This window comes from Sarcophilus harrisii, chromosome 5 (assembly GCF_902635505.1).
Source record: "Sarcophilus harrisii chromosome 5, mSarHar1.11, whole genome shotgun sequence".
NCBI classification, from domain to species: Eukaryota; Metazoa; Chordata; class Mammalia; order Dasyuromorphia; family Dasyuridae; genus Sarcophilus; species Sarcophilus harrisii.
This window is the reverse complement of record NC_045430.1, coordinates 261,894,401-262,471,116: the sequence shown is the minus strand read 5'-3', so window position 1 is coordinate 262,471,116 and position 576,716 is coordinate 261,894,401. Positions and strand designations below refer to the sequence as shown.

At 39.6% G+C, this 576,716-nt stretch overlaps 4 protein-coding genes across 7 annotated transcripts; 2 read left to right on the top strand and 2 right to left on the bottom strand.

Annotated features, from left to right (window-relative positions):
* Positions 1 to 121,883: 121,883 nt before the first annotated feature.
* OXSM (3-oxoacyl-ACP synthase, mitochondrial) lies at positions 121,884 to 127,601 on the bottom strand. 3 transcript variants are annotated; one of them, XM_003772033.4, is made up of 3 exons: positions 127,441 to 127,601; positions 124,295 to 125,307; positions 121,884 to 122,609 (listed from the first exon to the last, which is right to left on the bottom strand). In XM_003772033.4, the coding sequence occupies exons 2-3, from the start codon at positions 125,275 to 125,277 to the stop codon at positions 122,207 to 122,209; spliced, it is 1,386 nt and encodes a 461-aa protein (XP_003772081.1). In that variant the 5' UTR covers positions 125,278 to 125,307; positions 127,441 to 127,601; the 3' UTR covers positions 121,884 to 122,206. The 3 variants fall into 3 exon arrangements, with proteins under 3 accessions (XP_003772081.1, XP_031796237.1, XP_012406830.1); XM_031940377.1 differs by lacking the exon at positions 127,441 to 127,601 and adding an exon at positions 126,391 to 127,403; XM_012551376.3 differs by lacking the exon at positions 127,441 to 127,601 and adding an exon at positions 126,422 to 127,403.
* An 18,792-nt stretch (positions 127,602 to 146,393) lies between these two features.
* NGLY1 (N-glycanase 1) lies at positions 146,394 to 197,145 on the top strand. Its single transcript, XM_031940375.1, has 12 exons — positions 146,394 to 146,610; positions 163,184 to 163,298; positions 164,336 to 164,572; positions 173,566 to 173,728; positions 177,567 to 177,786; positions 185,421 to 185,542; positions 186,398 to 186,543; positions 186,869 to 186,979; positions 189,549 to 189,713; positions 191,616 to 191,801; positions 195,581 to 195,758; positions 196,141 to 197,145. The coding sequence occupies exons 1-12, from the start codon at positions 146,471 to 146,473 to the stop codon at positions 196,314 to 196,316; spliced, it is 1,959 nt and encodes a 652-aa protein (XP_031796235.1). The 5' UTR covers positions 146,394 to 146,470; the 3' UTR covers positions 196,317 to 197,145.
* A 38,492-nt stretch (positions 197,146 to 235,637) lies between these two features.
* Positions 235,638 to 318,191, top strand: TOP2B (DNA topoisomerase II beta). Its single transcript, XM_031940373.1, has 36 exons — positions 235,638 to 236,302; positions 254,198 to 254,368; positions 255,924 to 256,014; positions 257,666 to 257,729; positions 265,652 to 265,797; positions 269,127 to 269,224; positions 269,858 to 270,070; positions 270,381 to 270,554; positions 272,028 to 272,129; positions 272,211 to 272,348; positions 273,467 to 273,605; positions 274,392 to 274,549; positions 274,640 to 274,765; positions 278,446 to 278,556; positions 278,643 to 278,748; positions 278,913 to 279,022; positions 279,369 to 279,461; positions 279,553 to 279,667; positions 283,892 to 284,013; positions 284,250 to 284,398; positions 285,098 to 285,329; positions 289,426 to 289,560; positions 290,666 to 290,866; positions 294,402 to 294,597; positions 294,740 to 294,831; positions 297,615 to 297,770; positions 297,910 to 297,993; positions 300,197 to 300,394; positions 301,269 to 301,413; positions 303,289 to 303,450; positions 306,066 to 306,261; positions 307,463 to 307,542; positions 311,412 to 311,522; positions 314,944 to 315,066; positions 316,701 to 316,798; positions 317,706 to 318,191. Exons 1-36 carry the CDS (start codon positions 236,192 to 236,194, stop codon positions 317,865 to 317,867), a joined length of 4,908 nt encoding a protein of 1,635 aa, XP_031796233.1. The 5' UTR covers positions 235,638 to 236,191; the 3' UTR covers positions 317,868 to 318,191.
* Positions 318,192 to 318,232: 41 nt separating this feature from the next.
* RARB (retinoic acid receptor beta) lies at positions 318,233 to 475,788 on the bottom strand. 2 transcript variants are annotated; one of them, XM_031940374.1, is made up of 8 exons: positions 475,539 to 475,788; positions 431,734 to 431,882; positions 395,881 to 396,022; positions 343,350 to 343,510; positions 331,713 to 331,889; positions 323,878 to 324,082; positions 322,386 to 322,544; positions 318,233 to 319,691 (listed from the first exon to the last, which is right to left on the bottom strand). In XM_031940374.1, the coding sequence occupies exons 3-8, from the start codon at positions 395,990 to 395,992 to the stop codon at positions 319,495 to 319,497; spliced, it is 1,011 nt and encodes a 336-aa protein (XP_031796234.1). In that variant the 5' UTR covers positions 395,993 to 396,022; positions 431,734 to 431,882; positions 475,539 to 475,788; the 3' UTR covers positions 318,233 to 319,494. The 2 variants fall into 2 exon arrangements, with proteins under 2 accessions (XP_031796234.1, XP_003772080.2); XM_003772032.4 differs by having other exon boundaries at positions 475,171 to 475,621.
* Between the last annotated feature and the right edge of the window lie 100,928 nt (positions 475,789 to 576,716).

The window sequence follows — 576,716 nt, the reverse complement described above, 5'->3', positions numbered from 1 at the left end:
AAATGTCATCCATGATCTCATCTATCCTTTTGAAATCTCCTCTGGTGTATTTTCAAAGCCCAGTGCCAGCATGACTGTTGCTTTGTGACATCTCCAGTGTATTTTTCCTGGGTGCCATCATTCTTTCAAATAACACTTCCTCACACAGTGCATAGTACTTCCTCACATGGTTCCATCAAGATGGTAAGGACCAAATGCAGTGATCACAAAGTCTTCACTATGAAAATAGAACACTATGAAAAGCTGGCAGATCGTTCCATTTCATCTCAGTTTGTTTTCTGACTTCCTGTTTCACTCTCAATTGAACCCTTCTTGGTATGGTCTGATTTAATAGGATCTCATGTCATGCTCTTAGGTTCTTTTCATTGGGAAATGAACATTGCTTTATAGGGTCCTTCAGTATGTTTAACAAATTGAACCTGAAATCACTGTAGTCCTTGGCTTCCATGTCTCATGGTTTGGCAAGGGAAAGTTTTGCTTTCTGACCAGGATTGCTTTCAGGCTCTGGGGATGTCCTTTTAATTACTTTTTTTTTTTACAGGATTAATGATTTCATTGTTTTATGGATCTTCCCATGAGGGACTTCATTTGTCAGTCCAGGTTGGCAACTACTCTGATAATTCTTATCTTATCTTAGCACTAACTCTTAGCAACCCAACATCCCACAGACAGTAGGTAGCACTAGCCACACTTGAACCCAGATCAGATTCCAAAGTCAGCTTTCTCTACTCTGTCAGGCTGTCCTTCAAGGCTGGCTTTTAAAACTGTGCATATTTTTTGATCCAGCAGTGCCATTACTGGGCTTATATCCCAAAAAGATCTTAAAGGAAGGAAAGGGAATGTTTGTGGCAGCTCTTCTCATAGTGGCAAGAAACTGGAAACTGAATGGATGCCCATCACTTGAGAATGGCTGAATTATATCATATGGATGGAATGGATATTATTGTTCTATAAGAAATGATGAACAGCTGATTTCAGAAAAGCCTGGAAAGACTTACATTAATTTGTGCCGAAGGAGGTGAGCAGAACCAGGAAAACATTGTATGCAATAACAGCAAGATTATGTGATGATCAACTGTGATAGACTTAACTCTTCTCAGCCATTTAGCGATCTAAGGCAATTCCAATCAACTTTGGATAGAAAATGCCAAAAACATCCAGAAAGAAAACTACAGACTAAATAAGGCTCGAAGCAACTGTTTTTACCTTTTTTCTTTTGTTTTGGTTTTTTTCTCTCTCTCATGGCTTGACTCTTTTGTTCTAATTTTTTTCTTTGCCAACATGACTCACATAAAAATATGTTAAAAATGCATGTACATGTATAATTTATCTCTAGCATGGGGAGAGGGAAAATAAAGGAGAGAGAGAGAAAAGAAATTTAGAACTCAAAATCTTACAAAAAATGAATGTTGAAAACCCTCTTTACATGTAATTGGAAAAATAAAACACTATAAAATAAAAATTTAAAATAACAAAAATATATATTCTGGAAAACAAAGTGGCTTTTACATGTTATTAATCATTAGATTTACCTAAGAAACAGTGAGAGGATGAGTATTTTTTCAATTTTCTCTCTCTCTTTCTCCTTCCCCCTCCTTCGTTCTCTTTTCAGAATAGACATCTTATTTAAAAAAGATCATGTTTGAGTTGCTATAATCACATATAATCCCTTACCCTTTCTTCTAATTTGGTGCTTACTTTGACCATCCCTGTGAACTTGTTGAAAGCAAGAACTATTTTTGTCTTTCTTTGTATGTAGAGTGCTTAGCACAATGTCTGATACATAATAGGTTCTTATTAAATGCTTATTGACTAACTGACATTGCTAGCCGATCAATGATCTCACTACATAAAAACAACTGATTCCACCATGTCTAGCACCTTCTGTCTCAATTCTATGGGCAAGTGACTTATGAATAGTCTACAAGCCTTCATCCCTTTTATCTCTAAGATCTCTTTTTTTAATCCCAAACCATATTCCTTGATATTATTTTTGTCTCATTATGTCCATATTAATATTCAGCTAAAGGCAGTGATTATCGAGATGAACTCTAAATTCACTTGAAAACCTCTGTCCAATGTATACATATATTGTATTTAACTTATACTTTAACATATTTAATATGTATTGGTCAACCTGCCATCTGGGGGAAGGGGTGGGGAGGAGGGGAAAAATTGGAACAAAAGGATTTGCAACTGTCAATGCTGAAAAATTGCCCATGCATATAGCTTGTGAATAAAAAGCTATAATAATAAAAAGAAAATATCCGTTCAATTTTTCATCCTCTTGATGAATTTCTTGCTTTGGGCACAATTAAGAGTGTGCTAAAGTCAGTTCATAAGAGAACCAATTAATAAGTTTTCAGTGTGAGCATTTACCTCTCAGAAAATGGCAACTGCTACATATTAGGTCTTAATTTATTGTTCTGCTGATTACCTAGACTTTTAAAAGTTGTGATTTGGTATCTGTCAAATGAAGTAATTGTTCCTATTACCTTTACACAAGATGAAGGTGATGATGATAAAGGGAGAGAGGGCAAAATAATCATCTGGGGGAGAAGAAAGAACTAATGATTGGAGGTATCAAAAAAGACTTGTGTAGAAGGTGATTCCTGAATTAAGATTTTTAAAAAGCCTGAGATTTCCCCCAAAAAAAATAAGGAGAAAGAATATTGTATAGGTGAGGGACAAGCTATGCAAAGATGGAGATGAATTTTTAACATTTTGTGAATAGACAGCAGGATCAGGCAATGGAGTCATGAAGACCTGAGTTCAAATCTTGCCTCAGATACCTACTAGCTGTGCAATGCTAGGCAAGTCACAACCTCTCCTGATTCTCAATTTCCTCATTAATAAAATGGGAATAATAATAGCATCTACCTTATGGTGTTATTGGGAGGGGAAAAAAAGCTGACAATCAAGCATTTTATTAATCTTAAAGCAGTCTATAAAAGCTAGTTGTTATCATTATTGTTGTTTTTATGACCTTTTTATTATTAACATTGAACAAGCCAGTTTGACTAGAATGCAGAATACACAGAGAGACTGATTTTTTTTCTTTTGCTCCATGAAATAAATAGCTTTACTGGGACTAGTTCTACCTCCTGGCCCTAGCATTGTTCTCTGGGTATTTAATAATAGATGCAGAATATCACAGTCTGAAACCATGGCAATAAGTCCGCAGTAATTCATTGATGAAAGTGTAGGTGGGAAAGAAAGGAATTCAGTTTCGACACGCTTAACAAGTTGACAGTTTTCAAATGAGTAGTGGTAAAGCATTTTGCAGGATGAGCATCTTCCAAGGAGAATAATGGGGTCTCTTCAAATCAACATGAAGCATCATACAGGAATAAAAGATGATAAATACATGCACCATGGTTGGCATTTTATACAACACCTGACATACAACAAGCAGTGTTGCATAAATAATTCATAGGACGGCGATTACATATTGCTCCGGTGACATTCATCTGCATTAACTCTCAGCTCCAGTCAGCTGCTAACATGGTTTAGGACATGTGCAGCACCCCAAGATGACAAAATTGTAATGATCAATAATATATGCATTAGATAGAAAGTAGAGAATCTGTGTTTTTTTCCCTCAAGGAAAACAAAACTATTTTGGGAGACATATGGCCTGGTAAAAATGACTCCAAAGTCCCTGGGTCCCAGATAACTGTTGTTAATTGAATGGTGATCACTGTGATCAGTGCCAAATACACACCCAAAATGACAACTAGATCAAGGTGCCGATGATAATAATTCATCTGCTAAGAAATTTCCCAGTTAGCATTTCTCTAGGAAACATAAATGTGTAGGACAAGATATCAACAAGATGGAGGGTAGGGGCAAAAATTTCAGGGGATGGGAGGGATTTGGTTCTGATGCCCTGGTTTTAGGTGGCTATCACATCTGACCTTATCTCTCCGGTCCTTCAAGCAAAAGTCCTCATTATCATCTTCCTGGATTCTTGCAACATCCTCATGGAAATATACAAAGGGACAGTCTTTGAGGAAGAGAGCTCTCAGATCAACTAGGACAAATTTAACTCTACAAAATACCCAGCAAGTAGTCATCTAACCTTTTTTAAGAGTCATCTTCTCAATGGAAGGAACCTACTGCCTACTGAGGTAGCCCATTACACTTTGTGTTTGCCCCAATTATTAGGAAGTTTCCTTACAGACAACCGAAACCGTCTCTTGGCAAATTATTGCGTCTTCTGCCTAGTCAAAGAGTTTCATTATTCATAAATTCTGGTTTACCTTAGCATAGCTCCCTGATTATTCTCAGGTCAATAGAATGTAAACTTCATGAGGACAGATCCTATTTAATTTTGTTTTTATATAACCAGCACTCTGCATGATGATTGTCACAGAGCAGATGCTTTTTAAATGCTTATTGAATGGAATCAAATTAAATATTAATTAGGGCTATGTTTTCTTCTCCAATAGATTTCTTTCCTTGAGGCACTATTAATTGCCTTGTATCTGCCTATTGGGAACAGTGGGTATAATGCTTAGAGAAGCAACTTTATAGTGAGAAATACCTGAAGCAATTCTTTAGAACTGTAATTCACAGAACATGTGCTGATCTCCTTGGTAAGGGGAGTTTCCTTATTGATGATACCCTATTCCAATGATCACGGATGCCAAAGCAGGGGTGGGGGTGGTGGTAACTGCCAGCACAGACTGTGCCAAACCCTCCCTGGAGGTTGTGAAAGGGGACTCAACACATATAAAAGTAGGGAACATCCATTAAATTTGCCTCTACTCAAGACCTATTCAGATGTCTCATTGTGATATAGAAATCATCATAGATTCAGTGGAAACCATACCCTTTCAGTGTCTACACTAAGTGGAAGGGCTTTCTGTATAAGCTGGTGAGGTACATAGTAGGCAATTAATAAATACTAGCTAACTTGGACTAGATGATTGTCATCTGAGAATTAACATAGGTAAGTCTGCAGAAATCCCAGGGCTGACTACCAGGTATTGCATGTTTATATATATATCAGTTGTAAGACCTTGAACATCCATATTTTTTTCTTTTCTTTTCCTTCCTTCCTTCCTTCCTTCCTTCTTTCCTCTCTCTCTCTTTTCTTTCTTTCTCTCTCTCTCTGCCTCATTCATTCTCTCTCTCTCTCTCTCTCTCTCTCTCTCTCTCTCTCTCTCCTCACAGAAGGTCCTGCACTGAGCATCTCTTTATCTCCCTCCTTGCCCACCATTCCATACATCTTGGTTCCCAGGCAACATAGAAGCTAGAATGAGAATTTAGAAAGTTCTAAAAAGACAGATGGACCTGTACTCAAATTAGGACAGGGAGTCACTCTAATAATGGCCCCCAAGGAATTAAATTTAGGCCAGTAGTTAATTAGGAAGAGCAGAACATGACTAATGCTGATTTATTCCAATATCTTCCCAAATGTTACTAAGTAGAAGCATAGGTTAATGCATTTTTAAAACTCCAATTCTTAAACAGCATCTTGATAGTACATCTGGATTTTAAAACTGCTGTTTCATGACACAATGGGATCCTTAAGGACATGGCAGGCTGTAGAACCTTACCTTGTTTAAGGAAAGGGAATCGGTCACCTATTACAAAGGGGGCAATGTAGTTAGAAATGATTAGAATAATAAAGTTGCAGTCATGATTTAAATTCTGCCTTTGGTGCTGAATACTGACAATAGGAAACTTAATTACCCTCTGAGCCTCAGTTTCCCCATTTTAAAAATGGGAATAATAAAATCTATAGTTATAATTAAGACCCAAATGAGATCAGCGATGCTAAAAGCTTTGCAAACATTTAAGCACCCGCTAATTCAGTGATTGTTATTAATATCTCCAATGCCTACTCAGGCTCAGCCCTCCTTGATGAACATTAATAAGGAATGCAACTGAAGTGGAGAGCACAGGACAAGACGTGAGCTGAGCAGAGATTTGGTGACTGACCCTTTTGTTCCCTTTCTTCAGAGCCCATTAGCAAAACTGCTCCCCACCTTCTCTCCCTCCTTAATTCCTTGGTTCAGAAAGCTGCTCAGCCCTTTTTCCCTTATTGAGGTTACAAACAGAATGATTATGTACATGGAGTTAGTGGGAGAACAAGATGAATTATAATGCCTTTGACTCAGGGCACCATGTGCAGAAGGATAAGGCTGAGTTCTGCTTTTACATAATTTGGCTTCTGCTATTCATTTGGGGGAGGGGAAAGCCCTAAAAAAATTTTTTTTGAGAATTTTTGGTCTTGTAATGGAGAAGGAATAGCAGCCTGTACCTACCATGCCTCCTGTCACTGGATGAGGTGAGTTATGGAAACTGAAAATAAGAAAATAACAGGCAGACACTTGTTGTTCAGTATCTCTACAGCAAATATGCTTTATGGGAAGAATCATAGATTTGAGAGCTAGATAGGATTATAGAAGTCATCTGACTTCTGCTATGTACAACTGAAGAAACTGAGACTCATAGGATTTGAGGAATTTCCCAGAGGTTACTCATGTAGCAGAGGCAGAATTTGAACTCAAACCTTCTGACTGCAGATTCCTCACTATTTCCATTGGACCATAAGGACCTTTTCATGAGATAGGAAGGAGAGAAGAATGAAACTACTCGTCCTCTTCTCTATAACTCACAAGACAGCCAAGTAGTGTAGTAGACAGAGCTGGAGTGAAACCTGGGTTCAAATTTGACTCCAGATACTAGCCATGTGACAGGGTATTAACTCTGCTTGCCTCAGTTTGTTCAACCATAAAATAAGACTGATCATAGTATCACCCATTTTTCAGGGTTATTGTGAAGAGCAAATGAGATAATAATTGTAAAGTACTTACTAAGCACTTAATAAATGCTTGTTCCCCTCTAACTTCTCTTGGTCTATTGTTAGCACCACCCTTCTAGTCACTGAGGCTCTACTCCAGTAGCAGCAACTTATTGCTGTGGCAATAAGAGGTTACAGAGTAATGAGCTCCTGTTGTCCAGCTGAGTATTGTCATTGGAGTACTTACCCTTGGTGTCCAATTCCCAGCCTCTGGTCACATGAGAGGCCACATTTATTGGTTTCCACTCACTAATTTTTTACTACATTTTGCCTCTTTCCCTCCGAGAGATGATGATGATGATGATGATGATGATGAAGGAGGAAGAAGAGACAAGAAGAAAAAAGAAGAAGAGGAGGAGGAGGAAGAGGAGGAAGGAGAGGAGGAGGAGGAGGAGGAGAGGCATTTATATAGCGACAATAGGTACAAGGCACTATAATAAGTGTTTTACAAATATTATCTCATTTGATCCTCATAAGAACCCTCAAAGGTAGATGCTGTTATTGTTCCCATTTTGTGGAAATTGAAAGTAAGTGTCCAGAATCTTCCCAACTCCAGGTCCAGCACTCTGTCCAGTCTCTGCCTCTACCCCTAATTCCAGAATAGCAGAGCCACAGGCAGACAAGCAGCAATGTGGAAGAGCTTTCTCTTCCAATTCATCATGCTAAAGAGGTCATTGGTCTGCCTTCCCTTCATGTTCCATTTTCAGTAAACTTGCTAAAAATCCAGTTCATAAGGTAATTCCTCTGCCTCCCCTGGAGACTAAGATAAAAGTAGCTCTCGCTCCTTTGAAACTCAGATTGAAGTCTTGAGTCCTCCCGCCTCAGATTGGGAAGGACCAGGGCCATTTGAAGTGCAAACTTAGATGAGTTCTGTCTGAAGAAAACATTTCCAGTTGCCTTGAAGTGCTCGCTGGGAAAAGTCTCCCTGCCCCCAACCATCAGGCTCCTAAGTGAAGGTCAAAGACATGGCAGGGGCTGTGCCCAGCAGCTCGGTCAAGAGGCTGAGTCCATCTTTGAACAGCACCAGAGGGGTTTGGATTTGATGGGATACATTTCCGTTCACTCATTCATTCAAGAACCCTTCTCTGAGCACATCCTGTGGTAAAGACTGGCTGGTAGCGACATGCTTGTTCCTGCTACTTAAAACCTGCTTCTTCTGAGACTCATTCAAAAGGATCATAGAGTTTCAAAATAGGCGCAAAGCCTACAGCATGCTGGGTATCCAAGCATTATACAGAATAAAAGTGTCCTTTCTCTTTAAGGGCATCATCATTTAGTTGGGGATTGAGGGTGTGCATCAGTCCAAGGGGAGAGTCCAATGCCATGATTTCATCAGTGGAAACTTCCTCCATCATTAGCACAGCAATTCATTTGCAAATTGTATCCTCAGAAACTTACCTCTGGTCACACAACCATTATGGATCAAAGGTAGCACTTGAACACGGTAGGGAAGACTCTAAAGCCATTGTCACTGCACCACACACTCCTCTGAACACAATATAAATGAAACAACAAAGAATCAAGGTTTTTGACTAAGGGGCTATGAGCCCAGAACACAAAATTTCAGGAGATTATATTAGGAAAATATATGTGGTGGGAGGAAGTAGGTACATCACCCACAACATACCTGCAATAAGTTAGATGAAAGATCAAGGACACATGAAAAAAGAAAAGGAAATGAGCTAGTCATGAGGAAAATTTGAATCAACCAATGGACAGATAAAATGGTACAGTGGTACCTCCTCATTACTAAAAGAACACAAGAAAGTCCTCCAGCAAATAAGGGAGAGTCTCTTTTCATGGAAAAACTTCATTTTCATGGAAGTATATTATGCTTCTCTTTCTCTAAAAATCTATACAAGATGTCCCAAAAATCCTACTGTGGTTTTAAGCTCTACTAGTTAAAAGTACATTAAAATTTGGGGGATACTTTCCAGAGAGGCTCCTGCCTAATATATACTGTGTGACTCTGGGCAAGTCACTTAACTACTAAAGGCACCCAGACGATATCTAGCTTGGTAAGTTCCCTTTGGCAGGAGGTCCCCATACAAATGAAATCATGGATCTGGGACCAAAAAATATGCAAGAGTGTATCATGTTATTGTACATAAAATTCTTGCCAGAATATTTAGCTCAGTTCTGGATTCCACAGCTAAAGCACTAAGAAAACATGGAGAGATTCAGAAGGAAATCAACAAGAAAAACTACAGTATGGAAAACCAGACATATGAAAAAATCATTGTGCCTAGCATACAATAGGCACTTAATAAATTGCTAGTAATTGATTGAACTGTGGTTATTCAATAGGGAAAAGAATAAGAAGTAAACTAAACAGTGAAGTTGAAATTTTACATTCAAATTAAACCAGTTCAGTCAAGCTGCATCTTTAAATCTGTTAAATTGTCTAACTGAGGATTTAACTACGTAGTCAGACACTTAAAATATCTGAATGTTTTGTACATGGAAGTCAATTTTGATGCTATAATATCCTTCATGATGAGAAATGCTCAATGCTAGACTAGATGACTGAGGAAGATTACCGAATTCCCCAAACATATTCTCATCTATCTGGAATTTTATGAATGAGTTTAAATACCCCTTTCAATTTTATGAGTCACTAAATGTTGAATTCAAAGACCTATAGAAAAAATGTCTATAATTAATCAATCAGAATCTAACCAATCACGGTGATAGTGTGAGATAGAATTAAGAATATTATTCTTTTCTTCAAGAAGATTGAAATTAAGAAATCCACACAAGAAATAAAAGTAAAAAAAAAATGTATCACTTAACAGTCAACCTGAGGAGCCATTCCAAATTTAGAATCATGGTATCAGTGATGTTGATGTAAAGAGAACCTAGAATTAATAAGCCCATAAAATTGTAGATCCCAAGTCACAAAATAAGTAGCAAAGTCAATTTTAGATATAAATCCGCTAAAGGTTGACAATGTCTTTCTCACAACAATTCTGTGAAAAAACTAATAAGAAAGTGATTCTAGCCCTGTTTTATAGATGACAAAAACCAAGGTTCTGAGAAGGGACTTGTCCATGGTCAAATTCTTACTAAATGCCAGAGGGAGGATTTGAACAGAGGTCTCCTGACTCATTCCAAGAATAGCACTCTATCCATTACACAGCACTGTCTCTTAATTTTAGGGTGATCCCAGTCAATACTCAAAGCTTTTCCATCTTGGGAGAACCTTATGGAATTTTCATTCTACGAAAATAGTCCAGGACATTTTTCTGGGACTATCTACCATGTTTGGATGCTCTCCCTGCTTTTCTTTCCCACTGGCTTCCCTGGTTTCCTTAAAGTCTGTACTAAAATCAGATCTTATGCAGCAAGACTTTCCTATTCTTTCTTAATTCGTGTGCTTTTTCTCTCTTGTTCATTTTCTATTTATAATGTTGGATTGGATTGGATTGTAAGGTCCTTGAGGACAGGGATTGTCTTTTTTGCCTCTTGTTATATCCCCACAGGATCTGACATATAGTAAGTGCTTAATAAGGCTTTATTGACTGACTGGCTAGCACATAGTAAGTGCTTAGCTTAATAAGGATTTATTGACTGACAGGATGGCTTTCTCAACTTTCAAATCCCAACTAAAATCCAACCTTTATTGGAAGCCTTTCCCAATCTCTCTTAATTCTAGTCTTCCCCTGTTATATCCAACTTACCTTATCTATAGAATTTATATGTAACTATTTACATGTTATCTCTTCCATTACATCATGAGCTACTTGAGATCAAGAGCTTTCTTTTGCCTCTACATTTTGCACTTTGCACTTTGCACAGTACCTGGCACATAGTAAGTGCTTAATAAACTTGGGTTAATAAACACAGTATACTGACTGTGTGACCCTAGGCAAGTCATTTTATCTCTCTAGCCTTCCAGGCTAGATTATCCCTGGATTATCTCCACACTAGGAAAGAACTTCAGTGAAGGAACATCATAGTTTTCTTTCATATAGGAAAAGAATAGCAACTGGACCCATAATTTGCCTGGAATAGAAACTCTCTCCTCCAATGCAGGTTTGTGTCTTCTTGAACATTTATGGTCTTAGAGAGTTGCTAGAGTACTTGGTCAGATAGCCAATATGTAGGACTTGAACCCCTACCTCCAATCCACAATGTCAGACTTCCACTCTACATTATATAGATCAACAGATGCATATTGACTTATGTTTGCATAAATATCAAAATGCAATTGGAAGATTTCATCAAAATCATCCTCCAGTAAAGCAAGTATGACTTTCCAGATCTTTGATGTCAGCACATTTATCAATAGATCTTGTGGCATCTCTATATTCTTTGTTTTATGTTATTTTTTCCCTTTTCATTTTTCCTGAACTTCTGTGTCTTTTTTCTCTCCAAAAAGATAACATTTTCTGTTGATGAGAACAATGTCTTCATTTTCTTTTCATCCTCTCCCTTCTCACTATCCAGTTCCTTGACCAAAATAAGTGCTTTGAGGTTAATGAAGCAGCTAAAGATGGCCCAGTGGAATTAATGAAAAAATGCAAATGAAGGTAGTCTAGCTATGCCAGACCTAAAATTATATTAGAAAGCAGCAGTCATCAAAACCATTTGGTAATGGATAAGAAATAGAGTAATTGATCAGTGCAATAGGTTAGGATCACAGGACACAATAGTTAATGACTGTAGTAATCTAGCATTAAAAAAAAAAAAAAAAAACAAAGAAGCCAGCTTCTTGGATAAGAGCTCACTATTTGACAACATTTTCCGAGAAAATGGGAAAATAGCATGGCAGAAACTAGGCATTGACCCTATACTAAGATAAGATCAAAATGGGTTCATAATTTAGACACAGTGATACTATAAGCAAATTAGAAGAATAAAGAATAGTCTACCTCTCAGATCTGTGGAGAAAGAAGGAATTTGTGGCCAAAGAAGAACTAGAGTATGGTATGGAATGCAAAATGGATAATTTTGGTTATATTAAATTAAAAAGTTTTTGTACAAACAAAACCAATGCAGATAAGATTAAAAAGGAAACAATAAACTGGGGAAAAAAATTTACATCCAAGGGTTCTGATGAAGGCTTCATTTGTAAAATATATAGAAAATTGACTCAAATTTATAAGAATATAAGCCATTCTCCAACTGATAAATGGTCAAAGGATATGAACAGACAATTTTCAGATGAAGAAATTAAAACCATTTCTAGTCATATGAAAAAATGCTCTAAATCACTATTGATCAGAGAAATTCAAAGTAAGACAACTTTGAGGTATCACTACACACCTCTCAGATTGGCTAAAATGACAGGAAAAAATAATGTTAGATGTTGGAGGGGATGTGGAAAAACTGGGATACTAATACATTGTTGATGGAGTTGTGAAATGATCCAACAATTCTGGAGAGCAATCTGAAACGATGCTCAAAAAGTTATCAAATTGTGCATACCTTTTGATTTAGCAGTGTCTCTACTGGGCCTGTATCCCATAAGGGGATCGTAAAAGATCATAAAAATGGAAAAGGACCCACATATGCAAAAATGTTTGTGGCAGCCCCTTTTTGTAGTGATAAGGAACTGGAAATTGAGCGGATGCCCATCAGTTGGAGAATGGCTGAATAAATTATGGTACACGAATGTTATGAAATATTATTGTTCTGTAAAAATGATCAGCAGGAAGATTTCAGAGAGGCTGGAGAGACTTACATGAACTGATGCTGACTGAAGTGAGAAGAATGAAGAGAACATTATCCACTGCAACAAGAAGATTATGCAATGATCAATTCTGATGGACTTGGCTCTTTTCAACAATGAGGTGATTCAACCAATTCCAATAGACTTGTGATACAGAGAGCCATCTGCACCCAGAGGAAGGACTATGGGGACTAAAAGTGGATCACAACATAATATTTTCACCTTTTTTGTTGTTGTTTGCTTCCTTTTTGTATTCTTTCTCTTTTTATACTTTTTGATCTAATTTTTCTTGTGTAGCACGATAATTGTGGAAATATATATAGAATTGCACTTGTTGAATATATATTGGATTGCTTGCTGTCTGGGTGAGTACCTGAGTTCAAATCTGGCCTCAGACAATTAACGCTTCCTAGTTGTGTGACTGTGTGATCCTGGGAGTCACAACTCCAATTGCTTCAGGGCAAAAAAAAAAAAAAAAAACCCTACCATAAACAAGGCAGCCAGCAATCAGCATAGGGCTGTAGAAAATCCAGGGTTAGTGTCAAAAGACCAAGGTTTGTGCCCCACCTCCCTTGCTGCCTGGGTGACCTTAAGTACATCACTCATCTTAAAAAATGAAGCAGTTGAACTAGATAATCTCTGAGGTTCTTCCCTGAGCCATACTGACTAAGCCCTATCAGAGATTTACAAAAAGAAACTCTTATTATTCATTTTTAGAACTCTAAGGAGAGCAGTTTAACTTTTATGTCTTTGAAAAAGTATGGCCTGAGCAGTCAAGAATAAAAATATCCTTTTCATATTGACATTGGGAAGCTGTGAAGTCTGGAGGCTGAAAACACTTGGAATCTTTTGTAATAATTAGGAAAGTTTGCTTTGTTAGAACACAACGCTAGGGGTAAAAAATGATGGTGTGTGAACAATAAGGGCTGAAGCTGTTAAATGTGAAAAGAAGAATGCCTTGGTGGTGAGAAATTGCTAAGGTCAATGGCGCTATGTGGGAAATGAATGGTCCATTTGTATCACAGTAGGAGCCCTGAAGCAGGGAATAATTAGTCAAAAATATAATAATACATTGGAATTCAATGGAAATTTATGATTCTGAAGACTATAGAACAGAAGTTAGTCTTTGGGGGAATTTTGATTTAGGAGAAATAGAAGTTTACTTCTTTGATGTCTAAGTTATCACCCAAAAAGAGCAAGTTTAACTACCTTGAAGGATGTGCCCATTTGTTGCGTATTTTTCACGTTTTCTTGGGAAAGAAGAATGGCATTGGAAATGGAGATCTTGGGCTGGACTCAGGAAAACCTGAATTCATATCACCTCAGACACTAGTTTTATAACCTTAAAGAAGTCATTTTATGTCTATCAGCCTCAGTTTTCTGTCTGTAAAATGAAGAGGATTGACTCAGTGGCCTCTAAAATCCTTTCCAGCACGGAATCTACAATGATACTTTGCTTTCAGGGATGGACAACTTTGGAAACATCCTTTGTAGGCACAAGATGAGGTGCAGAACATCCTTGTCACCCTGCCTCCTACTACCCCTAAAACTAACTGCTGTATATAAAAAACTGCTAATAACTGCTATCTTGAACCTACAAAGGGAAACTTACATCCCAATCCCTTTATTCTATTACAAAAAAATTACTAATTGTTATAATAGGATGTGGCTGATTACACACTTGACTGTGTTACTTATCCATTGGTATAATGGTCCTCAGAACATTAAACATAGACTGAAAGTAATAAGATAATTTGTTTTAGGACTTTTTTCTGTCTGCTCTTCATGAAAAGAATGAGAGAATAATCATAACAGCTTAATTTTAGAGAAGATTCAACCTTCTCAGCTCCAGGCCAGATTATAAGACCATAATACTTACTTGCTGAAAGCAGAAGATTTAGAAGAAACCTGCCTTCTGATTTACAGGAAATTATTCTTCCCCTCCAATTATTCTGCTTTGAAGTACTCTCTCCTTTCTTTCAAAGTGCTACTCATTTTGACCCAGCATTCCGATTATAGATACATCAATAATCAGCCAGGTTGTCCAGTTATATATATATATATCCATTTATATATAGATATAGATATATAAAACAACTCATCCTACCCATGCAATAAGCATGTGATGCTGTTCTTATATTATATATATATATATATATATCATATATACGTGTGTGTGTAATATATATAAAATATATATTTTATATAGAAACTAGGGGAAAAAATTCAAAAGGTTAGCCTATGTTCCTGGAGTCAAGTGATCAATCATATAGGTAGTACCTACTTTGTGTCAAGAATCCTTATGGCAAGAACATGGGAAGCAAAATGGTGAATCCTGCCATTAGACTCAGAAGTCATGAGTTCCAGGAAAGGAGCTGCCAACTGGAAAAGCTTTTTTATTCTTTTAATTGAGTCTACAATTACATCACTAGCAAGACCTTAAGTGAAGAACTTTCTCTACTAATGCTGATGGCATCTGCTTTGCAACTTATATCTTTAAGAGCTATTTAGGACTCTAAAAGGTTAAAAAAAAGGCTTCTTGGGATCACATCATCAATATATGTCAGAGGTAAAACTTGTACCTGGGGCTTTCTAACTCTAAGGGCAGCTGTCCAGCCATTAAACCATGTTGCCTCTTGGGTCAAGTTCACATACATGCCAATAAATGAAGGATAAATAAGTCAACAGTATTTATCAAACATCATGCTAAGCAATAGGAATATAAATAAAGAGCAAAAACAGTTTCCACCATCAAGAAGCTTAAATTCTAACAGATAAATATAGAGTAGATGGAAAGTAACTTGCAAAAAAGGGCCCTAGTAGCTGGGGTACCTGGAATCACTTATAAAACAAAGAGGTAATTGAGCAGAGTCCTAAAGAAAAATTGAGAAGATAAGTGAGAATTGTTAGTTAAGAAAGAAAATTCCAAACGTGAAGCACAGTACCAAGGAGATGGGAGATGGAGTATCATATGTGTGAGAAATATGGCAATTATGTGTGTTCCTGTGGGTTTTCTAGATGTGGTTGGTAGGAAGGCATTAAAAAAATATCTCTAGTTTCCTTCAGCTATCCTTCTCCAAGAGAGACTTTGATTCCTATTCTAAGGAAAAGTGGGAAATTGGCACTGGTCATTTTGCTCTGTTCAGAGTTCTGATATTTAGATGATAATAATGATCTGCTTTTCTAGATATTATTAGTCTGGGAGAAATCATTGTTAGGTGAGCTTCTAATGACTATACCATAATAGGGAAGAAATGTCCCAAACAATATAGCCAAGATTCGATTCCTTTCCAACCAAGGGCTAATTACACAAAAACACATGCTTTTCCAGTGGGACCAAAATATATGAGGGGGAGGGAGAGGGAGAGAGAAGACAAGACAGAAAAGGAGAGGAGAAGGAGGGAAGGAGAGGACAGGGAAGGGGAGGAGGAGAGAAAATGAAGTGGAAGGGAGAGAGAGAAAGAGAGCACTAAGAGCACTTATAAGCACTCGTGACAAAGCCAGATTCTCTTGATTCAAATATTAATCACCTTCATTGAGCTTCAGATGAAGGAGAACTTGGGAAACAGGAGATAGTATTTTGCCTCTGTAGAGATAAGATTAGAAACCTTCATTTTCCACCAATAGCACTCTTTCGGACTGTACTCCATCATGGTCCCAGGAAACCTCATTATTGGAAAACTCATCATCTTTCACGATAGTATTGGACTTTGTGCTCGGTTGTCATTAGTACTTTCAGTGCCCTCTGATTGGAAGTCTAGAGGATGAATGAAATAACTCCTGAAGCCTTCCTTTAAAGAGTCTCAGGCCACCTCAATCTCTATTCCCCACTACCTGCACTCCTTGGCTTTAGACTCCATCATAATGCCCCAGGTGCCTTCCCTGGTCTCCTCATCTTCTTCAGCTTCCTTTTGTGATTTATGTTCCCCAGGCAGATTGAAAGTTCCTGAGGACATGGATTGACCTTTTTTTTTTTGCATTTTTAGCCCTAGTGCTAAACACAGTACCCAGCACATAGTAGTACTTAATTTAGTGTTTATTGACTGATATTTTAGCTTTGATGCCTTAACTAGCCTGTATCCTGACATGAGCAGAAGTAGGAGATTTTAAAATATAGCCCTTTAAGGGGACTGCCTTCTTTCCTGTCCTCAGTCTTCTTAATGGGCAATAGAGCCCAATCTGCTCCCCTTTTTTCTTTCTGCTCTATTCCATCGTGTCTATCAAGGGCAAAAGGGAGTCTGAAGTTACTGCAGCTGTTGGGGAGTTACCAGATGTGAATGACTAAGAAAAGTCCCTCTTCTTCAGCACCAAGAGACCAAAGAGCTCACCGGCCAGTCTCCCTTCCCATGGCTGAGGATGAGATCAGAACGTGGGGCGGAATCATTCTCACCAGCTCTCATCATTGAGGTGTTGGAAAGAGCAAAGTGCATGGTGAGATTCCCCACAGGTGTGAGGAACACTTGTTGATGACTTATTCCTTTAAATGACTGTTAATTTCAGTAAATTGCTCTTGGTTCTGACTGGCAACATGAAGCCTGAGTTTTCTTATTAACAACATACTAAATCTAAAAGGATGCAGGGAATCACCAGTGGAATAGGGACAAAATGAGCTAATTAGAGTTTCGAGAGCCTGAGAATTATAAGAAAAGCAAGGATATTAACCCCATTATAAATGCAATATAAACATCAGCAATTATATTACAAAACAGTAAAAATAATAAAAGCTCTCGTAATAACTAGCATTTATATAACATCTTCAAATGGTCAAAGCTTTTCACATCTTTTACCTCCTTTGAGCCTCACAACAATCTTGGAAGATGCTATTATTAATTCCTTTTAAAGAAAGCTGCCTGAAGGCACGCGGTAAATGGGTGTTTGAGATTTGTCTGGCTCTTTCTGGGTAAAGAGCATTTACCACCTCTCTGCAAGACCCCAGAAACAGATGAAATAGGGTCTCGGAGTTCACAGAATAAGCAAAAGATCTGGGAACAGATACAGAATTGGAAGGGCAAGCAAAACAAAAAGAGAAAGCTATTTGAAAGTAAGACTAAGATCTTATTTATTTCTGCATCACCTACAGCATCAGGAAACTCCTATGTGTACTTAGCACTTAAATGTTTGGTGAAGGATGATTTCTGTCAATAATCCTCTCAATTACAGGAAGGACTTCATTCACAGAATCATCTTGGCCAAAATGAAAAAGCTAATTAAAACCAAATGCTAAAATTCTGCTGTAAGAAAAGGAAATGTTCTCTAATGTGGAACCACTGGCGGAGCTGAAAGCTGACTGGTCAAAGGTAGCCCTGTGTCAGCCCCCACGTTTCCCCTCCTCTCTTTCCTATATGCTTCCATGGGGCTGAGCCAGGGTCCTGATGGGACCCTGGGGGGACAGAATGTGCCAGCTGGCTTGGGCTCTCCCCTTCTGCTCTGCTCCATATCTCAGGATCCAGCACACTGCCCACCCTCCTGCTAAGAAGAGACATCCCTTTGTCTGGCTGTCATGGACATCTGTACCAAAAAGGAGTGTTAAAAAATCCTATAAAGAGCCCCCAGCAGCAGTCTTTGGCAGTACTTTAATCTCTCACACAGACTGGGAGCAGGGCCTGGGGGAAATACAACAGAGTGTACAAAAGAAATAACCGGGTCAGCTTTCAGCTTCTTCCTGGAAGGTTTTGGGTCCCTGGCTCTCCACTTCCTGCTACAGTCTGCCTTTGCTCTCCATCTTCATCCTCAGGAAGAGGCTGCTCTGACTCCTGATAAATCTAAGTCCTGGGGACCTTACAGATTGCTTGCCTGATTGAAATAAAACACCCGCTGAGCCCATACTCTCAATTAGGATCCCACTATTGGTCACAGTACAGGTTCTGGATGCGGACTGAATGGCCGAGGAGGAACATTCATCCTGCTGATGCCGTAGCTTTATCAACCAATGCCATCAAAGCTCGCCTGAGGTTGCTGGGACTCATTAGATTCCCACACCATGTGTATCTAGGGACTTGATTTCAGCCACATGTCAGTGGAACAACGGACTTGATTTATTTGGTTCATTTAAAATGCAACTCACACACTCAACAATAAAGCTAAAAATGATACCAGAGTAGCAGGATCTGGAGAACCGAAAGGCCAGATTTATCTAAGAAATAATTATAATAATTGACATTCACAGAGTGCTTTAAAATTGGCAAAATAATCGATATGCATCATCCCATTTGAGTCTCACAACAATCCTGTGAAGAAACTGATCAGTGAGAGGTTAAGTGATCGCCCACAATCAAATACACAGCTGAGTGATGGAGTTAAGATTTGAACCCAGGAGAGTAGAAGTCATCCTCATGCCAAGTCTAATGTGCTATCAACAGTTTTAGGAAGGAAGGAGGGAAAGAGGAAGAGAGGGATGGAAGGAGGAAAGAAGGGAGAAAGGGAGGGAGGGAGGGAAGGAGGAAGAGAGGGAGAGAGGAAAGAAGAGAGGAAGGGAGGGAGGAAAGAAGAGAGGAAGGGAGGGAGGAAAGAAGGGAGGGAGGCAGAGAGGAAAGAAGGGAGGGAGGGAAAAATTGATTTTCCCTCTTTTATCAAATTAATTCATTGTCTATTTTATTAATTTTTTAAACAGTTTTTGATTTTTATTAACTCTGTATTTTCTTTTTTTTCCAATGTTTACATCTTTTATTTAAGAACCTCCAGTTATGTGTTTACTTGCAGGTTTTTGATCTATTGCTTTTCTAGCATTTTTATTTTAGCTGAATGTTCATTGATGTCTTATTTCTTTACTTTGTTTAGAAATTTAAATTTTCCCCTAAAGGCTGTTCTAACTGTATCCTACAAATTCTAATATGTTGTCTTATTGCTTCCATTTTCTTTGATAAAATTGTTGTTTTCATTATTTGTTCTTTGACTTATACATTCTTTAGAATTATATAATTTACCTCCCATTTTACCTGTCCTTTCTTCAAATTATCCTCATTGATCATAATTGTCATTGCATTATAGCCAGTAATGAATGTGTTTAATAACTCTGCTTTTCTGTATTTGTTAGATTCTTTGCCAGTCTTAGTATATTATTAATTTTTGTAAGGGAAACAATTCAAAGCTAATCAATTATATATTCTTTTTTTTGCCAAAAGTAGGCTTATTTAGGGGAAGAGGTTACAGACAAAATGAAAAAGTAAAATAGGCACCAGAAGTGACAAATATGAAATAGATATGGGAGAGCAATAGGGTTATCATTTAAATTATATATTCTTTATGATTCCTATTCAGCCATCACCTATCATCTGTCAGATATATCATACTTATTATTTACCAGAAACTGCATTAAGCTCTATAAGATCTAACTTTTCTAAAATTCTTTTCAGATCTTTAACTTCTTTCTGGTATATCTTTTGGTGATATTTGTCTGAAAGGGGCACATTAGGGTCCTCAATAATTATTGTTTTGCTACTTTTCTTGTAATTCAATTAGATTTCCTCTTATACATTTAGCTATTCCATTTGGTATATGTATGTATGTATGCATACATGTATGTGTGTGTATATGCAGTTATGTGGCACAGTAGATAAATGGATAGAGTACTGGGCCTGGAATCAGGAAAACACATCTTTCTGAGTTCAAATCTGTGCCTCAGATACTAACAAGCTGTGTGACTCTGGGCAAGTCACTTAAAACTGTTTTCCTCAGTATCCTCATCTGTAAAATGAGCTGGAGAAGGAAATGGCAAAACTACCCCAGTATCTCTGTCAAGAAAACCCCAAATGAGGTCACAGAGAATTGGAGACAACTGAAAATGACTGAACCATAACAAAAATAACAATCCTGCTTTATAGTCCTTCTCCACACCTGAAGTTTATTTTGTTCATGGCTATTTCCTTCCCGACTCGACCTATTTTCTAAAACCTGCTTCTTCTCTTTTTACTATTCCCACTAATTTTCCTATTGACTGTAATGCTCTACTGGACGGAGAAGGTAAGCTTAGGTAGGTCCCATCTCCTGTTGTGATTCTATTGCAGGACAATGTTTAGCTGGGGGGTGAGGGCCGCTAGGACCAGACCCTGCCTTTTTTTTGCATGTTAAAATTCTGTATTACCAAACAATATTTCAAATATTTTTATATACAAAAGCATAAAAAATATGCAGCTAAACACCATGTTTTAATAGCACTATCCTTCTCCCCTGGTGTTAAATTAGTCTGGTGATTCTGTGTATATGTTACAATGCATGGAAGCTGTTTTCGGCTATCTCTTAGGCAACAGATGCTGCATCATAACTCACAGACATCCCTAAAGTTCAGGACTGGAGAATATAATTTGGGAATGACATACTTTCAGAAGAATTAGAGATCCCTTAGTAAAGACTGTGAATAATTATCAGTAATTTTTTTATAATTTAATTTTTAATTTTTATTTTAATTTTTTTCTTTATTTAATTTTTAATTCATTAAATACAACAAGTGTTTCAAGTCAAAACCACTTACAGTCAAACCCTGCCTTTCAATAGCACTGGCCTAGAATAAGAATCAAGAAAGACCCATGTTCTCGATGGCATCTCTCACACTTATAAAATGACCATAGATAAATAAGGATTTCACCATTCTGAGGCTCCGTTTCTTTATCTGCAATATATCTAGAATACCTTTCCTGTGACATCATTCTGAAGATTAGAGCTTTAAAGCACTTGGCAAGTCTTAAAGATCTCTGGAAATGTCAGCCATGATTATTATGCTCTAAAACAACAGAGTCAGACTCAAATCCATATAGGGCCATTAATCCATATAGCCCATATATTGAATGAGCTATAAAAATGTGATGTTATCTATGTTTTATTGCATTTTTATTTATTGTGTTAAATATTTCTCAATTACATTTTAGCCCATGTTCTGACACCTCTGCTCTAAAACACACCAAAAAAGGACACAAGGATAAGGGAAGAAGGACAAATAAAACAGATAGAAAATGATACAAACAACTGAACAAAAACAGATGCTTAGGAGCCACACTATAGATAAAATGCCTACTTGTGAGTCATTCATCAGTCGATTTATCTAACTCCTGAAGTTCAAGATTTGGAATAGTCAGGGTTATAAATAAGAAAAATCGCCTCTTTGTCAGCCTGGACTGGGGCTGGAAAAGATCTTGAAGACTGCTCAGTCTAATTCCAATTCTTTCATTTGACAAATGAGGAAACTTAAAACAGAGAAGATGTCTGTGGCTACATCCATGTGGCCCCCAGAATTAGGGGGTAAACTCAGGTCTTCCTGACTCCATTAGTGGCACTTCCTCTATTATACCTCCCAGCAGTCTCCCCAAAAATAAATAGGATACTATGTCCTGATCTCAAAGAGCTCAAGGCTGAATAAGAAATCTGTAGAGTTGAGTGAATTTCTTTCGGATAGAGTCCCATCCTTAGGGATGACTGCAAGGACTGAGTGGGGTTTGTTCATTTGTTTAAGTATGTTTTTCAGTAGAAGAGAAAATCTGGAGGATCCTGAGGAAGAAGGAACTCCTTCTATGGAGAACAACACCAGGAGACATAGACTGAGGGAAATGGTGTCTGATGAAAAGGGCAACAGGGAGGTTGGTTTAGGATCAAAGTCATTTGGTCCAGTCCTTTCATTTTATAGATGAAGGAACTGGTCCCAAGAAGATTAAGGAGCTTATCCAAAATCACATAGGTAATCACATAGGCATAGAAGCAATCCTTGAACCCAGATCCTCCAACACTGGGATCAGCATCACAGTCTCCTATGTGATATCATACACATGATGATATCATAAGTGAGGGCTTGACTCCTGCATGAATTAGATTTATGAGGCAGAGTTGTTCAAAGTCATCACTCTCTCTTTTTCCATTATCAAAGTCCCATGGCAAAACAAAAGTCAAGATAATTTTCAATGGCTGCAGTGGGTGATCTTGGAGTCTTCAATGCTGATCAAGTTCTTAGTTCTCCATAGTGTCTGCTTTAGTATCTGCTTTAGCTATCTTTGTTGTCAATGGAACAAATTGTTCTTCTCTATTTCAACTAACCCTCTATTTTATTCAAGATTCAGTCCCTCATTACCTCTTTTCTTATAATGACCATCTAACTAATTTCCTTGTCTCCCAGTCTCTTCCCTCTTCAATCTATCTTCCCCATCACTGCAAAAGAAATCTTAGAGCATTATAAAATCTCGAAACTGGATGGAACTTCATAGGTCAGCTATTGAATCATACAGCCTGAATAGAAACCCCCCCATCCCTGAGCCCAGTTCCCACTATAACCTTCTTCGGACATCTCAAATTCAGTCTCAAATCCAGAATTTCCAGTGATAGGAAATTAATCTCTGAGATAGTCCAGTCTTCTTTGAAAGATTGAATTTTTTCACCCTCTCCTCCATTCTACATGAAGATAAGAACATAGGAAAGGTATTTGAAGACTGATGTAAAAAAGAGTAGTTTTTCATAAATTCTAAGTACAGCACAATCCTCTCTCTTGCTTTACTACATGTTGGAGCCACTATGTGGTTAATGGTGTGTAAACAGAGCAGCTGAAAGAAAAAAAATATTTCTTGCTCAAGGAGCTTCCCTTTTTCTTTCCTTTTTCTTAGTAATTGTATATACATATACATGTGTATGTTTGTGTGTATTTTATATTTATGTATATATACATGTATGTGTATATGTATATCCCTGCCCATTACGAGTCATAAATGTCCTTTTAAAAATGTCCCAGCTAGAGAGCCAGCCTCAGAGTCAGAAAAAATGGGTCCAAATTCTATACCATACATTCTAGGTGTGAGCCTGAGGAAGTCGCTTAAAACCATCTGCTGCTATCTCAGCACCTTTTCCTCAGGACCTTCATTCTCTGGGCTTTCCAGGCTCTCCCTCTACCACATCCTCAATAATGCCTTCTCCTTTAAGGTTCATTGAATCCACATTTGTCACCTGTATCAATTCTTTTAGCTTGTTGTCTAGAGACTTGTAAGACACTGTCCTTCCTTCCTCAATAAATTAACATCCAGCTCAATCTTCCTCTCCTCCCCAACTCCAGCCTTAATACTAGGGGATTTAAACAGGGATGTTGATATTCCCTCAAATACTCTAACCTCCCAATTTCTCACATTACTCATTTCTCATGATCTACTCTTTCACCCACCATGGTGTACAATCATACACATCTATTCATATACTTGCTATTGCCATCACCCACAAATATGTCCATATTCATGAACTCTGAAATCCCTTTATTCAACAATAATCCATTTCCCTTCCACCTCTCTCTCTGACTTGCATCTCTCAAACTGGTTCGTCATCCTCCGGATGGTCCCTAATCTTCCAGTTCTGTCCTAGGCTATCATTCTTGCACCGACTACATTCTCTCCTCTTCCCCATATTGACTCCTTGCTGAACTAGTTCAACTCTGAACTATTTGCTTCTCTCAATTCTCTTACCCTTTTATGCTATTGAAGATCTTGCCTTTCCAAATCCCAGCCTTGGATTACTCCCACCACCCATTACCATTATCCTACATATATACTGTCAAAGGAAGTCGGATAAAATCATGAAACAATGCTGATTAGGTCCATTGCATGATCTCAATCTCATTATGGCAAAACAATACTTTTGCATCTCCCCAATTAACTTTCTCTCCTTCTACTCCAGTGGCTCTCCCAAAGCTTTTTATTCTTCCTCAAGCCTCCCATAGATGCTGTTTCCCCTAGATTTTCAAGTAAGAACCTGGCCCTACAATGCACTGGAAATTGAGGCCATTGAAAAAGAGCTCCCTTTTCTCCTCTAGCTCTCATCTTAAATCCCATAAATGTCTTCTGCCATGATCTCTTTCACTCCAGAAAAAGGTGGCCTTCCTCTTAATCAAAGCCAACCCTTGCACATGTACATAATAGTGCTATTCCATCTCATATTCTCCAACAGATTGCCCCCTCCATTTTCCCTTTTCTTTCATCAGTACTCACTCCCTGCCTTCTGGCTGTTTTCCTACTACCTGCCCATGTCTTCCTCATTCTCAAAAATTCTTATTTGATCTTCCCATCCCTGCTAGCTTTCACTGTATATCTCTCCTCCCTTTTGTGGCTAAATTCCTGGAGAAGATCACCTATAATAGGAGCTTTCACTTCCTTTTCTCTTGCTTTTTTCTTAACTCTAAATTCTGGCTTCTGATCTGATGGTTTAACTAAAATTACTCTCTCCAAAATACTAATGTTCTCTTAATTGCCAAATCTAGTGACCTTTTCTTAATCTTCATTCTTCTTGAGCTCTTTTAAGTCTTTGACTTAAACATAACTTTTCTTCTCCTTGACCCTCTCTTTTAAGTTTTTCTCCTGCAGTCTATCTGATCACTCCTCAGTTTCCTTTGAAGAAGTTCCATCTCACATATGCAAACTCTGGGTATCCCACAGGGTTGGCTCTTATTCTTCTGGACGCTTACTCTTCTCCTTCCTTACTTTTTCTTCTGGTTATTTCATGAGTTCCTATGGATTTGATTATCATCTCTTTGTGGATGATCCTAAAATCTACTTATCTAGCCCTAATCTTTCTGATGATCCCCAGGGTTGAATATCCAACTGCCTATTAGAAATGGATATCCCAAAGACATCTAAAATTCAACATGTCCAAAATTGAATTCATTATATTCCCCCACCCCCAAACTATCCCTCTTTGTTGGAATACACAGGAGCCACCTGCCAGTGGCTGCTAGAGATCCAACCCAGACCTGCAGAATGGATTTCCTCTTGTGAGAAGATGATACAAGAAGACAGAGAGGCAGTTGCTGTTCTCTGACTGTGAGGCTGTTGCATTGGCTGACCTCTCTCCTCTTCCCTCCATTTCCAATTTATCTCATTCCTAGTCTACAACACCTGTGTCAGCAAATGCTGCCCTGCAGCTCCTCCAGCTGCTATGATCCACAATTGTGGAGGTTCTCAGATAATTGACCTGCCCCTTAACACCTCTTCCTAACTATCCTAGTACCATTGAGGTCACCACCATCCTTCCAATCACCTAAACCAAAGCATTATCCTCTCTTGCCCCCTCCCATATCCAATTTGTCTCCAAGGTCTGTTGATTTTATCTTTGTAACACCTCTTGAATATACCCCTTTCTCTTCTTTGACATTGCCCTCACCTTGGTATAAACTCTAATCAGCTCATTCTTAGATTATTGCAATAGCCTGCTGTTGGTTGATCCCTCTACCTCAAGTCTTCCCACTCCAATCCATCCTTTCTTCAGATGTCAAACTCATCTTCCTAAAATACAGACCTGGCCATGTCATTCCCCTATTCGATATGTTCCAGTGGCTCTCTATTACCTCGAGTATCAAATATTAAATCCTTTGTTTGGTCTTCCAAAGTCTTTTATAACCTTTCCAGTTTTCTTATCTATATATTCTGTAATCCAAAGACATTGACCTCCTTATTCCAAAACAAAATACTCCATCTTTCTAATTCTGAGCATTTTTACTATGTTTCTCATTCCTGGATCACTCTCTCTCCTCATATCTACCTCCTCACATCGCTGTCTTCCTTCAGCTTCCAAGTTAAGTCCTAGCTTCTTCAAGAAGCTTTCCCCTAGATTTCTTCAATTTTAATGTCTTTCCTTCTGATCTACTTCCAATTTGTCTGGTATTTATCTTGTTGATACATAGTTGATCACATCCATCTCATTAGACTGAAATGCTTGAGAGCCAAGGCTGCCTTTTAGCTTTCTTTTTGTCATTAGTCTTTAGCAAAGGATTGCTGGGCTAAGCCTCCTAGAATGAGTCAAAGTTAAGAAGCAGGCAGAGCAGAACCATAATGACTGTTGTCCTTCTCTTGTACTGTGAGTTAGGTGAACTGTGAAAAATCCCAGGGAGCTGAGGGGAACTTTCTAGTGAGCCTAAATTCATCCCTTGGGAAAGATAAGGTTACTCACCTACGATTAGATGTCTTTAGTATTGCATAAATCCTTGCCAGGCAGGACTCAATGGAAGGGTGACTTGCAAAGACCCCCTAGAATCCCAAAACTTTTTTCCTTACAGTGATCTTTCAACTTCATGATTGAAAAATCTAAAAAATAAAAAAAAGAAATAAAAAGAAAAAAGAAAAAAAGAAAAAAGAAATTAAAAAAAAGAAAAATCTAGATGACAATAAGTCGCAATAGAGAGTAAAAGAAATTTATCTTACCTGTTTCCAGACTTTAGGGCGATCTCTTTGTGTTTCCTTTAAAGTTTATTACTTCAATGTTATATTTGTTGTTCAGTGTCCAACTCTTAATGACTTGGGATTTTCCTGGAGTAGTGTGCCATTTTCTTCTTCAGCTCATTTTCCAGAAGAGGAGGCTGAGGTAAACAGGGTGGACAAACTTGCCCAGGCTAGAAGTGTCTGAGGCTGGATCTGAATTCAGGAAGATGAGTCTTCAGGGTTCCAAGTCCAGTGCTTTATCCACTGAGTCACTTTAGCTTTGCCAAAGTTATATTAGCCTGAGTGCTTGTATGAGAGCTGAGGGCCCACTTCCTTTTGTTATAGAGACACAAGTCAAATTCTGATTCCAAGAGCGAACACAGAATGATGACAGGAGCCAGAATATGACTGAAAAATTCCCAGGATGAAATGTGGTCCATATAAACCCAGATCTTCAGACTTTGCTGATATACCTCTCATGCCTCAGATCCATACTCTGTAGAGAACAGGAGCTCAATAAATCTTGCTTGATGACTCTCGTCTGTTTATTATTTTCTCACCACTTTGCCTAGCAGATAATGCCTCCAGAGAACTCATTTTGGTCATTTCTTTCATCCTGTCATAAGACTTCTAAGGAACTGTAAAAATTGATGAGTGATTCCCCATAGTCCTGTCAATAGTATCATGATATTCTACAAAAAAAATCAAAGAAAAATTCATTTTTATTTACTTTTAAAAGAAATGTAAGCCATTCAGCATTTTCAGAAGACAAGTTAGGAGGTCAAACAATTAGAAATTATTAAATATCTCCAGTTTTTTTTTAATGTCGAGAAGAATTTACCAAATATGTTTAATGTAATGTTTCTCCTAAACTCTTTCCTTCTTAAAAGAAAAACAGAAAAAAGAAAACAGTCTTGAAAGAAAGCTCAACCTAGCTTGGGACCTTGCCAGTGAATGGGCCTTTTTCCCAGCCTTGGCCTAATTAAGAGTTTGTTTTTCTGTGACCTAACTCACTACATCCCCACAAGGCAACAGCTTCAGGATTTCAATTCATCTTCTTGCTTCATCACAGCTGTGCTATTCCTGTCAGTGCAGCTCAGGGATTGTCAGTACTTCCATTACGATGCAAGCATCTCAAGGAGTGATAAATCTATCCAAAATGGCCCCAGTTGAAACATGGTATGACAGCTTTCAGACCAACCCTTTTCCCAGAAGTTAGTTCAGATATTGAGGCAAGCCTCTATTCATCAAAAAGTTCAGAAACTATTTTTATCTGGCAATTCTCATACTATGATCTGAAATAACAGTTTCCTAATGATGTGAGGCTTTGAAACAGTCTTCCAATATTTTTGTGCCTGAAGTGAGAACACAAAAAAGCCAAAAACAATGGAAAAAGAAGCCTGGGCCCTTTCTTTTAGGTCAAATTCCCCCAGAACTGACATAGCATGTCTGAGCCCATAACTGGGATCCTTTTAATAATAATAATAATAATAATAATAATAATATATTATATATATGTATATATAATTTAATATAATTCCCCACATCATCCCTTCCCTCTAGCCTAGTCCAGAGTAATCATTTAAGACAAGCTCATATAGCTGTAGTTCATTCACAACATTTTCATTGCTGATTGCAAAGTGTAAGGATGCTTTTTCCCTATTGAACTATGATGAAATATGATTTCCTGTTTTGATGGACTATGAAAACTCTTTCATCCTGACCACATGATTAAAATCAGAAGCAATCTAGAGTGTTTGGAGGCAAAGCATTTTTCAGGTCTCCAATCAATCCTCTGGATTCCCTCCTAATTTCCTTTTCCAACCTGCTTGGAGGAACCTATAAACAGCTTCCATGAATCAGTATGCATTGTATTTATCATACTAAGTCTTATCCTTCTATAAGGAAATATTTCATACATGAAACTCCCCTCCTGCTCCTCATGCATTTGCCCTGCTGTCTTTTATATCTGGAAGGCTCTTCCTCTTCTACCTTTTAGAATTCCTGGCTTCCTTCAAGACTCAGCTCAAAATGGACTTTTAACAGGAGGTTTTCTTAATCTATCTCTCTGTCTTCCACACCTCCAAGCTGCTGCTTTCTCTTGTAAAGAATACCATTCATCTGCTTTGGATCTTGTATAAACTTATTTATGACCTTGTATCTCTCATTAGAACGTAAGCTTTCAAGGACAAGGACTGGGGTTTTTTTCTTTTGTTCTCCAGCACTCAGGACAGTCCTTGGCACATAGCAAACTTCTTGGTTGGTTGATTGATTGAGTTAGGGTTATATTCAAGAAACCTGTCGATGTATTTCCAAACTCTATGGCTAGAGATGGCTACAAATTGATTTTTCTTTCCTCTTCTATCAGTCTGACTGGATAGGCTAAGTTGATAAAGTTAAAGTAAAGCACATAATTAAATCTCTGGCTTAAACCATTACAGCTTTTAACAAGTCACCCCTGTGCCACCCACTGATAACTAGAAGGCAATCCATTGTTCCATGATGAGATATTTCCCCTCTAGGAGCAATATTTTTCACATGGGCTTTTACAGACACTTCAATCTGGAGTTGTGTCTATTCTTGGATCTTGATAGGTCAGCTATTGATTCCAATTTCATTGGAAGTGGAAAGAATTAGAAATTCAACTTAATTAAATTCAATAAATATTTTTAACACCTGGTGAGCACTAGGGAAATGAAAGAGAGGAAGCCATTCCTGTTCTCAAAAAATTTACATTCTCATGAGGTAAGGGATAAAAGGGTAGAGAGTAAAATAAAGCATGTAAACAATTAAGACGGTGGATCTAAGGGATTTTTCTGACAGGTAAATATGGAGAGTGTAAACAGCCTTTTCCTATATCCTTGCAGCCCTATTCTTCCATTGATGAATTCTTCCTGAAGCTTCTATTTTAAGAAAGAGCCTAGATCATCCAACCTTCATTCTCCAGATTTTACCACAATGAAATTTCCTTCTCCCACCTTTTTTCAATTCCCATTTATGTGTAAACTTCATTCATTAGAATATAAGCTCATTTGGGGTGAGACTGTCTTTCCTTTTGCTTGTATTAGAATAGTATTTAATAAAATGTTTGACTTAACATGTTGACTTAAACCTTAAGAATAGAGTGCCTTGCCTAGAAAGACTTGCATGAACTGATGCTAAGTGAAGTGAGTAGAACCAAGAGACCATTGTATACAGCATCAATAAGATTATGTGATGATCAACTGTGATGGACGTGGCTTTTTCAATAATGAAATATTTCAGGCCAATTCCAATAGATATGTGATGCAGATGTTTCTGCATATAGAAAAAGGACTATGGGGGATCAATGTGGATCACAACATAGTTTTTTTCATCTTTTTGTGGTTGTTTGCTTGCTTTTTTCCTTATTTTTTTCCTCTTTGATCTGATTTTTCTTGTGCAGCTTGATAAATGTGGCAATCTATATATGGAAGAATTGCACATGTTTTACATATATTGGATTATTTGCTGTCTAAAGAAGGAAATGGAGGAAGGGAGGGGAAAAAATTTGGAACATAAGGTTTTGCAAGGGTGAATGTTGAAAACTATCTTTTCCTATATTTTGAAAATTAAAAAAAAAACTATTATTTAAAAAAGAATAGATTGCCTTGGAATGTAGAACAAGGAAGAGGGGAAGAGAGAAACACTTCTGTGCTAAGATTCAAAAGATCTAGATCTCAGAGGACATCTCGTTAAACTCACTCATTTTGTAAGAGAGAAAACTGAGGCTTAGGGAGGGGTTAAACAGGGAGGTAACAGTCCGAGATTTGGGCTACATTAGAGTGGCCATTAGATGTTGTCTAAAATGACAAGAATGATAGCTCCTCAGGCGATGTCTCATTTTGTATTGCTTTATTGGTGGTGTATGTTGTTTATTTGCTTCAATATTCTCCAAGTCAAAAGTGCACTTAAACATATTCATGCACTTTTGGGGAGAAGCAATTCCATTTTGTAAATGTCACATCATTAGAGCTCAAGAAACATAGCAAATTTTCTAAGGATGAGGTAGAGTTTCCCTGAATCCACCTCAGGCAAACTCTACCTTATATTCAGGCTAATTTATGAATAAGTAACGCAGTAATTTCTCAGATCAGGGGTTCTTAACCTCTAGCCCATGAAGGTTTTTGCTTTGTTTTGTTTTTATTACTTTGATAAGAGAGACACCACAGAGAAAGGGAAAGACAGAGAAAGACAGAAACTAAGAGAAAGTTAAAAATCCCTTTTCCAGATAATGAGCTGGTGCCGTCCCTAAGCAACATGAAAACTTAGGAGACAAAACATTCTCCATTCTCTGGGATTCATTGTTTAAGGCACCCTTAGTTCAGCAGTATGCATGCACGCAACTACCAGGATGCCCATGGGGCAAGTCTAGCACCATACTTTTTTTTGATTAAACACCATCAAAGTAGGGGCTATCAATATGACCTGGTGGTTAAATGCTATATAAAAATTTTACCTTCCAAAAGCATCTGGAGAATCTCCATTCTTATATAAGGATGCAGACTTTATTCATTTCAGATTTTGGATAGTCACCCTTAAGGCCCATGAGCAACTTTCTTTGTGGTGGCAAAGAACTAGAGAAGGGATGCTTATCAATTACGGAATGGTTGAACAAATGGTGGTATATAATTGTACTAGAATGCTACTATGCTATAACTAATGATTAAAAAAAACATGGAAAGATTTGCATGAAATTATGAATAGTGAGATAAAAAGAATCAAGAGAACATTGTATATAGGAACAACAATATTGAAGTACTTTGAATGAATAAGTTATTTTATCTATTATAAATATCCAAGTTAATTATCAAAGACATATGAAGAAAGATGCTATCTGCATCTAGAGAAAAAACTGATAAACATATATATGTATGGAATATATATGTAAAATTATATATATGGGGATATACATGTTTATTTGTGCCTAATGATAGCCATCTCTAAGGTAGAGGAAAGATAAAGAAATTTACATGATAATTTTGTTGTATGTTTGAAAGGAACAGCAAATTATGAATAGTAAATTTGCAATTCCATGTATCTTTTTATTGTACTGCATTATGGAAATGTTTGTTTTATTCCATAAATTAAAAATAAAATTTTTTAAGTGTGAAGAAGACTATTAACCAACCTGAGAGATGCATGTCATTAACACCCCACAAAAAATGTCTTTTGATTGGCTAAGTTTCTTCCATTGGTTTTGACCAGCTCTAGAGAAACTAGGGAGTTCTCCATGAAAACTGGGAATTGAGCTGAATAGAAAAACAGAACCAGTTGTGTCAGCTGACCATGAGAGGCAGTGACAAGGGGGACTCCACATGAAGAGAAAAAATATCAAGGCTCTGCAGTGCCTGGGATGCGAGTTGGCTTGCCCATATGTGCTTCCTATAGAGCATATGTGTGTCTCTACCAATATGCTCTACTTGTGGGCCCTCTCTTACTACTGACCACATTTTTATTTGGGAGAGTTCATCTTGGGTTTATAGGGAGAATGCTTTATTACTACTTCATTCTACGCCATTTTAATAAGCATCTTTGCTGGGAGTTAATTGTGTCAACCAGCTCATTTTAAAAGGGAAAGACACCTGCAAGGGCTCATGAACAATAGTTGCAGGAATTTGGGCTCACAGAGTATCTTGAACTTGGGGCAGTCACCTCCTGAGAGATTGAACCAGTGAATGAATGTTGGAGGAGAGTCCAAAGATTGACTTGAAAATGTTTGAAAGTTTGAAAGCTTCACTATCATTGTGATATGTGGGATGGTATAAGGGAGACTGAGGAGAGTGTCCATACCTATGATCTCAGTGTGAGAAGCTCTCAGTGTGGAAACTCTCTTTTATCACTGCCAAGAAACAACTCATATAACTTCTAAACTCAATGATATGTCCAGGATACTGGATATATTTATTTCTTGCTTTTATAAATCTGACCTTAACTCTATCCCTAATTCCATTTCTATCATGTAAGATTTAAACTCAGATCTTTGTGAATACAAGATCAATTCTCTTATCAACAACCACCCTTCCAGACCTTTCCACTGTGACCTTTAAAAATGTCAAGGTTCTCAAAGCCTTCTTATAAACCTTTTCCCACATATCTTTGCCCCTCTAATATAGAATGAACTTTTGCTAAATTTATAATCTGTACCCCACAATTTGGTTACTCAGCATGAATTCATGACCTCAATGGACATTGGGCAAATAACCCTTCCAAGCAAATACTTTTTTGGTTGTGGAAAGCTGAGTTATCAAATCCTTTCAGAATTCTTGCTAACTGGGATCTTCATCCAGTTCCTCTTTGTATCATCCACAGGATCTTGTACATAGCATTAAGTCAGTAAGCGTTTGTTTTGTGAACAAAAAGCTATTCTTCTATATGCTGGCATTTGACTAAATGAGCAGCATTTATCCCTGAATGCGGCTGCCTGAGCAAACTCTATTCTTTCAGTTCCTATCCAAGAAACTAGGATTTGAGGAAGGTTCTTGTCAGAAAGTATTTTGGGCAACCTCCGGCCCAGAAATGCTGCCACTGAACTGGAAGATCCAGGAGCTACAAAAATAAAACATTTGATGGACAAATAAATGCTTGTCTCCTTTGTAATGGAGGGAGCCAGGGAATAGGCAGAAAAGGTCAATGCAAGAGCAAACATAGAGCAGAAAGTATTTAGAGGGACTTGATGTTGCTAGAGAAGCTTATAACAGCTCAAGAGAGGAGAGGAGAGGAAAGGAAAGGGGGAAAAGGGAAAGGAGAGAAGACAAGAAAGGAAGGGAGGGGACAGGACAGGAATGGAGAAGGAAGGGAAAGGAGGGGAAGGAAGGGGAGGAGGAGAAATGAGGGGAAAGGAGGGGAAGAACAAGAGGGGAAGGGAAAGGAGGGGAGGGGGAAAGAGGGGAGAGGAATTCCTATGATTCAAGAATGAGAAGAGAGGCTCTATATAGCTGAATCTTTTTAACTCCAACTGAACCTGTGAGAGACAATGTTTATGTTTCTCCCCAGATCCCCTCAAAGTATGAGTATCCCTGAAGATTATTCCCCCCATGATATTATTCACTCAGAGATTAAATGTGAATCTCCTAATTGAGTGGAAATGCTTTTCTAAATGCTCTAATCCCAAATGAGTTAAAACAATCAAATGCTTTTAAGGTACACTCTTGATATGGTCTGCTTAGTGCAGTACAAATAGCATACAGAGGATGTTGGAACTATTTATCTTGGGAAAGGGATCCCAAAATTCAAGGCACCTTTCTTTCCAGAACCCCCAAAGCAAACCCAGTTAACTACAGGAAGTCCAGAGCAGAGAAGCAGATGAGACTACATGTAGGATTCTGAGAATGTCCCTTTAGTGTCTCTCAGTCTCCTTTTCCTTATCTGTAAGATGAAAAGGTTGGGCTAACCAGCCTCGAAGTTCCATTCTGCCTCTATAACCCATGATTGCATGAAAACTTTGCAACAATATCTCTGATCTTTTGTTTTCCCTTTGGATTTTCTTCTATAATTAAGACATATCAAAGCTCTCAAAATTTAATAGCTCTGAAACTTTAAAATCTCCCCAGTTTACTCTTTTCAAAGAAATTCTTTTCAAAATGTAGTATTTCCAACAGTAAAGTAGTAAAAATGCCTGTATGGGATTTTGTCTACAGAGAGTTGATTCCCCCTCCTCCAAACCTTCCTTTGTTGCATTGTAATGTCTACCTTCTAGAGTCCTAGTCTTAAATTCCTAAAGGGTTTCAGGAAGAGGACAAATTTTATCCAATCAACAATCACAAGAAGTGCTCTTGTCTATCTCTTAAAATCAAAATTGATTTATTCATGCCTTCCCTATGGTTTAAAACCTGATCTTCATTTTTCCATGGATGTTAAAGCTCATATCATCCAATCCAATCCTATCTTTTTATAAATGAGTAAATTGAGCACCAAAGAGCCCCCTTCTTTGTCTTCATTGTTTTCCCTCTTCATTGTCATCTCCTTCTTCTCTTCCTCCTTTTTCTCCTCCTTTTCTCCTCTCCTCTCCTCTCTTTTCCTCTACTCTCCACTCTCCTCTCTCTCTGTCTCTCTTTTTCCCTCCCTCTCTCTCTTCCCCCCTCTTTCTCTCCTTCTTCCCCCCTCTCTCTCCTCTTCTCTCTCCCTCTCCCTCCCCTCTTTCCCCTCTCTCTCCTCTTCTCTCTCTCTCTCTCTCTCTCTCTCTCTCTCTCTCTCTCTCTCTTTCTCTCTTTTCCCTCCCTCTCCCCCTCCCCCCTCCACCTCTTCTTTCTACTACTACTGTTCTTTCCACTAATTCCACTGCATTCATCCCTCCCTCTGCAATTCCTAACCTGGGAAAGACTATAACATCCAATAGTTTCCAGATCAGAAATATCTGGCCCAGTCCGACAGGAGGGGAATGTCAACAAGCTTTGTTTTTTTCTCTTCCTGTGATGCACAAATGAGAGAGACCCTGTCCAAGAGCTAATTAGCAGGCTCAAACCTAGCTTGAAATACCCATGGCCATTCCAGCCATATGAGCATTCCCTCCCTCATGCCCACTGTCCTCCATAAAAAATCTGTCGGCTCAACATCATGCGGTCCCTTGCCATCAACAGATGTCCCTATTTCTCGACACTCGTGCCATGATGCACACAGCAGCTGTCCAAAGAAATCACTGTTTTCTGCTTTTATGCTTTCTTAGATGTTCCCAGATAAGTCTGAAGGCAATTTGAGATGGAGGATAGACTTCTGGCCCTCAAGACAGGTTCAGGTTGCACCTCTGATGCTGGAGAGTGCATCCCAAGCAAGGCAAGGTCAACTTCTCCAAGCCTCGGGCATCTCTCCAAGGTGCTAGTTAACAGGGCAGCTGCCTCTCTGCTTTGCTAGAGCTATTTTCTCATTGGGGATATTATATTCTACACCAATGAATAAACACACACACACACACACACACACACACACACACATACGCAACTGCACAAAATCCTCAGCTTTGTTCCCCTTCTCTTCTTCACTGTTTGAAAAAGAGGAGTTTACCTATCTCTTTGCCTTTGAAGACTTGTCACTGCTTAGAGAAAGGATGTCAGACCATCTTTATTTTTATTCTTACCTTGTGGCTAAGTTTTATTCTGCAATACCTCACATAATCATTTCCATACACACTCATAATTTAGTTTGTAAGTTCTGGTGACACCTGTATTTATGGGTTTGCTGTCATTGTAAATAAAACAGATGACTCAGGGGAAAGGACAGGTGAGTTTATTATAAAAATATAATGAAACTGCATAAGAAAACTGGAGAAAGCAGGCAGACCAAATTCTACATACATACAGCTGCTATATAACTCATCAGAATAAAATTGACTGCTGCTTTTTCTCCTCCTCCTCTTCTCTTCTCTTCTCTCTCTCTCTGTGTCTGTGTGTATGTCACTCTCTGTTTTACTCTCCCCCTCTTCCTCCCTCTCTCCCTTTCTCTCTCTCTGTTTCTGTGTGTCTCTCAGACTACAGACTTCTTTCTGGCTACCATTCATATATGCATATATGTGTGTGTGTCTATATGTCTATATGTGTATATAATTATATATGTATGTGTATATATGCATATATGTAAGTATATATACACATATATGTATATGTGTGTGTGCATATGCATGTGTGTGTTGGGGTATAGTTTTCTGAATTAGAACATAAGTTCCATGAGGAAAGAAAGCTTTTCCCTTTTCATTTGTAACCTCAGGATACAAGATAGTGGATTTGAATCTAGTAAGACTTTCATAAATGCTTTTCCTTCTTTTGTTCATCTTCATTATAAGAAAACAAAGACCCTAGAGAACCCAAAATCCTGCTTTAGTTATTTGATTACCAAACAAACAAACAAAGAGCATTCAAATCCTTGGTAGGAAAAATGCAGGGGTTTTTTTCCCCTGAGGCAATTGGGGTTAAGTGACTTGCCCAGGGTCACACAGCTAGGAAGTGTTAAGTGTCTGAGACCAGATTTGAACTCGGGTCCTCCTGACTTCAGGGCTGGTACTAAAAAATATAGATTTAAAGGTTTGCAACAAGGTGCCTCTCATGTATATGTTAAAGTGATAAATGTTTTATGGTTTTTTTTGTTTTTTTGAAATGCAACTCCAGAGATATCTTTGTTCAATGTGCCTCTGGTTATCAAAAAGTCAGCATGTTTAGGGAAGATAATGTCAGAGCTGGAATCAAGAAGGGCTGGGGGTCAGAGCTCATATGTGACCATCAATCTGTAGTACTGGATTTAGTTTGAACATCATAACCTAAGAAAGCTAGCTGGAACACTGGAGTGGGGAAGGCAACAAAAATATGTATAGATGGGCTTGGAAATCAGGTCACCTGAGAATCAGCAGAAAGGAATAACTTTAACTTGTTGCAGAAAAGACTTATGGAGGATATGAGAGCTGTGTTCAGGTCTTTGATTGGTTGTCAAACAAAAAAAGAAAGAGGATTTTTCTTCTTGACATCAGAGGGCAGAACCAGAAGCAATGAGTATAAGATGCAAAGGGACAAATATAAGTCTAATGAAAATGCAGCCTAATTTCTGGTAGCCTGGTGATGCAGTGGGTAGGGGGCTAGTCCTGGAGCCAGAAAAAACATGAATTCAAATCCAGTCTCAAATACTTATTAGCTATGTGACCTTGGGTATTTCATTTGATCTCTGTTTGCCCCAGTTTCCTCAAAAATAAGAATAGTAATAGTACCTACCTCCCAGAACTGTCCATATGACCAATGGTAAAGCATACAGTAGGTACTTAATAAATGCTTGTTCCCTTCCCAACCCCAATTAAAATAATATAATTCCCTGATAACTTTTATGGCATGAGACTATTTGATTTATTGAATCAAATGCAAAAACTAGATGCAAAAAATTCATAAACACCTCCACTGAGTCACTCAACAAAGAGAGTAAATGAGGTGTAAGGTGCTTCCAGCCTTTGGGAAAAAATAAGATAGATAATATGTCTTCAAAATGGTTAAAAGAACAGGGCATCTTTTGGGACCCTTATATCAGGGCAGACCCAGTGGAGCACTGAATTAATGAGCTGCCCATTAGTGCCCAAACATCCTAAATAACTTGCCCAAGATCACACCCATGTAAGGTAATGGTGGATGGAGGATTCCCACCCATGATTTCCAGTCCAAATCCTATGTTCTTTCCTCATCATCATGCTTTCCTTTCTAGAGATTTTAAGATAAAGCAGCAAATGGCTTGAATGTGATCCTACCTAGATAGCCTCTCAAGGTCACCTTCAGCTTGGTGAGTTTATGATTTTTGCTATTCTTTGAAATATACATCTTAATGGATGCAATCAGCACCATTTCTGTGCCACTTCCAGGCACAAGAATTGCTGAATGTTGAGTCCAAAACCCTTGAAGGAATAATCTCATTTTTTCTTGAGCAGCAATTAGAAAGAACCTTTCTCACCATTGGTTTATAAATGTGCAAGCTTGTGGATGATGTTTATGAAAAAAAGACTTTTAAAATTTCTTTGCTATAATTATGATTCTCCGCTTCCTTTTGATGTATTTTGCAAACTACACCAGGGCAAGGAAGCTTCCTCTAAGCTTCCTTCTTTCCATATTTACAGAAGTGTTCTCTGTTCTTCTGTCTTCATCCTTTGATAGGAGGGAGGGAAAAAAAAGTTTAGTTTGACATGCCAGAAGGATTAAAGGGTCACTCGTTAAGAAATCATTAATATTAAAATTCCAAAGAAAATCAACATGCAAGGTTGGAAAGATTAGTAAATGACTTTAATATATTTGCTAACTGCAGAGAAACTTTCTTTCTAGGCAACCAAGAAAACAGCTCATTAAAAATTTCAGAAGACTAACTGGGATTACTTAGGAATTCTGCTCACAAGAAATAATGCGTTTGCATCTAAAACTGGAAAATTTCGAATTTTCCCGGACCTCGCCAGTTTAAATGACCAGCTCATGTGATGGATTGGTCAGAGGAATAGGACCTTAAACTATGACATCACTGGCATCAGGGTCTCCAAGATCAGGAGACATTCTTCACCAACACGTCTTGGCAGCTGCTTTGTGACTTAATCATCTTAGAGAGTTTCCTGGACCCAAGTGTTTTGCCCAGCATCACACAACCAGTATGTAACAAGGACATAGTTAGAACCCAGATCTATCCTGGCATTGTGATGTTAGCTCTTAATGCATCACACTGCCTGTCATGGTGGCTAAAATACTCCCTTTTTTCCTACAAGAAAACACCAGAAATACACCAGAAATAAAGTTCTACCTCAATCATTAACATAGTGTGTTTGTCGCCCTGGGGTAGGGCAAAGGGATAAAAAAATAGTCTCTCTTCTTGAGAAACTTATGTTTTTCTGAAAGGTACAGCAAGGATGCACATAGAAGTGAATAGATGATAATTGGGGAAAGGGGGACACTAGCAACTAGGGAGCCTGGGACAGGCTTCCGGGGAGGGGGGGGAGGAGCAGCACTCACTGGAAACTAAGGCTTCTAAGAGACTATAAAGAGGATGGAGTGCATTCCAAAAATTCAGGACAGCCTGTGGAACACAGGGAGGACATGGAATTCTCTTTTTTTTTATTTAATAGCCTTTTATTTACAGGTTATATGCATGGGTAACTTTACACCATTAACAATTGCCAAACCTCTTGTTCCAATCTTTCACCTCTTACCCCCCCACCCTCTCCCCCAGATGGCAGGATGACCAGTAGATGTTAAATATATTAAAATTTAAATTAGATACACAATAAGTATACATGACCAAACCGTTATTTTGCTGTACAAAAAGAATCAGACTCTGAAATATTGTACAATTAGCTTGTGAAGGAAATCAAAAATGCAGGTGTGCATAAATATAGGGATTGGGAATTCAATGTAATGGTTTTTAGTCATCTCCCAGAGTTCTTTTTCTGGGTATAGCTAGTTCAGTTCATTACTGCTCCATTGGAAATGATTTGGTTGATCTCGTTGCTGAGGATGGCCAGGTCCATCAGAACTGGTCATCATATAGTATTGTTGTTGAAGTATATAATGATCTCCTGGTCCTGCTCGTTTCACTCAGCATCAGTTCATGTAAGTCTCTCCAGGCCTTTCTGAAATCATCCTGTTGGTCATTTCTTACAGAACAGTAATATTCCATAATTTTCATATACCACAATTTATTCAGCCATTCTCCAACTGATGGGCATCCACTCAGTTTCCAGTTTCCAGCCACTACAAACAGGGCTGCCACAAACATTCGTGCACATACAGGTCCCTTTCCCTTCTTTATGATCTCTTTGGGATATAGGCCCAGTAGTAACACTGCTGGATCAAAGGGTATGCACAGTTTGATAACTTTTTGAGCATAGTTCCAAACTACTCTCCAGAATGGTTGGATTCGTTCACAACTCCACCAACAATACATCAATAGGACATGGAATTCTCAACTCAGGGAAGAACTAATAGGCCAGCATGCTACCATTTAAAGTTCAAGAAAAGGAGTGATATAAAAGTGGTCTGGCAAAGGTTGGAGTCAGACTATGAAAGGTTTTGAAATGGAGGAGGAGAAGGAACAAGGCTAATGGGAGATGAAGAGAAAGGGAGGTTTGGGGGAAAGTAAGAAGATAGATAGAAAAGGCAGGGAAAAGTAGAAGAAAGAGGAGGAGAAGGAGGAACAGGAGAATGAAAAGGAAGAAGAGGAGGAGGAGGAGGAGGAGGAAGAAGAGGAGAAGGAGGAGGAGGAAAAGGAGAAAAAGGAGGAGGAGATAAAGGAGGAGGAGGAGATGGTTGGAAGAGAAGGTTGGAGGAGGTTAGGAGGAGAAGGAAGAGAAGGAGGAGGAGGAAGGGGAGGAGGAGAAAGAAAAAGAGAAATAGCTAACACTAATATAGTACTTATCATGTGCCAAGTACTGTGCTAGGGAACCTGACTTTTGAGTCAGGGAAATATGTCAGATGTATCTTAAGAAAATGGACAGAAAAGGGAATACGCATTTATTAAGCATCTATGATTTGCTAGGCACTGTGCTAAATACTTTTTATATATGATCTCATTTGATCCTAACAACAATCCTGAGAGGTATCCCCATTTTACATTTAGGAAAGTCAGGTAGTTAGACGTTAAATGATTAACCCAGAGTGACACAGATGGTGGGTATCTGATTTTAATTCATTTTCTCCTCACTCCAGGAACAGTGCTTTATTCACAGCTGCTGATTTGAATAACTGAGGATGGAATGGAGAGAAGATCTAGAAATTGTCTGAAAGTCAAGAAACAATTAGAAAGCAAGTACAATAGTGCCTGATGTCATTAGGACTGAATTAGGTACTTCTATGAATGGAAAGGAAGCACAGGACTTGGAGAGATATAGTGGAGATAGAAATAAAAGATTTGGAGATGAAAGAGAGACTAAGGTTACAGCTAATTCCTAGATTATTGAGCAATTGAAGGTTGTTGGTGAAGGAGAACAGCCCCAGAGAATGAGGAAAAAACTGAAAACATGAATTATTGGGTAAACTACAGAATTCATGATTAATATTTGGGAGAGAATATAAGGAGAGAAGGTCATTCAAGTATTAATTATCAAAGTCAAGTGCACGGTGAAAGTGTGGCAGTGAGAGAAAGTATCTGGTGGATGTATTGTATAGATTTTAAGTCAATAGCACATGGAGAATACATGAAGGGAAACCTAAGGCAAGGCACTTCTTCCCACTGAGCTGATTAAAATAAGATACCGGACCTGGATCTTCTATCCATTCTGACAGAGCAGAATCAAGATCATTTTGTCTGAAATAACTAAACCAGGGAAGTTCTCAGGACCATAAGTCTCTGAGAAAAAAGAAAAATGTGCCAAAAGAGAATAACCAGAAACCCAAGTATCTAGATGTAGCCATAATTCATGGCAAGCAGACATGCTCAGGCACAACTGGGATTGCTGATAAGAAGGGAAGGGTTCTTGGCACAAGGAAAAACTGAATAGAAAGAAATCACTTGCATCTGGGGATATCAAGGGAGGCTTCATAGAGGAGGTAACATCTCAATTGACCCTGGAAGGAAGCAATGAAAGATAAAAGATGTGGGTAATAGTAATGGTGGTGGTAACAGTAATAGTAGTAGTAGTAGTAGTAGTAGTAGTAGTAGTAGTAGTAGTAGTAGTAGTAGTAGTAATAGTAGTAGCAGTAGTAGTAATAGTAGCAGCAACAGCAGCAGCAAGTAAAAGTAGTTATTGTTGTAGTATAGTGTATGCACAGTGCTTTCCATGTTATCTCCTTTGATCTTTATAGCTGTCAGTAACATATAGCAAACACTCAAGTATATATTTTCATGGGAAATTTGTGGCCATGTATCCATTTGCCATAAACTACTTCTGAGACATTGAGACACTGAGAAGTGAATACAATATGATTAATAGTGTCTCACCAGTGAAGAGCACAGTGTGACATCAACAACTGTGGTCTGGATATTGTATGCTAGGAATCCAGCCTGTGATTATATAGGCTTTCTTGGCTACTACAACACACTATTGGCATATTCAACTTCCAGCATGTGAATTGCTGTTAATCCAGGTCTCCATCACCATTAACTTGTGCAGTTGATCTTATGATCAAACAGGACATTATTTCCTACTTAAGCATGTTTACTGTTAATTTAGTTTAGTTTTGATCCATCACTTTATGTCTGTCAAAAATATTTTTAAAGTTTTGATTCTGCTTTCCCATATATGACCCAATTTATAAATATGTATTCTGTTTACCCCGATACCATTGGTAAAAATCTCCAGGATTAAGGACAGAACCCCAAAGAATGTCATTTGCTAACATCAATGTTCTCTAGGGAGGGTCTTTTCACTATTTATTATAATATATATATATATCCACTATTTAGCAATCCTTCTGTTGTATCAATCAGCTCACATTTCTCTCTCTGATCCATAAGGGATGGATAGTATTGAACGTTAACACAACATTATCTGAATTCAAATCCTGCCTCAGACATCTGCTAGCTGTGTGACACTGGACAATTCATTTATCTTTTCTGCATCTCAGTTTCCAAATTTGTAAAATTGAGGGTTGGACTCAATAACTTCTCTAAGTCTCTCCAGGCTCTAAATCTATCATTTTTTGATAGTCAAAAAATTAGCTCCATGATGATGGACTGGTTTTCATTTTGTTTGTATATGTATACATAAGGCTTAGCATAGTGCCTGGCACTTACTTAAGTGCTGGATAAATTCTTGTTAACTTGATTTTCTTTCAGAGAGCCTTTGTTAAGCACTGTGATTAAACATCATTATACTATGTACATGGAATTCTCCATATCTAGTAAGCTCCTCCATCCTCATACAGAAAGAGAAAAAGAAATTAGTTTTCCTATGCCATGACTAATTTTTAGTGAATTCTCCAGCCCTTTTAAATTCTAGTGCCTTCCCTTGGTTTACTCTTTCTTTCTATCCTACTTATAGCTTACTTTCTATACATTTATTTGCAGGTTGTCTTCCCCTTTAGATTGGAAGCTCTCAGAAGGCAGGAGCCATTTTTTTGCCTCTTTTTGCATTTCCAAGGCTTAGCACATAAATATTACTAAATATTTATTGATTGATGATCTCTCAGAATGATCAACATTTTCCTTTTAAAGTGTCAACTTAGAGAAAAAGAAGTAGCAAAATATTCTCTCTATTATTCCATTCATTTAGATAGAGAAATTAAAACCCAAAGAAACTGAGATATCAATATAGCAAACACTAAATTATATATTTTCATGGGAAGTTTTTGGCCATGTATCCATTTGCTATAAAGTTCTTTTGAGGCATTGAGACTCCCCAACTTCCCATCTGGAACCCCAAATACATTGAGTACATGAACCCTGCAGCAAGGGGCAGATGTTGAAGGCAAAAGACTCTTCAGGACCCAGGCTAGCTCCCAGTATGATTTGATGTAGCATGGTAAAGAGGACTATGTCCTAGACTTTGAGTTAGAGTAGACCTGAATTCAAATCCCAACTCAGATCCTTAGTAGCTGTGTTACTACAGAGAAGTCATTAACTTCTCTGAGCTTCTATTTTCTCATCTTTGAAATGGGTTATTGACAGCACTGGCTATATTGACATCAGTGTTGCTTAAAATTAGTAAATATGTTGTTGATTTGCACACTTTAATGCATCTATGAAAATATGTATTATAATAAAAGGATACAACCCAAGTACTTTAAGGATTACAAGGAGCGACCAATTGGAATAACAAGGAGCAAATATTTCAGAAGATTCTGGATCTCTAAAGCACTAACCACAAACAGTAAACCAGTTGTGCTGCTGACAAGATTTCAAGAGATCCATGGATGGGACAGTCACTTGGAAACAGGGTAATATGGACTCAAGTAGTACACCAGTTGTGCCTCCCAACAAGTTAAAGCATCCACAGATGGCACAAACACAACAATATAAATGCAGTTAGAAGACTTAGACATGCCCACTAATGGTATCAACAGGGGTTTCCTCTCGATGAAGCTATAGCCAGAAACAGGATTTTATTTTAGTTTGGTTTAGTTTAAAAGATAGCAAAGTGGGTGCTACTTTAATTTATGCCCATATTCATCGGACCTGCCTTAATATAGTATTTACCCCCAAAATGTTCCAGATGGTCCACGGGTTCTTTTAGCTAATTAATCTTGACAAATTCCCTGGTGCAATGGATAGGAACAGATATTCTTATCCTCATCTTACAAATGAAGAAACTGGATCAGAGCATGATTAATTAAAAGCCCAGCAATTAGAGGCGGAGTGAGTAGGTTTCCAGAGGCAATAGACTGGTTACCTAAAGAGATGAATGCCTTTGCCCAAGAAATTTATTAAACAGGGCACACCTCTTTATCATTAGCTTTTCTACACTGAAAGGGAAAACCAGTCCCTTATACTAGTGAAAATCACCCAACCCTGAAATAAAATAAGCAGAATGATTTCTATTATTTCCCAGAAGCAGATTGTCTTCCCATATCCATGACCAAGAAGATATTGACTTCTTTCTCCAAGTCCAAAATTGCTAAAAGCCTAGGACCAAGAAAATCTCAGATTTCTGGCATTATACTTCTTTCATCTAACTTTTGATACTTCTACTTTTCATTAAAATGGAAGGGTTTTTTAAAATAAATATTTTTCTCTTCAACTAACAGAATTTATTTTCTCTCACATCTTCTCCATTGAAAAGAAAAAAGAAAAACAAAGTCCTTGCAGCAAATATCCCTCCCCATCTCCATGCTCAAGAAAATACTGACTTCCTTCTCCATGCCTGAAATTGCTAAAAGTTTAGAACCAAAAAAATCCCAGATTTCTGACATTATTCCTTCTTCCATCTAACTTTTGATTACTTACTTCTTCTGCCTTTCATTAAAATAGAAGGGTTTTTTAAGCAAATATTATTTTTCTCTTCAACTAACAGCATTTATTTTCTTTCCCATCTTCTCCATTGAGAAGAAAAAAGAAAAATAGCCTTGGTAGTAAATATTCCTAGTTAAGCAAAATAAATTTCCATATAGACCATGTCCAAAAATGTGTTTCCCATTCTGCACATTCAGTTGCTCACCTCTCAGTCAGGACTAGGTCATCACCAGTTGCCTTGACTTTTATTTTGCTACTAGACTCTGATGACTCTGGGAGAGATGTAGGCTGATGACTGCACAGTTCTGTCTTACTTAAATCTAATTCATGCACAAATCAAGACATCACTCTAATGATGTCTTTGGTCCCTTTTGAAAATGAAGGACAAACAACAATCTCCATCATGAGGAGGGGATTGTGCTTCAACACTGATCCTCTTAACAGGGGTCCTCAAACTATGGCCGTGGGTCAGATGCAGCAGCTGAGGACGTTTATCCCCCTCACCCAGGGCTATGAAGTTTCTTTATTTAAAGGCCCACAAACAAAGTTTTTGTTTTTATTATAGTCCAACCCTCCAACAGTCTGAGGGACAGTGAATTGGTCCCCTATTTAAAAGTTTGAGGACCCCTGCTCTAGAATCATGGTTGATCATTACCTTGATCAGAGTTCTTACAGAAAGTTTTATAAAGAAGAGCAAAGGCTTTCTGAGCTCTATAATAACCTGATCCATGAAGTTCTTTACATAGAATCATCAGTGTTTCACATTTCAAGACCTTGATACAAAAGTAGTCAACATGAGGCATAAAGCTTGAATCCTACTCTCCTATCAGCTAGGTGGTACAATGGATAGAGCACTGAGCCTGGAGTTAGGGAGATCCGAGTTCAAATCTGGCCTCCGATACTTACTAGTTGATCAAGTCACTTAAATTGTCTTTGCCTCAGTTTCCTCAACAACAAAGTGGGGATAATAATAGCACCTACCTCCCAGGGTCGTTGCGAGGATAATGAGATAATATCGGTAAGAAGGTACTGAGCACAGGGCCTGGTGCATAGTAGGCTTCTTTCCTACCATAATCAATCATTCAATCAATAAACACATATTAAATATCAACTACATACCATCATTGGATGTACAGAGATATAAATGAAATAACCTTTACTTTGAGAAGCTTATATCTTTAAGGGAAGACAATATGTACACATATAAATATTCTCTTTGCCTCGGTTCCCTCATCTATAAAATGAGCTGGAGAAGAAAATAGCAAACCACTCTAGTATTCTTGCCAAGAATACCCCAAATGGAGTCATAAAGAGCTGGATGTAACTGAAATGACTGAACAACAATAAAAACAAAGTAATTTGAGGTGATTGGAGCTAAGAACTGGGGTGAGGAGAATCAAGAGTTCAGGTGAAAAAGGTCATATTTGAGCTAAACACTGATGCAAACTAGGAATTCTAAGAGAAGAAAAGGAAAGACTTTCCAAGCATGGGGAACAGAGTCTGATCAAAAGCGTGGAGATGGGAAACGAAGATCCAGGCCATTTAATTGAGTCAAAAAGTAAGTTTAATGAGTATATATATAATAAGGCTGGAAAGGGAGTACGAAACCAAGTTGGAGTGCTTTAAGGCTCACCTAGGGGCATCTGAATTTGGCCCTCAAGATAACAAAGAACTACTGAAATTTACTTGAGCAGAACTGTGTTCAGAGTTGGTCCAAATGCTCCTACTTCCAATCTCATCTTGCAGTCAAAGTTCTCCTAAAACAAGACATCTATTAGGCTGTACCTCACCTTAGTTTGATCCAACCTTGCTGATTTTCTTTAAAATAGCAAAGGTGATTTTTTTTATTAAGGGCTATTCGATGCAAAGAGAACAAAAGTCAATTGAGGACCACACAATAGGAAAAGGCAATTTTTGTTCCTTATCGCCATTCTGAAAAGCAAGCTCACAGAACTGAAACTCATTTTATCTTCAGGTCAACCATAATAACGAATGGATGTAATGCACTTTAACAAATGGTGATTTATACAAGGCATTTTGCTAGGTGGTGAGGTAAAATGATCAAAAACAAAATTGATATGATATCCCAGGTTTAGAACTGGAAAGGATGCTTGAGATCATCACTCTAGACCAATAACCTCTTATTTTAGAGATAGGGCTCAGAAAGGCTGTGATTTATGCAACTCAACATAGGTAAGCAAATGGCAGTACCAGCATTTGAATCCAAGTCTGCTGACTTTAAATACAAGATACTTACTCTGTACTACCTCATTGGTCAGCCTTCAAGAGCCTTACAATCCAATAGAGTGAATCTGATGTTAAGATATAATAAAATGATCAAGCAAAACTGAAACAGAGACAGCTCCTTCAGGCCAGGGCACCATCAAAGACTTTGTGAAAGATGTGTCTAAAATGGAACGTAAAGAAGAGGTCGAAGGGATCTTAGAGACCACCTACTCTAATACTCTCATTTAACAAGAGGGGAAAACTGAGACCCAAGCAAGATAAGGTAGTCCAAGATCACACAGGGAGTAAGTGATAGAACTGGGATTTAAATGAAGGTCTTTTTATTGCAAGTCCAGTGCAAAGGGTGAAAAGAGATGCATTCCAGACACTGAGAGAAAAAAAAATTATGCATAGGGAACATTGAATTTTTCTAAATAAACCAAACAATTAAATTTTTACTTAATATTAGAACTAGTTAAGGGAAAAGAAAACTGAAAGAGGAAAAAGGAGCCTGAAGGGAAGGTATTTCTAAAACATTTGCATAACATTACTATCTCCCACACTAGCCAAGAACTGCCATCTTTTCTACTGGAGTCCTTCACCCTTAGGTGGGCAAAACTGTCTTGGCAGGTCTCATGGTGGTCCAGTGATCTATTTTTAGAAGGACAACAAAAGCTGAGCTATCCTGGCTTCCACCACCATGAAGAGAGCTAGACTCTATGAGGACAATCGAAAAACAGACCATCGGTCAGTGTCAGCCTCCCTTGAACATGATCTATTAAATACCAAAGTCTAAATGTGTCACTTGGGCATAGCAGAATCCAATCCAAGGAGAAAATAACCCTTTCCTTAAACCTTGACATAGGAAACAGAAAGTTTCAAAAACCTGCAAGACATAATTATTCCACAAGTAAAATATAATTAGCTAGGGGAGCTTCTGGGGAAAAAAAACATGACAAAGGAGAAATGACTGTTAAAATCATTGCCACCTCTTGGATTATTTTCCAATTGTCTCAGAGTAAGAAACATTAACACTCATTGATCAATCAACAACCATATATCAAGCACCTGCTATGTGTCAGTAGCCATGTTGGATATTTGGGATATAAAAGCAAAGGTGAAATAGACCCTGCCCTTGGAGAATTTATATGTGTGTATGTAAGCATATCTGAATGTATATATCTAAATATATACATACATATTTGTGTAAATACAAAATAAATAAAATACAATGGGGGGGGTCCTAGGTGCTGAGAAAATCAGGAAAGCATTCACGTAGTTGAACTTTGATGGAAAAGGCATTGTAAGAGGCATAAGTGAGGAGATGATAGCTTTCAGAATGGGACAGAACCTGTACAAAGGAACAGAGACAAGGTCATGGAGGAGTAATAGTAAAAATGATCAATTTGATTGGAGCCTCAGATGCATGGAGGGGAGAAAGAGATAAAAAGCTAGACAGGATGATTTGGAGAGGGTTTAGTGAAGAAGGCTTCTGAGACAAAGCAACAAACTAAAGCTTGTTTTCCAAGCTTGTTGTCAGAAAATGTTGACTCATTTTCAGCACCTGACACAGTTGGAGTTTACTAAACATTTATTGGTTAATTGTTTTGGTCTATATGAACCAAATGAACCTCAGGACAATACTCAGCCACAGGTGTGGGTCTATGCTCCCAAGACATTCTCCTAAAGGAAGGGTAGATGCAGTTCTCAGAGGACTCAGAGCAGGGAAATGAATATCTAGTGTGTAATTTCGGCAGCATTAAGAGGACCTGTTTTACCAAAAATATCTCCCTTGCCACCTGCCACAGTGGCTGCTTCCCATCATTCCAAGCACTTGGGACAAGCTGCCTGTGGCTCTATTTGTCTCACTGATTAAGGGGGGAATTGACCCATTCATTCACTGGCTGGTACATTAGTGGGGACAAGTTTGTCTCAAGAAAACCCCCTCATCCATTGTTTTTTTTAGTTTATATTAAGGCACTGAGAGAATGGCACACAAGACAGAGAGATATATAGAAAGAAATCTGACTCACAGACTTAAACAGAAGAAATGTTTCGGGACAGTCCTGAGTTAGGATGCCCCATGCCTGGGATCACTCCATTCCTCTCCTCCCCTCCTCATCCTTACTTTCCCCCATCCCCAATCCTTTCAGATATAAGGATAAATTCAAATGTGGACAGGAGACAGAATCTGATTTTTGTATCCTGCTGGTATATGGTGAGCTGGAAAGAAGAAAGGAAAGGGGTGGGGGGCAAGGAGACCAATATGGTTGGTCTTTCCCCAATCCTGTCTCAATGCACAGCTAACCTAAGTTCTTTATTTCTTAGCAGATTCTCCAATCCTGTCTCAATGCACAGCTAACCTGTCTAAGCTCTTTATTTCTTAGCAGATACTGACTCACTCATGTAAAATCTAAGCATCTAATAACCATATAAACCACCCTCAGCCAGAACTCATTCCAGAAACACACTGTTCTTGCTTGCCAACTCAATACTCACTCTTTAATCTCGCTACCACACACTTGCTAACTCTGCTTCCAAATTATACTTACATAAGCTTATCTGGTGTCACTCACCTCTCTAAGCAAACTTCTCATCCACCAAACAAGTGACTGCAGTCCTTGGGTCATCCCTGAAGATCTGTACCTGTTTCTGCCTTGTTACTCTGGGTAATTCCTTTCTCCTTTTTGCCCTCTCAGCCCCAAAGCTGCAAGCTCCTGTCACTCTTCTCATGGAAACCCTAACTGCATTCTTTGGACAGTGTTGAGATTAAAAGATTGACAGATATCTCCCATCTCTTCCAGCAATTTTTCCTTTCAACCATCTCTTTTATCTTTAATCTATCTTTGTAACCTGATTCCCACCATGCTCTTTAGAGAAATACTCATTCTCCTCACTTGACCTTTCCAGATCTTCAAGCTACATCCCACATGCCAGATCATCATTTATATCCCACTTTCTATAGATGGGTGTCTCCTAACTCTTTTTTTTTCTTTTTCCCTTCTTTTATCTTCCTATGCCCTTTCTTAGTGATCTCATCAGTTTCCATGAATTCAACCATGTCAATATAAATGACTCCCAAATCGACATGTGAAGCCCTCGCTTGTCTCTTCAATTCCAGTCATCCACCACCAACCAGCTGTTTATAGGTCTATCTGGATTTTTATAGATAATTCAAAATCAACATGTCCAAAAAGAAACCCATTCATTATCTTCCTCCCTAAATCCATATCTCCTCCATATTTCTTCTAAGGGTACCACCATCCTTCCAATTACCCTGATTCAAAATCCCAAGTCATCCTTGACTCTGTGTCATGTTTTGTCTTTCTACTTCTACAACATCTTACATTCGGTCTCATAAACATGTATTCAGCACCTACTATATGCCAGGCACTGTATTAAACATTAAGGAAACAATTTTTAAAAAGCTAGTCCCTGCTTTCAAAGAGTTTACAACATAAAGGGGGAGACAACATACAAAAGGAGACGGAAGTGGGGGCAGAGGGATGGAACACCAAAGGGAAACTGGCTGAAGACATCTTGGTCTGTAGAGTTGAAACCAGACAAAATAATTGAGACAAGATGGAGCAATTCAAGAGTCCAGGTTTTGACCTCTCTAAAGAAAGGCATTGGTAGGAGTGCGGCATTCCACCCAATAGCCCATCAGAAGGGAGAAGAGGCTCAGGAACAAAAAAAATAAATAAATAAAGTATAAAACAACCCTTGTGCTTAAGATGCATTTAATCTATTAAGAGGATGCAACAATTACACAGACAAATGAATATTATCTATTTGGGTGAGGGGGGAAGAATAGCAATTAGTGGGACCAGAAAAGATTTTCTCTGGGAGCTGGTACTGTCTTTCCTCCCTCCTTTGAAAGAAACTAAGGGCTCTAATAAAGTTTGGATAAGGAGGGAATGCATTCCAGGTATGAAAGATAGTCTTTGCTAAGGCAGAGAGGTGAGAGATGGAGTATAGAATTTGGGAAACGGCAGGTAAGCCATTCTCGAGGGAGAAGAAGGTGAATGCAAGAAAGTAAATATAAAATCAATATGGCAAGAGAGATTAGAGCCTTTATAGTTATAAAGACTGTCTCTCTCTATTTTTGTCTCTCTCATCTCTCTATTTATATTTTTATTCTTCAACCTAGCATAATGCTTCATATACAGAAGGCAATTTAATAAATGTTTGCTGAATTGAATCCAAAACTTGGACCTCTCCTTGATTCCTGGTCTCAGATCTATCACTCCACCAGAAAACAAATCATTCTATTTCTATCATTCACACATTGAATATATGATTCTTGGCCATTTCAAGATTAGGAGAAAGTAAAATCTGAGCATTATGGAATTGAGTATTTTGGAAGACTTTTAAGCTAGTTCACAGGATGATTAGGCATCTTCTCTTTTCGTGGATTTAGTTTGTAGCAAGCCTGTATGAGTTAAGTGGAAAGTATTGCATCTGTGTGACTAGACTGAACATATTAGAGGATTTTATAGGCCTTTCAATCCTGGGACACAATGAGAAGGAGAAAATGAGTTTAATTTTTTTTTTTAATTTAGGAAAACTACTTAACTTTATGAAAACTGTAGAGATTATGTCATTCAAGGTTTTTGGGTTGCATTTTTCAATTAAATCTAGTGCAAGCAGCCTAAGTCTGCATTCTTCTTTGTTAATGGGTCTCCATAATTCTAACTAAGATTTTATTGTCATGAAATATCTCTCAGGTTCTATCACTGTGAATTTCAATTAAAAGTCAACCTTTGAGTATTTTACAATTAAAAAGTTCCAATGTAGAATGAAGGGTCAGCAATATTTGTATGGATAGGAAGTATTAATCTCTGTCTACCCATCCCTGATATGAAGGGGACTGGCCAGAGCCTGTTCAGATTTTTTGAAGAGCCATAACAACCAATAGTATTAATTATCCCAGATTGGATACACTTTTTCTAAAAGTATGGTTCTATAGAACACTCAGAAAATATCTGGAGTAGTTTTTTTTGGTAAACATCATGTGTTTTAACTATCAATATAATTTTAAAAGAATTTATTAACATCTATTGCACACAAGACATCATGCAAGGCAATTTGTATAAAAATCTGAAGCTTTGAGGAGATGGATTGAGTTAGGTGAATGGTAAATTCCCTTGACACATTGTTCATCTTGCATTTTGAGCTACCACTAACTTCCTAATATGGATTTCTATACTTGTTGCTGATCTTAATTATCATTTTAACTCCTTGAATTCCCATGGGCTTAAGAAACTTTGATACTGATTTGCGTGGCCTTTTGGTTATGTTATTATATATATAATATTTAAATATTATATAATATAATAAACATAAGTATATTAATCTCCTGAGTTGGACAATAGTCTATCTCAGTTCCTGCCCAAACGGAAGTTGTTTTTTCCCCCTTTGAGCTAGTGTTTATCTAATTACTAGTGTGTTTGGCCCTGCCCCAGCCAAAGAAGTAATATTTAGGATCTTTGAAAATAAAACATTTCCAGGCTGGTAAATACATTTGTATCATACAATTGTATGATATTGATCTGCAAATGAATGTTTGGGAAACATAAAATCAGTGACAAGTATGGAATGACTTTTTTTTATACAAATTCTTATATGATGGATATTCTATTGCTTGCCTTCTCAATGAGTAGGGAAGAGAAAGAAAATTTGGAGCTCAATTTTTTTAAATGAATGTTAAAAATAAATAAGTAGATAGACAAAAATAAAAAATTTTAAAAGAATATTTTCTATATGTGCAGGTTTGTGGATTGTATGTGGGTGTGTACCATACTCATACCCCCAAAAGTGTCCTTCTGGTGGCAATATGGTGCTGGGCCATACCCACTGTGCTTCGACTTTGGCAGTCATGCCACAAAACAGTGTTCTTAGACCCTTATTTCTTAAAACCTCACACACAACCTGAAAGAATGACTATTTCTTCTCCTAAGCCTTATGGGAGAAAACAGTCCAGGAAGATTGAGAAGCTCTTAGGAATGACATTCTAACGATACAAAGAGAGACCATTCCCTTGAGGGCAGAAAATGAAGTTGTCTAATGAGGTCAGTCTGAATGCACAAGGAACCCATGAACCAACCTAGATTTTTTTTAGCTTCACAGAAAATGGGCAAAAGATTATCCTTAACAAAGGCTGAGTACAAAAGAATGGTCCAATCCTATAAAAACTATATTTTTAAGTCAGAAATGTTAAAGTCCAAAACAAATTAATGATAGAAATGAATACAAAGGACAATGAAATGTAGTTTTTAATCTATTTAGGGACAGGAGAGGCAACCAAAGGAGATACAAGACTGCTGCTCAGAGTGGATGGAATAATTATAACTACAACAGTGTAATGATAAAATCATACGAATCATATTTTCTTTCTCTGTTTGCTATCAAAAAGACATTGTCCAACAATCTTCAGACTGGAAAGAATAGGATAGATAAAAGTAAATAGTAGGGAGATATAACTCAAAGTGAATGGGAAAATGGTGGGAAAGCACCTTGGAGAGTTTCAGTTACCAATAACAGATGGATAATATCATTGAATACTGAAAGAAGTCAGCAGATATGCAGAGCCACTATCAGTCATCTCTAGAAGGAAAAAAAAAAAATCACAGATGTACCATGGGATTGGAGAAGGGTAAATATTGTCCCAAAAAGGAAATGGAGGATGGTTTGTACTATAGTAAAGTTACCTAAATTTCTGGTTCTGAGCCCCTGTCTAGAATTCTTTCCTTTCTCCATTCCAATTGACCTCCTTGGCTTCCTTTAAATCCCAACTAAAATCTTACTTTCCACAGGAAATCTTTCTCAACCTTTCATAATTCCAGTGCCTTCCAACTGTTGATTATTTCCTATTTGTCATCTGTGTAGCTCATTTTCCTCACTAGATTCTGAATTCTTTGAGAGCAAAAATTGCATTTCACCTCTTATTGTAGTCCCAGCACTGAACACAGTTCTTGGCACATAACTGGTGCTTTTAAAAATACCTATTGAAATGTTGCAGATACCTAAACCAAAAAAGGCCAAAACAGAGAAAGAAAATTATAGACCAATTTCCCTAATGAATATTGATATAAAAATCTCAAATCAAATATTAGCAAAGAGATTACCACAACTGGTCATCAGGATAGTGTACTGTGACAAAGTAGAATTTACACTAGCAATGTGGTTCTGGTTCAATATCAGGAAAACTATCAGCATTATTGATCATGTCAACAACAATAGTAACAGAAATCATATAATTATCTCAAAAGATGCAAAAAAAGCATTTGACAAAACACAGCTCCCATTTCTATTAAAAACACCAGAGAGCACAGGAATAGTTTTCCTTAAAATGATAAGCAGCATCTATCTAAAACCATCAATAAACATTATGTGTAAATGGGAGTAAGTTAGAAGCACTTCCAATAAATTCAAGAGTGAAACAGGGACGCCATGATCACCACCATTATTCAATATAGTACCAGAAATGTTAGCTTTAGCAATAAGAGAAGAAAAAAAATGAAAGAATTAGAGTAAGCAATGAGAAAACAAAAGAATCATTCTTTGCAGATGATCCAGTGGTATACTTTGAGAAGCTTAGAGATTCAACTAAAAACTACTAGAAACAACTGACAACTTTGGCAAAGTTACAAGATATAAAATAAATCCACATAAATTTTGGCTTTTCTATATATTACCCAAAAAGTCCGGCAGCAAGAGATAGAATGAGAAATCCCATTCAAAATAATTGTAGATGATATAAGATATTTGAGAATGTACCTGCCAAAATAAATCCAGGAACTATATGAACACAATTACAAAACACTTTTCACATAAAGTTAGATCTAATCAATTGAAAGAATATCAAGTGCTCATAGGCAGGCCAAGCTACTATATTAAAAATGACAATTATCCCTAAATTAATCTACTTATTCAATGGCATACCAATCAAATTATCAAAAAATTACTTTATAGAATTAAAAAATAATAATAATAACAAAATTCATTTGAAAGAACAGAAGGTCAAAGAATATCAAGAAAATTAATGAAAAAAATGCAAAGGCAAGTGGCCTAGCCATAGTTTATAACCATATATTATAAAGCAGCAGTCATAAAAACTATGTGATGATGGCTAAGAAATAGAATAGTGGATCAGTGGAACAGATTAAGTTTACAAGACACAATAGTCAATGACTATAGTTATTTAGTGTTGCTAAACCCAAAAACTCCAGATTCTGGGATAAGAACTTACTCTTTGCCAAAAATTGCTTGGAAAATTGGAACATAGTATGGTAGAAACTAGGCATTGACCAACATCTAATACCCTATACCAAGATAAGATTGAAATGGGTTCATGATTTAGACATAAAGGGTGATACTATAAGCAAATTAGGAGAGCAAGGGATAATCTATCTGTCAAATTTGTAGAGAAGAGAGGAATTTGTGGTCAAAGAAGAACTAGAGAACATGTTGAAATACAAAAGGGGTAATTTGAAAAATTTTTGCACAAAGCCAATGCAGCCAAATTAGAGAGGAAACAGAAAGCTGGGGGGTGGGGGGGATTTTACAATCAGTGTTTCTGATAAAGATTTCATTTCTGAATATATATAAAAATTGACTCAAATTTATAAGAATACAAGCCATTCCCCAACTGATAAATGGTCAAAGGATATGAACAGATGATTTTCAGATAAGGAAATCAAAGCCATTTCTAGTTACATGAAAAAAAAATGCTCTAAATCATTATTGATTAGAAAAATTAAATTAAGACAACTCTGAGGTACTACTTCCTACTACTCAGATTGGCTAAGATGACAAGAAAAGATAATGATAAATGTTGAAGGATATGGAAAAACTGAGACACTAAGATTTGGGGAGATTATGAAATGATGCAACCATTCTAGAGAGCAATTTGGAACTATACTCAAAGGACTATAAAACTGTGCATATTCTTTAATCCAGGAGAATCACTACTGAGTCTGTATCTTAAAGATATCCATAAAGAGGAAAAAGGACCTATATGTACAAAAATGTTTGCAGCAGTCCTTTTTGTAGTGGCAAGAAACTGGAAACTAAGTGAATGCCTATTCGTTAGGGAATGACTGAATAAGTTATGCTTTATGAATGTAATGAAATATTATTGTTCTATGAAAAATGATGAGCAATCTGATTTCAGAAAAGCCTGGAAAGACTAATGCTGAGTGAAGAGAATAGAACCAAGAGAAGTTTATATACAGTAACAACATGATTATGTAATGATCAACTGTGATGGACTTGGCTCTTCTCAACAATGCAGGGATTCAAAGCAATTTCAATAGAGTTGGAGTTAAAAAAAAATGCCATTTGCATCCAAAAAGAGAACTATGGAGATTGAATATGGACTGAAGCATAGTATTTTCACTCTTTTGTTTGTTTCTTCATTTCTTCCTTTTTTCTCATCATTTTTTCCCTTTTGGTCTGATTTTTCTTGCATACCATGAAAATATCTTTTTAAAAATTGCACACGTTTACTCTGTATCAGATTGCTTGCTATCTTGGGGAGAATAAAGAAAAGAGAGGGAGGGAGAAAAATTTGGAACACAAAGTCTTGAATCTTTAAAACTATCTTTATATGCATTTGGAAAATAAAATACTATTGAAAATTGGGGAAATATATTTAGAGAGTTTGTAAGATGGAAAAATATCTGTTGTTTGGTGGAACACATAATAAATGGGTTGGTTAGTATATATCTAGAAAAGGAAGAGGTGATCATAAAGGGCCATTATAGCTTTATCATAAACAAGCCATGCCAGAACCACCTCATTTCCTTTTTTAACAAGGTTACTAGTTCGTTCCTTCTGTTCATCCAAGAGCAAAGGAGTAAAAGTAATATGTACACAGCAACAGAACAGTAGATCTCCAGACAGAGTTTGCCTACCATAAGGAGCCTCCCATATTTCAGAATAATAAGTGGATGCACTTGGCAACACAATCAAAGATGCTGCCCAGATACTACAAAAGCTTGTCTTTGAAGGCACCCAAGGACACCATCAAAGAGATCAATTTTGACAAGAAGTATCCCTCCACTAGGCATGTGTCCACTTAAGGCAGGATCTTGTCCAGTGTGAACAAGGCTGCACTGCAAATGCAATTGATTCAGAGTGCCATAAGGACACTTTTATGCTCCTCTCATCCCATTTCCAAGATATCTAAATTGGAGATATAGTGACTATGGTGAGCAAAGAAGCCAGCACAGAGAAAGCTTCTTTTTCAGGAGATCAGCAGTTCATGATTCAAAAGAAAGGGAAGTGGTGTAGTACAACAGAAGGATTCCAACTCCATCACTTATGGCTACAAACATTTATTAGTTGTATGACTCTAGACATGTCACTGAAGCTTCCCCATCTCCAAAATGAGAAGTTTGGATGCTATGAAACCCCACCTTTGGTTCTCATGAGCAATCCAATTTAATGTAAATATGTAATACACTTGAAGAATAAATGGCAAAAAGATAGAAATGCAGGTAGGTACTGGATTGTGAATGACCTTGAAGGCTTGAATGCTTGATCAAGCATTTATTTATTCAGCAAGTTTCTGGGGAGCTCCTGGGGGGGGGGGTTACACTGAGGAGTGACATGATCAGGGCAGTGAGTTAAGCAAATGACCCTGATGTCTGTGGGAGGGTGAATTAGAAAGTCAAGAAATCAATTAAGAGACTAGACAAGAAGAGATAAGGGTCTGAAACCGGCTCTTGCAACAATGAAAGGAAGAAAGCAATGAGAGAGAAATCATCAAGGGGGAATCAATAGGCTGTAGCTGCAGAACTTGGGAATCAGTGGTTGAAAAGAATCTGATATCAGCCCAGACCAGTTGGCTAAGAGGAGGGTAATGTCATGAAAAACAGAAATTAGAGGAGGAAAGCAGATTTGATAAGTCAGGTGGTGGGGTCTGAAGAGTTCAATTGGCCCAAGCCACTTAATTAAGCACAGGAACTGAATGATTTTTCCTGTTTCCCAGCATGCATTGCACATGATAGGGGTCAGGTTAAACCTGGAATTTCTTTGCCATAGAAAATTCCAAGGTGAGGAAAAACCCTTTATAAATGTGGTCAGTATCTTCTCTGCCCCCAAAAGTCTTAGGAAGTTGTAAAGGGCACTGAGAGATGGAAGATCTTGCTCGGAGTCTCACACAGAAGTTTTGTGTCAATGGAGGGCATTGAACTCTGGGCTTCAAAGGTGACTCTGTTCACAAAACAACCCTGGCTCTCCCTCAGTGAATAAGCAGCTCTGATAAATGACTGTTGGGTTGTATAGAACCTCAGTGTCCTATTCCATGAAGTGAGCTGGGTCCTCCCTGTTCTCATAGAATCGCTGTGAAGATGTAAGGACATAAATGGGAGAGTGTTTTGAACAAAACTGCAAAATGCCAAGCAAATATAGGCTGCTATTATCCCCAAATCAAATGCTTGATGCTTACCTTCAGACTGCAGTCAGCTAACTGTAAATTCTAGGATAGAATTCACAGAATCCTAGGGCAGCTAGCCCACATTTGGATGCTTCCTCCGAAGTAGGCATTAACAGAAGGCCCCCAAAAGATTGTTTAGCACTTTAAACCAGCCAAGGGAAGGATTAAAAACAAACCTACCTCCTAGTCTATATTTTCTTTTCAAGGTAAGGAAAGGAAGGGATTCCACTGTTAGCCTTTGGTACCTGCTGGGCCTTTAAGTCGGTATCCAAGTGAACTTGTCTCCCAGCTTCCTTCACCCACTGTGAGCTAAAATAGGAGAAAATGTGATGTTTTTTTTTCTCCCCTCTTCAAAGCTAGATATAAGGAAACCCTCTCCAAAAGCATTTAAGGGGCCAATTAACACGTTTAAATAATAGGGTCTGGGACCAAGGGAAAAAATCGGGTACCAGGCTGCCCCTGCATCTGTGTTACCTTTCTGAAATGCTAAGTTCCTAATAGCAGTTTCTAATCCTTTCCCTTTGATTCTTCTCTTTGGTTTAGCTGTGACTCAGAGCAGTGAGACACTGAATCAGATACCACTGGGTGTTTGGTTCTACCATGTAATTACTTTATTATTTTTCACCTCCCAGAAAAAAATATCTTTGGAAGACAGCAGCAAGACATCTTCCCTGAATGCGAATGCCAGCCAGGGATGTGATGATGGGAAGCTTTGAGTACTTTTTAGAGATTTATAGGTCTCTTGATATTTTTTCCCCAGTCCTACCTTCTGTAGCAGTTGCTGAGAAAACCAAAGAATCAAAAGAAAATTATCCTGAAAGTACATAGTGTTCATCCTAGGGTTGCATTCAACAGCATTTATTAAATTCTTCCTGTGTGAGAAGATTTTGCTAGATGGGGGAGAAGAGGAAAGGGATGCTGAGTTTAGAATCCACACATCCCTGTCCTTATAGAACGTACATTCTGTTTGCCAGGAAGCTAAGAAATTAGCACAGGTAAATGCAATAGATTCTATCACATGATAAATACAAAAGAAAATGAGGTCTAAAATTGAGGGGGAAGGTCAGTGCCAACACTAGGCAATCTAGAACACCCCTGGAGGTGGAACATTCTAGAGTATAAAGAGGAGGGACCATCTGAGAAGGCATTTGGAAGGAAGGAAGGAAGGAAGGAAGGAAGGAAGGAAGGAAGGAAGGAAGGAAGGAAGGAAGGAAGGAAGGAAGGAAAGAAGGAAAGGAGGGAGAAAAGAAGGGAAGGAGGGAGGAAGGAAGAGAGGAAAGGAGGGAGGAAAGAAGGGAAGGAAGGAGGAAGGGAGGGAGGGAAGGAAGAAGGGAGGGAGGAAGGGAAGGAGGGAAAGAGATAGAAACAGAGAGACAGTCAGAGAGAGAAAGGAAGAGACAGGGAGAAAGAGAGAGAGAGAGAGAGAGAGAGAGAGAGAGAGAGAGAGAGAGAGAGATGAGAGAGAGATGATGGGAGGAAAAAAGGAAAGAAGGGAGAAAAGGAGGAAGGAAGGAAGGAAGGAAGGAAGGAAGGAAGGAAGGAAGGAAGGAAGGAAGGAAGGAAGGAAGGAAGGAAGGAAGGAAGGAAGGAAGGAAGGAAGGAAGGAAGGAAGGAAGGAAGGAAGGAAGGAAGGAAGGGAAAAAAGAAGGAAGGGAAAAGGAAGGAAGGAAGGAAGGAAGGAAGGAAGGAAGGAAGGAAGGAAGGAAGGAAGGAAGGAAGGAAGAAAAAATACATGTCTTTTTCTTGTATCTTTTCATGTCTCTCTATAACTGCTTTGCCTAGTCCAGCCAGCCAACAATACCAGCCAAGAATTATCTTGTCCCAAAAAGTTCCTAAGTGTTGGCTTTTACAGGTAAGATAATAATATTGGCAAGCTAGGTCACCTGCTATAAAATCAGGTAATAATACAAGATTAGAGAGTCCTTAGCATTTAGTCTGATGCAAAGCCTTGAACATTGGATTAATCAGGTCAATGTAAAACTGATTTAACTGCTCTATGCACAATACATTACAAACAGAGGCAAAACAATTAGTTCTTTCACCCATGCTGGGTCATGGATGGGAATAGCTTTAATGGAGGACTGATTTGTACTGCTGAATTGTTTTACACGAAATTTATGGCAGCAAGTCCAGTCTTTTTGGCAACATGGAGAATCAGATTCGAATTACTCATGAAAATTTCTATAACCTTGGAGCATTTAGGAAGGATAAAAAACCTCTGAGGTAGCTAGTCTCTGTTTGCAATACAAGAGTGTCAGAGTGCATGAAAATGGAAACCCACACCCATATTTTCTATTAAGGAATTCATGGGAAATCTGAAAGGTAAAAAACACAAGTCCCAAGAGTGAGCTGCATATTCAACTCAAGCACTATAGCATTTATTTTATTTCCCAAAGAAATATTTCCAGTGTTTCCTTCTTTTAGAACTGAACAAATATTTTCCTGGCTACCAAATCCATTGTCATTAAATAACCTTTGGGTCAAAAAAAAAAAAATTGAATTCTCAAACCTCATGGCAATTCGGTATTCAAGGTAAATAAAAGAGACAATAGATAGAACTAGGAGATTCATGTGATGTGATGTCAGCATTCAGTCATAAGCCAATCACCTTTTAACCATTTCAGGAGGAGAGATAAGAAAGAGATTTTGAAATCCAGGGATCAATTGTGCAAGACTGACTTGGCCTGAAACTTGCAGTAGTCAAATGAGTTTTGAGAGTTGTTATTTGCTGAAAGCAACCTCCCACCTCCCTGATAGAAGACTTTTCAATTTATGGAATTTTGACTGTAATTTTGAAAAATAATTTTTGAGTGAAAAGGCACACACATTACACAAGAATGTACTAAGAATACATGAAACAGGGCACAAAGTAAGAGATGTGATTCTTCTGGGAAAGTACTAAATTTATTTTTCAAACACCCTATAATAAGACAAATGCTATATCTTAGTTCAAAATTGCTACTATTTTATTCTATTATGCCTCTGAAGTAGAAATTATCCTCAAAAACTCCAAGGCCATTTTGATTAATTGGCTAAATTCTATTGTGAGAAATGTTATGTTTAAATTTATTTGCTAAATGGATATAGTAGATATTAAATAAATAGATAAAATGGAATATTACTATGTCAAATGGATACAATGTATATAATGGAATATTATTATACCATATAGATATAATGTGCTTCCTGAAATATCACTATACCATATGGATATAATGTATTTAATGGAATATTGCCATACCTTAAGAAATAATGAACATAAAGAATACAGAAAAAATAGAGACGGCTCATAAAAACTGATGCAAAGTAAAATGAATAGAATTATGAAAATAATATATATAATGACTATAATAATATAAATGGAGAGAACAAACAAGTGAAGGAAATTGAATGATCTGATTATAATGCCCAAGCATGGCCCCAAAAAACTGATGAGAAAATGTACCTTCCTCTCTTTTTTAAAGAGGGTGTGGACCACTGGCATTTTTATGCCAATTTTTATTGGCATTGATTATTTTTAATCATGTCAGTAAGCATTTATTAAGTCCTTATTATATCTCAGGCATTGTGTTAAATACCAAGTATACAGACAAAGGTATAAATTAATCCCTGTTCTCACAGCCTAATGAGGGCCACCATATACAAACATCCAGATAAAAACAAGTTATATATGGGATAAATTGAAAATAATCAACTGAAGAAAACAAAAGAATTAAGAGGGCCCAGAAGAGGTTTCGTGTAGAAAGTAGAATTTTATCCAAGGAAACCAGGAGGTAGAGATTAAGAGAGAAAGCTTTCCAGGCATGGGGATCCACCAGAGGAGGTGCCTGGAGCTGGAAAATGGAAGATCTCATTTGAGGAATAACCAAGAGACTGATGTCATTGGATAGAAGAATTTGGTGAGGAAGAGTATAAGGAATAAGAAAATTATAAGGGAGGAAGAAACCCAGTTATGAAGGACTTAAGGCAAACTTTTTTTAAATTTGATCCTGAAGGCAATAGGGAGCCATGGGAGTTTATTGAATAGGGAAGTGATATGGTTGATCTGTATTTTTGGAACACAGGATGATTACTTTGACGGCTGAATGGAGAATGGAGACTTGAAGCAAGCTATTAAAATAGCCTTGGCTTTAGGTGATGAGAACCTGCATCCCGGGAATGATGATGTCATAGAGGAGAGAAGGGGGTGTATCCCAGAGATGCTGCACAGCTGAAATCAACAAGGATTGATAAGAGCTAAAGGGTTTGGGGGCAGGCTGGAGATGAGAGCAGAGGGTCAAACATTGCCAGTGTTGTCAGAAAGCTGATGTGTTAATTAAGTTCATTGTCTTAAAAAAAAAACCATCATGATGAGAGATAATTTTCTGAGGAAATAAAGGAATAAGCATTTATATAGCACCTACTATGTGCCAGAAACTGTGTCAAGCATAGATATTACAAATATCTCCTTTGACGCTCAAAAAAAAAAAAAAAACAACCTGTGAAATAAGTAGTATTATTAGCCTTACTTTTCAGTTGAGAAAACCCAAGCAAGCAGAAATTAAATTATACAGCTAGTAAATATCGCAGGCCAGATTTGAAACTTTCTGACTCCAGACCACCTCGCTATGTACAGGGATTTATTTGCAAATTAAGGTAATCAGATCACAGACTTAGAGCTGGAAGTCACTGTCTTATTTTAAAGATGAAGTAACTGAGGCAAACAGAGATTAAGGAATCTGCCAGGAATCATTTAACTACTAAATATCTGGGGCAACATTTGCATCCAAATCTTTCTCACTGGAGGCCTAGAACTCTCTCCGTGATCCATCTAGCTGGTAGTATGGTAAAACCAAAAAGTATCAGTGATGTTTTTTTTTTAAGATTTGGAGCAACTAGATGGTATAGTGATAGAGCACCGGCCTTGAATCAAGAGAAACTGATTTCAAATCAGGCCTCAGACACTTATATGCTGTATGATGCTGGACAAGTAATTTAAAGAGAGAGACAGACAGAAAGAGAGGAGAGAGAGAGAGAGAGAGAGAGAGAGAGAGAGAGAGAGAGAGAGAGAGAGAGAGATTTGTGTTCTTGAGATATTAATTACAAGATTATAAGATTTCGAATTGAAGGAGAATTTATTGATCATCTCATCCAAGCACATCCATGGAATTGACCATTTCTGGCAACTAGGGTATGAAACACAAAATATGTCTGGCTCAATAAGCAAGAAAGGTGGCCCAAGATACAAGAAAGATTATTCCAAAGGAGGCAGAGGCAGGCAACAAGCATTTATCTTAATAAATTGGTACATTTACAATGTACCAAGCACAGTGCTAAATGGTAGGAACACAAATCATGCAAAAACAAAGACCATCCCTCCTTTGGAGTAGTTTACTTTGTAATGGGGGAAGGCAATGCCCAAAAAGAGCTAAAACTCTAGTATTGTCCTGATGTATGAAGCATCATGGGAGAGTAGGGGGGAAAAGCCATTTGTTCTGGAGTCAGGGAACATGGGTTCAAATCCCACTTCCAATATATGTAATTTGTATGACCTCAGGAAAATCACTTCACATCCCTAGGCCTCAGTTTCCCCATTTATAAAATGAGGGAGTTGGATTCAATGGCCTCAGGTCTATAATCCCAGATCAAAGTTTTTGCAGTTGATTTCCCCAAGTACAAAAGAGAAAGGGTCCAATCTCAGCCAGTTATCTAGCAGATGTTCATCTAGCATCTTAAGGGGGACTGGACATGAGAGTTAAAGGGCTCCTTAAAACCCAGGACCGTCCCTGGGAAAACAGCTAAGAATGAAGGGGCACTAGGTAGGGAGGGCAGGGCTGGGGATGACACCCCTCGGGGACAAGAGAGGCAGCCTTCAGAGTACCAGGCAGCCAGGCTTAAACAAAGCTGTCAAGACATCAGGGAACCCTTGACAGATACTAAGAGGAAGATGGGTGGCAGCTCAGCTGGGATGGGGTCATGAGGCAAACACGTCATGGGAGGCTGACTGAGGTCATGGGTGGGGGTGAGGGGAATGATTTCTGAAGGCTAGGATAGGGACAGAATGGGGAAAGGCTTTTAACAAGTATAAGAGATCCTTGTCTGATGCTGCTATGGTTAAGGGACTAAGGCTCAGCATGGGTTCTCTCTTGAACCAGTCAGAATGAATCAGAGTACAAATAAACACTCTCCAAAACACCAAACACAATATTTCTCTCTCTCTTTTTTAAACTTGAAGTCTCAAATTTCTAATTCCTTAATCCACCTTTCCTTAAATCATCTCACTTCTCCACCTCCTTGGCCCTGTACCCCTCAAATTCCCATAGTTGAGGACACTTGACTTCCCCAGGAAGCTTGACTCTGCCCCTAGACTTTGGAACTAATCCAGCTTCCAGGAAGGGGAGATCAAAGGACCCCAGCTTTTATGGCTCAGGGATCAGTGCCTCCAGCCTTATTCCCAGAATCACATAATTTTGGGGTGTGGTCTAGGATCTTGGTGGCCATTTACCTGAAGAATCATGTCACTCTCAACAGTGTTCCCAACAAATGGTCACCCGGCCTTCAGTGAAAGCCCTCCAATGAGAAGGAAGTCACAAAGTCCAGAGGAAGCCCTTTGGAAAAGCTCCAAGGATTTGACATCAAACTGACCTCTCTCCATCTTCTGCCCATTAGTCCTGGCTCTATTCTCTCGGCCTGCACAGAACAAGCCTGATTCCTTATTCACATGACAGCACTTTAAATATTTGAAGATATGCATCATGACTCACTTCCCCAAGTCTTCTCAGGGCTAAAAATTCCACTCAATTCCTTTAACTCTGGATTTCTCACCCCAGGGTCCCCGGACCCTGAGGGCGAATTGGCAGTGGGCCCCGGGACAACACAAGTTATGCCAAGGGTAGGGAGGATTTAATGCTGTGGTGTGACTCTGGATAAATCAATCACTCGGTGGAATCCTCTTCACGGATCTGGAATAGGTTTCAAGGAGAATGGGGAAATTCCAACTTTATTTTCATTAACCTTACTGAAATTTAGCATTTCCTTCTATTATAAATGTGGACAACAAACTTTATTATGAGAAGGGATCCATAGCCTTCACCCAACTGGGAAGGGGGCCCATGACACAAAAAATGAAAGTTAAGAACTCCTGCTTCAACTAATCCATATATGACATGGACTCAAGGCCCTTTACCATTGTGGCTGCCTTCTTGTGCACCATCACAAGTTGATCGACGTCCTTACTCAGATGAAAGCCAGAACTGAACACAATGCTGTGGCTCTGGCACAGGACACCAGGACTTGGAAGCTAGGCCTCCAGATGCAGCTGCTATTCTCCCTTGGAACTTGTAGGCCCATTACTCAGGCCTAGGTCCTCACATTACTTCCTCATATCTGAGGCTCTCCCTGGTTGTCTTTCCCAGAGTTCCAGTGTTTCCACAGGGCTTAAAGTCCAGAGACTGGGGTTTAACTCCTGAATCTTGGCCTCTGTAGCTAAGTCCTGACTTCTTGCTTTCTGGTCATATCTGCCTCTTTGGGATCCTTTTTGGGGTTTCCTTGGCAGAGGCATTGGAGTGGCTTGCCATTTCCTTCTCCAGTACATTTTATAGATGAAGAAACTGAGGCAAACAGAGTTAAGGTTCACATGGATAATCAGTGTCTGGATTTAAACTCAGGTCTTTCTGACTCTACATCTGGTACCCTATATCTGAATCACCTAGGAGCCCAGGATCCGAATACTTGCCATCAGGCATTCCATCTTGTAACCTGTTTGGAGCTCACTGACCACATGCTCTTAGTGCCTTCAGCACCATGGCTAGTACACACATCTACTACCCATTCATCTTGGGACCCAGGCTTCCAATAAATCTGACACCATACCCCTGCCCAACCTGCCACCATTATAAGGCACATTATTATGCTCATTATAAAGACCTTCTCAGTCCCCTATTCAGCATCACCAAATCTGACTCATTTCTGGTTCCCAGCTATCCCCAACCTGATCCAGGCAGGGATAAGGGAGAGCGAGCTCAGGGAACAAAGAAAAACTTGATTTATTCAATTCAGCTTCATTTTGTACAAGAGATTTTTCAGTTCATTAGAACGTTCAATTCAAATGCTCGGGGTTTCTCCTGTTGGCCAGCCTGAGCATCCTTCCCTGGAAAACAAATACTGCGAGGATCTGTGCCCAATCAAGAGGATTGAGGCCTCAGGACAAACACTGAACAGGGATCATCCAATAAAACAGCATCTAAAACCCAGGGAAAATCAGAGGCAGGTGAGGCAGGCTCCAAATGCTTAAATGACACAGGGTGGGGAGGGAAGGGAGCACTGGGAGGAAGTCGTGTGATCCAAAACCCTCCTGTTCCAGAGAAGGATGCTGAAACCTGGAGAAGATGGTGACCTTCCCAGTTTCCAGTAATAAAGAGGAGAATCAAGAAAACACTGGGACCCCCCAGTCAGGGCTTGGCTTGGAATCTCATCTCAGACACATTCTGTAAAAACTGGGAAGTCGTGCAAGTTCTCTAAGCATCAGTATCCTTCTCTGTCAGATGGAGAAAATAGGCCTCCCCTCTCTCTCTCAGACCATACAGTCTTGTTGTATGTATGGTACTATTAGTATAACCAAGAAGGAAAAATGGCTTCATGTGACCATGTTCATTGTGTCACATACTTTGTCATTCTGGGATGACAGGAAAGAGAGAAGGGAATAAGGACTTAAATGGCACCTATTGTGGACCACACACTCTGTTAAGCACTTTACAAGTATTATTTCATTTCATCCTCACAACCACCCTGGGAGATGTGCATTATTATTTCCATTTTACACATGAAGAAACTGAGGCAAAGAGCAGTGAGGTAGCACAAACAGTGGATAGAGTTCTGGGCCTGAGGTCAGGTCATCTGAGTTCAAATTTGACTTCAATCCCTTCATTCTGTTTGCCTCAGTTTCCTCATCTGTAAAATGAGCTGTAGTAGGAAATGACAAACTACTCCATTATCTTTGCCAAGAAAGCTTCAAATAGGATAGTGAAGAGTCATCTGTGAATGAAAATTGACTAAACAGTAACAGCAAATTGAGGGAAGCAGATTAGGTGATTTGCCAGGGTCTGAATAGCTAGGGTCTGAGGTAGGATTTGAAGTCAGGTCTTCCTGATTCCAAACATTACTACCTACAGTGGAGCTTAAAGTCATCTTTAAAGAACCATAGGGGTCCCCAAAAAGGGAGATAGTGTGTTCCAGGCTTGGGGAACTGACAGAGCAAAGACAAAAAGAGGAGGATGGACAGCCCCCAACTCCCTCTACGGAGAGGCTGTCACTGTGTGGGGTGTATCAGTCAGACAGCAGCACGTGCCCTACCCTTACAGGCAGACTCTTCAGAATCTGTTTCCCTCCCATGGGAAGGTACTGGGGCAAGGTCAGCCAGCAGCATACTTAGGAAAATCCTCACAGGCTGGAGAATGGGGGCGTGAGACATACGTACTCCAGAATGAATGGGAGATGTACCTGTTTCCTCCAAGTGGTAAAAGTCAGAAGAAAGCACTTTGTCTTAGATCTGCCTTAGGAAAACAAGAGGAAGTCTGAGCTCTCAGTGGTCAGGACCAAGCCAAGGGGCTGAGAATGAGATCTGCACAACTGTTGGGAAGTGGTGTCTATGACTCAGTGTCCAAGGTTGACATGAGCCAACCTAGAACTAGAATAGAATAGAATAGACCAGGAAGACCCACCTTAAGAATTCAAGAATGTCCGACCTGCGGTGAGGTCTTTTTTTCCCACTACCCATTTTTATATTTCCTGCTGACTATGGGTGGCCTTAGAACATTCAAGATATAATTACCCTACCTGGAGCCTCAGATTGCTATATCTGTGCTCAGAGCACTTGGACACTCTTATGAGCTCTTTGCAATTCAGCCATGGGTCTATTGATCATGTTTAATAGCACCTCCACCAGGCTCAGAAACTCAATTAATCCATTTTTTGCTCTGTTAGATTCACTTATGGAATGCAAGAAAAGGTTAGAAATGTTTAAATTTAATTTTTATTTCATAAAAATGAATAAAAAATAAAAAATTATTTTCAAAACATATGCATATCTAGTTTTCAACATTCTCCCTTGCAAAACCTTGTCTTCCAAATTTTCCCTCCCTTCTCCCCTACCTCCTCCCCTGGACAGCAAATGATCCAATATATGTTAAACATGTGTAATTCTTGTATACATATTTCTACAATTATCATGCTGCATAAGCAAAATCAGATCAAAAAGGAAAAAATGAGAAAAAAAACAAAATGCAAGCAAACAACCACAAAAAGAAGGAAAATGTGATGTTGTGCTTCACACTCAGTTCCCATAATCCTCTCTGGGTGTGAGATGGGTCTCTCCATCACAAGACCGTTGGAAGTGGCCTGAATCAAAAGGTTACAAATCCCAATGAAAATCATATTTAGGGGCTCTCGAAGAGTTTGGGTTTTCCATTCCATTCACACCCACTCCCTGTCCTATACCTTAGTACAAGCTAGGCCTGAGGTGAACTCCTCTGAGAACCCTTCAAGACTTGGCTCCTGTCTCATCCCACTCAGTCTGGAACAAGTTTCTTGGACCCATGTCCTGGACTTTGAAGGTTTTCTTGAGTATTCTACTGGTGCACCTGACTCCAGCATCTTCTCATGGGAAGATGACACATCCTGAAGACCTGCCTACATGGTAATGCCATCTGACCTGTCTGTTCCATATTATAACACTTGGCTCTCCAACTCTAATCTCCATACCTTTGAACAAGCTGGATTCCTTGCCTTCAGAGGATGCTTACCATGATAACTTTATCATCTATTTAAAAGGAACAGCAAGTTGTACATAAAAGATTTGAATTTTCATGTATAATCATCCTTTTTTTCTATTTTACCATGATCTGGACATGCTTATTTTATTTCTTGAATTCAGAATAAAATTAGAAAGAAAAACAAAAGAACAAACTTGCCACCATAGGATCATCGATCTAGAGCTGGAAGACCTTGGAAGTGATCTAGTCCAACCTCCCTCCTTTTACAGATGGGGAAACTGAAGCCCAGAAAGACAAGACTTGCCCAAAGTCTCAAGTAGAGACAGAGCAGATTCAAACATTTCTTTTCTGTCCCAAGCCTTCCCAACAAAATCCCTCATCCAAATTCCAACCCAGATCCTCCAACTTCAAATCCCTTTTTCTTTCTCCTCTCTCACTATTGCCTCCACCTCCTTCAAAGTTTCTTTCCTTGCACTTCACATCACTTTAGCAGTATGTCCTCAAGGAAACTGAAAACCCCTTAAAGGGAAGAAAGTTTGTATTTTTGTCTTTGAACTCTTAGCATCTTCCACATCTCCATACACTAGAGATTTACAGAAAACAAAGGATTTGCTGCAGACTCGAACCTTCTAAAAAATGGAACAATCTTTAGCAAAAGGCCTTGGGGGGAGAGAGGAAGGGGCAGGGAGAGAGAGAGACACAAATGGGCAGTGACCATGTCTCAGAAACAGGATTGCTGAGGAGGCTATCACTTATGAAAGTGGGCCAGAGGGAAGGGCCTCTCCACGCCCAGACCCACCAAGTCTGAAGCTCTGAAAGTCAGTCATCCTTACCCTCAGGATTAGATTGAAGGAGGGCTCTGAGATGCAGGGACTGTCCTTTTAGTGTATCCATGAAAAAAAAAAAATTCATCCAGAAGATATCTGGAAGTTGTTCTGAAGTGAAGGGAGAATGGCCCTTCCATAACATATCACCAATGGAAACACATGGAGATGCTCGAGAGCTTATCCAGAAAAGCAACCAAGGTGAGGAAGGTCTTAAGTCCATGCCATTGGGGGATCAACTGAACAGACTAGGGAGGTTTATGCCTGGAAAAGAGGAGAGGGGTGGAAGGTAGGGTGATCTTCAGGCACTTGAAGGGCTTTTGTATGGAAACAGGAGTAGACTAATGATCTTTGGCTCCAGAAGGTCATTTTTACTGGTCAGCTGTACTTGGATGCTTAGGGAACTGTGATGACCAACAGGATGCTTTTGTCTACAGTCCCCCCTACCTACCTTGACCTGCTACCTGCCACTTTGGGGAACACTGTTACTTCTATGCAACTAAACCAATGGCTACAAGATCATAGATGCTGTCTTGGAAAAAAAATACCTTATAGGCCATCTAGGCCAAATTTTACAGTCAAGGAAACTGAGGTAAAGGAATTCAAGTGGCTTATTTCAAGTCACCCAGCTAGTTTCTGAGGAGGATTTGAACTCTCTGGAGTCAGTGCTGCTCCTATTTTACCGAGCTGGGACGAAGTTCAACAGCTGATACCAGCCAAATCCTCCACTTGAGTATTCACTTTGTTGACATCTGGACACAGCTGGGCAGCTAATCTGCTCGATTAAATCTTTGTTGCTATTCCAGCTACCACTGTTTACCTTCTGCCCCGAGAAGGCCTTTGAAATCCAAACACTTAACCACCTCTAGGGAATGTTGGAGAGAGGGTAAGCCTTGAAGCAATCTGAGAAAGAACAGTCTCTTTCCAGCAGCTGAGACTGGGTTTCCAGCAGGCCCTTAGCAGGGGAGCAGGATGGGAAACTGGGCAGCCTTCCCTCTCCTCCTAAGCCAAGCTTTCACAATATGTCTTCATTTGGGCTGAAGTGAATTCCTGGAACATTAGGTACACCCACACGGAAGTAAAAGGACAAATGTACATTCTATGACCAGGTGATCATCTCCACCTCTGCTTTCCTCCAATAGCAATGCCTTTAGAGTCAGGAACAGTTTAAATCCTTTAAAACCTACCAATGGGTTGACCCTTAAGTGACCTTGACCTCTGCAAGCCTCAGTTCCCCCATCTAAATTAAGGAGGCTGGACTTGATGGCTCTAGGATATTTATATCTCTCATCCTATAATCAGATGCAGCCGGTAACCTAATTTAATTTCCTCTTCGAAGACAGTCTTGCTTCCTCCTGAATGATTACAAGATTATTTGATCCAACTGCCTATTATATTTCCCTCTCCTGCAAACTCTGAGCCCTAAGGCAAAACTCAGTCTCCATGTAATACTGTGGGACATCAACTGGTGAGTCAAACAGGACTGGATGTGGAAAGTAATTACAAATGTCACTCAGATCTACTGGGGAGCTGTGGCCTACTTGATGCTCCCTGGACACAACATTCTCAATGTTCCATCATCCATCTCTGCATGGGCTGTCCCCGCCTTCCATGTTCATTCTACTTCCTCATCTCTACCTTTTGAAATGTCCTGCTTCCTTCAAGCCTCAGCTAACGTGCCTTCAAGAAATCTATCCTATTCTCCAGTTGTCAGTGCCCCCCAGAATATTACTTTGAATTTGTTTTGTTTTTTATCATACATGGGTATATGTTTTATATCATATCATATATATATTACATATATATATACATATATATGTGTATATATATATAATATATGTTATACTCATCAATATATATTTTTCTCACCCAGGCTGCAACAGACCTGGTCCCACCAATGGTCAGATCTTTGATCTATTCCATTCTGACCTGGATGGGTCTTCCCCCTCCTAGGCAGCTTGGTGGTCCCCTCCTCCTAAGGGTTCATCATATTGTTATAAACTTAGTGAGGATATCTGATCAGGCCAGACTGAAAGCAACTTGGAGCCCCAGATCCATAAATCCATAGAAACAAGGAGCCACAAGCGTGGGCCACCACACCTGGCTCTATTTCCTTACTCATTTATCTGCCCCCACCACCCTTCCCCACCTTGAACATCAGCTCTTTGTCAACGAGGACCTCTTTGATTTTTACCTGTGCATGTCCATCACCTTAGCAAGAAGGCCCTTGGGAAATGTTTGTTGTATCAAATTGTATCTCAGTGCAATATTGATCGTGATTCTAAATTCTCTTAGTTGGCTTTCGGCACCACCCCAATATGAAAGTCCCAGAACCAATCAGGTCCTCTCTTTTCCTCCGTACAGACTGTTCATTTCACATGATCACATCCACGTGACAGCCGCAGTAATTGAAAAATACATACATGCACACATATCTATACATGTGTGAACATATGTGTGTGATCTGCCACATAACTAGTGAGGAAAAACAGAAGTGGAAGAAATCCTTGAATGTAGGTGGATTAAGGGACCTTGGCTCCTGGCAGATTGTTTCAATCTTCACTCAATAACGTGAAGTTTGGATACTTCCAGGCTTGTCGGCTGGAATAAAAATCAGAAGTAAGCACATACTGCTATACACGGATGGGGGACGCTAAGGGGTAAGCAAAAAAAAAAAATCAGTCTACAATTCCATTTCTAATGGAATCATAAAAGGATGCAAATATCACCTGAGAGCTACAAGAGAACACAGAGGGTGGTAAATCATGGAACATACAAACCATGCTGAAGATTAAATAATGACAGCACAGATTAACTTTCAGCAGCAGTCTGATGGATGCACTTTACTAGAGCAATTTAAGTCTTCGAGGAGTGGGTCAGGAGGGAAATGGAATGAAAATAAAGGTCAAAAAAATCCAAACTAGCAGCGAGGTAAGAGGAGAAAGCAGCCCCCAGAGGAAGGGCGAGGTGATGCTCCAAAAGTGTCCTACAAAGGAAGGGGTACCTTCTCTGAAGTCAGAGGATCTGAGCACAGCCACTTACTACCTCTGTGATCTGGGGCAAGTGACTAAACTCTCTGAGCCTCAGTTCCCTCGTCAATGAGCGTGACGTGAATGGAATCTGTAAAGGAAGTGAAAAGGAGTTATCAGACAGATAAAAGAAGCAGAAAAGAGCAATCACAGGAAGAGGAAGGAGTATCTAGGACTACAAGGATGTCAGGAAGGAGGAGGATGGAGAAAAGGTCATCAGATTTAGCAACTAAGAGATCACTGGAAGATCTAGAAAAGGCAGTTTCAATGCGATAGTGGGTTGGAAACAGAAGGCCAGGGTTTAGGAGAAAGAAGAGGCAATGAAGATATTAGCAGCCAGGTGATCCCAGAGTATATAAAGTGCCAGATCTAAAAGCAGGAAGATCTGATTTGACCTCAGACATTTATTAGCTATGTGACTGTGGGTGAGTTGCCTTCTGTCTGCCTCAGTTTCCTCAACTGTAAAATGGGGATAATAATAGACACATCTGGGACATAAGTATCACCAGGGTACTAATGTTAAGGCTTAATTAGATCCTCGTATCCCTTTCAAGCCCCAGGGAGATCTGTTTGTTCAACTCTCTAATGCTCCAGCCAACCTGGAGGATGACGATGATGAATGGCAGCTCTCTTGGATCCCAAACAGAAGTAACAAACATCCCAAACAAGAGACCCAGCTAGTCCCTCTCATAACCGTCCCACCTTATAAGAATGAAGATGGAACCAGGCTATCTTGGAATAGAATGTTGTTCTCCAGAGTAAATACAAATAGGTCTTGCTTGCTTCAAGGTCAGCCTCAGAGATTTAAAAGTTTCTAGAGCACTGATGTAGCAGTCCAGATATCTCCCCTGACAGGTAGGTCTATAAGGACCAATGGTGCTCAGGGCAAATAACATGAAATATTCCCTCAAATCATCTTGGTATTTCATGATTGAAAGCAAAGCAAGAAGTAATTAAGGAAAATTTAGTTCGACAAGAAGAACTGGTTATTTCGGCAAATTCTACTCAAAGAAGTAAATGTATTCCAGTATAGCACCCTCTGAATTAGAGCGCCCTGAGACAAAGCCCTGATTGTCACCATCCCAGTTACAGCTCTTTCTCCTGAATTTATTGTATCTGTAACCTTCCTTCTACTGAAGCAGCCAAAAACAGTTTCACTCTTTTCTTTGCTCAGCATCAGAGACCATGGGCACTACTTGCTTATTACATGCAAAATGCTTGTTTTGAGCAACAAAATGAGGGCCTCACTCTGAAGATTCCATTCTGATGCTTTGGGAGTTCTGATTTAGTTCTTTTGTCTTGGAAGTTCAGAATGTGGAGGATTTCTGTATTCAAGGTCACAGTTAGCTAGTTGATGAACTATTGATAAAGCCACAGAGACAGCAGCAAGCATGGAAGTGAGAGCAATAAAGAATTCCCACCTGACTGGAGAAGGAATATGTTAGAAGAGAAATAAGTCTAGATAAGCAGGAGGAGGCTAAGTAATAGAGGTTGCCATTATCATATTATGAACCCAAGTAAACAGTCATAGACCATAAAAAAGCTATAAAAACTTGGGGATGCCCTCTTTTAATTTCTGGGTTCCCACTGAGCTCTTATTTGATGAGATTAGTTTGCAAACATTTTTTATTAAACCAGAAGATTTATTTTGCTGTCTGCAGCAGTCAAAAAGCATAGAAAAAGAAGGCTCCTGTTAATTATTCCCATGTATTCCCCCCAAATCTAAACAAGACCATGAAGGGCTATTTTTTATGTCAGAAATGCCTTTTCCTAAGGAGTACTGCAGGACTCCAATCTCTTTCCTCCTATTTAATGCTGCAATGGGACCACTCGGGAAGATTGACTGAGAGATCTTGGCTTCTGATGTGGAAGAATCAAAGTTCTCCAGCTCATTTTCACCCAACAACTATCTCCTCTCATCGTCTCTTATCATCTAATCAAGGATCTTACAACACTGTTCTGTAACATACTTAGCAAAGCTCTTCTTGCATGGAAAAACAAAATGTTAGAGCAGGGCAGCATTGGGGAGAGCCTGAATTTTTAAAATGCAGAAAGTTGGATCCCAATTCAGCCCTTTGCTTTGTGCTTGGGAGATTTCTCAAGGGCTGGTTTTTTCATGTTTCTTGAATGCAAAGAGGAGAAGTTTCTGCAGCATTTGGGGTCAGGTCAGATGCTCCTCCAAAGGCTAAGCTTGTCACCAGCAAAGTGGCCTGGTGCAGTGGCTCACTGCCCTTGGAGGGAACAAAAGCTAGTTCCAAATTCAGCCTTAGATGCTGCACAGATGAGTGATGTGGGGCAAGTCACTTAATCCCTCTCAGCCTCAGTTTACTTATTTGTAAAAACAAGACTGCTAATAGGCCTTACCTCAAAGGCTTATTGTGAGATCAAATGAATCACTATATGTAAAGTATTTACATACCTCAAACTGCTACATAGATGTTAACTCTTTATTCTCTTTGATATTAGAAAGTTAATTTAAAATGGAGCTGTGATTTGATTCACCAGCTCTGGAATTCGTTTGGATTTGTGCCAGAGAAGTCACTAAATTCTGTGCTCTTTGTCCATGAAGCTGGATGATTTTACAGTAGATCCAGTGACAGGGCCAGTCAGAAAGACCTGAGTTCAAATACAGTCTCAGATAACTCCTAGCTGTGTGAATTTGTACAAGTCACATAACTTCTGTCTCCATTTCATCTATAAAATGGGAATGATAATGGTATTAATATAATAATAATATAAAGTAATAATAATCTCTCAGAGTTGTTGTGAGGATCAAATGTAAAATGTCTGGCGGCTGTGTGATCCTGAGCAAGTCACTTAACCCTGATTGACTCACAAAAAAAATAAATAAATAAAAAATAAAGTATCCAGCACATAATAGGAGCTTCATAAATGTGTGTTTCCATCCTTAGACTGATCACTAGATTCCACTATTAAGCATACCCTCTCTTCCTTCAGAGGAAGAAAGGGAGGAAGGAAGGAAGGAAGGAAGGAAGGAAGGAAGGAAGGAAGGAAGGAAGGAAGGAAGGAAGGAAGGAGGGAGAGAGGGAAGGAGGGAGGAAGGGAAGGAAAGAGGGAGGAAAGAAGAGAAAAGGGAGGGAGGGAGGGAGGGAGGGAAGGAGGAAGGGAGGAAAACATCCAACAACAGTGTGATGGTGATAGCCTATTAAAGAAAATAAAGGTCCAAAAACTTTCAGTTTTGTGATGATTCATCCAAGTAAAAGAGAAAGTTTTAAGCAAAAAAATGAATTGATGTAATGAAATGTAAAAGGCCCATAAAGATCTAAACATCAATACTGTGACTAATGGGCAGCTGTAGCTGTATGTAATTGATATACAAGTTCTGAAGTTCTAAGCTCCCTGACGATATTATTTTTAGTCAACTGGGCATCCATAACTTTGAACTAAAAGGAACCAATAGTTATGAGCCCTCATACAGAATTTTACACCAGGATCCAAACTCTTCAATAGAAAAAGAGATCATTTTCATTCAAGTCAATAAAATTTTATTAACACCTGCACTTTTACTGGGTAGCTAGGTGACACAGTGAATAGAATGATGTGTCTAGAGTCAGGAAGACTCATCTTCCTAAGTTCAAATATGATCTCAAAACCCTTGGTAACTGTGTGAACCCATTTGCCTTAATTACCTCATCTGTAAAATGAACTGGAGAAGAAAATGGAAAACCACTCCAGTTATCTCTGCCAAGGAATCCTCAAATGGGGTCAGACACAACTGAATGACAACAAATTGTCTGCAAGATTCTAGGGAAGATAAAATTTCAATAAGGCTCAGACTTTGCTTTCATAAAGCTTATAGTTTAATAGGAGGTAATACACACAGAGACATACACACACATACAGTCAGCTATAAAATATATTACATAAGTCCTTGGAGAGGTACAAAAGAAAGTACAGTCTGAAATCTGATATAAAAAAATGAAAGGCTTCATGGAGGAAGTAGTATCTCAGTTGGGCTTTAAAAGATGGATGGAAAGTTGAGGGAAGGAGACGGCACTTCAATCATAGGGAACACCAAGATCTAAGGCACAAAGGTGGAAAAGTAGACAGGCAATTTTCAGAGAACAAGAACACAGCTGAATTTGACTATAGCATAAAATCTGCAAAGTGGTATAAAATGAAAAAAAAAGAAAAAGAAAGAAAGAAGGTGACAGACTCTACATAGCCTTGGATGCCAGGAAGAAGTTTTAGTTATACATATTTAATCTATATCAGATTATTTGTTCCCTTGAGGAGAGGGATAGTAAGAGAGAAAGGGAAGAAAATATGGAACAGAAAAGTCTTACAAAAATGAATATTGAAAACTATCTTTACATGCATTTGGGAAAATAAAATATTATTGAAAAATTTTTAAAAGGAAAGAAATGAAAAAAACTAAATAAATAATTTTAAAAAGAAAAGAAATGATATATATTTTTTTTACTTTAAAAAAAGAAGTTTTATCTATGTTCACTAGACAATAGGGAGTCACTAAATTAGTATGGCAGAAACTAGTCATTGACTCACACCTAACACCCTATACCAAGGTAAGGTCAAAATGGGTTCATGATTTAGACATAGAGAGTGATATTATAAGCAAATTAGAAAAACATAGGAAAGTTTATCTCTCAAATCTGTGGAGAAGGAAGGAATTTGTGGCCAAAGAAAAACTGGAGTACATAATAAAATACAAAATGGATACTTTTGATTATATTAAAATAAAAAGGTTTTGTACAAACAAAACCAATGCAGACACGATTAGAAGGGAAGCAATAAACTGGGGAAAACATTTATATCCAAGGATTCTCATAAAGGCCCCATTACTAAATTATAGAGAGAATTAATTCCAATTTGTAAGAATATAAATCATCAAAGCAAATGAATAGACAATTTTCAGATGAAGAAATTAAAACCATTTCTAGTTACATGAAGTTATATATATAAAATATACAGTTATATGAAAAAAATCCTCTAAATCATTATTGATCAGAGAAATGCAAATTAAGACAACTCTGAGATACCACTGCACACTTCTCAGATTGTTTAAAATGACAGGAAAAGATAATGACGAATGTTGGAGGGGATGTAGGAAAACTGGGACACTTGTTGGTGGAGTTGTGAACCAATCCAACCATTCTGGAGAGCAATTTGGAACTGTGCCCAAAGGGCTATCAAACTGTGTATCCAGCAGTGTCTCTACTGGGTCTGTATTCCAAAGAGATCATAAAAGAGAGAAAAGAATCCACATGTGCAAAAATGTTTGTGGCAGCCCTTTTAATAGTGGCAAGAAATTGGAAAGTGAGTAGATACCCATCATTTGGAGAATGGCTGAATAAATTATGGTATATGAATGTTATAGAATATTATCATTTTATAAGAAACAACCAGCAGGATGATTTCAGAGAGGCCTGGAGAGACTTACATGAACTTATGCTAAGGAAGTGAGCAGAACCAGGAGATCATTGTACACAGTGACAACAAGATTATACGATGATTAATTCTAATGGGCAAGGTGATTTCAGGCCAGTTCCAATGGTCTTGTGATAAAGAAAGCCATCTATACCCAGAGAGAGGACTATGGGAACTGGATCACAATATAGAATTTTCACTCTTTTTGTTGTTGTTTGCTTGCATTTTGCTTTCTTTATCATTTTTTTCCCTTTTTGATCTGATTTTTCTTATGCAGCATGATAATTGTAGAAATATGTATAGAAAAATTGTACATGTTTAACATATTGGATTACTTGCTATCTAGGGGAGAGAAGGGGAGGATGGGAAGGGAAAAAAATTTGGAACAAGGTTTTACAAAGGTAAATGTTGAAAATTATCCAGGCATATGTTTTAAAAATAAACAGCTTTAGGGGGCAGCTAGGTGGTGCAGTGGATAAAGCACCAGGCCTGAAGTCAGGAGGATCTGAATTCAAAATTCCTAGCTATGTGACCCTGGGCAAGTCACTTAACCCCAATTGCCTCCACAAAATACAAAAAAAAAAATCGTTTTAATTTTTTAAAAGGACAATTGAGAGCCACTGACAATTTTTGAGTACAGAAGTGACATGATCAGATCAATGCATAAGAAAAATTAGGATGATTTGGAGAGAATAAAAAGTTAAAGCAGTAACTGCTCAGAAAAGATGGTCACTATGCCCTTACCTCCAGGAAGTGGGGAGGTCCTGCCAATTCCAAACAGGTGGCAAAGGGAGTAGAGAAGGGGATGAACTCATGGGTCAGTGAAGTCCACCTCAATATCCTGCCCTATCCTTGAGGTCAGTCAGGGTACTGAGGGCCAGAATGGGAACTTGGGCCAGAGGCTAAGCAGAATCAGTTCTTTACCATATCTGATTCCAGTCATAATAGAAAGAACACTGGCTTTGGCGCCAAAAGTCTGGAATTTGGAATTCAAGGCCCAGCTCTGCCAGTAAGGAGAGATGTGACCTTTGCAAGCCTCGTCACCCCTCTGAATCTTAAAAGGAGGTCAACAGCAACTACACTAGTCAGAGAATTGTTATATAAGTTATGCAAGGCAGAGAAAAGGAGGAAAGGAGAGGAAGGAGTAGGGAAAGAGACAACCAAAAAGACAGACAGGTGGAAACAGAGAGATAGAGACAGATATTGACACAGGTAGAGATAGAGACAGAGAGAGAAAGAGACAGAAAGAGAGACAGAGAGACAGAGATAGAGACGCAGAGACAGAAAGAGAGAGAGACAGAGAGAGAGAGAGAGAGAGAGAGAGAGAGAGAGAGACAACTCCTGACAGCTATATCACTAATATCACTTTCACTGATTAGTAATAACCTAAGTCAAGCAGAAATTGCAGAATGAATGAGTTCAACTAGCTGACATCACACCCCATAAAAGTGTCATGGCTAAGTTGAATATATTTTAATAATTTGTGAAAAGATATTGAGGATTTCTTTGGCAGGCAAATGGTGTGAAGAAACTGTCCCCTAGAAAACAAAAGCAATAATAGAACTGACAAAAGAGCCAGTTTGGGCCAGGCCTACATATGAAAAACTAAACTGAGAGAATTACTCAGGAAATTTAAAGCAAAACACACAATTTTCCCTTCACATCAGCCCACCTCCCCCAGGGATATTGACAAACAGGAAGAGCTATCTTCTAGTTTTCAATCAGCTAGGGTAACTGAATAGTAACAAAACTGGAAAGAGAAGGAAGAGAAAGGAAGGGAAGGGAAAGGAAGAGAGGGGAGAGGAGGGAGGGGAAGGGAAGGAAGGGAAGAGGAGGAGAGGGAAAAGAAAGAAAGGGAAAGGAAGAGAAGGCAAGGCAAGACAAGACAAAGGGAAGGCAAGGGAAAGGGAAAGCAAAGTGGAGGGAAGGTGAAGAAAAGGGAAGATGAAGGGGAGAGGAGGAGAGGAGAGGAGTGAGAGAGAAGGGGAGGGGTAGAGAGGAGAGGGGTAGAGGTGAGGAGTGGGGAAGGGTGAGGAGAAGTAGGAAGGGGAGGGAAGGGAAGAACCAAATCTAATTTTAAAAATTAGATTTTGTAGCAGCTAGGTGGCGCAGTGGATAGAGCATCAGCCCTGAAATCAGGAGGACCTGACTTCAAAATCTGACCTCAGATACTTAATACTTCCTAGCTGTGTGACCCTGGGCAAGTCACTTAACCCCAATTGCCTCAGGGAAAAAATAGATTTCAAAATATTAGGATGTTGCATTTTAAATGTCCTATCTTGTGCCTCCACAAGAAAGTGTTTCTCCTGCATAGGAAGCTTTCCCATAAGGGATGATAAACTTGTCAGGACATAAACTTTAGAAAATGTTAGTTACAGTAATGGGAACATTAGAATGCTTTTAAAGCAGCAAAAATAGAATGGCTAAACACGGAGCCAATAGCTAAGGGGAATGGCTGCTCAGCATGATACTGGGGAGTTATATGGCAGACAGAAGACCCAGATTTTCATCTTTGCTCTGCCCCAAATTCTCCAGGTGACTTTATGCAAGTCACTCTCTGGTACTCAATAAAATTAGAGAGTTGAACTAGATAATGTATAAATTTCCTCCAAAACTAAGGCTTCCAGATTCAAACAGAAAAGTTCTACAGATTGAACTTAGATAAGGAAGCATTAGAATGGTTAAGTCAAAATAAAGAGGCAGGGAAAATTATAGGTCTAGGGAGTCTGATTCTCATCTTCGGTTAATTTGTATGGCTGGATAATTTCTCCATTTCCTCATAAAACTACATTCTCACAAAGACAAAAAGTGAGGAAATGATATTAACTCATTTTTTAGCCTGTGCTGTGGAAAAATGGGTAATAACTGACATTTAAATAGTTCTTTAGAGTTTACAAAGGATCCTGCATTCATTATCTCCTTTGTTACATACAACATCTCTTAATGATAAGTAAACATTGTTATCGATATGGAGACGGAGATGCTGGATAATTACCCAAGAATTCACTAGGTGGGACTTGAACCCAAGACAGAGTGGTATGATAGGAAGGATGCTGGGTTTGGAATAGGAGTTCCCGGAGCCAGAACAAAGCTACACTAATTAGTACTTGGGTACTAAGTGTTACATTAAATAGAGCAGAGCTTGGTGTCAGGAAACCTGAGTTCAAATATGGCCTCAGATACTTATTAATTATGTGACCATGGGAAAGCCACTTAATCCTGTCTGCCTCAGTTTCCTTGCCTGTAAAATGAATCAGATAAGGAAATGGCAAACCACTTCAGAACCTTTACCAAGAAAACCCCAAATGCAGTTACAAAAGAATAGACAAGAATAGACATGAATGAAATGACCAAAGAACAAAGACCTGAACAAGCTATCTCTCCTGTTTCAGAGAAAAGACTCGATAACTTCTAACTATCTATTATCTATTATCCTAAAAGTGCTAAGAGATCATCAGCATATTTTAGCATTCTTTGGCCTGACCCCCAAGACCCAGGATAATTCTCCATTGGATGATTCTGCTCCTATTAGCTTCACATTGCCCCTAAAGGTATCAGAAATGTCTAGAGATGGGATCAATGGTCTGAAGACACTCCAAAGGACCATAGGAAACTAGAATATACACCGGGTTTCCAAGTCAATCCTTGAATCCAGGTCCTGTCATGAAAATTTGGGCAAGTCACTTTCACTCTTTCTTCTTCAATTTCATTATTTGTAAAAAGATTAAATTAGATGGCCTTTAACATTTCTTCTTGCTTCAAATCCTATGATCTATAGAGTTCTGTGGTCTGTGTAATGGTAATGAAAAGAATGAGAACTCAAAACAAATAAAATATTTGGCCTTTCTCCCTCAGTTATTCTTCTTATAAAACAGGAATAGCAAAGTCCTCTTTTGCAGGATCATAGATTTAAGTACTATCTAGCCTAGCCAATGTGTTTTACAGATAAAGAAACTGCACCCAGAGAAAGGAAAAGACTTGAAGTCATCAATGGCAGTGAGCAATTAAGACTGAGGAGAGGCAGTTCCAAACTGGGTATTTTTACAGGACAGAGAATGCTAAGTAGAGATCTTTGTACCCCTCAAAGTCTGACACTGTTTAGAGGTTTAAAACCTAAACTTCCAGCATCAGAGAGAACCTCACCACATGTTGACGCTTTAAGCCCTGTGGAAATGCAAATGTCCTGGGATGGATGATAACATCCCTATCAGTCATTAACACCTTAATGCTGGAGCTCTTAACCTTTTTTGTGTCATGGATCCCTCTGTAAGTCAGAGAAGACTATGGGCCATCTAAGAATAATATTTGTAAATATATAATATAAAACATATACGATCACAAAGGAAATCAATCATATTGAAATGGAACTATCAAAATATTTAAAACAAACAAAAAAGGCCTTTATTGACTCCAAGAATTAATGTGAATCTAAGATCTGAGAACTCGTTTGGTAGGAGAAGGTAGAGATGTAGCAGATTAAAGGAAGGAGACATCCTTGGGAGGGAGTGGGCATTTTATTTGTAATATAATACAAATTATATGTTTGTATATAATACAAATAAAAAATAATATTTGTATTACATACAAATACAAATATATGTACATAAATACAAAATTGGTCATCTCTAAATAGGCAGAGATAAATTGTAGCTACTGCACAGTTTTGCTGACGGTCTATTTTAGCATCATTTCAATCAGATCAGATCAAAGCATTACAAGAACCTCTGATACCTTAGAACAATGAGATTTTAATTGATGAATCCTTGCCAAGATAATTAGGAAATTATACAGAATATTAAAATGTAACAACAACAAACAATTCAAACGTGATGGAACATGCAACAGAAAAAGGTAAAATATGAAGAGCAATTTGAGTATTAAAAAAACAAGGAAATGTCAATGAAAATATGTAGATTTTCATTGAAACAATTATCTTTTCTCAGCATTTGCAGGCAAGTAATTCTGAAAATGCCTTTTTTTTCTCTTCTCTTAATGGTGCTGTTCTAACCTACTTGGACATTATGAAAGTTTTCATATAATTATCCCTCTAAATGGAACCAGGTGACTCAAGGGAGCTTCATTTGCAACCTCAAAAGCAACGAGGAAATTTTTAAATGGTTATTTGAGAATCAGTAAAACTTTCCTTTTAAAAGTTGGTGTCTGATAAGAGATGACTTTTGCATTGCTGGACACAACAGAGAGGATCAATAAAAATAATTGTGTGATCCAAAAGAGACAGCTCAGGGACCAGAGTATAGAGTGGTAGACTTGGAGTCAAGAAGTTGGTTGTTCAGTCATTTCTGATTCTTCCTAACCCTTTGGCATTTTCTTGGCCAAGCTACTGGAGTGGTTTGCCATTTCCTTCTCCAGCTCACTTTACAGGTGAGGAAACTGAGGCAAACAGGGTTAAGTGACTTGCCCAGGGCCACACAGCTTTTAAATATCTGAGGCTGGATTTGAACACAGACCTTCCTGACTCTAAGCCTGGCATTTTATCCACTTCACCATCTAACTTCCCCAAGCTAGGTGGGACTGAATTCAAATCCAGCCTCAAGCACTTACTAGTGATGGAACTCTGAGAAAGTCATTTAACCACTGTCTGCTTTAGATTCTTCATCTGTAAAATAGAAATAATAGTACCTATCTCCCAGGGTTGTTGTGAGCATTAAATAAGATAATAATTATAAAGTATTTAACATAATGCCTAGCACATAATAAATACTATATAAGTGTTAGCTATTCCTATCATAGCACCTCCCCCAGGGCTGTTAAAAGAATCAAATGAAATTATATTTGTAAAATACTTATCTCAGGATCAGGCGCTGTAGGTGCTTAATAATTGCTCCCTTCCCCTTTAAGAAGAAAGGCAGTGTAGTCAGTGGAAACAGTTCTGGCTTTCCCTTTATGTAGCTTTAGGTAAGAGATTTAAACTCTCTCTCTCCCTATTCTCCCCCCATTTCCTTGTTTGTGTATTAAGGGACTAACCAGCCCTTTCCTTTTCGAGCAAAGGCACATAGTGAGTGGCCAGTGAGTCCAGTTGCTTTTAAGCATGAGCAGGATGCTCAGCCAGTGCCATCCTCACATGGACTTTGGGGCATTTCAGATTGCTGTATCTGGTTCCGGTCTGCGAACTACACAATGCGTACAGTGAGTAAGTGACTCTTTTATTGGCTATGGCAGAGCAGCCAGAGTTAGGGAAGCATTCAGAAGGCACTGGGCAACCTCATTCCTTGCTTTGGTTCAGATTCTCCCAATCTGTTGGCAATGACAAAGGCTAGAGGGGCTTTGGGGTCCTCCCCATCCAGGGCTAACATGTCGCCCAAGAATATTGGCTTTTGGTTTTTGACTCTGTGTTTGTTCCTCATTTTAAGTGAAGGAGTTAGGAGTTTATGACCTCTTAAGTTTCCATAGGTCAGGAAAACAAGACACCAGCTAATCCAGGGATGGATTTAGAGGCAACAAGTCCAGCTTTGAGCCCCCCAAATCAAGGAGCAATTGATTGCAGAGAATGCTAAAACAAGGGCTCATACAGCAAAAATGCCAAATTTGGATGTGAACGTGATGGGATCTAGCAACTCGAGCAACTGCATTAAGGCTAAGTCTGCTCTCTACAGAACCCAAAGCCCTCAAGGGACAATTATGATTGTTCAAGGGAGAGGAATGTTTGTATTTTCGTTCTGGATTCATATTTGAAGTAAATATCCCTATATGGCACAGTAGGTAGAATGCTAGGCCTGGAATCAAGGAGACTTCTTTTCCTGAGTTTAAATCCAGTCTCAGATTCTTTCTAGCTACGTGACCCTGAGCAAGTCATTTCACTCTGTTTGCCTCAGTTTCCCCATCTGTAAAATAAGATGGAGATGGAGAGGGCAAGCCATTCGAGAATCTTTAGCAAGAAAACCTTAAATGGAGTCATGAAGAGTTGGATACAACTGTTAAGGACCTCACCTAAGTGTGAAACCCAGAAAGCCTGTAAAGAGTTAAAGGGGACTGTACCATTAAGGGGTGGGTCAGTTCTCTGAAAGCTATGAATCATAACACACTTGAAGGAATTGCAAATCAGTGTTTATTGACACCAATATTGCTTGTGAATCGGGAATGAAATAAATCAGAAGCAAGAAGGAAGAGGAGGGAGGCCACAGAATGCACCTGCCTCTCAGTCTCCTTGTATCATCATCATCCTCTCACATGGAGAAATCTATTCTGCTGGTCAGAATTAGATCCCCAGCAGCCACTAGCAGGTGGCTCACATAACACACAGCAACAAAAATCCCTTTGTAAAAGAATTTTTAATTTTAACTGTTTAAATGGAATTAAGCCACTCACTGGTGAAGAATGATGGAAGAAAAAAATACTCCAAATGGACACTTGAGCCAATGACATTTGAAAAGAAGCATCCCAACCCCTTAGGGGGTACCTCTAGGGCACCAAGGAGGAGATATAGCTAGGGATGGTGAATTCAGAGTTCTTACATCTACAAAGCAAAAGAGACAAACTACATAACTTCCAGGTCCCAAAATCTCTGATTTTAGAAGGAGACAAATTTCAGAGCGATTCATTTTAATCTCTCTCATGGCCTAGGAGCAGGGCCTAACTTAAAACATAGAAAAAGACAACTATTTCAACATTGATCTGATAAGACTTATTCATTATTTATTACTATTTATAAAATTTTAATGACAGAAAATACTTTTCTACACAGCATACAGATTTTGATTTTTTGATAAGTCCTATCTCTGTCTGTGTCATAGTGAAGGCTTGAAGCCTCTGGAGCATAATAAGGTACAAGCAATGAAATTCTTCTACATTGCAAAGCACTGTGCTGAACCTGGCCCAAGGGCACATAAATGGATTATCCCTGACTTTGGCAGAAAAGTACCAAAATACAGTCTTCAACTAAAATAAAATGTAGTCGAAATTTTTTTAAATTAAAAACAATTTAGCCTAGAATCAGTCCTATGTGTTAGTAGTAGGTTATTTGGTGATTATTCAATTATTCACTGAACATCTGCAATCACTTCCATGTGTACATTCCCTTCACTGACACAGTCATGCCTCTATGACTTAGGACTTCTCTTTAAGGATTGTTGAATCACAGATTTTCAGCTAGAGCTAGAAGGGACTTAGTGGTCATTATGTCCAACCCATATATGAAAGGATTACCCACTATTGTTATAATAATCAACTATGAAAGACTTAGTAATGCCAATCAATACAATGATCCACAATTCCAAAAGACTCAAGATGAAAAATGCAATTAACCTTCAGATAAAGAAGTGACACACCCTGAATACAAATTGAAGCACATAATTTTTCTTTATTTTTCTTGTCTTTGTTTTTTGGGAGGTTTTTTTTTTTTTCTTTGCAACATGGCTATTATGGAAATATGTTTTCCATCATTTCTTATGTATAATAGGTTTTTAATTTCTTGCTTCCTCAATGAATGGAGGAAGGATGGAGGGAGGAAAATATTTGAAACTGAAAACTGAAGAAAAGAATAGCCATCAAAGCATACCCAATGAGTGGTGATCTAGGCTCTGTTTGAAGAGCTCCAATGAGAGGGAATCCACTTTCTCTTGAAGCTGCCCGTTCTATTTTAGGATACCTCTAACATTAAGAAGTTTTTACTAACATCAATCCCACCTTGTAACAACCACTCATTTGTTCTGGTTTTAAGCCATCAGGACTCAAATAGGACGACTCGAATCCCTCCCCCATGTGACAGCCCTTCATATACCTAAAGATTATTTTGTCAACAGTGAATCTTCTTCCCAGGTTCAACCTTTCCTTCAAAGTACAATGACCCCATAGCACATGGACCCAAAGATCTCCACCGTCTTGGCTGCCTTCCTCTGCACTCACTAGCTTATCAAAATCCTTTTGAATTCCGGTGCTCAGAACAGAACACATTACCAAACATGAAGTTTGATGATGGTGGAGGAAGTGATCCCATTCCTCCATATTCCTGGGAGTCTTGCCTCTTTTAATGTAGCCCAAAATCACATTAACTTTCTTCTTCCCACTGAGGCCAATTGGGTTGTTTGCTTTATCTAACCTGCTATAACTTTTGTAAATGCAGCTCTGTGCTTACATGAACCAAATATAATCTTAAAGACATTTCGGTAATTGCACTCCTTGGATCATGGTCCACTCAGGATTTTCTCTAGGAACTAGAAATCTAAAGTTAAATTGAAAGTACTTTTTTGGCGAAGAAGAGGAGAAGGGGGCAAGTAAAAGTGGATATTGGAAGGAGAGTCGGATTAGACACCAAGAGGGCAGTTATAAAGTCATTAAAAACAGCATTAGAGACACCAGAGAGAAAATCCAAGGAAGAACTCAGCAATAAACCATCATATCAGATGCTTTCATAATGCATGATGCATGAATAGATCTTCATAACAAATCAAATTATTTTACTGGGTTTTTTATCTCTTTTGTTCCTTTTAAGTAAGATAAGTCCTTTCAGAGTCATATTCCAATGATGATTCCTATCCTATCGAGTGAATCAAGTCAATTTTGCCTCTGCTGTAGAATCTCTAATTTATTTTTTTTAATTGGAATTCTTAGTGTCTTTGAAGGCAGACATCCAAGGCTATGGGTTTGCGTATTGGCTTTCTATTTTAGGTAGAATTTTCTATGAAGTACAGATCCTGTCTTCTACTCTTCTTCCTATGTCATGCCCAGCACTTAGCACAGAGCTTGGCACACAGGAGACATTTATAAAGCTTTTTATTTTCAAAACACATGCATAGAGTTTTCAGCATTCACCCTTGCAAAAACTTGTATTTCAATTATTTTTCTCCCCAGCATCCCACCATCCCCCCTAGAAGCAAGTAATCCAATACATCTTAAACATGTGCAATTCTTTTATACATATTTCCACAACTATTCTGAACAAGAAAAATCAAATCAAAAAGGGGAAAAATGAGAAAAAAAACACAAAATGCAAGCAAACAACAACAAAAAGAGTGAAAATACTACGTTGTGATCCTCATTCAACCCTCATAGCCCTCTCTCTGGGTGCAGATAGCTCTCTCCATCACAAGTCTATTAGAACCAGCCTGAATCACCTTGCTGTTGAAAAGAGCCACGTCCATCAGAATCGATCATCATATAATCTTGTTGTTGCACACAGCAGACATTTAATAAATGTCTAGTGGTTGATTGACTGATTGACATTGAAGTGGCCTAGATGTGGACAATTTCTTTCTACTCTTCCACTTTTAAATTAAAGCCTTCTTGTACTGAATCAGAAAATACTGGAAAATGTATTCTCATTATCCTTTTTGAGGTGTCCTTTATTCCTGGCTTCAGGCCCATCGTTCTTATATTGTAAAAACATGGTTCCCTTGTTTTAAATATCTGTCGAATGGATAATTATTGCTTCCTTTACCTACTATACCGTGACAGGGCAAATCCGGCTAGACAATCGGGCAGGCATAGAATTCTGTGAGTAGTCAAATTCCTCCTGCCTCCTAGCACAGAGCTCTCTCCAAAGCAAATTAAATTCCTTTCTTTTTTTCTATTTTTATTATAAATGGATGTTTATGTTTCCTTCCCTGGGGTCTAACAAAACGTAAATTAACAAAGAGCAAAGAATTTCACCTGTAGTACCATTTTTGAGATATTTTTTCAGCCTATCTCATTGCTTTAAAGAAAAGAAAAACTGACACAAGAGATGTGGGCCTCCATAAATATATGGCATATTACTTAAATGATTCTGTTTCAGAAGAGCTGAGAGATAAGTGGCAGGCTTATAATTATCTCTCTACCATCAATAAGCCTCAAATTGCTATCTACTCTCAGGGGCAGTGAAATTTGAAGATGTTTTTTGATGAATTTTCAGAAGTTGCATATTCATTAAGCTGCTACAGTACAGAATACTCGAGGTGGATGGGACCTTGAAATTCTACTTAAGTAGAAGGAACTTATCAGTTAAAATTCGTAACTAAGATGCATAAGAATCATTCTCCACCAAGCTTCTTGATCTAATGCATGGTCCCAAAGTGACCTGAACTTTGATTGTGTACTTACTGATAGCACTAGGATCAAAACATGAAGGGACCTTACAAATGAGGAAACTGAGACTCCAGTCAAGTGATTTAGCCAAGGTCACAGAAGCAGGAATCCAACTTGATTAATATTCAGCACTCTCCTCCTCCTACCCTCCTTCATCCATTTTCACCTTCCTAATTATCTCTTCCTTATTCAACTTTCTGTTTTGGGTTTACGTTGCAGCATCAGTTTTCCCAAATGAACAAAAATCAGATTAAAAAGTAAGTGATCAATGATTAACAAAATAAATAAAAATACAGTAAAACAAAGATGATGTCAATATGTGATTTTCTAAGCCAATATGCAGACCTGGGGGAAACCTTCTGTTGGACTTGGTGACTCATTTCTATTTGAGTTTGAAACCACAGTTTTAAAGGAAAGTAAGGAGAGGTACAAGCATTGATTTGAGATTGGGCCCAGTATACTGTTTGAATAGCAATTCCTAGTCTTCTTTTTTTTTTTTTAAGCATACAAGTTGAGTCACATAGTCTCTGTTCCAGTCAGCAACATAAAGCTAAACAAAGAAAAGATTAGCTTCAAAGCGACTACAAAAGGAGGAGAATTACTTGTCTGAAAGGCTTTTGAAATAATGTTGTTGAGAAACAGAGCTATGTTATTAAAAAAAACCTTTTTTAAATCCTGCAAGCTCTAAATGAATGCAAGCACAGAGTACATTCAGGGACACATTCTCTTCCCTCGCAGCCTAGTGTCCCATTCAGTCCAAAGGATTTTGGATCAAAAATGCTTCTTGAGGAGCCAACGATGCCCATCTTCACAGCAATAAGAAACTAAGGATGTTTTTTTTTTCCTGAACATTTAGTGCCTCCAAGTTGTTACAACTCAACTGGCCCCAGGGTCAGACATTATCTAAAGAAATAAAAATAGCAAAAATAAAAAGGAAAAATGGAATTACTGGGAATAAAGTTTCACATCAGCAATCCCACTAGAGCAAGAACAAGATGTGATGAAGCTGACTTGTCTAGATGGAGGAAAGTTAAAAACACAGAATCATGGATTTAGAGCTGAAAGGGATGTTACATATCACTTATTGCAGCTCTCTCATTTTACAGATGAGTAAACTGAGGCCCAAGGAAGCGGCGTGACATGACCAATGTTATGCTTGTAGTAAAGGAGAGAACTAGTATTTGAACCCAAATCTTCTGACTTCAGACCTTGAGCCTTTCATACTGCCAAATGTACTTTAATGAGTTAATGAATGTAAAATGCTTTATGGGCTTTAAAATCATATGAAGATTTGGTGTCATAAGTGTTGTTGTTGTTATTTATTCTTAATATCCAGTGAGTGGTGATGGGGAATTACATCTATTTAAAGATCAAGAAAATGTATCCAAGGCAACAGATGATTAGAAGACTGAGGCTGACTTCTAAATTGATTATATCCTCAGAAAAGAGAGTTATTGGGTTGGTTTTAGATAGCTCAACTGTCTCGAATTGACTTTATAAGTATAAGAATATTCTTTTAAAAATACTGTGAATATGTAATGGGGAATCAGCCAAATTTGAGACCAGTTTCTAAAGTTGTCTTAGATATTTTGTAATGAGTTTCTGTACATACAACATGTATATGGAGAGAGAGAGAGAGGGAGAGAGAGAGAGAGAGAGAGAGAGAGAGAGAGAGAGAGAGAGAGAACGGAGAGAGAGGAAGAAGGGAAAGAAAGGGAGAGGGAAAGAAGGAGAGAAAGAGGGATAGAGAGAGGAAGTGAGGGGGGAGGAAGGAAGGGGAAAAGAGAAAGAAGGGGGAAAGAGAGAGAGAGAGAAAGAGAGCATTTTTTCTTCCTGCTTCCTATACAGTAATGACTTGAGTTACTGAGGTAGAACTGAGTGCATATAAAAGAAATAATGTACTTTCCTCTGCCCCTCTGCTTTTTTCCTTCTGAAAAGCTAGTGAAAAAGAATTTTCTTGACTCCTTGGGGAAGAGCATTAGCTAATAGCATAACCCAATCCCATGGCCATGTGTCCGTGAACACCTGGAACCTTTGTTTCTTTTGTTATTGTTCCCCCATGATCTTAGCCAATTGAGTATCTAGAGATGGAATTATTCAGGTTACAACCTTGTAAACTCTGAAATATCAAAAGATTCATCATAGGACTGAGTAGAAACCAAAAGAAGTAGGAGTGGCTAGTGACAGAATTCTGAAATACTTAAAAATAGATGTCACCTGAAAGAGTGATGTCGTCTCAGTACAGACAGTCACCTAAGGATAGTGCCAGCTTCAAGGAGTAGAAGCCTTGAAGATCACAAACACAAAAAGAACAGATTTGTCATGTGCTCATGAACACATGGCCAGCCAAGGTCTCTAAAAGGCATAATGGAAAGCTCCATCTAAGAGGAGCTTCAAAGGACTCCATGAATGAACAAAGACCAGGAGGTACCCAGGAGTCCTCTATATTCTGCACATGTGTTCTTGAGTTCTTTTGTTCTTTAAGTCTAAGTCCATTCTCTACCAGGACATTGTTTGAAAGAGAGGAGGAAAAGTTAGGGGGAATAATTTTGTTCTCATTATATTTTCTCAGTGAATCTAATGGATTGATTAATAACGGTTGATTAATAATGGCAATCACATAGGAAAGGAACTTGGAAGCTATAATGTTAGAAACCCTAATCTCTTAGGTTTACTCCTAGAACTCTAAAAGGAGAAATTGTCAGCCATCTCCTGAGGACCCCCTTCACCATGTGAGTGGAATTGGGGAAAGTGGCTCCAGAGAGAGTCTTTCATGTATAAATAGGCAAGGTTTTCATCTTTTGGTAGCAGCTGAATTTTTTTTAAAAAAAACAGCAATGTCAGTTGTAAGGAGGAGCCACTGAATTTTTTCATTGATTTAAAAGCCCGCTGGAAACATCTTGTCATTTTCAGATTTATTGCTGCCTCATCCTGAATAACTAACTAGTCAGCAATATCTTAAAGTCATACAGTAATCTCTCTCTCTGAGACTTATTTTTCATGGTAATGAGGTAGAGAACATGTGAGGTATGACTATAAAGCAGTTACAGATTTTTTTTAAAAATTTATCCCAGTCCATTGCAGTTTGGAAGGATTTAAACATTTTTATGGCAGAAGCAGAAACACTAATAAATGCTAAAGAAAATAGGTTTTTATTTGGCACATCTGAACTCACAAAAGGGAAATTCTGTGGTTTGTCTTAATACCAGACTTGTAGACAAAGTACAAATCCTACCTCATCATATGTATCTGAATTTGTCTACCAAAGGGACTAAAATGCATTCAGTTTTCAAGAGAAGTAAGGCACATCCATCAGCAGGCATTTGGAAAATGGGTAATGTTATTTTCAGTCCTATCAGGAAGACACTGCAATAATAATACCCTTGCTAACAGAACTTAAGAAATCATTTTAGGATCATGAAATATCATGGCTACAAGGATCATAAGATGCAGACCTAGAAGGAACCTTTGGAACAAATTAGTCCAATTCCTTTATTTCATATATAAGGAAACTGAAGCTCAGAGAGGATATTGTGAGCTATCTAACAAAACCTAATGAGTACAGAGTGTTAAAAGTGGGTCACAATCCAGTTCTCCTAACTTTGAGCCTCTAATCTATACATATATTTTACACATATTCTTTGGCAGCTGGTTTTCAAAAAGGAAATAAACTCTAATACAACTAGTATTTATTGATAAGTAATCATTTTTTGTGGAGTAGTTTGGCACTTGCCTAATCCAGAAAAGAATCAGAATTTATTGAAAAGTAATCAAGTATTTAGTAAGCACTTGCTATGTGCCAGGGCAGCTAGGTCATGCCGCAGTAGGTAGAGTGCCAGGCCTGGAGACAGGAAGACTCATTTCCCTGAGCTCAAGTATGGCCTCAGATACTTGCTAGCTGTGTTAGTAAGTTATTATTGTTTGCCTCAGTTTTCTGAGCTGTAAAATGAGCCAGAAAAGGAAATAATAAATCAGTCCAGTATCTCTGCCAAGAAAACTCCAAATAGGGTTGTGAAAAATTGGATACAACTGAATAACAACATGTGCTGGACCTTGTAATAACCAGCGCCCTAGAAGTACAAAAACAAAAATGAAAGAAATAGTCCTTGTCCTCAAGAAGCTTACACTCAGTTGAGGGAAACATTATGTATATACATAAGTATAGAAAACATATGTATTCCACAAAAGAAATTGCATACCAATGGGACTCTGGACACGTGAAGGTTCTGATCAATGCTCTTTTAAAAATCTGCAATCTCAACATTATGGGAATTATGTCAACATTATGTCAACCAATATAGACTACAACCCAGTGACTTATTCTTGATTTCTGTGATTGAGTCTTATGCATGTCCTCAGGGAAATACTGCACAGAAGATTTACTTATCCAGTGTGCTTCAAGGCCTTCCTTAAGGTTTTTTCCAGATATTTCTAATTCAGAGTATTACAGTAATATAGTATTAACATAGTAATAAAATATATATTATACATAGTAACATAGTAATAAATATATAGTAATACACATAGTAATAATATAGTAAAATATATAATAACAAAAATTTTTAAAGAATAATATGTATTCTAAACTGATATTGCTCTCAAATACTATGTCTCTTTACTAGGGGAAGAGTGTGAGATTTAGGCAATGTCTATGAATTCTGGCTTCTTCAATGTGATGATTGTTTTACACTGGTTAAACATTTCTGAGAAATACTAACAATCAGAGTTTCTAGCTCCATTTTTAACAATTCCCTTTTTTCTTCAGAATCAACAAATTGTATAAATAATTCAGGTTGGCAGTGTTATGAGTATACACAGTGGTTTTTCATCTTTATCCTTTCTTATAATGTGGTTTGGATTTTTATCTTTGTTTTAACAAATCAATGATTTGATTCCACAACCAGTTGAATCTGTTAACTCCAAATCAGTAATAAGTTGTTTACTATCAATTAAAATTTGGTCAATTTCATTTTTTGTGGAGTAGTTTGACATTTGCCTAGTCCAGAAAAGAATCAGAATTCAAGAGTTGTGACAGTTTAGAACAAAGGGTTGAAGCTAATAAGAAAAAAAATAGAAATAGATTTAAAATATTACATTCAGGTATAAAATCAACTTTAATTTTACAAGATGGAGACAGCACAGTTAGACACACTTGTCAGAAAAATAGTTGGGGCCAAATATATTCCATATAACGTCGTCTCAGGACTCTAGAGTTTCTTCACAATAGTCATAGAATCATAGAATCCTCCAGCAGGAAAGGACTTTAAAGGTAACCTCTTTGAATCTTCAATAGTGCAAAAATCCATTCTATAACATTCCTGTCAAGTGATTATCTAGTCTCTTTTTGAACATTTCCATTGATGGGAAGAAAAAGGTTTTTTGATAGCATCCTTCATATGAGAAAGTCCTTCTGAGTACTATACCTTCATCCATTTCTTTTCTTTCTATCCATTGTTGCTAGCTCTATGGCTCCTTTGGAGCCATACCAAAGTCTGATTTGAACAGCCTTTTAAATTATTGTTATTATTTAGTCTTTTAGTGACATCCAACTCTCTGTGACCACATGGACCATAGCACCTCAGGTTCTTCTATCCTCTACTGTTCCTCAGTCTGCCCAAATTCATGTTCATCATTTCCATGATATTATCTGGCCATCTCATCTTCTGCTGAATCCTTTTCCTTTTGCCTTCAATTTTCCCCAACATCAGGGTCTTTTTCAATGAGTTCCATCTTTTCATTAAATGGCCAAAATATTTAAGCTTCATACATAAAGATAATGACCAAGTCATTTTTTTCTCCAGGTTAAACCTTCCCAATGGATGACATCTTTTGTTTTTTACTATTTTTTTATTATAGCTTTTTATTTATAAAACATATGCATGGGTAATTTTTCAACATTGACCCTTGCAAAACCTTCTGTTCCAAATTTTCTCCTCCTTCCCCCTACCCCCTTCCCTAGATGGCAGGTAGTCCGATACGTGTTAAATATGTTAAAGTATATGTTAAATACAATATATGTATATATATTTATACAGTTATCTTGCTGCACAAGAAAAATCAGATCAAGAACCTGAGAAAGAAAACAAAAATGCAAGCAAACACCAACAGAAAGAATGAAAATGCTATGTTGTGGTCCACACTCAGTTCCCATCGTTCTCTCTCTGGGTGTAGATGGCTCTCTCTTCATCACTGAACAAGTGGAACTGGTTTGAATCATCTCATTGTTGAAAAGAGCCCTGTTCATCAGAACTGATCATCGTATAGTCTTCTTATTACTGTGTATAACAATCCCCTGGGTCTGCTCATTTCACTTAGCATCAGTTCATGTAAGTCTCTCCAGGCCTCTCTAAAATCATCCTCCAAATCATTTCTTATAAAACAATAATATTCCATGACATTTACATACCATAATTTATTCAGCCATTCTCCAATTGATGGGCAGCCACTCAGTTTCCAGTTTCTTGCTATTAAAAAAAAAAGGGCTGCCACAAACATTTGTACACATGTGGGTCTTTTTCCCTCCTTTATGATCTCTTTGGAATATAAAATGACATCTTTTAAAATCGTCTTTTAGATGAAAAGAAAAACTTTCAGATTCATCTATTCTGCTCTTTCTTTTTCTAAAATCTGGCTAATTCATATCAAACTAGCAACAAGAAATCTACAATCTTGATTCATTCATTTAACAAATGTTGATTGTGAGTAAGATTCTGGATAGAACTAGCTCGTTCTTTCCAATTTTATTCTTATGAACAGCTCTAATTAAATAGTAGTTGAGAGTCTTTTCCCCAAAATATTCACAAGGAGCCTTCCCAGTATATGAATGAATAACTCCAATATCCTCCGGGAATGTGATTTACTTAAATGCTCACCCTTCCGCGCAAACTCAGTTTGAACTTTGGGTGATTTTTTCAGTGAAAGGGAGTGGCATTATTTTCTACCACCAGAGTAAAAAGGGAATGTGGCCCCTCAAGCTTGTTTTAGTCCAGACTAAAATTCCAAGATTAAGGGTGAATAGTTTTGCCGCTACCCAGCAATCTGAAAATTAAATTAGAAAGTGAGGGCTCTGTATTCTAATCTAGATTCAGTTTCCGATCCACCTTCCCTCAGTTTCTCTATGTGTAAAATGGGAATCATGCAGTTAATTGGCTCAGACTGGAGTCAGAAAGATATCTTTCCTGATCTCAATCAGGCTTCAGCGTGGCCAAGATGCTTAACCCTATTTGCCTTCATTTCCTCATCTGTAAAATGAGCTGCAGGAGGAAATGGCCAACCAGTTTGTCAAGAAAATCACAAAAGGGGTCACAGAGCCCCACAGGACTGAAATGACTGAACAAAAACAACAACAAAATGAGAATAAGGATCCTCCACCCACCCCAGCCCCTGCCCAGGCTGGAAGCATGAATGCTAATGAGTTATGCTGAAAATACAGAGATGGAACTATGGTTCACAGCTGTAGCTTTTCCCAAGGAAAACCCAACTCTACAGTCAAGTCAACTCCAGGGGTTTGGCGCCATCGTGTGGCCATTTCTGTTTTCTCCATTTAAAGCTGAAGAATAAAGTTTGCAAAGTTTCATCTATGTGGATTTAGGTATATTTGTATTTATTGATTTGTGTATTTATGTATGTGTGTGTGTGTATTGTGTGTTTACTTCCTTATATTTACAACAGCCACACAAGGTAGAAAATAAATTACAAATAGGAATATAAAAGACCAAACATCAGAGCGGGATGAGCCCTGCAGGCCTGCATTACCGGGATGAGGAAGCGCCCCAAAGTGCCTGGAGAGCAGGGGTCTGGGCTGGGAGACAGCAGTCCTGAGCTCCCAGTCCCCCTCAGTCCCGTGACCGTGGGTGAGCCACTCATCTCTCTGTCCAGCTGTAAAGTGACTGATTTGGATGGAAGGGCCTCTAAACTCTCTTTCAGCTCAGAGAAAGGGACACAGAAAAGGCATCTGGCCTCAGAAACCATGGACTCAAGCCACTTCCAGCCTGGGAGGCTGTTGGGCAAACCATTTCACTTCGCAAGATCTCAGTGTCTTCATCAGCAAAATGAAAAAGCTGAGCCAGACCAGGTATTTTCTAGCTCTAGTTCCTAGATATGAAACAGTGAGGTGATAGGGGAGATAAAATGCTAGTTGGAACAAATCTGAGCTCAAATGCAGTAGCTGTGTGACCCTGAGCTTAACTTAACCCTGTTTGCCTCCGTTTATTCTTCTTAATTCATAACTAACTTCATTCATAACTTAACACTTAACCCTGTTTGCCTCAGTTTATTCATCTGTAAATTGGGGGAAATAATAGCACCTACTTTGGTCTTGATATCCTCATGTTTAAAATAGGAGTGAATAGAACCCAAGGATGGTTTTAAGGATCAAATGAGATAATGTGTAAATGCTTATAAATGCTGGATATCACTATGATCTCTTTCCCTGCTAGTTCTCAAATAAGCAGACAGATCTTCTAAAGGGTTTCAAGAAGGTTTTATTAATAGTAACAACAGAGAAACATAGAGGAGCTTAAGATAATAAACACAAAAAGGTCACAAAGTGATAAATCCTTCGATCTAACTCTGATCTTCCATTAAAATATAAATAGTGCTCAGGCAAGTCTTTCTTAGCTTCTCACACCTCACTCACAACTCATATCTTTAATTCTCCCTTTGGGAAGGAAGAAAAACACAATAAGTTCCCATTCAGGATCTAGAGTCTAGAAAGCTTCATCAGTTCACATAGTGGCTAGAAAGCCGGCCTCACAGACAGGAAGACCTGGGATATCACAGCTGTGTGAGCTTGGAGAAATCACCTCACCTTGTCTGTCACCCTTTGGTGAGGGCCATCTCCAGGCATCCTGCTCTATCTCTGGCTACAGGACCCAAATGTCTCTGGAGGGGAAAGTGAGGCAGGTGATCTGACCCAGCCCTCCCTCACTTACATCCAATTTTCTTGCATGTCATGGCAAAAACCTCCCTGAGGTGATGGTCCTCATGAGAATGAAAGACAAACAATTTCCTTTGGTGGAGAGAGTTTTCTCATCTGGGAGGATCCTTTATTTATTTGTTTAGATGTTCTATTTATTTCATGTTTCACATTTTTTCCCTGGAGCTTTTGGCAATTTGAAGGGAACCATTTTAAGGAAAGTATTTTATTCAATAAGGCATCTCAAACAACGGCAGATCTCTCTCCCTTCTTGAAACACTTGACACAGGGGCTTGAATGCCGGACTTAACCTCTGACACTGGCTATGTAACCCTGGATAAGTCATTGGAATTTGTTTTCTTATCTGTAAAGTAAGGATAATAATAGTCTATCTCAGAGTTGCCATCAGGATCAGGTTAAGGGAAGTGATCTTTGCAAACCTTAGGGCTCTATATGAATGTCAGCTATCATTACCATGATTTTAGCCATAAGACATGATTTCAAGTAAAAGACTTTTTCTCAAAAATCATGTAATTTCATCTGCATTGTAAATCAAGAAGTAGGACGTCAGTACATGTAATCTAATCATATACAAAAGCTTGAATCCATCATCGCCCCTAGCAGCCACATGGAGACGTGGTTAAAATCACATCATATACTGACAGATGGAGTTTCGTGTTTAAAAAAAAAAAAAAAAAAAAAAAAAAAAAGATTTGCCCAGAAAACATGTGTGCTAGGATTAGAACAGTATAATGTCAAAGGCGCAGCTGCCTAATGGTCCCTCTCCAGGACTCCCTGAGAGAACTTAGCCACTCATGCAAGGGGAATTTATGGAATTCTGGGAGCCAGCAGACAGAAAGACTCCAGGTGAAAGACTGGCCTGCTCTGGGGAAGCCAGAGAGGGCCTGAGCTCTTTTAAACAGTCCATTTCTACAACTCTTTGGATTCTGTTTTATTTCATTTGTTTGACTTATGTAACTGCTGCCTTTCTGCTTGGCCCCTCAGGGTAGACTTACAGAGCAGGAACTTGATTAAATCTACACCATTCATAAGGCTGGGAAAGCAGCAGAAAAGCAGGAACCACCTCTCAGGGATGGCAGGTAGAAAAGTACTTTGGGAAGGTCAGCAGAATGGAATTCTGGGGGATGGAGGTAGGAAAGAATCCTCCATGAAGCAAGAGGTACACATGTCTATCCATCAAGTCAAGTCAGCAAGCATTTATTAAGCACTTACTATATGCCAGACATTATCTATACTAAGCACGAGGGAGACAGATAAAAGTAAAAATCAGTCCCTGCTTTCAGAAGCTCACAGCATAATGGGGAAGACAACAGTAAACAACTGTATACAAATAGGACATAAACAGGATAAATGAGAAATAATCTACCAAAACTAAGGAGTTCAAGAGAAGGTAATCAATGGGACTTGAAGTGAAGCTCAAAAGCATCCAAGGAGACCAGGAGGCAGGTGGGGAGAGAGCAGCTTGGAGAAGAGGCTGCAAGAGAAAGAGATAGTATCCATAATCAGAGGATGCCCTTCTGCTGGTCACTTTATCATGACCTCACCTATACACCCTCTGATTGTCAATCCCAGGAGGGAGGAATTTGGGGAATAATCTGGTGGACCCACTAGAGTACAGATGTTAAGAGAGAGACCAGGCTGAAATTCCATCTGGGATGGCAAGGTATTTAATGTCTGCAACTATAACTTGAGAATAGTCCAGTGGGAGTCCAGTGAATGAGTCAGGAAGCTCTGGGTTCAGGTCCTGCCTTCAGCACAAGCTGGCTGTGCTAAGACTAGGGAAAGTGGGAAATCTCAAAACTCTCAGCCCTGTGAAGTATCTTCCAGAAGACTATGTTACAGAGAAGTAGCCAGGCAAGTTGCATCGGCGGCCATTCCCATGTGGATGAAATTGTTGGTCCAGACCCAAGAAGAGAAAGGCTGCTCAACAGCTTCTTACCTCACAGAGACCTTGTGAGAAAGGTTCTTTATAAGACAGTGGTTCTCAAAGTATGGTCTAGAGAATCCTGGAGATCTCTGAAACCCTTTTAGAGGGTCTACAAATTCAAAAATAGTTTTTATTTCCAATATGGTAAATGTCTATAAATATAATCCAGATAAACAAAAATGCTTTAGAAAGATCCTCAATAATTTTTAATAGGATAAAGATACTGAAAACAAAAGTTTGAGAACCACTGTTAAATATAAGACATAGAGATCTAGAAGTATGAGTGCCTAATGCAGTAAAAAGGCAGCTAGAGGTGCGATGGTTCATAGAGTATTGGACTTGGGATCAGGGAGACTCATCTCCCTGAGTTCAAATCCAGCCTCAGATACTTAACTAGCTGGGTGACTCTGGGCAAGTCACTTAATCCTGTCTGCCTCAGTTTCCTTATCTGTAAAACAAGCTGGAGAAGGAAATGAAAAACCATGCCAATATCTCTAGAAGAAAACCCCAAATGGTACCATGCAGGGTCAGAAATGATTGATCAACAAGAATGCCATAAAATCAGGACTGAGTGAGAGGGTCAGGTTCAATTTCCTGATTATTTCCATTCTGTTACACAAACTAGCAACATCAACTCTAGAACTGGAAAGAACCCCCAGAATCCCATAAGGAGGAAACCACAGCCCATGATATTGGATGATTTGCTCAAGGTCCCTCAATTTTTATTGACATTGCTAAGATCTCTGCCTTGGTCTTCCCATTAAGTGAAATATTATCTCTTCTACATCACAGTTACCATGAGAAGTCATTCATTCTAACCGTCTTTGAAGGAATTAGCCATATTTCTATGAGTCTTCATGTAGAATGGGGATATGATGTGGGAAGAGGAAAAAGGCTGATTTACGCTGAAGCATGGTGAGAGACTGTGTAATGGGGTCTTACTGGATAAACTTATCTGAATTCACCGCAACACAAGATGATCTCCATTTTTTTCCACGGCTCCCAAACACCCAAGAAGGATGAGTCTGCTATGACTATTACCTAATAGGTTCAAAGGAGCAGAGAATTTAAAAGTTGGGAAGACGTTGAGTGAGAACTCTTCTAATCCAAATCCCTGTGTTCATAGATGATTAAAATGAGTTACCAAGTGGTGTAGGGAATAACTGGAGATCATGCAAGAAAGGTGGCTGAGCTAGACTTTAATCCTGAGTCATCAGAGATCATATCTCATATTTAGAACTAGAAGAGACTATCTACTCTCTTCATTGTACAAATGAGGAAACAAAGGCAGAGGGAAGTGATTCGCCTAAGGTTTTACAGGGAGTAAGAAGCAGAGTCAGAGTCCCATCCCAGTTGTCCTGCTACCAAGAATGATGGTGGCAGGAGAAGTGCATCTGTCGTTCAATGGCCAAAAAACAAAAATCTAAGCTTCCCCGGGTGCTGAGAATAACCATTTTGCAGACAAGAAGAAGGAACTGAGAGTCTGAACCAGAGACAAAGACCTAGAACAGTATCAGAAATGCCAGGTTGAGTCAAATGAGGAGCATCTGAAAGGACCATTATATATAGCAGTCTATAATCACAGAAGTCATAGAACAAGGACTGGCTTCAAGAGCAGGAATAGGTGGACAGAGGCAGGGCAGAAAAGGATAAAAAAGTTGACAACAAGCCAGTATCATAAAAGTTAAAAGGAAGGGCAGCTCTCCTGGGAGCTTAGGCTGTCCAGCACATGACAGTTTATGGTTCTCAAACTGTGTCCTTTGAATAGTGGACCAGCACTGGCTTCATTAAGGTCGAGCAACACCTGGCAGGTAGGAGTCCAAACTTTGCCCTCTCCCCATCTTAGGACCATTCTCAAGTGACAAGCTGAGATTCCCTGGAAAGCTAATCACTGAGCCTTACTATGGCAGGAATAGAACAGGAAATACTGTCTGCCTGAGAAGTCTCAGGCCCCCCTGGGAATATGGAGATTTTCTAATTTGGTGAATTGCAACAAACCAAGGCAATGAATAAGCAGTGCCCAATGAATGAGTGAACACAGTATATTGGGTGGGGGGTTCATTTTACAAATAACTAAAGAAGAAAGACACAATGAGCCTGGACCCCCTCTCAAAGCTGGGAGTTGAACTAGATGGGCTCTGAAGCCCCTTCCAGAGCATCCCATGAGCCTTTAGGAGCTAAAATATATTAAATGGTAAGTACCCTGCACTGATTGGCTAGAAATGCTATTTATGCAAAAGAATTTGAGTCCAAGATCTTCCTAGCAAGAATCAGATGGGGATCAACTGAATGCTGAGACCAAGAGAACAATCACAACATAATAGAAAGCCTCTTGTCAGAAGGCCAGGACTCAATGCTGCCTTTGTCACTTGCTACCTGTGTGATGAGGACAAAACATTCCCTGCTCTGGGACTCAGTTTCCCCAACAGAAAAATGAAGGGGGACATCTTTCAGTTCCAGATTTACGATCCTAAAACAGAGAAAAGAATGAGAGGGTAACTGCATGTGTTTGTAAAGGGTGCCCCCCACATCCATCATCCAGGGATTCAATCCGGCAGCAGTTTCTGCAGGAGCCACAACCCTCGCCTCCACTGCCAAAGTCTGGGGATTGTCACATGGCACAACATCAGAAATGAGTTTGCTTATTTCAGTGGAAATAACAAAAGAAAGTGCACTGCCATCTGTACCCTAAGGAGCAGGGACATTTGTGTCCTTGTCTGGAAAGCTCCAAAATGTGTCTTTCTATCAGAATATGAGCTCATTGAGAAAAGGCACAATCTTCCATTTCTATGTGTATCCCTAGTGCTTAGCACATACTAAACACTAATTATTTTTCATTCATTCATGGCAATAATTGCTAACATTTATGTAGAACTTGATATGTATGTTTATATATTATATTATTATTTATATTATATTATATTTTATCATTTATATATCACTATAACTTATAAATTTATATTGTTTCATGTGTTTATCCTATATATTATTTTTTATATTTACTAAATATCATTTATATGAATATTATTTTTATATAATTATATTACTTATATATGTATAAATAATTTCATTTGATCTTCACAACAACCTTGTGAGACAGGCACTATTATTATCCCCATTCTGTAGAATAAGCAAATTAAGGTTGAGAGACATGAAGGGACTTGCTAAGAGCTAACAAACATCTGAAGGATGATTTGAACTCCAGTATCCCTCCATTCCATCTCCTCATTGCCTAAGAGTCCCTGTAAAAGTCAACAAAACTTAGTTGACTTCCCTGGACTCTTCCCTCGGGGGACTATCAGCAAGCCATCAGGTGAGGCTGGACAGAATGCTTCCATAAGGAAGCTCCCAAAGGCCCAGAGAAGAGGCCAGGAGCTGATAATCATTTTCAAAGCTCTTTTCTTTGGGATATCCCTAGAGTCTCTGCTGCCCCAACACGGGCCTACCTTGAGCCCTCCAGTGAGAGCTTCCTTGTAGCGGACATCTGGCGATAGTCAGCAGAGACTGATCTTAATTAAATTCTAAAAAAAATCACTAACCTTCTGACACTTTGGTAGATCTGGGAGTTTTCCCCTGTAGACATTCACTCCAGGGATGCAGACTTGGACTCCTCCATGCCAAGGCAGCCTGGGGAGCCCCTGCCATGATTTCCCATCAGTCTTCAAAAAGGACACACACATATCCCAAGGGCCTTTCCCTAGATTTCTCTAGATATTGTGTGGATGCCACTAAAAATATGTGGGCACTAGCCAATGGACTTTCACTATAATGGAAATAGGAATAAAATAAAAAATTGTTCAGTGGAAATGCTGTGTTGGAAGGTAGAATGCCCAAATTCAAAACCTAATGAATTTTTTCCCCATAATTTTTCCTTATGTTCCTTCTGAAATCTGTGTGTAAGATACTTTATCAAACTGAAGGAAAAGGAGATAAAATTCAAGTCTGCCCATTTTGTTCTTCTATGGCAGTTCCGGGTACAATGTTTCATAAAGGGAAAGACATAGCAACTGATCACTAAAATGAGATTTGGGGATTAGCTGTAGATTTCGTGGATAACTGTTCCAAATATTCAATGAGATATGATCTTCTTTTACCTTATGGGAGCTAATTATTTCATTCCATGGCCTGAAGTGAGAAAGGAAGGGAAAGAAACTTTCCATTAGCACAGTCATAAAAATTAATGTGAGCCTCAGGCTAAAAAAGAAAAGAAGAAAAGAGGTCAAGCCCTTAAGAGAAAATCAGCAGCAGACAAATAATAATTTTATTAAATATTTTAAATAAGTTAATTTTTTCAGCTGAGGATGTGCTCTGTACATGGAAAATCACCCCAGTATTTGTAAGTGTGATAGGGACTGAGGAGGAATTTAGACAGAAAGACATTCTTGTTTAGCCTCCCTTTGAGGTTGAAGTAATATGAAAGAATAATGGAGCTAAGAGAGGAAGTGGGATGAGGGGGAAAAGAGGAGAGTAGAAGGGCGAAATTCATGCCCTTAATTTACTTTCATATCAATTATATTTTTCAAGCATGTAATTCTGTCCTCAATAGCAGACTTTAAGCTGCAAGTCTCAGCTTTATTAAAAAAAAAAAAAGTAAAAAGTAAAATCATAATAGAAATAAAAAAGACATTTCGTGAAACAATCTGTTTATGAATGCAACAACAAACAGAGAAGTAAGTAGGAAGAGGAAATTGGAGCTTTATTCCAAGGTGCTGAAATTTATAAGATGCTGACAATTTATTTTCCTTCTGTAGAGGGAGAGGACTAAACTAGGATTAGGTAAATGGATCAGTTAAAATAGGAAACTACCTCTGCATTAGGGCTAGATAATTCCCTTTCCCTGCTCTAGGCCCCATCCCAAGTGGACATCTTCCAAACAGCTCAGGCACCCAGCTCACCAGAGCAAGATCCTGGGATTTCTCCCTGAAGAAAACACAGGTTCTGCGGCCAAAAGCTTTCTCTCCAGATCACAGAATTAAAGAATTTGAGTTCTAAAGAGCCACAGTGCAACCCTTTTTGTAGTGGCTAAAAACTGGAAACTGAATGGATGTCCATCAGTTGGAGAATGGCTGAATAAATTGTGGTATATGAATATTATGGAATATTACTGTTCTGTAAGAAATGACCAACAGGAGGATTTCAGAAAGGCCTGGAGAGACTTACATGAACTGATGCTGAGTGAAATGAGCAGGACCAGGAGATCATTATATACTTCAACAACAATACTATATGATGACCAGTTCTGATGGACCTGGCCATCCTCAGCAACGAGATCAACCAAATCATTTCCAATGGAGCAGTAATGAACTGAACCAGCTATGCCCAGAAAAAGAACTCTGGGAGATGACTAAAAACCATTACATTGAATTCCCAATCCCTATATTCATGCACACCTGCATTTTTGATTTCCTTCACAAGCTAATTGTACAATATTTCAGAGTCTGATTCTTTTTGTACAGCAAAATAATGTTTTGGTCATGTATACTTATTGTGTATCTAATTTATATTTTAATATATTTAATATCTACTGGTCATCCTGCCATCTAGGGGAGGGGGTGGGGGGTAAGAGGTGAAAAATTGGAACAAGAGGTTTGGCAATTGTTAATGCTGTAAAGTTACCCATGCATATATCCTGTAAATAAAAGGCTATTAAATAAAAAAAAAAAAAAACAAAAAAAAAGATAATTTCCTGGAAAAAAAAAATAAAGAGCCACAGTGGCATCCTGTCCCATTCATACCTGAAAATATACCTAGTATGTGGTCATCCAGCCTCTGCTTGAAGACCTGCAGTGAGGGGGACCTTCGCCAAATGTTCCGGAGCTCAGTAAGCAGCCCAAATTGTCAGGCTCATCTCCCTGATGTCACATTTCAATGAGTCTCTTTGCAGTTTGTCCCACATCCCCCCAGCAATTCTCAGTTTGACATCAGAGCTGATGCTTGGCCCATAGGAGTACTTCTTAAACTTTTTCCACTCACTATCTCTTTTCATTTGAGACCCTGGGTGTATAAGTAGATAAAATAAGTATATAGGTATAGAATGTAAATCAAACATCTACAGATAATAAGCATAAAGACCTTTGAAATATTTTTAAACAATTTTTTAAATTTAAATTTAAAACAATTCTTTGGTATACATGAAATTTTCCCATTTATTAAAGACGAAAGCAAATTTGCATACTGAGATAGTTGAGCTTGTTTATTTTTACACAAAGAATTAGATCTCGGTAGAATATCTGCTGCCAAATTTTCCAAACTACCACATCTAGTTATGTGACCCCATGTGGGGTTGAGAACCCCAATTTAAGAAGCTTTGGTCTTCATGTATTTGAAGAAAGCCATTCTGTGCCTCCTGAGCCTTCTCTTCTCCAGGCTGAGCATTCCCATTTCTTTCCATAGGTCCTTTACCTTCCTCTGAAAATTCTCCAAAGTCATGCCCCAAATGGGATAACCAGAACTGAAGCTTATCCAGGCAGAGGACTGTGGGGCTGTCCTCTCTGGATCCCTGGAAGTCACGTTCCTCTAAATGCAAGCAAAGATCACATTAGCTTTGGGGGCTTGAACATGAGGTGATGTCTAAGATCCCTTGTAGGTGTCAGGGTCTAGTCTGCCCATAACACTTCTTAGCTTTGGCTTTTAACAGAGTGCACATAGCTCTAAATGCCTCTGGCCAGATTTGAGGGTGTCCCACTCTTGACAGGCAGCTCAACAATCTCGGCACGTCCATGGCCTCTCCTGGGAACAGGCCCATGGCATTTCCTTACCCATCACCTTTTAAGTTTCCTTTCAATTAGATTCCCTATCCTGGGACAAAAGAAGAAAGAAGAAAAGAAGACTTGCTTGATGCAGCATTGTACTGACTCTTCAGAACACAGAACTTTCCAAAACCTAGAGTTGATTAACATGATTAGAGACAATGGAACAGACTCTATGATGAGGTAGTGAGCTCCCTGTCACTGGGGGGGATCAAAGCAGGCAATTGATAAACTCCTATTAGAGTCCCTCTAAGAATAAATCCTGCACTTGGGAAGATCCTGAACTGGATGATATCTAAAGTTCACGTCTTAATGTGTCTCATACTTTCTCATCTCTGCTCATTCCATCCCCTCCATCTGAAATGCCTTCCCCAAGCTCACACCCCTCTTCAGAGGAAAATCCCATCTGTCATTCAAAGCATATCCCACATACTTCATCTTTCACAAAATTATCCTTGTGATGGCCAGAGACAAAAGGGATCCCTCTCCTCAAAATATCTAGAACACCATTATGCCAAGAAGGCATCATGCCCTGATTTATTATTATTATTATAACAATTTGCATCCTTGGCCTATATCTCTTACTAGTTTAATAATGATATTAACTGCCATTTATATAACACTTTCAAGTTGGCAAAGCACTTTACAGTATTTATCTTCTGAGCTTCACAACTGTGAAGTAAGTAAATAAGTGTCCCTATCTCAATTTTATAGCTGAGGAAACCAAAGTTCAGAGTGGGAAATGACTAGCTCAGTGAAACACAGCTAAAAAGTGTCATGGGCAGGATTTGAACCAGCTACTCCAGTCAAGTCCAATGCTTTTATTACCAAGGTAGGCTGCCTTCCTGCTCGACAAAAGCTGCTACAGCAGGCTCCATTGCACCTAGCAGGGGATCTTCAACACAATATATATTTACTAAATGTAGGGTGAATTAATTAATGATAAAAGAATGAAACCCAATCTTGACTCATTCTACTTCTGAGTGACTGATGAAAGAAGGCTTTGCAAAGCTCTTATTCTGTTACTAAGTGCTGGGGATACAAATCAGAAAGACATCTGTAAGACAGATGGAACAATCCCATATCTTTTGTATGCAGCAGCAAAGCAAAGTTCTTTAATGTTTTTTCACTGATAAAACATGTTTCCTACTGGACAATTTCTGATGTTGAACCACTGACAGTGAGTGCCAAGGTCATGGATGGCCATAATGTTCTTTTCTTGGTCCTCAGGAGTGCGAAATTAGAGAGAAGCAATGGCCAGGCATTTCCATGATGGATCTGGGAGTGGGGGGACAGCAGGATGATAGCCTGCAGGGTTAGAAGCAGGATTCATGGTCTGAAGATGGGAGGTGCTGTCACTTCTGGGAATCTTGGGCTTACCTATTCAACAGTGGAAGCTGGTCAGCAGTTAGTCTTGGTGGTGATCAGGAAGGTGGTCTCCTCCACAATAATCCTTCTCCTTGTCAATGGCTTCAGAACCCAGACTGGGCACAGAGCTAGTGTCTAAAGTGTATTTCTATTCCCAAGGCTCTTGGGTCCAGGGTCTTGGGTTATTTCCTTTCAGGTCTCTGGGGAAGTAGTAGTCAAGGTGATGACATGGGTAGACTTACCTGGCACATGTCACTTCCTGCCTTTCCCTCAGGGGGCCTGGCTGCTTCAGTAAAATACCTGCTAAGACTCAGATCTCATTGGAAGCTGGGAACTTGGAAGATGCTGCTCCTTGTTTCTCTTGTCTAAATTTTGAAAGATCCTAAGCCCAGCTCACACTTCAAAGGGTGAAGCAAAGCCACATGAAAACAAAATCATGTACTCTGCTGAAAAACAGAAACCACCAAGTTTCTTTTAGCTCTATTATTATCTTTCCTGCAAACTGAACTCCCAGAACCCTCCTTGCCTCAGCTAACAGCCTAGCTTTTTGCCCATAGAGAGCTGCACCCTGGTTTTAAATTACACTATTCTTATGCTTATTAAAGTATGTTTAATATCACATCTGCCCAAAAGACATCTCCCTGGTGTGTGACAATAGTACATACAGCCTAATTACAGGATAAATTCTGAGGATTTTTTTTTTCCTCTAGCAGGTTGCATAGTAACTTACCTTGGATAATCCCTAAGTCATTTGCAGAAGCCTATAATTACTTGGCATTTACAGTTGAGAGATTTCTGTGTATTTGCCAAACGAAACCTATGTAGAGGCTATAGACTATCCCTTTAGGCACAGAAAATTATTAGGGCAAGAACATATTGCTTTATTTTCACTCTGTGGGGTCTGCATCCCTGCTATTTGGTCCTCCTAATTCTATATGTTAACTTGAGTAGGCTTTCCTGCCTGTGGATATGATTGTGACAATGTAAAATTGAGGGAGACATGCTCATGGTAGAGAAAAATAAATGATATACATATATTTTTATTTATTTATTTATTATGGGAGAACTCACAGAGGGTAAGTGTTTACAAGGTGGTCAGAAAAAGGGATACAAGGACAATCTCAAGGTCTCTCTTATGAACTTTAGAATCGATTGTATGACAAGGGAAACACTGGCATGGGACCACCCAGCATGGCGTGCCCTCATCAGAGAAGGTGCTGGGCTCTATGAGCAAAGCAGAAGCGAGTTAGCCCCAAAGAAACATGAGATGCACAAAATTAGAGAAATCCCCCCAAATGTTCATAGGGACTCTTTGCATCCGACCCGTGGTAGAGCATTCCGCTCGTTATTAGTCTGATCGGCCACAGTTTGACACACTGCAAGTCCATGCTAACATAGTGAGGTCATTTTGGTGGACAAAGGGCAACAACCAACCAAACACATATGCAAATACAATGAATAAAGCATTCTTCTCAGAAGGAACTTACATGTAAATAAGGGAGATATGCTCACATATAAATGTATGCAGAACAGATATAAGGTAGTGAGGGAATAAAGTGGATAGAGGGGGTCCTAATTACTAAGTGAATCAGAAAAAGCTTCACGTAGAAAGCTGTATTTGAGCTGCATCCTGAAGGAAGAGAGGAATGGGGAGGGAATGTGGGCTTATCACAGGTGAGGCAAAGATGGAAGAGGGAGTGTTGTGTTTTGGGTTAGAGAGAAAGGCAGTTTGTCTGGATCACAGAGATAAGTGAGTCATACCCAATGAAGCTGGAAAGAGAGATTGTTGGAAGGAGGTTGTAGAAGACCTTAAAAGCTAAATGGAAGAGTTTGCAGTGCATCCTAGGGGCAAAAGGGAGATTGTTAAGTTTACTTGGATGATCAGATCTGAATTTAAGGAAAATCACTGGTAACTGAGTGGAGAATGAATTGAAGTGGAGATACAGTTGAGGGAGGGAAGCCAGTTAGGAAGTCATATTAGACACCACCTCTGTAAGGTGACCTAATCCAAAATGGCAGCTGTATGAGTAGAGAGAAGGGGTCAGAGATGAGAGATGTTGTGAAGTTAAAAATGGCAAGATTTGGCAACTGATGCAATGTGTACAAGGAGGAGGCAAATACACCAAAATATTTATAGCACAACTTTTTGTAGTAGCAAAAAAATAGAAACAAAGTAAATGGCCATTGATTGGGGAAGTGCTAACCAAATTGTGGCGCATATGGATAAAGTAGAATTGCTTTGCTACAAAAATGATAAATATAAAAATATAGTATATCAGAAAAAGATATATGAATTCATGTACAGTAAGCTAAACTAGGGGAATGATACACAAATGGACCACTACAATGTAAAAGGAAAGAACAATGACCTCAAAAATCAAAACTAAATGCTGTGTAATTACAATGACCCAACTTAGCATTGAAGAGTTATGATAATGCATCTCCATCAATCAAAAATCAATAATCAAGATCTATTAAACTCTCACTCTATTGCCAGGCACTGTGCTAGATACTAAGAATATAAATATAATGAGTGAAACATTACCTACTCATAAGTATCTTACATTTCTTGAAAGGCAGGGGATTATAAAGGTGAAACAGCATATATTGTCAGACTTGATTGATAATTTAATTAGTTTTGCCAAAGTACTTTTTTTCCTTTCTTTATATTCTTTGCTATAAGGAATAGCTCTCAGGATGACTGAGGAAAGAACATATTTAGGAAATTTAAAATGATATAAAACAAAAGATATTAAATCGTTTTTGTTCATTGAATCTCAGAATTGGAGCAGATCTCCAAGACTAATCCAATCTATACTCAACCAATACACCTTTCTAAAAATATTCTCCCCCCCAAAATGGGACTCCAACCCTCTTCTCAAAGATCTCCTATAAGAGGGAACCTAGTCCCTCCCCAAGCAATCCATTCCACTTTGAGACAACTTGGTTAAAAAGTGTTTTTTTTTCCCTTATGTGTAATACAAATTTACCTTTGAGTCCTCCAAGCAATTATGTCATATTAATCTAGGCAAATGTCATATCATTTGATGCCATACCTCATTCCTGATAGACTTTATAATATTGTGGTAAGAACTTTATTCTGTCAATATGTAAGTCAGGGTGGTTTTTCCTTAAAAGATAATGAAACCATCCTCAATGCTTGGTTGGTTTAGGAGACTACAGGCCTAAGCTATTAATAAATAATCACTTCCTGATCACCTGACTGCAAAACAGTCCAAGAAGCTCCAGACTCTCTATATTTGGTTGGTGGAAAATAATAGTCAATGCAGGCAAACCTGAACCCTCCTGAGATGTCCTCCATGTCCATTTTTGTTGAATATCCTTCTCCTACACCTACCTAGTGGCAGCTAGGTAGCCCAGTAGATTGAGCACCAGGGTTGGAATCAGGAAGTTTCATCTTCCTGAGTCTGAATCAAGTCCTCAGACACTTCCTAGCTGTCTTGGTCCTGGGCAAATCACCCAGGCAACGGTATTTGCCTCGGTTTCTTATCAGTAAAACTGGCTGGTGAAGGAAATGGCAAACCATTCCAATATCTTTGTCAAGAAAACTCCAAAAGAGATGGCAAAGAGTTGGACGTGACTGAAATATCCTAATAACTAGCTAAGTAAATTTCCTTTTGTTAACTGTTGAGCCACAGGGGTCTTATTTTATGTCAATGCAAAACCTAATCTACCAGGACTAACGCAGAATAAATGTAAAACAATAGGATTTTATAAATAGACTTGAAAGAAGGAAGCTGTAGTGGGTTGACACAGACAAAAAGGTGGAAAGATGCAGAGAAGAGAAGCTTCAGCAAGAAATGGGACAGGCCAGGAGAGTTAAGACTTGAATCAAAAAGAAGTCGTTGATGGACAATTAAACTGAAACCAACTAAGAATCATGCTTTCTCATTTTTTTAAATAGGTGAAAGTGTAAACCCAATAAGAGAATGTCCATGGAAGTTGACACATCATAGAAAAAAATTATCTTTTCCCTATCTAAGATCAGGAATTGTGTGTAATTAGGTTCCCCAGGAACTTGGTAGCTGATTCAGATAACTTTGAAGGCAAAATGAACATTTTTTAAGAAGCAAGACTAGTGTGAAATATAGTTAAAGTAAGAGGGGAGATGATCAAAGGCACAGACGAGAACTTAAGGGTCAAGGAAAGATTTTCAAGCTGAGGACTGTACAAGTCGATCTTCTGAAGATCTCTTTCAGCCATGATTAAATATTTATGGAGTACTTTGAATCTTAAAAATTTAAGAAGGAGATGTGAGCCAGCAACTAGAATAGCCACCCAGAAAACATATTTTTGAAGTTGCTCTTTCTTATAATCCAGAAACTGGCACAATATTAAAACTAAAATATCATCAATGACCTTCTGGATTCTGTTAATGAATTTAACAGAAGTAATTTTTAAGAATAGGTTTTTAGATTATCTTTAAAATCTAGATTGTAAAGCATCTTCCATCTCTTTACCCCTGACATCTTTGTGTCTCTAATAGATATCTCTTGCAGATCAATCTGCCAGCCATTCTTTGGTCCTTGTATTGCATATATCTGGGAATCTTGTGCATTAATAGTTTTCTATGGTGCCTGTGGTCTTCTGTATCGATGAGCTGCCAACGTGAAATGATTGTGTCTCCTACCCAGAGGCCAAAATTCCAAACAAACTATTTTAGTCTTCGTCATCTCCTCCTCCAATGATTTTTCTACTCAGCTGAACTGGATCACTACTTTTTTTTAATGGATTGGACCTCATCACAAGTGCAAGAAACAACATTTAGGATCCTCTGGCTGTGAGGCAGCTCCTACATTCAGCACCTCAGAGATTGTTCTATAGCCTCAAGGAGAAGGTTTCCCACCAACAGAATGGCCAATATCCAACACTGTCTGCCAAGAAAGTTCACTGAGAAAAGTCCCTGTACACTTTGGGATACTAGAATCCATGGCTCAGACTTCACGGAAGTACAAATTAAAAGCTGGAAGAACCGGGAAGTCAAAGCCATCCAGGGCCATCCTCTCATTTTTACAGATAAGGACAAAAGTCATAAAATGTGCAAAAGCAATAAGTATCAGAGGCAGGATCTGAACCTGAATCTTCTCATTCCAGAGCCACTGTTCTTTCCACTGTATTATGCTGTCTCCCCATCCTCTCAAAATATGGCCCATATTGGGAATACAAAGGCAATTTCACAGAAGAGTTAAACTAATCCTTCCATATCAATCCTTTCTTAGGGGAACATTTAAATTTGGAGGGTTGTCCTCTTTTATTTTTTAAGTATGGCATGTTTAAGGGCATGACTAAAGGAATGGTAAAGAAAGATGGGGCAAGGATATGATAGGTCACAATTGCTGGGGAAACAAGAGCATAATCAGGTCTAGGGCCATGGTTGGAGGGGGGGAAAGAATGAACAAATCAGTCCAGACTTTTCTTACAAACCAGAGCTTTATGACTTTGGTGAGAACACACCTGGGACAGTCTCACCCAAGAACTAAAGGATGCTGCAAATGGCCAAGTGTGTCACAGGTGGGAAGAGGTTGGGGGAAGGGGTCGTGTCTCAGCCTAGCCCTTCTGATGGGCTTTCTGACACAAATCAAAGGCAGGGAATTGGCCACTGTGAAGGTTGAAGAGATGGAAATTCCTAGCATGGGAGAGGTTCCAGGGATAGAATATTCCAGAAAAAGGAAAAGGATGCTGGGGGAAGGATAAGCATATCTATAGCAAGGACAATGTGTTATAGAACAACTAGGTCTGAAGAAAATGGAGTTCTTTTCAGACTATCATAAATTGCTGAGACATCATATTTAATTTGATGATAATAATAAATTTAATGATAATGTTAATACTTATTCTGCCTTCAGATAAGATAATCTATGCAAAGTGCTTTGGTTAAAGCACTAGACTTGGAGTTAGGAAAGCTGGCACTGAATTGTCCTGTGGGACCCTGGACAAGTGCCTTCACCTCCTAAGGTCCCTGCTTCCTCAGCTGAGGGGATGCTTGGATCTTCAAGGTCTCTTTCAGTTCCACATCAATGATCTTATTGTACTTCAAGCTCTATAAAAACACTAGGTATCATTATTATCCTTAATTATACACAGGGCACTGTGAAAACTGATAGGGATAGGAAAGAAGACTGGGCTTGTGATTTCACTAGTATCAGAAACTCCCAGTTAAGGAAACTCCCACCATCAATGCAGGTCAGTATCTTCTCAGCATCCTAGTAGTGGAGTTTTGTTTAGAACCCTCAGGGATTAAGTGACTTGTCCAAGTTTATACAGCAGGGATACTTAAGTAGAGGAACAAATCCTTTGGCACAGACCTAGTGAAGAATGATATGTTCCCAAAAGGTAGAAAAAATAAATGAATAGAGGAGGGGCACAATATTAGCTCATAGAGCCACAACACAGAATGATAGAGTCAGAGAGAACCTTAAACATTATCTAATCCAACATCCCCATTTTATAGGTAATAGAACTGAGATGAAAATCAATATGAAGGTATTATTCAATTATTGTTCTGTAAGAAACGACCAGCAGGATGATTTCAGAGAGGCCTGGAGAGATTTACATGAACTGATGCTGAGTGAAATGAGCAGGACCAGCAGATCATTATACACAGCAATAACAAGACTATACAATGATCAGTTCTGATGGACTTGGCTCTCGTAAACAATGAGATAATTCAAACCAGTTCCGATGATTTTGTGATGAAGACAGCCATCTACACCCAGAGAGAGGACTGTGGGAACTAAGTGTAGACCACAACATAGAATTTTCACTCTTTTTGTTGCTGTTTGCTTGTATTTTATTTTCTTTTTTTTTTCTAATTTGATTTGATTTTTCTTGTGCAGCAAGATAGTTGTATGAATATGTATGCATATATTCGATTTAACATATATTTCGCCATGTTTAACATATATTGGATTACTTGCCATCTACGGAAGGGAGTTGAGGGAAAGGGGGGGATTGGAACACAAAGTTTTGCAAGAGTTAATGTTGAAAAATTATCCATGCATATGTTTTGAAAATAAAAAGCTTTAAGAAAAATTTTGTTTTAAAGAAAAGCAGGTCTGAAATGTCTCTACACTAGAAGGCTTCAATACTGTGACAATTAGCAAGTCTCTTTGATTCTCCAAGTTTTTTCTCCTTGAAGCTAAACATCCTTAGTTCTCTCAACTGATCTCCAGGCCCTCCTCTTCTTGAATTTTTTGAATGGAAGTCAGGAATAAAAACGTTGGAAAGGGGAAAGGAGAATCATAATAGAAGAAACAAAACTAAAGATATTTTTAAGGGATTCCAAGAAAGAGAATGAAGAGTCTAGAAGCAGCAAATGGGCCCCAACAACAGAACAGGCTTTTTTGTTTACGTGAAGGAAACAGACTCAGCAGAACGAAGACATCCCAGTGTGTCCCTCACTCAGATAAGCCTATCTTGACAAAGAGAGTGTGTCTTCATTTGAGTGAGTACAATATTAGAGATGTGGCCTTGGTGGGGGAGCAGAGGTCCCAGCAGGAGGAAATGTTACATTATTGTTAACACAATATGCTACTTGGGTGTTTACACAAGGATTGCCCTGCTTTTCCCATGTGTGAAACAGAGATTAACGTGTAGTGAAAATTCTTTGAGGTAGTTCAAAGAATAATGAGCAAAAATAATTGGAAACATTTAAAAAAAAAACACCAAGTGCTAGATAAACACTAAATAATAATTACTTCTGAAAATGGAAATGGGAATTACTCTGCCAAGCTTCTTTGGTTAGAATATAACACAATTATTTGTAAATAACTGTTAATGAGACTCCTGATTAAAATTCCTAATTTTCTACTGGTTAACTTTACCAAATCAAAATTAATGGTAAATCTAGATAACTATTGCTGAGATTGCCCTAAATGGCTGAGGTTTAATCAATTCCATTTCCTTTTGGGAACAGGTGATCGGAGCCCCGGAAGAAGACCACAGAGGGAAGAGGGACAAGTTAACCGAGGAAATGGTCACCATCTTCTTCTAAAAACCCAGAAAATGTTAAAGATAGGCTGCCCGTGGGCCTCTTGCCTGATACCTCAAACACTGACCCAGATATGTTCACTAATTGTATGAGCTCGGGCAAGGTAACTCCCTGGGACTCAATCCCTCATCTATAAAGGGACGGCCCTGGATGAGTAGCCTCAGAAGGCCCTTCCAGCTGTGGGGTCTGTGATCAAGAAAAAAGACAAATAACTGTATCAGCTAAAGGAAAATACAGAATAAAACCTGTTTCTCCTTCCTAGCTCATAATGATACTCCCCCATCTCTAGTGAAGGAGAAAATCTCAGAGCCTGAGACTCTCTGAATGTAATAAAGGTCATTCTAGGCCCCAAAAAAGTCCTATGGAAGAAGTTCTTGGGGCTGGCAAGAGCCATCACGAAGTCTGCTGCTTCAGCCTTTTCCTCTTCATCCCCAACTTGATCGTTACAGTAAAATTCGCAAGCTCACCATGTTTCTTCTCTACAGGGGACTCTATCACTTTTGCCCTGGAAAACAAGTAAACTTTATTTTCAGGACTTCAGCACTCTTGGGTGACTTCATTAGTCCTCATGCATGTAATTACCTCCCCTGAGTCCACTCTGACTATTTCCTTCTGGATATCATGGGGGCTTCTAAATCCAATATGCCCAGAACAGAACTTACTCTTCTCCCCACACACAATCCTCTTCCAAATTCTGCTATTTCTTTCAACAGTAAAAATATATGCACTTATAAAAAGGATTTAAGGAGTCCCTCATTCATCCCTGAATGCTGCATATAGGGAGGTGCAAACTTTAGATACCTCAGAAAGGGTAGATGAGCATGGGCCCTGAAGTCAGGAGGACCTGAGTTCAAATCTTAACACTTACTAACTGTGTGACCCTGGACAAGTCCCTTAATTCCAAATACCTCATCAGAAAAAAATTTTTAAAGAAAGAATTAAATTGCTCTGACTTATATTGATAGAGGAGTTTCCTTACTGGGAGTTCCCAGTTACTAATTAAATAATATTAATGAAGGAGAGATTAAGAAGTAGAGATAATATTAATCACTAGCATTTTTTAGTGCTGCAAAGTACTTTACAAATATCGTCTCATGTGATCCTTACAACGACCCTGGGAGAGATTAGGTGACTTGTTCAGGGTCACACACACAGGTTTAGTGAGTAAGTGACAAAGGATTCAAACATGGGTCTTAGGTTGTGTCAGCATCACAAAGTATCTGAGACTTGTGAAGAAAGAAGGGAGTAAAGGGTGGGAAGGGAACCTGAGAAGATGGAAAGGATTGGGGCCACAGGGGACCAACAAGACAGCCAATGAGAGATGCTGATGGGGTAGCGACAAGGGAACAAATGCCCGGGTCCTAATTCAATTTATCCTCTAAAGATCTGGATAGTCTATTATTGCAAATCTCCTCCCAGCTGCCCCTCATGTCTCATCCAAGGCTAAAATTCCAGGGTCTAGCTTTGCAGTAATAGTTTTGTCAGCATAACGCTGACAGAATGAAGCAGTCGTCTGACAAAGGGGTTTCAGAAGGCACCACTTTCCTGAAGGGTTGAAGTTATTTTCATACTGGTCGACCCACTTGGCCTCTCAGAACTGTTACTCTCTTATTAACACTTCTAGGAAGTGAAGGTTCTTTCACTTGAGGCTGTAAGTTCAAAGCCTGGCTGACATGTGGAACAGCTGCATTTAAACTGAGAAACCCCCACCAGCGTCACGGCCCCTAGCACGCAGGGTCGTGAAATTCTGGGTTAGTTGGAAAGAACTTTAGAGATCCATCTTTGGGCAAATTATCCAAATAATAAAGTAGTGATGAGAGCTGGGATCTGAACTCAGCTCCTCTGACTCCAAATGCAATGCTCTTTTCAGGGCTGCACTGGAGGCAGCCCCTACCTGAGAGTCCATTGCTAAATTTTCAGTAGGAGCATATATTTACACCTAGGAAATCTGCCTAACTACAAAGGAAGACTTGATGTTATAAATCAGGCCTTGGTTTATTGTTTTGTTAAGTGTCAGACTTAGTAGAGAAAATGTTGATATTTCAGATTAAATTTAAAGCATGTCAAGGGTGAGGAGAAACTGAGCTAACCTTTGTAACGGGCTATTTACTGTTACAACTATTCCATAAGGCCACCAAAAAGCCATGAGCCATCCATGAAAGGCCCCAATATCCAGCTTGCCCACCAGGTGGCGTGCCATGTGAGCCTTCAGCTCCCTTTCTTCCCAGGCTCAAAGTTGCAGAGACCCAGCTCTCCCCTTGCTAAGACCTCCCCGACTGAGTTTTAAAAGGCCCCGTGAGGGAGGCGGGGGACATCCCTGGATGGTCAGATCCCATTCTGGGCAGGCCCAGCGGATCACTGACAAACAGGAGAGCTGCAGAATATAATGGCCAAGGGTTCCCACAGAGGAACATCTTTGATTAGAAATAGGAACGTTTAGAAGAGAGGATTTGGGAGTGAGGACAGGGGACGCAGTGGTTGTCTCCAGATATCTGAAGGCGGTCGCATGGACTTTATCAGTTGCCCTAAAAAGATAAAGGCTGGCACAGTGGTTGCCATCAGAGAGGTCAATTTAGGCCTAATGTCAGAAAAACTTCTTAACAAGGAGAGCTTCCTAAAGTGGAACGGGCTACCTCTCACCCAAAGCAGAGGTTACATGGACTTTGTTTGTATTCTCTGTATTTTTATTTGTTAGTATTTGTATTTGTGAGCAAAGGTTCTTAGTCGATTACAGATTGGAGCAGATGACTTTCCTTCTAGCTCATAGATTCTGTGATTACTCATTTCTACAATCCCCATTCATCTGATGTCTTCTGAGTTTTGACTCAAATTCCCTTGATCTCTGCAGAAAATATCATGGGTTTAGTTAGAATAGACCATGTTAAACTGTTTCATTTCTTAAAAAAGCTAAGATCATTGAATCAGCACATGATGTAAAATATAGCGCACCTTGATTTCAACAAGATATTTTATGGTCTTGAATGATCAGATGGGGAATAAGAGGGAGAGATGTGAGCAAGTTGGAGTATGATAAGGATTAGGACCCTGTTGATCAAACTTGCTTAAAGAGTATTAATTACTGCATCAATGTCATTCTAGTGTGAAATCCAAAGTCTGAAAGGATAGGATACTTGGTCCTATCCTGAAAAATCACCATTTTTGACCAATGACTTAAATAAAGACATAGGGCATGGGCATTCAAATTTGTAAATGACACATAGATTTGAGAGATGGCTAACGAGCCAAATGTCAAAACCAAGATACAAAAAGATTCTGACAGGTTGGATCAATGCATAGAATTAGGATAACATTTAACACAATTAAACAAAGTTCTCCACATAATATGAAATTTTAATTGCACAGAATGAGGGAAACTAGCTTAATAGCCTTTTGTTGAAAATCAAACCAACCAACCTTAATTTAATCTTTGGCTACCTTAACGTGTATATATAACAAAGCAAATGAGGGCAGGCGAGTCAATTTTGCTGGAGCAGAGAAGCACTGTGAGGGAGAGCCAGGAAGCAGCATATGCTAGGTAAGGAAAATCTTGACCACCATCTCCCCTCAGACCCTGATGGAGGCAGCCCAGGATCCCAAAGAAGAGCCATGGGATAGCAATGCTTTCATCCCAGTACCTTCAGTCATCATCTTGTACCAAGACAAGATGCTTCTGCAGGAGCTACATCCCTGGCCCCCAAAGATCCAGAAAAGAGTTCTTGTCACCAAAGTGCTCAGAACTGTCAGTTGGTTCAATAACAGGAAGTGAGATTATTTTTATCAGTGAAAATGACATGAAGGAAGAGCAATTACCCTTTGTTTTGTTGCTGCACCCCAAATTCCATGGGACCTCCCTTGCAACTGAAATGTCCCTTAATTCCTTCTTGTATTAGAATGCAAGTTCCTTGAGAATAGAAATGATTGCTTTTCTATTTTTATCTCCAATAGTTTGCACATAATTGGCCCTTAAGACTTCATTCATTTATTCACTCAAATAGCATCCAGACTGAGGGAGATCTAGTTCTATTACCCTTGTGCACTAGTCTGAAGAGACCTAGCACACTTTTGAGAATTATTAACAAAGTATGTCCTGAAGAGCTCAGCCAGCAGCCTTCTAGTAATGGAATTACAAAGAGAAGTTGAAAAATGTTTAGCCTAAAAAAAATTCCAGAACAAGATAGCAATCTTTACATATTTTTAGGGCCATCCTAGGGGAAAGAGCTGAGATTTTTTTCCAAGAGCTTCAGAAGACAGAATTACGATCAATGAGTAAAAGTTACATGAATGGAGATTTTGGCTCATTAGAAGGAAAAATATATATTTTAATGAGTTTATATTGCAACAAGTTCCATAACTCTGTAGCTAGCTGTGTGGGCAGACACTACATGACTATGAGTGACAGACTTATTCAATGGTGTATTATATTTAAAGTTGAACAACATACCTCTAAAATGATTTGATTATAATCCCCTACAAGAACGTAACCACATAAGGTCATGAACTAGTTCATTTTGGCTTTACACACAACCTCAACATCTGTAAAATTTTACTTTACCTTCATTCTTAACCCCTTACATGTTTCTGTAGTAATTTTACTTGTCTAGTCTCTACTGAGAGGCAGCTTGGAAGTGAATAAAGCACCAATTCCTGATAGGAAGATCCAGGTTCAAGACCTGCCCAAGTTATATACTGACAACGTAACACTGGGCATTTAGCTTTTCTGTGTTTCAGACAACTCTGAGACTGTAAGTGGCAGAATGGTTTATGAGATGCATTAGATGGGAGTTGCCTGTCCCACTGAACTCATAGGTCCAGAATTTTTTTAAAGATCCTACTATAGCCTCCAAAAGCTGTATGTATAGTGATTGAACTTTTGGAAGGAAAATATTAACTTCATGTGATTAAAAGTTCAATATTTCAAATAGAGTTCTTTTTTTGGACTATGTATAACTTTAGTATCTCAGGATGCTTAAAATGAGTTAAGAAACATGTTTTAACCAATTTAAAAAAATAACTGCCACTTAAGTAAATTTTCTCAACAATGGTAAAAATAATATTTAATTTTCTAACAAAACACATTATAAAATAACTTCCTTAAGTTGCCATATTATTCTGTTTCATTTGATGTCATCTTTCAAGGTATAAAGTTTGTGTTGAAGAGCCCATTATTAATCTCATGGAGAACATGCAACAGTTGTGGAAGAATAAAGAAAATTTAAGGAGATCAAGGAAGTTGTCTTTATTTATACAGCTATTCTATGGGAAAGGTTTGATTCTTATGCTGAGGGCTCCCGAAGACAGAATTAAAGTCACTGGGTAGAAGTCTCATGGATACAGATTTCAGCCCAAGATAAAAGAAAAATAAGCTGGAAGATGAAATACAAAAAAGATATGTGTAGGTTTTTGAAACATGGTACTAGAAAGTGTCCAAAGCAGAGACCACAAGGAGAGACTCCATACATTTATCCACATATTTATATTATTTCTTAATCCAATTGGTCATCATTAGCATCATGCATCAATGTTCATGTGCACACAAAATACACGTTATATGCTAGAAATACAAAGGGTTGCATTTGTCCCACCAAAGCCAAAGGAGTTGGTTAATCCAATGCGTCTTTTTCCTGATTTCCATTCCTGGGCTGTCAGTGGGACATAATTGAGGTCAAACTCGGGTTCCAAGCAGTCCAAGTTAAGGGTGGGTGGCAGTGTTCCATGGTAACAAGCCAGGGCAGTAAAAGCAGCTTCCGCTGCTCCAGCGGCTCCTAACAAATGTCCTGTTGCTCCCTTGGTAGAAGACATTGCAAGGGAATGAGCATGCTCTTTAAAGAGTTGTTTGACGGCCTTGTTTTCAGCAGCATCTCCTAGAGGTGTGGAAGTCGCATGGGCGTTGACATAGGATACATCTTCAGGAGAGATGCCTGCGTTTTTAATTGCAGCAGCCATACATCTAAGGAAGAAAGACATTTCATTAGGTAAATTGTCAACAATAAATGTCCTCTGTCTGGACCAGTACTTTTATTAGTGACACAAAATACCCATCTATTTAGCAATATTTTTAGGGAAGATAAATTTGGTTAGAAACTTTACTTATTTTTTTTTACTTATTTTTAATATGTATGGCAAGATTCCTTCATATTGATTTTCTAAAATCTTCCTACACATTTATTCAGAGAATTAGATTTAACAATCCTTAATGAATTATGAGTGGCAAGTACCATGGGGCATAGGGAGCTGGCCTTGGGGTCGGGTGGGCTTCATGTGTCTAAATCAGACAGGCTAGGTGACTCTGAACAAGTCATTTAGCCTCCACTCCTCTGAGCAGCTTTAAGGCTATCAGTTGAAATGCATTTCCTCATTTGCATTAGTAGCGGAAATTTACATACCATGAATTCTCTATACACCTATGAAATTAAAGATCTAGTCTGAAATATATACATATTATACATATATATGTATGCACACACATATACATACACACACATCATATGTGTAAAACACATGTATGACCTCAAGCACAATACTTTTCTCAGTTTCCTAATCTATAAATGAAGCAATTGTACTTAATGCTCTCTGAGGTCCCTTCCAGTCTATAAAACTATGTTCTAATTAAATTAAATTTGCATGTTTTCCCGGGGAAAAGTTCATGGCTTCAGGACTAGGAAGAAGGGTGAGGAGAGAAGGATTAATAATCTCCTATCAGCACTGAGCAGAGCACCCCATCTTTGTCTTCATCCAAGTGATTGATAAAATCATTAAAAACAAGTCAGGTCCAAGCACCCATCTCTGGCGTACTCCACTAGGGACCTCCTGTTCCATTGATATTGAACTATTAACAACTACTCTGAATCCTGGGAGGCATAATCTGCATGGAGATCACTGGGGGCTTCAAAGCCTTCATTTTTGGTCACTAAATAATCTGGCTCATAGATTGCAAGCTACCAAATAAGTTTTGAAAATTATCTTCACTGAAGACAGTAAAGTAATCCTCAAAAGCTGAAAAGTAAATTTACTAAGTTATAAAATTACTAATTTACTAAAAACAAAGCTATGCTAATATTTTAAAATGTCTCTGTTGCAAAGAATAAAATCTGTAGCTTTCCCCTAATATTCCAAGTATATTTTCTAATTTTTTTTAAACAATCAACCAACTATTAACAGCTAGTACCACTTGTTTAGCACCTTCTGAATTGGGGGCCCCTCAAACCCAGGCTAGGAAGGCTAAAGAGAAGAGAAAGAGTGTGATTTGAAATATAATAAAACATAATGAAATTTTTTCCATGCCCCAATCCAGCAGGCCAAAAACAACATCTCCACCAGCCTGACAACATATATAAAATTCCTAGCCTTAATATTTACTACTTCAGAGTCTCGAAGTATATTTTTCTTGAGTTACAGAATAAAAGTAGGTGGGAGACTTAATATAAAACAAGGATTCTTTTATGTAAATCACATGTTATCTATCTACTCTCACACTGAAAGAGCTCAGACCTGAAAACATGGAGCAGAAAACAAATTAGCTGTGATGGAATGGAGAGGTAAGAACAGGAGGTCCTATCCGGAGTCTTTGGGCACTAGAGGGGGTGGGCGCTAAAGTTGAGTTTAATGTTGAGGAACAAAGGTGCAAAGGTCTACCTTACAGCCCCTGCTCCTTCTGGATCGGGGGCTGTTATGTGGCCGGCGTCCCCCGAGAGTCCATAGCCCAGGATTTCCGCATATATCCTGGCGCCCCTCTGAACAGCATGTTCGTACTCTTCCAGCACCAGGATGGCTGCTCCCTCTCCCATCACAAAGCCATCCCTCTTGGGATGGAACGGGCGGCATGCCAACTTGGGATCAGAGTTTGTGCTCAGAGCACGGGCCCTGGAGAATCCGGCCAGAGACAAGGAGCTGATGCAGGCGTCTGTTCCTCCAGCCACCATCACATCCGCGTCTCCATGTGCTATAAATCTAAAAGAATCTCCCACAGCGTGCGCGCCTGTGGTGCAGGCAGTTGACACAGCATGATTGGGTCCCTGAAGGTTGTAACGGATGCTGACTTGACCAGCGGCCATGTTAACCAGGATCTTGGGGACAAAGAAGGGGCTGACTTTGTTGTAGCCTTTTGTCTGAAACATCACGGCTGTGTCAGAAATCACTTCCAGGGGAACCATCCCCATACCGATAGCCACACCAGCAACCCTGCGATCAGCTTCTGTCTGAGGGTGCCAGCCAGAATCTTGGATTGCCAATTCCGCCGCTCCAATGGCCAAGATGGTGGGATAGGACATGGTTCTAGCCTCTGATCTGGACACAAAGTTTTCTTCGTTAAAATGGCCTTCCACAGCCCCTTTGGGCACATAGGCAGCCACTCTGCAAGGGATGTTCTTATACTCTTCACCCTGCAGTGCCACAATGCCGCAGTGCCCCTGGATGAGGCGATCCCACACTAACTGAGTTCCAACCCCGAGAGGAGTGACTAATCCAATACCAGTGATCACAACTCGTCTTCGCCTTTTGGTCGGAGGCCCAGAACACAAGAACCGTGCCTTGCTTCTAATCAGCCACGGCAGTAATCTGGAGTGTGGAATGCCACCATGTGCCGCTTTCATTGCCACTGGAAAACAGCTGGGCAACATGGTGGCGATGGGAACATGAGACGCTCACTCCTGAAACAGACCAGAACAAAGCTATGAAGCAGCCGCTCTTCTGAAGCCGGGTTGCAATTATTTCTGTAATCAAGGAGCAGCTTTGGGTGAATTGCTAAAGGAACCTCACAGAGAACCTTTCTTCAAAAACCATCTATATGAGTTTAATTCATTTATAACAGTATTTCTGAAAAATTCATGCATCCTGGGCTGAAAAAGTTACTCTGGGAGGTTAAACCCAAGGTCACTAGCTAGAATGGATCAGAGGCTGGATTTGAATACAAGTCTGCAATCTATTACATGGTTATACACTACAGTATTATAGTATAGTTTACAGAGCTTTACAGGAGGAGTTCCTAACCTAGGGTCCAAGAATCATTAAAAATATCTTCATAACATTTCAATATAATTACTTTGTTACCTTATGCATGTACATGACTCTAGAAGAGAGATTGAGACCAACTTTGAGCAACTCTGTCTCACTTAAATCCAATTTATGCTCAAATCTAAAAAGATACCATTTTGCCTTGACCCCAACATAGGGACATCATCTTGGTGCTTTTCAACAATAAACAACAACTGATATACTTAAAGTCTTCTAGAATTGTACATGTTTAACATATTTGCCATCTAGGGGACGGGGTGGGAGGAAGGGATGTAGAATATAAATTGGAACACAAGGTTTTGCAAGGGCGAATATTGAAAACTATGCATGTGTTTTAATAATAATAAATTATTAAATAAGTAATTATATTATTATTATTATTAAATATATTAGTTTTTTTTTTAAGTCTTCTAAGAACAGAATCCAGGGCTTCACCAAAATGCCAATAGGGATTAACACACAAAAAAAGGTTAAAAAAAAAACCCTGCCTATGAGGAAGAGGCCTCCTTTTGGTACATAGATCTCAGGGCCCATAAGCATGCTATTTAACCTCTGATACACGAAGCAATTTTCTAAAATGACCTCTTGAGTCTTTTCTAACCCCTAAAATCCTATTGCTCTCTATAGTTTGCCAGTTTGCAAGCGTGCAAAGCAGCAAGTTGCTCAAGCCAAGAAAATCATAAAAAAGAACTGAAAAAATGGTTATGAATGGCGTTTACCAGCTTGTCAACCCTTTGAAATCTCACGCACCCAGTGTATGTCTGGCCCTGAAACATCAGAGGCTCCACCTCTTCAAGCTCCCCTCAGAGAGAGCATCTCTCCGGCAGCTCTCCGGGTGCCACTACGCATCTACTTTGCACTTCTCCTGCATTTATGTAATCCGGGAAGGCGTTTCTCATTTGTAACGACGCAGGGCACTGCCAAGAGAGGAAATCCCTCCTAGGAGAAGTTCGCCCCGTTCCGCGGCTTACAAAGCCCCCAAGGACTCTCCCGAGTCTCCCGGCTCGGCTCCACCCGGGAGGGTGAGGATGCTGCCCACAGCGCAACTAGATCCTTATGTGAAAGCGCGCGTGCGCGGCTTCAGGAGCCTCAGAGGCTGACCCTGCTCAGTGGCCCAACCCAGCAACTCTCTTTTTGCTGAAACGAACTATGCTGAAGACACTGGCAGCGTCTATTTCGTTTTGCAAAGGAGAGAGCCGCGGGGCCGCGGGGGTCTGGAGGGGCCGCGGGAGTCAGGAGGGGCCGCGGACAGCTTGTACTTCACTCCCTCCTCTGACAGGCGGGGAAACTGAGGCACCGATGAGCCCGACTCCCCCTGGCTCCCCGGCAGAAAAATCAGGGATTTAAAACCCGCTTAACCCGAGGGCTGCCCGAGGCCATTCGGGCCAAAGCCAGCTCCCCCACAGACAAAGAAGACCACGCCTGTCTGAAAAGGAACCCGGACTAAGGGCAGAGAGGTGGGAGCTGGTCGGTGACGTCACGTCACGCCACGCCCGCTTTGGGCCGGCGCCTGCGCAAAGGAAGCGAGGGCTTTCGGCGCCTGCGCAGAAGAGACAAAGGCTCCCGACGCCTGCGTGAGGAGGCGAAGGCTCTGCGTCTGCGTGGCCTAGTAGAGGGCTGCGCTGGGAGCCTCTTCCCGTGGTTAGGCCGCCTGTGTGGGGCTCGCCTTTGGGCCGAGGCGGAAGGATTCTGGGAAGCGACGATTACGGGGGCGCCTCCGTTAAGGAGAAAGGGAGAGAGGAAAGCCCTAGGGCCACTGCTCCGGGTACCTGGGTCTGGTCTGGCGCTGCAGCGCAGCCACGTCCCACCTCGTTTGGATGACGCGATACGCAACGTCCGTCCCCCTCTGCCCTTGATTGATGGAGGGCGGGGGCGGGGCTTTGCCCTCCAGTTCTCCCTTTTCCCCACCTCCTTTCTCCGGGCTCCGAGTCTGCGTCTCGGAACCGGAAGCGTCGCGTGAGCTGACGTCATACGCTCCTGTGCCAGGAGTGCGCGTGCGCGTGCTGCGGCCCAGTCAGACGCTGCCTTGTAGGCTCAGCGGATGATGGGAGTGTCCTGTGCTGCAACACTCCCCCTTTAAAAAAAAATGTATACATATATATATTTTTTTTTACTATACTAGCTGTTAAATATAATTATACTCGATAATATTCATATTATAATATCATTATAATTATCATCATATTATGATAATTATGATATAATATTAGAAGCACTAACTGGACAGTTTAGAGGACACGGAGCTCCACGTTATTTCACAAACTGAGGCCCCCAAGGTTTAGGAAGTTGCCCAAAGCTACTGAGGAGCAGCCAGAATTCGAACCCAGGCCTACGATGGCGGTTGCGTAGCAACAAGCTGTGTCTTACTACGGTCCTCCGTTAGGCCTCCAGAACTGACAAAGGCCAACAGGACCAGCCTCCTAATGCTGGTGGCTCAGGAGCCCACAGGCCTTGGCCTGTCAATGGTTTTATTGTAGTGAGTTTAAGAGCTGGAAATTGGAGTGGAGATTGCGTGCTGGGAGAAAGTCATCCAGTTTCACTTATATTTGCATCCCAAGCGATTTTGCATCTATAAAGGGGAGGCAGAATTTGAACTCCGGTCCTCCTAGTCCAAAACCGTTACATTGACCCTTTTGTTTCTTCTTCCTTTATAATCCCCAGGACTTTTGTTTCTTCTTCCTTTATAATCCCCAGGCCTTTTGTTTCTTCTTCCTTTATAATCCCCAGGCCTTTTGTTTCTTCTTCCTTTATAATCCCCAGGCCTTTTGTTTCTTCTTCCTTTATAATCCCCAGGCCTTTTGTTTCTTCTTCCTTTATAATCCCCAGGCCTTTTGTTTCTTCTTCCTTTATAATCCCCAGGCCTTTTGTTTCTTCTTCCTTTATAATCCCCAGGCCTTTTGTTTCTTCTTCCTTTATAATCCCCAGGCCTTTTGTTTCTTCTTCCTTTATAATCCCCAGGCCTTTTGTTTCTTCTTCCTTTATAATCCCCAGGCCTTTTGTTTCTTCTTCCTTTATAATCCCCAGGCCTTTTGTTTCTTCTTCCTTTATAATCCCCAGGCCTTTTGTTTCTTCTTCCTTTATAATCCCCAGGACTTTTGTTTCTTCTTCTTTTATAATCCCCAGGACTTTTGTTTCTTCTTCCTTTATAATCCCCAGGCCTTTTGTTTCTTCTTCCTTTATAATCCCCAGGACTTTTGTTTCTTCTTCCTTTATAATCCCCAGGCCTTTTGTTTCTTCTTCCTTTATAATCCCCAGGCCTTTTGTTTCTTCTTCCTTTATAATCCCCAGGCCTTTTGTTTCTTCTTCCTTTTTATTCCCCAGGCCTTTTGTTTCTTCTTCCTTTATAATCCCCAGGCCTTTTGTTTCTTCTTCCTTTATAATCCCCAGGCCTTTTGTTTCTTCTTCCTTTATAATCCCCAGGCCTTTTGTTTCTTCTTCCTTTATAATCCCCAGGCCTTTTGTTTCTTCTTCCTTTATAATCCCCAGGCCTTTTGTTTCTTCTTCCTTTATAATCCCCAGGCCTTTTGTTTCTTCTTCCTTTATAATCCCCAGGCCTTTTGTTTCTTCTTCCTTTATAATCCCCAGGACTTTTGTTTCTTCTTCCTTTATAATCCCCAGGCCTTTTGTTTCTTCTTCCTTTATAATCCCCAGGCCTTTTGTTTCTTCTTCCTTTATAATCCCCAGGCCTTTTGTTTCTTCTTCCTTTATAATCCCCAGGCCTTTTGTTTCTTCTTCCTTTATAATCCCCAGGCCTTTTGTCTCTTCTTCCTTTATAATCCCCAGGACTTTTGTCTCTTCTTCCTTTATAATCCCCAGGACTTTTGTCTCTTCTTCCTTTATAATCCCCAGGCCTTTTGTTTCTTCTTCCTTTATAATCCCCAGGACTTTTGTTTCTTCTTCCTTTATAATCCCCAGGCCTTTTGTTCTTCTTCCTTTATAATCCCCAGGCCTTTTGTTTCTTCTTCCTTTATAATCCCCAGGACTTTTGTTTCTTCTTCCTTTATAATCCCCAGGACTTTTGTTTCTTCTTCCTTTATAATCCCCAGGCCTTTTGTTTCTTCTTCCTTTATAATCCCCAGGCCTTTTGTTTCTTCTTCCTTTATAATCCCCAGGCCTTTTGTTTCTTCTTCCTTTATAATCCCCAGGCCTTTTGTTTCTTCTTCCTTTATAATCCCCAGGCCTTTTGTTTCTTCTTCCTTTATAATCCCCAGGCCTTTTGTTTCTTCTTCCTTTATAATCCCCAGGCCTTTTGTTTCTTCTTCCTTTATAATCCCCAGGCCTTTTGTTTCTTCTTCCTTTATAATCCCCAGGCCTTTTGTTTCTTCTTCCTTTATAATCCCCAGGCCTTTTGTTTCTTCTTCCTTTATAATCCCCAGGCCTTTTGTTTCTTCTTCCTTTATAATCCCCAGGCCTTTTGTTTCTTCTTCCTTTATAATCCCCAGGCCTTTTGTTTCTTCTTCCTTTATAATCCCCAGGCCTTTTGTTTCTTCTTCCTTTATAATCCCCAGGCCTTTTGTTTCTTCTTCCTTTATAATCCCCAGGACTTTTGTTTCTTCTTCCTTTATAATCCCCAGGCCTTTTGTTTCTTCTTCCTTTATAATCCCCAGGCCTTTTGTTTCTTCTTCCTTTATAATCCCCAGGCCTTTTGTTTCTTCTTCCTTTATAATCCCCAGGCCTTTTGTTTCTTCTTCCTTTATAATCCCCAGGCCTTTTGTTTCTTCTTCCTTTATAATCCCCAGGCCTTTTGTTTCTTCTTCCTTTATAATCCCCAGGCCTTTTGTTTCTTCTTCCTTTATAATCCCCAGGCCTTTTGTTTCTTCTTCCTTTATAATCCCCAGGCCTTTTGTTTCTTCTTCCTTTATAATCCCCAGGCCTTTTGTTTCTTCTTCCTTTATAATCCCCAGGCCTTTTGTTTCTTCTTCCTTTATAATCCCCAGGCCTTTTGTTTCTTCTTCCTTTATAATCCCCAGGCCTTTTGTCTCTTCTTCCTTTATAATCCCCAGGACTTTTGTCTCTTCTTCCTTTATAATCCCCAGGACTTTTGTCTCTTCTTCCTTTATAATCCCCAGGACTTTTGCCTCTTCTTCCTTTATAATCCCCAGGACTTTTGTCTCTTCTTCCTTTATAATCCCCAGGACTTTTGTCTCTTCTTCCTTTATAATCCCCAGGATTTTTGTTTCTTCTTCCTTTATAATCCCCAGGACTTTTGTTTCTTCTTCCCTTTATAATCCCCAGGACTTTTGTTTCTTCTTCCTTTATAATTCCCAGGCCTTTGTTTCTTCTTCCTTTATAATTCCCAGGCCTTTGTTTCTTCTTCCTTTATAATTCCCAGGAAGGTACACATCTGGAAACCATTACTCTCCTCCACTGGACTTGACAACAGAGAGAGAAAGTTGTAGAGCGGAGGTTTAAACCTGGGTGCTCTGATTGGTTTATGTCTTTCCTGTCTCTTCAGAGATCTCTTCAAACTCATTCTTTGAAGTTATTATTATGGATGACCATAAAAACTGCTCCTACAAAATAATAAATTGGTGCAAAAGGGACAGGTGACAAATTTAGGAAACCTTCAGAGACAGAATTTGGCCCTGGAAGATTTTCCTTCTAGAAAATGGGCTTTGATACTTGCTGTAATCCCATATTGGTGAGACCCTGTAGTCAATCTGGTAAAGAACAAATTTAATTTTATGGAACTGATCCTCAGTTCCATATCAGTAGATACAGAGGAATATCTAGAGAAGCCTTTCCAGGTTCATGGGATCTACCAAAGTTTTAATATCTTATTGTTCTAGCTCTTTTTTTGGTTCCACATTTCCTTGATAACAGGTTTTTAAGACTATTTCTCAAGCAAAGTTCTGTGGTAAAATGTTGCAATCTTTTCCCTCCTCCCCCCTCCATATGGCTTTCTCTATTCCTCTTTGAGTTGCTTGCAACTTCAGTTTTTCAGAGATGTAGTATTCCATGAATTCCATCACAAAATATTACTAGAACTATTACTAGATATTTAAAAAGTGAGCTTTTGTTTCAAGGAAAACACAATGAAACTTCCCAAGTGAAACCCAATGCTTTTTCCTCCCATTCAATTCTTTTCTGGACCTTCCTTTCCTTAGCTCTAAGTAGGACTTGGTAAAAATGCCCTGCTATGTTAGTGTAATACTGTTATCTATAATTTTAAGTTAAAATTCCTGATTATTGCATTGAATTCAGATATTTTACAACTTCTCTCCAAATATGCTACTTCTCTACTAATTACAATCAAGTTGATCTCCCTATTTCCCAAAACACATGTTCCCCAAACTTTTCTTATCATTCCTCTAACCTAAATGTACTCTGTTCTAGTTCCTTTTCTTTCCAATGAAATTGTCCAATTCCACTTATTGCAATTCCCTCTCCCTTTTCTCAATTCATAACATATACTTATATATGCTTACATATACTTATGGTACATATTTACTACCTTGTATTATTTCTTAAGTATGGGGAAAGAACTGATCAGGGAATTCCTGATGAATAGAATTCTACAATCAATCAAATTACAGGGATCTCATTTTGAGTGACCCTTTTTTGATTTATAAGGGTATTAGACTTTTGAATAGTCTCAGCTGAAGACTGGCAGAGACAAAGAAGTTGTCTCTTATGGATGGCTCTACTACCTTTTTCCTGCATATTCACTGATGTGAGAATGGAGAAAAAGGACTTCACCAATCACAATTTAATTAGTAAGGAAGACTGTCAGCTCTTAAAAGTCAGTTCTAAAGGACTGAACTCCTTCCCCACCTTCCCCCCAACAGTATTTTATTTTTCCAATTGCACATAAAGTAGTTTTCAATATTCACTTTGTAGGATTTTTAGTTCCAAATTTTTCCCCCTGCCTTTCTTTCTTCCTCCACTCCCCAAGAAATCAAGCAATCTGATATTGGTTATAACATATAATACTTTTAAACATATTTCCTTATTTGTCATGTAATGAAAGAAAAACCAGAGCAAAAGGGAAAACCATGAGAAAAAGCAAACAAAAAAGGTAAAAATTGTATGCTTTGATTCTCATTCAGTCTCCATATTTCTCTCTCTGGATACAGATGGTATTTTTCATCCCAAGTCTACAGTAATTGTCTTGGATCACTACTGCTGAGAAGAAATAAGTCTATGATAGTCAATTATCACATGATCTTGTTACTGTGTATAATGTTCTCCTGGTTCTGTTCACTTCACTCAGCATCAGTTCATGTAAGTCTCCTCAGGCCTCTCTGAAGTCATCCTGCTGGTCATTTCTTAAAGAACAATAATATTCCATAACTTATTCAGTCATTCTCCAACTGATGAGCATCCACTCAGTTTCCAGTTTCTTGCCACTACAAAAAAGGTTGCCAGGAACATTTTTGTACATGTGGGTCCATTTCCCTCCTTTGAGATCTCTTTGATACACAGGCCCAGTAGAGACACTGCTGGGTCAAAGGGTATGCATAATGTGATAGCCTTTTGGGCATAGTTCTAAATTACTCTCTAGGTGGCTGGATTAATTCACAATTCTACCAACCATGCATTAGTAAAGGACTCAAATTTTTTTTTAATTTTTTTTTCAAATATATGCAGATAGTCTTCAACATTCATCTTTGTAAAACTCTATGTTCCAAATTTTTTTGCCTCTTCTCCACTCCCTCCCATACACAGTAAGTAATCCTATTACAGCTTAAACATTTGCAGTTCTTCTAAACAAGTACTGAACTCTTAAGGAAATTCTGAGGATTGACTTGTGCCTCTTACCGAATGTATAGGTCAGAAAAGGATACTTTTTTCCTTTAACCCCGATAATCCTGCAGCAGTATCTTGGCACAGAAGAACATGGCAACAGGACATGTTTATACACAGCTTGAGAATTCAAAGATGCTCCTTTCTGAGACCAAAACTTTCATGAAAAGAATCTAGAATAAAGAGAGGTTCACACTGGCAATTGGGGTCCAGTTACTAAAGAGATGGTAGGCTTCAGAGCTGAGAACTAGAGAGGACAGACCTGGAAGGCCTTCTCATTGGTCCTTAACTAGAAGTTTTAGTTCTTTTAGGAGCATGACAATGCCTGAGCCAAAGCTCAAGTAAACCAGATACTGGAAGCAACAGAGACTATAGCCAATGGGCAGAACCAGATGCTCTGCAAGGAACCCAGTTAAGTAGTCCACTTAGCCAAGAGGCCTCAAGCAGCAGGGACACCTCCTAAGCACAGAAGAGGCCTGCAGTATCAGAGACTGAAGTGGCTATATAGCACCTTGTTTTATTTTGTCTTAATTCATTTTAAATTTAAATACAAAAAGACAAATTTTTTTTTCATGTACACACATGAAAGGATTCTATTTCTCTGGATGCAAATAATATCTTCTTTTGTAGATTCTTTTTGATTAATTTGAGTATTTACAATAATTAAAATGATTTAGTTGTTCAAAGTTATTCTTAGAACAATATTGCTGTTACAGAGTTCATTTCCTTGGTTCTGCTCATTTCACTCTTCATGAAAGTGTCTTTTCTAAAATCAAGTAGCTCATAAATTTTTATATCATAGTAGTATTCTATCACAATCATTCCATTTCACTTGAATTGTTAAATGTTCTGGCATATAATTGGACAAAATAATACTGTATAATTGCTTTAATTTCATCTTAATTAGTTTTATTACTCATTTTTAATACTAGTGATTTGGTTTTCATCTTTGTAAAATCATATTAACCAATAGATTATCTTTTTTTTCATGAAACCAATTCCTAATTTTAGTTATTAATACAATGGTTTTCTTAAACTCAATTATAGGTATGCATATGTCCAATTTTATAGACGCTTTTTATATATTCTATTTTATTTCACCTGTAAATTTTAGGTTTTCCAATTCACTGTTTAACTGGGGATTTTTAATTTGTTGTTTTTCCAGTTTTTAACATTGCATACCAAATTCATTGTTATCTTCTTTCTCCATTTTACTGATGTAAGCACATTCAGAGATATAGATTTTCTTCTGATTACTGCTTTTGCTACATTCCATAGGTTTTGGTATGTTATCTCATTATTGTCATTCTCTTTATTGAAATTATTGATTGTTTCTATAATTTGTTCTCTAACTCATTCTTTAAGATCAAGTTGTTTAGTGTCCAATTAGTTTTTAATCTATGGTTCCACGGTCCATTGCATTAATTTTAATTGCATTCTGATTGAAAATGATACACTTAATATTCTGTTTTTCTAAACTTTTTATGCCCTAATATATGGTCTTTTTTTTTTTTTCTTTTTTTGGCAAAAGCACCATGTGTCATTGAGAAAAAGCATTTTCTATTCCCATTCAGTTCTTTCTAGAAAGCTATTATATCTAGCTTTTCTAAGATTATCTTTACCTCTTTAAAGCTTTATTTTTTTATTAGATGTATCTAATTCTGAGAAGGGAAGGTTAAACCCCCCCCACACACACACACACCTACTATTTCAGTATTATATCTATTTCTACCTGTAAACTACATCACATTTCCACATTTCATCAATTTCCCCATTAAGAATATGTTATTTTGACAGGAGAGTGCTTCCAATGCACAAAAGGGAAGAAGGAGGGGAATATTTTGTGTTATTTTATATAGTTTTAGTAAATGCTTTTGCACTGAAATAACTGTGTCATATATCTGATTATCTAAACATATTACTGGGCACTTGTGAGTTATATGTTTAGAAGTATAAACTCCTAGAGCACCTAGAGGCTGAGTCACCTTCAGAGGACAAAACCTATAATTGTGAGTTAGTATGAGTTAGTTTATAGTACTACATTTATATTGTCATTTTACTTGTTATTTAATAATATATTTTTGCATATGGGTTTTCTGAAGTAATGTATTTGAGCATATTTTACAATTTGAAAATTACAAATATACAATTATTAGTGGTTATTATGTTTTCTTGTTTTTTAACAATTGTTCTCTTGTTCTCTTACAATTTTTAAGATTGTAAATTCTTAAAGGGAAAACATATCTTATTCTTATTTGCATACCCCATAGCACACATATGCTTGAACACAGTAGGTATTTGATAAATATTGCATGGTCTCTACGATCCCTTCTAATTCTAAAAGTGTACAATGCTATTATTTCTTGATTTTGTGAATGATTTCATATAAGTTCAGACTATCATGTGTTACTTAACAGTTCCTGAAGAACTTGTCCCTTCCTGCTATTTAGTGGTCTCTGATGCAGACTTTAATATTTTAAGTGGACAAAACAGAGCTTAATGAGATATATAGTAAGTACAAAATTAAATAGTGTGGCAACAAAAGTTCACATGGTAGTCTTTATAAAAAATTGTTAAGCCATATGGGCACAGGATACAAAGTAGAGTTTTTCCACTAATTTAACAATAGTGCCACCATGTGACATTAAAAATGCTATTTTCACTGGAAACTGAATGGATGTCCATCAGTTGGAGAATGGCTGAATAAATTGTGGTATATGAATATTATGGAATATTACTGTTCTGTAAGAAATGACCAACAGGATGATTTCAGAAAGGCCTGGAGAGACTTACACGAACTGATGCTGAGTGAAATAAGCAGGACCAGGAGATCATTATATACTTCAACAACAATACTATATGATGACCAGTTCTGATGGAACAGGCCATCCTCAGCAACGAGATCAACCAAATCATTTCCAATGGAGCAGTAATGAACTGAACCAGCTACGCCCAGAAAAAGAACTCTGGGAGATGACTAAAAACCATTACATTGAATTCCCAATCCCTATATTTATGCACACCTGCATTTTTGATTTCCTTCACAAGCTAATTGTACAATATTTCAGAGTCTGATTCTTTTTGTACAGCAAAATAATGTTTTGGTCATGTATACTTATTGGGTATCTAATTTATATTTTAATATATTTAACATCTACTGGTCATCCTGCCATTTGGGGGAGGGGGTGGGGGGGTAAGAGGTGAAAAATTGGAACAAGAGGTTTGGCAGTTGTTAATGCTGTAAAGTTACCCATGCATATATCCTGTAAATAAAAGGCTATTAAATAAAAAAAAAAATAAATAAATGCTATTTTCCACTAATAAATATGAAATCTAAAGAAAATTTACAAAAGATCAAAAAATATACAGATACTACAAGAAATATACAGATATTCACTTTGTAGGATTTTGAGTTCCAATTTTTTTTCTCCCTGCCTTCCTTTCCTCCTCCACTCCCCAAGAAATCAAGCAATCTGATATAGGTTATAATATATAATACTTTTAAACATTTCCTTATTTGTCATGTAATGAAAGAAAAAACAGAACAAAAGGGAAAACCATGAGAAAAAGCAAACAAAAAAGGTAAAAATTGTATGCTTTGATTCTCATTCAGTCTCCATAGTTCTCTCTCTGGATACAGATGGTATTTTTCATCCCAAGTCTACAGTAATTGTCTTGGATCACTGTATTGCTGAGAAGAGATAAGTCTATCATAGTCAATCATCACATGATCTTGTTACTGTGTATAATGTTCTCCTGGTTCTGTTCACTTCACTCAGCATCAGTTCATGTAAGTCTCCTCAGGCCTCTCTGAAATCATCTTGCTAGGTCATTTCTTAAAGAACAATAATATTCCATAACTTATTCAGCCATTTTTCAACTGATGAGCATCCACTCAGTTTCCAATTTGTTGCCACAAACATTTTTGTACACATGGGTCCATTTCCCTCCTTTGAGATCTCTTTGGGACACAGGCCTACTAGAGACATTGCTTATACTACTTAGAAATCACAAACTGAAATATTTTTGACAGCTCAAAACAATAATGATTAAAGAAAAATTAGGAAAGAAAGATTAAAATTAATATTTAGAATATTATGGCCAACTTTCCTAAGTCTTCATTGAGGCCAAAAGGGGCCTCAATGTGAAACATGAAAATGGAAAAAGAGGAACAGAAAGAGGTGAATTGAAAACAAGAAAGAACAGCTTGATTGCACAGGGAAAAGACCTCTGGATTTGGAATAGGAAGACTTTGAATCTTCAAATCCTGGTTCTGCCATTTACTATCTGAGTGGCCTCACGTAGGCCACCTTATCACTCTGGACCCAGTTTTCTCATTTGTAAAAAAAAAAAAAAGGGTCTTAGACCCCCCCCCAACTTTTAAGATTCCTTACTACTCTACACTTGTGATCACAATATCGAGACTCCTTTTCACTAAAAGTCTTAATGGATTTTCAGCTATCTTAAATGATTTAAACTAGAAGCAATTTAATGAAAATTTTAGAATGAGGAGGAATGGATTAAATAACTTACTGGACAATTCATAGATGAGTTGTTTCCATGGTTTCATAAATTCCATTTCCACAAGGCAGAGAGCTAGAAGGAAAAAGGATCCAAAGAATTGGCTCTAGCCTTCACTCGTTCATGACCTCCAGATAGCTCCAACTGTCTTCTGGACATCTCAAACTAAATGTCCCATCTCAAGCTGCAGATGTCCAAAACTGAAGTCATTTTTTCCACCAAACTTCCCTCTTTCTAATCTCCCCATTACTGTCATGGAAGGTCCTCCCTGCTATCCACACGTACATCCTAAGTGTCATCCTCAACTCTTGACTCTCTTACCACCCATATCATTTGCCAAATGTCAATTGTATCTTCAAAACATCTTTCATGTAGTTCTCTTCTCCCCTTACCCTAGTGTGGATCTTTATCACCTTGTACCCAGACTATTACAATAGCTCAGACTATTACAGTTAGACTTGCTGTCCTAACTTTTCCTATCCTACTCCATCACCTATTCAGCTATCAAATTGATCTTCCAAAGGCACAGGTCTGAATCATATCCTCTCTTTGTTCAATAAACTTCACTGTTTTCCTATTAACCTCCAATGACAAAAATGAAATGTTTGACTTCTAAAATTCTTCACTTTCTCTTCCAGTCTCCTCATTATTCTCTCTGCTCCTCCCCATTTCATCCCTGCCAAAGACTCAGTGATCCAATAATACTATCTTCCTTGCAGTTATTCACATAATAAACTCCATTCCTCAACCACATGCATTTTCCCTGTTTCCTTTGCCAGGAATCCCCTCCTCCTCATCTTTACTTCCTCGATTTTCTGGCTCAGCCTAAATCCTACCTTCCTCAAGAATATTTTCTTAATCTCCCTTAATGCTAGTTGCTTCCCTCTGTGATTATCTCCAATTATCCTGTATATGGTTTGTTTATACATGGTTATTGAGCTCTGAGAGTAGGGACTGTTTCTATCTTCCTTTGCATCCCAGTGCTTACCTCAGTGCCTGATACATTGTAAGTGCTTAATACATGCTTGTTGACTTGGATCCTCTGCAGAGGATCTGTGCAAGGATGTGAACAAAAATTACACTGGATGAGACGAGGTAGATAAATTGAAATCTGCATCTAGGGCAGGAGTGCCCACAAGATGAAATCACAAATAGGTCCACTGAAGTTTGTCTTCCATTGATACAGATTACAACTCCTCTTTGATACTGAGCATAGTTTCCAAAAATTGATGTTGTTCCAGGCCCTCCCACTGGAAGCAAGATAATTTAGTTTAATTAAGAGAGAATTCTGGATCTCATCCAATCTCTACAACAGCAAACTGGGTATAGGGACATGATAAAGATTCCCAGCTTCTCTTCTGTGTTCTGAGTCTTTTCCTTCAAGCAACCTGAAATGAAGTTGATCTCTTCCATCTTCTTTTTGGTAGCCAAAAGTGCCCAAGCAGTTTCTAAACCAGAAGTCCAGAGGTTTAAAAAAGGTTGGAGGCATTCTCACCAACCCCTCATCTCGAGCAAGATATTCATCTCCACCAATAAGGAGAAAGTCCCATATCAGTGGGCTTTGAGAAAGGAGTTGCACTGAAGAATAAATACAGTATAAAGTAACCAGCCTCTCAATACTTAGCAGGAATGGTCTTTAGAAAAGAATCAGATAGTCTAAAACAAGGCCCTAACATAAAGCTTATCCCTCTTGGTAAGATTTGCCATAACTGGAACTCTGCTAGTCCAGTTCAAGCTTCCAATGTAATATCTAGGTTATGAGGATTTTTAAGTGGACATAGCTTCCTTGGAAAATAATAACCAGAGAATTCAAAATCTTGAAATCTTGAAAGTTTAATCAAAGAACCTATTTATTATGATGATTTAAACAAGCAAACAGATAGCATTTGAAACTTTTGAAGTAGATTACATTAGTAAGAGAATTGAAACAAAATCCCTCATAAGAATAAGCTTAACAAGACATTTCAAAAAGGAAATATCATAACATTTAAATAAGCAATTTTATATTGGGAGGCCAATCAAGATCAGACAAAGGATTGAGGAGTTATGTATGGCCAAAAGTTATGGAAATATTTGGGAAAATCACGAAGGAGCAATATCCTTCAATTTTGTTGCAACACTCCCTCCAAATACAATATGTACTTCAGGCAGGTCCATTTGGGGAGATGTAAATCCTATTTGGCTGAAAAATCTCTGACACTGATGTTACATCATACATAAAGAAAACATGATTTGGGATTGGGAGAGAAATTTAAGACTGAAGTTCAAAAGAGACCAGGTAAGAGAAAAGACACACACCTTTGAATGGCTAATGGGAGCCTGAAACATAAGGAAAGATGTCTTTCCAAAATGTCCCTTGATTCCGAACCCTTGTTCCCTAAGGACTGCTAAGGGCAGACATCTGAATCATTCTTTCCTTGGTTGAACTGAGACTCCATCTTGCTTCCAAGTTGAAGAGCCTATTTATTTCTGTCTTCTGTTATCCACTCTATCTGTATATACTTCCCTGATTAATATCTGTGTTCCATATGTGTAATTATCTTTTGTCCTTTGTATATCAATCAAAGGAGTGTGCTTCTTTAAAGCAGTCCAGGAAAGTGCCTCTAATATTGAAACCCTGAACTTCTATGCATTGTGTATTAGATGACATAATTCTATCCCTACCTTTCTTGGAGATTTGAAAGTAAAGAAATGAGCGCCTGCCAAGGCTTACCTCCTGTCCCACCCAAAGGTGGAAATCACAGCATCCCTTAGGGATGTGCAGAGAGACATTCTTGATCTCATCCATCTTGCCATCAGGTCTCTCTAAGAGAGTGGTCAAGGTTAAATCTATTACATTGGTAAATGGAATTCATTAATAATCACAGTTTCATTTCAGTAACATCATAGGACAGGAAGACCTCGTTTAATGAGGTCAAACTAAACACTGCTGTCCATGGATCAGATGGTTGTGATCTCCAAAAAGGCACCCTTAGAGAGAGAAAGCAGCAGAACTCGAGTATTCCTTTGAGAGAATTCTAAAAGTGGTGGGGCATTTCTGTGGGTCATTGTGTTTGTATATCAAATATACTGTGAACTTCTAAGTATGGTGATGTCTTTTGATTCATGAATAAAATGGATTTAAGTGAGGCAGAGCAGCAAGAAGTAGTGGGCTCACTCCCTCTCCTAAAACCATCATTGTCCCATGGCAGGACAGAGTCAACATGACTGGTAATGGTTGGAGATACAGTGGGTGACCTTGGAGTTTTGATGTCTAATCAAGTTCTCCACAGTACCTGTTTCATCTGCCTTCATGGCCATTGGAACAAATTGTCCTCATCCTCCCATTCTACCAGGAGGAGTCTTTTTTTTAATTATAGCTTTTTGTTTTCAAAATATGTACATGGATAATTTTCAACATTCACTCCTACAAAACCCTATATTCTAATTTTTTTCCCTCTCTTTCCCCTCTCCCCCAGTCAGCAAGTGATCCGATATATGTTAAACATGTGAAATTCCTCTATACATATTTCCATAAATACACAAGAAAAATCAGATTAAAAAAAAAAAAGAATGCAAGTCAACAACAAAAAGAGTGAAAATATTATGTTGTGATCCACACCCCCCTAACTTACCGTAGGTTTGGGACCCTTTGGTTATCCTCAATCTGGTTTAGCCCATCTGCTGGAAAGGATTTACTGGGCTGTGGCTGCAGTGCACGCTACAGTTTCTTGGAGTCACAGATGAGAGTTAGGTGGATCAGCCAAACACCAAAGGTAGAAAGTAGCCTGACAAAGGGATCACAACACAGACACTAGCCTTCCCTGAACACATCCCACACTTACAGTTCTAAGAGACGAAGTTCAGTGACATACAGTGTTTTAACCAAGAGCTAAACAAAAGTATTTAGCACAAGTCCAAGAGAAAAGTTCAAAGGTTCTCTGGATGAACCAAAGTTCTGGAATATCTTATCTAACAAATGTAGGAGGAATCAAAAAAGTTCCATGTTTCTGGTTTTCTATCAGAACATATAGAGGGGGTTGGGAGATGGGAAAAGGCAATAAAGTTTGGCAATAAAGAAAGGAGGTGAAGATCCAAGAGCATCCTTGAAGTTGCTGAGTTTGAATGGTCCAAATTATTAATTTAAAATTCACAATCCATTTATTCTATTCAGCCTTCAAGGAGGAAATTGTATTTCCCAGATATTTGAATAAGGAGGAGATCTGAAGAAAGTTGATGTTTCTGATGTAGATGGCATAAGGAAGGATAGAATTAGGAATGGGAAAATTGGAAAGGAATAAGAAATAAAAGTCCATCTGAACAGAGCTGACACAGGTCTGGTGGAGGAAATGGCAATAAAATCAGAAGCTTGGTCTTTAGAGGAAGGAAGATTAAAGACAAAAAGTGACATCAGCACTATAATTCTGTACTTCCCTGAAAGAACTGATGCCAGTGGCAGAGACACTGAGGATGACAAATAGCTTACAATAATATAAAGGTTAAAAAATGTCATCTAAGACTAGGGATTTGTTGTGGGAACAGAGCTAAAATAAGATTCAAGTAATTTTGTGAAAGAAAAAAATGACAAGATTTGATGATAAATTGGATATAGGATGTAAAGAAAAGTAAAATGCTAGGGACAGTGAAATTCAGTTTGCTGAAATGTGGTTACTAGCTTTAGTCAAGGAACCTGAGTTTGAGTCTTCACTCTGCTATTCACTACCTCTGTGATGGGGAAACGAAAACTCAGAATTAGGTACTCCTTTTTCTAAATTTTAAATGAGGAGCTTGGAATAGAAGATCTTCCAGCTTTAAATGCTATAATCCATTCATCTAAGGAAAATTCAATTTATCGATATAAAATAATAAGGCTCTTATGTGAATACATAAAGGTTTCTGTGCTAAATAGCTGACAATATAAGAAGAAAGATGTGTACAGATAATTATAATGTATGTGCAAGAGAATCACAAGTTCATCATCATCAGAGCCCCTTCTGACCCTGAGAGATGAGCTGCTTATGGAATATTGATGTGCTGCCTGTCCTCCAACTTTCTGGTGATAAACATCTTCAAGCATGGTGAGGCTGGTCCTCAGATGACAGTCTATTGCCAATTCATACTAAAAATCTCTCTGGCCTGGGAGGATTTAGCAGAGCCTGGACTCCGTTGGCAGTCTTTGTGAGCCTATGTTTATTTCCATTTCATAGATGACAGAAAAATTAAGTAGATTCCATAGTTTCTGACAAGAGAGATGCTTAAAATTATAACAATATCAATAGGGAAGTAAAAAGGTTTGGGAGAATTGAGGGGAAGAGCAACACAAAAACAGAATATTCACCATGTTAAGCCTCTTCTCAAACTGAATTTATTGACAAATGATAAAGTGATGAGGTAGAAAGAAAGGTAATTATCATAAGTTTTTATTCATTACATGTGGCCTAGGGCCAGATTTTGAGGAGCTTGGTATTTTTGGGGGGGTTGGGTAGTGGAAGGGGATCCAGAACTGTGAGCATGGGAGAACTCTCTTTAGAGAAACCCTTTCCACTTATGCCAACCAGTAACTAATAAGTGTTGAAATTGCCTCGGGCCCTGAGAATTTAATTGATTTAGCCGTATTTACACAGTTAGTATTTGCTAGAGACTAGCTCTGAACCCAGCTTCCAGATTCCAAAGCAATCCTAACCATTCCTGGGCTTATTGGACCACAGGATCACCCAAAAAAGAGGCACAGAATAGGACATAAAAAGTTCTGAGAGAAAAACTGAAGGAGAACACATTGAGGAGAGAAGTCCTCGGAAAGGCAATCGGAAATGACTAATCAACTAGTGATTAGTGTGGTAGGCGCTCTGCGAAGAGTGTAGGGTAAAAAAGATCAAATAAAAAGAAATAATCCCTGAAGGTCTTCCCCTTCCTATTCATTCATTAATTTAGTTTTTTCAACTAGGTGAAAGAGGAGATTCTTTGCCTCAATTGCTACACAGTCTTAATTACTAAATGGGTGCTGCTGAAGACCTGAGCGTAAGAAGACCGAGGACTCCCATTGCATCCAGGGCCATTTACAAGGGTCCTGATCTCTATCCAGCCACTGGACCCCAATGACTCTGGAGGGGAAAGTGAGGCAGGTGACCCTGCACAGCCCTGCCTCTCTTACATCCAATGCATTTGCATGGCATGGCCTTCCTGAGGTCATGGTCTTCTTGAGAGCAAAGGACAAACAACAAATCCCTGTCCCCCAGAAGTTCACATCTGTCAGGGGAAATCACATATACACAAAAGAAATTTTAAAATTGTGCAAAGTCATTTGGGGAAAGCTCTTGCAGCTAGGAGGTCAGAAAAGTCTTCATGGGGGAAACCTGGATTCTTCGGAGTGGAAGTGAGCCAGAAATGTAGTGGAGGAAACTGAAAATGCAACGTGAGGTTTCAGGAGCAGCCAGTAAATCCAGTTGGGTAAGGTTGTAGAGTGTGAGCATGAGAGTGATGGGCCTGGGAGGGTGCTGTGGAAATGTGGATTCAGAGCTGGGAAGGATTCTGTAGGCTAATTTTTAGAAGTCCTCCGCATTGTTTCACAGACGAGGAAATGAAGCAGGGACAAGTGAAGTGACATGCTCCTGTGTCTGAAGGAGGATTCGGATTCAGGGTTTCGTGGCTCCCAATTCACCTAGCTGTCCCGTGGTCTATATCAAGAACGTGAAGGACTTTGAATGACAGGGGTGCTGGTAGTTTATCCTGTCAGCAACAGGGAGACCCTGGAGCTGTACGAGTGTCACTTTGTCAGCTCTGAGGATGGATTGGAAAAGACTAGAGTAGGAGGCTATTGCAATAATCCAATTGAGAAGTGAGCAGGGTTGGACTAGGGTAACAGTTGGGTAAGTGGGGAGAATTGGGAATGGAGAAGAATCAAGGGCTGAGCTTGACTGAGGGGATGAATCTGGGTGACTGGAAAGATGGCGGCATTCTTGGCAGAAATGGGAGAGTATGGAAGACGGGCTGGTTGAGGGGGAGGGGAGTTTTCTCTGGGACATGTTAGTCTGACATATCTACAGACCAGGTGCTTGTCACTGAGGCTCAGTTGTTGATGGAAGGCTGAAGCTCAGGAAAGAGAGGAGGGCTGGCCAACCAGAGGTGGGAGTCACCTGCATTGAGGGGATAACTAAACCCGTGCCAGCTGGGTTAAAGGGCATAGAGACACGGGACAGAACTAGAAACAGAAGAGGAAAAAAAAGAGTGAAAAAAATAAATTAAAATAAATAAATAAATAAACGGAAGAGAGCAGGACCTGAATGATGATCCAACAAAGCAGGCCGTGCTCCTCCCTGCATTTGATTGTGGAGACAATCCAGGCAAATCGGTGAATTCTAGAACTGGTTTTTGGAAGGGAGCAAAGTGAAGTCAGAGAGGTGAAAAACAGAGGAGGACGATCAGAAACGGGGTTAGGAGGAGCGGAGCCTCTGTGGTTGGAGAGAGCTCCTTACCACGGAACTGGATCACATCAGCAAACTATAAGGGGTGTGTGTGCGCGTGCATGTGCCATAGATGGGAGCGTGAAGGAGCTCCGTGCCTTCCCCGGACTGGCGCAGAGTCAGATCTGCATCAGGATCGGTCCGGACCCCCGTGTTAGAGGCTGAGGACCCCATCTCAGGCGTGACCAATGACGGCAGAGCCTTTTCACCAGAGCATCGGCCGGGTCGCTTCTGTCGTTTCCTGTTACGACCGGGACCACTTTGGGCTTTGTCACTGCTCGTCCTACCGGGTCAGGGGCTCAAAATGTTAGGGAGGAGAAAAAGACAGCGAGCTAAAGGCCTCACCACGAGCCTAACTAGGCTTAAACGCCGAAGTGACACTGTGGGCCCCCCCCTTTTAATTCTAGATATCCAGGGGCTGGTGGGATGGGAGAAGCCGGGAGGTTTGGCCCCTCACACTCTCTCCCGCACGCGTCCCTGGGGGTTAGAGACCTGGGGGCCAGGAAAACCTCCTGGGGGGTTCTCAGAGGAGGAGGGGGCGCCCCGAGGGGCCAGGCTGAGGAGGACCAGGGCCGGCTCAGCCGGGGCAGCGGGAGGTCTGGCTCTAAGAGGGGGAGGTTTAAATGCAGCCACAGACGCGGGTTCGCGTTCCACTCCTCCCAGGAATCCCGATCCGGCTGTCCGGGCCCCCCCAGGGGAGGGCGAGGCCGGACTCGGACGCCGTTACCGAGGGAACCCCCTCGCAGGCCCCCCGGGGGCCTAAGACAAGTGTTCTTCTGTTAGTGCCGGGGGCCACAGAAGGACTCACGGGTCCGTCCCCCGAGGAAGCCCGGGGGGCGGGGTATCCCAGGACGACCCGGGGGCAAGGGGGGGCCTTTCCCCGGACCTCGAGTCCCCCCCACACCGGGTCCCCAGCCGGGAGCCTGGCGCGCGTAGCCGCGGCTCGCTGCATCCCTCGGCGGGCCGGCGGGCGGGGCGGGCGCCTGCTCAGTGCAGGGGGCGGGGGCCGGAGGAGGAGGAAGGAGAGGAAGAGGAGCCCGAGCCAGAGCCCCAGCCGGAGCCGGAGCCGGAACCCGAGCCGAGCCCGGGCGGGATGGCTGCTGCGGCCGCCGCGGCGCTCGGCCCCTCGGCGCCCGCCCTCTCCAGGGCCGTCTCGGAGCTCTGCCAGAACTCCCGAGAAACCTTCCTGGAGGCCTCCAGGCTGCTGCTCCCCTACGCCGACAACATCCTGAGGTGAGACCCCGGCCCGGCGCCGCTGCCCAGGCTGGCCCGCACGTGGCCGGGCTGCAGGGGAGGGGGCGGGCGCGCCAAGCGCGGGGGGCGGGGAAGCGCGGGGGCGGGGGGCACTGCGGCAAACTTCCCGGGCCGGGCCTCCTGCCCTTCCGGAGGGTCCCGGGGACGCCCGGCCTCTGTGCGGGGGCAGCGCTCGGGGAGGGTCCCGGGGACGTCCGGCCTCTGTGCGGGGGCAGCGCTCGGGGAGGGTCCCGGGGACGCCCGGCCTCTGTGCGGGCCGCGCTCGGGGAGGGTCCCGGGGACGCCCGGCCTCTGTGCGGGGGCAGCGCCCGGGGCGCTCGGGGAGGGTCCCGGGGACGTCCGGCCTCTGTGCGGGGGCAGCGCTCGGGGAGGGTCCCGGGGACGCCCGGCCTCCTGTGCGGGAGCAGCGCTCGGGGCGCTCGGGGGAGGGTCCCGGGGACGCCCGGCCTCTGTGCGGGGGCCGCGCTCGGGGGAGGGGGAGGGACAGGGACTGGCGGGAGAGCTCTGGGCCCGAGCCCCACCCGGAGCTGGCCCCGGGGCTGCTGCGCCCGCGGCCCTCAGCCTCCCTCCCGGAGAAGTGAAAGTTGTCCGGAAACGTGGGGAGGCCCCTCTGGAGCTGCGCTTCCCGTTACCTGCCCGGGAGGTGCTCGGAGGGGAGCGAGGCGGCCCAGCGGACGGGCCGGCCGAGCCAGGCGCCGGGCCCCGCGGCGGGGCGGGCCGGAGAAGCCGGGCCGGCCCCTTCTGGGCGAAAGCGCGCTTGGCTTGGCTTGCAAGCCCCCCGCCCCGGAGCGCTTTCCGGGAAGCTCCCGCAGTGACCTAGATTAGCCTCCCCGGCTTCCCGGCGCTTGGGCAGCGGCTTCCGCATCAGTCCGATAAGAAGCACCATCAGCCGTCTCCGGGCTGTGGGCGGCTTCCCGGACCTCACTGGGAGGTCATCCTGGAAGAGGGCGACCTGGGGGCCGCGGTCCGCACGCAGGCTGCTTTTCCCGGGCGCCTCGGGCCATTTAAACCGTACCGAGGGCCTTCCTGGGATGCGGCCGGTCCGCACCCTTGCCCGGGCTCAGCCCCAGGGACGCCGCCCCCGAGGTGCCGCGTTGCCCCCCTTCCCCAAGCCGGGCACCGCCCAGGCTGCGTGTGACCCACGGGAAGGGGTCCTCCTGCAGACCCCGCTTACCTCCGGCCCCGAGAGACCAGCGGTAGCCAGCCGTGGCTCACCAGCTGCCCCGCCGCCACACCAGGTGTAGCCCTGGGGACTGTAAAGGGGGCAGGGGCCCAGGCCAACGGGACTCGTTTCTCCCTTCAGCCTAAGGAAGCCGGCTGCTGCTGGTCCGCAGCCCTGCTTTTGAGAAATCCCCTTCCCAGCAGCCCTGGCTTGGGGGGGGGGGTCCTCCTAATCTATGAATATGTCCATCTGTCCGGTACTGAGGTGCCCACGAGACCCCTGCACGGGCAGTAATCCCAAGCTCCCCGCCCCCTCCTCCCCCAGTATATACATATGCACGTATAATCTAGAAAGGGATCGGGACTCAGTGGGCCACGTAGGTGTGAGGAAAAGCCCTTTACCAGCTCCTTCATTTCTGGAACCAGTCCCAGACTGGCAGCACCTCGTGTGCCCGAGCGCCGAGGGACCTTTGCCCTCTGCTCAGGGCCGGGCGGATTTTGGCACGCAAGCTGTCGGTTTGCAGAAAGCCTCCGAATCCTCCCATTTTTTGTACTTTTCCTTGCTTCTGTCAGTGTCGCTGCTGGGTGAGCTCTCCGCTCCTGACAAAGAACTGCAGACTTCCAAGACAAACCGTGTAGAGAGCATCTTCTTCTCAGTCAGGATAATAATTCACAGGCGTAGTGCTTTGTGACCTGGTACTGTCTTCTGAAAGCCGGTGAAACTTAACTGGGGTCAGGGAGAATTAACAGCCTAGGGTCTACAGTATCCAGAAACTGGCACCGGCCTGTTTGTGCTATCTCATGATACATGACTGAAACGTCACTGAAGATAACTTGACCTGACTCTTCAGGCCAAAATTAATGTCTCTGAGTACATCGAGAAGCATTTCTGGACCTCCCAAAAGAGAGGTCCTTGCATTCAGGTCCCTAATAAACAGTCATTGAGCTGGAAATTAAAAGATCAACATTAAATAAAATAAATAAATCCTATAGGAGGAAATTCTGTTGAGTCAGTTCTCACTCCCTTTTCACTCAGATGCAGTCTGGGATCTGAACCAGCCAAGCATTGATTGCAATGTCTTAGAGGTGCTCAATGATTTCTTAATCGCTAAATCCAGTCTTTTCTTAATCTTCATCTTCCTGCAGATATTGATGCTGCAGGTGCTTCTTCCTCAGTTGTTACCAAGACAGGGTCTCCTCCTGGTTCTTCTTAAACTGTTGGCTCTTGACTGTAGGGTTGCAAAATTATGACTTATTATCAGTAAATGTTTGATTTATATGCCTATTTTTTATAGCTATAATCTTGCGCTCACTAAAGGGAGTGGAACCGGTTAAGAAGCCCTGGTCTAGATTATCCTTCCTAATGTTTCCTTCAGGGAGGAGACTGTTTCTGCCAATCTTGTATTTGCTTTGTTTCAGCTCCTCCAATTCCTTCCCTTAATGATCTGGCACCCCTTTGTGTCTTGTGCCTCCCCCCCAATAGAATGTAAGTTTCTTGAGGGCAGGGACTAGCTAGTATCTTTTATTTGTATCTCTGTACTTAATGCATTGCCTGATGCATGGTTAGCTACCTATTTCTCACTGGTTCCTGATCACTTTACATGACTCCCAAAGTTACAGAGTGTAGAATTTGCAATTTGGAAGGGACCCCAGAAGCAGTCTAGTCCAGCCCCGGCCTATAATAAGGAATTCTTATTGTAGCCAAGACAAGTAGTTTTCCAGCCTCTGCCTGACCTTCAGTGCCGCCCTTAGTATTTGGGGACCGCTCATCATGAGGAAGATTTTCCCGGCATAGAGCCGAAATTGGCCACTTTGCAGTCTTCACCCGCATTGCCCTCTGGAACCAAATGGAATAAGTCAATATCGTCTCTAGGGCAGTCCGCAGATAGTTGGAGGCAGCTCCAAGTTTTATTTTCTTCAAACTAAGCAGTTCTCAGTTTCTTCAGCCAGTTTTGGGCTCAGGTCCCTCAACCCTCCAAGTGTCCCCCTGCAGATGCTCCCGCTTATCCGTGTCCTTGAATCAGGTGCCAGAACTGCACAGAGATGAGATCCGCTCAGGACAGAGTCCAGAGAGACACCGTTGCTCTCTTCCTGGAAGTCGTCTCTCCCCCAGGGTCTCCCACGGTCCGGTTTGCTGCATTACTCCTGAGCTTGCAGCCCAGGGCACCCCCAGATCCCTTTGGAGCTCTCCTTCCAAGCCTCCTGTCATCTGCATGACTTCATTTACCTCAGTGATAAAGTAGGGACGGCATTCTCTTCCAATTAGCCAATGACTCCAAGCCAGTCAAACCTGATGTGGGAAACCCAGAGTCTTTGTGACTTACTTCTCCAAGGTCATACTACCTCCAGCCCTGGTCTCTGCAGAACTCCTTTCCCCCTTTTTCCCCTGCCTGATGCATCTGGATGCCCCACCAGCATCTTAAATCCAACACTTCTTTCCCTCTGTCCTCACACCTCCCCTGCCCCTTCAAAACCTCTTGGAAACTTTCCTTTATGAGTTAGTGGGGCTGCTATTCCCCTAATCATGAAGATTCAAAACCCAGGATTTCTTATTGACCTTTTATTTTCCCCTTAATCCTCACGATAATCATGACCAGGTCCTTGAAAGTATTGCTCTCCACATCTTTCCATCTTTCCTCTCCATTGCTACTACCCTGTCTCAGACCCTCATCACTACTTGTGATTACAGTCACCTGATGGGCCTTCATACTTCAGATCTCTTTATTCATACTCTGGGTAGATATTAAAATAAAATTACAAAAGCCCGATTCTGATCATATTATTTCCTTGTCCAAACACTTCCAGTGACCCACTGCTCCGTCTAGTCCACCATTTGAGTTCCTTTGAAGTCCGATTCCATTTTATCTGGATTTTCTGTCCTGATTCCTTGGAGTTCCAGACCTGCCTCTCCATTTGGTTCTAGAACGTTTTTTTCACCTGGATGCCCTGTTAGCATGGCCCAAACTCAACTTAAATCAAACTTCCTAAATCAGTTCCTCCCTCTGATTATAGAATTTGTGTCCCTGTATCCATTTTCACACATTTAAAATCTCAAGTTTATTTTCCCTCTCCCTTATTTTAGTCATTCAGTTCTCAAGATTCTGAATTGGGGGGGTGGAGTTTGGAAAAAGAGTACATTTCTGCTTATTAGTATCTTATAGTATTTATATGTATATATAAATATATATAGTATTGCTATAAAATTAGTATCACCGAGCGCCAATCTTCAAAAAACAAGCGCTCAAGGGCATGTATAGCTTCCAGATAAGTGGCTGTATAAAAACCTTCTCTGCTCAGGTCCCACTTCCTCGGTGTGACCTTTATTGATTTCTCACTAGAAATCTTTTCTACCTCCTCAAATGGTCTGAGAGCGTATTGTCTGGATTTCTTTGCCCCCATCACTTTTCACCTTGTATCATCTCTGTATATGTGTCAGGTCCTTTCTTGAAAGCAGCTTGCACCAAGCATTATATACTTGTTGAATTGAACAGGAGAATGTGTTGGTGCTGGAGGGATCTTAATTCAGGCAGTCAGGAGTCAAGTTGTTAAATAGAAGGAGTCCCTAGCATGGGAGCAGGGAGCAGGAACGGTTTCCCGGGGTTCCTGAGCTACATTGGGAAGAAAGAGGGAATGTGTAAGACAGAGAGGAGGTGGGGGCCATGGTGTGTAAAGAGCGAAGGCAGCCTGTTTGGGTGGGCCATGGAATGACAGGGGAGCCATGGGACCAGGCCTGGAGATGGTGAGCACCCTGGATCTGATTGTGTACAGTGGTTCTCAAAGTCTGGTCCAGAGCATCCTTGGAATCTCTGAAATCCTTTCAGAGAGTCTACAAATTCATAATTGGTTTTTATTTTTAATGTGATCAATATCTACAACTATAACCCACATAAACAAAAACACTTTGGACAGATCCTCAATCATTTTTAATAGGATAAAGATATTGAGAACAAAAGTTTGAGGACCACCGGTGTAGGAGCATGACTTGGGCATTGGGAAGAGCCAGTCCACAGTGGGGATTACAGGAAGGTGTGATGGAAGCCAAAGCTGAGGTGATAAGAATGCTGGGAAGGGAAAAACGCAAAGATCTGGCACCTGGTTGTCTGTGAAGGAGCAGGAGAGAAGCTACAAACCTGGAAATGAAAAAAAAAAAAAAAAAAAAAGTTTGCCTTTGGCAGAAACGGGGAAGTTTGAAAAAGGCTGAGTTTGAGAGGAAATAGATTTCAGTTTTGGACATTTTAAAGTTTCAGAGATTTCCAGTGCATACAGTTTGAATTGTCCTCTGGGATGCTAATGGCGTGGGCCTGAAGCACTGGGAGAGACTGGTTGAATGGATAAATCTGAGTGCTTCTGCTTTGAGATGATGATTAGGAAGATTCTGAAGATTTCCTGGCAGGGTAAGATACAGACACCGAGGTCCTTTCTTGAACCGAACTGCCAAGTGTTCTAGCTCTACTGCGGAGAGCACAACTGTTGAGCTGGCCATTTTGTCTAAATGCCAAATGTATGTTTGCCAAAAAATTATTTTATGGAGAACTCACACAGGGCAAGCATCCCCAAGGTGGTTAGAAAAAGCAATATAAGGACACTCTCAAGATCTTTCTCTCTTTTAATTTAATTTAATTAAAAAAATACACATTGCTTTACAAATCACATTGGGAGAGAAAAATCAAAACAAGAGGGAAAAAACATGGGAGAGAAAAAACACACAAAAAAGTAAACATAGCATGTGTTGATTTACATTAATTTTTTTTTTCTGGATGCAGATGGCATTTTTTATTCAAAGTTAATAAGATTGCCTTGGAAGGGTCTCTCAAGAACTTTAAAATTGATTGTGTAACAGGGAGATCCTGGCACAGGACCTCCCAGCGAAGGTGCTGTGGTCTGTGAGCAAAGCAGAATTGAGTTAGCCCAAAGGAAACACAAAATACACAAAATGAGAGAAGCCCTTGAATGTTCCTGGGTCCTTTGTGGCCAAGCCCTCTGAGCTCACATTGGCTGATCAGCCACAGTTGGACATGCTGTAACTCGACTCTAACGTAGGAATGACACGTTGGTCCTCAATAATGAGGTCCCTAAGAGCAGGGTTTAGGGAGAAGGGAAGGGCGCTCTTCCTTTGTCCAGCTCCCTCCTTGTGGACAGGTTCACTGCTGTTGGCAGAGTCACAATTCAAATCCAGCCCTCTGACCCAAAATACCCAGTGTTCTTTCCTTTGCCCCACATCTGGAATTCAGAAAAGAGGGCAGGACTGGACTTGTGGACCTGGGAGTTCTCCATGTGAGCGTGAGGTTGCCAAGGGAGAGAAAAGGAGACCAGACCCAGAGCCCCAGAGACAGCCCCAGTGAGAGGTTGGAATGAGGGTCACCAGATAAAAGGATTATCAGGAGAACCAGAGGAATGTGGTGTTCTGGAACTAAGGACCACAATAGAATATCTGAGGGAGATGATAGTCAGCGTGCCAGATGCTACAGAGAAATCAAGGAGAACAGGAAGCGAAAATGGCAGGTAGATTAAGGGGTGACCTTTTGAATGAATGTCAGTGGAGGAGGAAGAAGACATATTGTGAAAGTTTGAGATGATTTTTCATGATGTTTGGCAGCAAAGGAGAAAAGAGATGAGATGGTTAGAAGTTAAGGGAACTTTGTTGTTTTGTTTTTTTAAGAATTACAAAAATTTGTATCTTGGGAATACAAAGGGGGAAAAAAACCCTTCCCCTCGTGGAGCTCACAGCAAGGTGGTAAGGAATTAGTTGGAAATGACTTTTTCATGGTGTTTGGAAACAAAGGAGAAAAGAAGAGATGAGATGGTTAGAAGTCAAGAGGACTTTGTTGTTTTGTTTTTTAAGGATTAAAAAAAAATTGACCATGGGAAGAAATTATGGAGAGGAAGCTGATGAAGGTACATGAAAAAGGTACATGGTTGCTGGAACCTGGTCCTAGAGGAAGCAAAGGGAGATGGGCTCTAAAATCAGTCTTCTCAAAGAGTAAGGCTATCTTTTCTATCAAAGGGGATGATGGATGGGAGAAATGTTGAGAATGTGGGAAGTAGGTTCGTGTGTAGAGATGAATATGCCAAAAAAAAAAAAAAACTCATCAGTAAAATTCAAGAAGCAATAAATAAATAAAAGTGCAGAGAAAGACACAAGAGGTGTTTTGTTACTGTTAGCCAGTAAACATTTATTAAGGGCCTGCAAGGCGCCAGCCACTATGCCAAGCCTTAGGGATACAAAGAAAGGGGGAAAAATCCTTCCTCCTCATGGTTTAATAGAGGGAATGTGAGCAGCTGTGTACAAATCAGAATGATAAAGGGTAAATGGAAGGTACTGCTCTTCAGAGTCCTCGGGAAAGGCGTCTGGGAGAAGATGGCATTTCATCTGGGATTTGAAGGAAGCCAGGAGCCAGAGATGAAGATGAAGAGATTTTCAGCCATGAATAACAGGCAGTCCCAGCCCAGGAGGAGATGAAGGTCCACCAGGGGCCGGTGTCACCGAGCCAGGGGCTGTGCTGGGGTCCAGAAGACTGGACACTCCAGAGAGGGCCCGTATTGCAGGGGCTTCCATCACCAGATAGAGGGTCTGGTCTCCAGGGTGATGGGGAGATGGCGTGGTGGGTGGGGAGGCAGTTGGTGGAAGATGAATTGGAATGGGAAGCTGCCAGGCGATTGTAGCGATCCAGATCTGAGCTGTCAGAGCCAGAGTGAGAAAGGGAAGTGCTCAGGAGGTGCTCACAAGGCCAAGTCCAGGCCTTGGTACAGATTGGAGAAGAGGCAGAGATGGGCGGAGAAGGTGATTCCAGAATGCTTCTGGGACCCCTGAAACAGGATCTTTGAGACCAAAACCACTTTTCTATGTAACAGGTGTGTGTGCCCTTCCTTGTCGGTCTGTCCTCAGTCACATCCAACTCTCTGTGGCCCCGTTTGGGGTTTTCTTGGCAAAGGTACCAGTGTGGCCGGCCATTGCCTTCTCCGGCTCATTTTGCAGGCCAGTGAGCTGAGGCAGACAGGGTGAAGGGATTGCCTGGGGTCACACATTTAGGACAGGTTTCAGCCCAGGAAGATGAGGCTTCCATACTCTAGGACCTACACTCTGCAGTATACATGACTTTTAAAAAACAAGTTATATGTAGCAAACTGTTTCTTAAACAAGACTTGTCCTTGTACACTGAAATGTTTATCTTTATTAAATTTGTATTAATTTTTTATTAAATTTATTATGAGTAAATTAATGATAAAAACAAAATTCATAGGTTTTCTTTTTGGTCATTTATTTATATTAAAGAATTATGTGGTTAGGATGCTAGAATGGTGGTCAGTAAAGGAGCACAGATTAAGAGTTGCAAGGTGCCTTAGGGGCCTAGTCCAAACCTTCTTTCTACAGAGAAGGAAGTTGGAATCTAGAGAAAGAAGAAATTAGCCCAGTGTCCCCTGGCAAGGAAGTGGGCAAGCCAGAATTCTAGCCAAGCTTCTCTTTGATTCTCCTCTCCACCTGCCTCCTATTCCCTGCTTATTGGCATTTTTAAGAACGGAGGTGTGATGGAGAGAGACAGGAGACAGACATTAAAACCACTGAGAAAGTTGGGATCCGGGTCACAAGACAGTAACAAAGATGGAGAAAGAATGATATAGACATTAAAAAAAAAGAAAAAAAAGAAAAAAAGAAAAACCTAATTAAGAATGTTTAGCAAAAGAAATAAAAACAATTAGACACAGATAATGTTACTTTGTGGTTTTCTAAGTAAATATGGCAACAGAACCTTTTCTGTTTGAGTTTGACAACACTGCTTTGATATGATTATTCAATCACTACATTGTTCATAATTTTAAAATCTTTTCCCCCTTTAATGTTATTCATTCAAGTGTTTTCCTTTTTAATGTTATATTCATAATCTAAAAGCTTAAACTGTAGGTTGTGACCTCACATGGGGTCATGTAACTGAAGATGGGAATTGTAAAATTATGATTTATTATCAGAAAATGTGGATGTATGCAACCTATTTTATTGTACCTATATACCTGGAATTATATAAAGATTTTTTGGATGAAAAGAGATCATAAGTGGAAAAAAAAGTTTAAGAAGTCCTGATCTAAATAACTACTTTCTCTATTGTTCATCATTTTATAAAGCTCTTTCCAAGTTCTTCTTATTTATCATTTTCTGTATAGCAGTAGCATTTCATCCCATTAAGACACCACAATTTGTTAAGCCTTTCCCAATCAGTGGGGACCTATTTTTCTTTCCAACTCTCCTTGATGCCATAAATATTTCAAATACATGGAACCTTTCTTTTTATCTGACTGGAAGAGACTGAATATGAGTGAGCTCTCTTTAAGGGATTGGATGTATTGCAGCTATCTTCTAAGGGTTTTCTTCCTCACCTCTCCAACCAATCATTTCTGTCCTGGATCCTGTTCCTCAATGATTCTGCCAAGATTTAAGAAAAAGGAGCAAGAACAGTTGGAGAAGAGGACCCAAGAAGTTGATTGCTGGAGTGGAAATGGCGAGAACCTTGCATGGGAGGGGGTGACTGCTGCTGCATCTTAGCAGCTGTGCTGAAAAGCAGGAGCAGAGCTTGGAAGCCCACATTTGGGGGGAGCATTTTTCAAAGAGTTCAGGAAAAATCTAAACTTATTTAGGAGAAACTCTTAAGAATGCAACACTAAAAACACTAATAATTCCAAGTGAGGAAGAGTAGGGAAAGCTCTCTGGAGAGACTGGTAATGGATGCACTCACTGAGCATCTGATATTTTTAAAAAGCAGGACAGAAGATGGAAGCCAGGTGGGATGACCAAGCATGAAGCAAAGTCCTGGCTGAGAAGTGGGGGGCTGAAACTCCAAACAACTTAATCAAGATGGCCAAGGACAACCAGAAGGGCGGGTTTATTGAAGAAAAGAGTATCAAAGAAGGCCTTGGATAGGGGACATATTACCCATGGGACCAAAAAAAGACAAAGTTTACTGTGCTGGTTTCTCTGCCAAAAAGAGTACTTGGAATTGAAAGAATGGAACAATAAGTTAATACCCAAGATCAGTATGGAGATAGTAAGAAATTGTCTAGCTGACCTTGAGGATTTCAAGTCACCAGACTTTTCAAGGACTGAAAGAACGAACACGTGATTATTGAGCCACTGTCGGTGATTGCTGAAGTGAGGAGACTGGAAAATTGAGGTCTTGCCATAGGAAGATCAGTAGAAGAAAAAAGGGGTGTTAACCTGAAGAAGAGAAGATTTAGGAGCAGGGGATAGCTGTTTTTGAGTGTTTGACAGAAATGTGGAAGAGGAATTTGGCTTTGTTCTGTTTAACCCTAGGGAGGAGCAAGCAGCAGTGACAAATAGGCCCCTTTGGGCTTGATGGAGGGCCACGGTAGCCACCAATTTGAGCTGCCCAGAAGGGGATTGGGCCGCTCAGGAGATCCTCCTGGAGGACGTTCTCATTCCCTCTCAGTCTCCAGGGACAGCTGGGTGATGGTTTCTGTGGTCTAATTCTTAGAATCACAACCTGAAGTTAAAAAGCAATAGGAGTTAGAGCCTTAGGTAGGGATTCAAATAGATAATGTGGGGCATTATGACTTGAATGATGGAAGATAGTGGGAAAATGACAAGATTTGGAAGCAGAGAAATTGGGCTCGAATTTTCAGCTGTTTGACAGCACTCGTGTGATGCTGTCTCTAGGTCCCCATTTTTTGTTATGTGTTTAGAGGATCAGTGTTAGAGTTGAAAAGGGCCCCAAGGTCTTCAAGGTAAAGCCCCTCACCTCACAGAGGAGGATCCTGAAGAGCAGAGAAGGTAGGGGGTCTGTCCAGAGTTTCCCAGTTCTTCCAATTTCAAGTCCTTCCTCCTGTCACACTGAAATAAACAGGTTATAAACCTAGAAAGGGGTCCCTGCAGCTGCTTGTGGCTAGAAAACCACCTGTTATCATGATCTCTGTTCCATTGTGTTTTTGTTTTGTGGAGTGTTTCCCAATTACATCTGACTCAGATCAAGGCAGCCTTGTGGGTGTTTGGCCCATGCACTTTGCTCTGTTGCCCTTGATGGTTGAACTAGTTGACTTCGGGGTGGGGGGGAGCTTTGCTCCTTTTAGCTTCCTTTTAAACCCTTGCTCCTGTCCTAGAATCCTCCATCACTCAGTGGTTTTCTGCTTTGTATTTGTACACAGTAAGGACCTAATCAATGTGGTCAAATGAATGAATGCATCATAATTCCTCAGTGAACTAGAAAAAGCTTTGAATTTGCCCAAGAAGGTCATGATAATCAAAGAGTCATTAATTACAGTGAAATGCTAAATAAAAATTATATTTTAAGAAATTGAGGGAGGAAGGTGGCAAAGGTGTGGCAGGTAGCGCTCTAGGTCACACATTTTAAAATACCATTTATTTTTTCTAGAATGAAACTGTGGATATAGGTTGAATACAAGTTGGGCTTGTATATCTGGTTAGAAATGGGAAAGAGCTAAGGCTCTGGTCCCCTCCATGACTAGACTAGCAGAAGGAGCTGTTTAGCCACAGCAGGGCAGACATTTGGCTCAGGAGACAGGGCTGCCTGAGCCAAGCCCAGCTTCTTTGCCTTGGTATGGCTCGTGGTGGCCTACAGGCCAGCTGACATCCCGGGATCCTGATGATCCAGAGCCTTTGCCCCACTTGCGCCTGGCCCTTCCCAAATGTCTCCTTTTTCCCCAGCTTTCTGGTTCCTCTTTATGTATTTTCCTCCCCTTAAAAGGTGGACTCCATAAGGGCAGGATCTGTCACAGCTCCCGGCCCACAGTGAGTCCTCAATAAATACTTTTTCATCCATTCAGCCGAGTCTTGAAGCCAGTGTAATTGCCTTTTAAGAAAAAGAGCCAGTCTGTTCCTTTTGGCAGGAGGCAGATAAGATTCCTCCTACCATAACCCAAGACATGGTGATTTGGTGACAGTGCTGGTTTACAGTGAAGTAAAAGACCAATTTGGATTATACAGTAAGGAGTTTAGTTGCCAAGGAACTTGAAAGGTGGGAAGTGAGCAATAAGTCATTAACCAGGGCCTTTTGATTCAATTTATTATTTATTATTGGTCTTACCCAGGGAGCTACTGTAGTTATCTATTACTATAATATTGTATATAATATATTGTTGTTATAATATATGTTACATGACAATATAATATATAGCTATATATTACTACAATATTATGTAAATCATATAATAATACATATTATATAATATATACTTATAAAGTATATTATATATACTATATATCCTTAAGAATTGCTTCAACTCCAGGTGCTACCGTATCCCCCAGGAAATGTTCTCTGCCCCTTCTTTCTTCTATCCTATACTTAATTGTGTAGTGCTGGGCTCCCCAAGTAGAAGGCAAGCTCCTTGAGCCTCCAGAGACTGTTGACTGCTACAACAGTAGCTTTGGGTGATCTGTGGCAGGGATGACATTTTCAGAAGGAACCTAGAAAGGGCTGTTTGGGAAGTTGAAATCCTGTCAAGAAATAGAGAGCTTCAGTATATTGGTGCCATTTTCCTGCCTGCTTTTTGTAGGCAAGAACTTCAGATGTGGGAAGTTAACTGATTAAGAAGATGGTAACTGAGAACAGAGTTTAGATTTCTGCACTGGCACTTAAAACAAAAAAAGGATGGACTTTGGTTTAGAGGTAGAGAACTCTCTTGGAGGAATGTTGAAATTTATATTTGTTTAGTATTTAGTGTTACAAATCAAAAGGGTTCTCAACTGCAAAGACAGAAGGAAATAGAAACCTGCTTAGCCAGAGCCAAGAAGCTAGCTAAGAAAGTAGCTACAGAATAAAGAGAGGAATGGCCGTAGAGTGGCTTAGGAATTGGATATTGTGTCCAAGAAAGGACGAACACATAAATCTGTGGTCCCAGCTGTTTATACAAGTGTGTGCAAAGTAGGGGTGACAAACAAGGGGTACAAGAGATCCTGAGTCAGGGAGACAAGTCTCACCTAACAAATTTCATCTTAAGATTTGATGGGATGGAAATTCATGTCAAAAATATGTGACTAGAAAGGTATACTTTAGTTGAAGCAGAATAGATCCCAAGGGGCAGAGCAGAAAGGTTTTGTGAAGATAAATTTATTTGAGGAAATCCAGAAAGGATGGACTAGAGGAGTAAAGAATGACGCTGAAACCTTTAGAAGAAAACCCCACAGAGAAGGAAATGAAAATCATGTTCAGGGAGTTTATTATAGACCATCTAGATAACAGAGAATAAAGGAGCTTAGGAAGCTTTCCAAGCCTGAAATAGAAGTGTGATATAGTAGAGGTGGGAGGCTTCATCCCTTATACTTCTTGAAGTTTGGGGTAGGGCCTGAGCACAAGAGCTAATAAAGGCATGGCTTCTTGTAAAGGTGGGGATCATTTATCCTTCAGAATCAGTGAAGGGAACTGAAACTCTCTACTTTATTATGACCAAAAAGGAGAAATTGGTTCCCAAGATTGAAATGAAACAAACCTTTTTGAGGAGAGTGCCAATTCCATCTTATAATTTGTGGTAGAGAAAGAAAAGAAAATTCTTTTTTTGGTCAGATGAGTTGTCCAGGAATTATTCTGATATACACCAATCAATCACTAAGCATTGATTAAACACCTACTGTGTTGTAGTTGGCACCAGGAAATGGAAATCTACCCCCTCCTGTTGGTGAGACAGCATGTACACCTATGTGTAATCAGAGCCAATAAAAGGGGACTGTGAGCTGAGTTTGGCTGGAAGGGGGGGTTCCTGAGGAAATGGATTCTGGGAAGGGCATCTCCTGCACCCATGGGCAGTGCGAGATGGGGATTACCTAGAGGAAGACCACGGGAGTCAGGAGTGTGGCAGTGGTGGTTGGAGCCAGGTGGTAAGGGCTTTCAGCATGATGGACGTTGGAGACAGTGGGCAGAGAAGAGATCTTGTCTGCTCTTGGGTTTGGGACCAGCAGGATGGGTTGGCGTGGGGAGAGACTTCCAGTCATTCTGTCTTTGTATCCCCGGTGCCTACTATAACAGCTGGCACTTATTATAAAAGAAGGGAGCATTTCACACATTTCACACCAAGAATGTGCCTGAAGCCTCAGCTCCTCCTAGCAGGAATTTCAGGTTCATGTTTTACCCTGAAGCCATAGGGAGCAAATGAACATTGTTCAGCCAGCGGGAGTGACATAGGTCTGTGTGTTGGGAAGATTATTTGGCCGGTGAATGGGGAATGGAAGGAGAGAAACAGGATCCAGGAGGCCAGGCCAGAGGTGAAAGCCCTGAGGAGGGGAGGGCCTAGCAACCGTCCTCTTTTATCCTTGCTATTGAAAAGAGCTCCCTTGTCTTTCAAATGGTTGAATTAAACAGCCTAGGCCAGAGCCTCCTAGCAGAAGGGGATCTTTCTTGACCCGTATTTTCTCCAAACACTGTCTTTTGCCCTTACCATTCTCTGCTTTGTGGTTTCTGTTCTTTGGTTTTTTTTTTTTTTGTTTGTTTGTTGTTGTTTTTGAGGTATTTGGGGTTGTCACACAGTTAGGGAGTGTTAAGTATCTGAGGCTGGCTTTGAACTCAGGATCTCTTGACTCCAGACGGGTGCTCCATCCACTGTGCCATTGAGATCTCCCCCGCTCCCATTAGGCCATAAACTCCCTTAGGACATGGGCTGCCCTTTGTCATCTTTGTGTCCCAGGTACTCCTGAGGTGACCATCTGTTTGGATTAAGTATGGTGTGATGGAAGATAGTCTAAGGACCTAGAAAGAAAAACTGGCAAAGCTGCCCCAGAGATCTACTTGATAAAATGTTGAACTTGGAGTCAGAAATCCCTGGGTCTGTAATCCTTCCTCTGGCGCTTAAATACTACATGGCCACAGATATGTCACTTTATGTCTGAACTCAGTTTCTTCTTGTGTTAAATGGTATATTACCTCCTTTATCTCCCTCACAGTGTTATTGTGAGATTAAATAAGATAATGTCTATGAAGAATTTTACAAACCTTAAAGCATCTGCCAGACTTTTAAAAATTACTATTATTTACAAATAAGCACTATGTAGAAATTGATGAATTAAAGGACAAACCTTCTAAAAATATTTTTAAGAGCTTATAGGGAACAGAATTAGGACAAAATAAAGCTCTGTCAGATGCTGTCAAAGTCAAATTTTCTGACCCCCCCCCCCCGAACAAGAATTCAAAACAAAGGATATCATCCTACCCAGTTGCCAAGGACTTTGGCCCTGTGTCCCAAGATAGTAGAGAAGAAGAGATGGGTGACGGACTAATACAAAAGGTTACAGTTCTTTTTTAGAATGAGAGATGGGGGTAGAGAGGAGAAAGGAAGAGCTGCAGGAACATTGGTCAGATGAGTTGTCCAGTAAGTTAAAAAAAAAAAAAAAAAAAAAAGGAACTCAGGAGAAAAAGAAAAATGCGCTGATTAGATTTTGAAAAAGTTTGTAACACATTTATATGATTCTGCGAGATGGCTGAGCGAGTGTTACTAACACCAACTTTACAAGTCAAAAATGGAGGCAGTGAGAATAAGGAATTGACCTCTGTTCTAATTCAAACCTTTCTTTCTCCTGTAATACACCACCTTCCATGTGTGATTCATTTGTAGCTGTGCATGTTCATCTGTAGCTGTGGATGCTTTACTGTCCCATGTAATTCATCTGTAGCTGTGGATGCTTTACTGTCCCACGTAATTCATTTGTACTTGTGGATGCTTTACTGTCCCATGTAATTCATTTGTATCTGTGGATGCTTTACTGTCCCACATAATTCATTTGTACTTGTGGATGCTTTACTGTCCCATGTAATTCATTTGTACTTGTGGATGCTTTACTATTGGAGATGTAATGGGTCCATTGGTTTTGCTTTCCTGGTTTATTTGGTTCCAAGGCGATGTTCCCCAGGATGGTTGGGGCTAGGTGGGCAGGGGACACCTGAAATGACTAAGATAAAAATAACGTCATCAACTGAACTTAGAAAAGGAAGTCATCCATCATGCAACATGATATGGTCTTACCCAAGTCTGCCATTCCTACACAGCAAACTCTCATGTTAAAAATCCTTTTTTTTTTTTTTTTTGGTGGCTCCTAAAATACCCCCAAACATTTATAGTTAGTTATGACAGTTCTGTGCACTGATGGTCATACTGAGCTTCTATACATTTTGCCCATTGTGTTCCTTTCTCCGATCTGAATGCTAGTTTTTACTTCATTACCAATCTAGTGCGTGAGTGATGGAATCCTTACTAACCCTCCCAGAGCCCAGGTTATAGGTCATTTAGGAATGAGCATTGTAGACCCAGATAGGAATGCCTGCTTTATTTGGTTTATGCTGGAATATACTTAGGTATTAGAGACCAAAAGATGTCAATAAGTATAAGGCATTGTGTAAAATTAAGAGAAAAATTACAAGTGAAATTTTTGTTTATTTTTTCTCAGAAACCCTCATGATGAAAAGTACAGATCTATCCGGATTGGAAATGCAGCCTTTTCTACTAGACTCTTGCCTGTCAGAGGAGCAGTCGAATGCTTGTTTGAAATGGGGTTTGAAGAAGTAAGTATTTTGCACGAACTTCTCAAGTATGTCTTTTTGTTTTGTCTGTTAAGGTACGGACTCTGTCTTGCCAGACGTGTGGAGATGGGTGCTTCCCCACCACACTCATTCATGAATTGATAGATTAATTTAGCCTTTAAGCTTAAAAAAAAAAAGTGTATTATTAGCTCTAGTTTTACTGGCCTGAGTCCTCTAGGTTAAATAGACTACTGTATATATATATATATATTTTTTTTTTATTTCGAGAATGATCTTCTAGAAAAGTATATGCCCTTGACCCTTCTTGATTCCTTGCCAACTTTATTATCAGTTTCAATTTTATCATCTCAGCATAAATTTAAAGATGGAAAGGACTGCAGGAAGTCAGGCATAGAGTGGGGATTCATACCCAAGACGGCTTAACTCAAAGCCCATTGTTCTATCTGCTCTGTCACCCAGTTCCCTAGGACTTGGTGCCTTTTTTTTTCCCAAAGGAGAGGGGATTGGGTACAAAAGCCTTGATGTTTTTTAAAAAATGACTTACCTGAATAAAGTAGTCCAAAAAAACTGAGAACATTTTACTTGGTTCTGATTGTGTGTGTTTAGGACAAAATAGATCATGGTCCTTGTGAGCTACTTCTGGTTGGTTGGTACTTCTAATTGACACAAAACAGCAGGTCAAGGTGCCATAGTACACAGAACACTGACCTGGAGTCAGAAAACATGAGTTCAGATCCTTCCCCAGACACTTGTGCTGTGTGACTCTGGGCCAGTCACCTCCTCTCTGTCTACCTCAGTTTCCTCAGCTGTAAAGTGGGAATCACAATAGTACTACCTCCAGGGTTATTGTATCAAATGCAATAATAACTGTAAAATGCTTAGCACAGGGCCTGGCACAAAGTAAGTGCCATTTATGATAGTCATCATTATTATATACAGTAGGCATTTTATCCATGTTTGTGGAATTAAAGCGGCGTGTTCTGCCTTCTTGCAATCTAACAAATAGTAATCCACTCCAAAGAGAATGCAAAGGGTGAATTCCTGTCTTGTGATTTCAGGGAGAGACCCATCTTGTGTTTCCTAAGAAAGCCTCCGTTGAGCAGCTCCAAAAAATCCGTGATCTTATTGCCATAGAGAGAAGTAGCAGATTGAACGACTCCAATAAGGCCCACAGAGCAGATTCGTCTCCAAAGCCCACGAGTGACAGCCAGCCCACAGCATCCCAGCTTTCCAGTCCTGCTGCGCTAACCCAGTGCCCAGTGAACAGCCAGCTCCAGGCAACAGCTGCTCAAACGGTAATTCTGGGTTGGAAATTGCTCTTTTAAAAAACGTTTAAATACCATAATATTGACGAGTCTTTTGACAGAAGTCATTTATTTAAAAATCACTTCCCAAGTTTAGCCTCACATGGGGAACACTTTGTAGTTGCCTTTAAAATTGTGTGGCTGCCAGATTTGATATGGATGGATTGTGAAAAATGTTCTCTTTTTTGACACTTTCTTACCTTTATGTTGGTGTTTTATTATAACTATGAGATGCTAAGTTATTTATGACTGCCCTCTGTGTCTTGCTTCGTTTTTTATTTAAAATGGTAGTTCCTACCAGTGTAGGGCTTGTAAAATGATTGCAAGGAATCCAGCTTATTAAATGACTTAAATGTACTAACATTTACCAAACCCTTGGTATAGACAGAATGAATATATAGTTCACACAGGTTACTGATACGTGCCATTTTGATTAATAAAATGTTTTTTTAAAAGTATTACTGAATCGGTAATGACTTTTTATTTTATCATTTCTCACAGAATACTGATAGTATTCTTAGGAATCTGTGAATTTTTTTATATATGATAATAGCTTTTTATTTTTCAAAATACATGCAAAAATAGTTTTCAATATTCACTCTTGCCAAACCTAGTGTTCCAAATTTTTCTTCCTTCTTTCTCATCTTCCTTTCTCCCTTAGACAATAAATAATCCGATTTGGTTAAACATATTCAATTGTAAAATTTTTTGATAATCAGGAAGTATTCATCATCAAAGATTTGAGTTCATTGATTTATATGTGTGCCTGTTAACATAGATCAGTGATATACATTAGTTTTTAGCCTAAAATCAGTCAATGGATGGATAGTCCCTTCCAAGAAAGTTATAGATCTATTGATCTGGCTGTTGTCATGGTAATGATTCATTTATTTAGCAGGTCAGCATCTATTTTTCAGTAGTTCGGAATTAGCATATTCTTCTTGACTGGCCTAGCAGTTGTTACGTCTCCTATAGAATAAAGTCTTTTTTTTCTGATGATAGATATTACAAGTTATGAACTTTAGCCACCACGAGGCACAGCTATAGACACATATACTTAGAAGTAGAGTAAGATCATCTGATGCTATCCCTTGCCTCATCCAGTGTCCTTGCTGTTTAGCTGGGGATCCATCCTATTTTTACAGACTTCTCACCAGGAGATGGAGTTTTCCACGGTCACTTGTTCCTAATAGTCAGAAAATTTTTTCTTAATTTCAGACATAATTCTGTCTCTCATCAGTTTAAGCCATAGTCTCTTGTCCTTTCTTTAGCAAAAAATAGTTTTTCTCTAGTCTTTCTTTAGCAGCTCTTTTCATGAGACGTTGTTAAGTTATTAAATCTCTTTTTCAGAGTGTATAATTTCAGAACCACCAATCTTTCCCTCCTTCCCCATCAGGGTCACAGAATATGTCCATTAATCTTCATCCATTCTGAGAAGGCTATGTCTTCTTGAGAGTCAGAAGAACAAACGATCTAGTGGTTGTTTTTAGAAAAAAATTTTTTCATTTAATATAAATTTATCTTTTTTTTCCTTCCTACCTTCCTCTGAGGAAGAAAAAATATGAAACTTTATGCCAAATATATATAGTTGAGCAAAATAAATTCTCATGTTAGCCCTGACCTCAAACTATATATATATATATCCCATTCTTTACTGTGAACTTATTACCTTTTTATGAGAAAGTGGGTAGCATTTGTCTTCATTACTTCTTGGATATGTTGATAACACTCTTAAGTTTTTCAAAGTAATTTGTTGTCATAATGTTGTTGCCCTATAATTTATTCTGGTTTCGCTAATTTGATTCTGCGTCAATTCTTATAACTCCTCCAGGTTTCTCTGAAACTTTACCTTTCGTGATTTCTTACAGCATAATAGTATTTCATTATATTTACTTGTCTTTTGATATAGTTATCAGTTTTTTACATCTCTTCTTTACCAGTGGAAAGAACAATAGCCCTAGTTACTCCTACTTATGAAAGCTAATCAGACCTGTATCATTAAAATTGAGGAAAATTAGGCTGCAGAATTAAGTATTTCTTGTCTATTTAATTTCCTAATTATGTTCTCATTAAAAACAATTCTCCTAAGACTTGCTGCTTCATCCCTATATATTACTTAACAGTTTACCCTTGTTAAAGAAATTTTTAAAAAATTTTACAGAAATTCACATCATTTTTTAAAAATATGGGCCTGTTTACGTGGACTAATGTATTGTTATTATTCTGGTTTAGAGACTCTGGCTATTGAATTCATTTTCAGATAATCCTCCTTTTTTATTTCAAATATCTTGGAGCTTAGCACTGTGGTATTGATTTCAGGTTTTGCTAACCATAGACCTCTGTGCACTCAATGAAAAAATAAAAACACCGTTTTATTGTTCAACCAAATTCTGATTTCAGAAATAAAAATATGCCTTAATCTCTCTTTGTCCTTCATATGCTTTTATAGCCAGAATGATTATCTTTTGTCAGTCTTATTCCCTGGGTACTTGTGACAATTGCATTTTTTAAAATGTTGAATTGGAATGGATTCTGTAAAAGGAGATAGGGACTTGCAGGAATTTGGTTCTTAGAAAAGCCACCCATCTTGCCTCAGGAGGAGGAGAGTTCCAGCCGACATTCAGATCATGACATCCATCAAGAGATGGAGACAAATTGGGGGGTTGGGGAGTGATGAGATGGCCAAGGGAAGGACAAAGGTCAGTAATCAGGGATATAGGAAAATTCCTACCATGGAACAATATCTTCTCTCTTACTCGAAGGAATTGATATTTTTAAGAGTGAAACACAAGCAAAAAAAAAAAAAAAAAAAAAGGAACTAAGGACAAAACCCACCAAGCAATAACAAAATCTTTAGAGGATTTATTTAAATACCTCACAAGCCTCATTGCATGAAGAATGCAGAGAATAAAGAAGTGAAAGCTCTGTGAATCATAGTAGCATAGAAATAGTGGCATAATAGATAAGTAGAATAGTAGCATAGAAAAGAGGGAAGATAAATAATGAAGAGAATGCAGTAAAAAAATCCTTTTTAGAAAAGAACATGAAAAAATAAATTTTTTAAAAATTAACAAATTAAAAACAAACTGAATGAGGAGGGAAAGAATGGGGATTCTACTTTATTACTTAACTGCAAAGGGGGAAAACAATTAAATAACTAGAAAAAGTAAGAAATAAAAAGGAATTAACTAATAAGCAAAACTTCCAAATTAGAAAAAGGAGTAACAAATCAGGTAAGGATTCTTGAGAGTGAAGGGTATAGAGCTGGTGTGATTATAGTTGCCTTAAAATAGATTATTCTAAAAAACAAACAAACAAACAAAAAAAAAAAACTAAACCTAAAAACTAAATACAGAGAAGAGGTAAGAAATTCTAATGGGGAGGGGGAGAATATTAGAGAGAAATGGAGAAAAATAACAATTTAAATGTCATAATTATAAATGTGAATGATTTAACAATTCAATAAAATGAAAAAGAATAAGATTAAATAAGAAAACAAAATCTCACAATCTTTTGCTTGCAAGAAACATGTTAAAAATAAAGTTTAAAAAAACATTAAAAATCAAAGACATATACAGGATAAAAATGAGAGATTGGAAAAAATTTACCATGCATTAGGTGAATCCAATTTGAAGCCTAAAAGAGATAAATAAGGAAACTGTATCATGCTGAAAATAACCATAGATAACAAACCAATGTCATTATTAAACTTATGTTCTCCAAATGCCTTAGGATCTAAATTAATAAAAGAAGCATTACATGAGTTACAAGAAGATAACAGACAACACAAAAGTGAGAGATTTTAATACCCTCTCTCTGTTTTTAGTAAGTTTAACAGAAAGATAAATGAAAGGCAAAAGAGAAAACTGAAGAGATTTAATAGAATTGCTGTAAAAACTAGAGCTAAAAGATTTATGGCATCTTCTAAATGGAACTGCTAAAGAACATACATATTTCTCAAAATCACTGGGAACTTGAATACAAATTGGCCATGTATTAAGCTAGCCCTGACATATTCTTAGAAACATGTAAAAAGACAGAAATAGTAAATGCATTCTTTTGGATCGTAATGCAATAAAAATAGTAATCAATCCAGGGACTACAAACAAAAAACAGACCCAGATGGAGACTTTAATAATGAAAACCTAAATAATGAGCTGCTCATAGAACAAATCATGGCGGGGGTGGGGGGGATATATGTGAAGAAAAATGATAACAATGGAACAGTATATCAGAATTTCTGGGATGCGTTAAAGCAAATATCATATGCATATTAAAAATGAGAAAACCAACAGATATACAAATCAAAAATAAAAACAGAAGAGGAGATATTTTTTAAAATGAGAAGAGAAATGGATAAACTATAAACAAGAATAATTGATAAACCTTTAGCAAATCTGATTAAAAAGAAGGCAGAAAATGAGATCAACAAATCACAAATGAGCAAGTAAAATCAAAACAAAACAAGAAGAAATAAAAATTACAATTAGACTTTATTGTGCAGAGTTATACACTAAGAAAAGTGAAAACACAAATGAAATAAATAAATACTGTTAGAAATGGAAACTATCTAAACTAATCCAGGGACAGTTAGAGATTTTAAATCACCTAATATCAGAAAGAAAATAGGGCTAGCTATAAAGGGATTGCCAAAGGACAAAAAACCTCCTGGTCTTAATGAATTTACTGGAAAATTCTGCCAGACTTTGAAAGAACAATTACTGTCCATCCTACAGAAATTATTCACATCTTACCAGAATCCTTTTTATGAGACAAATATAGTTCTGATACCTAAATTAAGGAAGAATAAAACATAGGAGTACAATGCCATTAATGAACATCCGTTCAGACATTTTAAATAATAATTTAAATAATAATAATAATTTGTCCATTATAGCAGTTTATCCAAGAAATCATTCATTATGACCAACCTGGATTTTTACCAGCAGTGCAAGGAACCAGCAGCATTAGGAAAATAACTAACCTAATTAGTATTAAAAACAGAAACATCCAAAGTCATATAATCATCTCAATAAATGAATAAAAAGCCATTGAAAAAGTACAGCACTCATTTGTGCCAAAATCCCTAGAGTATAGATAGAAAGGATTATTTTTTAAAATATCATAAAAGCATGTATAATAAAAAAACAAGCATCATGTTTAGTGGGGAAACACTAGGAAGGAAGGAAGGAAACTAGCATTTATTAAATGCCTACTTTGTTCCAGCCCTGTGCTGTCTAAATGTTTTACAAATATCTTTTTGATCTTTCAACAATCCTGAGAAGTAGGTCCTGTTATTTCCATTTTGCAGTTGAGAAAACTGACTCTGACAGAATTTGAGTGAGTGGCCCAATTTCACTAGCAATTCTAGTAATTCTGTGGTGAGAGTTGAAGTCTTCCTGAGTCTGCACTCTAGCATCATGCAGCTATCTTTTCCAGTAAATAAGAGAGTAAAGAAAGGATGCTCTTTTTTCCTACTGTTATTATACATAGCTGTAGCGATGCTGGCAACAGCAATAAGAAAATTAAATTAAATTTAGTTAAAGAAATTAAAGTTGCAAAGATATGTAAAGATTATATAAAACCATCCCTATTCATTGATAATATGATATCCTTGGAAAATTCTAGGAAAATCCAGTTAATGGTTTCGGCACAATTTCAGGCTATAAGATAAACCCTCAAAAATCAGCAGCATTTCTATAAAATATAAAAAGTCCAAGAGGCAACATTGAAAGGAAATCCCTCTCCAAATGACTTCAAGATGCACAAAGCATCAAGGAATTGACCTACCAGTGTACACAGAAGATTTGTGTAGAATCAAGTACAAAGTACTCCTTAAAGACAGAAGGAGGAACACATTAATTAACTGGAGGAACATTTGGTGCTTGTGGTTGGCCTGTGACAAAGCTGCCAAAGCTAATTTACTCTTTTAATGCTACACCAGTCAAAGGGATACTTTGGAGAACTGGATAAAATAAAAACAAAATTTGTTTGGAAAAATAAAAGATCCAGAATAAATAGGGACATATTGAAGAGAGGGGGATGGAAGGAGAATAGCACTTTCAGAATTCAAATTATATTATAAAGCAGCAGTCATCACGACCATCTGGTGTTGGTTAAAAATAGCAAGGTCAGTCAGTGGAACACACTAGACAAGAGAGAATCAGAAACAGCAGAAGCCTGAAAACACAAATTACTTAGGAAAGAGCTCCCTGTTTGACCAAAAACTGCTCAGAAAGCTGGAAAATAGCCCGGCAGAAATTAGGCTTAGACCAACAGTTTACACCATATCCACCGTAGGTTTCCAGTGGAATTACGGCCTTAATGTTAAAGATGATGCTATTCAGAAAAAATGAGGAAAGAAGCAGATCATATACTTAAGGTCTTGTCATTGAGGGCCATTTCCCTGCTAATGCCCCGTCCCCTAAAACTCCCTCCTGTTCATTGTTACAAATTCAGACATATTTATATCATCTCTATTGTTTCCTCTGGTAGAAGGTAGCTTCTGTAGGGTCAAGGGAGTGTTGCTTTTTGTCTCTTTATGTCCCTTGAACCTAGCCCAGTCTGGTACCCAGGGGATGCTTAATCAATGCTTGTGGATTGTCTTATTATTAAAAAAGAAGCAGCCTTCCAAACCCCAGCTTCTTAAACTGGTTCGTAACCCCATATTGTGGGGATCAGTGAAATTAGGATTTATTACCAATAAATGTTTTATTTGTAAATCTCTTGTATACCTGGGCTCACGTAAAAATTTCTTGGGTAGGAAAAAGTTTAAGAAGCCCCATTCTGAACAAGGAATGAGTAATAAAAAAGAATTAGAAATGATGGTGCATTATTTAGATTATACTGTTGTTTAAAGCTTTGTCTTTACATATTTGATAATGGCCTTCGGCATAAATAGCCTACATGGGCTGCCCAGTGGGATGGTTTTTGTACAAGAATCTTCCAATTATTTCCTTCATTTGCCTAGCTGACAGCAGGGATCTGCTCCAGGTCCTCAGACTTGGGGCCTGGAGTTTCCTGGTGACCTTTTTGCTGACACATTCAGTGTTCTCCATGCTCCTGCTGGCCAGGGCTCTGAGATCATCCCCATTAGGAAGATCTGGCAGCGGCTCAGAGCCTGACAAGGCCAGGAGGTGCTGTCCTGAGGCTTGTTCCTCCTTCTGGGGTGAGAAAGAGAGGCCTAAGGCTTGATTGACTTGAGAAAGCGTACTCACACTCACACACACACACTGGCAATTAGTGAACAGCTGGTCTAAATTTATACTGTCGGGCAAGTGTTAGTTTCAGAACATGTGTGAATTTTTATGTGCTTTTCTTAGCAACCAGAGCAGTGTATGAGTTACTGCCATGTGTGGAGTATTTTTTTTTTAAAGAAATAATCACCATTTGAAGCTCTTGGTGTTAGAAAAGTCATAAAAGTAATTCAGCCCAGTTACAGTTTCTGTGATAAAAATCAGACTCCTTTTGTGTTAGATTTTGTGTTTGCATGTCTATGTGCATATAAGAAAGAGCAATTGTTAGGTGAGGAGGTGCAATTTACCCTGCTTATTTGTTCCCTCGTTCCAAAAGGACCAAAAGTGGCATTTAAACTCATTGAAATATATAAAAATGCTTTCTTCTTAAAACATAAATATAAAAAATGCAAATATGAAAATAAGTGGAAAACAATTCTTTTTAAAACAAATATAAATCAATAAAATACAAATATAAGTGGAAAAACTCTTCTTTTTTTAACCATAAATATAAATAGAATGTAAATATAAATAACAAATAGTGGAAAAATTATTTTCAAATATAAAAATAAATAAAAATATAAGTAGATTAAAAATATAAATATAAAATAAGTGAAAAAATTCTTCTTTCCAAATAAAAATAAATTAAGTATAATATAAATGAATATAAAATATTAATATAAAAATAAGTGGAAAAACTCTTCTTTTTAAAATCATAAGCAAAACCTAGAGCCACAGAGGTGAGAGGGACGTTGAACAGTTGGACTGAGGGCTGCCAGAGCTCAGACTAGAAAGAGAAGTCTTTATCTTTTTGGTGACAAAAAGCACTTGTGGGCACAGCCTCTGTGGGGGAGGCTAGCTTTATCCCACTGATTTGGCAGCCTTTGCCAGATGTGTGCTTTTCTCCTGGTGAGTCTTAAATACGTCTCCATCTTCCTCCTGGTAATGCAGAGTGGGCCTCCACTTAATGAGAAACAAAGACACCTCCCAGATCTAACGTTACATTTAGCATTCTAACATTGTCTCTCTCCTGCAAATATCTCTTACTACTCCAGACAATTAACTCCTGCTTCTTGTAGCTGTTGCCTTAGTACATGGTTACCAAAGCGGCTGTAATAGCCATGTAATCAGCAGTTTATTTTTATGTCTGCACTTATCTGAGCTGTGCCAATGCATGCATAAAGAAATAAACCTTGTTATTTAAATGCCATTAAAATCAGAAGCAGTGAAGTCGTTGGCAAATTGAAAAAGACAAAATTGAAAATGAAAGCACTTTTGGAAAACTCTCCTCCCCCATTCCATAAATGAGAGTTTGAGTGGAAAATTGCTGCAAGAAGAACCGCTTTAAAAAACTCATTTTAATATGAAAAAACAGCCTTGAACAATTCACGGAAAGCCTGGTTTTATTCTCCTGTAAATACTGATAAACAATTTCTTATTTGGTGAGTTAAATTCATTATTAGTTACAGTATCACAAGGCTGTGTCACAGACATGGAACCAGATACCTGCTGATTCATCGGGTCTCCAGAATCATCATAAATATATAAAAAATAGTTGTTAGTATATAATTAAGATGGTAGGGTTATAGCATGTAAACATGGTGCTGTTGGATTCAGTATCATTGTTTAAAATGAGCCCATTTCTTCTGTTTTAAATAGAACAAATTTTAGTGTTGCAGATCTTAGGAAACAATTTTTAGATAATTTAGATAAATCTAAGGTTTGTGTGTTTGTTTGTTTTCTCCTTAGACTTCTGATTCAGCCATCCTAAAAATGCTTCAGACCAAATTTGAGGATGTGCTTATCTATGAAAACCCTTCTCTCCAGAAGAAAGCTTTGTCTTGTATTCCAGGTCAAGAATTGCAAAGAAGAGCTCAAGAAAAGTTTGAAAGAGCTAAAAAATTGGATCAAGGTAGTACCTTTGACAATTTATTATATTCATAGCTGTAAAAGTAAAAAAAATTAGATTGCTTATAAAGAGTTAATATAATATATTCTATCTAAATTTTCCTAAATTTTTTGTATTTTTGAAGATCAATAATAACATAAACATAAATTTATCTGTACATTTATTTATATATACAGAAATAATATCTCTGGAAGTCTTGTCAATAATCAAAAATAATCATCATTCCTGATTTGACACATTAACAACTTAATGATCTATTTAGCATATGGCTACTGTTTACAGCTCTGTGAGTAAATCAAAAAAATGAATTTGAGCCCTAAGTAAAATTATCATTGTTTTATTCTTTCACTCCTAAAACTAATATTTTGTGTATATGTAAATAAATAAATCAGTCACTAAATTGAGAATAGAAGCATCAACACTCTTGCTTAGTTTCATGTTTGGCACGTAGCTCTTTCCCACATAATTTATGTTTTAAGGTTTATTGTATGTTGTAGGGTTGTATTGTATGTTTTGTATTGGGTTATTGAGTATAATTCTAATCCTTCCTTTTCTAATTGTTCCACTGGCTTTTTGGTCATTTTATGATATCATTTAGGGACTATTTTATTTCTTTTTTTTTTTTTTTTTTTTTTTTTTTTTTTTTTTTTTTTTTGCTTTTTCTCTGGGTATTGTAGATTTTTTTGTTCCTCCAAATTAAATTTTCATTCCCTCTGCAAAGTATTTTCTTGATAATTTTCATAGTACACCACTAAATCTGTAAATTAATGTAAGCAATATTGTCATTGTCATTGAATATTCTTCTAGTTTTTTTTTTTTTGTTGTTGTTGTTGTTTATTTCCTTAAAGAGCATTTTGTAACTGCATCATGTGTTCAGTGTTCTTTGATAGTTTGATTTCCATATATTCTATGTATTTTGTAGTTACTTTGAATTTTCCTTTCTATTATTCTCCTGTACTTAGTGGTAGCTATATAGAAATGTTATTTAATTTTGTGGGTTTATTTTGTATTTAGTACTTTAGTGGAGTTATTAATATTTTCAGTTGTTTTGTTAATTCTCTAAGATTTTCTAAGGTAAATCATCATATGTCATCAGCAAATGGAGCTTTATTTCCTCTTTGTCTATACCTCTGATATCTTTCTTTTGTCTTACTGCTATTTCTTGCATTTCTAGAACTATACCAAATAATAAAGGTGCATCCTTGCTTTATCCTTGTATTTACTGGGAAATTTGCAAGTATTTCTCCATTGTATATAACATTAGATTTTTATTTTAGATGCTTTTCATCACACTTTTTAAATGTCCCTCTAACTTCATACTTTGAAAGATTTTTTTCTTTATATAAATGAGAATCTTATGTTGTCAAATGAGTTTTCTGTATCTATATAAAGTGGCAGTAGACATTTTGTTTTTAATATGACTGAATTATTTTCATTATTTTCCTAAAGCATTCTTGCACCCATGGATAAATAATTGTAGTGTTTATGGCATAATGTGATTTAATTTTTAAATTGGCATTAATTAAGCATATTAGTCTATTGTTGTAATCTTTTCTGGTTTAGGTATGAGTACTATATTTGTCTAATAAAAGGAGTTTGATTTTTAAGAATAATTTGCATAGTATAGATGTTAATTATTTTTTTAAAATCTACATAATCCTCTTATGACTCCATCAGGCTGAGAGTTTTATTTTTTGGTAGTTTCTCTATATCTGTTTTGATTTTCTTTCTTGTTACTAGATCTTTTCATGGTTTTACTAGCACATAATTGTAGCAATTTCTGATGATACTTTTAGTTTCTATTGTGATCTTATGTATTTGATTTTACTTATTTTATCCACATTAATTAATCTTTGTTTTTTTAAAGATTTAACTTTCAATTTTTCAATTTTAGAATCTTTGCCAATTTATTTGTCTGATTTTCAGGATTTCCTCTTGGATTTCTAATTTTTAATTGCATCTTCATTAGCACTTTCTTTTGATTTTACTAAAATATGTTCTTAGGGATACAATTTTTCTGAGGATTTGTTAACTGAATCCCAGAAATTTTAGTATTTGGTCTTATCACTTTCTCAGATTTATAAATTGTTTCTCTGGTTTGTTTTTTGGCCTGGATGTTTATTTTTGGGGCAGGATGTTATTATTAAGCCTCCACTTAGGTCCGTGTCGTTTGAATGTCCTTTCGGTTACTGCTTGTATTGTGTTATCTATAAAGGAGACTTAGTATGTTTCAGAGTAGGGAGGGCAGGGGTCTGCTGTCTCTGCGGTTGGGCTGTAGTAGGGGAACAGGGAGCAGAAAGGCCCCAGTTGGAAGCTTGGCTCAGGTGGGCCTTCACTCAGAGCCTGGTTTAGTTTGCCTCCAGTATTATTGCGCACTCCAGGTGGTAATAAACTCAGAAAAGGCTCCTGTTCCTATTCCGACTTCCCACTTGTCCATGAGAATGAGAAACGGGGTCTTCATCTCCTTCCCCTGAGAATGGGCCATCTGGGCTCTGAGGACATCCGTGGCCCTTTGCAACTTTGGCCTTGACCATTTGTTTCATCAGTGTCCTACTTGTGGGGTTTCCTCGGCAGAGGCACTAGAGTGCTTAGTCTTCCTTCTCCAGCTCATTTTGCAGATCAGAAAACTGCGGTAAACAGGATGAAGTGACTTGTCTTGGGCCACAAAAATTCAGGAGCATGAGGCTTCCTCATTTGGGGTCTGACATGTGCCATGGCTGCCCCGACACACTTTAATACAATACAATACACGGGTATGTATGCACATGTATGTGTGCACACTTACATACATGTACATGTGTATCCATGTGTAGGGATTATTAACCTAGAGGTTTGTGAACTTGGCTTTTAAGAATATTTTGCTAGCTATTTCAGTATAATTGGATTTCTTTGTAATCCTATGTGTTGTATTTTATGCATATAAAAAATTTTAGGAAAGGATCCATAGGCTTCACCATGCGCTCAGTAGGGGCCCATGATCCCCCAAAAGGTTAACAGTGTCTCATGATAGACAGACACTCACACATATAAAAAGGTAACATCATATTTACATGGATTATGAGTTATTATACTTCCATATGCTATGTCTGTATACAGATATATCAAACCATACTGTTCGAGTGCTGTTAAAACTCATACTCATGAATTTGTTTGCAGATTGAAAGAGACAACACTGAAAATAAAATCACTTGGAGAAATTTATTTTTCTCCAATCCCACCTCCTTGGTTAAGGTGATTCTTAGAATATAGAATAGAGCGTTCTCTCAGTAGACTATTGTATGATATATTGGTGCATTTTAAGTTAAGTGTTTTTTAGTGCACAAAGTAATTGAAAGGTATAGGTAACAGTAACTTCTATTATTGAATTTTTCTATTGGTTTTATTAGTTAATAGTCATTGTTCTATTTGTATAAATAAGCAACTGTAAGAAGAAGAAAGAACCCATGCAATTAAGTCAGGAGATGAATTTGAATCCTGCCTCTGACATTTTTGAGCTGTACATTCATGAAGTCCCTTCACTGCTCTGAATCTCCATTTCCTTGTATTTAAAATGGAAAAATCAAATCTGAAACACCTACCCACAATATGTTTTGAGGATCCAATGGGATAATGTCTATAAATGTAAATATGAATAGCTTTGCTCCATTTAAAATTGTATAGAATGTCAGATGTTTTTGCTCTTGGTCTTAGGCCTTTGTTGTAGGCTAAATTGTGTACAACCCTTGGCACATAGTATGCATTTAATACATGCTTATTGATTGATTGTAACAATTTAGATTTTGAAGGAAATAATCACTTTTGGTAGCCTTCTCAATGAATTAATTCGGTTTTAACTTTTCAGGTGCTAATATAAATGGAGAGGATATTCTACTGATGGAACTTCTACAGTGGTTTAAAGGAGAGTTTTTTCAGTGGGTAAATCACCTTCCCTGCAGTAAATGTGGTGGCGAGACGATAAATAAAGGAAAACTGTCTCCTGATGATGATGAGCGGAGGTGGGGCGCAAGCAGAGTGGAAGAGCATTTCTGTAGCTCGTGCCACATCAGTAATCGATTCCCAAGGTGCGTACATGCTCAGTGAATAAAAGTACTTTATCCCTAGCTTTCAAGAGTGTCTGTAAGTTAATTTTCCTTAGCTGAATTCCGTTTTCCCCATTGACTCTAATTACAAAATCAGAGATGTGTTCCACTTGAAAATATTATTATCCCTAGAGATAATAGGATATTTATTTTAGTAATCCTTTTAGAATTAAATGTATACAGGAAAAACAGTAACTTTCTAATAACATGAACAATAATGCTCCATAATGCTTAAAAGCGTAAAAAAAGACTACTAAAAAACAATATTGTAGGATAGTTTTAAAGTGGGAATGGGTGCAGGCACTCCTGCCTCATTTGTTTTTTCGAAAATATCAGTTTGCATTATTAATTTAGTTGATTTCTCACATACTACTAAATTTACATCTAAGGACATTGATTTGGTCTTTTTTCCTTTGCTTTCTTCACATTAGTTGCATTTTTTAGAGATGGTTGCCTGGTAGGACCTGCAGAATTTGTTAGAGTATTCTTACAAGACAAGCTGCCTTACCTACCTAGTTAATGTCAGGAATTCCCAGGGTTTTAGCATTAATCATTCAGAGTCAGCTGGGACCCGGAGTTGTCTGACAACCATCTCTTGTTCAGTAATCAGCACAGGTGAGTAGGTGGTACCCCTGTGGGTTGTTTAATACCCAGCCTAGGAGCTTGTTACTTTAGCTGATGCCGAGGGACTGGTTAGCGCGTCAGCAGAAATGATAAAAGCTTTATCCGTGTCAGCCAGTGGCCAGAAGCTTGCCGTTGTTCATATAAGAGGAATCGGGCATTTTATTTATTTGACAGAAGCCATCATAGGGGCAGGATGGCCTCATGGGACCCTCAAACCAGGAATCTCTATTGTGAATTTTGATTTAACAGAATTCATAATTTCAGGAATTAATTTTTAAGTCAGTCTCTCTTAAGAGGGGTGCTTACTTGAGGAATGTTCTTAACTGTTGTTAAGCTATTAAAGAGCTAGCTGTGATTTTAGCTGAGATCAACACCATTATTATTATTAGAAACAAACCAGTTTTCTCTATGCAAACTCATTAGATGCTCAGTAGGTTTTGTTGATGAAGTTAGATTGCTCTTATAATGGCTCACGCTAGTTGTGTCCAGAGAGAGCTTGTTACTGGTGCTCTTGGACCCAGCACAGCCTTTTCTGAAAGGGGTTTAGTCTCAGAGGGAGGGGACAGATTGCAGGGAAATGGGGCAGCAGATGCAGAACAAGGCAGCTGGGGCTGGGGCCGTCCTTGCCAGGGGATGCAGGTGAGCCGTGCGGGAGGTGGCCCTGGAAAGCCTGGAAGGGGCGAGGAGGCCAGGTGCATCCAGGGAACAGCCCAGCCCTGCTTGGCTTGAAATATGAGAAAAATATGGAAAAAGAGACTCATGAGGACCTTGACTGGCCTGGGCCCGGGAGTTTGATCTTTATCTGGAAAGCAACAGAGTTAGTGTCATCATTGGATTTGTTACTTGGTGAAGGAGCAGGCAAATGGATGGGAACTGTCACTAGGTAATAACGGTTATTGATTTTGTAAGTGACTGATCCAGGAATGGCAGCATTTTAAACTATCACAGAGATTCTTTGTTGGGCCCATGAAAACGTCAAACTTTTCCAGTTTTAGGATAATCTTAAACCTGGGAAGACTACGCCCACCTACCCCTCTATAGGTATTTCTAAACACACACACACATAAATGGATATATATATATATATATATATATATATATATATATATATATATAGGCATCTCTGTGTGTGGATGCATATGCGTAAAAGAAAATGTTGAGTCAAATAAACATTCTCAGCAGTGCTTTGGGAAGCTCATTTTGAAAGACAAGAGAAAAGAGCCTGATTACTACAAATGCTTCATTAAGGATCTTGTGAATAAGTAGCTCCCTTTTTATCTGTGGGAGGTTTAATTTTTCATCCAGTTGAAAAGAGTGACTTCTGCTGCCCCAGAGAAGCTGCTTCTCCTGGAAAAGGGAGGGAAGCTGGCCAGGACACCGGGCCACTGGATTTGTGTGTTTGTTTCCTTGCTTTAAATTTCTCTTCCTATTATTAGGAACTTGACAAAATATCAACAGATAGTATGCAAAGAACCAAAGAAGTGGGCTGCAAATGAAACTGAATCTCTGCTAAACAGCTGGATGTGCCCAGATTAAATGTGGTTATTCCAAAGCCATTCTGAGCCTTTTAAAAATTATTTTATTTTGTTAAATATTTCCCAGTTACATGTTAAAAAAAAAAAAACACTTCCAATAGTGATTTTTAAAATTTTTGAGTTCCAGAGTCTCTCCCTGTCTCCTGTCCCTGCTGCTTCCTTGAGAAGCAGGCAATTTGATGTCTGTTACAGACAGTTCTCACTTAAATTAAGGGGATTGATCCACAGTAACATTTACATAAAGCCAGTTTGTCTGTGGATGGAGGAAGGGGAGGGAAGTTGGAAGAAGATCACAGGCTCGTGGAGGGAGGAGACTGGCCCATAATTCAAGGACATGTGGCAACCAGAGACACAGAAGCAAAAGCAGGAGGAGGGACCATGAGGCAGGAGGGTCTGGGGCCTGGCTTGGAACCAAAAGTGCAAGGAGACCAGAGACATGGGGGCTGGACACAAACACAGGTCAGGACAGTGACACATGGGGTGGAGGGGGAATGGCTGTCAATGTCTATTCTTCTGCATTTACTTGGAGAGAGTTTTTTAAAAGATTTTTAAAAAAATTTTTTTTTGGTAGAAGGGTAGGAGGCCATGGAACTGAGGGGCAAAAGTGGAGAGAGCACTATAAACATAACAAGTGCTTTTTGGGAATGCAGATTTTTTTCAGAATTCTTAAAGTTGGATTTGCATAATGCAATTTTACATAAAGCTAGAACTGTATACATGTAAAGTCATGCAAAACACATTTCCATATTAGCCATGTAGCAAAAGAAAACATATACAAAATAAAACAGTAAAAATAAAGTTTTAAAAAATTGTGGATTTTCATCATAATTTCTAGAGGTGGATTTTCATCATAATTTCTTTGGAATTGCCTTGGACTATAGTCTTGATCAGAGTAGCTAAGTCTTTCACAGTTGATCATCCTTACAATATTACTGTTATTGTTCTGCACAATATTCTCCTAATTCTATTCACTTTACATCAGTTCATAAAAGTTTTCCCAGGTTTTTCCAAAACCATCCTGCTCATCATTCTTTTCTTTAAAAAAAAATAGCTCTTTATTTTTCAAAATACCTGGAAAAATAGTTTTCAACATTCAACCTTGCAAAAGCCTTGTGTTATATATTTTTCCCTACCTTCCCACCTCCGCCTATTCCTAGAAAGTAAGTAATCCAATATATGTTAAATATATGTAATTCTTCTAAACATATTTCCACATTTATCATGCTGCACAAGAAATATCAGATCAAAAAGAAAAAAAAATGAGAGAAAAAACAAACAAACAACAACAATAAAAATGAAAAGGTAAAAAATATGTTGTGATCCACATTTAGTCCCTCCCTTTAGTCTCTTCTCTGTGTGGAGAGGGCTCTCTCCATCACAAGTCTATTGCAGTTGACTTGAGTCACCTCATTGTTGGAAAGAGCCACATCCATCAGAGTTGAACATTGCAAATAGTTTGGGTTGCCTTCCTTAACATTTGTTTCATTGATTTCTTTGGTACTTTTAACCTTTTGTTCCTCTGGTTTAATTTCGATACTACTTTCACACCCCCCCCCCCCCCCAGCCTTATAAAATAAATCTTTACTAGTTTGATTGGTATGGCACTAGGTAAGTAAATTAGACTGAATTGTCATTTTTACTAATTGGTTTAGCCTACTCAAGTGCAATGAATATTTCTCTAATTATTTAAATCTCTCATCTTTATTTGTATGAAAGTGTTTTGTAATTGTGTTCATATAATCCCTGGGTTTATCTTAGCATGTAGACTCAAGTATTTTTTAATTATCTGCAGTTATTTTAAATAAAATTTCTCTTTCCATCTCTTGCTATTTAGTATTGTTGGTAGTACATAGAAATGCTGATGATGTATGTAGGTTATTTTATAAGCTACAATTTTACTGAAGTTGTTAATTGTTTCAACCAGATTTTTACTTGATTATCTAGAGTTCTTTTAAGTATACTATCATGTTGTTTGCAAAGAGTGGTAGTTTTCTTTCTCCAGGGGCCATTTTTATTCCCAGAACTTATTTTTCATGTCTTTTTTTTTCTATTGCTAGTATTTTAAATACAATATTGAATAATATTAATGATAATAGACATTCTTGCTTCATTCCTGATCTTATTGGGAGAGCTTCAAGATTATTCTCCTTACAGATGTTTGCTTTTAGTTTTAATTAGATACTCTTTATTTCTAAGAAAAGTTCTGTTGATTCCTATGCTTTGTAATGTTTTCCATAGGAATGGATATTATATTTGTCCAAGGCTTTTTTCTGCATCTATTGATATAATCATATGATTGTTGAGGATTTTGTTGTTAATATGGTGAATTATGCTGATAGCATTCCAAATACTCAATCAGCTCTGCATTCTTGGTATAAATCCCATGGTAATAGTGATTTGTGATATATTGTAGTAATTTCCTTGTTAGTATTTTATTTTAACTCTTTGCATTAATATTCATCAAGGAAATTGGTCTATAGCTTTCTTTCTCTGCCTTTGTTCTCCTTGGTTTAGGTGTCAAAACCATATTTGTATCATAAGAATTTGGTAGGATTCCTTCTTTACCTATTTTTTTCAAATAGTTTATATAGTATTGGCGGAATTCATTTTTAAATCCATCTGGTTCCTAGGATTTTTTTGTTAGGGAGTTCACTGATGGCTTGTTAAATTTCTTTTTCTAAGATAGGTTTATTTAAATATCCTCTTTCGTGGTTATCTTTTTATGCTTCTCAAGGTTGGGATTTGAAAGTCATATTGTCTGTTCAACTCTGATTAGTCCTCTGTTTCATTTTTCCTCTGAAGTTCTACACTCAGTTTTGCTGGACAGGTTTTTCTTGGATATAATTCTAGGTCTTTTTACCTTCTGGAATATTATTCCAAGCCTTTCATTTCTTTAATGTGGCAACTGTTAAAACTTGTGTAATCCTGAGTGGCTATGATATTAAAAAAATTTTTTTTCTAGATGCTTGAACTATTTCTTTTTGTTCTGGGAACTCTGGAATTTGGCTATCATATAATGTTACTGGAAGTTTTCATCTTGGGATCTCTTTTAGATGATCAACAATAGATTATTTTGAATCTGGGCAGTTTTCTTTGATATAGTGTCTTAACATAGGATCTGGGCTCTTTCTTTAATAATTTGATCAGTTAATTCAGTTATTCTTAAACTATCTCTTCTCAGTTTCTTTTCTAGGTAAGAAAAGGTCTTTTTTCCTATAAGATATTTCACATTTTCATCTACTTTTTTCTTTTTTTTTCTACCTTGATTTATTGTTTCTTGATATTTCATGAATACATTAGCTTCCACTTGGCAAATTCTAACTTTAAGGAATTATTTTTTTCAGTGAGGTTTTTTCCCCCATTTGATCAGTTCTGTTTTAAAAGTATTAATATTCTTCAGTATTCTTTGGTGCCTCATTTACTGAACTGTTAAATGTTTTATTAATTTTCTTCTTTTGCTTTTATTTTTTTACCTAATTTTTCTTTTATTTCTCTTATTTGATTTTGAAAACCATTTTTAGCTCTTCCAGGAAATTCTTGGGCTTGTTTCCAATTCACTTTTTTTTTTCCTTTAAGGTTTTACTTCTAATATGTTCTAATTCTAATGTCTTTTGAGTTTCTGTCTTGATCTTTCTGGTCATCGTCCTAGCTTTTTGTGGCCAGCTGTGTTTTTTGCTCATTTTTCCACCCTGTTTCTTCATTTGGAACTTCATGTTAACATTGGGTTCTGTTCCCAGCACTGGCTCTGCCTCAGGCTTTTCCACACCAGGTTTTTGAGCTGGTTTGGGGGTTTGGAAGTTTTTGGTGCTTCTGGGGTGGGGTGTGGTCATTGCTCTCCCGGTCTTGACCACAGGCCTTCCTGGAGGCCTCCTGATCCCGGGATTGCAGTCGATGCTGCTCCCCCGGCCACTGTTCCTCAGGGTTCCTGATCCTGCCCCTCTGGGCCTGCAGACTCTATAACCCAAAGTGCATGTAGGCAGTGGGGTTCCCAAAGCCCATCTGGTGTGGTTGTTCAGTGCCTGTAATCTCTCTGGCTTCACAGCTCCTCAAACTGCCTCCTCTCACTGCTCCTGGTCCCACCATCGGTGTTTGCCCACGTGGACCCCAGGCCAGCCTCCTCCCCCGTGGTACAGATCCCTCCTTTTGACCTTCTCTGTGCTCTTGAAGGATGTCTCATCTCACCTTTTGCCGGCTCCGCCACTCCAGACTTTGATTTGAGGTGTTTTTTTCAAATTGTTGAGGGGAGAATGTTGAGTGGGCTCAGCCGAGTACTCTCTCTGCCCCGCCATCTTGGCCCTACCTGCCCCCCAATTATGAGCTTTTATTCTGCATAGTTTAGCTATTTTATTTCTTTTTGTTTTTAAGTATTACTCTCCTCCTCTCCCCTCCTCCCACAAATTGAAGTCCTCTCTGCAATCAAACAAATAAACATCTTGGCCATGGCTGAGAGGAAATATCCTTTTTATGTCTCTAATCTACGAACTCTGCTCCATGGGAAGGCCTCTTGCTCAGCCCTCTGTAATTGTTGCCTACGTTGTTCTCCTGGTTCTGCTCGGGACATTCTATTGTCGCCATTCAGTCACGTCCAATTCTTTATGACCCCATTTGGGGCTTTCATGGCACAGACACTGGAGGGGTTGGCCATTTCCTTCTCCAGCTCATTTTACAGATGAAGAAACTGAGGCAGCTAGGATGAGTGACTTGCCCAGAGTCACACAGCGAGGAAGTGTCTGAGGCCAGATTTGAACTCAGAGCTTCCTGATTCCAGATTCGTTGCTCTATCCATTGTGCTGCCCCTGGGCCATTCTGCATTCATTCATATACATCCTCCTAGGGTTCTCTGAATCTGGCTCTTTGTCCTTTCTTAGGGTAAAGTGATATTCCATTATATATATACCACAATTTAATTTTTTTTCAATTTTATTTTTTTTAATTAAGGGTTTTTATTTTCAAAACATATGCATGGATAACTTTTCAGCATTGACCCTTGAAAAATCTTGTGTTCCAGTTTTCCTCTCTTTTCCCCCACCCCTTTCCCAGATGACAAGTAATACAATATATTGGTCAGCAAGTCCCTAGTCTTGGGCCTTGGCTAATTCTTTCCTCCCTCAGAGGGCCGCTGCGAGTGCTTTTGTGCTCACTTGGCCCTCTTCAAGGGGCAGACATGATCTCACAGATCAGGCTCTAACAGCGGGATTGCTTCCCTGAAGAGTTTAATATGCTCTGTACCAGCCTCTTGGGGAGCTTGGGGTGGACATGTGTGACAAAGCGCCTATTCCGTTCTCCTTTTTGTCAGGAAGGTTGGGAAGTCTTCTATTAAAGATCTGTTTTTCCCATGTCGGAGGTTTTTTTCTTCAAGCTTTATTGACCTGGTTTTGTTTTTCTGCGTTACAGACATTGCCAAATTGATCCTCTCTCTAGATTTCCAGCTGACAAAAGTTTGGCTTCTTTCTTCAGGTACAACGATCCTGAGAAACTCTTGGAAACCAGACGTGGGCGATGTGGCGAATGGGCAAACTGCTTCACGCTCTGCTGCAGAGCCATGGGCTTCGAGGCACGCTACATCTGGGACTCCACCGGTAACTCTGTCCCTGAAACTGCTGGCAGACTTAACCCGCTCTAACGTTTTCTCGTGGAAATCTCATTCGTGGTTCTGTGTAGGAGACACTGCATGTGGATAGTGAGGCGCCGTTGATGTGATTTTAGAATCCACCAATCGGAGCTTTGTGTCTTCTGCTTGCTTTTTAGAATCAGCCATTCTCTTCACTCTCCTCATTTAAAAATAAAATAAAATATAAGACAATCCCCGTCCCCAAAATGACAATAAAAAGCCACTTAGTATCAGGAAGGATAGGATAAGAGAGGCACCTCCTTAATAACTCCTGCTTCTCCCCGGTTATTACAGCTAAAGTTGGGACTTATTTCTGGTGAAAAGAAACACAAATAACATCATCGTGCTTTGACATTAGCAAAAGGAATGCTTTTTTTTTTTTTTTTTTTAACTGTGTGCTAATCAAAAAACATCATTTTGACTGTGTTGCTTCCTGGTATTTGCATCCCCAGAACCTAGCAGTGTCTGGTAGAGAATAAGCACTGTATGCATGTTTTATCCATCCATCCGTCTGCCTACCTGTCTGTGCTGCAGAATAGTGGTTTCTTAAATCTGACTATATGGTTAATGAGTTATAAGGAAGGTTCTTATGAAACAGGGGAATAAAGTAAAGAACAAATTTTCCTTATTATTTCACACAAAATGCTGTTATTGTGAATATGGGTGTGTGATACACATATATTACATGATACATAACATATGTATATACCTTTGGTTGTGTATATGTAGATATATATCTAGATAGACATGTCTATATGTAATATGTATCTATAAAGAGAGAGAGATTTTTTAAATGGCTACATATTCTCTGTTGCTTGTGCAGATCATGTTTGGACAGAAGTCTATTCTCCGTCTCAGCAGCGATGGTTGCACTGTGATCCTTGTGAAAATGTTTGTGATAAACCTCTCCTTTATGAAGTAGGATGGGGGAAGAAGCTCTCCTATATCATAGCATTCTCCAAGGATGAGGTAGGGGAAATACTTTTTTCCTATTTAAGACATAATAATTAAGGTATTTTAATTACTTCATTAATTAAACAATCTACTAAATCAGCTTTCTAAATAAAAATTAATTTTTTTTGCCAAGTTCTGAAAATTTGTTTGATTTCCCAATCATTCTAAGAAATATGCTGGTTATAATGTGAAAATTAATTATCTTCTCACTATTTCCATTTAAAGAGAATAATCTTGAAAACCTGCTAAATATTACCTTGCTGTATACTCTGCTTATTCAGAAACTATTTATCAGTAGTAATGAGCATGATAAATATATACATACTCTCTTTTATTTGAGATTGTTGATGTCACTTGGAGGTATTCCTGTAAACATGAAGAAGTGGTTTCTAGGAGAACTCAGATTAAAGAAGAAGTACTTAGAGAAACAATTAATGGCCTTAATAAGCAGGTATGTGATTGTCTGCTCTTTCTATGAAGACAAAGACATTTTTATAAAGACTATAAAAAATCAATTTCTTTTAACTATGGCTATCAAGTGGAAGAATTGTTTGCCAGAACACATATATTTTTCTGTTTGTACTTTTAACTTTTTCACATGGTGGAAAATGGAATCATTTTAAAGGGAACATTTTGTACTTTAAACTCCTTCGCTTTGTCTCTTGTAATAAAAATAGAATAATGTTCAATTTGCTTCATTGAAGTGTAACCTTTATGCCTCATTTGAAGTGTGGGGTCCTCAGTGGCTGTGACTCTAAGCTTGACCAGCTTTACCTCCAGGCTGAGAGATGGACTTTGCTTGAGGATCAGTCTAAGTATCAGGAGGTTCATCATGGGGTTGACCACAGGGTGAGGAAATTTCATCCCTAGCAGCTCTTAAAGAGCAGTGATCTGCGAAAATGGAGAGAAGAGCCATGTTGATAGAATTACAGATTTTTTTATTTAAGTTTGAAACCTGACTCAAATACTATAGATTTGGGTCTTGTTTAATGTGAACTGTTACAAAATTCAGCTAATCCAAATACACAACAGAACAGTTTACTGAGAAGCTCCTCAGGGTTATTGACCTTCATTCTCAGAGGCCCAAAATATGGTATCACCATGTTCGGGTAAAGGTGCAGTGTGTCCAGTGGTGGCTGATCAGACCAGTATGAGCTCAGAAGGCTCTACCATAGGTCGGGCACAAATAATGCTCATCAACATTTGCAATGGAGAGGTCTTTAAATTTGCACATTTTGGGTTTCTTTTGAGCTCCTGCAATTGTTTCACTCATAGAACAAGTCCGTATGGAATAGAGATGGTCCTAGATCATGACCACAGACTAGAGAAATAAGGGAGAGCATTTCTGTGTTCTCCCAGGAAACAGTGACTCGATACCTTTTGCCAACTTCAAAACACTCATTTGGAGTCAAATTGGTTTTCTGTGTTTGGATCTAAGACTCCTGAAGGATATTTCAACTTACACACTATAAGATGTAGCTAATGTACCTGCTTTGTTGTGTGTGTGTGAGAGTGTGTATTTATATATATATATATATATATATATATATATATATATATATATATATATATTTATATATATATATGTGTGTTTTTATACATGTCTGTTTGTATATGTGTGTTTTATATGTATGTATTTATATAGGTTTTTATATGTGTGTGTGTATGTGTGTGTGTATATATATATATATACACACACACATACACACACACACATACACACACACATACATACACACATCTGGAAACAGAGTCCCCCCCACCCATGCAGAAAATCACGCGTGTTCTTCAAACACCGACTCTGAAATCTCTATTCCCTGTGAGAATCCTTTTATCACCTTTTGCTTCTCTGAAGTTCATCCTATTTCAGGCACTTTGTCTGAACATCACCAAATCATCTCATGGGGTTTTATTCAGAGCCTAAATTGGGCTGCTATTGGGGGAAAATAACCCTTTTAAAATTGTTCCCCTGATTGTTCAGAAGTTCTGAGAAGTTATTTCATGTGACCTTGCAATCTTTCCTATGCCCCAAGAAAGGGAAATTTAATGAAGCTTCATTCTTCTCCAAAAGAAGTCTCTCTGGTAGGTAATGAAGTTGGTGATAGGTAGTGGGAGTGGAGGAGGGGAAGCAGCTTGGTTAGAGTCTTTATCCATCTTATCTTCTGTATAAAGCTCACTTTTTCACTTTCCAAAATTCCTTCTGCATTTTTATCACCTGATAGTGTTTGTCCTGCAAGGTCACATCTTGAAGTGTTTGTAATAGAACAAATTTGCAATATCCTTCAGGAGTCCTAGCTCCAGAAGGAAAAAATTGATGGTCTTAGAAGTGTGCATTTGGAAATTAGGCAAACGGTGTCAGTCATGTTTTATTTATAGAGGATAGAAATGACTTCAGTGTGTGTTCAAAAATAGATTAGCAAAAGAAAATCAGAAAGAAGGATTTGAGTAAAATAGTGTATTAAAATGTAAGAATAGTATTTGGTTGAAAAAGTAAGTTCAAAATGCTTTCTTTGAATAAATATAAGCAAATGATTGATGCAGTTAATTTAAACAGAGTAGAAAGTAGAATTATCTCAAGTTAAACTTGGTGATTAGCATTGTTATAGCACCGCTTCCTTATGTAGCAGATGAGGAAAATGAGAGATTAAATGATTCCTATGGTGTTGAGAATCATTTTAACTGAGTTATTTAAAAGGCATTTGATTTTGCTATTTTAAAAATAATAATAAATTTTGAAATTGAAGCAAATGTTTCTGCTATCATGTTTTCCTTAACCTCTCCAGCTTCTTAGTCCTAAAGTTATTTCACATTTTAATGATTTTTTTTGGTTTGTTTTAGTGAGACAAAACTGTCTTACATACTACAAGTTTCAGCAAGGGAGTTTCCTCTTTTGGGAGTTCCTTTGGCCATTGAAAGTAAAGCCTCAGTCCCTTTTTCTAATCTTCCTTAGATTCTAGCTTCAAATAGGTCATAACCTGAAATAATTTTCAGTCTTTTCCTTTTGTTTTCTTTTACCACAGAGGCAGCTCTCCTTGTCAGAGAGCCGAAGAAAGGAGCTCCTTCACAGGATAATTGTGGAACTTGTGGAGTTCATCTCTCCCAGACCTCCTAAGGCTGGAGAGCTCGGTGGCCGGATCTCGGGCTCAGTGGCTTGGAGAGTAGCCCGAGGAGAAATGGGTTCTGAGGTATTTAATTCATTAATAGAAAGGAGCTTCTCCTCCAACATGATCCCACTCTAGGGAGTACTTCTTGGTCTTAGGATAATGGCTTTGACATTTCCCCCTATCACTTCACATTAGAAAGTAATGGTTTAAAAGAAGATGAAAATTTGGAGGGAATTAGTAGCTAATTGCTTTAGAGGAGAAATATTAATTGACAACAGTTATACTACAGAAATGATAAGAATTCTTAAAAATAAGGGTTTGAAACTCTTGCATCCTTGGTTAGAAGATTTCAGGTATTGTGATTAGAATCTGCTTATTTGTTTCTGTTCTGTTCATATTCAGGCTGCTTAGATTATCATTATAGAGAACTTATTTTGTTGTAGTTGGTTATAAAGATATAAAGAAATAGAATCCTGTTCTGCTTCCCTTTCCCCTGATTTGTTTTTTCTTTAAATAACTGATTTTATAGTCATTCATATAGGTTGAATAATAGGTATTACAGTTGTTATCTATATTGATAAATCTATAGTTTAAACCCGTCATGTACTTCATTAGATTTCACAATGCAAATCCCATCATAGTCTGCTTTTGGGAGGAAGAAAACCTTCAGAAAACAAAGTCTTGTATTGATAACTTAACAGTTGACCTTAATATAAGATAATTTATTTGAGGACTGTAATAACTTTTACCTCTTTTTATCAACTATATGACAATTTTGTGAGATAAAATAGGAAATTAATTTGTTGATGACAGTGAATCTCTAATGGTTTTAAATCTGTCATTTTGATTAGAAATTATTTTTAGTGATGAAATTGAAATAATTTTTAGGCAATTCTTTGGTTAATATTCCTGATGCTAGGTAATTTACTATGTGGATAATATATTTGTCCCAGTCCAATAAATATTATGGTTTAAATCAAATATTTGTGCAGTTGCTGTGTTTGAGGTACCTTGATGGATATTGCAGAAGATAGGGAAATATGGAAAAAAGAGCCTTTGACCTCAGAGAGTTTGTGATCTCGTTTATAAAAAAGCAAAGGGGAGTAGAGAAAGGTAGATTTACACAAAATATGGAAATACACATTTTTTAAAACCGTAATGTTATTTTCCCCATCAATCTCCATCTGTCTCCCTAATTTTTCAAAATTTATCATTACTGATTCTCTACAGTAGGACTGAGGGAGGTGGGTTATTCTAACTACATTTTGCAAATAATTTTTGCTGTAATAGAGATGACTCAGTTTTCAGTTCAATCTTAGAGCTATAAGACAAAATTCAATCAGTAACTCAAATCACTAATTGCTGTACAAGTTATAATCTAAAGAGACCTAATTTAATGCACAACTATGTTCTATTAGAAGTATGAAAATTATTTAGGTATTCATACCTTTTTCTTATAATGACAGATGTTCTTATTCTTCTAATCATGGTAGGGTAGTTGATTAAAGTAGGCTAACTATCATTATTAGCCTTTATTTTTACAGTGAAGTCAACAGAAGAAAGGAAGCTTTGTGATCCACGTGAGAAAGGAAGAAACCTTGGTCATATATAATGAGAGCTAATAAAATTTGTAGAAAGTCAATATTTTAATTGCTTTAATGTCTAGAATAAAAACATAGTTGTCATTTCAAATTGCTCTATTCATTGGGATAAAATGGGATGGGAATTGGATTTGTGATTTTATTAGTATAGGGAACTTGTGGGTGAAGAAACTACCTCTTAATAAATGGATGCTTAGTGTGAACTATAAAAAAGCTACTTAAGCTTGAGTAGCTTAAAACTACACTAAGACTTTAAGAAGCCCTGTATTGTATATGACAGTATGATAAGTCTGCCATTGAGAGGCCTTATGTGCATTCCTGGACCTCTGTCTCTTTACTTCTAATATATTTGGGAAAAATAATTCCACTTTCTTTTGTTAAGAGGAAAGAAACTGTGTTCAGACCGTCTGGAGAAGAGAAAATGGCGAAGCTTTTCCACCTCACTTACAATCCAGTGGATGATTGTTATGTCCGAGTTTCAAGTAATAATGACAAAATCTCCGGATGGGAAAGTGGTGTTTGGAAAATGGAATCTGTATTCAGAAAAGTTGAGACAGACTGGAAAATGGTAATTGTGTGCCTGGGGGCTCTCGTGTCCGGGGGCTCTGGGGGCCGGGGGGTTCTTCGTGGGTGTGTCAGTGAGACTCCTGCTCCTCCCACAGATGTGTCAGAGAAGCTGGGCCATTTCCCGTCTCTGCATGGGGTCTTCCCTCCTCCTTTGGCCGTGCCCTGCCCCTCCCCCAGGTGATTACCCTCGGGCCTCCATCCTTCTTGCTCCCTGTGGTCCCCAAAATCTGCCTCTTGGTTGTCCTTGGTTTGCCCCCAGTCTGGGTCTCTGGATTATCCCTGAATAAAGCTAAGACATCAGGCCTTGGTCTCCATTTTAGTTGGGCTCATCCATGTAAAATGAAAACGTGTTTATTTTCGGAGTTGTTTTAAAGGCGCTTTTCCAGTGGGGAGAAGAAATCTCTCTGTGACCAGGTTCCCCTGCGGACTGCTTCCAGTCACTTCAAGGACCAGGCGGGCCCTTACCCTCAGGCCCTTCTGTCCTGGCTCCACAAGCGATCCTATCTGACGGCCTGGCTTTTCATGGCTGCAATCCCCATCCCCATGATTCCCTTCCCCCTTTCTTCCTCCTCCTCCCCGCTTTTCATGGCTGCCCCTCACCTCTGGGAGTCTTCAGGCCGTGGCTTCCCCCTCCTCAGGAAGAGCCTCTCCTGATCACTTGGTCAGCCCTGATCAGTGAGCTCACCACTGACACTGGTGTGGCTTGGGGGCACAGAGGTTTTTGCACATGATCCCCCTCTAGTAATTCAAGGGCAGAGGATCCTGTGGTTCCTTTCTTATCATTCTCAACACTTAGCACATGGCCTGGCATACAGTTGGTGTTTAATAAATGTTTTTTGACTTGATGACCAAATGATGTCACTCTTCCTCAGAGAAAGTTAACCAAAGACTGATCAGTCAGTGCATGATTCATGCTTCTAGATGACAAATTGCTTCACAGCATGTTTGCCAGCTTGTGTTGGGGGTTCCCCAGGGCAGGAGATTTTTAGGTGCTTTGGGAGGTGGCGAGATGACCCCTACCTTGTCCTGCTGCTACTGAGCCACTTATACAAGAACTGCCATCGTCCTGGCAGGGCTGATTGGTGTCTTTCGTTGTCACCGACTGAATACTTGGTGGAGTTGGTGACAATGCAGGTTAACTTTCCCCTTGATCATTGCTAGTGGATTTTCAGTAAGTTTTAAAATCAGGTGAGTAGCCCATTTCCCCCAAATTTAAACTTGATCATTGTGAATAGATTTTCAGTGGGCTCTCAATAAGAAGAGTAGCCCATTTTCCTCAAATCTAACCTTGATCATTGGAAATAGATTTCCAATGGGCTTTCAAACAGATGAGTGCTCAGACCATTGACATATGCTGATCTCCATTTCTTGGATCACTTTCTTAACCTTTCATGTTATAAGATGGTTCAGCAATATGTGCAATATTACATTTACATTTAGGAATTTCTATAGTTCTGGAATTTTACTTCTAAATTATATCAACATATTTATCAGAGTTCATCATTCTTTTAAAAGATTTCTGTGGCCACTGGAATAAAACAAATCCTTAAAAAAGTCCTAGGTCATTTACATAGCTGACAAGAGTGGATATGGCCTTAAATGAAAAAGTGAATTACATCACTTAAAATTGACCTTTTCTTTCATACCCCAGTCTTTATATTTTCTTGCACATGAAAATTAGTTTGGGTTTTTTTGTTTTGGTTTGGTTTCGGTGAGCAGTGGTTATTAGCTATATTTCTATTTTAACTAGACTTTCTAGTCTTCCAATTTCAAAAAGAAACCACCCTTGTTCACTAATAACCCCTCCAGTTGCAAAGTACCTCTGAAAGTCTTTGATTGTTCTCTGAAGTAATTGCACTATTTTTCATTTTGTCAGTCCTTGGTTTGTTTTTAATTTTGACATGTTTTCCTTTGTGCTTTGATGTGACTGATCATGTTTTTATTGTGTCTTACTTAACTTAAATTGCTTGACTTCTCTTAATCCTTCGATATCTCTAATAGTTATTGATGTGTGCACTTTAAGAGCTATAACTTTTGCATATTTCCTTAGCTAATATCCATTCTTAAAAATCATAGAATATAAAAATTCAACAAAACAACACTAAAATGTGTGTATGCCAGGAAATTCAGTCAATTAACAGAACCGTGTTATAGTGACTAGCACACAATAGATGCTTAATAATTTATTGATTATGAACTAACTTAACGAGGGGAAACCTATAAAGTCTCATAGCTAAGGTCTAGTATTCTGAGTCAGCCTATTGTCAGTAGAAATGTATCACAAAAAGTTTGAATCCTGAGCCCCCAGAGCTTCTTAAAGATTCAGCCTGAGGAAAAATCCAGTGAACTAGGGAATAGCCAAGTGTTGCTGTTTCTCTAAATGTGAGCAGAGCACCTTTTTGTCAGCTACATAAACTTCAGTGTGGCCATAAAAATGGTTGGAGAATTAGCAGCAGTTGTATTATAAATACCTGCTTTTGATATCTTTAGCTCAATTTTCTGAGAAAAATATTTGCCATAATAACACAAAATCTAAATATTAAAAATCTAGAAATTAAATGAATTGAAATACTCAATATTAAAAGAATATTGACATGGCTCAAAATGTGTAGAGTAGAATCTAAAAATTCCATTTGCCCCCAACTTTTTAGTATGCTTGAATTCAGTCAACATTGAAATTTCTTCTGGGGTATGGAGAACTTTTTGATTCAGATTAGGCCCCACCCTGGAATTCCTTTCCTCTAGCTCCTTTTCCCCTGATTTTATCTGCTCCTGTGGGTTAATGATCACCTCTGTGTAGGGGGAGCCGGTGATCTCTCTATCCATCTTCCCTTCTGCAAGCCATTCGCCTGGTGGACATTTTAGATCCCAAACTCAACCTTCAGAGACTGAATTCCTTCTCTTTTCCCCGAGGCCCACCCCTGACTAAGCTTCTTTATGGCTGACAATATTCTTCTAGTCTCTCAGCAACGTCCCCACTTCTTATTCTTTTCTCACACATCCAGTCCGTTGCCAAATCTTGCTGTTTCTTTCTCATGTGTATTCCTTTATCTCCTTAGTTTACCCCCTCAGCTGCTCACCTGGTCTCAATGCTTCAGGTCTCTTGCTCTTCCCATCCCTCCCTCTGCTCTCAAAATCATTTTCCTGAAGCACACATCTAAGTGTGTTGCTTTATCAGCATGGCTCCCAGGGATGTCTAGGGAAGATATAAATTGCTGAGCTTTTTGTAGGCTAATTAAACATTATGGCCCCCTTCTACATGCTTATTCTTCCTGCTACTCACATAGCATTTCTTCCATCTCCAAGCCTTTTTCCACTGGCTGCTCCCTCTATCCAGAATGTACATTCTCCTCACCTCTACTTCGGAGAAACTTCCTGAAATGTGCGTCTCAAATATTACTGTCTGTAGGAATCTTTTCCTGTGCTCCTCTTAACTAGCTACATATGTATTTGTTCAGTGATTAAAAGTCCTACAGGGTCTGAATTCAGATTTCTATCTTTGTTGTTATTTCTCTTAATAAGGAAAAATCGAGAAATTACTTCTTGAGAGTAAGGATTTCATTGTTTGTATTTTGTAACTCCAGTGTCTGGAAAACAGTAGATACCTAATAATGCTTGCTGAACGATCATATTAATAAATTTCTAAATATGAAAAAACTAGGTTTCCCCAAACCATTTAACTGCCTGATGATCACATTATAATGCTAGTCTCCATAGTTTTGTCCCCTTCCTTCTCAAAATTCCTCATTTTACTCCATTTCATGTTTTCCTTCCTATTAGGTTTATTTAGCTCGAAAAGAAGGCTCATCATCTGGCTACATTTCTTGGAAGTTTGAGTGTGGGTCAGTTGGGCTTAAAATCGATACCATTTCCATTAGAACAAGCAGTCAAACCTTTGCTAGTGGAAAGATAGAATGGAAGCTGCATTCTGATTCAGCACAAGTAGAACTGGCAGGAGGTAAGCATTGTACTTAGAGACTTAAGCATGGAATGTGTTTACCATTTTCCTGAGAGTGTAATCATATTTAACTAGATGCTAAATATTATCAGGCCCAATGTAATTTTTTTAAAGCCACACAAAAATAGGACTCCAAATTCAAGTACAAGTGAAAAAGTCCTTTATAGTAACTGATGTCATGTGAAGTTGACTTTTTTGGCCATCTTAAAATAATTCATATTTCTCTGGGTAGGTTTTATTTTTTTGGTCGGTGGGAGGTTGTGGTTAACAGCGTACAAGTACTAAAATACCCATTCCAAAACTGCCTCTTCATGCTGTGGACTTAAATTTAAATTACCTAAGACAGAGCTTTAATTATTTTTTATTTCTTTCCACTCAACAGATAAAAGCCTTCATTCCTATCGTGATTTTTCTGATGCCACAGAAGTTATTTTGGAAGCAAAACTAAGTGGAGGGGATGGTGATGTTGCCTGGCAACATACCCAGCTGTTTAGACAAAGCTTAAATGACCGTGAAGAAAATTGTTTGGAAATAATTATAAAATTCAGTGACCTTTAAGAACTTGAACATTACAGAAATGGTGGCAATCATCAAGGACTTATCATGGTTTAAAGTCTTCTGTTGATTCATTGAATATTGGCAATTTACCACTGCTCTCTCCCTGCTGACATCATTTTTTTTCCTGGCCATCAATCCTATCACTCTTGTCAAAATAATAAATCTTTATGCCATGGACCATAGTGAAATCCTAGAATTTTTAAATCTACCTCTCTTTAATATGCTAATTAATGTGTGTTAATGGTCAGAATAAGACCTTACTACACGGGAATCATATTTTACATTAAAATTGCATATATAGTATCAGAAGTCAAATATGATGCCCTCTTAATGCTCCATTCATAGTTACGGTAAAACATGAAGGTATTAGTCTCGGAAATTTGGTGTTTCCCAACCTCTAACATTGCCTTGCATATTGCTGGTGCTTCATGTTTTTTTGGGTTGGTTAAACCTTGAATTTTTTGGTAGGTAGATAGTGGAATTGATTCTTTATGATTTTTTACCTTTTATCTTTAAAATTAACAATTGAGAAGTTATGATGCATGATAAAGTTTTTTATTGTAAATATGTAGGCATTTTAAAATAAAATGAACTATTTTGCATTATGCCTTTTAGTGGTTGTTTTAAGACAAAATTTCATAAGGCATTATGCTTGAAAAAAAAAGTAATAACTGTTTGAAAAGAATGTCTTTCAAAATTTCTTCTTTAACAAATGAATTCAAAGATCTTGCTAAAGATTCCCTAATATGTAAATATTTATGAAAAAAAAAAGTCACTTTTGACCTGAATCTTTATCCCTCTCTCTGAATAAAAATGCCTATTCTGGGTATTGGCATTCTATATCTATTTCATGATGTATGTAAAACATTTTAATGTTTTCCATGATTATTTATTATCTGCCACATATAAAACATTTTAAATTTTTCTAAAATGACTTACTCCCTGTCATCTTTGGGAGATATCAGAGAACACTGAAAGGAAAGCTGGAGGTGGAGGCAAGGCCTGATTAATCAAGCTCTCAGAGCTTTTCTCCTCTATAAAACGAGGATAATATTTAGTTAGTTTGCCTGGAAAGGTTGTTGTGAAGAAAGCATTTTACAAATCTGACAGTGTTATGTAAATGTGCATGAGAATTATTATGTGTCCCTTAAGAACCAAGAATCGTTCCAAAAGATCCTGGTTCTCTTCTTCTCCGACTTAATGGAAAATTAACATGTGTTCCTTATTTCAACATTGAAGAGCTGTGATTTTTCTTGGTGTGGATTTTCCCTGTATTGATGTAGACTCCAGTTGTCCTGGAATTGTATCAGCCAAATCAGGGACTAACCTTCTGGTGATGAGCCTTTGCAAACACATCTGTGTTGTGACAGTGACAGACGTATTGTCAAAAGCTTCTTCTCCTCCTCTCCAGCAGCGCTTTTTAAGAACTCAGAATTTCCTCCATGTCCTGAGTAAGACTGACCTTCATGAAAGGTACAGAAGGTCCCCAAGAGGGTCTTACTGGCTGTTAGTGTCTATTAGGAGTCAAATACAGGGTTTCTGCTTTTGAGGTTAATAAGAGGGTCGTCACTGAGCATCCCTTCTTGGACTTGTAGACCTCGAACTAGCACAGCATCCTCTGGGGACGAGGAGGGGGTAAATTGTTAGAGCTGGCTGGGGAATTGAAATCATCACTCACCTTTTAACCAACTGACCCTGGTGCAGCTGCGCGGGGAGAATTTTTGTTGGCAGGAAGAAGGGACCCTTGAACTCTTACAGAAAGCTACATAACAGCCGAAGGCAGCTTGACGAGGGGATATCGAAAATGAAAATGCTCTGGGGTGTTTTCCTGTGTACACACGCACACAGAATTTCCTCTTTAAACACTTCAGCCATATCTTTTTAGCATAAAGCATTTCCTTTTCCCCAGCCAGTTGTTTTTCTCTTTGGAGCCAGGCAAGAAAACTTTGCTTTTCATGCATTCAAACAAGCATCTATTTGGAGCCAGAGCTTCTGATTTCATTCCTATAGGGAACTGGCAGGGATGAAGTTCCCTCTCTGTTGAAAGGTTAAGTCACTGTCCAGGTCACTCAGCCAGTCTAGGGATGGCATTTGGACCCAGGTCTTCTTGATCCTGAAACCAGCTTTTCATATATAGTAAAAGTGTCCTTAGATTGATCCTCACACATAGAAGAAAATTATTTATGCTGCGTATGTATACACATGAGAAGTAGGGCTTTCTTGCCTGACATGAAGGAGAAACATAACGGGAATGAGAGAAGAATATTTTGTTCTAAAATTATGTGGCCAAGGTAGCAAACAGGGGGAATTCTCTGGGCGCAGACTTGGTATTCCGTACAATTGTTAGCACGAGGAACCTCATGAATGTCAGATGAGATCTCAGTATACAGAGACATCCAGAAATTGTTTGCAGGAAATTCTGGACAGGGTAATTTAAATTGCCAATTTGAAATAAAAATCAGACAAGAACTGAAAGGTGGAGGGATGCTTTGTAGGCCACCAGGTGAAGCAGAAATTACAAAGCTCTCCAACCAGTGCAGGCTTTGAGCAAGCAACATCAGGACCGGCTGTCTGAAAGCACTCATCTCTTGCATGGCTAATTTATTTATGGACACTATATTACTGTATTGTACTTTACTGCTTGAGATCAAATCCCAGCTAAGATAAGTATGTATTATTTGGGCAGTTAACAAATCTCTAATTTGGGTTATTTTCCTTTCTCTCCTAACACTAATAAGGCTAGATGGCAGAGATAATTAATAAAAGCACCATAAGACATTTAGCTGCTGGCTTGGATTGGCTGTTTGTGTGTATATTTTTGGTAATAAGAAGGTGGCTCTCAATTGCATCCCTCCCCTGAAGGAGGTACAGAAAGAAATCTGAATCCAGCAGCAGAAAATGAGGTTTAAGCATGAGTCTCAAGGCCGATCCAAGACCCTTTTCCAGGTGTGTTAGGATGTTTTCTCATCCTGCATAATTTGGAGAATTTCCTTTGGTCAGAAGGTTGCCATAGGGAGTGGCAGGGAGTCTCCCTACCGCTGGAAGGGAGAACAAAGCCTCTCCTCAGCAGCTGATGAGTTCTCCTGGGTAAGGGCTGTGTGCCTGTGACAATTTTAAAGACATGTTGCCTTTGAATTGGCACTTACTGTGGCTGTGGACTGGCACTGGGGGGAAAGACTTCTCACCTGGGCAGCCCTTTCTGGTTTTTGTTGCTTGGATTTTACAGGACTTCCACAAAGCCCAAGGATCCAAGGTCAGCAAATGTGCTTTCACAGTCTGATAATCAAGGCAGCCTGCAGCATAGATGATTTAACAGAATCATGGTGCATGAATTTGCTGATTAGATTTCCTTCCTGTCATCATCTTTGGGACTAACATGCATGCTGACCTAATGCTATATTTGAGTCGGAGCCCCTGGGTTCAGATACAACTGTTATTGTTACCCATCTTTGTGTCCTGGTCCCCTGAAGAAGCACCAGGACCCCTTCTCACAACCAGATTTTTAAATAATTTATTTTAGATTTTTTTTTAAATAATTGAAGGAAACATTCAATTTCAGTTAGAGGTTGGGGAAAATAAAGGTGAAACTTTTTGGTTTTATTTTTTACCCTTAAAGCTCATGGACAACCTGAAATCCATGGACAAACAGACCTCTTAAGGACCCATTGGCATTGAGCAAAATGAACATTAAAGTTCCCTTCAGGCAACAAAATCCCATAATATTGCTTTATTTCTAAATATGGAATTGGGAGCAAGGGGAACTACAGGATCCATGACTTTGGTGTAGGAAGCTCCTCATGCTGGGCTGAATTCTCTGTAACTGTGGGCACCCAGAATGGGCTGAGATTTTTCCAATTCTCATGGCTCATATGCCAGTCCTCTAACCTCCCCTTTTTCTTGGTTTTCAAAGCCGGTTGCTTGGTATTAAGAGAGCTAAATGTCATAATGTGACGTTTATCCTGCAGCTGCAGCTCTTTAGCACAGGGCCAGGAACCTGGACCTTTTGAAAAAGGGCTGAATTTGGAGGCTAAAAGTCTGAGATTGAGCCATAGTTTTACCCGTTACTGAGTGACCTCAGGTTAAAAAAAAAAAAACAAAAAACCAGGCTCTTTGAACCTTTTTCCAATCAAGGTAATAACATTTACACTATTGACCTTCCAGGATGGTTGTACAAATGAAATCGGGCATGTAGAGTGCTATTTAAATGCAAGCAATGGTTAAAACTCCTGGAAATTCTGCTTACTCTCTTGTTACTCTTAAATCTGGTTTGGTTTCCAGACTAACAAATTACAAGAAAGATGCTACTCATAGCAGTAAGAGATGCTAGCTCCCAACCACTCCACTCCAGAAGATCAGAGAAATTAAGGAGAAAGCGGAAGGCCCTAAAGGAACAAGGTAATCCGGGATGATTTGTGTGCCTCAATTTCTGAGGGTATTACTGCAGAATCAAACTGTTGATTTTCATAATAGGGATGATGAACCATAGAAACTGGAGCCCAGAGGCATCAGAGAAGGGACTAGATTCTTTAGTCTCCTGTAAAACATATTCAAAGGATTCTTTCAACTCTGAAGTTCTGTGCAGATCAAGAATGGATTAAATTATAAGGCAGGGGGCAATGTATATTGCATTTTAGAATTTTATCAATGCTTGGCTTTGCTTGAAAGGAGTGTCACTTGTCCCCAAAATGCTAGCTATAATAATTCACTCCATGCTGATGCTGGATAAATGAGACAATTATATTCTGATGGAGAGACAGGACTTTTAAAAACATCATACTAATAAAAATTTGGTTTTGATGTTGAAAAAAATATACATTTATGTTTATACATTGAAAAAATACAAACTTTTAGGGCTCGGTTGAGTTTTATATGATCCAGATTGGGAAGAACCAATCAGACGAAAGATTGGGCAGTACTTAATTAATCCACGAGCACTTACTGTTATGGAGAATTTATAGGAAAGAGAAAATGCCAATTTTGCCCTTAAGGAGCTTATATTCTTTTTTTTTTTTTAATTAATTATTTTTGCTGAGGCAATTGGGATTAAGTGACTTGCCCAGGCTCACACAGCTAGGAAGTGTCTGAGACCAGATTTTAACTCAGATCTTCCTGACTTCAGGGCTGGTGCTTTATCCACTGCACCACCTTGCTTCCCCTGGGAGTTTATATTCTAATGAAGGTAGAACCTTCATTACAACCATACGGTTGTTCTGCCATTTATACCTTACATTGCTTCAAACTGGAGGAAAGCCAGTAATCTGATAGAGGGAGAAATTGTTACTAGAGCCTGCTAGTAATTAGATGTATGACTTTGAGGAGGTCATTTAACCCCTGGTCGTCAGGCTTCTCATCTGGAAACTGAGAAATGAACTAACTGGTCTCTAAATCTCTGACGGTTTTAGCATCCTATTTGCCAATGAGACTTTTAATGATGTTAAATAGTCCTTTAATAAGATTGCTACTGCTTTTTCATGAAGTTAAAATCTATCAGCAAATTTATGGTTCAGGCTTCGTTTTAATCAATTTCCTTATGGATGTGATCACAATTTATTTTCTTAAATTTGTATCTTTCCTCCAGACCCACTAGATTTCCTCTGTTACAAACGTGCTGAGCTTCTGTAATTTTCTCTGAATTTCCTGGGAATTAGCATCTGTCACAATATGCTGAAATTACCACATGAATGTGGCTTAGAAGGATAGGTAGCAGTTTACTTATTAGTACCAAACTCCTTTCTTAGAACAGAAAAGCCTCCTCCTCACAAAGAATAACTGGGTATCTTTAGTGATGACTCCTGTCTGGGCTGATACCCAAGTTATTCCTAGAGACAGAAATAAAAATCCCATCCTTGAACAGATTTGCTGGTACTGGGGATGAGGAAATTTATGTGACCACAGAATTTGGATTATTACTTATTAATAGTGAGAGTTATGTATGGAGTATAATATTCATGGCATAATGGATAGAAAATGGCCTTGAAGTCAGGAAAACCTAGACTCAGGATCTGCCTCTAATACATCCTGGCCCTGAGCGAGTCACTTAGCTTTGCACTTTCTCAGAAGCCCTCCAGGACCACAAATTGCAGAGCAGGTGCTACCTGTATTAGTAGAAGGAATTTCCTCTTCTGGGAGTATCCTCTACCAAGGAAATCTCAGATTCAATCCTTATCTCTGTGTAGTGCTCCAGTTAATTCTTCATTTTCCTTCATTAGCATTCCCCCCATTAGCATTTGCCCCAGATCTTCTTTCAGTATAACAAAACAATGTTATTCCTTTTTGTTTTCATAATATCACAGAAGTATTGAAGATTTCTGTCCTGTGTTCAGTTTCATTCTGAAGTGGCTTCATTGGTTAAAAAATAGTCATTATATTTGTCATTAGAAATATGGTAGTTTTAATTTCAAGAAAGAAATACAAAAGTGTTTTCCTTCTCAACCTTGTATATGCATATATGTTCCTATAATGCCAAATCTTTGAATCCCATTGCTTCTCAGGAAATAATTACTTTTATGATTTCATTATCTGTGTGTTTCAGTTGATGCTACTGAATTGTGACTTCTATATCTTGGGAAGATGAAATTTATCTCTAAATCCTTTTAAAAGACTTTATGTAAAAGGTAACAATCTCCTTCATCTCCCACCCCCGACACCCTCTTTTCAGAAACTGAAAAATCATACATGGCATTTTTCCAATACAAAAAAATTGAAAAAGGATCTCAAGGGGTTTTTTTTGTTCTCTTTTAGGACATTCATTTGAGCTTAAGATTTGGGAACATTTTCATGCTTTTGGTCCCAGAAATGAACTAGATTCCGTTTCCTTGTATGGAAAAAAAAATGCACCAATTTCTGGTACTAATGGGAAAGTTCAAGACAGCAAGGTTGTGGTGAAGACTTCATATCTCTCAACTCAATTATCTTTCTGTTCCCATCTCTGTCTCTCTCAAGAATATCAAGGTAGATTCTTTTTTTAACTTAGAAATATTGACTTACCTACTGTAATCAATACTGCTAGTCTTCCCAGGTAAGTAAGGATTATATGGGGAAAAACTGGGATAATGGTATGTAAGAGCCATTATTAGTGTCTGATTGCTTATCTTTTAGGGATAGGAGACTCTCTAGGACTTAATGACGTGTTTGAACAGATTGTGATCTAGAGGAGGTGATTCTCTCCCCACCCCAGCTTGAATGAAATTACAGATCCTTTATATATTTGCAGATTTTTAAAATAATTTTCTCAAGGAAGGATGTGGGCAAAGAGAGAAATCAAAAACCAAAGGACTCTTAGGTCTTTGCATGGAAAGCAAGAACACCTCTTGGAATGTTGGACAGTCATTTCAAATTGAGGAGATTTAAGAAAAGAGAACTTGGGGGCCTTTGATCTTCTTGTAATAAATAGTGAGCCATCGGCATTCTTCCACTTCTTGTAAATTTAATCTGAAACAGATTTAACTGCACTAGGCAATGACGGGGAAAGAAAGGAGAAAGAATGCTATGGGAAGTGGATCATGAAACCAATGAATTAGCCTTGAAAAGAAAGAACATAATTCTAACTAGATTCAAATGCATATTGTGGGGTAAAGGAGGACTGACATATGGCAATCATGAAATGAGGAAGCCATCTTTATGATAGTAACAGTAAGAGACTACAAAAGAAAGGGACATAGCATTTTTATGCTTTTAAGGTATATATATGGCCAATAATAACATCTGGCATTTTTATGGCATTTCAAGGTTTGTTAAATGCCTAACATACATCATTGCACTTGTGGAAAGGAACAAAAGGTGTAGAGCAGATTTTAGGTAGGTGATTAGACAGATGGATTTTTCATCCAGATAAATGAAAAAGAGAGAGCTTATTTATTAAGGGCTTACTAAATGCCAGGGAACCCTAAAGTTACAAATATATTCAAGTAGGATGAGGTAAGATCACTCTTTTTGGGGTTTTTTGCACTTAATGTTTTTTTTCAATAACATTTTATTCAATAAAGAGTTTCCAGCCTTCATTTTGGTAAGATTTTGACTTCCAAATTTTTCTTCTTTCTCCTTTCCTTCCTTACAACTTTCCCAAGACAGCAAACAATTTGATATAAGTTAGACACGTACAGTCACGTTAAATATATTTCCACATTAGTCATGTCGTGAAAGAAGAATCAAAACAAAAAGGAAAAACCACAAGGAAGAAAAAACAAAAACAAAAGGGAAAATAATATGCTTTGATCTGCTTTCAGACTCCATAGTTCTTTCTCTGGATGAGAACAGCATTTTCATCATGAGTCTTTTGGAATTGTCTTGGATCATTGCATTGCTGAGAAGAGCTGAGTCTTTCATTCTTGATCATTGCACACTATTGCTGTTATTGTATCCAGAGTTCTGGTTCTGCTCACTTCACTCAGAATTAATTCATGTTAACTCTTTCCATACTATTCTTCTAAAGGCAGAAGATAACCCATAAAGAAAGGGAACACAATTAAAGTGACGGGGTCCTACCTAAAATGATGGAGGAATTCACCTGTGAAGGTCTCAGGATGGAGATCCCCAGGGTTGTAATGCAACAGGTAAAGAAGGAGACGGGAGAGCTCAGCCATGAGTGAGGTGGACAACTAGGGGAGCTCCTGCATCCTCCAAATGACCTGTATCTGAATGAGACAGGCCCCGAGTGTTGTTGAGAGGTCCCTAAGGAGATGAGAAGGGGCCTGGCCATCCAGCAGAGCTACATGCAGACTGACTATTCTAGGACATCTGCCTCTCTGGACTTTCGCTCATAAGCAGCAGCACGCCAGTCTTGAGGATTTGACAGAACTCAGTTATCACAGTCACTGAATCACCCTAAAATATTAAATGTACAAACTCTAAATTTTGTAGAGATGGGAGGATTGAAATACTCTCTATTTGCCTCTGGGAATGTACTGTCCACATTACACATTCACAGGTAAGTGTTATTTTTCTGAAAACTTTCCCATCTTGAGTGCTCATGTTGTTTCTTGGTTTGAATGCAATGTTGATATGTGAACCTCATTTTCTTAGCATGAGTTTTGGGATTACTATATTTTTATTTTAATTTTATTTAATTTTATTTTTAATTTTTTTATAAAAGAGAACATGTAGAATAAATCATACTTTTATTTGCTCAATAATTCTACTTCAAAAAAAGGAATTTGGAAAAGTTTTACAATTAAATTCTCAAGAAAGTTCTCCTTTGATGACTCATTATGGCATAGATGCATGGCCTAAGATTCTGGGGGACTGTACTAGGAAAGAGTAAGCTCTGGAAGATCCAGCAAACTAGGATGATTTCAAGCGTTGGCCTTGTGATGGGCTGCTTATTTGTTGATCAAAGACCACTCTAACTAAGTTCATGGAGGTTTATCCTTTGGCTTTATGGCTATGATTTTTTCATCCATAGCTGTTCCAGAAAACTTTGTATAAAGTCACAGGGGAGGGGTAATTAATTTGCATTAGTGAAGGAATTATTCACACCCATGGAATCACCTACCAGATCTCAGTGAATCCAATAAAAGGAAAAGTAATATATACAAATCAATTTTAATTAATTTTAATAGGATTTCAAAAGGCCATTTGTTTTATAAATCTTGCATTTCCTACTAGTGCCTTTCATGTCTTGATGAAATTTCATATTATTAAATCTTAAAACTAGAAGAATTAGAAGATCTAATTCATTGTCATTGTATAAGTGCAGAAACTGAGACCCATTTAGGCAATCTCCTCAATTGTAAAATGGGGGTAATAATAGCCCAATTAAGATAACATATTACGAGTTTTGCAAATCTTAAAGCCTCATATAAATGCTGGCTATAATTCCCCTTTTTTTTCCATCTGGAAATGATGAGTTGAGAGGAAGAGGTTAAGTTCAGGACAAGAACAAAATTAATTTATAAAACGTAGTTTGATGATAATGTGGGATGGGAAGGCACCAACACCATGATATAATCTTTACAGCTGCTCCTTTCACCAGGGCCAATTACAACCCCTCTGTGACTCAGACGGTTTTCTGGAGTTGCTGTGACCAACCCAATAATTAGCTTCTGTGAAGTCTTCTGCCTATGTAAGGTCTACCAAAGCCTTTGAAAAACTAGGATCACCCCTGACCCTGCCAGCAAGAGAACTTTATTGTTCTAACGGATTAGGGGTATTGCATAATTGAAATCCACAGGTAATATTTTTTAAAATTTTATAACCAGTCATTCAGATCTTTGCTTTAAATGTTAACTGGAACTCCTAAGATCTTTCTCCAAACTGAGAAATGATCCACACCATTCCTTTGTTATTTCTGCCTATTTGCTTCCATGGGAAAAAAAAAATGCTTTGGAGCAATAAAAATTGAGATGAGCTAGAGAGACCAAGTTAGCCTTGAATAAGTCTGGATAATTTTGAATAAAATTGAATAATTCTTTCTAAAGTAATTGTGCGCATTTGTTGATACAATGATGAAATCCATTTTAGCCCTATGATTACAATTCTCCATATTTGCTAATTGTACACTGCATGTCAAGTTGGCTGCATTACAAGAGCTTTGGGGAGAATTGTTTGGAGTTGCCACAGTGATTTAAAGTGATTCAGAATGATTTAAAACACACATAACCATTGTACACTAGTAGATTTTTTTTTAACCCATCAGCCAGATGGAGCTAAGTTTTTCCTTTACCTTGCCTAAACAAGGTTATCCTGAAAATAGTTAGTAGAGTTTAAAACCTGGAAAGGATTATGTGTAAAGATTTCCCAGGGAAATTCCTATACTCTATGTAGTTAGCTTTGCTTCCAGTTCTCATGTCAGTGTAAAGTAAAAAATAAATAAATTATTCTCAAGGAGAAGGGCAACAGTCACTACAGTAAAGGTCTGGAAGCACTCACTCAGCAAACTTGTTTCTCCTTGTGCTGGGGAGAAATCGGCACTAGTTAATCCCATGTATCATTTGGGAACTCTAATGACTTTATATATTTGTTGGTGGAAACCATTCTCAGTCTTGCTTACCTGGATGAGGATTCCTCCCTTTGGTCAAGGACCCGGTGATTTTTCAGTAAATAACATAACAAATACATCCATCTCTTTTTAAGGCTTACAAAATGCTTTCCAAGATGGTTAGTACTAAAGAAAATTTCACACGTGCCAGAGAATTTCTATGGCTTGATTTGATTTGGCTCAAATAAAAGATGAGCATTAATTAGAGTTAAATAGAGCTATGTGATCTCAGTGATTCATGTACTCCCTCCAGGGAAGCTGATCACAGCCCAACTGTTCCCTCTCCTCCTGTGTTAACTCTTGTCCAAGTCTCCCAGAATCCCCCCTCCATGCTGAGTGTCTCCCTTTTGGTATTCTGACATTGCATAGATACCAAGACAGCACATTACCTGGCCCCTGCTTATCCTTTGCTCTCCTGAGGGGACAGTCCACCTTCTTTTCTGGTTCTCACCTCTCTGAGGAAACTCCTCGTGCACATTGTGTCATTAATATTGTTCCAGACCATTGCATTGTATATCATCAGATTTTTTTTTCTTTTAGATGCTTGAAAATATACACTAGTAAGAGATTTGTGACTTCAGCTTTTTAGGTTACAGAAAAAGAAATCTGATCTTTGTTACTATCAAAGCAGCATCCACTTGATGTGCCTTGACCACAATAGGCATTTACTGCTTGGTAAATTGTTCATTTTTATTCTATAAGCTAATTGACAAGTCAGCTATTTGCAATTTGGAACTTGATATTAATAAATCACCTTCAATTATAGCCTGCATTGTGGACTGGCCTGACAACCTGATTATGAGTTTAATAATATTTTTATAGGCAGAAAATACATTCCTTTGGAGACACTGAAGACAGGAGCCCTTTTCTCGCTCTTTCCCTTGCCCCTGCTACTCTCTCAGTGGTCACTGGTTGCGAAGTGAGACAAAAAAATGATGATTTGTGATAGGGTTCTTGCTCTCAGGGATGCACATGGGATTCAGTCATTTGCCTGGGGAGTTAGTAAATTGGTTCTTCATAAGCAGAAGAGTGTCTGTTTAATCAAGTTTTTTGCTGCTTATTTTGTGGAGTATCCTACAATATATGGAAATGGTATTCGATGTGGAATCAGGAGACCCCCAAGGTCAAATCCTGGCTCTATTTTGAGTATTTTGGCGTTTATTTTTGGGTCATTCCAACTCTTGACCCCATCTGGTTTGTTTTTGTTTTTTGGCAAAAATACAGACATGATTTGCCATTGTCTTTTCCAGATCATTTATGAGGAGACTGAGACAAAGGGGTTAAGTGACTTGCCCAGGATCACTGTGTGAGAGGTCAGATTTGAACTCCCTGACTCCGGGCCTGATGCTGTTACCATAGCATCCCCCTAGTTGTCATGTTTCTTAGGAACACTAGCTCCTAATGTTTCTAGACTCCCTGTAAAATGAGGGGGGTGGTGGTATATCAATAATTACATTGATAAGGATCTATATTGTTCAAGGTAGTCTATTTTTGGTGTGTCCTTTCTAATAGATATTTACAGATTAAAAAAAAAAAAAAAAACCTGTCCTGAGCAGAATTACTTAATACGTAGCTATTCTCTTGAAGCAGAGGGCTAGACTCTAGATTTGGTGGAATACTTTAGGTTAGCCCTTAACTGTTATAACCCCCAGGTTCTTCCTCTTTAAACACAAGGGGTTTGGGCTGGATGATACCAAGGTCTCTTCCAGATCTTCCATCCCATCATGATTTTTTTCTGGCATAGCTTCTCAGAGTCCACAGACCACTTCCTCTGCTCATGGGCTTGGTCCCCCAGGTGTCTGCCATACTGAGAGCAGGTGGCCATACTGGGCAAACTGATCTCAGAGCAGAGGGACTCTTGTTGGAACCCAGATCCAACTTGCTAGCAGCACAGTATGTATCGTGGTTCACGGGACCCACTGAGGACATGAGGGGCTGTGGGACCTTGAAAACCAAGGGAGGGCTGGGGGTTTTAATTAGCCACTAGAATCAGTGGAATGACTTTCCCAGATTTGTGAGTTAGGAAGGTGATCTTGTCCCTTAGTGTAAGAGATGTGTTTGGAAGGCGATGAGATCAGTTATTATTACTTTGTTATGGAATCTAAAACCTCTGGCGCTCAGCCTAAGAACTGGTTAGATCCATTCAGTAGCAGCTGTTTTCTCTTGGATTTTCACTCACCTTGGCAAGACAAATTTACACCGCTGTGAAATAAAGATTGAGTAAAGCCATTTATATGGTAGCATTCCAATTACCTGGAGGGCATTTGGGAAGTTTCTTAATAGTCTTTGCTGTAACCTGCCTCTTTTCCCATTTTCCCAGGATATAATGCAGTAAGATTCGCTTCACCTTCAGCCCATTCTTACCTCTACTCTAGTAATGTAATTGTCACCTAGAAACCTTGCCCTTACTGTACATTCCCAGGGGTTTGCTAAGTTTATTGTGTGAGGTCTGTGAAGGAAAGGACTAGTCATTTGGGGAACAGGCGGAGACTACCATTTTTTAAAGATAATTTTTAAAAATTAAAGCTTTTTTTGCTCCCTTTTACCTCCCCTGCATACTGCAAAGGAAAAGGGATGTGAAAATAGAGGGAGGGAGAAAGGGGGGAGAGAAGGAAGGAAAAGGGAGAAGAAAAGAAGATACTTTCTCCTATATCATATAAACATTATAAAACCAGCAAATTCCTCTGCTGTCTATACCCAGAAATGTGCTTTTTTCTGTATATTAAATCATTAATCTCTATATATTAATATCTGTCATGTGGTGTCCACTTTTGTTCTTTTGTCATTCATTTGGAAATGATCGGTCCGTTTGGCTGATCAGAGATTTCTAAGTTTTTCATTGATGTTATAATATATATTTTTTTCAACTTATTTTTCTTCAATTCATACAAATCTTAGCAGGTCTCTTTGTTTTTTTGTTTTTTTTTATTTAATAGCCTTTTATTTACAGGATATATGCATGGGTAACTTTACAGCATTAACAATTGCCAAACCTCTTGTTCCAATTTTTTACCTCTTACCCCCCCTACCCCCTCCCCCAGATGACAGGATGAGCAGGTCTCTTTGAAGTCATCTTTTTCTTCATTTCTTACAGCATAATTGTCCGTTACATTCATATACCACAATTTGCTCCCACAATTGATGGTCATTCCCATAGTTCCCAGTACAACCACTACAAAAGAGTAGCTATAAATATTTGTTGCATGAGCAGGATAGTTAAATACAGGGTTGTATTGGAGGAAGAGCAGGTGGGAAGGAAATCAGGAAAGCCTTTATTTAGAATATGTCACTCAAAAGTGATTGAACTTTGCGGAATATCTGCAGTTAAGGGGTGTGATATAGATAATAAACCAGCAAATGAGAATGAGAAGAAACAGTCAAATAGATAGGAGGAAAATCAGGAAAGAATAGTGTCACAGAAAATCAGGGAGGAAAGAATCCCTGAGTGGAGAGTGGCCTTGTCAAAAGGCAATGAATTAAAAGTGATGAGGATTGAAAAAAGAACCTTCCCTGTAGCAATTAAGAGATCACTGTTACTTTAGAGAAAAGAGTTTCAGTTGAATAATGAGAGCAAAAGCCATACTGTACAGAATTGGGGAATGACTGTGAAGAAAAGTTTTCAAGGAGTTTAGCTGGGAAAAGAAGGGAAATATAAGATGATGTCTTGATGGGGATGGCAGGGTCTAGTAAGGGTTTTCTGTGTATAAATTGATAATTGTGGATTTTGCTATGAAAAGTACAGTTGGCCAACTGATACTCGTCACCTCCCTAATCTTGCTTCTGAGGATTTAAACTCCATTACAAATAATTGGCTCATTTTTAAACCCAGAAGCATGAAGTCCCTGTCTTGATGCTTTATAGAATTTGTATTAAATAAAAGGTTAAGTATGCAGTCAAAATAATTCAGAGCCCCCAGTTAGAGAAATCCTGATATTTAGGCTGAAGTTTGGCTCTCTGACCTATTTTGAGTTTATATTTATGTATAGCCAACCAATGGCCTCTTTATGTTGAGGAAAAAAAAATGGATTACCTGAAAAATTTGAATAATAAAAAAGAATATATTCTACTGTGTATTAGTGGAGGGGAACTGGGAGGGAAAGTTGAGGGAAGAATATTCCTTTTTTTAAAAAATAACCCTCAGTCCTTCAATAAGTAGATAGAACTAGTAACTTCAATCTGAGTGTTCTTCTCTGAGATGCTTATGGGAATCCAATGGCTTTATTGAATCTCTCCTATCTTTGCCATAGTTCAACCTCCTTTTCTTTTTTTTGTCTCTTGCTCCCATGCCATAATTCTTTCTGCATCATCTCTTGAGGTCTCTCTTCTTCTTAATATATCTTTCAAAGACTAGAGCTATTTATTTTCTTTTTTCCTCAATATTATTTTATTACATGTAAAGATAGTTTTCAATATTCATTTTTGTAAGATTTTGAGTTCCAAATTTTTCTCCCTCCTTCCCTTCCCTTCTCTCTCATCAAGAAAGTAAGCAATCTGACATAAGTTATACATATACAATAATTTTAAACACATTTACGTATTTTTCATGTTGTGAAAGAAAAATAAGAACAAAAGGGGAAAAGCACACACACACACACAAAAGCAAGCACCCAAAAAAATGGTGAAAATAGTATGCTTTGATTCTCAGTCTATACAGTTCTCTCTGGATGCAGATAGCATTTTCCATCCCAAATCTATTTGAATTATCTTAGACTATTGTATTGCTGAGAAGTGCAAAGTCTTTCATAGTTGATCATCACACAGTCTTGGTATTATTGTGTACAATATCCTCCTGATTCTGCTTGCTTTACTTCTCATCAGTTTATGTAAGTTTTTCCAGCCTTTTCTGAAATCAGCCTGCTCATCATTTCTTATAGAACAATAGTATTCCATTATGTTCATATATCATAACTTATTCAGCTATTCCCCAATTTATGGATACTCACTCAATTTCCAGTTCCTTGCCACTACAAAAAGAGCTGTGGCAAACATTTTTGCACATGTAGGTCCTTTTCTGGAGTATTTTTTTTTAAAGAATTCTAGAGTATGATTCAATTTCTCTTTCTGACTCAAAGGATCACTATAGTTTTAAAGTACTTTTGAAACTGATAAAGGAATGTTTGCTGTCCTGAAATACAAATTCCAATAAGCAAGTCCACCCACCTATATATATATATATATATATATATATATATATATATCCATATATATATATATATATCCTAGGTCTTTATTTGTTATTGTGAATATTTGTTATTGTGAATATATTTATATTATTTTATATTATTTATATTATTAATATATTATTTGTTATTGTGAATATTTGTTATTGTGAATATATATAGATATACACACACATATATATAGTGTATATATATGTATATGTACACAATAACAAATAAATATATATATACATATATATATGTATATATATATATATATATATACACACACAATAACAAATAAAGACCTAGAATGAGGAGATATAAGGAACCTAGAATGAGGAATAATGAATCATTTTGCAGTTCTCTTTTCTACATTGGAATGCTTAAAAAAATGTTATTGAGCAGTTATTTCTTTGTCATGTACATGACATCCCAACAGGAAAACCAGCCTTCCTCTTTTTCCAACATAAACTCTGGCAGTGTGGGGAACATTTGTATTAAAGCACGATCCAGAATATATTACAATAAAAGAAGAGGCAACTTCAGTGACAGTTCAATTGATCCCATAGTGTTTTAGGTCATCAAAAGTAATGGTTAGTTGGTCGCAGAGCTCTTACCTGAGAGAAAGCTGTCAGAGTTCCAACAACCCTGGGGGAAAAAAAAAGATGGAGCACTTTGTCTGAGATGGCTGAAAGTTGTATTACAAGTTGGATGAAGTCACTTGGCTCTGACTACCTGGATTTTTTGGAATTATGTCAGCTCTCTGTGGGCTTAGTTCTGAGGGATTTGTAAGCATGTTTTGCCTTTTTTGTTTCTTTTAAACAAAAGCTGTCAGAAAATAAAAGTGTGCTCGCTAGGTTTAGCTGTTCTTGAGTATTGCTCTGTTTTTGTGAATTAATATAAAAAAGGAAGTAAATGCAGTGGAAAGAGCATTATATTTGGAGTCACAGGACTTGGGCTTCATCTTGGCTCTGCTATATAGCAATAATAATAATTGCTAATAGTGACAATAATAATAACTGTCATTTATATTGTGCTCTAAGGGACCACTACGTTGCACAGTAGATAGAACTCCAGACTTGGAGTCATTGAGTTCAGATTCGACCCCAGAAACTAACGGTATGATTCTGGGTAAGTCCTTTAACCCTCTTTGCCTCAGTTTTCTCATCTGTTAAATAAACTAGAGAAGGAAATGGTAAACCATTCCAAGATCTTTGCCAAGAAAACCCCAAATGGAGTCATAAAGAGCTGGACATGATTGAAATGACTGAAATACAACAAAGTTTGCAAAGCACTTTACAAATATTATCTCACTTCATCTTTACATCCATCCTGGAGGATAGCTGCTGTTATTAATCTATTGTACACATAGGAAAACTGAGGCAGACAGTAGTTAAATTACTTGAGGATTACACAGCTAGTAAATAAGTGTCTGAGGCTAGGTTTGAAGTTAAGTCTAGCATCCTGTCTACCATTTGTGTGATCTTGGGCAAATTAAACCTTCTCTCTAGATCCTCAGTCTCTTCATTTGTAAAATCAGGAGTTTTCACCAGGAACAAGGTTCTTTAACATGTCATGAACCCTTTGGTGGTCTGGTAAAGCCCATGGACTCCTCACAATCATGTTTTAAAATGAAGAAAATGTATAGGGTTACAAAAGAAACCAATTCTATTGAAACAGTTATGGGAAAACTTTTTAAAGAAGTTTATGAATTCCAGGTTAAAAATCCCGGACTTTGTGATCATTCAAATCTTTTTCAGCTCTAAATTCTATAATCCTGATAAGAATAACTCCTCTAATTCCTTGGGGTATCCTCATTGGTCTGTCAGAGATAGAATTCTGAACTAAATGGATAGATGCACTCTGACCTACTGTGACTATGACTCTTTTTCTCTTTCTATACATATACATTTACATGCACATATAAAAACATATATTTATATATAGTGTGTGTATATATATATATATGTGTGTGTGTGTGTGTGTGTGTGTGTGTGTATGTATTCTATCCTTTTGATCTTTCGCACTTTGAGTATGATTCATAAGTCATGGCTGTGCAGGTACAAGCAGTTTCTGCTAGGAACATTGGCAAGCCAGTCCAAATTCAAATAAGGCAAATTTTGAACAATGAAATTTAAAATCAGCTAAACTTTTAGCATTAGAAAATAGTGACAGGAGATGGAGAGAAAGGGGCCATTTATGTTCTCTAAATAGTATTACAAAAAATGAAATAAGCAAAACTTGATTCTTTTAAAAGCCTTTTTTGGTTCCTTTTTTTAAAATTATCTTTTTCTTATGTTATAGCTCTTAGAAATCAGTGATGTAGGTTATTTTGCATATAGTGTGGTGTTATGCAGCAGAAATTAAGAATTAGTCAATATAAAAGAACTTTTTTTCAGTAATTCACAAATCTAAAAATTTCCAGCAAGACTATCTATTAGTTCCTTCTTCTAGTTGCCTACAATAGAGTTCCATTTTAATGGTTCTTTTATTAGGCTGACTCAAGTACAACACAAGTTAAGTCATGTTCTCTGTAATAGAACTACACAGAATAATAGTCTGAAATAGCATAATTAGGCTATAATCTAGTTGTTAGACCTGTCTCCCAACAGCAGGCTTATTAGAAAAATTCTACCATATTTGAAATTATCACCATTAGTCAGTGCTCGAGGGCTTTGAAGAAGAGAAAGAGAACCATGTGGGCTGGAGCAGGAATAGGGTATTGTAGAGGAGAGAAGATAAACCAATTTAACGTAAAAAATGGTGGTGAAATGAATGGTCCTCGTTTCTTGAAGAAGTTTGTCTTGTATAAAACAGTCACCATACTGAGTAGGACAGAAGATCCCAGAAATCACTTTTACTGTCAAAGCCCTGACCTCCTTGCCCAGAGGAGACCTAGCAATTAAGGATAGCTTTTCCCGAACATTTCCCAAAGATGGCTGAAGATTAGGAGTAATATTGCCTCACACAGTAGAAAAAAGCAGTGGAGGGGACAGTGAGCCTACAGAAAAGCTTGGTGTGAGACCTATGTATAAAGGTAGGTCATCCCAAGAGCATATCTAGATAAATCTGGAAAAAAGACTACAAACACATTGGAAATGGAATAGATTTTCTAACGTTTTGAGAGCAATCTATCTATTTTTCTCTTTATACGTCCACAGCCAGTTTCCTCTATGAGAAAATGAATCTGATTTCAGAAATGCCAGAAGAGACCGTGTGAACTGATGGTGGGTGAAGGAAGCAGAACCAATAAGATTATGTGATGGTCAGCTGTGATGGACTTGGCCCTCTCAGCAATGTGGTGATTCAAGATAAGCCCAGGGCACTTGGAAAAGAAAATACCATCTGCTTCTGAAGATTGAATGTGGATCAAAGTGTAGTATTTTCACCTTTATTTGTTTATTTACATGCTTTTTCTTTCTTGTGTTTTTTTTTCCTTTTGGTCTGATTTTTCTTGCACAATATAACAAATCTGAGAATATGTTTAAAATGACTGCTTGGGGAGGGGAAAAATAAGGGAGAGAGGGAGAAAAATTTGGAACATACAAAGATGAATGTTGAAAACTAGTTTTAGATATATTTGGAAAACTAAAAACTATTGAGAAAATAAATCATAGATTTAAGAATATTAGGAATCATTTAGTCCAACTCATTCATTTTATAGTCCAGGACACTGAGTTTCAGAGGCATCTAACCCAGAATTCATCATTTTCTCCCCAAATCTTCCCAGCTTCCAAACTTCCATACCACCATTCTCCAAGTAACCCAGATTCGTAACTCAGTGTCATTCTGGATTCTCATAATCATCCCATATATCAAGTCTATTGTGAAATCTTATTGTTTTAGCCTTCAACACACATATTTATGTAGATTTAGATTTATAGCTAGGCAGTCCCCCCTATAGTGTAGGCCCCTGTCACTTCACACCCTGACTGTTACAACTGCCTGCTAAGTAATCACCTTGCCTCAAGTCTCTCAATCTTTATTTTGCTTAATTACCAAAGTAAATTACTAATTCTAAAAGTACCTTGTCATCTTCCTAGTCAATAAAATATAGTGGTTTCTGCCTCCCAGCAAGACTCATCTACATGAGTTCAAATCCAGCCTCAGACAATTCCCAACTGTATGACCCTGGGCAAATCCCTTAATCTTGTTTGCCTCAGTCTTTTCATCTGTAAATGGGCTGGAGAAGGAAATGACAAATTGCTCCAGTATCTTTGCCAAGAAAACCCTAAATGGGGCCAGGAAGAGTCAGACATTATTGAAAATGACTGAACATACAAGGAAAGAAAATGTGTCATGGTTTGGTGTTGGAGCCAGGCTTATTACCTTGCTTAATTCCAAAGTGCCAACATAGGAAGATTTAACAGTTTACCATTGCTCTTTTAAAGAAACTGTGTAATTTCTAGAAATCGGAAAGTTTTGGGAGAGCCAGACTGCTTCAGATTCCCTTTCTCAGAGGACAGCCCTGAAAAGGTAACCAGAGAATCACTTACTTTCCATGAAGAAAGTGGCCTCTCCAAGTCTAGTCTCCTATTTCTTTTTCCTGTAACAGGTGAAGATCTGTGATAACTTTTGGAACCAGATAAAACAACAAGATTTTTTTTAACCCAAATTTTAAAACAATTAGATTTTTGTTTTTGTGTTTTTTTTTTTTTTAAAGTAAAACAGTCTATTTGTTAAGTGAGTGGGGAAGAAGAAACATGATAGGAAATGGAATCTACTTCTCCAACTTGTCTAGTACTGTTATACTATATAAAAAAGCAGTGTCAGAAACCCCAAACCCCTAGCCGCATCTCTGGAAAAAAAAGTTCACATGAGTAATTCCAGGAGCTTAATAGTAAACCAGGTAGGAGTGTCCTTTCCTTTAAGTCATTTGAAGGCTTATTTTCTAACCTGTACCAATAACTTTACCTTGACTTATCAAATTTGCTTTTATTTACTTTTATTCATTGTTTATTTTAGCCAATTAAGTACAATATTAAATTCCCCAAGATTTGAGGTCAAATTCCACTTGTGAAATTGATGAGGTATGCGACCTTAGAGAAATCTCTTAGTTTCGGTCTGCCTCAGTTTCCTCATCTATAAAATGGAGATAATAATAGTAGCTGCCTCATAGAGTTGTTGTGAAGGTTAAATGAGATAACGTTTGTAACAAGTGCCTTGTAATCCTGAAAACAATCTATCTGTCCATCAAAAACTAGACCATCAGCTTCTATATCTCGTCTCCCCAACTCTCAGCATCCAGTATTTCGATGGGCACGGATGTCACTTAGTTTTGTTTCTGTCTCCCTTTTCATTTTTGTCATGCTTTTCAGGATCATGGGATTTAGAACTAAAAGGAGAAAGGAGAGGTCTCCAATTCCAGTGTCCCTCCAGTGTGAAGGACCCAGGACCAGGGCAGGGATGCAGGTAAAAATCTCTGATGGAGGATTGAATCCAGGCTCTGAGACTAAAATCCCTGTCTCTATCCACACATTGGCGTGCATTTTACTGCTCCTCGATTCCCTCCTGTAGGAGCCCATGGGCACATGAGCATGGCCCATTGATGTGGTCTGTTACTCACATCCCCGGGATAGCAGAGCTCTCTGTTGATGTCTCCATTCTGGCTCATTTCCCAGCCATCACAATGTATTATCTTTTCATTTGAACTCTAGCCCACCCGGCTCCCTCCAACAAGAGATCCTTTCTCTGCTTCTGGGCTCCTCCTGGAACGGAGAAGAGTCTCTCTCCACCAGGGCCACTGGCCCAGAGCCTGGGGATGTGCATCCCCTCCTGGATGAAGCCCTGGGGTTGTAGTCTTCTGGAGGGATCATCATCATTTTGTCCAACCCCTAATTTTCAGCACGAGGACCCCAAGGAGTTCTCTCTACCAATTCAGGTAGGCACTTCTCTGGAATACAAGGTCCCAAAGCTTCCCAGAGTGCTTAGGGACCACACAGTTAGGATACGTCAAGATAGCCAAGGTTTTCCTGGTTCAGAGGCCACCTTTCTATCCACTGTGTCCTGTTGCCTCCCATTCTATCTATGTGATATGGTTTCATCATGCTAAAATCACCTGTGTTCAGAGATGCCTGAACTTCAATTCTTTACCTATAGGCTTTAACCTCTTAAAAGTAAAAATCCTCCAAGAGATTTAGGCCATACATGGGCCTGGGCATGGACATAGCACGTCTGTGGGCAGTAGGGAATGAGCCAGAATTTCCATATTCCTCTATAGACTTTGGACTGCTGTATTCACTGTTCCATGAAAGAGTTCTAGATGCTTTTTTTTTTTTTCCTGAGAAGTGTTTTTTTCTTTTTTAGTAAGAAGAGATCAATAGAACATTAAGGGTGCCAATGGAAAGCTAAAAGGTCAGAACACAAAGGTGCCATTTGTCCTGATTCTCACTTGTTATTTGTAGGAGGAGGGATTTTAGGGTATGAATTCCAGAGTGAAATTCAAATAAGGCAACAATAAGAAGAGTGTGGCTGGAAGCTTGGGTAAGTAATTAATCCAATTTATTACAAAAGTACAAAAAAAGGCCTACAAAAGTAGGACTCCATTCTAATATCTTTTTTCTTATGTTCTGGAGCTGGATTTGTTCCCTAAATTTATATGTGAAATAAACTACAAGGAGTAATGGGATGTAATATCTAAGGCTGGGGAAAAAAGACCTTAGAGAATGGCTTTCAGTCCCTTGATGTATAAACGTTCAGATTTGGAATTTGGAAAAAGCATGAACTTGAGACTCTTGGCTGGATCATCAAGAACTGCTTTGAGAGGCGTGGGTCAACTTGGAACAGCCTAGGGATTTGGTCATTTTCCAAGACAGTGCAGCTCCTGTATTAAGGTGAAATCACCTGTGAGCCACTCCAGACTGCAGCAGATTATAGTCTGGACTATAGCGTACTTTGGACAGTTACACAATCAGTTGGTTTTATCTTCACTGTTTTAAACCTTCTCTTTCTGCCTTCTTTTGCCTGCCATTTAATCTTCCATCATTTCTGCACACATCTAGGTCCCCTTGTTATTTTCTCTCTCTCTGCCTGTATCTCCCACTACAGGCTCCCCCCCATCCAGATACCAGCCATTTAAGCTTTAATATGAATTTATGGCTATTGAGTGACGTGGACATCGTGGTCAAAGGTATTGGCACTTAGGTTGAAAGGTTTAACTCTTTAATGGCAGAATCAATCAGTCAACATATGGTAAGCACCTACTGTGTGCCAGGCATTCTGCTTAGCACTGAGGATACAAAAAGAGGCAAAAGGCAGCCCCTGCCCTCAAGGAGCTCACAATCTGTTACAGTAGGGAAGAGCCAGAAGACAGGAAGAGATTGAGAATAGTTGAGAGAGGCAGCAAGGTGGTTCAGTGGATAGAGCAGCAGCCCTGAAGTCAGGAAGACCTGAGTTCAAATCTTGTTTCAGATACTTAATACTTCCTGGCTGTGTGACCCTGGGCAAGTCACTCAAACTCAATTGCCTCAGCCAAAAAAAAATTTTTTTAAATAATTGAGAGTGGGGAAGATGGAGGGGGTAATCTGTTGGAAGAGTTATGAAATAGCTTGGGTAAGGAAAGAGGTCAGGCTTAATAGGGCTTAAGGCCCTCTCATCATGTGAGATGGGGGTGAGGGAGATAGTAGCAGAAGGCATCCACATGAGATGAGATTTGCAGAGAAGGAACTCGTGGTGAATGGCCTCTGTTTTTTTTTGTTGTTGTTGTTGTTGTTGTTTTTGTAAAATACAAGGCAAGGTCTTCAGATAAGAGAGTGAGGTAGTGGGAGCCATGAGAGTTTTAAGGAATGATGAAAAGATTTGGAAGATCTGAGTTCGAGATAGGATAGCGAATATATAAGGAATAGAAGGATTGCCTAGCAGTAGCGAGAGCCCAGTTGAGTTGCAAAACATTACTCTATAGTGGATCCAGTCAAAGTGATTATATGATTTTCTCCACCTTCATTCAGCAGCATATGTCTGTGAGTAAAAGTGGTGAATGGTAGAAGTGATACAGAACTGAGACTTGGCAGGGCACAATCAGGAAATGATAAGAGGCTATGGTTTCAAGAGCAGATGACGTCCAAGTCTGAGTTCTCAAAGACATTTTAAGGAAGCAGAGATAAAGAATTATTTAAGTGCAGTTTATTTATTTATTTTTTTAAAACAGCAGGCTCTGCCTACCCTTCTTAAAGTCTCCTAAATTCACATAGGAATAAGTGTAGCCAGCATTTATAAAGTGCTTTAAAATTTACAAAGTATATTACAAACATACAAAGTATGTCTATTCTCATAACAACCTTTGGAGCTAAATATTATTATTATTCCCACTTTATAGATAAGGAAACTAAGGCAGACAGATGTTAAGTGAATTGCTAAAGATCATACAGTAAATATCTGAACCCACGTTTTCCTTATTTCAGATCCAATTCTCTATCCTCTATTACACCTTACTGCCTGTTCATTCAACAAATATTTATTAAGCATCATGCCAGGTCACCAAAGATATAGAATTCATAAGCAGACATAGATTTCACTCATTCTAGGCTTAGAAGTTAATAGAAGAATGGGACCCAAACACAGAATAATAATAAAAATTCTACCTTGATAAATTCTTAAGTGCTAACCATTTGTCTATTTCATTTTCCCCTACACATCTGGGCAATTTAAGAGTAAGAGATTATGTGCAATCTTGGTTAGATAGTGTGAAAAGAAACACTTTTTATTGCCCATGTCCTTTAAACAGCTTCCATTTGGGATTAGAAATGTTCCAAAATATGAATTCACAATTTCCATTTGATAGTAACTTTCTATTTATTTTGCTGTATTTAAATTAAATTAAATATTTGTTCAGTGCCTTCTTTATAACAGAAGTTAATAAAACCTGATGATGTGTATCAGGGTCTCCCATCTTCCCAAACTGACCCAACCCAGGGAAGATAATTCATTCAGAGACTGTGCTCAGAGAGAGAACACTCAGGTGATCAGGTGTTGCTGTAATCCTTGCCAGATCTCTTTGGGGTTCTCCAGATCTGTTTAGCAGCACACCCTGACATTCAACTCATTTAGAGAACATACACAACAAGAAGGAGCACCTTCCCAGGTGCTCTATTATAACCAGTGACCCTTCCCCGGTCCCTAGTGGGTCATTCCCAGAAATGGCTGGGAGCTGAACTAATTGAAGGAAGTTCAGAGCAACTAGGAGGCCAAGACCACAAACCTGGGCTCAGCTCCTTGAATTAAGGGAAGCAGATTGTGTGTGAACATTTTGTTCGGGCTCAGCCCTTGCCCTGCCCCTTGGATCTCGAAGGCACTCTGTTACCAAACCACTCCTTTCAACCCAGAACGCTCCCTCCTGTCTTGGGGCCCATTTGCATTGTGTTTCTGGCTCATTACTCAGTAATTGCTCTTTCTACTCTTTACAATTTGCATCTTGCTTCTGGCTACTCACAGAGACTGTAACCATCAAAGACCTTCCTTTGGAGCTGGGCTGGTCCTGCGGGCCTCACACCTGTGTGATCTCACCTAGCACAATGGAGGTCTATGGGCCAGCCTTGCTCTTGACCCTCCATCCTTGGGACAGAGTGAATATTCCTGGAGAACAATCTTCTCTGGTAACTGTAAGGTTCTGCTTTAGGATTTAGATAAGGCTAGTTTCAAAATGAGCCACTTCCTTTAAGACCAGGCTTATATTTCACCTTTCCTTGGAGTCTTTCCCAGGTCTCCAATTCTTCTTGCCTCCCCCCATGTCCCCCTTTCACTGCTAATGTCTTTGCTCTGAGATCCATCTATTCCATAATTTTTAATGTACATAGTCATTTGTATGTTGTCTCCTGCAGTGAAATGTGAGCTCCCTAAAGGCAGAGATCATGTTTTTAATATTTTTGTATGCCCAGCATTTAGCACAGCACCTGACACATCATAGGTATCAATATATACTTATTAACTGACAGGTTGAAAACCCCATCTCCTTGCTTACACCCTTCTGAAATGTAATCTCTGTGAGAACAGGAGCTATTTTTGCCTTTGTATGCCAAGTGAATAGCAACAGTACCTGTACATAGTAGGTGCTTAATAAATGCTTGTTAATTAACTCATCTCAGCATGAAAAGAAAGCTAGTGCAATTCTTCAGAATAATTGACTACAGCATCTGTGTTGGTTCTCACATCATTTAACAATTATTCTTTCTTTGCTTTGCTAATGGCTTATGGTCTTGCACAATAGTGATCCTAAAATGGTTTTTAGTTGTTTTTTTTGTTTTTTTTTTTTTTTTTTTTTTGACGGGAAGGAGGAAGTGGGGGAGAAAAGAAGGAAAGAAGGAAGAATGGAAAGAAGGAAAGGAAGGAGGAAGGGAAGAAGGGAGAAAAAGAAGAGAGAAGAAAGAAAGGAGGGAAGAAAGAAGAAAGATTTATTTTTCATCAAGAAATATTACTATGAAGTACTATGTTTATTATGCACCAGGCTTTATTCTAGGTGTACCATCTTTTAAGTAAGCAACTTGCCCAGGCAGCTAGAGGAAGGAAAGAAAGAAGGAACAAATGAATGAAGGATAGGAGGGAAAGAGGGAGGAAGGAAGGAAGATAATTTTGTAGAATGAGACCAGGTCCACTCTGGTTTTGGAAAAGATATTACTGTTAGGTAGTCTCTTAGCAGGTACTTAAATAATTTTTTAATTTTAAATTTATTTTTTTAATTAGCAGGCATTTATTTTTCTTTTTTCTTTCTTTCTGTCCTTTCTTCCTTCCTTTCTTCCTTCCTTCCTTTCTTCTTTCTTTCTTTTTTCTTCCTTCCTTCCTTCCTTCCTTCCTTCCTTCCTTCCTTCCTTCCTTCCTTCCTTCCTTCCTTCCTTCCTTTCTTTCTTTCTTTCTTCTTTCTTTCTCTGAGGCAGTTGGGGTTAACTTGCCCAGGGTCACACAGCCAGGAAGCATTAAGTGTCTGAGTTCAAATATGAACTCAGGTCCTCCTAACTTCAGGGCTAGTACTCTATCCAGGCATTTATTGCCTCTGCTCATTTCTCCCATTAAAAAAAAAATAGGAAAAACCAAACACTTGTAACTAACACATCAGCCAAGCCAAGCAAATTCCCACATTGGGCCATGTCTGAAGATGTTTGTTTCATTTTGTATCTTGACTCATCACCCGTCTATCTAGAGATGGGTAGCATACACAGTCAGGCCTTTAGAATAATAGTTAGTCATTATACTGATCAGAGATCTTAAATCTTGTTTTTATAATACTTTTGTTATCACATATATGGCTCTGATTCTGCTGGATATGCCTTTCTTCATTTCTTATAGTAGAAGAGTATTCTTTGTCTCAGTTTAATGATAACAACAAACTTTAACAACTTAGGTTTTGATGAAAAGGCAATAATGGATGCCCTGGTGCTTCTTGGAGAAATCCATTGACAAAGGAAATGAAGTCTGTAGGGCAGCAAAGATCCAGCTGAAGTGCATTAAGAAGTGAAGGAACAGGACCAGATAGTAAAATTCACATTTCCACTACAGCAAATTGAGGAGATATTTGGCCAATATTTCCCGATGACTTTGGCATCAAAGCTCTATAGTCTGACCTTGAATCTCCCTTCTTGCTAATCCCCTCAGACTCAGTTGAACCTAGTTTGACCTTATTTTTGCTCCAGATTCTACTTCCTGCCCTTAGGTCTTCAAGACTTGTATCATGGAGATGACTTTTAGTCCACAATGATACAAAACTTTCCCCAAGTCGCAACTTTCCTTACAAAAGCACTGTGACCATTAGTGGTTGCTGCCAAGATTAAACAAATTCATCATCTTCTGGTAGTATTTCTTAATTTTAGCTGATGACAGACACACAATCTTTTATCAGGTTTATATCCCACCTTTCCATCTTATTGGAGAACTTAACAAATTTTATATTTCATTGCGCAGACTCCAAGAATATAGTATCACTACTAAGTCGTGATGGAGGACACCATCACCAGAATGTTAGTCGAGTTTACATGTAACTTGTGATCAAAAGGGATCTCATAAAGACAAAGATGAAACAAATATACCTTAAGCATGAAAATGAAAAAGAACATTTAGTTTGGCTAGAAGAATCATGATTCAAATCCTAGTTTTATTGCTTACTGGTTGTTTTCCTTGTTAAATGATATTCCTTTTTGGTATTTGACATTTGCAATGCCCACCTCACAAAACTATTGTGGGGAATGTCCTTTGCAAGCCATAAAGTGCTCTGTGAAAATGCTTTATTTTTATTTTTATTTTTTTGCTGAGGCGATTGGGATTAACTGACTTTCCCAGGGTCACACAGCTAGGAAGTGTTAAGTGTCTGAGGTCAAATTTGAACTCAGGTCCTCCTGACTTCAGGGCTGGTGCTCTATCCACTGCACCTTATTTGCCCATGAATATGCTCTTTTTAAAAAAAAATATTAATTTTATTGTGAACTTAAGAAATAAAACAAGCATTTCTATAACGTATAATAGAATTTTTTTTTAAAAAAAGATGATTGCATCTTAAATTGCAGTCTTTTATAAGCAAAAATATAGATGTCATATTCAACTAGTACACTGGTGGTATGCTGGATAGAGCCAGATTTTCTACAGTCAGGGATTCTTTTGCCCAAATTCAGTTTTAGACATATGAGTTGGGAACTTATTTTACCTCTGTCTGCCTTTGTGTCCTTATCTGTAAAATGGGTAAATAACACCTACCTCCCAGGATTCTTGTGAGAATAAAATAAGAAAATATCTATAAAGCACTTTGAAACCTTAAAATGCTCTGCAAATGCCAGTTTTTATTATACTCTCCACTGTCAACCTTTCAGTAAGATCTAGAGTGAATTCTTTATTTCAGTTTTCCTCACTAAGATTAGGTAAAATTCTGAAAGTAAAAGTTGTTGATTTGGGTTTTTGTTGTCTTACCTTTTTAGACCCCCCTCCCCAACTATTCTCCTGCATGGTCCTCCATTTTTTCCATCTTTCCTTCCAATGATATCCATCCTTATTCTTATGCCCAAAGACTTTTCTCAAGATCTTGCTAAGGGGTTACCTCAGATTGGATTAAATTGTTATTTTTCCTAGAGGGAACTATTTTCTCAAGGAATATAAAGGCCAAAACCCCTCCAAGGTCCCAGGGAAGAGATCTTTCTCTCTAATACTGGAAATTTAGGCACATTAAATTAGGGCAGGGGAAAGGTACTGAGCAAGAGGGCCCTGTCTCAGGCCCTCTACATTTAGCACAGAGCCAGTTCCCTACCCTGCCAACTCATAAGGGCAGCCTTGTTCCTTCTACGTTTCCAGTCACAGCACCCAAACCACAAACTTGCATTCCTGTAAAAGTCCATCTCTTCAGAATTCTTCTGCAACTTTCAACATACTGAAATAACTTCTGATGAACCAAGATGCTTGTTGGCTCCCAGCTGCCTAGACAAGAATAGAACTTCCAGCCAGGCATACCGTGCATAATATTGCCTGACCAACATCATTTTGAAATAACATCACTCTCATACATAATAGCCAAACCCTAAAGTAACATCACAAAACCACACTGTCCTGTCATTTAGCCAATCACCCAGGATGCATAAAAAAATGCTCTAAATCTGGAACTAAATCCCCCTTGTCATATGGTTTCACTAAGGTATTTTTGCAGAACCAATGAAGAATATCCTAAAAGTCTGGAGTGCTTGTTCATCCTGTTGAATGATTTGATAAAAAAAAAATGTTCAAAATCTCTCTTTTTCCCCTGTGAATCCCAGTCTATCAGTTACTATCACTGTAACTTGGTCAAGTCATTTAACCTCTCAGGCTATAAAATAATGAGGATAGATAATGAGGATAATGCTAGATTATCATTTTTTAGGTGAGGAGGACTGTCCAGACCCACAATTTTATTGGTGTAAGGAACTCCTCATTTGGGAATTCCCTCCAACATTTCAGATCAGCCAATCTATGGTAATTTGCAATCTATGAAAGCTTCATGGGTGAGTGCTGAGAAATTGTCTATGATCCCACAATTTGTGTTATCCCAGCATTCTCCATCGCACTTATTCTCTCTGCTGCTTCTCTCTGTGATCATACATTTGTTGTTTCATGTCAGATTACCTTCCACAAAAACTCTGGTGTGATGTTTCATTGTGGTGTAGAGATGACGAGTTCTTGAGGTAAAAAGTAAAAAATCTCTGCTATATTGAAAGGACTCTAAGTACATTCCCTGGAATGGGTATTTCTGAGGATTAATCAATATGAGAAAGAGAAACTGGTCATTGGGCCTATTAGATGATGAAGTCCTTGGCCATAGCAATCCATGAGACAAAGAAGGGTATAGAATAGTCCCCCGTCTTGTCTCCTTCTGTAGTAATGGTGGCAAAAGCTACTAATAATCACAGCTTTAGACAGTCTGTAACCTCAAATTTAAATACTAGTATGTCACAAGTTCTTTCTCCAACAATCCATGAATCTACTTACTTCTGAAGCAATTGAATCAACTCAATTATGATTTTTTAATTAAGAAAGTCCATACCTTCCTGCACTCAAGTAGGGCTCTCTTGGAGGTAATATATTAAGGCTGTTGAGTGGCTGACTTTTAAGATATCTGATATAGGATGCTAAGGAATTTTTAAAAGTAGGATTTTTTAAAAAATTAATATATCTATGTATCTACTTATGTGTTTAAGTATTATGCATCCATCTGTCCATCCATCCATCCATGTATCTAAGTATCTATTTATCTATCTACCTATCTATCTATCATCTATCTATCTATCTGTCTGTCTGCCTCTATTATCTACATTCTTTGAGAGCTTCCTGGTGTAGGGGGTACTGAGAGACTGAGTGTCTGTGATCATATGGCCACTTTGTGTTACTTCAACATTGTCCACCATACTGGGCTGCTTCCCTTTATGGCCATATATTTATTGTTATATGTCAAATGGCCTTCCATAAAGGCTGTGTTGTGATGTTTCATTGTGATGTAGAGATGAGTCTGAGTGTCTATATATATCTATATATCTATATATGTGTATGTATATATGTCTGCATGCATGCATATGTGTAATCAAGAACATAGGCAATGTCCAGACCCAAACACGAACTTTTCCATCTCTATAAAGTCTCTAGGACAAAATTGACACCATCATCATGAATCTAGGACCAGTTGTCCATAAAGAGAAAATGAGACCAAGAGTAGCAGGAAGGACAGTCTCCCTCAAGCCTCCTGTCCAGCACTCAAAGCTATTATCCCAAGAAGCAACTCAGGGGAGATGTGACATGACAACTGCCTTTGTCAATTCAGCAGCCCCAAACTCAGCAGCAATAGCTTTTGAAGATCTGGAAAACTACCTTCCCAGTAATCCTTGGCCCTTTCAAATGGTTCAGCATCAGAAATGGATATTATTTTATCAGCAGAAATGATATTAAAGAAGGTATCTTGCTAACTGCGCTGCTTCTGCACCCCAAGGACCATGGGGGCCTTTCCATCTGACTTGGAACTCAAACCTATTATACATACATACATATATATGTATGTATACACACACACATGTGTGTATATATATATATACACACACAGTGAGAAAGAGAGATGCACACACATATGATATATAGTCTCTGCCTTTCCATTAATTGTGTATCTATAAATATGTGCTCTACTATGGAATTTTTTTTTGGCAAAAAATTCTTTCTTTCTCAAACTTTCCTCATTGATAATCTCTGTGTATAAATAATTAAGTAAAGTTATTAAGCTCTTACTCTTTGCAACCCACTAGACTTTCAAATCAGCCAAATGGAAAAGCAGAGACAATTCTTGTCCTCCGGGAGCTCAAATTCTAATGGGAGAGATAATATAAATATAAATACATTAAAATATATATGAATATAAATATGTAAAAATATTTTTGTATACATACACATGTACACGCATGCTCAGGCCATCAGTGAATTAAGTTTTTGCAAAAATATTCTATAGTAGAGCACATATTTACGAATACAGAATTGATGGAAAGGCAGAGACTAATATTTCACTGTGTTTATTGCCTGTGGCCTATAAAAATAATTTTACTTGGTATAGCAAAAGGGTGTTGTAAAGACAATCAGAATCATAGAATTTTTAAAGCTGAAAATTATTTCAACGACCATCTAGTTCAATTGTCACTTGAAGACCTCCAAGGAAGAAGAACCCACCACTTTTATTTTGGGGCAGTTCTAATTGTGAGAAAGTTTTTTCCTGACATAAAACTTGAACTGACTTTTTATTTTTCAGCAATCAGTGATAAGTGACTTGTCTGGGGTCACACAGGTGGTAAGTGTCAAGTGTCTCATCTAGATTTGAACTCAGGTCCTCCTTACTTCAGAACAAGTGCACTGTATAATCTAGCTTTATCCTGAATTAATATTTTTACAGCTTCTACTCATTTCCCTTGGTTTAACTCTCTAGAATTAAATAGGACCAGCCTGAGCCCTCCTCTTCATGGTGATCCTAGCTACATTCTCCCTTCGGAATCCTCTATCTCTGTGCTAGATATGCCCATTTCATTCCACTGATTCCCTTTACCTGCTTTGCTCTTCTGGCTACTTTTATTAATATGCTTTTTAAACCAGGGTGTCCTGCACTGAACAGTTCTCCAAAAGGGATCTGATGAGGTCAGAGGACAGTGAGCTCTAACCATTTTAATATATATGATCATGTTCACTTTTGTAACTACTACATCACATTGCTGATTCCTCTTCAATTTGGTCTCCTAACTACCACCCCCAGCATAAATGATACGCATGAAGTTGCTTTTTATGTTTATGTATAAGAATTTACATTTATTCAAATTTAATATATTACATTTCTCTCCTACAAGACATCTCTCACCTATTTGATAAAATCATACAAGATCCCCTGAATACTCAATAATGGAAAACTTTATTTCACCCTCTGATTATTATTGTCAAGTGAGGGATAAACCAGATGAATGCTTGCCAAATGTATCGATCACTGTTGAGGATGACATCCAGCACAGAATCCCCCTGGAAGAGTGGTTTCTAATAGACTATGGTCCTCTAAAAGAGTATGACCAACTATCCATTGGAAAAAAGGAAATGAGTGAAAAATAACAATTGTATAGATTATCACGTGCTACTAGATGGACAATCCAGAGTCTGACTGATGGACTAAGTCGATCAACAGGAAGAGATTAGATTGTATCATATTTGGAAGATATGAAGTGCTTTGTATGATCTCAACCTTCTTGAAATAGAGGCCCCCACCAAAATTTTTCTAGTGGAGCAGCACAGCCTCTGAACAACCAGAATTGCAGTTGCAAGTTGGCTATGTTAGCTTACCAAAGAAGAATTGAGCCCAAGAATGATATTAAATATATCATCAGGTATATGACTAGAAATGGAGACAAGCTGATCTTGTTAGTAAGAGGTAGGGATAATTGATAGTCAATTTATGTGCTTTATTGGATGGATATTCACAACATATACAAGGTTGTTTTAAAGATCAGATCAGCTAATGTGCATAATAACTAAGACAGTGCATTAAGTAGTTCATTTTAAGCCCAGCAGCAATATAATGACCCTTAGGATCCATGTGATTTCCTTTTGTCACTTTAGGGAATGAAAAGAAAACTTATGAACACGATCACAATCACTCCAGTCCCAAGTTAGGAAAACTCTTTAACATTTAGGCAGAGATGGGCTCTCTGCCTTCATTTACATTTACTCCTCGCTAACCACTGGCTCCTTTGTGTGTCAATTCAAGTTACTGGTAACATCTGGGTAAAGAAATACAAATTTATTACAGTATCTGTTGATAGACACTCATGGAGAAGGGAAGTCAGGGAAAGACCAGACCTCTGCTAGGAACTTCCTCAATCTTCAGCTGGCTCTCTTCTGAGGTGCTTGAAAAGCTAATGGCCCTTGTGATTTCTACTTTCACTTTCTCCTTTCACTGTTTTTTTCTTTCCAGGTTAGTTGTTAATGGACTCATTATTTTCTCTCTTGGAGGAATCTCTTTTTGCTCCTGAACTAGCTTCTCTTATGGAAGCTTGATCTCTCCAAGCCTCTCACCCACTTGGACTGACTTGCTGTTGCGACTGATTTAAATTTCTTTGATTCAAGGAAGCATCCAGGCCTTTTCACACTCAGTGAATAATTAAGATATGTCCTCACTTGATAATGTATTAGGGCTAAGTGGTTTTCACCTGATAATAGGTCAAGGCTCAGTATCTTAACATTTATTTAAATAGGATGGGGTCATTTACTTGATTCACTCAATGAGTCTCTCTACCTTTACATGGCAAGGGAAGTCATCCAGCATTTATTAAGGAGCTATCATGTGTCAGGCTAAATGCTAGAAATGATAATAAATAATAATTTTTAAAAAATAAAATATAAATGTTAGGGACAGCAACTGGGACTGAGATTTCACTGATCTAGGTAACACCCAAATGAGGGAGCTCTCTTTACCAAAACAAATTGGCGCTTTCTCTGTAATTTAGTCTAATAGAATTGCCTGAAACACTGAGAGGGTAAGTGATTTCCTCAAAGTTCCTACCAGTATCTCTAGCAGGATTTGAACCCACACCCAATATGCTTCCTCTAGATCTTTTGGTATACATTCAGAGCTCTATCCTTAATCTTTTTTTTTTCTTTCCTTTTTGCCCACTATCTCCCTTAAAAGTCTCATTCATTTCCATGATAATGGTGATATCCAAGCCTTAGACTTTTAGCCTCGACATCTTTCCAGAATTCTAGAATACACTTGTGACTCTCATTATGGTGGGACATTTATGGAAGTGTGTCTTATTGAGAGTCAGGTGACTAGTATTGTGATTTAAAGAAGTAGACTTCCTCTTTAGCCCCCTGAATCCACCACTATCTTTCCCTTTCAGGTAACATTGCACAAGCTATACTTTCTGGATTGGTCATCCCCTTCCCTCCTTCCCCCCCTCCCCCATTTTAGGGACTAGGAAGATAACTGCCATATCTTTCTCCATCTCTGATTTGATTTGATTTTCCACTCATACCTTTGCTCAAGTTAATCTCAAACGGGGCTTGAGTGGATAGAGCTCTGAATCTGGAATCATGGAGATTATCTTCTGAATTCAGATCTAGTCTTAGTATTTACTAGCTGTGTGACCCTGGGCAAGTCATTTCACCCTTTTTACCTCAGTTTCCTCATTTGTAAAATGGGCCGGAGAAGGAAACAGCAAAGCCAGTCTGGATCATTGTCAAGAAAACCCCAAACGGGGCTATAATGAATCAGACACACCTTAGGTGACCCAACAACAATAAGAGGCTGATCTGTATGTTTGAGATACCCTGTCCCCTTCCTACTCCCTTCCTGAATTCCTATTTATCCTTCAAAGTTCACTTCAGACATCACCTCTCATTCCTTGGTGCCCCTCAGTTTATATTTTTATCTTATATTTTATTTCCTTTCCCTATCTGAACCTCACTTAGGATGCTGTACACACACCTCTCAAATATTTATCAAACACTGTTTTATGTTATAGTCATTTGAATATTTGTTACATCATCCTAACAGTGCTCCAGTCTCCTTCCTGGAGCACAAGGACCCGTCTTAGCTAAACTCTGTATCGTCTCTAGCACTAGGCCATATATATAGTAGGCACTTAATAAATGTCTCCTGAGTCCATTTCATTGTTAGGAGATCCATACAGCAGCAATTAAATTCCTATCATTCTACTGTGGCAAAATCCATAACGTACACTAGTAAGTGAGCTAATCATATCAGTCTATCTGTAACTGTAATCTGTATTGGGACTACCACAGGATCCGTGTTTCTGGCTCTAGCAAACACCCCACATTTATGAGGCATTGATGTAGAAGCCATGATTCTATGCCAGGCCTCAGGATGATTACAATATTAATTAGCACTTATAAAATTTGCCAAGGAGTATCTCCTTTGCTCCCACAAAAGCCATGAGATGGATATTATTATCCTCTCCATTTTACAGATGAGGAAGATGATACAGATAGGTTGAGTAAGGTGTCCAGAATGCACACCTAGCAAATGTCTCAGGCAGGATTTGGACAGTTTTATAATACTGAGAGCCGTCCCTAAAATAGATGGAAGTAGGAACTTGGGAGCCAGGAAAGAAGGTGGTACACTAGTGAAATTTCTTTTCCTTGAGATCTTCAGACAAAGGCTAGATGCTCATTTGTTGAGGAGTTAGTATGCAGGGTTCAGGAGGTAGGACAGGGACTATATTCACTTATTCAGACTCACTAATTTTGGGGGCATTTTAGGAAAGACTTCTCAGAACAACCAAATTCTCTCTCCCCACCCCATTCCAGGCAATTGGGGTTAAGTAACTTGTCTTAAGCTCACATAGCTAGGAAGTGTTAAGTGCCTGAAGTCAAATTTGACCTCAGGGCCTTCTGACTCCAGGGCTGATGCCCTATCCGTTGCGCCATCTAGCTATCCCTAAATAGCCACATTCTTGACAAAAGTTATTTTTAAAAACTTCTTAAATCTCAAATTTTAGTTGATAATTTAACATGTGCCAGATTCCTGCTTCCACTCCCCACCCCCCGCCCAGATAATTTGGATTTGCTATCTTCTCATATACCAATAGCATAATGAAAGTCACCCCCCCAAAAAAAATTTTTGTTACATAAATAAGAATTGGGGAGCAGGGAATACAGCAAAAAGGTAATTCTTTTTCAGACTTGTAGAATTGGGTTGCTGTTTTTTAGTTTGAGAATAAAGCTTTAAAATTCATTAAAACATTAAGAAAATATGACAAAAAACCCCAATATTCTGCTAAAGAAATTTTATGATATGATAATCATTGCAGAAGTTACCTCGCTAATGAAGATTCTGCTTTAAGATCTCAGAGGGTACAAATGCTTTGAGTGTCCAGCTGAATTCAGTATAAAACAAGTCAGTGTCTCTCAGTGGAGTGATTTACAGGAGGAATGAGGTTTATAATACAAAGTTCTCCTGTTTAAAATTGTATTTTATAGTCTGTGTGCACGAATATGCTGTTTGCACCTAAATTATGGGAGGGTGCAGACATAGATACAAAGAACAGAAAATATGCAGCCTGAAGAAGCTTGGGTGACTTGATATCTCATCATTGCAACGAATACCTACATATGAAACCATGAATTCATCGTTCTGTCCTATAAGTCTGGTTTTTAATGGGTGAGTTCATTAGGTAGTTAATTGAATTGTTATCCCCGTTTATGAGGCAATGTGGGCAGTGTTGGAATTAGGAGAGAAGGATCTGGATTCAAATTACTCATAGTTTCTGTGACTAAACTAAGCTACTAAATCTCTCTGAGGTTCATTTTCTTCCTTAGTAAAATTGGGTCTATAATTCCCGTACTAATAAGAGCTACTGTATGTAGTGCTTTAAGGTTTGCAAAGTGCTTTACAAATATAATCTCATTTGATCCTCATAACAGCCCTGGAAGGTAGGTCTTATTATAACCCCATTTTATCCTTAAGGACACAGAAAAAAACAGCTGTTAAGTGACTTGTCCAGGATAAAGGATCTGAGGCCCTATTGGAACTCAGGACTTCCAGGTCCAGCGCTTTACTCACTGCCCCTACCTTTCTTAATGGATTTGAAGTCCAAATGAGATAATCTGGGGTTAAGTACATTTGTGTAGCCATCCGCAATTACTGTTGTAAGAAAGAAACAATTAAAATTCACCAGATTCACTTTCTTTATCCTTCGTGGCCTGAAGGAGCGTGCTATAGAGTATCTTCCTAGCAAACAGTATACATGTAAAACAAACGAAAAGGTGAACTTTGTTAATTCTGCTCGCCCCTTGAAAAATACTGTTTTCTTTAAGAATACAAAGTGTAAATCTACAACGGGGTCAGGAAAGAGGGAATCTAGATAGAATAGCAATACTTAGTTTCTTGATTTTCTGGCTGCTTTAATTTTTAAAAAATCATTAGGGATGAGACTTTCATATAATTAATAAATATATTTGCCTGCTTGGGGTTCTAGATTCTCAAGAATACAGTAAGCAATAGCTTTTGAGATATCGATTACTATCGGCCCCCTTTCAAAAAATGACCTAATGACTTCTAATCTCTAAGAACTGATCAAAGTCCTATTTCAAAGGGGGGAAAGCAACCCTTCCCCTTCCCCAGTCTGGTATTCAGAAATCAGGAACTCTGAGACAAAGCGCCGACGAGCCCCGAGTTCAGAAAAGCATCTTGCCTATGACGTAATGGAGGCCAGTTTTCATCACCTTCCAAACTGCTCCCTTTCCTGGCCTGGCTCCTCTCGGGTTCGACCCGGCGCCTCCGGGGGCTTGGAAGCGAGGGATGGGGATGAAGGGGGGGGGGCGGTTATTGGTCTGTACCATCTTCTCCTCCTCCCCCACGCCCTCCCCCGCTCCTGGCGCGCCCGCAGACGGGCAGCGTGGGTCCAAGGTTCTGTCCGCCGCGGCTTCTGATGTCCATTTCTTAGAGAGCTCCCCGGGGAGGGATTCCCACTTTCGGGTGTCTTTAAAGTTCCGCCGGAGGCGTCCTTGTCGGAACGCCCCCGGCAGGGGCGGGAGAAGGGAAAGCGAGGGCTCTGCGGCCAGCGCCGCGCGGAGGTAAACTGAGGGCCGGGAGATTCTCAGGGGAAGGGGGCCCTGGCCATCCGCGGGGCCGGAGCCCCGGATGTTGATGCACGGGACTGGGATGCTTCTGCGTTTCATTCCTCCGCAGTGTCGCGTACACACCAAGCGCTTAATAAATGCTTCCTCTCGTCTTTCAGACGTGCAAGGCTACTAGAGAGGCGCGCTAGGTTCCATGCCCACGATCCCTGCTGCCTTTTAAAAAGAGTTTCCCTTTGGGACGCCCAAGCCTTTGGCTCCCTCCAGCTTTTTAGAAATGCATTCACACACACACACACACGCTCCGTCTTCAGATGCACCGGCGATTTGGGGAAATAACCACCTCGCTCGGCTGAGGAAGGGCGAACCTCCGCGCTCACTCCCCTCGTGAGCCCTTCCCAGGGTCTCCTGCCCTCCCACGCCCCGTGACAGCCCGGCTCTCCAGCCTTGCAACTCAAAAACAAAAAAAAAGCCTTCCTCTCCAACCCTTCCCCTCGGTTGCTAGCCGCAATGACGTCGCCAGCCAGAGTCCCGCCCGCCGGGGGCGGCTCAGCTTCTCCGATTGGCCCCAGCGCCGCGGCGGTGAGCCACCGATTGGGCGGAGGGGTGTTGATGGACAGGAGGGCGGGGCGGACTGCGCGAGCTGTCCTCCCTCTCTCGGTGGGAGAGTGTGAGTGAGTGTGTGAGTGTGTGTGAGTGAGTGTGTGAGTGAACGCGAGCGTGGCAGCGCCGTGTGATGCCGGACGCGGCGGCCTTGCTTATTGTCTGCGCGGCTGAGGGACGCTGAGGGGTCGTGGCTGCTCGCGTTCGCCGCTCCTTTCTCTCGCGCCTCGCGCTCGCAGCCTCGGCCTCCTCGGCTGCCGCCGCCGCGCTAGGCCCAGCCGGAGCCGCCTCCTCAGCCTCGGCCTCCTGGGCCTCCTGGGCCGCGCGAGCCGAGGGGAGGCCCGGCGCGCCTCGCGAGCGCGCGTGCGCGTGTGCAGGGGGAGGGGAGGCGAGTGTGCGCGGGTGTGAGCGAGGGTGAGCGAGTGTGCCATGGGGCCCGGGCCGCTGCGCGGGTAGGCAGCGGGCGAGCGGCGCAGGCGGCACAGGCGACACAGGCGGCACAGGCGGCTGCAGCCCCGGTCCGGGCTCGGGCCTCGCGCGGACCAGCAGCGGCGGCGGCGGCGGCGGCAACCCCGGGCCTGCGAGCAGCGCCCACCATGGCCAAGTCCGGCGGCGGCGGCGCGACGGCGGCGGCGGCCGGAGGAGCCGGGGGCGCCGGCGGCGGCGGGGCCGGCGGGGGAGCAGCCGGCGGCGGCCTGACCTGGGTGGTGAGTCGCGCCGGGGCGGGCGGGCGGGCGGCGGGAGCCTTTGTGGGGGGCCGGGCCGGGCCTCGGCATTGTTCTCGGCCTCGGCGGAGGGGGAGGGGAGAGCCGGGCGGAGGAGGAAGGCGCCCCCCCTTCCGCCCCCGCCCCCTCCCCACCTTCGGCGCCCGAGCCTGGAGGCCGGGGGGCGGGGGCGGGGGCAACCGGGGAGACTTGGAAACTTTCTCCCTGCGCTGGTGCTTGGCCCCGAAGATGCTGCCGCCGAGTCCCTCCGCCCATCGCGGGAGCGGGGGCTTGTGGGCTGGGGGCGGCGCGGCCTTGGTGCCCCCCAAGTGCTGGGGCCGCGGCGGAAATCAGTGCGTGGCTGAGCACAAGTTGTCCCCCGAGTCTCGGCGCGGCTTCGAGCTCCGAACTTCAGCTATCGATCCGTACGGCGCGTCCCCAAAGGCGCGGGGCGGTCCGCAGCCCGAGACTGCGAGCGTTGGATCAGTACCGGGGATTAGCAGAATCTTTGTGCAGCCGTAACTTGGGGTAGGGGTCGATGCATTGTCCCCAGAGTCTCAGTGCGGTCGTAACTTCAGGCATTGAGCAATACCGGTGTCCCAGAAGTCCCAGTGCGCTTGCGAGCCCTCAGCGTCTGCTTTGGAGAAACGCCGCTTGTCTCAAAGACTGATGCTGTCCGAATTCCAGGCGTTGATCGGCACGGGCCGTCCCAGAAGTCCTAGTGCGCGGGTAATCCCTCCATTTCGGGTAGCGATCGATACAGGGTGTCCCAGAAGTCTCAGTGCAGGCACGAACGCTTCATTTCGTGCATAAGTGCAGAGGCTTCCCCACGGTCCTGGTGCAGTCCTTCGGGAACTGACCGGTGTAAGGTGTCCCCCAAATCTGAGGGCAGTTGTATGCCTGTAATTTCTGGTAATGATGGGGGGTGTCCCCAAAGTCTCAGGGCGGTCTTTAACTCTCAGAGCTTCCCAAGGGCTTGGGAAAGTTTCAGACTGAAAGCCTAGAGAATGTGGCGGTGCTCAGCACCCCCGGCTTCCATCGAGCCTCCTTGAGGGTAATGCCTTTTTCCGAGCTGATCTCCCTTTTATCCTGGATGCGTCGTTGGTGCACCTTTGTTGCGCGGGGTCGGCTCCCGCCATTATACCGGGGGCTTCCCGGGAGCAGGAATTGTTTCTGCCTTTCTTTGTATCTCGGGAGCCCAGCACTAAGTAGGTGCTCAGGAATCACCTGTTGGCTGACTGCGCGCGCTGGGTGCTGCGGAGACTTACCCCACCTTTCCTCTGAGGATGCTACCCCGTGTGCGGGATATGTGGGGGGAGACCGGAATAAGGAAACAAAAAGGGTGGTGGGTATTTCGAATTCCAAATCGTCCTCAGGGTCCCTATCCCTGAAAAAGGCGACTGCTTTCCCCTAATACTTAAAGACCTTTTTTGATGCTGCCCGGAGTTTGTGATAGCTTTAATTCAATTGGGGATAAAGGGGGGCGGGGGAAGGAGAGGGGTAGAAGGATTGGAGGGGAAGAACTCTGCGTGATGTTTGTTTATCTCGAATACCAAATCTTGCAAAGTGCCTGATAGGAAAGAAGGGCATGGGTAGGCGATTTCTTGTGTGCTGATGGCGCTTTCTCTTTGGGGATGTTGCCTTGCGTAGATGAACTTTTGCAGCTCTTGGAGTATGGGGTGGGGAACCCCAGGATGCTGTTTTGCATCCTAAATACCAACCATTTCAGGGTGCCTTTACCCTTGAGAAAGGGGATGTGGGAAGACGACTTCCCCTCACTTAAAGACCTGCAGAAAGATCTGAGTCTTGCATACATTTTGCAGCTCACAGGGGATAGCTATTTTTACAGAAATTAATCCACTGTGGTTCCTCCTTCATCCATCAGGGTAAGATGATTAAAAGCAGCTCTTAAGAGATGTCGACAGCTTAGGTGAAATGGGCAGAGGGACTGAGTGGGGTGTACTGGAAAACAGATTCACATGTTCCCCTAGTTCTGAAAGGCCCAAACTCCAGCTAGACTTCGAGAATTTACTGTGGAGCTTCGACTGGCAAGTCCATGGAAAAGGGCAGATCTGAAGGGACCTGGTTCCCACGGCAGATCAATAATTCAAAGGCATTTCACTTACTTGTTCAGCTTTGAGTTCAGACTAGGGTCATTTCCTTCATGTAGCTAACAGAAAAGAAGTCCACTGATTCTAGGTATTAGGGTGGGAAACAGTTTACCATATTCACCCTGCTTTTCCAGGGGCTCTTCACTATTATTAATCATCTTAGGAATCTTCTCTTCCCTCTTCTCTCTACCCCTCCAGACTGACCTTTTATTAGTTAATTTGTTCGATTACAACTTCTTCTTTAAGTCAAGTTTGTTGCATTTGATACTGGCATTATGTGAATTATACTAGATTCATTTATCATTTACCATTCAGTTGTTTTTATGCTGTAGATATCTTTTGCAAAACAATTTTTCTATTACAACTTCCTTTTCTTTAAGTCAAGTTTGTTGCAATCGAGAACTGGTGTTATGGTGAATTATACTAGATTCATTCATCAAACATTTATTAGTTACTTATTTTTATGCTATGGATATCTTTTGCAAAACCTGTGAAGAGACTAGAGAAATAGTTTAACTATATTTTATAGTTATAATCAAATGAATTAAATTTGCTTTCTAAAATGCATCGATTTCAGGATTTTGAGTGTCTCAGTGATGACTGGAAGGTGGTAATGTAATTGAATTAGAGACAGGGCATACTAAACTCTGGATAGACTGGGGACATGGAAAAGTATTGCAAAGAAATAGTTTTTTTTTTTCTTTTAAAGTTAGATTACTTCTTTCCTTGTTACTAAATTTGATAACCTAGAAGAATTACGTTAGATTTTCCAGAGAAACTCATCTTATTGATCCTTTTATTCCAAAATCACAAATTGACTGGTTTGGATCCTTTGCTGTAAAAGTATAGTTTACTGTTAATGAACATTATAGAGAATCAAATTATGAAATTTTCATTTCATTAGCCTAATTTGTAAAATTCTGACAGCAGTTGATGTTGACTTCTCAGTGTGATATCCATTTTTAGAACTAGATGTATTTTGCATTTTTGAAATTAAAGTATTCATTGACTTTGTTTAGACATTTGATTTTCCTGGCACATAGCTATGATAAAGCAATGATTCAAACTAGTTTTTTTTTTTATTTTTCTGTTTTTAATAACTTTATTTTTCCAAATCCATGCAAATATTTCAACATTTATCTTTGTAAAATCGTGTGTTCCAAATTTTTCCCCTACCATAGACAGCAAGCAATCCAATATAAGTTAAACATGTGCAATTCTTCTAAATGTATTTTCATATTCATCATGCTGCACAAGAAAAAATCAGATCAAAAGGTGAAAGGAAAAAAAAAACAAACAAAAACAACAATAGTTAAAGTAGTATTCTTTGATCTGTATTTAGTCTCCATAGTTACCTCTTTACATGCAGATGACATTTTCTATCCCAAGTCAAGCAATTGCCTTGAATCACCTCCTTGTTGAAAAAAGCCAAGTCACTCACAGTTGATCATCACATAATCTTGCTGTTGCTGTGTACAGTGTTCTCTTAGTTCTGCTCACTTAACACCATCAGTTCATGTAGGTCTTTCCAGGCTTTCCTGAAATTATTCTGCTCATCATTTTTTGTAGAACAGTAAGATTCCATTACATTCATATATCATAACTTATTCAGCCATTCCCCAATTGAGGGATATCAACTCAGTTTCCAGTTTCTTGTAGGAAGCATTTTTGCACACGTGGGTCCTTTTTTATGATCTCTTTGAGATACAGACTCAGAGACTGCTGAATCAAAGGGTATGTGCAAACTACCTTTTTTTTTTTTTTTTTTTTAATAGAGGACAAATCAGTTTTAAAGATAGGTTTTTGGTGTTAATGATTTCATAGTGTATTGTTCTATCAGGTATCGTTAACAGAATTTCAGAGCTTGTGTTGAAACATGACAAGTAATGCCATAATGTTTTCTTTTGATACATTGTAGGATAACATTAACTTTATTGACCAAATTTCAGTTGCTTCAGTTACTAAAAGTTTGCTAACTGTCTTGACTAAAGGAGATGGAGAAATATCATTAGAGATGTAGAGAGATCCAAAAAAAAGTAACTTTTGAGGTCAGTTGTATGATCATGTCAAAGAAAGCCTTCAGAAGATATTTCAGATTCTTAAGTTAATAATTTTGCTACTATAGTTTTAGATATTAAGACCAGAATTTGACGTGCATTTTTCCTTTGCATGGGATGAGAGAATATCTTAAATGCTTAAACTTGTCACTCTGCAAAATAAGTTTCCAGCTTAACTTTTTAAATTGTACTTTGAACTGCATTTGTAGTTCATAATAAAAACAGTCTACACTTATACAGTGCTAGGCATTTTCTGTATATACTAGCAAAGTAATTGGTGTAAGTGAATGCTACCTCCCCCCCTTAAGGATGAAGAACTGACTGAGTAAGTGGTGACCTGGGCAGCATGCTTGTTTGGAGCCCGATGACTTCAGTTCAGATCCTTGCTTCTCCCAGTTACTCCCTGAGATCTCAAACAAGATCCTTGGCCTCTTTAGGCCATATTTTGCTCTTCTGTAAAATGAGACCAAGAGTGGGGCTTGGTCACTACCCAGGTCTATTCCAGCTCTGAGTCTTGGCCCAAGATCACAAGAACTGTAACAGAAATGATGGCATAGACCTCAGGGGCTGCCTGATAGCCCCCGAATGGCCAACACCAAGGAACATAGCTTCCCATAGCAGGCGACCAAACCTTTGTTTGCCATTATTTGAGTGAAGGCACTTTTTGGTCAACAATTGAAAAGTGATGATCATACCTCTGCCAAGGGACAAAAATAACAGAAGGAAAACTAAAACAAACTTTTTAGGAAAAACTTGAGGGAAGTTCTGGTTTAGCCGTTGTAAGGAGGTTACCTCATGAGTAATGAAATAAATGGACAGACAGCCACAGTGGGTTAGTGCCTGACCTTAAATTGAGAATCCCTGAGTTCAAATTTGACTTTCAGACATTTACTAGTCTGTGACATTAAGCATGTCACTTGACTTTTCTGTACCTCCATTTCTTCTTCTAAATGTAAATGGGAATCACTGATAAGCAGTTACCTTACTCTTTAAAAGGTATTTTATGTTGTGAATATTGAAGTTTCTCATTTTCTGAAGAATGGCTATAACTATCTTATTTAATGTAATTCAACAAGCATTTATTAAGTATCTCTTTTGTACAAGAGTTTGATCTCCTCTAGGAATAAAAAGATGATAACCACAGATGTTTCTGTTTTCATTTATTTTACTCTCAAGAAGCTTACAGTTCAGTTTAGAACAAAATATATACACAAGTAATTATTATTCACAGACAGCTAGTTAGGTGTTGAAGTGGACGGATCAAGGGGCCTGGACTTAGGAAGACCTGAGTTCATATCTGTCCTTAAACACACTAGTTGTGTGACCCTGGACAAGAAGCTTGATCCTTTTAGCCTCAGTATCCTCATCTATAAAATGAACTGGAGAAGGAAATAACAAACCACACCAATGTCCTTGCCAAGAGAACCCTAAATGGGATCCCAAAGCATTGGACGGGATTGAAGAACAACAACAATTATGGTACAGGTTGGAAGAATAGTACATAGGAGAGGTCATAATAGCATGAGGGATTTGGGAAAGGAAGGATCACCTCTACTGAGGAGTCAGGAGAAGAAAGGAAGTAAGGGAAGACTTTATGGATGATGTGGTGACACCCACAATGGCCTTTGAAATATAGTATATATTTCAACAGGTGAAAAATACAGAAGGAACCCTTTTCAGTCTGGAGAGATGATGTATACAAGGGCTTGGCAGGGACCCTACAAAACTGGACAATAGGATCATGGTCTAATTTGCTTGGAATGTAAAGTGCTTGAAAGGGATTGGGATGAAATAAAACTGAAAAAGTAGAGAAAGGTCACTGATATTGGGGGGGAAAAAGTCTGGAATAAGACTATGCTTTAAAAGCTAGAGAGAAGCATTTATATTTGACTCTGTGGGAGCATGAAGTCACAGCAGGTAACTGATTAGAGAAGTGACCTGGGCCATAATAGCTTCCCCTCTCTCCTCCTCATCCAGCCCACATGTTAACACCAAACTATTCTTCCCAATATAGAAGAAGGGTCAGGCCAGCTCCTGCTCAGAAAGCTTCAATGGCTCCCCCCTGTCCACCATATAAATCTGTTTCCAGGCATATATTTCAGTGACCTTTCTCTCTGACCAAATTGGCTTCTCTCTCTTATCTTCCTGTGTGACATTTCATCTTTTCTCTCTGTGCCTTTATGCTGGCTGTCCCCTTTCCTCCTCATCTCCATTCCATAGAGTCAGCCAGAGGGCCTCCTTCTACAGGAAGCTTTCCTTTTTACTTCAGCTGATAGCTGCTGCTCTGCTACCTTGTACTGATTTATATATTTTTTCTCTTTTTATTTATTATGAATATTCTTGTGCATGACCTTTTGGATTCTCCCATTAGAATGAGTAAAGATTGTTTCCTTGTGAATAAAGATTATTTCAGTGTTTATATTTTATCTGTACAGTCTAGCATAGTACCTGGCATAGAGTAGATGCTTAATAAATATTTATTTGCTTGAAACTTAAGGAGGATAAAAAATGAGAAAAGACTCTTGAATTTGTTAACTAGGTCATTGGGGACCTTGGAGAGAGTGGTTTTAGTGGAATGGTGAATACAAATACTAGATTTCAGGGAACTGAGGATTGAATTGGTGTTGAAGAAGTGAGACTTAGTGAGTGTAGAAAACTCTTTAGAAGTTTAGTAGTGAAGAAAGGGAAGAAGAAAAGGAGAGAAGAAGCCTAAGGAGTTGCTGAAGCAAGAGAATATTTTTCCCCTCTCTAGAAAAAAGATAAACCTGAGCGTGTTTGTAGATTGAGAGGAGGGAGTCAGTAGGAAAGAATAAATTGATACCAATAATAGCTTTTTATAAAGTGTTTTATGAAGAATAGAGTGCTTTGCCTATTATTTAATTTGATATTCACTTCAGCCTTGATAATAATGGATACTATGGGATCAAGGCCCATGATCAAGAAGGAGGAATATAGTGGCAGGGGGTATTGTAGAGAGGGACTCTCACACAAATAAGAGGACAATGTCTTGTCTTAGAGTTTTAGTGAGTTGTCAAGAGCACAGAGAAATTGAGTCACTTAATCAGTTTGCCAGAAAATAGGACTTTAGCTTAGGGTATAATAGCTTCCGAGGATAGCTCTCTACTATTCCATGCCACCTTTCTGAACTATGACACATTATAAACTAAGGGGAAGGAGACTCCTCAGATACCTTGTATGTGGTGGGTGCTGTGCTTTACAAATATACTTTTTCATTTTCACAACAACCTGGGAGATAGATAATAAAATAATAGCTACCATTTCTATATGCTTACTATATGATCTGGGAAGTAAATGCTATTATGATTTCCATTTTCCATTTGAGGAAATTAAGGCAAAAGGGCTAAATGACTTACCCAAGGTCATGCAGTCATTAGGTGTCTGAGGACTGATTTAAACTCATGTTTTCCATGCCCAGCATTCTGTGTACCAGGGTGCCACCTGCTTGTGACTAGTGAGTATTATAAAAATATGTATGATAGTGATACTATTATTGCCAGAATCCTCCTTCCTGCCATCTTTTATATGATACATAAGTAAATGATGTTGTTCTCACTACCCAAGAAACATTATATGTTTTGTATTCAGAAATGCTGTTTTTTCCTGAGAGAAAGTAACTACCATAGCCCATTATTTCAAATCTGCCTGTGCTTGGATGGTGGCAACAATTCTGACTCTGTCACTTTTTGATTGTTAAAATGAGCTTTAGGCATTAGCGCCTATTATGCAGTCCTGTCAATTACAATCTTTCTATTTAGTATAGTGATTTTGTTTAATAACATCTTTCTTATCCAACTTAACACTATGAGGTAATTTTAGTATTTCTTATGTAGCTCAAGAGAGTAGTGTGGTTGTTCCTAAAGAGTTTTGTGTTTCTGGAAAGTATTTTCAGGTTGTAAACTTAAGGAAAAACTTGCAACTAAATACATGACCATGAGCTTTCCTATCACCAACTTGGCTTATATGTCATAAATCTATCTATGTGTGGTCAAGTCTATAACCGGCAATACCTTATATTTACATAGTGCTCACAATGCATTCACAAACATTTTTCTTTCATTCTCACAGCAGCCTGAAGAGGTTGGCAAGGTCCAAAGTACCACAACCCATTTTATAGGTACTAATAATAAAGGTCAGAGTTTGATTCCTACCCAGCCGTTGGTTGGTTGGTTGGTTTTTAAGCCTTATCTCCACAGCTCTCCTAATTGTGATTTTCCTTGTGTCTTTCTGGGATAATCTTCATTCTTTGACAATTTTTCAGCCTTTATTTGCTGTCCCTTAAGGATAATTCATTCAAGAACAAAGAAAATCACAAGAACATTTGTACCTATTGCTATATAAAACTGGAATAATTGATTTTAATTTTGGGGGGAATGTTGGTTAAAAAGTGATAAATATTTTTGGAGATTTTCAGTCTCTCAAGCATTTGACTAATTTTCTTTTATCAGTCAGAATTAAAATTCAACAGATATTAAGGATCTTCTATAAGGCAATCTGCTAGTTGCTAGGAACAGGAAGATAAAGTTTAACATTCGTAATAGTAAAGAAAGCTTACATTATCCTTGGAGAAATACAACATGGTATGGAAGCAATTTGAAGAGGACTAACACACCTGTGGGACTCAGGAAAAGCTTCATGGAGGATATGGTCCCTGCATTGAATGTCAAAGGAAGACAATAATTATGAAAGGCTAAGTGAAGAGGAAGTACATTTCAGGCATAGGGAACAATCTGTACAAATACTCAGGGGAAGAGCCCAGAATTGTTGGCTCTGAGGTAGCATATGTAAGTAATAGAAGGGGAGGTTGAAGCCTGTTTGGGAAGGGTCTCAAAAGTTATTCTGAGAGTTTGAAGGGAAGCTCTGAAGGTTAAGGAATGACATGATGAAATTCTTTAGAGAGGTGAATTTGGGAACTGTGTAGAAGATAGACTAAAAAGGAAAAAGTCCAAATAGGCTAAAAATTCTGTTAGGACAGTAGTTCATGCAAGAAAAAATAATGAAGGTCTTGGCGGTGTGAGAGGAGTGAAAGAAGTGAATACAATAGTTAGTTGAGGTGGAATAGGTAGGATGTGGTTTCTGATTGGCTTTCAGGATTGAAAGCTTAGAGGAAAAAGAGCCCAAAATCACAAAATTTATAAACCATAGCCCTCAGCAAAAATATGGGAGTTGATCAGAAAGTTTTAACATAGTAAGTAAGATGATAAGTTCCCTTCTGGGCAAGTTGAATTAGACACACTAACAGATCATTTAGTGATAGAATCCATTGGACAGCTGGTATTTAAAAATTAGAATTCAAGAAAATGATTCATCATGTACATAGATTTGTCAGTGGAGCTAATGACAGATAACAACAGATGATAACATCAAGGAGGATACTCAAGAATATAAGAGAAGATGATCTAGGACTGAGTCCTGAAAATCACCCATGTTTAGGAGTATGGTGAAATGGATAAAAGATGCAGTAATATTGTGTATCTAAGTTATATTTTAATATATTTAACATCTACTGGTCATCCTGCCATTTGGGGGAGGGGGTGGGGGGGGGTAAGAGGTGAAAAATTGGAACAAGAGGTTTGGCAATTGTTAATGCTGTAAAGTTACCCATGTATATATCCTGTAAATTAAAGGCTATTAAATAAAAAAAAAAAAAAAAAAAAAAAAAAAGATGCAGTAAGATAAGCCCGAGACATGTAATCAGATTTAACAGTTAAAGAGAACCGTTAGGTATTGACATTATAGCAAAGGTTTTCATAGGGTGGATTTGATGATTTAAAAAAAAAAATAGGGCTTTCTTTCAATTTATTTTAACATATCTAAATTGATATTTGCATTTATGGTTTTAAATAATCTTGAAAAAATGAATTTTGAAGTTGAGTATATTGACTACTTTTTTCAAAGTCACCTTTTTTTGCCCTAGCCTGGTACTTTAACAGAAGCTAATTTAAATCAAATAATTTTTGCCAAAATAAATTAAAATTATAATGTCTTTATGATTTTTTTCATTTTGAAACTTGTTCAGGCCTTACAACGTTTTTTGAAGTCACTAATTATTATTCTTTTGCTAGGTTAATTTCTCTACTGTGGCGGAATGACGAGTGTAATTAAAATCAATGTTGCTAAAATGAACTCTAAAATAATAAATAATAAAAAATAAATTCTTTTTTGGATCAAATAATTATTTGTCATTTATACTTCAAATTATTAGGCTTATGGTCCTATTTTTACTATATTCCAGACTGTTTTCTTTCATTTCTTTGTTATTATGTACATTGAAGCCTGGCAAATAGTAGGCATTTAATAAATGTTTATTGAATTGGGAGGAAAAAGAAAAAGTTTGAGTATGTTAGTATTTTGTAGAAGTTTCCTTTATCCTTGCTCAGGTGGTACTGGTTAATAAGCACCAGAAATATCTTATTGTTCAGAGCTGTCATGACACATGACAGCCAAGGAGGTAGGTAATAAAATTGCTTCTTTTTAACTAGTGGAAGTTTGTATTCTGCCTACCTTGGTGGGCATGGGCAATTCCATTGAATAATGAAGTTTCCCTTTACTTTGCATGTACTTTCTTTATAGATGAATGAAGACAGCTTTCTAGCTTTAACTTTTGCTTCAAAATATTATGTGAACCTGGAATCCATAATTCCTTAAGTATTCCAGCATGAATCAATAGAAGAAATTTTTTTATGCCAACAAAACAGGTAGCAAGATAAACTCTCTTCTACTGATGAGCCAGAAGGTTGAGGGAGGATTCTGCTCTTTCTTATTTTTATAGTGGAGGTACCATGGCATCACCTTCCTGATGCCATAGTCTTCTTCAGGAATGAAGTTCAAACAACAACTTGTGAATAGGACAATCTGCCCCTTGTCACTTCTGTTGGAAGGGACACTTCCATCAGGCAATGCACTTTTTCCTCTGTCTCTCTGTCTCTATGTCTCTTCCTCTCATTCTCCTCCTGGAGTTGTTACAACTTTCTCTGGCACTTTGAATGTTCACAGAAGAGACCCTTGGATATTATGGGAGGAAAGAAGACTTTTCGTAGATGAAGAAATTAAAGAAGACTAACAGAAAACATTTTATGAAGAATTTCATCTCATTTGAACCTCACCAATTTTATGAGATAATTACAATGATATTATCCCAGTTTTACAAGTGAGAATGAAGTTCAAAAATTAAATAACTTGTTCATGGTTATATAAGTACTAATTGCCAGAAGTAGATTTTGGAACAGAATCTCTCCTGATTGCAGTGGTCTTTCCATCATACTACACTGTCATTTGGAGAGAATTGATAACTCAGAGTAAACTGCTATGTCAAGCAGTTCATACAATAAATCCTGTTCTAGTTCAGTGAAGGGAAACACTTCTGTGAATTGAATTTTCACAAAAAAAGCTTTATTTAAAATAAAGAGGGACTACTTGGTAGTAATAAGAACTAGAAGGTATCTTAAAAAATCATCTAGGCCAATGCCTTCTTTTTATAGAAGTTGAAACCAAACATACCAGGTGGCAAGCAGCCGATCCAGAATTCAGTCCCAGATCTTCAAACTCAAAGTCCAGTGTTCCCTCCACATTACTATGTAATTGAACCAAATATATCCATTTGATAGAATGTAAGGGCAGGGGCTGTTTTGTTTTTGGATTTGAATTCCCAGTCACTAATAGTGTTTAGTACTTAATAGGCACTTGATTTATAGTTATGATTGATGATTGATCATTCGACCTTCTTTCTGACTAGTTCTCACTGTAAGTCTTCAGTTCCTTGCCAAACAAGGTTATTCACTGTTTCCCTTGAATACAACCTGATTATTCCTACTTCTGAATCTTTATTTATACATTTCTCACCTTGCTTGGATACACTCAAGGGTTTCTTCTTTCAACTGGACCAAATCCTACTCATTCTAATATAACCACAGTGTATCTCATTTCAGAGAGATGCTCATTCCCCTTTGACCTAGCCTAATCTTTCCCTTCTGGGAATCAGGAGAAGACAACTTATTGGGACCACTTATATCGAATGAATGTTCTATTAAGAGGAAGGGAGACACTAAAGGAAGGGATCTAGGCAAGAGGGGATTCTTCCCTATTAAGTCCAGCATCTACCAGGAAAGGCAAGAGCCTCAAAGGAAGTCTGTTGGGGCTCAGGATTCTGTATGAGACTTTGCAGGGCAATAAATCTTGAGGACTAGGAAATGTCTGGTCTGAGACTGAGCTACATTGACTGTTTGGAGTAGAGAACTGCATTGGCCTTGAATGCTGGGCAGAATTTTGATATAGGAAAGAGACAGACAGACCTTTTAGGTTGGGGGAACATCAGTATGCACAAAGACAAGGATAGTAGCAATGTTTGTGGAGTATGTATATGGAAGGCAAGAGTGAGTAGATTGGATTCATATCCTAGAGCAAAAGCAGGCTGCATTATTGAGGACTTTAGATATCAGGTTTTAGAGTTTGGGCTTGATATAATGGGAAATGACAATTGAGGGAAAATTTAATAACAGAAAGCTTATCTTGTAAGCATTTAATTTTTTGAATTTTAATTTTTTACTTCCCCCCTATTAGATATAAAAAAATCATTAACTTTTTAAAAACAATATTTACTACCCAATTCTCTTCCTCCCTCTCTTCCTCCATCATTGAGAAGCAGGTAATTTGGTAAAGGTTATACATGTGCATCTATGTAAAACATATTTCTGTATTAGTCATGTTGTAAAAGAAAACAGACCAAAAAAACCCCAAGAAAAATAGAGAAAGTAAAAGCGCAATGTGCTTCAATGTACATTCAGATTCCATCAGTTCTTTCTCTAGAAGTGAATAGTGTTTTTCGTCATAGGTCTTTTAAAATTGTCTCAGATCTTTGTAATACCGGGACTAGTAGTCATTCATACTTTATTATTATATAATACTGCTGTTCTAGTAAGTATTTCTTTCCGGCTATATTCAAGGCTAATAGCCAATAAAGCTAATTAAATCAAATCTTTAATATTGGTTCTGTATTTTCTTTTTAATATGTTTATTTGATTATGCACAAAGTTGAGTTACCAAGTTATAGTAATAAGTGAAACTTTTTTTTAATCCAAAGGTATGTGTATATATGTGTATAGGTATATATTATTATAAACAAAAGCAACCTTTTATATATTAATCAGCACAGGCATGCATTTAGTATTTTTAAAATTCATTGAGTTCTTGAATATGTACATTTACATACATATATATTTCAGTAATGCTGCTTAAATTTTACATTTGAGAATAGATTTGTAAGCATGGAAAGCAAGAGATGATCTTAAAATATCAGCTTTATTATAACATTCTGTAAGTGAGGCATTAGCCATATGTTTCTATTATTTTACACAAGAGTTCAAAATAGGAAAATTGAGTGCTTCTTTTTTGTTCAAATATCTATAAGATATTATTTGGTACAGAAATGTCAATTTAAAAAAAAAGTTTGAAAATATATTGTAATATCCTCTTTGTACTGTACTAAACATAGAAGAAAATAGGAAAATCAAGTATTTAACAATAAGTAAGAATGGGGCAGCTAGGTGGCACAGTGGATAGAGCACCAGCCCTGAAGTCAGGAGGACCTGAGTTCAAATTTGACCTCAGAGACTTAACACGTCCTAACTGTGTGACCCTGGACAAGTCACTTAACTCCAATTGCCTCGGGGAAAAAAAAAAGAAAGTAAGCATAAATAAGAATCACCAACTTAGGACACTGTAACTTTCGAATCTTTACTGTCTTTCAAGAAGAGATCTTGCTAGATCCAACAGAACCTTTATATGTAACCTAAGCATTTGATGGTAAGGGGCATGAGAGAAACTTCAGTTGCTTCAAGAAAGAACAAAGAAAGCTTTTCTGACATGTCTTAGTAATCCTGACAAGTCACTTAACCTTTTTGCCTTAGTTTCCTCATTTGTAGAGATAACAACACTTGCCTCCCAGGATTGTTATGAGGATTAAGTGAGAATATTTGTAAAGCACTTGGCATAACTTAAATCTGTATATAAATGCTAGCTATTTATTATTATTATTAACAACAGTAAAGGGAAGGCCAAAATTTTAGATAAGTTTAGTATGATCCCTATAGTTTGGGCAGCTCCAAATATGATTTAATTGTTTGAGGATGTCTAGTAGTGAAAAGTGCCTTTCACTTTGCTTCTTCTGGAATTGGAAGACTGAATTACTTCTTGGACAAACTGTCGCTTTGGTTCTTTTTGTTCTTCTGGGAGTCACATTCTTACAGGTCATTATATTTTAGGTGTAGCTGTTATGAGAACTTTTGTTTTTTTAAGAGTAATTTGTCTATTATAGTTTTATTTTATACATTATTCATCTCATGAAAGAAACAAACTAAATTAGCAAATGTGTTCATTGTCAAAATTTTCATTCAATTTGTTGCCAGCCTATAATTTCATTGTTTAACTGTAGACTAAAGAGGTTAATAGAATTGCGTTTTGTTTGAAAATTTAAATTATTTTTCTTTATATCAAAACTATTTCTTGGCTCTAGACAGTATTACTGGACAACTTGGTAGTTATGGGCAAACTTTTTCTCCTTATTTTATGTTATGATTGTGTGTTTGGATGTAAAATATTTAGTAAAAATAAGCTACATGATATACTTTTAACATATTGTTAAAAATCTTTAGATTTATGTAAAATCCAGAGTAATAAGAAATAATTATGAATTAGTTGTTTTTATCATTTAATTTTTGAATTATCATAGTTTCTGGTACCTTGGCATGGTTCTGAATGGATATAGCACATAAATTCTATTCTCCTCATTTAAAGAATTTTATTTTCCCCATAGTGCCATATTTTAAAGAAACAAGTAATAATTTCTAATTTCTCTTATGTAGGCCAGAGGCTTTCAACTTGAGGTCCATGAATTTTTTAAAAATATTGATAACTTAATTTCATTATAATTGGTTTACTGTTAAACCTGTGTCTTTTATTTCATTTCTACATTATTCACAGGGCAGATGCATAAGCTTTACTAGTCTGCCAGAAGTCCATGACAAAAAACAACCAACCTAATAAGAAAACCTCTCATTGAGACTTAGTGTGGTTCGATAACTAAATAAACATTATGAAAGATCTGACTTCTATTTAAATGCTCTAGACTAGAACTCTGTTCTTTGTTTTTAAAACCCCCAAATCAATTTTCCCTTATTTTCTATCCAAAAAAATTATTTCTAGATAATCATCTCATTTCTTACACTAGACTTTGTTTAAGTTCCCCTTTAACTCTGGAAAACAGATTTACTCTTTCATTAGAGTTGAGGAGGTTTAACCACGTGGAAAACTGATCTACAATTCCTTGACATTAAGGAATCCCATATAGAAACAGAAGAGTATTTTATGGAAACACAAATCACAGAAAAATCTCCAAATCTTGTGGAGCTGACTCTAGCTTCTGTGGCTGCTACAAGATTGGTATTTGTGCATCCTCTTCAATTTAATTGACAAGGAAATTAGAATGAGTCCTTTGTTTAAGAGTGGCAATATAATCAGAATTTATACTCCAAAAGTTATCAAGACAAGGGATTAGCATTTTGAGAGCCATTGAAGGACTTAAGTTGAGACTCATTTCAGGCCACTTTTGATATAGCACTTAATTGATATTGGTCACTTATTCCTTTCTTGTTTTTTCTCTTATAAAACAATCATTACATATTTATTCAGTGCCTCCAGTGTGTTCAGAGGCACCTAGATAACTCAACCAAAACTGCAAAAAAATAAAAAAATAAATAAATAGCTTGCCTTTGTTCTTATTGAAAAGCTTACAGTTGGACAAACTTACACTATAGTTGATATCCTTAACTATGTCTGCCAGTTTGGTTTTTGGTATACACAACTCTATTTAACTTATTTTAATATAAAAATATATAAGTGGTAATAATTAGGAATCCACTCTATCTCATCCTCCACGCTTGCCACATTGATATTCTTAAAATACAAGTAACTGTTACTCTCATGCTTAAGAAGCTTCAGTGTTCCCCTTTGCCTCTCAATTTAGCATTTAAACCCCTTTTTAATCTAACTGTTTCCAGGTTGTTTACATCTTAACTCAGTCATAATTAATGCACTTTAATGCTTTAAGCAAACTGTCCAACTTGCTTATTCTTGATTCCTTAGAATCCACCTTTCTCTATATCTTTGCACAGGCTGACCCTCTGTCTAAAATGCTTTCCTTCACTTTTGCCTTTTGAAAGCCTTGATTCCCTTCAATGCTCAGCCTAATTTCCATCACTCTCAATATGTCTTTCCTACTTCCCCTAATTAAGCATCTCTTCATCCATTCCCAGTATGTCTCTGTGTGTGTGTATGTGTGTACATATATTTCATTTACTTATCTGTGACTAAGTTGTATCCTTCTTGGTAGAATTTAAGTTCTTTGATTGGGGGAGCTGAGAAAAGAAACTAATTTTTGTATTTTTGTTCCTAGTACCTAGCACATAGTAGCTTCTTATTAAATGCTTATTGATTGGAGAAAAAAGAAAAGCAAATTTGTAGCCAGTAATTCCATTTTCCTTCCAAAACAGAGGTTCTTAACTTGGGATTTGGAACCTTAAGATAAAGAACATTTTGATAACTCTTTCAGTATAATTCATTTTCTATATATGCTATCTTATGCATTTAAAAATTTTATGCAATTAAAAATATTTTGAAAAGGAGTCTACAAATGTTATCACACTGACAAATCCATGACCAAAAAGAGGTTAAGAATCCCTGATCTAAAGGCTGGTGAATATACTTTAAATGTTTACAGCCTCATTTTCAGTTTGGGAACATATCCATGGCCATACCTTTGAACTATATACGATTATTTGAAATCTAGGTTATTGATAATCCCGCTTAACATCCTTAATCTCTGTCAATCAGTTGGCAAATGCTTGGCATAGTTACAGTGATTAGATTTTTCATACTGCAGATTGTGATATGTCTAATTTTAAAGCCCCGTTAAGCTGTGCTTTTTGAAAACTAATTTGGGAGTTACACCGTCTCCATAGTCCATGTCTTCTTTCTCCCCACTTCTCTTTTCAAATTCTCAAAATTCCTACTGTAGAAAATATGGCATGGATCTATCTTGCCTAAGCAGGTATTCTTCTGGATCACTAATGGGGCACAGGTGGGCCAGTCAGAGCAAGCTTTCAGTGGACTTAGTAGACTTGAGGGGGCCTTATTCTAGGTGGAACTCATTCTACTGGAAATTTTGATTACAGAGGTGAGGTAAAGGCCTGACATCCCTAAAAAAGGGCTGGCAGTCTGCTTGACTGCATTCAAAATAGAATCATATATGATTGATTTTAGTTTTGCTACAAAGCAATGTGACCATGTGCAAGCCTCCTGACATCTCTGGGCTTCATTTTTCTTGGCTATAAAATGAGGGATGACCTCCAAGGGCCCATCCAGTTTTGAAATTCTGTTAGTCTATAGAAAAGAAAAAAGGTCTAAATTACATTTTCTTATTTTTATTATCTCTGCTCAAAATTTCTCATGATCATGTTATATGTAAATTGGGAAGTCTATTTTAACTAACATAAATATATATTCTATAGGTGATAGCCTTGAAAGTGATAACCAACTGGCAGGACTTAAAATTGAAAGTGGCCAAGAGAAGATTTTAAATTTAGGAAGCAAGCGTTTAAATGATCATTAAAGATTTTAGTAATACTTTTTCAGTTATTTATTTTTTTGGTTAATTTTAGACTCTTTTTGATCAGAACAATGCTGCAAAAAAAGAAGAGTCAGAAAGCAGTAATAAAAATGATTCTTCAAAGAAGTTGTCTGTTGAGAGAGTTTATCAGAAGAAAACACAACTTGAACACATTCTCCTGCGGCCTGATACATACATTGGATCTGTGGAACCATTAACTCAGGTCAGTGGTATTCTTTATGCATGTATGTATATTTATCAATGACTGTTGTGATTGTGATTTCAGACATGGAGATGAGCTATACATATGATTCAGGAATCTTTATCTTTTGAGGTTCTTTGATGACTGACTAGGTATATAAAAAATAACAGCCTTTATTTTCCATCTGATCTTTGCATATATTAGGGAAGATTTGTTTTAAAATAATAAAAGAAAAAAAGTCCAATAATCCTTCAAGACAAGCGTTGGGGGAATTCTAAATCAGAAACTTAACCTTTATTTTGTGTGCAGATGGAATAATACTGTAGAAATTAAATAGAATATGATTTGGGGGGTTTATTATAGTTCGTTCATTTACTGAAAGGAATACCAGTTTCACTGGAGACTATTTTAAGGTCTCATATTATTTCAGTGCATAGCATATTAATGGATATAAACTTTTTTTTCCTCCAGAATTTGCACTGTGTGACAGTATAATTCTGGGAGAATGGAAATTATGCATCCTTTCTGTGGCTGGTCAATTGTAGCTTTACGATGGATCTTGCCAGAAAAGGAAAATGACTTTCAATTGTTGCTCTTTTCCCAGTAGTTAAAGCTTTGAAGTCAGCTGTTCGCTTGTTTGACTGTGAAGTGCCTTGTGTTCTTCCAGACCTTTATTTGTGTGGAAAGTAGTGTGTGGTTAGCGAAGTCCAGTCATTGATGATTCTGCTGTACATCCATAGCATCACGCCTATTTCAATAGGAGTAGAATTAAACCAATGAATAGAAAAACAAACTTTGAATTTATTAAGATTGTAAAAAAATGCAGGTGGTTGCTTATCTCATTATTATTTGATTTTAATCATTTTGAGGTCCTTTACTAACAGCCTTCCCTAGTTGCCTCAGTGCAATGATGAGTGACCCCCAGCACTCTTAAGAGTAAGGTGCTAAGGATTGATTTTTATATACCTCATTCTAGCAGACCTTACCAAAGTGAGCACATAACCCAAGAATTGGACTGGCTATTATTAGAGGGTCACTGTAGTGAAATGAATAGAGGCAGATTACCAGAAAGTTGGTCATCAGGTGATAAAAAATTTTTGAACATGAAAACTCATAAGAAAATTATCTGTTAAAGTATGGAAGAATTGTGGTTTACATTTGTGGAATAAATGTCCATACCTGTGAAATTAGGAATTTTTTGAAGTATTGTATTATATTTAGGTAAGGAATATTTGAATTTCTAAGGCCTTACTGCCTTATTGAACTGTTTTATATAATACACACACACATACATATATACATAGATACATACATATATACACACGCTTAAGAATAGGTCATACAGAATGAGCATTTTCTCAGTTTTATGGGTGCTTGGGTTAGAAAAAGAAGAAAAGGATAATACTGTTTAGTTCATGAAGGTAATTTATCCTTTTCTAACTCTAAAGGACTAAATTTGTGGAATACGAAATTAAGTAAAATTTTCAGTGTGGGTTAGTTTAGAATGTGGATTATATAAAATTTATATTACTGACACACAGCAAAAAGACACTCTTTAAATTTTGTCTCTTTGCAGTCAATGTGGGTTTATGATGAAGAAGTAGGAATGAATTGCAGAGAAGTTACTTTTGTGCCAGGCTTATACAAAATCTTTGACGAAATTCTTGGTGAGTATATTTTTAAGAATTAAAACAAATTGAATCGTTTTTTAAGTAATTATAAGATCCTACAGTCAGGGTCCTTAGAGTTGATTTAAACTCAGGGGTTCCTAAATATATCTGAATACTTATGCTACTTCAGAATGTTTACAGTGTAACTGAAATATTATACTATGTTAATAAATTGTTTTCATATGCAACTTTGAGGCAATTAAAAACATTTTCCATTAGTCTGAATTTTTATATACCTTTCCCTTTTTAATCTTTATCATGTTTATCTACAAATAATATAGAGATTTTTATTTTGGAGTGATGTATGCTAAAAATGGCCTTTGGGGACTGAGTGTGTGCGACTTGAATGTTAGCTACTCTCATCATCATAGACCTTTCTCCCATTAGCTTCTTTTTTTATTATAACTTTTTATTTATAGGATATATGCATGGGTAATTTTTCAGCATTGACCCTTGCAAAATCTTTTGTCCCAACTTTTCCCCTCCTTCCTCCCACCCCAGATGGCAGGTAGACCAATACATGTTAAATATGTTAAAACATTCCCCAAAAAATTCTTTCCTTTCTAAAGCCCTCTGGTGTGTCTAACTTAGTTTTCCTTATGTTGTGTAATTATTTTTCCCACCTTAAAATTCTAATTTTAATTCTAATCACCAGCTCTCAGGTTCTAGGAGAGAATTGTATAATAAAAAGAATGATGATCTGGGATGTAGGAGATTTTGGTTTTAGGTCCCAGGACCCTTATCTCATATGTGACCTTAGAGCAAACATTTAATCTCTCTTGGTCCTTTTTTCTTAATCTTTCTTCAGTTACAAGATTTTTATTGTATCATTTTCAGACAGATGGCTTATATAATTTAGGGTTCTGGTGAACTTGTATTCAAATTGATGCATTAGTTAAAAATGATAAAAATTTTTTTAACATTATTCATTTTTAAATGGTCTTTAGAATACTTATGGAAAACACTTGTATGGGATAAATCTGTATTCTTCTCAAGAAATTGGTTGTTCAGGACAGCTAGATAGTGCAGTGGATAGAGTATAAGTCCTGAAATTAGGAGGACCTGAGTTCAAATCTGTCAGACTTAATACTTCCTAGCTATGTCACACTAAGCAAGTCACTTAACCCCAAATGCCTCAGCGATTAAGAAAGAAAGAAAGAAAGAAAGAAAGAAAGAAAGAAAGAAAGAAAGAAAGAAAGAAAGAAAGAAAGAAAGAAAGAAAAAGAAAAAGAAATTACTTGTTCTTCTTGGCTAATTTGACATACTCATTGAACTGAATCAGTTTAATTAGGTGGAGTTTTTAAATTTCACAATGAAAAGATTGAACTTGACTTTTTTTAAAAATTGCAAATTCTGATCTTATTGTTTAAATGTTCTAAATATATGTCGTGTAGTAACATGCTGTTTGAAGTGATGGAATTTCAATTTTGCTTTTTCTTATATTTATTTATAACTAATCTCTCCCCATTTCAAGGTAATCCTCAAAATGCTAAAATATTACATAGCTTTAATTTTATAATGAATGCTAATAGTAACTTTTTTATTCCCTTGCAATATTTCACTTTATATGCATTTGCTTATTTTAATAGAGTTTTACACATTTATTTAAAAAGTTGACTCTTCTAACTAAAGTGTTTAATTTTTGCAGTTAATGCAGCTGACAATAAACAGAGGGATAAGAACATGACATGTATCAAAATTTCTATTGATCCGTAAGTATATCATTAGGTTACTTAAGCTGGCTTTTTCAACTAAGTAAGTTGTTTCTTACAGGTGGTTCCCAACTTAGGAACATGTGGCACCTGTATGTATGAATGGCTCTTGTCCCCTGAACAATTATTATCCTATCATTAATTCTTTCTTTTGCTGAAGCCTGCTGCTGCCTGAGTTATCTTCTGCTACTATAGGAACAGAGCTTTTGGCTGTGCTTCTCCTGAAACTGATGGCACCTTGCTTATGGAGGCTTTTGTTACTTGGGCCAAACCCTATAAGAAAGCCATTTGCTTCTACAGCCGCCTCTAATAGTCTTTACCCTTTGTTCCTAGAAACTTCTCTTCATCTGAATTCTTACCTATTTCTTTCTAGAGATTTCCCTGGTTTATGGAAGTTGTCTGTTCTTTTGCCACATTCCTTACCATTCTCAACTATTTAGGGCTCAGTGTTACTCATCAGACTTGAGAAGTTTCAAGGAAATTTGGGACTGAAGGATGAATTCAATAGCCTTTTGAGATCTGACTTACTACCTAAATTACCATTTATGAGAATTCACATTCTGAGCCATAAACAATTGATTTTCAAAGGAATTTTTGGAATATAACTTACTTGTTATTTGGGGCTGCCTGTTGTTTGCATTGAAGAATAAATACAGAATGTTTATCTAATCACATTCACTGCAGAGTGAAATGGGTTTTTCAAAATCATATAAGTTTATTGTTCTTGTAATGATTTTGTGAAAATTTGTGAAAAATGTTTTGTAAAAATTGTATTTATCTTTTATAATAATATACTTAATAATCAACATTGTCTTTAAAAAACTGAGTAGATTGAAACCATTTTTAAATCAGTAATTTAGTTTTGGATAATATTCTTTTTTATTAACACCATAATAAAAATGTGATGATTGGTTTAATTTCTCATATCTTTTATGACATTACTATCACATAATCATGTTGTTGGAATTTTTTTTTAATCAGTGAGACTTGACATTAATAATTTCTTAACTAGGAAGTCAAAATTAGAAAATATATAAAGATATTTTCTAGCCTCCATTGCTGCTGCTGCTGCTGCTGCTGCTGCTTCTTTTTTTTTTTGTTTGTTTCCCAATTTTGGCAAAGCTTTTGAAAACAAAAAAAATCATTTAACAATTTGTGATATTTGAGGAGTATCAGTAAGTATCAGAAAGTACTTTATTATCTGTAAGTGAATGCAGTCATTTTTAGCTTTCTTATTCAGAGTATAGAAAAGAATACTGAAAATAAAGAGAAAATAATACTTTCCTTAAATGAGTGCCTAATAGGATAGTTGAGTAACTGAATATTTAGTTTTTCTACTAAGCAGTAACATTTCTTGTCCCATTAATCCAATACATATTGTACTTTTTGAGATCTAGATAAAATACTTCTACAGTGAATAACATTAGAAAGAATAAGTTCATATGACAAAACTGTTTTAATATCTGTAACGATGAGCCTTGGAACAAAATTTTATTGCTATGCTTGTTTCTATTTTTATGTGAGAAATTCTAATCAAAAAATAATCCTCTTGTAACAAGTGATTTCTTTGGTTCTAGTTTTTTTGTCAAATCAGAGAAATCACTTGTTACAACATTATTGAACAGGTAGTTCATATACTTATCGGTAGTTAACTAGGAGTGTAAACATCTTTAAGATACATTAACAAAGATTTGATATCTTTTGCAACCTGCCTAATTTTGAAATTGTATTTGTTTGCTTTGGAGGTGATGCTGAGCTCTTTCCATTTCCTGCCAAAAGAGCTCACTTAAATGTTCATAATGGTCAGTTTAAAATGAACACATATCCAGAATCTAAAAGAGGAAAAAAAAAAAAAAAACTAGTATCTGCATGATAAATTTCTCCAGTTTGAACAAACTGGAAATATCATGGCTTCTCGGGGGTTTCTAGCAAAGTGTTGTAGGATTCTATCTTTGATTTTATGTTTGTCAATTTTATCAGTCACTTAGATAAAAGCATAGATAGCATACTTGCCAAATTTATAGATGACACAGAACTAGGAAGAATAGCGTCAACATCCCAAAACATGCCAGCAAACAAGAATGCAAATGAAATGCAATGAAATTTTATAGAGATAAATCATTTAGTTGGATTTTTAAAACTGACTTAATAAGAAGTATAGCAAGAGAGTATATCATGAAAAATATGTAGAAGTTTTAGTGGATCGCAACCACAAGTTGTTAATAATGGGATAGTAAACAAACCTATTGAAATTCTGGGATGCATTGAAAAGTATAGTGTCCAGAACATAGGAGGAAATAGTCTTTTCCTTTAGTCAGGGTACATGTGGAATATTATTATATTCAGTTCTGGATGCCTCAGTTTAAGGAAGACATTGATTTCAGTCATTGCTGACCATCAATAAAGTCATGGAAGTGTTGTGATCTGTGGAAGTGGAGGAGCTGCCTGCATTGGTAAACTAGAGCAGGTCTAGGATGGTCAGTACCTTCAGATAATGGCACATAATGATGAAGTAAAGTAAAAAGGGTGGGGAGGTGGAGAGAATGTTTTAGCTTAGAAAAAAAGACCACAGAATACATAACTGTCTTCAGTTTTGGGGAGAACTGTTATGTAGAAAAGGAGGAGCTCCTGTGATTGTGGCTCCACAGGACAGAATTAGTTTCAGAAAGCTAATTGAGGCAAAATGTGAGAAAGAGCTTAAATTAATGCTATCCAAAAGTGCACTTGGAACTGCTTTGAGAAATAGTGGTCTGCCCATTTCAAAAGATCTTCAGAAACAAAATTGACTTGACTATAAAAAGGAATTCTTCTTTCTGTCTGGACCAATCTAAATGTTTCTTACTGTTTTTTTTCAATTGTGAGAGTCTGTGTTCTCTGTGAATGCTCTGAAGATTTGCAGGTTCACCAGCTGAAGGGTCATTAAGCAGACTTCTAGTCCAACTTCTTCATTTTAAATATGAAGACAATGAGGCATCAAGAGGTTAAGTAACTTGTCCAGGTAATTCAGATAGTAAGCATCAAAGAAGAGATGATCAAATATTGTTTAGGTCAGATAACTCCTTAAGACTGTGGTTTCTGATAGCATATTCCTTTACACAGTGAGGATCACGGTGTTCAGAATGAAGAGGATGATATTCCTGCTATAATCTTGAACTTAGAAGATTACTCCAGTATTGTGCTCAATTCTGCATGCTACATTTTGGGAAGGGAAATGATAAACTTGAGGCATCCACAGAAAAGTGATCAGGATGGCAAAATTGATACATGAGGAATAATGGAAAGATCTAGGATGGTAAGCCTAGAGAAGAGAAGATAGAGGGAGCACATAGTAGTCATCTTAAAAACATTATGTGGGAAAGGGATTTGACTGTTTCTGCTTACAGAGAGGCCAATTCCAGCTTGATATAAGGAAAAACTTACCAGCAAAGAGAGTTATCCAAAAGTAAGATAGGCTGCATAGGTAGACCTTTAAACAAAACCTGAATGATAACTTATTGAGTATGTTGTGGAGGAAGAGATGGGCTGGACCAGATGGCCTCTGAGATTTATTCCAGTTTTGAGATTCTCTGATTCTGCCTATGAACGATCACTCCCATAAAATAGTTTAAAGATTCTTTTGCAGCACATTTTACACAAAGAATTAAATATCAAGTAGGCAAGCACTGAATTTTAGAACTTTTGAACTTGACTACTACCAACATTCACCTCTGTAATTTTGCTTATTTAATTGTCTTACTAATCTTTAGTTATTTTGCTTTTGCTTTGTGAATTGAGTATTCTTTCATGAAGACAAAGGTTTAACTTTGATGTTATTCTTAAGACCTTATTTCTTATTGAAAATTTTTTTTATAACAAATTTCATTGGGAAATAGTTGCTTAAATGACCGGGCATTTATTTGGATCTTGTTTTATTACAGTTCCCTACGTTGACTTTTTTGCTTAAAATTCTTACAAAGCAAAACTTTATATACCTTTTATAAAGAAGATATTAAAACTAGTTTTAGGAGGTTATAGATTGAGCATATGGAGTACAAAGAACACTGTCTAGATCATATTGTCTCACTTCAGAGTCTCCTGAATCTGTGGAAAGCTAAAGTTAATCAAAGAACAACAGATTAGACAAGGGATAACCATTTGCTTGTGTCATATCTATTGCTATTATAGAAAACTGTAAAATTTGGAGAAACTTTGTATGAAAGGAAATTAAATTCACTAGAGGGATTATCAAAGTTTATTACATTAAAGCAATCTGTAGATAAATATTATAATAATAATTATCTAGGATAATATGCGTCTTTAAGATAACTAGGATTCAATATCTTTTACAGCTTAGTTATGTGTTGCTTTTCAAATGATCTTAGGAACATTTAAGTGGGTGTTTCTGTCAGGAAATAGAGAGCTAGAGAGCTCAACATCATCTTCAAATCCAACAAAGTTTCAAAGCTATTACAGGCAAAAGATATAAAGTCTTTATTGATATATCTAAACAATATCACGCTAGATAATTACCAGCCAGCCTTTGAAATTTTACTTATTATCTACACTAGGACACTGAATTTGAGATGGGACTAAAGAAGGAGCTGTTCATAAAAGTGAGTGAACTAAAAAAAAACACTACTGGGAGGGCAGTGGTGTGTGTGACAAAAATGTGCCTAAAAATTCAAGTTTTAGTGATTGAGAGTATACCTTTGCCCTTGGTTCAAGAGATTGAGAAATTGTAAAAGGAAGCTAATTTTGGCTAGCGATGCTGTTATTTAATTTCAGGTAATACGAGTGTAAACTAACTAGGATTTGCTTGTATTTACTTATTTTGCTTTTAACAAACTCAATTAATTCTAAAGCTTTTTTATTTTTATTTTACTTTCTATAATTGAATTCTTTAATAGGATGTCAAATATATGATAATAATTTAATAAAGAATTTGTGTAAAGAATTAAATGAGAGACACTGTGGAATAGTATAGAGCAAAGCTTCTTAAACTGTGGGCCATGATTTCATATGAAGTTGCATAACTGAATGGAGAGTCACAAAATTATAATTTATTATCACTAAGTTTTAGATTTGTATGCTATTTTACATACTTATATACCTGAAGTCACATAAAATTTCTTGGGTAAAAAAGGGTTACGAGGGGAAAAAGTCTAGGAGGCCCTGGTACAAAAAGAAAGTTGATCTTCAAGATTAGGAAGACATGGGTTCAAGTATATATACTTATTTTTATGACTGAGCAAGTCACCAGAAAGGCACCTTTTAGTGTCCCAGGAAATTGTTTAAGACTATAAATTATAGGGCAAATGTCTATCTGGATCAACTAAGGAACTATCTCATTAGACACTCCCTAAATGGTAGAATCACAGGTCTGGTCAAAAAAAAAAAAAATTTACACAAGAGCAACACCAACTTCCTAACAAGTAATACTAAATTTATAGTTAATATTCCAAACATAAGAAGTTATCTAACTTTAAACTAAGTATCAGTGTAGGTCAGTAACTGAAATAAGTTGAATTGACTTATAAGAAAAGAGTTTCTATGACAAGACTGCTAAAAAGCAGATATTGGACAAAGTGATACCTTAATGATACCTTAGGATTATTGCTGGTACTTAGTTTCATGTGGTCATATTTAAGAAAGGTAATTTAATGTATTTTTATTTCAGTATGTGAGGCTGAAAGGAAAAAAAGGTGGTGGTTATATGTAGTAATACTTTTTTTATGTTATGATTAACATTTCACTTTATTTATCAGACCTAAAGAATATTTGTTAATGTTTCAAAATTAGCTTGAATAGAGGTAGCTAGGGAATGCTCTATACATCTGTACTTGGACTTCAGATGATTCACATCTTTGTAAATGACTTTCTTTAATAAAAAATCATGCTTATGTTACTGCATAACAGTACAAGCATAAGAGATATAGGTAATATATTAGGTGATAGTTTAGATCTAAAAAGATTTTGACATCAGAATAGTGGGTTAAAACTAATAAGATACAATTTAATGGATAATGCAAAGTTTTACACCTGAATGAAAAAATACTTAAGGAGTGCAAGGTGGGGAAGTATAGCTAGATAGCTGTTTATGTGAAAAATATTTGGAGATTTTAGTGGGTTGTAAATTCAGTATGAGTCTCAGTCCTTTTTGGTGTCTCAGAAAGTTAATGTCATTTTTTTTTTAATTTAATAGCCTTTTATTTACAGGATATATACATGGGTAACTTTACAGCATTAACAATTGTCAAACCTCTTGTTCCAATTTTTCACCTCTTACCCCCCCCCTCCCCTAAATGGCAGGATGACCGGTAGATGTTAAATATATTAAAATATAACTTAGATACACAATAAGTATACATGAATGTCATTTTTGTTAAGACAGTCATATTGTCCAGGAGCAATGGAAGAATTAGTTATTTTCTCTGTCTAGACCAGATGATATCTGGAAGGATTGTATTTAGTTGTGGTTGCCACGTTTTAGAAAGGATGTTGCTAATGTGGAGAGCATCCATAGGAGGGCAAACTGGATGATGAATAGTGAATAGTCTTGAGGTCATGCTAAATGAGAAGTGATGGAAGGAATTAATAATGTTTCTCCTGGGAAAGAGAAGAGAGGGAAAGAGAAACTCTGCAAGTGTTTGAAGAACAGTATTGTGGAAGACTGAGTACACTTCTTTTTGATCTTAGAGGAAAGACTTAAAAGCAGGGGGTGGGCGGTGCAGACCAGCAGATTTTCACTCAATAAAAAGAAATCTCAAATCATCTAGAGCACTCCAAAGGCTAAATGGGCTGGGCTGCTTTTGGATGTAGTGGATTGCCTATCACTTGAAGACTTCATCACTTACTGGGGATAATATAAAGCAGATTATTTAGATTTAATTTAAATGGCAGCCTCTGGGATTTTTTCTAACTCAGCAGGGATAGTAATTTTAAGGTAATATCTCTAAAACGAATAGTAGCTAACATGGCACCCAATCTTTTGTCAATTCAGTCTCAGAGGGGTAGTAGTGAGACTTTGTGACTCTAAATCCTTAAAAAGAAATTTTAATAGTTTTTGTCTCATTTAAAGAACTAAAGAAGTTCTTTAACCAGGTTCTTTAATATATGGCTATGACTCACATAATAGAAAAATAGATTTTAAACTCTCTTCTATTTCCCTCTCTCACCTTCTTTTTTCTCTTGTCTCCACCCCCATTCCATCCCTTCTATAAATTCTTCCCTGAGAACCTGATCATGAAATGAAATTAACAGTAGCACATAGCTGTCTGCAGAACTTGTGCTTAACATGTATTTCTTTATCATGTAATAACAGGTGTTCCAAGGATCCCCACCCACAAAACAAAATAAAACCAGTTCTTTGTTCTGTTTTTTATTTGTCTACAAGACTTCTCTCTACCCCTCTACCTTTTATACCTGAAAGGTAGAAAGGTACTTTTTAGACCTTTCTCTAGACTTATGATTTGAAGCTGAAAAACAGTGCTTAAAATAAATGTTAGAAACATTTTTTATTTTATTTATTTATTGAAGTTTTGTTCTTCCAGATGAATTTTTTATTATAGCTTTTTATTTACAAGATATATGCATGGGTAATTTTTCAGCATTGATAATTGCAAAACCTTTTGTTAGGAACACTTTGTAAAGAGTTCTGTTACTTGTAACCTGTTGATCTGGCTAAATTATTTTTACTTCTCTGGGCCTGTATACATATTTTATGAAATAAGGATATTTGAATTAGATGTTCTCTCTGAAGTCTCCTCAGTTTTTCAATACTATATTTTTATAAAATGATTAGTAACTTTGACTTGGGAAAGTAGGGATATTTTGAGGGGGTGTTATCACAGCAATTTTTTTATTCCTTTATCTTTGCAGAAATTGTTATTTTAATACAAATATTCAAGAATATTTTAAAAATGTTATTCCTTACTTATTTACAGTGAATCTAACATTATCAGCATCTGGAATAATGGAAAAGGCATTCCTGTAGTAGAGCACAAAGTAGAAAAAGTCTATGTACCTGCTTTAATCTTTGGACAACTTTTAACATCTAGTAACTATGATGATGATGAGAAAAAGGTTACAGGTAATTACTCAATCATTTTGACTAAAATTTAATTTGTTGCTAATTTATTTTTGTTATATTGAGATAGTTTCATATAAAGCAAAGTTTTGTATCTGGAAAATATTTTTTGTAATCCATAAAACAGTTTTATATGAATGTTACCATAATTCTTAAAATGTGTCATTACACTATGTTGTTGGCAATATCCTGTTTTAAAAAAGCAAAACAATTGTTTTGTTATTCTTATTTCATGATTTTAGTGTCAGCCTTTTGGTTTAACCCCAGTCCATAACAGTTTATACTACTGAAACAAACTACATTTAAAAGATTTTTTAAAATTCCCTGTAATTCCCATTAGAATCCTTTTCCCTTTCCTTCCCAGAGAGCTGTCCTATATAGGTAGTAGAATTTTTAAATTAATTTTTTACTTCATTTTGGATATGTTCATGTAGATCTTTGCATGCTTCTCTGCATTCATCATATAATCATGTTATAGCACAATAATATTCAGTTACAGTCATGTATCACATTTCGTTTACCATTCTCCAAATGATAGAATTAAAAACAAAATGAATGTTCTTTGTCTTCATAAAAAAGTGACACTGTTCGTATTTTGTTACATATACATATTTCATCTTAATGGCTTTCTTGGAATATAAACTGAGTAAGGAATCTCTTGGTCAAAGGATATAGACATTTTAGTCACTATATTTATATAATTCAAACTTGTTTCTGCTATTCACATTTCCACCAACAGTGCTTAGTATGCCTATCTTCCCCTTCAACACTGATTATTGCTTTCTTAGGTCATCTTGGCCAGTTGGCTTATTAGTGAGATGTGAAATCTTAAGAGTTGTTTTGATTTACCTTTCTCCTTTTTATTAGGGATTTTGAATCTTTTGTGGTTGTAGATACTTTGCAGTTTTTCAATAACAATTTATTCATATTCTTTGACCACATCTTTTGGAGAATAGCATTTTGTGTTGTCAGTTGTTTATGTCATGGATATAAAATTTTTGTTGGAAAAATTTAATATAAAGATTTCACTCCTTCTCCTCTCCCCCATTTGACCACTTCCCTTCTCATTCTAGGTGCTCAGTTTTGTCTTCAGAAGCTTTCCAGTTGCTTGTAATTAAAGTTCTGTCTCTTTTTAAAAAATCTCTTGTAATTGCTTCTGTCTCTTGTTTGGCTAAGAAGTCATCTCCTATCCTAGATGTGAAAGGGATTTGACTTCTTTTTAAAATTTTTTCATAGTAGGATTTTTCATTTTACAGTCACATTTCCATTTAGAATGTATTATAGAATGTAGTGGGACATATTGGTCTCAGCTTAAGTTCAATTAGACTGTTTTCTAGTTTTCTCAGCAGGTTTTGTCAAATAGGGAACTCTTTGCTAAGTCATTTTATGTTTTCTATTTTATCCAATACTGGATTATTGAGTGATATTGTTTATGATTCTCCCTTGCCTACTCTGTTCCATTGATCTGCCTCTATTTTAAAAAGAGTACCAGATAGTTTTAATGACTTCTGCTTTACAGTATGGTTTAAGGTCTGAAACATTTTCTTATCAGCTACCAGATAGTTTTAATGACTTCTGCTTTACAGTATGGTTTAAGGTCTGAAACATTTTCTTATCAGCTATTTTTAATATGTTTATTTCGAGAAATTAAAAACTAGAAAATACAAATATTTCAGGCAAAGTTAAAGGTGAGTCATGTGATGGTCATGTGTACACTTTTAATTTTTTTTTCCTTAATAAAGTTGGTTTTGCTACTTCCTTGTAGCTCATGAATAATAAACTGGGGAAGTAGTGAACATTATGTTTATAATATAGGAGTGAATGAATGTTGATAGAAAATATACATTTAATGAACTTCATATGTTCACATGTTCAAATAGATTGATATTTAAAACATTTAGTATGTATGTTCAAAATTGATATAAAGATGACAATGTCTATATAACCATTTTACTTTTGTACTTCACTAACTTGTGATTTCTGTTCACTTCTTGTCTGGATTATTGTAATTGCCTCATAATTGATTCTTCACATAGCTACCTAAGTGTTTTTCCTAAAATGCGGGTCTGACCTTATCACTCAATAAGTTGCGATGGCCCCTATCACCTCTAGTACCATGGAATAGAAATTCTTCTGTTTGCCGTGCTGTTCACCACCTGTTTCCAATTTATCTTTGCAGCCTTATTACATATTATTTTATGCACAGTGTGGTTCAATCAAACTGGATTTTTAATTGTTCTAAATATCTGACATGCCATCTTTTGTATCCAGCTATACCTTAAGCTTAGAATGTTCTCTCTCTTCTTTCCACTGCCTCTTGGTATCCCTATTTTCCTTCAAAGCTTAGCTCAGGTGCCTCTGTCTACATGAGGCCTTTTTATCTCCCACAACATATGAATCACCTCTATAAAACCCCATTAGATATGTTAGAATATATCTAATTCATATATATTTTGTGTGTGTGTGTTTCACACACACACACACACACACACATATACACGTTTGTCTCTCTTGGTGGAATATAAGCTTCTTGAGGGCAATTACTTGCCTTCAGTGGGAGGCAGAAGAAACGGTAGCTTATCCTTTGAAAAATAAGAAGTCACTGAAGTTTTTTGAGAGTAAGAGCAATATGTCCTTGGCTTCAGCCTATTCTACCTATTCATATATGATGCCTGTCAGCCAGACTGAACTGGCTATTCTCATATGGGCTAGTTTCAGTGACTACATCCCTGAGATGAATAAGCTGTCTCACATCCCTTCTTTTCTCTAGCATTTCCTCCTCAAAGCTTTTCCTGATTTCTCAAAAACCATCAAGTTTTGTTTCTTTTACTCCTGTATGATGGTAGCACAGTTGGAAGGTCCCTCAACTTAGACTCAGAGGACTAGAGGAGTGCCTACTGTGTGTCTTTGGGCCAGGGACTTTCTCCTCTTTGGTCTTAGAGATGGACTTGCTTCTCTTTAAAGTGGAAAGGGGGTTCTTGGGATAGATGACTAAAGCCCCTGCTAGTTGTGAAGTTTGGTCCTGTGAGGCAAAGGAGGACCCCTTACTTGGCAAATTTTATTTTAGAAAATAGTTTTGGGACACCAAGAAGCAAGGTAAGAGAATGGTCCATTTTCCCAGAGCTAATATGTATCCAAGATAAGATGTTTACCTAGGTTTTACTGATTCCAATATCAACTCATTGTTCACTACGCTACTTTTCTTTGAAATATTCAAATCTTGATTTGCAAAATAAAACATGAAATAAACTTGTTTAGAACTTATGATAGCCAGTTTGAGGTTCCCTTTAAAATTGTTTCATTAGAACTTTCTCATTTAATTGTTCTTACAGGTGGTCGAAATGGTTATGGTGCAAAACTTTGTAATATTTTCAGTACAAAATTTACAGTTGAAACTGCTTGTAAAGAATATAAACATAGTTTTAAACAGGTATGTGTACTTAGAAAATGAATCACTTATCTTTTTTTTTTTTTTTTTTTAAGAAATTTAAGCCAGTTCTACATTTAGATAAAATAAACATTATACAAGTTGAAAGTGATATTACTGCTTCATAATCTTCTCTCTAAACATATGATATTTGGAGTAACTTTTGTTTTTTTAAAGCATGGTTAACAGGGTGAGATAGTTTCAAAATAACTGGAAGAAATGTAATGACACCCAGATTCTTTTTTATGCCTCTGGTATTTTGTTTAATTTCTCTGGGATCCTTGGGATATAATGTTTTATATCATATAGTGTTTTTTATTATAGAGGTTTTTTTTTTTGTTTCAAAGATAACTATTTTGAAATTTTTCACTATAAAATATTGCATTTTCAATGAAAAATTAATGTTTTTAAGCTATATAAATTGCTCTCCTGTTTTTTAGTAATCAAGTGAAAATAGTATTTAAAGTTAAAAATGTAAGATGTATGAAACTAATTTATTTGCTTTAATATGGAAAAAAATGAATATACTTAAGTTCAGGAACTTGTCTTCTCTTCCATAAAATTTGACAAGGTATATTTTTGTTATTTGTGCTTAAAACATAGAAAAGGCTTTAATAATGTTTGAATTTTTTAAAGACCTGGGTGAATAATATGATGAAGACTTCTGAACCCAAAGTTAAATACTTTGATGGAGATGACTATACATGTATAACATTCCAACCGGATCTGGCAAAATTTAAGATGGAAAAGCTTGACAAGGATATTGTAGCCCTCATGACTAGAAGAGCCTATGACTTGGCTGGTTCATGCAAAGGAGTCAAAGTCATGTTTAATGGGAAGAAGTTGCCTGTAAGTCTCACGGTTTATCTAATCAGTCTTAATTATGTAAATACTTCTGAAATCAACTTATTGATCTAGCTTTTGATTTATTTGCTCTTCCTTTCACTTGCTACTAGAAATCAGTGGCTGTGGGGAAAAGACAGGACAGCTTCACACAGTTCTAGAAGTATGACAAAAAAGGGAGGGAAGAATCTTTTGGGAGGAGCTCCACTGATAGTAAGAGGGAGGCAATGCAGAAAGATATGGTATCTATTGTCATGTGTACTTGATGCTCTAGTGTGACCATGTAGGATTAAACAACTGTTTTTGGGTTTTATAGGTAAATGGATTCCGCAGTTATGTAGACCTTTATGTAAAGGACAAATTGGATGAAACTGGGGTTGCCCTGAAAGTTATTCATGAACTTGCAAATGAAAGATGGGATGTTTGTCTTACATTGAGTGAAAAAGGATTCCAGCAAATCAGCTTTGTAAATAGTATTGCTACAACAAAAGTGAGTAAATATACAAATATTGCACTACTCAATCAGGATGGGAATAATGCTTGGATCCATCACTTAAGAACAACTAGGAAGCACAGTAGATGGAGCAGTGGAGAGTCAGCAAGACTTATTTTCATGAGTTCAAATCTCTCAGATGCTTTCAAGCTATGTGACTCTAGGCAAGCCATTTAACCAGTTCCTTATCTGTAAAATAAACTGGAAAAGGAAATGGCAAACCATTCTAGTATCTTTGCCAAGAAAACCTCAAATGGGATCAGAGAATCAGACTTAACTGTAAAAAAACAAACATTGTCATTTAAATTAAAAAAAAAATCTTACTGTCTTGTATAACAAACTAGTAAAAATAACTTTTTTAAGTCATGATCAAAACTGATTTTCTATGAATTAGTCTATTGAGTCAAGAAGTCGATTGAGGTCTTAATACTTTAAAGTGTTGCATTTTTTAATTAGCATGTGCCATTAAATTATGAAATTTAGAATAATTGAAAATTTTCCTTCTGACTTTTGAATGAGTCTAGTCAGTTTAGAATTATTCAAAAGTGATGATCCATTTTATGGATTTTCTAGTCCCTCTATTGTCTTTCTCATTGCTTTTTGGTATTTGATTGTTTTGTTGTTTACATGAAGCCATTAGATTAACAAGGAAAAGTTAAACAATGAAACATAGGCTTTCCAATTACTCTGCTAAATATCATATCTGATAAGTATTTGTTAGTGTATGAAGCTAAAAACAGCAAGTAAGATGAACAATTTGAGGTTATTGTCTTGGTTTTGTTTGTTACTTATATGATAGCTGACCTCTAAATGAAACACTGTATGTTTTGTACAACTTTAGAGGAGCTTCATGTTCTCTGTACAATATCATTTAACTTTTATTGTACTCTATAACTGGAGATGAGCTTATCGCATATTTAAAAAAGGGTCAAACAGCTGCTAATCTCCAGCCCAGTCATGGGGGACAGAGCTGAAGGTCCATGGTGGACTCAGCCTGGGCGGCCTCCTGGAGATGAGCTGGCATTGGGAGAGGCATGAAGTAATATCAGTTCATCTGGAAAACAAAACAAAACAAAAAACAAAAGCAAAGGATTTTAGTGGCTTATGAAAAAAAAGTACAAAGAGTAGACACTGATTGGTTAAAGTTCTAAACATTAGCTTTCTTTAGGAAAAATCAGTGTTAAATTATATTTAGACTTTGACTGTGATTTCCCAAGGGTTTTTGCACTGTTAAGCAAGAATGATTCTGGCTCACTTTTCCTTGCTTTGTCTTTTAGACAGGAAAGGGTAAAAGGTTGGCTTTGATCCTATGGAGCACTAGGCCAAGAGAGTGTGCAATTGAATTGCTTGTTTGACTTTCTGTTTCTTTTGGGAGCCTTCCCTGACTTTTAATAACTAATACTTTGGAAATCTTGAATATGTATCAACTTTGATATTGGAAAGCTTGAAAATCCTTTCTCTCTTTTTAAGGGTGGAAGACATGTAGATTATGTGGTGGATCAAATCGTTGGCAAACTCATTGAAGTAGTCAAGAAAAAGAACAAAGCTGGAGTATCAGTGAAGCCATTTCAAGTAAGTAGTGTCTAACACATACCCTAAATCCCTGAAAAATTATGAAGAATTTTCAACACTGTGTTTTTTTCCTCTTAACAGGTAAAAAACCACATATGGGTTTTTGTCAATTGTCTTATTGAAAATCCAACTTTTGATTCTCAGACAAAGGAAAACATGACTCTGCAACCCAAAAGCTTTGGGTCTAAGTGTCAGCTATCTGAGAAATTTTTCAAAGCAGTGAGTAGAACAATCCTTTATTTACTTTTTTTTAAAATAGGGAAACATGGCAATTGATTATCTAATTTACTACTTGATCATCTCTCTCCTCTTCCCTGAGTCTGGATTGTCACTCAAGGCTCTGTCCTGAACCACCTTCTCTTTCTGTGCTGTTTGATTTGATATCCTTACATCCACATGTTCAGTGGTCATCTACACAAATGATTCCAAATCTTTCACTTTACACACACACAACACACACACACACACACACGTGCATGCACATAACTACTTGGATGTCTCATTGCCATCTTAAAAATATCTTCATAGAAGAACTCATTATTTCCCCCATCCAAACTTACCCTTTCCGCAAACTTCTGCCTTTTTGTTGTGGACACTACCAGGTTTATAATTTTGAAGTCATCTGTGGTTCTCGTCCAATTTTTAAAATAATTTTTAAGTGTTTTGAAATTGTTTATATTTATTTCTTTTTCAAACAACACCATTACTTCCCGGTGACTATCTTTTTGTCTTCTGTCTTTGTCATGCTAACACCAAGCAAATTCATGTTGTAATGTTAAAAATTTGGCAGTTAGGAGAACTAAATTCCCACCCAATGTTATTCATTCCTCTGCTACATACATCTCTAGCAAATGAGAATTTGTCTAGTCTTACTGATTCCCTCTGTATATTGTCAGCTCTTTCAAGTAGGAATTATTTCATTCTTTATACTTACATCCTCAGAGCTTAGCACAAGACTTAGAGGAGAATTTCAAATCTAATCAGGCACTGGCTGGTACTTCATCTCGCTCAGGTTCAGTTTCCTTGTCTGAAAAATGGGAATAATATCAGTGTCTATCTGCTAGGGTTGCTGTAACGATCCAATGAGATAACCTGTAGAAAGTGTTCTGCAAATTTTTAGCACTACATAGAAATCCCCTTGTGTTGATTGAGTCTTTCTCTATAATTTTCACCTCACAGGACATACACACGTTTGCTGATACTTAATAAATGTGTGTTGAATTGAAAGGGCAGAGGTTAGATATAAGTGAGTGCTTTAGAATCCCAAATAACATGTTTATAAATTAGCTAAATATTTTCAAATGATCCAGTAGGGAAATAAATCCTTTTCTTTTTAGGCTTCCAACTGTGGTATTATAGAAAGTATTCTGAACTGGGTCAAATTTAAAGCTCAGACTCAACTGAACAAGAAGTGTTCCTCAGTAAAATACAGTAAAATCAAAGGCATTCCCAAACTGGATGATGCGAATGATGCAGGTACGAAAGACCAGTTTACTTGTATATTTTTACTATTACAAATTCAAGATTTTCTTGTTCAAATTCTTTAGGAAATGAGGTATTTGAATAAATCAAATTTTATCCAATTTCTTGAACAAGAAATTGAACTATCTGGATTGCTAATTTTTTTTTTTTTACTGAACTACAGTTCATTTGAAGACACAAAAATTATAACAAAACTTAATTTTTCTGACCTTAGAAAGCAATTAAGGAACTTAGAGTGCTATGGGATCATTCTAGACCTTATTGTACTCATCTAATTAAATAAGGTTGTATAAAATTGTATCTAAGATTCTTACCAGTGCTAAAATTTGATGATTTTATCTTCATAGCTATTAGTGTTAAATTAAATACTTTGAATCAATTAAAATTTAATCAGATTTGGTCATTATCATAATTTGTTCAAAATTTTCTATGCACTTGAAAATTAGAATATATGCTTAATACTTATGTGTAATATAAAGAATATTGTTATTCTCCTATTTCTATACCTGATCTCCAAGATACCAGTTCAGTTTTTTAAAAGTCTACTTGAGCAGTAAAGATACGATTTGAGAAAGAAACCATAGGTTTTTAAAAGTAAACAATAAAGAAAAATTATATATGTTTGTAATTAATCATTTTCATAATTTTTATTATTAATAGAGAATTGTTTACTGAATAAATATGGTTCTCCAGTGTTTTCATATTTTCAAAGCATAAGATATTTATTTTTTTCTCTAGTGAATCTTCCCTTTGACTTGTTCTTTTTTCCTCTTTTGTAAGGTGGCAAACATTCCCTAGAGTGTACACTCATATTAACAGAAGGAGATTCTGCAAAATCATTAGCAGTTTCTGGGTTAGGTGTGATTGGACGAGACAGATATGGAGTCTTTCCACTTAGGGGTAAAATTCTTAATGTTCGAGAAGCTTCACATAAACAGGTAAAGATATTAAATAACTATTATATTTATATGATATAAATTGTACTTTATTTGTTATTCACTTTACTGAATACCAACATTTTTACACAGATTATGGAAAATGCAGAAATCAACAACATTATTAAAATAGTTGGTCTTCAGTATAAGAAAAGTTATGAAGATGCAGAATCTCTGAAAACCTTACGTTATGGAAAAATTATGATTATGACTGATCAGGTACATTTTAAAAGCTATCACTTAATTATAATGTCCTTTGGTCAAGTTATTAAGGTCTTTATTTTGTGAGCTTACTCTTGGCTATTAGCATATTTAATTTTTGTTCAGAATACATTTTTCACTATCTAACTTATTCAATGACACTTAACCTTTATAACTAGTTAATATTATACATAAAGATATATGTGTATGTGTATATATATATATATATATATGTATGTATGTATCTTAAATGATGTGCATAGTTAGTATCGGCTGATTTTTTTAAGTCATGGGTGAAGAATGCCATCTATACAGTACTTGAAGTGAGAAAAGCGAACCAATAAAATCAAGAATTCAGAGGCAGTACAGTGTGGAGTAGGGAGGGACAATGGGGCACCAGTGGGTACCTGTAAGGGGTTTTATTGCTTGGAAGTGAAATTAGGCAGGGCAGCAGATGCAAGAGTCTTGGTTCTGCCCTCTCTAAAGGAAGATTGGTCTTCTATCCTCCAGCTCTCCAACACAGGGAGAAGAGGCTGAGGGAGTAATATCAGGTTGGGTTTGAGTTAGTTGACAGCAAGGGGAGAGTAGAAGCGATGGGAAGGGGCATCTTGTTCCACAGAAGTGAAATCAGACTGCACTGATTGCAAAGGGGAACTTTATCTTTGTCAGATCCAGCCCTCTGTCTGACCCTTTGATTCTTTCCCTTTTATCTTCTGAAGGTTGTTCCCACTCTCATTTCCATTTTGTCTTTCACCTTCAGTCCTTCCAGGTTTCTTGGTTACAAACACTCTTATATCTCTCTTGTTAAAACATCTTCACTTGATCTGATCTATCATCCCTAACTATTGGCTCCTTTCTTCCTCTTTTCAGCTGAATTCCTTGAGGAAGACAATTGTCTACACTAAGTGCCTTTCCTTCTCTTCTCTTCTCTTCTCTTCTCTTCTCTTCTCTTCTCTTCTCTTCTCTTCTCTTCTCTTCTCTTCTCTTCTCTTCTCTTCTCTCTCGGTTTTAATACCTACCTCCACTTCCCCCACAATCTATTTTCCGATGTCAGCATTCATCTCAAAAAGTTCTCTCCAACATTACCAGTGGTTTCAAATCTAATCTTCATCCTTCTTGACCTCAGTACAGGCTTTGAAATCAGCAGTCACCATCTTTTGGATAGGCTCTGCCCTTTTTCCTAACCCTTGTCTTAGTGCTGACCACTTCTTGTCCCCTTTGCTGGATCTTCATGCATCTGGAAGGGGGATGTTGCACCTTAAGGCTTTGTCAGTCACAAACATTCATTAAACATTTGCTCTGTGGTAGGAAGACAAAGGTAAGTTTTCAAAGAGCTTGCAGTCTGATGAGGGAAACAACATACAAACAACTATAGACTAATGAATTCTAAAATAATTAACAGAGAGAATTAAAGCATTAAAGAAGATCAGGAGAGACTTCCTTTAGAGATAGAATTTTGAGCTGGGACTTAAAGGAAGCCAGGAATACCAAGAAGGGCAGTGTTCCAGGCTTGGGGGACAGCCAGAGAAAATGTCCAGGATTGGAGAAGGGCTGTGTGGTCAAGGAATTGCTAGGGAGTTGGCATCATTGGTATTGCCCTGATTCTTCTCTCTCCCTTCAAGCTGTCTGTCTTGTTAATCTCATCAGCCTCCATGGGTCAAGGATCATTTTGAAGAACCTGATTCTCATGTCTCTCCCTTCCTCTTCCCCCCATTTCTTTCTGATCTACAGACTCACATCACCAACTATCTTTTGGATATTTCAAATTATATATCTTACAGGCACCTCAAACTCAACATGTCTAAAATAGGGTTCATTCTCTTTTTACCAAGGTCCTCCCTTTTCTTGCAAGCTTCTTGTTAGTGTGAGGAGTCTCCTTCCAGTTCCTCTGCTCTCCCTGGCAGCATCAGTGACCTGGTCAGCCCCTCTTGCCCTTGCGTCCCTCCTATCCTGGTAGTTTTCCCTTCTCTGCACTCAGACAGCCGTCTCCTCATGACAGATCTCTGGTGTCATGCCCAGACTATAGCATCAGCTTCTCAGGAGTCCTCTCAGTCCTCTCCATGTTCCAGCCCACACTCACTCCACTAGCGCCTCTTCTGGATTGTTGAAGGCTCTTCACGACCTCATCCTGGTCTCCTCATGCTTTAGGATGAGTTGTCATTGGCCTCCTGACTGTTCTTGACCCAGGATAATCCATCACCGGACTCTGACTCATTATTTGCCTTCATTTCTTGGCTCAACTCAAATTGTACTTTCTGTGGTCAGACTCTTCTGTTCCTCTAGTTCCTAGTAGCTTCCTTCTGACTTTGTGCTCCTAGGAGACACTTTATTTGGACACAGTGTCTTATGCCTTACCTCCATTAGATTTTGGCCTTCTTTAGAGCAGGTGCTCCATTTTTGTCTTTCTTTGAATCTTCAGGACTTGGTAAATCATAGGTGCATAATAAATGTTTGTTGGCTGATAGGCCAACTCTTCTTTTCTTTCTTTTTGCCCTCCTTTCCCCCAATCTGTCCCTTCCAACAACCCCTTAGAACAAATATAAGAGAGTGTGTTGCCATCAAAAAACCCCACAGAAATTGAAGTCAGGAGCCCTGCATTCCAGCATCAGCTCTGAACTCTTTTAAGCTTGTGTGACTGGGTTAAGTTATGATATCTCTAAATCTCAGCTTCCTTCTAGGAAAAATGAGAATGATATTTACATCTGTCTACCCATCTCAAAGAGTTGTTAAGAGAAAAGTGCTTTGTAATCCTTAAGATACTATATAAATATGAATTTTGATTGTTTTATGTTTCATTGACTATATATATTCACATATATGGAGCTTAAGTTAATAACAGAACAAACTAATACTAAGCAGCTTTCAATGGTATCAATATAAGAATGGGAGAAAAATTGAAATTTGTGGTGGTCCTTAATGCACCACATGATTTCTCTCTAGGATTGTTTCCAGTCATGATAGAGAGGGTTCACTGACTTGCAGGTAAAAGTAGCATTCTCATTGGGAAGGAAGATCATGAACTAGAAAATTCTTGTCTTCTAGAGGTTTCCTTTCCTAATAAAAAGTCACGACTAGTATGTCATCATATTTTGAATCCTTATGAGTTGGTTTTCATTTGTAAACTAAAATGAAACTCCAAATATTATTTTTGTTGTCATTAGGATTCATAGTTTCATTGGGTGCTTACTATGCTAATGAAAGCACAGGTCCAGTCAGCAATTTAGTTCTTTCAGTTCTTTCATGGGAGCTTTGTTTCACGGCTATTTCCTTGTTCATATCATGGAAGAATTGTTTTATGCCAAACTTCAAAAAATATCTTTCTTATCATATTTCCTATTTTGTTATTTAATATATTCTGTTACTTAAAGTAAAAAAATAATAATGATGATAACTAGCATTTATATAATACCTGTTATGTACCAGACACTGCCTTTGTCTTATTTGATTCTTACAACAATTCTGCAAGGTAGGTGCTATTATTATCACCATTCTGCAGTTGAGGAAACAGAGACAACAGAGACAAAGGGATTACTTCCTCATGGTCATATAGCTAGTAGGTTTTTGAAATGGGATTTGAAGTCAGGTATTCCTGATTCCAGCTCTAGTTTGTACCACCTGGTAAAACTCCCTATTTATTTCTTTAAAAAATTGCCTTTTCTAAAATTTTTGTATTTTTTCTTAACTTTTATAATATTTAGGATCAAGATGGCTCTCACATAAAGGGCTTACTTATTAACTTCATTCATCATAATTGGCCTTCACTTTTGAAACATGGTTTTCTTGAAGAGTTCATCACTCCCATTGTAAAGGTACAGTTTACATTAAAAAACTTTTTAAAATAGTGCAGTTTTGAAGCCTAACAGACAAAGTGAATGTATTTGTTGTTATCTTTAAGGCAAGCAAAAATAAGCAGGAGCTTTCCTTCTATAGTATACCTGAGTTTGATGAGTGGAAGAAACATATAGAAAACCAGAAGGCCTGGAAGATAAAATACTACAAAGGTTTGTGTTTCAAGTCTTTTAAGTTACAGGAGACTGCTACTGTTTTTCATGTGGGTGTTCTAAGCAGTTTCTAATATTTCTTTAATAGAAAACTATTTTGAAGAACATTTTCTTTATGCTTCAGAACATATTATATTATGGATTTTTTTTCTCTCATTATGTAGGGTTGGGTACCAGCACAGCTAAAGAAGCAAAGGAATATTTTGCTGACATGGAAAGGCATCGGATTTTGTTTAGATATGCTGGTCCTGAAGATGATGCAGCTATTACTCTAGTATGACAATTAGCTCTTGCCCCTTCTTTCTTTTCCCCTTCTAGCTTCCTATTGCTTGACATATTACCTAAGAAAAAATTCCAACTCAAGGTCTAATAACTTTTTCAGGCTGTGTATTATAGAGACATCATAAATTGCTTGATATTTTATTATAAAAGCCCTCTTGGATATTAAAACTAACTTAGCAGTATAAGATGCATTATAGTAGAAATATAATTCCCTGCCAACAGAAAAACAAAAGAAATTCCTAGTAAGAAATTTTAGTTAGGGTTTTTATCATTATTAAATTTAGTTTTGGCAAATGAAAGCTCAATTTTACTTAAATAACAATGAGCTCATATTTCAGGCATTCAGTAAGAAGAAGATTGATGACCGTAAAGAATGGTTAACAAATTTCATGGAAGATCGAAGACAGCGCAGGTTACATGGTCTGCCGGAGGTTAGTTGTGAAATGATAGTCTGTTGAGGGGGAAGTAAGAGTCAAAATGAATGCAATAATAATGATCATTATTATATACCTTTTCTCTTAGCAATTTTTATATGGTACAGCCACAAAGCATTTGACTTATAATGATTTTATCAACAAGGAGTTGATTCTTTTCTCAAACTCTGACAATGAAAGATCTATACCTTCTCTTGTTGATGGTAAGTTTCTTATTTATTTAAAAAAATATTGTCTAATTGTTCAATTAACAAACATTTATTAAATAATTGTTATGTGCCAGCCATGAAAATGAAACTGTTTCTGCCCTCAGGGAGTTTGAACCCAGTCAGGGGAAATAACGCATACATATATAAGTATATGAAAAAATATGTGCTTACTAAATATAAATTAGTTTCAAGGGAGAGGTACCTACAGTTGAAGGGGGGTGGTCAGGAAAGGCCTTGTGTAAGAGATGCCATTTGAGTGGAGTTTTGAAGGAAAGTAGGAATTACAGAAACTGAACTTAAAGAGTTGGAATACACTAGGCCTGCGGGGGTGGGGGTGGGAGGGTGGGAGGGGGGTGGAACATAAACTGCCCTGTAGAGGGAAGGTAAAATTTCTGATAGTTAAAGTTAAAATAAGGTCAAATATGCTGGACCAAAAAGTAAGGGGAGAAATCTAGAATAAGGGTAAGATTGACTTACATTGTGAAGAGCTTGAATGCCCCAAAGAGGAGCTTGTATTTCATCTTAGAGATAACATGAAGTCATTGGAGATTCTGGAGAAGGGATTTGCCCCGAACAATCCTGTGCTTTTGGTTTAGATCTTTTCGGGATTGTGGGGATAGAATGGAGAGGGGAGATAGCTAAGACCAATTAGGTAAACTTCTGAACAATCCTGTGCTTTTGGTTTAGATCTTTTCAGGATTGTGGGGATAGAATGGAGAGGGGAGATAGCTAAGACCAATTAGGTAAACTCCTGCAATAATCTTAAATGAGAGACAAGGTGGAGCTGAACCAGGATGCTGGCTGTGACTGGAGAAAAGAAGTCAGCTGCAAGAGATGTATAGAGAGAAGTGGCAAGATCTGATGTAGGATGAAGGAGAGGAGGAAATTGAATGTGATTTTGAGATCATATACCTGCGACACTGGGAGCATGGTGATATCCTTTCAGAAATATGGAAAAGGGATGGATTTCCAGAGAAAGAGAATAAGATGTGAGTTTGAGATGCTTATGAGGAGGTTTAAAATATCCCTTGGGCAGTTGGTATTGCAGACCACAATTCAGGGGAGAGAAATCCTGGGAAATCATCTTGGTTAAGAGGTTACTTAAACACTTGAAAGCAGAGAACTAGCAACAGAGAATGAGGAGGACCATTCAGACAGATAGGAGTTGTTATGGAAATCCAGAGAAGAGAACATCCAGGAAGGGGAGTGGTAGTCACCCCAGAGATTAAGGAAGATGAGAACTGAGGAAGGATCTCTGGATTTGGTAATTATAAAAGTCATTTCAAAGGAGTGAGAGAAGAAGCGTGCAGGTGATTACTATAGACCATGTTTGAGTATGAAAGGCCAGAGAGATTTACGATGAAACACTGGTGGCTTTGATAAGTTTTTCAAAGTGAGGTAGAACTGCATCAGGGAAGGAAACAGCAGATTGAAAAAGAGGATGAGAAAGGTGTGGGATATGAATGGTGGTGGGCATAATAGGTGGGAGGCGATGAGAGGGAATGAGAAAATAGAGATGTGTATCTGTTGTGGGGAATATGATTAGAGAACTGGAATACAAGTTGTCAAAAGTTTGCCTTGTAATAAAGAGGGTCGGACTGACATTTGTGACAGAAATCTGTAGCAGATCCAGGCAACTCGTTGTGGGAGATTTTTTCAATATTGTCCTGAAGCTGGCCTATAAATAGGAGCAAAAGTGTTAGCGGGACTTCTCCACAGTTGGGTATTCTCCCAAGCTTTCACCATATTTTGCTTTCTCACTTTCTTCTCTTCAGCAGAGTACTAGGGGTAAATTTGAAGTCATAATGAGGATGGACAATAGGTTTGGGAAAAGTAAAGTCATAGTGAGAAACAGAGTGATAAATGATTATGGATAAAAGAATTTCAGAATTCTTGATCATGGAAATAGATGGTGATGATGGGTAAGAATGTGACCATTTCACTATATGTGGCTGAGATTAAGTGAAGAGTAGGTCATGGAGTTGAGGGGATTGAAGTCTGAGGAGCCAGGGAATTAGAGGTACCATCAAAGTGTATATTGAGGTTCTAATATAAAGACAGGCTTTGGATGGAAAGAAATAATTTAAGCCAGGTACTGAACTCTTTGATGAATGGAGAATTATATAGGGCCTGTACATAACTGGACTCATGATTTAGATTAGATAGCATAAATCTTATGGAAGAAAGGGTGCTGAGTAAGGGGAGTTATAGGTAGGGGAAGATCTAGAAGAGACAGAAGGGAATAGTGAGGAATATGCAAGTAGATATAACCAATGTCAGAAAAGGATGGTCACAGGCACACTGTCTGATGAGGAGAGCCAGACCTTAGTGAGTGCCAAAAAATAGAATGGAGCATAAGAGGAACAAGTCTCAGTAATAAAAGGAAAGTTGGTTAACAGTTGAACAGGAGGCTTCTGGGAGGCACAGTGGAACAAAGGGTAGGCAGAGCTAGAATGGGACATGAGAGGGTTTTAACTGTTGTGGGTAGAGATTAGAAAGTGCTGGCAGTTCCAATGGTCTTATGATAGAGCCATCTGCATCCAGAAGGAGGACTATGGGGACTGAATGTGGATCACACCATATTGTGGTCACCTTTTTGTTATTGTTTGTTTGCTTGCTTTTTGTTTTCTTATTCAGTTTTTTCTCTTTTGATCTGATTTTTCTTGTGTAGCATGATAATTGTGGAAATATGTTTAGAAGAATTGCACATTTAAAATTTAAAAAAGAAAGTGCTGGCAATAGGAGGGCTAAAAGGGACATTAGACATCTAGACAATCTTTATCCCTAAGAATGGAAGAGCAAGAGGTTAGAATTCCCTGTCCCTTGGGATATAGCATTTTACCTTTTGTCTGGTGCTCATACTCTCAGGAGTATGTCAATTCTCTTTCGAGCATAAGAGAAGAAAGAAGATCAAGGGGCTTATTTTGGTGACTCTCCCTGTCAATGATGTTTTGGCAACACGAAATTTTTTTATTTGAATCTTTGGTCCTTAACTGGGTTGTGGAGGTGTCCTCAAGGTACAAGACCTAGTGCCTGTGACTCTAGTTCTGGTGACAGAGAAGACCTGTGATCTAAAGGAAAGGCCTTAAGTTAAATTATGGAGTCAAAAAGGGAACTGACACCATCTGTGGTTCATCTTTTTAAATTATGTACATTTATGTATATAAAATGTTTACTAGATGAGTTTAGATAATCCAGCTCTTATGACTAAAAACCATTACATTGAATTCCCAGTCCCTATATTTATGCACACCTGCATCTTTGATTTCCTTCACAAGCTAATTGTACAATAATTCAGAGTCTGATTCTTTTTGTACAGCAAAATAATGTTTTGGTCATGTATACTTATTGTGTATCTAAGTTATATTTTAATATATTTAACATCTACTGGTCATCCTGCCATTTAGGGGAGGGGGTGGGGGGGGGTAAGAGGTGAAAAATTGGAACAAGAGGTTTGGCAATTGTTAATGCTGTAAAGTTACCCATGTATATATCCTGTAAATTAAAGGCTATTAAATAAAAAAAAAAAATAAATAAAAAAAAAAATAAAAAAAAAAAGATAATCCAGCTCTTACTACCTGTTCACAAATAATTTGCTTTTCTGATTATCCCAGTGATACTCATCTCTTCTGCTAACTTATGTTCTTTATATTTTATATATTTCAAAGGTTCCAAAAATTGCTTTTCAAAGGAAAATGCAACCTTTTTTTGAAGGAAAGGACCATATATTACATTACATTCCCTTACAGTGATGGACACATAGTGGTTTTCCTGCTTTAAAGGCAAAAGAAATTTAAGATGACTTTTACCACTCTATGTTATTGTTTTGTTTAGAACCCAGGAATAACTAGCATTTTGTTCATATTTATATCTAGAAGCCCACAAAGAGATTTCTGGCATCAGTGGATAAGCCCATATCACTAGAAAAAAATTCTTTGTAATTGGTACTTTGCTTTTAGGATAAAGGGGAAAAGGGCAATTAATAAAGTAAATATATTAACTTAAGCTTTATGTATGGATCTTGTATTTATGGCACAAGTTCTCAATTTGAAGATAATTTGCTTATTTTTGTCTGTATTATGTTTATTCAAAATAAAACCACATTTGTCTTCTTTTTCTGAATGAGTAGAAAATTGTTGGTGTTAAATGCATTAAAGCCATCACTTTTAGTCATTTAAGAATTGTTTTCTTTTCTTTTCTTTTCTTTTTTTAAAATAGGCTTTAAACCGGGTCAACGAAAAGTTTTGTTTACCTGTTTTAAGAGAAATGATAAACGGGAAGTCAAAGTTGCTCAATTGGCTGGATCAGTTGCTGAGATGTCTGCTTATCATCATGGAGAAGTAAGTCTTAAGAAAATTGGAAGCAATTTCATTCTCTCATTTCAAATATGCATATTACTTACAGATATACATGGGGAAAAAGCTCAGTTAAAAATTCTTTGTTTAAAATAATGAGTTTTGGATTTAATAAAATAATAAATCATAGAAATTACAAGATAGTTGTTACCCATCTTAGGGAAAGTATCACTTGAAATTTAGATTAATAATCCTGTGTTTTCTGTGTTTCTGTTTTCTAGCAAGCTCTAATGATGACTATAGTCAATTTGGCCCAGAACTTTGTTGGAAGTAACAATATTAATTTGCTTCAACCTATTGGTCAGTTTGGAACTAGGCTTCATGGTGGGAAAGATGCTGCAAGCCCTCGTTATATTTTTACAATGTTAAGGTAACTTCTTAAATCCTAGTAGAATAAAAGATGTTTTGAGATTTGCTGAAATCAACCAAAAGATTAAACTTTTGCACGATGTGTTTTCCTTACTTTGTTGTTGTTTGAAGTTGTGTCTCTACTTAAGTGTCTTACTTGTACTCTGATACCCCATCATGGCAGAGAGGTAACCATGGATACTCGTTATGGGGCTATATTGGTGGGGGTCAGACTCTGGCAGGTCCTACCAAGTGGTCAACCATCCTTAGCAATGAACCTTCTGAAAATATATTATATATATATAAATATATTATAATAATATATTATTATTTCTGTTTAGAAGAATCCTTAGATTAGTCAGTGTGTTTTCAAATGAAGGATCATCAAGTGTTTAGAGTTAGTAGGTTTGGAGTTGGAAAGGACCATAGATTTGTCTCTTTCGATATTAAGTAGACAAACTAAAATTCTATTATTTTAACCTTTTATCTGGGTGAAAATATGTATTTGGAAATGAAAAAAATTAGTGTTTTATTATCTTATTCTAATTTTACTCATATAATTGAATATAAACAATAAGAGCTACAGACAATTATGTAAAAATTTTACACTAATAGACTCCTGAACAAAGGTAAATGTATAATTAAAATGTGAAGTGTGCACCTATTAATATTTTTTGTTATCAGAATCTCAACAGATATTCTATTTTCTGCTTATTTTTAGCACCTTATCAAGGCTACTTTTCCCTTCTGTGGATGACAACCTGCTTAAGTTCCTTTATGATGATAACCAGCGTGTAGAGCCTGAATGGTATATGCCCATAATTCCTATGGTTTTAATAAATGGTGCTGAGGGCATTGGTACTGGATGGGCCTGTAAGCTTCCCAACTATGATGCTAGAGAGATTGTGAACAATGTCAGAAGGATGTTGGATGGCTTGGACCCTCATCCCATGGTAATAAGTTAACATTTGTTAGACTATATTTCTTCTGGTTTAAAACACATATAATTATTTTGGAAAAAGTAGTACAGTTAGTTTTCTTTTCTGGGGCATGCTATACAAATAAAAGCTCTATTTATGAATTGATTTGATATGTATATTGCTAAAAACTGTTATTTGTTATAATGTGTGTCCAAGAAACAGTTATACAATATTAACTATATTTTGGAGATATAAAGATAACATTGTATCTTTTCTTTTGATAAATAATATTTTATTTTTTTTCAAATTACATGTAAAGATAGTTTTCAACATTCACTTTTTTATAAGCCATTTCAAATTTTTTCTCTCTTCCTCCCCACCCTCTTCCTCCCTAAGATGGCAAGCAGTCTGATATAGGTTATATATTATGTGCAACTAGGTAAACATATTTCCATATTGATTATGTTATGAAAAAAGAAACAGAACAAAAGGGAAAAGCCCCTCTCAACACACACACACACACACACACACACACACACACACACACAAAGTGAAAATAGAATGCTTTTATCTGTGTTCAGACCCCTTAGTTCTTTCTCCAGATGTGGATAGCAGCTTCTATTATGAGACTTTTGAACTTGTCTTGGATCATTGTATTACTAAGAAGAGCTAAGTCAATCATTGTGCAATGTTGGTTTTACTATATACTATATTTATATACTATATACTATATATTACTATATACTATATTCTGGTTCTCCTCTTTACTTGGCATCAGTTCATGTAAGTTTTTTCAGATTTTTCTGAAATCCACCTTCTCATCATTTCTTATAGCATAACAGTATTCCATTACATTTGTATACCAGTTTGTTTAGACATTCCATAATTGATGGGCATTCCTTCAATTTCCAATTCTTTGCCATCACAAAAAGAGGTGCTATAAATATTTTTATAGATGTAGGTCTTTTCCTCTTTTATATCATCTTTTTGGGATATAGACCAAGTAAGTGGTATTGCTGGATTAAAAGATATACACAATTTGATTGTCCTTTGGGCATAGTTTCAAGTTGCTCTCCATAATGGTTGGTCCAATTTACAACTTCACCAACAATGAATGCATTAGCGTCCCAATTGTCTTACATCTTCAACATTTATCATTTTCATTTTCTGTCACATTAGAAAATCTTATAAGTATGAGGTGATACCTCTAAAGTTATTTTCATTTACATTTCTCTAATCAATAATGATTTAGAGCATTTTAAAAATGTGGCTATGTATAGCTTTAATATCTTTATTGAAAAACTGCCTGTTTAGATCCATTGACCAATTATCAATTGGAGAATGACTTACATTCTTAGATTTTTGACTCATTTCTCTATATGTTTTAGATAGGAGGTTTTTATCAGAAACAATTGCTGTAAAAAGCGTTTGCCAATTTCTGCTTTCTTTCTAATCTTGGTTGCATGGGTAATCAAAATGATCAATTTTGCATTTGATAATGTTCTGTATCTCTTCTTTAGTCACAAATTATTCCCTTTTCCACAGATTTGACAGGTAAACAATTTCTTGCTCTTCTAATTTGCTTATGGTATCACTCTTTATGTCTAAATCATGTAACCATTTTTACCTTATCTTGGCATGAGGTGTGAGATGTTTCTCTATGCCTAATTTCTGCCCTACTGTTTTCTAGTTTTCCCAGCAGTGTTTTGCCAAATAGTGACTTCTTATCCTAGAAGTCTTTGGGTTTATCAAACAGTAGATTTCTATAATTATTTACTATTGTGTTCCTAATCTAGTCCACTGATCTATTCCTGTTTCTTAGCCAATACCAAATAATCTTGATGATTGCTGCTTTGTAATAGTTTTGGATCTGGTATGGCTATTTCCATCTTTGCTTTTTTTCCCCATTAATTCCCTTTATATTTCTGACTTCAGATGAATATTTTCATTATTTTTTCTAGCTCTGTACAAATTTTTTTGGTAGTTTAATTTGTATGGCACTGGATAAGTAAATTATTTTAGGTAGAATTGTCATTTTTTTTTTTAAGTTTAGCTCAGCCTGCTCCTGAACAATTGATATTTTTCTAGTTGTGTAGGTCTGACTTTGTGCCATGACCATTTTGTAATTGTGTTCATATAGTTCTTAGGTTTGTCTTGGCAAGTAGACTCCAAAATATTTTTAAATTATCTCCAGTTATTTTAAAAGGGATTTCTCTTTATCTCTTCTTGCTGATCTTTATTGGTAGTATTTAGAAATGCTGATAATTTATGTGGATTTATTTTATATCCTACAACTTTGCTAATATTATTAATTATTTCAAGTAATTTTTAGTTGATTCTCTTAAATATACCATCGTCTTCTGCAAAGAGTGTTTTGTTTTCTCATTGCCTACTTTTATTCCTTCAATTTCTTTCTCTTCTCTTATTGCTATAGCTAACATTTCTAGTACCATTTTTAATAATTGTGGTGATCATAAGCATTCTTGTTTCACCCTTTTTTCATTGAGAAGGATTCTAGCTTATCCCCATTACAGATAAAGCTTGCTGGTAACTTTAGATAGATACTGCTTATCATTTTAAGGAAAGCTTCATTTTTCCTATATTCTCCAGTGTTTGGAATGAATTCTATATTTTGTCAAAAGCCTTTTTTGCATCTTTTCAGATAATTGTATGATTTCTGTTGGTTTTGTAATTGACATTGTCAATTATACAACTAGTTTTTCTAATATTGACCTAGTCCTGTATTCCTGATGTAAATCCCACCTGGTCATAGTGTAGTGTTGTGGTGATTACTTGATGTAATTTCTTAATTTATATTCTGATAATATTTTATTTAAAAATGTTGCATCAAAATTCATTAGGGAAACTGGTCTATAATTTTCTTTTTCTCTTTTTTTGTTCTTTCTGGTTTGAGTACATATTTGTGTCATAAAACAGAATTTGGTATTTTCCAAAAAAAAAAAAAATATATATATATATATATAGTATTGTAATTAATTGTTCTTTAAATGTTTGGTAGAATTCATTTGTAAAACCATCTGGTCCTGGAAATTTTTTCCTTAGGGAGTTCATTGATGGCTTGTTCGATTTCTTTTTTTCTAAAATGGTGTTATTTAAATATTTTAGTACTTTTTCTGTTAATCTGGGCAATTTATATTTTTGTATATATTCATCCATTTCACTTAAATTGTCAGATTTATTTCCATGCAGTTGGGAAAAATGGTTCTTAATTGTTGCTTTAATTTCCTCTTTGTTTTTGGAAATTCGCCCTTTTCATTTTTGATAGTTTGGTTTTTTCTTTTTTCTTTTTTCTTTTATTTTTGCTGATGCAATTGGGGTTAAGTGACTTGCCCAGAGTCACACAACTAGGAAGTGTCGGAGGCCAAATTTGAACTCAGGTCTTCCTGACTTCAGGACTGGTGTTCAGGACTGGTAACTATGCCATCTAGCTATCCCTGGTTTCTTCTTAAAAAAAAAAAAATTAATTAACCACAGGTTGATCTATTTATTTGTTTTTTTTCACAAAACCAGCTATTAGTTTTATTTATTAGTTCAATAATATTGCTTTCAATTTTATTAATCTCTCCTTTGAAAAAGGAAAGAGATTAAATCTACGTGAGAGGACCCATCTAGCATTATATCCTCAGTGGGAAGTATGGCTCAGGTTCTGAAAGGATAGAAATCATTATGGGTGGAGAGGTGGGAGAGAGATCAGAGTGAAGATAGATTATGAGAAAGTTCTTTTTGCTCTGGGTATAAGGTAACTCGTGTGAATTAAGTAAGTGGTTTGGAAAACAGAGTAAAAGGGAAAGTTAGAGAGAGATTACAGAAGACTTGATACAAACTTGGTGTCTAACTAGTAATGGGGAAACAGTTCAAAGATAACCCACATTCTGAGTCTATACAATGAGGAGAATGGTAATACTGTTAAAAGAAATAGGTAAGTGGGCACCAGGAATCTGAGCCTGGCTGGCAGAGGGAGTGGGGAAGAAGAGTTTACGTTGAACTTCTAATAATATTAATAAAGTTTGCATTGAATTCCACTGAGCATTTTCAAATATAGATTTAGAACATGGAAGAAAAGTCTGGTTTCTCTGAATTCCCTAAGTCTTTTCACTTGTGTTTACAGCTTCCAAACTACAAAAATTTTAAAGGAACAATCCAAGAAATTGGCCAGAACCAGTATGCTGTTAGTGGTGAAATATTTGTAGTGGATAGAAATACAGTAGAGATCACAGAGCTTCCAGTTAGAACATGGACACAGGTTAGTATAAAAGCATGACCATGATTGGGAATTTTAAGCAATTTCTTTTTTTAAAAACAATTTCTAAAACTTGGAATTTACTATTAATAAATACTTTAAAATTTCTGTAATAGAATCTGGATTTCCTTGTATTGAAAATGCATTTTAGTTTGGTTAAATGATATTCAAAATGTATGTCTATGGGCATTCTCTGTCCTTCCCCTTTCCCTTTTCCTTTCCCTCGCCATCCCCTCTTTTCTCTTCTCTAGTCTTCATTCTCTCCCTGCTTCTTCCTCTCCTCCTACCATGTATTTACCATCTAATTGAAAACATAGAGTTTTTTCCTATTTTCAACTTGAAAAGTTCATAGACAGTTTATGGTATGTTCATAGTTCAGTTTCTCTCTCTTCTCAATAACTTAGAAGGCAGAAGTAAAATAATAGTACTTTTATTTTTATTTGGTTATGGAGTAGATTTTTACTGTTGTTTTGGCTTAAAAAATATGGCCACTGAAATTATCACCCATTTAAATTAAGGGAGGAAATTAGCTGTGTGAGGTAAATGCCAAAGAGTTTTCCTTGTGCTCTGTATCTTTCCTGTTCTGGGAATGGAGGAAAGTCTTGTAAATTATGGCTTGAATCATTTCTTTCCTGAGAAGGTCATTTTTAGTGATTGTGTAGAAAATGGTTGACGTGAGAAGCAGATGAATGTTTTCAAAAGTTCTCCTGACTATTCAAAGTCTTATGACATGAGACTTGTTAATTACTTAGGCAATACATTAAGAAGGGACAGTTGTTTAAAGTACTGTTAACATTTTTTAAATATTTGAACACATTAGTTTTGTTTGTTTTTTGCTGAGACAATTTTTGCTGACTTGACCAGGGTCCTACTAGGAAGTGTTAAGTGTCTGAGGCCCATTTGAACTCAGGTCTTCCTGACTTCAGGGCTGGTACTCTTATCTGCTGTGCCACCTAGCTGCCCCAAACACATTAGTTTTTAATGAAAATTGGTGTATAAAAATAAGTTATTAAGATTTTTATATGGAAACCCTACCAAATTTTAAAGCTGAGATGAGGTTTCCTTTGGTAACCAGTAAATTGCCATTTTTATTTTTGCATTCTTACAGGTATACAAAGAACAGGTTTTAGAACCTATGCTGAATGGAACAGACAAAACACCAGCATTAATTTCTGATTATAAAGAATATCATACAGATACAACTGTGAAATTTGTGGTGAAGATGACAGAAGAAAAACTTGTGCAAGCAGAAGCTGCTGGGTTGCATAAAGTCTTTAAACTTCAGACTACTCTCACTTGTAATTCTATGGTAACTTACATTGCTTTTACTAAACTCTTTTGTGATATCAGAGTATTGATTTTACTGGGACTGGCTATGTAAAAGCCTAAATGTGCTTGTTTGTCTTTAAATTATTTGTGGCTATTAATTGACTTGTTAGGAAACATAATATATGATTATATAGGAAGAATTTTTGAGACATGATATCTTGTGTAATTTCTTTTATTTCAAGTGAAAATGTTTACTGATTTTTATAAGGAAAACTATTCAATCTTTAAGAAATATCCTTGAAAAACATAAATGTCATTTATATAGGTATATAGACTACAAACTAAAGAAGTTAAAGAGAGAAAGCATAGAAGCACTGGATATGTGCAAGATTCTGTATTCTGCAATTTAGCCAAGCTGGCTTTGCCCACCCTCATTTGTGACCCTGGCTTCTTATCTGCACTTGGCACAATCCATGGATCCTTCCAGGAATAAGTTCTGGTCTTGCTGGCACCTCTTAGAATGCCTTGTTTCCCTCTAGAGTCAGCCAAGTGCTGCCTTTTTCATTAGGACTTTCCCATTTCTCATGATTGCTTAGGCCTTTACTCTACCAAATGATCCTATCTTTATTTTATTTATACTTACACATGTCCAGGTTGTCTCCCTTAGAACAAACACTCTTCTAGTTCTTTCTTTGTATTTGTTTCTCCAGTGCTTAGCATGGTGCTTGGAATATAGGAAGCACTTAATAAATGCTTATTCAATTCCTCATTTGTACTTGGGTGCTTAGCACTGTGCTGGCCACATAAATGATGCTTAGGAAATACATTTTGATTGGTTGGTGTTTGTGTGGCTTGAGACAAATCTCAGTACTTTATGGCTATACCTTATACATGCATGTGTATATGAATATAATTCTAGCATTTGATAAAGATCAAACACCAACTGTGAATCAAACACTTTATACCTTTCCAGAGCCTAAGATAAAACATGGTTCCGAATCTGATAGGGAGGGTTGTGGGGCTAGAAAACAGATGGATCAGGAAAGGCTTCATGTGGGCGACATTGACTTGGACTTTAAAGAATACCTAGTAATTTAATAAATTAAAATGGCCATGTAGGCATAGGAAATAGCCCAAGTAAAGGCAGAGAGTCACAAGAACCCTTGGTACCTTCAGTAGGTAAAGCAGAGCCTAGCCCTTCATTGATATGGCAAGCTGCCAGAAAGAGGAACGCTCAGGAAGGAAGGAAAGAAGAGAGGGGGACAAGGGAAGGGGATAGATAAGCAGTTATATAGTGTTTACTGTGTGCCAGGTACTGTGCTAAGCATTTTTACAAATATTCTCATTTGACCCTCTGAGGTAGGCATTATTATTACCATCCCATTTTATGTTGGAGGAAATAGGCAGGCAAGTTAAATTACTTGTCCAAGGTCACACAGCTAATAAATATCTGAGGCTGGATTTGAATTTAGGTTTTCTTAACTTCAGGCCAAGAGCTCTATCTACTGTACTACCAATCCATTCTAGGAAGGCCTATGATGCATCTGCTTTGCAGATAGTCACAGAGCAAGAGTTCTTAGCCTCTTTTTGTGCCATAGCCTCTTTTAGTAGTTTGGGGGAGCCTGTGGCTCCCAATTTTACTTAAAGTGTCAATTTTAAAAAAAACCTTTATTTTCACTGACCCAAATGACCCTTCCCCGCACCCCCTAGTTTATAGATGCCAGGTTAACAATTCTTAGAGTTGCTTTTGGCAAGAGAGATTCAGTGACTTGCAGGTCATAGAGCCAGGGTATACCAAAGCCTGGATTTGAGGCCAGATCTTCTTGACTCCAGTGTACTTCTCTATCCACTGTACTAGACTAGCTCACTTTATGTGAGCTTTATGTGTGTTTGTAATAGTAACATTATGACTGCATTCGTATATATAGTATACATATGTGTAATACATGTATATATGCATGTTTGTATAATAGTTTAAACACAAATGTGTGTATCTAATATATCTAATTTACATTGAGGGAATTATATATTTATTTCACATTTACTATATTACATATGCATCTAAGAAAAGCAACCAAAAATTCCTAGAAGAGGAAAGTCATTGATTTAATTTGTACACAGGTTTCCATCTTCTCTGTAAAGATATATATGAAATAATTGGAAGAGTATTTAATTCTGTAGTGCAGTCACTTTACATATCTCTAGCATGCTTTAAGAAATATATACATACAAATTTGTGAAACAGATGAATTCACGTGCCACATATGCACACCAGATGTTCTTATTCTTTTTGCTCTGTTTGCTAGCATTTCCATACTTTTACTTTTGTATTCAGAAACAATATTAGAAATGAGCCAAAGGACCTTGACATGTGGCTCCTGCTATTCTCGCACTTTTTCTTTTCTGTTCTTTGCATCCAATTTCTGGTTCTGCTTCAGCCTGGGAGGCCTTGCTGTGTTAGAGGCCTTGAATAACCTTTTTTCTAAACTATTCCCAGGAGCCACTTAAAGTCAATTGAAGTAGGCAGTACATTCTGAATTTTTCAGAATCCAAACAATCAGCAACCTCAAATAACTGGAACTTTTCTTTTATCTACTTTTATGGGAAAAAAAGCAATATCATGTAAACATCTGCTATCAGATATTAATTTTCTTTTTTTAGGGATTTTCTTAAAAATTTATTGATATAATCTTTTTATATCACCTTTATTTCCCAATATATTCCTCCTTAATCCCGTAAAAAAAAAGAATTAAAAAGGAAGAGGGAAAAATGCCAGTGAGACTAATGAAGAATGAATTTTTTTTAAAGTCATGTTCTAGGAGTATGCCATAGGGATCCTTATTTGTTCAGATGAATCCCTGATAACTGGGAACAGGAGACAGAAAATTTGAGCTGAAACCTCATCTGGTATGCTTATTGCCTCTGACTTTGGAGAAACCATTTGGCCTCTGTGGGTGTTCATTTCCCCTTCTGTAAATATGGTGAGCTGGACTAGATAGCCTTGGAAGGTTCCTTCCAACTTAACATCTCTGAGCTTGGGTATATTAAGAAGTTCTGTCATTCTTGGTCAAGAAAGGCTGATGGTGGAGTTAAAGGTAGAGAGGAAGAAATATAAAGGGCCAAATATGAACATAACATGGGGCTCAAAAAAATCCGTGGAAAGGCAAGAAATATATTGGAATTTGGCACATGTTTTAATTTTTAAATGAGAATTTTTTTTCAAACTTCAGAAAAAAGTCTTTGAATAGAAAAACAATATGGAGATTTTTAGGCTGAGAGAAGAAATTCTCTGCAGATTTTAATAGAAGTTTTTGGGAAATGTTCTTAGTTTAAAAAAATACTGTAATGTTTTTGTTTATCCAAACTTTTCAGATTTTTCATATGGTTTCTATGGAAATATTTAAAGAAATGTTTTTCAAAATCTTGTTGGTTTTTTTTTAATGGATTTCAGGATTGAGCATTGTTCATATAAGTTGAGTTCAGGTTGACAAATATAACAGTTGAAATTTAAGGAAATATGCAAGCTAATATGGGAATGTGAGATCAATTTATTTAAAAAACGTTATTTTGAATAGGTGCTGTTTGACCATATGGGATGTCTGAAGAAGTATGAGACTGTACAAGATATTCTGAAGGAGTTCTTTGATTTAAGGTTAAATTATTATAGTTTACGTAAGGAGTGGCTTGTGGGAATGTTGGGGGCAGAATCCACCAAGCTAAACAATCAAGCTCGCTTCATTCTAGAGAAGATACAAGGGAAAATTACTATAGGTAAGATGAAACTTTTAAAAATTGGAATGTTAGTTAAAGTGGAAAAAACTTTATTAATAGAAGACATTTTGATCAGTAGAATATAAACAAATACAAAATGAATCTCTTTTCTTGATCCTAATTTTATTTTTCCCTCACATAGAGAATAGGTCAAAGAGAGATTTGATTCAAATGTTAGTCCAGAGAGGTTATGAATCTGACCCAGTGAAAGCCTGGAAAGAAGCACAAGAAAAGGTAATAATTTGCAGAAAAAGACATTCAGAGAAGCTTTTAAAAATAACCCCTTAAGCAAACCAGTGGAAACCCCAACTCCAACCCTAAATATTATGTCCCTTTAGTGCTGCTAAAGGTGCTGAATTGTGCTTTCTGGAGACTAAGTCTTCTGTTTATCCCCAGAACAGATACAGCACAGGGATTTGCAGTGCACACCCACCCCAAAGCCCTTTGCCAGTGTGACTCAGCCATGACCTGGAGCAATCACTCCAGGTGTGAGAAGGTAGCTCAGTCTCCTTGGCCTTTTTCCTGAGCCTGCCAATCAGGGTGTCAGTTGTGGTGGTGGTGGTTTTGTGAGGTGCATGTTTGTTGTCAGAGAGTTGGACTGGTAGCACTCAAGCTTTTACACTGTATTTGCTACATAGCCATGGTATGGCAGCCAGCCACCACTCACTTGGTCTGGTCCTGGTTCACATTGGGAACACTACATGTGCTAAGCTCATTAGGAGTAGCCAAGTTTGTACTGAACCCCTACTGTGTGCTCAGCCCTGAGCTTGGTTCTGTAAAGGATTTTCTTAAGGGACTTGACCTTTGGGATCTCAGATTAAAAGGCTACTAACTGAGCTATGTATTCCAGATCACAAAAATATGCAATAACCATTCAATAAATGGAATATTGAAAGGTGGAACATTACCCTGTTATGGTCTTTAAAAATATTAAGAAAACATTATGATTGAGAACACAAATATGAAAAAGTGAGGTAATATAAATAACTAGACTTTAGAGTTTTTGGTTAATTCCTATGTGTGTGTACAAAACCAGCAATATAATTTTAGCATCATATATATCTGTGGGTGTGAAAATTTTAATTTTGACAATTTAAATTTTCCTTGTTCCCAAAAGTTCTCAATTATAATGTCTTTACAACTTTCATCAAATTATACAATTTGTTTTTATCTACATTATATAATTTTTTTTCCCAATGTGTAGTCAGTAGTAGGATTCCTTAGAGTAAGCAAATTTTAAATGAATTGCATAAGGTACTGGTTAAAAATACAGATGAACAGATTATATAAAAGTTAGAAAAAGAGTGGCCAGAGTGGAGCAAATCCCAAGTGAATTGCAATGAGCTAAGCAATCTGTTTTCCTGTGATTGTGCTCATTTTGATTTTTACCCTCTTATTTTCTCAGTCTTGCTCTCCTCTCTCTTTCCTCATGTTTTCTCTTCTCCTCTTCCCTGATCCTTGAGTGACACTGATTTGTTGTATTACAACATACAACCTTTTAATGATTGATTCAAAGGAGATCAGGGAAATAATACATCAGTAAAATACTGAATTTGATTTCTTAGTGCAAAGGACAAAAGGGGCTCTAATCATAAGAATGTCCAGATGATAGTGCCACACACAGTACCTTTAATGGGCATAACTTAATGTTGGGTTCATTTCAATTGCATGTAACCTGTGGAATTTGGGATAGTAGGAGGAACTGCTTTGTTTTCCTAATTTTAGTTTTTCCAGAAGGCATTCATCCATACTAACAAAATTATTTTTTAAAGTAACATTTGGAGAAATGATTGAGAGGCTGACATTTAATAAACAATTATTTTTTAAGAATAGATTCCCAAAAGCATCAAAACAAATTACATTGTTGGTATCACTGGTAATTATACATTTATTTAAATATTTCATAAAATATACTTGTGAATCAACAGAACTCAGTCCAAAAAGTTTTAGTAATATATATCCAAATCTGATTTGGTTTCACATTGCAAAATCAATTTTAGTAGTGACTTAGAATTAAAATATAAATTCATATTATATTTTTTCAGTGTTTAAAAAAACCCTCAGAATTCCTCAATAATTAATAATAATAAAGGATTATTGATGGATAATTCTCATTCATCAAAATAACAGCAATAATAGATTAAGCCACATAATAGTTCTAATTTTTCTTAGCACTTGATTAATAAATATACTTATGTGATGAAGCCTCATATATTTGTAAATTAGATTACCCTTCTATATTTAAAATGACAATTTGCTGACTATTCTTATATATAGAATGGCAGTAGAAATTAAACTAAGCAGTAATTAATTTGTTACACATAAAAAAATTATTTGCTATTTGAAAAGTAATTATCAACATGTTTTATTCAGGTCTTTTTTTGAGATAATCCTATGTAAAAATCATTTTATAAATAAAAACAGCATAACTTTACTAATTCTTATTCTGCTAATTCATTAATCTGGTTCTCATGCCTTTACTATGAACTTTCTCTTGTTCCTAAATTATCTAAATTAATGATTAATAAGATTTCTATGTTAGGTAGAGAATGTACTTGAGTATAGTTATTATAAATATTATTGCAAAGCCCTTTCCATTTTATAATGCACTACTCAAATTTTTTAAATTTGAAATTACATATTCACTCTTCAATATGAAAATCTGACAACTTTTGGGGGGGGGTGTCTACAGTTAATTGAGTTATATTGAGGCTCAACTGTCAGTCATTAGATTACTTTTCTTCCTAACTTAATAGTTTGATTTTCTATATCAACTTCATCAATAAATTGCAATATTCTTCTTCTTAAGATTGAATCTCTTTATAAACAAAGTTTAGTATTTTAATAGGAAACACTTTAAAAGTATTCCAAAATATACTTTTAGCTACTATTCTTCCCTACCTCCTCCTACCCCAAGGGAGAACATAAAGTCATTAGAAAGATTGTTTAGTATTTTAAATATTGCTGCTAATGTAGATAAGACTATGGAAAGTTATTTGCTTTTTTTTTTTTTCCAGGCTGCAGAAGAAGAAGAAACACAAAATCAGCGTGATGATAGTTCCTCTGATTCGGGCACTACCTCAGGCCCTGATTTTAACTATATCTTAAATATGTCTCTGTGGTGTCTTACTAAAGAAAAAGTTGAAGAACTGATTAAACAGAGAGATGCAAAAGTATGAATTTTGTGTAGTAAATATTTTCAAACTTGTTATCAGTATTCCTGTTTTCATAAATATAGCATTTTGCATTATTTTTTAAGTTTTTAAAAGACCATACTAAACTTTGTAGTTACCTGTTATATTTTTATTTTAGGGAAGAGAACTCAATGACCTTAAAAGAAAATCTCCTTCTGATCTCTGGAAAGAAGATTTAGCAGCTTTTGTTGAAGAACTTGATGTATGTTTTAGTCTATATGGAAATTTATTTTGAGAATGAATAGTTAGAGGATAAGAATCAAAATCAATTTTGGACTAGATCATGTTGGGGATGCCTTACAGTACTGTGTGTACAGTTCATTTTTTTTAAAGAGGTTTAAAACATGATCATATTAGTGAGAAGTGCTAAAATTAAGCTTAAAGAAACTTGAACATAAAATGTATTTCTATTTTGATGAATATACAAACCATGTAAATTGAATTGCTATTAATTACTCTCTTATAATGTCTTTTTCAAATATGTAATCTAGAATGAAAGAATCAGACTTCTGAGTCAAACCTGACTGTGATAATTGATACATCAACAAGGACTTATTAATGACTCTATATATCAGGCACTATGTTAGTGCTGGGGGCACAAGATAATCTCTGCTACCTTAGAGTCTACATTCTACCATATAATTTCACGTGAATTCTAGATGAAAAAGCAGAAGTTGTTGTTTTCTCTGTTAGTGGTATTTGACCCTTTTTGACCCCACTTAGGATTTTCTTGGCAAAAAATACTGGAATGGTTTGCCATTTCTTTCTCCAACAATAAGAGTTTATGTTGTATTACATAAATTCAGTTAAATTTTTTACATGATTTCATATAAACTCCAGAGAAAAAGAGGAAGTAAAGCTTTCTCCTAAAATTTTAGAAAACAGTATTTTCTTCAAGGTCTTTTTTTTTTTTATTACATAAAAGTCCTAACAAGTTAATATTTAGAATAAGATATAAACTTTTGAAGAGTTTTATAAAAGTAGTGAAACCTTTAGAACTTTAATTCATTTTAGCAAATCAGAATGCTATTATATAATCTGACTTAATGAAGAACCAGAAATAAAACTTTTGTTTTTATAAACATTGATTACACATTTTACACTTATGCTATCTTATCACCATATTTATGGATTATCATATTTTTTAGATTGGGAAACATTCATAAATAAATTTATGTAAATTTGAATTACAATTTCCCATTGATTTCAATTGTTAATTCAGAGATTCCTTTCCATTGAAAATACACATTTTAAAACATCACAAAAAATAAAACAGTCCTTTAAAAAACAGAAAACGAAAAAATTTTCTGATAGTAATAATCCATAGTCTTTCTTTAAATTTGACTTGTTCCTATGAAAATGAAAGATGAAGACTTTGAATGTACCTGAGTATAGGTATTTTAAATATTTTATTTTATTTTTTCTATTTTAAAAATTTTTTTATTTTTTAACTTTCCTCTATAGGAATACTAGGAAAATCTCTCTGTTTTCCTTTGATTTCAGAGCAATTTCTTGCCATTCAAATCAGTTTTTTTTTTTTTCAAGAGTTATTGGTTTTAGAATTTGTAAGCCTGGAAAGGGGGTTTTGCATTGAGTCTCAAGGAATGTTATACTATTTCATTGACTCTAATTTGTAATCAGATGGTAAATCTCATGTGGGCTATTTTGTGAAGCATTTTAAAACATCTTTTTCCCCTTAAACTTGTGAAAGAGAATCTGCCAGACATTTAAAAGAGCTCCCTTTCCCAAGATTTTAAAATAATCTCTTCAAAAGGATTTTCATTATAAAAGGAAGGCTCCTTTTGTAATGTGATTAATAATGTAAGAGTAATCATTCCTTCATCCTAGGCTAGACTGATGCCTTTTCATTTTGACATAATTTTTCTGACCAGTTTTTAATTGAAACAAGATGTGAACCCTTATATTTGTGAAATGTTTGCTTTTAGATATTTTCTTCTTTTCCTATACCTAAGCAAATAGATATTACTTTACTGTGATTAAAAACATATTTGTGATTACTTGCTATGAATCTGATAAATCTAGATAAGTTTTTTTAGTTTCTTCTGAAAAATGTAGGGATCTTTTCCATGATATAAAACCATAAAATTAAGTACTTTGAAGATCTTAGGCATCATCCCACCCAGGCTTCTTGTTTAACAGACAGGAAAAATAAAACCCAGAATCGATATAACTTGCTTTATGTCACACAGGGGGATTAAGAATCCAGATTATCTGATCTCTTGACCAATGTTCTTTTCACCATTTTATAGAGGATCCATTTTAATGTGTTTTATTATTTTTTCTGTAAGGGTTAAATTTTTTTAAAAATTTTGTTACTAATTACAGTGATGTTTTTCTGCAAGGCAATTTTTCAGTTTTGTCACTACCTTATGATTACTCCTTAGAAAGTGGAAGCCCAGGAAAGAGAGGATGCTTTGGCTGGAATGGCTGGCAAAGCAATAAAGGGTAAAGTTGGCAAACCCAAGATAAAAAAGCTTCAGTTGGAAGAGACCATGCCCTCGCCCCATGGCAGAAGGATTGTTCCACAGATTACATCTGCCATGAAGGCTGATGCCAGCAAAAAGTTGCTAAAGAAAAAGAAGGTGGGTAAAAATGTGTACTTCTTATTTTAATCCTTTCACGTTGGTAGAGGTCATTGTGGTTTTATTATTAAAATAAGAAGAATAATTGAATCATTATGTGGTGGTTACAATATTCATTTTTGGTTTTTAACTCTATTCTTTAATTTTTGCTTCATGTTCTGGTTGATAATACTAAGTGAGATAGAGGGATCCAAATATAGTTAAAGGCCATATGCAGACAAAAGCAATTGAATTCAAATTTTTAAAAGGGAAAAACATCAAACATTTCATCAACTTGCTTTATTATATCAAGAACTTTCAATGTAAGACTATATTCAATAAATGTATTACTGTATATCAGTTGATCCAAAATCTCATCAACATGGATATTTCTCAAGTACCATATGTTCCTATGAATCTTTCATAGAGGATCTGCTTTGGAAACCTTCCTCCAAACTATTTGACATTCTTTGGTCACTAGAGTAGCAATTGGGCTATCTCTCAGTTGTACCTTGCTCTCAATTCAGAATTATGATCCATTTGCTCTATTCATGCATTTCCTCAATGATATCTCTTATGCAACCATAACATATTTAGAACTTTACTTTGGAATCAGTTGGCATAAATTACCAGCCTGAAAGTATCTTTCATGCTGAAAAAGCCAAATGCCTTATTTTTGCTTGAGAGAGGAGACTTGTTATATTCAGAATCACTTACCATAGTGCTAGGTGAGATTGAGCCATGACTGCTTCTGCTTGTGGTGCCCCCTGTCCATTATGGTCTTAGGATGCTTTTCGTATCAGCTGGTAATTCTTACAGATGACACGTTAGATAAAAACACATTCTAAATCTGGTAGTGATAGCAATCCTTTTCACTTTCCTTTCTCTTATTTAGGGTGATCTTGATCCTACGGCAGTAAAGGTAGAATTTGATGATGAATTGGGAGGAACACCAGCAGAAGGTATAGGAGAAGATTCATTGACAGCATCCACTCCTGCACCTAAAGGACCCAAACCCAAAAGGGAGAAAAAGGAACCTGGTAAGCTATTTGTGTATAAAAATCATTAAAATTGCCTCAAGCAACAAACGAGTGCCAAGTATGTCCCAGGCATAATACTAAGGATTGTCAGGACAAAGACAAAAGACTCCCTAGTTGAAGAGAACAACACACAAATGCTAGTGGGAGAACCAGCCGTGGGAGAATTGGAGATAATTGGGGGGGGAGGGGGAAGGGAAGAAGGAAGCATTAGACTTAGACTTAAGATAGATGAGGAAGGGCTTCTGCCAGAAGGTCAATGTTAGCTGGAGCTCAAAGAGAGCCAGGAGGTAGAAATGAGGAGAAAATGACTTTCCTGACATGGGGAACAGTCAAAGACGGAGGATGGTGTGTCTAGAGGAGGCCTGTGTCCCTTGGTCATAGAGCAAGTAGTAGAGGAGTCGGATCTAAAGTGATGGAAAAGACTGAGTGCCCAAGTGAGAGATTCTGTATTTGATCCTGGAAACAATCCAGAACCACTGAAGTTTATTAAGTAAGAGAGGGGCATGGATGGACCTGCATTGTGAAAAGATCTCTTTGCCAGCTGAGGAAGATGGGCCAACACAGGGAACCAATGGCCAACAGACAGGAGACGATGAGGGCCTAGTCAGGTAGTGGCAGCTTTTGCGAATGATATTGTGAAGATAAAAGTGACAAACTGTTCCAATAGATCGGATATAAACTGAGAGGATGGTCTCCTTAAGAGTAATCGGGAAGTTAGGAAGAACAGGTAGTTTTGGAAGAAAGAAAATGAGTTCAATTTTGAACATGTTAACTTTTAAATGTTGAGTTGATATCCCATTTGAATTGTCCAGTAGGCAGTTGGAGATATGGGTTTGGAGGTCAGCAGAGAAAGTTTTGGGTAGGATAGGTAGATTTAAGAATCATGAGCAGAGAGCTGGTCATTAAATCCCAGGCTGCATATGTAATCACTAAATGAAGAGAGAATACATAGAATGAATATATAGTACATAGAGAGAATAGATGAAAGTTTAGGACTGAGTCTTGGAGGTTCCTTATATTTAGAGGATATGACCTAGAAGATAATCTAGCAAAAAAATGAAAGGGAGCAGTCTGGTAGTAGAACTGGAAGGGACAGTGTCCTGAAAATCTAGAGAGAAGAGACAATCAAGTCAGCAGAATCAGAGGTGGGAGAGAATTCAAGGAGAAAGAGAACTGAGAATAGACCATCAGGCCTGGCACCTGAGAGGTCACAGGGATCTCTGGTTAGAAGAGTTTTGGTGGAATGATGAGGTTAAAAGAATATGCAAAGTGAGGATATAGCCACAAACGAGGACAGAGATGGGGCAGTAGCTGATAGGTAGGTAGGACAGGGAGAGGAAATGCTCATGTTGGGAAGAGAAGTTAGATTGCTTTCAAACTACGTTTTATTTTAAGAGTAGGATCTAGAGATTTGATACCTCCTTGGTACCAAAGAACCAATTTGTCCACGGATGCAGATTGAAATTCCCTCTAAATCTTAGTGGAGACAGACCTGTTTCTTGAATTACTGTAATTGAAATAATCACCTGGTGGACAGTTCTCAGGTGATGTTCCTCTCAGAACTTACTTGTTTTCATCTCTGGAAAATATACAGACTTTTTCTTCTAATTCCCAAAGCCTTCACAGCTTCCTAGTATCAAATAACACTTGCTTTCTATTGATTACATCTTGATAGATTGATTACAACCCAGCTCCATCTCCACATCAAGATGAGGCATTGGAGAAAGGCTTTTATTGAAGCCAGTTGGAATAAAGCTCTCAATGTTTATAAGTACTACATTAAAAAAAATCTTTCCCCTTGGTAATATAAAGGAAGTACTGTTATAACTTTATAATTTATAATTTAACTGTTATATATTAATTATTTGATTTTAGGTACCAGGGTGAGAAAAACACCTCTTTCTTCTAATAAATCTGGTGCAAAGAAAGTGAAGAAAAGAAACCCTTGGTCTGATGATGAATCCAAATCAGAAAGTGACTTGGAAGAAACTGAACCTGTGATTATTCCAAGAGACTCTCTGCTTAGACGAGCTGCTGGTACTGCTGATATTTTATGGTCACTGTATTGTATAGGAGAGTGCTTCTACCAAGTTGTTTATGTTCAAATAACGATTCTTAAGGCCTGTCTCTTTCAACCAAAGAATTTCATTCTTTTTGCATGCATAAAAATACTGCTGAAATGAAGAAAATGAGTTGGGAATTTCAAATGAAGTTACAGTTGTTAACAGTAAGAAAGAAACTTTTAGGAAAGGCAAGTCATCACAGAATTAGTAAAGAATGGACTACAGTTTTCAGTGGGAAATACTGTCTTTGAGAATAAGCATCTCATTTTTTAAAAGAAATGCTTTCTAGAAGAGTTGGCTACAGAGTATGTTTTTGTGAAATGAGTCCTAGTTTAAAAAAATTCATTATGAAATTGGAGCTGTTCCCCATAATATTGAATTAAAACATTTTAGGGAGGAAACAGCTCACATGATGGTCAGCCTTGTGATTGTAAAACATACTGGCAGACCGATGATCCCTAATTGCTCTTTGTTCAATTTTTCTCTTTTCAATCTCTCTTATCCTGTATCACAGGAATTTCACCTTTATTAGTATATCCTTGTACTCTATACTCATAATTCGTGGAACCTGGCTTCCCATTAGCTTTGGATAAATTGCTATGACAAAAGGAACTAGATTTAAGAGTACATATCATCATCTAACTTAAAGGTAGCATGGTTTAATGGAGAGAACTCTTAATGGAAATCTATTTTCTTCTCCGGATCATTTGACAGATGAGAAAACTGAGGCAAACAGAGTGAAGTGGCTTGCCCAGGATTATACAATTAGTAGGTGGCTGAGGCCAGATTTGAACTGAGGTAGATGAGCCTTCCTGACTCCAGGCCCAGTGCTCTAATCACTGTAACCACCTGTGCCCCATATATGTACACATATCCACACCCATTCATATACATATATACAGATATATATATATATATATATATATATATGTATATTACCATATTAGAGATAGATATATAACTTTACAAAGTCTATGTATGTGTGTGTGTATATATACAATTTCAAAGAGATGGAAAGCAGTTATCAGAACTAACGAAATGTATCAGTCTAGCCCAGTTATCCACAATTAGTCACCCACTTCTGCAGAGAAGGACAGGAGATACATTCTCATATCTTTTTTCCCCCCTTGAGGCAATTGGGGTTAAATGATTTGCCCAGGGTCACACAGCTAGGAAGTGTTAAGTGAGGTCAGATTTGAACTCAGGTCCTCCTGATTTCAGGGCTGGTGCTTTATCTGCACCACCTGGCTGCCCCATATCTCTTCTTTATGGACAAACTTAATCATCATTAGTATTCAGTTTCCATTTTGCTGCTGTTTGTTGTAGTTCTATTAACCCAGTTGTGCTGTTGTTTAAAAAAAAGCCCTAGCTCTGCTGCTCTTGATGCTTAGTTGCCTCATCAATAATGAAAATGTTGGACTAAGTGATCTCCAAGTTTATTTGTTTTTTTCCCTTCAGCTCTGACATTTTTAGAGTATTTTCTTTCAGTTCCCAAGAGAGTATGAAAGAGGGGTTTAGAATATGACATTTCTGATTTTGGAATTTAATTCTCCATTAGAATGGCCTCATTTTTGTGCTGCATTTTGAATCTAGTGAGGGGGTGTTACATTTGTTTGTTTTTTCCTCTAGAGTATCTATTTTTGGTTGGAAATCAGTTCTGTAGATACTGCCCAAGTATCTAAATGATTGTGGTAATTTGAAAATACTTAATTTTATAGTATATTAGAGAAACATTTTTAGAATCTTACCTGCATTTAAGCAAATGCAAACATTTATTAATTACTTATTGTATCCCTGCCACTAATAGACACAAAGGACATAAGAACAGATAAAAATAACATGTTTTGAACTGAATCTTTGGCCTGTCTGCATAACAAAAGCAAAGTAGAGAATTGGTTTCCTGGAAATTAAAATTTTGCACTCATGTCAAAAATAGCAGAACCTCTTATTTGCATAATCTCTTTATCTTCCCCCCCTAAAATTTGCACATTTTGTTACTCCCATTCTTTCCCTGCAGGTCCACTGAATTCTCATATTACTAATGATTTAATTTACTTTTGCCACAGTTTTCAGCTGTCTCAGAAATAGCAAATATTCCCATTATTTTATGGACACTAGATAGCTGTAGCACATACTGGATAAAGAATATTATTCAGACATTGAGTCTGTCCCTAGTTCTGCTGCTCTATCCCATTATAGGACTGGGCAAATCACTCCCTTTCTTTACCCTTAATTGCCTCAGCTTCATAATGAAAATGTTGAACTTAGTGATCTCCAAGGTTCCCTCAACTCTGACATTTTTAGAGCATTTCTTTCCAGTTTCCAGGAAAGTATGAAAGAGAGGGATTTTGATTATGACATTTCTGACATTGAAATTTAATTCTCTATTGGACCATTTTTGTGCTTCATTTTGAATCTATATAGATCCAGCCTGAAAGCATGAAGTGCTTTGTACAATATGGAAGCACTTTCTATGTATTGGGCTTAATATTTATTATTAATATCAATAATTAATTTAATATTAACTATTAATCAGTCTGAATGCTGACTTTATACAAAATCTTGTTGTTGTTTTTTATTTTTCCCTAGCGGAAAGGCCTAAATATACTTTCGATTTTTCGGAAGAGGAAGATGATGCTGATGAAGATGATAATAATGATTTAGAGGAATTGAAAGTCAAATCATCTCCTGTGACAAACGACAGAGATGATGAGTTCGTTCCCTCAGATGGTTTAGATAAGGATGACTATACTTTTTCTCCAGTCAAATCAAAAGTAACTCCAGAGTAAGTACAGTTATACATTTTATCTGGTAGGGGATTTGGGGGATAGTTATTTTTTTTCTTGAACTCTAAAGTGCTATTTTTCAAACAATATTCTCCTTCTTACCTTGTTTACACTATTATCAGTCTAGGGAAGGGCAAGTTCTGCGAACAAAATAGATGTTATTAAGTGATAAATATACTTTTGAACTTGAAACTGGGGAGTTTGGAGGTCTTTTCTTTTTAGAGCTTCAGCTTTGATTTAAGGAATTAAGTCTTGGTTCATTTCCTCTATCAATGCAAGACTATGAATTTAGATCAAACTTTTTTTAAAAACCAAATTTGAGTTATTTCTTTGCTTCCTTAATAGAACCAATGTTTGCCAAATTCCTAGAATACTAGTCATTGGCAGTTAGCTGAGCTCCCTCAGACTGGAGAGCTAGAGTATTGTCTACTAAACCAAGGGCCCTCTCTTTATAAAAGAAAGGGGCTCCCTGGTTACTCCTGCATCCTCCCCTCTGTTGCAGTGAGGCAAAGACAGGCATTCCATCGAGTGGAAGTTGCTCCAGAAAGGTTTTCTTGGAGTGAGTGAGTGTGTGTGTGTGTGTGTGTGGGGGGGGGGGGGGGGGGGGTATCTCCAGCAGAAATACTTTTTTGGGTTCGGGTAATTAGGATACTTTGAATCATGATGTGAATTTGAATTAAGCCTTAGTGCAAGTCATTCTAAATTAGAACATGTAGTTATTACTACAAATCATGTTTTGTTAATTTTTAATTAAGTGCCGCTTCTGCCTTTGTTTTAAGTTCCTTTCTGTTTTAAGATGAAACACTTAAGGAATGTGGCTTAGTGGACACAGAATTAGGAAACCTGGGCTTACTCCCCACCTTTGATGTTCACCAGCTGGTTGACCCATGGCAGGTGTCTTAATCTCTGTGTAATTCTTTCCTCATCTGTAATCAGGGAGTTGTAATATTTATTATTATATACCTCACAATTTTGTTGTTTGGAAAGAGGTTTTGCAAATCATAAGGCACTATGCAAATGTGAGTTGTTATTATTCCTACAATCAGTCTTTAAAAGAATGTGAAGGAAAAATGTAATAAGTTAGTTAAAAGTTTGTTCTGTTGATTCAAAGAATAAAGTGGAAAGCATTGTTTCATAGAAGTAAAACTCCATATTTCCAACATGGCATCTTTATGGTTTAATTTCTCTTTTCAATATTAGAAAATCCTCACATGACAAGAAAAACCAGGACTTTGGGAACCTGTTCTCATTCCCTTCTTATTCACAGAAGTCGGAAGATGGTATGCTTACTTATACCTTATTTTCATTCTTATTGGGAATTTATGGTAATGTTAGATTTGTCTATGTTATTGGAGCAAAGCAGACTAATGAATAACTAAAAAAAATCTTCATTTGACTAAAGAGTAAAAACATATATTCACCCAAAAGTATGTGTGTATACACATATCTCTATACATGTCTCCATCTTTATATATAACAAATAAATATTCGTGTATATTAAGGACACTAATTGTGCTCCTTATACCACGTATCTCTGTGCATATGCACGTGTTTGTTTATATACATGTATAGGAAAATATATGCACATGTCTATATAGGTGTGCATATCTACATGCATGCAACAATGCATGCATGTATTTGTGTCTTTGTGTCATATACGTGTATAAACACATGAAGGTGAATTTACCCCTTATGTACAGGAATGTGCACCTATGTGCATAGACACATGTTTGTGTGCATATCTATATGTGTGAATGTCTACATGTTTGGGAAAATATGTACTCGTGAGTATATACCCAGGCATGTATAGACTGTATATACACGTATGCACACACACATACACACACACACACGAAGGTAAATTTGTTCCATATATGCAGATACACATATCCATTTGTGTAAGCAAATATATATGTGCATGTATATATGTATGGGAAAATATACACGTTTCTATTCATGCATATGCATATCCAAGCTTTTTCTCTGTGTATAGGCTCTGACATTTAATAAATATGTCATTTAACTGGTTTGAGTTTAATTACTTCTGTATAAAATGAGGATAAGGTTTATACCATCTAATTCATAGTGAAGTAAAGAGGAAAGCGATTAGTCACCCTTAAATCACTGTGCAAATTTGTGTGATTATTAATAGTTATATGGTATGATTTTAGAAGTTACAAAGGGCCTGCTCTTTAAAGTTGTACTTTGTGTTGAACCTGTGCTGTGCAGTGAGGTAAGTTCTGGGGATGTCAATATGAAAATGAAATAGTTCTGTCCTTAGGGAGCTACAACATGTTTAAGTATGAATAAATGCAGGATTTAAAAAAGTGAAGTAGGGATGGGTGGGAGAGCAGCTGACATTCTTACCTAGGAGAATACTAGACAGATTAGAAACAGCTGGCTGGTGCATTGGACTTGGAGTCAGGAAGGAAGGAATAGCTGAATACAAATCTATCCTCAAATGTTTATTAGTTGTGTGACCCTGGAAAAGTCATTTAGCCTCTCCCAGCTTTAGTTTCCTCCTCTATTAAAAAGAACACCTGCAACCCTGGGTAGTTGTGAGGATCAAAGGAGCTAATATTTGTAAAGCACTTAAAAAAAAGCTTTAGATAAATCCTGGCTGCTCTCCTTTTCCTCAATAATGAAATCAGGAAAGACCTCATAAAGGAGGTGCCCTCAAAACTCCATCTGAAAGTGAGGTAGGGCTTCCAGGAGTCTAAGGTGAGGAGGGAAGTGTTCCCTACTTGGGGGCCAGCTGTGTCCAGAGGCTCAGTGGCTACCCACGGTACAGCTTGCATGTATAGGGAATAGTAAGTAACCTCTTGGCTGGCACCTGAGTTGCATGGAGGCAAGTAAGGAAAGAGAAGCTGGCACTTTCAGAGCCAAGCAGAAGTTTGTATTTTATCCTAGAGGCAGTAGAGGAGTTCCTGGAGCATCTTGAGCTGGGGAGTGACCTAGCCAGATATGTGCTTTAGTAATATCAAGTTGTCAGCTGTTCAGAGAGGGTAGAATCTCGGCAAGGAGGCTGGCACAAAGTCTCTTCCTTGGCATACTAGAAACCGCTTGGTTTGGGAAAGAAGCACTTGAGTTCCATCCCTAGAAGCCTGGGTGACCATGGCGAGTCACTTCCTGCTCCTTGACCTACTTTTTTCATCTGTAAAAGAGAATGAATCTTGAATTAGAATAGTCATGTGGCATAAGAAGAGAGAGGGATGGTACCATGATGCAATGGGCAAGCTTGGCAAGGATAGTATGTGGGGATGGAGAGGAGTAAAGAGGTAATCATCATTCTTCCCTGTGAGACCCTTAATAGAAATAAGAAAGGTAGAGAAAAGGGTTTTTGGGGAAAGATAGTGATAGATAACTTAATATTCTTCCAGAAGACTCCAATTTTATTAGGTTATTATAGTTTATTCAGTTAATAGTGTATTAGTTTATAAGGGTGGTAAGCTTTGGGTATCTAGTTTTAGCTAGCTACTTATGTTTCCCTAGTTATTCAGTAAATGCTAAATTTTTGCAACCTGTAGTGAGATTGCATAGTTTCTATCATTTTCTTTTAGGATCTCTATTGATCAAGTAAATCCACATTCCTTATGGATGACCGTTTAGTAATTTCTGGCAGCAGTGATCTTATCTTTTAAGGTTATCATAAATACTTTCATTCTGTAAACAAATCCATATGACTAAGCCATTTGTTGGATGCTTCTTTGTTGCTATGTTGTTGGTCAAGTCCATGTAGATATTGTTTATGGAGGGGCTTTGGATTCTATTTTTAGATGTTAGCTCTTTTGTAGCTCCATCTAGAGATGAACTAATGGTAAATCTAATGGTGGACATATACGTCAGCTTTTGTTATTGCTATGTGAATTGGTATGTTTGTTCTAGAAATATTTTTGCAAGTTTTCAATCTTTTTTTTGGTCAGGTGATAAGGGAGATTGCTATGAATTAACCTAAACCAAAAAACCGGTGTGGCTACTCCATTTCCTCCTTGGTCAGTGGCGCCTGTTAAACATGAAGTAAAATTGCATATAACTCTTCTTACACACAAAAATATCTGGGTTTCTGTAAAAGTTCTCCCAAATAAGTTCTCCTAAACTGAAATCAAATCCAACTCAAGTATGGAAGTAGCTTATATTAGGAAGAATATTGGATTTGGAAGCAAATGATCCAAGTTTGAATAAATGTATAATCATGAATGGGGCTCAATTTTTTTATCTGTAAAATTATGTTGAAAGAGTTTATCTTCAAGATCTTTTCCAGATCTCAATGCAGACAAATTAGCAAATCCTTTTTCAAATTAAAATTAAAACTGATTTAGTCCTTCCAATAGTATGTCACTTTATTGGAATTTGTGGAAAGATTTCATAGCAGGGTGCCAGAAGTTAAACTGATAGTTAGAGATGGTCTAAAAACTTTTAACAAAAAAGCAAATTCTTTCATTAGGTTTATACTTTAAAAACTTGATATATTCTTCTTCAAGTTTTCAAAAAACAAGGGTCACTTCCATATCAGGATGAGGCATTAAAATAGAACTTTTAATTTTAAAATAAGAATGTTTGAATGCTATTTTAGCATTTGAATTCTTAACATTGATATTCCTGAAACAGCACATATCAAAATAATCATTGTATATAACTTTTACAGAATGTTATTTCATTTCATTTATTTATTTATTTGGTGAGGCAGTTGGGGTTAAGTGACTTGCCTAGGTCACACAGCTAATAAGAGTTAAATGTCTAAGGCCAGATTTGAACCAAGGCTCCAATCAGCTGCCCCTTTCAGAATATATTTTAGCTTGGATTGTTCAGTGTTCAGCCTATATTAGCTTTACTGAATTTGTGCCATAAATATCTTGAACTACTGGAATTTTGTACCGTCAAAATTCGAATATTGTATGTATCTGAGATCAAATGATACAACCTTTTATTGATATTTTGATAAAATCTTGCATTCCATTTTTATCATGGCTGTTTTCATGTTGCTATCCTCTTGCTCTTAGAAAGTAGGAACATCTAATTACATCTCCTTTGTAGGATTTTCATTAATACATTTGGTTCCCAGCTTATATTTTAGCAAGGGATATGTTTCAAATGGTATTATTAAGGCCAATTGTTTGAGTTCATCTCCTGAAAAAAACTTTGTTTACAGATGCAACAAAATTTGACAGTTGTGAAGAGGATTCTGCCCCTGTCTTTTCATCTTCATTTGCTCTAAAATCAACAGAAAAACCTCCAAGTAAAACAGTAGCAGCCAAAAAGGGTAAGTGTCTATATTTCCATTTGTTAGGCATTTGCTAAGTCATAGAGATGGCTAATATCAGTAGGATTTGAACCAGCTTGCTTAAAATCATATATACCAGAACCTCATGGCGACATTAGCTCACTGAAGAAAAAGAATCTGGTATAAGCAGTCTCTTTGTCCTCCAATTCCTATTTCCAGATAACCACTGGACATCTTCACCTCTATGTCCCAATGACAATTTGGGGTCACCATAAACCCTTTTTCCCAGTTACTGAGGCACAAAACACTGGGGTCCATCTTTGAGTCCTTATTCTCCTTTATACAGTCAGTTCTAAAGAGCAGTCCAGACTGCTTAACAGTGCCTCTCAATAGCTTCTTTCTCTCATTGCTGTCAGCCTAGTGCAGCATCTTTTAGCCTTTCATCTTGTCCTGTTATTAATATTTTAGTAATTGTTTTCCCTACCTCTATTTTCTCCATATTTCTGACCAAATAATCATTCTACTGTATAACCTATACATTGTTACCCTCCTTAAAGACTTTCATTGGTTTCCAGTAGGATCAAGTCCCAACTCCTCAGCCTGGCATTCAAGCTTATGGACCATCAGACTCTAAACTGCCTTTTCAGTTTTATCTTTCATTCCTCTTCTGCTTTCCAGCCACCAGAATTCATTAAGTGCCTGCTATGTAAAGATACTAAGACAAAACATAGAGCCAGCCCTGCCTTCAGGGAACTTGCATCAGTCTAGGGGAATTGCAATCTTCTGTAGACAAATAAACACAATATAATTTGAGGAGTAAGAGATCATTAAGAACTGTACTGAGAATCATAAAAGACTCTCTGCCTTAAAGAAAAGCAAAGATTTTTCCATGTGGATGACATTCCCTTTCTGCTTGGGAGTCAATCTGTGCAAGGCTCCCATACAGGAGCTGGGGTGTTGAGTTTGGGGAGCAGCCAGTGGGCCAGTTTGGCTGGCAGGGAAGGAATGTGAAATCTATCTGGAAAGGTAATCTGAAGCCAGACCCTGAGGGCTTTCAGTGCTTGAATTGTGTCCCCACAGCAGCTGGGAGCCAGGCTTGGTCTTTAGGAAAATTATTTTGACAACTTGTGTGGAGGATGGATTGGAAGAGAGGAGGATATTAGAGATTAGAAAACCTGGGAGAAGGCTGTTGCCTTTGTTTAAGCAAGAATGGCTAGTGCCTAAACCATGGGGGTGGCCAAGGGAGAGTGGAGAAAGAGATGGATGGATTATTTTCATTCTCGGGATCTATCCTGCCTTCTCACCTTTGTGTATTAGCCTAGGCCATCTCCTACTTCTGGAGAGCACTTCTTCAGCATTTCTATCAATGAGAATTCTTTGCATCTTCCCATTTCAGACCCTAGTTGATTTTCCTGCACAAGAAATAATTTCTCCCTCTTCAGATGTTTCCAAGGACTTTGTGCCTTTCATAAACACTTGTTACCTTCTAGTTTGTCTTATAGTTCTGGGTATCCTCAGTTTTTCTCTGCTTGTAGATTGTAAGTTCTTTAAGGTCAAGGGCTGTGCTTAGACCCTTCAGCACCTAGTAGATGCTTCAGAAATGTTTGTGGAAGTACAGGGAACCCATTTAAGGAAGTTCTCGCCAAAGAACCTCATTATCAAAAATGTATTTATTTCCTTGCAGTGAATTTCAAGGTCAGTGCTCCAAAGGATAGGTACTTGGATGTAAAGTGGATTAATCTTCTTACAAAAATGATACTGTGCTAGCAGCACTAAGCTATTCTGTCCTATATCATATATTTAATCACTTATGTAGTTCAATTCAACATTTATTAAATTCCCACTATATCCTTTTGCTAGTTCATTGAGAAAAACACAAGGCTTAGACTGTACTATTGTAAATATCTTAATTCCATGTATATTTTTCTCCAAGAGAAATATCTCTCCTGGAGAAATATATATATCTCCATATAAAAATGCTATGAGTAATTTTTCTACTTTATTATATTATCAATAAAATTTGTAAATGAATGTCAACAAATTGGCTATAATTAACTTTTTATCTAGTTATCTACTTTAAATTGCCTCGTTTTTTTTTAATCTAACAATATTATTTTTAGACCACAGCAAAATGTGCTACTTAATTCCAGATTCCCAGATTTATCAGGATGAGGAGGGATGGAAAATAGATGATAGATCTTCTATTTAGAATACTTTGCAAGTTTCCCTGATAAAGGCCTCATTTCTCAAATATATGTAGAGAGAACTGAGTTAATAAGAATACAAGTCATTCTTTGTTTATAAATGGTCAAAGAATATGAATAAGCAGTTTTCAAAGGAAGAAACCAAAACTATTTCTAGAACATGAAAAAAAAAAAGGCTCTAAATAACTGTTAATTAGAAAAATGCAACTCTTGAGATATCAACCCATACCTATCAGATTGTTTAATATGACAGAAAAGGAAAATGGCAAATGTTGAAAGGACCGTGGAAAATTGGGATACTAATATACACTGTTGATGGAGTTGTAAACTGATCTAGCCATTCTGGAAAACAATCTGGAACTATGCACAATCTGATTGTGCATACCTTTTGACCCAGAAATACTACTATCAGATCTGTATCCCAAAGATATTAAACAATAAAGAAAAGGACCTACAGACACACCCATATCCACACACTTACAAATATTTATTTTTGTGATGGCAAAGAACTGGAAATTAAGAGTTTGCCCGTCAACTGGGGAATGGCTGAATAAGTTGTGGTCTATAATTGTGATGTGCTATAAGAAGTGATGAACAGGAAGGTTTCAGAAAAACTTAAGAAAAGACTTACATGAACTGATTCAAAGTGAAGTGAAGTGAATGAAGGAAAACATTACACAGTAGTAGTAGTATTGTATGGTGATCAACAGTTAAGGATTTATATATTCTCAGTACTACAATGATATAACACAGTTCCAAAACTGATGTTTTGGATGATGAAAAATGTTATCCAGTTCCAGAGAAGGAACTGATAGAGTCCAAATGGAGATTAAAGTATACTTTTTTTTAAACCTTATTTTTCTTGTCTGGTTTTTTTGGTCTGTTTTTTTTTGCAATATGGATAAAATGAAAATATATTTTTTCATGACTATGTATATAAAATTCATCATTTTGCTTGCCTTCTCAAAGAGGGCGAGAATTTTGAAGGAAAAATTTTTTTAAATGAATGTTAAGTTTTTTTTACATGTAACTGAGGGGAAAAATAAAAAAGAAAGGGGGAAAAACATGTTTTCATACTATGAGAAAGTACTTTTGAAATGGCGCTCAATTAAGAGAGATACTTTCATTACATAAATAGTATATTAAGGAAGTTTTGTATTTTATATTTATATGTAAGCAGCATATATTATGCCAATAATATTTCTTATAAATTGCTTACCAGATTAATAACGAATCTAATTTAAATTTGTTAACAGCAAAGCTTTCTTCAGATGTATCACCTAAACCCAAGAGACTTCCCAAACAGAAGAAAATAGAAACTACAAACTCTGATTCAGATTCAGAATTTGGCATTCCAAAGAAGACAACAGCACCAAAAGGTTTGTAATATTTTCGGTTTGCAATATTTTCTCTTACTCTTCCCTAGCTACAAATGATTTCCAGATTTAAAGGGAGGCGGAGAGCAAATTAATTTTTAATTGCTTCCTTTTTCATACCCATTTATAAAGTAATATTATAGAATTATAGTTATAGAAGGAACTTTAAGAAATCATCTGATCATCCTCTCATTTAACAAATAAAGCAATGAGGAAAGTGAGATCCACAAAGATCAAGCAATTATCTTTCTTGGTGCTAAACATCTTTTAATTCTTGCTCTTGAACTATATCATTCATGTCACACTCAAATAGAGACAGAGGCCACTAAAGCTGTGGCTGCATATTGACAAGTGTGAAATTGTAATATTATATATGTTTTAATTTGTTTTTATTTATTTTATTAAATATTTATCAATTACATTTTAATTTGCTTTGGGTTCCACTCAGGAATGTTGTGGCCCACATTGTGTTTGATGTTTTTGAACTACATCCTCTATGTGTGACAAAAACAGAACGATTAGTGCATAAAACAGGATCATGATACCTGTTTTTCCTTTCTCTCACTACCTTTCTTTTTTTACCTTGATGGGATTTGGCAGGCTCCACCCCACAAGATTGTTTTTATAGATTACCAGGGATATTTGATGCTCCAGCAGTAATTACTATAGTCTTAAACTTAGATCCACAAGAAGGAAATTGCTGAAGAGTTGTTTTGTAAATAGTTGGGGTTATTTTCAGATTTGGAGAAGGAAAAGGATGCCTGTCAAATCCTATTAATAAAAATCTCTTGTGTATTTTTATTTGAACTAATGATTACTTGAAATAAAATTAGCTAGGGATTGGAAATCTTTTAATTAATGTGAGTATATATTGTAATGGAGTTTGCTACAAAGTATTTGACCTAAATTTAAGTGCAACTGCTTTTTGAAAGCAAGCCAAACTGTTTTCTCAGTGGAGGATTGTCAATATTTATGCCGGTAGCCTTTTATAGCAAAGGTCTGGTTTATCATCCTCTAAATGAGTTTTACTAGAACATTTGCTCCCCTACTTAATATAGTTAGGAGTTTCAAAAAAAATCAGCAGCCTTTGTTATTGACTTACCGCTTACAATGCTAGATGTGAAGTACAAGGCCAGTTTGACTTAGTTTGCTACGAATATTTATTTGTTTGCACTCTGTTGTATGTTGAATAATTCTTCATTTAGACATGGCTTGGTTTAAAAAAAAAAAAAAAAAAGTCCTTCCCTCTACTCCACCCAAAATGAGAGGAAAAGTATACATGAGTTATTTTAGATGTTTACAGCTCTATGATTATACAAGGAATAGAGATCAAAAGGATTGAAATTGGAGCTGTGATAATTTAGGATACTGTGGCATATGATATATCATAAAGCATTTAAAATTTAATTCAGTGACCTAAGGGATAGTCTTCCACAATATCCCTTGGCAATACATTCTAGTGTTCCCAAAACTACAGAAACCTTTTTAGAAAGCCAAATAAACTTTGTAATTTTCATAGCTAAAGGTTAAAGATTTTTCTATTGAATAAGGACAAAAAAAAGGAAGATTCAAATATTAGCACTTTTATATTCTTTATAATTATCACCACTTAGAAAATTTTTAATTTTTTTGTTAAGGTAAAGGCCGAGGTGCAAAAAAGCGGAAAGTATCTGGCTCTGAAAATGAAGGTGAATACAATCCCGGGAGGAAAACATCCAAGTCAACACCTGGCAAGGTAATTGATAACTTTATCATTGCACCGTTTTGTTCAAGATTGCCATCAGGTAGTTGAATTAAGCACTGAAATCAAGGTGCTGCCCTTGGCATTTCAGTTATTAATCATGGCCTGTGGTTGATTAAAGGGACTGCCTGTCAGTGGATTTAGGAGAATTTCTTGTTTCTTAGCAACTTTTAAATGAGTAACATATTTCCCTGAATTAAACAATTTGATCATTTCAAATTTAGATTTTTATCATTGTTGAAGGTAAGGGAATAGAAGTGCTGTCCTATTCCATATGGTTCCGATTATAGTAATGGGTTATTCTTTGAAGTCAGAGACCTACAGCTTGAAGAATATCTTGATATTCAGTGGGCTCTGACTCTTCATGACCCCAGGAACCATACCATGCCAGGGCTGTTGATGGGGTATTCTGGGCAAAGATACTGCAGCGTCTGCCATTTCCTTTCCAGAGAAGGCTAATTTAGAGATCATTTGACCTCGCCCCCTCCTCTTATAAATGAAGATCCTCAGACCCAAATGGGTTGTGACTTTTCTGGTCATATACTCGCCAGTCCCCAAAGCCCTCAGCTATACAAAGGAGAGTTTTCTTTTATAGCTTTATTCTCCCATCCCCCAATCATCCTGTCATCTTTTGGGAGGCTGGAAATGCTTTTGTACCCTCATCCCTTTCTGGCATTGCCTGGATAGACCTCCTCCCCACCCATCTCTAGCTAGTGTCTACAAGAGAACCGAAGTGGTGAATTGCTAGATTCCAGCTACTTTAAGAGGAACACATAGTTTGTTTCTTTCATGGAACATAAAGTTCTCTGCTTTTTAATAAAAACTACATCCTAGGGACAAGGAGGGAGGGAATGTAGAAGAAAAAAAATGTGGAAATAAGGTTTTTCTTTTTAATTCTTAGAAATCCAAGAAGGCCTCATTTGACCAGGATTCAGACGTAGACATCTTCCAACCAGACTTTCCCCCTGAACCACCATCTCTTCCTCGGACGGGCCGTGCCAGAAAAGAAGTAAAATATTTTGCAGAGTCTGACGAAGATGTTGATTTTGCAATGTTTAATTAAGTGCCCAAAGAGCACTCAAACATTTTCAATGACTACCTTGTGTTGTCTTTTTGTCTTTTCTGTCGCAGACTTTTGTACATTTGGCTTATTTTACTGTGATGATGTAATAGATGGTTTTTATTATTGTGTGTAGGCCTTTTAACATTTTGTTCTTACACATACAGTTTTATGCCCTTTTTTACTCATTGAAATGTCATGTATTGTCTGATTGGCTTGTAGAAATGTTCTAGGCTGCTGTGCTTAAGCACACATTTTAATTGTCATGGTTGCAGACTAAGGACCTGCTTTTTGAAATGAAATTTAAACATTAAAAATGGAACTGTGTTATCTGCCTCTTTAATGAAAATCAAACTCAAGCTCCCACACACCTTTAAAATAAATATATTTTATTCTTTGCCAGGAGACTCCATGGAAAAAGGTAAACAGTATATGAACATAGAAAGCATTGTTAAACAATCTCAATGTACAAACAGAGCCAGTGAAAGTACATCACAGACTTCCTAAAATATCAGGAAAAAAAAATCCACTAGTGCTTAAATGAGACCTAAGAAACTGACCCTTTCATCTGTTAACCACTCTATCACAGTCAAAAGAGACAGATTCTCTGCCCATGCCTTTGGGAATTTATGATGGCCCCTTAAGCATCAAGGAGCTTGGAAAATCCCCACACCTGGCATGACTTACAAAGTATATGTGGTAGACCAGCCTACTCACTGTCCAATAACATTTCCCTAATGGCTTGTGAACAGGTAAACAAAAACATCCTAACACTGAAAAGTGTTTCTGCCTGGTAGGCTGTCCTTACTGTAAAAATGTAGTAACTCTTCTCCTTAAACTGTGTAGTTCTGTCATCAAACAAGTAATAAACCGCTTCTCCTTTAAAGTGACATTAACAGTTGGACAAATGACATTGGATTAAACTGAACTGGCAGTTACGCTGACACAGAAGTCTCTTCTGCTAGTGCAGCGAGGTCATCTACTCGTTACGGGGCAACACGGAATCGAAGATGCAGGTTGAGAGCATCAGAAAGAGCCAGGACACGTTTCCATACGAACTCACTTGGAATCTCTCTGACCTTCCTTCTCTGGGTGTATGTTCCAGTCTTACGCTGTGTCTGGAGCGGTCTCTGAAGGCGAGACCATGTCTCTTAACTTTCCTTAACTGGACAGTCGCCTTGTTTTTCGTGACCTTGATGTCTCGGTCGGTGTATGCAAGACAAAAAGGAAAGCACCAAACATCCAGTCGAGAAAGAGCAGAGCCAGACATCCGTATGTACAAAGTCCTTAGAACTCTAACCAGGGTTTCAATCAGGTGGAATTGGTCTTGTCATGCAATCTTGAGTGTTTAGAAGAGAAAATAGAAGCTTTTAACGAATTTCTGGTTGCATGAAATGGCTGATTTTTAACATTTAAAGTCTGTATTTCTAGTTAGGAATCAAACAGTGAGGAGTATATATATATATATATATTTATATATTGGTACATATGAAAACTTCTTGGTCCTTCTTGAATTTTAATATATCTTTTCAGTCCCAAAACTAAGCAGCAGTAAAAAAAAATTTTTTCTTGATTTTTAAATCCGGGAACAGAAGGTAGTGGGGAATGTCAGAAGTAACTGGAAAATGTCTTATTGCACCAGTGGGGACTGCCCAACCCCACTGTTCTCCACGGAGCTGGGTGAGATGCTAGGACTGTGCTCTGCTGTATTGCCACTAGAACTTGGTGTCAGAGGTTCATGTCCTTCAGAATTCTCCAGCATTTCCTGAATGAGAGGGGGCATCGAGCCAGGGATTTCCATTTTCAAGGTAATCACACGTTCTGCACCTTTGAAAAGAAAGCAAAGAAATCTGCTGAGGTGGGGCCACATGGCTGTATTTGTTCTATTCTAGGTACACTGACACAAGGGACTTTGGGACTTCCTTCACCAAGGACACCTCTTCCTTCGTACTCAATACTGCCTGTGAATAATCTGGTTAAAAAACGTAAACAAGTAGATGCCTATTCATTTCGGAAACTTTAAAAATGAGGCCACAAATAGTTTCCACAAATTAAAAAAAAAACTAACAGTATGGCACAGATTATTCTCTATAATAACGATGTTAATTGTTAATCATTTTTTTAATATTAGAGGAGAATTTTTCCATTACTGAATGTACCTTCTTTAAAGAGAAGCAACAACTCTTACAACTTCAACTTCTCAACTTGGAAACTAACACAAGACAGAAAATGGTTCTGATAAAAAAACACAGAAAAGCTAGGCCTTAACTGCATGAAAAACCACAAATTCAGAAAAATGGGACGCCTCTCTGGGACAGACTAAATCCTACTCAGGGTGATGGGCTCAAAACAGCAAAGTACTTCAGGAGTAAATAGATATTGTGGACTTTTAGTGCCACCTGAAAAAAAGAGGCGTTAAAAGAGAATGGACCAAAGCCAAGTTTCTCTTATTTATTAAGTCAGCAAATGGAACATAATAATTGGCTGTAAGAGAGAAAACTACGTAGGTCATAAATGTACATTAACTGATGCAAACTAGAGCATTCTGACAGTTTGGATCTTCATTTTCAGTTTCTTGGAGAATCTCCAAATTGGATTCCATAGATCTTAGAGCTCCTTCATTGAATAGACGATGAAACTGAGCCCTGGCAAGGCTATGATTTTCCTCAAGATTACAAAGTAAGGAGAAGAGCCTGAGTCCCATAGTTCCCCATGATAAGAGCTGTAGAAAAGTAGCTACTCTCCCCCGTCCCCCATCAATACAATATTTTTGCAGTAGAAACACCTGGCCAGAATTATTCTTCCTGAGAACTCATCATGATCTGTGTGTTTATCCATCTACTACTTTGCTCATAATGGATGAGATATACCCTTTATGAACAACCTCCCCATGAAGGATTTGTTGTCAACTGTAAATGAAAATCGTTCTCCGTCTGACACTGGGAAACTTTGTTTCCAGTTCACAGAACTGAAAAGATGGTGCCCAATGGGGCTGTCCCTATCCCGTTCCAGAAGGGAGCTGGTCCTAGATGCAGGCCTCTGGGCCTGCAGCGGCTCCTTGGGACTGGCATGAGCCTGGGGACCACAGCCCCCTAAAGCTGCTCGCAGCTTCCTCGACTCGCACGGAGGCTCCAAAGTTTCAGCAAGTCTCGGAGGCAGGGAGTCATGATGGTGAGAGGAAAATGACAGTCATTGGCACTGGGGAGTGTTACTGAATTTCTCTGAACAAAAACATGCCAAAAATCTGCCTTCACCTCACCCAAGTCCCCACTCTTTGGCTCTAGGCACGTCCGTAATCATTGAGCCTGATCTGAACTAAAAATCACAAGGCACAAGACCTTTCTAGCCTTTAGCGAGGCGTCCAGAAGTGAATCTGTCCGGGCCATTGGTAGCAGATTCAATTCCAGACTGGTTCGGTCATATACAATCTACATGACTTTGGGCAAATCTCTTCCCCTCTCTAGGTCTTCAGTGGTCTTTATGATCTCTAAAGTCCTTTCCAGCTTCAAGCATATATGGATTTCTAGAAATAATGTGTGAAAAACTAGAAAAGTGTACAAAGCAAGGGATGTAATCCATCTAGCGGATTCTGAGTAAGGAAAACAGATTTGACACTTTCTAGTTGTCACTTAACCTCTGACTGCCTCAGTGGCCCCAACTGTAAAATGGAGACAAATAACACCTACTTTAAGAGTTGCTGTAAAGATCGAATGAGATATAAATCGCTTTACAAATCTTAAAGTGCTATAAAAATGACATTAGCTATCATTAAAGTTCACAAAATTATAGGGAAGCCCTTTAATGAGACTTCTTCCTTCCAGAATACCAAAGAATAGTTGTTTTTTCTTTCAAAATGTCATTTTTTAAAAACTTTCCACCAGATTTCAGTGTTCTCAATATTCTGTTGCAGCCAAGTGATATCAGTCAGACTTGTAAAGTTTTTTGGGTTTTTTTGTTGTTGTTGTTGTTTAGGCAATTGGCGTTAAGTGACTTGCCCAGGATCACACAGCTAGTAAATTTTAAATGTCTGAAGCCGCTTTGAACTCAGGTCCTCCTGACTCCAGGGCCAGTGCTCTATCGCTGTGCCATCTAGCTGCCTCCAGCTTTGTAAAATTTTAAAACAATCTTTCCATTATTTTATCTTCTGTTGAGTCATCAAGCATTTATTAAATACTTACTGTGTGCCCTCAGGCCCTATTCTAGGTGCTTTAGATATAGAAGTAATCCTTGTTCTCAAGGAGCCTGCATCCTCACCCCTCTTCATCTCCCTTTTATGATTTATCTTTCTTCTTTATACTTCACACTTTTTTACATAATCCTAGGAGACTGGCAGTGCTGGAAGAACACTACAAAGGAGGGCAAAATGCTGATTCTGGAGTTTCTCCGAATCCCAGCTCTGACTCTGTGACCTGGAGAACCCAAGAGTTCTGGTTTTTTGCAATAACTCAGAGTTTTTTAGGGTCCACATAGGTGGTTGTCCTGATTTACTGCCCCAAACCATGGCAGCCAGCAACAACATACCTTTTGCACTAATGCTACGGAGATCTGTGATTTTCATTAGGATCTTTGGAAACATATGAGGCTTGTTGGGTCGCCTCTTTCTGATGTAAATTTTCAGTGCTTCCAGCAATGGTTCTTGTAGCTTGTCCACTTTTGTTGGTTCCTCTAAGTCCTGACGATCTAGAGAACAGAAAGAAAGTATACTGTTTATTGGGGCCAGGATGGGTGGGCCAAGATTCCCCGATTTCCTTAATCAGGGGAACTACTGGCTAAAGACACTCTTATGAATGCAGATGGCGGCCTCTGAACAGGCCAAGTGATTTTCCTGAGGTCAGCTGTCTGTTTGATGCAGTCATTAGCAGAGTTAAAAAAGAAAAAAAAAAAAAAAAAAAAAAACAGCCGGGTCTCTCTTGTTTGCAGAATTTCATCTGCAATCCTGATAAATCAATTCTCATTTTCCACCTGTCTCATCCTTACTTGGCAGGCCAGCTTAAAAGCTACTAGAAACTCGGCCCCTCTGACTTTGGAGTGTAATTGCTTTTTTTAAACTCTTAATAGTATTTTATTTTTTCAAATACATTAAAGATCATTTTCAATATTCACCTTTGCAAAACCTTATGTCCCCAATTTTTCTCTCTCCCTTCTATTCCCGTCCCCAAGATAGCAAGCAATCCAATAGGTCAGACATGGTGCAGTCACTTTTTATATTTACTATGAATGTGTCAACTAAACCAATGGATAAGAGATCACAGACTCTCAGAGCTGGAAGGGATCTGATAAAAAGCATTTAATCAGTTGGTCAGCCTCTGCTTGGAGATCCCGGTGATGAGGAACCCACAAGCTCCCATGGCTGCCCATTTCGCTTTGGGACCGCTCTAATTGTTAGAAAATTTGTCTTTTCATGGAGCCGAATCCTGCTTTTTCTGTAACTCCATCAAACCAGAGAATCTGCCTTCTTCCCTTGATTAACCGGTTTAAGTGAACTACCTGTATTGGCCAGAAGATGGCATTACAGAATTAAGAGACTTCAACACTGGGAAGGCTTTAAGGAAGAGAGCTCCTTCATTAAAGCCATTGTTATTTGTTTAACCCTTTGTGATATTAGTTTGAAATGCTAAATCTCACTGGAAGAAAGATTCCTCCCTCTGCTGGGGCACCAGTGAGCCAATGCACACATCCTTGTGTACAACTTAATAAGAAATTCACCAAGCCATCAATAAGGGCCCTGGAGAATTTAAAAACAGTATAATCCCACTTTTAAAAAGCCTCCCGCCCCCCCAAAAAAAAATGAAAAGAAAAAAATTAAAACTAGTACTCAGGGAAATAGTATTTTTGAATCTTTCGGGAGGAGGAAAAAGAGCTTAAATGCAATCATTTAGCTCCTAAAAAGCATTGCTCTTGGTTCTTCCTTTGCCTTATTTATCTCCTGAAAAATAAGCCTGCTGTAGAGCTGGGGAGGGGCATCCGTTTTTCCTGATTAAAGCTGGAGGACAGGAGACCCTCGTAGCAGTACCTCCACAGATTAAGCAGATGGCACTAAGAAGGCCCGTTTCTGTGTCATCCATTTCCAAAGGCAGGAGCTGATTGGCAAAGGTGAACACCAGATCGGTGAGAGGTCCAAAGCCGGCATTGTGCATCTGGGTTCGGTTTAAGGTAAGGCCGTCAGAAAAGGTCATCGTGTCTTGTTCAGGTGTGTATCTTGTGCAGATTCTAAGAATCTGTGGGGAAAACAACATTTAAAACTTTGGGAAGAAAACTATGAACGACACACTTCATAGAATATGAGCAAATGATAATTCATTTGTAGGAACAAAACATCTAGGACATCAAGGAAAAGAATGGGAAGGGGAAGGAAGAATTGAGAAGGGAAGAGCAGTTGGAACACACACCATATTATAAAGTAGCAATCATCAAAACCATTTGGTATTGGTCAAATACCAATCTGCAGTATCTGCAGAGCTCTTAGCACAGTGCCTGGCATGAATAGGTACTTAATAAATGCTTGTTCATTTCCTTTTCTCTATAAGGTTAAAAAATAGAAAAGTCCATCCATAAGACAGATTACAAAAGGTAGAATCAGAGACAATGGAGGTTTATAACCCAGTATCCAATAAACTCCAAAAATAAATTAACTTAAGAGAAACACTCCCTATTTTATGAGAATGTCTGGGAAAATTGGAAAGAAATCCGACAGAAATTAGGGCTTAGACCAATATCTTCTACCACACTCCATTATAAATTCAAAATGGATACCAGACCTGGATATTAAAGAGCATATGAAAATAAGTAGAGAAAGAGATCATATGCCTTTTAGAGTTATGTGCAGAAAATAAATCCTTAACGAAATAAGGGATAGAATCAGTTATAAAAGACCAAATAAATATAAAGTATGAAATTAGACAGCTTTTGAGTGAACAGAACTAATGTATGTAGAAAAAACAGGGCCATTAAGGGAGGAAAAATAAACTTGTACCAGATTTTTTGGATAAGAGTTTGGTGATATCCAATATATTTAGATAGCTAGCAAATATATAATGCCGAAACTTATTCCCCAAATAAATAATCCATGGCTATGAACAGTTTTCCAGAGAACTGCAAACCATTAATCACTATAGGAAGATAATAAGAGAAGGCCAAATTGGTCTTTTGGAAGGAATTCTTCCTCATAGAAGACTTCAGATGTTCTAGTTCTTATACCCAAATGACAGGGAAGTTGGAAATCAGTCAAGTGTCTCCCTTGGAATAGATGGTTTTCCTTAATATCAAGTATAAATTGTCTTCTTTTCAGACCCAGTCACTGCTTCTGATACTGTCTTCCAGGACCTAAAACAACAAGCCTAATCCCGCTTCCATAGGACAACTCTGCCTTCCCTAACACTTCACCCAGTTTTTTCCTCTTCCAGGTTAAATGTTCCCAATCATCCAATTGATATTAATATGACATGAGCTCAAGACCCATCTATGTTTCCTGAAGCCTCTTCCTTCCTTCCTAGCCCAACTCGGATGCCATCCTCATCCAAGATAGGATCTTTTAGAGACTTTTCTTCCAAAAGAAACCATTTCTCCCATCTCCAGTTTCTAAGAGCATTGTACTTCACCTAAGGTCAATGCTTCCATCACATTACACCTTGCAACATACTTATCTGTGGATCTGGCTCCACACAACAAAAAGGCAGAGACAAATCCAGTTTTTTCAGGACAAAGTTGGTGACATTTGCTCTCCTTGTATCCAGAACATACTGTAGAATTTAAACAGTTAATTCACTAGGGCAATGAAAAGTCATATAATAAGCATGAATAGTGTGTAACACAGAACACAAGAAACTACAAAGAACTAAAGGGAAAATTGTCATTGAAGAATTGTCTGACTTGAAAAAGGATGGGCTGGCCAAGTAAAGAGGATGAAAAAACCAAAGGACAGCCCAGGGGCTCCCCTGACATCCTTACACATCAAGAGGAAGTAAGGGGAAGTTCCAACACATTGGAAGGACCTTCCGTGGCAACAGTATGAGAAGGCACGGGCAAGAGTGGGCAGGATGGGAAGCGTGGAGGGATCATCAAAAAGGTCGTTAGTCAGAAAAGCCCCAGGATGAGACAACCACGGGAGGGGATGTGAACGGTCCCAGTGTCCAGTGGTGCCTTGGATGAGTGTGTGTGTGAGCCCTGAAATGGGGAAGACATACACACACACGTAGAAGGGAGGCAGTGGATGCTACACTGGGTAAAGTGCTAGAACTGGAAGAGCCAAGTTCAAATTTTGCATTGGACATTTACTAGCTATGCGGCTCTGGCTAAGTCACTTAAACTCTGTTTACCAGTTTCCTTATCTGTGAAATGGGCACTAATGCTTCCACCTAATTGTGAGGATCATATAATATTTGTAAGCTACCCTGCAAACCGTAAAGTTATGTAAATGCTAGTTATCCCAAAGGGCTATCACAGCCTGGCAAATACCCTTCATGGCCATCCTTCAAAGGAAGCACTATAGGCATTATTTCTCTCCCTTTCAAAGCTGACAAAATAGGGACTCATAGAGATTGGTTTGCCCCAGTGTTACCCAATCAGACCAAAAGAGAGGATTTGCACCTCGTTTCTCCCCAAATGATGGCTCTTGCAGCTTGCTTTAAAATCCCGGATATTTAGCCAAGGGCTTTAAGATTCACAAAATGACCTCACAACAATTCGGTGAGGTTTCAATCCTACCTGGAGAAAGTGAAGGGATCACAAAATTAATCTCGTTTTAAGATGTGCAAAAAAAGGCCTCCGTTTTGCAGAGGAGGGAAACTGAGGTTGAGATACATTTACTGACTTGTCCGGGTTCCCACTGCCTGAGGTAAGATGCAAAGGCAAGTTTGGAACCCAAGGGATTGACTCCGTAGGTGGCCTTGAATCCGCCCTGGGATAGCTCTAAGGTTCTTTTAAAAGGGTCCATCCCAGATATCTTCATCTAAGCACAGGATGTGTATTTGTATATCCAGCAACTGAAGAGAATCCCTCTTGATACTGCTGGCCTCGATTCTGGCTCCAGTTTCCCCCATAAATTGTGTATTTGTCCTTCTGAAAGTGATCCTTATCCGCACGGGGACAAGGTTTTAGAAGGTCTACTCTTTGCTCCTGTTTTCCACAGAAAGGAACACTTCAAGTCTTTTTTTAATGGGGGGAGGAGGGACAAGCAAGTTTCCTGAAGAAACAAAAATGGATTAACAGCCTGGCTGGCAGACTCTTAGCAGCCAAAACAGATCTGTTTCTCAAGAGAAACTGAATTTTTGATTTCCGTCACACCACAGTCAAATGTCACTGGCGGACCCACAATTTTCTTTTTTTTTTTTTATTTATTTATTTATTTTTTTTTTATTTTTTTATTTATTTATTTATTTATTTATTTATTTTTTTTTTTTATTTTTTTTATTTTCTTTTGGACCCACAATTTTCTATCTTGATTCAAATGCCCTTTGTTTGAAAGAATGATATTTTATCTGGAAGCATCAACATGCGGGCCCCATGACTTAGCTAAAAATAGCCGAAGTCTCCCAGGCTTGCCCAAGGGGTTCCTAATCCCACAGGAGGGTCCCTCTGACAGAGCGTCTATTGATCTCCAACATTAATCCCTCTCCGAGATAAAAGGGCCATCTTGGCTTTCAGCAATGGCCACCAGTAATGAGCCTTCAAATTGTGTAAACTCCTCATGAGCGGGAAGCTAAAATCCAGGAGTCAGAAAGTCTGCAATAGGAGGGATCCTGAGCTGAGATTCTGGTTGGAGTACCATCTGCCGTAATACTTCAAAGTTTACAAATCTCCTCATGAAAACCTTTTAAAATAGTTTGTTGCTCCCCACTGACACATCAAATGACTCGGGATTAGAAAAATGAAATTCCTTGTGGAGGGTCACCTGCCCAGAAAATCTAGACTGGATCGGTAAGGTGTCGAGCAGGGATTGTGGAGTTTTTTGATATGGACACCCAAGTGAGAAATAGCTTGGATGTGGCTGATCTAAGGCTGAGAAGATTAAGAGCCAGCTTCTCTGATTGGGGGGTTCCAGCCCCTGCGTCCTGAGGAGTCAACTCTGCAAGGAGCTGCTGGAGGGCATCCATGGCAGGGTGTCCACGTTAGGATACCCCACTGATGAAATAAAGGGTCCAGACCAAGGGACAAATGAGAAGTGACAATGATACCTCTGAATGATTCCCAGAGTTCTCCCTGCTATCCCACAGGACTCCGTGTCTGTGTCTAGCAATTACTATGCATTTGCAGTTCCTCAGTCCAGTGTTATGAATCTGTCTAAAAAGTGCTTAAAAGCACAGGAGGAAATGTGGTGTGATGGAAAGAGCACCGATTCTGGTGTCAGAAGACCTCAGTTCAAATCCTGCCTTTGACACTTAATTACCTCGGCCACCTTGGGCAAATACAGCCTTCCACAGCCTGTTTCCTCATCTGGTCTTGGAACTCCCATCCAGCTTTAGAACTAAGCAATCCTATGACACTCTGAGAAGGTTGACTTCAGTGGTGGTGAAGAGGCCATTCTGCTCTAAGTTCAATAGTCTGCTTGTTCACCAGTGACTGGATGGAGTCAGTTGTATGTTCCTCCATCTCGTGTTAATAATACAGGAATTACCTTCTCCCAGCAAGGATTCCATCTGACCCATCTGATTGGACAGAACTGCCTCGGGCTGAACTGCCTTGAGGGGAAGTGGGGGGTCTCCCTCACCTGAAGGTTTAACAGCAGGGCTGGGTGATCCCCTTTCAGGCAGGGGCTTCTTTTTCAGACACAGTTTGCTTCCTGAGATCTGAGGCACTGGCGAAACAAGGGGCTTTCTCAAAGACCAATGGGTCATTTGCCCAAACCCTTTTTGTTCTATCTGAAGTTTAGTTATGACCCAGCCGCCTGGTTGGGATAGAAAGCCTCATGGACTCCTGAGCTTTAGAAGCTACGCATGATTCTCTCTGGCAAGCAAGACTCAAGCTCAGCCTGAATTTACAACCTGGGGGGGGGAGGGAAGCAGTCTATGCTAACAGCATCAGAGAGGAGCATTTCACTCCTATCTCCATCAAAAGAGCAGCGCAGAGAGCCTCTGGCGAACGCAAACAGTCTGGCGTTTTCTGCCTAGAGCCTAACCATAAGGGACTGGTTTTCTAAGCCACAGGAATGGAGCCTGGCTGATTACACGGAGCTCTGGATCTTCTGGTCTGTCTGTCCGAGGGGAGACATTCAGAAACGATGACGCGGGGTTATGAGTCAAGAGCTCTGTCACACAGATGGATGTATAACACTCATAGATGTTGGAGGGCTTGCTGGTCTACCAAAGTGTCCAATTTTGGGTCAATGATGGGGTTTAAAGTTTATCTGTGATGAAAAACAGAAGCTCGTCCTGCAGATGAAAAAGGGGAGTCCTAGAGAAGTGAAAAGGCTGAGAGAATTAGAAAGTGATTAAAGTGACTAAGAATGGCCACCAAGGTCTAAATTGGTATTTATGGAACTGAGCCATCACTGCCATTTCGGACCGCCTCTACCTACTCCCGGATTCTCCCTAGATTTTCCTTGGGGACATCATGCCTCTTATGTAGCAGGTTCCAGTTGCCGCCAATCACTGGACGTCCTGGATCTCAGAACCCAAGAGATTGTGGGAATAAAGCGGAACAATGCAGGTGTCAGGTAAGTGCCTCATGCAGAAAAGGCGGGACTTGAACTGAGCCCTGAAGGGAACCAGGAGTTCTAAGAAAGAAGGTGGGGAGGGGGGGCATTCCAGGTATGGAGAACGGCCGATCCAAAGGGGTGAAAACGGAAGATCTAAGTTGTATGAGGAACGCCAGGAGGACCAGCGTGGCTGGGCCATAGAGAAGATAAGAGACACATTAGGGAATGTGTCTAGAATAACAGGCTGTGGTCCAATACCAAATGTAAGGGTTGACGTTTTATTCTGGAGCCACTGGGGTTTACAGAGTGAGGAGGTGACACAGTCAAATCTGGACTTTAGGAAAGCTTCTCTGTTTTTTGATTAGGGCTCCGTACCCCTGTAATTCTTCTAAAACAGAAGTGTTTAGTAACTCAGGCTTGCAGAAAAGTGTCCTCACTTGCTCAGAAGCCTCAATCCAGCCCCACAAACCTGCCCAAAGTTCATTCCTTGGCCACTAAAGGCCGGAAACCCAGTGGGACTGGATGTGGGTGGGCGGCTCTGGATCTCAGCAAGGGTACCTGAAACCAGTCAGTCTGTCAGTCAGTCAGTGCTGACCAAGCGTGTTCTACATGCAGGTACCCGAGAAGCCCAGGGTGAATCTTAAGGCCATTCTCCCAGAGACCTTCGTCAGTCTACCCCTCGTGCACTGTGGATAATGACAACATGCCCTGAGGATCCCCAAGCCCCCCTCCTTGCAGTGACTGTGAGGGTACAGGAGAATGGGATTTAAAATCAGAAGGCCTGGATTCAGTCAATCATGGCCTGTGTGACTGTAGGCAAATCATTTCTGAGCTTCAGGGTGAGGAATCAGCACTGTTTATATTAAAGAAGTATTGTGAACAACAGATGAAAGAAGGGAAAGGACTTTTGGGAAGAGGGAAACATGATCTGGCTGTCAACTATTATCATCATCAGTATTCTAAGTATTAACAATGACAATAATGGAATAGCTCGGCCTGACCATCCACACAGGAAAAACCAAGGGGATAACAAAAACCCCCACTGTCCAAAGCAACACTCAAACAGAGCTCATCTTTCCAGACAATCAAAATCAACAAGGGCCCCCAGTTTAACAGCAGGAGAACAGACTGGAAGGCTCTTGGGAAACCAGATCTCTTTCAATCACCCTAAAATTCTCCCTGAAATAAAGGACCGTTTATTTGAAAATAATTGTGTACGGCCCCAGAAGCTGGGATTTACTGGCACCTGCCAAACTCGCACCCAAGGGCTAATTGTTAAATTTTTTACACCTTGGAAATCAGTCAATGTCAGATTTTGGGCTTGGTTGAACAGAATGTCAGCGATGCAGAAAGAACGTGGAAGTGGGTCTTGTGCCTTCGCTGGGTGAAAGGGGAGGGGGCAACGGTAAAAGCCAGCACCAGGATCAGGGGGAGGAAACCTTCCCGGGCAAAGCGGACCAGGGGCATGGGGGGAAGGGACACAGGGGAGAAGCAGCAGAGGGATTCACCTGGGGACCCAGGGCCCCGCCACTTCCCCCAGCCTGAGCTCGGCAGGGCCAGGACGGGGACTCCCGCAACCAGAAGTTTGGGAACTTGGTTTAAAAACACTGGGATAGCTCTCTCAGGGACTGACTGGGTTCCGGGAAGGGTTCCCCAAGGCCTCCACGTCACAAGGCTAAGCGCCCCAGAGCCGGGGCTGGGAGGGAAAAGGAAGGCGCGCAAGGGGCGGAGCAGCCCCGGGGGCCTTGGGGTGTCCCGACAGGGGATGAGAAAGGAGCCGGCTGCGGCGGGCCGTGGGGAGGGGTAGGGGAGAGCCTCCTCAGAGGTCCCTTCTTTGCCAGGAGGGAGGCCCCCCGTGGCACAGCAGCCTGAGGTTCTGGGAAACCGTGCTCGTGTCTGAGCGCCCTCTACCAGACGGACCCATTCTGGCTTCTCGTTTTCACCACTTTTCCCCCTCGTGTGGGACCACTTTTCAGGGGGGTTCCCCAGTATTGCCACCTCTCAGGGGGTCCCCCAGCATTGCCACCTCTCAGGGGGTTCCCCAGCATTGCCACCTCTCAGGGGGTTCCCCAGCATTGCCACCTCTCAAGGGGGTTCCCCAGCATCCCCGCTCACATGCCCCGGGGGCAGCAGAAGCGGGAGCCTCGCTGAGGGGTCCCCGGGACCGGCGCCCCTCCCCTCCCCGCCCAGGGAACAAGGCCTGGGATGGCACCTACCAAGATGTCGAGGCAGGCGGCCTTCAGGAGCGTGATCTGATCGGCGATGGTCAGGCCGGTGAAGCCGGGCAACCTCTTGGCGAACTCCACGATTTTGATAATGCACTTGGTGGCCAGCTCGCTGAACTTGTCCCAGAGGCCCAGGTCCAGGCGCACACGGTGATCGGCGCTGGAATTCTGCCGGGAAACAACAAAACGGGTCAGCCCGGGCTGGGGGGCCGTGCTCTCTCCGCCAAAGAAAATAACCCCCCAAAAAGGGTCCGAACAAACCCGGGCCAGCGCCCGGGGCTTTCCCACAGGCCCCCTGCTGGGCCAGGACCTGCCTCTCAAAGTCCTGGGACTTTTCAGGATCTGTTGTAATGGATGCAGCCGCGCACACGTGGCCAAGGAGGGGGGTTAAACATCCCCCAACCCCTGCTGGGGGAAGCCCTGGAGAAAGCCTCTAGAAGCCCAGGAAGGCCCAAGGAAAGATCTGGAGTGTTCCACGGTCAGGAGACAAGAGCAGCCGGGGAGGGCCACAGTTCCTCAGCCCTGCTGGAATCCCTTGGAGGTGACCTGAGGAGCTCCTTTACTGGTCAGCCCTCCGGTTCTCCATCTGTAAAGTCGGCTTCCCTCCTGCTCCAGGTCCATGAGCTATGGCCTTCCCCTACTCCCCGTGCCTCAGTTTCCCTATTTGTAAAGTTGGCTTCCCTCCCGCTCCAGGTCCATGAGCCTCGGCCATCTCCTGCTCTCCGTGCCTCAGTTTCCCTATCTGTAAAGTCGGCTTCCCTCCGGCTCCAGGTCCATGAGCCTCAGTTATCTCCTGCTCTCCGTGCCTCAGTTTCCCTATCTATAAAGTCGGCTTCCCTCCGGCTCCAGGTCCGTGAGCCATGGCCATCTCCTGCTCCCCGTGCCTCAGTTCCCCACCTGTAAAGGAGACCTCAGAGTCTCCTGCCAACCCTCTGTGGCCTGGGCTCTTCAATGAGGACGGGGGTCCCTGAGCACATGGACACAAGAGGAGCCTGACAAACACTGATTGGCTCGCCTTGGACCATAACAGCCTTTGGTCTAATGATCTTCCACTTCTCTGCAAACAGGTTACCCGCCTCTTCCGATGAATCCCATTCAAAGCACCTCAGCTTAACTGAGGCCCGCGGACTTTTATAGCCAGAGCCTGCTTACGCTTCCTCACCCCATTTGGGGCTTTCTTGGCAGAGACACTGATGAGTCGCCATTTCCTTCTCCAGCTCATTTTACAGATGGGGAAACTGAGGCAGGGTTAGGGGGGTTGGCCAGGGTCACACAGCTAGAAGTGACAGAGGCTAATTTTGAAGTCAGGAAGCTCTTCTTTCCCAGGGATGCTTATTGTGCAGCTAAAGCACTCAACGATCCTTATCTCGAGTTCAGATCCCCGCTGAGCTATTTCCCACAGCCCCGATGGTGTATGTGTCTATACTTTCCTGAATTATTTTATTTTATTACATAATATTATGTTGTTGCTACTGTGCGCTGTTCTTTGTTCTTGAGGAAGACCATGGCATTAAGGTAATGCTGTGACACCCAAGTGATCTCGACATAAGTGAGGGAGGGCCCGGCCAGGGCACCCCCCTCACTTTCCCCTCCAGGGCCAGATGGATCCCCACTGGGCTAGCCTTAGATCAGGATGACTGGCGATGGCCCCAACTGCAGTTTTCATGTATTATGTCTATATACGACAATATCTATATTACATTATTTAAAAATATATAAATCATATAAATTATGTATACTAAATATAATGATCACAAATATAATTATAAAAGCTGTCTCTATAATTATATAAATATAACCTGTTTCTATATGCAATATATGCTATATTACACAGAAATTCAATATTCCATATCATTTTCAATATTTGATACATGCGATATTCTAAATTACACATAGAAACATGATATGTTTAATTGCATAATTACACATATTTTATGTAATATAGAAATGTTCTATATGTAACATATAGTATAGAATATATATTACACACTAGAATATAATAGACAAAAATGAGAAATCTTTTCTATATATAAACATTATATATCATAGTGAATAAATATAAATATTTATAAAAATAATAATTATGCAAACAAATATATTACAAACATATAGTGAATATATTATGTATAATTGTAGTATGTATTATACTATAAAAGATATAAACATATCATATGAATAATGAGATATATTTCATTTATTTATAAAATATATTTTATATAAAACACATAAGACAATATATAAGCAAATGTGTTTATATTATAAATGTATAATGTAAATACAATATGTCATGTTATACATTTATGATAAATCATGTGAAATATATACTTATGATATATTAATATAGAAAAGATATTGTATATCACATGAAATGTATACTTATGTGATAAATAATATATATAATAATATATTTATTATACATAATATATAAACATGTTTATAAAGAAATAGAACTATATGTGTAAATAACATTTTATATTGCATTTTGCAGAGTAAACCTGTCGCACTCCTGCCACTGAAAGGAACCTCACTGAGGGAAGGGTATTTTTGATTTCTGCCTTTGTATCCCCAGTGCATGGGATGGTACCTAACATAATACAGACATTTAATAGATCACTGATGAATATAATTAAAAGGAAATAACACCGGAATCAGGACGTCTTTGCACTGGTCACACACGTTAAGCTCCTCCTGTATAAAGTTGTCCCTGACTAGGCAAACAAAAAGCAGCTCGGGGCTGTGGCGAGCCCACATTTCTAACAAGAGGGCATCATATAAATACGGGATTCAGTATTATGTCCCTGGAGGAGCCTGAAGGTGTTCTCAGAGGCATTAGGGGCAGGGACCAGGAAAGGCTTCCCACAGAAAGTGGCCTTTAACCTGAGTCTTTGAGGAAAACTAAGAGGTGGTACTGAAGGGGGCAATGTGCCTGGCAATGGCCGGGCCTATGGGCCACCGAGGGCTGGAAGACAGAGCCCACGTGGGAGGTCTGCCCATCTCTCCTGGCCTGGCTAAGTCTCCTCACTATCTCCTGGCTTGTCCCTAAGAACCGGCCCTGCTTCTGTCTCCGGTTCAGCCTCTCCTGGGCGTTGTCTTTTTATGTGGACCGAAGATGTCGTTGATACGGGGGAATCCGCCACTGAGGAAACGCCCTCACCCAGTGCTCCCAGCACAGGGAGACCAAGATCCCAGCCGAGGCCAAAGGTCCCTGGACCAAGCAGAGACTGGGCTTAGAGGCAGGGCTTGGGCCTTGGCTGCCTCTCACCATACTCACTGCCCCGTACACAGCCAGCACTTAATAAATTCTGACTGAGCCAATGAGGAGGCACTGGGAGGTACAGCTGTAGACAGCCACAGAACCTTGTCCTGAGGCACCATCATTCACACCTCACCCTCAAAGCTGGTCTGTTTCCAAAATTTGCAGTTTCTGGTAGAAGCCTTTTAAACCCCTTTCTCCACCTCTGCCCTCCCCACACAGACTGCCTCTGGATGCAAGACTCTTTCCATCGGACCTGGCCACTCTTCTCAACTTGTCACTGGATTTCTAGAGGCCGGGCAGTTGTTCACCTTAATCTGGAGTCATCTTATCTTGTTACTGCTCAGAAACCACCCAATGGCTGTAGCTCCCTAGTAAAGGATTGTCTTGGGCACAGGGCAAAAAATACCTCCTGGATCCCCCAAAGGTTGGGTATTCAGCTTCCCGGGAAAGAGGAGACTTGATTCTTCATTCAATAAACATTTAGTAAGCACCTACTGCATACTTGGAAGGCTGTCAGGTATTAGGGACATAGAGACAAAAAACCAAACAATTAATCTCCTTGCCCTCTATGAGCTTACACTTTATTGGATATGGGAAAGGGAGGGAGGGGGAATCAACATAGGGCATTCTGGAGGAATTGAAAGACTGTTTCATAGAGTCAGAGACCTGGGTTCAAATTTCATCTCTTCCACCTTCTGCCTGTGCAACTCCAGAAAAAATCATTGCCTTTCTCTGGGTCTCAGTTTCCTTATTTGCAAAAAGAAGGGTTAGGTGACTATTTACTAGAAACAGAAAATCAGATTGTGGGATTTTGCAGACTCTCTTTGCTTCTTCAGATACGGCTGTTGGGGGTAGATGTTTAGAGCAAACTCCCCAAATTTAGATGTTCACCCCTAGATATAGGATTCTTCTTATATTGAGCAATGACCTCGGCAAGGAAATAGGGCATGCATACAAAGTTAATCTGGGCGAGGGGCAGTGGGGAGGAGGCAATGGCAAATAGAACGATGAAAAAGTCTTCCCGGGAAAGATGGCACTTGAGCGGGCCTCTAAGGCAGGGGTCTGATAGAGAGGTGAGGGGGTGCGTTCCTGCCCTGGGGGGGGGGGGAGAGGAGGAACAGATTCTTCCAAAGGTCCGGAGGCCGGAGATGGACTGTATGAGTTCCGTGATGCTGACTGACGTCACTAACGCCAGCCCTTCCTCTGCCAATAAAAGCCAACCTTGGGGACTCATCAAACCAGGATTTGATTTTCCTTTCTTTTTTCCCTCCAAACTGCCCAGTGAGGAAATCCAAGGCCACAAGTTTGTGTACAGTGGGAGCCCGAGGAAGCCCCACCTGCCATTGTGACTCTAAACCGGCTGCCGTTGGTTTGTCCTCCTAAACATCCCTTTCGGGGAGCGAGCGTGTATCCTTTTGATTTATTTTATTTCATCCTCAAGGACCTTGGTGAAATACAGTACACTGGGGGGGAAATAAGATCAAGATGTGCGACCATTCAGACTGTAATTAAATTTAATAGGCAGTTTATCCAGTTCATAGAAAGATGGCACGGTCTTGAGGCGCAGAGAGCGGAGCCCCAAGCAGGAAATCATCGTACAATAGGGTATCCATCTGGAAAAAAGGGCATCGTGTGGAAGCAGTGAGTGTGAACGAAATCTTCATCAGCGCCGGCCGGGGCCGCTTCATCACGCTCCGGCGCTGGCGGGAGGGGGGGCTCCGAGGCGCCTTCCGTGAAAAATAATGCCGGGCCGCTCACCGGAATGTAAATCCGCCCGCGATTATGCAAACGGAAGGCAGGAGGCAGTTCATAAAACACCAGAGCGCGCGGGGCTTTATGAGACCCGGCCGGATTCACAGGCCTGCGACGGGAGAGCAGAGGTTTTATCTGCCAACGCCACGAGAGCAGGCTCTTACCCGGCTGATGCAGCGCGAAGGCGGGACCCGCTGCAAAGAGCCAACTTATTTTTTTAGCATCATTCTTGGGTAGCGAAACAGGAGGCCAAAAGCACGGGAGGGGAATGGGAAAGATGGGGCTGCAAGGATGGGGAGGAGGTAGTCCAAAAGAAGTAAAGGCGGACAATGGTGGTAGGGGAGGGGGAGACGGAAGCGGGGCAAAGCCCGGTGGGAGAGAGGGCAGGGGGCTTCAGTGCTCCCCCGGGCTGGCTCGGAGGGCTGGGGGGTTTCCGCACGGGCTCCGGTGCTTCTGGACCGCCCTTCCCAGAATGCCCCGCTGCCGCACATATGGCACCATGTGTCTCGACTACACCCTCGTGGCATCTTTAGCAGCAGAAAAGCCCGACCACGCCATGAAATCCAATTAAATGGCCGTTTTTGCCGCACAAATTGATCCCTTCCTTTCATCATTTCCTTCCTTGGCTGCAATCTGCCGCCTTCCTGAGGAACATTCCTCTCGGAACGAGGTTGTCAGAGAGGCCCAGAAGCAGTCTGGGAGCCGCTCGTGTCTTTAAAATCTAATTTACAAAGACTCCCGAGCGTCCCACACTCCCGGCTCCCGGAGCTCCTTCCCAGAGTCCCGGGCTCCCGGCTCCCGGAGCTCCTTCCCGGCATCCTGGGCTCCCGGCTCCCGGAGTTCCTTCCCAGTGGGCATCCCTGGCTCCCGGCTCCCGGAGCTCCTTCCCAGAGTCCCGGGCTCCCGGCTCCCGGAGCTCCTTCCCGGCATCCTGGGCTCCCGGCTCCCGGAGCTCCTTCCCGGCATCCTGGGCTCCCGGCTCCCGGAGTTCCTTCCCAGTGGGCATCCCTGGCTCCCGGCTCCCGGAGCTCCTTCTCCCAGAGTCCCGGGCTCCCGGCTCCCCGGAGCTCCTTCCCAGTGGGCATCCCTGGCTCCCGGCTCCCGGAGCTCCTTCCCAGAGTCCCGGGCTCCTGGCTCCCAGAGCTCCTTCCCGGCATCCTGGGCTCCCGGCTCCCGGAGCTCCTTCCCGGCATCCTGGGCTCCCGGCTCCCGGAGCTCCTTCCCAGTGGGCATCCCTGGCTCCCGGCTCCCGGAGCTCCTTCCCAGAGTCCCGGGCTCCAGGCTCCCGGAGCTCCTTCCTGGCAGCAGGACTGGCCTTGTCCCGGAGCCGCTGATAGAGATACTCTGAGACCCTCTGACTCTTTTCTCCCGGGTCAGCTCCGGGGAGAGGCGGAGGGAGCACTGAGTATCAGGGAGGGGCAGCCGGGCCAGGTCACCTGCCGCCCCTTCCCCTCCAGAGCCCTCTGGGTCCCATGGCCAGAGATTCAGGTGGATGAAGGAGGTGGCCCTGGAGGCTTCAGCAGGTCTGTTTGTCTGAGGCAACACCCATTCGGTGCTTAAGGCTATGTTAAGAAATGAGGCCAAGAATGACCTCTTTCACCTAATCGAAAAACACCCCTACGTAGATAAGATAAATCTGGGAGAGAAGCCCCTCCAGACCTGGCCGGTAGCATGGAGCACTGTCAGCGGGGGTCAGAGGCAGATAGGGCTGCCTCCCCACCCCCTCAGCCCGGCCTCCAGATGAGCAGGGTCAGCCTCTGAATACTGCAGTCTGGGGGAGGCCGCAGCCCTTCCCTCCCACTCCTGGGGAAGTAACAGTGACTATTCTCTCCATCAATGCTCCATGCGGACCCAGAACTCGGGCAGAATGGCCAGGGCTCTCCCCCGGGGATGCTGAAATCAAGGCATTTGTCAGGGTCCCTCCGAAATAACGGACGTAATGCGTGGTTCCTCCCTTGCCCATGGAGAGTTGGAGCCTGGAGGGAATTTAAGCTCTCCACCCTTGAGGGTCCTGTCCCAGGGCTTCATCTCCTGCCTGTTGGGGAGGGCCGAGATTCTGTGTGGGAGCTCTTGTCTACTTCCAACTGAATCAATTTTTTTTTTAAGTCCATACTGGGCCCATTTCTTGCTGCATTCCCTGGACGTGAAAATCACTCATCATATCTCTGGTTCCCTGCCCGGATCAGGAGAATGAAGATAAAGCAATGGGTGGGCCAATGGCTTGGGAAGTGTTCTTTATGAAACATCACTCCTAACATTTACTTACAGAGAGAGCTTTCAAATTTAAGTCCAACAAACTGAGACCAGCAGAGAAGAGGGTCAAAGAAGTTAGTATCTGAGACTGGATTTGAACTTGGGTCTTCCTTTTCCTTCTTTTCTTTTCTTTCCTTTTTTCTTCTCCATTTTTTTTCTTATTTTTCTGCCCTCCTTCCTCTTTGTTTTCTTTCTTTTTCTCCTTCCCTCCATTCCTCCTCCTGCTTTTCTTTTTCTTCTTCCTTCCTTCACTTCCTTCCCTCATTCCTTCTTCCTTTCATTCCTCTTTTCCTTCCTTCTCTTTTTCTTTTTCTTCTTCCCTTGCTCCTTCCTTTGTTCCTTCCTTTCTTTATTCCTTTGTTCCTTTCTTCCTTCCTTCCTCCCTCCCTCTGTCTCTTACTTCTTTCCTTCCTTCCTTCCTTCCTTCCTTCCTTCCTTCCTTCCTTCCTTCCTTCCTTCCATTCAACAACAACTTATTCTCATGCAAGACCAATCAGAGGGGAGTAGGAAGAGGTAGAGATTATGGGAAAGGGAGAATAGAATTAATTTTGTGGTGAGGAATGGAAGGAGGCTGGCTTAGATAACAGTGGAAGGCAGGAAGCTCCAGGAAGCCCAAGACAGGTTAGGAAGTGGCCCATAAATCACACAAGTTGGGAGCTTTCCATGTGGCATTGGGGAGGCACTAACAGTTTTCTGAGTTGGGCTGTGCTGGGGCCCCCACTGCAGGGGGTCTGCTTATTTATAGGCTCACAAACCCATGTACATACACTGTGACGATGGTGAGGATGGAAGGAACCACAAATTAGAAGGCTTTGAAGATCTGGATTCAAATTCTGCCCCAGCCACTTACTGCATGGCTTTGAGGGAGTCATTTAATATCTATTTTCTTATCCCTAAAATGAGGATAAAACTCTCTGAATCAGTACCTCGCAGATTGTTGGGAGGACTAAAGGCAATTCTCTCTCGGATTGACCCTGCTAAAGGATAACATGACTATATGAACAGACAAATGAATTACTGAATGAATGAAAACCAAAGCTCATTCCAATCGTTTCTATTAATGTCAGACATCAGTATTCACTCCAAAATGATGACAGTCTGGTAGGAATCTATCAAGAATCAAGCTAGGATCGGATGCTAAATTATCGGCTGACCCTTCACCCAATGCCTTCATATGCTTTCTCTGGTCCCCTCTCCCTCCAATGAAAGTAGCAAGTATTAAATTTCTAAAATGGTAAAATCTACTAGCCCAGTGACTACCCTAACTCAAATGGCTTTCCCCCCATTTCCTGAATCCATTTCTCCTAATGTTCCCTTGAGAGTGCCATGATTCAGCTGGGCACCACTTTTCTAAGTGACTTGAAGACTCCTTGGATCTCCGCATCTCAAATTCATGAGCCTTGGAGAGGGCAACATATGCCCATAAGGATTAGCAGGTTTCCAAGATGAAAGCTGCCGGGAGCCCAGGAAGTGTGAAGACGGCGTATTTTAAAATCAGTCGGAGTCAGGAATTCAGGTTAGGGGAAAATCGTCAATCTTTATTCTTAGTAGAGATGAAGAAAGATCGGAGGTAGAAGGGAATCGGCAATAACAATGTGTGCAACTGAGTCAAGAAGCTAACCAGATCCGAAGCCATGAGACCAGTGCCCCTGTGCCTCCACCCACCAAAATCGTCACTTCCTATACAACACATCAGGACTTGCACAGAGAGTGGGCGGGGGCCATTCTTTCTCCAAGCATAGATATTAGTAGAGTATAGTCCAATTACTATTTAGCCTCATGTGCTTGGGACCTCAGTACATCAACTTGCCATGAGTAAGAGGGAACCTCTTTGAGAAGTTCATAAAAATTAGCCAGGAATACAACCTGTCTGCCCCTGAGTAGTCTGTTTCAAACCCAGAGTGCTAGCTCTTTGGGGCTGGGGCTTGTTGAGGACCCACCATCCAGGGTTTGCAAAGGCGTGAACTGGACTCTGCCAAGGATGGGTGATACCTCCAGAGAAGCAGCAGGGGCACCTGCTTATTCTCCAGGCAACACCCCAAAGTCTAGCAACTGGGACCCAGTGAACATTGGGACCTCAAACGAGCCAATTCGTGTCTTGGCCCCCATTTCCTCATTTCTGGGGCCACACATTTTCCAAGTCACAAACTCAACATCTCTGCCATAATCCTGATTCTGGTGTTCTGACCTTCAGGAGTTAAGCCAGGTTAGGGCTCCAAAGAGCTGCTGTCCAGGTTCCCACTTTACCCTCTGTCTCCCCACAAGACCCATCATCCTGGGATGTGAGTTTGAGAATTTTTCTTCCTGGGACCCGCTGGCTGTTGGCAAGTCCTGAGTGTAGCCGTCTACCCAGGGCATGGGGGAGAGAATGAGGTCTGCCCCCTGCCGTGACTCATAAAGCCTATGGATGCATCTAGAGTTGAGTCTACCAGAAGCAAAAAGGAGCTTTCTAACAGCAAAGGACACTGTGGAGAGCGTCCTTTCCCCTTCTTCCCTTCCCTTTATAGAATATCTCCTCAAATAGACCATTCTACCCTAAATCTTATTTTACTTTTTAATTAAATTTTATTTTTTAATAAAAAATACATATTTTTCTCCCTTTCATTGAAAAGGGACAAAAACAAAATATGTCCAGTCAAATCAAATAAACCCCCAATTTTGCCCAAGATCTCTCATCCACACCCCAAGTACCAGAGACTAGTCTCAGTTTCAAAGGAGAAGTAAGCTCATGCTTACAATTCCCCTTCTAGGAGGATGTTACCTACGTTCTTCTCTAATTTCCAAACAAACTGATTTCTTGGAATCTGCTTCAAAGGGCTGAGAGTCATGGAGAATCATGGAGTCACAGAGATCCCTGCGGTGGGATGGTGATAAGAAGGTTGAATTTGGAAGTAAGAGGATCTGAGTTCAAGTCCCTGATCAGTCACTTGCTACACAGGAAGATTTCTTGCCCTCCTGGGATCTCAGCTCCATACTCTTGTTAAATGAGGCGGTTGGACCAGGTAGCCCCCAAGTTCCTGGCGGTGACCCTCTGATTTGCACTTCGGCATTTACTCAGTAAAATTTACTCAGTTACTCAGTAAAAAAAAAATTCCCAGGCTGGGAGAGAAATCACAAGATGGATGACAGACAATAGGACTTAAAAGGCCCAGGTACATGGAGGCAAGAGAAAGACTTTAACTCGAGTGTGACAGAAGCAAGTGACTTTTTAAATAAAGTATTTCAAGCTTCCTTCCCCGCCCGAGCATTGCAGAGCTCTCAGAATAAGATTATTTCCTCTTGAAACAAAGTAATATTGACATATTCATTATATTTTTGGATGAGAAATCCATGCACTGCTTCCCAAGGAAGTCCAAAAAGAATTGTTCAAATGTGGAAGGGGCTCCCTTAGGAGGCGGCGGGAGGGTCCCCCTCACTGAAATGAACAGCAACCAACCAGATTATTGGGAGGATCAGGTGAGATACCAGATGTAAAATGCTTTGCAAATCTTAAAATACTCCATTAAATGTGCTTAACTTTTTAATATCCTTCAGTCTACCCTCTCTCCTTTTGTAGATGAAGGATCAGAGGTCCAGTAAGAGAAAGTCACCTTCCCAGAGTCACTCAGGCAATAAATAGCAGACAATAGATTATGGAAAATCTCTTTGGCTTTCAAATCTCAGACTCTTCCACAGACTGGCTGAGATGCCTTAGCTTGGAATTACCCCCACTTCCCTGCCCTGTCTTCTCACTTCTTAGAATCCCTAGGGAAGTCCCTTCAAGAGATCTGCCTTGATTCCCCTGTTTGTTCATTCTTCTCCTCTCCTGTAATTACTTGTATTTATTTTATTTTTTACTTTTTTAAACTTGTATTTATTTTATAAAATTAGAGAAGGAATTGTTTTCTACTTGATTTTTAATGGGAAACACACCAGTGGAGGCTCATGAGCACTAGCTGAAACTAGAAAGTGTGAGTAAGTGGTGAGGGGTAAAACCCTGAAGGAGAACTCCATGGACATTTTGCCTTTACTTACCTGTGTGCACACTCTCCTCCGCCCATTATCCCCAGCAGTGTGTATGCTAGGAGCTCTTTGAGGGCAGGGACTTTCCTTTTTGTCTGTCTCTGTTCTGTGACTATTTCACAATTGCTTACAGGACAGAATTGGGGAAGGGTCCCTCTGAGCCCAGCACCCACCAACTCCATAGAGTGCTTGTCATTTGATGGGATTCCTCTGGTGGGAAGCCCGTGTCCAATGGAGGGATGGCTGGCAGAAAGCATGAGCCAGTATTTTTCTCCTACCTGTAGTTCTTCCTATGGCGTATTGCTCTGGCTTCTTACCATGATGGAAACCCCCCACCCCAGCCCACCAGTACCCGCGGGCCTTACCGTGGTGTATTTCCCCAGCTGGCAGAGCGATGGGAAGGTTTCCTGGTGAGCTTTCCTGATTTTTTCGGTGAGATCATCCAATTCTGCTGTCATCTCATAGCTTTCTGTGAATTCCTGCTTCGAAGGCTCTTTCTTCTTTTTATTCTTATCATTTCTGACAGCTGAAAACAAGAGAGGAGGCAGTTTAGAGGTTACCCATTCGATGGTAGCGTTCCCCAACACTTCCTTTAAAGAAACACTTTTTAAAGATACTTCCACAAATGTACTGGAAGTTTTTAATCACGTGAGGGTGTATTTATATATATATATATATATATATATATATATATATATATATATACACATCTATATCTATATATCTATTTAGATATATATATATAGATATATATATCAAGTGTGTGTGTGTATGTGTATGTACATATATATATATATATAAATGTGTGTGTGTACAGATCTCTGGGGAACAGCGGGATCACCCAGAATTCATCCTGTCCCGGTCATTGTGGAGACAGCCTTCCCTTCAAAAGCCCCCAACTAAAGGGTGTGTGTATGTATGTATATGTATGTATATATGTATATATATATATATGTACATATGCACGTATCTATATAAGTGAAATACATACATCTATATGTATACATATATAAATATTATATACATTATATAAATATGTATTATATACATATATGTGTGTATATAATGAAATACATCTATGCATGTACATATGTATATATTTATATATATAAATAAAATATATCTGTACATATACATGTATGTATATAAAGGAAATACATGCACATCTATACATATACATGTATATGTATGATTATATTTATGTTATATCAATATTTGTCTCTTTCCCTTTACATATATATGTATGTTTATGTGTGTATACATATATATCCCTATGCTGGGCAACTCGAGCTACAAGGAAAAAAAGGAAGTAATCCCTTCCCTCAAGGTGCTTCTAAACAGCTTCTCTCAGGCCGAGCGGCCGGCCCTCATATTATTTGCTCTTTCAAGACTGTCACTGGTAGATATTTAAGCAGATTTTCCTGGCAGAAAGGTGGCGGGTGCCCCAGCTAGTGATTTTTCCCATCTACCATCCCCGATACAACAGCGCTGTGGCAACCAGCCAATGAGGTTGCTCACACAAACATGGCTCTTTCCCGGTCCTGCTCCCTCATTTGTAGCTGTGGCCCAGAATTGGGCGGCTTGGGCTTGACCCCCCAGTAAGTGCAGAAGCCAGGACTCAAAGCCAGGGACCCAGATACTTCTCTCTCTACTCAATAGCTCGCTGGGGACATTGGGGTTTGAGCATATCCCTGGTTGTGAAGAACGATGACATTGATAATGAGAAGTAGCAAGGTCCAGACTGTGGACTCTGAGGATGGGTCTCAGTCAGGAAGACCTGAATTCCGGTCCTGACATGGAATAAGTGCTTGCTTATTGACTATGAAGTGGAAGGAATTCGGAGCTGGGAGGGAGAAGATCTAGATTTAAATCTGGACCCTGGCTCTGATCCCCAGGATGAGACTGAGTCACTTCTCTGCTCAGCAGCAAAATGAGGGGGTGGAAACTCAGTGTCCCTAAAGGTCCTTTCTCAATTAAAACCCTTCCCCAATGCACCCTTTTGTAAGACACTCAAGTTAATCCATCTGATGTCTGAATTTCTGAAGCTTCAGAAATGGTGGGAAGAGGGGAAAAGGCAGAGACAGAGACAGAGACAGAGACAGAGACACAAAAAGGCAGAGAGAGAGAGAGACAGAGATAGAGACACAGAGACAGAGAAAGAAGAGACAAAGAGACAGAGACAGACATACAGAGACAGCGAAAGAGGAAAAGAGAGAGAAACAGACAGAGACACAGACACAGAGTGTCAAGAGTGCCACCCTCAGAAATACCCAGGGAGTAATAACCCCCGGCAGAGAGTCTGGAAGGGGCTCTGTAAAGGCCCATACCTCGGCAAAGGTCCAAGCGCTACACATCAGATTGGGCGACATTATTGATGGTCCCATATCATGCTGTAAATGAAATGACCGTAATAAAAGCATCTCTGGCACAGACGCACCCGACGCACAGACCCCCAGGCACCTTGATGTGAAAGTCTAATCCCCGAAGGAGGCCAGACTGGGGCTCTCCCTGATCCGGTCCGAGTGTCCAGAGGATGCCGGCACAAACACCTTTTCCGAGGGCGCCAGAAAGAGGGGAAGTCGGGGATTTTTCTTCTTAGAACTCAAGATTTTTTTAATCAAAGGAAAACCTGGCCCTCAAGTCCTTCACAGGCAACAAAGAGAAAAATCCTGGTAGCCTCCAGGCTGGGCATCCATAGGATGAAAGTCCCAGTCCGAGCTCTTCCCGGAGGAGCCAGCAGCTGGAACCGGGGCCGGGACGCCGTCCTCTCGCGCTGAGCTCAGCCACCCTGCCCCAGCCTCCCTCCTCTCGGGGCCTGCCTCTTTTTGTCAGAACAAACAACAAAAATCAGATTTTTTTCTTGAGGTCTTTCTGAACTCCTAAGAGTCACCAATCAGAGAAAGGGAAATGCTCCAAGGGTGGGGAACTGGCCTGGTGGGGAGGGTTTGTGCTTAGTAGGTGAGCAATAAATACTAGTTTAATTAAACTGAGTCAAGGAACAGAAATTCCATAAACACTTTCAGTTCAAGGCAACCAGCGTGATTAAGTACCTACTATGTGACGGGTCATACTGGGAACAAAAATATACAAAATAAGAGGCCCTGCCTTCTTCAAGAAGCTTATTGGAGGGAAACAACAACATATATACAGATGAGTAGAGTAATATTTGTACAATTTAAATGCAAAAGAAATTTTGGCAATAGGATGGAAAGGACAAACAGTCAAGGGATCTGGAAAGTCTAATGGGGGATTCTGCTCTGGAGTGTGCCCCGAATGGCATTTTCAGCTAGACCAGGTGATAAAAAATCTTCCCATCTCTCCTGAGTTTGTCTTGTTGTAATGATCACCCATGTCCCTTTGTCCTAAAAACTATTAAGGGAAGTTGTTTTTATAACGTCCTTGAGAGAAAAGACAAAGTCTTTCATTATCAAATACAAAATGCTCTCTTTGGCTCTCAAACCCCCCCTATTAACTGGATCCCCCCTCTGAGCTTTCCTGTATGTGTGTATGTGTGTGTATAAAATATGTATATGTGTGTGAGAGAGAGAAAGAAAGAAAGAAAGAAAGAAAGAAAGAAAGAAAGAAAGAAAGAAAGAAAGAAGAAAGAAAAAGAAAGAAGGAAGGAAAGAAAAGAAAAAAGAAAGAAGGAAAGAAGGAAAGAAAGAAGGAAGGAAGGAAAAAGAAAAAAGAAAAGAAAGAAAGAAAGAAAAAAGTAGAGGTAGATATAGAAATTCAGTAATACGCATTTCATGGCACCAACTTCCTGACCTCAATCCCGCTCCTCTATTCTTCACATTGGACTCTCACCCTCATCCTCCCAGAGACAGCACTGGGGTACACCCGCCGTGTGGTAGAGCCTCCTCACCAGGATTCCAGAGGAGTCCGGGACCCTTCTACCCTCTCTGTGACCAGCCCTCCAGCCCTCCAGGGTTTCTGACTTGACATTCCTCATAACAGACCTCTCTGGGTCCTGCTCCTTCTCCATAACGTGCTACTGGTCACTCACACCCGCTGTGAGTCCCTGAGTGCGGCTCATTTTTAATTCTTTAGTGCTGTGAGGTTTCATGGCTCATTGGCCCGCTTAACCTCTCTCAAAGTCAGGTTTAAACACCTGTATCAGAGGGCAGACACATCCCTGAGTGTTTGCATCCACGTGTGCCATTTCCTTTACAAAATCACCGCTGACACAGAGCTGGGAGGGACCTTGGAGATCATCCCGAACATCTCCATTGAGGTAGCAGATTACAGGGGATAAAATGGGGGAATTAAGATGCAGAAAGTTCTGAGTTTGAATCCTGCCTCCAACATTGACTGTTATATGACCCTAGCAAGTCATTCACTCCCATTAGCCTCAGTTTCCTCATCTGTGAAAAGGAAAGATGTGAGTCAATGACCTCTAAACGTCCCTTCTAGCTCTAAATCCTTTGATTTATAAGTGTAGAAACTGATGACCAGAAAAGCGAAGTGGCTCGCCAAGCTCACACAGGCGGAAAGTGAGAGAGGGCATGATGAGAAATCCTATCTTTTCCACTTTGTCCAAAACAAAATGGAGAGCAGCTTCAGTTTACACACAAGTCCCAACAGCACCGAAACGCCAAGGGCCACAGATTTCTTTTACGCTCTGGACAATGAAATAGATATTTATAGTGATGACCCCGAAAGGCCGAAAGAAGCTTTCAATCTTCAAATTAAAGACTAATTTGTTCAGTAGTTTTAGTATTCATATTGATCTCTACTGAATTCTTATTCAGTGAAAATCAGTATAAGACACACACATGAGATAAATGGGATCACTTTCTATGACTCAGATATTGAATTCATCAGGGTACTTATTCCCTAATCTTTCTGGACCCACAAAAAGAGGTTTCACGGGTTTGGGAAGAGGTAGGATGTCCCCGGGGAGGACTGCTGCAGATCAGGGGCTCCTAATCTTTTTGGGGTCATGGCTACCCCTTTGACAGGCTCATAAATTAGTCCACTGACTCTTTTTTTTCTGTGTATATCATATACTTTAAGAAAAAAAAATCATTAACCATTTGGAACAGTTTCAGTAGAAGGAGAAAACATTACATTGACCTTAATCCTCTCAACCTTCTTGACTGACAGATTTTGGAGGTCTTAAGTATCTAGGAAAAAATGATTCCACCTGATTCAAATAAACATAAACTAAAAATGATTTGGACTTTAAGAGCTTGTGTAGGGACAGTGGGACAGGGGACTCTTTATTTCCTCATATGCTTTGTCAATCTCTAAGATAGGAAGAAGGAAACGATAAGATTCTGATGATGCAACTGATGGAAGCTTGTCCTGAGAGTTTTATTCCTATCTCAGAAATAAAGGATCCTGAACCCCTTCGAAGAAGTGCAACACACAGTCCCCAGACAATGTACTTTTCCACTCAAAAAAATCATATTTCAGTGAGGGATATGCCCTTTTTTAAAGGAATAGCTAGAACAGAATCGCTATACCCATGTACACCATTAAACAGATTTCATTAAAAAAAAGAAAGCAAAAAAAAAAAAAAAACAGTGGCTAGGGGTCTATGTTCACAATTGAAGGAATTGTTCAATTTCAGTTAACAGAAAGTGATAATCAAGTTGAAATCTTCCATCCAAGCTCACGGACCCCCCGAAATCTGTTGACTGATGCCCTGAAATGTTAGAAGTGAGCTCCTCTGACCCTTAAGTCCTCAGATCTTGCCCCATAACAGAGAATGGCTCTTTCCAGAGCAGGATCTGGAAAAGGAGAGCAGAGGAACACAGAGACAGGGAGACTAGGGTTACATTAACTGAGGTTGGGAGGCCGAGAAGGGGAGAGACTATTCTGTGAGCCTGAGCTCTAGCTCCGGGGTTAATTTTCCGTAGCTGATGCTGAGCATGGTTGGACCCCGATCCATGGTTTCTACCATCTATCTATCTATCTATATACACATATATATATATATGTTTATATATTTATATGTGTATGTAAAATAAAATATAGCCAAGACACCCCTAAGATGTGAAAGTTAACAACATGGAGACTGGCAAGGGAGCCGGGGTGGGGTCAGGGTAGTTATCTGGGCAGCTGGAGCTTGGGGAGCGGAGAGGACGCGTCCTCCATTCCCCCAGATGTTGGCATCTGGGCAGAAGTCTCCGGTCTTTAGCTCAAAGCTGCCATTTCCAGTGCTAAAAAGGGAACGGTGGACAAAGCAAACCCTGAACTCCGAGTCAGCCGCCGCACGTGGGAACGTTTGTCCGGGCCGTGGCAAATCCTGCCGGGCTCCTGTCCAGCTCATCAGTCATCGCAGGAGAGCGGAAGGACCCAAAACAATCCTGTCCGTGAAGAATGATGGACTCCCACTGACCTGGCAGCTCCTGCTGCTGCTGGCATATAGAGCTTTAATTCCCAGGTATTCATTCTCTGGGGATTCACTGGAAAGGAAATGATTGAATCATCACCAGTCCCTATATAGCTCATGGCCATATGCAGAGGCTCGAAATAAACAGAAAACAAAATCTCCATTCCCAGGGGCTCGATCCGAAAGGTCACAAATTCTGAGAAGGCACAGACACACACACGTGCACACACCTACACAGGCACATGTGAACTATTCTCAGATTGTTTTTCCCCCGTGACTCGATTCTTGTGACATTCTCTCTTCCTCTGAGCTTCCTGACTCTCCCTCCATCTCTCTGCCATTGTCTCTCTCTGTCTCTCTGACATTATTTCTCTTAATTCTATTTTCCTCTCTGATATTCCCTCTGGTAGCCTTCCTCTTCATTCCCTCTCGCTCCCTACTTCCCCAAAGCCTGGACCAAATTAAGATTTCGATGGCAGAGGAAACTCCTAGGTAAAGAAATAACCTTTGTCATTTTTTTTCTCTGCAATTGCCATTCAGAGAATAACGCGGAGCCCTGAGAGCTTAGTTAAATGATCTGCCCAAGAACATACAACCAGTAAGTCAAAAGCAAGATTCAAACCCAGACCTTCCTGGGTCAGTAACTGGCTCTCCCGAAGCCTAGTTTTGGGATGGAAAAAGTTCTCCTCCCAGGTATTTCTGAAATATAGGCCCTGCTCCTAGGCTATCCTGACCTTGAAGACAAAAACAGCTGAGATAAACTAGAGTTGATGACCCTGGGCTCTCCCTAGGAAAGCCGCCGTTCTCCCTGTACCCATTATTAATATTTATTGCACGTGGTCTCACAAAGAGAAGAGAGAAGAGAAAGCACAAATGTGGCCCTTGCCACGAGGAGTTTACAATGCAATTCAACAAATATTTTCTTAATCAGCTTCTATTATTCTACTATTAATCAACCAGGAACAACTACGTGAGACATAGGAAATATAAAGTTATTCTTTTTTAAAGGACCCAGCTGTGTGCTCTCAACAAGTTTATACTCGACTAGGGGCGGGGACATCGGTGAGCACAGGGAAGGGGGCAAAAGAAGATGGGATGTTAGAGCTCTGGGAAAACTCAAGGAGGGAGACAACGGCCTAGTGGGGAGAGGGCACTGGACCTGGCAAACTGTGAGATCCTGGATAAGTCACTTAAGCTTTAGAAATCTTACTTGCCTCATTTGTAAAACCAGGAAGTTGGATTTGATGACCTCTATGATCCCTTTCAGCATCCTGAATACAGCTTGCTTTGTATATATTTGTTTGCATGCTTTATCCCTCCATCCTTGGCCCCCATTAGATTGCAGACTCTTTGAGGGCAGGGATGTCTTTTGTCTCTTAGCACAGCACTTGGCACATAGTAGGTGCTTAATGAATGTTAACTGAATTCTTCTTATGATCTTATGAACACTTAGACACAAGACACCCCCGCTCACAAGGATCCTGGGAGGGGAACAGTGGGGAATCCTCCATTAACAGCCGATGGCTGGATGACAAAGGCAGACGAAGGCAGATGGCCTTTGTCTGAGAACAGGGGAAGGGCAGGATGTACGGGAGAGGATGGCGACAGGACCTGGTAAGAACAGTCGGTTCAAGAGAGAGAGCAGTGGATAGGTAAGAGGAGGCAGCCCACAGAGGGGAGAAGGGCAATCTCTGAACTTCTAGGGCCAGAAAGACCTAGCTTCAAGCTGTCCTCTGTCCCGCACTGGCTGTGTGACGCTGGCTGATCACATCATAAGGCCTGCATTAAGAGTTAGTCTGTGTTCAAAGTGGGCTCTGGTCTTCACTGGGAGAGGGATTTCCTCACTAGGGACCTAGAACAGGGAGGATGCCTGCGCCCATCGAAAAGTAAGGCAGTTTCCATCAGGAGCCAAGCAGAACAACTGATTATACAGCACTTGAAGGTTTGGCAAATCAATTCATTATCTGATCATCTCAACCACAGTGTGAGGGAGGGACTTTTTGGTCCCTGCTGTGCAGGCAAGAAGACTGGGCCTCAAAGGAGACAAATAACCTGTCCAAGATGACATGGCTAGTTGGAGGCAGGATTTGAAGCCAGATCTTCCTGATGACCCATCTAGGATTCTTTCCACTACACATTATAATATATGTGTGTGTGTGCATACACAGTATATATATTATATAATACAATATATTATAATTATATATGCATAGCATATATGCCCTCCATATACTATACCCCCATCCATCAGACAGGCCAGAATCCCAAATCCTCAGTCTCCCCTCTTAGGAGCTCAGAGTATTTCTCTTCTGTCGGCCCAAACTATGGCAGAAACTCCGCTTCGTCTGTTGTACGGGAGAAACTCTACACACGCGGGGCTCTCCGGAGCAACTCCTAAGGTCAGCGTTTAAATCCCCGTCCCACTTTCTAGGTCTTAGTTTCCTAAAGTGAGGGGGCTGGGCAGGGGGTCTCTAAGGCCTCCTCCGGCTCAAACGTATGATCCCGAGCGTAATTTGACAGAACGAAGGGGTTACACCCATTCAATTAAAGGTCAAGGAGAATCTCATCAGCTGGAAAGCTCCCCCAGGAGGGCAGAATGCGTGTGTGTCACATTTACATAATTGTTTCCAGAATACATTTAGACAAGAGCAAAATAAATGTCTTTCCCCCGCAGGACGAAATCCTTCCAGTTCTTCCCCATTTCTATTTTTTATGGGTTCCTCTTCGCCCAGCCTCGCTCGACCCCGTGTAATTGGCAAGGCAGGAGTTGGAAGGTATTTCCTGAATTGTGTGACTCACAGCCATAGAAATCTTTAAAAAAAAACCCGACCAGGAAATGTATGCAGTCTATTAAAAAATCCCTCTGGCGTGGTGAGAATGGATCCTCCCGAAGGTCTAAATGGGGAAACCACGAGGGCCGGTCCGGTCCGCCAAGGCCTTCTCCCGGCCTGGTGCACTTGAGGTGGAGCTCACCGTCCTGGAAACGGCAGAGATGCAGCCGGGAGGTCAGGTTGACCTAACCTGCCCCGGAGAGGAGGACTTTGTCTCCTTCCAGAGAAGTCTCTTCCACTTAACTCCGAGCTCCCCGGGATGAGGGCCCGCAGCTCTCCCCGAGACCCCGCAGCTCTCCCCGACCCACTGCGCGAGAACTTTCCCCTCAAGGACCGCCGGCCTGAAGCCGGAGCTGGAACAGTGTTCTCATCAGTTTTACAGGCCGCTGCCCTTCCCTCCGACCCCACGGCCCTCCTCGCCAGGACCGTCTGGCAGGATTCAGGAAATTGCACCGAGGCCGGGCCTCTCCGGAGGCTGTCGCGTTCAATCACGGGGTGATCCGGCTGCTCTCTCACTTAGCAAAGGGGCCGGGCCTCGTGACCCGGATTCCTGCTGCTTCTCTGGTACTCCAGCCTCCTCACAGCCCCACCTTGATTCCTGACCTATAGGAAAATTAGGGAGCCAGGGGAACCCCGCTGAGCCTTCCCCTGACGTGAATGACAATCATGGAACAGTTCCTCAAGTGCCCCATCGCCTGTGAGAAGCTGCCTGAGCCCCCGGCCTGGTATTCCCCTCCCGGCCACGGCCCGAGAACTCTCACCCGCTCCAAGGTTTCCGACAAAATAACGTCCTTCAGTGATTAACTAGAGGCCGGCCAGCATTTGCCTTTCCTTGATGGCATTGCATTCTGGGAACTTCAGTCACGATAGGCCCAAAGGATTTACCCTTCTCAAAGTCTGATACTAAATCAAAGCATCCCAGAGGGAAAGCCCTGGGGGCCTCCTGGTCCAACCCGGAGCCGAAGCACAACATTCACACAGAATCTCAGCCCTGAAAAGGGCTCACAGTCAGGAGCCGCTACTCTTTAAGCGAAAGCTTCAATGCCTCCAGACGCCGCGAGGAGCTCAGCACCTGCCCAGTACCGGGCAAAGCATCGGTGCTGGTCGTCTCAGTGGAAAAGAGATTCTGTACCTAAAGACCCCATCCCGTGCGGGAATAAATAGAATTAGAATTTACAAGATAATGGTTTTTCTCCAATATTGAATGGCAATGGAAGGAGCCCCTGAATGGATGGATGGCGAGCCCTCCACAAATGGAGGCAGAGGAAGATCCTGTATGACTCTGAATTCTGGTATCAGGTACCCAATGCACGAGGGACGCCTTCCTTTGTTCCTTTCAATATTTCAGGTCCGGGAGGATACTGAAGAAGGTGAGAATGGGCTGCAATCTGCATAGGTTACAGACTTCTCCACACTCACAATTTCAGGGACCACAGTAGTGTAAGGTATAAAGTGTTCCATTTGGTTGAGCTCTATCTGGCTAATTAATGGTTCTTACCAAACCCAATAGGATCTTCAGGTCATTTGCACATGAACTACTTAAAATAGGGCCCAGAATCCAGAGACACTGGGATTGTAATGGGGATATATGACGAGAGTAAGGTCACCCCACCTGTGGAACTCTGAGTCCTGATCTGGAAGTGTCGAGACAGCCCCAGGAAATTATGTAAAATATTTCATTCATCTCATCTTGCACTTTGAGAATTGATTTTTGGAGTCTTAAAGAGGGACTTCGTATTTAATCTTGTTAAATTTCACTTATAACTATTGCCAGCCCTTGTTTCTTTTTCTTTTTCTTTTTTTCTCTTTTTTTGCTGAGGCAGTTGGGGTTAAGTGACTTGCCCAGGGTTACACAGCTAGGAAGTATTAAGTGTCTGAGGCTAGATTTGATTTGAACTCGGGTCCTCCTGACTTCTGGGCTGGTGCGCTATCCACTGCGCCACCCAGCTGCCCCTCAGCATTGCTTCTTTACATATTTTTTGAAGCATCATGGCTGTGAGGTGGTACACGGGGTAAAAGCCAGGCCTAGGGTCAGAAAGACCTGAATATCCCATCTCAGACACTTGTCATCTAGGTGACCCTAGGCAAGCTACTTAGCCTCTGCTTCCCTCAGTTTCCCAATCTGTAAAATGGAGGTAACAGCAATACCTATCTCCAAGGGTGGTTGTGATGATCAAATTAAATAATAATTATAATGTGTTGAACGCAGTGTTTGACACATTGTAAATGTCACCTGTCATTGTTATTATTACTATCATCCTTAACATTCTGAGTCCAACCTCCCTTTCCTGGCTTATTTTAAATCCCATTCTTTTGCACACTTGACTTTCCAGCCCCACGGACTCAGCTCTTCCTGAACGCAGCCTTCCTCCTCCTCCTCTTCCTCCTCCTCCTCCTCCTCCTCTTCCTTCTCAGGGTTCACCTTCTTCCAAGCCGTCCCAGGGATTTAGAATGGCCGCCGGTCTTCACTCCAGTCTCTTAAGATCCTCCTCTTCTGCCCGGGCTCAGTTCCATAATCCTGTTCCTTTGGCACAGTGCTCTATGAGCTTCCCTCTCCAAAAATAATCTCTCTTTCCTAACTTTGCACAGATTATTATTACTTTATGTTAGGGTATATTATATTCTACTACAGCAGATTCTATTCTACCATATAACAAATATATTATGAGCCCGGGGGGACATACTGGAGAAAGGAGCGGGAGCAGGAATCTCAAAGCCCTGAATTCAAATTCTGCCTCAGATTCTTCTTTCGATAGAGCTTGAGCCAACCACCGAACTTCTTTGAGCCTCAGCTTCCTCATCTGTAAAATGAGGCTAACGGCACCTACTTTATTATAAAGTTGTAGCAAATGAAAGGATACATGTGAAGTTTGATTTTAGCTACTGTTATCATTTACCGTCATAATTTCCCAGTGAACTACAAGCTCCCTGAGGACAAAGACCGACTTTTTTTTTGGTCCTTGAAGCTCACCTTTTACAGGAAAATTTTCCCTACTTCTTTTCATTCTAGTGCCTTCCTTCTGCTAATTATTTCTTATTACTCCTGTGTGTGTGTATGTATATATATTTGTGTGAATGCATATGTATATGTCTATATGTGCACCTATATATGTGTGTATATGTATGTGTACATATTTGTGTGTATGTATGTGTATGTGTACATATATTTGTGCATAAGCATGCATATATCTGTATATATGTATGTACATATATTTGTATGAATGTGTATGTAGACATGTGTATGTGTATATATTTGTGTGTATACATATATGTATATATGCACGCATAGTGTGTGCATGTATATACATGTATAATGTGTTTTTATATGTTCATGTATGTATTTGCATGAATGTGTGTGTATATATATACACACTTGTAGGTATAGTATACATATATGTGTATATGTATGTATACATACATACATATAGGGCTATAGGTGGTGCACTAGATAAAGTACTGGGCCTAGAATTAGGAAGACTCATCTTTATGAATTCAAACCTGACCCCAGACACTTATTAACTGTGTGACCTTGAACAAGTCATTTAGCTGTTTGCCTCAGTTTCCTCATCTGTAAAATGAACTGGAAAAGGAAATGGAAAACCCCTCTAGAATTTTTTGCTAATAAAATCCCAAATGGGATTATGAAGAACTGGACATGGCTGAAACAAATGAACAGGAACCAAAATCTACGTATATGTGTATATATGTATATACCCATAAATGCACAAAATGTACACAAATGTAATTTTTTTGTGTATTTTTGCATGTTGTCTCCTTCAATAGACTGTAAGCTCTTGAGGGCAGGGGCTGTCTCTGCTTCTCTTTGCATTCCAAGGACTTAGCATAGTCGCCTGGTACACAGTAGAGACTTAATAAATGTTGATTGATTGACTGTATCCTCAGAAAGACAATGGAAAGATCTTCTGGCAAGAAGATAAATTAGCACAATAGTTTTCTTAATAAATATAAAAATGGGGAAGCTAGATGGTGCAGTGGATAAAGCATTGGCCCTGGAGTCAAGAGGAGCCAAGTTCAAATTCAGGCACAGATACTTGTCACTTACTAGCTATGTGACCATAAGCAAGTCATTTAACCCAAATTAATTAATGGATGTAGAGCTGAACAGAGTTCAGTCCATCCGGAAACTATTCCCTCATAAAGCCGCCTTGTTCTGATTTCCTCCCTCCATTAGATCCCAAGGCTTGCATGAGTGATCACGTACCCTTCCCTCCCCGAGCGGATGAGTGGCTGAGTAACTGTTGTCAGGTCTTATAGTAGGTAAATACCATATGTAGCATCTCTAAACCACGTGCCATTAATGAGTCGAGACTCACAGATAAGAGATTCTGACATATATGAAATAATAGCAGCAATAAACATTAGCCCCATAATTATTTCCTTCGTGGATGGAGCCATAAGGAAATATCAGAGTAAATATCATCGGTTAAGGATCGGGTTACGAGAAAAACCTGCTGAAAACTGGATATCTCGTGGCTTCGGCTGAAAAATCAGTAATGGCAGCTGGGATTTTAATGGATATTGGAAAAAATATTTAGAACTGAAATACAGTATTTCTCGAGGGGATGTAAATAAAAAATGGAGTGGAGAGAGAAGCAACAATTATTAGAGAAATCCAATACATACCTTGACAAGTCACCACTTATTTTTGCAGGTACAGAGATAATAGATATTAAAAAGGCTCAAACCTAGACCTTCCTTTTGAGAAATGTTTGTTTTTCCTTTAAAAAAAATCTCATGTTTCCCTATCTCCAGAGCTTCCTATAGTCCAGCACGTCGCCCAGGGCTACTCCTTGAGATCCATTCCAAGACTTTTAAAGCACGTACCATGTTCCGAGAAAAAAGGTCCCTACACATGCCCGTCTGCGAGGGTGAGGCTGGAAATAAAGGGGCTCTGCACGCCAGCCTTACTGTATTATTCATTACCTAATTGCAGGGTTTTATTAGAAAGATGATCTATTATAACCTTGAATGCAGTACATTAAATGACATTGAAAATTAGATTATTCTGATTATTAGCAGAGTGAGAAATGGGCTAAACATTTGTAAGGCTGCTAATCCATCAGTGTACCCATCTGAATGTAATCAAAATCAATCCCGGGCCAGTGTGTTTAAATCTAATTTTTTAAGCGGTCCATTCCCCCTGAGTTTCTTTCTAAAATGTCACCATCTTCTACAACAGTGATGAATTCTCTCTCCAGGGAGAGGCACTCACTCCAATTGCTTCATCCACTGCATACCGTCCACTTAAGGAAAAAAAGTCCCCGATGGATCACATTCAGAATAATATATTTGAGGAGAAAAGCTAAAAATTTACAAGACTTGGACTAGAAAATGGTCAGTGCCCACCTCCTGCCCTTCTCCAAACACATGAAAAAGTGGACGGAGGATCCAACTTGGGGTCAAGAAGACCTGGCTTCAAATCCTGCCTCAGACACGTGTGGGGTGTGGCCCACGATTGTCCACTGGACCCTCAGGTCAAAGAGGGCTGCATTTGGTGACTCCTGACGCCCCTCCGGCTTTCAGCCGAGAACCAGGAATGGGAAAAAGGAGGCACCTGAGACATCCCCCCTTCTCTGTGCCTTCCCCCGGACAGGAACGCGCCAGGGGCCTTGGCCAGCTCTTGTCACAGGGATCTCCTCTCTCATGAAGGGGAATCCAGGCCCATTTGTTGTCATCTCGAAAAGGAGAGCGTGGTTCAGTGGGAGCAGGGCTGAGCAGTGTGGGCAGGACCAAAACCCCATCTTGTGACTGCACCTGGTCCAGCGCTCTTTATCCTGGTGCCCCATGGGTCAGAGGAGATGCAACATTGATCAGGGAGCATGGGACAGAGCCCTGAGTCTGCAGGCAGGAAGGCCCAAGCTCAAATACGACTCAGATACTTTCTAGGTATGTGTTCCTCTACCTGCCTCAGGCTCCATCTGCAAAAGTGCTGTTGCCCCTCCATTGTTACTGTGAGGTTCAAAGGATAATTGTAAAGTCCTTGGAATGGAGGGAGTGCTACAAAAATAAAGTTCTTTCTCTTTTTTTCTTTTCTCTCCTCCTCTTCCTCCTCTTCTTCATTCTTTTTCCCCTTCTCCTCCTCCCTCCTTCTCCTCCTCCTCTCTCCTTATCCTTTTTCTTCCCCTTCTTCTTCTCCTCTTGTTCCTCCTCCTTCTCCTCCTCTCTCCTTCTCCTTTTTCTCCTCCTCCTCCTCCTTTTTCTCCTCTTCCTCCTCTCATTCCTCCTTCTCCTTCTCCTCCTCCTCTCTCCTCCTCTTGTTCCTCCTTCTCTTTCTTCCTCCTCATCTTCTTCCTCTTCTTCCTCCTTTTCCTCTTCTCCTCCTCCTTCTTCTTATGTTTCATGAACCTCTTGAAGTAGAGTTGTTCTATTCCACTTCAGAGAGCTTTAGCTAACAACAACAGTGGGCATTTATAAAGTACTTTAAAGTGTTAAAGACATTAATTTATTTGAGCCTTACACCTCCCTGATGATTTGATATGAAGGAAAACAAGAGTCCTTCTCATCATTTGTTCCTTTCAATGGACTTTGAATATCCTAATTTTCCTTTATATAACTTAAAATCAAGTGATTCATCAGCATGGACATAGATAATAGCCAGCATTTATACAGAACTTGGATGGGATGTTTGCAAAGATCATTTGATCCTCATAATAGTCTTCAGAGACAGATGCTATTATTATAGAAGGGAGTTACAGTGACTTGCCTAGGGTTACACAGCTAAGTCAGCATCTGAGGCTAGATTTGAACTCAGATTTTCCTGCTTCCAAGCCCTGAGTTCTATGCATTGTAATGTCACCCAACTGCTACTATATGATGAAGATGATAGTGATGGTGACAGTAATCATAATGATGGGGATGGGGATGATGATGATGATGGTGATAATGAGGGGGGTGGTGGTGGTAATGATAATGGTGATGAAGAGATTGATCTATGATCATATCAGTGCTGGTATTTTCCTTCAATGGTAGAGATTGCAACTGATCCACGCCTTAGCATCCCATGCATCTCTTGTCCACATCTTGCTTTAACTCCTCTGTTTCATAGTTTCTCAACATATTAGGAGCCATCCTTTAGGTCTCTTGAGATCTCAGCTAGATTAAGGAAGTCTGTATGCAGAGTGTCCTTCAGTTATCTCCTACTTTTGCCTCATTATCAGAGCAGTTCACCTTCTTTTGCTGGTAATAGGTAGATGGTAGATAGATAGATAGCTAGATGGATGGATAGATGAATGAATAGATAGATGGTTGAATAGATATAGATAGGTGGGTGAATAGATAGATGGATGGATGAATAGATAGATGGATGGATAGAGAGATGAATAGATGGATGGATAAATAGATTAATGAATAGAAGGATGGAGATAGAAATATAGATGAATGGACAGAAAGGCAGAAATATATATATATATATATATATATATATATATGTATAACTATAGATGCCGTGTACCAATTCTTGTATGAAAATCATTGGGAATATGTTTACATCACTCCTTTGTTGCCATTTTTGTTTTCTTTTCAAAGACTGTAATATTACCATATTTTGCAGGCATGAGGCATTAAGACAATAAGATGAGTATTGTTCTTTCAATTTGCCTTGGGGTCAATAAAAAAGAGCACTGTAAATCTTTACAAAGATAATCCAGACCTCTTTCTTTCTCCTTTTTATTTCTTAGGGAACCAGTTCATTATCCATTTGCAATGTATTTTGAAGATTTTCCCACTAATAGACTAGATGTATGAACCATGCATTCAAATGTATGTCAGTCTTGACAAGAGGCATTCTTCATCTCCTTGGTTTGTCCTTTGCAGATAATGAAAAGAGATTCCTTTGAGTATGAATCTATTTAGGCATCTCTGAAATGTAAAACTTGAATTCTTCCATACCATGTGGTCCACAGTTAGGAAAATGTAGGGACCTCCCAGTCTACGGGGGCCCTGGAAGCTGTATAGGATGATGGCCAACACATTGGTCAAGTTTCATTCGTTCATGGCCCACTGGATATTCTTAATCAGTAAGTCAAAGAGCAAAAGTTTTTTTTGCATCTTTCAAAGAATCTTGCTTAATTTTTAACATATACAAGGAAGACATCTTGTTGGAAGGGGAAGGGTCTCTAAGGCAGCAATATGCTCTATTGAAAGATATTCAATATGCAGCTATAAAGTTCTTTTCTGCTTTAGATAGCTTTCAAAGACCTGCCTGCTTCCTTGTCATAGGATCTATGTTGACGACAGGTAAGTATACCCTCAATATATTTGTGGATCTTCTCATAAAGACTTTATAGAGATGGAAACTGGGCAAAGAGGTGGGTGTTGGTACTTTATGAAAAATTTTAAATTAAATTTTAGGTTTTTTCAATTAGGAAATTATGGCAAATAGATTAATGGAATATTATTGATATTAATGGTCTATTTTTAGGGGTAATGATATCCATAATTGCTAAGGAAGGGTATTTAGGATGGAAGAAAAAGAAAAAAAATCTCTTTTTCTAGAATGTATTATTACTCCCAAATCTGAGGACATGTCTTGTATTTAAAAATACTTTTTTGAGCTAAAAATTATCTAGACTGAATTGAGCTCAAATTGACTCCCTTTTATATTCCCTATTTACTTCACATAGATTCCTCTCCAAAAGGTAGATTCTTTGACCCTAAAAGAAGTCCCAATACATGTTAAGAACACTCCTATTATTAAACATAACATCTAATGGGTCCAGAGACCAAGCAGAGCAATCACGGGTACTTATGGTGGGGATGCTAGTTTCTTTCTCCATGTATCCTTAAATAAAATTTACGTCAGAAACAAACTATTAACTCATTCCAATTGATAGGCCATCTTTTTATCCCAGTAGTTCATACCAAGAAAGTCTTTTTTTGTGGATTATTCACTGATATCCTACCCTCTATCAAATGACAACCAATCATTCAATGTTATCAAAATGGCAGACCTCTGTTGGGGGTAGTTGATTTAGTTCATCAACTCTTCCCATCTCTGAGGACTGTGATATTGGGGCACAAATACCTTGAGAAGAAAATAACTTGTTACTGAAATATTGACGGATTCTTTTTTTTGTCATGTTTTTCCCTCTCCTTCCAATTTCATCCTTAAATGCTCTTGTGATGATTTGACTCACCTATGTTTCTTGCCAAGCCTTGTGTAAACTTCTATTTTCCTTCTGCCATTTTCTTGCTGTTTTATGAGGCCATTTTTGCTCAGATTCTTTTTTCTATACTCCTCTATAAGATTTTACAAATGTGTTTATATCATAAACCAGCGTTACCCTTGACTGCCATATCTTTCTACTTGGCAAGAAGATCAAGAGTTTGCTGGCTGAAGCAGTTTTGAGACTCCTTTGTTCTCCTCATTGTAGTGATTGATTTACACTGGTCAAACTTCTTTAGGAAACAGTGATAATCTGTGCTTACGTTTCTTTACCCATTTCCTATTTTTTTTAAAAAAAGCATTATTTGGTGTTCATTGTGAGCTTCTTCTCTTGAAGAAAGTAGCAATAATATATGCATGAAAGTTCTATAAGCCTTTCAATTTTGTAATCCTGAGCCATATTTCCCAACGTAATTTTCACCACCCCTCCCCTGCTCCACTTTTCACTGAAGTTACCACACATTAAAGTATATATTGATTTAATTTTTATGGTCTTATCGAGCTCCTTGTAGAATTTCTCTCTTCTTTATCCTCCACACAGAAGTTGGCACATAAGCTATAGTTATCTTCATCAGCTTTTCACTTATCACAAGAACCATAATACAAGATGACCAAGAGTTCCATTAAATGATGTCCCCTCTTACCTTCAGATCCACAATAAAATCTGCCAGCTTCTTTATTTTCTCTTCTCTCCCAGGAGACCGTGTTACCCATCTTTCCATTTAGCCCCTACTTCTTACTAGCTTCTCCTTTCATTAATAGCAAGAATGTCGAGATGAGTAGGAGTCACTATTCTTTGGTCATCAGACAAGGATCGCTCCCTTAGAACACCAAGAGCGGCCAAAAGTGGTCCGTAAATGGGGTGATTATTAGTATTTTCTGCATCCTTCCCCATGAATCTACCACATTCATGTACAAAATAAAAATGGATCACAGAGAGTAAAGGATCATTTCATATTGTTACTAGTTTCATGGTTTCCCTAGCCAAAGAATTCATCGTCAAGACTATTGGACATAAGGCAGCTTAGACAGTATAGTTAATGGAGTTTTGAATTTGGAGTAGAACCCTCGATTCGAATCCTGACTCCTATCCTTGCTAGTTGACTAGTTTCATTCACATCCCTGAATCCCTGTTGCCTCTCAGGTTCCTGATGTGTAAAAGCCCGAGTTTGGAACAGATCATCTCTTAAGTCTCAAGCTGTAACTAAAGAAGCCCAAGGCACAGAAGGGCCCTTCTGAATAATAGAAACAAAGCCCAGAAAGGCTCCAGCTGAAGCCCCCTTGAAGCTCTCTATGTTTTACCTCCGGCATCATGTTTAAGTAGAGAACAAAAATCCCTTGGCCTGGCATTCAAGCTCCTTGACAAGTGGGACCAGATCACTTTTCTGGCCTCTCTTTACGTGGCTGCCCACCCCACACTGGACGCTCCAGCCAAGGAGGACAATTCTCTGCATCTGGAAAAAGCTCGTGACCCCCTCTCCCCTCAATGCATCTGTTCCTTTGGCTCCTTCTCTCTGAGAACATCCTCTCTGGTCAGATCCCCACCCAGGCCAACTCAACTGCCAGCAGCTTTGTTTTTTCCAGGGGAAAAAATAGAAATATTCTACCAGGCGATTCCCAACAAAAGCCAGTTTCATCCTTGGAAACCACATGCTTTCTCAGGGCTCCGGCCCCCGGGCATTCCAGGCCTTTGGTCAGTTGGAAACCCATGGCCCGTCTGAGCTCAAACTGTGAGAGAGTGTGTGTGTGAGTGTGTGTTTATATGGGCACACACACAAAAAGCCTTCAGTGGACAAGACCAAGACACCATTATCTTGATACAGATATTTATAGACACACAGACATGGGCCAAAATGGCTCAGCTAGGGCTCGGGGTGGGGGAGCAGGATAGGAAGAGTTTCCTCAAATGAGCTCACTTGAGTAAAGGGTTCCATGGCCCCCAACTGTAATCTGGGATAAAGCCTTGGATCTTCTTGAGCTGTCGTTAAAAGGGGTTCCTAATGGTGGGTTTTTTTTGGTATTTTAATTAGTGGTTCATGGTAAGCCTTAGCTTAAGAGAGGGAAGGAACCATTGGAGACAAGCTCCTTCATTTTCCCCCGCTCCCATTTCCCTCCTTTACTATCATGTGCCCATTCTGTGGATGGCCTGGGGAAGGGAAGTCTTGTCAAGTGCATTATATGTGTGGCTCCTGAGCTCGGCCTGTTGACATGTCCCTTTGAGGGGGCCAAATCTCCAGTTCAATCCTTGTTGGGGCCCAGGGCCACAGACTGAAACCCTAACCCAGGCCGCAATCCGACAGACGTAACCTCAGTCTTTGCTCCCCTTCAATCCACTGCTTGGGTTCCCCATCTGTCTCCTGCAGACCCGTGACATCCCTGAGTGCCAGTGGAACAGATTAAAATATAAGGGGAAAATATTTAACAAATGAATAAAAAAACAATAAAACAAAGATGCTGTTAAAACATGGTTTTTTCTAAGTGGAAATGTAGCCCTCGGGGACAGCTTAGCAGTCTCCTCTCTATCTGAGTTCGAGCCCCAGGTTTACCGGAATCCAGATGGCTTCTTCTCCACTTAATGATATCAGGTATTCATTTGACATCAATTAACTCGTAATCACCAAACCAGCCGTTTAAGGAGGTCTCCGGGGCTAGGGGGGCTAGGAGCCAAGAGCTCAGATTCAATGCACCTTCTCACAATCACCTGGGGTTCCTGCTCTCAGTTCTACGATAGGAAACAGGCCCAACGAGACTAAATGACTTGTTCAAAGTCTCACAACAGAGAAGTAGGTGAGAGAAGATTTAGATCTTAACCCAATAAGTGACAGCAAGCTATCTGTATTCTGGGTCACTGGGTGAGAGAAGAAATATTGGCCAAAGAGTAAATCAGCATGAATTCATTATCTGTATGCTCTGATGAGTGATGGAGAGTTAACAGTATCATCTCTGCATGGGACAGCTCATCTGCCCATTTATCCACTAATGAATATTGGAAATCAGAAGAAAATGTCCCAAATGTATGAAAGGACAGGGGAAGGGTCTTCTGTCTTTTGAGGTCCTTGGCGGCAAGGAAGCACTCTGGGAAGGACGTGGCTGATCTAATTCATCCCTGAACACTTAGAGAGTAGGGCCCTGGGCAGGTTTCTCAGGAGTGCCCAGTCCTGGGAATAGAACCTAAAATGGCTGATCCATGTTCTATCACACTATTCCCTGGGAATAGAACCTAAAATTTGCTGTCCGTGATCCATTCCGCCATCCCCAAGATTTGGGGCAATCACACGACTGCAGATTCAGAACTGGAAACGATTTGAGAGGTTCTCCAGACTCATTTTAAGTAAAGAAAATCAACCTCTGAGAATTGGCGCGATAAAACAGAAGTCACCAGGAGCTGGGGTGTAAGTGATCCAGGTAGCCATGATTCTCATAAATAACTCAACAATAATGTAAAATTATGACACATTCATCCTGCTTCCAAATTTACTTAAGGCAGGTTTAGAATCCATGCTTCCCGAGGGCAGGGGCTGGGGTTCAGGTTTTATATTGTCCGCTCAGTGCCTAGGACAGAGCTTAATCCTTCACAGTTTTAGCCATGAAGATGCATTACCATCCGCTTTACGGCTGCACCCTGATGATCAAGGTCATCTCATCCAGTCCCGGGGAGGGGACTGAGCCCCAGTGGTTAAGCCATGCGCAGGGGGCTCATGCCGGAGGAAGCAGCTGCTCACCATTTGCCCTGCACCTGGGCCCTGTCTGGCCCATAAGCGGGCAACTTCAATGTTTTTTAACGGATGGATGATGAAAATCTTGTCTCTTCCTATTAAAATGTGAGCTCCTTGAAAACAGGGAATGTCTGGTTTTTCTCTTTGTATTCCTAGGCTGAATTAAATGCTTTGCACATAGTAAGCACTAAATAAATGCTTTTCTATTCATACACTCCTTCAGAGTAGATACTTAATAAAAGTTAGATGATTGAACTGAATTAAATTCTCTTCTATTAAGTGATGGTAACCTCATAACAACAGTTTAAATAACAATGAAAATAAAAATAGCTTTGGAAAGCTGGCATTAATTAGCAAGTCAGGAAGGAAAAGGCAGATGCTAAGAAAATCAAGGCAGGATCCCTGGAACCGGGGAACAGCTAAGTCTGCCTAAGTTAAAGCTTCCAAGGGGTCAGATCACCGCTATTACCTTTATTACCCTGGGTTGTCACCTAGGGAATTCTCATCATTTCCTGCACTTCATCATCCCCAGAAATGCATTATTCTGCAAGAAGTCAACACTTCCAGTTCTCATGCCTGAGCTGGTAACTTTCCCACTTCCAGAGTCTGGACTGTGAGCTCCCTGAGGAGCTCTGTATCTCCAGGGCTTAGCTGGTATACAGCAGGCACTTAATAAATGCTTATTGATCCTGACTCATTTTCTATTAATGATCTGGGAACCATTCTGAGGTTTTTTATATATGAATATTGTTAAACACTGCTGTTCTGCTGATATAACACGGCTCCTTCTCTCCATCCCTTGTACAGGAAATTTTATCTCCTTTCTCTACCTCTCTGCTCGGGTCCTCCCTGATGCCTGGAATTTACTCTTTTTTATTTCTGTCTTTTAGAATCTCTCTTTTCCTTCAAGACTCTGCTCAAGGACCACCTACACGAAGGTTTGACTACTCCCCAAACTACCTCAAATTTGTTTTGTATTTATTCTGAATCTACTTAGGGAGTGAACATAGCTGGAATCACTTCTGACAGTCAATCAATCGATGGTATACAACAGGCACTGTGCTAAATTCTGGCACAAAAGAGTCCAAAGTCAGTCCCTGCCCCCAAAGGGGAGGCAGGACAACAAGGTAATCTACAGACAGAATAAATAGGAAATAATGAAGGCAGGGAAGGCGCTGGAATGAGGGGAGGGTTGGAAAGAGGGAGGGGTTAGCAAGTTTTGTAAGCACTAAGTAGGCACTTAGTGAATGCTAGCTGACCGAATGACTTTTGATGAAAGATTTTTAGGGGGCTGCGAGTTCCAAGAGAACCCACATTTTGAAAGGTATAAGCCGACCGGAAGAGCAACTAAATTAGGAGATCGATACCCAATCTCATCTATTGAACTGTGATCAGTTCTGCTCCAACTGAAGGGTCCAACATGAAAGTGTCCAGAGGAGAGTGACTAGCTGAACGTCTCACTGACTGAGGAACAAACGGGAATTACAGGAACTAGTGAAATTTAGAAGAATGAACGGATAATGAGCAACTGAAAAACATTTATTAAGCACTTATTATACACCAAGCACTAGCTCTACAAAGAGAAAAGGAAGAAATAAAATCTTGGCAGGAGATTCCACAATTATTGCGGTTTCCTAAAAGTCTGTTTTAAACTTTATTATTTTCATTGTATTTACTCACTTAACCTGGTGACTTGTACTAGATCATTAGATTGGAAGGAAAGCAAGGGCCAGGGAAGATGGCGTAAGGTTCTCAGCCTCCTGGGGCGGTCCCGTGTCTTTCTGTGATGTAGCTATCTTTTACCAGAATGTGTTCTTACATAAAGACTATTTATTGAAAAAAGATGGCAACCTGACTTAGGAGCTGAGGAAGAATAAGTCAGATCTACAGATACTGGTTGCCAGGCAACACCTGTATTTTTAAAAAAGCTCTTTTTATTGCTGATTAAAATTAAAGGGATTACTTAGAGTCCTCTAAATATTCTGTGGGAAAGCGCACTGCCCACCAGGGATTTCATGACTATAAAGCATGGAGGTGGTGGTTCACACAGAGTTAATTCAATAATATAACACTTTCTACTTGGATTAACTGACCCACTTTTCCCTGACTTCCATTCTGAGACAAAAAAAGGCAAACTGGGAAGGGGAGGGGGGTGCTGGGTGGGGATGGCAACTAAGTGGTCTGGGGCTCCTCCAATTTAGAGGGCCCACCGAGTCCCAGGATAGTGAAAGGTTGAACAATATGATTATTTCTTGGAAGGACCGAGCTACCTTCTGAGGGGGTGGGTTGGTTTGTTACGATGAGCATCTAGGGCGATGGTTTTCAAAGGAAATGTGGGGTTGTACTGGAGTACCCCAATAGCAGAATGGCTTGGATAAGTCTCGGGGTATACCCTGATTTTCCCCAGGTATTATAAATGAATAAATCAGATTTTAAGGATGATCTTATATTGCTGGAGGCCTAAGGATCTCCTCCAGTAGTAATAACAAAAAAGATAATAAATTTCCCAAGAATTTATTTCACTGAAGCTTCTCCTGAACCTCTTGGTTTGTCATGATCATATTTCTTGAACCTCATCTCACTTATATTGGAGAATCTAAAGCTTGTAGGCAAATTTTCTTGTTATTCTTTCTTACTCATGGTTGTATCTTTTCCCCTTTTACTAGATAGTAAGCTCCATGAGGTCTAAACTTTGCATTTCCCCCAACCTTTAACATATATTTAATGACTGAATCAATGAAAAATCTAGAATCCTTCCCTATCTGTATTGCCTTTGGAAATATACTTAGGCTGCTTTTGTCTACCCCTGTCCCATACACCTTTTTTAGTATTTCCAGCATTTAGCATTGGGATCAGGAATAAGGGCTGAATAAATGTTTAACTAGGTTCTCTGGGTCTCGTTTTCCTTTTCTGTAAAGATGAAGAGGCTGGACTAGATCAAAGTTTTTAGTCTTAGGTCCCCTTTACACTCTTAAAATTACTGAGGATCACTCTGCTCCTTACTTCAAGATTTTTTTCTTATGATTTTATTGAGATTTATCACATTAAAAATAAAAACAGCTTAGTATTATTAAGAAAATAATTTTGCTCTCCTGGGCCCTCAGAAAGGGCATCCAGGACACACCTTGAGAACCACCGGACTGGACAGTCCTCCTGAGATAACAGCATATTCAGAGTTAAACAGATCTTCAACAAAATAACCAAATTGAACCCAGCAATCCTAAAGATATCTCCTCTTCCACTCACATGAATTCTAATTCTAGTCTTTATTCTATCATACAACTGAAAAAAAGACCTAAACTAATTTATGAAACTCAAGTCATTTTTTATTCTTGTTCGAAACTGATGTTTATAGTTATAAGCTAGTCTTCAGGGGGAGAAAAACATTCTGGAGTTGGTTCCAGATCTCCTGAATGAGTCAGTCTGGAACTGGTGTCATGCAGGCATTTTGGAAGAAAGGGAAATTCTTTCAAGATCTCTAGTTTCCTGAGGTGAGAGGCTCAGAATTAAATAGATGTTTAATAAATGTTTTTATTATTGTTAAGTAACTTGTTAAATATTTTTAGGTAATTTGTTAAATGGGATCTGTGGAGTAAACAGTCTTGTGTGTGTGTGTATGTGTGTGTATGATTTTTTATATAAAAACAACCAAGAAAAAACAAACTATGAGTTACTTAAATGTGAATTTTTTGTAAAATTTTTGTGTAAAAATATATGAAAATGTTCATTTTATTTGATGTTTTAAAATTCAGGATGTTTTTTAAAAAGCCAGGAGACTAAGGGTGTGAGGGAAGAAAGATCCTCATCTCATAATTACTGTCTAGAGGAATATTAAAGCTATTGAGAAAGAGAAAATTGTGTACAAATTGCTAGATACTTGTTGGGAGGAAAGAGCTGAGAGTGAATACATCAAGTAGGGGTAGCTCCTCACTGATTCAAAGTCTGTATCTGGTCGGGATCTTCCTCTTATCTTTCTCTCTCTATTTTGTATAAGAGAAGAAAAAAGATAGAGGAAATCGAAAATCTGAAAATCAGATACTGAAGTGGGGCAGAGAGTATTTGTGGCCAGAGATGCTACTGGGTATTTAATTCCAAGTAAAGGTGAAATCAAGTATATGTATGGACTCCATAAAATAAGTGCGAGTAATGAGCCAGAGAGTAAGAGCAACTCTAAATGATTAAGGCAAATGCAAGGAATCTGAAAATACTATGGATGCAAAATGGCCAGGAGTCCCAGATTAAGTTCCAGATAAAGCAAAAGAGATTCACAGAATGCACCTGTAGAAGCTTTAAATTCAACAACGATAACAACAATTCAAACATAGTGAACAAAGATAGACCTCAGCAGTCATATTTCTTGAAATCGTGCTCTGTGTCGTGCACATTATTTGGACAGAGCATTTGCTTTCTTAAAGGCTGGCCATTTTGATACTGTGTTTATCTGATTTTTTAAACAGTATCTATAAACTCACTTTTCACTAGAGATTTAGAAGTTAATTTCTCAATAAATTCGCTTCATTTTCCCTTGTCTTGTAACTTCTTTGATGGTCAGTTACATGAATTACTAGCACAAGCATCATCTGGAAACCACGGACAAGTCATCAGAATTTTACTGAGAAGCACGACAGGATCCCCATAAAAACATTATATCTAAAAGAAAAAAAAAGACTTTATTTCCTTGTTCTAGTTCCATCCCTGTATAATTTCAATCCAAATCAGTTAACATTTATTAAATACCTAATGTTTGCAGAGTAGTAGGGTACCCTCTTGGAGAGACATAATATTTACATAAAAGTAATGGGGGAAACTACAGAAAGAAAAGCGTTAGGAAGAAGATGGGAAGCAATGGGTGATTAAAGGGGTAGTCAAAGAGATAGGAGGAGACCCAGATAGTGTGATTTGATTAAAGATGATTTTGATTTATGATTTATTGATGATTTAAAGATAAAGATGATTAAAGAACTGAGTTTTTAAAAGAAAATATGAAATCGAGTGAGAAAGAGCCCCCAATAAAAACTATAGAAAGTCTAGTTCATTGGCCCACGAGGCCATCATGGCCTATGTATCACCATCCAAAGGGTGTCAGTTTATTTGCTGCCTATTGCTTGGAAGGAAATATCCCGACTCTAGACTTGTGAAATCAAATTACTCATTCAGAGGCAAACGTCCCAGGGTCCAAATGACCCCCCAAAAAACACGGATGATCAAGAAGAACTTCCTCATCTCATTGCCCATGGCCTGGTCACTCCGAATAAAGAAATGACTTAAATTCTCACTATCACCTTGGCTCTGGGGAGTCTCCTCGGGGCTTCAACAACTGGGACGATATTCTTAATAATTTGTAGCCCTGGCTCCTTCCTCCCTCTGCCTGGATCTCTGCCAGAAATGTCTTCAAACAAATCAGCTGGTAAAGCCTTTCCCTTCGTGCGCGGCTGTATTTCAAACACAGACTGCTCTGGGGAAGCAAGGCACTAGGAAAATAATATAAATAAATAATCATCAGTAATGCCACGGAAGGGCCCCCAAAGCTCTTTCTTCACTGGACACACAAGATCACGCAGCAGGGGGCATTTCTTCATCTGTTTTTATTTCTTTTAACTGTTTGCTTTCTGCTAGCTTGTCTTCTTCTTTCTTCCCCTTTCCCCCCTTTCTTTCTTTTCTTTTCTTATTTTCTTTTTCATTCTCTTCCCTGATCCATGGGTAATAACATCTGGTCTTACAGTTAAGCAGGAAGAAAATGTAGCCACATGATTTAAAAAGCATGTGTTTATGACTTGCCATGTTTAAGCACTGCTGAATAAATGTATATTGAAAACATATTTCAAGTGAGAAGCCATAATAAGGGGTTTAGAGATATTCAATATTACTCTACTAATTCATACCACACCATAATTATGGAATGGGTAGACTTTCGAGATGTAAATTATAATCCAAATCCTACTGGGCGCATTTCACAGGCCTCCCTCAGCCCAACCCCGAGACATAACACACTTCAAGGAAATTGACATAAAATGAGGATAAATCATGTCGAGGACTGTGTAGAGCCATTATTTCAGCCTTAAACATTTCATTAAAACTAAACAGCACAAAATCTCCCCCCTCCTGCCCTGCCCCCCAGCCCTGAGTGTGTCGGAGGCCCCAAACAATGGAGCTTTTACAATCCTCTGGGGCCTAAGAGACTATTTGTCCCAGTGAAACTCCATCCAGATTTCTGCACTTGCTCCCTCAGTCCATAATCTCAAGGAAATTAAATCATTTCTCCTGGATCCTCCTCTCCTTTCTCCCCAGATAAAAAGCCCAGGCCATCCCCCAAGTCTTCATGATGGGGTAGTCGGCAAAAATGGCTTTGGACACAGAAGAGGCAGCCTGGGGCCCCGCGGAAGGATGGGGATGACGCAACTGTTGGTGGTCTTACCCTCTGAAAATAACTTTGTCTCTACTTTGTGTGAATTTTGCTGTTTACGTGTCCACCAGCTCACTGGGGGTGAAGCATGCAGTAGGCGTCTAATAAAAGCGAATTGGCCACCAGGATTGCCTAGAATCCAGGACACTCATTGTGATTTTATAGGAACAAAGGGGAAAAGGCCCAGGTGATAGAATCCAGGAGGCAATGAAGAAGGCCAGCATTTAGGTGAACAAGTTCCGGTGGAGAATACAGCCCAAGCGTGGAGGTGGCTCCTGCACAAAACCCAGGGAGGAAGGTGGTGTTCTGAGAATGTTTAAGTCTCTCACTGAAACAAAGGCATCTTTTTTTTAACAGGAGATAAGAGATCCAAGAATCATCATGGATTCCACAAGCGAATAAGAAAAGGAATTACAACTCAGAAAGTCGGGATCCCAAAGGGCGCTGACCCAAAGAAATCTGCCCGGCCCACCAAGGAAGCAGAGGAGAACCAGCCCCACCATCACGGACTTTAAGCTGGAATGAGCCTTCGCCATCACCAAGGACAGCTCGCTCCATGCGCACTTGGGGCAGCAGAGGCCGACAGATGAAGCAGCCACAGAACTCTGAACTACCTGGAGGGAGGTGGTCCTTTCTCTGGGTCTTAACTTGCCCCTTCCCCACATCCCCACACTGGACTCCCTTATCGCAAGCAAGACTAGACAGCAGTCAATGTCCAGCTTGGAAGGACCCTCCTGCCTTTTCCCACCACAAAACGGTTCCCTCTCCCTCCCTCTCTCCCTCTCTCTCTCTCTCTCTACACACACACACACATACACACACACACACACGTATATAAATCCAGAAGCACCAGATTATTAAAAAACGAGAGCCAAGTGGAGATCCTGTGAAAAGGCCTTCGACTACCTCAGAGGAGGTGAGGGGGGGTCTATGGGACAACAGAACAGTCCCGCTCCAGGTAAAGAGCCATTCTTTGTCCTAAAATTGGTGATGTCCATTCCACACCAGCCTCGTCTCCCAGAATTGAAACTTCTGGAGATGGAAGAACCATTGCTGCCCCAGCCTCTTAACATGGCCACTTTCCCCCCCAATTCTGCATCTGCTCTGGTTCACTCGGGAGCCAGGAGGAGGATGAGTGGGACTCTGGGTGAAGGGAAGGAAGGTTTAGTGAAAAAAAAATTTTTTTAATTACCAGGGCCTGTCATCTTTCCAGCTTTTGTTCTCCAGACCACTGTGGTAACAGCATGTGTAATGATGACCAGCCATACTCTCCGTGACTCCTGCTTGGCCACACTGAGTTACCCAGAGACATCCACAAGTGAGGCGGAACACTCCCCTGTGTTCCCCAGGATGCTCCTCATGAACCCCCACCTGGCCTCCATGCTGGTGCCTTCCTCCTCATTAGAGAGCTCCATTAAACGGCTATGGGTGCTCTCCTTGAGCTCTTCTCTCTGATGGGGGCAGCCTAGCTAGCTCTCCTCCTCCCTCCTCACCTTTCCATCTCTTTTTCCTTCCTCCCCCTTCCTTTTTTCTCTCTCTCCCTTTACCTTCTTTTTCCTTCCCTCTCTCCCCTATATTTGTTCCTCTTCCTTATTTTTCTCTATCCCCTCCCTTTCTCCCTCCTTTCCTCTCTCTTCTTCCTTTTCTCCCTCCTTCTCTCCTTTTTAAATTTTCCCTTTCTTCCCATCATTCCTTTTATTCCTTCCTTCCTTCCCTTTTTCTCCATTATTTTTCTTCCTTCTTTCTTCTCTTCCATCCCCCCTCCTTTTTTCTTTCCTTTCATTTCTTCCTTCTGTCCTGCCCCCATCTTTTTTCCCTTCTTTCTTTTCTTCTTTTTTAACTTCCCTCCCTCCCTTTTTCCATAGCATGGTATGGTAGAGAGACTGCTATATTTGGAAGAGGAAAAAATTGACTTCTAATCCAGTCTCAGACAGCGTGTGAGCCTGGACCAGTTTTCACCTATAAAATAGTTAGTGTAAATAATATTACCTACCCCACAGGCCCATTGGGGGCCATTATAAGGATCACATTAGATAATATATTTAGAGAATATTGCAAACCTTAATATGCAATTACAAAATATAACCTATTATTGCTCCTTTGCTTTTTCCTCTCTACCTCTCCCACTTCAATTGGAGCCATTTACCCAAACACCAGCAGGCTCCTGGGCAGACACCAGCCTGCTCTTCTCGCAGACTTTATTGCTAAAATTTCTTGGCAGGGTTGACTCCTCTAGTTTTTAAAATATGTCTTCTTTTTCCTCACTTTGCTCATTCTCCGGAATGGTCTCTTGCCCTTTCCATATGGCAAATAAGCCCAAGTTTCGTGCCATTTACAAGCTTCCAACAGACTCAAAATCTGAGAGGCAAAACAAACTCAGTCTTCGTTACCAATCCCTTACCCGTTGCAAAGGTGACCACAGGTAAAGGGACTTCATTTTACATACTTCCCTTCTCAATATTAGCTCTGCCAACTTAAAAAAACATCCTATTTCTAGTAATTGTTGTCCTTTTGATTGGATCATGGGCCTATGTATATAACCTGCCACTTTGGGGCCTCCATCACCAAAGGCAAGACCAATGAATGGCGGGAGAATTTAGGACTCGGATAAAAAGGTGTTTCTTGCTTCAGATTGTATCATTTCCTTATTGAACTCTCTTCCCACAATGACTGGATGCTAGAAAGCAAACAGCCAAATTTGGAAAATATCCTGAGTTCTCCTAACCAAGTCTCTCAGATCTCTTCTGTTTCCTAATCCCTCCTTCCCCAACCAAACCTTTTTCATTTTAATGTTCATTCTATCGACTAGTATTCCGACATCTAGGGAATTTCAGGGATTTTATCCCAAGATGAACTGGGATGCTTAGTGTCTAGAAATTTTTTTTCCTATTGGAAATTCCTATTTCCTATTTTCCTATTTCCTATTTCCTTCCTATTGAGAAGAACAGGTCTCTGCAGTAGCCTTAGCCTTCTATATTATGTTTATCTTTGATCGTCAAGAGCTCATAGTTTGTGAAAAGAGAACATTTCACTAAGTTGGGAAACAAACACAAAACTGGAAAACTTCCCTAAGGACTACAGCTCCACATTTACAAAGTCATAAAGGACTGACCCATTCCAAGATGCAGGGAGAGAAAAACCATTTTCTCCAGAGGAATTTGTTCAGTCTGTGGATTTTCAGAGTTCCTCGAGTTTTTTGCTTCAGAAAATAAATGAGATTTGCACTAAATCAGTCAGGAATCTGGGGCTCCTGCTGGACTTAGTCAGATGAGAATGGGGAACAAGGCGGTGACGCAAAAACTTATCCCTACTTCCTGTGGGACAATGCTCCGAATTCTCCAGCCCGCATCCCGACCCAAAACACTAGTGAGCTGCCTTGTGGGCAAAACCCGACTTTCCAAGGAGCTTCATATTAACATGCATTTGCTGGTCACCAGAGAAAGAGAAGAAAGGGAAATTAGGTCAGCAGGTTTGCTGGATTCTCTCTAACTCCATTAAAACTGTCTATCAGCTGCTTAACCAAGCCTATAATCCACGATAAGAGCATGTTGACATTCACTTGCACATTTCAGAAAGAGGAAGCCGGAGTCCATTTAGTTGATGCTTCAAGATGTAGGCAAATCCTCTGGAAACTCCCCAAATTTCCTTAACTTTTTAAAAACAGTTCCCTTTATGGCAGCAATATAGTCACCAAGGTATCCTGCATTCAGGACACAACAGTGAAATCCCACAGAAAATTAAGGATTACAATCAAGGATTTCCTGCTGCAGTTCTTTTTAAAAGTCCATTTCAAAATATACCTTACGTGAGAAAATAATAAGCTTTGCACCAGTTTTATAAGTTAAAAATGGTGTGTGCTCATAAATATGTAGGGCTCACTGGTTCTCTGGAAAAAGAAAGGACAGGGACAAAATTGTTCCAGCTCTTTTCTGTTCTCTCCACCATGGTAGCAAGGTGCACGAGGATGCCCACAAAGTCCAAGCTCCTGGACTTAGCACTAGAAGGGACCTTTGGAACCATTTAATCCAAGCCTGTTGTCTAAGGAGAAGGGGACTGAGGTTCTCAGAAGGGAAGTGATTTTCCCAGGCTGCTGGAGGTGATAAGAAACACCTTGATTTTGACCCACTGATCTCTAATTCCAGAGGGCTCCTCAGATAGACAGAAAGAACTATGAGCTGGGAATAAGGAGACCTGGGATCTCCTCTCCTCCCCCAGCTGGCTCTAGCCAGGCAGGACCTCCCTGGATGTCCTCAAGCTGGAAGAGTAATAAAAAAGTACTGGATCCAATGATTTTGTGATAAGGAAAGTCATTTGTACCCAGAGAGAGGACTCTGGGAACTGAATGTGGACCACAAGTTTTTTTGTTGGTATTTGCTTGCCTTTTGTTTTCTTTCTCATTTTTTTTTGAATCTGATTTTTCTTGTGCCGCATGATATTTGTGGAAATATGTATAGAAGAATTGCACATGTTTAACATACATTGGATTACTTGCTGTCTTGGGGAGGGAAGGAAGAGAAAAAATTGGAATACAAGATTTTGCAAGGGTGAATGTTGAAAATTATCCATGTATATGTTTTGAAAATAAAAAAGCTTTAATAAAAATTTTAAAAGTACTGGATTTGGCTTTGGAAGACCTAAGTTCAAATGATAGCTAAGTTATTGGTCTTGGAAAAGTCACTTCAAATATGTAAACCTTGGTCTTTTAATCTATAAAATGGGGATATGCCAGAAGAATCAAAAGAAGTGATTCATAAAAAGAGTTTTTACCAAATCAGCTATCATTAGACCCATGATGCAGATGAGAACTGAGGCTGAAATAAGGTTTGAATGTCTTGTCCAAGGTGACACATTTATTAAGGAGGCAGGTTTCACATTCCACTTTTCTCACTGGAAGCCCCCCACATCAGACCTCCAACCTGAGAGGGGGGCCCTGCCTGATGGTCCAGCCACCAAGGGCTCTGGGCAAGCTCCCGTCAACTGGCCCAAGAGCATGGGAAGAATAGAGAGAAACTGGATGAACATATGTGGCCCAAAAGGTAAAAACCACAAGATACACCAACTGCTTGGAGGTTATAAGAATCTGGCATTTCTCTTTATTTTTCCCATGGAGTTAAAGGATGTAGAAAAAGGAGGAAAAAAATAAGTGCTTTATTGACTTAAAACAGGAAAAAGACCATTAATTAATCTAGACCTGCCATTTTCTTTCAGTTTATGCCCAGGAGGAGACAAAGATGGCTTCCCTTTGGAGAGCCTCATTTTTAGTTTGAAAGCCTGTTCCCCTGGCATCCTAGGGGATCTTGGGCAAAGGATTCATTTCTCTCTCTATGCCATAGACGCTTCAGCTTGTTTTTACAGCCCGGCCCAACTCTCCGGTGCTTAGAGATCTTCCCATATATCAATACAAAACACCTTACCAAAGAAAGAAGAAAAATCTTGCTATTTCCCAAAAGCGCTTCACCAGCCTCCGCCTACTTTGTTACGAGCACTGCAGAGACAGAACCGTGCCCTGCATCTTGTGTAATTATATCCTGAAAGCGGGAACAGTTTTTCAATAAACGAGCTTCACCATCTCTCACTGAAGGGCCGTTGCCAGCAAATTTCTGAGATAATAAAATTATAAACCTGGAAGGGGGTTGGTAGGGGAACTAATCCAACTACCTCCATTTACAAAATAGGAAACTGAGACCCGGAGTGACTGAGTGCCTGTGATCAGTGATTGAGTGATAAAACCCAAATATCTAGATTTTTGCTTTATTGATTTTTGGGGGGAGGGAGCTGGAGCAAGGCAATTGGGAATAAGCCAGTGTCAAGTATCTATGGTAGGATTTGAACTTGGGACCTCTTGAATCTGGGGTCAGTGCTGTATTTATTATATCACCTAACTGCCCCCTTTTTTACTTCATAATTATTATTATTATTATTATTGCTGAGACAATTGGGGTTAAGTGACTTGTCCAGAGTCACACAGCTAGAAAGTGTTAAGTGTCTAGGGCCAGATTTGGATTCAAGTTCTCCTGACTTCAGAGCTGATGCTCTAACTTCAGGGATTTTAAAAAATAATTTATTGTTTTTTCAGATTAAAAAAATCATATATCAGCAAGGTAGATTCACTTTTTCTGCTTTTATCTCTCTCCATCACACAAATGTTGGCTGAATCTGTCTCTCATTTTTCAGGAAAGAGAAAGGGAGAAACTGACAATTTTAGAAAAGTTAAGGATGAAGAAGGATCATCAGGATCACCCGGTTCAGGCCTCTGATTTTCAGTTGAGAAAGCACAGACCCAGAGAGGTAAAGGTCTTTGTTCAAGGTCGCACAGCTAGAGAGGGGCAGAGCAGGGTTCGATGCCAGGTTTCTGGGTATTCAGCCCAATTGGGCTTTCTTCTAGAGCGTCAGATCCTCATTCGCCCGGGCAGAGAAGGCAAGCGAGCCGATTCATCTTCAAAACTGGAATATTTATGAAGGTTGCTTTTATAGAAAAAGGCACTATCTCCTTATTTTAATACCCCCTCATTCATACACTAGAATAAAAAATAAATTTTTGTACAGCGCTATTGCACTTTTTTAGACAGGAAAACCTAATGGTTAGTTTGGGTGGAGACAGTATAGGGTACGCTATAGAACGATATATCCTAGGTATTAGTTTTTTTCTGGGTGAAAATGCTTGGAAAAGCCAAAAACTTGCAGCTAACATGTCCTGTTCCCTTGAAACACGCTTTGACACTGAGCCTTAGACATTGTCCCACAAATCAATTCCACTGATTCTATGGCCTAAGGGGGCCTGGGACCGATCAATTAACCAATCAACAAGCATTGATTAGGCATCTGTTCTATCGAAGCACAATAAAAAAACAAAAAATTGAAAACAGTCCCTGTCCTTGAATACTTTATAATCCCCTGAGGGGAACAACCATAAATATATAAATATAAATATATTATATATATATATAAATACATATACATACATACTTATAAATATAAAATATATATATATATATACACACACATTCATATATATAAAATTCTATAAACAAAACAGAGAAGAGAGAATTGATGGAGATGTCACTAGTAGCTGGGGCTGGGGATGGATCCAAAAAGCCTTCACTTGACAGGAGGAAAGCTTTGAACGAAACTAAACATTCTGGGTCCACTAGGTGGCACCATAGTGCATAGAGCCCAAGCTTGGAATCAAGAAGACTCATCCTGGTGAGTTCAAATCCTGCCTCAGGCACCTAAGAGCATGTGACCCTCCCCAAGTCATTCAATCCTTTTTGCCTCAGTTTTCTCATCTGCAAAATGGTCAGGAGAAGGAAATGGCCAACCACTATGATATCTTTACCAAGAAAACGCCAAATAGGGTCACAGAGAGTCAGATTGACAACAACAGAGACAAAGACTCTATGAAAGAGTGAGGAGGAAGCATTCTGGTTGTGGGGGAACTATAGGCAACCTACCTCAAAGAATTAATGTGTACAAACCTTAAAATATTATATTCGAACAGAAACTTAAAGCTGGAAGGGGATTAACTCCCATTTTACAGGGGAAGAAACTGAGATCAGGGAAATTAAGCGATCCGCTCCACTGTCTACCACACAGTCTCAGAGACGGGTCTGAAACTCAGACCTCCTCCCTGTCTCTCTGTAAATGAGACCTGTTGTTTTTGAGGAAAGGGGGGAAAAGGCAGTGGGATGATCTGCATATCTTTTCAGTTGAAGGGAAAAGAGTGGGTTCTTTATCCCTAAGCATCAAAAAGTAGCAGGACAAATTAGGTATTCTTCAAAATAAAAGACAGTCTGTCTTTTTAAACTCTGTTCATAGCAAAGGCTATTGTTTAATCAGAATTAAAAGAAAATCTCTTATGAGAAGCCTTAAAAAAATCTAAACCCAATTTTTATGTCAAACATTTCTCTTACATGTGGCTAACACTTCTCTTGGGCATGAAAACAATAGTTATTAATAAAGCTTGAGAGAAAATGGAATAATCTTAGTAGATTGCTCAGAGGACCTTTCTGAGGCTGACTACCAAAGTCACTTAACTTCCTTCAGGCCCAGTTTCTTCATCTGTAAAGTGAGGGAGTTAGATCAGCCAGCCTCCCTGGCTCCTTCCAACCTACATACATGATCCTTTGAATCTAGGATCTTTTTCTTGCCTTCTCCCCTAAAACAGCCAGACCTTCCCAAGACAGAACCCCAAAGGGGAGGAGAGTGATTAACTGTCCACATAAATGATACCAGATTACTTCTCTGTAGATCGTTCAAGAGGTCCAAGGGGATCATTCATCAATATAGCTGATTTAAGAATAATCATTATAATTCATTAGAGTTTTGGTTGCCTTTTAGACTTGTGACTGCTCAAATAAGTTGTACTAGGTTACCTCTCTAGAGTCTGAAGCATCATCTATCCATAATGCTGATTCAAAATTAAGAGGCAGCTGGGTGGTGCAGTAAATAGAGGACCAGCCCTAAAATCAGGAGGACCTGAGTTCAAATCTGGCCTGAGACACTTAATACTTCCTAGTTGTGTGACCCTGGGCAAGTCACTTAATCCCAATTGCCTCAGCAAAAAAAAAAAATCAATTATAATTTATCAAAATTTTGACTCCCTTTTAGGCTTGTTTTCATTTACATGGTTACCATATGTATACTGTATATTTTTCTTCTTTGGCTCTGTTTCGCTTATTTTAATAATTCATGAGAGAATTTCTTTGTCATTTGTCTTTTTTCTTTGTCATTTGTCTTCTATCTTTGCCTTTTCTCGAACATCTCCAGTACTTAGGCTAATGCTAGGGACATCACAGGTGCTTCATAAACTCTTATTGCTTGTGACATTGTCCTTTGCTCAGCCCTTCACCCATCTGAGAACACTCTTTCTGTTGTCACTTCTTTGCTATCAGAGAAAATGCCTTCTATATATATATTTGGTAAAGATGGGAACTTTCGCTCTCTCTCTGCCCTATCTGGAGGGTATGACCAAAAATAGGTTTGCTGGGTCAAAGAACATGAGCAATTCTCCCACAATTTCTTGGATAACCGAAAAATCAACAACTCCATCAACGATATATCAACGTGTCTGTTTTTGCACAGTCCCTGCACCACTAACAAGTTCCATCTTTTAACATCTTTTTTAATTTGAGGATTTTTGAAAAAAGAAAAAAAAAACTTCTCTTAAAAAAGGAAACTTCTACATTTTGAACAGTGGCTAATTTGAATCCACAAGTGTCTTAAATTGACAGGGAATGAAGAGGCTACAGCTTAGATTTTTTTCATCTCTTTAAAAAATGTGTGTTGAAAAGAGAGATCGGGCTAATTACCCGACTCCTGACTCCAACAAGGTTCATGAATCAGATTCTGATTACATCTCATTTTACAAAAGAATTTATTTAGGCAGAGAACTACAAGGTGCTAAAAAAAATATTCAGCTAGAGTTCACACCATTAAAAAAATCATTTTTCTGTTATTTTCTCTAGCTGCATATTAATTGCTGGCTGAAATACTTTTCTGAAGCCCAACGAGCTGCAAATGAATCCACGGGCTATTAATCTGCTTTCCATGGGACTGGAGGGAAAGCTCATTAGGTGGGCTGATGTGATTACTTGTATTACATAACTATCTTCCCAGGACCTGAGTAAATTATGGATAACAACACACCAGCGAAGTTGTTCTTTTAAACACTCAAAGAGGCGAGTCAAAGAAAATTAAGGCAGGATCAGAGAAAGGGACAAGCAGGAAGAAAGAAATCGTGATAAATGGGAGGCGGGAGAAAAGAGCCCAAGATCTGCTGGTCAGAAGGAATCAAACCCCTTCTCAGAGGCTTTAACCAGCAGAAGCTGGCGGAGCTCTCTGGACATTTTAGATCGGTGGGAATACTTTGATTCTCTGGCAGCCATATTGGTATGATGGATGGATGTTCACCTCCTGCAGGGGTGGGCTACCTTATCGTTCTGGGAAGGCCCCGGGGAACGGCCTCTCAGCATGTTTTCACAGCCTCGGGAGCCCTGAGGAAGCCCCGCCTGCTGATTTGAAAGTTCCTTTCCCTGAAATAGTACCGAATCCATTGGGGGAGGAAAATGCATCAGAGTCCGATTCTCCGAGCCTGCACAATTTCAGATTTCAGCAGGCTCAAAGGGCACCGGCTCCTGGGCCAAGTTTCCATTCGGTTTAGATTTGCCCAGGCTCTTTGTCCCAGTGTTTCCAGGCCAGAAATAGGGAATCCTTCGCTGGCTGCATTTTGTACTTGGTCCCTTTCCTGCCTTCGTTAAATCTCCTGGGCCGACAGATAGAATTCATTGGAAGGGGGAATTTTTTTCCTCCTTTTCTTTAGAAAAGGCATATCAGGGTCAGCTCAGGAAATATTCTAAAATGCCGGTGAAATTCCCTATTTGGGTTAAGATGTAAAAACCTGAATTATTTCAACTTCCATGTAAATTCGGCCCATCACCATTTGAGGCACCCCCTGCCCCTTCTTGCTGACTGATGCTCCCGCAGCTGAGATGAGATGGGAGACCACCCATCCTTGGGGGGGACCAGCGGGCCTTCCCTGGGCCTTGCCATCCACCCTGCGCCCACCTTGAGGACTTCTGGGCCTGTCTTGTGCTCCCCTCCCTTTCCCCTCCAATTAGAATGTGAGCTTCTTAAGAACAGAAATGGCTTCCATTTCCATCTAGTCCTTATGACATTTCTTGGTATAATAAAAGCACACAGTAAGGGCTTTCATTCATTCATTTAAAACACAAAAGAAAGACTATATTTCATTAGGAGAAGCTGGATTTAGAGATGCCAGGTGGCAAACCCTAACTGAACAAAGGGGGAAACTGAGGCACTAAGGTCATACAGGTACTTGCCTGGGATACAAGTGGTGGGAAATTAGAATTAAGTAATTAAATTATGGCACTGGTGAGTCAGCAGGGAAAGCAAGCCTTACATGGGAAATTTTGATCTTACTGAGAGCTAAAAACCAAGACTGTGAAATAAAACCTAGGAAATTAAGAATGTATCTATGATACAGGTAAATATGAGAATGGGGACAACCCTTGGTATAACAAGGTCCAAATACCCCTCTCCCCCCATTAAGGAAAGAAAGTGTTTTCCGAGCCAGGATTCCCTTAAAGATTTTTTTTTTTTGGTTAACATTGACCTGGTTGATAAGATTATTCTTTTATCCTCCATTTTTCTAATCTAAGAATAATTTTTTTTATCTTATCAGAGGAGAAAGGATAAAAAAAGTTTCTTCCTTTAGCAATGTTTTGTGATTGTGTAGGGAGAGCAAAGAGGGGGCTCCCCTACCTCAGTTGGATATTGGGAAGAGGCGGTCCTTCCAGGTCCAGAAAAGAGCCTGCTCAGGAACCACATCATCACAAGAAGGTTCTGAAGAGACCAGGTTCATTTGTGGCCCATCTGGGAAGCCCCGGCCAAGTTCAGCTTGCTCTTTTCACCGAGACGCTCACTTCCAAACAAAGACATTTCTGCCCAGTGTTTTGGAGGTTCTCACATCTCCACTGTGCTAATGATGCATGCTGGGGATTCAGTGTGAACTCAGCGACTATAAATTAACTTCAAAGTGGAATAAGAGAGAGCAGAGAAAGTGAAAATCAAGTATTTCCAGGCTGAACATCAGGTGGCTTTCTTCCGCTTTACTTTTAGAAATCAGGATTCCAGTAAAAGCAAAGCACTAGATTTTTCTTTCTGTATTACTCCAGGCTCCCATTTGTCCAAGCCCATTCTGGTATAAAAGCCATAGTTACAGCAAACATTTCTTTTCACAGCTTCTTATTAGCAAGGCGTTCTACAAACACAGCCGATTATTGCAACAACCTCGTTCCCATTTTTCAGATGAGAAAACTAAGGTTAATTGACTTGTCTACTTTTATGAGATTCTCCAGGTGGGTCTCTAGAACTCTCTGGGGCATCTAGATGGCAGGAAAACCCAGAGTTCACCCTTACTAGTTGTATGATCTTGGGTCAGTCCCTTAATTTTTGTCTGGATCAGTTTCTTCAACTGAAAAATGGGTATGATAACTGCATTTACCTGCTGGAGCTGCTGTGAGGATTAAATGAGATAATGGTCGTAAAGTACTTTGCAAAATTTAAAATACTTAATGTTATCTGTGATAATAATGTCAAGCATCCTCCCCAACACCTCAAGTTACTTTTCCATATTGTCGATACTGTCTGGGACAATCTAAGTTTTAAGAAAAGTAAGTATATCTGCAAAGGATGACTTTGAAAGACGTTGCAACTCTACGTATGGCTGATGGGCCATAAAGGGAGTGATGTGACAGCAGTCAGCTTACACCGCCATAGGAAAGGGGTAAAATGAGCAAGTCGGCCTCTTACCCATTATTTTTATAGGGCTTAAAAGGTTCATGTTCCTTTGTCACAGTTGGACAAAGACTGGGGATAGCCAGGCTTCCTGGCAAACTCAGAAAAGAGCCTTCAAGCTTCCTCTTCCACCCACTCCAACTATAGGGTGATGGAAAGACAGGGTCTTAGCCAAAAGAGATGGAGTCTGTTTTTCTTTTTCCCTTCCCAATTACTTTTCAATTTATTTTGGTTTTCCCCCCGTGAACAAAAAAAGTATCACAGAGTTATCAAAAATGAAGTGTTCTTTGATGATTGAGATCATCACCTGTAGTCAGAAAGATTAATAGTGAAATGTGTTGGTAAATGAAGACAAAGAAATGTGTCAATAAGCGAAGGTCAAAGAGATGGAGAGCCTGGTTTAGTACTCTGATAATTAGCGGGAGAATTGGATGGAATACCCAAGGCCCCCGACTCACGGAGCTAAGGGGTTCACATGGCATGTCTGTCTAATCATTGTTATTCTGAATAAAACGGACCGTGGGCCACCGTGGATACACAAGAAAATCAGCTGGTTCATCCCCAGAGAAAACACCTGTTATATGGAATTTGACTCAGTCTGGATGGTAACAACTCTTTTTTCTTTCCAATCATCTCCTGTTGGCCTGTAAGTGATTCCCCCCTGATTCCAAGGGGAGACCTGAGAGCTACCTCCTCATAGGTGAAAGAGCATCCCCCAGGAGACAGAATTACGCACCTGGCCCCAGAGGACAGAACTGCAAGCAATGGGTGGAGGCTGACGAGAGACCAACTTGGGGCTGACTTCAGGGAAGGCTGCCTAATTACTATGGCTCCTCAGGAAGGAGCGGGCTTCCCCTTCCCAGAGATCTCCACGACCAGACTTATCTGGTTTCTTGTAATGAGCTGTTTCTATGGTTGGACTGGATGGCATTGAGAGGCTTCTAACAGATCTGTGACTCTGTTAGATTAAATCTTCCCTAAGAGGTCTTCTCAAAGGCTGGGGGCTAAGCCCTTACCAGTCATCAACAGCCACTTGTCTCTGCAAATCACTCAACCTCACCCTGGCCATCACTTATAGAATGAAGGGACTGGCCTGGAGGCTTCTGTGGTCCCTGACAGTTTGAGGCCCTAGGATGGAGCCGTCTGACACTGAGAAGGGTCAGGGTGGAGAGTGAAGATGGCCGAAGGCAAGGTCTGTACCAAGGAGGGTCCTGGGATCCTCAGGACTGAGGTGACCAGGAGGAGAAATGTGGGAGCTCCCAGCAGGACCAGGACTTGGCCCACTCGTCTCCATTTAACGAATAAAAAAGTCCTTGAAAACTTGCCCTGCACCTCAAGGAGATTACTTCCTATTGGGGATACGCTGTACCCACAGACAAATGATTATACTACAATGGGAGGGGGGAGAAAGCACCAAGGAAGAAAGGGTCAGACTAGGTCTGGGTGCCCACAATGGCCTTGCCTTGGCCCAGATCCATAGGAAAAAGGCCAAAGGCCCTCTCCTCCGCCCCAGCTCAGTTTTCCCTATGGAGTACAGTTCCCCCGTACCCAGGTTTGCACCTGTTCTAACTATCTGCATCTCGGAGTCTCCAATGCAAATGAGCCATCTGCTTTTTCAAGACCTACGCTTAGGTAGTTGGGAAAGGTGGGCATTTATTTTTAAAACCAGGCATCCAAGTTATATTTATTCTGTTAGGACTTAAGTGGGTGGGCCATGGAAATGTGTAGCCTCCTGTTATAAATACCTCGGACCCCCTCCCTTCACTTATCTACAAAAGGCTGCTAAAATAGCCACAGAGAACGGGGAGAGGCTGCTTGCAGAACATGGCGGCTGTGAGCTCTAGCCCCAGCACCTGAAGGGATGACTATTTCTCATGGAACTAGAGAAGGGAATTCAAGAAGCTTTCTTTTTCTCCCTCTCTCCTTTCCTTCCTTCCTTCCTTTCTTTCTCCCTCCCTCCCTTCCTTCCTCTCTTCCTCCCTCCCTCCCTCCCTTCCTTCCTTCTTTTCTCCCTCTCTCCCTTTCTCTCTCCCTCCCTCCCTTTCTTCCTCTCTTCCTCCCTCCTTCCCTTCCTTCCTTCTTTTGTCCCTCTCTCCCTCCCTCCCTTTCTCTCTCCCTCCCTCCCTTCCTTCCTATCTCCCTCCCTCCATCTGTCCATCCCTCTCTCTATCCCATCCTCCCTCCCCTTTCTATTTGATTGACATCTGTAGATCCCTGGCTAAGGGTAGAAATGTATTAAGTAAAGCTAAAGGAACATTCCTACTTCCTTTGCTGTCCAGAGTTAATGGGTTTTGAGTCCCAGGGTGGCCCTGACATCACTGGGATGGACGACTGGTGCTCAAACCGAATTTGTTTCTGCCTCTGCGACCAAGGCAGGAAAACACTGTTGTCTGACAAATGGAAAAGTGAAGGAAGTAGTTAAAAAATCTTGTTCTCTCTCTGCCTCTCTTTAGATAAATAGAGATGGAGATAAAGAGAAAGGCAGATACAGCTATAGAGACATGCATCTTAATTTAGTAGAAGCTGTTATATGTAAACACACACACACACACACACATCCAGACAGACATGATTGGAAGAAGTCAGGGAGATAAATACACGTCCCCATCTTCTTCTAAAAATAGGATGTAGAGAAGGAAGAGACCTTCTCCACTTACAAAGAAACTGAGATTCTCCTGGGTCTTTGTAACTGAAGGCTCTTAACAAATCCGGGATAACTGATTGGTTAATGGCGTATTTTTCTATACATTATTTCACTGAAACTTCACAAGAACTTTTTGGATTTTTTCATTCTCTGTACACAGATTCCCAGTATCTAGTAGAGTACGTGGCATGTGGTGGGGGCTTAATACCTTATTGATCGGGAGATATTAATAATCACAGAGGAGCTAGCTTTTATATAGCATTTTTAGGTTTGCAAACCATTTTAGATGAATTACTTCATCTGATACTCACAATAACCCTGGGAGGGAGACATTATTATTTCCACTCTATAAATAAAGAAATAGAGTCAGAGACAGGTTAAATGACCTGCTCAGGATAATACAGCATATGAGTATTTGGGACCAGTTTCAAACTCATTTTCCCACTCCCAAGCCAGGCTGACTGAAAAGACAGAGAAACTAAATGATTTGTCCAGGATCACTCTTGTATCGAATCTTTTTAGACTCGGGTTTTCTTATTCTCTGAATTTAGCATTCGATGCACTATGTTGGGCCGCCTTTATCCAAAACTAGCAAGGTTTTGGACCTGGCTTTGACTGTGATTGATTGGGGAGGGGGTTGCGTGCAGTGGGACGGGGACTTACTATTATTGTGTTTATAAGATACTCGTGTCTCTTTAGAGAAGGTCTAAGTGGTCCCTTGGTGGTACAGAAACATTTTGTGATGTCACATGGGAGCAGATAAAAAAATAAACCAAAATTAGGAGGCCGTTCCGTGTTTCATGGTGATTTTTGTGTAATTTCCCAAGGACTCGGACACGCTACAAAACGCATCTGCTCATTACTGCACCAATAAAAGCAGGAGGCAGAACCAACGACCACACCGGCATAATCCGTGTGCCCACAAGAACGACTGTACTGAGGTAAGTGTGTTTAATCGGAAGGGTTCGTTTGAACGTTAGTTGAACACAAAATAGGAAATGGGATGAAGAGAGGGAAATAAAAACCCACTTATGGCAGGACCTAAGTGTCTGGATAAGGTCCATTCATTCAATCCGATTGACCTTTGGGGACATTAACAGTTTAGAGCGTAAATTTGAATTTAGAGACTTTATGAAAAGCTGTTTTTAAGCTCAATCTTGGTATACCCCCAATGAGAATGTGCCAATGGGTACTTGGAGACTCTTAAATCCAGAGATTATTCAATCACCATATACTACAAATACACTTGTAAAACTGTCATAGGAGGGAAGGAATGCTGCAAAAAACCAAAATAAACAAACAATAAAACCCCTAAATGGCTTTCTCAAACAAAATCAAAGAGGCCTTTTTCCTACTGCTCAGGGCTCAAATGCCAAAAAAAATGCAGAGAGACTCAATTTTTTTAATCAATGGCTTCCACTCTCTGATAAAACACGGCCCAATATTTGTCATGGATAAAGACTGATCGAAAGGGATGCTGGGATCTAGAGCGAGAATATTCATCTTTGGCTGGGCTGGCTCCTCTAGGTCTACATGGTCATGGTACTCAGAGAAAACTACATTAGATCTCTGAAGCATTATTGGGAAAGGTTCGTTTACTTGATCACCACAGAGATGGGAAGCTCATCTGTCAGCATCACCCACCCCAGTTTTATTCTTCATAGAATTTTAGAAGTAGAAGGGATCACTCAAGAAATCAAGTGCAATTTATGCCTGAAAAGGAATCCCCTCTATAACACAGAGATCCGGCTTCTGGTGAAGGGAACCTCATTACCTGCACTTTTCAGCTGCTTTAATTAGAGGCAATTTTAACTGCCATCAAGAAGAAATCTGCCTCCTTCCCCGTTTTAGTCGCTGCTCTACGTTTTTTTTTTCTGGGAATAAAAGGAACAAATCTAACCTCTCCTTCAAATACCTGAAGACTTCAGAAAAAAATAAAACTAATAAAAGTTGTAAATTACATGAATATAGGTTTTTTATATATTAAAAATCATTTATTTAAAAAAAAACAAATACCTGAAGACTGCTCTCCTAGAACCCTGAGTCCTCTCCAGGCAGAAGAGTCTGAATTCAATCAGAGCTTAAGGTCATTGAAAGAGTCCCAAGAGGTCCATGTCTAATCTCAGGATCCTCAAAGGCTCTGCATACAGGCCCCGACTCCCAGCTCAACCTTCTCCTTCATGTCCCCATGTCCTTCTGTCTCCTCAATGTCATCCTCTCCCCCTCAAGTTCTACTTCTCTTCCAAAGTGAGCAATTACAATTCCAGATAAGTTCTCAGAGTGCGGCAGCTACCTGCCATTGTGGATGGAAACCTTACTCTTGGGATCAGGAATTCATTAATCCATTGGTAGGAATTTGTTAAAACACTGACCATGGGCTAGATGCTAGAGATACAGATAGAGTAAAACAATCTCTACTCCCAAGGAACTCACTCGCCCAGTGATGGAAACAAGTTAGCATACACATGCTGATAAATACCTCTCTATGAGGGGTTCTTAACTTTTTTTTTTTTGGTCATGGATCCCCCTGATATTTTGGAGAAGCTTATGGATCCCTTCGCTCCTTTTTAAACAGAATATTATAAACTTACAAAGGAAACCAATGATAAAATGAAATGATTATAAAAATATTTAAAAGCTACTTCACAGACTCCAGATTCAGTATGTGTGTCTGTGTAAATGTACATGTTTATATACACAAATATATGTGCAGACACATTCTGTGTGCACACATGTATAATAGCTAAATACATAGTTTATTAACAATTAATCAACAAATTATGGAACAAGAGTTAAATACTATGAGAGGGAGGGCACCAGCACTTGACAGTTTCAGGAAAGGTTTCAGGTAGAACATGGTGTTTGAGTTGGAGATGCTCTGAGGAAAAGCCAAAATAAATCCTAGCTCCTATTTTTTACTAGGTGTCGGATCCTAGGCAATCCCTTCATGCCCATCTGCCTCAGCTTCTCTTCTATAAAATCAGTCAACAAGGCCACCCATTTCACAGATTTGTTGTAAAATCAGAGATATTACAAATAAATCACTTTGTAAACCCTACGGCATTATTGAATATAAGCTATCATTATCACTCCCTAATGGCTGAGGGATAGGAAGGGAAGGCAAGTCCCTCCCTCCAGTGTCCAGCCTCCACGCGTCTCCTCTCATTCACATTTCCTGCTAATTATCCAACATGGATTCGTTGGAAGCCTGAGTGAGGGGCAGGAAGGGCAATGGCAGCGCAGATTCATTGCCATCAAAATAAAATATTGGGATTTAATGGTGGTGAACATCACCTTCCCAGAAAGTGACAAACATGCAAAGGAATCACTTCTGTGACCTGCTTGGGTGGGCAGAAGAATTGGTGAAATGATAGAATGAAGTATTTCTGAGTCCTTGGAAAGCCCCCAAATGCCCTGGCCATTCTGGTCAACCTCCACCAATGGGGTGCCATTGGGGTCCCCTCGACACCCCCACTCTCCCAGTGATCCTTACTCCTCTCCAGTGAATTGGACAGAACATCAGGGGCTCAGCTCCAACAGCCCACATCTAAATTCTCCCAACCAATAACAAGCTCAGAAATCCATCTTCCCACCAGCGCTATCTACTCTCTGCAACTGTTCAAGTGACTTCCCTTTCCGGTCATTTGTTTCACCATTGCAAATCATAGAATACCCAGCCTGCTCCTTTTTCCTAAGTTCTTGGGTTCTCCCACACTTGTGCCTCTTTTTCTGATGAATTTGCCTTCTTCCTCAATTATTTTTAGATGTTAATACTTTTTAAAAAATATAACTTTCCCTTTGTAATATCAGCCCCCTTCCCAATTTTCTTCTTTATTAAATATTAGTTATTGCTTTTTAAGAGGTCAATACTTAACTTGGGACTTGTCTGCTGCCTTCTTAATTTTGTAATAAATCTTTGGGCTTCCCCAGAATCCTGCTAAAAAATAACCTCCTGAATTCAGAGAACAATCAGTACAGTGAAAGGTCTTGTTTATCAGTCCATCAACTGGTGGGAAAAGTATTCATTCATGCATTCTTTCATTTGTTGGACTGTTGGTTTGTTGGAAATGCAATTTTATTGATATCTTTTGCTTTATATCCTACTAGATTTCCCCATATCCCTACTTAAAAACCCAACCCTCCTTAATAATAAATAATAACTTAATAAGTCGTCTTTAATAACAAATAACTTTTTTAAGAAAAAGAAAACTAATTTAAAAGAAAAATAAATCCTAACATATATATTTTACCATGTTTAACATATATTGGATTGCTTGCCCTCTAAGGGAGGGGTGGGGGGAATTGGAACACAAGGTTTTGCAAGGGTTAATGTTGAAAAATTGCCCATGCATATCTTTTGAAAATTAAAAAGCTTTAATTAAGAAAGAAATAAAAAACAAATTTTTAAAGAAAAAAATAAATCCTAAAATATATTTTCAACATGTTTAACATATATTGGATTGTTTGCCATCTAAGGAAAGGGGTGGGAGGAAAGGGAGAAAATTGGAACACAAAGTTTTGCAAGGATTAGTGTTGAAAAATTATCTATGCATATGCTTTGAAAATAAAAAGCTTTAATAAAAAAAAGAAAAAGAAATTCAACACATCAAAAAGTATTAAGGGGCCTCTGATGGGCCAGGCACTGGAAACAGAAGGGCAAAAATGCAACAGGCCCTGCCTCCAAGGAGTTCCATTCCATTATGTCGCAGGGAGATTGAAAGAATGGAGGATGCTCAGGGGTCTTACTACTTGAAATGCACTCAGATGGAAGAAAACCAAGACCCGTCCTGTTTGGCCCCAGAGGAGAGAACAAGGAGAAATGGCTGGGAGTTATGAAGAAAGGAAATTTAGAGCACAATCCCTCCAGAGAGCTTCCTGGACTTCCTTGGGCCTGGGCTGGACGCTGTCGTGAAGATCCCTTTTGAGCGTTGTTTGGTTTAGAGGGCCGCGGAGGTCTTTTCCAAGTCTGAAAATCTCTGATTCTGTGAGAATCTCTCGGCCTCTTGACCTCCGGCTGCACTCACCTAGCCAAGCCCCAATCTTGAGCAAAAGCTGCCATCTGCTTTCTCTGTTCCGTTCTCAAGCTCGTGATCGCTGCCAAAGAAAACCCCGTCCCTGGGCCAAACGCGCCATTCGGCGTCCCGGGCCTCCGTACTCCTTAGCCATCCTTTAACTCGTTTCTTATCAACTCCCCACCACATCCTCGGCTGCTTCTGGTCCAGACTCGGTCCATTGTCCCGAAGGGTTCGGCTGGCCCCCGCTGTGTTTCTGCTCAGTAGCTGCTCCCCACTCCTACTTTCTTGAGAACAGGGTTGGGAATTCCTCCAACTTCTCCCCTCCAGATCCACAAACCTCTCCCTATCTTTTCCTCTCTCCTCCCCTTTTCCAGTGAAAGAGCAAGGTCTCCTTCCCACAATCCAGCTCTCCCCTTCCACGATCCCATCCCTCCTTCTCCAGAATCCTGACCCAACACATCCTTTCTCTTCTTACAGCAATATCTCCCCTGACTCCTTTCCTTCTGCCTGAAAATATCATCCCCGGTCTAAGAGGACATCCCCTTAACCTTGCTGTGCCCCATCCACTCTTTTTCCCTTCCTCTCAACGTCAACATTCTAATAAATATTAGTCTACAATTAGCACGCTTCTCTCCCCCCAATTCGCCGTCTCACATCTCAGCCTCTTGTCATCTGACTTCCAATCCATCAGCCCCTACTTGTTCTGACATAAACAGTCTCTATTTTCCCTCCACCTCTCTGTCGAGTCCTTCTCTGCCCCCTTTCTCCCCTTCTGACTGTGAACCCCATCAGGATTTACTCCTGAAGCTCTTCCCTTTTCTCCTGAACAACCTCACTTAGTCTCATGGATGCCTCTGTGCAGAAGACTTTTTAATCCTTGTCTCTAGCCCTACTCTTCCCCCTGAGCACCACACCCAGGCTTCCCAGGCCATTCCCATGGGCATTTTCTACCAGAGATCACCGTGTCTAAAACCGACTCCTCCACGTTTCCCATCTGCTTTTCTTCTGCACTCCCTTACTTCTGTCACCAGCACTATCCTGCTCCCAGTCAGACATGTTCATAACCTTGGAATTAAATATGGCGCCCTCCTTTCCTTCCCCGGTACCCGTCTCCCTGTGGAGTCCATGGAGGCTAATGAAGGCGGGCAGGGGACTCTGCCCATGAAGGGAACTGGGCAGAGCTCAGTCACTCAGGTCTGGCTTGTGGGGCCCACAGGGCCCCTGAGTGAAGCTAATTAACCTGTTCTCCTTATCTCCCTCCATTGTCATATAATTCACACGTTCTTTAGGACTGAATTCTTACAACATAAACTGTGAATGTGCCTCCTGGTCACTCAGCCTTGGAACCCTTGGGATCTTTCTGAGAATTCTCCGTCTCTCCCCAGTTCCCATGTTCTTGTCCCACCAAGAACAACCATTTGCCCAGGAGACACTAGATGGAAAGCTCTGATACCCAAGAACCCCCAGCTCATTTCTGGGCACCGTGAGGGGTATTAGGTCACGATAGGGGAGCCCTGCGTTCTGGCCCTCCACCTTCCACCATTAAGTATCTGGGGGCAGGCTTCCTTCCCATTCTGGGCCCGGGTCTCTTTATCTATAAAAAGATGGAGCTGGACTGGCAGAACTCCAAGCACCATTTCAGTTCAAACATTCTGCGATGCAACGAGTCTCAGATCCGACCTCATTCAATATGGAGCTGGACTGGAAGATGGAGGCCTGGTACCAAACAAAACTATTATGCACAAGAACGGCAAATATTCTGATCTGCTGCTCCATCCCTCCGTACTGGTGACCACCTGTGTCCAGAACGTGTCCCTTTCTCAATTGCGTAACCTTGGAAACCCTGATTTAAATTCTCTGAACTTCAGTTTCTTCATCAGTAAAAATGCCTCAAGAAAGTGAAAATCTGGAATCTGACATTTACCATATGCAGAATTTGGGAAAGCCACTAAGTCCCTTTCTGCCTCAGTTTCTATAACATAAAGTGGATGACCTAACTCTAAATCTACAGGCCTTTGATCCTATAAACATCTGCTATAAATCTTATTTCTATTGTTCATTCTTATATTTTCCTAATTGCCCTTTTTTGCCTTTTTCTCTGCTTTTCTCTCATTTGATCATTTTCTAAATTATAACACTCCTATGGCTCTCTCTCCTTCCCCTTCACATCCGTTCAGGAAAACAGGTTTGTTTAGGCCAGTGCCATTTTCTCACTATTGTCTGTATTTTTTCAGTCCAATGAAGGCGATAAGCTCAATGAAGACAGGGAACAACCGCGCTGGGTGTGGGGAAACATTTCTAATCGCTGCCAACAAACCGGCCATTTTCAGAGGAGGAGGAGGATATGGCTTAGAGGAAAAGAAGCAGGATGTGGGCCCCCAGCCCACACAAAATAAATATAAGATTCCACTTCGGTTCCCATCTGGATTGCTCATTAAAAACTTGTAGCCTGTGACCGAAATACATATGCAAATACTCAGGAAGTAACAAGAAGGCTGTCTACACAGGCAGAGTGAATGATGGCTTGGGTTAATTACCCTGTAAGTTTGGTTAGGTGTTGAGGAACAATCTAATTAATCCACAGTAAAACCTTTCTGCGTCCCTGGAGCTTGTTCCGAGGTGAAATAATATATATTTGATAAATACTTTCTAAGTGGCTCTGATAAGCTAAAGGCATCGGGTTAAATCCCCCAGTCTCCCTCGGGTGCCCGCTGGTGATTCCAGCAGGCAGCAGGTGCCCTAGCAATCCATCTTCCCTGAGTTTTCCTGCCCATGCAGAGGCCCTTGAGCTCCCTGCCACAGAGAAGGGATAAACTAGGGTGTCTGGACTGGGAGTGTCCAGCTACAAGGGGAAAGGAGTTATCTTTGGAACCGCCAGAGTTGGCAGAACCTTTCAGAACCCAGGATCTACACCTGAGTAGGGAGGATTTTGGGGAGGAGCAGATCGAACCAGGCTCTTAATAATTTCAACAGAGATAGACTTACAAGAGTTAGCCCTGACTGAACTGTGGCCGAGAGATCTCTCCCCAGAGAGCTTCCACAGGAAAACCCCTTTACCCCTAATGACTCACTCCATGATTTAGAGGGCAATTCTCAGCAAAAGACCAAGCTATGGCCTTCCTCCTTTAGGACAACAACCTTCGATTGTAGATCCCCTTTTTCTGTAGATCCTCAGCTGACGGCTCCCTTCCATCCTTAATCTGAAGCCTGGTCGCTATTTCTTTGGACCTCCCAAAGATCCTTCCTGTTCCTCGAGAGCAACACCCCAAATCTTTGCATTAATGTCCCTATCACCAGGCCCAGGGAAGTCAGACTTTAGAAATCTCTGAGCCCCAACCATATCAATGGAGGCAGGGCAGAGACATATAGTACAGGTCAATGGCCCACTGATTCCTTCAGGATTTAGCACAGTTACCAGTGGGGAGAGAAGTGTCCTTAGATAGGCCCCAGTGAGGGCAAAGTGACCAGAGTCCCTCAGACTGCTGCACCGGCTATAACGTTAGATTATGCTTTTCCCTTCCTAGGTTCCAGATGGAATAGCCACATCCATCAGATACACATTCTTACAGATCCAGAACTTTGTGACGAGGTTGTGGCTTAGAAACAACAGACACTCATTCAGATAGGTATTTTTTCTCCCGACTAGGGAATTTCAACCTGGGATTAAATAAAATGTACAGATAATTGTATAACTATATATGCATATATTGGACTTAATAAATGTTTAACATATATTGGACTGCTTGCCATCTAGGGCAGGGTGAGGGGGAAGGGGAAAACATTGGAACACAAGGTTTTGCAAGGGCTAATGTTGTACTATTATCCACACATATGTTTTGAAAAATAAAATAATAGAAATAAAATGTGCAGGTTATGTTATATACATCAATATTTCTGTTTTTGCTATGCCTTTATTAAAACTAATTAAATTGTATATATTGAAAATTATAACTGTAAGTGAAGGTGATAAATGAAAGACCAGGAGAGCAGGTCAAAGAAGCCATGGCAGCAGTAGGATGGGGGCCGAGCCAATAGTTGCATTTATGGGCTAGACAATATTAGATACATGAGCAGCAATTATAATAACACAGGGGCTCTTGGTACTTGAGTGACATCTATATGCTCATGGCCTTAACTTCCAACAACTGGTCATAGTCCTGCTTCCCTGGTACAGAACTTTGACACAGCAGGACTAGATTCTGCCTTTTTTCTTTCCCAATTCCCTCTCAAACTAAAAGCAACCTTCTCCTCAGAATATTTCCAACAGCGGCAGTGTCTGAATGTCACTCTGTTGGCACCTAACTCGAGGGGCACCCTCATTACTGCCACGTTGGAATATTTCGTGCCGGCACCTCTGAGAACGCCTACCGGGATGCTCGGCAGAACTCAGCCAGAGACAAGCAAATGGGGAAAGGTGGGGAAGAAACGCTCCTGGAGCCTTGACTTACATTCTTTGGACATCCCCACTTCAAAGCACTTCTGGAGGCGGCAGTACTGGCAACGGTTCCTGGTGACTTTGTTAATCACACAGTTCTTATCTCGGTGGCAAGTATAAATCATGTTCTTCTGAATACTTCTGCGGAAAAAGCCCTGCAAGCACAAGCAGACAGAGAGAAGGGGTTAAGCCAACGGGAGTAACCTGGCAGTGAGCCCGACAGCCCCCGTCTCCTAAGGTAAGGGACCAAGAGCCAGGCAGACGGAGGTCTGATTGTACTAAACAGAACACCTTGCCGAGCTGAGAGAAAGTCACTTGACAAGGGTGTTCTGGGTCTGCTTCCCTCAAATCAGCATTTGTCCTTGTCTGCCAGGACATTTTCACCTGGCAAGGTGAAACAAGCATGTTCTACCTAAACCAAGGTGAATGGAAGAAAATTACCCAAATGGAAACATTGGGGAAGGAGCCGGGACGGAAGTGTGACTGTCTATTATTTTCTGAAAGAATTCATTGAGAGGCCGTGTGCACCACTAACAGATGGAGGGATGATCTGGAATCAGGAAGGCCTGGATTCAAATCTTGCTTCTCAACACCCTGCCTGTGGGTTAACTTCTCAACATTTCAGGGAATTTTCTAAGGCTGTGAATTATAGATGAGCTGCCTATCAGCAGGGGTGGAGAAAACTTCCTAATTTTTGGAAGGTTGGAGTTCCAATTCTGAAGTCAAGAGGATTGACTTAAAGGCCATCTCTGATGCTTTCAGCCTATTTAACCTCCATTTCCTTATCTGTAAAATGAAGCTGGTTAAACAAGATGGCCTCTGAGGTCCATGGTAACCCTAGACTACATTCTTTGATCAGAGTTCCTGGGGAGTGATCCCCGCCGAGGATTGGTGACTCCCACGCTCCAGGTATGTGTCATGGTACCCAACAACAGCCTCGTCTCCCTTCCCACCTACTCATAAGGAGAAGACTGGCCTCAACATGTTTTAAAAATGCATTTACCTTGGAGATCCAGGACTACAATTAATCACATTGGAAAAAAATTCATGAACACGTGCTCTATCAAATGTATTTCAGTGAAGAGGGGGGAGGAGAATGCAGAAATTCAAATCAGAAGGATCTGTTCTCAAGGTCAAGATGTATCATGAGCTAACAACAGACTCTCTGAGGTCCCTTTCACTTAGTTTCCCCCTCAGCATCTTTGGGCAGATAGTATCTAACTTTCAGGCAGGCAGTCAACAAATATTTACTAAATCCTCACCAGGTGCCAGGCTGGAGATATCCAAAAAAGGGCAAACAAAACAAATCTAAAGATCCCTGCTTTTCATCCTCTAGGCAAATATATAAGATACATTCCTGCCAGTGCCTTCCCTCTCTTCATTATCTCCAATTAACTTATATATGTCTCCATCTAGAGTGGGAGCTCCTTGAAGGCAGTCACAGATCTACAATCTCATGCCTTCTGGGACTTTCTTATCTTAACTAATTGTTTTTCTTTTAACCAACTGGAAGGCAAGCACTTGCTGAAGAATTACAAGTGTGTTCAGCACCTTCTAAATGTCTGCATCCTGGGGCAAACCCATATTTGCCCTGTCCTAGTTCTGGCTCTGGGTACTCGCACTGATATAGAAGGACTTCAGTGGATAGTAATCAGCCGGGCAAAGGAGCTTGGGATCAAGGACGCAAAGAGATTGCATAGGTTTTCAGAGCTTTCCAAAATAGCTTTCTGGCGTGATTTCAGTTTTAGCAAATGATTTCTGGCTTGTCACAATTCTTGCTGACTTAATCTCTACTGGGGGGTATTTTATACCGAACTGTGTAAACATCAATGACTCCAAACCAACAGGGCTAGGTTTACATGGCTCAAACAGGAAGAAATACCTCTCATCCTTCTAAGTTATTGTATTGGAAACCTGTTTCCTAGTAGACAAAAATGATGGCCCTGGTTAAAGGGAGGTTTGGGGAGTCTTGCAGACTCATGCTATCTGTGAGGTGGCAACTGGAGTGAGGGTTGGGAAGGAGTGGTCAAAACACGGTAACAGAGATGAGTGGTCATTGGGTCCCAGGGAGAGCAGGTGCAGAAGTCGGACAGAGAGGGTCAGCTTAGAAAGGGCTGAGGGTAGGGATTAATCAGTTCAGAGACTTAGGGAAAGAGGCTTGGGACAGAATACAGAATTGGAAGCCCCCGAAAGGCGGGAATGGCTTTGTTTTTGTCACATCTCCAGCACCAAGCACAGGGCCTGGTACTACAGAAGCTTAATAAATGGCCGTTGAATTGAATTATGTCTGGAGGAAAATTGAATGCTCTTGTTGGAGTGTGGAGGCTGCAGAGAAAGGGAAGCTTCTCTAACCTGGTTAGAGAAGAAAAACAAAAATTTGTGGAAAAACTGGAAAAACAGTCAAGTACTTCTCTGCCATGATCACTAAAATGAGTCACCCCCCCAAAACAAACAGCACAAAACAGAGAGAGCCAGCATTAGTGACTCCCATTTTCAGATGAATGACTAAGGTCAGAGAAGGAAAGGTACCTTAGGGAGCCAGCCACAAAGCGTGATTCGAACCAAGGTTCCCAAGGTCCGAGTCTTGTGTTCTTTCCACTGTACTCATGCTGGCCCATGTGCGAGGCTGACTCACAAAAGTGCAGTCAGTGACCGTGGCTGGTGGGGATGGCGCCTTAAAGCCACGAATGAGACGGTTTCTCCTCATGGAGGAGGGCCAAAATTTACCCACATGACTAGGCAAGTACCAAAGGATGGCCTACAGCAGAGGGAGGAGAATTGGCTCCAGCCTGGGAAAAAGCCACAGAGACCAATGGCTTCTACGCCCAAGCTTGCTTCGTGTTTATAAGGAGGCTGATGGAGAGAATGGGACGGGTGATGTGCCCAGGTACAGGATTTCACTTGGAATTGTTATTAAAGAGCTGAGATGATTATTGTATTGATGCTGGGCTTCATCTTGGGGGGCAATTTTCAAATATTATATACTTTTATTGCAATATATCTTGTAATTATATATTGCAATATAATATGCAATATGTATTTGCATATTACATAAGCTCCAAAGGCAAGAAGCCAAGAGATAGCACGAGGCGGCTGGGAAACAGTGGACAAGCCAAGAAGACCCAAATTTAAATCCCACCTGGTCATGAGACTTTGGGGAAGTCAATGAAGCACAAAACTTCACCTGGACCTCTATGGAACTTCAGGTTACAGCAAGTCAGTGACTTGTATCACCAGGAATTCCCTTTATTGAAAAATCTCAAGTCTGGACCCAGTCAGAGTAGGAGATAGGAAAATTGTTAACTGAGGCAGCTGGCAGCAAAGCAGATGCAGTGATCTGAATCTGAATCCTGCTTCAGGCCCGTAATAGCTGGGTTACCCTGTGAAAGTCACCCTTCGGTATAATCTGAAAATGGGGGAATGATGGCCAATAAAGGCCCTTCAATTCTAAATCAAAGATAATATAATTTAATTCATCAAACATTTTATTAATCAACTACTTGTGCTTAGGTACATACTGTTGGTACAGAGACAAAAACAAGCCAGCCTCAAGGAGTTGAGATTTGACTGCGTAGGTATGATGCTTACAGGAGGACGTACACTCATCCCTTCCGAATTCTGACTTTCTTTGCTGTGATTTCAATATAATATGGGTTGGCATAAGAAATTAAATGGGAATTTGGGGGGAGTTTTGTAGAAGCTGCAGGTGACATGCAAAAGCCAACAGATGACACAGAAAAAAATTAGAAACTTAGAAATACATAATATATATATATGGCATTGTATATCAACCTTTCTTTTAATACCGCAATATTTCAGACTTCTCTGGTACAGGAGGAGGGCCAAAAACTTTCCAGATTGTGGAGATGTCATGTCCCTATCTCCCTACAATGTGGAAGGGATAACTGTATAATAAAATTGGAGAGCAAAGGATCCAGAAGACAATGTGTTTTACAAATGGTGAGGAAGAAGAAAGCTCTGACAGCAGAAGCGTTTGGGAAATCTGCCTGGAAGAGGTGGGACCTTAGCTTAGCACTGAAGGAAGATTAGAATTTTCAGATGTCCTTGTGGGAAAAAGGAGTTTGTGAAAGGTCTGGACACCCTGAGCAAATATTAGGATTGCTTCTGGTTCGGTATAAAGGAGATAATCAGAAAGTTCAAAGGTATCTATAAATCACAGAATATTGGCGATCTGAACAAAAGGACCTTGAAATAAGCATCCAATCTTCCCCTTCCTGCCTGCCCTAAAGCCATTCCAGGAAGATTGCTCCCTCCAAGTAGTCCTAAAAGTCCCCAAGTTCCCTTGGAAACTTCAAGGAAGTAAATAAAAGATCTTAGAGATGATGTCCACCAATCCACTTGGAGCAGCAGCTTCCCCTCTAACCTCTAAAATATCCCTTAATGATGGGGAGCTCCTAACCATCTATGACACTCTACAATCTACATTATTCTCCCTATACAACATATGGAGGGCAGATCTTCCTAATGTCTATTCTAAATACAACTTAACATTTTTTTAAATAATAGCTTTTCATTTTCAAAATACATGCAAAGATTTTGTTTTCTTTCTCATTTTTCCCTTTTGATCTGATTTTTTTTGGCAATATGATAATTGTGGAAATATGTACAGAAGAATTGCACATGTTTCGCATATATTGGATTATTTGCCATCTAGGCGAGGAGGGGGAAAAGGAAGGAGAAAAAATTGAAACACGAGGTTTTGAAAGGGTGAATGTTGAAAACTATTTTTGCATGTACTTTTTTTGTTTTGCTTTTTTTAATTAAAGTTTTTTGTTTTCAAAACATATCCATAATTTTAGCACCCTTGCTAAACCTTGTATAACACCTTTTTTATCCCTAGATGGCAAGTAATCTAATGTATGTTAAACATGTACAATTTTTTATACATATTTCCACATTTATCATGCTGCACAAGAAAAATCAGATCAAAAAGGGAAAAAAGAAAAAAAATCAAGCAAACAACAACCAAAAAAGGTGAAAAAAAACTATGTTGTGATCCACACTCAGTTCCCACAATCCCCTCTGGGTGTGAGATGGCTCTCTCCATCACAAGTTCATTGAAATTGGCCTGAATCATCTCATTGTATCATTACATAATCTCATGTAATTTAAATTTAAAAAAATCTTCCATTTTAATGAAAAGTTCTTAGCTCATTTTAGAATTGTAAACTTAAAGGTGGAATGGTTCTCAGGGACTATTCCTTCAGGCCATTTTACAAATGGAGAAACTGAGGCCTAAAGAAGTCACAGACTCCTGGATCTAGATGTAGAAGGGACCTCGGAAATCATTAAGTGAATTGGCCAAAATCAATTAGAAACAATAATTAGCAAAGCCAGGATATGAAGCCTGATGGTCCCTGGAGGTCAAACGTGACTGCACTAGGAAATCACTATTAAAAGGGCAGCTAGGTGGTGCTGCAGTACGTAGGATGCTAGGCCTAGAGTTGAAGACTCATCTCCCCAAGTTCAAATCCAGACTCCATCACTTTCTAACCATGTGACTCTGGAAAAGTCACTTTGCCCTATTTTGCTTCAGTTTCCTCATCTGTCAAATGAACTAGAGAAGGAAATGGCCAGTCACTTCGGGATCTCTGCCAGGAAAACCCCAAATGGGGTCACAAAGAGCTGGACGTGACAGGAAAATGACTGAACATCACAATAATCACTACAAATCAAAGCTTCAATTCTTGCTTTATTGGTTTCTGTAAACCAGAAGTCTAAACATGCAAAATGCATATGGCTCACAACCAAAGCAGATTAAAATGTAGCTGAAATATTGGATAAAATAAATAAATATACAATGCAGTGCAGATAATGTTAACATGCAGTTTTTAAAGTCACTGAGATGCTCAAGATCCTTATATATGCCATGATGTCGCCGCTTCCATTTGAACTGGATACCTCTTGTCTAAACTTAAGAAAGTTGTGGAGAAAACATTAATAATGAATTTAGTATTTAACATGTATTGGTCAACCTGCCATCGGGGGTAGGGGATGGGGGGAAGGAGGGGAAAAATTGGAACAAAAGGTTTGGCAATTGTCAATGCTGTAAAATGATAACTTGTAAATAAAAAGCTATAATAATAAAAAAAGAAAAAATAATGAATGTAGATTAATAAAAAAGAAAAAACAAGAAATGTAAATTAAACTTAGAAGTGTGTGGTTTTTCCCTCAGAGAGCTGGTTGTTAAATATATAGCAGCAGAACCTGCAGACTCAGAAGGGTACAAATGTGCAGAACTCAGAACGCTCTATTCCTCCTAGGTGTGACCTCACTCCCCGTCCAGTCCACGGTATTTGGACACAATGAACTGCAACCTGAGGCCAAGTCAGACCTGCCAGATTCCAGATTCTGAGCCAGAAACCCAAGCGAGAGGCCTAGGGGAGGCGAGTACGGAATAATCCCATTACAAGCACTCTGGGAAATAGGCTGCGGACCAGGAAACACGTTGCCTTAAACAAACAAAAACCACCCTCCCCATGAGTGCATGGCTCTGCGTGACAACATCAGAGAGTTATAAATAGGGAGATTTGGGGGGAGCTAAAAAAAAAAAAGCAAAGACAAGACCTTTTCACCCTGCTGAAATACAATGGGGAGCTGGAGGGAGAAAGTGGAAAAACAGCCACAATTCTGATGACAAGAAGGGAGTTTCCTCAGGCTGGGGAGGGTGGGCACTGGTCTAGAGCAGAGAACACACAGTTCAGAGCAGAGCAGGGACACGTGGAGAGGAAAATAAACAGTGAGAGAGATGGGGAATGGGGCTATGGACACACGCACACATACACAAACACACACACTCACACACACACTTACAGCACCCACACGCACACACTGACATACACTCACACTCACATGCACGGGAGCCTGCACATACACATACGGCCTACCAGGTGGCCCCGAGATGCAAGCACAGGCTTTTTGGCCAGAACGCATGCGATGTGTGACCTTAAATAAGAGATTTCCATTTTCTAAGTCTCAGTTTTGTCTTCTGCAAAATGGGCAGAGTGGGTAGGGTTACACCAGATGATTTCTTCCAGCTTGAAGCCTATATCCCTCACAGGGATATAGTCCCAGGTAAAACATACCTTTCCAATAGCTAATTAAGGCTTTCTGGCTAAGTGATGCTCAATGCGAGAACACACCTGTGGGGACTTATGGGCAATCTTAGAGCATTTCCTCATCAGTCGGGGTTATCCCTAAAAGGAGTAACAAGATGCCCTCTGGATTCTTAAGGAGGTGGCAGGGAAGTGCTCCACTGACACATGTTGTTCCCCCAGTGGATGCCCGTGTGAGGGGGGAGCCTATATTCAATCTTGTCTTTGAATCTTCATGGCCTACCACAGTTTCTGAGCTATAACAGGCACTTTAAAATTCTTTCTGAATTGATAAATTAACAACAACAACAACAAAAATCCACTGGATAACAATGATAAAATCAGAGATCTTTCTGAATTTTAAGATCAATGGATTAATGATCAATCAGTGGATCCCACAGTAAATTAGTTTTTAACAGGATAGCCTCCATAGCCAGGGATTAAGAATACTGGACTGAGAGTTAAGTGAGATCTGGATTCAAATTCTACTCTCAATTCTGACCAAGCTATGTGCCAATGGATGTATTGCGGGGGTCCTCAAACTACGGCCTGCAGGCCAGATGCAGCAGCTGAGGATGTTTATCCCCCCCACCCAGGGCTATGGAGTTTCTTTATTTAAAGGCCCACAAAACAAAGTTTTTGTTTTTACTCTAGTCCAGCCCTCCAACAGTCTGAGGGACAGTGAACTGGCCCCCTATTTTAAAAGTTTGAGGACCCCTGGAAGAATGATTGCTCTGCATTGGGGACAGCTGCCCAGAAATGGGTTTTCTAGCATCCCAAGGAATGCAGGGATTAACAAATCTGCAAAAGCGAAGGCCCAAGGGTTAACCATCTTTCAGGAAGAGTACAATTACAGCATTTCCCCTGGATTTCCTCAGCTGAACTCCAGGCCTTGAGACCTAGAGACCAAGGCTTTCAATCTTTTAAATCCACATTTAATTAAAAGCCCTCAGGGACAGAGAATGAAAAGGTGGCACGCTTTAACTGTGAACTTGAACTCCCAGTATCTCACCGAGAGGTCAAAGGTCCCAGCTCTCTGAGGGCACCGGGCCAACACAACTAGCAAGTCTTCGGAATAGACTTTTTTATATTAAAAAATAACACCAAAAAGCCCCACCACAAACAGAAAAACAAAAAAGAAATGTTACTAGGTTACACAAATTAGAAATGATGTTAGACAAACACGCTTTGATTTTAAAGGCAAATCTTGGGGATGAGGAGTGGGGAATGCCTTTTCCTTTGCTTTTCAAATGGGTTATTGTTTAAGAGAAAGAAAGCACAAGAGCAGCTGTCCTGAAGTGACCAACACAGACCAGTCCACTTTGGGTTGCTCTCCATCTGTTAAGGATGCCAATAAATTAGAAACTGCTCTCTGGGTCACAGGTTTTCATTCAGAAGTTTCAGGAAAATATAAAGGACCATAAGAATCAAAAAGAAACAGAAACATACGACTCTTAACTACAGCAAAATTAAAATATATGGACACATCTCTCACTTTAGAAGAGGTCTTTTTCTATCCTTTTCTTCCCTTTATTTTCTTTTTTTCTTCCTTTCTCTTTCCTTTTCTCTTTCCTCTTTTCCTTTTTCTCTTTTTTCTTTTTTCCCTTCTTTTCTTTCTTCTTTTTATTCCTTTCCTTTCCCTTTCCTCTTTTTCTTTTCCCTTTCTTTACTTTCTTTCTTTTCTCTTCCTCTCTTTTCTTCTTTTCCTTTTGTTTCCTTTCCTTAGTTTTCTTTTCATTCCTTTTCTTTTTCTTTCTTTCATTTCCTTCCCCCTTCTTTCTTTTCCAATTTTTTCTTCTTCCTTTTTTCTTTTCCTCTTTCTTATTTCCTTCTTTCCTTTTTTCATTCCTTTCATTTCCCTTTCTTTCCTTCCTTTTTCTCTTCATTTCTTTCCTCTGTGTTTTCTTCTTTTTCCTTTTTTCCTTTTTCTTTTCCTTTCCTTTTTAACTTTCTTTCCTTTCCTTTCCATTTCTTTTCTTTTTTCCTTTTCTTTCATTTCTCCCTTTTCATTTCCTTTCCTTTTTTCTTTCATTTCTTCCTTTTCCTTTCCTTTCTTTCTCATTTCCTTCTTACTTTTCTTTCTTTTCCTTTCCCTTTCTTTTCTTTTCCTTTTTTATTTTCTTTCTTCCTTTTCTTTCTTTTCCTTTCCCTTTCTTTTCATTTCCTTTCTTATTTTCTTTCTTCCTTTTCTTTCTTTTCCTTTCCCTTTCTTTTCTTTTCCTTCTTATTTTCTTTCTTCCTTTTCTTTCTTTTCCTTTCCCTTTCTTTTCTTTTCCTTTCTTATTTTCTTTCTTCCTTTTCTTTCTTTTCCTTTCCCTTTCTTTTTTCTTTCTTTCTTATTTATTCCTTCCTTTTCCTTTCCCTTTCTTATTTATTTCTTCCTTTTCTTTCATTTCTTCCTTTCTCTTTCTTTCTTTCTTTTTTCTTTTACTTCTTCCTTTTCTTTCTTTTCATTTCTTCCTTTCCCTTTCTTTCCTTTCTTTTTCTCTTGTTCATCCTTTTTCTTTCTTTTCCTCTTTTTTCTTCTTTTCTTTCTTTTTTCCTTTCCTTTCTTTTCACTTTCTTTCCTTTCTTTTTCTCTTCCTTTCTTTTCCTCTTTTTCTTCTTTCCTTTCTTTTTAATTCCTTCTTTTTCTTTCTTTTCCCTTCTTTTTCCCTTCCTTTCTTTTCCTTTTTATTCTCTTTTCCTTTCTTTTTATTTCCTTTCCTCTTTCTTTTTCTCTCCTCCTCTCTTTCCTCCATTCTTCTTCCTTTTTTGAAAAACTCAAAAAATTTATATATATCAAATTTTACTTTCTCATAGACTTGCATTATAAAATTGAATCTGTAATACTTCCATCCATCCATCAAGCCTTGATTAAGCACCTACAACAGGACAGGCACAATGATAAATACTGAGAAATAAGCAACCAAAAGGAAGCACTCTTCTCAAGCATCTTCCTTGTACTATTATAGTCTACCCAATTGCATTTTCTTACCGGACATGAAATTGGTGAAGGCCTGCTTAGCCTTGAGAAGTCCCTCTAAACGATCACTGAATACATCTGTTTTTCAAATTATTTGGGTCATTTACTTTGTGCCCTTCTACGGTGAAACCTATAGCTACCCATTTATTATCAGAGATTCTCTAAATATAACAGGGCAGGGAGCCAGTGAGTTCTGACTTATTTTCGTTCTTATTATACTGAAAAAAAATGAACTGAAAATAGCACCCCAGCTGCTGTACAGGCCGACCGAACACATCTGCACCCCGATTGCTAAAGTTTATTTGTACCAGCCTCCCCAAATGGGAGCAGGGGGAGAGGTGGCCCATATAGAAGTGAATGTTCTAAAAATGCAGGAAGCCTGAACTGGAGAAAACGCCCACGACAACTTAAAAAGATTTGATTCTCATGGGCCGATAGGCAACATTTGGAATCGGTAAAACCTAGGACTGAATTTTTATCATAGCATATTCAAAGAGGATGGGAAGGTCCTATGGCAACCCTCCTACCCCATCCTTCACGGGCCTTTCAGGGCAGATACAAATAAATGAGATGTTGTTTTTCCAACACAGAAAAGACTGAAATCGGGAAGAGGGTGGGCAGAGGGGATGGTAAATAAACAGCTCTCCTATAATAGAGTGATTTTTTTTCAGAAATGTTTATTTAATTTTCAAGGATTCCCCCCCTTCTAGATGGGATTTTCCTACTTTAGTAGTGGATAGAGGGCCAATCTTTGAGGCAGGAATTGAAGTTTTTCTTCTGAAATATCCTGTTTTGGGTGGCTCTGGGAAAAACATTTTAAGGCATTTCTCTACTTAGATCTCACATACCATGAACTGGTGGCTAAAAGGGAGTTTACAAGTCTGGTCTTGACACTCTGGTTTACAGAAGAGGAAACTGAGCTGAAGAGATTTTAATTGTGGCTAGTGAATAATAAAGGCAGGCCTTGACCCAGACCTTGGCATCCCTTACAAGATGCACTCCAAGGGACTCACTGGCTTAGAAGGCAGGCCCAAAGAGAAACAGAAACCAGGGAAACAGGAAGGATGGAGGATAGAGGCAGGACCCTGAGCAAGAGCCAGCATCAAAGGCCTGGAGATCACTCTGAGAGGAGTCAGGATTAATTGGATGAAGCCTTCTGTTTGTCCTCACTCACGGAAAGCTCTGACAAGCCAAAGAGCTCACTGGCATTTTGCTGAGAATATATGACTTCGGGTCCAGGCCCTGACATGTTTTCCCTTGTATGGAAGCATCTTGGCCCTTGAACAGAGAGGAGGATGTTCCTCCTACTACAGGCCTGATGCTGTGGGCAGGGTCTAGCCCTGACCCACAGGCTACCCTGCCTCAGATGAGCATGTCTGGAATTCAGGCTACCCTAGAAAGCAACAGAATAATGAAGATTGCCTTAAGTGCTTTACAGATATAATAATAACAGTTATCATATTATACATTATTATATATATTATACAGATATAATAATAACAGCATTAAAATAGTGCTTTAAGGCTTACAAATACTCTCATTTTATTCTCACAATAACTCTGGGAGGAAGGAGCAATTATCCCCACTTTACAGATGAGGAAACTGAGACAAACAGAGGCTAACATCACACGGATCACACGGATAGAATTAGAGTCTGCATTTGAATCCAAGTCCTCTGACTCCAAGTCCAACACTCTGACCATCTAGCAGCTGGAAATTGTCTCATTTGATCCCCCAAACAACCCGCAGGGGCTGATGACATCATTATTACTATTTTATAGAAGAAGGAAATTAAAAGAGGAAATGTCTTGTCCAGGGTCACAGAACTAGGGTGTGAGGCAAGATTTGCAGGCACACCTTCCTGAATCCAAGTCAGTGTTCTATCCATTATGTTCCCTACATCCTGAAGGAATTGATTGGAAGCCAGGAGCATTGTTCCCCTCCCTCCCTCCAATATCCCAAGAATGGGAGACCTGGATGGAAGAGAAAGCACCAACATATCCTGATTCAATCCAACAAATTAATAAAATCATTTATTAAACACCTACTATGTTGGGCACATGCATAAAAAGACAAAAAAGGAGGCAGTCTTAGCTGGCAAAGAGTGTCCATTCTATCTGACCCTGAGAAGTGAAGTCAATTCAACCAACTCTTAATAGGTCTGCATATTCTATCCTGGCACTTGTGCTTCCTAGCTGTTGGGAAACAAATAATAAAAAGGATGTAGTTCCTGCCTTCAAGGAGTTTCCAATCTGAAGAAGTCACAGAGAGATAAAAGATGCAGAAATGAGGAGCACTGGAAGGGGAATTGTTTTTCGTGTGTTTTTTTTTTTTTTTTTTTTTTTTTTTTTGCAAGGGGAATGTAGCCCCTTTCCTCATTTTCCCGAGTTTATCACAACAATTTATGACCATATTTCATTTTCGTAGCCAGTCTTAACCCAGTGCCTAGCACACAGTAGGTGCTTAATAAATATCTAGTGAATTGAATGTAATTCAATTATTTAACTGTAAGCTTCTTAGCTTAGAAATATAGGATTTAAATGTGGGAAGGACATTAGAAAGCCTTTTATCCTGGTACAGGAAGCTGAGAGATCTGACCTCAGAAACTATCCTTCTCTCCCAGTGGTCAAGGGATGTGTCCAAGGTCAAGCCCAGGAGATCAGGACTCAAACCCAGGCGCCCCAAGTCCAAATCTCCTCAGCTTTCTCCCTGATAACAATTATGCCACTTTAAAAATCTGCACTCCCCCAGCCTGGCCCTTGGAATCTGGAAAACGTTGTGTGTTGGACTGACTGACTCAAAAGTGAACCAGGCGAGCTTTTAAGGGCTCTTCTCCTCTTCCAAATTAGGTCCAAATATGGTTTTGAGATTATTCAGTCTCATATTTCTCGTTTTTTATGGGAGATCAGAGCAGATGGATGTTCCTGCAGCAGCAAGACTGCAACCTCAAAGGCACATGAAAAGAGCTGGAAAGAACCCCAGCAGCCCTCTAGGTCACCCCCTCACTTTACAGGTGAGTAAACTGAGACCCAGATGCCAAAGGCAAAGCAGAGCAGGAAGCTCCGGGTGCGAATCGTGCCTTGGGATCCTGGGCTTGATTTACCTCAGTTTCCTCATATGTAAAATGAGAAGATTAGTCTGGAGAGCCTCTAAGGTCCTTTCTCGCTCTAAACTAAACTATAGATTTGAGGGGGAGCGGGTTATGATACTGGGATAACTTCTGAACACGACTAAGTGCAATTTTTGGATTTAACATGTTGTGTTACCTCTGTGATTTTCCCAAATGTGTCTCGCATTTGATCACCCAAGATAAGCATGCTACTTACTTCCTTTGGAGAAAGAAAATATCCTACTGAAAAAGGCAAGACCTGCTTGATAGGGTAGCTCATTCTTTGGCCTAACATTCATCAAGGGCTATTTTTATTTTCCTTGCTGAAACACTTTTTTAAAAAAATTTTTTTTTAGCTTTCCAAAATGATGGGCTTTTGAAAATTTAATTTATGGAACTATGCTTGTTTGTTTTGTCTTTTCTTTCCCCACTAGCTAATTTCAATTGTCCCTGATGGAGAAATATCTTTTATTTCCTAAAATGTGCTTACTAATTGGCAATAATAGGTATAATAAAACATGAACTGGAATTGTGATTTCATTGGGGAACAGGACTTTCAGTAAGGAAACTCCTATCACTGCCTATGGGGGAATCAACATAACATATCCTGAGAGAGTTGTGTAAGGGCATTAAGCATATATATAACTCATCCAAGGTCACATAGTCAAGATGTATATAAGGAGTCAGGTCTTCCTAACTCCAAAGTCAATGCTCTATTCCCTAAGTGATGTTACTTCTCAAATTATCTTAAAAATCAAGAAAAATCACATGGCTACAGCAATTAATGACAAAGACTTTCCAACAAAATTTAGCATGCTAAAATGACAAAAAAACACAGGAACAAAGTGATCCTTCTTTAATAATACCCAACGTATGTATTTAAAATCAGGAGCTAACATTATCTGTAATGGAAAAATATTAGATGCTTTTTTGCTAAGTAGGCTTAAGGTAGCCTATTTATATTATTATTGGATATATTGCTAGAAATGCCAGAAAACTGAAAAGAAATTGTGGGAATAAGAATAAGTAAATAGAAGAGGAAATTATCTCTAATTACATAAAGTATGATGATTGCCTTCAAGAATAATGAAAAAAAACCCCATAACAGATAGCTAATTACTTTTGTAAATTAGTAGAATAAAAAATGAACTCCCAGAAACCATCATCCTTTCAGTATTTAACTAACAAATTCCAGGAGGAAGAAATAGAGAAATTCCCCATATCAAGCACTCAAAGGGCTGAAGCAACAGATACTCAATCCACCATTGGGACAGTCTTCCCATATCCATGCCTTCCTTTAATACAAACTGGAAGGGAGGATGTTTAGCCTAAAAAATCTCAGGATTCCTCAGTTATTCCATTTTATTTATTTCAGGAAAACAAAGGAAATCCCCTCACGGGGGTGGGTGTTTTTATTTTGAATGCATCTCAAAGTGCATTAAGTTTTGTTAAGCAAGGGCTTATTTTTTAAATTCTGGTAATCATTTTCCTAGATCAAACGAGCCAGAGAATTTCCACGAACACGACTTGCCTGCTTTCCCTAGAACACACCGGCTTCCAAGACGGACGGAGAATATGGATATCCTTAGCCATAGTTTCCCCAGTGAGTAATCAGACTGAATGCACATGCAGGTGTGTTGTGAGGGGTGGGGTGGGTGTGGAATTACAAAAATAGAACAAACTGAGCCTAAGCTAGATTCAAAACATTGTCAAAAAAAAGAAAAAGACAATCACAACCCATTTGTATTTTTGTCTCATACCACTGAGCCCTCTCCACCCTTGACTTGGAGGGGTACTTCCCGGTGGCGTGATGGGAGTTACAGGTTATGGGGATCGGTGATCAACCTGATGATTGGGGATCCAAACCTGCCATCACACAGCATGCCACGCTGGCCATTCGAGATTGAATTTGTCTATGGGAAAGACTCAATGAATTATTGATTAATTCCTATTAATTTGCTGTATCACCTAAAAGAGAATTGAGTAGGGATGAAGAGCAAGCTACCGGAGGTCCATTAACTCTAAAGGTTTAACTTTGCTGAATTAGCACCTACTCCACGTAAAACCAGAGCAAGCCCCCCAAAGCGGGGCTTCTGACTTGGCCAAGGAAAAAGAAGAAATTTCCAGCAGCCCCACAGAGGGAGATTTAGGAATTAATTGGCAATTTCAGTTTTCCAAAATGGCTTTTGATGTGCTTGCTTATGCAAAGTATTCTGGTGAAACAACTCTTTTAATTTTTAATTTTTATCCTCTCTGTGCTCCAAAAATGCATTGGTCTGAATCATCACCCCCTCATCTTGTTATCTTAATGGCTGAAGGATAGAGTGTCCACTGGGCCAGTCGGCATTAGGTGTACTCATTTACAGATTGGGGGGAAAAAATCCCCGAAAGTGCCGGATATCAATTATTTAGGATCTATTGTATCAGTGTGTGTTCTGTAAGCATTCACCACCAACGGCAAAGCAGTCAGATTATTTTTCACTTTTAATTGTGCTGATATCTTATCTGTTCTGTTGAAAGTGGAGAGGGGTATGTGAAACCGCATGAGTGGGGAGCAGAGAAAAGTTCGTTACTTAAAGCCAAAGCAGTCCAGTTTGGTGGTCAGAACTTGAAAACACAACCAAAACCCAAATCCCACAATTATGAGTTACTAAAGACTTTAGCAATATGTGACTGTTACTCTCCCGTACACGAACAAGTGTGGAATGGAACCGGACTCCTTGGAAGAGATCTGAACTGATTTAGTCCGAGACAAGGAAACTTCAATATTCCACAAAGGAAGCTCCTGTGTCTACCAAATCCTTCAAAGGACTAAATATCCCCAATTCTCATAAATCTATTCACTCACACGCAATACTCTCCCTCCCTCTCCCTTTCTCCCATCCTAGATATTCCTGTCCATCTCCCTCCCCATCCATATCTCTATCTCTGTCTATCTCTTCTGTCCCCCTCTCTCTATCTCTCTTTCCCACACGTTCCTCATTTTCTGTTCTCTTTCATCCATCTTTCTTGATCTTTTCCCCCCTCTCCCTCTCCCTCTCCATTTATGCCTTTCTCTTTTTTCTCCTTCTGTCTCTCTTCTCCCTCCCACCCCCAACTCCTGGAAAATCTCAGGTGTATAGTAAAGCAACAATATCCGATGGGATTTCTCTCTTGATAAAATATTGATATGTTTGGGGAACAGGGCTGCTATAGCTTAGGATGTAATGGAGTATTTATTTTCTTCTCCAAATCCAAAGAGGATATTTAGACCAATAAAACTATTAAGACACGATTAGATGTAGATTTAAATTACCATAGCTCAGGAGGCCCTATTAATTCTTAAGTTAGTGCTATCTTTTTTTCCTCCTTGAGTACTTACATCATCGATGGCCATTTCAAAGCACAAAGAGCAATCTAAAAATCACTAAGTGACCAAGATCACCCAGATGTGTCCTATTAGGACTTAAACTCCAAGCCCTCCAACCCACTTATTTGATGACCGTACATCAGCCACCATTAGCCTTTTCCCAGTTGTGAAACAGGGTCTGGAATCTCCAGGATTCTACAGCTACAAGATGGGTAAGAAGGTAAAATAGTTCAAAGGATTATGATTTGCAGTCTGAAGATCTGGGTTCAAATTTTACCTCTATCATATAATAGGGAGTTGGGTGAGATTATCTTTAAGGTCCCCTGGAATCCCCAGGATTTTACAACTACAAGATGGGTAAGAAGGTAAAATGCTTTGAAAGAGTACGATTTGCAGTCTGAAGATCTGGGTTCAGACTTTACCTCCATCATATTTGTGACTGTGAGACCCAGACTGGACTTGGCTTGAATCCTAGTCTCTCCACTTACTACTTGTGTGATTTTGAACAAATTATTTAACCTATTCTGGCCATCTGTACAATGAAGGGATTGGGTCACATAACCTCTAAGATCCTGAAAAGTACCAAATTTGTGAGGCTATGAACAGTTCTCTTTCAGGTCTCATTTATAAAATGAAGGGGTTGGATGAGGTACTGAGAGGTACAGGGGGAAAGGCATGGAATTGGAACTCCAAGGGCCTTGATTATTCCTGAGTATAATCCCACCATTCTCAGTCTCGGATTCCTCATTCCAAAATGAGAAGCTTGGACTTGACAACCTTTAATGTCCTTCCCTCTCTGAATTCATGATCCGCTGCCTTTTAAGCCATTAAATCCTATTATGTCAAAGCCTTCTAAAGTGAATTGTTTTCTCATTAGGCCAAAAGAAACTTTCCTTAACGAGCAATTGGCAAAAGGACAATCTCCAGTGAACGAGACCTGTTCTATAACAGGGAATGAAAAAGAACGAGTCTCCTCTGTGAGATCTGGGAACTTCATTTTCCTGCTATCGGGAGCAATTGGAACCGTCAGCGCGGTGTTATCCAGGACACTATGCTGAGTCCCCTCTCCCCACTTCCCTCTCCAGTTAGAGCTCTGGATGAACTCCTGACCTTTTCATCAACCATCCCAGGCATCTAGACAGGACCATCATCACCTCCAATCAGGGTAGGAGAGGAAGGAACCCCCAGGAATATTCTGCCTCTGTTCCTGGAGGTAACTGAACCCAGAGGAGTCCGCCTCCGTTCCCATCTGGTTTCTTCAATTTCAAAATAAAATGGAAATGAAAAGCATAGTATTTTGTTGTGTGCTTTTATAAAAAAAATTACACCAAGCTTCCTTTGGCTAATGTCTGTAAAATGATTTGGGGCCTGGTAGGAGACTGCAGATGGGATGTATAATGGATATAATTTCAATATGAAAACCAGGAGTTCATAAGAACACTTTTTTTTCCAAGTTCGAGAGTATTGGATTGTTTCATACTGTTTAATGTAAAAACATGGGGACAAGTTATTACTTTTTTTTAAGCCATCCCCGTTGCCCTTTAAACCCAATATCTTTGTGCCTGGACCTCTAACCCATCAAAATCCGGCACTGTCACAAGCTAGGCTGGGTCTGTCCCTGGTTGACACTCACCCCAAAGGCCACACTCCAGCAACTACTCTGTGTGTGTGTGTGTGTGTGTGGTTTTTTTTTTTTTTTCCTTCAGGGCCTCAGGATTTATACCCCCAATTAAGACAATAATGAGTGCCCCAAGTTGACCTCCCAGGAGCAAGAATTAATTAAGCACAGTATTTCTTAGTGAAGAATGACATTTTCCTAAACCAAGTCTGGGCAAGAGCCATAATTCCTGAAGGGGCTGTGTCTCCATAAAAGATTCCTAATCGCGAGCACAAACGGCGTTGGGCATTTTTAGTTTACGTTTTTAATTTGGGAAGTCCCCCACACTTCTTCCCCTTACTATCTCCAACTCATTTTTACTGGGGGTCTTTTATGTTAAAGAAAAGAAGAAAAAAGAAAAACACAGACACAAAGGAAAGAAAAGATTGTAAACAGAGGAGTTGTGTGGGAAGCAGTGAGTTCTCTTAGGTTGATCAGACAATAATTCAAACGTTGCAGTCTTCCCATAAAGCAAAAAAAGTCACTGAAATTTGGTGAACCCAATCCACTCACCTTTTAGCCTGAGAAAATAGCTCTTGTCCTTGTGTTTGGATTTTATTCAAGACCCAGCAAGAACACAATTACATTATCTGGCAATATGACTCCACTTCCAGATTTTCAAAATCATACCATGATAGCACAAACTTTTATTCTTTTTTAAAGTAAGAAACAGGTCGAGGAACCATGTTTTCATAGATGGCATCTACCAGAGACTGCAGTTCATCTGTAACTTAGTAGAAAAGACTCATTTGGGAGGGCATCAGAGAGGGTGAATGGCCATGCAATGGACACAAAGCTGAGTGTCAAAGATGGGTTTTGAATTTAGGTCTCTCTATAGAATTCTCTCCATAATTCATGCTGCCTATAAATAAACAATATACTTTTATTTTTTTTAAATATTTTTCAAAATTTAAATGATTTTTAAAAATCATTTTTAAAATAAAATGACCTTCTGAGGACTGACATTGACTTTCAAAATCAACGCAAGCCAGAGAGGGAGAAGTCTTTTGATTGAACCTTGGCTTTCTCCTTCCAGCAAAATCATAAAGGGGAAAAAAAATCAGTACCGATGGATCCAAACCAAGACAGAAACTTTTGTCCATTTATTCTAAACTCACTCTTCCTTAAGAAAGACTATCACCACTATCAATCAGGGATGTCCCTCCTACTCCTCTTTTAAAGAGTCAACTCCTCCAGCTTGAGCCTGGAAGTTTCTTCCCATCTCCTGTCTTTTAATGCCTTTAACTTCAAAGAAAAGTACTTTTCCTGTTCCATCCATCCATCACTACAGTGCATTTTAGGAGAAAATATTAGAAATTCCAAATAATGTTATAGCCTTGGAAATTGCTAACATACCATCTGCAATTGCATTAACATTTATAACCTGCCTAAAATAATAAATAAAGCAAATTGTGCTGGAAATATTCATGGGTGCCCAATGTGCACTTGAGGAAGATAATTAGCATTTTATAATCACGGTTCATTTTCTTTATCCAACTCCCTGTCGTGTTAATGATAAAATATTTTAAATGAGACCCTATCTGCAAACCGCAGTGCCATCGAGATTAGCCCTTAACTAACACAGCAAAAGAAAACAGCTTATGTCGTGGACATCATGAATCCAATCAAGTCTTATTCACAGTCATGTCTGGCTCTCTCCGGCCCTTATTGACTTTTCCTTTTCTTCTGACTATAAAATAACTAACTGCCCCAGAAAAAGAAAGGTTTATGGCCACTCTTGAAATCCTGGGATGTTCTAAAGTAATTATAATACCATGGAAAATCAAACAAGCTCACTTAATATTATTTTTTTTTCCATTTGGTTTGGAAAATGAAAGGTCTTTGAGGGCAGGAGTCAAAGGCTCTTAAACCACTCAGCTGGAATAAGTATAGAAAACTCTGGCGAGTCTGGATTTAAAGACCTGGATTCAAACCTTCAATGTGTTACCTGTGTAATTTTTGTTTCAATGTGCCTTTGATGTTTCCTTCTCTGGAAAATATGAGGGGTGGGTTATTATTATTTATATTATTATTATGAGGAGGGTTGGATTATATACTTCTGAAATCCTATGGGCCAGTCACTCAGACCCTTCCTTGTGCCTCAGTTTCCCATCTTGTAAAATGAGAGAGACCTTTTCCAGCTCTAATTTGATATCTAATAAGCCTAAGACACACATATCTAAGCTCCCATCAGAGTCTCGACTGGTTGCAGAAATCAGGAAAATCTAAAGTTTCTCTTCCAGCTACAGTTTCCATTCATTAGAGATCTGCCTCTTCCAGTTTTCCACTTCCTTGTTCCAAGACTATTTCGCCCCAAAGCAGCGCTGAACCTTCCCTGATCACGGAAGATTTCCAGGCTGGAAAATCTGACTCTACCTTGCAAGAGTCTTTGCCCAGGCTCCATCATCAAGTGGAAAAGGCAAAGGCCGATGAACCCCCGGATTAAACCTGGGACTCCCCAGACTCCAAAGGAACTTCTCAACAAGGGCCTTTCAGGAGAACAAACCAAACAAGGGGTTGAGATAATTAATGAGAATCCAAGCCACGTAACGCCTAGAACCCGAGAAAGCACCCAGAGACAAGCTTTTAATGCAGGCAGCAGCAATCCCAGTCTCAGCTTGCACAACCAACTCTTAGTGATGGTTCCTCTGTTAAGTAGCTATCTGCTTTGTTAAACGAGGGAGGACAGAGAGAGGGGGTCGCTGGCAGAAGGAGACAGGGGGATCAAAGGGGATCACTGCAAACCCTGGGAGCTGTGGGAATGGAAGCCCTCAATGTCCCAGCTGGGCCCCTCTCTCCCCCTTGTTTCTCCCTCCCTTACACCTCCAGCTCCAGGCTTCTGGATCCTAATCTTATAAGGCCTGGATTGCTTCAACAATTAAACTCAGTTTTAATTCTATCAAAAATGCTCTTATAAAGGACTTTATGATTAAATTTCAGTGAATATTGTTTTTATTTATATTCATTTCATATCATTTTATTTGTGCTAATATTTATTTGTATTTTTACACTTATTTGTATTATTTGAGGGAAAATAGGTGGCAAAGAAGATAGACTGCCCAGTCTGAAGTCAGAAAAACTCAGCTTCCCAAGTTCAAATCCAGCCTCAGACACTTTCTAGCTGTGAAACTCTGGGCAAGTCCCTTAACTGTTTGCCTCAGTTTCCTCATCTATAAAATGAGCTGGAGAAAGAAATGGAAAGCCATTCTAGTATCTTTGATAAAAAAACCTCAAATGGGGTCACAGAGAATCAGACATAACCCAAAAAAGGACTGAAAAATCTATTATTATAGTTTTATAGGCATGTTATTATTTATATTTTTAAGTTATTCATATTATTTTAATCTTATTTCATTTATATATTGAGTGCTAAAATGTTAATAAAATCTTAATTTAATTTGAATAAAATTTAAACTAAGAAAATTATCTGTGTAAGTTAGTTTTCTTTTTTTTTACTGAGGCAATTGGAGTTAAGTGACACAGCTAGGGAGTGTTAAAAGTGTCTGAGGTCACATTTGAATTCAAGTCCTCCTGACTTTAGGGCTGGTGCTCTCCACTATAACAACTAGCTGCACTAAATGTGCATTTCTTTTTTTTAAATTGTAAGAACGGGCAATACATACATGATCACATAAAATTTGGAAACTACTGGGAGAAATAAGTGGCTGAAACCACTTCCTGGGGCACAATACTTATCCCCCTTCCCAGCAAGAGGAGGTAGTAGGAGGAGAGGCTGTGTGAGAGACAGAGGAAGAAAGAAGTGAGAACATTAATACGATATTAAAAGAGCTGTAGACGAGTCCAGAATTTGGGGGAAATAATTCAGAATTAGTGAGAAAAAATGATTAAGGTTTATTTACCAGTGACTTCAACACTGGGATATATTCCAAGGAGATTTAAAGGCGGAGGAGGAGGGTCAAATATATAAAAAAATACTCATAATAGCATTTTAATGGGGGAAAGCTCTGAAAGCAAAATGGAGGCTCATCGATGGGCAAACAATTAAATGAGCAGTTGACATATTAGAAGAGCTGTGGACGAGTCCAAAATCTTTGATAAACAATTTGGAATTAGTGAGAAAAATGACCAAGAAGGTTTATTCTCCTTAATCCAGTGACCCCATTCTTGGGCCTATATCCCAACAAGATTCAAAGGTGGGAGGGAGAAAAGGTCAAATATATAACAAAAATACTCATAATAGCATTTTAATGGCGGAAAGCTAAGGAAGAAAAATGGAGGCTCATCAATGGGTGAACAACCAAACAAGCAGATGGCATTTAAAGGTAACAGACGATTACTGTTAAGTAATAAATGCTGAATGTCAAGGGTTCAGAGAAACATAGGAAGAGCTGTTTTAAGTGATATACAACATAGCTAGCAGAAACAGAGACAAAATATACAATGATTGCAATGTAAAAAAACAACCTGATATGTGATTTCTACACCCATTCTTGATTCTGGAGAACAGACAATAAAACTTGTTTCTTTTTTTCCTTTCTTTTCTGAAAAGAGTTGTATGCTACACATTAAATGCAGTTGCTATATAAGTTGTTTTTATTGATTTTTTAAAAAAGAGAATTCAATTTCAAAAGATGGGAATGGGGTTGCATCTGGGATTGACTTGTGTAAAAACAAGAGGCGCCCATAAAAACAATTTAAAAAAAAAGAAAGAGAGAAAAAGATCCAGTAAAAGGAAAAAACCCAAGGAAAACAAGAAATAGGGAAAGAAGGAGGTCAGAAAGGGGCCATAGTTGTTGTAGGATTAGGAGAATAAGAAATGTGGCTACACTTGAGGTTATAGCCTCAAACAGCAATCACTAACAGATGTCTATAACCATCTTAAAAGACTATATACGCTGTATTTTTTCAATCATTCTGTAGAGTCCTCTTTAAAAATCCATAATAAGTAGGTTTAAGTACATAGGATAGTTTCATTTATAGATTTTTAAAAATAACGCTCAATATCCCTCAAAAGAAGATAAATTGGGAGGAAAAAAAAGCTATATAAGGAGCGGAATTGGATGGGAGTTGACATTTAGGCAACTTTCCCATTTTGCAAATAGAGAAACTGAGGCTGAAGGAGAGAGCTAGTGATTTGGCTGAGGTCACAAAATATAGAATACTGATTTTTGGTGCTGGAAAACTGAATTCTGCCTCGGATACTTAGTAGTAAAGGAATCTTAGGCAAGTCATAATTTTTAGCTCAGTTTCCTCATTTGTAAATAGAGGATTTTACAACAGGCACAAAGTTATTGAGAGGCTGAAATGAAATAATATGTGCAGAGAATTTTGCAAATATGAAAACGCTACAGAAATGTCAGCTCTTATGACTGTGATTTTTCAAATGTTATTTTGAATAACAAAATAAAATCAGCTTAAAATCCTTCTTGAATTCATAGTACTTTTTGTTGTCATATAATTTCTTAATCAACAAACACTGAGTTTCTCAGTATCTTGTATTTTGTCGGGCATTTGGGTGGATTTGGGAAACATTAAAAATGTATCTTCTACCACTGCACTAGGCAGGAAGCCATGGGGGCCCATCCTGGGGAGGGGTCAGAGGAAGGAGGAAAGGGATAAAGAAAAAAAAACCCTAGGGAGGTCTGTTGTCCACTGCTACTATCAAAATATGTGGGTGCATGTAGAGCCTTTCTTTTTATCTCCATTAAAGGACAATATGCAATTTAATCAGGGGGGTTATGTTGCAATTCCAATTAGAGGAAAGGACTGGCATTCTTGATTTAGCAGAGTTTTAGCTCATCCTACCACATTATTTCCATCCTGGAGCCGATGGCTCTCACAGCTCAGTGATCAGATCTAAGATTTGCCCGAACAAAACAACTGAAAATTGCTGTTGTGGTTTATTTCCAAGAAAAAGGAAGAAATGCCAAATGCTACAAGAAAACTTTTTTTTTCCTTACAATTGTATGGATGTCTTTAAAAAAAAATCATCTGTTTGCCCATTTATCACATCTCCCATAATTCCTTGTAACAAACTCAGACAACCAAAAGCAGCCTGTTCATCCGAGTCCATCCTATGTGGCTCTGGCTTCCTCAGCCTCTTACTTTCTAGATACAGAGGTCGGTTGGATTTATCCTCTGCTCTTAATACCATTCATAGCCCATGCTTGAAATTCCCTTCTCTCTTAATTATCTCCATTTTTTAGATTCTCATGTTTTCTTTAAAACATTAAGGGTTTTGAAATTGGGGTCCATTCATTACCTTAAAAAATATATTTTTTTGAGCACCAGCTCTGAAGTCAGAAAGAACTGAGTTCAAATCTGGCCTCAGATACTGAACACTTCCTGGCTGTGTGATCCTGGCCAAGTCACTTAATCCCAACTGCCTGGGAGGGAAATATATTTTTCATAACTCTTTCAAAATAATTGGTTTCCTTTTAACTCTATGGCTTTTATTTTATGAGTAATAATAATGGTAAGAGCTAGCATTTATGTAGAGCTTTAAGACTGGAAAAGTTCTGAACACAAATATTGATTCTCAACATATTATTATCCCTTTTTACACTGAGAGAGGCTGAGTGGCTAAGAAATTTGCTTAAGGTTACACAGTAAATGTCTGAGGCAGGATTTGAACTCGCTCCAAATCTCCTCCTCTTACCCTCACCAAGTAGCATTTGAAAGGATAATTCTCAGAAGGGGTCCACAGCTCCCCCAGAATGCCAAAGGGATCCAGATCCTATGAGAAAAAGGGGGAAGAGCCCCTCCCTTACACAATCTTTCCCCAAGTGCTCGTCTCTGACCCTCTAGTTCCCTTACTCCTTTTTGTATATATTTTGTCTATCCTTGGTAGATAGATATTATTATTTGTATCTCCTCCATTAGAAGCTTGTTGAGGGCAGGGGCAGTTTCTTTTTTGCTCTTTTACTCCCTGTGGATCTTTGCTGACTGTTGATGTGTTTCCAGGGCTTTTTCTACCCCAAATGAGAGTGATACGAATGTTTGGATGCATCCAGGACTTTTCTTTCTGTCTCTCTGTCTCTCCGAAGCGCCCATTAATTAGCCACCTCTCCCCATCACAGCCGATCCCCTCTATCCCTAAGCGAGCGGGCAGCTTTCTCAACCACCAGTTGGCCCAAACTATGTTCAAACTGTCCCATCAGCCTAAGAAAAGAAGGAAGCAGTGCCCAGAATGAACCACTCACTGCTCTGAGGAGAAGGAAGAGGGACCCCCCGCTTGGTCTGGCCGGCCATCGGAACTGGGGCCATGCTCTGCTTCTGTTCTTAGGCTCAGACACGTAAAGGGACCCGTAGTCCCAGCCGAAGCCTTCGGGCAAAAATCGGAAAAAAGCCTTTCGAAGCCCCAAAGACTCCCTTCCCTGACATAACTCAAGGAGTTTTCTCCAGCTCATTATTTTTAAAGCTCCCAGAACCCAGAAAGTCCATTTCACATTTTCTACTTTAGGGTTTCTGCCAATTCAGGGGAATTTTGTGTGTGTGTGCATTTAAAAAAAGCCTCCTTAGAGAGAGAGGCTGAGCAGTGTGTGTGTGTGTGTGTGTGTGTGTGTGTGTGTGTGTGTGTGTCGGGGGGATGCACGTGGGGACTCAGGGCCCTGCTGGAGATTTTGTGTTCTTGGAGTATTTTCTTTTCCAGGACACCAATCTATGTAATAAATGAAGCATTCCAGAAAAATGCTGAGACTGGGGAGGGGGACGATGGGAAAACTCAAGGACTGCCGGGGGAACACTTAAGAACGAGCTTTTAAGTTAAATTCACTGTCTTTGAGTTTTTGACTGCTAGGAGTGGGAGGCCAGAGCCCAGAAGGCTCCAGCTCAAGCAGGCCGGCCCTTTGTACGGTCCTTTGCAGATCCAGGAGGCCACGTGGCCGGACATCGGAGAGGGGCCAGAAATCCCGCTCACAGAGGAACGTCATCTTCAGAGCCCAGGGAGGAACAAGGCCGCAGCAGGCCGAGGAATTTCCCCTCCACGCCGGGACAAAGCCGGGCATTGTGTGGCCCCGACGTGGGCCCAGCCCGCTCCCTTCCATTTTTCCTGGCTTTGTCTCAAGGAAGAACAACAGCTGGGAGCCGGGATCGGGCCTCCCCATCGGCCCGGCCCCTCCGCCTGGGGAATTGGGGTCAAGCTAATAGCATCAGAGGCATGAGCCCAAAGGGTCCTCTGACAGTATTACTCTATAGTTTTACAGTTGGGGAAATTGAGTCCGGGAGAGGTCAAAGTCATAGAGTTCCACAGAGACCATAATTCTGTAGTTTTACAGATCAACTAACTTGTCCAAAATCACCTGGGTAGTAAATGTAAATACTGATTTTTGTTCTTATGGTTATCATTACTCTAACAATAATTATTATTTTTACCATTATTAATAATACCAGTAATTCAAAGAGACAGCTCATCATGGCAGCTCAGTCCATTAGATCTAGATTCAAATTTCCCCTCTGTTACATAGTGATCGTGTGAGTCTGTGCAAATCTCCCCATCCCTTGGAGTTTGAGCTAATATTATAAGTTGAGGCAGCTTGCGAATTCGGGCCTGGAGTCAGGGGATCAAAGATGATCATAGATCCTTACCGGCTGTGTGACTCTGGGCAAATCGCTTAATCCCTGCATTTCCTCATCCGTAAAAGGGGGTAGTAATAGTGGCTCCCTCACAGGGTGGTCGTGAGAATCAAGGACATAAAGTGCTTAGGATGGTGCCGGCACACAGTAGGCACTTTATACATCCTTTTTCCCTCCTCCCCACGGATTTCAGACCAGCTGTCAATTTGCCACGGTGAGGGAGTTTGCTCATTGGATGTTCTTTGTATCAAAGGGAACCCTAGGTTCACCCTCTGTTCCAGAACTGATTATTTGGCCCGCTGGTCACCGCCAACCCTCCCAGGACACTCTCCCTCTACTACTTGCAGTGCCTGATGTACCAGGGAGGGGAGGGTGGGTCTGGCTGGGACCGTGAGGATGAAAAGGTCACAAGTCGGAACTGGGCCTTTATGACTGAGGAAACAAGAGACACTCTTCTCTAAAGTCTCTAAAGGAGCAGAACAAATTCAATTCTAAGAAAAGGGATCGGAATCATTAGTCATAAAGACCCAATTCCAACCATTTTCCGTACAAAACCGTGGTCCCATTTGGAGTTACTTCAGTGAGAGATGCCAGCTGAAAGGCCGTCTTTGGGCATTTCACAGAGCTGGGTATTTCTTTTTCCTTTTTTTAAGGGGATGGTATTTCTGTTTCTCTCCACGCCCTCTCCCAACAAATAGCCCTGCACCCGTGGCTCAGGCTCACCCTTACCCAGGGAGATGAAGCAGGAACGTGGGCGGTCCCCAGGAGGTGAGCCAAGAGACGAATCTCACTTCCTGGGCAGACTCATGAGCCCATGTAGCTACAGGGAAACATCTCCGGAGCCACTTCACTGAAGGGGAAACTCAGACCTCTCTGGAGAGCTTCAGTGAAATGCCCAAGGTCACACAGGGAGGGTCAAGGCAAGATTTGAACCCAGCTCTCTGACTCCAGGACCTGAGCCCTTTCTCCTGTATCCTGCTGCCTCTGTTAAAAACGTGTCTGAAAACCAGGAATCATTTTTTTTTGGTGGGAGGGGACAGAAGAATTGTCTAGAGGATGATTTTTTCACTTTTTTATGTCCTGGTGAGTCATTTCTGTCATTCTTAAGTCTCTGTGACCTCATTTGGGTTTTCTTGTTAGAGATACTGGAGGAGTTTGCCATTTCCTTCTGCAGTTCATTGTACAGAGGAGGAAACTGGGGAAACAGGGTGAAGTGACTTGTGCAGGGTCAAACAGCTAAGAAGCACCTGAGACAGGATTTGAATTCAGGTCTACCTGACTCTAACGTTGTTCCACCAATCTGGCCATAAACTATAATATTATATATGCCTATAAAATAGATTTTATATATACTATGTATGTAAATAGGTATATATGTTATAAAATCTATTTTTTAAAAATGGAGCCCAGAGTAAGAGCCCTTGCTCTAGATTCATGATTTTATCTTCATGGAGAACTCCACGTATAGAAATTCCTTCCGTCAATGCAGACTGGCAACCTACATCTAATAAATAGCATCAGAGAGTTTTCAGACACCCCTCGCTGCTGTTTCCACCTAAGAGCAGGCCTGAGGAGGATTAGAAAGCTAAAGGGAAGGTGGTCAACCTGGGGACCCTGAAAGACGGAGGGAGGAGAGGGGGAGAGAGAGACAGACAGCTAGACAGATAGAGACAGAAAAAGGGAGGGATGGAAAGGGAGAGGGAGGAGGAGGAGAGAAATGAAAGAGAGAGAGAGAGAGAGAGAGAGAGAGAGACAGAGACAGAGAGAGCGAGAAACAGAGACAGAGACAGAAAAAGAGAGGGATGGAAAGGGAGAGGGAGGAGAAGAAGAGAAATTAAGAGAGATAGAGAGACAGACAGCGAGAGACAGAGAGAGAGAGAGAGAGAGAGAGACAGAGAGAGACAGAGAGATAAAGAGAGGGGTGGAAAGGGAGAGGGAGAGGGAGGAGAAGAGAATTAAGAGAGAGACAGACAGACAGCTAGACAGAGACAGAGACAGAAAAAGAGAGGGATGGAAAGGGAGAGTGAGGAGAAGGAGAGAAATCAAAAAGAGACAGAGAGAGACAGAGAAAGAGAGAATGAATGTGTCAAGCATGGTGGAAACCTGATTCCCAGGATCCTGTATCTCTGTTTCTAACACCAACACCTCAGGGAGCAGGTTGGGAAGATTAATGCACCAGCTCACTGTTTGCCAGCCTTGGGAAGCCCTCAACATGGAACTGTAAAAGTGGGAGCCTGAACGATCCCAAGGGCCGCCCGCCCCGACATTCATCCTGTTTCTGGGTCCACTCTGGGGCTGCTCAGACCCTCCCAGCCCATCCTGAACGAGGGCCAAGCTTCCTCTGCCACGACTGTTACAACGGCCGATCCTCAGCCCCCCATGATCCTCCTTGGACACTCCTGTCCTCGAATGAGGCCCCCGGAGCTTCCCAAGGGATCTGGCTCTCAGTTCTGGAGCCACGGGCAGGGCTCGCCGAAGTCCAGATGGAGAAATCCACGGAATTTTCATCATCCCAGAGGTTAAAAAACCACCAACCACAGAGAAGACAGGCTTTGTTTATTCTCTCATTAACTTTCCTTGCGTAGCCGGGGCTAAGCTCTCCTGGTGAAAGAAGCTGGGAATGAACCCACAAAAGAGAGGGCAGGACAATATCTTCTGAGCCGAAACGTTCCCAGCCAAACACATCATAACTTTCAGTGTTTATTCACGCCAACTTAAAAATGTAGTTTTTAATGGCCTCGGTCAAATAAAATCACTAAGCACATCTGTAATATTTAATAGACATTCTAAAATAAAGTGCAAACATTTATCTTCACGATTGCACACATGTCTCGAGCTGAATGCTCTGCTGCCTTCCAGAAAAACTCCAGGAGGGGCCGAGCGCCTCCCGGGCCCGTGGGCGAAGGTGAATAAAGGCCGAGGCAACAATGATTAAATGATCCCCTATTCTGGGGAGAAGAAAGTTGGGTAGGTCAAAAAAAGACTTAAAAATGAATTTCTGTTACCTTCTTATTAAATGAATATACATTAATTACACCACATGCATTAAAAGGGAAAGAACGCTGCGTTTAGAACCAGAGGGTTCCTGGTCCTGCAGCGTGGGTGACACAGCACGTGACACGTGAGCGCGCCGGGTCTCTGTCAGGCCTGGTCCAGTTCCAGCTTCATGACCCAACTGAGGCCCGAGATGCACTGGGGCGGTTCCTGAGAGCTCTCGGGAATGATCAGAATGGCCAAGGGGCGGCTGAAGAAACACGGGACCCCCCCCCCATCAGGGGGGACTTGGTGTGAAGGAGGAAAGGGCACGTTCTCTTGGCCCCAGAGTACGAGCAACGGGTGGAACTTGCCAAGGAGCCATTAAACCCCACGTAAGAAAAGCTTCTTACAATCAGGAGCTCCCCCATGACCTCTCCTGCGCCCCATCTGTAACAAAGCGGGGCTGGGTTCCATGGGGTCTGAGAGCCTCATCCCGAGACTTTTAGGACTGTGTATTTCTTCAGTTTGTTTTTCGAGGGGTTGGGATTTCGTGGGGGTGGGGAGCCAGACAGGGATTCCAGCCGATGCTCTCCTGGGTGGCTCCCCTTCAGCTGTCTCTGAACTTCAGGGGCTCATCTCTGAGGACCCCACGCCATGGCAGGCAGTGGGAGACCTGAGTGCAAAAGTCCTGGCCCTTTTCTGAGGCTGGACTTGTGGCACACCTTACAGAAACTACCCTGGACCAATGTGCGGCAAACGGAGCATCAGGGTCAAATCCCAGATTTGCCTCTTACCCTGGTGTGATGTTGGAAAAAACACAAAACCTCCTAATCTTGGCTTCCTCACCTGCAAAATGAGGCGCTGGGCTCCTAAGGACCCTTCTCCCTGAGTTATAAACCACTATTCTATACCCACCATTGTGGGGAGTTTAAAAAAAAAAAAAGGAAAATGATGGGTGCTCACAGCTGAAAGGTACCTTAGAGATACTCGTATCCAGTGATCTTGTTTTACAGAAGGGGAAACCAAGGCCTGGGGAAGCAAGTGACTGGTTCCCAGTTGCCCGGCTAGTTAGGGATAGACTCTTCTTTGTATCCTATCTGGCCAGAGCAAAACCATAAGCATCCAGGACTCACAGAGAAGAAAACTTTTAGACAGAGATTTAGAGCAATGGAAGACTGGAACATTAGGAAGTGAAGGCCTTCCTGGGGAGGGAAGGGAAAGATTCCAGCTCCTTTCAGGGGCCTCCCTGGTGCTCTGCCTGGTAACCCTGTTTGTGTGGGTCTCCCTTAATCATTACCAAGGGGGAAGCTAATGGGAAACAATGGAGGAGCCAACAGGAGGCCAACCAGAGATCAATTAATATTTTGGGAACAATATTTGGGTAAGGGATTAGGAGGACTGTCCATGGGACTTGAGCCAGTGTTCACAAAACCCAAGAGGCTTTCTCCAGCTTCCATACATTATTCAAAGCTACGCTCCAGGCCTGATATAAACATATTTCTCCTTCATTTCCACCCTCCAGAATCTTTTTTTTCCTCCAGTTCAGGCGGTAAACACTTCATCAAGCCTTCCCTGACTGAAATGCAAGTTTCCAACTTTCCAAGACCACACGGGTCCCTCCTTTGCCACCGATGTTGTATCCCTACTGCCCTCACCTACACCCAACCCTCCAGAGAATGGAAGCTTTTTTAATGGTCCCTGTCCCTTCACCACCTCAAAACCACGCTGACCGGACGATTTCTTATTCATGCTGCAGCAGTTCTCTGTCCAAAATTTCACATAAGCTTAAGTCCCGAGTGACTCTGGGGCCTAATCCACAAAACCAAACCAGGTTCATCCCTCAGGAGCTAGGGATTTCTCACCAAAATTCACCAGTAAAATGAAATTTAAATATTGCAGTGATGTAAGGGTCTCTCTTTGAGATTCTTCTAATATGAGTTTGTTTCCCCATCAATCAGCTTTCCTCCCTTCCTTCAGTTAGCCTCTACATGTTTCCTGTAGGTCAAAAGTTTGGGGGGACATAGTGAAGATGCTTGTTCAGTGGCCCATACATGCTATGGAAATTAGACAGCCAGCTGACACACTCACTTGGTCTACCTGGGTTTAGAGAGAATTCTATTAACTAAAAATATAACAAACAAAAAACAAGAGAAAAATATCCATAATAATTAGAACAATTCAATAAAAGGATGTTGATTGCAACTCACAATGAGTTGAATTCTGACAAACTAAGAAAGGTCTTGGAAAAGAAATTATGAAACATATCTCCTCTGTCACAGCATAAAGCTGGGGGGTACTGCTATTAGACCTGAACACTGAGAACATCTCATTGCCAGGAGTTTTTTCTGCAATAAGAGAGGATCCAACAGGGAGGCAGAGGGAGCATATGACCACCTTAAAAAAACAAAAGACATCAGGAAAACTAGGACAGAAATTACTACAGAGCTTGATGAAGTTTTCATGTTACTGCCCTATTTGGCTCACATCCAAAAGAGTAAGAAATCAGCACCACAAGTGAAGAAACAGGAGATTAGGAGGTAATTGATGAGTGTGAGTGGAAAGTATGGAACATGGTTCCAAGAAGAGGTCTTAAAGGATGCCTCTGCTGACCAGGCCCAGAGAAGCAAAGTGACAGAGCCAGGACTTCAGCTCAGGTCCTTGGACAAGTCCACTATCCAAAAGAAACGTTCCCACTATAGCAGTCTGGAGAGCGGCCAGACTGAGCTGAGTCTCCTCCTCCTTCCTTTTCTAGTTCATTCCCCCAATCACCTCATCTCTCTCTCCCCTCCCTTTTTCCTTTATTCCTTTCCTTTCTTTCTTCCTCTTCCTATCTTTCCCCTTTCTCCTTCTCTCTACTTTCTTTTCTTTCTCTTTTCTCTTGCTCTCTTCCTCTCTCTCTCACTTCTTTCACTCCTTTTTTCCTCTCCCTCTATCCCTCCTTCACTTTCTTTCCCTTTCCCTCTTTGCCTTTGCCTTCTACACATACAGAGGAAGTAAGTTATAAAGCTTCTGTAAGATTCCACATTTCCCTAAGTGAAGGAATTTCTACTTTTGAATTTGAACTTCTAATCTACCCTAAAACTGCCCGTCTTCTGAATGTTAGAGGGGATGTAGGAAAACTGGGACACTGATATATTGTTGGTGGAACTGTGAACAGATCCAACCATTCTGAAGAGCAATTTGGAACTATGCTCAAAAAGTTATCAAACTGTGCACACCCTTTGACTCAGCAGTGTTTCTACTGGGTTTATAGCCCAAAGAGACTTTAAAGAAGGGAAAGGAACCCACATGTGCAAGAATGTTTGTGGCAGGAACTGGAAACTGAGTGGATGCCCCTCAGTCAGAGAATGGCTGAATAAATTGTGGTATATGAATGCTTTGGAATATTATTGTTCTGTAAGAAACGATTAACAGGATGATTTCAGAGAGGCCTGGAGAGACTGACAGGAACTGATGCTGAGTGAAATGAGTTAGAAACAGGAGATCATTGTACATGATAACAAGAAGACTATATAATGATCAGTTCTGATGGATGTGACTCTCTTCAACAAAGTCATGATTCAGACCAATTTCACTTGTTCAGTACTGGAGAGAGCCATCTGCACCCACAGAGAGGACCGTGGGAACTGAGTGTGGTTCACAACATAGCATTCTCACATTTCTGTTGTTATTTGCTTGCATTTTATTTTGCTTCTCTTTTTCTCTTATGTGACACAATAATTGTATAAAAATGTATGCATATATTGGACTTAACATATATTTTTACCATGTTTAACATATATTGGATTACTTGCCATCCGGGGAGGGTATGGAGGAACGGGGGAAATTGGAACACAGGCTTTTGCAAGGGCTGATGTTGAAGAATTATCCATGTAAATATTTTGAAAAATAATAATAATAAAAAAAAAACCGCTCATCCTCCACTGCTATAGCAACCATTCAGCAAAGCAAACTGGAAGTTAGTCTAAACCTTCCTAGAATATCTCCATTCAGACCAAAATAAACCAGTTCACCCAGGGGTTACTGATAATAAAACAATAGTCTTATGTGCAATCAATTCATTTCTTTTTCCTGTCTACCAGAAATGAACTCGGAAGCCAACCGAGCTCGGTTGTCCTGTGATTGTCCCCAAACAATCCAAGAAGCAGGCTAAGGGAAGGCATTTTCCCCAGAATCCATCAGGGTAAAGCATCCGCAGACAGACCACACTACGCAGGGGGGGCAAAGCTCAGCTTGTCCCACTTCTGGAACAACTCTGGGATTGGGCCTGGTGATCTCCGAAGGGGGCAACCACGCATCTGGTGGGTGTCCCCTTATTTTCACCCTCACACATCCCACCCCCGCAAAATAAATAAAGCAAAATAAAAATCCAGCATGATTGGTAAGTGATTTTAAGCAATTGGTTTGAAATGATCTGGTGAGAGTTATAGAGCTGATAAATATAGACTTGTATTTTGAGATTAAATACTATTTATAAACAGCTTACTCAGTGCTAGACAATGGGGCAGATAATCAAGAGGTTAATGCTCTGCTGAGGAGATACAAGCTGTAAATGGGGGATCACCTGACCAGGGGGCACTCGCCCGGCTTCCTGCAGGAGATAGCCCCCCAGGTTGAGCTTTGATGAAAGGCGGGGACTCTAAGAGATGGGATCCATCTTGGGGGGCAGCTAGAAGTCATAGAGGCAGAAGGGAGAAACCCAAGACTGGGGGATAAAGAACAAAGAGGTTGTTTGCTAGGAATATAGCCTGCATGAAGGAGAAGAAACAAGCTTGGAGACTGAACCCAGAGCCAGATTTGATCCTAAAGCAATGGGGAGCTTCAGCCATTTCCTATATGAGGGGACTAATAAAGTCAGACCTGTGCTTCAGGAAGATTATTTTGGCAAGTATGTGTTCTGAAGAGAGAGAAAGTGGAAGTCAGGAGTGCACTGAGGAGGCTGCTGCAATTGGTCCAGGAAAGACACACTGGAACCCTAGTCAGACATCATGGCTCAAAGAGAAGAATGGTGAGTGACAGAAAAACCCTTGAGATGTGGCGGGTGATTGGGGAAGGGAAGGGAAGGTATCTGGATTACCCAGTTGCACCCTTCATTTTTAGAGGTGAGGAAGATTAAATCTGGAGAAATGAAGAGTCTTGCCTGAAGTCACACAGGTGGGTAAAAGGTGACAGAGCCAAAGTTCCTAGCCGGGCCTTTGATCCCAGATTTACTGATCCCTCACCAGATTGCAACAGCTTGGCTGAAACGAGCACCCTTGCCTAGGCTTCTCACAAACATCGTCATTGTTTTTGATTCTCTCTCTTTTTTATTTTTCCTACTTGTTCAGCACCCAAATCCAGACTCTATAGACTCATGTTCCACATCCAGTGGCAAATCTCACAGGCCCCAAACCCAACCATCAACTACTCAAAGTCACCCCAAATTCATCATTCTGAAAAGCCACCACATCAATCCATATTTACCATGATCTCCTCAACTGTTTGCAAACGTAATCATATTTTAAATATTGCCTCTAACAGTCTGAGCTGGCCCCTATCTCTTTCCCAGCTTCATTTTTTATGAATCCTCATCATCCACCTTCTATATCATCAGCATTCCCTGAATGGGATCTTCTACCTCCTGTGCACTTCTGCAATGTATTCCTCCTTCTAAAAATATCATTTTCTGCTTTCAGGATTCAACTCAGGGGCCCACTTCATCCATGAAGTCCTCCCAGATTGCCTCCAGTTCTTAGCATTCTTAACCTTTTTCTTTTTGGGTTTTTTTTTTTTTTTTTTTGCAACAAAATAGAATATTAGTTCTTCCTTCTTGAAGAGCACCATGACATCAGGGAGGGGATGGCAGGATTTGCGAGTGAGCCAGATTTAAGAGAGGGCTGGGCTTTCCCTCCAGAGCCCTCTGGGTCTAGTGGCCAGATAGAACGAAACAAAAGAATGACTGGAGCTGACGCTGGGATTTTTTTTTTTTCTCCTAATCAATGAGTTACAAGGGAAAATCAGAATTCTATTAATCAAGATACACAAAATGCCCACATCAGGCCAGGCTAGAACGAAGACGTTCCCATGTCCAGACACCCTGTTTTAGGGAGATGGAGCTTCCCCAGAGTCGGAGGGGGTGGGAGCGTGCCAAGGAAGGGCGTCCGAGTCGAGGAGTACTCACCTTACATCCCTCGCAAGCGCTGACCCCATAGTGGTAGCCAGATGACTTATCCTGGCATACGAAGCAGGGCTTGTAAACACGAGGAGGAGGGAGTGGAGAAGGAGGGCTGGGGACAAGCTCCTCAGAACTGGTGCTTTGTGTTTCGATGGCTGCAAAAAAAATTTAAAAAGACATTTTTAGTTCCTTTCATCAAGAGTTCAACGCTTCACTGCCTCTGATCTCATCCCCGATTTTGACAAGCTGGGGCCAGAAGGAGGGAGTGATGGACAGTGGGGTTAAGGTCTCTATTAGGCCCCTTTTGCAGCACCTGCGTTCAATCTTATACCCATCGGGTGACCTCAGTCGCCAACCCCTGTGAACATCTGCTTCTCTTTGAAGTTTGATCAACGTCTTTCATTTTTACATCATTGTCAGACACATCATGCTCCTTCCTTTAAAGATTTGCAAATTATTTTTAATTAACATTTACTTTTCCTCACCTGAAAAAAAGAGAGAAAGAAGCTGTCTTCCCTTGTGACAACAAAGAACAATCAAGCAAAAAAAGGCGGGGGGGAAGCCGTCCCTATGGCCACATCTGACAATGCGTACAGCCTCCTGACTCTCGGCCTAAGAACGGAGGTAGGGTTCATGATCTATTCTCTGGTACCATTATTATTCTGTCAGTTACTCAAAGTCTAACTTGTAAGAGTCTCTATTTCTTCATCTCTAAAGTGGGGATTGAGTTTATAACAATAATTATATTTAATATTAACTTTAACTAAAATATTGTTTAAAATTGAGTTTAAATGAGCAATAATTTGAGTTTATTCTCCAATAAAGATATAAGTTACAGATGGATTATGGTCTGTGGTGAGGGAAGGAGTTCCCACACTGGGAATTCTCCTGCTGGTACAATCCCAACCCCTTCCTTTATTCACATGTGTAGTATTTTAAGATCTGCAAAACATTTCACTCATACCCATTCTATGAGGGATAGAAAAATGGAGGATTAGGATTAGAGCTGTAATCCTAGCTCCATTCCCTATTAGACAAAGAATATTCCTTACGCCCATTTTACAGATGCTGAAAATGCGGTGCTAAGAAGTTGAGTATCTCTCACAAGGTCACAGAAAGACTGGGAATCAGGCCCAGGTCTCTTGACTTCCAATTGGCCTTCTCATACTGAAGTGGGTTATATGTGAAAATGTAAGCCTAACAAGAAAGCGAAAGCTGTAAAAAAAAAAACTTGGCTGTCTCAACCAAACAAAAGTCAAGGATTATCATTTATAAAGCCTCGATAGTTAGAACTGACATTTTATTAGTTTAGGTTCCAAAGACATCGCTCATCTCAGTGGACACTCACAAGATCCCTTCTGGGTAGAAACTATTATTATTTTTGTCTTACAAAGGGGGAAACTGAGGTAGAGGAAGGGAAAGTCACAGGCTACTTGGTGTCAGAGGTAGGATTTGAATCCGGGCCCTCCTGACTCCATCCACTGCACCAGCTTACCCCATGTTTCACAATAAGGAGCCTGTGTTTCCATCTCTGAAGACTTTCAGTCTACAAGTGTGCTCCATGAACAACTTTTGAAAGCCTATTTTTGGGGAGCTTTTACCTTCTTTAACTGGCCTATTATTTTTTTTTTGGTGTGGATAACAAGGGTGGGTCTATTCCACAGAAGCTTTAGCTCAAAGTGGGAAATCTGGGGGCTCCTAGAGCACACCAAGAGAATAGGCCCTTCACTCCTACTTCTCTCTGCTCTACACATCCATCTGCACCCCCTGCTGGGACCCTTCAAAGAAAAGGCACTGACCTCAGCCTGGAGTAGCCCCAGTAGTAGACATGGGGCTAGAAACAACATTCTGGGGTACGCTTTCCCTCCCGGAAAGCCCTACCCCTAACTCGATGGCACTTGTACCTGCTCTATAAGTCTCTAGTTATGTCATTATGCTTTAAGAGGATCTACTAAAAAGATTTTTACTTGTTTCTCTGACAAGCCAATGCTATATGGAGGTCCACTAAAATCCGAGTTCAAATCCTGCCTTTGAGATGGCATCTGGGTGACCCAGCCACTTTGGGGTCTAGAAAGCTTTCTGGGATTATAAATTATAAATACTCAGCATTGGAGGAGGAGCTTCCTACACTAGAAATTCCCTCTACTCCCCTCCCTCTCCCAAAGAGCCAACTTGGGCCTCCATTTCCCCTTTTTCTCTTCTTCACACCTGCTGCCTCTGCTTGACAGTGGGCTAGGTCAGTGATAAAATGAGATGCTGGGTAGCTCTTCCAATCTGACCATTTGCTCACTTGAAAACATAATAGACTCAGAAGGGGAAATATTTCATTGCCTTTCTCTGCTTAGGAAAAAATCCCATTTTTATGACAGATGCCGCTGTTATTCATTTTCACAGTTCAATCTGTTCCAATGGGAAATCCAGGGGGGGAAGACAATTAAATTTGGGGTGAAATCCTGTGTGATCCCGAGCAAATAAGTTAATCTTTCTGGGCTTCAAATCCCTAACCTGTAAAATTATGAGGCTGGATTTTACTTTGGAGTATTCTTCCCCGTCACAACTCTCATTCACTGAACAACCAAGTGTCAATATTTAGTAAATGTTACAATCTGGTGTAAAGTAATTATAAAAGTTCTGCTGGATAAATGAACTTCAATACTTTATTGTTAGGACAGAAATCCCTCCTGAATAGTCAATCATTTATTCATTCATCAAACATGGTTGCCTGCTATAGATAGAAGTAAGTAAACTAATAAGAAGTGGCCTTTCTATAAATCAGGTCAACAGCCATTTATTAAGTTTCTACCAAACGCCAGCCACAATGCCAAGTGCTGGGGATGCAAAGAAAGGCGAAAAAGTTCCTTGCCCTCATGATGCTCAAAATCTAAGGCCGGAGCTGAACCACTGTGTACAAAACACACAAAATAAACTGGACAGGAGCTGATAAAAATGGCATCTCCCTCTCAGGATTGTTGTGAAGGGCAAACGACATGTCATGTGCAAAATGCTTTGCAAGTCTTAATATAAATGTAAGCTATTGTAATCCTTACTGCGACTGTATAGGATCTTCCCCCCCCCCCCCCGGTATTTGCTTAGAAATATCATGATAAATCTGGTGCAGAAATTTTGATGACGTGGTTTGTCAGGAAAGTTCCTTCCTCCTCTTACTTAAAATCAAACGACAATTTTTTCTAGTGATGAAATTAATTTTGATGGAAGAAAAGAAAGAAAGGAATAGCTACAGAGAGAAAAAAAGAAGGTAGGAAGAAAGAAAAGTTCTATTACAGTTTTCTAAGTGATTTAATAACAATAAACGTTTGTAAAACACAACACATTTGTCTCATTTGGTCTTTATAACAACACTAGGAAGCAGATACTATGCATTACCTTCGCTTTTGACAGAGGAAAGTCAGAGATATTAGGTGGGTTGGCCATTATTAAGTGTCAGAGGTAGGTCTGTCTCTTTTGATTACAGATTCAGCCCTACATGTGTTCTTTCAGTTTCTTGGCTTCCATTATGGCTGCCCACTGTAGCTTTAATCCATGGATGGCAGCCACAAAATATACCTGTCCACACCAATAAGTGAAGAAAATATATTGTTTTCCTTTGACGGTCCCACAGCCCTAAGAAAACTCTGCCTGGGGTCAGTAGGGGATTAAATATTTGAACATTACTCTATTGGCCCATTGGTTCCTATTCAAAGCATTCAAGTATGTGGTGTTTTGCAATATTTGAGGTCTCATGGGCTCTAGGTATCACCTTTGAGAATACCATGGGGAAAATTCAAGAGTGAAACCAGATGGATTCCCCAACTCCCCTTTGTTAATCAGTCAGTCACTCAACAGACGTTTATTAAGTGCCTACTATGTACCAAAAGCTATTATAAAATTGTGGATCTGGCAACTTGAACTCAAATTTCTTTCCACTTACAATATACTAATCTAGCAAAAATAGACTTGTCCGTTCTGGGGGGAATGGTGGAGGTATAAAGTTTATTAATACCCTGCCCTCACAAGAAACCAGCCGATAAGTAAAAACAGAAAGTGTCAGCCAATCACCAGCCTTTTTTTGGGTATTTGAGAGAGACTCTGAGGGCTGTGGTATCGATCTGCTTTACTGAGGTCCAGCTTACATCAATAATCTATTAGTCCCTTTAAATTAAAGGGAGCTTCATCAAATGCCCTTGAGAGGTCTCAAACATCTTGCTCCTTATTTCACGCTGGTACGATCCGTCTCTGGAATGATAAAATTTGAGCTAGAAAAGTCTGCAGCCTCAGCAGACAATGTGTTCTGTATTAGCTCATTCAGCGCTCTCCGTCAGGCCAGAAAGTGGTTTTTAGACTTCCCGTGGGGGAAAGAGGGCTGTGTCATTCAATAAAACAACGGCGCTCCGGCCATGCTGATGTGATTTCGGTTTTTGGAAAGCAGTCTTGGAGGAATAATTTCTGATCGGCAGTTGCTCCTATGTATGCATTTTGCCTCCCTTTATTTATTTACGTGACAGTTCCTTTCCAAAGAAGGAGTTGGGAGCAAGCAACCAAGCGGGGCCTGTGGAACGGCTAACCATCTGTAGGGCTTTGTCAAGATCCACCGGGGCCGGGGAAACTGTTCCGATCGGATCAGACCTTTGGCACCCACCTCTGGTGATGCCGGGAGCCATCGAGGGGTCCCCCTGCTTGGCTGGACCCTCCTAATGGATCTCACTGATGTCAAGGAGAGAGAGCTCAAAGTCACACACCCTGGCACAGATCTCTGGGAAAATCTACTTCCCGAGTGTGACCTTTTGGGGGAATGAAAAGTAGATCTAGGATTCCTGTAGGTACAAGGCCTCTGTCACCCTGGAGTATGTTTGTCAAGCAGAGCGCAAAAGTAGCCCAGCCCCGGTCACCCAGAGGAACAGGACTCTGGCTTAGTTAGGCATCTGAACAAAGAAAAATATCCCAGAGCGGGATTTCTTAGAGAAAACCAAACCTTTTCTCATTCTCAATTTTCATAAATATAGCTTGTCTTGGGAAGGGAAGACTTAAGAAACCCAAGTCACCCAAGAAAACTGCCGGGCTCCTCCCCCTGCCGGCACACCTGAGGGCTGATGAGCCTTCCAGAGGGAGAGGCAGCCACAATCACACTCCACAATTCCCAACATGTTTGGCATTTTTCTAAAGGTTAGATAAAGCCGCAGATAACATTTTTAAGAAAGCACAGTTATCCTTGGTGAGCCCTAATTTATGGGGGGGCTCACCCAAGTTGACAGACTTGGGTATTTTATATTGTCACTGACTAAGAAGTAGAGAGGCCAGGAGGCATTACACAATCCCTTTCATTTCACTAGGATCCAAAGATTAGTTAGACTATTTTAACTTACTCTCTGGGCAGCTGAGTCTTAAAGAAAGAGGGAAAGAGAAAGAAAAAATAGAAATAGATAAAGAGAAAAAGACTGACAGAATGAAAGAAAAGAAAGGAAAAATAGAAGGAAAGAAGAAAAAGAAAGAAAAAAAGAGGAAAAATTTAAAAAAGGAAAGGGAAAGCGGAAAGAAAAAAAAAGCAGTTGTAAAGTCAAAAGCATTTCCTGCTTAGCCCCAGGGGGAATCTGGAGCTTGGAACTCAGGGTCCCTGGAGGGAAGGAGCAATTTCAGCTAATTAGGGTGAATAGCAAAGTGTCATTTGGTCAAAACATTCTGTTGGCCTCCATTTTTGTTGGCACCAAAATAAGTCGGTCTGGAGTGTGTGTGTGTGTGTGTGTGTGTGTGTGTGTGTCCCCGTGAATCCACTGCCCCAGTGCAAGACACACACAGCTCACATACATTAGACAGTCAAAGGAAACACAAAAGTTCACCCAAAGTACAAGTAATTAGAACCAGATTTTCTGCCGCAAGTGTGTGTGTGAGTGTGTGTGTGCACATTTCACCAGGAGAAGTTATTTATACGCCTCCAAACATTTGAAAAACTGAGCTGATCCTGCAGATCCCTTCATTCTGACTGGTCCGAATGTGAGAGGTCTGCTTTTAATCAGCCTTCAGGAAAAGGACTCTTGTTTCGATTCGCGGCTCGTTCTTTTGTGAGCGAGCTCGAAAGGAGCCCAAGGAAATGAATTCCAAAATTAGATGAATTCTCCATCTGACTTTTTTTGCGCGGGGACGTTTTATTGCCTAAATTAATGACTCGCTTTGTTGTGATTGGGAGGCCGGACAATCCTGATCTTGGGGAGAGTGAAGGAAGGGGAACACGAGGAAAGGCAAACATTCTTGGGGACCTCCGTGGCCTTGACTCAGTAACCTGCCCGTGACCCGCCTTCGTGTGTGTATGTGACCCGGTCACCCGGGATCCGGGCCCAGCGGACCGCCGAGTGATGAGAATTCCTGCCACTGTCCATGCAGCCGACAGGTGCAGATCCTGGACGCCGGGGAGACAAAGAGTGAGGGTTGGAGAAAGCTGCTGGCCACAGGCAGAACGCCTTCAGTCGTTCCCCTGCACGCTCACTAGTCCGCAGGGGGCTCTGAAGGCCGGCTGAAGCTGGCAAGGAGGTGAGAGACCCTCCTTAGATGAAGGGGCTCTGTGAGACGTCACCCCCACACTGTAGTTCCTCCCTTTTTTACGGGGTGGACATGTCCACATGTGCACATACACCGGCTCTCCCTCCCTAGACCAATCAGAAACCAAAGCCGGAGCCACTCATTTTTGTCACCTGAAGCAAAAACACTGGAGAAAGAGAAGTTCCAGAAACCAAGTTGTTACTTGTGTGGGGAATGAGGGAGATCTAGGTTTGAGGGCCAAAGCAGACCCTTGGAAGCAGCCACAGGACACCCTGAGAACCAGAGCAGCAGGGGGAGGACGGTAGACTAGTGCCTAGACCTGGGGATGGGGGTCCCCCTTTCCCATCCACGCAGGCACTCTAGGGCAAAGCCATGTTTGACTTGTCCTAGTTCCAGATCCAGGAATAAATAGCTAGTGCACCTAGGAATTTAGAAATGAAGTGGGAATTGGAATTAGCCTTTAATCCTATGAAAAGAGAGACTTAATATGAAGGTTAATTATTTTTTTCCTGAAGAAAGCATGAGTTTCTTTTCCTCTTGCCTTCCCTGGCCCTCTCATCCATTATCTCAGTGAGAAAGGTCACTGTGTCCATTCCATATTATCATTTGAGTTCTAAGATATTATGTAACCCACTCTGTTTTAATTCATGGTCATAATTCTCCAAACATCGATTTTTATTCAAGATATCGTCTAACTCTACAAGGCAGCTTAAGTCTCCAAAAGAAAATATTCAAACCATCTAATCACTCCATGTCATAGCTTCATGGACCTGGGCTATGGGCCAGAAAAAGAAATTATTCCTGAGGACTGACTTTTACTGTGAGAAGGGGAGTCGTATTTTCCTAAGGGACCGTGGCAGGTTCAATACCCACATTTCATTTTTATAAAGCATATAGATTTCTTTGCTTTTTTGTTTGCTTCAGGGACCAAGCTCCAAAATTATCTCATGGTTTCTATTTCAGGTGATTAATACATTGATATATAGATAGATAGATACACACACATACATATATATCATACACACAAATACACATATATAATACATATATATATACACATGTACATTTGAATATATGTGTGTTATATATGCATGTGTATGTATAATGTACATATGTGTATATTATATACATTGCATATGCGTATATTGTATATTATATACATTATATATAAGTATGTAATACACACATGTATATTTATATACAATGTATGTATGTGTGTATTATATACATTGCATATGCATATGTGTTATATACATTGTATATGCATATATATGTAGGTATTATATACATTGTATATAAATATGTGTATTATGTGCATTGTATATAAGTAAATGCATATATGTATGTATTGTATACATTGTATATAACTGTATATATATGTGTGTGTATGTATATATGTGCATATTATATACATTGTATTATGTATATGTATATATGTGTGTATTATATACATTGCATATAAGTATATATATGTATATGCATATGTGTATATTATAGACGTATATAAGTATATGTGTGTATATGCATATATGTGTATTATATACATTGTATATATGTGTCTTTTACATACATTGTATATGCATATATGTGTCTTTTACATACATTGTATATGCATATATGTGTGTGTATGTATATATGTGTATTATATACATTGTATATAAGTATATATGTGTGTATTATATACATTGTATATAAGTATATATGTGTGTATATGCAGTGTGTTTTATATGCATTGTATATAAGTATGTGTGTATTATATACATTGTATATAAGTATATGTGTATATTATATATATGTGTATATACATATGTATATATTTCCCTTTAAAAGATACCCTATTTAAGGCAGCTGATTTCAGAGCTCAGATAAATTCTCTTTCATAATCTTTTAATATCCCAACCCATCTAACTACTTATTAATGATGTGGAGCGGGAAACTTCAAAGACAGCAAGACTCTGAGCGAGCACATGCTGGAATGGGGCTCGGCTTGCAGATGGCGCTAATTGGGTTACAGGACTAAGGAGCCTTTGGAGCGGGTGATCTCAACTCAACAGGCATTCTGGCCTAGCCCATGCACGCTAAGAGCAGCTAGCTGCTCGGTAGATGCTTGGTCAATGAATAAATGTTCCCTCTATGCTGTGGCCCAGTTTTAAGAGAGTGGTGGCCTCCTATATAAAATGCAGTCGTTCATTCCAATTTACAGCATGCTAATTGTATGAGATTAGTTTCACCGAATATATATTTTCTTAGGTGCTTAATTCCTTTTATATATACTATAAAAACACTTTAAAACTGCTCTCGTCAGTAGCAGCCACAGATTTAAGGAGTAACATTTTTTTTTTTAAGAGTTGAAGGAATGATTCAAATTGGGAGCTATGAAACCTGAGCTTTTAATCAGATTGTTTGTTTTCTCAGAGGACCGATGACATCATGGGGGGGGGGGTATTCTGACTTCTGGGTGAATTGGATTTTTAAAAAAATTAATAATAGCTTTTTATTTTCAAAATACACACAAAGATAGTTTTCAGCATTCACCTTTGTAAAACCTTATGTTCCAAATTTTTCTCCCTCTCTTCCCCCCCCTCCCCCCCCCCCTGGCGCCTTGTCCCTAGATGGCGAGTAATCCAATATAGGCTAAACACGGTCAATTCTTCCAAACATATTTCTGGTGAATTGGATTTAAGGGCGGCAGAGTTACTAGCACACAGTCACCAGCCTTATTCTTCCCTTCCAGTCACCAAAGTCCAATGGCAGGACAAGATTGAAAAGTCAACCCAGTTATGTTCCAGTTAACGTGTGGCCTTCGAGCAGTAATGATGTAGCAGAGAGAGTAGGGGAATTAACCTGGAGCAGCCTGCTTCAAGTCCGGATAGTTCTGTACCTCCATATCCTGTCTGTCCATCCCCACTGCCTGGTCCACAGGGGCCTAGGCAGTGGACAGAGGCCGGGCTTGAAGCCAGAAAGACTCGGACTAAAATCTCTGGGCCCCACTAGGTGAGTGATGCTGGGAAAGTCCTCGAATCTCCGTGGATCTTGGGTAGTTCCCAGCTCATTCACAGAGGAGGAGGCAGTTCTCACCCCCACTTTATTTCAGGCCCCGGCCCAAAGGAGCAGGCCTGGCCCAAGTCCCGAGGACGCCAAGGCCGGCCTCTGTAGCCCCTCCAGCCCTGCCCTTTGGGAGGTGACAGAGAGATTCCAAAGCTTGTTGCCAGAGTTAAAAACAAACACACACGCACTCAGGCAGAGGTAGTAGCCCTCGGAATAGGGGCCAAAGAGAGACTTGGAGGGTTTTCAAGGAAAAACTCCAAGACTTCGGGGGACATAGAGGAAAAAAAAAAAAAAGGCCTGTCTTCTTTCCAGCTGATAGGGCAGCAAACCAGGAAAGTCCCGATAAAGGAAGCACGGGAATCAAAAATAAAACACAGGCCGCTCCCCAGCGGCTCCATCCTCTCCCTGCCCCGTGCCCCCCAAAGAACAGCTCAGGCCCAGGGAGAAGGGATGGGGAGAGGCCTTTAAGGCCTCTAGTCGCCTGGCTGTGGACCAACGGCTTGTGACTTCAGCCTGTCAGGGGTGATATCTGTCAGATCCAACATTGCACGCACAGACTCCCTGCTTTGGGAACTCACTGGGGGAGGATGGGGCGTCTGGGCCCCCCACCCTCTGAACTTGGACTTCCTCCTCTGCTAATAGCCCCCATACTGGCCCTCCAAAGAAACAAGACTTGGAAGGAGAAGAATAGGGAGGTCCCAGATGAACAACATTCTCCAGCATTCTCCATTGAATGGGACTTTCCCAGTTGGGGAGGGGGATTTCCTCCCTCCCCAAGAGAATTAGGCCTGCTTGCATCAGCTTCTGTTGGAACCGATAAGGCTTTTCTGCAAAGCAGGGGTAGCTGAGCCATAAGACACAGGGAAACTTCCCCCCCCCTCCTCCCGCCTCCCTTGACTAATAAAACTTAATTTTTTTTAAAAGTCTGAACATAACAAACATAAATCAAATGCACATTTCTAGGATCCTTCCTTACATTTCTATCTATCTTCTGTAGCAAAATGAAACAGAAAATGTTAGTTTAAAAAATGATACAAATGATTCCTGCCTTAACAAAAATATCATGATTTGGGGGAAAGCAGAAACTAAGGGTCTTTGAAAACAGCTGAAATTCTACAAGGTCATGAAATTGTTGGATACTTTTTTCTCCCCCTACGCTAAAAAAGGAGTATAAATAATAATAATAATAATACTCTCATTTATATAGAAATATAAGGTTTGCAAAGTGCTTTTACAAATACATCATTTGCTCTTTACAACAATTCTGGGAGGTAAATGATGTAATTATACCTATTTTGCAGATGAGAAAATTGAGGTATATAAAAGTTAAATGCCTTGCTGTAGGTTACACAGCTAGTAAGTGTTGGGATTTGAACTCAGGTCCAGGAAACCTTCTCACAGTGTCTTTGTGGTTTAGTAAGACTTTGTGAATCCTACACTTCTGGGCTTGGGGCTGAAGGAAGGAAGCCTCAGAGGAAGGGAGAGTCTGGAAGCAAGAAGGAGAACATAGGAGCTCCTGAACATCGACTTGTAGTAATGCTCTAACAAGTCAGTCTCATCCTCTTGAGATGTCATCTAAGACTCATGGTCTAAAGTAACAGTAAAAGGGGAAGGTAACTGGTACAGGTTTGGAGCTAGGAGGACCCAAGTTCAAATCCAGCCTCACACACTTGACACCTTCTACTTGCGTGACCCTGGTTACCCCTGACTGCCTCACAATAAAATAAAATACAGGGAAAAAAAAGGCAACACACCAGTAAGGAACCCCAAAGCCCTGGAAGTAGAGAAAGAAAAGGCTCACAGGAAAAATTTCCATCTGGGGTAAGATAAGTGAACAATATATAGTGATAAAAACAAGGAGGACCTGAGGATGAGGAGGAATAAATAAATAAATAACTTGGGGGGGGGGAGGAATCTTACTGATTAAGTATTTTGTAACAAAGGAAACTGAGAGCAATCCCCAGAGGCAAATGAAGACATTATAAGAATTTCTGCAAGACCTCCTGAACCAACCTTGGAACAACTCCAAGAACCAGTAGAATAATAAAAGAATGAAGTGAAAACATCAAAGAAATAAGGGCAGAAATTAGAGCTGGTAATGAGAAAATCATTTAGACATAAGATTTAAACAGCATTTAGATCCCTGGTATTTGGCATATAGTAGGTGCTTAATAAATGCTAGCTGACTGACAAGAAAGTAAATAATTTGGAATTCAAGACAGAGATAGCTTCCCAATAGTAGTATCCCTTTGGGAGGGGGGAGAGAAGATGGTAAAATTAAGAAGCAAAAATGTAGAGGTAGAAAATAGTTAACAAAATCAAAGTATAAAGTTGTAGTATTCATACTTGTGAGATCTACTAATATTGAAAGAAGGACTGCAAGAGATCACAAAGGATTAGAGTCGCCATCCAAACATTACAAAAAAGAAATACCTTATTTTAAGAAATCACATAGAAACAGGGATGCACACAGCAGAGTTCAGACCAGGATAATCAACCAAATAGAAAGAAAGAAACCCCAAACTTAGTCCCCCCAACCAGAAGCAATCTAGTTAAGGATTACAAAATCAAACACATTTTGGAGATGATAAGAACAAAATATCTCCCATTCAAAGGAGAATTAATCATAATAGCATAGGATGTCTATGTGTTTATAAAGAATTGAATAATAAGTAGAATATTACATGTTGAAAAGCAAAGAAGATTAAGAAGCATCCCCAAGTGTTATAATCTATAAAACCAAACATCAAAGAGTAAATCAAGTTTGGGCAAAAGAGAAGAATTTATCATTCCTTCAAAAGAAGTTTAAGTTGATGCAAACTGTGTTCCTGGAAAAAAGTCAAACACTTTCAGATGGTGAAAAAAAATCTAAAATGAGATATGTTTTTATTTTCTGTTTAATTTTCTATTTTAAAAAACCCTTAAAGCATCAGCTAGAATAGCACAGTGTATAAAACACAGGCCCTAGAGTTAGGAGGATCTGGCCTCAGACACTTACTAGTTATGTTACCCTGTGTAGGGTCTGCATCAAAAACAAAACAAAACAAAAATTTCACACGTCATGTCAGAGCCAATGAGAAGGCAAACACAGAATGGAAAGACTAAAGAATCTAAGGAAAAAAGATAAAATGGGAAAGATCTTGAGTTGGAAGAAATGAATTCTTTTTTAGAAATCTTATTTCCTCAGTAAATCAGTATCCTCAAAAGTGAAAGATAATAGGAGAAACTTTTAGTGGGTGAAAGGGGGGGGGGGTGGAAAGGGACCCAGGAAAACCCAGGAAAGGACACAAGAGGATGTTTAAAATGATAAATTTGTGCTACCTTAACAAAAATGGCATGATGTAGGGAGAAAGTAGAATGTATGGATCTTTGGAAACAGCCAAAGTCACAGCTTTTAATTTCTGGAACTGGTGGGAGAGTAAGGAAAAACATTTTAGGGGTGGAAAACAAAGCAATCAGCAGAAGATGACATGCCTTCCCCAGTAGAAATAGCCCTCTAGCCACACTGTAAAGTGATCCCAGAGGCAAGAGGGATGAAATGGGGTCTTGCCACTACCTCTGCCAGAGTTGGTCATTTCAGGAGATCAGCTTTTCCAAGATGGTATCCTGTGTCATGGTATTAGATCTCATTAGAGAGAGGAAGTGATGGGAGAGATCAGGGGGAATGGTACAGAAAGGAGCCAGAGCTTCAAAGGGAAAATGGTAGATCATCAAGTCAAATGATGAGGGGAAAGGCAAAGAACAGGATCGGTCACTCCAGGCTGAGCTTATAGGCCATTTCCCACTGCCTTTGTCAAGAACTAATGTCAAGAATTTAAAAAGAATTAAATTTCTAGAGAATCTGAGAAAGAAAAAGGAGTAAAGGGAGGTAGGGGTGAAAATCAAGACACTTCTTTAAAATGCCACTGAAATAGAAAAATGGCTCAAGTGGAGAGAAGTAGAATAGAGAGGATTAAGTCTGCTACTCTCATGTGAAGAAGATAGATTCACACCAGAAATGCAAATATGGTTTGACATTAGGGAAATAATTATGATGATTAATTCCTAAAACAAACAAAATAACGAAAACTACTTTGACAAAATACAGTGCTCATTTATGATAAAAACCCTAAAAGGAATAAGTATAATAGGACTTTCTTGAAAGTAGTGAAAGCATACTCTCAGAGATAACAGAATTTGCAAAAGGAAAACACTAAAAAGGGATAAGGCAATGATGTCTAATCTCTCCATTATTATTTGGCATAGTTTTAGCAATGACAGGATGAGAGGACAGTATTTAAAATATGGATGGGGCAGAGAGCAGTCAAATTCACCTTTATTTGAGGATGACAAGGGCTTGCCTATTAAAATACTCTACAGAATTATCAGTGAACTAGAAATGATTAGTTGTTTAGTGAAGTAGCAAGATATAAAATAAATCCATAAAATAATTAGCATTTTGTTTTACTATAAGAACTAAAAGAGAGATGCCATCAGTTAAGGAATAAAGAGTTTGCCTTGAAATCGCACAAAATTCTAATTGTGACCCATTTTGGCTGTGTGACCCAAGGCAAGTCACAGCCTCTCAGTGTTCAAGACGACTTTCTAAAACTACTAAATTGCAGCAAGGGGCCTAATTTGCATTGGTAGAGAGAGTTTCTTCAGGAGTTTCCTAAACGAAGAAATCATAGATCTAGTTCCCCTCCACCAATAATAATTTTTTTTTTTTAAAAAGGAAAACCCTATTCAAAATAACTTTGCTGTTTAGTTGTTTATATCATCTTCATGACTCCATTTGGGGTTTTTTCGGTAAAGATACTTTGATACCGGCAAAGTGATTTGATATTTCCTTCTCCAGTTCATTTTATAGGTGAGAAAACTGAAGCAAACAGAGTTAAGTGAGTTGCCCAAGATCACACAACTAGTAAGTTTCTGAGGTCAACAGGTCTACCTGACTCCAAGCCTAAAGTTTTATTCACTGTTCCATCTAGCTGCTGTCAAATTGACTCAAGATATACCAAATATCTGAAAGTTAATTAAGACATAAGATTTATGTAAAAACAACTACAAAATACTCTACAAAGATAATGAATGCTTCTAATTGAAGATATAATCATGATTAACTCATGCCAATATAATATAAATGATTATACTACCTAAATTAATTTTTGGATTTAATGCTACATCAATCAAATTACAAAGGAAGTCATTTTATATAACTAGTGACAAGGGTATCCAATTGTTACTTTTCAGTGTGTGAATTTACACCTTGGAAATCTAGCAAACATTATAAACTAGGGATTGGTTGATTGTTTTGTTGATTTACAGACTAAAGAGAGTGATGGCAAAATTACTAATAATATAGGCTAAACTGAAAAGTGTGTCCTGGGTACATTCTTGTTCCTACCCAGAAAGTCCATTGTTAAACATTTACCACCACTCCTGAATCTATACAATCTTCCCTGTCAAAAAAAATTCACCAATTCATTTGGAAGAACAAAGGATCTAGAATCTTGAGAGAATTAAGTAAACATTTTTGAAATATAGAAGCCTAGTCCTGTGACGCTTCAAATTATGTTGTAAAACAGAGTCAACAAAACTATTTGGAACAAGCTAAAAGAGAGAGGGGAAGAGAGGAAGATCAATGGGAAAACTAGATAACTAACCAACACTATAAAAACAACTGCTGGAAACAGTAGCCCAGTGTTTGAGAAACCCAAGAACATAAATTACTGGAAGACAGTAAGAACCCTTTTTGAATAGAATTGCTGGGAGAACTGAAAAGCACTTTGGTAGAAGTCAGGGTTAGATGAACATTTTATACCAGTGGTGTCAAACTCAAAGAAAAATGGGGCTACTAAATGGCACATAAGTATCTCTGGGACTTCATATTGACTATAAAAGCCATAAATTAACATTATCTACGTTATATTGTATTTTATAATTTTGTTAAATATTTCCCGATTACATTTTAATCCAGTTCAGGGCACACTCCAGAGTGCTGTGTTTGACATTTCTGCTCTATACTATGTATGGTAATAAACTCGAAATGATATGCAACCTGAATATAAAAGGTCACATCATAAAAAATTAAGAGAGAACAAGAGAAAAGAGCTACAATTCACAATGATAGCCAGGAGGAGAATTCTTAACCAAACACTGTATAGAACAATTGATCAGTCACTCGATAAACATTTATTAAGTGCCTGCTATGGGAAATAGACATTTTCAATTACACAAAATTTAAAAGCTTTTTCACTAATAAAAATCAATAGGAATAAAATAGAAAGGGGAAATATTTGCATCCAATATCACTGATAAAAAAAAAATCTAATATCCAAGACTGATCGGGAAATGACACATATAATGCTAAATGCGACTCCCCGTTGAGTAACAAGTAATGGATATAAATGAACTATTTTCAAAAGGACTGCAAACTACAAATGACTACTTGAAAAGACGTTTTAACTCATACTATGCAAAATGGTAAAGATGACATGTGCTAGGGATAATCACAGTTGGACACTGAGGCACCGCTAGTGGAATGAAAGGGTCCAATCATTCTGGACATCATCCTGGAACCATGCAACGAAAGTAACTGATTCTGAGATAACACTGGAAAGAGAGCAGGGGACAGACCACTGAACACACAACTAATAAGGTGTTGGAGCTCATACATGAGAAAAACCAAAATAAGGAAAAGTCATTCCCACCATCATTGGAAGACACCCTATGAAAGCTCCAGAGTCAGACAAGAAGCCACATCTCCTTCCTTTCCTCCCAGCAAAATTATACACTGCCTTATACTTTTGTCAGTCATGTGGTCACCGTATCCAGCGTTGGCTTGTTTTGCTTTGTTTCAAGGGACAAGCCAATGAGTGGGTGAAAAGGGAAGAGGGTCCAAGAATAACTTTAGCAGACAGAAAAAAGTCATTATTAATAAAATGTTAATTAATATAATAAAATATTTATAAAATTAATAAAATAAAATGCTTCTTTTGAACATGGCGGCTCTTAAGACTTTCCTATCGCAATGTCTGAAAAAGTAAGGCAGCCAGGAGAACTGAAGCAAACTTGAGCTACATACATATTTTTATTTTTATGTTATTTATAGTTTTAGGTGAGTTTCAAATCTTTCTTTTATAAATATAACTGAATATTATCAATGTCTATTATGGCAATAATTTAGTACAATTTCTATGTATATAAATGGATTCATAGAGATACCATCAAGACCAGTTAGTCTAACACTTATTTTATAAATGAGGAAATTGAGATTTAAAAGAATCTCAGTGATTTCAGCAAATTCACAAAGCAAGTAAATTGTAGTGCTGAGATTTGAACCCAGGTCATCTTAATCCAAATTATTTTTTTTAATCTTGTAAGAAAAGGAATAATGGGAGCTACATTTTATTTTATTTTTAAGCTCTTTTTAATAGTTTATCAGGGGACAATTAGGGGGCACAATGGATGTAGTTTTCTTGAGACTCATCTTCATGAGTTCAAATCCAGCCTTGGACATTAGTTGTGTGATTCTGGGCAAATGGCTTAACCCTGCTTATCTCGGTTTAATTCATCTATAAAATGAGCTGGAGAGGAAAAAGGCAAACCACTATAGTATCTTTGCTTAAAAAATATCCAAAATGGGACCACAAAGAGTGAGACAGGACTAAGATCATTGAACAATGGTAATCACAAATTTATAAAGTTAGATTTTTTTTCTCCCCCCATCCCAAGCCCTTTCAGTAGTACATGGTATTATGCCCATCTATCACTGGGGATACGTGGGGGAGAAAGAGCAAGGTATGATGGAGAGTGGTCTTGCTTTGAGTCAGGAAGCCTCTGCCTTGAATCCTAACTGCAATACTGAATCTCTCAGTAGCTCCATTCAACTCTCTTAAGACTCAGAACAGTTGCTGATTTAGATAAGGAAGGGGAAGAGTTTTACAGAGGGGGCTCCCCACACTATAATACCACAGGTGCAGGTCACAAAAAGAAGAAATTAAGGAGGTTAGCAGAATATTTGAAAGACCGCTATGTCTTTTAAAGACTAATGTCTTAAGATACAGTTATATTAGTTTGGGAAGTTAATATGTCTGCCATAAATTCTTTTAAAACTCATTTCTAGATATTGCATCTACAAAGTTATTTATTATTTCTCTTGATCTGGCCGAGAGCCAGGCAGAACATGGGAGTTTTAATACCCTTAATCCATTACATAGTTTCCCCCCCAAAACCCCACAGATGAAATAAAATGTACTCTCATAATCATATATGTAAGAAGCCTAAAGTGTCTCTTAATATTTCATGTTCCATTTTATATTTCCATTTAGAATGCTTCATGTTTCCAGGCTGGTTCTTGCTAAGAAACACAATTTTCTTTGTCTTAATGAGGAAATTTGCACCTGTACCTATGTGAGCCATTTAAGTAGAGAGATTCTCTCTATAGCCCCGGTGGATCAGAGGTGATTGCCCCCCAAATTTTCAGATGGTGAGTGATATGGTGGAATGCTCAGTTTAAATTACATTTTAGGGTATATTTTAATTCATGATTTAATGCAACCTCAATAACAGCCTTGAGCAGTCGGAAGCATCAGCACCAGCATGCCCCTTTAACAGATGCAAAAACTGAGACTCCAGGGGCCGAATTGCCGCGCTCGGGGTCACCAGGGCAGTGGAGAGCAAAGGTAGGATGCGGTCGTCCCGCGATCGCCACTATGGCTTCTCCCGCTGGTGTCTGCTTGCACCGGGAGCACCCCCCTTCCTCCGCCAGCCAATTTGCCGTAACCACCGATCACCGGCGGCCTCATTTTCTACCCTGAGATGCCGCAGACGTGTTTTCGCATCATTTCCTTGTTTCCTTCTGCTTCCTCCAGGGAAGACTTTGGGTTTGCCTTCCAATGCCAGACTCCACAATTCAAAAATAATAACATAGACTTGCAGATAATGGACCATCACACACACTTGGTACCCGCCCAAGGGGACTCGGCTCGCTCTCGGTTACCTTTGGTAGAACATCTGTTTGGTATAAACAAGTTAAAAGCGCACACATCTGTAAATAATAAGGCTGCACGCGCACATCCCTTAATGAATGAGGACATAAAAAAGGGACTGAACGGTAGGGGTGCTGCAATTAGAGTAACTGCCCATTTTATTAAAAATGCATCATTTCCAGCTTTCTCTTGGAAAGCGGAAGATTCACCCAGGGGCCTCCGCTGCTTCTGGCCTCGCTTTACTCAGAGCCTCCCTGGCTCTGCGTCCAGCTTCCAGGGAAAGCCTGTTGTCATCGGGTGCTTTTCTAGGGGAAGCTCGTCCTTTGTGGGAATTCATTGCTTGGGTTCAAGTTTCCTGGCTTTAGATATCATTGATGAGGAAGGTGAAGACATAAATGTGTCATTGGCTTTAAGATTCCCATTATTGGGCTTCATTGATACGTCAGGCACTCGACAGAAACTAACCCTTAATGCAAAACTTTCTGCTGTTTTTTTTTGGGGGGGGGTGTAGGGATAAGGGGATTTGGCTACAGATGGACGGGGGATGGGTTGGGCCCACAATTAAGTCGGAGGAAGGAACTAGAACCTGGCCGATATTAGGAAAATAGGGTGGTACCTTTTGATACCCCACCAAACAATGTCTTAAAATAAAAACCTGTATTTTTAAACACCAATATTCTTCCTGGAATACAATGTTACTTTGCTGGGATTCATTTCTTCCTTATCTCTGCAACCCCAAATTGCCTCTTTCTTCAAAGCTCACCTTTGGTGATCTGACCCAATGTCTCCTATCATTATTTTGAATATGCTTTGTATATTTTAAATTTCTTATATATGTCTGTGTGTGTATCTATATTTATATCTATATGTATACATATATATATATATATGTGTGTGTATATCTATATCTATCTATATCTATACATACATGTTGCTTGCCCCAGGAGAATAGAAGCCCCTTGAGGACAAGGACTAGTTCATTTCATTTTCCCACTGGATCCCCAGTGCTTGGCACATGGCAAATGCTTAATAAGGGCTAGTTGAGTGAATGAATGGATGGATATCACAATCTCCGAAGAATAAAATAGATGGGTGGCTTAGAATATCACATGGGGAGGGATGGCACAGGCATAATAAACAGACTGTAAAATATTACCCAGGGATGGTTCTTTCAATAAAGGAATTAAAACCCTGTCTGCTCATGAATGAGACTGAAAAATAACAGTCCTGTTGCTGTTCCTGTATAGGTACAATATCAAGAGTTATTTGTTTTTTTTTAATAGAAAAACTGCAAATTAATAATTATATACTGCTGATTTTTATTTGTATTTATTTCTTTTAGAATTAAATTAAATATTTGCTCAATTTTCCCCACTTACATTTTAATCTGGTTCCCTATGTTTGCCATCTCTGGTCAAGAAGATTAGAGGAAGGCCCCTAACTTAGTAATGGAGAGGGGTTTCCATTATTGATCTGCTAGGTGGTGCCATAATCATACAGTGTTGTGAGCTGGAGTCGGGGAAAACTGAGTTCAAATTCAACCTCAGACATTTATTAGCTGAGTGATTCCCACATTACTTCTACTCAGTCTTCCATTTTCTAGGCTACAGGTTTCCTAGTTCTTTCAACTAATCTTATGGCATAAAGATAACTAAAGAAGAAAGGATAAGGAAAGGGAGAGGAAGGAAGGGTAGGGAGAGAATGGAATCAGTCCAGAAAAGAAAGAAAAACTGTCCACAATTCAGAGACTATCCCAACATATAGCATGTAAAAGTGGTATAATCAGACATAAAAAGCAGCACGATGGGGTGGAAAACCACGTCCAACAGTTTTTCTCTTCCATGACATTTACTAGCTATGAGACCAAGATCAAGTAATTCCATTACCTCAATCTCCTTATCTGTAAAATGGGGATAAGACTTCTTCGGTGATCAAATTTCAGAATGCTAAAATTATTCTGAGTTTTACTTTGAGTACATCTGGCTTAGTATCAGGGAATCTGGGATTTAGATCTGGCAGTAAAATGGGGTCCATCTATGGTGTCAGATGATTCCTTTATTTTTTTTAACATTTTATTTGTTTATTTATTTTCTGGTTATACATGTATATTAACTTTTTAAATAAAAAGTTTCTTTATATGTTTCATTTAGTATTTCTTTGCCACCATTTTTGAGTCAGTACTCGAGATTATTCTATGATATGTCTACCTACATATCATCCTAGTAGGCTTTGAGAATCAAATTGATCTTCAAATAGAAATAACTGAGAAGCAGTGAGCAGTAATGTGGAAGGAAGAGGACACTGGTATGAGCCACAGGCTCAGATTTAATTCTAGGCCTGGCCTGGCTTGGCCATTCACCAATGATGTGTTAGTCAGTCTGTCATAAATATGCACTGAGCACATACTATGTGCAAACATTGGGCTAAGCGCTGGGAGAGCTCAGAGGAATGGCGTGAGGTAGAAAGTGCCCTAGATAGGGAGTCTTAGTATGCTCCACTTACAGTGCGATGGGGGGCACATGCCAGCCTCTCTATGCCTCAGTTTCCCAATCCACAAAGTGAAAATGTAGAACTAAATTATCTTTAACTTCTCTTTTAGGATTTTACTCTTGAATGGGAAAATAACTCCAAAAAAATAAAACATAATGATGACAATAGGTATGTGGGAGTCCAGATCTATTATTTGAACAGAATACGGAGCTCATCTGTAAGGACCTAAGCCAGTCAATATAATCTGCAAACATTCTGTGATATCAAGTCTTAAAGAACTGCCTGCTGCCCTGAAGTGAGTCCTGACTTCAAGGCTGGCTCCCTACACATTATGCCAGACTGTCTAATCTACTAATCAATCAATAGCTATTTATTAAGTGGTTAATATGTGTGACCCATGATCCTAAGCAAACACAAACTGCAGCAGCTACCCACAGGGGGCTTACATCCTTATCATCCTACATGTATATTAGATCCTAATGTATATTCATTACTAAGTACCTACAAAAGATAAATTAATCCCAGATAGGAGGATTCCAGCATGGGGGAGATAGGATTCTCCCAGATAAGGGGGCATTGGAAGGGAGACTTGGGTCAACATGACTGTCCATTATCTCTGCTTCACAGAATGCATGAAAGGGACTCGAGTGTAAGATTTCTGATGTTAGGAAGAGGCCAGGATTTAAAGAGTGCAACTCCCAAAGTTCAAATCCGACCTCAGACACATATACTAGCTACCCGAGCTTGAGCAAGTCCCTTAACACCGTTTGCCTCAGTTTTTTATCTGGGAAATCAACCAGAGAAGGAAATAGCGAACCACTCCAGCATCTCTGCCAAGAAAATGGGGAAACAAAGAATTGGAAATGACCGAAACAAATGAACATAATAAACACCAAACAAAATACTTTCTATTTGATCCTGGAGGTAATAGGAAGCCACTAGAGTTCACTAAACTGGGGGAAGATGAGGTCAGAACCACACGTTAGAAAGCCGTTTTAATGGCTGTGTACAGTGTAGACTAGAGTGGGGAAAAGCTTGAGGCACGGAGATCAATTAGGAGATAATCACAAGAGTCCAGGTACGATGAGAGCCAGAACCATGGAGGGGAACCATGAGAGTGTGCAGTATAAATGAGAGATATTATTGAGGGGCATACAACAAGGTTAGGAAGGAGATAGGTTACATGTGATGAATGAGAGGACAGAATGTTTTTAGGGGGGAGGAGATACTTCGATATGTTGAGTTTGAGATACTCATTTGAAATGGTCATGGTCATGCCCATGATCATGAAGAACTGTCATTCAGAAAAGAAACCAGATTAGATATCTGGGAATTATCTCTATAGAGATGATAACTGAACTCTCAAAGCCCATTAGAACTGATGAAATCAAATAAGGGAGAATGGAGGGAAATGAGAAGGACCAGGAAAGGGTCTTGAGGAGACATCCACTCTTAGTGGACACAATCCCAATAAAGATCCAGCAAAGGACACTAAAAAGTGGTCAGATGGGTAGAAAGAACACAAAAGCCTAGAAAAGAGACAACATGCTAGAAAGAGAATGACCAAGAGTGGCAAAGGCTGCCGGGAAGGATGGAGAAAAAGGCTTTAAATGTTGTCAATAAAAGATCACTACTAGCTTTGGGGAGAACACTTCCAGTTGAATGATGAGGTCAGAAGCCAGACTGCAGAAGGTTGGGGAGAGAAAGGGAGGAGAAGAAGTCAAGGCACTGAGTGTAAATGGCTTTTTCATGGAGTTTAGCTGAGAATGGGAAGAAAGATACAGAATAATAATTAGCAGGAAAGCTAGAATTAAATGAGGATGGGACAAGAGTTATAGATATTGCAGATAGCAGAGAAGGAGCCAGTATAAACAGAGATTGAAAGAGAGACAAGGGAGTTACTAATACTAGATGACATTATATTATATTTAAAATCTGCTAACTATTGGGCATATTTTATCTTATTTGATCCTCAAGAGTTAATATGAGCCCATTTTACAGGTACATCAATTGAGGCTAAGAAGGATTAGGTGCCCTGAGAACATGGCCATCAAAGGGTCACTGGAGATCTTTGGGGGAAGTGAGTGGGCAGAGATAGAATTTTAAATCACAAGTTTCTCTGATGAAGTTATTTCCCGAGTGGAGATTTTCACCTCAAGGATTTTGAAGGAAACTCTGCCCACAAGCATGTGGCCATTTCAGTCTTTTGCCCTTTTGTTTTAACATCCTGTTTGTCACCGAAGCCTTGCCGGGCCTGGATCACGGGTGATAAGTCAAATTCTGTGGCTGGCTCAGTGTCACCACTGCTGAGAAGTCTCAGAAGAGTAAGAGAAGGCAGTTAATAGATATCCTTTTGATTTCTAATCTAGTCTGATGGGGATGCATTGATTGAGGGAGCTCAATCCCTAAAGTGCATGTGGGACCATATCCCTTCCTGCTAATGGGCTCAGCTGCCTTCTTCTGACCCCTAGCACTAAATGCAAACTCCATAATTTGGCATTTAAGGCCTTTCACCATCCAGTCCCAACCTACCTTTCCCCAGGCTTACTATATATATTGTACATAACTCCCCTTCCCCCAGTTAGTCCCAGCAGAATAACTTCCTTGATGTTCCTCACAGAGGATGCTATATCATCTCCCACCTCCAGGGCTTTGCACAGGCTCTCCCTAACCTAGCCTAGAACCCATTTCTTCCTCAATTCTGCTAGGAATCCTTAGCTTTCTTCCAGCCTTACCTAAAATGCCATCTCTTACACGAGGACTTTTCTAACGGTCCCCTTCCTTTTCTCCAAATTACCCTGTATTTAATTTGTGTGACTACAGATCCATAATATACCCACGTGTACACATGTATACTCACATGTGTGGTATACACATATATAACACTGACATACATATACATATATACACAGAGAGAGCTAACATGGCGAAATGAATAGAAAACTGGCCTTGGAGCTGGGAATATTGGAGTCACCTTGAAGGCTAAGACCTTATTCCCAAAGATGACACTTGCTTAAAAGTTGGGGGAGGACACCGGACCAGCTCGTAAGCCACAAGGGAAAGACCCCGTAGCCCGTTTGCTTCCACACCCGTGAGACTAGGAAGCTCCCAAAGCTACCAAATGGAGCTACCATTTGCTCCAGGATGCTACTACTTGAGGGCAAAAGGATCCAGCTGAAACAATGTTTCTGAGTTTCCTCTGAAAAACCAACATCATCATCCTTTCCCTCTTCTCTCTTGACTTTCTCATTGGGACCAAAGATGGACTCGACTTAGGATAGTAAGTCATCATGAAAGATATCTTGCATTCATGGCAATTATAAGATGGAGACATAGTAGCCATCTGGTCCTCCCAGGGAGGGAGGAAAGAAGAGAAGGGATTGGGGGGAGACCCAGCCCAAGATCTTCCTCTGTCTGGCTACTCCTGAAGGGCGAATGCAAATCAGTAACCATACTCAGTAGGATCCCAAGAAAGAAGAGGGAAAGAAAAGGAAGAGACAGTTTGATGTAACTGGGATCTTTAGATTCAAGCTCTGCTACTTACCACCTATGGCCACTAGCAAATCACCCTCCCCCTTCAGTTTTCTTAGCTACAAAATGGGGACAATAATACTTGTCCTAGTAGCTTGCTGGGCTATTGTTCATTTTAAAAAATTGAATCCTGGGTAAACAGAGTTGGAGATGGAAAGGGTCTAAGAAACCAGTTGCTCCAAATTCTGCATTTTACAGACAAAGAAGCTGAGATTCAGAAGGTATAAATTGACTTGAATAAGATAACAAAGGTGGCAAGAACTGTGACTTAGATCTAAGATTTCTGACTTTGATAAATCCAGCTCTCTTTATATCTACGAAGCAGGCAGGGCAGCTACTCAGAGGGAATAGAGCAATGACAGCAATAACAATAATAAGGATCGTAAGAATTTTACATACACACAGATCTCACTTGGAACTTACTGTAACCAGATAGGGTCAGGGATTATTATTTCTATTTTAAAGGTGGATAATTGAGGCTTAGAAGTCAGGTGAGCTGTCCATGGTCAAACACATATACTATCAACCTAGGACTTCTTGGCTCTAAATCCAGAAATCTGGCCATTAAAGCAAGATACTTTTTTTTTTTTTTTTTTTTGCTGCTGCTGCTGCTGCTGGTGGTGGACAATGGAAAAAAGACAGAACTACTAATTCTTCTATTTACTCTTCCAAGAAGAATAGAAAGGATAGAACAAAAAAGAAAATGTGGGTAACGGAGGTGATGCTCTAGAAAAGGAGGAGAGCCCTTCGCTGAGGTCACATCAACAGATCCAGATGGACGGGCCCATATAATGGTTGAAATACACATGGTCATCCTTCAAAGAGCATGGAAAATGAAAAAAGGACCACAGTACTGAAGATTCTCCAAAGTGAGAATTCAATCAGCTTGATTCGAACCCTTGACACAATTAGAAATGGATCAATGATCAAGCAATGTCAAGAAGTATGTGGCAAGCAGTTACTACATGCTAGATGCAAGAGATATAAATGCAAAGAAGAAGCCATTCCTAATCACAAGGAGTTTATATTCTAAAACGGAAGCATAATTGCATTCTATACAGCATACAGCATAAATGTAAAGTTAATAAATGCTTATAACATACATATACATGTAAATATATATGATATATAGATATATGTGTGTATATATAGAATACACACACACACACAGAGTAGACAATATAAGGAGGAAGATTGCTAGTGGCTGGGTGGATCAGAAAAGTCTTCACACAGAAGACTTCCGACTTGCATCTCAAAGAAAACAGGGACTCTGATGGGGAGGAAAGGAAGCAGTGCATTCCAAGAATGGAGGAGGTCCCTTGCCAAGGTGTGGAAATGGAGATGAGTTGTTCTGAGTAAAGTACAGCAAGAAACAGGTAGTCACCTGTTAAGCAAAGGTCAAGTGGGAATACAGTAATGTCCAGTGAGACCAGAAAAGTAAACTGACGTCAGAGTCAACATGGCTTCATCAAGAACAGCTCATGGCAGACTAGTCTGTCTTACCTTTTTTTCGGGCAGTTTCCAAATGGGCAACTCATACTCATGTTAAGAATAAACTTACCTAGATTTTTAGTAAACTAAGTCGCTAGTGGAGTCTCTCAGAAAGAAGTATTTTAATAAAATGCAGAGTTTCAGCCTGGTGAAAAGTATGGTTAAGAGAGCTCAGTGTTGGTTGAAAAGTTGACCCAAAGGTTAAGTTTTTGAAGCTTAAAGTCAGGTTCTTATGAGTGCAGGACTCTGGACTTGAACTTGACCTGTTCGATATTTTTATCAAGAGTTTGGATAAAGACCCATTCAATCAGTGAATAAACTTTTATTAAGTGCCTACTATGTACCAAGCCAAGGTAGCTAGATGGCTCAGTGGACAGAGAACTGGATCCACAGTCAGAAAGACCTGAATTCAAATCCAGACTCAGATACCTACTAGCTGTATGGCCCTAGCCAAGTCTCTTAGCATATTTTCCATAATCCACTGAGAAGAAAATAACAAACCACTGCAGTATCTTTGCCAAGAAAAGCCCATGGACAGTATTGATGTGTCATGGATCATGGGGTCAGAGACAACTGAACTGAACAACAATAGCAATGCTCCAAGCACTGTGGTGTTATCATTATCTGTAATGACACAAGGGAGGAAAGTCTAAGGACTCCACCATATCAGATGACAAAGTCAGTATCAGAAAAAAAATCTCAATAGGAAAGAAATTAAACTGAACAAGAGAAATATAATATGGAAAAAGATTAAGCCTTACACTTAAATAACCAATTTTACAAATATAAAATTGGGTGCCTATCCTTTGACCTAACAATACCTTCACCAGCACGTATCCCAAAATATATTTTAAAAAGGAAAAGGATCTATGTGTACAAAAATATTAACAGCAGTTCTTTCCTCAAGGCGAAGAGTTGGAGATTAGGTAAAGCCCATCAGCTGGGGAATGGATGGATAAATTATGGCATGTGATTATGATGGAGCATTATTATTCTATAAGAAAGAATGGGCAAGATGCTATCAGAAAAACCTGGAAAATTTTCCATGAGCTCAAAGTGAAATGTACTGTGTGTAAGCTAACAGCAATGGTATAGGATGATCAGCTGTGAATGACTTTACTATTCTCAGCAATACAATGAGTCAAGACTATTCTGAAGGACTTATGATAAAAAATGCTATCAATACCCAGAGAAAGAACTAGTGATATCTGAATACAGATTGAAGCCTACTTTTTTAAACTTTATTTTTCTTGAGGGTCTTTTTTGGGGGAGGGAGGAGATCTGTTTTCTTCTGCAACTTGATTTTTATGGAAATGTTTTGCATAATTTCACATGTGGCTTCTCAATGCTGGGAGGGAGGGAGAGAAAGATTCTGGAACTCAAAGTTTTTTAAAAACAAATGGGAAAAATAAAATATTAAATAAATGTAAGAAAAAAACAAATAAATGGAAAATGGAGGGTGGCTAGCTAGAAGTTGGTGAAATATCTAAGGATTTCAGTAGATTTCAAGCTTGCTGTGAGTCAGTGGAATGATACATTAGCCAAAAATGCAAATAAAATATTGGGCTTTGGTAAGAAAGGCATAGTTGTCCTGGAAAAGGGAGGTATTGATGGTGTTATGTTTTGTCCTAGTAAGAATACCTCACATGGGTAACCTGGGAATAATGCAAAGTAGTGCAAAAATAGTGTAAAGAAGGCAATAATGTGTGTTTTACACATTATTATTTTATAATAATTCTACATATATTTACACATACATATTTTATAAACCAGCTGCAGGTACCTTCTACTCCCAAACTAAGCTCATACACATGTGTACATATATGTATATACATATACATGGAGCATGTATATCTCATACATATGATATGTATTCATATTTGCATGTGTTGTTTCCCTTGGTAACCTTGAGGGCAGAAATTATTTTAATTTTTAAAAAATCCTTTGTTATACTAGTGCTTAGAATGGAGTAAATATTTAATAAAAATTTGGTTGACTAGCTGAAGATCTAGGTAAATGTTAGGTATTGTTGCTTTTATTCTTTGATGGATTGATAATTTTATTTATATGGACAGTGTCTCTGCTAGCATTCATGGGAAATTTTTCATTCATTCTTTAGCCTATGCAACACTAGTCATCTCTTTATAAATTCTTCATTTATGTTCCATCCAATCCTGGACCTTCTGCTTCTCTAAATGCTAAAAATCACTACCTATCCATCTATCTCTCTATCTCTCTATCATCTATCAGTTCCTGGTACACATTAGGTACTTTAAAAATGTTTATTGACTGACCAACAGTAGACATATCACAATGGTAATTCATATTAAGCTGGAGAGAAACTAAAACCTCCATCTGGGGGGAAAGGGGGAGGAAGAGGGATGAATTGTTATCTAGCTATACCTTCCTCTGAACTAACCATCATCCTGAGAGCATTTGTAAGGAAAATCACAAGGACAACAAACATATTTGAAATGGAACAGATCTGCTAGAGTTATCACTGGGTCATATTTGCACAGTGGGATTGCCTCATTTTTAGTCAGCTATCTCAGGGAAAATGTGAGGAACAAGATAGGCCATTTTCTCACAGAAATGAACATCTGGAAGACTGGGAAACCCTGTTAAATACATATAACAGGAGAAATATGTTCTAGAGGTGACAATTCTCAAGGATCCCAGGGATTGATTTTCCTTCGTTCTTCAGGAGCCAAGGTATTCAATTAAGACATGAAATAATGCAAAAGATTGGGAAGTGAATCAAGTAGAAAAAACATCCTACAAAGGTGTGCGATCTCTTCGACCCCTGAAGGGTTTATAATCTAATTGCCCTTTAATCTCAGCAATTGATTTTGAAGCTATCTCAAAGAAGGGAATATTGCACGGGAATAGAAACCATAATGGATGGTGCTTTGGGGAAAAAATGGCCAAGAAGAGAAGAGAAGTTATTAATCCACATGCCTGTTTTCCTTCTCTTTAAGTCTTTATGAGAATTTTCTAGGCATGCTTTTATTGAAAGTACTCCTTTGATGAAAACATGAAAAGGGCAAAGCAGTTTCTCAGAGATGATTTTCGATAGGAGACCATATCTTTATGATCACACAAGCGATCGAGAGGCATAAAAACAGATAAGTTCCCGTTGTGCCTTATTTTCTTGGATTAAAACTAGCATCTGACTTCATATAACAAAATGTAGCCTTGAAACATGTATATGTCTTATGTTGTATGTATAAATTAATGAATGCTTAATTAACTTGATTAATAAATTATTTTTCAACAGATCCATGAGATTTGTGTAGACACACAGATTCACTGGCTCAGTCTTCAAGTATTTCTTAAGCATCTCATTCATTCCAGGCAAAGTATTAGTGATAAAAAAAAAAGGCAAAAAACAGTCCTTTCCAGTAAGAACCTCGGTCTAATGGGGCAGACAGCATGCAAATAATTAGGCATGAACAAGATATGATCAGGATAAATTGGGAGATGATCAACAGAGGGAAAGCATGAGCATTGGGGGATTGGAAAGGAGTTCTTATAGAAGGGGGGATTTTGGCTGAGACATGAAGGAAGCCAGGAGGTGGACATGAGCACAGAAAGCATTCCAAACCTTGGGAACAGTCGATGAAAATGCCCCGAGCCAGGAGATGGTATAGATCTAATTCAAGGAACAGTATCATCCCATGAGACTCTTGTTCATGTACTGCCATAAATCCTCCAAAAAGAACTTGCTCAGATTTTGGAAGGCTTTCCTCTCATTTAAAAATGAAAAAGAAACAAAACATTTTCCTTAAACTACAAATCTGCCATCCTTTATTCTTGCTATGTGACCTGCCCGTCTCTTTTTTTGAGATACACATATCTTGGACAGGTAGTAAAGATGAGTAGTTGATCAAATCACAAAATTAGTTAGGAAAATACCGGGCTTAATGGCATTTGGGGAATTACGCTGTATTTTCAATGATCTCATTGCTACAAAATCTCATGCTTTCAACACCAACATTTTCCCCTTGATCTCGTGTGACTATGAAGCATCTAACATCATCTCAGTTGAATTAATTACAAGTAGACCACAAGGCAATAGATGGAAGGATTAGACATGCCCAACCCCTTACCAGAAATAATCTGTTTATGAGAAGTGACTTAAAACAGAATATTAGACAAATAAAAAATTTCCAGAAAGGGTCAAAATTGTTCTGCTTAGCTCTAAGAGGAAAAAAAAAACTTGGGAAGTTACAATCAGACAAATTTTGTTTGAGAAAAAGTAGCAGTGGAAAGGATTATTTCACTAGTGGTCTCCAACTAAGGATTAGCTAACCACCTGGCTCTCCTATAAAGGAGATGTCCATTTCTTTAAGGATTAGATAGTTTCTATGATCCCTTTCAACTCGGAGATTTTACGATCTACATCAAGCTCTCCTCCCCAGCTAATTTTTTTCTGTTTTAAGAGGCCACAAAAATGTGATGTCCATTTTCTTTTTAAAAAGATTTTCTGAATGAGCTTAACATTAGTCTCGACTTCTATGAAAATGGCAAGGAGATAACTGATCTGTTGGCAGATGTTTCTGAGCATTTTTGCCCTTCTTGTTGTGGTGACCTTTTCTATCACTCATATTTATTCAAGAAATAAATATAGTCAGAATCAATACAATTACCTTTTTTTCTGTTTCCTTTTTTCCCAGAATTAACAGATAGCTTTAGTCAGATCTGATGTGATCACATTCAGTTGCCTTCTAATTTATTATTTACTTTAAACTCTTGCTCTAACCAAAGATCTGGCTATACACGACTGTTTGTTAAATGACTAATGCTTATAACCAGTCAACTGCTATCCATTAAGGTGGAATAAATTTCATTTGTTAATGATAACGTTCAATGCTCACCATATCTGACTCTTTTCTGGAAGATAATAAAGCTAGTAGACAAGCATGAGATTTCTAAACAGTCTGCAAACTATGTACATAACTTGAACTTTGAACTTTTTAATATAATTAAAACTTTGAACTATAATTTTCCTCATAGCTTTCTGTCTTCTACTGGGGCCCTCTTTTCAGGGAAGTCACCAATTATCAAAATATACACATACATATACACATGTGTATGTATATTTTTTTCCAAAAAAGAATGAGATTGAACAAGAATAGAAACTATAATAAGTGGTACTTTTGGGGGGAAATCTGGCAAAAAAATAAGGGCAGTTATTAATCCACACGCCTGTTTTCTTTTCTCTTTAAATCCTTTTGAGGATTTTCTAAATATGTTTTTATCAAGGGTATTCCTTTGATGAAAACATGAAAAGGGCAAAGCTGTTTCTTCAGAGATGATTCTCCATGGGAGCCCGTATCTTTTTAGTCACAGATATAATATGTGATGCATATGTACATATGAATATCTTGATGCATGCATATATATGTATCATGATCAAGTCCAGAAGATCTCAGATTGTTCATAGATTTTTTTTTTTTTTGCTTCATCCTCTGTAGATAGTGATATATAATTGAGAGTGATTTTCATAGTGACCTGGGTAGAGTTGGGAACCAGAGTTCAAATCCTTTCTTCCACATTTGCCAGCTGTTTGGAAAAGACATTCTCACCTCCTCATCTCAGTCTCCATTTTCTCATCAGCAGAACAGATAAAATAGCACCTATATCTCATAGAGCTGTTGTAAAGTTAACTCAGAGAGCACTTTGCAAACCTTACTGATCTATATAAATGATGACCACATCTCAGAAAACAAAATCTCTTATAAATTTGGGGCATGGGAAGAGAGTAGTTCCAACTTCTTTAATCATATATCTACAGAGAACTTGGGGGCATTCTTCAATCTAGCTACCTTTTGTCATGTCTTCTGGGTTTGTTTATAGTTTTAAAAAATTAATTAAAAGTCTGGCTGTAATTAATTTCTTCCAGTAATTTGTCAATGGGATGTTGTATAATGGACAACACAAATTATGCTTGAAGCAGTTTAACTATTTAACTAAATTTAACTATTAAAAGTATCTTCTCGTCCCCTTTCCTATAGTCAAACTCCATCACCAGTGAGGTGGGAAGATGACGAGCCTGGGAGACACCTTATATTTTTGTCACAGTTACTCCAAATATTTATCACCTGGAAACACTTTTGCGTTTAACCATGTCCTCCCTAATGCCATACCAGCTCAAGAAACCCCTGTGGCTCCCTACTACTCCTAGAATCAAATAGGAAACTTTCTCCTCTTCTTTCACTTAACATTCCCATCATCCTACATGCACTTTTCAATCCAGTGATACCGAATTCTTTGCTGTTCTTCAAACCAAACACTCCATCCCTTAGTTCTGGGCATTTTCTTTATAATTGTTCCTCAAGTCTGGAATGATCTCCCTCTTAATTTCCATAATCCTTCAAATCCCAGCTAAAAACTCATCTTCAAGAGGAAGCCAGTTCTGGAACCCTCTTAATGCTAATGCCCTCTCCCTGGGATTACGTGCAACACATCCTGCTGATTTTGTCTTTGCTGTTTGCACACTGTTTCCCCTATTAGAGCGTAAGTTCCTTGAGGGGAGGGAATGATTTTTCATCTTTGTTTATATCCCAGTGTCTAATATACAGCAGATAATAATAATAATGTTTATGGATATGATATGGGTTATGTTTATAATAGCAACAGCTAACATTTATAGAGAGCTTTAAGGTTTAGAAAGCACCTTAAAATATTTGATCCTCATAACAATCCTATTATTCCTGTTTTACAGATGAGGAAGGTGAGACAAAGAAGTTGATTTGTCCAAGATCAAGTATTTTTTGATGTACATAAGTGATGCGTTGATAATCTGCTCTTAGTTTGGGGAATGGCTGAATAAGTTATGGTATATGAAGGTAATAGAATATTATTGTTCTATAAAAAGTAATGAACAAGCTGATTTTAGAAAGAGAAATACCATTTAAAATTACTGTAAACAAAATAAAATACTCTACAACTGCTAAGACAAACCCAAGAACGATATGAACCCAATAACCAAACATTTCTCACACAAATAAAGGCAGATTTAAACAACTGAAAAATATCAAATATCAATAGGCTGAACCAATATAATAAAAACACAAAGGTAATGGAATATTATTGTTCTTTTTAAAAAGGCTGAACAAGCTGATTATAGAAAGGCCTAGAAAGGTTTACCATGAACTGATGCTGAGCAAAACGAGCAGAACCAGGAATACAATGTATTGCTGTATTCCCCAAAAAACAGTCAGAATGTGTAATGATCAAGTATGAAAGGCTTGGTTCTTCTCATTGGTTCAGTGATCCAGAGCAATCCCAATAGACTTTGGACAGAAAATGCACCTACATCCAGAAAAAGAACTAAGGAGACCGAATGTAAATCAACACATTTATTCACTTCTTTTTTCTGTTTTTTTTTTTTTTTTTCCCCCTCTCTCCCATGGTTTTTCTCTTTTCTGCTTTTTTCTCTCCCAACATGATTCATAAAGCAATGTGTATTAAGAGAAATAAAAAACAATCTGTTCTTAGTTAACTAGGCTAACGGACACTCACTTTGTGACCAGGCTCACATTAAAGATCTTTCCTGATTAACTGTACCCGAGAGAACATATTCTCTGCCTGCATAGAGGATTCTAGCTTTCCAGAACTCATGATCATCTCCAAACAACGACAAGGCGCTAACTGCAATAACAAACCAACTTTTTTAGAGTTGGCTGTTATTATTATTATGAAAATATAAGCTATGATAACAACAAAAATTAAATATTGGACATCAAAGTGCTACAAAAACAAAAGTCAGTAAAGATTTTTTTTAAAAAGAACAGTGAACAGGAAGGATTCTAAGAAAAATAGGAAGTTTCATGATGTGATAAAGAATAAAGTCGGGAGAACTAAGACTACCCCATTAAGGAAAATTAAAGGAACTCTAGAATCCTAATGACTCCATCTTTATCCTTTAGAAAAGATGATGGAGCCCCCTCCCTCTTTTCAACAGAGAAGTGAGAGAGACTACAGGTTTGAAAGGTTGCCTCTCCTGTCAGAATCCCGTTATGGCTGGCCGGTTTTGCTTAAGTGTTTTTCTTTGTTACAAGGGAGGGATCATTTGATGTGGGAAATGGGATATATCTAGAAATGACTGTGATAAAAATCTGTTGTGATCTATAAAACTGAAGCCCTAGTGAGTGATCACAGAGTTCCGATACTTCACTCCACTCCCCAATACAGTAATTATTATTATTGCCCATTTGAGAAATGATGGCATAGATCAATAAATAGCTGGTGAGCATGGCCGAGGAGTAGCAGAAGAAATTGGCACCGATAATGTGGGCTCATGTCTGAGCATAAAGAAATAATTCCTTCCTGGTGATCCACCCCGCTCTGTACAGCTTCCCATCCCTTGACTGGGATATATTACACTTAGGAAGGATCTCTGCCATTTTTTTTTGCCACACTCTAAAAATAACATTGTGATTCAATATGTTTCTGTTTCCTCCAGCTGAGATCTCTCTCAATTCCCTGCCCAACCATCTCCACATGTTTAAATCTAGTTATTCTTAAAGTCCTGAACTAATGGCACTTCTTCCATGATGTCTTCCCTGCTCTTCTCATTCAAAACCAGAAGGGATTTCTCCTTCTATAGCTCCCAAAGATTCAACTTGAATCTCTCCTACAACCTTTATCCCATTCTGCCTTTCAGCATCTTTCTTCCTGTATCTGCCCCACATTTCCTACTAGATCGTAAGCTCCCTGAAGGCAGGAACAATGTCTGATCCCTCTCTGTCAACTTTTCAGCACACAGTAGGTAGCTAATATATGTGTCTTGAATTGACTGGAGCCTTTCTTCCCACTCTGAGGCACTTAAGTATCACTGCCACAGGAACCAAAGGGGTGCGGTAGGGTCCTTCGGACTCCATCTTCCAGTTTTCTTGCAAATTCAAATTGGGTCATCTCATCTCCACTTTTCCATGATTTCCTCTGATAAGCAGGGCCCCAGTGAACAATTAAAGCTCTCAATAAATAACCTGTAAGCACATTCATTTGATTTACTGTTATTTGATACAGCAGTTAGTTTCAATGGGGCAGTTAATATTGATTACATAAAGTACTACAGACAAACACGAAACAGTTCCAGAACTCCATGGGTTATTACTCTTTATCTGCCAGTCATCTGGGTTACTTGTAATGGTGGTGAAATTTAAAATCAATAATAACAATTAGTGTTCCGTACACCATGAGGGGTGAATCATGTGAATTATGTTTTCTTATAAAATCAAAGATAAAGAGGCCCATAAATGGAAGAAAAGGGTGCTGCTGAATTTTCCCATTCTCCCTGGCAAAGCTGTTCCTTTAGAAACCCTTAGAAAAAGCAGAAGGGAGACAGAAAAGGGACAGAAGAAGCTGCGATAATAGTAAAACAGGTGTGGAAATACAGCTGGTTTTCATGAGGGAACAGGGAAGAAACCTACAAAGACTCAAAGTGATCTAAACATGTGTTCACAAACTTATTAAAATTAACGGCACTGACAATTGACTTTGTGGGAAATAGACTTCAAGCCACCTTTTTTTTTTGGCTTCAAATTCTTATGCATTACTTGTGACTGTAATGAATTGGAAACGGCGGTTTTTCAGCTCGATGGCACCACTACCGTAATGTCTAGATAATTAAAATGCAAAGCAATAAGAGAAATGTTTCATCATTAAACTGTAACCAGCGCTCTCTGTGAAATCAGCCATTCCAAAGACTTGTTTTTCATCAATTATTTGTTATTTATCTGATGTAAATATAAGGAGGACTAATTAAAATGTATGGCTTCTTCGGCAGCTTCTTGTCATTAAAGCCAATGAAGGCATTCTGAAGACCATAATGAAATAATTATGTTTGCCTTTAAGAATTCTCTTCCATAACACATGGCGGGACTGCACTAAATTAAAACATCAGGAACAAAATTTCACTTGCATCTACTTCCATTTTGGTTAATTACGCCCCCAAGCTTTCCAATAGACCAGGCCCTAAAAATCTTTTGAACCGATCTCCACCACAGCAGCCTTTTATAATTATGGTCTTTGATGATGAGACAAAGGTACTGTAGCCTGAAAGCTTTAATATTTCTGCAAGGTTTTTTCCCTTTTTATTCTTAACAGCACCAAGTCCCTGTTTACTGTTGAAAGCTCAGTAAATTGGGATAGATGGAGTCGAAATTTTCATTTCTACTCAGCTGACATAATCATCTAATCTAAATAGGTCTTATCTACATCATTTCCACCAAAGTGGTTTCATAGATTATATTTCTGATTGGATAAAATTTGACTCTGCAGAGAGCAAGAGTAAAGTCGACAATAGACATCCAAGTAGGCCTGAGGAATATTAGAAAAATAACTCCCATCCTGACACCCAAAGGGAAAAAAGGAAATGTCTTTGGCCTTGACAATATAGCTTTCTGATCTATATGATGCACAGGATTTCTATGGATTCCCTGCCTTCCCATCCCCACCGTGCACCATGCTCCCTGTGAGGGGACCTTCAGGGGACAAGGAATCCGGCACACGAGAGCCATGGCTCAGAAAGGAAGGACTGGGCAAGGGCGGCCGGTAGAGGCTCTAATACTTGTGAAAAGGGCAAAGAAAAGCTTTGAAGTTGCTACCAGGGAGCCAGAAGAGGAGAACTGTGTCCATATAAAACTAAGAATTGTTTTACTTTCCCCACTCCACGTTTAGGTCCACATAGAAAATATATAGTCAATACCGGGCTGTCTTGTCAGAAATCCCCTGGAAGTGGATGACAGCTGAGGATTAGGAAATGAACAAGATGCTTGTTATTATGCTTTCTGAATTTACTGTGATTCACCTCACTCTCCTCTTCCTCCTCCCCCAACCCCTAAGTTCTATTGGACAATCCTCTTGAAATGATGATGTATCCCACCTGCCACTAAATGCACTTAGATTTATTTTCTCTAGACCATCTCCCCTATCAGCCACTCTAGAAAGCATATCCTCCAACAAGAAAAAACATTCAAGTAAGTCACTGATATCTGGAAAGACACTGACTCTTCTTATCCAGACAGGGCAAAGCAGTCTATTCTTTCTGGATAATGCTCTGGCAGCATCCCACCCACCATCCACGGCCACGGAATTCTGCAAAGCCACGGCCTGGCCGAGCTCTGAATCCTGGATCATTAACAGCTATAGACAATGATTGTGTCTGCTCCCTGCTCCCAGCCTTCCTCTTCTCAAGCAGGAGGAAATGTGGGCAACTTTGTTTTCCAGTCCTTAATAAAGGAGTCACACACACACACACACACCAGTTTATGCTTTTAGAGATAAGATAATGATGCCCCAGGAATGAGGCCAGAATGCAGAGGAATATCTTGATTGATACAGCATATTATTAGACCCTGCAGATGGCACATGGTATCTCATCTGCTCTTTGATAAGTTAGTTTGGTGAAAATTACCTACATATCACTATAGTAAGAGGACGTTGATTAACCTGTAATCCTCAATTAACCTTTTTTTTTCCTCCTCCTAAACCTTATCCTTTTAAGAAAAGAGATAAATAACAACAATGCAAACATTTTGTATCTGACTTTCTTTTTCCTTCTTTTCCTTCCTTCCTCTATCCTTTTTTCCTTTCTTTTTTTCTTCCCTTCTTTCTTTCTTTCCTTCTTTTCTTTTCTCTTTCTTTCCTTCTTCCTTCCTTCCTTTTTTTCCTTCTCTCTCTGTATCTCTGTCTGGTTCTCCTTAAAGCAGATTATTTTAATGCCAAGTCCTTTGGAGTTGAGAGTCATGGGGTCTGTGTTGGAATTTCCAGTTCTTACTCCCTCATATAACCCGGTAAATCACTCAGCTTCCCTGAGTCTCAGTTTCTTCATCTATAAAGTTAAGCCCTGTGCTCCCACAACTTCTCATGGAGAGTCAGCAAATACTGAGGATAATCTCTTATACCAACTATGGGCTATTAGGCAGAGAGGAAATGTCGTACAGTAGGCAGAAGGCCTGCACTGGGCCTTCGTTCAATTCCACCACAAACCCTTACTGCTTGTGAGATGATGGGTACTTCATTTAACCTTCTGAACCTCAGTCTCTTCACCTCTAAAATGGGGATAACAACATCTCCCATCGGGCTGTTGTGCTGCTCAAATAAGAGAATGTATGAAACAGACTTGCAAACTTTATAGTGATAATCTAAAGGTGTGCTAATATGACTCTAAGAATTCATTTTTGAAACGAAGACTTAAGTGGAAAAACATTCACACTTGGAAAAAAAAAAGGTAAAATTATACTCAAATATCTCACACACTGAATTGGAAAAATGAACTGACAAATTAAGAATTCTTCTCACCAAGGGTTACTTCAAAAGGGTTTTCTGATTAGCCCACATCCAGTTAACCAGAATGTTCAATCACTTGGAAAATCCATTCTATAAGCATCTCAGCTAACTGAGTCTAGTCTAATGAATTTATAGTAAAACATTTAAAGTATAATACTTAATCATCAGTATTATACTGATTGTATTAGAGTGAATTAGCACGAACATAAAATTCATCAAGAAACCCTCCAGAAACACACACACACACACACACACACACACACGGTGAAGAAGGTTTTAATAAACTTGAATCAGTCTCCATTTTGAAACTAGGTATTATAGATATTTTTTTAATAAATTCAACTTGCTTGAAAATAATTTCCCAACTAGGAATTTAGATTCTCTATCCAAAATTTCATTTTTCCTTCCTTCATTTCTTCTGAATTTAAACCTGATTAAAAAAAAAAAAAACAAATTCCAGGAGATCAGGCAGGAATGCTGTATTAGACATCTGTACTGTGGGCTCTTCCCAGAGGGCCTTGGATCCCGTGTGCATTCTTTAAATGCTGAAAGGAGACGGGAATGGGAAAATGGGATCATGGATCCAGAACTATAAGGGACAATTAGAAATCAGAGATTATTGTTTGGGAGCTGGAGACCACTTTTTTCCCCAAGATCAGATGGCAAATTTATAACATCACAGATCTGGAATCTGAAAAGGATCTTACAGGCTATTTAGTCCATATTTCTCCCTTTTTTTTAATATATAAAGAAACCTTGACTCAGAGAGATTGACTGAATCCCCCGTGGTCACACAGTAAGCACCAGGGGCACATCATCAGGTCTAGCAGGCTTGCTTTTCCAGATGAGGAACTTAAAACCCAGACTTCTCTTGCCCAAGGTCATATAGATAATAAATAGCAGAATCAGAATTTGAACTCAGGTCCCATCTCCAAATCCCATAGTATCTCAACTTTATCATTCTCTTTCAACGGCACAGGAAAGTGAGAAAGACAAATGAAGAAAGAAGGGCAATACACTTATTTCTCTTTCCTCAATATCCCCAGGAATTGAATAAAAAATATTCTAGTTACCCAAAAGGCGGCTATATTGTATAAAATCAAATCTCCTCTCTTAAACCTCCTTCTTCATTAGGGAAAGTAAATGGAGATATTTCTCAACTAGATCTTAGAAGAAAATGTCTCAATTAAGAAAATGGGATGGTCCATTTCTGGAGAGAAATGGAAACCCCAAGTTTTGACATATTCCAGGCAGTTTATCAGAAGTCTCCTATCATTATTAACAAGCCAGGAGACCTACGTCCCACAAAGCTGGTTCTGCAAGCATCAGATCTTGGAGTTCTAAATTAGCCTAGAAGTCCTACACCAAGGGAAATCTGAATCTCATTGGAAATCTCCATTTCTCCTATTTCCCCCCCCCCAAAAAAAAAAAAAAAATCCTACATTTCTATCTGCTTCATGCAAAACAATAAAGTTAGGAACGATTTTTGTACCCAAACTCCAGATCAATAAAACCTGTCAACTGATCAATTTATGCAACTGTTTGCATTACTAAAGCCGTTTTGTTTTGTTTTTTTTAATCCCCAATAGGGAAGGAAAACTTCACTACTTTACACAGCTGAACTTCTCTCTTTAAACACTTCCTTGCCTGGGCTGTCTTTCAGGTTTCAGCTAAAGTCCCTTTTCATCATCTCCTATTTCTGATGGTATGAGTTACTACACTCATGTTGCTGAGAAGCAGAAAATTATGTCCCACTTTAAAATAACAGTGGGGCCTTTTCTAAGAAGCGTTCTATTCAAAAATGCAGTTGGGAGGGGAAGCTAGCTGTCAGTCTGGGCACTGTCCAATTTGGGCGCTTTGACCCCATTTTTCTATCTCCTAGTGACAACGTTTAGATATTTTTAATCCTTAGAATTTAGGTCACAATTATAAGAGGAAAGGTCTTTTCTCATCCTATGACTCACCCCTAATATGTCTTAAATAGTCTTTCTCTTTAAATCGGAAAATGATCATGTTGAGCCAAAAAAAAAAAAAAAAATCTATTAATGCTTTTTAGCAGGTTAAAAAAATAATCCTAATATTTGATGGTTGTGAAAGTTACAAGGAAAACGTCCCAAGAAGTTATTCTAGTTGGGATTCCACTGAAACTAACCAGAGTGAAATCTACACGGATATTGAACAATAGAATTAAGGTAATAAACATCTGGAGCCGTCAGACCCCTTCCCACTGGACAAGGGGAGAGAAATCTAGCGACTTTGCCCTGAGGCAGGATGGTCTCATCCTTCCAGGGCTTTTTAGAAGGCAAGGTCTGCCGGGAGGAGCTCGCTTTTCCTCAGTATCCACCCAAGCCCGACTCTGCATTTTTCCACGGGGGCAATTCAGAGGCCCTGAGCAAACAGCTGTCCCGAATATCATTTTTCTGCCTGAACCAAAATAAAGGAGTAGAGGGTGGGGGAAGGAGGGAAGGAAACATCTAACCCAGTTAACTTCTGGTCTGGACTAACCTTGGAAGTTTTACTTGAGAAAGAAAAAAAAAAAATCCAGCACCCTACAAAGGAATCTCCCGAGCCTGAGCCTCAGCTTGCTTTCAGAATTTTAGCCTTGTTGTCCCCAGAATTTATAAGAGTAAAAACTCCACTCGGCGTTTCCTTTGTCGGAAAAAAACCAAACTTCATTTTAAATAAATATATTTCTAAACGGTCGGGGCATTCGTAAAACAAAAGGGAAAAGGAAGGGAGAAGAGACTGCAGTTATTCAGCCAAGCTCCCTTCACACTGACATTTGGATAAGCCTTGCGATCCGAGGATTGGTACTGCGGTTACAAAAGGGACCATACTCACTAGAATACTATCTTCAACCTTTTTTAAGGCTCTCACGGCCCTATCAACTTTGTAAACAGTTAAGACGGAGCGTTGGGACGATAAGAAAATTTGTAGAGCTCAGCTAGTATTTTCGAGATCCTTTAGTTTCCCTTCAGGTTAAGTTGGGGCTCAAGCGGGGAGGCTCAACCTCCCAGAGGCTGATCTGATGGTTTGCAAAAAAAAAAAAAAAAAAAAAAGGGGGGGGGGAAGGGAGGACAAGCTGAAATTCCTGAGATCCCTTTGTCCAATTTCTTTATTTACTCTTCCTAATGCAAGCGTCTTTGATTAGCTGAACTTTGCAGTAATCAACACTCCCTTCTTATCTGCTGGCCCTAGGCGAATGACACATTTACCAATAGCTCTCCCCAGATAAAGCAAATCCTATGTTTAACTTGGGCTAGAGCAAACAAAGCATTTTTCCCTCCTCTTACAACTTAATAGGCATGTTTGGGGTCAATTACAAAACAGGAAAAACTCTGTAAAACCTTTATTGGGTCTCCTAACTTCCAGAGGCTGTCTTCCAGGCAGATTTCTCCCCTTTCTGCAAATTCCCCAGCAGAGAAATTGTTTGCATCGGGCCAGTCTTATAAATTAAAAAAAAAAAAAAAAAGTTTCCAGGATTCCCAGGGCGGGCTCCTGGAATTGTTCACTGGGTCTTCGTTGCCAATGAGAGACCAATTCTAAGATGGGGAATTGGGGGGGGGGGGGGGGGGGGGGGGGGGGGGGGGGGAGAGAGCAGGGCTTAGAAAGCCACCTCCCAAACCTCCCAGTTCCCAGGGAGAGAGAATGCCCATCACAAAAGAAGATGCATTTCAGAAGTAGCTCCAGGAGGACAATCCAGCCTTGCAAAGGCTGCGGGTGGCAAAGCCTTCTTCCCAGGGCCGGGGTGGGGGGGGGGGGGAGGGGGGGGGGGGGGGGGGGAGGAGGGAAGAATACGAAAGAGCCGAGTTGCGGGCACGCAGCGGTGGCAGAGCTTTACCCGTCCTGCTCCCAGCAGTGATTCCCCGGGGCCAGATCCCCAGCTGATCACCGAGGCCAGAAAAGTTTGGGAGCAAGTTTAAACCTCGGATATTTTTCTCCCGGCCACCCGAGGGCCAACTACAAGTTCTCGCAAATAAACTGACTCCCTTGGAAAAAGCAGCTTGCAAACGTGGGGCTGGAGCTGCGGACTAAGGTTCCAAACGAATGTCAAGCAAAGGGCTAAAAACAGCCCGTGATAGATAGCTGGGTCGTTGATCTAAATCAGTGTCAGGGCGGTGAAGCATCCTACGGGCTCCCCGTGGCAGGGGCTCGGAGGTGGGAGATCCCCGTCCTCCCGGTCATTTCTCAAGCTCCAGGCCGGGCTGTTGCGCCCGCTACTGAGAGTCTCAGCCCAGCCAGCGTCAGGATCAGATAACCAAATAGTCAATACATGCATTCCCCCCCCCCCTCCCCAATCCCTTAATTTAGCTACCAGGCACAAGAGTTTCCTCCCCCTCCTTTCCATCCCCCCATGCCTGAAGCTCCAGATATGGAAATAATTGATGGCCTAACACAAGGGGTGTTCGTGGCCGGGAGTCTTCTAGCAAAACAGCGACTTCTTAGAGCAACAAAGTCAGCCAGAAAGTTGGCAGCGAGGTCAGGGCTAAGAAATATTGCCTTTTGCAAGCAAAGGCAAACAGGAGAGGGGGATCTGGCTCCGGGAGCTCGCTTTCCATGAACTCCCAGAGCAGATCCAGCCCCTGGCCAGAGAGAGGGACAAACGCTATCTGGATTGCTCTGCACTCTCTTGGGTCATCCCCAAGGCTGGAGAACTGAGCGCTCCGGCTGTCTGTCTGTCTGGGCTGTCTGTCTGTCACTCCCTCTGCTTCTGAGTTCAGAAGTGCAAGGAGAAAACATGTCAAACTCCCATCTGTAACTTTTTCCCTCCCCTGTCTCTGCAGAGATCCGCAACTCTCTTCCCCCCAGCGATGTTTGGATGGGGACGCGGGACGTGGAGGGGACTAAAAGCACTGTTCGGGATCTTTGGTGCGGAGGACAGCTCGCTCCTCCAGCCAGGATTCAATAAGCCAGCCCTTTGTCCTAGCAATTCCATCTTTATTGCATGCAAGGAGGGCCGGGGGCCGGGTGGTGGGGCCGCTTACACACGCGCGCGCACGCACACACACACACACCTGGAGGACACAGACACGCACACACACACACATACACACACACACACACAGAAAAGCATGGGACCTACATTGAGCAGTGTGCCGGCGCTGCCACTCTGATTGTGTCAATCCACTGAAGCATGCTTTGAGGGCTTTCTCCTGGAGCATGCAAGAAGACGGGCTCGCAGTATAGAAGTCCAGGATTTGCCCAGGGCTCACTGCGAGAACATCCATACAGTCAAACATGGTCTCTCCCCTCTCTCTACTGAATGTCTGCAAAAGTGCTTTCTCCTCTAGGGGTGGAGAGGCAGGAGGCACGGGAGAAGTCCACCCAACTCCATCCAACTCTGCCCCTTTCTTGGCACGCTGGGCTGCTGGTCTTTTTCCCAGAGCCGAATCATGAATTATGACAGACAACACCGCTAAAAGCCTGTAATTGATCCGAATGGTCATTTACCATTTTCCAGGCTGCTCAGCCAATCCAGCGGGACGGGGGGGATCGGGGCCAATGCCAAGGGCCGGGGCCGGGGAAACGCCCCCAGAAACCCCCCCGGATCCGCGCGGAGTCCCCAGCGGAGGCTGCCTTCGGCGCTCCGGACCAGGCGGTCCCGGTCCCCGGAGTCCCGGTCGTCCAGCGCCTCGGAAGGGGGAACCTCGGGTCCCCCCCTTCTGCAAAGAATAGATCCTTCTGCTTCTGAACAGCTCACTTCCTACTCCTTGTGTCACCCAGAATGAAAGATTGGATTGCCTAATATATGCGAGTGAACTTTCTATGAACCCTTCCCAGGCTGCTAACCTTCAAATGACCCAACTAGTCTGACATCACCAACTCCCAGGATTCTCACACAGCTTAAAATCGCCCTGCAGCCTTGCAAAAGCAGCCAGCCGGGCTGCAGGCAGCCACGGGCGGGATCTGGGGCTCCTGCCCACCCCTCACCTCCAAAAACAATGCCGCAACTACTGGCCTCTCCCCACCCCCGGCCCCCTCCCGCCCCACGAGCTTGCCTTTTTTTTTTTTTTTTTTTTTTTTTTTTAATGGAAAGGGAAAACGCAGAAAAGGCTGCCTCTGGCTAATGTTTGGGCAAAGCCGCCTCTCCCTTTTTATTTGATTTTTCTGTCTTTCAGATGTGTTTTTCCTCCCCTCTCTCTCCTCCCTCCCCCTCCCCCCTGCGTGCGCCCCTCTGTCAGTTACATTCCTTGCAACTTATGTTTTCCCCGCTCCCCGAGAGGCCGCCGCAGTCCCCGAACAACTGTAAAAGGGGGGCTCGCCACACGATCTCCCCCTTCTGGGGTCCTTCTGGGCATGACACTCTCCCCTCCCCCCCAGTCCCCCCGGGATGCCAAGGCACACTGTGCGCATGCAGCATTCATTCATTCGCTCCGAGATGCCTCCCGGGCCGGGGAGCCCGGGGATGCTGCGGATTTCTGACCCGTTCGGAGGGCCGGAGAAGGGGAGGAAGCACCCCAAACAAGCACTTATTAAGCACCTCCCCAGGCCCGGGCAGGGGGCGAAGCGCCGCAGGCGAAGAAACCCGCTCAGACTCCAGACCTCTCATTTGCATGTGAGGAAATAGAGATCGAGAGCTTTATTCGCTCCAAGTCTCGCTACTCGTTCCCCCAGCAGGACTCGAATCCGCGTCTTCTCCCTCCCATCCCAGTTTTCTTTCCACTACACTGTGCGCGCGGCTACAGCTCATTTTCTGGACGACAGGAATCTTTCGAGGTTGCAGTTTGGTGGCTTTGGCCCCAGACTCTAATCGTTTTTCTGGCATAAAGCACACATCCGATTTCTTCATTTTACAGGGAAGGAAACCGAGGCTCAAACCGGTGAAATGGGCATGTGGTTAAATCTAGCAGGGCTGAAAGCAGACATACCCCGAGTGTCCATTCCAAGGCTCCCCTCCAAATCAAAATTCACTCCATGACCCCCGGTCATGCCCCAGGGGTGTTTGTTTCCACGAGCAAACTTTTATAATTAAAGATACAAATTAGACATTTGGGGTACTGTAGCTAAGTCTGAACTCTGGTTTGCAGGCATCTGTCTGGGTGGTGGTGGTGGTTGTTATTTTCTTTCCTTTTTTTTTAGGACTCTGCTGTGAAATACCGATCATGATCTCACTTCGAAAACGAAGTAATCCGGGGCAGCTAGTTGTGCAGCGGGTAGAGCCCCAGCCCTGAAATCAGGAGAACCTGAGTTTAAATCGGCGCTCAGACACTTACTTCTGGCTGTGTGACCCTGGGCAAGTCACTTAACCCCCACTGTCTCAGCAAAAAGGACAAAAAAAAAAAACCAACTAAACAATGCTCCCCAAACCCCCACAAATCCACAACCAACTATGTGAGAGGGGTACAGCAATTTCCAAATTTCCCCGGCCGCCCCACAAAGAAGGCTACAGACAGACCTAATTCATCTGGTGGCCAGTTTCCTCAACTCGCCCTGCCACGGAATGAAATATCCAGGAGATAACTTTAAAAGATAGCCTTTTCTCCCATTTTCCCGCCTTTTGGGGATGGGGTGAACCAAAGGGTCTTGCTCGTATCATTTAGCATTCGGGCAAATGGAGCTTTAAAAAGTAAGTCTCGAGGAAAGGAAGGGGAAGATCACTGCACCCTAAGCAACAAAACCCCAAGCAGGGATCGCTTCTCAGAGTTGAGGGGAAAGCATATCATGACCTCTAGTTGTCCACGGCTGGCTTCATCCCTGTGCTCTTCATCCAGCTAGGATTTTGAGACTTGGAAGAAACTTCAAGGATGAGTTTCCTGACTGCCCGGGTAGCAAGGGGACAATGCCCAATAGCTAACTTTGTCTCAAGATAATTTAAAGGATACCAGGTGATACCATTTCTAAGTTAGGACATAGGATCCATAACCTTGAATTCCCTTTTAACAGTCCCTTCCTCACTCCTGATCAAGTTCCCCCGAAATTTAAAATAATTTAAAATAATGGCCTTCAATGGGTTATTAGGCAGGTATGAAAGGTATATAAGTAGCTATGGTCTAAAATGCAGTAGAAAGGACTTAAATATGAGGTTTCCATGGGAGAAGATTTCACAAAGAGAATGGTGGGAGCTTCCTTTCCTGGAGGAAGAGGGGCCCGGATTTCAAAATAGAGTGCAAGCACTGGTTCTGCCGCCATCGCTATAAGACATCCCCAAAGAAATCCTTAAGATTTTTTTTTCTAATCATAAAAATCTATAATTTCAAGTCAGGTGATTGAGATCTGGAAGGAACCAGGGAGACTGTCTCAATGCAACCTTTTTATTCTATAAATAAAGAAATGGAGGTTTGAATGTAAACAAAGACCCAAGGCCATTAAGTGACAGAACTGATATAGCTTCTTTTCTTTTTCTTTTTTGTTTTATTGTTCAGGCAACTGGGGCTATGTGACTTGACGAAGGCAATTAGGGTTATATGACTTGACGAAGGTCACACGCTGGTAAATGTTGAGTGTCTGAGTCTGGATTTGAATTTAAGTCTCCCTGCATCCGGGACTGGTGCTATATCCATCGCACCATCTAGCTGCCCTTAAGGTCTTACTTTTTGGAGAAGAGAACTGTGTCTTTATTCCCTAAAGTCACAAATGGTGGCCAAAAACATAACAAGCATTCCCCCAATTGCTGATAAAGACCCTGCTTCAGGATAAAAGGGGGAAAATAACCTCCCCCAATAAAGGAGGTTTTATTGTATAAGAGAATTTCTGAAAGCCTTCCTCCTGATCCCAACATCCCTGATTCTTTGAAGATTATCATCATCCATCCATCCATTCATCCACCCATTACTCATCTAGCCATCATTCCAAACTCAGCTCTTCACTTTCCCTCTTCCCCCAAACCACAGAGTGGCTAAGTCTAGTCAATTCTATCTCTACAATATTTCACAAATATTCCCTTATTTCCACTCACATTTGGACCCTCATCCCTTCTCACCCAAAACCCTGTTCTAGATTCCTACTTGATCTCCCTGGCTTCAATTTCTAATTTACTCTCCATCCCATGGCCAAATCGGGCACCCTAAAGCCCAGATGTTATGGTGCCATTCTGCCTTCTTGAGAAGGGCTAGTGGACAAGGGAGAACAGAGTTGTACATCTTTATTTTCACTAATTTTTTTATTAAAATTTAGCATTCAATTATGAATATAGTTAACAAATCACAGTAGGATTAAGGTAAGTAAGGTAAGTAAGGTAACTTTTTCAACAATAAGTATCACAAATATTTTATTTCTTTTCACAGTTGTTGCAGGTACCTCAAAATATGTATGCCTATCACTATTTCAAAACTGTGATACTGGCAATATTTATTACCCTGGCTGTTAGATTACACATGATTCCTACCTATAGACTATATTTCATTATAATTAGGTTCTACACATTGTAAGTCCTCTGAGGACAGGGAATGTCTTTTTCCGCCTTTTTTGTATCTCCAGGCAATTAGTATATATATACCTGGCACATGTAGGCACTTAAGCACAATTCCTGGCACATAGTAGGCACTTAATAAATGTCTTTATTAATTAAGAATTCATTGCACAAATAATGTTTTGGTCATGTATACTTATTGTGTATCTAAGTTATATTTTAATATATTTAACATCTACTGGTCATCCTGCCATCTAGGGGAGGGGGTGGGGGGGGTAAGAGGTGAAAAATTGGAACAAGAGGTTTGGCAATTGTTAATGCTGTAAAGTTACCCATGTATATATCCTGTAAATAAAAGGCTATTAAATAAAAAAAAAAAAAGAATTCATTGCACTTATAATCTTATTTATTTTCTTCATTTTAAAAAACACGAAAAGGGGTTCATGATACAAAAGCGTTAAAAATCTCTATTCTAGACAGATTTCACATTACTGCCCCTCAAGCATTTAGTGTTCTAGGCAAACTGGTCTCATTCCTGCCCTTTACACATGCCAGTCTATATCTTTTATCCATGCTTTCACATAGGATGTCTCCAATGACTAAAATGCCTTTCTTCTTCATCTCCATCTCTTGAAATCCTTAGTTCTTGAAGGCTTACTACAAACATCCCATCTTCCAAAAGGCCCTTTTTTGATCTGTTTCCTCCCCTCCCCAAATTCTTTTGTGTCTGTGTGTCTTTGAATGTGCTGCGTGCGCGCGCGCATGCACACACACACACATATTCATCATATTTGTGTATATATGTGTGTGTGTGTTCTCCCCTAGAAGAGTGTAAGCTCTTTGAGGGTAAGAACTCTTTTGTTTGTTTTTTATACAAAGAGAGTGTCTGGCACAGCTCCCTTTCTCTTCACCCACTCTATTATAGGTGCTAAAATAAATGCTTGTTAAATTGAACTGAATTCTTGGAGTTTCTCCAAAATATAGAAGGCTCCATGGCCACTTTGGAAATGAAATGCCAGTAATTTGCACTTAAATACTTGTGAGTAGAATAAGATAGCTTTTTCTTAATGCATCCATATTAGCTAGTCAATTCATCATTTCCATGATGAATTAATTATGCTTATAACAACTGTTACTATTATTGATTAACTCAAGTATTAATTTATTAAAACAGTCCCATGATTTTGTCATATGCTATGTAGTTCTTTTGTGAGAAGGGATTTTAGATTTTATATTCCCTCCCCCCAACCCCTTTCTCTTTCCCAAATTTATCCTCTTAAGCCAAATTAAGGGAGAGGTACCAGAATAAATCATAATTATCTAACGATTAACTAGAGATCATTTCAGGCTAAATATCTATGAGTGAAGAGCAAATAGCTGCCTTGTTCATTTGTTGAAGATGAAATCAAAACTCTTAGCCCACATTTTAAATACCCACTAAATTCTAGTGTTCAAATAAGAGAGAGGTCCATCCAAATCATCCCTTTGGGAAGTACTTGAAATAACATTCCCCGACCCCAACCGACTCATTTCTCCTTTTCCCCGTTTCATGAACGGCTCGACAAACTTTATGACAAGAGTCTTCTTGACAACAAATGCCAAAACCAAAGTTAGAGCCAGTGGGAGAAACCCATTCTGTTTCTGAGTTACAGTATTATTTGTCAGAGTGACATAGCACATTTGAAACCCATAATCATAAACCAAAAATTTATCGCCCGGGTTCGGGGCCTACATCTGTTTCTCTGGGTTTTGTACAGCCATTATCCACTGGACAGTCCGGAATGAAGGCCCGTGAATCACGCTCGGTAAGCATGTTGGAACCGGAGAGCCATGCCGAGACCTAGAGCTTTCGTGCCATGCCAGCTTTACTGACGGCCTTTCTCGAAATCGGTCGAATGCCCTGTGATGTCTAAATAGAAGGGCTTTCCACAGGCTCAGACTTATCCGTCTCGGGCCCCTTGGACAAGGCACGCAAAAACGAAGGCCGCCCGTTGGAAATAAAAGCGGGGGGAGGCTCCTAAAACCCCCTCTGCTTCTTTACATGCGTTTTACTACTAATCTCCTCTAAATCCCTCTCGGTGCAGTTTTGACAGTAGAGTAAATGGTTAGTGGTGAGTGATGGGCGTATTTAAGAAGGGAAAACAGAGAGAGCCTAGCGGTATTTCCCCTGAATCCCAGACACCGAGATTGCGGCTTCAACTCTGACAGGCCCAAATTCCTACATGTCAGTTACTGGGAGAAACACCAGTGATTAGCCAGGTACTCGTCTGCCCGGCCTTTGATTCCCAGCCCTTCATGAGGAACACCTGCTAATAAAGTCATGCTCACAACTTACCACCTGAGGGGCCATAGCTCTCGACAGCTATGATCTCTGCTCGGTGAGTCATTAGGGGAGGCTGGGTTGGCCAGCTTACATCCCCTCTCCATTTTGGGTTTCCACCACTTTGTTCCTTCCTCAAGGTTTTCCTTTTATAAGCTTTTCCTCTCTTTGATAGAGGGAGATCATAGATTCAGAGAATGGAAAGGACCCTGGAGACCATCCAGCCCAACTCCATTTTTATAGATGAGAAACTGGGCCCGAGGTCAGGCAGGTCCCGAGTCACCGAGCTACTAAACCTGCATCCTTCTACCTCCAAATCACAACTGTCTTCTTTGAGAGTACCAATGATTCCCACTCCAGGGGGTTCACAATGCCCTTTTTTGCCAGGACCTTTATGTAAGGATGAGGGTTCAATCCGAAGATGTTCCCACCTAGCCAAATGTAATGTTTTCACTTTCAAATCAATTGTAAAATTCATAATGGGGAAAGTAAGATTAATTCAGCAAATTAATGCATGATCCTGAAATAAATTAGTAGGACATTTATCTAAAAAATAAATTAACAAGGCATTAATCTAGAAAACAAATTAATAGGCCATGAATCCAGAAAATAAATTAACAAGACATTGATCCAGAAAATAAATTAATCCAGAGAATAAATTAGTGAGAGATTAATCCAAAAAATTGAGTAATTGAGAAAAAATTAATTTGGGGGGTGTCCGTCACCCTACTGGCTCATATACATACATTATTAGCAGTATAGCTTCTTATTTTGACTACTTAGTCTTGCTGGTTAAGTGGAAAAGTCAGTTGCCCTCACCCTCCAAATTTCAGCACACTGAGGCAGATCCCCAGTTGGCTCCCACTGTTTGTGATTCTATTCTTTGTTTGCTCCCTTCTTCCCCCTGATTCTCTCCAATGTAAAAACCAATCAAGTCATAAGTATTTTATTAAGTGCCTACTAAGTGCTGGGCACAGTGCAAAAGGCCGAATTTACAAAAACAAAGTCAAAACAGCCATTTCCCTAAAGCGTTTACATTTTTACAGGGGAGACAACATATACATATAGAAATCTTTAGGAAAGGATTTAAGCAAAGTAAGAACAGATTAATTTTGAGAGGTAGGGAACTAAGAGCCAGGGAAATGATATCTATGGAAATTCTACTTAGGAATTGCAAATGAGAACAGTGAAGGGGAGGCAGCATGACATGGGGGCATCTGGGCCAGAAAGAACTGAGTTCCAGTGTGGTGTTGTGTCTGGATAGTTTGGTGCCCTCAGGCAAATCTCTAAACTTGCAGCTTGCACAACAGGGGATGACCTGTAGGGGAAGAGGGACTTTTCCCACCAGGAGTGCCCTATATCAGTGAAATCCCAGGTCCAGTCCACCTCCCCCTCTAAAAGAAGTGATCCTGGAAAGAATTCCTTTACACCAACTCAGAGATTTTTCAATTACTTGCCTGGATCATTATAACTACATTATCTATCCCATTTCATATGGATGAATATTATAATGGGCTAAGCTCTTCTATGTCCTATGTTGATAGTCAGTAGAAATATTGGTACTAGGCATGATTCCAGAGGACTCATGGGGAAATAAACTATCTCCTTCCTGATGGAGAAGCGATGGACCCAGAATGCATATTGAAACATAAGGTTGTTTTTTTTTTAGATACGGCCAACATGGGAATAAATTTTCTTGGTTCCATGTGATTGTAATGGATTTTGTTTTTCTTGTTTTCTTAATGGGGAGGAAGTGAAGGGAGAGAAGGCAGATCTTTGTGAAAAAAATTAAAAAGAAATACTGGCACCAAATGATGAAATACAATTCCATTTTAAGGAGAAACTGAGGCATCTTGAAAGGTCTTTCCTTGGCCATTCTGCAAATCAGGGACAAGCAAAAGTATAACTGCGATTTCCATCTTAATTCATAGTTCAGTGCTTCATTTACGAGATTATGTGAACTAATAGTGGTTATTATGTGGCTTTAAAAGGTTATTTTAGTAATAAGAGAGGAAATGAAGAATTTAATAACATATTGCTCAATGACTCTAGGTAGCCTGTCCAGAAAATCTTTCATCAAAGCACGTTAATACACTCTACAAAGGAAAGCCGTCATCTCTGGTTTACAATTCCCAAACCAAGTGAGAAAGTCATAAGGCATTAAACAAGAATCAGTCCGGATGTCACTGTGTCTATATATCTGTTCCTTGAGCCTGCCCTGTATTTTCCTACCTCTATTTTTGTCTCATTCTTGTAATGGCCACCTTCTTCCTCATTACCAAACAAATCCCATATAGCTTTTAAAAGTTAAATCAAAGGGCATCTCCTCCGGGGACTTCTCCTTCTCTCTCCTCTCCTGTTGGTAAAGGTTTTTATCCTCCCTCTTCAAAACTATTAACTTGTCATATTTGTAGTCATACTTATTATTATTATTATTATTATTTGGTGAATTGTAGAACCAGATTGGAAGGGATTTTGAGGCCAGAGATCCAAAACTCTCATTCGAAAGATGAGCAAGCTGAGACTGGAAGAGGTTAAATGACTTTCCCAAAATGAGAGTCTGAGGCTTCCTCATCCCAATCCATTCTTCACCTTGCTATAACACTAGGCTATAAATCCCATGAAATAACATAGATTTTTGAGCTGACTCTGGTCTAACTCCCCTATTTGACAGATGAGGAAACTGAGTTCTCTGAGATGAAAAAAAGGCAGCAACTCCTTCCCTCCAAGGTCACACGGAACAGAGGTTGGACACAATCTTTAGCACTCTACTTTCATACACGGGTGGTGGTGGGACTGAGAATCATACTCATTGGATCAGAGATTTTGAACTAGAAAGAACCTTGGAGATCACCGGCTCCAATTTGCCCATTTTACAGATGAGGAAGCCAAGAACTCTGAAGTCGTGTCTAAAATTACACAGGCTATTGCCTCCTATTTATTTATTTATTTATTTTTGCCTCTTATTAGAGGCAGAAACAGAACCAAACCCAAACTCAATATTCTTTCCATGGCATCATACTGGAACTTTATGTACAGTCCTTAAATTTGTGTCTGAAATCAGTAAAGAAAACTGGATTTTCTGGCTCCTGACCTATTATTATGTGCAGTCTTGGGAAAATGAGCTCAATTACAATCCTTTTAAATGTAAGAAATATGGTTTTGTGTGCGCCATAAGGCCCTAGATCTATATCTAAAAAGGAAAACAAACAGAAAGGCAGAATAGATGTAGCATTTGACTATAATCTGAACCCCCAGGAGAAAAACAAGTCAATTTGTCATAAGTAGGTCTGTCTGCAGTCAATCTAATAAACATTTTAAAGCACTTACTATGTGCCAAGGACTGAGAGCTAGGGACACAAAGAAAGGCAAAAAATATGGTCATTACCTTCAAGGAGCTTGCATTCTATTGGTGGAGACAATTAACTAAGATATATACAGCATAAAAAGAAGAGAAGATAGTGGGTAGTGTGCTAGTTCAGGAATCCCTGAGTTCAAAACTGGAGTTATGCTTTAGAATTATAGACGGGGAGACTTTAGCTAGGATTTGAAGGAAGCCAAGGAAGATAGAACTCCTGGCAGTGGGAACAGTCAGTGGAAACTCTCAGTGTCCCGTGCCAAGGACAATATGGAGGCCGGTGTCCTTGGAACAAGGGGACACACAGCCTCCTCATGATCTAGATACAGGGGTCCTCAAATTACGCCAGCGGGCCAGATGCGGCAGCTGAGGACCTTTATCCCCCTCCCCCAGGGCTATGAAGTTTCTTTATTTAAAGGCGCACAAAACAAAGTTTTTGTTTTTACTATAGTCCGGTCCTCCAACAGGCCGGTGAACTGGCCCCCTATTTAAAAAGTTTGAGGACCCCTGACTAGAATATCCATGTAAAAATTTTGAATTTCCTTTCACATTAGAGGTCTAAATAATCCCTTTATTTTATGTGGGGTACTTATAGTAACTGACTGTAAAATTTGAGGAGATATTATACAAGACTACACTATACTACTACTATCCAATACTACACATTGTATACAATGTATATAATACTATCATATGCATTTCTGAGCTTCTCAACTAGTTTCCACAAACTTCCCCCAAGTTCCTATTTAATTTCTTATGCCAATACACAATATATCAAAACCAAGATGGGGAACTTCTGATGTGAAAGAAATAACTGTTCTAGTTGCACGACTCTGGGCAATGCACTTAAACTCTATCTGACTCAGTTTCCTCATCTATAAAATGAGGATAATAACAACATTTGCTTCCCAAGGTCTTTGGAGGATCGAATGAGGTAAAAATTGTCAAGTACCTAGCACCTGGCACATAGTAGGTACTATATAAATATTTGCTATATTATTTAGTGCTATTACTATTTATCTTAGGAGGAAGACACAACAGTGGGGTAAAGGGAAAGAGATGGATCAGGATGGTACCAAACTAGCAGAGAGGACAGTAAAAAGGCAGCTTTGGACATTTTGGAATACAAGGTAAAGAAAGAGGAAGTTTTGATGGTGAGAACAATCAGTCCGTAAATGTGTATTAAGCACCTACTGTGTGTCAGGCACTGTGCTAAGCAACAAGAATTCTTTAGTCATGTTTGGATTTTTTTTTTCATCAGGTGTCTAGAACTATTAGTAAAAGAATATCCAGAAAACTTTTTCTTGATAGACTGCTCAGGATTTTAGTTTAAATGTGTTTGATAAATCAGGTTGTGGCTTGGGAACAAGCTAGGATCTAATGGGGATCACTAGACCGCACCCCTGGATCTGAAATGCTAATGAGGACAAGTTCTCTGAACAAGACAAAAGTCTTTGAGAAAAGGGGAAAAGAAAACTCGAAGGAATTTCCATCAGCTTCTTCAGGGAAGGGAAGGCAGGAGCATATACACAACAGAGCCAGGTGGAGAGAAAATGTAGCCGAGATTAAGCAGAGAAAAAGGAAGGGAGAGACTTCATAGTCTAATAGGGAGAGCAAAAGGGGCCACATATGGCCAATTAAAAGACTCCAGAGATCATGGTAGGAGGGAGAAAAAAAAAATATATATATATATAATACATACCCATATACATAATGTATACACATATATACAAACATATACAATTTTATACTTATATACACACAAATATATATATATATATACACACACATTACATATTTAATAAATGTGTATATACACACACATGTGTTATGTTGACAATATATATTTCCTGAGAGAAGAAAATGGTTTTCCTCTCCCCTATACTCACAAAGTTCAAGTTCATACTTCTCATCTATTGGCTCAAATCAAACATAGTGCTTGGTATACAGTAATCAATTAATCAATCAACCAATAAGCATGAATTGAGCACCATCTGTGTGTTTGTTAGGAACTGGGAATACAAATGTAAGCTCTCTTGGGGTATATAATATATAGGTATATACAAAAAAGATGCAAGGAGATAGGGGAAGATAAGAGATATAGCTTGAGGGGGATCTCATGTAGGAGGTGACATTGGAACTGAGTTTTGAAGAATACAAGGCATTCTAAAACACAGGAGACAAGAGGGAATTCATCCCAGGTATTGAGAGAGACCAGACACAGAGTGTGTGGGAGGAACAACAAAAGGGGGGAAGAGAAAGAGATGGGAATAAGCATTTATATAACGTCTAGGATGTTCCAGGCACAATAAGAAAACCAGCCTGTTAGTTAATTCATAATTGCGTAATTTAAAGGCAATTGGAAACGATTCTCAGATCTATTTATCCAGCCCCAACTTCTCTCTTGACCTCTCATCTTGAATCTCCAACTGCCTATTGGGAGTCTCAGGCTGGAAACTCACCGATATCTTCAATTCATCATGTTTCAAAGTGAACTCATTACCTTCCCTCCCCCCACTCCAGCCCTCCTCCCTACCTAACTTTCCTGTTCCTGTCAAGGGCACTGAGTCCTCTCAGACCCTCAGGCTCACACTCTTCCCTTGTGACATCCTTCCATCTCCCTGATGTCCCCCTTCCCTTCTGGGACAGAGCAGGACCCCATCACCGCCTGCCTCAATTACTGCAGCAGCTGCCACGGGTCTGCCGGCCTCCAGCCTCTCCCTCTCCGTGCATCCTCCACTCAACTGTCTGAGGGATGTTCCCAAAATGCATCTGGCCTTGGCCCCTCCCATCATTCAAGAAACTAGCTCCCTAGAACCTCCAAGATCAACTAAGAAATCTTCCATTTAGTTTTTTAAATCCTTTATCCCCTGCTAGTCTAGTGTTCCTCCCCACTGTCACTTACCCTTTGGTCCACAGACCCCATCTCTTTAATGTCCTTGGCACAGGACCCAGAGTCCACTGGCGGTCCCCAGGCCAGGAATTCTCCTCATCTCTGTCTTCCCTGGCTTCCTTCAGATGCCAGCTAAAGTCTTCCTTGCTATAAGGAACCATTGCCAACCCCTCTCAATAGTCACGCCTTCCCCCTGCAGATCATCCCCACTTTATTCTGAATATAGCTATTTTTTTTCTTGGCTCTTGGCTCTCCCTCGGAGACTGTATCTGTCCCTTACCTTTCTTTGGCAACCTTAGAGCCTGGAACATAGTAGGTGCTTAATAAATGCACACAGATTTGACTTGAGAACTTAATTTCTTAGCCCCCCAACTTTCTGGGGCAATCACAAAACTTAAACAACACCAAGGAGGAGCAGTTTGACCCAGTTTTGGTAGGTGCCACTACTAGTATTACATAAGGCTTGAGAAGGTTTATGGGGAACAGGTTTGGAGGTCATTCAGACAATTTTAACAGAGCGATTGTCTAGCTTAAGGACAAGCAATTGCCCAGTTTGGCTAGATTTCTATCCTAATGGGTTCACTAACCATGAGTCCCCCAAAGCTCTGTCCTAAGCCACCTGCTCTTTTCAGTTTGAGCTTGGTGATTCAGTCTCACTCAGTGATTCTATCAACTCCTACTGGATGCAGTTCTAATATCTGTGCCAGTCAGACCACATCTGAATATCTAACCTTTTACTTCTACCTCTCAAAATCCTGGGCTTTCTGGAAGACAATAACCTATATCAATTCCTCATTGTTTTAGGGAGGGATGGAGGGAAGGATCAAATTTGGAACTCAAATTTTTTTTATAAATAAATGTCAAAAATTATCTTTACATGTAATTGGAAAAAATAAAATATTTAAAAAATTAAAAATATTTAAAAATGGGAAAAAAATACAAAAAAATTTAACTCAGACACCAACTTCTGTAGCACTTAGCATAATGACTCTCACATAGTAGGTCCTTAATAAATGTTTATTAATTCATTATTGATGGAATACAGGAGGTTTTCCCCAGTCCCACAGCAGCTAACATCTTCTCCAAGGCTACCTTATTCCAACTCTGTATGTAACTTGTGAGTAACTACTTACAAATATGTTGTCTTCCTCATTACAATCTGAGTTCCATGAGGGCCATGGTTATGCTTTTTACTTTGTGTTCTTGGCTCTTAGAACAGCATAAAATATGAATATGTGTATAATTAATTGATTTAATGCTTAGCACAGTGCCTAACATATAGTAGGTACTGAATAAATGGTTATTGATTGGTCCACACATGGAGTTTATCCGCCATTGTTTGTGTATATTTGGAAAGATACTATAAAAACAATCTGGCTCCAAAGGGGAGTAGGAGGAAGAGCACAGGCTGGATGGCCCTTGGGAAGTTGTACAGTGCTTCCAAAGACCCTCAACTTCTCCCTGAAACGAAGCTCCTTCTTTAAGCCTGATACTCATTTGGTAGCTTTGAATTATGGACCCATTCCAGTCCCAGGGTCATGTGATCCCTGGCAGAGATACCCCAGATCTACCGGCTTCGACTAGAACCACCCGGAGAGTGCCAGTCATTTCAATCTCTCCACCTACAGCAATGGACTGAAGGGAGGGGAAAAGTGACAAGTTTTAAATCAGCTCAAAAAAAAAAGTGAGCCCATGTTTCAGGCAATCAGCTGGGCCCTGCTGTGCGTACAATAAAATAAGAAAGAATTATTATAAGGCGTCATTAAAAACAATGAGTTCCATGACCGAGACCTGGTGCTCCGAATTTCATTGATGAGGACATTCTGCATGTGGCAGACTGGGAAAAGTGGATTTTTTAAATAATGATGTTGCTTCTCCTGCTTCTCACAACAACCCGATAAAGACCTCTGAAGTGCTCCAAACCAGAGCTCCTTTCAGGGGGGCCAGAGACAAGTAATGGTCTAAGTTGGCTCCAAGCGAGCATTTGTCCTTATACAATTAAAATGGCAATGTTTTTGTTTCTGGCAAGAACAATTTGTTAATCACGCTTAATAAAAAGCAGGCACTATCTCACTGATGTCTGTCTCAGGGAAAGCAGGGCCATATTCCTACTATTTCTGGTGATACTTTCAGAGGGAGTGGGACAAGGGCCTCTTCGGTGCTCCAATGAATGAGTCCCACACCGCAGAAGTTTGAGACCAAGTTTTCCGATGATCTCTGGGACCGAGAGGTCAGGGAGAACAGTATATGTCCCAGAAGATGTTGTCAAAGAAATAGCTACCTCGAACCTTAAAACCTCCAATGGCTGGTGAGAGCCTGTTTTATCACTCTCCAGGAGCATGGACAAAACAAGAGAAAGAAAAGTCAGTTTCCTCTGTTCTAGCGAGGACTCCTGTGACCCTCAGCATCTCTTCAGGACATTCCAATTCAGGAACAACAGATCGGAAGCCTAGACGTCTTTGCTTTTAAGGTTTGGTTAGTCACAGTGTGGAAGAGAGACCATAATTACCGGCTACCAGAGACCCTCCTTACTGTTCCATTGAGCAACTGGCCTGCCTTCCCCATCAAGCCAACATAATCATTTTGAAATATGGCCTGGAAAATAAAAGAAGCTCAGCCCCCAACATTCCTAGCAAAAGAACAACTAGACGCCGTAACAGCAGCGATCAGAAGTGGTCATTGCAGAGCCCACTGTCAATATTTTAAAATTCTTCGGACGTTTGTCAAAGCTAATGATGGAACGCAGTTAACATCAACATTACCCAGCTGGTCTGGATGATGTTGTAACTTAATAGAAAAAGGAATTACAGAATAATTACAATTGCAATCTTTCTAGTACATGTGGGAGTCTTGAGAGGATGGGTTCTAGAATGGAAATTAGGGTGTATCCAAGAATCCTCCCTGTGCTTTCCAGTTTCCTAAGACACCTTTCCAGTACACTTATTTTTCCAAGGAGAAATCATCTTGATCTTAAGTTTCTCACAGCATTTTGGGTCTTTCGTTCATATCAAAATCTCTCTCGTGTTACTGGCATTTGATGATGCATTTTCTACACCTTCTTGGACTATAAGGTCTGTGAAGGCAGGATGGAGTCTAATGTCACTTCGTCCTTCCATCCTTTAAGCTCCCAAGATTGAATAAAAAGAGGGTGACAAATGTTTGCTAAACGACTCTCTGTCCCTCATGAGGAATAACGATCTCTCCGTACCCCTCCGCAGAGGTTGTGCTGCCGTAAACAAGTCTGCCATGAGCTCATGGTTGGGCACTTATGGAGATGATGAATTCATTATTTATGGGGATGCTGGCTAGCCTTCATTTTCTCGCTGTAACATCTATCTGAAGAATACTGAAATAGCAAAAATAAATGAATGACATTCATTCAAACAGAAAATCTGTAGCTAGGATGAGCAAAGGGCAAGCAGGTTAAGTAGTGGCAAGTTTTAGTAGCTGTCAAGAAAGGCAAAGGAGGCAAACCTGGGTCCAGCTTGAGAAGAAAATATATAATCTGGAATGGTTTTAAGGGGAGGAAGTTAATATGTCAATGGAATTGTGGTCTTATCAATGCAAGTGTGTTCAAAAATGAAACGTCCCATCGGATGGAAGAACAGGGCCAGACTCCTCCAGGTTTATGTAGCTCCCCAGTCTTCCTCTTCACCTTTCCAGTTTTCCTGTATCTTTCCACATTCTCTTTGACCCATGGCTATTCCTTGAACAAGACAATCTACTCCTTGGCTCCAGTCAGCCATTTTCTCCTGGGCCTGGAATGCTTTCTCTCTTTGTGATGATCAAGTTCCCTTAATTATTGTAACGAGTTTTCATTTCCTCTCCCCACCACAACTCTTACCACTACCAAGGCCTACTACTCTGACCCAACTCCCAAAGAGAATCATAATGGCAGCCAGGGGGTCCCAGAATGCCTAAAGCACTGGGCTTTAAGTCAGGAGTTTCCAAGTTCATATTCAACTTCAGACAGTAGCTGTGTGACTCTGGGCAAGTCACCATGATTGCCTCAGTTTCCTCATTTAGAATACAAATAGCAAAAGAAAATGGCAAATCCCTCCAGTGTCTTTTTCAAGAAAATCCCAAATGGGGTCACAAAGAGTTGGATATAAATGAAAAACAACTGAACATAAATGAACCCAATGATAGGTAGTATTTATATAGCATTTTAAGCTCTCTCATATATATATATATATATATGTATATATAATATACATATATATATACACACACACACACACACACACATATATATATATATACACACACACATATATATATATATAACACACACACACACACACACATATATATATATAAAACCCATTTGATCCTTAACAATTCTGTGGGATAGGTATTATCATTATTGTCTCCATTTTGTGAATAAGAAAACTGATCACAAGTGACTTGCCCAGGGTTACACAGATTTCCTTGCTTCTCAATTCTAGAGGCTACCTGTCTTCCCAAAATGCTCCCAGCCAATTTGGATTTGCCAAGAACTCTGAAGTAAATTCCAGCACTGAGCTCAGGGCACTTCATAAATGTTTAGTGATGGGTTATTGAGGAAAATCTTCAGTCCAGTCCTTGACCTCTGGCTCCCTTGTGTCCAATCAGGAGTCGACCTTACCTATGGCAGTTTTGGGTGTCTCAGTCACTCCCACCCACTTCAGCTCTAAGAAACGGCGAGGTCTTTTTCATCATATAACATGGGAGATGTCATCACACAGGCAGACAATATATGGTTTCAAAGGTAGAGAAGCACCCCGATGTTCCCAGGGTTCTCCTCTGTTGGAACCTGGGCTCACAATCAAGGATGCCCCAAGGAAGCCCTAAGAAAAACTGGCCTTTAGGGAAGCAACAGTTCTCTTGTGCTTTCTGATCTTGGGGCCTCAAAGGATACTCCGAGTCATAAAGGTCTTAATGAGCTCACTTAGAAGGAATAAGTGGCCATCCATTGATGCTTAAAACTGCCTCCTGGATGCAGAACTGGCTTTGCTAATGGCTCAGAGGAGGGATGGGGAGTCTGTGGCACTACAGAGTTAATGTAAGTGATGAATAGTGTAGACTGGATGGCAAATGTGTGCCGGGTCTGCACAACATGTGAGGCAACTGTCAATCGGAGAAATGTGCAACCCAAGCAGAGAGCGGCATATGGCGCGGCAACGGAGGCGCCGAAAAAGGCCTCAGACGCCCGGTGGAGCAGATGCTCCAGGACCGGAGGAAGGTAAGTTTTCCTCCCTGGGGGAGAGAAACTTAAGCAAAACAAAGGTTAGGAATAATTTTTGTTATGTCAGGGGAAGAGACTCATTAGGTTCACACTTTTCTTCTGTACTGAGGGAAGAGACAGAAGGACACAGCCTCCAAGCTGATGGCAGGATGACCGAGGCCCCGGGGTCTGCCCGCTGCCGAGCCACCAAACAAGATTACAAGACAGCCCAGCATCCAGGAAAGAGTCCTGGACTGGGAGGCGTCTTCTGGTGAATCTGTGCCTCAGTTTCCTCATCCGCAAAATGAGAAACTCTAAGGTTCCCTCCAAATCCATGCTTTGTTTTGCAGTTAGACAAGCAGGAGCACTTAGGGACAATTCAATAGGATTGTAATTAGTTGTTGTTCAGTGTACCAATTAAGAGCAAACTGGGTGTTTACCTCGGTTCCCTCATCTATAATATGAGCTAGACAAGAAAGTAGCAAAGTCCTCCAGGATCCTTGCCAAGAAAACCCCAGATGGGATCATGAAGAGCCAGATATGATTTAAAAGATTCAAAAAGAACAAATAAAAGTCAGTTCCTCTTATTGGGTATTGTTTCTTTGATCAGCTGTCACTGAGGAATAAAATGTTTCATTGATCTAGAACTGAAGATTAGATGTCTATTGTGTGCTAGCCACTATTTTAAAATCTTTCAAAATATCTCCTTTGATCTTCACAACAATCCAGGAAGTAGGTGCTATTATTATCCCCATTTTACAGTTTGGGAAACTAAGGCACTCAGCAGATTTTCTCAGGATCACATCGCTAGTAAATGTCTGAAGTTGGATTTGAACTCAGGTCTTACTGCCCCCAGGTCTAATACTCTTTTTGCTGAACCACCTAAACTTCAGGGATGAACTTCTTTTATAGATAAGGAAGCTACATTCAATGATTTGTATGAGGTCACCAAAGTAAATGAAAGAAGCTGGATTGTGAGTCCAAGTCCTTTGACTAGACTCAGTTGTGTTTTCTCTGCATTTCCTTTGCTATGAATCCACCTGATTTTGGTCATAGAGACGCGTCTCTGTCTTTTTCCCAAGGGTAACATGAAACATGTCACCAAATGTCTCACTGAAATCCTGATAGAGAAATATAGCACGTCTGGTTTCCCGATCTAACCAGTCTAGTTGTTCTATGGAGAGAAAAATAAGATGCCCCTGGCTGGACGCGGTCTCCACCAACCCATCACCGTGGTGTCTTTGCAACTGCTGTTTTTAGCATGATGACAAGAGCACACCCTTTCAGATATAATCCAGACGCATCTTTCCTTGCCTGAGGAGCCTAAAGAAAAGCTTCTCTCACTGGGGAATTAATAAAAAATAATGCAAAAAATTCAAAATCTCTCTTTTTATGAATAATTTAAGGGTATATGTCCAAAGCCTTTTGCTCTTTGACCCTAAAAAAAACAATCAAATAACTAATAAATCCACATTTATTGAGTATCCACTATGTTATACAAGACACTAGGCTAAGTACCCTCCGATATAGAAAAAAGTGTGACACATAATCCACATCCTCATGGAGCTTGTAACCTAGTGGGCAAAGTATATAGACACATACAGGAGTTTATAATCTAGCTATGGAGACTAGGACACCTCCATATATACCTGCATGTAGATACACACAAGTAGGTATGGATCAATAAGTCTATTTGTGGTTACATATGCATATATACGCAAATTTAATTACGTATAAATATATATGCATGCATGGATTTAATGTCATACATTTAAGGCTCACAGTTGGTAAGTCTCTGAATAAAGATGTATACTTGCATACATTTAATTTCATACATTTAAGGGTCACAGCTAGTAAGTGTCTGAACAAATATACATATACATACATATACACACACACAAACATGCAAACAAACAAAGACATGTTATACCTTTAAGGGTCACAGCTAGTAAGTGTCTGAATAAATATATATTTATATATATTAATTTTATTTATATTACATAAATATTATATATATTTAAAATAAATACATATAACATTATATGCATGTATATACACACACACAAACATGCATTTAATGTTATATACCTTTAAGGATCACAGCTAGTAAGTGTCTGAATAAATATATACATATATATATACATGTACACACATTATATACATATATTTAATATCGTACATTTAGGGATCACAACAGTAAGGTTCTGAAGGGGGATTGAGCTCTCTAAGATGAGCCTATACCCTAAGCACTCTATTCACTACATCACTTAGCTGCCAACTGCTTACAAAGATACAAGATGGAAAATTGTAAATCATTTGGGGTGAATCTTGAAGGACCTAGTCTGACCCTAACAGAGGGAGATAAGGTTGAAAAGACAGGTCAGATTACTCAGGAGTTTAGACCTTCTCTCTCCTTTAGATGTAAGATGGAAAAGATTGTGGCTGCTGGGAGATATTTGTGAATTTGTTTGCAGAGCAGTGATAGGTGGATATGGGGTAATGGGTCCAACTTTTCAAATCTGAAAAATGAAATGATAAAATGAGACTCTAGATCTCCCAGATTAAGGTGCCTCTGACACAAAACCCCAGCTCCCCTGCTCTAGACTTGGCCATGTTTGCAATGATGGACAGGGCGACAATAAAGTCAAGAGAAAAATGCCCCGGTTTGAGTTTGAAATCTAGAAAATGTTTGAGAAGCCAGGCTAAGTATTTTCTTCTTTCTGTATCTTGGGAGAACAGAATTACTTCTTTCAAGAGAAATGGGGCCAGTCTCTATTAGCCATTAGACAAGGACTGATACACTCATGGCCTATTTTATGAATGTTGACCTGGCCAGACCCTTAGCAAACACATCTTAAAGGGACATAAAGAACTTTTAGTTTTGGGCCTTTGCAGGGGTTTTCACGAGACCATCACAAATCATTTCGATAAATGCTAAGACATGAGGAATCATTAGGTTTCCCAAAATACGTGGTAGGTAGTTTGTATTTTTTTGGTTGGCTCCCTGGAGAATGGAAACTTCTTGAGGGAAGGGGCTGATTCATGTTTGTTTGTTTGTCTGTTTGTTTTTATCTTTGCATCTCAGTACCTAAGAGTGTCTAGTCCTATTATAGTAGGTTCTTTGAAAAATACTTGTTAGGGGCAGATAGGTGGTACAGTGGATAGAGCACCAGCCCTGAAGTCAAGTGTCTGAGATCAAATTTAAACTCCTAACACTTCCTAGCTGTGTAATCCTGGGCAAGTCACTTAATTCCATTTGCCTCAGAAAAAACAAAAACAAAACAAAATAAAAACAAAAACAAAACAAGAAATCAAAGCCCCAAAACAAACAAACAAAAAACCCTCAAACCAAAACCAAACCAAAACAAACAAACAAAAATCCCTTATTGATTGACTGATGGATTGAAATTCAATGCAATTTGTCAAACAATTACTATTTACCTACTATGTGAGTGGCAGTATGCCAGGGGAAATAAATGCCCCCCAGGACATAGACACATGCAAAAATAAGTAAATGCAAAGCCATCCAACTGTTTCCCAGTATCCACTCTGGGGGCCAACACAGTCTCAGTGGTCGTAAGCTAGCTTTCTTGGGGAGCTCTTGCCACCACAGCCCCGGGTGGGCCAACCTACCCTCACCTACCCCCACTGGAATGTGATGGCAAAGGCAGACAGACCGAAGAGCTTTGCCAGCACGGATCATCAGCCTAAAGGTGCTGGCTGCACAAGAAAGAAGAACAAGAGATCCGAGAAGGAGTAAACCAAACTGACAGGTCAGTGACATGTTGACAAATACCACTCGGTTCTTTCCCTCCCATGAGCACCAGCTGGTTGGAGCCGAGTGATTCCTGAGCACTATTTGCACAGGCCACAACTGGCCTCCTTGTCTTATCGGGAGCCTTCAAAAGTCTCCAGATGGATCTCTTCCAGGAAGAAAAATAACTCTCAAGATATTCTATAAAAAATTATTTGGAAGGGTTTGTTCAACAGTGATTAGCCCCCCAAAACACACCTGTTCCTTTAGAAATTAAAAAAAAAGACAATTACGTGTCCTAAGCCATGGGAGGATCTTTAAAAAACATTGATTATTATATTTAAGTTGTGGAGGGAAAAAAAAAGCCAGCAACTAATAGAAAAGAATAATCATGCAGGATACCAGAGCTCCAAAGCCAAAGAAAACAGTGGTTTTCCCCAACAGGATCCCCAATCAACCATAAAACCTGAAAAAATGTAGAAGAATAAAGTGGCCTTTGATGTACCCAGTCTTCTCCCCACCCACCGACTAGAGCCAACAAGTCAAATATTTGTTTGGTGTAAAATACAATAAAAAAAAAATCCAAAGCTTAAAATTCTTTTTTTCTCTTAGCTCCCAAGTTCAGCTGAGTATAACATGTACCAGTGTGATCCTCTGCCCAGGTTTACTCTGGTTAAAAGGCAAACCAGGGTCAAACTGTACCTGAGTTCTCTGGTCCCTTTCCAGAGCCATGGGAACCGGGCTGCTTTCTCAAGGTTTTACTTCCAAATCAGGTATAAACCACGAGTGTTTCCTCATTCTGTTTGGTCCCAAAGGGAGGGGGAAAAGAAGCAAGGAATGGAAGTTGCAAGAAACAATTTGTGCTCGACACAAATTGGAAAAAGTTACTGAAAGTGGAATGTGCCTCTTAGGGGATGGTAGAGGCTGGATGGCCTTTGGTTGGGTGCAGAACATAATCCAGTGCTTTGGACGTGGGGTCAGAGGCCCCGAGTTCAAGTATCATTTCTGTCACGGCATCAATGTGACCTCAAACAAAGACTTAATCCTCTTGGTTGCAGTAAACTGTAAAAAGAAGGGGGTTCTTTGGTCAGATGGCCTTCTTCTGACTTTCAATCTTTTATGGAAGAGGGATTCTTGTTCTGGTATCAGTTGGGTTCAATGGCTTCCCACGTCCCTTCTAGTTCTGGGATTTCTGAGCTGAGTGAATTTCATTTTTATTAACAAGGTCTCAGAAAGACAAAATTCTAGATGGTTCAGAACTGGGGAAGAATAAAAAGACTGGGAATTCTATCAAACTAGGCTTCTTCCTCGTTACTAGTTAACATTCTAATAATCCTTCATCTTTCAGAAAGCCTTCCTTCCTTCGCCCCTTATTTCTCCCTTGTCTGATCCCCCAAAGCTCTTGTCTCTATCAGCCAGGGCTTATTACTGATAGAATGGATTTATAGCAGAAGCAAACTTCGAGATCATCCAATACCTCCAGCTGTTTTGACCGATGTGGTCATTTTCTCACCCAAGATCACATGCCTGAGAAGCATCAGAGCTTCTCCAAACCCAATGCTCTGCCTCCTCTTACCCCATACCAGACATTTTAAAAATTATGCTTTATTTTTTTCCCATGTAGCCCAATTCTTTTTTTTTTGTATTACCCCCATAGTGGCTGGCACTTTGTGACCCAATTTAGGGTTTTCTTGGAGAGATTTGCCCTTTCTTTCTTCAGCTCATTTTACAGATGGGGAAACTGAGGCAAACATGATGAAGTGACTTCTTCAGGGTCACACAGCCAATAACTGTCTGAGACTGGGTTTGAGTCAGCTCTCTCTGACTCCAGACCCAGTGCTCCATCCACTGAGCCACCTTGTCGTCCGACTCTTCCTCCTCCCATCAAGCCAAACACATTGAATTTTTTGGATTTACCTTTTCTTTTTCTTTTTAAAGAAAATCTATGTCAATTCCCAGATCCCCTTTTGTAAGAGTCTTGGAGGAGTTTATTTGGGAATGTAATTGAGTCTAGGATGTTCTATTTCTCTCCTCTCTCATAAGCCAGCTTCAAACTTATCCCAATTTGGGGAAAGTTACCTTGGATTCATCTGTGAATCTCCACATTAAAACTGTCATTTCTCCCACTGGAAATATGGCCACTGTGTGTTTTTCAAGATATATACCAGCAATATTTCAAAATGTGATTAACAGTGCCAATACCTTGTAAAGTTGGGCACATCTTTTCTTGTTTTGTCTTAGTGATGCCGTCCATCTTTGTGAAAGCCGATATATTAAATAGCTTTTTAAAAGCCTTATTGTGGCCTCTCTCTCCCCTCGGTGCAGGAGTGTAACTCTTATTGATACTAATGGGAGAGATGTCAGAGCACACAGGGGTATTTATGTGGCTGTACGTTTAATGGTGATGGAGCAACCTCAAAGTATTATCCAAAGTTCAGGTGCCCGGCTCAATTATTTAGAGCGCTCAAGTTGTAGGATATGGAATAAGAACTCTAATGAGGAAAAAGAAGGGGCCGGGCCGGATTTAGTGGAAGTTTTCTTTCAGACTGAGTGGAAGTTGGGTCACGGAGAGGGCGAGGGCCCAGGTGGGTGGGATGGAAGGTGGGAAGTCTGGGCTCAGATCCTGCCTCTGAGGGCCGTGGAACCACCCTCAAGTCACAGCTTCTGGAGAACTGGAGCTCTTTTTCTATAAATGATGGTTACTTCAGCTCTGACCTCCCAGGGATGATGTGAGACTCAAGCTGAAAGATCAATGAATGATACTGGGAATGTTAAGTCTGGAGGAAGGAAGACTCAGGGGTGACAGGATAGCTGTGGTCAAAGATCTGGAGGGTCACGTGGGGTAGGGTTGGGATTTGTGGGTAGTTAAGGTGCTTTTTGCCTCTTTTTGTATGGCTGGCACTCAGTACAGTGTCTGGCATACAATAAGTGCTTAATAAATGTGTTTGGACCGACTAACTGGTCTTGCTTGACCCTAAAAGCCAAACCAGGGCCAGTGGGTGGGAGCTGTGAAGAGTTTAATGTCGGGAAAGACTTTCTAGGAAATGTCTGCAAATGGGATGAAGGTAATGAGCTTCCCGAGCTCACAGGTTTTCAAGCAGAGGCTAGATGGCCAGTTCTGGGGGATGGTATACAGCGGCTGATTATTTTCACATCTGGGATGGAACAGGTAACTGGAAAAACCTCTTCCAGCTGGATTCTGCAATTCTGTGAGGCTGGGAAGTGAACTAACCTATGAAAAAGGCTCTATAGCCTCTAAAGGACTGAAGAGATATAATTTATTAAATAAACATATTTTAATGATAGCTGTGGATTTGGGCTCCAAAGAACTGAGTGAAAGCCCACTTTATCCACCTCTTCGTTGGGTAACCTTGGACAAGACAAGTCACTTCTTGGGTCATCTGTAAAATGGGGCTGGATCAGTCCATCTCCAAGATCCCTTCCAGTGACACATCTTATGACTGTCAGTGGAGATGAGTTAGAAGAAAAGGATATTTTTCAGGAAACTCAAAAGATACATTTTGGGGTTAGGCTGAGTTTGGGGATAATTGTCTGGAAAAAAATCAGACTTTAATGCTAGCAGTACTTTTCCTTTGTTGATATGACTCGCTTGCACCTAATTGTCCGCATGCTGTCTACACCATTAGATTGGGAGCTCTTTGAGAACAGGGACTGGGTATTTTGCATTTCTTTACATCCCCATCATTTAATTAGCACATTATCTGACATACAGCAGGTGCTTAATAAATGCTGGTTGATTGACAGATTTGAATCAATCATGAAACTTTTGTCTAACCATAAAAACCAAACCCCCCCCCAAAAAACAAACAAAAAACCAAAAAACCCCCCAAAACCCAAAACATTAAAAAACATGTTCTTCTGTCTCTTAATTCAATGAATCAATACTAGATTCTAGAAGAACCTCAGAGGTCAATCCTGTTGATTTACAGATGAGGAAAGGAAGGCTCAAGAAGAAGAAAAAGGCTAGCTCAGAATCTGAGAGGCAACAACAACAAAAATAATAGCAGTTCACATTTTTAAAATACCTACTATGAACCAGACACTATACTAAACTTTTTACAGATATCTATTTCTTCCTCACAACCATCCAAGGAGGGTAGGTGCTATTATTATGTCTATTTTACAGATGAGGAAATTAAGGCTATACAGGTGAATCACACAGCTAGTAAACATCTGGTGTTATATTTGAACCCATCTTCTTATTTTCATAATAGCATATTAGTTACTCTGAGCAGTCGGAGAAATTTCCTACGTAGATTACAAAATATAGAAATATTTAGCTGGAGGCCCTGAAATTTCAGATAAGTTGATTTAGTAGAAAATGGAGGCAAAGAGAACTGAAAGAAAACCATTTGCGTTGTCTAAACAGCACCAACTGATCAGAAAAAGGGGCCAGTATAACCTAGTATATTCATCTTCAGCACAGGGGGACCTAAAATGCACTGAGAGAAAGCAAGTTGAGGAGGTAGGGAGGTGACCTCAGTTAGGGCACCTGAACGCACTGGAAGGTGGACTCAGGGTCCTGAAAAGTGAGCACACAGGGACAAAGATATTAAAGTGAGATTTAACAGGATGTCTTTGACTTACGCTTGCGTTATAAAATTCACTTCACAATTGTAACAAGACAGAAACTTCCCTTTCTGAAAAAGTGGACCCTGAACTCTGAATGAGTGAAGGTATCATTTGGCACATGGAAGTATTGAGATTGGCAAAGCCTCTAGGCTGAGGGAGTGAGTCTTGTGTCCACCACAGTTTAGGTGGAATAAGCTGGAGATTCTCTGGAGTAAAGCCATCAGAATGGTGAAGGGTCTTTTAAACATGCCTTATGAGGATCAAAGGGAAGAGGGTTGTGGAGGTGGAGATGGAGAAGGAAAGATTATTTCTTCTTCCTCCTTTCCCCCCTCTTTCCTCCTCCTCTTTCCCCTCCTTTCTTCTTTCTTTTCCTCCCCTTTCCCCTCCTTTCTTCCTTTCTTCTTCCTTTTTCTCCTCTTTCCCCTCCTTTCTTCTCCTTCTCTTTCCCCTCCTTTCTTCTTCCTTTTCCTCTTCTTTCCTCCTCCTCCTTTTTTTTTTTTTTTTTTTTTTTTTTTTTAAAGCAGATCCCACTTGGTAAACATTCAACTGGTCTAACTTGATTTGGGGTGTTTTATTTTGTAAATATGTCCTGGGTATTCTTCTGGATGCTAAAACCCCAAACTCCTAGAGAATGATAATTGATAACCTGATGACCTGAAGCAATTAATCTAACTTCCACAGGACTGGGTCAACAAACAATAAGAACTTACTGAATATACTCTATGGAAACCATAGGATCTATGGTGGTTGTTATTGTTATATGTAGCCTTGTCATTTCCCTCCCTCAGAAAAAGTTAGCCTCTCAGAATAGAGCTGGTCTCCACTGATTGTATTTTTGTCCTTAGCACTTCGCACAGTGCCTGGGAGTTGGGAACCTAATAAGTACTTATTGATTGACTGATTCATACATATAAGTATACTTTTCTCCAAGAAGTATACCTTGGATAAGCTGAGCAAGTTAGCAAACCCTCACACTCATTCTAAGAGATACATGATCCCCTTGGCTCTCCTCTACTGAGTCACTGTACTCCCTCCCCTCTGCTTCCCTTTTCCTTCTCCTGCTCTTCTTCCCACCACCACCACCCTCCCCAATGACACAGACATATAATATGGCAGAACCCCAACAGATATGGGGAAGAAAAATGAAATAAAATTCCGTCTTTACCAGTGCCTCTTAGAATTCCTGGCTTTCTTTTTAAAGCACACACTCGGGGTTTACCTCCTACATGAAGCTTTTCTTGTCCTTTCCATCCCCAGTTAGAACTTTCTCCCACTAGAAATTACTTTACATTTATTTCTTTATCTAGATACTTCTATAATTACTCTCCCCAGTAAAATATAAGCTTCAGGAGGGCAAGGACTATTTTTGTTTCTGTCCCTGTTTCCCTGGGATCCAGCATTGTACTTGGTATAGAGTAGTCACTGTAAGTTCTTGTACAAATTCTTGTTGAAATTGTATGGAAAACATATTCCCAAACTATATCTTGTAAAGGAACAGGCTAAGTACAGTAAAAACAAACAAACAAACAAACAACAAAAAACAAAACAAAACAAAACAAAAACCCAACAACAACAAAAGATATTTGGATTGAAAATCTTGGCCAGAGTCTATATATTCTTATTTTAACGTGGCTGCAAAGGACATTGAAAGGTCATCTGGTCCGTCCTCTGTCCCTTTGCCTGAGCTATGTTCACAGGATCCAAGATACCTAACCCTCCAGTGAGAAAGCTTAGACAACCAACTGGTCTCTGTTATCCCTTCTGATGTTTAACAACACTTGAGATCTGCAAATGCGTCCAATTCCTCCTCCTCCTCCAGATCAAGCCCATTTAAACACATATCTCTTGACATATGGTAGGAAAAAAACATATTTCTTCCTTTTCCCTTTCCTCCCCTTCTTGGAGCCAGTGATAAGATTCTGTGCATTAGTTTATTAGGAAAGTGTATGTTTATTTCAAGAGAAACAGATCAGTAGCAATTCCTGACAATCAATTAAACCCCACTTTCTCTCCTTAAGCTAAAACAACACAGAAATTCAAAGCTCTGGATTTATTTCATATTCAAAAGAGCTATTTTTGTGGGGATTTTTCCTTTGCCTAGAAATTCACATGACAAAGGAAATAGAAAAAACGTTCCCTCCCCCCCCCCCCATTGTGAATATTTACAATGCAATCATTGTTTACATTCAATTCTATTCATTCTCACCAGCAGGCTTCCCTTGTACAGTTTAACTACTTTCTCATGCAAACATCTCTGTGATGTGTCACAACAGTTAATGGAAATCTCTGTCTCAAGGACTATTTAATTTTAAGGGATAGCTGCTATCTCCTCATTTATAGCTAACTACAAATTTAATTTCGCTCGGGGCAAAAAAATAATACGTTTGTTTCATGTTGAAAATAGTTTTTCAAATAAATTCCAATGTACACTTATCAAATCCTTTTATCTTTCATTAAACTAATGCTTCTGAGCGTAATTAAGAAGTGGCTGGAAATGTAAGTGTATTGTAATGTTCCAATATTAAGGGAGACATATCAAAATAAATTTGCAGTCATATCGTTACATCAATCTCCAGTATTACCACATCAGTTTTATAACCATAATTAACTAGCTACAGTTCAAATTACTAATAAATCTTGAGAAATTAAATGCATAATTTTTCAAAACCATATGCCTTCACAAATTGATTATTCAGAATTTAGAGGCTTTTTAATTAGGAAGAAATGTATGCATTGCCGTATGTAATAATTAGGAATCAGCTTTTCTGCAACATTTTGGAGCATCAGCAAAAATTAAAACATTGGAAAACAGTCCTGGCTAATTGCAATATTTCAGTGTCAAAATCAACATGTAGTTAAAATTTAGAGGTTAAAGTTATTGTCCCATATCCTTTACGTTCTAACTTGTTTTATGATCTCAGGATTGGAAATCATTAACCAAATAGAAAATCAATGAGAGAGAGGAGAAAGAGAAAGAGAGAGAGAGAGAGAGAGAGAGAGAGAGAGAGAGAGAGAGAGAGAGAGAGAGAGAGAGAAGAGAAAGAAAGAGAGAGCCCAACTTGCCCATTTTACAGAACAGTCACAGCATGATTTATTCTCCTAAGAAAGTTTTCATTTCATGGAATAGTTTTAGTAGAGCTCATCAATCCAGGTTAAACATTTAACACCCTCTTCTTCAAACCCCAAAGGGGAGGGCAGGGATGCTTCTGGGCATTTCCATCATTTTTGGTAAGAGAATATTTTGACAGAGGACACAAAAGGGGCTTTGTGAGAAGGCTGGAAACATCATTTGCTTGCTAACAAAGGCATTAACCAAAGTGGGACCTCATTAAGTGGATGGCAGAAAGTCTGAGTGAGATGGAAGAGAAAAGGACCTCGAAAAATGCTCCCTCCCCATTCATAGGCCAGCCTGCCGAGGGCCCTCAGTCCTCCCTGGGAAAGAGCTTCCTTGTGGTGGTGGATTAGGAGCACAAGGTTATCTTGCTGGAGCTGTAATGAAACATTGTTCACCTAACAGATTGCAAATGGTGGCGTGGTAGACAAACCAGATGTCAAGACGTGAAAAAGGGCAGTGGAGAGGCAAACAAACCATCTTCTTTCATTCTTCTCTTTCTTTCCCCTCTCTCTTCTTCCCACCTCCTCCCTTCCTTCCTCTTTTCCTTCTTAACCTTATTTCTTCTTTTTCTTGCTACTTTCCTTCCTATTGTTTTTTTCTTCCTACCTTTCTCTTTCCCTTCCTTTCTTCTTCCCTCCCCCTCCTTTCCTTTCCCTTTTCCCTTCCTCCATTCTTCCCTTCTTTCTTTCCTTCTTTTTCTTCCTACTATTTGTGCTTTCTTATCTTTCTCTTCTTCCCTTCCTACTCTCCTTTTCTTTTTACTTCTTTCCTTCCTTCCATTCCTTTCTTCCCTCCCTCCCCTTTTTCTTCATTTCATTTCTTTCCCTTTCCTTCCTTCCTTCCTTTTTTCTTTCCTTCCTTCTCTCTTTTTCTCTTCAATTTTCTGAAATTTTCAGTCAGCAGGTTTTCCAACTGAGACGAACATAGGATTCAAACTGGTTTTGTTTGCTCTCCCCAGCACTTTCCTTCTATATTTTTCTTTTGCCCCAGTTCCTCACTTCAAAAGCTTGCCTAACGTTCTCCCCTCAGTCCCAGAGCCAGCGTGCCCTTGTCCGAGCTAGCACAGGGCTGCTTCTCGTCCATGTGGCCCATAAGTAGTTAAGCAACTCCTTTCTCCTGTTGAGTTCCCATTGAAAATTACAGACCCATTTCTGCCTCAGAAGGTCTCCCGGCAAACCTATTAAGCCTCTTCAGCACCCGACACAAGAGTGACAATCCTTGAAAGATGTATTTGTACTCTCGGCAGATTTTTGCTTTAATTGTTACTAGTAGAAGAAAGGATGGGGACCGTAGAACCTCTGTTCGCTGTTGCTGGCAGATAACAAACTAGAGATGAAGCCACGTTTAAGAAAAAAAAATTGCTTACGCCCACAGAAAAAATTGCAGGCTTTGACAGCTGCTAGGTAGGTAAATGCGAATCATTTTATTCTGGGGAAATCGAACTTCTAGCACATAATATCTCAGGGTAGAAGCCAGGGACCAGGAGCTGTGCCCTGGGCGACTGTGAGTATGGAGGCATCTAGGGAAGGCATTCCCTGCAGCCCTCCTCCCAGAATCCCAGGGCCACGAGTGACTTTGGGGGTCATTTAGTCTGATCCATACTGGAAAGAAACTTCTTTCTTCATCATCCCCCAACCAAACAGAAGCTCCTTGAGGAGTGTCCCCAGAACCTCATATAATGAACAGATGAGATGACATACATGAGACACTTCAAACACTCTTTGAATGTTGTCTGTTATTATCAGTGACCGGCACATAGTAGGCAATTAAATACTTATTTTTGCCTTGATTGATCGGGTTTTTAGCCTTTGCTTCAAGAACTCCCATAAGAGAAAGCCAACTGCCTCTCTAAGATGTCTTTTCTATTTTTGGATACATCTAACTGGAAGCCCATTTTCCCTGATACCTAGGTTAAATTGGCCACTTTCCAGCTTTCACCCAGCTCACTTTGTTCTGTCCTCTGGGTTCAATCATAATCATCTAAATCCCTCCTCCTCCAGGTGGAAGTATTTCTGATACTCAGAGACACTTATGAAATCCCATCCTGCCTCCATCCAAATCTTCTACAGGAACAAAAAAATGTCCAAAGGAAGGGGGGGGGCATTGCTCTTCAGGAACGGTTTTGGTGGGATGGTTCTGGGCAGTCACCTGCTCTGTATCAGGCCATTAAGTGGCCAGGTATCAATATGTGAAGGTAAATACCAGGACATAGGGAACATGGTACTCAAGTCCAATATCTGTTATGAGAATTAGAAATTAATGAACTGTTAAAACTGGCCCCAGATCACAGGGCTTTAGAATTGGAAGGAATACTCAAGTGTGTCTGGCCCACAATCTTGGCTAAGGTTGACTTTTTCAAGGTGACATAGGTAGTAAATGGAAGAGCCAGGATTTGAATCCAAGTCTTTGGACTCAACTCTAATGTTCTCTCAATCCCAAAGGATGATTTTGTCTGCATGACTCTGTGTGTGTGTGTGTGTGTGTGTGTGTGTGTGTGTGGTGGGGATGGTAATATCTCTCTCTAAGAAGTGATAAGCAGTGCTCTGATCCAGTAGCAGAGCAATCAAAGCATTCATAGCTCCCAGCATGGGGTTAGGAACTGGTTCCCTGCATGCTCCAGTCCAGGAGAAGCTCAGAATAACCCACCTTCTAAGGCATTCATCACTACATGTCTGTGCCCCGTGGACTCCAGAATTTTTTGACATAAAATAGGTGAACTTATAAAAAGTAAATTAGAAAGAGTTCCTTGTTTCAGATCCTTCAACCTTTACCAAGTTCCCCCTTCTAGACTCGACCTGATAGGAACTCTTCCTGGGAGTACTTGTCTTAGTGGGAGTACTAAGTCAGAACTTAGAGGGACTCAGGTTTTCTAAGATTCTCTCTGGGGATTAAATCTGTGATTTCTGTATGATTCTGCCTCCCTAAAATCCTTAAAATATCCCTTTCTAGGCAGCATTTAGGCAACCAAAATGATCAAGTTTTGTTGATGTTGACACGACACACAAATCAAATTATAATGTGGTCCTCCTGGGGAAAAAAGCCCCATCTCTGGGGAGGGGGACACTGGTAAGCCGGCTCTTATTGCTCAACTAGGTGGTATAAAGTTTTTAAAACAAGCTCTCTGCTTCTTCCCCATTCTTCTTTCTCCTACCCTATCATTACCCAACAATCCCAATATTTTAAAGCTGTTGTTGTTGGGCTGTTAGTCCCTTGGGGGGGAGCATGGTTTGTAACTCCCCTAACTTGGCAGACAAGAGACCTCTTTCCTTTGAGGTGTCCCTGGGTTTATCCAGGTGCTTACCCCGCTCTTCCAGATCACAGGAAATAACAACAAAAAATAAATATTGAGTTGATTCTCAGAGGGAGATGCTGGCAGACAAGGCAAGCCTTTTTTGGATCACACCCTGGCTATCTGCCCCACACAGCCCAAGGGATGTGACACGGTTTGTCAGTGAACTTAGGAATATCTGAAATAGAAGTCGATATGCTTAGTTAGACACAGGTCAATTCTTCCCCCAGCCTTTTGGACTTCAGTTTAATTTAACAAGACTTTATTGTGTACCAGTCAGGTGCCAGCCACTGGGGACTGACTCGAAGCCAAAAATAAGAATTTGGCTAAAGCTTCATGGGAAGGCCTCTTTGATGAATCCTTTAAGAATTTAGTGGCTTTAAGAAGGGATTCTAAAGCCCAAGAAGTCCTAGAGATATTCGCTTTGATTCAACTCTATGTTTATTAACTGTTTTTTGCTTGGCAGGTAGTATGGTAAGCAATGGAGATATAAAATGAATGAATGAATGAAATCTATGTCCAGGACTGCGCTAAGCAATGAAAATCCACATACAAAATTGGAGACAATCCTTGTCCTCAAGAAGCTGATGTTCTAATGGAATAGTATCGATAAGGTGTTTATCTTAGTCCCTAAATAAATATAAATGATAGCCATGATAAGCATGAGGATGGTGGTGATGATGAATTGGGAAGGCAATCGTGTAATTATTTGGAAAGCTCTAAGAATGGTGAGTAGAGTGACTGGAGAGGAGAATGACATACCCCTTTCAATAGGAATTTAATTAATTAATGGCCAGCTCATCTCTGAGTTTTTTCAAACTGGCTGAGTTCTCAGATTTTTTGTGTAACCTAGATTGTACCAATTCAGAGAATCATTTGACTCAAGTAACTTTTCTTAAATAGAAAAATAACTCTAGGAGGGTTAAGAGCCACCGATCATTCACACATGAGTGAGTATTAATCTCCCCACTGCAAATGGGGGGACTGAAAGTTTTGGTTGATCTCATTTCCCACAGATTGAGCTGTCCGCTCTATGCTGATCATCCCAACAGGTACATTAGCCAGACCTCCGTTCTTTCCCAAGCTTCAGACTCATTTCACCAGCTGCCTGCTGGGTATCTGTATCTTAGGTATCTGGAACTCGGTGTCAGGGTCCAATCCTAGGAGTTGGGGATGTTTGCAGGCCCTGAATCGGGCCACTCCCCACCCCTTGATTTGCCACTCACACTCACTCACTCATTCCATTTAAGTGCTTAGAGCTCAGGTAGATGGAGAGCTAGACACTTGGAAGGGAAAATGGGACTAATGGTAACAGCACAAGAATGTTTGCTCTTTGGGCCCGCTCAGCCTGAGTAATTTAGTCCCTGAGACGTGTTTCTGTGTGTTTCTGTGTCCCACTTTCCCCACACACCTGAGCAAATGACAGCCTTTCTTAACCACCACCTCCAGAGGCAGGAACCTCCCTGGAGCCCGACTTAGGCTGGCTCGTTTTTCTTGCTAAAGGCCTGAGTTGACATCTGCTGGGATCTCCAGTTCTTTAATTCTTTCTTTCCTTGAATCACAAGGGATCAAGAAAGACTCAATAATCTGAGAAAAGGAAACCAGAATGAAGAAAGAGAAATAATAAACAGGAAAGAGAAAATAATAAAGCAGAAGGGAGATAGGTAAAAATAACTCTACCGAGGGGCAGAAGTAAAGACATGAACTAATGTTCTTGGAGAACTTTTTATATTTATAGAAAAGCACCTAAGGAAGCAGTCAGATGAGGACGGGAATCTGAGGTAAGGAAGGAGAAGGGAAAGAAGGGAGGGAGATGGACACATGGGGGGAAAAGACTAATTGGATTTCAGATATGATCCCCTGGGATTTCAGACACATCAGCTTTTCAAATGCACCAAAATCTTTGAAAATACAGGAAACTGCTTTGGATTTTGGCGGGGAGCTCTGACCACTCAAGTCCTGTTTTTTGTTTTGATTTGTGTCTTTCCTCTACTAGGAGCAGTTTCCCTAGAGGTTGGCATGTGGGATAAATCATCGAAAGGAAGAAGAGGAAAAACAATTCATTGGGAAGGAAGGATTCCTTCTGACAAGGACTACTTGGGTCAAGGAAGTTTTTTCAAGGCAACTACATTCCAGAAAGCAAAGGCCCAGGAAAAACCCAGCCGGGGGTTGGGGCTGTCTGCCCAGAGCCGTGCGGGAGTCCTGAGAGCATCGAGTGCCAGGGACAGAGCTGGAGCCGCTGAGAGCTCTGGTTTATATTAAGGACCGGGTTCACAGGAGGGATAGGGAACTTGGGAGGGAAATAATCAGGATGCCTTGTGCATCAGGCTCCGGGTCAGGAGCCCAGCGCTTTCTGCTTCATCCCTCTTTGTGACTCTGTTGTCCCACTGAGATGCCGTATGGAGGATGGGGACCAAGAGAATTCTTCATGGCAGAATCTGATGACTCTTAAATGGACTTTTGGGAAACAACATGATAGTCTTGGCTCCAAAAATATGGTCAGACTTTGACTGGAGCAATCTCAATTCATTTTCTCACCCTTCCCTGACCTGCAATAGCACTGGTTTTGGAGTTAGGAGACCTGGGTTCAAATCATGTCTTTGCCCGTCCAATTGGGCAAATCATTTTCTGCTCTGGATGCGTTTCTTTATCTGTAAAATAATTATCTTAAATTAACAGATGTTTAATTTTAAGTCTCTGATGTCCTGCTCTGGATCTGTTTCTTTATCAGTAAGCCAAGTTTCTTGAATTAATAGATGTTTAGTTTTAAGTCTCTGATGAGAGGGATTATGGTCATTAGGTTAATTCTTCTTTTTTCTGCTAACTTTTGACCCACTGGTTTAATTCAGTCTTGTCATGGATTTAGAGCAAGGAGAAATCTAAGAAATCAACTAGTCCAAAAAAAGTGAATTTAATAGATGAGGAAGCTGGAGACTTAAGAGGGAAAGTGATTTGTAACAGAGTGATCAGTAACAGAGACAAAAATTGCCCAGTGATATATAGAGAAATACCTATTTTTTATTTGCTAGGTGGCCTTGTATAAGTTCATAATAATGATGATAATATTAACAGTTTTTTTTAATCCTTTGAGATTTGCAAAGCAATTTACAAATGTGATCTCATTTGGTCCCAATAACAACCCTGGGAAGCAGTGTTATTATTATCCCTATATTCCAGGTGAGGAAACTGAGGCACAATGAGGTTAATGACTTGTCCAGGGTCACTCGAGAGAACTGTGTTTCTAAGTTAGGATATGGACTGAGGTCTTCAAAGGTCAGAACATGAAGTAAAGAGGTCCATTTCTCTGCGTGACTTGTGGATTTATTTTTTTTCTTCCCACTTTTTCTTTATAGTTACAGCTTCTACAATGATTAGACCCACTTATTCTTCACTTTAGCACAAGATGACCACAAACCACCTGCCATATTTTATTTAATTGGGACAACACACACACATACACACACACACACACACACACACACACACACAGACACACACACTTCACAGCAAGTGGAAAGTGAATAAAGAATGTCCCAGAAGTTCTTTTGAGGTCAGCTGGCTGATTTCCCCTAAATATCAAATTCAGAAAGTGAGTTGCTTGAAAATTGCTCATGTGATTTGTATGAAGAGGGTCAGGGATATGTTCTATGAAAATGAAGGGTCACGCAACTTTTCTCAATCTCAGTTTCCTAATCTGTTAAAAAATTGAAACAAGAAAACCCCCAACAAGAGAAGGAGTAGACTAGATGCTTTCAGAGTTTTCTTCCAGCTCCAAGTCTATGATACTATGAAGTTGCTGAGGTAACATGGAAGAGATAGAGACTGGGTTCAAATGCTAACACCAGGAAATCAATAGGGTCCCTTCTAACTCACAGCCCTTCGTACAGGTTATCTAGTATTTCATTGATGGGGGTACTCTGGTTGGCAGATGGATATGGATCACACCCTCTCATTTTGTATGATTCTGGTCCAGATCTAAATTCCAACTCTAGTTCTTTGTTGAATGTGTAAGTTTGGACAAGCCACATTTTACTGGATGACAGTTTCATCATTTACAATGAGGTGGTTGGACTTGATGGCATCTAAGGTCCCTTGAATCTCTAAATCTTTGATCCCATGATTTTTTTGTCGTGAATTTTTTTTGAGAGAGCCCTCAGAGAAGCTCTACTTTCTCCAACTTTCTATGGACAACCTTGTATTTTGGATACAATTGGGAAGGGACAGAGGCTCCAAGGTGACAAAAAACCCTTCAATCAGTTTTTAATTGTATTTGATTCAGACATGTTTCCCATTGTTTAGTTTTAGTCTTGTATTTTAAATCTGTCACATCTTTGGAGGTCTACCTCCCTATCCATTGTTCTCACAGCCAAGCTATGCTCTCAATTGCACCTTTCATTAATGGTGACGCTGTTCCATCACAAATCAAGTCTCCAAATTTCAGAGCCATCCTGTCCTTAAAACAAATTTAATTCTGAAATTCTCTGATGAGAGCCAAGTCCATCAACTGAGCCCCTTCCTCAGGGGGAGGAGAGGACTAAACTAAACAGAAATAAATACAGTGATGGAAGAGTTCATAATCAAAACATTGACAGAGCAGCAATTCTATGAATCCCGGATTGCTGTTGCTATTGGTCTTATTTCGACCACGATTAGTTTAAAGGTACCTAAGGTTTGCTCACTCTACATTGGAGCATTTATAAGAGATTCCCACTTTTCTTTGTCTTTATCAGTATCAAATCTCACAAGCATTAACTTGCTAGGGCCCCCTAAGAATAGGCTACTGTTCTGTTAGAACTAATTTTCTGAGTTGTGGTTATGTGTGAAGCTTTGTAAAGGCAGTAATGAGGGGGAAACACTTAGTCTCCTAGGGACTTTTCATATGGATAAGTGTTCAGTTGGTGGTTTGTATATTATTATTAAACCTTTTAGTCAGATTAAAGATGGATGTTTCTTTTCCATGAGGTCTAAAATCAGGCAATCATTCTCCCATTCCATTCCAACTACTTTGGTAATTACCATAGCTTTTAGGGTTCTTATGCCATAGAATATAAAGGAAAATTTTGGAGAAATATATGATTGAAAAAGAGATATTAGGTAGTAAGAAAAGAAAAAAAAAGATAAATATTCTATGTATTAACCAAATAATCAATAGGCATTTGTTAAGTACCTATTATATGGCAGGTACTGTGCTGAGTACTAGAGATATTACCAAAAAAAAAAAAAAAGAAAGAAAAGAAAAAGGAAAAAAGAAAGATAAAAGAAACAAAGATTGTCCTCAGTGAGCTTATATTCTATTAGAAGTACCTTAAAATTTAAAAAAACCAGGGGAGAACATCCAGGATTGGGTGAATTTTCTGTTGAAGACTTATTGGAAGAAACAGACTAGAATCACACAGTATACGGAACATCCACAATGATGAGATTACATTGATTACTGAACCATGCTTTAAGATACATTATATTATAGTACTTGGGTGTAGTGCTATTACAGTACAAGAGCTCTGAAGTCAGGGAATTCATTTTTGTATTCACCATAGATTTAAATTAATCCAACAAGCATTTATTAATCAATCAATAGCTATTTTAAAGCACCTAATGAGTGTCAGGCATTGTCCTAAGTGCCTGGGATACAAAAAGAGCAAAAAACAACTTCTATCCTCAAGAAGCTTATAATCTAATGGGGAAGATAAAACATATGTGTAAATGAGCTATAAATAGGAAGCATAATAGATGAATGAAGGCACTAGAACTAAAGAGAGTTGGGGAAGGCTTCTTATGGAAGGTAGGATTTTAGCTGGAGTTGAGGGAAGGCAGGGAAGTCAGTGGTTAGCACTTGTGGTCAGAGGGAGTGATCTGGAGGAGGATCCAGCCAAGAAGGAGAGGAGAGATCTGTTTTATAGGAGGAAAGCCAGAAAAGTGACTAGAGGATTGGGGAGGAGACAGTGATCAGCAGCTACACAGAAGTGGAGGAGAAGGAGGATTGGGAAAAACCATCAGAGAGAACCGTTTCAGAGGAATGATAAAGTTGGAAGCCGGATTATAAAACATTAAGAAAAGAGTGGAAAGAGAGAAAGGGAAGGCTCTTCTCCTTTTTGAGGAGTTTAGCTACAAGATAGGAGGATGAGGGAATGGAAGGATCAAGTGATTTTTTTCCAGGATGGTGGAAGCAGGGGACATGGGCCCATTTGTAGACAAAAAGGGAATGAAATAGAGACTGGATATAACTGAGAGAGTGGGGATGACAGCACCTACTATGTGCAAAGCCCACTAAGATAATCTCTGCCCTCAAGGAGTTTATATTTTGCCTATTAACTCCTTTAGTTATGGCTGATCAGGGGCTGACTGCCTTCGTACAGGGAAGGGAGGTCCCTCCTTCTTCCTCACCTATCCCAACTGTTGAAGAAAATCCAGCTTTCGATTAGAACATAACTAATGATCGCCTGTCCCTGTATGCTTTGGAGGGGGGCCTCCATATTTTATCAACATGGCAGCTACCCGTCAACGTGTGGCGCTTGGAGTAGCTCACTGGGAGTTCATATCCACCAAGACTATCTAAACAGACCATTAAGTGGTAGTAAAGTAACACATGTGAACGACAGGTCAATAAATTTCCAACAACTTATGTTCGGCTGCAAGAGGCTGGTGGTTTCGGAACATTGTCGTGTTTACATAAAATCAATTTTACAAGCGGCCTTAGGTAATTAGGGAATATGCCATCATACATAGTATATTTTACATCCACCATAATAGCTGCTGCATTAATCTAATTGATCTTCTCTCCTTTGTTTGATATTGGGTTTTTGCTTATTTATTTATTTTTTTCTAAGCTTCTGCCACTTTCCTGGCTAAGGTAGAAGGACGCTGCAGAAACACTGACTTGTGAAAAGTGACATTATTTCTGGCCCCTACATGCCCATAGATGACCCTAAGTTTCACTGATGTGTTGATTTCTGATGGGACTCTTGGATGCTCAAATGGAAACAAACAGGAGTTATAATTTCTTTTTTAATTTGTCTTTGTTGGGGGGGGTGGGGACTGCAGAGGGAGTCCCCCTCTGAAGATGTAGATCAACTTGTTGGCAACTTTTTGTCTTAGAATATTACTGGAGGCACTGAGAGGTTAAAGCTATACGCCAAGGTATTTTTAAAATATCTTTTAAAAAGGTTTTTAAAAAAGGGTTGAAGAAAAACAAGCCAAAAAAAAAAAATGATGAGTGTCCGATTTTGTGGCAAGTGCAGGGAACATTGGGATTAATGTTGGTTTATCTCTTAACCTTCTAACCCCCGTGGGTCACGCTGACCTATTCATTACAAAGACCCCAGGCAGAAGACTTGGAAAGAACCATGTGGGTGGTGGGAGCGCAGCCTGAAGAGGAGCCCAGATGTCACAGGCAGGGACAAAGGTGCGCCTCTCCTTGGGATGTGCTGCCTTGCAGGACGCTTAATTGCGATGACTTACAACCCAGATGCACCAATCCGGCCCTCTCCTCCCTCGGAGAGAAGGGGGATGCTGGCGCGTGTCTATGCACATGAGAAAGCGTGCTTACCATGGGAATTCACGGAGCCATCTGTTCTCCAAGTGCCTTCCGGAATGGAGATTCTGGAAACCATCTGCAAAGTGCCCTTGCCAGGGTGCCCAGAGTCTCCTGCCTGTGCAACGTGCCGATTCTGTGGCTCTTTTCATTGTCATTGTTCGGCTCTGAGGCTCCGCAGGAGAAAGCTATCACCATGGCCCCCACTGGGAGCCCTCAGCTTAGTTTTCTCCAATCAGATGGCCACCTCCTGGGCGTTACACATAGTAGGTGCGCTACACACAGTAGGCCCGCCACACACAGTAGGTGCACAACAAATATCTGATGAATGAATGTAAAAGTGACAGGGCAATGTCTGTGATATGGGTTGGAAAATGGTAGGACAGATGGACAAGGAGGTTGGGTGGTGAGCAAAAAGACATGTCGGCAGATAGAACGTGGAAAAACCGAGCTAGAATCCAGCCTCCGGCCTTTATTGGCTGGGCTTGCTCCGGGTTCCTGATCTGTGAAATGGGAGCAGTGAGAGTAGTATAGGACCTGTCTCCTGAGGTGGTTGTGAAAATCAAGCGAGTTAGTATTCGAAAAGCGCCTGACTCATAGTAGGTTCTGTGTAAAATGCTAGATGGAGATGAAGATGATGGGTAGAAATGGAGGAGAGGTGGTAGTAGTGGTGGTGCTGGTACTAATGGAAATAAGAGAGGAGAAGGAAGGGAGTGGTGGTGGAAATAGTAATAGTAGTAGTAGTAGTAGTAGTAGTAGTAGTAACAGTGGTAGTAGGAGGAGGAGGAAGAGGAGGAGTAATGGGCTGGTGATGGTAGCAGTAGTAATAGGAAGAGAAGGTAGTAGTGGTGATAGGGAGAGGAGGAGGAGAGGAAGGAGAGGTAGTAGTAGCAATAGTAGTGGCAGCAGGGGTGATGGTGGTGAGTAGTATAATAGCAGTGTAGAGTGGGCAGGGTCCAGTCCCTCTTCTGTCACTTACTGGAGCATCAGCATATCCCATCTATTGAGTTGAGTCATTTTTCAGTTGTGTCTGACTCCTTTTGGGGTTTTCTTGGCAAAGATACTGGAGGGTTTGCCATTTCCTTCTCCATCTCATTTTCAGATGGAGAAAGTGAGGCACACGGGGATAAATGACTTGCCTGGGTCTCACAGCAAGTAAGTGTCTAAGACTTCATATGAACCCAAGAAAGGAGTTCCCTTAACTCCTGGCCCAGCCCTTTATCCACTTCACCCATCTGGGTACTAGCAGTTCCTTAAGACTTTTACTAACAGATGCTGTCGGATTCCTTTAAGCATGAACCATTTAAAGCTGAAAGAGCCCATGGAAGCCTTCTAATCCACTTAATCCAACCCCTCATTTTCCCCACATGGAACTTGGAGCTTCAATACCTTTCCCAAGCTCCCAGAGCTAATACTTAAAGGCAGGATTGGAATCCAGTTCCCATGACAATAAAAGCCAATCCCTTTCCACCCTGGCATACATATGTCTGTTCATTTTTTTTAAAAGCTTCATCACATGAAGAAATAAATCTGCCAGTTGGCCTAAGCCTGGAGAGCTTGAGGAGGTGTTCTAACCTTCCTGAGAACAGTTGGACCCTCCTTGGCATATCAGGGAACCAACGGGAAAGTTTGTGGCACAATCAGTCTCACAATCAGACGCAGGACCAGTTTACCTCACCACAGAGGAAAGAGGAGAAGTAAGATTGGCAGAGAGAGCCCTCTGGAGAGAGTTCTGAATCCCTAGTCTGGAATCTCTGACCCTTTGTAGCAGTGCCTTTGGGCAAAGCCCCCTACTCTTTCCATCTTGGCTTTCTCATCTGTAAAATGGATATAATTCTGCCTATAATCTCCCCAAATGCAGCAATGCCCCTAAGGCTCCTTGAAACTCCTGGGCACTCCATTACACCAGTTATTACTATGAACATTTTTATTTTGCAGAGGCAGGAAGCTCATTGCTTTTTCCAAGAAGATTTATTTCTGAGTCTAACTTAATGGTGTCTGAACCTTCCTTGTGCTGTGAATCTTATTGAATTTGGAAAGTGTGTCTCTTCCCTTTTCCTCTTCCCTATAATCCAAATTAAATCCTTTGAAAGGCAGCCCTGAAGTTTTCCTTCCCATTACTTACCTATTTCAGGACACGCTAAGTGCTATAGAAGCTGAAATAATTACATCTGACAGTTTTTATCTGCTCAAAGATAAGATTTTATTTTCATTATTCCCCCTTTAAAGTAGAAATGAAAAAAAAAAGGCATTTGCATACGGCTTCTCTCTGACAAACATAATTCCACAGTGAGACAAGGAACAAGCTAATGTCCAGGCTATTTCTTAACACCTTCTAACAAAATCAACCTGGGTTGTTGTTTTTTTTTTCCCAGTACAGCCATGAGTCAAATACCTCTTGGGCTAAGTGCCAAAGATGACATTCATTGAATTGTTGATCAATGCTGTTTTTAGTATGGTTGATATTTAGGCAGAGATAGAAAGACAGTCAGAGACACGCAGAGACAAAAGAGAGAGAAAACAAAAGAAAGAGACAGAGAAAGAGAGAGAAAAGAGGGACAGAAAGAGAGGGAGGGAGACAGACAGAGAAAGAGAGAGAGACAGAAAGAGAGGGAGGGAGAGACGGAGAAAGAGAGAGAGAAAAAAGAGAGAGAGAGAGAGAGACAGAGAGAGAGAGACAGAGAGAGAGAGAGAGAGAAGGAGGAGGAGGAAAGACAGGTAAAAAGAGAAACAAGGGGGAAGAAAGAGAGATAAGAATTCATAGACAGAGATATCAGACAAAGTCTGCTTTTAGTTTTTCTCACTGCTGATAAAGCTCATTTCACTGGGCAGGCCCCAACAGTATCCATCATTCATACAATGTCCTGCTTGTCTCAATAGCTGTTGGTCACATTATTTCTCTCGAAGATAGCAAGAGGCAAAACAGAATCAAGACAGAGTATCAATTAATCACTGACCAGTATTTCCCACACGCATGAAGAATACCAATCCACATAATGGATTACAAGATGATCCAGCTGAAGAGAACCGTCTCCCTGATGAGAAAATGGGGCCCTATGGGTAGGAGAAGCATGTCTGCCTTGGGTTGGGGCCTAGGGCCACTCTACCTAATTTGGCCTGGTGGCTCTGGCTTCCTCCAAAGGGTTCACATGCCTTCTGCATTTGTTTTTGAAAAGTCTTTGTAGAGGCCGAGGGGGTCTGACCCAAGAGAAGGGGAAAAGCCGTTGGGAGATGCTGCGCTTCCTTATGTCACCAATCAAAGGCACCTTTGCAGGGAAAAATTCCAGCACTCATTTGTGCTCACCTGAGGAAAATAACTCCGACCTTTAAAGTGTCCACAACTATCAAGTCAATGGGGTGTTGTCCCAGGAGTTAGCCCATTTTGGCCAGCTGGGTGATTCCCGGAGAGTGGTTCCCAGAGCAACAAATAGATCACAAGGGAACATAAATACAATATTTCGCTGGTGGCAGATTCAAGTTCTGTACAATTGACAGTCATGGAGTGTGCACTAAGCATGAGGAAGACCCTGGGCTAGGCTCTAAAACAAAATAAGGCACAGTCCTTGTCCTCAAGGAGCTTACAATCTGAGGAGTGAGTGCTCTATCTTGTTTTATTTCATAAATTATAAATAAATAAAATATTTAAATGTTGTGAATGAATCATTTTTAAAAGAAATGTTAGGAGGGAGAAATCCACTGTGGCTGGGGAATGAAGGAAGAATTCATGGGAGAGGTAAGAGTTTTGCTTGTCCTTAATGGAACAGAAGGAAGAGAGCATCTTCCAGGAGTGACAAATGGCTTAGGGGTTTAGAACTGCAAGGGTTCTCAAAAACCCTCCATGTTGCACATGAGGAAACTGAGGCAAAGAGAGGTTAATTGTCTTGCCTAGGGACACTTAGCTAGTAAGTGTCTGAGGCTAGATTTGAACTTGTTTCTCCCCAAAGCCAAGTCTGGCACTTTATCCACCAAAGGTTTTCCTGACCTCAAACCTAAATTTCTCTCTTTGTAACTTCTACAGTGGCTTCTGGGACTACATGGAATGAGTCTAATTTGTCCTCAACAAGAACACTGAAAATAGCTAGCATTTTCCTCCTGAGTCTCCTCTGGGATCAACAGCCTTCGTGCCTATAACCACTGCTCATATGCCTGATTATGAGATGACTATCCTGGATATTCTCCATTTTATTAATGTCCTTAAACTGTGGGACACAGAACTGAACATGATAACCTAAATGAGTTTGATGAGAGCAGAAGACAGGGAGACAATAGCTTCCAAACTCACAGAAGCCATACCTCTCTTGTTGTGCCCCAAAATGGCTTTAGTTAAAAGTTAGTGTTTTTTGTTTGTTTCCCAACCGCCCTCCTCCTAACTCATCATTAGCTTGTAATCCACTAAGACACCCCCGACATTTTCTACAACAATTCCTGTCCAGCTCTTCCTTCTTCCATTTTAAATATTTATGAAGTTGATTTTTTGTACCCAAGTGTAAGACTTTACATTTACGCCTACTGAATGTTATCTGATGAGATCCAGACCAATGCTTTGGTCCGTCAATATCTCTTTGAGTCCTGCCTCTGTCATCCATTATATTAGCTCCCTCTCCTAGCTTCATATTATCTGCAAAACAGAAGCATCTTTAATCTTCATTTTCTCTCTCCCATTAAATTGTCCCATTAAGATCATGCTTTGCTTGGCCTGTATTGCTAAAAGTTAACAGTGCAATGCAATATCATTAAGCCATGGCCCAGAACTACCATAAAATGATATGGTAAATTGGTTTATAAAGTTTTTAAAAGAGCAAATGATAAATGATGAACTCTTCTTACTTATCCAAACATAAAAAATAAACATCTCGATCTAACGATTTGCTTATTTAACTGATGGCTTCTATCCTCAGAAGAGGCTCTTAACACATTAAAAGATTGTTTTTAAAAATCCCCACTGCGAGTCACCAGAACAAATGAATAATCCCAAGTGCCATTTATCACATTGCCCAGCCTAACAAACTTCTTATTAATGTACAAAAGACACATGCCTGAAAATGTATATGTGCCAGAGGAAGAAGCTCTTTTGTTTGTCATCGTCCCTATGGGAAATCTATTTCACCTATAGACGAATGTGCTGATTTGCAAGAAGGCCAATAATTCCTATCTAAATGTGGATGAGCACATAAGGCCGTAAAAATGATAAGTCTCAAAATCCTGGAATTTCAGAATTTTAAGGAACCTTCAGAATTCACCTGATCAAATCCACGTCTGAGAAAGAGTATCCTGTAAGAAATGTCTGACAAATCACCATTCAGGGTTACCTTAAGGACACCATTCAAAGGGAAACTCACTACATCCCCAATAGCCATTGTGTTTTTGCATGATCCAAATTGTTAGGACAGGGGCAGCTAGATGGCATTAGAATGGATGCAGGCTGATCAATAGTTGGGAGAGTCATTCACATCTGGCCTCAGACGCTTACTAGCTGGGGCAGTTACTTAACCAGGTTTGCCTCAGTTTTCTCATCTGTAAAATGAGTTGGAGAAGGAAATGACAAGTCTCTCTGCCAATCCTAATAAGGTCATGATGAGTGGGTTTTAACTAAAATGACTGAAATACCAATTGTTAGGATGTTTTTCCTCATACCAAGGATTAATTGATCTTTCTATATCTTCTACTCCCTTTTCTACATTAAAAAAACATACATCAGTGGTTCTCAAAATTTTGTTTTCAGTATCTTTATCCTATTAAAAATGATTGAGGATCTCTCCAAAGCCTTTTTGTTTACCTGGGCTATATTTATAGACATTTACCATATTGGAAATAAAAACTATTTTTGAATTTGTAGACCCTCTAAAAGGGTTTCAGAGATTCCCAGGATTCTCTAGACCATACTTTGAGAACCACTGACATACATAAAGACACATCCCATGAGTCTTCTCTTCATTCTAACCATTCCAATTCCTTTTAAAAAACTTCCTGTTTACTAGGTCCTTGCCCATCTTAATCACCATTATCTGGACACCCTCCTCTGGATGTTTTCTAGTTTATTAACATCTGTGCTAAAATGCTCTTCCTGAACCTCAGATATAAACTGACTATGATGCAATGCAATTATCCCATTTTCATCCCTGGGTACCATCTTTTTTGTTGTTGTTGGGACAGCTAGGGGATGCTGCAGTGGATAGAACTCTGGGTCTCTGGTCATGAAAACTCATCTTCTGGAGTTCCAATCTGACTCCAGTGTGGATGACCCTAGGCAAGTCAAGAACAGCATTAAAATCGAGCTCTTTAAATTCAGCTCAATGTCTCAATAGCTTTTTTTGGCAGCTATATTACACAGTTGACTTTCATTGAGCCCGGTTTCTTCAAACTTCCAGATTTTTTAAAGAGAATTTAAAAGAATTTTAAAAAGAATTATCGACTTTATTATCTTATATTGGTGAAGGTGTCTCTATCCAAATTATTGATTGTGTGTGTCACACACTTGCATGCACACACACACACACACACACAAACACATACAGAGGATCACTGAAGGCAAGATGTTGCAGAGGAACAGGTTTGACTTGGAATTCAAAGGATGTCTTTTGGAGTCCCCATTCTAAGCTAAGTGACCTTGAATAAATGAAAGGATCACAGGTCTGCAGTGGTGACTTTAAGGAGAGCTAGTCTAATGACCTCATTTTATGGATAAGGAAAATGAGGTTCAAAAAGGTCACAGGGGATTATTCCGAGGATAACAAAAAGTAAATAGTAGAGAAAAGATTTGAATCCAGATTCTCTAACTCCAAATATATTGTACCAAAACCTTGCCATCTTTTAACCTCATTTTCCTCATCTATAAACTCTAATAATCTACTGAATAGAATGTAAGGGTATATTATATATGTATGTATTTTGGCAACTTCCTGAAGAGGAAAAAAGCCCTGGATTTAGCCAGAACTTGGGTTCAGATCCCAGGTCGGCTTCTATCTATCTCACCATTAGAAAGACACTGAATCCCCCTAGACCTCGATGTCTTGCTCTGGAAAATGAGGGGTCTAGAACTAGTTGCCCTGGGGTGTCTTCCAGCCCTAACTCTTAACGTTTTGGAAGAGTCATGTCTACAAGGCCTAGTAAGGTTTTTTCTTCAGCACCGGGGGCTGCTGGTATCAGTCAATAATACAGTGGACAATTGCTCAGGCAGCCTTCAGGTCATCTGTTAAAGCTATAGCAAAGTAATATACTCTAATCACAGAAGAGGAGCAATAGATCCCTGATGGCTGACCCTTGGGCCGGCAGTGTGCAATATCAGGCAGGTTTCATTTAAAATGTAATGAACACACCTGGAAATCTGCTTGTAATTAGGAAGGGATAATGAATCCATCTATCAAGTGGAGGCCTGTTTGTCAGTAGCTCAGTATGCAAAAGAGAAACAGGAATTCATCGTCAACCTTTTGCTTTGCCTTTTGCTGAATTATTAGCTCTCCTCGAGCTGGATGGAGTCCAGATAGACAAATCTTCGGGGGTAGGCAGGTATAGTTGAACCCCAAAGTACTTGGTCGACAGCAAAGACCATAAGGGGATGAATTGGGGCATCTTAACAGAGGCTCTACCATCTGATTGAAAATAGTTATCATAATAATCAACCTGGGAGAAGGTCACAGAGCCAAGACATCTTCCCAGAAATGTTAATGAAGCCAATTTAGAAAATTGAAAAGAAGAAATGCTTGGGCATAAAGAGGATTACAAAGGATTTATAGTAGGATTCTCACCGATCCCAACAACCTGGGAAAGGCTGCTAGCTTTATTCGGCAAATTGGTCAATGGAAACAGGCCGAATTCCTTGCCAAAATTAGTTTAAAACATTAACTTGGTAGTAGAAAAAATTGTGGCAAGAACCCAACAAATCCTCAATCTTAGAATCCTGTCCCATGCTCTCTCTACTAGACTTCCATGGGATCAGTGGTAGATGGACATTCATTGCTTAAAAACAAAGATTATATTTCCTAACAAACAATATATATTGCCAACCGAACAGCATTCAATTCAACATATAGTCTATTTATGTTCATTTTCCCATTCACAAAATGAAGACAGTTGTTCTAAGATCATATAGATTTGGGGTAAAGACATAGATGAATCAACCGACCAATCAACAAACGTTTACTAAAGCATTTACAATGTCCCAGACACTATGGACTGAAATAAATGTGAAAATGAAGCTCCTTTTCTCTCAGGACGCTTATATCCAAATGAGAATTTTCTTCGTCTCTACATGAAAAGTCCGTCCTTGAGTAAGCATTTATTAAGTGCTTCCTCACTGCTAATAAATGTCTGAACCTGGATTTGAGCTCAGGCCTTCCTGTCCTCAGTACTAGCACTCTATCCACTGTGCCAGCAGCTGCCCCCTCCACATCCTTAGAGAAGAACAAGTTCTAGATGTCTAAGAGGAGGATGCCGAGGCGGGACTGAAGCTCAACAAGGAAAATGAATTTCAAAATCTGAGAGAAGATATTGTAGTCCAGAGGAAAGGATGAGATGATCCCCAAAACTGTTGTGAAGTAGAAGAGAAGGCTCAAACCAGAGATTGAGAGCCTCTGTATGGATAGTAGACACCACATGTATGAAGAACCAACAAAGAAGAAAAGGAAGGAGTTTTTCCACAAATGGGAGGAGAAGCAGGAGAAAGGAGAGAATATTCAAGAGTAGCAAGTGCCATAGAGAGGTCACGGATGACCAGGATTGAGAAAAAGCTGCTAAGAGGTCTCTGGTAACCTTGGAGTTGAATGATACCAGGAGCAGATTGCAAAGAGTGGAAGAGGAAGGGATAGGATAGAAATATGGCAGCCCTTCTACCTACCATGTTATGGCAACTTGTCACATCCCTGACACCGTTCACCCAGATCAGGTTGAATATGTCATGATCCAAATTAATCGTTGAAAGCCGGACAGGGCTGTGGGCTCATAATGTCACAGTGCTGGGTTTGATATCAGAAGACTTAGATTTAAATTTTAGCTTTGCTCTTATTGTCTTTGGGACTTCGGGTGAGTTCCTTCAACTCAATGAGCCTTAGTGTCCTCATCTGAAGAATGAGTAGAATTGGACTAGATGTCTTCTGGGTCCCTTTCAACTCTCAACAAATGATCCCCGCAGAATATTCAGGATATTTCCGACCTGAATCAAATCATTGTCAATCAACTGAGCAATCAGATCAAAGCAAAATCATTAGAGACAAAAACAGAGAACCTTTGTTTCAGAACTGGAAGGAAACTTAGAACCATCTCATTCACACAACCCTTTTCTTTCACAGATGGCAAAATTCATGCCCAGGGAAGGGAAGTTGAGTCCTTTCCAATCCATGCAATCCAACAGGGAGATATCATGTGCCAAGCTCTTCCTCGGTGCTGGGAAGATGAAGACAAAAATATAATACTCCCAGGTCTCTAGGAGCTACATTATAATGGAAAGGGAGGGGGGTGATTTGCCCAAAGTCAGGTTTCCCAATGCCAAGTCTAATATTCTGTGCCATGACCTCACATTTTCCATCTTCAGTTTCAGCCAAAATCAAGAGAAGACTTGGAGGAGGGTATCCACAATATTTATGAAAGTAGCCTGGTTACCTATTGCTATTCAAATTGGCAGGGATGTTTTTACCCTTTGCTCTCAGCACCCCTCTGACGGAAGGGACAGAAATTCCTTGGCCAGGGCCATTCTGCATTTTCCCTATCCCAAAATAGAATCTTTTAATGACAATATACACTTAGTCTCTCCTTGACACTAGAACTCGAGATCTTTTTTTTTTCCCCTAAGCTATATTCAGTTCACTGCCCCTCCTTAAATGCTGAGCCCAATCAGGCTTAATTTTTGTTTATTTTATCTTCAATGTCCTTGAATTTGTTTGGAGATGGGTGCTTTATAAATGATGATAATGTTCATAATCAAATATAACCTGTGGTAATTGGATTTGAAGGAAATGGAAAGGAAAACACTGCAAATGGAATCCTTTTCAATAGCTCATAATTAGCTAAGAGCTTGAATGTTTTAATCTCTAGATTCACTTTCAGTATGCAAGACAGGATATAAGGCTGTCAGGGTCTCATTTGGATCAGAATGGGGAATATAATAGTGTCAGGATCTCCCATGGACCAGGATGGAGAACGTAAGAATGTTAGGGTCTTCTGTGGACCAGGGTAGAGAATATAAGCAAGTCGGGATCCCATGTGACCCAGGATTGAGATCCATTTCTTCAGATCTGTGAGCTCTATCACACCTCCCTTATGTGATTAGGTCTCATGACAATATAATCCTGGACTCTTTGACAAGTGCTCTTTGAGAATTTGTTCGTATGGGCATCAGTCAGATTGGTTCGTTTAACAATCTTGGTAGACAAACCCATAAATTAGGCTCTGGTCTTGGTTGCAGATCATTAGAGGTAGATTACTAAGGTAGAATATGAACCCCAAACCAAAACATTTTGTTCTAGTATAGAAATCAATGAAAAGTCTCCAGATCCACCTGCATGGTAATAAATCAAGGTCATGTGTCAGTGAGCACTTGTTAAGAGTTCATCACTTCCAAGGCAAGATAGTGAGTGCTGGAGATACAAAGAAAGTCAAAAATAGCTCTTGCCCTCAAGGAGCTCCCATTCCAAAGGGTAGAACAGTCTGCCAATTTTTATGCTCATCTTGGCTAAATGAGAGGTAACAGTAGAATAGCATGTGCAAGTGAGGGCTAGAATTTGTGGTGAACTCTTGGCAGATTCAGGGCTCTGCTACTTACGATTTGTGTCAGATAGCAGGTGAGTTGGTTTCTCTAGGCTTCTTTTTTCATCCATAAAATGTTGAAAACAAGGTTATCTCTAAGGTCCCTTATAGACTTATGTCCCTTGGTGCTATAATTGTTCTATGAATGGGATGGACTGCCACAGGTTTGACCCAAGAAATATCACATGCAAGTGACTGAGAGCTCTTTACCAATGAAGAGCAGATTTGGTGTTGTGGCCAAAGGGCCAGATTTGGAGAATGTTTGCCTGGGTTCAGATTTTGACTTGACTATTTACTATCTATAGATCCCTGGAGAGATCATTCAGCTTTATGGGTTTTCCACTGTCTCCTGTAACATGGGAAATTAGACTGAATGACTTCGAAGGTCTCATATAATTCTACTGATCCATGAATTCATCCTGAAAAAGAGAAGCGAGTACTTGGAGAATTTTCCTACAAATAAGCATCCTTTATGTACTTTTGAAAGGTGGTCTTTTTTTACTCCCATCTCTTAGAAGCCTTGATTTTCTCAAGGTGTCTCAGTTTAGGATGCCTTTCTTGGTTCCCACACTTGAGAAGTCAGTGATCTCTCACTCCTAAAATTATTTTCTATTTACTTATTGTAATAAGTATTTAATTTAATATTTAATAACTATCCTAAATTATTTATTTATTGTAAAATAAGTAAAAACATAAATCTACCTTCTGTAGAATATAAACTTCTTGAGGGCAGGCCTTATTTTATTTTGGTCTTTATATGATTAATACAGTAAACATTTGAACACTCATTTGATCAAATTGGATGACAGAAGGAACAATACTGTAAGGAAATTTACACATTTTGCTTCTTAGCCTTTGACCTATCATGGTGATAAGAATGAATAACTCTGTATGTATCTTAGGGATTTCTTATTTTAGTGTAAGAAGATTCTCTCTCCTTTCCAGCAGCTTTTTTATTTTTTAAGCAAGTCGCTTACACATTCAAGTAAATGCTCCCAGTCTGAGAGGATATTGCCGAAAGGTTTAGGTACCACAAGAACAGACCACCCCCAAGAGGAAATTCCAGAGAGGAAAAACCCGGCTTTGTGGTTGCATGCAATCTTAACAAGATACACTATATTCTTTAGAACAATGGGCTCCACTAGGATTTTCTTGATTACTCAATTCAGAAGCATGACAAAATTTGATGAGCCAAACCAATGCAGTGGAATTTAATATGCCATTGGCCACTAAGCAATTTGCAAGTTAAAATGTTCATACTAGCACACTGAGGCTCTGGGGAGAAGAACATGTGTTAGTCCCAGATCCAGCCAGATAACTAGAAGGGTCTCACATCCTTATATGGGAGTACTTGATGGTAACACCCACGTCCATAGGATCATAAGTCTCTTTGTGAATCCCTCCAGTACAAGAGTAAAATGCGAGAGGGATAGTGTCTCTTTCTTCTTTTCTTTTTGTCTTTGTATTTACAGTTCCCAGCATGATACCTTGCACATAGTAGGTATTCAATAAATGTTTGCCACACTTTTCAAAAGAACATGAGATGAAGAGTCAGAGATCAAGGAGACAGTAGTCACAGTATCACTGGAATTGTGTCAGTTGTGCCCCAGTGTTATAAACCACTTCCCAAGATCATACAGCTACTATGGTATAATGGGGCTGAGTTAAAATCCTGCCTTAAATACGGGCCATGTGATCCTAAGCAGGCCACAAACTCTTTGTATCTTATTTTCTTCATCGATAACATTAAGGGTTTATAATTGATGGCCTCCAAGGTCAACTCTCATCTATGATCCTCTGAATTTTGAGTGACCTTAAAGGTTCGTGTCCAATTCCTTAATTTTATAGATTAGGAAACTGAGGATCAGAGAAACTAAATGTCTTGTCAAGATTGTATAGACTGGATAAGCCAGGCTCCAAACCAAGCTTCCCTGCCTCTAAACCCATGGCTCTTTTCACTATACCTCACCCCCCCCCCTTTAAAATAAATCTTGGTAGTCGAGGTTTTCATGATATTGCAATGACCTCCCTATGGACCCTTGACATTCTTTTTTTTTCCCTTGCTGATATAAAAATGAGACTGTTTGAGCCTTGACAGTAATGAACAAAATCTTTCATAGACTGGCCAAGTGCCCTCACATGTCAGCCACGAGGTTGGACAAAAGGAAAAAAAAAAACACAATGGGGCAGTGCTATGGTTCAGAGACATTAACAGTTAATTGAACCAGTGGGAGAAAACAGCAGGACCAAAGAGACTCTGTCAGGAACTGAGCAGCCCAAGGGGTGAAGAAATAGGTATGGACAGAGAAACTACAGTCGCATTAAGAAGCTGATATTGTTGGAAGAAAGTCTTCATTTGAGTTTTCACCCTTATTGACTCAGGACAAAGAGAATTAAAAGGGTTTTATAAGTAAGTCAAGGTAGCAACATATTGATGGGTGAATGCTGGGGATCAACATCGGCTTTAAGGTGCAGAAGGCTTTTATAGGTAACTATAAGATAATTCAGAGAGGTCCATCTCCCTAAAAGAGGTTGGGTGCATCTCAGTTCCTTCTTCCCCGGGTAGCCAAAACGCGACAATTTGCAAGCAGGGAGAGTAACAAAGAATAGGTGATAGAAAAAGCTATCGACAGGATATCTCTTTCCCCTCCACCCCAGAGTCTCCCCAAACACTTTTTGATAAGTTACTGAGTCAACATAACTTCAACGGTATCATAGGGAAACTGGGTGGCTCAGTGGATAGAGCAGTGGACCTGGAGTCAGCAGGATGAATTCAAATCCAAACTCAGACACTTACTAGCTGTGGGATCCTGGGCAAGTCATGCAATCCTATTTACCTCAGTTTCCTCATTTGTGAAAAGAACTAAAGAAGGAAATGGCAAACCACTCTAGTATCTGTCAAGAAAATCCAAAAAAGGTCACACAGAGTTGGACATGACTGATATGACCTAAGAGCTTCAGTCATAGAAATAATACAGATAGGAAGAGGGTAGCAGTGATTCTGGCATATTCCAGCCTTCTGAGGAGTAGAGAGGCAAGGCTGTTAGTAAGGATCATAGGATCACAAATTCAGGACTGGATTGGGCCTGGGGGGGTGGGCATCAAATCTAAGCCCCCTCGTTTTAGATATGAAAGAATTGAAATCCAGAAAGATAAAGTCACTTGTCCAAAATTACATTGGCACTAAATAATAGAGCTGCAGTTTGAACCCAAGTTCCCTGCTTACAAACCTATTCTGGTTTTTATTATGTTATTCCTAGGGACAAAGAAAGTCAGTGTGTTGGGAAAGGGGCTCACATTAACATAGCATTTGGTGCTTTAAAAGTGCTTTTTTCACAAGAACCCTGTAAGATTGGTGGTTCCCACATTGTTGTCATCCCTATTCTTACAAGGGAAGAAACTGAGGATCAGAGAAGCTTATTGATTTGATCACAGCAAAATACTAGCTAGTATGATAGAAGGAAGAGTGTCCAGTAGTAGAACACTCTGCCTTCTGTCAGACAATATCAATACTCTCTTGCCCAGTTCTGAGTTCTGTGATTTAGGAAGGAAATTGCTGAGCTAGAGCACCTCTCGAGGAAGACAGACAGGATTATGAAAGGCCCAGAGGGAATTTCCAAATGCCAACAGATCTGCCATATTTAACTAGGACATGGGAAGACTTAGAGGAATACGTTTTAATAGATTTAGATCAGAGAAAAATAGGATTTCTAGTCAAGCTTCTTTCCTTCCAGTTTAAAATACTTCCACATCTTCTTTAAGGTTAAAGGTAGGTACCAATCCCTCCATGAAGCTTCCCAGGGTCACACTAAGCTGAAATCATCTCTTTCCTCAAAATTTTCCCAGCACTTTGTCTACACCTGTTCTTTACCTTTATCACAACTCACTTCATAGTCTCTATTTTTGTACTCACCTTCTTCTCCTTTCTTAAACCAGGTTCTGAAGGACATTTTTGTTTCCCTGGTCCTAAGCACAATGATCTCCACATAATTGGTGTTTAATAAATGGTCCAAAATTGAATCGAACATATTGCATATCAAAAACAAAAATGCTTTCTTAGCTTGCTTTCTAATTGTGTTTGAAAATACTGCCTCACACTTGGAGCCTAAATTAATGTATTATAAAGGAAGCCTCATTAAAGACTAAATAATAGACTCAGCATTCAAATGAAATCTCTGACAAGGAACAGTATAGGTGACCTGTAACCAAATCAGATGCAAGTGTATAAAATTCATTAAGAAAATCTGATTTGTTTTCCTGTGATCGATAAACAATCAAAAGCGTAAGTGAACAGAAGGATGAGCATGAAAGGATAAGGAGCTCAGAAACTAACAACATGGAAGGGCTTCTATCTGCATGAAATAGACAAAGGGAAGAAAGGAAAAAGAAATAAAAAGACAAGGAAACAAAATGGAGAAAGAAGGAAAAAGAGAAAAGAGAGAAAGGAAGAAAGAGGGGGGAAAGAAAGGAAAGAAAAGGAAAAAAGAGATAGAGGGAGAGAGCCAGAGAACAAAAAATGGAAAAGAAAGGAAGAATTAGGAAAAGAGGGTGAGAATTAGAGAAAAAGAATGAATAGAAAAAAGAGAAAGAAAAGAATAAAAGATGAAGAGAAAGAATGAGAAAAAGAAACAGGGGTGAAAGAAAGGAAAGGAAAGGAAAAAAGAGATAGAGGGAGAAAGCCAGGGAACAAAAAATGGAAGAGAAAGGAAGAATTAGGAAAAGAGGGTGAGAAATAGAGAAAAAGAATGAGTAGAAAAAAAGAGAAAGAAAAGAACAAAAGATGAAGAGAAAGAATGACAAAAAGAAACGCGGGGGGGGGGGGGGGGGAGCTGGTTAGTTTTCCTTCGGGGGGGGAGAGGAAAAAGAGTGACAATGATAAACAGACAGAAAAAAAAACTCAGAAGAGAATGAAAGGAAAAGAAAGAATCAAAGAAGGAAAACTAACCAGCTCCTCCCCAAATATCCAAATGAAAGATAGAATGCCATGAAAAACTATCTGGTTAAATCTCCTTTCAGGAATGAATATCTAATGCCCTCCAGCCAGGCTTTAGCAACAATGAGGATATCCAGGTTTTAATTGGAAATAATATCTTGCTCCGCTGGAGGTTTACTCCTTAAAGACCAATTCGTTAAATAAAGCCAGGTTCAGATTTCTTCTACCTCTGTGTTTGGAAACAGGAGCACCAAGCTTAAGCGCCCAAAGAAAGAGGCCGAGGGCTGTGCTGAGAAAGCCTCCAGTTTGTGATTGATGCCCATTGACACCTCTGAACAATGACACCATGGGAACCAGGCCGAAGGGACCCACTGTTTGCAGCTAATGCTGGCAGCCCAGACCATTGTGAAGGAGGACACAAAAAGCCCGGGGATGGCCTTCTCCATAATAGCACCTTGTTTGGGATACACCATTGTCTTTCTTATATGTATTCTCTCAACAAACACTTTATGGAAATAAAAAATACATATACAGGATGACAGGGGTAGTGGAGAAATGACAGAAAACCATGAGACGTGGAGCTAGCAGGAAATTAAGGGCCCAAGCAAAAAGCTACTTTAAAAAAACTTTTCATCAGGCCTTTTTCCTTTTGTGTTTCATTTGCTGTATGCCAGTCCACTATTTAATTTGAGAGTTAGAGCAGAGATGCTGAAGGGTGGGGGTGGGCCTTGAAATCTTGTGAAATTCCAAGAAAACAGAACACAACCTAGAAACCCAATGGATTTCACTGGAAAAGATTTCCCAGAATTTAGAGATCTTAGAGGCTGGCTTACTCCAGTATGAGTTGAAATGTCAAGGCAAAGGAGATTCAATTTAATTTAAGAAATATTCATTAAGTATCTACTGTGTGCAAGGTGTGCCATTCATTAGGCTTGGGGAAACAACCAAACAAGAAGGAAAAGGCGTTTCTACTCAAGAATCAGAGTTCTATTATGGACTACAATATGTGTGCAAAAACAAATACCATGTGTATATAAAGAGATATAAAACGATTTCAAAAGTGAGAATGATTATGTTATTAACTAGTCTCATGTAGGAGATAGCCCTTGAGCATATTAGGAAGAAGGCTCCGGGTTCTAGCAAGGTAGAGAAGAAGAAGAAGTAACTTCCAATGAGGTTTCAGATCCTTTGGTAAACGCTTCTTGTTGCTTGATACTTTCTGGTGTATAGGAAATATTTAAACTACAGAAAGGTCATGGGTACTCAAAGCAGGTGACCTACCTAGGTAGAGTTGGCCAATGAAGAGACTTCCATTAAAGATATCTCTTTCTCCACCCCAAGACCTAGAATTCTGCTTGTCTTCAGCTAAGGCAATAAAGTCCCAAATTTTTTAAAAAATGTTGTATTAGGAGGGATTTACACCAATTTCTTTTCCTGGGCTGGGGATGAGGAGGCAGAAAAACGGGGTTAACTGTGGGTGTGGAACACTGAAATCTAACACTGGATATAGTTGCGTGTTGGTTAGTTTTACTGAACTGGCTTATTTTCCTTTTTTTTTTTCTCATTTAAAAAAATATGGCATAGTTCTCTAAGAGAGGGAGGGAGGAGAAAATACCTAGAAATAAAAGCAATGTTAAAACAAAAGATATTATGGTATATTTTTAATTTGGGTAACTTTTGTCTCTGCCACTTGGGAGCTGCATAGCGAGTCACCTAATGTCCTTGAGTCTCAGTTTTTTCTGTAAAATGGGATAATAATGTTTGTGAAAGACACCTTGCAGGTTATGATAAAATAAGTCTCACTTCTATGCCATTCTTTTTAAAGTTTAGCTTGTTAGCTTTCCTCCTAACAACACATGAGCCTGTTAACACTATGAGAGTACATAGATTATTATTACCATTTTTCAGATGGGGAAAATGAAGACTTAGCATGAGTAGGTGATGAAAGTACCACAAAGATTTACAGAAATGAATAATTCCTTACGCTGAGAGGGAATGGAACATAAGAAAGGTAGATTTTGCTAGGGGAAGGGACCAGGAAATGTGTGAAAGATGTGGAGGAGGTGTTGGGATGGGATTCTCCATTAGTCATGAGTATGATATGGAAATGGTACAGGGTCATTACAATAGATCTGGGAATGAAGATAAGGATTAAAAAAAATCCAGTGTCACCACCAGTGTCACCAGAGGGAGCGGTGCTTTATTTGGCATTTTTCTCAATTTCTTTGTCTTTTGTTTTTAATTTCCAGTTTGGGGAAATGAATTCTTGTAGTCCTAATGAAAACAAACAGGTTCTTGGACTTGAAACTTAAAAATAGAGTTGGCAGCCACTTGGAAGACAAGAATATATTTCTGCTGATCTATCCATCTCTTGCATACTGCTTGCATCCTGCCATAATTCTGTAGGTAGGAAACTGAACTATAATTGACCTCTGTTAGCATTTCCCAACTAGAGTGACAATGAACTGCCCTGGAGAACCCTTACAGCATTATCACAGTCAAGTCCAGCAGCCACCCAGCTGGTCATACTTGCAAAGAGGTCTTGTCCAAACATGAGTGGATAAATCTCCCTGGCTTTATGCAAAGGAAAAGGCAAGGCCAGGCAATTAATTCACCCTGTGGAAACATGCTGAATACTCAGAATCACAAGGTAGTGCAAATTATCAGCTGTCCTCACAAATAAGATTCCTCAGCCTCCCCCTCCATCCTTTCCTCTGTCCCATTTCCTCATTTTCCATTTTATTTCATTTGTTTGTTTTGATGGGTATGTGGGGGCAAAGGGGTAACTAATTTTGCTCCTGGGGCAAATTGCTCCAAGAGATGCTTTGGGAGAAGAGTTATGTCATGAACCTTTAGTTTGGTTGAACTGGATTGAACTACCCACTTCCATTTTGATTCTGTTGTAGTGTGCGCAAGCTATTCTTTTCAGGTTGACTTGGATGTCTTCATCCAGGTGGCTGCTCCCTGTGAGTTAACAATCCAGATCCCTCACTCATCATTCTATTCCTTTGCCATTCAGGAAGCTAACCTGATCTTAAACCATCCTTCCTTGTGCTCAAGAGGACAGGACTTTATAGGTGGGACCAATTATTTGACGATAATTTGTCTCACTTAAATAAAGACCTGGCTGAATAATAAGGGGAAGAAAAATTGGTAACAAAGGGAAGAGAGCAAGTTCCTTTCACTATGACCTTCTAATAGAGTAAAAGCAACACCAAAACTAAATAGCAAAGGAAGGAAGAAATTCTTATTTTGTCTTTAATGACTAACCCACCCTTGCTTGGTAGAGAGCACTGACACTTCAATGGATCCATGATCTCACTGATAGGGGGAATCCTTCCACTAGTACAAATGGACCAACTTACTCCTTCTTGTCCTGTGCCATTCTATTCCATGTATTCTTATAATTCTCTCTTCTAACTCTTATGCCCTTAAGGTCCATTTTGGTCATAATCAAAATAAGGGTCCAATCCATCTAATGTAATACAGTACGGGCATTGTGTTAGGTGCTAGAAATACAAGGACAAAGTTGGAAAACTTCTCTTTTCTTGTAGTCTACTTGGGATGGGGTGATTGGAATACAACTTGGAAATACTATATACATACTCCCTGGAGGAAGAAATAGAGAGATTAGAAAAGACTTTTTGTGGGAGGAATCCCTTAAAGGAAACCTTGAAAGAAGCTAGGGAGTCTACAGAAAGAGAAGTGAGGAAGGACTGTATTTTAGGCCTTTTCAATGACACTTAGGCAGGAGATGGAATACTGAAATCAGGAAACCATAATTAGACCCATTTAGTGGAAATCTGTAGTATGGGAAGGAAAATAATATGAAATAAATATGGGAAGGCTGACTAGAGGCAGACTATTAAGGGCCTCAACTGCCTGTCTGAGGAGTTTCAACTTTACTAGAGTCAATAGGAAATCTGATATCTTGCATATTGATCACAGATTGAGAGCTGAGGTCTTAGAGACCATCTAGTCCAACACCACTGTTTTAAAAATGAGGAATAGATAGGATAAGAAGACTAGATTGAGGTCTCACAGGATTCTATTGCAGAATTTGAACCCAAACTCTCTGAATCTACACTCAGCACTTTTCTGATTACACCACGGATCTTCCACTTAATCCAATCTCTTCCAAAAAATATCATTAACTGACTACATGGCGCTTAATCACTTTCACCATGATAGGCTGGTTCTCATTTTCTGTAAATGTCCAGTTCTGCCGTTGGAGTATTCTTTCGAGATGAAAAATCTCTAATCAATACAGCTTAAAATTAGCTTTTTATTAGTTCACTTAATAGTCTCCCTTTAGCTCTGTTCATTGTGATTCAACCTAATCTGCTAATATTGGAGCTGCCAAAATTAAATCCTTTTTGGCAGAATATCAAAAGTGAGGGAAAATGTGGTAATGTCTACCTGGCATCCTCTGGTACTCCTTATTCAATACTATAAAAACACACCAGGGTGAAATTTGATTCCTGCAGCACTGGTCCGACAGCTCTGGCCAGGCTGGTTGGCTAGGTCTCTTTATGCTATAAGGAGTTTTAATCTGGTCGGGTTGGCGTTCAAGCATAGATTTTTCTGGGTTGAGGTTGGAATCAGCATCCAGACTGGCAAGCCCATGCCCACACCCACATATGTTCTGCCCATTCTAGAGGGATGGTATAGATCGAATTGTAACCCACCAACTTTCCTGTTCTCAAATGTCCCTAGTAAGTATTTAAGGGGGAAAATTAGAAAGAAAGCATTTAATTTCCTGAATAGATTTTTTTCTCAATATTACCATCAAGTCAATTAAACTCAAATAAATTATTTTCACCAAGATCCAATATTAGAATGAAGACAAAACTTTTTTTAGTGGATGCTCTGAGACTTTTCTTTCCATGTAAAGAACGGTGTGAATGAGTAAGCAAAACATGTCGGGATTAAACTTTATTCCAAAAAGATCATATAGAATGACTAAGAATTCCACTGCTTTCACAAGACCTACAAAAGGAGAACAGCTTTTATCTAAGATCATAATCTTATTTACACTGGGGTTGTTTTCAAAAGCATTTACATAAGGAGTTACCTGGAAGCCTGGTCAACCTTTCTGGTTGGGAGACTCTCCTCTGAAGAACTTGCAAATTCAGTCACAAGGAAAACCACTTTTTATGTCTCCAAAAGAAATGAAGCTCATAGACATTCTGCAGCAGAAATGGGGGCCTCCATCTCAGCTCAGGTACTTGTTTACTGGCAAGCACTCTCCACCAGGGCTAAGGGGAAATTCTGATACTGTATTTCTTTATTCTGTCTAATTAGGGGCAACTAAGTAGCACAGTGGAGAGAGGGCCAGGCCTGGAGGGAGGAAGACTTGAGTAGCTGGGCCACTCCACCTCTATTTGTCTTGGTTTCCTCATCTGCAAAATGGGGATAATTACAGGACCCACCTCCTCGGGTTATTGTGAAGATCAAATGAAATAATAATTGTAAATGTTAGCACAATCCCTGCTACAGAATGTTAGGTATTAATAATTAGTTCAGCCACTTGGGAAGTGTTCTCACACTCCAATGAGGTTTGACCCATCAGCTTGGGTTTATCCACTTTCTACACTAAAGCAAATCATCTTTTGTTCAGTCACTTCACTATCACATATGTCTTATTCCGTAGGATGACCTTTCAAGTGCCAGATCTCTCTTTTTTTTGCTTCTTAGGTTTCTTTGCTTTCCTTTGCTCTGACCTTTATGAAGTCTTCATTTCGGTTTTTTCCCAGACAATTTATATTTATTTATTTATATAGCACCAAAGTCTTTACATCAAACCCATGTACAGAAACGACACTTTAAAACTTGATCAACTAACATGAACAGGAAGCAAGACCAACCAACAAAGAAAAGCCTCCTGGACCAAATTGGAGGTTATCCAGAGCTACACAGCAGCCATATGGTAGGAAAAAAAGGGAGTGGTTGGGAACCTTCCTATGGAAGCCTTTATTTGAAGACCTAATTTCAACTGCAATTGGCAGTGACTGGTCTGCATTTGTCTGGAGGTTCTCTGTCCCTCCCACAACCTCAAGTGAGTAGATAGCTTTTTAAGCACAGAATAAAGTGGTAAAACAGGAGAAAGCAGCATCCATTAGGATTTTCTATTCCATTTGTTAAGACTGAATCTGGAGCATGCATCTGTTAAATTTTTTATTTGTTTTTAGCTGGATTGAATTAAGCTGAATTTGAGTTCTGGCTCAACCCACCGTGTCTAGCACAAACAAAATCTTATGGACTTGGATTGAAATTTCAAAAGTGCTGAAACATTTTCCCAATTGGCTCACCTCAAAATTCATGTTGGTGATTTTCCGAAATAAGCACGCAAGGTCCATCAGATCCTTTAATCCCATTTCTACCACACCACATAAAACCATTAGGTCCTGAATCAATCTGATTACTTGCCTTCTCTGCTAGAGAACTGATCCTATTCCATAATTACACAGAGATGCTAGTCCCCAAAGTGACTTCTACCATTTCAAACATCTGTTTACCTTTGTCAGATCAATTTAGCATCAGAAAACGTGGGTTCAAATCCACTTAACCTTGGTTAAATCACCACTACCCTTTTCAAAAGAAGATGTTGGCTTAAATGAAATTTTAGGTCTTTGAAAGCTCTAAGTCAATGACTAACCCTTTTTCAATTCAGAGATGGAAGGGGCAAAGCTCATGCTGGAAGTTCTAGCTTGGGTACCTACTGTGTGAACAACAACAGACAAATTCCTTGCTTCTTGTATTCATCCTCTGTAAAAAGAGGTCCAAAAGAGGTCCAAAAGAGGCAGCATGAGACAATGACTAGAGAACTTTGACCTCAAAATCAGGGAGGCTTGGATTTGACTCCTGCTTTGGACACATCCTGATTATGTGACTCTGGGTAAGTCACTGAAATGCTTAGTGTCTTAGACATCTCTCATATGTTCATATGCTTCAAGGAAGGTGTTAACCTGCATAGGTGGAGGGAATTTTTTCATTTGGGACTTCTCTCAATCAATTAAATCTCAGATCTAGCCCCTATACCTATTCTAAATTCCTTATTTGCTTTATAAACTATACAATGTCACATTTATGTGAGCTGTAAGATTTATCTTTTATATCTAAGCCCCAAATTCTCCATCTTCTACCATGGATGGCTCCCTCACTTTTTCAAAGGAGAATATTAATGAAATTTGATAAGACCTCATGACTTCACCATCAGTTTTTTACAGCTATTAGACTATCCAGCCAGACCACCTGAGTTCACCGACCAGAAGGTCCCTATATACCTATTTTTTATAATAGGGATGGGGAACATCCAGCCCAGGAGCTTTATCATTTAATCAGGCCCTGCCAAGGTAACTGCAGGTGGTGATGAGCTCAAAGCTAGGTAGAACAACCTCAAAAATAAGTTCTATAAATTGATAATTTTGAATGGACTGCAAATGACGTTATAAATATCCAAATGACCCTTGGCAGAAAAAAAAGTCCCCAGCTCCTGGTTTATAGCAACTTTACTCCTGTTATTGAATCCAAATGAACTCTTCCTCTTCATTCAAATAAAGCAAGCCATCTTCAGAGCTCTCCTAAGACAGAAGCATGAGAAGTCATCAAAGAGTTTAGTGCTTCAATATCATTCTCCCTTGACATGTGAATAGAGAAATCTTTTAATTTAAAATCAGCCAATTAAAAAAGAGGGAAAGAAAAAGGCAGGGGAGCAACCAAAGGACCTTTTGAACAAAGATAAAGAAATAAGGCAATCAGAAATGAAATTCTAACATGATAAGGGATCTGATCATCAAAGTCATGATAAATAGATACGATGGGAGAAAAGATCCCAAAGAAAATTCACCAGAAAAAAAGTAGCAAATTAACAGCAACAACGACCTCAGCAATGAATCTGGATCTGTCAAGAGACACATCGAAGAATTTCAAGGTTCCATCTTCTTCAGGAAACCTCCTCGCTAATTAGGAAAGAGGAAGCAAATTGTCCCCAATCCCACATCTTTTAGTTGTATAGCTCTCAAATCATCCTCACTCCCCACAATATACTGGCACTTCCTGTGTTGCTTGTGTATAATGGCTAATGAGTTCGTTATGATGCTATGATCCATTTAATATATTCATTGCTTTTTAGATTTTCAAACCCAGTTGTCTGCACATCCTTTTTGTCTGCCGTGGAGAGTACCATTTGTCTTAAAATAGAAGCAGCCCAGTTCAGTGGAAAAAGCACTGGACTTATTATCACCAGAGCAGAGTTTGAATCCCAGTCTTGACACTTATTAGCTGGTAGCCCAGTGGCTCCCACTCTGTGAACCTCAGTTCTTTTTTTTTTTTCATTTATAAAATGAAATTAAGTATGGCACAGCAACCTCACAGGGTGTGTGGGGTAATTCTTTGTGAACCTTACAATGCCTTGAAGAAGGGAGCTCTTAGTATAATCAGAATGCAAGGACTGCCTTGTCCAACTCACCTACAAGTATCAGATTTAGCCCAGTGCAGAGGGGACCAGCTATCTGATGCTTGTTAAGGATGCTAATATTGATGTTGAATAAATGGAAATGAGTAATAGGAGGATGCTGAGTTTTTACCCTCTTTTGAGTGATCTATATTTAAAAGGGACAATTTCTTTGGATTTCATTCATTGAATTAATTTCAGAAATGAACTGAGGCCTGATCTTTACCCCTTCTCTCACCTCTCTCCCTTTTCTTCTGCCCCCTTTTTATCCCCCCACCCCAATAATCTCCCTCCCTTCTGTTCCATCTAGTTATTCTTCATTCCAGAGAAAACTCTCCATGATGGGCAGGCAACGAGGCAGGAAGGCTCAGGGAAGAAGCCAAGAAGACCAGGAATGTTTTGCTATTTTTTACTTTGCATCATTGGGGTGATTTATGTTGGAACAAGTTCTTTCCTGCTTGCAGAATAATATTTCTGAAGAGACCACACAACCACACACATACATATATACACGCATGTGTTGGATCCTTCAAAATTAAATCTACACTGAGTATTGATAAAGGTTTGGAGTTCTTTTTCTTAAAGAAGTAAGCACCACACCACTTCCCTATTTCCTAACCATGACCCTAAAGGCATCCTCCTCCCTCTCTTGAATTGCCCATTATGTCATTTTCCCCCCATTAACAGCAGGGATTGAATTACTTGTTTTGATTTATATCCTTAGTGTTTAGCACAATGCCTGGCCCATAGAAAACATTTAATAATTTTAAAAAATATATTCATTCACTCACTCACTCATTTATTCATTCCTTCATAGTAGCCTAATACTTGCAAACTAAGGGATGGATTTACAAATTGGAAGTAAGTGAGATTAATGCTGGGAAATGAATGATGAGGCAAATTGTTCCCAGTTCTACATCATTTAGCTGTGAAACACCTAGAGGCAACTAAGAACTTATAAAAATAAATTTTCAGCGGCCTTTTATTTTCACAGCATTCTATTTATCTCTGAATGGGTATTCCATCCCCCCACAACCATTATTGTTTTTTCAGTGACTCAGTTTGACTCCCCTTTAATAGTAATCTTTTTTGTTTACACTGTTTAAACCATTTTCCTAGTTCTTTCCTAGTTCCATCAGTCCACACAAGTCTTTGAACGATTACCTGGACTCCTTATTGCAATGTCTAACTGCAGTTTGTTCATCTACTCATTCCCCAACCAATGATACCCAACTGCATTTCTAATTTTTTTGCTATAGCAATAAGGGTTGCTATGAAGATTTGAGCCTCTGTTTCTGTCTTGGCCACCCTTAGGGTACCTAGCCAAGTGGAAATTTGGGGTCAAAGTGTACAAACAATTCAGTCACTTTTCTTGAATTATCCCAAACTGTACTCAGAGCAGTTTTGCCAACTGCTTATTAGGCGAATGAGAAATGTAATGTTAATCACGCAGTAGTGTCTGTAAGTCATTAGTGTCTCCTAGAAAGAACCAAATTAATTCTAACTTACCAAAATGAGTTAAATACAAAAAGAAGAGGTCTTTTCGATGACTTTAACCTATCTCTTGATAACAAAGCTATATTCTCAAATATTAATTTTAGGCCCAATTCATCTGATATCAATATTTATCTCTTATGGTATAGATGCGAATCATGGACAGTTGATATCTCTGAAGAACCAAGATGGCAACTATCTTGAAGCACAAAGGAAATAAACACAATGGGCTTACACATGGGTTACTATGTCTTACCAATATCAAAATACAATATGGCAAACATTAAGCACTTACAACATGCAGGGAATTATCCTAGGTACTGAGAATGCAAAAATAAAATAAAAAAAAAAAACACAGCTGATATTGTACCAGTGACATAATACGCCAAGAGATGAGTGTAGAGATGATAATGTGAAGTGACAGGAGTGAAGGGACATGGAAACAATGATGTAAAAGGCATCACCCATAACTTGAGTTTTCGGGAAAGAAGCTGGCTTGGTTATGTAGTAAGAGGAAGAGTTTACAGAAGGAAAGACCGGTGGTATCCTGGTAGCCAGGGCGTTAAAAGACCCCAAACTTCTAGCATGTTAAGCAGGTCTTGTCTGGAGCACTTATGGGAGGAAATGAACAGGAATCATGACTAGGTTATGAGAATATGGAATCCACTCCCTAGTGGGACCCCCCAGAACTGACCCATAATCATATTACCTTGGCCCAGTTCTAATTTTGTTTAAAAAGCTAAACTTTGCTGTGGGATGGCTGGAGGAAAACGTTCACCGGGTCCCGTTCTTTAAAGGTTGTGAGATTTACGCCACACATTGTCCTGTGACTTTCATACAGCTGGATGAATGTCTCATCTTTCGTTTGCCCACACGCTGGTCTCAACTTAAACCAATTTTGTGTCTCCCACGTGCCTCGTTCTAGTGGTCCTCTCCTGAATGGCTTTCTTATTCATTTCTTTCTGAGAAATTACATAGATCACAGCCCAGAAACCAAGGCCAGAGTTATGTGAGAAATAAGCGGCATTAGGGGGGAAACTGCCGAGTGCAAACTTCTTTCTTGGAAAATGGACGGCTGGCCAAGCATCTCAATATATCTTAATTGGCCCCAGATCGCATATCTTCACTGGGACTCTGATGTTCACATAATACACAGAGACTGGAAAGCCAATACAGTTGACTGATATGTTCCAGCAATGGATCCAATATGAATAGAGAGAATATGGAGAACTGTGTGCTCGAGTGTACGTGTAAGCGAACCAGTTTCTTTCTTTGCATAGTCTTGCACATTATGAAGTAGGTAGGAGATTTCCATGGTGTGGGTAGGCAGAAAGAATTAAACCCAAGGTGCCTTCCTTCTCAGAATATTGCAGTACATTTGAGCATAAATAAAAGTATTCTAAATTATGCATCTGACTCCATGTTAATTTGCCCTTGGATAAATTATTAAATAAAGAATATGAAATGTTGGACATTAAAATGAAGAATCTTAAAGATATTATAATTTCAGAAATGAAGAAATGAAGCATAAGCATGAGCAGAATCTTTGTGGAGAGTACTAATAAAGTCCTCCCAAGGCTGGCTGTCAAGACACCCCGAATCCTACTTGAGTGAGAGCTCAGTATTTTTCTTTCATTCCTCCCTACTGTAGTTGAAAGACAGGTAGAGAATTAAGCACGTTCTCAGCTTCCTTTCGGTCCCATATTCTCCAAGCTCAGTGGTGTAAATGATTACAACTCAAGTCATCAATAATTTATGGAAAATAACACAGGCCACAGACTCTTTAGCTGCCTTTTCCTGAAGGTGTGGAAGAAAGAAAGAGTCTCACCCTCTCCTTCCCCCCTCTAGGCCATTCAATTTTCTTCCCTTTGACAGAATCTTACAATTAGGAGGTGAAAGATAAATGAAGTTCTAATACCTCAGGGGAGATAGTCAAGGACCCCACACTTTGGAGAATATCCTTCCCCTGCAAGAGGTCCTACTTCTACCCCAGCCCCTACTACCATTTTCTGGGAGAGCATCCCATGTCGTGATGAGAGCTAGCAACTGTTCCTATAAATCTTGCAGAACCTGCCTCCTCAACATCTACAACTATTGAGAACTTAGGGAAAAAAGTCTTCTCACCACTAAATCCCACAGATTCACCTTAAAAATACTGGGAATTTTCATCTGATTTGAAGTTCAAACCTTTTAAATGTGTTTTCTCCCATAGTAGAATGTGAGTTCTTTGAAAGTAGGGACTTTCTCCCTTTTTTAAAATTTATCTCTCTGGTGAGGAGCTCAGTGCTTTGCATATACTAGATAGTTAATAAATATTTTATTTCATTAATTTATTCCTTCATCTTGTATCACTTAAGGAAGATTGAGGAATAGAATTCAATGGGCAGGCAAATTTTATAGACTATTACATACCTACTTCTATGAAATCCAAATCAACAATCATTACTTCTACTTCTGGTTTTCTTCAAGACTTAGCTCAAATCTCACCTTCTGCTAGAGGTTCTTCCCTGTCCTTTCTACCACTTTCCCTTTGAGATTATCTCCAATTTATTCTCTAACCCACTCTAACCCTAAATGCCTCCCGACTCTAACCCTAACCCTAACCCTATTTTGTACATACTTAAGTGTTTGCATGTTATCTCCCCCATTAACATGTAAGCTCCTTGAGGGCAGGTGCTGATGCTTTCCTTTTTTTTTTTTTTTTTTTTTTTTTTGGTATCTCTGGAGCTCAGCACAATGATCAGCCTAGGGTAGGTGCTTAATATATTCCTGTTGAGGGACTACTAGCACATTATAAAGCTCTGGGCTGGGTCATGGGGACATAAAAAGCAGCTCTTAGGGATCTTACATTCTAGTCAAGAATACACACTGTGTGGAAATGGCTCTAAGGCTGTTGGGGTTGAAGCATGTTAGCTTAAGCAACCAAACCAACTGATCATTTAATTGTAAAATCCAAGGGAGGCAGAGATCAGGCTCTTTCTTATGATACTGGTTTGTTACTTCATTCTGTTCCAAACAGACCAGAGGTCCCCAGGTATGGCTATATGATAATAATGGTCCCTCCAAGAAACAAACAACAATAAAGAGCTCATATGAGGCGACTAGATATCATCACTTTCATTCCTCCTGATGAGATGCTCTTATTGTTTATCCTTCATTCTTTTTTTCCCTGAGGCAATTGGGCTTAAGTGACTTGCCCAGGGACACAGAGCTAAGAAGTGTTAAGTGACTGAGGCTGGATTTGAACTCAAGTCCTCCTGGCTTCAGAGCTGGTGCTCTCTCCACTGTACCACCCAGCTGCCCCCTTATCCTTATTTCTTGAAGAGGACCATGAGATCAGGGAGGACATACAAGTGAGTTGGATTTAAGTGGGGGATGTCTGGGCAAAGTCACCTGCCTCACTTTTTCTTCCAGAGAGCCATATGGGTCCAGTGGCCAGATTGAGATCAGAATGATTGGAGATGGCTCCATCCAGGGGACTGGGAGACCTTGATCTTTTAAAGCTAAGATCTTCCACAAGTCTCCATTTTGACTGATACAATTCAGGTTCAGTGCTTAAAGCCAAATAAGAAATGAGCCAAATAAAAAAATGGCTTCTTTTTACCTAGTCTGTCTGTCTGTCTGTCTATCTATCTATCTATCTATCTATCCATCCATCCATCCATCTATCTACTTACCTATCTATTTTTCAATCTGGGAGGAGAAAACCCCTGGCATTTGTGGCCAAAACAGAAACAATTGCTATTTACATTCACTTTGAGTCAATCAGGACTCAAGCAATGATTGATCAACAAAAGATTCCAGGCCAAGTCTTGAAGGGTAAGATTAAGGTGACTGCTTAAAGGATCTATGGCTTTATCGCTTACTGGAATTCCAGTTTGGTGGAACTCCTTGCACCACTCAATTGTAAAGTGTCAAAGATTTGTGAAGGAATCCTGGGAGTTGCTATAAGGCAACATGAAGGCTGAGAGGATCACAAGGCTTCAGTATCAGAGACAATATTTGAACCCATGTCTTCCTCATTTGGGCTCAGAGTTTACTTCATTCAGAAGTTGAATGTCTTGCAATGAATGAAAATATTTTGAGTTCATTCCTAGTTGGGCAAGTTACTTAACCTCTGTTTGCCTCAGTTTCCTCATCTATAAAGTAAGAATAATAATAGCACCTTCCTCCCAGGGCTGTGGTGAGGAACAAATGAAATTAAATAATATCCGTAAAAAGCACTTAGTACAATGTACAAGAGAAATGTTTATTTCTTTCTCTTTCTTTCCAAGTTGAGACTTCACCAAGACCTGGGAAGTTCTTCCAAAAACAGAAAAATATATCTTTCCTTTTCTCTCTCTTCTCATGGACAATTAGCCTTAACCATGGTCAAGAGTGGATTCTGAGTTGGGCTATTGAAAACTTGCTATCACTTCCTTTCTCAGCTCTGGAGCAGCGTAGTACTGGAGAAATCAAGTCAGACCAGCAATGAGCATTTATGAAGTGTTTATTTATTATGTGCCAGAACCTGTGCTCAGCACTGGGCATACAAATGAAAGAGAGAAAGAGAGAGGAGGAGGAGGAGGAGGAGGAGGAAGAGGAGGAGAAGAAAGAGGAGAAGGAGGAGGAGCAGCAGAAGAAGAAGAAGAGAAGAAGAAGAAGAAGAAAAGAAGAAGAAGAAGAAGAAGAAGAAGAAGAAGAAGAGAAGAAGAAAAGAAGAAAAGAAGAAGAGAAGAAGAAGAAGAAAAGAAGAAGAAGAAGAAGAAGCAGAAAGAGGAGGAGGAAGGGGGAGGGAAGGAAAAAGGGAAGGAAGAAGGAAGGGCAGAAGAAAGGAAGGAAGAAAAAGAAAGACAGAGAAGGAGGGAGGGAGGAAGGGAGGGAAGGGAAGGAGGAAGAGAGGGAGGAAAGAAAGAAAAAAAAATCTCTTTCTTTAGGAACTTACTAACTAATAGGAAACTGGATTGGGAGTCACAAAGGCCTGACTTCTAATTCTGCCTCAGATATTGTGAACCTGGCCAAGTTACTCGTGCCCCTTTCATCCTCAGTTTCCTCATCTTTAAAATGGCAATAAAAATAGCATCTACCTCCCCGAGTGGCCAAGAAGAATGTGTTTAAAGCGCCATGTGAATATTAGCAATCATTGTATTATTACAAGTGCTTCTGTTCAAAGGAATATTTTTAATCATTTTAAAATCAGGAATAACTTTTATCCTAAAGCTCTCCCATCTCTTCATTTAGGGAGGCAAAGAGCAGTACCTGGGCCTCCAAGTCAGTAGTTAAGGACTAGCAGACTTTTCACCTGAGTGGTCAGAGTCTGAATCGTCCAGGGAAGCAGAAAACAGTCTGACCTAGAAGGCGGTCTCTGTGCTGCAAGAAGGGGCAGTCTTGCCCTCCTCTTTTGGGCTGGGGGTGAGGGGCAGTGAGGGGCACTCAGAGGGCAGTGGAGGACTCCAGGTCTAAGCATGGGGATTAGTGGGCGGTCACCCTGAGGAAAAGCCCCATTGGCCCGCAGTGGTTGCAGTCTGGGCCCCACAGGCCTTCTCAGGCCTTTGTAAGCCCCCAGTGGCGGCCCCAGCCTTGGCTCCTTCCCCACGTTCCCCGCCTCTCACTCCATCAGTCCTGCAGGCTCCAAGGTGCCACAGGTGAATGGCTCTACAATGTTAATCACACACCCGATGTCTTCCTGAACATAATGGGCTGCACAGACCATTTCTTAGACAAACCCCAGTCCTCCTGCCGCCATTTGCCTACCATTAACCTTTAGGTAATTGGTGCTATAACTTAGGAACAGCTCAGTGGAGGTGAGCGCAATTAGAGAGGCATCCGTCCTCTGTGTGGGCTCCTGATCGGCTCTCATGTGCAGGGCAGCTGGGGAGGGGGACAGTCGATGGGGGCTAGGCCTGGAGTCGAGAAGTCTTATATTCCTGAGTTCAAATCTGGAATTGAACCCTCCCCTAGTGACTTCGAGAAGTCACTCCATCCACGTGCCTCAGTTTCCTCCTCGGCAAAAGGAGCTGGAGATGGAAATGGCCAACCCCTCCAGCCCCTTTGCCAGGAAAATCCCAGGCGGGATTGTGGAGAATCAGGAACAATAGGGAATAACGTGTGCTTTGTTACACTCGGACACAAGGCTCACCCCCAACAGACCCACCGTGTTAGAGACTGGGGACGCAGAGTGAGAAAGCCACGTTTCGTGTTTTGGGTGCAGTGCTGAGGGTGGGGATTAAAAGAAACACACACACAGATCACTGTCTTCACCCTCCAGAAGACTAACTTCCAATGGGAGAGACAATAAGCAAACAGCTCTGTACATAGAAGGGACATACAGCCGGAATGGAAGTGGACTCGCTGGGGTTGGGAGGGAAGGGTAGCGTCCCCTCTTTAAGTTGGGTTTGAGTTGAGTCTTGGAAGAAGCCAAAGAACCTAAGAGGGACAAACCAGAAGGACACAGAGAGGAGGACAGTGTGCAAGGAACCCATCTATCTTGGGGTTTTCCTCTCTCTCCTCATCTCCCTATTTTCAAAAGATTTAGAATCTAGTTGAGGAAACAGGAAATCCACAACGATAAACAAATGATATGGGCAATATATGGCAATCATGAAATAGCGAATTATCTTACATAAATAAGAGCAATTGGCATTTTATAGAGTCCCATAGGTTTTCAAGGCTCCTTGTATATGTTCTTGCATTTGAATTTTCTGTCCCATGGCAGCATACAATCTTGTTATGATTATTAAAAATTTTGTGTCATTGCATTTTGATACCATGATAATATTCCAATATGTTTCAACAGGTTTCTCTCTTAGAACAATGCAAGATCAACCAAGACCAGTCAACAGCACAATCGCACCTGTTGCCATCATTGGGCCTTCGTTCTTGAAGAGAACGATGACATCAGGGAGGGGATGCTGTGACATGCAACTGGATCTATTCAACATCCAAACCAGTAGTTCCCCCCCTCCTTTTCCCCTCCCCCAAGGAAGACGAAAGATTTAGTTATTAAGCTTCTGAAACAAACCTTGATCATTGTACTTAACATAAGTTTGGCTACTCTTTCTTATCACAAAACCCACTGTCACAAATGGGTGGTTGGTCCTTGGCATTCAGTGGGAGCTGCTAATAAGTGTCTAAAAGCATGTGCTACATTTTTATTTACATTATTGTGGTAATTGTATATTTATACATGTATATGGAGGGAGGGAAGGAGGATTGGGGGAGGGGGAAAGAGGGAGACAGACACAGACAGAGATAGAGAGAGACAGAGACAGAGACAGAGAGAGAGAGAGAGAGAGAGAGAGACAAAGACAGAGAGACAGAGACTGTTAATACTTCTATTTCCTCTTTCCTTACATTCCCTCCATGTCCTTGAAACTAACCTTTTTGCTCCTTACATGATATTCCATTTCTCTTTTTAGTCCTTTCTCATTTCTGCCTCTTAAAATCCTCTTTCTGTCCAAAGGCTCGGCTCAATTGCTCCCTTTCTTTAGTAGATCTTTCTTGATCCTCTGAGCTGCTGGTATTGGCTTCCCCTGCCCTTCTTCCCAATAACTCTACCTCTCTATTTTTAAATAGACTTACATAGATGCAGCTCCTCTTCCTCCCTCTTGCTCTCCTCTTCCCATCTGTGTCCCATATATACACACAAATATCCATATGCCTACAAATACATGATGCTGTTGTTCAGTCATTTCACTCATGTCTGACTCTTTATGTGACCCCATTTGGAGTTCTCTAGGCAGAGATCCAGGAGCATGTTGGCCATTTTCTTCTCTAGCTCATTTTGTATATTGAGGAAACTGAGGCAAACAGGGTTAAGTGACTTGCCCAGGCTCAGAAGCTAGTGCCTGGGGTCAGATCTAAATTCAGGAAGATGAGTTTTCCCTGTGTCACTGAGCTTTCCCCATCTCTGTCTCTCTCCCCCGTCCCCATACTTATATATCTTTAAGGTCTGCAAAGTACTTGACATCCATCTTCTTGTCTGGTTCTCATAACAACTCTGTAAAGTCCTTATCTTCCATTACTTCTGGGTTGGCTCGCCCAGTTGCCAAGTGTCACTTTTAGGATTTGACCCCCAAGTCTCTCAAGCTCCCAGTTCCGACACGTCTCCCCTATGCTGTCCACTAAATCCTACATTATATATCTTCATAGGGAGGTTCTTAATCTGGATGTCTCTGAACTTGATAATTATGCAAATTCGCTTCCTCTGTAATCCTATGCATGTTATTTGATTTTTTAAAATGATTTTCCAAGGAGGGGGTTCCTTGAGCCTCATGAAACTCTCTCTGTTTGCCACAAAACACATCACCCGCTTCAGGACCAGACCATACTCAGAAACCCTGGGCCTTAGTGACACAGGAAGACAGGTTCTGCTGCCAGAGGTAGGTGACTTAGGGCAGGAGAAAAGTTAAAAGTGAAAGGTTGGCAGGTGGAAGCAAAGGAATAAAATAATGACACCTGCTTATTAATTAACCTCCCTCTTAGCTGCTTTCTGATGACGCCATTGCCAGATCATGTTGGCAAACATCCATAGGTGTATCAGTCTATACACAGAACTCCAATTAATCAAATTAATTAAAGGAAGGAAGACATGATCAATTTGAGATGAGTTCATTTCTCTTGGCCCTTCCAATTAACAAATATTTGAATACTTGCTCTCTTAGGGATTTGGGTGAATTCCTGGAAGGTGCTTCTTGGGAAGGGCAGATTCAATGGTTCAATTGAAAATAAACAAACAAAATACTGAATTTGAAGCCAGATAACCTGGGTTTCAAATCGTGCTCTGCCACTTATTTCTTGTGTGACCTGATCTGAAAAATTCCTGGGGGGAAGGGGAGGTGGGAGGTTATGGATAAGGAAATCTGGGTCCATAGAAGTGAAGTTATTTCTCCATGTGAGCCTTTATCCTCAGTCTCTGGGTCTTTGTCTATGTGATATATAATATAGATGTATGTACATGTACACATATTCATGTATATATACATATGTGTATATGTGTGTTATATAATAGCCATATATATTGAAAATAAATACAAGGTAATTTAGAGAGAAAAAAACACTAGCAATTAAGAAGAGGGGATTAAAGTCTTTTATAGAAATGGGTATTTTCTGTTTTGTCAAGGATATAGCTAAAACAATTCTAAAATAATGTTATTTAGAGACTACCCCGTGGATCTAATTGCAGGGTTTCTTAATTAAATATGAGAATCCCTCCTTGATATCCCAGTGTTCTGCAAAAAAAAAAATTATGTAGCTGTATCAAGTGATCCCAACTAAAAACCAGTCCAAAAAGCAGGTGTTCCTCTTCTTAAAAAATGGTACAGAATATTTCTACTCTGCTCTAGGAATGGCAAGACACGGAGGACATTGCTTGCCCAAATTAAGAGTTAGGTTAACAAGTCATCTCTAGTTACATATGAAGGTTTCATGCTGTGTCACCTCCAAATAAAGGAAGAACTGGCCCCAGGGTCTATCCTGAACAAATAAACATGGGGAAATCAGTCAGCTCAGGGTCCACTGTCAAAACATTATTTTGTCTTCAGGAATGTGAAACTTCTCAATTTCATGTACATATTGTTCTCTTAAACATCAGGCTGGCTTCCTGGGCCACCCGTGCCCAGCAGAGCTGTCTGTCTTGGGCCGGGCAGTTGGGGGAATTTAGTCTTCCAAGAGGGAAAACAGACTGCCCACCCACCATTACTTTGGGCAGAAACTAGAGTGTGAAAGGAAATGGTCCTTTGTTATGGTCATCTGCTTGGGAGACGCTTGAGTTCCCTACTTATCAGGGTAGGTGGGTATGATAGTGGGTATAACTTGTTTGACACTTTTGGGCAAGTCATTGTGTCTCTTCTAAGATTAGTTTTTTTTTAATTTATAAAATGAAGGATTTATGATAATTTTACTTAACTAATCTATGTATTCAATGCCATCTCAATTAAATTACCAAAAATTATCCTACTGAGTTAGAAAAAAATAATAACAAAATTCGTCTAGAAGAACAAAAGGTCAGAAATTTCAAAGAAACCAGGAGAAAAAAATGTAAAGAAAGGAGGTTTGGCAATATCAGACCTTAAGTTATAAAGGAAAAGCATTGTTGTAGTGTAAAAATTGATCATTTCTGTTATTTTAAATTAAAATTTTCTTGTATAAATAAAACCAGTGTAACCAAGAGTAGAAGGAATGCAGGAAAATTTGAGAGAAATTTCATGGCCAATCACTAGACGGGATGTGATTGTGTAGGAATACTGCTGTGCTGTAGGAGATGATGAGTAGTTGATTTAGAAAAACAGGAGAAGACCTGGACCTTTGAAGGAAGATACTATCTACTTCCAGATGAAGAAATGATAAGTAGAAATATCCATAGTAAGGTCTTACAAATGTGTGTGTATTTATAGATATCTATGTATATGCATATGTATATTTGTATGTATATATATATATATAAATTCAGATATATATGTGTTTATGTATGTATGTATATATATGCATACATACATATATTTGCATTTCATTATTGCTTTCTTTAGGGCAGGGAAAGGTAGAGGGAGAAAAAATAAAGTAAAAAGGGCACAGCAAAAAAACAGAAGAAAGCAAAGAAAAGCTGGATAGCTTTGAAGATAATATGTAGTATTTATTATATAGGTTTCTTGAAATGAAAATTTATTGTTTTATATTAAATTCTCTTGTGTTCTGATGCATACATGGACATTTTTTTTTTCTTTTCTCATTTTGTATTCAAATTTAAAATGAATTTTAAAATTACAAAAAAGACCTTCAATGTCCCTTTCAACCCTATATCTATAAATGAATTAATATGTACTATATATCAAGTTCTATACTGGGGTTACCAATACTAAAGCAGACAGTCCTTGTCTCCAAAGGGTTTACATAAGGGAACACAACACATAAGGGAAAAAGAATGTAACTAGAGTACAAGATTGATACAACCTATCCAGGAACAATGGTGGAACCTATTCAGGATGATGGCTCCAGAACTGGATGTGTGGGTGAGTGGGGAGGAAATGGTGATTGGAAGATACATTGTGAAACACAGTTGTCTGGGTGTTAGAGGACATGATTGAAGAATAAGGATAGTAAGGGGATGGCTGAGTTTTTTTGAGATGGTGGGCAATTCACCCTGTTTGCTGTGGATGATGAGACAGTGTGACTAGAAAAAATGAACACAGAATGGGGGACTGTATGAACGTCTGATGTTTAGCTGGTATATCGGATCATTCAGGGTAAGGGGTAAAACTCCATTTCCTAATGATGAGGTTAATAATGACATTGACTATGGCAGGATTCACAATACAGCCAGGGATGTACCCTTTCCAGTCATACCTGGATAACACTTGGGCAAAGGTAGTGAGGGTTAGAATGAGAAAAATGTTCCCACTCTCCTAAGAGGATTCATCATTAATTGTCTGTCCCATCAAACACTTCCCAGAAGGGGAGCGACAGCACAGAGAGCATGAGGAAGAGAGTGAGACTCCCCTGAAGCCCCTACACTCACTCCCCGTTATTTTGGCATTGGGCAGCATCAGCAAATTAGACTTAACCAGTGATTCAAGCCCCTCATCTGTCATCGAAGGCTTTTTCTTTGGCCCCATTGCCTGAAATGTTCAATGTCTTTGCTTCCCTGAGGAGGAAATCACCTTTGTTAACCCAGTTCTTGGGAAATGAATATTAATGAGGAACCAAGAACTTCCTAACAAGACTGGCTTTTTCCCAGGCTCGGTGACATAGGAAGGAAGATTTTCAGGGGAAAGATGTGATCTGAGATCCATCATTTATACTAGGCACCAGGTGTGTTAAAAATGAAAGACCAATCAGCTGATGCAAAGGAACGTGTAGCCTAAGGGAAAGGGGAATAAATAGTGAGGTTCTAAACTCAGGAGGATCCTAAACCACACCTAACCTGTGTTCCACCCCTTTCCATCATTTTCAAGCCTGGAGATGACTCGATTCCCTGCTCAATTGTGGGAAAAATCATGGGGGCAAAGCCCCCCTCCCCAAATCAAACACCACACCTACCCAGATCGTAGTCCCTCTGACCCTTCCTTCTGAAGAAGAAGGTCCTTCTTTACTAAGAGATTTGGCCGGTCTCTGTCATTGTTCTAGATAACGGATTGCTTCCACATACATTTTCAAGTGTAATGACACGCTTGCTTATTAAAGACCTCTCAGCTGAAGGAGCAGAATATTATGAACTGGCCGATCCATTCATTTTCTTGAATACTTTATTCAGTATTTTATGCTAAACCAGCAATACGCCATCCATTTTCGTACAATGATCCTTATGTTCAATAAAATTGAAGGGCCGCATCATAAATCATTACAGTCATTTATTCTACATTAGACACATTAGCCACTATATTCCATAATCTATTACAATAAGGTGGATTTAAATGTACCCCAAGGACCTGCAATAATAACTGAAGAACCAAATATAGCAATTATGGATAAAATATGCTTAACCTAAAACTGCACTAGCTGCTCTGACGGCTGTGAACCCTGAGCAAAATTTAGTGCTGATAGCCACGGAACTCAACTGCAAATAGAAAGAGAGAAAAGAGAGAAACCATTGATGGTGCTTCTATTCATCAGGTAATTCCATTTGGGAGTGCTTATCTAATCAAAAAGGAGAAGGCCCAGAGAACTGGGGGCAAAGATAGATAGGTGCAGACAGACAGACAGTCAGGACTCCAGCCTTCCCAGAGCTCTTCAGGCAAAGGCCTGGATGATCACTCAGTGGATATATTGTAGAGAGGCGCCTCTTGTTTAGATAAGGGGTGGACCAATGGCTTCCCGTGATTCTGATTCCATAAACTGAGGCCTTGGGTATTACCAAGAAAACTTTAGTTTTTCCAGAGAAACTGAGATTCTAGGTCTTTAAAATATTTTTTTCAAATTTATTTATTTATTTACTTACTCACTTATTTCTTTCATTCATTTATTTGTTTATTTGCTTATTTGTTTGTTCATTTATTTATTTAAGGAAAAAACCCCAAAAGGTTGGGAATTCAAAACCTTCCTCTACCATTTAGTGGAAGAACTTAGTTCAAATCTAGCTTTAGACTTTAACTATGTGAAGATGGGTAAGTCACTTAAATCTCATTATTTCTTAGTTTCTTTATCTGTAAAATCAGAATAACAATAGCACCTTTCCCCCAGGGTTGTTTTGAGGATTAAATGAGATAATATTATAAAGTGCCCCATAAATGCTATCATCATCATTTTTGTTTTTGTAGCTGAATGGCTTAACTCTGTCAACCAGAACTTGCTGTTCATTACATAAGATTTCTGTAAAAGGAATTGCTATTCTCTATTGTATGGGTAATTTTATTAATGTAAACTGTTGTGGTTTGTATCCTACTCTTTGTGATCACTTTCTGGGGGTTTTCTTGGTAAAGATACTGGAGTAGTTTTGCTAATTCCTTCTCCAGGTCATTTTGCAGATCAGGAAACTGAGGCAAAAAAAATTGGGAGACTTGCAAGAGTCACACAGCTAAGGAAATATCTGAAGTAGGATTTAAACTCATGAAGATGAATCTTCCTGACTCCAGACTTACTGCTCTATGAGCTGCCCAATTCAAACTCTCCTAATTCCCAATTTGTGATAATTTGGCCAGAAGCTGGGTTGAACTTTATATTTGTCCCATGAAGAGTTTGGTCTAGACATAAACAAGATGACCGGACAGTTGTTTTAAATAAAAGAAAAATAGTGCTTGGACATCCTTGAACATGTTCAAAGCACCCTTTACTTTGGGTAATTACTTATCATTCTTGTGATAATGATTGAGAGACAGTTGACATGGAGGTAGATCCAATCCCACCTGTGTGATCTTGGGTTTCAGTTTATGAAAAAAAAAATGAGAGAGGGCTAAGCTGGATGGCTTCTGAGGTCCTTTCCAAGCCTAAATCTATCTTATAAATAAGGCAGGGGCTAGTAAGTCTAGACAGCTCTGGACTTGATGTCAGAAAATGTGGGTTTAAACCCTTCTAGTTGTATGATCCAACCAGGAAAGTCCCTTAAATTTTCTGAGCTGGAACGTCCTTCTCTACAAGATGGCAATAATGTTATCTGCAGTATCTCCCTTGCTGAACCACTTGCTAAAAAGAAAGCAATGTGCTAAATTCTAAACTATATTATATATATGCATATATATTGTATGTTACATATATGTATACACACACACATCTATATATATATATATATATATATATATATATATATATATATACCTATACACATATTATGTATATATACCTACTATATAATAGGACTCCTTAACCAGGGAACATGAACTTGGGTTTTTTGTTGGTTTGTTTTTAATGTCTTGATAGCTATATTTCAATAGAATCCATTTCCTTTATAATCCTATGCATCTTTATTTATGCATCTGAAACCTGATTCTGGCACTGGCTCCAGAGTTGCCCTGAGACTGCCAAAGGCGGCTATGACACCAAAAAGACTAAGAATTCCTACAACGTAGAAATGTGAGTTATTGTTCACCTATTTAAGCAGTTTCCCAAGAGGCCCCTACCAGCTACCACTTTGCTGGGTTTGTTTTATCAACTATATAGAAACGAAAGCCAACAATGGAGCTGTCTCTTTGAGAAGATTCCCTAGTTCAGATTTTTCACCAACTTAGCCTTCCTTACCTCTAATGAACCAAGTTTGGAGATTCTCTTTGTAATTACCCATAGGTAAACGGACATCCACATTACAGATGATCCCCTGAGCTTAGCAGGTGCTAATTGGCTCCTCTCCGGTTAACCTGAACATCACTCATGAAAATGAGACTGATTAGGTCACCAAGGAAAGCCCCCTGACTGTGCAGGATTATTCCAAGAATCCCTTGCCTAGGACTGGCTTCAATCCGGGTTTAAAAATGACTCAAGTGATGGGGCTTCCCCCAGTTCTGTCGAAAAACCACAGAACAGCTAAAAGGTATCCTCATCTGAAAAACATTACAGAGACTGAAGAGGACATCTACAGTGATGAATTTCGACCTCAGTCTCCCTCCCTGTCATGGCCACCATCCCTTTGTTTTCAGGCCATTTATAAAGATGACCCATTAATATCTCATCCCCTCATCACCAATGTCTCCATGTTTCCAAGAGGCTTCGGCAACATCCTCAAGTCAAATGCTCCCAGCCCTTAATCATTCCAAGTCCTCTTCACCAGAGTCTCTCTAACTTGTGAAAGGATGGAGGTTGAGGTGCTGAAATAGGAAGATACCCATCCAGGCTCTGTGGAGATAGATGCTTGGCTCCCTGCCTTCTTTAGGAAGCCTTCAAGCAAGCAGTCTCCCTCCCCTTCCTTTTTTTCCCTTTGCTCCTCATCCAACTCCACTGCAAATCAATCCACTTTGCTGTTTATAATCACTACTGTCTCCTTTTCCACCATTCTGATGCTACTTTTCTCCTCAGATATCTATGTTTTTTTTTTTTTTTTTTTAATCATCTCAAGCTCCTTTTCCATGCTGAATCTCATTTTGTAATTTTCTGTTCATAGCTGCAATCGTGTTTGATTTCTTTGTGGAAAGTTCCCTTATAAAATTCACACATTCATATATACACGTACACAATATGCACAAGCATATGTACATGTCTGCATGAACATATACATATGTATACACATCTGCAACACATCTATACACATACATATGTAAAATGGGTATATATATATACATGTATATATATGTGTGTGTGTGTGGATAGAGAGATAGACATAATTTAGTGGTCACAATTTGCCTTCCTTTTGATAGAAATGCAGAACCAGTGATTCTCCACACGTGGTACATTCCTTCATTTGAAATTATTCCTTTTTGTACTTCTATTTGGTGATGATGATTTATGTAAATCAAATCCAAACCAACCTTTCAATAATACATTCTAGCTATAAAGGTTTATGAAAGGAAATATATTTTTATTCATCTTATCCCTGAACTCAGAGAAATAAGATATAAAATGGTTCTGCTGTGGCTTCAATCTATATTTACCAGTAATTCACTAAGTTCATTAAATATCTCCCCTAGCACAAGGCAAAACATATCAATGACAGTGATTTTAAGTCAGAAAATTGTAGTTATTTTTCCAAATATACTCTTGCCTTTTCTTGACCACCGACTATATTAAATAAGACTTCCTTTCCTCACTCTCATTCCCATTCTCAACCTTACTTGAGAATTTTATTTAGTGGCCCAGGACTGACCAAATGTGAAAACTAAATTACATGGGAGGTCAACTCTGAGACCCGCCAAGGGGAATATGGAGATCTATCTCTACTGCTGCTCTCCCTTGTGTTCTCTGAGTGACCGTGTCAGGAGCCTAAACTGCCCATCTACTATATAAGCCCTGAGGAAAGTAAGTCTCATTGGAAAGGAAAATAAACCCATCACTTATAGGGGAAAAAACAGGAATCCTGCACCACTGGAAACAAACACACCATTTTCCAAGTCTCATTCTCTCTACTTCTTTCTCTGAAAGTCCTGCTTTTTTTCATCCAAGCTGCCTCTGAACTCTAGCCCTAAATCCCCTCCAAATGTAGAGGCCCTCCAATGACCTGTTTACATTGGCTTGGAGATCCCTGACTTCTTTGTGGAATGAATGGATGCCTGTTTTTTTTGACTGGGGCTTCAGGGATCATGAGTGAGAATGGACTCAGAGAGCTCTCTGAGTTTTTGGGGCCAAAATCTGAGTGTTTTTCCAAGAGCCATTGTTAAATAATCAAGTCCCCTATGGAGGAGATAAACAATACTTTGCATAGAGTATATGAGAGCTCAGATGGGCAAGAAGCTCTGTAGAGAGTCAAAGGCTGGCAACGTTTGAGAGAGGAGAGGGTCTACAGAGATGAGTAAGATGAAGGCAGATCTAAGTTTGCCTGGCCTTAGAGACCTGCAACCTCATTTTCATCAAGCTTCTCTGGTCCCAGCTCAAACCTCACATTCTCTAAGAAGCCCTTTTATGCTCAATTCCTTCCCTCTGAGATCATCTCCAATTTATCCAGTCTATTCTTTCTTTGTACGTAGCTATTTGCCTGTTGCTCCCTAATTAGAAGGCAAAACTCCTGTTTTCACCTTTCATTGCATATATGCTGGTACTAGTAGGTGTTTAAAAAATGTCTCTCCACCCTTGGCTAACTCAATCCTTCACACAGGAAAAGAACAGCTCGTAATAATTTCCCACCAATGGGGCTGTTCTTGTTTGACCTTCATTCTCAATGGAAGTGGCGCCATGATGTTCAAGAGAGTTGGAATTAAGTGAGGGTGGGCTGTGCAAAGTCTCACCAGTCTCACTTTGTCCTCCAGAACCATCTGGGTCCAGCTGGGGATCCACAGGGAGATCCACATTCAAATAGACTTGAACTCTGGATTACATAAATGTTTGTTGACTTGATTTGATATGGGAATCCCTTCCATGACATTCCCAGCAAAGGAAAACAACCCAGTCCATGATCTTGAGGGGGTAATTTATTGGGGATAATCCAACATATGCAAAAAACATAAAACAAGGTAGATCAGGGAAGACACAATGAAGAGATTGAATAAAGGGCTCTAGAAGCAATATTCTGGATTTCAGGTAAAGTGAAGTGAAGCACCAGGTGATTAGGGTGAGGAAAATGTTGGAACTCAAGGGAGAAATGAGTGAGCAACACAGCTTTATTAAGAGCTGACCATGTGTCAGGCATTATGCTAAGCTTTGGGATACAAAGAAAGGCAAAAGTCCATCCTGCTTCTCACAAATAGCACCAATATCTCAATGCATATAATCTGAAAGAAGAGGAAAGCACACTTGTGTTGGTGATTGGAAGCTAGGAAGGAGGAGACAGAGACCTTGATTTGCCTTTCTCCATTTTCCCAGGAAAAAATCTGTTCTCTTGGATCTTGGATGTTGAGACAAAAACCAGAGTAGGTTTAGAGGAAGAGCAGGGTGAAGGTAAGAAAATGTTAACACACACACACACACACACACACACATATATATATGTAAGTAAGCAGTTTGATATAATATATATATTATATCAAACTGCTTACTGTTTTAGGAAAAGGGGAGGCAAGGAGGAAGGGAGAAAAATTTGGAACTCAAAATTTTGTTAAAATGAGTGTTAAAAATTGTCTTTACATATAACTGGAAAAAAATTAAATACTATTTTTAAAAAGGGAGAGGATCCAACTAACCACAGAGGAGGAGGAGGAAGAGGAGGAGAAAGGGAAAGGACTTTTCATTTCTCCCTTTTTAGGGTCCCATGTTTCAGTGGGGTTCTAAGGTGAACCAATCACCCTTGTTATTCAGAGAACAGGCCGACCATATGGCCACATAAAAGGCTGTCTAACCCTTTTGATGATAGATATGACAAAGCAAATAAGTTATAAACCTTTTCCAGGCCCATCCAGAACAGTGCAGGGGTCTCATAACTCTTGGCTTAACAACACACAGAGAGCTCACCACCAAACTACTTACAATAATAGCTTGTTAATGCAGGTGACTACTGTTAAAGGAAGTTTGCTTTTAGCCAAAAGTGTTCTGATTTCTCTTCCAAAGAACTCAAGATTTACATGACTTTTTTAGAGAAACTGGTTCAGGGCACTTGAAGAGGCAGCTGACAAGGGTGGAAAATCATTAATGAACACTTGGGAGGGCACATTATATATTCTTAATCCATTGGCGCTCCACTGAATGTTTAGCATTAATGACCCAGATTACAGTAAAGCCACAAATAGGGAGAAGCGTGTTTAGAGCCAAAACTGGCAAGGGGCAGTTGGAGTTTTGTCTCAGGGCGCATGCACTAGGGTGACTGCTTCTTCCCTGAAGGGGAGAAGGACATGTTTCCTCTCTCCTGAGCATTTCTCCACGGGCCTCTGAGGGGCTGGAGGGAAGATAGAGTCTAGCAAAAGGTTATAGAGTAGGTTGAAGGGCTCTTGAAAGACAGGAGAAGAGGGAAAGGGGAGGTCAGCCCGTCCACTCTCGTACTGGAAATGCTGCTACGGCTGTGACTTTTGTCCCTCCACAGGACTGATAACTCAGGAAGAGAGGGCGAAGCTGGTGACTTTGTACAGTTCTGTCTTACTGGAATCCAGTTCAGTGGGAAGTCAAGACATCCCTGCAACATCATGGGACCTCTTCAGAAACCAAAGATCAACAGCAACCTGTTTTCACCTGACCAGGTGAAAAAATTCTCAGCTGGGGCTGTTCTGCTTATACACCGACGCAACACATTTCCTTTTTCCACAGAAAAATCTACTGGATCTCCCCAGACACACCCTCACAGTGCGGTTGGTCTGCTTCCAGAACCCAGGATCAGAAACAGCAATTAGGGCATTTCTCTCCCGCTTCAAGGTATAACCTTGCGTAAAGGGGTCCTCAAACTACGGCCTGCGGGTGAGATGCAGCAGCTGAGGAGTTTATCCCCCTCACCCAGGGCTATGAAGTTTCTTTATTTAAAGGCCCACAAAACAAAGTTTTTCTTTTTACTATAATCCGGCCCTTCAACAGTCTGAGGGACAGTGAACTGGCCCCTATTTAAAAAATTTGAGGACCCCTTAAGGTGTAACCTCAGGCAGGTGATGTTAACGTTATCCCCATTTTCCAGATGAGACCTCTCCGGCAGGATTCAGACCCCAATCTCTTCTGCTTCCAAGCCCCCCACTATTATCAGTCAACAGCGCTGTTTCTCAATTATCTAAGGGACAATGCATGTAGTCAGAGCCCCCCCAGTCAAGACTGAAAGTGGCTCTGGGACTTCAGAGACCCGGGTTCTAGTGCTACCTTTGGTCCCCAAGGGCGGGTTTACCAAAGCCTCTCCCATCTGAGTTTCCTCGTGGGTAAACCGAGGGGGCTGGCCACGCCGTCTCTCCGGCCCCTTCCGGCTTTGACATGCTATGATTCTGTGATTAAGCCTAGACAAGCGCACAATTAAAATAGATAAATGGCTTTTACTCGGAAATATTAGCGAACCCACCCGCCTGTCAGCCTCTTAGCGCATAATCAAGCCTTATTACAATAGTATGCAAATCGACGAAGCTGCCGACATTCTTCTAAACTCTTGTTTTCATTATAGATTCAGTCTTTTTTTTTTTACCCCCCAGAATAATAGTAAATGACACGCGAACTTCATATGAACTATAGGTCATGAAAGGATTTAGTATTGGCATTTTTAATCTAAAAAGTCTGGTGCCAGGAAATCAATATGTTTCAGTTGCAGCATTCGAATGCAATTTTCTTCATGTAACAGGGTTTCTTTCTTTCTTTCTTCCTTTTTTTTTCCCCCCTTAAAAAAATAATGAATAATTCCTGGTTTTTCTATGAAACAAGCAGCTGTATTATAAGGTAATGACATCAATAACACATTACATGTAAACAGAAAATGAACAAAAAAATCATTCAAGGCCCTTTTGAAACTGGTATGCTTTTCATCAGTGCTATTACAGGCCCCATTCACATTATTGGATTGAGCCATGCTGCATAGCCAAGGTGCTGACAAGCTGTGATTACCCAATAACTCCTGGATTCCTTTCAGCCAGGTTCACCGAGAGGACAAGAATGCAGGGCCTTCCTGTGGGGCACCCCGCCTTCCAGGGACACCGAGTCAGTGAAACCCAACGCCCTCCCCGTTCTGCGCGCCCCAAGCCGGGCCCGGGGACTTCCCGGCAGGCAGCTGGGACCTCGCCTCCTTTGTTCTCGGGGGTTCCAGTTCCCATTTCTCGCCAAGGGTCTCCACATCCCGAGCTCTTTTCTCCACGGGATGGAGCATAAAAGTCCGCAGCTGACTCCGTCCCTCGCTGGGGCAGTTTGGAAGCCCAGCCCGCGGAGGGGGATGCCTAGGCCCTGAGTCTCAAGCTTGCGTTCCGGTCTCAGAAGGCCGGCCTTCACTCCCTCGTCATGAAGATGCTCAGATAATTCATAAGTAGAGGATGGAGCTTGTTGGGTCTTATTCAAGTGCCTCAACAAGTCCCAATCTCCCGGACCTCGAGTCCCCGCTCTGTAAAATGAGGGAGTGGGCTCTAGGATCTTACTTAAGCTGGGACTTCGGGGGTCCAACCAAGTCTCCGCTCAGCCAGCCCGGAGCAGCACGTGGAGCTGGTGAAATCCATCCCCTGCGCTCGCTCGCTCACCAGATGTGGGGCTGCATTCCTTCCACGGGGAACGGAGCCCAGCTGGCTGGGCCTGTTACAGAGATGACAAGCTCCTCTCCACCCTAGCCCCCTCCCCTTTTCCTCCACCCCACCCCCCCTTGCAGATTTTCAGCAATAACTAGCCCACTGATCGTGGTCCTATGGAGGAAAGAGCCAAGCGAGCCTCAAACAGTCTCAGCAAGCAAACTGGAGCTGTTCCTTCTGGGTGGTCACCACCATACACTTGACATCATCCTCTCCCCGGGAGAGATCAGATTTTCAAAACAATTTTCTTGGCTTCCAATATGGCGCTGGGGAATTCGAGGTTGTGGTAGATGTGCACCCCGAGCTGGTACACACCCTCTTTTTTAAAATGAAAAATAAAACCCCAACTCTCCACAATTAGATCCATACGGTTCACTGCTCAGCCCCCGCCCCCATAAGGCTAAGTTTTATCTTGTACCTGCAAGGAAATGTTTTTCATTTAAAAGGGAAATTTGTACATTTCTTCCAAATTTCTCACGCTCCCCCCACCATATAACCCCTCCAAATGGCTGGACTATATAACCCTTCCTCATTTCCCCCTCTCAGAATCCCTGCCTTCCATCAAGGTTCACATCCCACAGGAACCTTTCCCGACATCACCTCCCCACTCTGCCCCCGGCTAGAGCCTCATCCCCAACCAAAATTTGCTTTGTCTAGATTTTCTATGTACTTCTATATTCCACGTACTTCTCTAAACAGACAGTAAATTCCTTGAAGGAAGGGATCTGTTTTTTTCTTCTTTGTATCTCCAGAACTCAGAACTCCAGCTGGAGTTCAAATCCAGCCTCAAATACTATTCTGTAAGACCACTGGCAAATCTCAGTTTTCCCAGCTGTAAAATGGGGATAATATAACACCTACCTCATAGGGTTGTTGTGAGGATCAAATCCAATAAGATTTATAAAGTATATAGTGCCAGACACATAGTAAGTATTTTAACATGTTTTTCCCTTCATTCTGTCCCTCCCCTATTACTACTGTTGTTCAGTTGTGTCTGACTCTTTGGGACCCCATCCTGGGGTCTGTTTGGCCAAGATACTATAATGTTTGCCGTTCCCTTTTCCAGCTTACTTTACAGATAAGAAAACTGAGCCAGTGTTAAGTGACTTGCCTAGGGCCACACAGCCAGTAAATGTCTGAGGCTGGATTTGAACTCAAGTAGATGATTCGAAGCCTATGGCTTTTGGTTGGTGCTGTATGATCTATCCCTAATCAATTAAAATATTGACTAAGACCATGCCCAGTGCTCCATCCACTGAGCCTCCCACACATAAGCATAATCATGATCATCTGAAGCTTACTACAAGTAACATGACAGGATAGACTTTCTTAGCAAGGTAAATATTAATCTAGTATTTTCTATTTGCGCCAACTGGATAATCAGGCATTAATCGGACACTTAGCACAGGACATAAAGACAAAGAACTCATCCTTTCCCTCAAAGAGCTTACATTCCTCTTATATCACAACACACATGCAGGGAGATAATGTCCCTTTTCTCTTATGAGCCTAGAACACAAGAGGCTCTCAAAAAATACTTGTTCAGTGAGTGAACAAATCATCTTTTAAAATGAAAACTACCAAGAATATCTCCCAGTGATACGACTCAATCAAAAAAAATATTTTATAGGTTTGAGGCCAATTTAATTCACTTTTGTTATTTCCTACTAATTTCAGCCTCATCTAAACTTGTTTTGTCACCTAGTGCCTAGCACCACATATATAGTAAGTGCTTAATAAAGGCTTGTTAAATTGTCTACTAAGAAAAATATAGAGTAAAAAGTGCTACGAAATATCCAAAAAGAAAGATTTGCCCTAAAGAATCCTAAATTTCATTCCATCAATCAAAAAGCATTAATTAAGTACCTACTGTGTACCTGGCATTTGGATGGACACTGGAGGTAGACAAAAATGAAGCAGTCTCTGCCCTCAAGGATGGAGAGATGCACATGAGGGAGTCTATATAATTCATAGTTGACAGTTAAAATAACTATAAATAAATATGGAGCTCATAGAATTTGTAGAGACCAATGGCATATACCATGGGGAGGCCGGAGCACTATAAAATGCTGAATTAGGGACTTAGATGGAAATGTTCAAGACTCAAATTCATCCTCTTGAAGTTGGTGTCCAGCAGGAAAACTGGCATAGCAACCATGTAGCCTAACCCTTTCACTAGAGGGAAGAGGAAATGGAAGGGAGGGTTTTAAGGGTAAGAGTCTATAATGGAACCCAGGTCTAGTATTCTGTGTCCCTTTATTGGGACCATGTTGTTTTTTTAAAAATCAAGATAAGATGTGTTTTTGAAGATGAGAGAGGGAGTCTGAACCCATGCCAATAGACTGTAAACTCCTTGAGGGGAGGGATTGTGTTTTGTCTCTTTTTGTAACCCCAGCCCTTAGCATCATGCTCGGCACATAATAGCTGCTTAATAAATGTTTATTGAATGTATTTTTGAAGGAATGTTTCTTCATTATGGAGACAGTATGGAAATTTCCTTTGAAATTTGCATTTAGAGCATTGTCTGGGAGCCATTGGACGTTAAGTGACTTGCCCAAGATCACACGCTCGGTCAGGACTTGAAGCAGGTCTCATTCATCCCAAGGCCAGCCTACTATTTACCACGCTCCCTTTTCCCCCATACACTGGCATTGGACAGAAAACTACAGTAGACAACATATGAACGCCAAAAACAACTAAATAGATGGGAAGGATTCCTGGAAGAATGGGACTTAATGATGGGCTCTGAAGGACAACAGATCTGGGAAGGAGGGAGAAGGGGATTACCGGTCAGAGTGAGCAGCAGAGCAGAATGAACTTGAGTTTGGGAACCCTAAGGAGGCAGGAAGAGGAGGAAAACTGAAGCAAGAAACCTGAATCTGATGGTCATGAGGAGGCCAGGCCCGAGCCCCACGGCCATTTCTGCTGCTTCCACGTTGAGTGGGACTCCCTTGGGCATTTACTTGGCAGCACCCTGAGCTGGTTTCTCCATTTGTATCATGGCAATAATAGCCATTACTTGCCAGGAAAACCACATGTATGTTATGAAAATACAGACAAAAGCTTGGAGCTCTTGGAAGAGGGAAAACATGGGACTCATCCAAGTCTTCATTATGTTATTCTTGTATTCATATTGTTATGGGTTGAGTGCTGGGCTTGTGGTCAGGGGGAGCCTATTTCCAACAACTCGGCGGTAGCAGGGAAGTCATGGAGTCTCAGTTTCTGCTCCCTTCACAGTATCTCTCCAATTCAGACAAACTCCAATTCAGACCTAGTGTGGTTCCTTGCATAGACTTTGTTCCAGACCTACAACATTTCCCCACCTCACCTCTGCCTCTTGGCTCCCAGCTTCCACCAAGCTTTAGGTCAGGTGCCACTTTCTCTGGGAAGCCTTCTCTATCTCCCCAGTTGTTCCCTCTCAAACTTCCCCAAATTACCACGTATTTGTTGGGCACATATTTTATACAAAATGGAAGAGAGAGAGAGTGAGAGAGGGGGGAGGAAGGGAAGGAAGGAGGGAGGAAAAGAGAGAGAGAGAGAAGAAGAAGAAGGAGGAGGAGGAGGAGGAGGAACCTAAAACCTCCAGCCTCCCAGCCCCGAGTCATGCTCCCCAAAAAAGCTGAGATTCTGTAGAGCCTGCTGAGAGGCCACAGATCATGTGTGGCTGGTGATGGAGGAAGATGGCCCAACTGGAACCATACAAATGGCAAAAGTAAATTGTGACTATTTTTAATACTCACAGAAAGCAGTCTCCACTTCTAAATAAGGAACCCATTTTCTGATGGAAAAATGCTAATAAACATAATGATGTGCGGAGAAATCATCTTTCTCCTTGTGCTAGAAAGACACGTGGTAGATGTCTAGTGAAAAAGTGGAGCTTCCGGCCCACAAGTCTCCATTCTGGGGGTAGTTCTGTTATGGACTTCTCTCTAACTTACTCTCCTGGTCTAGCTGAAGACAATTAATTGAAGCTGAGCCTTCACTGTCAAATATCCCACTCTTATTTCATTGTAATCACTATTGAAAAGAAATCCCAGTGACACATTTACTCAACAGCCATTCATAGGTAAAGCCATTTGGAAAATCAGATACAAATTATGTAGATATCTGAGCATGAGATCAGGAGATTCCTCTCAAAGAGCCACTGTTTCATTTGTGTATTGGGCTCAGGTCAACAAAAAAGAAAGAAAGAAGAAAAAAATCGTGAGCTATAGAAGGAGACTAGAGACCCAGCTTAACATTCAGGCTGTTTTCCATTAGCCGTTCAACCTTGGATGAGTCACTTACTACAACTGAGTTCCAATTTCCTCATCTATAAAATGAAGAGAGTTCTAAGATGCTTTCTCCTATTAAATCTGTGCGCCTGGGATCTGCGCAATATATTGGGGCTGGACAAAATGATCTCTAATGTCTTTTCCAGGCCTGAAACTCTATGGTTCTGGAACTGGCTACACTGGATGAGACATATGTTTTATTCAGCCCAGTGTTTTAAGGATGACAGAGGTATCTTGCCATATCCTCTCCGATGTCTGCCTACAATGGTTTGGTTATAGAGCTTAAAAACATTTTTGCTTCCCATACATATTTTTTGGTGGATCCACGAATCAAAACTCTCTTGGTGGTTATTTATTCAAATTTCAATCAATTAATCCTATGAATTCATGATCCATTCAGTTCCCTTTTTTGGGGAGTGATGGATGTAGGAACTTTGAACTTCTGATTTCACTGGTGTGAGGAAATCCTGGTGTGGAAGCTCTGTTTATCAACCAAAAATCAGGGGCTGATCACATATTTTTCTATCAGTGCCTGGAGCATTGAATAGTCAAGTGACTTGTATGAAATCACATGGCCAGTATGTGTTAGAAGCAGCACCTAAAACCAGGTGTTTCCGACTCAAAGACTCCCTTCCATTCATCAATTAATGAATTCAAAGAGGACTTGTCATATGCCAGGTACTATGAAAGTCTCTGAGGATCCAAAAAAAAAGTAAAATAGTCTTTGCTTTCAAGGAACTTAGATTCTATAGAAGGAAAACAAGTTGCACATAAAAATTAAATACAGAATTGTTCTAGTTATTGTTTGTTCTTTGTTCTTGAAGAGGTCATGACATGCAAGTGAGTTAGATTTCAGTGAGAGAGGGCCTGGCAAGGTCTCCTGCCTCACTGTCCCCTCCAGAGCCATCGGGGTCCAGTGGACAGATACAGATTTGGACACTGGAGATGGCCCTGGATGCAGTGGGAGACCTTGACCTTTTAAAATTAAGGTCTTTCCCAGGCCTCAGTTTGACTGAGACAAGATCCAATCCATGGTTAAGACTAGGTAAGAAATGAGGCAGAGAATGGCCCCTTTTACCTAATCAAAAAATAATCTGGTAGGGGAAGACCCTTAGAATTCAGTCAAAACAGAAACAATTGCTATTTGCATTTATACTGAGTCGATCAGAGTCCAGATAATGAACAAGGTGGAGGACTTGGCCTGGGACCTGTTGTTGACCAACTAATGAGAGCCAGTGATTGGGTTGAAGGTATCATTCTTTAGAAAGAAAACCAGCAGATAAACCCCAAGATATTTTGAGAAGTTTCAAAGATTAAAACTTACATTCCTTTGGGTAGAGCACCTGCAGGAAGAACATTTTATCTGGAAGTTCCTTGAAATCCCCTGTGTTTGATCCCTTGTGTCTGAGTATTTGAAATCTGAGTAAAAAACCTTGACTTATGCTAAAGTTTCTGCCTTTTAAGCCTGAGCTCATTCTTATGTTGTTCTTCTATGTTGTCATTTTTGAGTTGATCTTTTTAATACTGGTTTTTTTTTTTTGGAATTTAAGTTTCTGAGACAATCCTAGTTCCTATCTCTAACCATATCTTTGTTTGTACCTAAAAGGCCAAGGTCTGCCCCTTTATCAGGGCCATCTCCAGCAGTTCTGATCTATATTTGGCCACTGGACCCAGATGGCTCTGGAGGGAAAAGTGAGGCAGGTGATCCTGCACAGTCTTTCCTCACTGCAATTCAACTTGCTTCTATGTCATGGTGTCACCTCCCTGAGGTTATGGTCCTTTTCAAGAATGAAGTCTGATAAACAGCATTGTGAGTAGTAGTAAGACTGGGTTAGTTGGCCAACAGAACTCCCTTCTTTCCTCTCTTCCTTCCTCCCTCCCTCTCTCCTCCTTCCCTTTCTCTTTCCTTCCTTCCTTCCCTCCTCCTTTCTCTCCCTTCTTCCTTCTCTTCCTTCCTTCCTTCCTTTTTTCCTTCCTTCCTTCCTTCCTTCCTTCCTTCCTTCCTTCCTTCCTTCCTTCCTCCCTTCCTTCTTTCCTTCCTTCTATACCCTTTCTTATGGATACTCTGCCCAAATACAGAATACAGAGATGTACTGGATTTATAATTTAATTAATAAAGGAAATATCCAAGGAGGAAACTCGCTTTACCAATATAGACTGGCATCTTTTCTACCACTTAACAGTCTCAGAGTAGGCTTTTGTTTAACTTTTTTGTCATGGTTTCCTTTGACAGTATGGTAAAGTCAAAGTACCCTTTCTCTGAATTATGTTTTTAGGTTCGTGAAATAAAATCTAAAGGATTGTTTGCAAAAGAAACCATTTCCATTGAAATATATTGATCAAGACATTAAAACAATTCAGGGACCGAGAGTAAGAATCCCTGTCTTAGAGAGTTGTCTAGATCTCTGAGAGGCTGTGATGTACCAGTGGGTACCAGTTGTACCTGAATCCGAGTCTTAACTCTGTAGCCAGTTCTCTCTCCACTGGGTTGTCCTGCCTCTCTCCATAGAATATATAGAAAATAATTTCTTGGGAGGTAACACTGGAAACTGGAGGGGACCAGAATGGGACTCTCATGTTCTCTTCCCTTTGTCCGTTCTAAATGAACTTCCTTTACATGACACATTGTGCCCTTGTGTTTGAGTAGTTGAAGTCTGAGTAAAAAGCCTGAACCCATGAGCCTGAGCTCATTCTCATGGTTGTTTTAGTGGTTTTGCTCCTTCTATGTTGTCATCTTGGGATTGATCTTAATGCTAGTGTTTTTCTAATTTAAGATTCTGAGTCACTATAATCTCCAAAGAATTGAAGTTGAAAATCACTCAGGGGTCAGGAGAGAAAGACTGAGAACACACTGAAAACAAAACAGAGGATTACAAAGGAAGAGTGGTGTAAATGATAGTATCAAGGAAATGTATGCATAAGCAAAAGTGTAGATGAGCGGGTCCCATAGCAAAATTAAAGGATAATGAACAGAGTTTCTGTGCACTGGTAATATTTTTTCAATGTCAAAAGACAATGAGAAGATGCCCAGAAGGTTGGGTAGGTTTCTTACAGGTAAGGATTCTGGGATTAGAAGATCATAAATCTAGAATTATAAGAAGGAACATCAGAACTCAGCTACTAATCCATCTTTAATGGATAGATTCTTTATTTTTTCTTTTAAAAGGTTTTATGACTTGATATGAGGATATCTGGCAATCAGTTCAAAGATATAATGCATATTTTTCTTCTGAGGCTATTCAGAACTTGATAACTGAGGAAGAAAGTTGACTTTATGCAACTCTAACTCATTTAATTTATAGTCAAGACATCACCCAGGTGTCATTGGTCCTCTTGGAAAACCAAAGGCAAACAAACAAACAAATGGCATAAAACAATCCAAAATCAACTTTTTAGTTGCTTGTAACTGCTACCTAGTAGGTGCTTAGTAAATGCTTATTCACCGATTGACCGTTTTCTAACCCAGGACTGATTTTGCTGTTCCTTATTAGCTTTTCCACTTATCTCACGCTTCAGGATATTCATGTTCAAAAGAAACTCCAGTAATGATATGACCAGTCCTAAGTCTCCCCCATTGCTGGAGAAGGGCTCATATACCACATTCTTCTTTCCTCCCACTTTTTCCAGGATCTTGACTCCTTCTAGCTGACCTTGGAAAGTCTAAGTGCACCCCTGGAAATTCTAATTGTGTTCACTTTATGTAACCTACTCGCCATGCTCTCTAAAATGTCATTAAACCCATATATGCTATGAATGCTGATTGAATTTAGTACCTATTTTATTGCATTTAAATATTAAATTTGGTCCCTACATGTTCATGCTTCTTGGTTGTTGCACGATCTTGTGCTTAAAAGAAGAACTGTGACTAGATGAATGAAAAACACATTTATTAAGCACTTAATGTCAACTAAATACTGGGGATATAAATAGAAAAATAAGACAGTCCCTGCCCTAAAGGAGCTCACAATTTAATGGAGTAGACAACACAGATAGTTTCTTCTGTGAGTCAGACAGAAAGGTTCTGGGATCTTTAGGGTCCAAACTAGATGGCAATGCATCTTCTTTAGTGCCATTTTCATGGATAAAACCATCTCTTATAAAAGAACTAATAGCAACTCTTTTTTTTTTTTTTTTGTGAGAGCCAGAAATTGGAATCTAAGAGGCTGTCCTCCTAGTATGGAATGGCTAAACAAATTGTTTTATGTGTAATGGATTATTATTTTGTGGTAAGAAAGAAGGAAATTGATGTTTTCAGAGGAAAGTGGGAAAATCTTTATAAACTGATGCAGAGAAAAGTGAGCAGAATGAAGATTTTTTTTAATGACTTGAACAGCATTCATTGAAGAAAGCAACTTTAGACTCTGTTCAACACCGTGACCAACCAGCTGTCCAAAAGAAGTAAGATAAAACATTTCACTCTCAAAGGGATGATGAACTTGGAAAGGAGATGCACAGTTTTTCAGACATGGTTAATGGGCATTTATTTGGCCAGTCTCTGTGTCCAAAGCAGCTGATGGGGAGCGCCGCAGCTCCTCCAACACAGCAGAGAACAAGACTTGGGCTTTCTTTGGTCCATATGTGAAGTGCCTAGGATGGTGGTCCAGTGAGTGCATGAGAGAGGGCTAAGTGGAAAGGATGAGTGTGACCCCAGGCGCACAAACAAGTAGTAATGGAGGCAGCCCAGAGAACAGAGGGATCCATCTGGCACGATGACTTTAGGTCCTTAGGACCTTCATTGGATGGTAGTAAGAGCCTCAGGTTTACCATTAGAAAATCTTGAGCCTCAGTTATATCATCTGTAAAATGGATTTGATGGCTTTTAACATCCCTCCCAGCTCTAAGTCTAGGAGCCAAAGACAGTGCGTCCTTAATGGATGTTTGTTAAATTGTTAACATCGCAATCCAAGTCTGTGGTTTTCCTCCCCAGCAACATTACAGAAAAAAAGCTTTGGTAAATACTCTTCATAAAATGAGATGAGTGTTTATATAGAACAAACAGTCCTCTCACAGCTCCCCAAATGAGTGATATCCCACTTACTTTGAAGAAAGGGATTTTGCTGAGTAGTCCTTTGTCCTGGATTGTGCTCACATGCATGATCGCACCCCCTGCCCCCAACGCCCACAACTCTTTTCTGTGGAATATCTGAATCCTTTCTGGCAAGATTTCAAGGTAAATAGATGAAATTAAAAATTAATGTCTATCATATGCCCACTCACACAATGCTGGGCAGTATTTCCCTTATCAGGCATTAAAGCTAGTTGAGGGGATCAGTCATTCCAAGCAAAAGAAAAGTGGAAATACTGAAAGGACAATATGAGAAAATTCAGAAAACAATGTTCTCCAGAACAGATAAATGCCAATGCAGCCATTGGGCTCCTCTAATTACTCCCATATGTAAGACTCATCTGGAGAATTAGGGGGAATTTGTGTGGCCTCTCGTGTTCAATAGGGCAGAAATAAAAAGGGAAAAACAAAGTCATGTACGGTTGAAACCTCAAAAAAAAACCCCAATTCACCCAGGACCTTTTAAAGAAAAATAAATGTATTTCATCTTTTGCAAGGGAGGGAAGATTTTGATAAATGATGTTTCAGATGACAAGGAAAGTAAACTGGGATTTTGGGGAGTTTTGATTCCATTTCATCCTCGTTCAGAAGACAAGAAAGTCTTTGACTGTTTTTGAAATTAACTGAGCAAGTTTAAAAAAACAAAACTTTCTGGGAAACTTTGGGCAAGGCGCTGAATCTCTCTGACCTCAGTTTCCTCACCTGCAAAATCTCTGAGTTGACCTAGGGTGATCTCTGCCTAAATTTCAGATCTAAAATTCTATTTGTCTATCACAGAGGTGATTATCCAATTAGTGAACTGTCTAGGCCTTTAATTTTTCCTAATGTCCCTAAACCATCAGCCATTTCACAGTCCATTGAACTCTCCCAGGAGAGGGCAATCACTGAAGGGAGATCAGTTGCTCCATTTGCCTCTGGGACATCCCTACCTATTTGCTTTTCTGTCCCTCAGACTCACCTGGTCTAAGATTAAACTTATCTTCACCTCAAACCCTGCTTCCTCTTTTGCTTTCATCATATTATTGGCGGAGCCACAATTCACCCAATTACCAATGTTCATTTAAAAAAATTGGGGTCAACTTTGATACTTCTAAAATATCTCCAAGCTTTCACCCTAGCTTGAAGCCTTCGTGACTTTCTTGGTCTTTTACAACATGTCCAGAGAACGGTCATCCAACTTCTTCTTGAACCTCTTGAAACAGATCGTTACACTCCTGAATTCCCTAATTCATGGAAACAAAGACTTGCGGAGTTGGAAGAGACATTAGTGGCCACTGAGCCCAACCCATATTGGGAAGAGAATCTCTACAACGACTCAAGTGGATGCTTGAAGACTTCTTCTAGGAAAGAACTCAGTAACCCCTAGGTCAACCACTGCATATTTGGAACACTCCAAGGACCTTCTGCAATACTTTTCAAAACATTGTCACATGAGTTATCCGGCTTAGTATTGACAACAACCTGAAGGCAATAAGGACCAGAGGAGCTGGGTTTAAGCTCTATCTGTCTCATGAATGGTGTCACGTTAGTGCTGGGGTCTGCCATAGAACATACACAAAATTTGAATCCACTGAACCCTCTCTATCCATTTTAAGATGGCTTTAAATCAGTTGGGGAACATCAGGAAGGGTTAGCAAGTATAAACTTATTTCTTGACTGGCCATGTTTGGAAGGCACATTATAAATATGGAAACCAATATAACAATTTCAAAGGCACAACTGCTATAATTATGATAGCTAACATTTATATAATACTTATTACGTGCCCGGCATTGTGCTAAGTGTTTTACAATTAAAATGCAATGAGAAGACCTAATATATACATGACCTTTAGAATATAAAGCAATAGAAAATCCAGAAGAGCTAACACAGCACAATGTTTAAACAATTTGGTCTATGTTATGGTCACTGCTTTTTTTTCACAGAAAAATAAATTTTTAATAAAATAAAATAAATCTTTAAATAAGATTTTTACTGTTAACTTTTGTTTTTACATGACTATATTTCCCCTCTCTTTCCAAGACAGCAATCTTTTTTTAATAATTTTTAAAAAGAGAAAAAACAGGGGAAGCATTGCAAAATTAATCAATACATCAAAGAAGGCTGACGTATGCAATGTTTCATATCTGTGGATCCCCTTTTTAATAAGTATCAATTATAATAAGATTTATTATTGTAAGATAATATAATTATCTTACAATAATATAATCATAATATGCAGATTCTATAAATATAATTAAATTGCTAATTAATTTATAATTTTATATTATTTCATATTATATAATTTATAAATTAATAAATTCAATAAATTAAATTAAATATAATTTAATAATAATAAAGATATTTAATCTGTGTGCCTCAGTTTCTTTATTTCTAAAATGAGGATGTCAATCCCCATTTACTTAACTCTTAACTTACCTTTCTGGGATTTTGAAAGGATCAAATTAGAAAATATTTGTAAAGTGTTTTATACACAGTAAAGTACCATACAAATGCTAGTGGTGAAAATGGGGGTAGTGGAGGTTATTGTTATTAGGAGTTCAGCTTGGTGATTATAATTTTGCAACTGATTCATTTCTTTTGCTGTTGTCCCTTTCATTTACTTTGTTGCACCCACTGGGTATATTGTTTTCCTGGTTCTGCTTGCACCGTTTTGCATCAATCAATTCATCTCCATATTCCTTATGTTTGTTGTTGCTTACAGAAAAATAATATTCCTTTCCATTAATGTACTAGTTTGTTTAGCCTAGAGCCAGATGTTCATTTTACTTTTCTTTCTTTGCTTCCACAAAAAAAAAATGTTCCCATAAATATTTTGGTAAATATAGAAACTTTCTTTTGGTCAATAATGTCCTTGGGGTAAATGAGGAACAGTGGGATCTCTGGGCCATAGAGTATGGACATTTAATCACTTTATTTGTACAGTTACAAATTGCTTTCTAGAATAGTGATACCAATTCACAGTTTTAACAACCTTGCAGTAAAGTGCCTATCTTTCCACAGCTCCCTGGCCCCCCCAATATTGACATTTGCCTTCTTGACCACAAAGAAGCAGATTTTATTACAGCCTGACTTAGCAGTTGCCTTGCCTTAGCCATGGAGTTTCCTTCAATGGAATGTTATTGGGCAGTGTTCTCAGGACGTACAGCCGTGGACCCAAGCTCAGGGCTCCCTGCTTTTTTCTCCTCTTATTGATCCAAGCCGTAACATCAATTCCCCTGCACACAAATCCCGAGATAGTCCCTGTTTCATGAAGTCTCTATAATCATCCCCATCAGAAACAATCTCTGCTTCTTCTGACCTCAAGTCTCATATAATTACTATATTATATTCCACACTCAGCTACTTACTGTTATAGAAAATAATGGATTTGGAGGCAGGGGATGCAGGTTCAAATGCTGCCTTTCCCTACCTGTGTGACCTGGGAAAAATAACCATCAGCTTCCTCCATTTTTTCTTTCTCAGCAGATGAGAATCTGCTTTCCTATAATCCTACAACTGTCATGTGGCTTTATTTAGTTACATATGAATCTCCCATGCTGCAGGAATACCTCTCTGTCTATCCATCCTCAGCCACAGCACAGGGCTCTGAACAGATGCCCTGAATAAAAGAAATTGAATGAAGAAAAACAAGGATGCATTAAGGAAACATGGAAGGAAGGGAAAGGAGCCACTGTGGTGGGGGGGAAAGAACCCCGAGCTTGGAATCACAGGAGCTGAGTCTGAGCCCTAACTTTGGACAGATTAGTCCTAGTCAGAATGACCAGGATAAGAGCTCATGCATGAAAGAATAGGGAAGAAGTGAAAGAAGAATGGGTGGGTGAGAGTCATAGAATTTAGAGATGGCTGGGACCTTGGGGAACACTTAGTTTAGTTTTCCCATCCAGGTCCCACAAGGCATAAGTAACAGAGCCAAGCTTTGGACTGAAGCAGCCAAGTGGTACAGGGGCTAGAATGCTGGCTCTGAGTGTGAATCCTGCCTCAGTCATTTACTAGCTGTGTGACCCCAGGAAAGCCACTTAATACTCTCCCTTTGTTTCAGCATCTATTATCCTCCAAGAATAGCTCCTACCTCCCAAGATCAAATCGGATAATATCTATAAACTCTGAAAATTTTAAAGTGAGACTCCAAGTCTAGGGCTCTTTTAAATGAGGGGGATGTGCTAAATAACTCAAAGGTCCAGCTCTAGATACATGAACTAGCATAACCATCTCCAGTTGTCCTGTTTCCTATTTAAAAAATTCTTAGCATACATAATTTTATTTGCTCTGGTCTAGACTGCCCAATCTCCTAATTTTACCTATGAAGAAACTATGAAGTAAGGCGGGAGGGATATACATTCATTAATTCCCTGTTATGTATCAGAAATTATGTTAAGTGCTTTATAAATATTATCCCATTTAATTCTAACAACCCTGTATGGTGGATACTATTTTTATTCCCATTTTATAGTGGGGAAACTGAAGCAAATTCACACCAACAAGTGTCTGAACTCAGGTCTCCCTGAAAAATTAAATGGCTTGTCTCAAGTCCCACTGTAAAAATTATTGCCAGAGATCCCTGACCTGCCTCTTTCTTCAGGCAAGGGAAAAGACTTTTTCCTCCTTTTCTCTTAACAACGTAGGGCTGTCTTTTGTCCTTGTCTTCCAAAGTCACCTAAATGTTTGATTGTCTTTCAATAATGAAAGGCGGAGATCATCCTAGAGGAGGGCCAGAATTTGCCTTTTGAATTCCTCTAGGTTTGTGAAAACCAGAGCAGGAGATGCTGCTGTGAGACCGTCTTCTCTCAGTCCCGGCAGGGAGCTGGGATCTTGGATGAACAGTGAGGGGCCCCTCTTTGTTTTTGAAGTCCTTTTGCATCTGAATCTACTAAAATGCAGCGGTCCCCAAAAGGGCTTGTTTCTAAAGACTTTGTCTTCCCCTACTTCTTCTCCCGACCCAAAAGGAAGAAGGGTCTACACAAACATTTCTCTCTCTCTTTGGGAAAAAGCATACCGTTCCATTATTGATGTGACCCTGACCCTGACATCAAAGGGTCTCAGTAAGTTCCCTGACTTCCCTTTGATACTGTAGGACATTTTGGATGACTTTCTCAATGAAGTGAAGTTCTTGGTTTCAT

What these genes read in the sequence shown, in the direction of transcription:
- TOP2B (XM_031940373.1), top strand. Translation starts at nt 236,192, where the DNA reads ATGGCCAAGTCCGGCGGCGGCGGCGCGACGGCGGCGGCGGCCGGAGGA. An exon ending in CTCTCACTTGTAATTCTATG is followed by an intron (nt 290,867 to 294,401) that starts GTAACTTACATT and finishes TATTTTGAATAG; the next exon opens with GTGCTGTTTGACCATATGGG. An exon ending in CCAAGTCAACACCTGGCAAG is followed by an intron (nt 316,799 to 317,705) that starts GTAATTGATAAC and finishes TTTAATTCTTAG; the next exon opens with AAATCCAAGAAGGCCTCATT.
- NGLY1 (XM_031940375.1), top strand. Translation starts at nt 146,471, where the DNA reads ATGGCTGCTGCGGCCGCCGCGGCGCTCGGCCCCTCGGCGCCCGCCCTC. An exon ending in TTGAGACAGACTGGAAAATG is followed by an intron (nt 191,802 to 195,580) that starts GTAATTGTGTGC and finishes CCTTCCTATTAG; the next exon opens with GTTTATTTAGCTCGAAAAGA. An exon ending in ACAAGTAGAACTGGCAGGAG is followed by an intron (nt 195,759 to 196,140) that starts GTAAGCATTGTA and finishes TCCACTCAACAG; the next exon opens with ATAAAAGCCTTCATTCCTAT.
- OXSM (XM_003772033.4), bottom strand. Translation starts at nt 125,277, where the DNA reads ATGTTGCCCAGCTGTTTTCCAGTGGCAATGAAAGCGGCACATGGTGGC. An exon ending in GAAGGAGCAGGGGCTGTAAG is followed by an intron (nt 122,610 to 124,294) that starts GTAGACCTTTGC and finishes TTTCTTCCTTAG; the next exon opens with ATGTATGGCTGCTGCAATTA.
- RARB (XM_003772032.4), bottom strand. Translation starts at nt 475,534, where the DNA reads ATGACCATTCGGATCAATTACAGGCTTTTAGCGGTGTTGTCTGTCATA. An exon ending in GCGCCGGCACACTGCTCAAT is followed by an intron (nt 431,883 to 475,170) that starts GTAGGTCCCATG and finishes TTTTTTTTGCAG; the next exon opens with CCATCGAAACACAAAGCACC. An exon ending in CATCTGCTTAATCTGTGGAG is followed by an intron (nt 322,545 to 323,877) that starts GTACTGCTACGA and finishes TCTGTTCTCTAG; the next exon opens with ATCGTCAGGACTTAGAGGAA.